At 44.1% G+C, this 576,716-nt stretch overlaps 1 protein-coding gene across 1 annotated transcript; it reads right to left on the bottom strand.

The window, feature by feature from the left end:
• Window positions 1-96,233: 96,233 nt before the first annotated feature.
• Window positions 96,234-568,434, bottom strand: CAP2 (cyclase associated actin cytoskeleton regulatory protein 2). Its single transcript, XM_085607081.1, has 13 exons — window positions 568,243-568,434; window positions 482,210-482,328; window positions 475,076-475,176; window positions 393,432-393,509; window positions 321,483-321,626; window positions 319,916-320,001; window positions 263,079-263,184; window positions 189,239-189,425; window positions 185,030-185,205; window positions 147,928-148,051; window positions 144,499-144,581; window positions 140,969-141,109; window positions 96,234-97,177 (listed from the first exon to the last, which is right to left on the bottom strand). The coding sequence occupies exons 2-13, from the start codon at window positions 482,325-482,327 to the stop codon at window positions 97,094-97,096; spliced, it is 1,428 nt and encodes a 475-aa protein (XP_085463207.1). The 5' UTR covers window position 482,328; window positions 568,243-568,434; the 3' UTR covers window positions 96,234-97,093.
• Between the last annotated feature and the right edge of the window lie 8,282 nt (window positions 568,435-576,716).

Below are 576,716 nucleotides of genomic sequence, written 5' to 3'. Positions count from 1 at the left end.
AATGTTCCCTGGCAACGCGACGACGCTAGCGTCGCGTTGCCAAGGTTCATTCCTCGGATGTGAATGGGACGGTGAAAATCGGCAAACAGGATTAAAACTCGCATGAGTTGAGGCGAACTTTCACCAAACGAAGTCGGGTAGGGAACGCTAATCATCCGGGCAACGAGCGGAAGGACGCGTGATCATCCTCCCACCTCCGTAAATTGGAGGTAGAGAGACGGCAACGAAAGGAAAGAAAATGGGGGGTGAGTCCCAGAAACGAAAAGGATGCGAAGGGAAAGCGTCCGAAGGACGCGTTGTTGGGATGAAAGGGAGAATAAACCAGTACAATCTCAGTAACTTTATGAAATATAACCATAGGCAATGTAACACAATATGCTATGTAAGAAGTTCAGATACATAGAATAATAACGAAAGTAGATACCAAATATCAATAGAATACAGTTAAAAATGTAGTAAGAGAGAGAAAGTAAAGGATAACTTATCTGCCTGGAGCCGCATTTAAAAGAGGCAGAATACTGTGGGCTCATGCCTTTTACTGTTGTTAATGTTCTATTTGGAATACTTCCTTTGTGATGTATGCGGCTGCCCTGGTGACGCAATTAAAAGTGTAAGCATAATGGTAGCCTCCGGTCTTGTAATGAAATTAACTCATCAATTGAGACTTATACATTTTTTGAAGGTGTGGCTGATCATAATTTCAACTTCACTATTGATTAACTGGCAGGGATTTGCTAAAGTGAAGATATTAGAATCTGTAATTCATAATTTTTATTATTCCCTTTAACAATAGCCTTAACCTTCCTCCATCAACTTATCTGATGCGTTAATTGCTTTTGGTGTACCATAACCTAATAGAATAGCAGTGAGAAGTGTACAGTGTCACATGTCTGGCAATCAGATCTTTTTTATATCTATGTCCAAATATAGGTGCTCAAGTTGGGTAAGGAGTGGTTACAAATAAGGCGTAGAATTGAGAGATGTATACTAGGTTGAAAATAAAAAAATTAAATTTGATTTTATAGTGAGCTGTGATTTTCACAATATTCCCGAAGCCATAACTCTTGATTTTACTGCTTTATAAAAATCAGTTTTTTGTTCTATTTCATTATTATGAAAATATTATTTGGAAAATATTCACATTCTAATAATAGACTAACAGTGGACTTTTCCATCTGCAGAATATACTGATTAACCAGGAGTGGCAGTGTTGCAGAAGAGAATATCCCTGCATTGCTGAGACGGAAAAAAAATGTCATCAGCCCACTGCTTACATTGATCAATTTATATGGTAAGTCAAACTCACATTTTATCATTTTGCATGTCATTAAGAGAAGTTCATAGCATCTCAATATCCTCAGTACCTTATAATGGGGTCTTCTGTGGATAGATCACTTCTGTAAGACATAGTAGTATTGTCGATGACATTATGGAGCCCCTGATAGTTAATCAATGACTGACTGGCTCCAAAGCTGACTAAGCCTGTTTTACATACTTGTGCTAGAAATGTTATCAGAGGAAATACTGCCTTTGAGGCTGGAATGAGTTGTCTTAAATTGAACGAAAGCTTTACTTTCTCACAGATGGGAGCTTATTTAACCTGTTTCTCTGCATTCTCCATGTGGGACTCTGATAATTAAGATGGATGTATTTTTATGATATACAGTGTGTAGGAGAGTGGCATCGACTGCATAGTTGCCCCCAACTTTTTGCTGATGTTTTTACTGTTTTATGACGCTAGCCAGGCTGTGGCCCTGCTATCCAGGACCCCAGCCTATCTGCTTCCTCTCTTAAACTATGTGAGTTCCCTAGGTACTAACCAATTGGATGCTGAGGATACCCTGGGAGTCCCTTGTAGATGGTACCCAGGGCATGGGTCCCTCAGTAGGCCTACCAGGGCTGCAGCACTTATAGTGCCACCCTTGGACAGCCACACAAAATGACACCACCAGACCACTACTGTAGTCTGAGTAAGGTGGTGCTAGCACCCCTTACAGGGATATAGGTACCCTATATCCCACCCCATTTCAACACATTTACTCTCATAGGTCACCCCTATGGCAGGCCTTGGTAATCCTACAAGGCAGGGTGCTGAGGTATATGTGAGGGGGGACCCCCTACCTGAGTAGGGCCCCTCTGCAACCTTACGTAAAATCATTGCTGGGTTGTTTGTAGTGTAGCCATACCATATACTCTTAACCGCATTATAAGTCAATCGCGATAACTTGAGAATGGCTACACAGAACCATATTGTGTTTGATGTCAAAGATGTAGGAATCATACCCCCAGTCCAGCCATGGGCATGAGGGCACGATTCCCCCCTGCTAGAGGGGCGATATGGGAAAAGCGGCAGAATTTAGACACCAATTTAAAAGTGCGCACGTATCACAAAATGGATGCTACCAGCCACCCACACGACTCTGGCTGCATGTTGCTGGGGAAAATCCCAGCTTCGGCAGCTGGGCAATAGGGCTCCTGTGGCAGGGAGGTGCCAGCACCTCCCCAGACAGGATATGTGGATTGGAACTGGTTGGGTGCACCAAATGTCCTTTCAGAGTTGCACGTAGGCAGCTACAGCGCCTGCATTCTGCATACACCGCTTGGAACCGGTTCAGGGACATCCTGCCCCTCGCCCAGGTGGGATACACACAAAGGGGAGAGGGTGTAGCCACCCTTTCCAGCCTCACCACTCATTGGTGGACACTACTCTGGACACTCCCCTAATCTTGGGGATAAAGGTGAATAACGTGGCCCCAGAGCCTCAGATTAATCTTGGACTTCACAGACTTGACCTTCGACGAGCTGCTGCCCAGCTGACTGAAGAAATCTCCCTTGGGGTAAAGGAGTTACTCCCCTGCTTAGCAGGCACCTGAAACACTGCAAGTGACCCGGTTGGAACTTCTCTGCTCCTGCGGACTTCGTCGACTTCCAGCGCCCTTGGGGTGGGTTTCCTGAGCATCCCAGAGGCCAGTGAGCGTGCTCAACAAGTTTGAGCACTGCGGACCACGTGGGAGCCGAGATCCCCAATACCCCAGGACACCAGCCACCTCTTGCATAGCACACGACCCTGACCAGTGGAGAAGTTGTGCTTTGGCCCGTTCACGAGCCAACCACTCTACAGCAATTGTGCCAAAGACCAGTGCCCTAGCCCCCTCCGGTGGCCCGTGGATGCCCTTTTACGCACTCCAAATTGCTGCCTCCTGCGGTCCCTTGTCCCTCAACTTACGGGCCCTAGCAGAGGTCAATCTCGACAATCAAGAGTTCTCCTGATTGCTCCAGGCCTGCTCTACAGTCTCTCCAAAGGAGACCTCTCACAGACCTCGTGGGTCTGCACCGTAGCTGTTTTGTTCAACTTGCGTGGGTTGCGTTTGCCAAGGCTTAGTGGATCCAATTCGGACACTAACACCACAGCAACCCTCATCCGATGTCAGACAGTTGCCCTCCAGAAGCTGGCTTTCCTTGAAGCCTCCCGGAGCCCGTGGCTGCAGATCCAAGCTACACTCTTTCCACTTGAAGCACCCGACATTGAAGGGCTCTTTCCTTTGAGCTCCCTGGTCACTTTGCCGTGACCCAGACTCTGTCCCCTCTGCTTTCAGGTTCTTCTCTACAATCTCTACATCTTCAATCTTCACGGCATCATCGACGCTTTTGGCTAGCAGCAGTTTTGAACATTTTCCCATTGAAAATCTGCCCGCGACCCGACATCGAAAACGACCTATGCACCCGGCTTCCCTGGCGCAGGTAACAGTGGTACCTCGGTACTCTCGTGGTAGTGGGCTCCTCAAAAGCTTAACTCTAAACTTTCTTTAAACTGTTTATTTCAAACCGCGACATTCTCCATAGGCTATAATAGAGATCCCGATTGCAGCTATTTCCACTGCACACGCCTCCCATGGGTCCCCTTCCTCATAACCTGGGGTGGATTCTAAAGGGGCCAGCGATCCTAAATGCCCTAGGCATTGTCTGTAGAATTGTCGTGGTTCTTATACCATTTTTTTAGTATATGGTTTGGTCCCCCCCTGGGGCCCAATGTTAACAGTGCTATTTATTGTATCTATCAATGCTTGTTTGAATTGTAACTTTGCCTTAGCCTCATAAAGAGACTGTGGGATTCTGTCTAGAATAAATACATATATTTTATATATATACCTGTGTGGAATACTCTTTCATTTGGTCATTTAAGAGGTTATCTATGGTAAAACAATAAGCTTAACACTCCTTCAAGACTTAGCCTGAAGGCTGCTCTCCACAGCTACCACTAGGATAGCTTTCTTTAAAGGTTGTCTTTTAAACCTATCACCATAAGAGTCGAATTGGACTGGTGCAAGGTGGCCACTATAACTAGGGACCAGCATATGGCAGGCCAACTTCTCACATTGGTGTGCAGCTGTTGGATTCAAGCTTGCCATTGTTTTACCAGATAACAAATTGAATTTCTAAAGTGAAAACCACTAGGTACCAAAGGTACATATAAGATTCAAGCTTAGAATACAATAAGTTCTACTGAACTTAGGAGTTGTGTGTAGAGGGTTTAGCACACCTTGACTACAACTCAAGAGAGGGTTCAGTAGGCCACACCTAGTGTAGGTAGATACAGCAGTACCACTACACTAGAAATGTCTTTAGGTTCAGGTGCCCATAAGGCTCTGGAAGGACCCCATAGGGTCCCAGTCGACAAATATGATCATCTCTCCTTTGCTGAGATTAGGGAGATGTGCACCTCTAGGCAACTTAAGACAAACAAAGGTGCCAACACTCAACGTCTCAGGGAAATCCTGCTCATAGCAGACTTTAAGCAGACTTTAATGTCTGATGGGGTAGACAGGTTGGGTGGGCATCCCCCAGAAGAGGACACCCCAGAGGTGGAATCTGATGAGGACAAGGGAGAGGAGGAAGAACTCGACCTGGATGACCAAGACCATTCACAACATGGAGATGATGGCCCAAGAGGTACTCTCTCCATCCCTAAAAGGAGAATGGTGGATCCAAACAGAAGGAACAGATCCCCCTCAGAGGGGTCCAACCATTCTGTGAGATCCAAAGGGACCTCTGCCTCTTCTCAGAGAAGAGAATCCTCCCAAGAGAGGAAATGCAGACTGATCAAGTTTGAGCAGGCTAAGCTACAGCTTAAGAGAGAACAGTTAGCATTGGACAGGGAAGCCCTGGAGCTTCAGAAAGCTTCAAGAAAATGGGGTCTATAGACTCCTGGTGGCAGTAATATCCCTAGAGTTAGAGAGAAAGCTCCTGACAATAGGAACCTACATAAGATTGTGCCCCCCTATCAGTCAGGGGATGATATCCACAAATGGATCACTGCACTTGAGAAGGCCTGTAAAGTTCAGAGGGTCCCAGTAGAGCAGTGGGCAGCAATCTTATGGCTCTCCTTTCCAGACAAAGGTAGAGACAAGATCCTCTCTGTAAGAGAAGAGGATGCAGATGATTATTATATCTTGAGAGATGCTTTAATAGATTGGTTTGGCTTAACCACTGATCAATACAGACTTAAGTTCAGAGACACCCAAAAAGCACAGAATCAGGATTGGGTAGACTTTGTAGATTGTGCTACCAAGGCACTGGAAGGTTGGTTAACTGGCAGTAAAGTAAATGATTACCAAGGATTGTACAATCTCATAATGAGGGAGCAGATCCTTAATAATTGTCAGAATCAGCTCTTACATCAGCACCTGGTGGACTCAGATCTGACCTCTCCCCAAGAATTGGGAAAGAAGGCAGACAAATGGGTCAGAACCAGGATTAAGCAGAAGGTCCAGCCCTTGGGTGGTGCAACTAAAAAGGAAGATGCCAAAAACTCGGAGAAGGGTGGGGAAAAGGGAAAAGACCAGCAGTCTTCAACAGGCCCCCAAACATCAGCATCTGATAATTCCCAAGCTACTAAAGCTAAACAACCAAGGAAGCCATGGTGTAAATTCTGTAAACAGAAAACCCATTGGACTTCAGACTGTAATAAGGCCAAAGACTCCACAGGTACCACTCCACCTGCCCCTAAGGCAGCTGCTCCCCCTAGTGCAACCATAGGTGGTGGTACACAGAACAAGGGTATAGTAGGGTTGACCCTGGGATCTGGAGAGGACTCTGGCCTAGTCAGAACTCCTACTCAGGCTGTTCTAGTTTGTGATGGGGACCTGTCCCTGTTTGTGAGTCCCAATGGCCTGGGCAAATACAAACAGCCAACCATAAATGGAAGGGGGTCAATGGCTTTTAGGGACACAGGAGTCAGTGTCACTATGGTGACTAAGGACCTTGTGGACCCTAGCCAGATCATACTTGGGGAAACTTACCAAGTGACCAATGCAAGCAACGTTAGTACTAACCATGCTCTAGCACTTGTGAACTTCTCCTGGGGAGGGGTAACTGGCCTCAAGAAAGTTGTGGTGAGTGCAGACCTACCTGTTGAATGTTTACTAGGGAATGATTTGGAGACCTCAGCATGGGCTGAGGTGGAGCTAAGTACCCATGCAGCAATATTGGGTATACCAGCAGAAGTGTTTGCCCTGACAAGGTCAAAAGCAAAGCTGACAGGAACTGAACAGGCCTTGGATCCTGGAAAAATGGACCAAGGACCTTCCAAGAGGAGGAGTAGCAGGGGTAAGGCAGAGCCTTCCCCCCAGGATCAGTCTGTAGAGACTCTTTTAGCAGAAGAGGATCTGGCTCCTGAAGAAGGAACTGCCCCAGATGAACTGGAACCTGATCAGGTTGAGTTCTTGGGGGCAGGGGGACCTTCTAGGGCAGACTTGAGCCTGGAGCAGCAGAGCTGCCCCACTCTTGAACCCCTCAGACAGCAAGCTGCTGCTGAGGCTGCAGGGAATGCCAGTGGGACCCATAAGGTTTATTGGGATGATTGGCTCCTATACTCTGAGGGTCGAGACCCCAAGCCTGGTGCAGCCAGGAGGTTGGTCATACCTCAGAAGTTTAGGGGCTTCCTACTCACACTGGCCCATGATATTCCCTTAGCAGGACACCGAGGCCAAAACAAGACTTGGGACAGAATTGTCCCTCACTTTCATTGGCCACAGATGAGTGAGGACTGTAAGAACTTTTGTAGCTCTTGCATTACCTGTCAAGCCAGTGGCAAGGCAGGCAAGTCCACAAAGGCCCCCCCTGCTACCATTGCCTGTGGTGGGGGTGCCCTTTGAACGGGTGGGGATTGATATAGTTGGTCCCCTAGACCCACCAACAGCATCTGGGCACAGGTTCATTCTGGTGGTAGTGGATAATGCCACCAGATACCCAGAAGCTATTCCTCTTAGGACCATCACAACACCTGTGGTGACAAGGGCCCTCCTGGGAATCTTTTCCAGGGTGGGTTTTCCTAAGGAGGTATTGTCTGACAGAGGTACAAACTTTATGAGTAGTTACCTCAATGCAATGTGGAAGGAGTGTGGTGTCAACTACAGGTTCACCACCCCTTACCATCCTCAATGTAATGGCCTTGTTGAGAGATTCAACAAGACCTTAAAGGGTATGATCAAAGGGCTCCCAGAAAAGCTTAGGCGAAAATGGGATGTTCTTCTGCCCTGCCTTCTCTTTGCATACAGGGAGGTGCCACAAAAGGGGGTTGGCTATAGCCCCTTTGAACTTTTGTTTGGCCATCCTGTTAGAGGGCCACTATGTCTAGTGAAGGAGGGATGGGAGCAACCTCTCAAACCTCTCAAACAGGATGTAGTGGACTATGTACTTGGTCTCCGCTCCCGGATGGCTGAGTATATGAAGAAGGCGAATAAAAACCTGGAGGCAAGTCATGAATTACAGAAAGCCTGGCATGACCAAAAGGCTGTCTTGGTGGTGTACCAGCCAGGACAGGAGGTATGGGTGTTGGAGCCAGTGGCCCCAGCAGCTCTCCGAGACAAATGGAGTGGACCCCATACCATTTTGGAGAAAAAGGGAGAGGTCACCTATTTGGTGGACCTTGGCACTCCCAGAAGTCCCCACAGGGTACTTCATGTGAATAGGCTGAAAGCATATGTGGACAGGGCTGACATGGGCTTGCTCATGGCAACAGATGAGGGACAGGAGGAAGAGAGTGACCCTCTCCCAGACCTGCTCTCTCACAACCCTGATGATGGGTCAGTAGATGGAGTAGCCTTGGCAGGCAGCCTCACTGACCAGCAGCAAGCAGACTGTAGACAAGTTCTTCAGTCTTACAGACATATGTTTTCTCTGACTCCAAGTCAGACCCCCTGGTGCACTCATGAAGTGGACACGGGGGACAGTCTGCCTGTCAAGAATAAAATCTACAGGCAACCTGACCATGTCAGGGACTGCATACGGACAGAAGTCCAAAAGATGTTGGAATTAGGAGTGATTGAGCCCTCAGAGAGCCCTTGGGCTAGCCCAGTAGTCCTTGTACCAAAACCTCACACCCAGGATGGTAAGAGAGAGATGAGGTTCTGTGTTGACTACAGGGGAGTCAATGAAGTCACTAAGACTGATGCACACCCAATTCCCAGAGCAGATGAGCTCATAGATAGATTGGCCTCAGACAAATATCTGAGCACATTTGATCTGACAGCAGGTTACTGGCAGATAAGGTTATCTGAATCTGCAAAAGCCAAAACAGCATTTTCTACCCCTGGTGGGCATTATCAGTTTGTGGTGATGCCCTTTGGTTTGAGAAATGCACCTGCCACTTTTCAAAGGTTGGTGAACCAAGTCCTCTCAGACCTGGAAGACTTTAGTGCAGTATATCTAGATGATATTGCTGTCTTCAGCTCCACCTGGGAGGATCACCTGATCCACCGGAGGAAAGTTTTGGAAGCACTGCAAAAGACAGGGCTCACTATCAAGGCTACTAAGTGCCAGAAAGGGCAGAGTCAGGTTGTATACCTGGGTCACCTTGTAGGTGGAGGCCAGGTTCAGCCACTTCAGAGCAAAATCCAGACCATCATGGACTGGGTTGCCCCAACCACCCAGACTCAGGTTCGAGCTTTCTTGGGCCTGACTGGTTATTATAGGAGGTTTGTAAAGGGATATGGATCCATAGTGACCCCCTTGAATGACCTCACCTCTAAGAGGATGCCCAAAAAGGTTCAGTGGACTGTTAGCTGTCAGAAAGCTTTTGATGACCTAAAACAGGCAATGTGCTCTGCTCCACTGCTCCAAAGCCCCAACTACTCCAAATAATTCATAGTTCAAACTGATGGTTCAGAGGTGGGGGTAGGTGCTGTGTTATCACAACTGAATGAGGAGGGCCAGGATCAACCAGTAGCTTTTATTAGCAGAAGGTTGACCCCCAGAGAGAAACGTTGGTCAGCTATAGAGAGGGAGGCCTTTGCTGTGGTCTGGGCCTTGAAGAAGCTGAGGCCATACTTGTTTGGCACTCACTTCCTTGTTCAAACAGACCATAAGCCCCTCCTATGGCTAAAACAGATGAAGGGTGAAAACCCCAAACTACTCAGGTGGTCCATTTCCCTACAGGGAATGGACTGTACAGTTGAACATAGACCTGGGAGCAACCATGCCGATGCAGATGGCCTCTCCAGATATTTCCACTTAGAACATGAAGACTCAACTGGTCAAGGTTAGTTTAATGTCCCTGCGTTTGGGGGGGGGTTGTGTAGGAGAGTGGCATCGACTGCATAGTTGCCCCCAACTTTTTGCTGATGTTTTGACTGTTTTATGACTCTAGCCAGGCTGTGGCCCTGCTATCCAGGACCCCAGCCTATCTGCTTCCTCTCTTAAACTATGTGAGTACCCTAGGTACTAACCAATTGGATGCTGAGGATACCCTGGCAGTCCCTTGTAGATGGTACCCTAGGTACCCAGGGCATGGGTCCCTCAGTAGGCCTACCAGGGCTGCAGCACTTATTGTGCCACCCTGGGACAGCCATACAAAATGACACCACCAGACCACTACTGTAGTCTGAGTAAGGTGGTGCTAGCACCCCTTTCAGGGATATAGGTACCCTATATCCCACCCCATTACAACACATGTACTCTCATAGGTCACCCCTATGGCAGGGCTTGGTAATCCTACAAGGCAGGGTGCTGAGGTATATGTGAGGGGGGACCCCTAACTGAGTAGGGCCCCTCTGCAACCTTCGTAAAATCATTGCTGGGTTGTTTGTAGTGTAGCCATACCATATACTCTTAACCGCATTATAAGTCAATCGCTACACAGAACCATATCGTGTTTGATGTCAAACATGTAGGAATCATACCCCCAGTCCAGCCATGGGCATGAGGGAACGATTCCCCCCTGCTAGAGGGGCGATATGGGAAAAGCGGCAGAATTTAGACACCACTTTAAAAGTGCACACGTATCACAAAATGGATGCTACCAGCCACACACACGATTCTGGATGCCTGTTGCTGGGGAAAATCCCAGCTTCGGCAGTGGGACAATAGGGCTCCTGTGGCAGGGAGGTGCCAGCACCTCCCCAGACAGGATATGTGGATTGGAACTGGGTGGGTGCACCAAATGTCCTTTCAGAGTTGCACGTAGGCAGCTACAGCGCCTGCATTCTGCATACACCGCTTGGAACCGGTTCAGGGGCATCCTGCCCCTCGCCCAGGCGGGAAACACACAAAGGGGAGAGGGTGTAGCCACCATTTCCCGCCTCACCACTCATTGGTGGACACTACTCTGGACACTCCCCTAATCTTGGGGATAAAGGTGAATAACGTGGCCCCAGAGCCTCAGATTAATCTTGGAAACAAACAGGAAGACAGCGTCAGCACAAGTCGTGCACACAGCAAAAATTCGCTCAATCGCGTCCGTATCTTTCAACCGAAGTTTCAAGTTGAAGCATTTAAAGGTAATAACCTTTATTCAGGAGCTCAACAAATTGATATTTGAACTCCCCCCTCACTCCTGTATTGGGAATTATCCCCATATATCACCACCCCTCAACACTCCTAAGGTCCTAATGAAAGCCCCACCGACCCTGCGGGGCGAATAAGGAGCTGAAACATGTCGATCCATTTTTTGGACTGATTGTGCAGTGGACACATTACACACCCGCTCTGCACAACTTCCTCCCATTTTATTCTTTTCCCATGCACCAGACAATAATAAAAATACAGTCTAGGTAGCATGAGGAAATATCTCTCCCCTTTTTAACATATATATTTTTTTCACTGAACACGAGCACCTTATCATATTTTTTATCTCTGATCACTACTGCAAATATCCAGTGGTTCCCTCCGGGTGGAGGAAGCATAAACAAAACCCAATGATGATGCTGTCACGTTATTTAGGCGGAGAATCAAGATATACCGCCATACGAACCACCTAAACGTGAATGAGGGTTTTTTAAGGAATAGTTGAAAAAACATTTAACCCTGGACAACAGGTACAAGTGTTCCATTCTATTTTTGATTACAAACACTATACCTAGTGATCAGCATATGCCAGGCCAACTTCTCACACAATATTGCTTTTGAGGCTGGAATAAGTTGTGTTAAATTGAGCGAAAGCTTTACTTTCTCACAGATGGGAGCTTATTTAACCTGTTTCTCTACACTCTCCATGTGGGACTCTGATACTTTTTGCTGATGCCAAATCCTCCTGAATGTCATCTTCACTTAGAACAGCTGGTCAAATGGAGCCCTGACATCACAAAGCTACAGAAGGATGTCATCTGACATGAGGGCCAATCCATTTTCAAGCAGCAGTAGCATAACATTATCATAGTATTGAAACGTGTAGCAGAGTGGACAGGATTGCCGGCTGAAGCCTGAGATGGTGGGATGAAAATTAACTCATTAATTGAGACTTGTACATTTTTTGAAGGTGTGGCTGAGCATATTTTGAACTTCACTATTGATTAACTGGCAGGGATGTGCTAAAGTGAAGATATTAGAATCTGTAATTCATACTTTTTATTATACCCTTTGACTATAGCCTAAACCTTCCTCCATCAACGTATCTGATGCATTAATTGCTTTTGGTGTACCATAACCTAATAGAATAGCAGTGAGAAGGGTGCACTGTCACATGTCTGGCAATCAGACCTTTTTTATATCTATCTCCAAATATAGGTGCTCGAGTTGGGTAAGGAGTGGTTACAAATAAGGCGTAGGATTGAGAGATGTATACTAGGTTGAAAATAAAAAATGAAATTTGATTTTATAGTGAGCTGTGATTTTCACAATATTACAGAAGCCATAATTCTTGATTTTACCGCTTTATAAAAATCAGTTTTTTGTTCTATTTCATTATTATGAAAATATTATTTGGAAAATATTCACATTCTAATAATGGACTAACAGTGGACTTTTCCATCTGCAGAATATACTGATTGACCAAGAGTGGCAGTGTTGCAGAAGAGAATTTCCCTGCATTGCTGAGACGGAAAAAAAAAGTCATCAGCCCACTGCTTACATTGATCAATTTATATGATAAGTCAAACTCACATTTTATCATTTTGCATGTCATTAAGAGAAGTTCATAGCATCTCAATATCCTCAGTACCTTACAATGGGGTCTTCTGTGGATAGATCACTTCTGTAAGACATAGTAGTATTGTCGATGACATTATGGAGCCCCTGATAATTAATCGACGACTTTGACTGGCTCCAAAGCTGACTAAGCCTGTTTTACATACTTGTGCTACAAATGTTATCAGAGGAAATATTGCTTTTGAGGCTGGAATGAGTTGTGTTAAATTGAGCGAAAGCTTTACTTTCTCACAGATGGGAGCTTATTTAACCTGTTTCTCTACACTCTCCATGTGGGACTCTGATACTTAAGATGGATGTATATTTATGATGGACAGTTCTTGTAACTCCATCGCAATTTCAAAAGGAGCTCAATGCAGACCGTGGTTATGAGTACTTTACCATTAAGGCACCTACTTGCCTTATAGTCATAAATACAGATAGTTCCCTAGTGCATAATTGCTGATGCCAAATCCTCCTGAATGTCATCTTCACTTAGAACAACTGGTCAAATGGAGCCCTGACATCACAAAGCTACAGAAGGATGTCATCTGACATGAGGGCCAATCAATTTTCAAGCAGCAGTAGGATAACATTATCATAGTATTGAAACGTGTAGCAGAGTAGACAGGATTGCCGGCTGAAGCCTGAGATGGTGGGATGAAAATTAACTCATTAATTGAGACTTGTACATTTTTTGAAGGTGTGGCTGAGCATATTTTGAACTTCACTATTGATTAACTGGCAGGGATGTGCTAAAGTGAAGATATTAGAATCTGTAATTCATACTTTTTATTATACCCTTTGACTATAGCCTAAACCTTCCTCCATCAACGCATCTGATGCATTAATTGCTTTTGGTGTACCATAACCTAATAGAATAGCAGTGAGAAGGGTGCACTGTCACATGTCTGGCAATCAGATCTTTTTTATATCTATCTCCAAATATAGGTGCTCGAGTTGGGTAAGGAGTGGTTACAAATAAGGCGTAGGATTGAGAGATGTATACTAGGTTGAAAATAAAAAATGAAATTTGATTTTATAGTGAGCTGTGATTTTCACAATATTACAGAAGCCATAATTCTTGATGTTACCGCTTTATAAAAATCAGTTTTTTGTTCTATTTCATTATTATGAAAATATTATTTGGAAAATATTCACATTCTAATAATAGACTAACAGTTTACTTTTCCATCTGCAGAATATACTGATTGACCAGGAGTGGCAGTGTTGCAGAAGAGAATTTCCCTGCATTGCTGAGACGGAAAAAAAAAAGTCATCAGCCCACTGCTTACATTGATCAATTTATATGGTAAGTCAAACTCACATTTTATCATTTTGCATGTCATTAAGAGAAGTTCATAGCATCTCAATATCCTCAGTACCTTACAATGGGGTCTTCTGTGGATAGATCACTTCTGTAAGACATAGTAGTATTGTCGATGACATTATGGAGCCCCTGATAATTAATCAACAACTTTGACTGGCTCCAAAGCTGACTAAGCCTGTTTTACATACTTGTGCTACAAATGTTATCAGAGGAAATATTGCTTTTGAGGCTGGAATGAGTTGTGTTAAATTGAGCGAAAGCTTTACTTTCTCACAGATGGGAGCTCATTTAACCTGTTTCTCTACACTCTCCATGTGGGACTCTGATACTTAAGATGGATGTATATTTATGATGGACAGTTCTTGTAACTCCATCGCAATTTCAAAAGGAGCTCAATGCAGACCGTGGTTATGAGTACTTTACCATTAAGGCACCTACTTGCCTTATAGTCATAATTACAGATAGTTCCCTAGTGCATAATTGCTGATGCAAAATCCTCCTGAATGTCATCTTCACTTAGAACAACTGGTCAAATGGAGCCCTGACATCACAAAGCTACAGAAGGATGTCATCTGACACGAGGGCTAATCAATTTTCAAGCAGCAGTAGGATAACATTATCATAGTATTGAAACGTGTAGCAGAGTAGACAGGATTGCCGGCTGAAGCCTGAGATGGTGGGATGAAAATTAACTCATTAATTGAGACTTGTACATTTTTTGAAGGTGTGGCTGAGCATATTTTGAACTTCACTATTGATTAACTGGCAGGGATGTGCTAAAGTGAAGATATTAGAATCTGTAATTCATACTTTTTATTATTTGTTTTAACTATAGCCTAAACCTTCCTCCATCAACATATCAGATGCATTAATTGCTTTTGGTATACCATAACCTAATAGAATAGCAGTGAGAAGGGTGCACTGTCACATGTCTGGCAATCAGATCTTTTTTATATCTATCTCCAAATATAGGTGCTCGAGTTGGGTAAGGAGTTGTTCTGCTTGGGTTTTTCTGATCAGATAGAACCCGCTCAACAGAGCCTCTCTAACCCAGCCAGAACGTTACCCCCTCCCTAGGGCCTATTCACAATAAGTAACCACATATATATACCACCTAAGGACAGGGAATTCCTACTATATATACCAAGACCTCTTATAATACAAGTGGCGGCCTCGCGATCCCAGACGGACCCAGGACTTCCTACCCAGACGGCAGCCTTAGCCTCGCGGTCCCAGACGGACCCAGGGCTTCCTACCCAGACGGCAGCCTTAGCCTCGCGGTCCCAAACGGACCCAGGACTTCCTGCCCAGACGGCAGCCTTAGCCTCGCGGTCCCAAACGGACCCAGGACTTCCTACCCAGACGGCAGCCTTAGCCTCGCGGTCCCAAACGGACCCAGGACTTCCTGCCCAGACGGCAGCCTTAGCCTCGCGGTCCCAAACGGACCCAGGACTTCCTGCCCAGACGGCAGCCTTAGCCTCGCGGTCCCAAACGGACCCAGGACTTCCTACCCAGACGGCAGCCTTAGCCTCGCGGTCCCAAACGGACCCAGGACTTCCTACCCAGACGGCAGCCTCAGCCTCGCGGTCCTAGATGGACCCAGGACTTCCTACCCAGACGGCAGCCTCAGCCTCGCGGTCCTAGATGGACCCAGGACTTCCTACCCAGACGGCAGCCTTAGCACGAGTTCATCCTATGATTACTATGACATACAACAAGGGAATCAGTGTTACTATTTATCAGATCACACAAGAACTGCCAGCTAGAACACAACTTGTCCTCTGGTTCGAGGGGCTCCTTTCTCCCTTATTCAGCTACCACTTACCTGATCAGGGTTAACATCTGTTCATATCAAGTCACAGCTGACTAGAAGAATAGGCTACCCTCTCATGCAAGAATACATAGCACATGTTGGTTCACTACAAACTGGATACTTTATTTATTCATTACATACACGATCACATAACATCACCATATCACATATAACCTGCAAAGAAAAGTGAAAGATTAGGTTGTACACTCTAATAAAAAGGGGTCGACATCACCTTAGTCGTATGTAGCCTGCACTCAATGGTCATCTAGGTTCCCTTCTCGTCTGCGCCTCGGCTTCGCCTGGAAGTCACACCTCCGCAGTCACGGATCTACTCCCTTCTCCTTTTCTCCGAGTCACTGGGACCTCTTCCTCATCGGCTACTCTCTTCTCTTTGACTATTCTATTAGAAGAATATCTGTCTCTCGGTTTTTCTCCACCTTCAAGTTTGTCATCTGTCTTCCCTGGAATAAGTAGTAGCTTTACTGCTAACGGCCAGGTGCCGCCTACGGACTGAAGCAAGTGCCAGTATCTGCCTCAGACTTTCACTAATATAGAGGTGCATTTTCTCATGGAAAATTCCAGCCCGTAACCTGCCGCCCACCAAATTCTTGTACCTCCCCGTGCCAAGGACACGTTCCCAGCCGGCCGGCCTGATGTAGTGTCTTCGGCATGAAGAAAAATACAATCCTTCGATAAGGGCCGGCCTGAACCGGTTCTCTCCAAGCGAATAACACCTCCTAACTAAAACACTGCCTATGACCTAGAAGCATCCCAAGCTGCCGGAGCAGGAAGAAAGATGGAGTCTCTCCCGTTTAAGGCCTACCAGGCCTGAATTCAGCACGGCTCCATGAAATACCCTCACTACAGAACAGATTACCCCTAATACTAACAAATCTATCCCCTAGGATATGTGTGCAAACCCTGATCTATGGGGAAGAACACAGGATCATGTCGAAGTGCCTAATAAATAGGCTCTATACACTACTCTAACCCTTAGACTTGGATGGAAAGAGACTGAAGTCACACTAGTTATTCTTTAACACAAGAAAAGGCCGGAAAAATCGAGCAGTACATTTCACCCTTGACTTCAGTCTATTATACATTCATTAAACAGAACTAACATCTGTGGAAGAATAATATGAGACAAAGCTAACTGATCTATGTCTAGTACCGAGTGTACAGAATTGAAGTAGTGAAGGAATACACTGAATAAAGCAACAGATAGAAATCAAAACAGCAATAGTAATCAGAATACCTCCTAATATTTGACGTAGCATATGTGCATCAGGCAACCAATTAAAGAGCCAGTCAAACCAGCCCTGGTCAATGTGTTTTCTAACTTCTTTCGTCAAGTCACGTAACTGGTCAATATGTGCGCGAATGGATTGTGTATGATCAGACAAGTTAAAACAACAAAGACCCTCAAAATCAGAACAATCGTGTCCATGTTTGAGCAAAAGATAATCAATGGCCGCTCGATTTTGCAAAATCGCTCTACGTTCACCCTGGGCGTCTAATAGCAAGTCAGACAGGACTGTAGAAGTATGATTAATGGATTTCACCATCCAGCAGGCCATTTTCCCAATAGATTTGGCATTATAAACTGCCAAAGCAGGAACACCAATAATGGAAATAGCTAGGCTAAGGTATTCAGACTTGGAATATAAATGTAAAGATGAGTCACAATCCTCCTGTAACATCACTGTATCTCGAATCACACGAGAGTTGGCATTCGGATGTGACGAGAACATCAGTAAACTGAGTCTCGTAATGGCACAAGGGCCTCCGGAAATATTTGCAGGGACATATGGCCAGGAAGTATTACCACATGAGAAAAGCCATCCGGCAGGTAGTAACATCGTGCGATAATGACTGGGGGTAACTACCAGACTCTTGCAAGTCATATTGTTCTGAACTGAAACACATGTGGTCGGTGTCCTTTGAAAGCACAAAGTCCGTTCATGAGCGGTGAATGAAGTGGCACCTTTCAATTTTAGGCGTAGACATTCAGAGATCGCACTAGGATTACACGTAAGAAAGAAACATAAATCACCTTGTGTGATATTATAAGTAACTATTTGGGACTGGATGGGGGGTGGCTCGTCTGGCATTTCAGTACATAAGGGGCAATACACATGGGTAGCGAAATCACCCAGGAGAACATTGGGGCGAGCCTTTGAAACGTTGAAAATATGTGTTAGAGTTTCTAGCGAAGCAGGGACAGCAACCAGGCAGGTCGCCAAGATGTCATGTACAGATCTCATCGGTGTCAAACAGAAGTGAGGGGCATCAGTCACCCTCTTAGCTAGTGATGTCCAAAAGTTCGATGATGAATCCCACGCAGCGAAGGAACGCAACACTCGGGTTCTCAGTTCATCCCGGGTTGACGGGATCCCTCCTCTCTCGTCGAACCATCCCAAAGACAGTACGACGCCGACACATCCTGCAGCAACAGTCCAAAGAATGATCTGAAAGAGAATCAAATACAGGCATTAATCATTCTCGTAAGTAACATTTGTCAGCCGGGACCGCTTCCCAGCTATCTTTCCCTGGTCTCATAACCAAAATGGTATTGTCCTGACCGGTGGCAATGACCTCTGCTTGTTCAGGGGGATTCTTAGGCGACTGCACCCAAACCCTAGCCCCAGGGTTATCCGTAGAGCCAAAACCTTTCTGGCCTCGTACAGTTAGCAAAGTTGGGGCAGCGCCTTTCATTAATGAACCACTGAAAACAGGCATAATGAGTAATTGAGCCACTCGGTCAGTGCGGTGTATCAGTAAGTCAACCTCACTGCTATTCAGCAGGAGCACCTTAATCTCTCCCTGATAATCACTGTCAATGATTCCTCCAAGCACCTGAATGCCTTTTACTGCCAGCCCCGATCTAGGGGCGATCAATCCGAAATTCCCAGGTGGTATATGAACACCAACACCGGTAGCAATGATGACCCGATCCTTACTTTTTATAACGGTGTCATCCATGGCATGCAAGTCTAAACCTGCCGACCCTGGGGTCGCTCTACATGGAGCCAAAGCTCCGGGAGTAACTTCCCAGTACATCACAGTCTCTCTGATTTCATTAGGCATAGCCTTAACATTCGGGGGAAACAAACGCATAAGTGGAGATTCAGCATTTAGAAAAGGACGATTATTCAAAATCAATATTGCTTGGGGCAAAAAGTCTCGCCAATTTTTATACTTGTCATCTGTTAATTTACGCAGCTGATCCTTTAGCAGGCCATTCAACCTCTCCACAAGACCCGAGGCCTGTGGATAATAGGGTATATGGAATATCCATTCAATATTGTTTTCCACACAGAATTCCTGTACCAATCTTCCACGAAAATGGGATGCATTATCAGATTGAATTTGGAATGGCACACCATAATACATCATAATCAATTCCAATGTTTTAATGGTATTCAATTGGGTAGCTTGTTTACAGGGAAGGGCTACCAGCAGGCCACTGTATGTATCAACAATAGTGCAAACATATTGACAATTCCTACTCATAGGGAGTGGACCAATGTAATCAATCTGCCAAATTTGAGCGGGCAGTTTCCCGCGATGTAAATGACCTTTAACAATTTGGGGCACCTTACGCTGTCTGATATGCTGACAAACGGGACAATGTAAAATAACATTTTTAATTAAATCTAGGGGAATATAAATTCCTCGATCAGCAGCCCACCTGCTAGTGGCCTTCTCTCCAAAATGTCCTGCCTTCTGGTGTGCCCATTTCGCCAATCCCGCAATATCAGAATCTTGCCTGTCCACCACTGCCTCAGCAATTTTAGATTTCTCATCTGCAATGTTATGAAAAAATTTGTCAAGAGAATCTATCGGGGTGTGAGCATCCACATGGAAGATTGTAACAGTACTCTGTGGGAGCATCTCCCAAATCTCTTGCCATAACTCTTTTCCCCACAATTCTTTGGAATGCAACTTCCAACTATGGGAATGCCAAGTCGGCAACCAAACAGCCAGTCCATTGGCAGTAGACCAAGAATCGGTGAAAATATGACATGTACCAGGTAACTCTTGTTTCAAAACTTGATAAACAGCATAAAGTTCAGCAAATTGGCTGCTTTTACCTTCACCAGTTGTGCTCAGCAGTTTTTGTGTGATCGGATTATAGGACACCGCCTTCCAGTGCCGTTTCGTCCCTATGAACCTCGCTGAACCATCAGTAAACCAAACATGGTTTCTGTCCGCTGCGGACAAATCATCAAAAGGCTTACCCCACTTGACAGGAGACTCCTGTACTAAAGGTACGGAACATTCACTCTCAGTCTCAGTCGACGGCGCTCGCGCCACCTGCTCATGTAAAGAAGCAACTCCTTTCGGGCCCACACGTGCCCTGTCTTGTATATACCATTTCCATTTAATCACACTCGCCTCTTGAGCATGTCCAATTCGGTGAGTTTTCGGCGAACTCAGAACCCACTGCATGATAGGAATTTCAGGACGCAAAACTATATCATGTCCCAAAGTCAATTGCTCGGTATCCACCAGAGCCCAATAACATGCAAGTAACTGTTTTTCAAAAGGTGTATAACGCTCACCAGCATCAGGTAACTTTTTGGTCCAAAAACCTAACGGTACTCTACTACTGCCTTGTTTCTGCCACAAACTCCAATTCGCATAAAGGCCCTGTACAGACACATTCAAATCCACATCACCATCACGTACAGGCCATAAATCCAGAGCATGTTGAATTGCTTCTTTTGCCAGACTGAACGCATCTTGCTGTGGTTTATCCCAGTCAAATGCATTCTTTTTACGCGTGACACGGTACAAAGGGGCCAATATTTGACTCAAATGAGGAATATGCTGGCGCCAAAAACCAAACAGACCAATGAAGCTCTGGGCTTCTTTCCTATTCCTCGGAACTGCAAAATCAAGAATCTTCTGTTTAACCTGAGGGATCACTTCACGGTGCCCTTCATGCCAATTAATACCCAAAAATTTTACAGCCTGGGACGGACCTTGCAATTTATCCGGGTTGATTTCCCAACCTTTCTCACGCAGGCACTCAATGATCCTGTCCAATTGGGTCTGAACTTCCTCTTGTGTTTCACCTTGGATCAAAACATCATCAATATAATGACATATCTGAATTTGGGGATGAACCGGTACCTCCGCCAAATGCTCTGCCACCAGCCGGTGACATATCGTAGGACTATGCACATAGCCCTGAGGAAGACTTCTAAACGTCATCTGACGCCCGTTCCACGTAAAACTGAATTGTTCCTGACACTCAGGGGCAATCGGAATCGAAAAGAAAGCATTAGCAATATCAATGGACGCATACCATGTACCTGGATGTTTTTGGATTCTTTCAATTAGGGTAATAACATCTGGTACTGCAACAGTCAAAGAGGGCGTGTGTTTGTTCAATTCTCGATAATCAACAGTCATGCGCCAAGAATTATCACTCTTACGTACAGGCCAAACAGGATTATTCCAAGCAGAAGTAACCGGGGTTATAACACCTGCATCCACCAACTCCTGAATAGTGGTACTAATCTCTTCATGACCACCTGGAATACGATACTGCTTCTGACAAACCACCTTCGTCGCCTGGGGAACTTTTATGGGGGGCATTCTTAAACGACCAACCCGTATAGGCCTGGACGATATATAATGCGTAGTTCCAAATTGGTAACATCCATCATCTAAATGCAACGTCATTCCTTTCAAAATATCAATTCCAATTATGAATTCTAAGAGTGGCACCACTAGTACAGAATATTCTTTTCTAGGGATTCTACCTATTCTCATTTCAAGCAAGGTTTGAACTGCAGGAGTTTCTTTTCCACCTAATCCGGTAATTGTAAAAGGCTGACCTGTAAACTTCTTTGATTTTCCATGAATAAGAGTGGCCTCCGCTCCTGTATCTACCAATGCTCGGGCCCTTTGGATATTACGATGTCTCCAATAAATATCAATATCTACATAGGGTCTATTATCTCTGTGAGCCCATCTGTGTACTGGAGCTTGACCTATTTCCTAGTCATTCTTACTGCATTCTGTGTACCAGGATAAATCAGGATAAAGACTCTCACGTTTCTTAGGTATCGGTACCTCCTGTTCATATCCATTCCCAGTACGAAATGGATTCGTGTCTTCTGCATTGTACTGCGGGTTTCGATCGGCCAAACTATGACGATCCTCTCTCCTCCTCAACTCAGGGGATTGATCCCTATCATCTCTACGTCTGCTGTAAACATAATCATTTCTCCCCCTTTCTCTTTCCTCCTCCTTCTCTCTGTCTCTCTCACGACGGGGGGACACGTCACGCACATAACGTCGATCATCACGACGAACAGAGCGCCCACGGCGGTCATCATCACCGCTACCGTCAGAACCACCACGATCACACTCAGTCGTCCGAACACGCCGGGCACCCTCCTTCCGATCCAAACCACGTTTGCGAAACAACTCCCACAAACGAGCAGTAGTCTCACCGTCGATGTCCTCCCTCCGCACACCATCGGCCAGAAGAGCAGAAAATATATCACGTCTACTAAGTTTATTGTCACCAGGAGTACGAGTGTCAGGCCGGGACTGACGTTCAGGTTTAAACCACTCACCCAACTCACCTAGTTGGCGCACCGATTCCAGCACCGTAGATAACACGTTACCAGTCTGATTAATCAATAAAGTCATCATGACCTGCTTGTAGGCAACAGGAGAAGAACGAATAATACGATTCCGCACAGAAGAAGTCAACGAACCATCAAGCAACCTATCAGCAGTACCCAGAAAAATCGCCGTTTTCATCACCTCCTCTTTGAGACGCTGTGCAGCGTCGCGCAAAGTATACCACGGTTTGTCATTCACAGGCCAGTCAGACTCAGTAGGATACTTTTGATTACAACCCTCAGTCGCTAACTGAAGCAAGGAAATCTGACCACCACCATTATAGTTACGAAAATGATCCTGTACAGTAGAATCCGAACTCAAGGAACAAAACTTCAAACAATCGCCATTATCCAACATAATGCCAGCAGCGCCCAGTTCATAAAGGCGCACCATCCATGTAAGCAAGGTCTCACCAGCGCGCTGTCGAAAGCGCTGCAAAATATCACTAATTTCTTGTTGAGTAAAATCCTCCAAAGAGTCTAAAGAAATACCATTCGGAGCATTGGGACCATGCTGCAACTTCCGTCGAAAAACCGGGTGCGCCGAGACCGCGGGACGAGTAGCACAAGGAGCCCGATCAGTACTCGTGGAGGGACAATCAGTGTAAGAGGCATCGACCCCACTCGAGGAGTGAGCGCAATCACGGGGTGCACCATCAGAGGAGCGAGAAGCAGACTTACAATCATGGCGGGAGCGAGAAGACTCGCGCTTGGCAGACTCCTCACCCGAGGAACAAGAATCACTCGAGTTCCAGATATTACCATCCCATTCATCAGGATTCCAATCCAGTCCGGCTTTCGCCACGACCAGACGCACCTTTCGCGTCGAAACCCGACCGCGCCTGTTCTTGTATTTATAACGAGCAATTCGCACAGCCGCCCTCTCGGCAATAGTTTGGTAAGTCTCAAGTTTATCAGCAAGCAACTTATTTTGACACCGCAACAAAGTATGAGAATTCTGAATCTCAACAAAGTGCGCTTCCACATCCTTAAGAGATATCTGTAACTTCAACAACCTCTCATGTAGAATCCTGTACGCAGACAGAACAATCCAACCTCTGCGCCCCAAAACGGGAATCTCCTCACCCTTCGATACGGGTGCCTTCTGTAAACAAGTAATCACATTAGCCGGCTCCACCAGCTCCAAAGAAGAATTCCAATTCTCACTCAAACCAGTAGAATCAGCCCACTCACGGGCTAAGGCTTCATAAGGCGTTGAATCCCATCCGGGAATATCAACGGGCAACTTAAAAGTAGATTTAGATTTTCTAGAAAACATCGTGAAAAAGAAAGAAGAAAAGAAAGAAAAAGAAAAGAAAGAAGAAGAAAAGCTAGACACACAAGTATACCACAAAGAATATACAAACAAAACCACGCACACGCCGAAAGCAAACACGATACAACACGACGCACACAGGTTTCGAAAACGGTTCGTGACGCCAAATGTTCTGCTTGGGTTTTTCTGATCAGATAGAACCCGCTCAACAGAGCCTCTCTAACCCAGCCAGAACGTTACCCCCTCCCTAGGGCCTATTCACAATAAGTAACCACATATATATACCACCTAAGGACAGGGAATTCCTACTATATATACCAAGACCTCTTATAATACAAGTGGCGGCCTCGCGATCCCAGACGGACCCAGGACTTCCTACCCAGACGGCAGCCTTAGCCTCGCGGTCCCAGACGGACCCAGGGCTTCCTACCCAGACGGCAGCCTTAGCCTCGCGGTCCCAAACGGACCCAGGACTTCCTGCCCAGACGGCAGCCTTAGCCTCGCGGTCCCAAACGGACCCAGGACTTCCTACCCAGACGGCAGCCTTAGCCTCGCGGTCCCAAACGGACCCAGGACTTCCTGCCCAGACGGCAGCCTTAGCCTCGCGGTCCCAAATGGACCCAGGACTTCCTGCCCAGACGGCAGCCTTAGCCTCGCGGTCCCAAACGGACCCAGGACTTCCTACCCAGACGGCAGCCTTAGCCTCGCGGTCCCAAACGGACCCAGGACTTCCTACCCAGACGGCAGCCTCAGCCTCGCGGTCCTAGATGGACCCAGGACTTCCTACCCAGACGGCAGCCTCAGCCTCGCGGTCCTAGATGGACCCAGGACTTCCTACCCAGACGGCAGCCTTAGCACGAGTTCATCCTATGATTACTATGACATACAACAAGGGAATCAGTGTTACTATTTATCAGATCACACAAGAACTGCCAGCTAGAACACAACTTGTCCTCTGGTTCGAGGGGCTCCTTTCTCCCTTATTCAGCTACCACTTACCTGATCAGGGTTAACATCTGTTCATATCAAGTCACAGCTGACTAGAAGAATAGGCTACCCTCTCATGCAAGAATACATAGCACATGTTGGTTCACTACAAACTGGATACTTTATTTATTCATTACATACACGATCACATAACATCACCATATCACATATAACCTGCAAAGAAAAGTGAAAGATTAGGTTGTACACTCTAATAAAAAGGGGTCGACATCACCTTAGTCGTATGTAGCCTGCACTCAATGGTCATCTAGGTTCCCTTCTCGTCTGCGCCTCGGCTTCGCCTGGAAGTCACACCTCCGCAGTCACGGATCTACTCCCTTCTCCTTTTCTCCGAGTCACTGGGACCTCTTCCTCATCGGCTACTCTCTTCTCTTTGACTATTCTATTAGAAGAATATCTGTCTCTCGGTTTTTCTCCACCTTCAAGTTTGTCATCTGTCTTCCCTGGAATAAGTAGTAGCTTTACTGCTAACGGCCAGGTGCCGCCTACGGACTGAAGCAAGTGCCAGTATCTGCCTCAGACTTTCACTAATATAGAGGTGCATTTTCTCATGGAAAATTCCAGCCCGTAACCTGCCGCCCACCAAATTCTTGTACCTCCCCGTGCCAAGGACACGTTCCCAGCCGGCCGGCCTGATGTAGTGTCTTCGGCATGAAGAAAAATACAATCCTTCGATAAGGGCCGGCCTGAACCGGTTCTCTCCAAGCGAATAACACCTCCTAACTAAAACACTGCCTATGACCTAGAAGCATCCCAAGCTGCCGGAGCAGGAAGAAAGATGGAGTCTCTCCCGTTTAAGGCCTACCAGGCCTGAATTCAGCACGGCTCCATGAAATACCCTCACTACAGAACAGATTACCCCTAATACTAACAAATCTATCCCCTAGGATATGTGTGCAAACCCTGATCTATGGGGAAGAACACAGGATCATGTCGAAGTGCCTAATAAATAGGCTCTATACACTACTCTAACCCTTAGACTTGGATGGAAAGAGACTGAAGTCACACTAGTTATTCTTTAACACAAGAAAAGGCCGGAAAAATCGAGCAGTACATTTCACCCTTGACTTCAGTCTATTATACATTCATTAAACAGAACTAACATCTGTGGAAGAATAATATGAGACAAAGCTAACTGATCTATGTCTAGTACCGAGTGTACAGAATTGAAGTAGTGAAGGAATACACTGAATAAAGCAACAGATAGAAATCAAAACAGCAATAGTAATCAGAATACCTCCTAATATTTGACGTAGCATATGTGCATCAGGCAACCAATTAAAGAGCCAGTCAAACCAGCCCTGGTCAATGTGTTTTCTAACTTCTTTCGTCAAGTCACGTAACTGGTCAATATGTGCGCGAATGGATTGTGTATGATCAGACAAGTTAAAACAACAAAGACCCTCAAAATCAGAACAATCGTGTCCATGTTTGAGCAAAAGATAATCAATGGCCGCTCGATTTTGCAAAATCGCTCTACGTTCACCCTGGGCGTCTAATAGCAAGTCAGACAGGACTGTAGAAGTATGATTAATGGATTTCACCATCCAGCAGGCCATTTTCCCAATAGATTTGGCATTATAAACTGCCAAAGCAGGAACACCAATAATGGAAATAGCTAGGCTAAGGTATTCAGACTTGGAATATAAATGTAAAGATGAGTCACAATCCTCCTGTAACATCACTGTATCTCGAATCACACGAGAGTTGGCATTCGGATGTGACGAGAACATCAGTAAACTGAGTCTCGTAATGGCACAAGGGCCTCCGGAAATATTTGCAGGGACATATGGCCAGGAAGTATTACCACATGAGAAAAGCCATCCGGCAGGTAGTAACATCGTGCGATAATGACTGGGGGTAACTACCAGACTCTTGCAAGTCATATTGTTCTGAACTGAAACACATGTGGTCGGTGTCCTTTGAAAGCACAAAGTCCGTTCATGAGCGGTGAATGAAGTGGCACCTTTCAATTTTAGGCGTAGACATTCAGAGATCGCACTAGGATTACACGTAAGAAAGAAACATAAATCACCTTGTGTGATATTATAAGTAACTATTTGGGACTGGATGGGGGGTGGCTCGTCTGGCATTTCAGTACATAAGGGGCAATACACATGGGTAGCGAAATCACCCAGGAGAACATTGGGGCGAGCCTTTGAAACGTTGAAAATATGTGTTAGAGTTTCTAGCGAAGCAGGGACAGCAACCAGGCAGGTCGCCAAGATGTCATGTACAGATCTCATCGGTGTCAAACAGAAGTGAGGGGCATCAGTCACCCTCTTAGCTAGTGATGTCCAAAAGTTCGATGATGAATCCCACGCAGCGAAGGAACGCAACACTCGGGTTCTCAGTTCATCCCGGGTTGACGGGATCCCTCCTCTCTCGTCGAACCATCCCAAAGACAGTACGACGCCGACACATCCTGCAGCAACAGTCCAAAGAATGATCTGAAAGAGAATCAAATACAGGCATTAATCATTCTCGTAAGTAACATTTGTCAGCCGGGACCGCTTCCCAGCTATCTTTCCCTGGTCTCATAACCAAAATGGTATTGTCCTGACCGGTGGCAATGACCTCTGCTTGTTCAGGGGGATTCTTAGGCGACTGCACCCAAACCCTAGCCCCAGGGTTATCCGTAGAGCCAAAACCTTTCTGGCCTCGTACAGTTAGCAAAGTTGGGGCAGCGCCTTTCATTAATGAACCACTGAAAACAGGCATAATGAGTAATTGAGCCACTCGGTCAGTGCGGTGTATCAGTAAGTCAACCTCACTGCTATTCAGCAGGAGCACCTTAATCTCTCCCTGATAATCACTGTCAATGATTCCTCCAAGCACCTGAATGCCTTTTACTGCCAGCCCCGATCTAGGGGCGATCAATCCGAAATTCCCAGGTGGTATATGAACACCAACACCGGTAGCAATGATGACCCGATCCTTACTTTTTATAACGGTGTCATCCATGGCATGCAAGTCTAAACCTGCCGACCCTGGGGTCGCTCTACATGGAGCCAAAGCTCCGGGAGTAACTTCCCAGTACATCACAGTCTCTCTGATTTCATTAGGCATAGCCTTAACATTCGGGGGAAACAAACGCATAAGTGGAGATTCAGCATTTAGAAAAGGACGATTATTCAAAATCAATATTGCTTGGGGCAAAAAGTCTCGCCAATTTTTATACTTGTCATCTGTTAATTTACGCAGCTGATCCTTTAGCAGGCCATTCAACCTCTCCACAAGACCCGAGGCCTGTGGATAATAGGGTATATGGAATATCCATTCAATATTGTTTTCCACACAGAATTCCTGTACCAATCTTCCACGAAAATGGGATGCATTATCAGATTGAATTTGGAATGGCACACCATAATACATCATAATCAATTCCAATGTTTTAATGGTATTCAATTGGGTAGCTTGTTTACAGGGAAGGGCTACCAGCAGGCCACTGTATGTATCAACAATAGTGCAAACATATTGACAATTCCTACTCATAGGGAGTGGACCAATGTAATCAATCTGCCAAATTTGAGCGGGCAGTTTCCCGCGATGTAAATGACCTTTAACAATTTGGGGCACCTTACGCTGTCTGATATGCTGACAAACGGGACAATGTAAAATAACATTTTTAATTAAATCTAGGGGAATATAAATTCCTCGATCAGCAGCCCACCTGCTAGTGGCCTTCTCTCCAAAATGTCCTGCCTTCTGGTGTGCCCATTTCGCCAATCCCGCAATATCAGAATCTTGCCTGTCCACCACTGCCTCAGCAATTTTAGATTTCTCATCTGCAATGTTATGAAAAAATTTGTCAAGAGAATCTATCGGGGTGTGAGCATCCACATGGAAGATTGTAACAGTACTCTGTGGGAGCATCTCCCAAATCTCTTGCCATAACTCTTTTCCCCACAATTCTTTGGAATGCAACTTCCAACTATGGGAATGCCAAGTCGGCAACCAAACAGCCAGTCCATTGGCAGTAGACCAAGAATCGGTGAAAATATGACATGTACCAGGTAACTCTTGTTTCAAAACTTGATAAACAGCATAAAGTTCAGCAAATTGGCTGCTTTTACCTTCACCAGTTGTGCTCAGCAGTTTTTGTGTGATCGGATTATAGGACACCGCCTTCCAGTGCCGTTTCGTCCCTATGAACCTCGCTGAACCATCAGTAAACCAAACATGGTTTCTGTCCGCTGCGGACAAATCATCAAAAGGCTTACCCCACTTGACAGGAGACTCCTGTACTAAAGGTACGGAACATTCACTCTCAGTCTCAGTCGACGGCGCTCGCGCCACCTGCTCATGTAAAGAAGCAACTCCTTTCGGGCCCACACGTGCCCTGTCTTGTATATACCATTTCCATTTAATCACACTCGCCTCTTGAGCATGTCCAATTCGGTGAGTTTTCGGCGAACTCAGAACCCACTGCATGATAGGAATTTCAGGACGCAAAACTATATCATGTCCCAAAGTCAATTGCTCGGTATCCACCAGAGCCCAATAACATGCAAGTAACTGTTTTTCAAAAGGTGTATAACGCTCACCAGCATCAGGTAACTTTTTGGTCCAAAAACCTAACGGTACTCTACTACTGCCTTGTTTCTGCCACAAACTCCAATTCGCATAAAGGCCCTGTACAGACACATTCAAATCCACATCACCATCACGTACAGGCCATAAATCCAGAGCATGTTGAATTGCTTCTTTTGCCAGACTGAACGCATCTTGCTGTGGTTTATCCCAGTCAAATGCATTCTTTTTACGCGTGACACGGTACAAAGGGGCCAATATTTGACTCAAATGAGGAATATGCTGGCGCCAAAAACCAAACAGACCAATGAAGCTCTGGGCTTCTTTCCTATTCCTCGGAACTGCAAAATCAAGAATCTTCTGTTTAACCTGAGGGATCACTTCACGGTGCCCTTCATGCCAATTAATACCCAAAAATTTTACAGCCTGGGACGGACCTTGCAATTTATCCGGGTTGATTTCCCAACCTTTCTCACGCAGGCACTCAATGATCCTGTCCAATTGGGTCTGAACTTCCTCTTGTGTTTCACCTTGGATCAAAACATCATCAATATAATGACATATCTGAATTTGGGGATGAACCGGTACCTCCGCCAAATGCTCTGCCACCAGCCGGTGACATATCGTAGGACTATGCACATAGCCCTGAGGAAGACTTCTAAACGTCATCTGACGCCCGTTCCACGTAAAACTGAATTGTTCCTGACACTCAGGGGCAATCGGAATCGAAAAGAAAGCATTAGCAATATCAATGGACGCATACCATGTACCTGGATGTTTTTGGATTCTTTCAATTAGGGTAATAACATCTGGTACTGCAACAGTCAAAGAGGGCGTGTGTTTGTTCAATTCTCGATAATCAACAGTCATGCGCCAAGAATTATCACTCTTACGTACAGGCCAAACAGGATTATTCCAAGCAGAAGTAACCGGGGTTATAACACCTGCATCCACCAACTCCTGAATAGTGGTACTAATCTCTTCATGACCACCTGGAATACGATACTGCTTCTGACAAACCACCTTCGTCGCCTGGGGAACTTTTATGGGGGGCATTCTTAAACGACCAACCCGTATAGGCCTGGACGATATATAATGCGTAGTTCCAAATTGGTAACATCCATCATCTAAATGCAACGTCATTCCTTTCAAAATATCAATTCCAATTATGAATTCTAAGAGTGGCACCACTAGTACAGAATATTCTTTTCTAGGGATTCTACCTATTCTCATTTCAAGCAAGGTTTGAACTGCAGGAGTTTCTTTTCCACCTAATCCGGTAATTGTAAAAGGCTGACCTGTAAACTTCTTTGATTTTCCATGAATAAGAGTGGCCTCCGCTCCTGTATCTACCAATGCTCGGGCCCTTTGGATATTACGATGTCTCCAATAAATATCAATATCTACATAGGGTCTATTATCTCTGTGAGCCCATCTGTGTACTGGAGCTTGACCTATTTCCTAGTCATTCTTACTGCATTCTGTGTACCAGGATAAATCAGGATAAAGACTCTCACGTTTCTTAGGTATCGGTACCTCCTGTTCATATCCATTCCCAGTACGAAATGGATTCGTGTCTTCTGCATTGTACTGCGGGTTTCGATCGGCCAAACTATGACGATCCTCTCTCCTCCTCAACTCAGGGGATTGATCCCTATCATCTCTACGTCTGCTGTAAACATAATCATTTCTCCCCCTTTCTCTTTCCTCCTCCTTCTCTCTGTCTCTCTCACGACGGGGGGACACGTCACGCACATAACGTCGATCATCACGACGAACAGAGCGCCCACGGCGGTCATCATCACCGCTACCGTCAGAACCACCACGATCACACTCAGTCGTCCGAACACGCCGGGCACCCTCCTTCCGATCCAAACCACGTTTGCGAAACAACTCCCACAAACGAGCAGTAGTCTCACCGTCGATGTCCTCCCTCCGCACACCATCGGCCAGAAGAGCAGAAAATATATCACGTCTACTAAGTTTATTGTCACCAGGAGTACGAGTGTCAGGCCGGGACTGACGTTCAGGTTTAAACCACTCACCCAACTCACCTAGTTGGCGCACCGATTCCAGCACCGTAGATAACACGTTACCAGTCTGATTAATCAATAAAGTCATCATGACCTGCTTGTAGGCAACAGGAGAAGAACGAATAATACGATTCCGCACAGAAGAAGTCAACGAACCATCAAGCAACCTATCAGCAGTACCCAGAAAAATCGCCGTTTTCATCACCTCCTCTTTGAGACGCTGTGCAGCGTCGCGCAAAGTATACCACGGTTTGTCATTCACAGGCCAGTCAGACTCAGTAGGATACTTTTGATTACAACCCTCAGTCGCTAACTGAAGCAAGGAAATCTGACCACCACCATTATAGTTACGAAAATGATCCTGTACAGTAGAATCCGAACTCAAGGAACAAAACTTCAAACAATCGCCATTATCCAACATAATGCCAGCAGCGCCCAGTTCATAAAGGCGCACCATCCATGTAAGCAAGGTCTCACCAGCGCGCTGTCGAAAGCGCTGCAAAATATCACTAATTTCTTGTTGAGTAAAATCCTCCAAAGAGTCTAAAGAAATACCATTCGGAGCATTGGGACCATGCTGCAACTTCCGTCGAAAAACCGGGTGCGCCGAGACCGCGGGACGAGTAGCACAAGGAGCCCGATCAGTACTCGTGGAGGGACAATCAGTGTAAGAGGCATCGACCCCACTCGAGGAGTGAGCGCAATCACGGGGTGCACCATCAGAGGAGCGAGAAGCAGACTTACAATCATGGCGGGAGCGAGAAGACTCGCGCTTGGCAGACTCCTCACCCGAGGAACAAGAATCACTCGAGTTCCAGATATTACCATCCCATTCATCAGGATTCCAATCCAGTCCGGCTTTCGCCACGACCAGACGCACCTTTCGCGTCGAAACCCGACCGCGCCTGTTCTTGTATTTATAACGAGCAATTCGCACAGCCGCCCTCTCGGCAATAGTTTGGTAAGTCTCAAGTTTATCAGCAAGCAACTTATTTTGACACCGCAACAAAGTATGAGAATTCTGAATCTCAACAAAGTGCGCTTCCACATCCTTAAGAGATATCTGTAACTTCAACAACCTCTCATGTAGAATCCTGTACGCAGACAGAACAATCCAACCTCTGCGCCCCAAAACGGGAATCTCCTCACCCTTCGATACGGGTGCCTTCTGTAAACAAGTAATCACATTAGCCGGCTCCACCAGCTCCAAAGAAGAATTCCAATTCTCACTCAAACCAGTAGAATCAGCCCACTCACGGGCTAAGGCTTCATAAGGCGTTGAATCCCATCCGGGAATATCAACGGGCAACTTAAAAGTAGATTTAGATTTTCTAGAAAACATCGTGAAAAAGAAAGAAGAAAAGAAAGAAAAAGAAAAGAAAGAAGAAGAAAAGCTAGACACACAAGTATACCACAAAGAATATACAAACAAAACCACGCACACGCCGAAAGCAAACACGATACAACACGACGCACACAGGTTTCGAAAACGGTTCGTGACGCCAAATGTTCTGCTTGGGTTTTTCTGATCAGATAGAACCCGCTCAACAGAGCCTCTCTAACCCAGCCAGAACGTTACCCCCTCCCTAGGGCCTATTCACAATAAGTAACCACATATATATACCACCTAAGGACAGGGAATTCCTACTATATATACCAAGACCTCTTATAATACAAGTGGCGGCCTCGCGATCCCAGACGGACCCAGGACTTCCTACCCAGACGGCAGCCTTAGCCTCGCGGTCCCAGACGGACCCAGGGCTTCCTACCCAGACGGCAGCCTTAGCCTCGCGGTCCCAAACGGACCCAGGACTTCCTGCCCAGACGGCAGCCTTAGCCTCGCGGTCCCAAACGGACCCAGGACTTCCTACCCAGACGGCAGCCTTAGCCTCGCGGTCCCAAACGGACCCAGGACTTCCTGCCCAGACGGCAGCCTTAGCCTCGCGGTCCCAAATGGACCCAGGACTTCCTGCCCAGACGGCAGCCTTAGCCTCGCGGTCCCAAACGGACCCAGGACTTCCTACCCAGACGGCAGCCTTAGCCTCGCGGTCCCAAACGGACCCAGGACTTCCTACCCAGACGGCAGCCTCAGCCTCGCGGTCCTAGATGGACCCAGGACTTCCTACCCAGACGGCAGCCTCAGCCTCGCGGTCCTAGATGGACCCAGGACTTCCTACCCAGACGGCAGCCTTAGCAAGAGTTCATCCTATGATTACTATGACATACAACAAGGGAATCAGTGTTACTATTTATCAGATCACACAAGAACTGCCAGCTAGAACACAACTTGTCCTCTGGTTCGAGGGGCTCCTTTCTCCCTTATTCAGCTACCACTTACCTGATCAGGGTTAACATCTGTTCATATCAAGTCACAGCTGACTAGAAGAATAGGCTACCCTCTCATGCAAGAATACATAGCACATGTTGGTTCACTACAAACTGGATACTTTATTTATTCATTACATACACGATCACATAACATCACCATATCACATATAACCTGCAAAGAAAAGTGAAAGATTAGGTTGTACACTCTAATAAAAAGGGGTTGTAGTGAGTTCTCTCTGAATACGTACAGGCATTGTTAAGTTAGCATAACCACGTTAGATGTTAGAAAGCCATCTTTTTGCTTTTGCACACGACACTGCGTTTACATGTTATTTCTTAAAAACAGACTGCTGACTCGAGACTTGCTTCACACAAGCGCGATCTGTTGTTACTATCCCAAGCTCTGCGCAGCGACCTTGGTCTGTACATGGTGTGACAAACAGTCTGGGTTATTACACAATGCATGTTTTTGACTCTAGGTTGATCGGCCCACTATTTAGCCATAACACACGCGCAGCTGCAAATGCCTGAAAATTAGTGCTTTTAGTATCACAGACATCATGTTTATTATTCAGACCGAAGACGAGCCTTCCTGCGAGAAGACTCCTGATGCTCCTGTGATGTGATTTCACTAAGCTGATCTTTGAGGTATGGGGTCCCCTATTCAAGCCTAAGAGACCTTCTATTAGCATAATAATAATATTAGCTTCTTAGTAAAGGGAAGGTGGTAGTATCCACTGTCATTATAATATGATCACCCCTTTTATATTCTATGGTATTGTAACTATGTTGCTGGTTTTGATATTAATCATTTGTCTGCTTGTATTAGCCAAAGTACTGCATCTTAGGACACGTGGTCTATAAAAATAAACCCCTTTTATTTACAACGTGTCTCTGTTGATTATTGTTGTGGACTGATGTGAGAATAATATACGAACAGGTATTTCCGATTCCCACCATTCCTGAGTATGTATTGAGTCGCTTGTTCTGGGTTGTCTACACATTGGGACCGCCGAGCTAAATCTCGGATAACGAATGGGACACTTATGCTAGCCGGATACTGGGTTCTGGGTTCTGAGGTGAGTTTCTGGTACACCACAATTCACTGAGGTCCTGGGGTTCTTCGCATAGTTCTGTGTATCAGCAGAATCCCTGCAACATGGCGCACCTAACGTTTGGTCTATGAGTTGAAACGCCTTAGTAGTGCTTACATTTAGTCCACAGCACCCTCATTCTTGTTTCCGGAAAACAAGTCTGACGGATTTTAAACCTACCTAGTTCTATTGATATAGGTTCCTTCAAGCTTGATTATTAAAAAGGTTATTGAACCCTTGTGCTACTGAATACTTGAAGTATAGCTTGTCTTTATGGCAATTAATATTGCGGCGCATAGCCGTGCGGCCCTGAAACGTCACTTGACGCAGTATGGGGTGCCGGACGCGGGCATGGACGTCATCTTTGTGGTGGGGGCCGATGCGGCTCACCCCTTTGAGTTGTTCTACTCTTGGGTGACGATTCCGGCGGTCAGTGGTAATGATAATACATTTCATTCTTACACTGCTACTGCCGTGCCTGCCGCCTATGCGCCTTATCGGACACAGGAGATACCAATATCTGCTTGGCAACATCAGATTTGGTTTAATGGCGCCCTCCCCCATGTGGTTATACCGCCGAGAATGGGCCCTTTATCAATTGCGGGGGCCACTTGGCCGGTATTAGCCGGATTTACGCCTCATCCCCGTTACCTCACGGTGACGGTGGATGAATTGCGTGTACTACACACTGCCCTTATAACAGTATATAGGGCGTTAGTGCAGTATGTGTCGCGCACTGTACAGGCGGGGGCGCCTGTTAGTGCGGGACAACCTAGTGATCGTCACGCGGTGGTCATTAGTCCTGTTATGGTCAATTCTGTTGTGGGCAAGCGCCCCCTCACAAGGGATGATTATCCTTTTTGGCTTGCTGAAAAATTTGACCAAATAGAGGCGGTTTATCCGCATACAACTCCTGTGGAAAAACACAGGATCCTCACCATTAGTTTGCCTAAAGACTTAGTTCCCCATATAGATGACTGTGTATCCTGGGGTAAGATTTTTGCTGCGACGTACGCGCAGTGCTTCGGCACTCCGTCTATGTTACAGCTGCCCTCCATCATTAAACAGGTTCAAGAGGACCATGGAGCGGAGTCTGCGATAGAATTGGGGATGCGGCTCCTCTGAGATTTTGGCCTGGTGGCTACCATGATAATGGGAAACCTTAAGGGTGATGCGTTGCACTTTCAGGTTCGTAATGAACTGAAGAAAGTTGCTGAAGAGGACAAGCCGCAGGAATTTGCTAAAATAATCGCAGAAGCATATCGTGATTTGGGTCGTAGCTCTTTAGGAGTTAAGCCTGTGATCAAGAATCCCGATTCTAAGCAGCAGGGTAAGGCAGGAACTACTGGTAAGGATGAACGACCCTTTTTTCCAAAACAAAAGTGGCCGTTTAAACAACAGGGCAAGCAGCAGCAGAAACAGGGCTCTCGGCCTGCCTCTCCCGTACAGTCAAGTAGTGAACGCACTTATGATCTGCGCGATCGTGCTACTATTAAGTCTCCTGATAGATTTCAGGTTTCTGAACCGCGTTCTCCTCGTTCTTCACAGGAAACATCGGCTACACAGTCTGGTGGCGGAGGCGGTGGCAAAGGTCGGGGTGCACCACAAACACGTGAACAGCCCCGACAGACTGAGGGCAAAGGCAAGCAGGACGAATTTGCACGACAAAGACCCCCGTTTCAGAAGAAGAAAGTGGCGGCTCTGACGGCAAGGTATGCCTCAGATAGTGCGGACACAGCTTCAGAACCGGACATGGGCGCTGACGCTACTAGACAGCGCGGCGGAAATTACCATAGTCCGTCAAGCTCTGCGTCCATTTCTGGCGGCGACAGCAACTGATGTATTGGTTACTGTTGAAACAGCTGATACCAGAGTGGCTCCCCCTGATAGACTTTTTGAAATAGTCTTATTAATAGAGGGTGACATACAACGTACTATAAAAGGGATTTTTTGGGATAATCTGACCACCACCTATGATATCCTCCTAGCGGAGGCAGATTGGCCCCCGGCCTTCATTTTGGAAGCTCCTAGAGGGGAGGAGAAAATCCTCCCGTCCTTTGCGCACACGGTGCCTAAGGACCAAGCTGAAATGTACGCTGGTGAGTGGGCGCTGGCGCTTGCGCCAGCGGTGTATCGTACTCAAGTGGGTTGGGACCGGTTGTCCCCCTGCCATGAGATTCCATTGCGGTCTATGCCCCAGCCACAGCCCCAATATCCCATGCGTCGTGAAGCTAGACCCCACGTCGCGGCGATCCTTGAACAATTGGAATATCAGGGTGTAATTGAAACATGTGTGTCCCCTATGAATAACCCTTTATTCACTGTGACGAAGCCTGACGGCTCGTACCGTTTAGTTTTGGATTACCGGCACCTAAACTCCCATTGCCGGACCTGCGCGGTACAAAATACACATAGCTCGGCTCTAGTCGACAGTCTCGTGCGTAAACGATTTAAAACGACACTTGACATTTCCAATGGCTTTTTTAGCCATAACCTGTCCACACTGAGTAGCCAGTGGACAGCGTTTACTTCGGGCGGTAAACAAAAACAGTTTACGAGATTAGCCATGGGCTACAAAAATAGCCCTGGCGTCTTTTCCGCTCGAGTGGTTTCTCTCTTAGAAAGAATAGACCCCGAGGCATACTCCTATGTTGACGATATCTACCTCACGGATGACGAGCTGTTGCCGCATCTGTCTCGAGTCGACAATATTGTAGTGAGTTTTGCTGACTATGGCTACAAATTCAATTTTGCGAAGTCTCACATCGCGGAATATACAGTGTTGTTTTTGGGCTACGAGCTCAATAATGAAGGAAAGGGGTTAGCTCCCCACTTTCTGGAGAAGTGCGCATGCTTGAGTGCGCCAACGACACTAAAGAAATTACAATCTCTGCTGGGCTTTCTGAATTTCGGCCGTACGTACATTCCTGATTATGCCCAGCGTATCAAGCCGCTTTACGCCTTGGTACAACCCACATTTTCGAAGTCTAGCTGGCAGCTGGAACATTCTAAAATTTTACAGTCTTTACAGGCTGACCTTCTTGCTTCACAATATTTGCTGACACGTGATAACCGCACTAACCTGGTAATAAGAATAGTGCCAGGCGCCGTGGGTTTCACGTATTTGACGTTTAATGAGGGCGATACAGTCCCCATTGCGTACAAATCCCACTTGTACACCTCTGCTGAATTACGTTTTTCCGCGGTCGAAAAAGTTCTGACTGCTGTACAGATGGCGATCCTTAAAGAACGCGCACTGTCGCATGGGAAACAGATTCTGGTTGTAACACCCTATCCCGCCTTAGAAGCGGTGACAAAGGCAAGTGTACCAAATTCTAAAGCTTTGCATCCTCGGTGGATACAATGGGCCACAACACTGACGTCGCCAGACGTCACCTACATCTTTGATGCCTCATTACAGACTCAAGAGTTCTTGCAGTATGAATTCGTTCATCCGGCTCCTCTGTCTTTGCGCCCGCTCGAAGAATACCATTGTGTCATATACACTGACGGGTCTGCGCAGCCCGCAATTGGATCAAAGCACGCCTACTCAGCGGCTTGCGCAATTGTCGTAGGTACTTTCGTAAATGGTGAATTCCAATCTGATGCAGTGCATACGCAGTCATTGGGCGATTGTACCGCGCAATTGGCGGAGCTTCGGGCTCTAGTGCTTGCACTGGAGTTTGCCGATCCCCGAGTCACTACTCTAATTGTGAGTGATTCTTTCTACTGTGTCCAGTCCTATAATGACAATTTACACTTCTGGTCTCAGAATGATTATCGAGACACAAAAGGTGGCACAATTAAGCATAAAACGCTTTGGGTTCGAGTGGCGGACTTTAAAGAACGTCTCCCACTCGTGAATGTAATTCACACTCTTGGTCACCAGCGACTTGGTGTCCATGCTGTCGGCAACAGCTTGGCTGACGAGGCAGCGAAAACAGCAGTGGCTACATACTTAGTGGCAGCAGTAACCAGATCAAAGAGTAAGATTGATGATGACATCTTGGCAGCTATTGCTGCTACAGAGAAGGGAGGAGATTACCCGAAGGGTTTTCCTTCTCGTTACATTTACCATTTAAGTCCTGATAATGTCCCATTAGTGAGGATTAACGACGTTGGTGACAGAATTATTCCCAACGCGGACTGCAGACCCGCACTGATTCTGGCTGCTCATGAGGGGTTGGCGTCAGCCCACGCCGGAGTGTCAGCCACTATATCTCTGCTACAACAACGTTACTGGTGGTTCGGTTTATATAAACAAGCGCGCGCTTATGTTCTCGATTGTGACATTTGCCAACAGATTAAACCTTCTACTGTTGCGCGCCCATCACAAACACAGTTGTACATATCCAATAAACCATTTGGTTGTGTTTATTTGGATCACTGCGGTCCTTTTTCTTCTGATACTGCGTACAAGTACATCTTGGTTGCAGTGGATTCGTGCACACGTTTTCTGTGGGTATGGCCGCAAAGGAGTGCTGACTCGCGGACTGTCATCAGAGATTTGCGTGTCTTTGTGGGAACTTTTGCGTGTGGTACCTTCCATTCTGATCAGGGCCCTGCGTTCGCCTCTAAGGCTTACAAGGAGGCTATGAGAAATTTGGGGGTCCTAGTCAAATTTTCGTCCCCCTACCGACCTGAGGGTAATAGTGTGGTGGAGCGAATGAACCGTGACTTAAAGCACTCATTGACAGCCCGTGTTTTGGGCACAGGCCGGAACTGGCGAGCCCATTTGTATAACGTCCAACGTGCACTTAATAATCTCCCTAGAAGGTCTCTGGGTGGGCGGACCCCGTACATGATGCTCTTCGGAATCAGAATGTTTGTACCAGACCTTGATGGTCTAGACATGGCGGCGTCGACCGCACCCTTTGACGTAGATGATCACTGTGCTGTTTTACAGACTCTACAAGAAGCCAGAGACACTCTATCGAAGGAACACTTGCCCTCCACATCTGAAGTTGAAGTTCAGGTTCCGGTAGTCGGCTGGCTACCCCGAGTTGGAGATCTGGTCCGTGAGAAGGTGGAGAACAAGAAGGAGTTCGGCCCCTCTTATCGTGCACCAGTTCCAGTGCTTGGAGTGCAGGGTACAAGAACAGTCATTTTACCTCCACTTCCTGGTCGCAAAGAAAACAGGTACATCTCTATTGACAATGTCAAACTTCAGCGAGTGGCCGATACTTCTTAGCATGACTCCAGCAGTTTCATGCCAGACGATGCAAAGAAATTCAATGTTGACTCTTGCTTCTAACATCTTGCCTGATGTTGCCATCGAGATGCAAACGGTTACTGATCCCTTGTTGATGCCATCGGCAGGTGGTTTGCCCGAAGAAACTGAGTATGCTTATCCTACACGTGGTCCCTCGCCTGTTTTACAATCTACGGCACTTGGCCAGTCCCGTTTCTCCTTTGACACCAACTCATTGCCCTCAAGCCCCCCATCGAACATTACAGTTTTTTTCAGCTGGTTTAAGAGACATTTTTTGATTGCCCCTTGGACATACATTTGGCTGTTGCTTTTCAGTGTTTTTTTGTTTATGTCCATTGGATTTGTGATAGTTTTTTTCCGTCTTGTGGATGGCCACTATCTGAGTGAGAGATCGACAATTAGACTTATCAATGGAACTTTGGCCCCCCACTCCTCGTCCCACATCATGAAGAGGGACCAGACTCTTGTGAATATTACTGCCTGGCCCGTCTTGGATGGAATCGCATGGGATGCTGTTAAATTCCAAATTCATGGGCCTACAGAGGTCATTAATGTACCTAATGTATTTCGTGTTTCTATGGGTGATGTGGTTAGGCAGAACATACGTTCTGATGATTGGGATGTACACGCCATTGAATCACTGTTTTCTGATTTGAAATATTATGCCGCTTTTGATGCTGAAGATTTATACGAAAATGCGGCTAATTATGCGGAACAGTATTGTTTTCAACATTATGGCAATCATTTCCTGCATAAAGCTAATACATTTAGAAATTTTGTAAATTATACCCAATGGGAACACTGTCCTACTCCCGAATTCGGAAGTTCACAAACACTAATTAACAAGTATTCATATTTTACCGATTTCAGTGTTTCCAACCCGGCAGCGTTTTATTTTAAGGTGCTGCCTGAGTCTGCCGCAAAGGTTAGACTGACACACACGAAGCTACTTTATTCTAAGTCCTTTATGGACGAGTTGTCAATCAAAGGTTATGATGTATGGAAGGCTACTATTGATCTAAAGTCGGTTTGGGGTTCCAAGCCGTGGCAGGTACAGGGTACAGAGGCTTTACATCGTGCCTGTCTTATACCAAATCATATTTTATTTTTGAATTCATCCATCTTCCAAACCACCTGTTTTGGATTGGCTACTTCTAAACAATTAAAGTCACCTTCTGTGCCAGATCTGGGCGCTTATCCAAATTGGGATAACCACACAGATCTGTCCCTTGCTGCTTTGCAATCCTTAGTTTCAAATACGTCTTTCAATATTTCGAAAGTTAATAGTGAGGGTTGGTTAATTTGGCAAAGCAGTTCAGATATCTGTCAACGACGTTTTCTGGGGCTGAAACCGGGGTATACTCAGGAACGCGTAGACCCCCGGTTTGAGTCGTCACATACTGTAACTACATACTCTGTGGGCAAGTTATGTCAATCTTGGCTGCAACATTCCACTTTGGCGTCTGTCAAAGTTCATTTATCACAATTACATGACAAAATAGATTTGAATGATTTTGTTAAGGGTCCTGTGGGTGGCAGAACCAAGAGGTGGGCGTATGCTATTTACAACGAAGTCTGGAAGTTGTCACAGATTGAGGCGGCTTCCAGATTGCGAGCTATTGACCAAGCAAACATGGAGAAGGTTTTGGCCGTTATAGATAATAGCATTAGCACTCTCTCTTCTAGGATTTATACATTAGATAATATTGTTTCATCAGTTGTTGATATTGTGCATGATGATATGTCTGTGTTATATCATGGTCAAAACCAGTTGCGTTCTGTTATGCAGTTTGCATGGACATTGCAGACTTTAAAGGCAGGGAGAGTCCCTTGGGACTATCTTAACACTACATCGTTATTCCTTCCCTTTAACCTTACTGACAAGCAGCGATTTATGTCCATGAAGGATGCTACATTTTCATTGTTACATATTGAAAAATTGGAACCATTGCCTTTTTCTGTAGCGGAGATCAATTCAGCTACGTGGTTAATTCACGGATTGATAACTCTCCCGTTTGCACTTTTTAAGTTTACGTCTTGTATGAAACATTATGCTTTGGGTAGATATGAACCGCTGGGCACCGCTTTCATACATGAGGTTTGGTCCCTCCCCTTTACGTATAGATGTACTAGGGACGGGACTGAGGTGTATTTGAAGGGCGAGGAATGTACCACGTCACCTGACCATTCCTTGGTATGTAGGCACATTCAATTACACGGCGCATGCAATGTACAAGCACCGAACTTAGCATGCATCTTACGGGGTGTCCCAGTGCCTGTGATTACGCCTTCTTTCACACTGCTTGCTAACGGTAGTTATTTGATTTTGAATAGTGAAGCTTGCTGTGGGATGTTAGTGGGAATCCCGTATATTGTAACTGTCTCGCAGAAAGTGGTCTGCTGCAATAATGTTCTCTTTCCACCCCCGCATGGGCGGCTGGATGCTTCCATCTGGCCTTCGATTCCAACCTTGAAAGCAGAGTTCAACAAGTTGAGCAGAATAAGAGCCCTATTGTCCCAAAAAGAGGTGTCTTTGACTTCATCACGTGAAACATTCGACCTTCACGTTGCTAATACGCGCACTGAGGTACAGGCGCTTCTGAATACTGACCTCCCCCTGCATTTCGGCTCTTTGATCCAAACTATTTTCAATGCCTCGTCCACGACCGGCCTGGCTCATTTTTTTAAACTTGTGGGCTCGGGTCTCGTGACCTCTTTCCAAACTATTTTTGGTGTGGTTCCGGGCTTTTTTCATTCACTTTTCTCGAGCATCTTTGGAGGTGTTCCGCTGCTTCTGGCACTAGTGGCGGGTGTGCTGCTTTTCCTTTTTGTATTACGGAATGGCTGCTCCTTCTGTGCCACACGTGCACCTGTCCCGCCTGCATCTTCTTCGGGATAGGATGCTTGACTTTTATGGAACTCTGCCATTGGCGACGTTAAGCCTGGCATATGGATTATCTTTCCGGTATTGCTACTTTACCTGCGTGCAGCCTGTGCTTCACTGCCTGGATTGTCCCTTTGAATGGCCTTTGGATTTGTGCTTGACCAGCCTGGTGTCTCCGGTGCCGGATTTCGATCGACTAATGAGGCCCTTAGTGTCTCACGAGTTGACCTGTTCTGGTGTCCGGATAATGGCTTGTGGAGCAGCACATGGGATCCTGGGTAATTGGGACATCTCTACAGCTGCCTACAACTTCTTGGCTATGAGCTATTTGGAGGAACATTCCGGATGCCCTCTGATCGTGCTGGAAGCTCCGCTGATTGAAGAACACGTGTGTTCCTTCTCGTTGATGGATTGGATGGCTGAGACTTTCGCTAGCCCTGCAAATGATTTCTTGTTGGAAGCGGTTGCCACATATGCTGCCTATACATTCATGGATTGACTGCACTGTCGTCCTTGGCGCCTGACGCTCCTGGACAGTACCCTACCACAGCATTTATTTTTTTCTTTTTTACTTTTTTCTCCCTGATGGTTGTTTTGTGTTTTTTTTATTTTTTATTACTTTTTTCGGACACCACTGGTTTCGTGCTTTTAAATTGGTTACGCCTTGTTCTGCTCTGACGAAACTGAACTCTGCGTTCTCTCTTTTCTTGCCTACTAAATAGTGCTTCGATCAAGGGGGCGTGTAGTGAGTTCTCTCTGAATACGTACAGGCATTGTTAAGTTAGCATAACCACGTTAGATGTTAGAAAGCCATCTTTTTGCTTTTGCACACGACACTGCGTTTACATGTTATTTCTTAAAAACAGACTGCTGACTCGAGACTTGCTTCACACAAGCGCGATCTGTTGTTACTATCCCAAGCTCTGCGCAGCGACCTTGGTCTGTACATGGTGTGACAAACAGTCTGGGTTATTACACAATGCATGTTTTTCACTCTAGGTTGATCGGCCCACTATTTAGCCATAACACACGCGCAGCTGCAAATGCCTGAAAATTAGTGCTTTTAGTATCACAGACATCATGTTTATTATTCAGACCGAAGACGAGCCTTCCTGCGAGAAGACTCCTGATGCTCCTGTGATGTGATTTCACTAAGCTGATCTTTGAGGTATGGGGTCCCCTATTCAAGCCTAAGAGACCTTCTATTAGCATAATAATAATATTAGCTTCTTAGTAAAGGGAAGGTGGTAGTATCCACTGTCATTATAATATGATCACCCCTTTTATATTCTATGGTATTGTAACTATGTTGCTGGTTTTGATATTAATCATTTGTCTGCTTGTATTAGCCAAAGTACTGCATCTTAGGACACGTGGTCTATAAAAATAAACCCCTTTTATTTACAACGTGTCTCTGTTGATTATTGTTGTGGACTGATGTGAGAATAATATACGAACAGGTATTTCCGATTCCCACCATTCCTGAGTATGTATTGAGTCGCTTGTTCTGGGTTGTCTACACATTGGGACCGCCGAGCTAAATCTCGGATAACGAATGGGACACTTATGCTAGCCGGATACTGGGTTCTGGGTTCTGAGGTGAGTTTCTGGTACACCACAATTCACTGAGGTCCTGGGGTTCTTCGCATAGTTCTGTGTATCAGCAGAATCCCTGCAACAGGGTCGACATCACCTTAGTCGTATGTAGCCTGCACTCAATGGTCATCTAGGTTCCCTTCTCGTCTGCGCCTCGGCTTCGCCTGGAAGTCACACCTCCGCAGTCACGGATCTACTCCCTTCTCCTTTTCTCCGAGTCACTGGGACCTCTTCCTCATCGGCTACTCTCTTCTCTTTGACTATTCTATTAGAAGAATATCTGTCTCTCGGTTTTTCTCCACCTTCAAGTTTGTCATCTGTCTTCCCTGGAATAAGTAGTAGCTTTACTGCTAACGGCCAGGTGCCGCCTACGGACTGAAGCAAGTGCCAGTATCTGCCTCAGACTTTCACTAATATAGAGGTGCATTTTCTCATGGAAAATTCCAGCCCGTAACCTGCCGCCCACCAAATTCTTGTACCTCCCCGTGCCAAGGACACGTTCCCAGCCGGCCGGCCTGATGTAGTGTCTTCGGCATGAAGAAAAATACAATCCTTCGATAAGGGCCGGCCTGAACCGGTTCTCTCCAAGCGAATAACACCTCCTAACTAAAACACTGCCTATGACCTAGAAGCATCCCAAGCTGCCGGAGCAGGAAGAAAGATGGAGTCTCTCCCGTTTAAGGCCTACCAGGCCTGAATTCAGCACGGCTCCATGAAATACCCTCACTACAGAACAGATTACCCCTAATACTAACGAATCTATCCCCTAGGATATGTGTGCAAACCCTGATCTATGGGGAAGAACACAGGATCATGTCGAAGTGCCTAATAAATAGGCTCTATACACTACTCTAACCCTTAGACTTGGATGGAAAGAGACTGAAGTCACACTAGTTATTCTTTAACACAAGAAAAGGCCGGAAAAATCGAGCAGTACAGGAGTGGTTACAAATAAGGCGTAGGATTGAGAGATGTATACTAGGTTGAAAATAAAAAATTAAATTTGATTTTATAGTGAGCTGTGATTTTCACAATATTACAGAAGCCATAATTCTTGATTTTACCGCTTTATAAAAATCCGTTTTTTGTTCTATTTCATTATTATGAAAATATTATTTGGAAAATATTCACATTCTAATAATAGACTAACAGTGGACTTTTCCATCTGCAGAATATACTGATTGACCAGGAGTGGCAGTGTTGCAGAAGAGAATTTCCCTGCATTGCTGAGACGGAAAAAAAAAGTCATCAGCCCACTGCTTACATTGATCAATTTATATGGTAAGTCAAACTCACATTTTATCATTTTGCATGTCATTAAGAGAAGTTCATAGCATCTCAATATCCTCAGTACCTTACAATGGGGTCTTTTGTGGATAGATCACTTCTGTAAGACATAGTAGTATTGTCGATGACATTATGGAGCCCCTGATAATTAATCGACGACTTTGACTGGCTCCAAAGCTGACTAAGCCTGTTTTACATACTTGTGCTACAAATGTTATCAGAGGAAATATTGCTTTTGAGGCTGGAATGAGTTGTGTTAAATTGAGCGAAAGCTTAACTTTCTCACAGATGGGAGCTTATTTAACCTGTTTCTCTACACTCTCCATGTGGGACTCTGATACTTAAGATGGATGTATATTTATGATGGACAGTTCTTGTAACTCCATCGCAATTTCAAAAGGAGCTCAATGCAGACCGTGGTTATGAGTACTTTACCATTACGGCACCTACTTGCCTTATAGTCATAATTACAGATAGTTCCCTAGTGCATAATTGCTGATGCCAAATCCTCCTGAATGTCATCTTCACTCTGAGCAACTGGTCAAATGGAGCCCTGACATCACAAAGCTACAGAAGGATGTCATCTGACATGAGGGCCAATCAATTTTCAAGCAGCAGTAGGATAACATTATCATAGTGTTGAAACGTGCAGCAGAGTAGACAGGATGGCCAGCTGAAGCCTGAGATGGTGGGATGAAAATTAACTCATTAATTGAGACTTGTATATTTTTTGAAGGTGTGGCTGATCATATTTTCAACTATTGATTAACTGGCAGGGATGTGCTAAAGTGAAGATATTAGAATCTGTAATTCATACTTTTTATTATTTTTTTTAACTATAGCCTAAACCTTCCTCCATCAACGTATCTGATGCATTAATTGCTTTTGGTATACCATAACCTAATAGAATAGCATTGAGAAGGGTGCACTGTCACATGTCTATCAATCAGATCTTTTTTATATCTATGTCCAAATATAGGTGCTCGAGTTGGGTAAGGAGTAGTTACAAATAAGGCGTAGGGTTGAGAGATGTATACTAGGTTGAAAATAAAAACTGAGATTTGATTTTATAGTGAGCTGTGATTTTCACAATATTACAGAAGCCATAATTCTTGATTTTACCGCTTTATAAAAATCAGTTTTTTGTTCTATTTCATTATTATGAAAATATTATTTGGAAAATATTCACATTCTAATAATAGACTAACAGTGGACTTTTCCATCTGCAGAATATACTGATTGACTAGGAGTGGCAGTGTTGCAGAAGGGAATTTCCCTGCATTGCTGAGACGGACTAAAGAAAAGTCATCAGCCCACTGCTTACATTGATCAATTTATATGGTAAGTCAAACTCAGATTTTATCATTTTGCATGTCATTAAGAGAAGTTCATAGCATCTCAATATCCTCAGTACCTTATAATGGGGTCTTCTGTGGATAGATCACTTCTGTAAGACATAGTAGTATTGTCGATGACATTATGGAGCCCCTGATAATTAATCAACGACTTTGACTGGCTCCAAAGCTGACTAAGCCTGTTTTACATACTTGTGCTAGAAATGTTATCAGAGGAAATACTGCCTTTGAGGCTGGAATGCGTTGTCTTAAATTGAACACAAGACTTACTTTCTCACGGATGGGAGCTTATTTAACCTGTTTCTCTGCATTCTCCATGTGGGACTCTGATACTTAAGATGGATGTATTTTTATGACATACAGTTCTGATGGATACATCTGCCAGTCGATTCCTCACCTTTTGAATATCCCTTGCGCCAGCAACATTCAGAAACTTTTGTAGCAGTCCACGCCGATGAGGTCGAAGATGACGTCACAGAGACACTGCTCCGCTCGCGACTCCGCTGACGTCACCGGCTCCATAAGAAGACCTGGTCGGCGTGATGACGTCAGTTCCCTTTTTTCCATGCCGTCGACGCCAACGGATTTCGGGAGTCGCTGTTGGTAGCTTCACTGTTACTTTGTGTTTCTTCTGGGTTTCTCTGTTTCTCTTTCGAAAAAGATGTCGACAAAGAAGTCAGGCTTCAAGCCGTGTCGGGAATGCGGCAAACACATGTCGATCACGGATCCACATGACGACTGTGTATGGTGTTTATCATCTGACCATGATGTGGATGGTTGTTCTTGCTGTCGCAAGATGAGCTCCAAGGCTCTAAAAGAAAGAGGCGAAACTCTTCATCGCTAGGATGAAAAAGGAAAAGAGAGGAAGAAGGAAGTCGAGGTCGAGGTCACGGTCGAGGTCGGCGTCGACTTCGGGGCATGCTTCACGATCCAAGAAGCACAAGAAGAAGAGGAGGCATTCTCGACATCACTCTGACAAGAGTTCGGCTCCGAAGTCGAAGTCGCCAACTCGACGCCAAAAGGACTCTGTGTCTCCTTCACCCGTCCGGATTCGCCTCCTGGTCCTTCTTTCCAGTGGCTTCACCGGCTCCGGCTACATCTCCGGCTCCGGTTCCATCTCCGACGCCAGTTCCATCTCCGGCTCCGGTTTCATCTCCGGCTCCGGCCCCGGTGGAGGAACTTCAAGTCCCGGGTGAGCCTGGGACGCCGCTTTTTCCACCGTCGGCGCCGGTTGGCCCGAGTCCGGTGATGCCTGACCAGTACCCTGCGTTCCCTGGACCAGGTCAAGACCCCTCGCATTATTTAAATGCTATGTACGTGGTTTTTTCGAGAGCCATGTACACCACTGGTGCACCTGCAGGTCCGATGGGTCCAATGGCCTTCAATTTGGGGATGCTGCAAGTCTATCCGCAGGCCCTTTTCATGCCATTTTTTCCGGCGACGCCGTCTTGGCATCTACCGGCGCCGAGGACGTCGACGCTGCTCCCTTCTTCACCGGCGCCGGCTCGACCTCGTTCGACGCCAGCTGCTCCTGCGGATCCACGTTCGACGCCGGCACTGTCGGATTCGAACCCGACGCCGCTTGTACGGATTCGATCCAGAAGGGAAGCTCAGAGAGTGGTTGATGAACGAAGGTACCTTCTGGAAGAAGCAGAAGAAGGAGAGCTGGAGGAGTCTAACGAGGTGTTTGAGGAGCTTAAAGAGGCTAGTGGACTGGATTTGTCTCCTGAGTGGAAAATTACTCCACCTTCCGATGAACCCTCGAAGGATGTGGCTCCATATCATGCAGTCATCAGGAAGGCTGCAGAACTGTTAGATCTTCAGTTGCCAACTACTGAGTTCAAATCAAATATTCTGACTGAGGTGCTGCATTCTCCCACTACAGTTTCGGAGCTGTTGTTGCCTTTTAATGAGGCCATTATTGACCCTGTGTTGGAGGTGTGGCGTAAGCCTTTTTCTGCTCCCGCAGTCTCTAAGACGGTTGCTAGGAGGTATAGGGCGGCTCCAGGGGACCCTGAGTTTTTAACATCGCATCCATCACCTGAGAAACCTGGTGGTTCAGGCGGCTTGTTCAGATAAATCCAAGGGTGCTTTTCCTCAGGTTCCAGGTGACAGAGAAGCTAAAAAGCTAGATCAGTCGGCCAAAAAGGTATTTTCATCAGCCAGCATGGCACTTAAGTCAACAAACGCCACTTGCCTCTTGGTTCGCTATATTCATGCGCTCATGGACTCTGCGAAGAAATTGGCACCAAAGCTATCTGAGGAGGATAGAGTTGGCTTTAATGAGGTCTTGACTGATGCCCAGGCAGCAGCACGTCAAGTGATACAAAGTGGGCTGGACACCGCGGATTCAGTGGCGAGAGTCATGGGGTCTTCTGTTGCCACCAGGAGGGGTGCGTGGCTGAAGTTTTCTGAGTTTTCCCTGGATGTACAGTTGACTCTGTTGGACTTGCCATTTGATGGATCTGGTTTGTTTGGCAAAAAGGCAGATGCTGCTCTTGAACGTTTTAAGGAGAGCAAGGCTACGGCTAAGTCTTTGGGCCTTCAATCCCAGTCAAGGGGGTCGTTTAAAAGATAAAGAGGTTTCAGAAGGGCAACCTTTCATTCCTACAGGCAGACCCAACAGCAGCAGCAGCAGCAGCAGCAAGGTTCTTTGTCTAAAGGATACAGAGGTAGAATTAGGGGTCGCTCACGTGGCCGTCAACTCTCCTCCTCTTCCTCTTCAGGCCCTCCTTCCACCGCAAAGCAGCCCTAGATCCACCATTCTGGATCATGTTGGTCCTGTGGGGGGCCGGCTTACCCATTTTCTACAAGATTGGGAATCTGTAACTACAGATCTTTGGGTTCTAGACCTTGTAGAAAATGGGTACGCCCTTCCCTTTCGGGAATTCCCTCCAAATTACCCTCCTTGTCAAGGGGCTTGCTCAGAGAACCACCGTCTTCTCCTACAGGAGGAAGTCCTGAAGTTGCTTCAGAAAGGTGCGATAGAGGTTGTTCCAGAGCAGGAGAGGGGTTAGGGATGCTACTTCCGGTATTTCCTGATTCCGAAAAAGGACTGCAGATTGCGTCCGATATTGGACCTCAGAATCTTGAATCTTTTTCTAAAGCAAGAGAAGTTCAAGATGCTCACCCTTGCTCAGGTTCTTCAAGCGCTGAATCAGGAGGACTGGATGGTGTCGATCGACTTGCAGGATGCGTATTTCCACATCCCCATCCTGAAGTCGCACAGGAAGTATCTCCGCTTTACGGTAGGGTCGCAACATTATCAGTTTGCGGTCCTTCCGTTTGGTCTTACTACTGCGCCCCGAGTCTTCACGAAGGTGATGGCAGTGGTGGCAGCCCATCTCAGAAGGTCGGGGATCTCAGTTTTCCCCTATCTGTACAACTGGCTGATCAAAGCGGAGTAGCCAGAGAAGGTGCTGCATCATCTGCAGGATACAAATCGACTGTTGTACAAATTGGGTTTTTCGATTAATGTGCCCAAATCTCACCTGGTGCCCTCTCAGCGCAACCTGTTCATAGGTGCGGTACTGGACACTACTGTGTGTCGAGCATTCCCGCCTCCTCAAAGGATTCTCGACATACAGGAAATGATTCCTTTGTTTTACAATGGAGTGGTTGTTCCAGTTCTGAAGGTCCTTCACCTGCTCGGTCTGTTTGCTTCCTGCATTCTGTTGGTCAACCATGCACGCTGGCACATGAGGGCACTCCAGTGGTGCCTCCGCAGGCAGTGGTATCAGCACAAAGGAGATCTCAGGGAGTCTGTGAGGATCTCTAGAGAAGCTGCGGCGGATCTGTCTTGGTGGAGCGTGGAGGGCAATCTGTCTCAAGGAAAGCCCTTCCATCTACCTCCATCGGTGGCCACAGTGATAACGGATGCATCCACTTTAGGGTGGGGTGCGCATCTGGGGGATCTGGAGATCAAGGGTCTTTGGTCTCCAGAGGAAAGGTTGCTTTGCATCAACCTTCTGGAGTTACGGGTTATTCGTTTGGCACTCAAGGCCTCCTCCCTTCCCTTCGCGGTCAGTCGGTTCAAGTCTTGACGGACAACACTACCGCGATGTGGTATGTCAACAAGCAGAGAGGAGTGGGGTCTCATTGTCTCTGCAGAGAGGCTCTACGTCTATGGTCCTGGGCTCAGGGTCATCAGATTTGTCTGATGGCAAATCATCTGGCCGGGGTGCTGAACGTGCGTGCAGACAGTCTCAGTCGGCAGTTCTCCGCCGACCACGAGTGGAGGCTACATCCGGAGGTGGTTCGTCACGTCTTTCGGATGTGGGGAACTCCTCGGGTGGACCTGTTCGCCACTCACGAGAATGCTCACTGCCCGTCATTCTGCAGTCTCCAGTATCCGTTGCAGGGAGCGTTGGGGGACGCGTTTCAGTTGAGTTGGAGCTCACAACTCCTTTTCCTCCATACCCTTGATTCCTCGGGTTCTGAGGAAGATTCGCCAAGACCGGGCCCAAGTCATATTGATCGCCCCGGATTGGCCAAGAAGGGTGTGGTATACAGATCTTCTCCAGCTCTCCTCGTGCCCTCCGCTCCGTCTCCCTCTGAGGGAAGACCTCCTCTCGCAATCGGAGGGGCAGGTTCTACACCCCCACCTCCAGAGCTTACACCTTCATGCCTGGAGATTGAACGGGGCAACCTGAATTCTTTTTCTCTCCCGCCTGATGTGGTAGATGTAATTTTGTTTGCCAGAAGTCATTCCACCAAATCTATCTATTCCTATAGGTGGTCTGAATTTGTACTCTGGTGTGGACAGAAGTCAATTGATCCTTTGAAGGCTCGTTTATCTGACATTCTACAGTTTGCCCTTTCTCTTGCTCAGCAAGACTTTGCTGTGGCTACTGTAAAGGGATATCTTTCGGCCTTGTCGGCTTTCCTTTGCTTGCCGGATCAGCCATCATTGTTTAAATCACCTATTGTTCTACAATTTCTAAAGGGCCTTACGAATAAGTTTCCTCCTACTCCCTTTATTGTGCCTCAATGGGACTTAAACCTTGTTTTAACTTATCTTATGGGTTCTCCCTTCGAGCCCTTACCCAAGTGTCCTTTGAGACTGTTGTCTTTTAAGACGTTTTTTCTTATTGCAATTACCTCGGCAAGGAGGGTAAGTGAGCTTCAAGCTCTAAGTTCAAAACCCCCGTTTTTGACCATTCATGCTGAAAGAATGGTACTCAGGACCAGGTCTGCATTTTTGCCTAAGGTGGTAACTCCCTTCAATCTGGGGCAGTCCATTACCCTCCCTACCTTCTATCCTCCCCCTCACCCTTCCAAGGAGGAGGAGAGACTTCACCGCATGGACCCTAAGAGGGCGGTGAGCTTCTACCTTGACAGGACAAAAGACTTCAAAGTTGATGACCAGCTCTTCGTCGGCTTTGTTGGCTGCAGGAAAGGTCGAGCGGTGCACAAGCGTACCCTTTCCAGATGGATTGTCTTGTGCATCAAGATATGCTACTCTTTGGCTGGTAAGGAACCTCCAGAGGGTTTAAGGGCTCATTCCACTAGAGCAAAGTCTTCCACTTCTGCTTTGTCTAGGGGTGTTCCTGTGGAGGACATTTGTAGGGTGGCAACTTGGGCCTCCCTCCACACCTTCGCAAAACATTATTGCTTGGATACTGAGGTGAGGAGGGACAGAAACTTTGCTCATTCCGTCCTTCAGGACTTTCTGGTATAGAGGGGTGGACACCCTCCTCCGGGAGTGGGGACTGCTGTGGGATTCTATTCACAAGGTGAGGAATCCACTGGCAGATGTATCCATCAGAAGAACAAGTTACTTACCTTCGGTAACACTTTTTCTGGTGGATACAGTATCTGCCTGTGGATTCCTCACCTACCCAACTGCCTCTCCGTTGCCCATCCTTCTATATTTGCACTTCTATTAGTGGTGTTTTTAAATGTGTTTTGTTACTGTTGAAGGCATTGTGTTATTTCTTTTGCCTTTCTGTTTATTCTCCACACTGCGTGTGTTGATTTGTATAGGATGCACTGTGTATACTGTGTATATATTGCTGTCAGTCTGTCCGTGTGCCTCGAAGGCACAGAAAAAAGGGCGGAACTGACGTCATCACGCCGACGAGGTCTTCTTAAGGAGCCAGTGACGTCAGCGGAGTCGCGAGCGGAGCCGTGTCTCTGTGACGTCGTCTTCGACCTCATCGGCGTGGACTGCTACAAAAGTTTTCGAATGTTGCTGGCGCAGGGGATATTCACAAGGTGAGGAATCCACAGGCAGATACTGTATCCACCAGAAAAAGCGTTACCGAAGGTAAGTAACTTGTTCATCTCGACGACTGGTAGTCTCCCACCTCCAGACTATGGCCGACCTCCTGCATTCGCTGCGGTTCTCCATCAATGTGCCGAAGTCGCACATGAGTCCCTCCCAGAAGCTCCTCTTTATCGGAGCGGTTCTAGATTCGGCGCAGTTCCGGGCCTATCCTCCGGAACAGCGGGTCCGGGATATTCAGGCTCTGATTCCCATCTTTCGGCCTCTATCCTGGGTTTCGGTCAGGTTGGGGCTACGGCTTCTGGGGCTGATGGCCTCCTGCATCCTGTTGGTGCATTACGACCAGGTGGCGAATGCGGGCTCTGCAGTGGGACCTGAAGTTTCAGTGGGCCCAACATCGAGGCAACCTGTCCGACCATGTCTTGATCTCGGAGGGCACTGCGAAGCAGTTGCAGTGGTGGCTCATGGACCGCGATTGGGTCAGCGGCAGATGCCTCTCTCTACCCCAACCAGAGCATGTAGTAGTGACGGATGCGTCCCTCCTGGGATGGGGAGGCCATATGGGAGAGGCGGAGATCAGAGGACTCTGGTCTCCGGCGGAGACTCAACTCCATATCAACCTTTTGGAGCTGAGAGCGATCCGGCTTGCACTGAAAGCCTTCCTTCCCTCTGTCCGGGGAAGTGTCGTGCAGGTGTTCACGGACAACACCACCGCCATGTGGTATTGCAACAAAGAGTGCGGGGTGGGGTCGTGGACCCTTTGTCAGGAGGCTCTGCACCTCTGGACATGGCTGGAACGCCAGGGCATCATCCTGGTGGCTCAACATCTGGCGGGCTCTCTGAACGCCAGAGCAGACAAACTCAGCCGACGGTGCATGATGGATCACGAATGGCATCTGAACTCGGACGTGGCGCAAGGTCTCTTTCTGCAGTGGGGAGAGCCTTGGTTAGATCTATTCGCCACCGAAGAGAACGCGCAATGTCAGCAGTTCTGCGCATTGGAATTTCCAAGGCGGCACTTGCTCGGAGACGCTTTTCGTCGCGAGTGGAGTTACGGTCTGTTGTACGCCTTTCCGCCTATACCACTTCTGCCCAGAGTGCTGAAGAAGATCGGGCGCGACCGGGCCCAAGTCATCTTAGTGGCTCCGGATTGGGCACGAAGGTACTGGTATCCCGAGCTACTCAGTATGTCAATCGATCCCCCGATACGACTGCCTCTTCAGGAGGCCCTTCTGTCGCAGCAGCAGGGGACGGTCCTCCACCCGAACCTGTCCAGCCTCCACCTCCATGCGTGGAGATTGAGCGGTGACAGTTGATGCCATTTGACTTACCTCCTGAAGTTTGTGATGTCATTCTGGCAGCCAGGCGTCCCTTCACAAAGACGGTATACGCCTGCCGATGAAACAAATTTGTGGCATGGTGCACAGCAAAGGCTGTGGATCCCCTTTCTGCCCCTCTTTCTGAGGTTCTCCTCTTTCTTCTTTCTTTGGCCCAGCAGGGCTCTGCTCTGGGCACCTTGAAAGGTTATCTTTCTGCAATCTCTGCTTTCCTACGGCTTCCTGATCAGCCTTCTCTTTTCAAGTCCCCTGTTGTTTCGCGTTTTCTCAAAGGCATTACTCACATGTTCCCTCCTGTCCCCTTCGTAATGCCTCAGTGGGATTTGAATCTTATTCTGACCTTTCTGATGTGCACTCCCTTTGAGCCCCTTCACAATAGTCCCATTCGTCTTCTGACTCTTAAAACTGCTTTCCTGGTAGCTATCACCTCGGCTAGACGGGTGAGTGAGCTCCAGGCTTTGTCATCTAAGCCTCCCCTTTCTTTCTGTTCATCCGGACAAGGTTGTCCTACGGACTCGTCCTTCTTTTCTACCAAAAGTGGTGACCCCCTTTCACATCGGGCAATCTGTCACGTTGCCCACCTTCTTTCCGCCTCCGCATCCTTCGAAGGAGGAAGAGAGGCTCCACCGTCTGGACCCAAAACAGGCGCTGTCCTTTTATTTGGACCGCACCAAACAGTTCCGGGTGGACGACCAACTCTTTGTTGGCTACGTTGGTGTTAAGAAGGGGCGGGCAGTACACAAACGGACCATCTCACGGTGGGTCGTATTGTGTATTAAGATTTGTTACTCCTTGGCAAAAAAGGACCCTCCTGTTGGGCTGAGAGCCCGTTCCACCCGGGCCACAGCGGCTACTACTGCCCTGGGACGGGTAGTTCCCTTACAGGACATCTGTCAGTCGGCGACGTGGGCTTCACTGCACACGTTTGCCCAGCACTATTGCCTGGACAGCCAAGTCCGGAGAGATGGCTACTTTGCCCATTCTGTTCTCCAGGACTTTCTGGTGTGATCTTGGTTCGCAGACCCACCACTGGGGTTGGTATTGCTGGGGTATCTATTCTAAGGTGAGGAATCTAACTAACGTGTTTCTTTCAGATGAACAAGTTACTTACCTTCGGTAACGATGTATCTGTAAGAAACATTAGTTAGTTAGATTCCTCACCGACCCACCCCTCCTCCCCGTTCTGCGAACCGACATCCAGGGTTAAGGTCATCCTATTCAGGGCCCTAGACTTTTTTGGCACCAGTGTCGGTCTCTTGCATGGCTCTGCGTTCCTGGCGCGGAAAGCTATGTACAAGAACTGACGTCAGCGCGTGAGGGCGGCGTCTAAGTACTCCGACTTCATCCGGCGCACGACGCCAACGACGGACACGGAGCCGCAGACGACGCCGCAGACGCGTAAGGGGTATTGCTACAAAAATCTTTCCAGATCCAGCCTGACTCCTGGGGATATTCTAAGGTGAGGAATCTAACTAACTAATGTTTCTTACAGATACATCGTCACTGAAGGTATGTAACTTGTTCGTCACGACCCACAACCACAAGACCGGTCCGAACATCAACACATCCACCACACCCAGATCATGTACCCCCATGGACTGACCTGTCCGACGTACACCTCCATGTCAACTAAACATCTGCATCCATATAAAACAATTAGCACACCACAAAGGAAATGACAGAAGATTCACATGGAAAAACTATCATGAGCCACAAACCAAAATGCCACCAACACCTTGCACTTCACAAGCTTGGTTCTAAATGGACCACACAGATGGTTATCGTAATGTGTAGATGAATTCGCACCAGTCTCTAACACCAACACACAGCAGCACAAGAAGTCGTCATGGTTCCCGGACAGACCACATCATTTGTGAGGCACATGCAGACACCGTTTGGCAAAGATGAATAACGGCGAGGCTAAAACACAGGAAATCCTCTGAAGAAGGATCCAAATGCAAGAACACCATATCAACAATCCACCCACACATCAAATTTTAAAATGAGCAAGTGACTCCCCCAATCAATCGTCACTGACTCCAGAAATGCAAAGGTAAGAATCCACTTCACTAGTTACATTTGCTGAACTTGCGTTGGGAATACTGACATCTCGGCCTCACAGGAATACTACAACAAGCTCTGCTCATACTTCCACACAGATGTCATGTGCCTCCAGGATAAGTTCCAATATGAGACACAGGTCTATGAAACCACACAATCTTCATGCAAACCCAGCTAACCCTCCATCTCATCCTGGACAACAATAAGCACCCCAGACAACGCATCTACCATGAGAGGCATCCACTGATGATCACAAATGAACCCCTGTCCCAAACCTCTCCTACAAAGCTGCCGCAGCCATCACTCCAGCATTAAGCATTTACAATGAAGCCGGCTGTGTAATAGTGAGATTATGCACCTTAAGTGGAACTGCGCCTACTTACGACCCACATTCAATGAGCTGACAACAATCATCCTGCGCAGACCACACCATGCACATCTTCTTTGGAACTGTATAGAACAGACTCTGCAACTGCACCTGGATTCCGACCCTCACATGTGAGTAGCCCACTTATGATTCCGACGCCTGGTTGATTAATCGATTGATGCCTCATGCTTACATGCACAACCAGAGTCATGTATATCTTGAAATATACACAGGATATGGACTGAAATACAAGAGTGTGCAGCAGTGATGCAACACAAGACCTTTGTCTGCACCACACTGTGTAAATTCCCGAGCACTTGAATACAAAATGGACATTTTCCAGATTCCCTGTGCCACCAGTACTTCACTATTTTCCACGTACTGGTGGTGCCGAGTCATGCTCAACATTGACAATGACCTGCAAATCCAGCCAGCGTGACTTACCATGCCCTTGTGATCATGCAACCTTTCCACGCAGTTGTTTGCAAGGAAGGTATGTTCCATGTTGGTTGCTGTGGATGTTCACACAGAACACCCATATCCACTGATGCATTGTCAGACTTACAATGAAGCGATAAACTGTGAAAGCATCAGGATAGCACTCCACCCTAGGGCTGGCATAGTGTGTTGCAAAAATGAGAATATTTATTCATTTCCTTTTCCATCGCTCAATGCATGCTGCATTTGACTGCACACATTGGAGGAGTTAATCTGCTCAATTGTAACACTAGGGTGCAGGAAGGTGCTCCTTCCTGAACAAACACTATCTCCCCATGACGCAGGCAGCCATGTACCTTTGTGCAAGGTTGCCTGCACCTGAACATGGTAGCAGGTTGTGTGCCAGTGCAGGGGTTGGCACAGAGATGCGACATGATGTGTAGAAGATGTTTGATGCCTGCAACTTGAAGCTAATTCTGCTTTGCATATTTAAATGACTTGCAGCACTGCACAGCGTTTGTATCTTAATGATCCGTCCCATAGTTTTAAGCATCACAATAATATTTCCACTTTTGGCACTGGTGCCTGTGTGTGTGTGTGAATATATACAATTTCTATGTCAACATCATATATATTGTTTACAACATATGTGTCTGTGACCACACAACAATCAATTTTTTCACTGAGGTCATATGTAATTGCGTCCTGACCATTGCAACACCAATTACTCTATCATAATTTTTGGACAGCGGGAGATATGGCATAGCTCGGCACCGCTGAATAAAACAATATGAGTACCAACGCACATTTACTTACCAAGTGGACCACCAGCATCCAGGCCAAGATGGTCAAGCAAGTCAGCTTCTCGGTTGATGATGTCCTGCCAGCGGTGCTTGATCTGGTGGGGTGTGTGATGGACGTCAAAGATTCGCCCAAGTTGTTGCTGAACCTGGGTCCACCGCCACTTGCACTCCGCTTTGTTGTATCCCTGGCTAACCCGGCCTCCCGTGCTGATCATCCTGGGCAGGTAGTGGAAGATCAGCCATATGAGGCTGCCAAACTCTCTGTCGGTCAGGTTTCTTGACCTTCCAGACTGATTTTTTTTTAAAGGAAACTTACAAAAAGTAATAAAGTAAACTTGTACAAAAAGTAATTTAGAAAAATAAGAAATTACCCCACCCGTATATTATCACTAAATCTAACTACCCCTATTAACAAACACCCCAAAATACAAATATTACTGACACACACATGACTAAAGACAGATGAACAAACTTCAAAAGACACAGAGGACTGACAAATGACACTTGAAATGACAACTAGAAAGCTCCACAAACTCAAACAACCTCCTCCACCAAGCACACACCTAGAGCTAATAAGTGGGAGTGAAAGTAACTGTGCACTTCCTGGTTTGGGAGGTTCTGGAATCATTGCATCATTTCCTGCTTAGATGCGACATGTTTTGACGTTTTGCGTCACGTGTCTGCCGATGCATCGTTTTCCAACTCTTGCAGTTCATCTCACATATGCATGCGTGACGCTTCTCTGTTTTGCGTGTTGCATCATGCATTAACATGCATTAGTCATTACAAAGCGTAAAGTTTTTTTTACTGTGCGTCGCGCTTTGTTGAGATGCTGCCCGTTTTTGTGACTTTGCGAGACTTTACGGGTAGATGCGACACGTTTCAGGGGGGCTGAGTGAGTAGAGTCAGATTAGTAGATGTTTTACGCTTGGGGAATTGCAACACTTTACAGGGGATGCGACACATTTCATGGGGCTTATTGGAGGCAGATTGTGAAATGATCAACACTTGGCTAATTGCGACACTTTACATTGAGTTGCAACACTCATCTGTGGTCTGAGTGACTCAACCCTGATTTGTCACTGTATAGATGTGTATATGTGGGGGAAGAACTACCAGGAGGTATCGCAGCATTGCACCACCCGCTTTTTGCCTGCGCAACGCTGCAGAACTCCTGAATGCATAGGGATGTGACCTATTCACAGGAATATGTTGCATCTCCGTGCTTCCCCCTGCGCTGACGCACTAACTGCAGCCATGCGCTGGCCCTGGACCCTTGGACCCTGGTGCATGGATGCGTGTGTCGTGGGATTTTGTCAGTGTGCATGAAGGGGCACCATCCTGCCCATAAACAATCAATACAGGCATTATCCACTTGAAATGCGTGCTGTAGAATGCAGCACAGATAGAAAGAGGGAAAAGACGAGCAGAAAAGAAAAAATAACTCCTTGTTGCAACTCGTGACACCACTAGGGTGGTTTAGTATTCAGACGCATCGACAGAATTTCAATAGTTTGGTCAATCTGGATATGTATCTTGTTCCATGGGTGTTGCGTGGGAACTACCACAGCAATGACCATGGAACGCACCTTCTATGCTAAGTGCTGCATGTGAAGGGGATCTATTCAGAAGGAGATGTTAAGTCATGCAGGGTGGCTTTTCCTCTCCCTGTACATATGGATGGTCCCCATGCACCACCAGAACGTCAGACAAACTGACGTTCTGGTGGCCCAGGGGGCTTGTCATTCTGCACAGAGTTGTTGTGCAAGGGATGTGTAACTTATGGTACATGTGTGTATTCCTTCTCAACATGTTGCCTGATTGAATGTTGACTTGTGTTGTTTTTTGTCACCAACATTTCCATATGTAATGGTATATGTGTACATAATCATATTGAATTATGATTGGTCTGTTAGTGGTACTTTTAACTTGCACTTGCACAGCAGGCACCTAACATTACATCACGCATTGTTGGCACTGCCTGCATGTCATTGCTTACCATGTGATTGCGCGCAACCATGTGGCTTATTTTCAGGTCCATGGCGTTACTGCTGCACCACTTTTCACATGTCCATACGTGACACATCAGCGGCACAAGGAGCTTTTGCTTTAGCACCTGTGTTTTAATGAGTGATGTCCAGTGCCACTTTCGGTAGCTATGCATGTCAGGCACACCACACAGACATCCTTAACTCATGGTGCAAGTGTGCATGAATCACTGCATGTCAGCTATTTGTGCAAAATTGGGTTGCACACAACAATGAAACATATCATTGAGATGATGTTGCATTCCTGTGCTACGCCAGTGCCACAGCTTGTCACAAACAAGCAGCGGCAGTTTCATGTATATCGGCACATATATATGTCTATCATATGACCTGGAAAGTTAATGGACACAAAGTTGACGCTCCGACTTTAAATTTTAGTAGGTAATTTAATGCACATTGTTACAAACTTAAATTTGCTACATCATGTGTCTTGTCCCTGCTGCAATGTTGCTGATGTCTTGTCCTTCGACTTGACCTTCATCACCATCATCCATTTGTCCAGGCTACTGTTCCTCTTCCTCCCAGGGCACATTTGTTTTTACACATATGTTGTGGAGGATTGCACATGTCATTATCATCTTGCACCAGTTTCAGAAGAATAGAGCAGCCTTCCACCTGATCAATCTAGACAATGGAACCTGGACTTGAGCATTCCAAAGCTTCTTTCAATGATGTTTCGAGTCCGGCAATGGGCATGGTTGTATGTCTTTTGTGGTTCAGTCTGTGGATTTCCAAATGGTGTCATCACCCATGTCTGTACATGTGTTGTACATCTAGTTTGTGGAGTTTGAAATGGTCAATTACATTGGTGTCAATTGCATATTGTGTTTGAGGTTGCTGCTCAGCTGTCTATGTGACACACTGGCAGTGCAGTGCACTGTGCCATATTTGCAGGGACGGGAAAGGCCAGTCTGCGTGGCTTTTCCCGTCCTTGTCATTTGGCTCATTCACACGCAGCACTTTCCGTTGCTGGTGCTTACATGGGTGTTGCAGTGGGTGGTTGCTGCTGTTGTTTTTGTGGCTTGTCAATTTCCCTGCACGCATGAAGTTTTCGACGGCGGCGGCGCAGGGAACGTACGAGAGACTTGCACTGGGTAGAATGCCATGCCGAGTGACTTGGTGCTTGGGGAGTGACTCTGGCCCACTGGTCATTAAGAGTGGTGGACCTTGCTAACGATAGGTGAGATGGCCCCTTGGGGGCAGCTGTATGCTGGTGGGCCCTGACGCCATTACGTGCCTCTGTATCCTGCATGTAGCAGTGGCTGTTACTGGCTCCTGTAGCGATTGGCAGAGCTTCATCCTGGGTAGGGTCTGGACCTTACCCTTGCACAGTGAGTGCTGCTGGCATGTTTGTATACTTGTACATTGCAGTGAATGGCACAGAGATCATGTGCCTTTTTGAAGCCCAGTTAACTACCTGCCGGCCACCACGTGCCCTGACTGTTAACCCATTGGAGGGGAAGTTATACCTATTCCCCCTGGGCTTGGTTTGGGACGCTAGATGTCAGCACTCACCCTTGGCAATCTGGAGGAGCCCGACTGTTGTGGGAGGCAACGTGCGCAGGGGTGCCAATATGCAACCAAAAGAAGTGGGACTGCAAATTGTGAACAGCCACTTTGCGACCACTGTGTGACGCATTGTGAAAGAAGTCAAAGAGGTCGTACTGCTTTCGCTGGGGTTTATTGCTACCATACCAACATGGTAGGGGCGCTAGGTGGCGCTGGACTGACATGGCCGCACTCTAGTGAGGCTCCAGCCGGCCAGGTGAATCTAAACCCTGCAGCACCATCCTTTTTGCCGGATACAGATGGCCCAACGATACCAGTGTGTAGCGTAACACACCGGGACCGCCCGGTGAAACTTTGAAGAGAATCGGATGCTTAACGGCGGAGATATCGGCTCTTGAGGTTGCCGGGAGACACACAACGCGCGGTGCGGATCAGCGGAGCGGCTGCCCCCTGTCACCCTGCATCGGGGATTCGTGAGGCCTACCGGGCCTCGTCCGGGGCACCGGCCTGGGGTCGTTACCGCCATTGCCCTTGACCGTCCGCTGGGGAGAAACCTCCCCCCTCCCGGGGGCCTGGCTTGTCGCCGCTGGTGGTGGTGATTGCTCTGGGGACGGGCGCTGGGGGCCCAGGCTCAGACCGCTGCTGTACCAGGAGGCCTGCGCGCCATTTTAGGAGTCGGTGGCGAACCCGGTGCCACATCTGCCTGCCTGCGTTGACCACCCTGGGGACGCAACTCGATCCATGTGCCTGAGTGACACTTGAACGACTCCGGCAGGGACACGTGGGATTAATACTGCACGGATGCTGACAGGACCGCTTCCTCCTTGCTCCCCTCCTGGCGGGAGACGCTGGGGCCGTATCAGCGGGAAGATTGTTCACCCTCTACCTGGCTTGGGACCTGGATGCTGCCAAACCCGTAAGTGCGCTGCCTGGTCGTCGCTGTAGCACGGAGGGCGCAGGGGACGTTAAGGACCCTGATAGCTTCTGAATAGCGTTGTGCCCCTGGTCGGCTGTCCGGGCGGATTACACTCAGGACGCTCGGCGGACTATCTCCTGGATTATCTCGCTGGGGCAGGAGGCTGAGAGTGCGGGGTGGCGCAGTGGTGTGCGTGGTCCGTGGTTAGACTTCGAGGCCGGAACCTACAGCACCATTCGGAGGCCGCAATCCATACACTGACTGGCCTCTGTGATCTGGACCAACACACGCTGACAGCACGGGCAAAACAGACGCAAGACAATCCACACTGCACTTTAATGCCCCTAAAAAGAAATCGCGCGCGCAATCCGCGGAGAGGACGGAACCAGACCCTAGCGACGAGCCTGATATAAACTGGAAGGCCCTCCTCGTGGGCATGCAGAGGAGCCTAACCTCCATTGACGCAAAGATCGACAACATGAACACTCGTCTGGATGCGGTGGTGCACCGGCTGGATCAGCACGGGGAGCGCCTGAAGAGGGCGGAGGGACGAATATCGGAATTGGAGGACGGAGCTGGGGTCGGCGCAACTAAACTCTCTCAGATGGATCGGCTGCTCAAGGTTATTGCGGAGAAGAGCGAAGACTTGAAAGTGCGCTCCCGAAGGAATAATGTCCGCCTGATTGGTCTTGCAGAGTCCAGTGGCGGGAGCCGCATGGAAGAGTTCATAGAGCGCCTACTGACAGACATATTTGGGCGGGCCTCTTTCTCGCCGCAGCTGGTAGTGGAGCGTGCCCATCGCTCATTGGGGCCCCGACCGGTCCCTGGGGCTCCACTGCATCCTGTCATCATCAAGTTCTTAAACTATAGGGATCGCGATACCCTGCTGCGACTGGCCCGGGAGAAACAACCGATTTTGCATGAAAACACCACCATTTCGTTCTACCCAGATTTCACCCAGGCGGTACAGGAAGCCCGCCGCAAGTTCACGGGAGTGAAGAAGAAACTACTACAGAGAGATATCCCCTATTCTATGCTGTATCCTGCCAAGCTCAAGATCATGCACCATGGCAAAGCCCTCTTTTTCAGTAACCCCCAGTACGTGGAGGACTTCCTGAAAGAACAGCAATCTTCCGCCTCGTGCCGGCGCAGCCCTGGGGCGAGGTCCGGCTCCCGATCTCCGACATCTGCTCCGGACTGATGAGTACTAATGTCATGCTGGTGTTTTCCTTCTATTTCTTCTCCTCTTTGCCCTAGCCTTATTTTAGATGTATATGTGGGACTGGTTGAAGAAACTGTGGGCCTTACTTGTAATCCTACCCATTCTACCTTGGAGTACCGGCAAGGTTGTAGACGCCACTATTCGCCCTGGCACTCTCCCCCCACCCTACTTATGTCCCTCGCCATGCATGGTGACGGCACAGTGGATGAAATATTGGGCTAGGGGAGGGTAGGTCCGGCTCACTGGTGTCCCCCAGAGAGGGAATTCCCCACAGCATTGGTTATGTTTGTTATAATTAATGGGAGGGATATGGATCCCGACAGGTTTGGGCTGTCGTGGTGGGAGGGGGTAGGGCGAGACAGGGATTCCTTGACAGGGGAAAAGTTCTTAGGGAGGGTCTCCTCTGATGAGTTGGGGAAGTCGGATGGAATGGGAGTGGGGGGGAAATTTATATGCAAACACACACTTGGACGTCGGTACACGCACACTTGCACACTTGGGTCTGATGCATTGCTGTCTCCGTGCTGGGACCCGGGGAAGGCATCGCGGCACACTAATCACGCGGATGGGCGGGGGCTGCGGGGAGCGATGTTTGGTCACAAGACATGCCCAGAACCACTATTCGGCACAACTACGTATAATGGCGCAAGGGGATGAGATTACACAACGCGATCTACATAGCAGGGTCAATGTTCTAACGTAGAACATACGAGGGTTGGGTGATCTGCGTAAGCGTAGACAGGTCCTGGGTTACCTGGATCGCCACCAGATACACATAGCATTGCTGCAAGAAACCCACACAGACCCCCGCCGATTGCCGACATTTGCATCTAGGTGGGCAGCTTACAATCTTTTCACTTCATACTCGACATACTCCAGGGGAACAGCAATACTAGTTAAAAAACATACTCCATTTGTGCCTTTGGGGGAAAAAACGGACGTTGAGGGGAGATTCTGTATCATGTGGGGGCGGATGGGAACTGCCACCATCACCATCGCATCATCCTATGGACCCAATATTGACGAACCCACGCACTTTATCTCCCTGTGGGAGGCCATACTGGACATAGGATCCACACACCTAATATGGGGGGGGGATTTTAATGCCACTTTGAATCCTGCTCTGGACCGGTCTAATGCGGGCACTTCACGCTGCACACGCACTCAGGCGTATCTGTCTGATCCAATAGCTCACCATTCGCTGCTCGACGCCTGGCGCCATGTTCACCCGGATGCACAGGAAGGCACACACTGGTCGGTGCCGCATTCTACTTGGGCTAGATTAGATTATATCTTGCTTTCCAGAAGTTTGGGGTCCTCGTTGCTATGCGCACGGCACTTGCCCCGAACCCATTTGGACCATGCGCCCGTGTTGGTCACCCTGGCTAGGACTGGACTGGTCGGCACCCCGCTCCCCTGGCGCATGCTGCCTAATATCCTTTTAGATGAGCTTTTCAAGGCTGAGATGTCTAATGAGATCGCAGAATTCCTTGATCGGAATAGGGGTTCGGTGGACTGCGTGGCGACGGTGTGGGAGGCCTTTAAGGCCACCATGCGAGGAGTATGCATTTCCAAGGGATCGGGGGTCTTGCGCTCGCTCCGCACCACACTGAGCTCCCTGGAACGCGAGTTGCGTGTACTAGAGACTGCCCCTGGCTTCTTGGATGACCCCAAGGCACAATTCGACTACCGCACTAAACTTACTGAGTTCAAAGCTACTGCTGAGAGGGAGGTTCACTTTCGCAGTAAATACTTCACTGCACGGGCGTATGGGGAGGGCGAGCGACCTGGTAGATTTCTGGCAGGAGTGGTTCGTCCCCCACGCTGCGCCAACCACATACTGGGAGTCAGGGGCCCTGATGGCACGTTGCTCCGCGACACGCACTCTATCCTCTCTACCTTCGTATCTCATTATTCCACCCTATATACGTCCAAGCGTGAGTCACCACTAGAGATGTCTGAATACCTGTCGGACCTCACTCTCGGATGGATCTCTGACGCCCAGCGAGAATTCCTTGCGGCTCCCATAGGGGTAGCCGAAATCAAAGATGCCATAATGCAAATGGCGTCAGGCAAGGCGCCGGGCCTGGATGGCTTCCCGGTCGAGTACTATAAAACTTTCATTGACCCATTAGCGGCAGTTTTAAAAGAAGTGTTCGACGAGGCAAATGAGACTGGGTCCTTGCCGCCCAGCATGTCTGAGACCCTAATTGTCTCTCTTCTCAAGCCTGGAAAGCCCCCGGACTGCTGCGATTCCTACAGGCCTCTTTCCCTCATCAATTGCGATGTTAAGGTCCTAGCCAAAATCTTAGCGAACCGCGTTAATCTGTTGATCGGAGACTTGATTCTGCCAGACCAGGCCGGGTTTATTCCAGGCAGATCTACTTCCCATAATCTGCGGACGCTCTTCTCAATCCTGGAAAACGCGGATCCCTCTCTCGCCCTGGTGGCGGTGTTTCTAGATGCCACCAAGGCATTTGACTCGGTCGAGTGGGATTATCTCCACTTGATTCTGAAGAATATCGGCAGGAGGTGATGCGCATGAACTATGGCAGGGCCCTTAAAACTATACGTTCGAATGTGACCAGGTGGTTGACCTTACCGTTGACCATGGCCGGCCGGATCGCACTCATAAAGATGACTATACTCCCCAAACAGCTCTATTTCTTCCTAAATATACCTTTTCATCCGGGTGGTTTTTTCTTTAGGACATTACGATCCAAACTCATCCGTTTGGTATGGGGAGGGAAGAGGCCGAGGCTAAAATGGAGTGTGCTCACGTGCCCATACATACAAGGGGGGCTTGATATTCCTGACTTCGAACTTTACTATAACTGCGCACAGGCACACTATGCGTACTATTGGTACCGGCCTTCCCCTTTCATGCCGCAGACTGCGGTTGAACACTGGTTGGCAGACCCTATCCCGCTGGAGGGAGCGGCCCTGGCGTATGTGCCTTCGTCCCGCGCGGAACACAACCCCGTCCATACTACAGCACAGGCCTGGAGTTTCATTGCAGGTCGCATGGGAGTGACGCTACTCTACTCCCCACTGATGCCTCTGGTGTATCACCCGACTCTCCCACTCTTCGGAGAAGGGCTGTTTCAGCAAATAAAACTAAAAATGGGATTTACTAGTTGGGGTGACCTATTACATGAGGGCAGATTTCGTGACCTCCCGCTCCTCTACGGGGACACTGTCCCCTCCCCCCTGGAGGTCTTCGCTTTTATCTGGCTCCGCAGTGGGCTACAGAAAATACTGCCGGCATATCCACATGAACCTACCATTCTGGAACCTTTCCGCTACATGATTGATTCCTCCTCTTCATCGCACATGGTCTCCTCTCTTTACCGGCGCCTATACAACCATATCGGGGGGGAAGTATTGAGGTCCCGGGCCCGTTGGGAGGCTGAGATTGGCATTGCCCTCACGGACGACCAGTGGGAGTTTTGTTGTCTACAAACAGAAATGATCTCCTCTAGCAGTAGGTTTCGCGTTATCAGTTATAAGTTCCTGCATCGCCTCTACTGTACTCCGGTACAGATGTGCAGGTTCAATCTTCGTGATAATGATCGCTGTGACAGGTGCCGCTCTCCCAGGGCGGACTTCCTACATCTGGCCTGGACGTGCCCGAGCATAGATGAGTACTGGAGCCAGGTATACACGGCCCTGGGAGAAATGCTAGGGTCCCCACTACAACCTTCTCCTTTACAGGCACTACTGAGATACACCCGCGACATGCCTAGGCCAGACCGTCGCTTTGTCACTAGCGCATTATTGCTCGCCAAGTGTCGTATAGCGTGCAGGTGGGGAAGGGGGAGAAGTCCCAAATTCAAGGAATGGCTGCGAGACCTCTCACTAGCCAGGAAAATGTCCTTCTATACTCGGAGCTGCTCCCGCCCGACCCCCTGACGTTTGGGGGCCCCTGACGCAGTACCTTGCTGCACACAGCGATCGGGCGTCCCCCCTGCCGTCACTGAGGGATAGTCCCCTACTGTCCGGTCTCACCGGGGGGGTGGTCCCATGGGCGCCCTTCATGGATAGCATGGCATACTGGCCGCTCACCCTTGCAGCGGTTCTCCTGAGACAGGTCCTGTCACTTGGGACGTCTGGTCGTGGCCTGCGGTGTCCCCCCCCCTTTCTGCCCCATTTCCCTTGCACGAGCATAGCTCTGCAGTCCCGTCACTCTTGGGGATGGGTGGGTCGTGACTTCCCTCATAGGGGGGGGTGCTGGGGGGGGAGCACGGAGGGGGGATGAATTCGATCAAGAATGGACTTTGGGGAACTGTGCAGCTGAACATGGCCAGAGATCCTCCACCTACTGAATGGCTCATCGAGTGGGTTTGGTTGACCGGATGGGACTTTCAGGTGAACTGACTGCCGCTCTGGGGGCCCACTGTGGGGATGGGCTGATATGACTGTGCAGTAGTACCCAGTGTAAGATGTTAAGGATAATGGTGATACTAAGTCTATCCCGTATATGACCAAGTGTGTGATTTTACTGTGTTTTGTTGAATAAAGATTAAATAAAGTGTTAAAAAACAAAACACAAAAAAAAAACATCATGGTAAAGCAATGTGGACGCAAGGCTGGCACCTCCCAGGACAGGGAGGATTGCACCCCTGAGCAGCCGCAGTCCACTTCAGATGGACCTGTACAGCAGCAGCTTCACAGAATATTGGAAGCCATAGCTGACACAAAGGCTACTCTCCACCAGGACATTAGCACGGTAGCGGGTGTGCTTGGGCTATTGAGGGAAGAGCACAGGATACTTTCAGAAAGGGTAAAGGCTACTAAAACCAGCATTACAGAACTGACTTCAGTGCGGAAAGCCATAGAACAACAAATGTGAGCCCTCACAGACAGAGTAAATCAATTGGAGCAAGGGCTGAGGACACTGAGGGACGCACCAGCTGTGATAACATCAGTGTCGTGTGTCTTCCGGAAGAGTCGGAAGGAGATGACATGGTGTCTTTCCTAGGAACTTGCTTTCGTAGTATGGTGTCTCCTGAGGGCCTGTCGGATTTCTACACTCTGGAGCGCACACATCAGGTGCCAGCGAGGGCATAGGCTCCAGGGAGGCCTCAGAGCCCGGTGGTGGCCCGTTTGCTACTTCTCCGTGTCAGGGACCAGCTCCTGCCACGGGTGTGATCTGTGGGCAATGTTAGGGTCACCCTTTTTCTGGCCTACACTTTTGTAGTCCAAATGAGGCGGGCCTCCTATGTTGAGGTCTAAAAGAGCATTACGGGATGAAGGCCTCCAGTACTCTCTGATGCTCCCGGCCCGGGTGCAGAGGGGAACACTCACTACTTTGACTCTCCTGGAGATGCCTGGAACTGTTTAGAGCAGGGCCGGACTGGGAACCACAACCGGCCCTGGCAAAGTGCTCGGCGGCACCCCCCCCCCCCCCAGGGGGAGGGGGCCGCCGAGCTCTTTGCCAGGGCTGGTTTGCGGCCGATTTTGTTACAGGGCTGATTTCGCAGCTATGCTACAAAAACAGCCCTGTAACAAAAACAGCCCTCAGGGGCCAAAACCAGCCCCCACCCGTGCGGCACATCGGGGGATTGCCCGGTGCCCGCTATGGCCAGTACAGCCCTGGTTTAGAGGTGTGCAAGGGTGGAAAGCCGAATGAGTGTGCACTTGCTCGCCCCTGACCGGGTCCTCGCAGCCCCACACACCAATTGAATAGCCAATCCGGAAGTAGAACCCAGAGAAAGCCATCATCATCTAAAACTGAGAAGGAGTGAGCCGAGGCTCTACAAGTCGAGGCTCTACAAGCAGTGGCATCATTGGCACAGGCAGGGGACCCACCCCAACATTGGAAGAGGAATATTCTGGGTGATCTGCCGGCAACGAAACAGACACGTCCCATAGCGATAGCGTGAAGATGCCAGTTGTACCGCATAATACAGCAGGTGATGTAATTCAAATGAGTATGTTAAGATAGAATGCTTTGGGTCCCCGGAGGTGTGCTGGACTCCGAATGCTAGTCATTGTTTCTGGACTAATTATCTTGTTTACATGGCTGATGCACTTTGCTTGGCGTACGTCTCTTTGGTTAGCCACGCTCCTTATGCCTCTGGGACTCACAGTGGATTTTGGGTATATTGTTTTCATTTGGATGGAAGCTGTTTTGATAGTAACTGTCCTGGGGAGGGGCAGTTGGCGGGTTTTGTTAGTTAAGTGTATATTTCGGACCAGATATGTTACTGATAAACAACGCTTCATTACAAAATTCTCCAATCAATCATTTGTAAAGCGCACTAATCAACCGTGAGGGTCTCGTGGCGCTGAGGGGGGGGGGGGGGGGGGTGCAGCTACTGCTCAAACAGCCAGGTCTTGAGACGTCGCCTGAAGGTCAGCAGGTCCTGGGTCTGTCGTCGATGGGTGGGGAGGACGTACCATGTCTTGGCTGTGAGGTAGGAAAATGATCTGCAACCGGTCGTCGTTCTGTGGATGTGTGGACCGGTGGCTAGGGCGAGCTCAGCGGAGCGTTGCTGGCGGTTTGGGGTGTAAAAGGTGAGTTGTTTGATGATGTATGCTGGACCGGCGTTGCGGAGTGCTTTGTGAGCACGGGTGGTGAGCTTGTAGGTGATCCTCTTGTTGACTGGGAGCCAGTGCAGGTCTCTCAGCTGGCCTGTGATGTGAGTGTGGCGGGGGATGTCGAGGATGAGGCGTGCGGAGGCGTTCGGTATGCATAGTAGTCTTTTCTGAAGCTTGTCTGTGGTTCCTGCGTAAAGGGCATTGCCGTAGTCCATTTTGCTGCTGACGAGGGCCTGGGTGACCGTCCTTCTGGTTCTGTTGGGGATCCATCTGTAGATCTTGAGAAGCATGCGGAGGGTGTTGAAGCACGAAGAGGAGACAGCGTTGACTTGCTGGGTCATTGAGAGCGATGAGTCCTGCTTGAACCCCAGGTTGCGTGCATGATTGGTGGGTGTCGTTGCGGTTCCTAGAGCGGCCGGCCACCAAGAGTCGTCCTCGGCAGAGGGGGTGGGGCCATCTTGTTGGAGTTTAGCTTCAGTAAACTGTTCCTCATCCAGTCAGTTACGTCCTTCATTCCTTCGTGTATGTTGTTTTTGGCGGTGGTGGGGTCCTTGGTGAGTGAGATGATCAGCTGGGTGTTGTTGGCGTACAAGACAATGTTGAGGTTGTGTGGTCAGACGATGTTGGCGAGCTGTGCCATGTAGACTTTGAAGATGGTCGGGCTGAGGGATGATCCTTGTGGTACGCCGCAGGTGATCTTGGTGGCTTCTGTTTCGTAGGGGGAAGGCGGACCCTCTGGGTTTTGTAAGTGAGGAAGGAGGTAGTCCAGTTTAGGGCTTTGTTGTAGATCCCTGCATTGTGGAGTCAAGTAGGGTGTGGTGACAGATGGTGTCGAAGGCGGACGAGAGGTCCAGGGGGCTGAGGCCCACGGTTTTGCCGTTGTTCAGCAGGGTCTTCATGTTGTCGGTGGCAGCGATGAGGGTGGTTTTGGTGCTGTGATTGCTGCGGAATCCAGATTGGGACGGCTCCAGGATGTTTTTCTCTTCGAGGAAGTGAGTCAGTTGTCTGTAGACTATCTTCTCAATGACTTTCGCCGGGAGCAGGGAGATGGGCATTAAATTCTTGAGGTCATTTGGGTCCTCTGTGGGTTTCTTGAGTAAGGCATTGATCTTGGTGTGCTTCCAGCTTTCCGGGAAGGTGGCGGTCTTGAAGGAGCTGTTGATGATATTCGGGAGATGGTGTGCGATGATGTGGTTTGCTTTGTTGAAGATGTGGTGAGGCAGGGGCCAAGACTGAGCGGATGGTGTTCATGGGTTAGATGTTGTCGTTGATGTGGGTCCAGGTAAGCAGGATTTTTGTGAGGCTTGGGGGGAGTGAGTCTGCGGTGTCAGTGGCAGGAGGGGGTCTGGGTGTGTAAGCTGTCATGGATGTCTGCGATCTTGCGGTGAAGTTAGGTGGCTAGGGAGTTGCACAGGTTTTGCGAGGGTGGGATGTCCTTGGAGCTGGAGTTGGAGAGTTCCTTCATGATGGTAATGAGCTCTTTGCTGTTGTGTGTGTTGTTGTCTATGCGTTCCTTGATGGAGGTCCTTTAGGTGGATCACATGAGTTGGTGGTGCTTGCAGCTGGCATTCTTGAGTGCTGCATGGTTTTTATTGTGTCTGTTAGTGGCATCACTTTTTGTCGAGTCTACTGCAAGTCCGCTTGGATTCCTGGAGGTCAGTGGTGAACCAGCTTGCCCTTCTCTTGGTGCATCTGTTGGAGGGTTTTTTAATTGGGGCGAGGGTGTTGGCACAGATGTCGGTCCACTGTCTGACCTTGCGTACAGCTGTGTTGGTGTAGGTGGTGTCAGTTGGTGGGTCTCGGGCGAGGGTGGTGATGAGCTGGTCTTCAGTGACCTAGTTCCAGCTGCGTTAGGGGATCTGTTGTGGGTGGTGGTGCGTGGTGGGTTTCTGGAAGGTGAAGTGGATGCAGTGGTGGTCGGTCCAGTGGAGTTTGGTGATGGGGCTGAAGGTGATGTGGTTGCTAGCGGAAAAGATGGGGTTGAGTGTGTGTCCGGCGGAGTGTGTGGGAGTCGTGACAAGCTATTTGAGTCCGTGGTTAGTGAGTGTTTCGTGCAGGGCGCTGGAGTTGCTGTCGTCGGTGTTCTCGAGGTGGAAGTTGAGGTCTCCTAGGAGGATGTAGTCAGTGGAAGCATGGGCATGCGTGCTGGAGATGTCGGAGATGGAGTCGCTGTAGTGTGGATGGGGTTCCGGGGGTCTGTAAATGGGAGTTCCTCTGAGGGTGGTGCTTGAGTCAAGGTGGATCTGAAAGTGCAGGGTTTTTTTGGCGCTGGGGGTGTGTTCGGTGCTGGTTGAGAATCTGAGGGTATTCCTGTGTACGATGGCAAATCCTCCTCCTGGTCTGTTGGAGCGGTCCCTGCAGACGATCTTGTAGCTGCCCGAGATCTCTATGGCAATGTCGGTGGCCGAGGAGGGATTCATCCAGGTTTCCGTTAGGAATGCGACATCCGCGGCGGTTGAGTCGAGTAGGTCCCAGAGTTCAATGGCGTACTTGTGGACGGGGCGGGTGTAGAGCGTTATGCATCTGAGGTGGTTGCATCCTGGCCAGGCGGGAGGGGCAGGACATGGAGGTTTTCAGTGGCTGGTGGAGCTGCAGCCACAGCAGGACAAGGGTCCATGATTGAGCTTCGGTGAGGCCTGAAAGCAGTTGGGTGAATGCCTGGCTTGAGTTTGTGGAGGAAGTTGGCATCGTAGCATCGTCGGGTGGCGTGGCTCTTGTGGGGGCCAGTGGTTCTGGTGCTGTGTGTGGTCCAGGCATAGACGGGCGCAGACAGGCTTGGTTTAGGCGCACACGCTGTGCATTTCCGCTGCCCGACTGCGCATCGGCTGCAATTATGTAGGGGAGGGGGGCGTGAACGTGCAGCCGGGACGCGGGAGTGGGGGTGGTAACGGTGGGAAATGAGCGTATAAGAAGTGGGAGGACAGGGTGACTTGAGGATAATACACGGAATACAGGCAACAGATTACATGTACAGGCAAAACAATAGTAACAATGAGAAGGCCCAACGCACCAAAACAGTAATTAGGCATAAGACACCAAGGAAAAAACTGTGATGGCAAGCGTCAGGGAAAGTCAGAGATGGCAAGAGTCAGAAGACAAAGACACTACCAGGTGTCACAGAGCGGGCTTGAACCCTGCCTGGGTTGGGCTGGTGGTATCTGCATCGGAGCAAGGCACCGTGAAGCTGCTGGGTGAGGGGAGAGAGCATACCTCAGACTGGCTCAGAGGTCTCCTTGCCATGGGTACTGCTAAAGATTTATAACCATCTTTCATGTGACGTGAGGGGAATGCAATGCATGTGGAGGCGTCATCATGTACATGCATATTTACCCATTGAGGGGTCCAGCTTGCACTACTTCAGGAGACCTACTTGCATGCCCATGGGGTAGGGCATTACAGCTGCGAGGGCGTGCCAACTTTTTCATACTACTTATTTAGCATTTGCCCGGGGGGTACAGATTTGTGTGCGGGCGTGAGTGCCCTTTCATTGCACAAACCAACTCATAGACACTGAAGGCAGATATGTTGTAGTGATGGTGTAACTGGATGGGCGGAATGTAGTCCGTGGAAGCATTTATGCACCTAATATTGAGCTGCCTGCCTTCTTTTCACATCTGTACAGGAGGTTGGTGCACTTTCTTACAGGATCAGTGTTGATCGGGGTGATTTTAATTGTGTTCTAAATGTGGTCCCAGATCGTTCACATCCCCCGCTTCCTGAACACACCCACTCACCAAACAGCAAAATCCAGATGCAATTGGCATGTCAGATGGTGGGTGGTGGATACCTGGACGGCCCAGCACCCTGAGGACTGGTACTATTCCCTATTCCTTGCTTAGCATGAACTCCACATCCAGCTCGATGCATTTTTGTGCTCTCCTGGTGTGCATGCCAGGGTAAAGAGTAGCAAATACCTGATAAGGACACTGTCCGATCATGACTCCCACTTAATCCGTGTACAGTGGACTTGCGCGCATGCTGGGATACCCACTTGGCGCATGCGCCCTGAACCCTTAGGGGACCCAGTGTATCGCAATATAGTGCATGCGGACATAAATCGAAACTTACTAGACATCTGCTTTAGTGGAGTGGGATGCCTTCAAAACAGTTAGTAGAGGTTGCTGCATGTCGTGGAGGGCGGGACCCGAAGTGCTTTTGAAGGTAGTGCAGGAAGCTGATCAACACCTGCGGGAAGTATAAGACACCGTCTGTACAGACCAGATGGACAGGTTGCGGTCATGGAGGCAAAGGAAGCGGTGGCGGCACAAGTTGAACGATTGCACAGCTTTGAAAATGAAACGTACATCACACGCACCAATGCCAAAAGCGAAGAATCTGGTGAACCTTTGGCATGTTTTGCCAGCCCAAGTAAGCGAGATTAAATGATTCTAGAGCCCAGGGTTCAGCGAGGGGCAGCTTGATTTACTCAACAGGGTATGAATGAGTCTTTCCGTGATTGTTGTTCAGCCTTATACCAAACACAAATTTGGCCCTGTCAGAGAACGTATTGGCCCGGTGTACAGTAGCATCTCTGCTGTCACTTTTTTGCAGGGATTAGGCAGACATACAGGGGTAAGACATTGAGCTGCAAGGGGTGTGGGGGGCAATTAAGCATATGGCGAGGAATAAGACGCCAGGGACCGACAGCCTCCCAATGCAGTTCTAACTCACCTACACTGACCAATTGTCACCTAATTTTGTAGCGCTTTAAAAATGACGCTAATCGACTGGGCCAGCTCCCGGTCCTGACCCAAGATGCAGTAATCGTCACACTCCTTGAAGCTGGGAAACCACCTTGGGTTAAATCTGCATACCGCTCATTGTCCATGCTGAACACTGATTAACAGACCCGAAGCCATATATTGTCTGCCCGCCTACTCCCCTATATGTCTACTTTACACAATGAGGGTCAGTCTGGGTTCATCCCGACCATGAATCTGACTATGAATGTTCAGCAGCTATTGCAGAGACTCTAAGCGGATTGTTACCGAGAGTCCGAGGCCGCTATTTTTTCATTGGACATTGAAGATGTATTTGGTAGCCTTGAATTGCCCTATTAGTACCATGTGATGAATGAGTTCAGCCTGGGAGCAAACTCTGTGAAATGTACGTGCTTGTTATATATACACGCCACTGTACGATTTGAAACATGTGGCTTGATATCTGATACTTGTGATATCACCAGAGGCACAAGACAGGGATGCCTGCTGTCCCCCCTTTAGTTTGCCTTAGCAGTAGGATACATTGCCACAGGTCTGCATTACCAGTGCTTAAGCATACAAGGGAAAAATCATCGTATTGGCCTTTAAGCAGATGATAACTGATGTTTTTGGCTAATACAGGGGAAGCGTTGCAAGGGGCGAAATAACTGCTCCTTGACCTTGGCATGGTGGATGTCCTTTGTGTAGATTTTTTGGAATCCTGCTTATTTCCAACGGTAGAGGCCTGGGTGGGTCCGCAGACCACAGCTGGGGTGCCAGTGTAATGTATATATACCTGTTGTATTTATGAACACAGATTTCTCACGGACAGAGTGACTTGCTGGGGGAAACATTTGCATAGCGATTACAGGACTGAAGTGTATTTTAGATTTTGTGGGGACACTTCCTTTGTCAGTTGCTGGGTGAGTGGCCTTACTTTAAATGTTGGCCCTGCCAGGAATTTTGATTTATTTCGTGACCCAACCACTATGGCTACCAGCGGAATGTTTGAAACTACTCAAGTCCATGTTTATAGGATTCCTGTGTGGGGTAGGTAGACAGCATGTGGCCTTGACTGCTCTGATGTGTGCACGCTCAGCAGGGGAATAGGCAGTTGCTTTTTTCAACACATATCATCTAGCAGCCCAATTTAAATGGTTCGCGCAGAACATGGGTGATCGTTTGCCGGGCACTGTGGAACAAGGGGACAGGGGGAGAGGGGGAGAGGGCCCTGGCCTTCAAATACTCTTGCAAATTGTACTGAACCTTCATATTCCGACAGGCAGCCTCCCAGGGGAACTCAAGACAGCATGGCGGGGTTGGATGAGGAGCTTGACAGGGGCAAAGATTGATGTCCCATATGCACGTGACACCCCATTATTCATGTGTGAGGTATTAGTTTGCTGCGGGACCAGGGGGGGGACTGTCTGTTTGGCAGGCAAAGGGTCTAACTGCTATCGTGGATCGGTATGAGGATGGCGTGCTCCTTCCCTTAGCCCAGATTGCTCTTGTAGGTCAGCAATCAGGGGACAATTTTTAGTTGCACACAGCACTTGCCATGGCTCTTCGTCGACACTGGAAGGAGGGCCTCATGGCAACCAAAACAGGCCTGGGATGTCAATACATAGTAACATTGGCAGGAACCTTCAATGCGGTTACATGCCTATACCGCCGCATGGCGCAAGAGATGCTGTTGCCCCTGACAGAACTGCGGCATGAATGAGAACTAGCCAGGGGGAAGGAGATAATGGATGGGACATGTGACGATATTGTAGAGTGGGCATGGAAGGGCACTAGGGACGCACACTTTCAGTTGGTGCACCTTCACATCTTGCATCGACTTTACCTCACATCGGCAAAACTTCATAAATAATATTTTTCATGCTGGCTCGGATATGTGTCCACGTTGCTGGGGGGAGGGAGCGGAATTCTGCCTCATGTTCTGGGGCTGCCCACAATTGACTGCATATTGGATTGCAGTATTGATCTTATTTGACGTACTTAATGACAGAGACTGGGCGTAGGCTATGGAACCTTGTATAGTACATTGGTTCCCCCACACGGCTCAGAATGAGATCAATAGTACATTTATTGATATGGGACTCCTGTTGGCTGAGCACAAGATCATTTTACATTGAACATCACAAAGGTGCCCCACCACAAGTAGATGTAAGACAGAATTCCTCAAATGTGCTGAATGTGAGTGGGTGGTTACTTAGCAATAGGCGAGGAGAGTGAGAACTGAGAAGGCACTAGATGTGTCTAAAGCATGGGACACATTAGTGGTGCTCTCGTAGATTCCAGACAGTGATACCGATGAGTATCCCGTAGGTAATGCTCCAAGTGGGGAGGACTAGGTACACACTCCCGGGAACTGCACCAGTGCAAAGTGAACAGGGCCTATGAGCAGCGTAACATCCCAGCCATGATGAAGTTCCCATTGCATTGTTCTCAATACCCTACTAGCAAAGCTTCAGCACTACAAACTCACACTGTGACACTTTAGAAGAGCTGAGAGTGACATGTCTGGGTGGAGTGATGGAAGGGGAATAGTTGTAGGGGATTAGATTAGAATTGATCGTAGAGTATAGTTGGAACAGATGCTTGTGTATTGCAACACAATATCGGACTTTCCTTTATCCGTGCTACTCATTTTGGATAGCGGAAAGAATTGATTTTGAAAGAGCAGGAGGCTTATCACCCAATGGTATTAATGTGTTTCCAATGTTCCTTGGTACGCAGGCAATATTACACAGATGTATGTATTTGGCATTGTTCAATTCAATAGATTTTGTCTAGAAATAATGAGTAAAATCATGGGTGTTGCTGTGGGTGTTCTCATACGACACACATGGCACAAGACACAATTTCTAATTTGGTGGGATTCGTAAATATGGAGATGCGTCTGAATGCTACACCACCATAGGGCTGGTGTAGCGTGGCGCAACAAGGTGACATTTTTCTGTTCTCCTTGTTGTTTATCTTTCAATGCATGCTGCATTCTACAGCACACATTTGAAGAAGGTAATGCCTGTGATGACCAATTTTGGGCAGCAATGTGCCACTTTGTGCACATTGACAATCTCACCATGACACAGGCATCTGTTTTTGCAAATGCACAGGAGAGAGCACAGGCATGATGCATGTCATTGTAAATATGTGGCATTCCTGCGCTTTGGTAGTGTCACAGCGTGCCACTGCTTAAGGGCTTGCATTGCTGCGCTGCAGCACTTTCTTGTGACTCTTCCCCATTATGTTTTGCTTTATTGCACACTTTCAAACATTGAAATGTGCCCAGATGTGCAATGCACAATGTGTTGGTACGGATGACGTTTAGTCTGTGCAAAGGAGAGTCAGTAGCCTGGCATTGTGGTCCGACACATTTTTTTGATACACAGTTTTGATGTACCTGTTCAGGGGCATGTCAAGCATAATGAGTGACAATGCAGGCCCAAACACGTTTGTCAGGTGGTGCACCAATACATGCTTACGGTGTGTAATTGATATGTGCACTTATATACACATGGATGCCCATTGTAATAGGATTATTTTGCTATTTACATGCATTTCTTACTGCACCTTTCAATAGTTAATTGTTGTTAGATGCCATGTGTGCATATGTCGTCAGTGTGACTTAGTGATCAGCAACGTTTTATGTGTGATATTTCCATGCATTCCTATCTGGTGTCCCTTGGAACTTTAGGTTATGCTGCTATTTGTGTATGCAGCTTTGTACTGTATGTTATGTGGTTATAGTGTATATGTGGCTCTGCATTTTCACATTGACTTATTTCATCATTTGGACCTAAGGGCATGTGATGTGGCATAGTGGAAGCTATTGTTGCTGAGTATACTTGTATGAACATTAATTTGTGCTTACCTTCAAGGAATCCATTGCCATATTGTCCATTTTCGAAACGTTCATTGATGATGCCGTTTCTGAATATTTATGAATCATGCACACTCCCAGGGTATTTGGCAAGTACATTGATGAATAGTCCCCGATGGTCCACAATGGCCTGGACATTGATGGAGTGTGTGTGCTTTCGGTTGCGGTATAAGTGTGAAGTTGCTTCAGGTGGTACAAGCTGAACATGCGTGCAGTCCATTGCTCCAAGCACATGGGGGAATCCAGCAATGGCATAGAAGCCCTGTTTAATGTCAATCTGCTGCTGGTGTGTGTTTGGGAAATGGATGTGCTGGGGTGTGAGCTGAATGATGGCATCCAAGACCGAAGGGAGGAAGGCGGAGAAAGATGCCTGTGAGACCCCTGCCACTTGTGCGGCTGTTATTTGAAATGATCCAGAGGCCAACATGTGTAAAACCGCCAGTAGCTTGGTCAGCGGTGGGATGTTGGTGCCCCTTTCAGTTGGAGTCTGTATCTGTGGTGTGATCTGCCGCAGCAGGGTCACAATGGACGCTTTCCTAAGGCGATACATTTTGATGACTTGTTCGTCCCGGAGTCCGATGAGGGTGGTCCTTGGACGGTAAATGCGCTCCCTTCTCCTGCGCTGCCTTTGTGGTAATGGTGGAGGGTGAGGTTGTTGGATTTGTTGTGGGGGTGGTTGGCGTCTTCTTTGTGCAACTCCAAGCTGCAGGATTAGTAGGTCCATGTTGCTTGCTCTGCATCAAAACTGCTCTGCTGCACTTTATTTCATGTTCTGGAGGACTTGCGTCATTTCCTGCACATGGGTTTAAGAGGCATAGGCTTGCTGGTGCATTTTCCTATTTGCGTGACGCATTTCGTAGATGCGTCGACGCGAGGAAATGACATAAATATGCCTGCATCAGAAATGCGTTGCTTTTTGGTTGGGAACGCCTACCTTGCATATCTTAATACTTACGCGACGCAGCCGATTCTCACGCAGCTCCATTCAGTCGCATCTCCGATTACGTGACGCATCTCCATGGATGCATCACCTTGTACATTTTGCGTAAAAAACAACCCACTGTTGCGTCATGTAAAGTGACGCATCGGTGGCGCAAGGGGCTTGTAAATCTGCCCCATAATGTTTAAAAACCCCCATTCATAATGTGTGGTTACCAACATGTTCGAGTACCCGCAGTGACAGTGTGTTGTTACTGGGATGTTCAAGCTGCTATAAAGATAGTGTGATGTTCAAGTATCTATAGTTATAGTGTGCAAGGATAGCAGTGTTCAAGTTCCAACACTGATAGTGTCTAAATATAATCTTCATGTCACTACACAGATTGTATGTAAACATCATTACCATCACACATTAACAGGGATACTATATTATTAATTGTATGTTCAAATCTGAACATATATAGTGCGTGATTGTAGGGATGTTCAAGACCTCACAGAGATGGTGGGAGAGTGTAATGATGATCAAGTTCCCGCAAAGATAGTACAATAATCATGTAATCATGTTGAAGTAGCTACAAAGATAGTGGTTGAAGATAATTTTCGGGTCTCCACAAAGATTATGTGTGAGTATAATGCTGTTCAAGTGCAACAGAGATAGTGTGTGATTATGGGAATTGGAATGTTCAAGGCCTCCCACAGATTATGTTTGACGTTAATCATATTCAAGTTCCCACAAAGATAGTGTGTGAATATAATGGTCAAATCTCCCCACAGATAGTGTGTGGTTAGTAATATGTTCAAGCCCCATCGAGATAATGTGTGGTTACTGGGATCTTCAAGTCACCATAGAGGTAGAGTGTGCAGTGTAAAGCTGCCACAAAGATACTGTGTAATTATATGGATGTTCACATCCACACAGATAATTTGCAAAGATAATAGTGTTCAAGTCTCTACAGTGGTCGTGTTTATATTGTCGTGTAGTTCTCACTAATCCGTAGGACCTACTCATTTGTTGGACAACATAACCTTTGGGTGAGGTGCCTAGGTGATTCCTTGCACCCAAGTAGGATATGTTGGCCTGGAGAACCCACCATAAGCCCTCCTAACCTTACAAGGGAGCGAATGGTTTCTGGCAACCACTGAACATGACAACCCTGACCCCTCAGGGATCGTGGTAACAGATCAGAACTTTTCGCTCAGTGACTCATGCTTACTTGTTCTCAGAGGAATATACAGAGAATACATAGTGAAACGTTTTCAATATATTTATTGAACCAATGTTATTCTTGTATAAAATACATGTGCTGTGATAATCAGTAGACAGAAGCAGATGAAAGGGATTACAAGCATCAAAAGAGTAAATTGTAGATAGAGTTCTAACATGGTGCTAAAATGGTGTATATTTGCAGGCATATAAAATGAGGTATTAATCACATGCTCCTACTATGCAAGCCCTACTCTGTGTATGTCCTGAGTGTGTGTAGGTGTAAACCCAAGAATGGGACACTAACAGGAACAGTATGTGAATTTAGACTTGATCAAACCCGCACATACTTAGTGTGTGATTCTAGTGTTGCAAACATTGTGTGGGAAGATATTGATGTTCAAGTCCCCACAGTTATATTGTGCAATTATAGCAATGCTCAAGACCTCACAAAGATGGTGTGAGAAGGTAATCATGCTCAAGTCCCCACAAAGATAGTGTGTGAAGATGATATTCAAGTATCTAGACAGATAGTGTGTGAAGATAATGATGTCTCCATATACATAGAGCGTGATTACAGGGATGTTCAAGACCACACAGATATTGTGCGTTAAGCAAATTATGTTCATGTTGCCTCAAATATAGTGTGATGATAATGTTCAAGTCTCCACACGGATAGTGTGAACACACTATGACGTTAAAGTGCCTAAAGAGATAGTGTGATTACAGGAATGTTCAAGACTTCACAGAGATTTTGTGTGAAGGAAATCATATTCAAGTCTCCCAAAAGATAGTGTGTGGAAGATAATGATGTTAAGTCCCCACACAGATAGTGTGTGATTATAGGCATGTTCAAACCTACTTTTAGGGCATCATTATGATGTCGGGTGTAAAGCCATCCACAGCTCGTCTGAGGCTTCCGGCCTGATATCAGAGGTTTCGGTCTGACCACCGTATTACGATACTTGCGGTCGAAGGGAAACCAGCAGGGGAATACCGCTCTACTACCGACGGGCTTCGTGAGCTCGTCAGGGTAGTGAACAGAAATGTTATCCACAAATGGCAGCAGAGCCAGCCTCAGCTCCACCGTGGGGATTACAATGTCGCTTTCTGCCTGCCCTCTCATGGCGGGCCGCCCGCCATGGAAAGGCAGGCAGTCCTAGCAGGGCCCCCTTCCGCCCTGGACCTCCACTATTGGGCCTGGGGGGCACCTGTGGTGCCACCCTAAACATGCCTGCACCGTGTGGCAGGCACTGAATGGTGCCTGCCACACGGTGCAGGGATGTTTAAATTCTGCATTTTTTCTACTGCAGCTTGTACTGTGAACCGCAGCATAAGCCGCAATGGGGAAAAACAGGACCTGACCGCCAACACGGCAGTCAGAGCGTAATCTGGGAAGTGGGACCTCTGACTCCTTGTCTGCCGGTCCCACTTCCGCTTCAATGCCAGTTGGACGCGTGCAACTGTGAATCATGAAGGCTCTAACACCTCAGTGAAAGAGAACTTAAATCATTCAAAATGTTGTGCTACCGTTTTGGAAATACTAAAGGCAACTGTTGATGCTATGAACTTTCATTCATCCAAACTCGATATACAGGGTGTGAGAAGTTGGCCTGGTATATGATGTCCACTAATTAAAGTGGGCACCTTGCACCAGTCCAAACAACCCTTATGGTGATTTAAGAGGTCAAAGCTAACCGTAGAAAGCTATCCAAGTGGTAGCTGTGGAGAGCAGCCTTCAGGCTTAGTCTTGCAGGAATGTTAAGCAGCTTGTTTTACCAGAATGCAATCTTATTGTATTGGTTGAATGAAAGGAGAACCACACAGTAGTTATCAGAATATATATTTATTATTATAACACACCTTAACTACCTCACAGTATCTGCTACACTCAGATAACCACATAGCACACAATACTGTAGTACAGAAACAATTGTAAGTAGCACTAATACACAGTGGGCTCCCTGGGGAGACCAAACCATATACTAAAGTAGTGGTATAAGAACCATGACTCGAGTCGAGACAGTGTCTAGAGGATGTAGAATCGCTGGGACACCAAGGAACCACCCACGGTGAGTAAGTAGGGAACCCCATGGAGGACTGTTGCAGTGTGAAAACACGACTGCGTGCTATGTGCAATTCAATGGGAGAGTCGAGGTTGCAGTTTTAAAGTTTAAGGGCCCTTCCCAGTGGATTACGAGGAAACCCTTTGGGACATAGAAGGTTGGAGAGGCACCCCATCCGTGGATACTGAAGTACCAGTTACCTATCCCAGGGAAGCCAGGTGCATAGGGCTGAAGTGCCGTCGGAAGCCGCCGTCGTTCTCATTGGGAGTCTTCAAATAAATGCCACTGCTTGAAAGAAGAAAAGTGTCCGGTGTAATCCACAGGTGCATTCTTGATGGAAGGAACCTGAAAGCAGAGTCCAGGTCACTCAGGAGTAACCAGGGGCTCAGTAGACAAATGCCCACCGATGTCAGGTGCTTCAGGTGTGAAGATGAAGACCTTGACTCTACAGGTGCAGGGACCAGGAGACATTGAGGATGACCAAGAGTCGGATGCAAGCTGTCCCACAAAGGGTGTCAGGTGCTGAGGAGTCGGTGTCCTGTGGGTGCACCAACAAGACTGGGCAGCGGCATCCCGCGAAGAAGGTCGAGGAAGGTCACAGTCTGGCCCAGCAAGGACCAGGAGACTCACCCCAGCTAGGGGAGTCAGGGCAGGCCTGGAGCAACCAGGGGAGTCTAAGAAAATCAGTGTTGACCCTCAAATACACCCACAGGCCAAAGGCACAGGAGTCAAGAGGGGACCTCTAGCAGTTTCACAAAGTAGCAGCTTGCAGGGCACAGAGTGCAAGGAGGCTGAAGTCCTTTGTACAAAATGTGCACAGAGGTTGGGACTATCAATAGCCCAATGCACTTGGATGGGTATCGCCAACAAGCATATGCACTTGCAAATGTACTCGGTGCACAGGGGTTCAGGTTATGCGGTCCCCATGAGGGAAACTGGCCTCAAACTTGATGAGAGGGCAGCTCGACATCAAGGAACATAGGAACCCACCTCCCGTGTTGCTGGAGACTTTGGAGTCCGCAGGAGCTCAGTATCAGCAGACTGGTCAGTTGCATTACAGTGCTTGCAAACGCAGGGGAGTGACTCCTTCACCCCAAGGGAGATACTTCAGTTGTCCTTGATGCTCCACAGTTCCTGCATGTAGCCTGTATGGTGGACAGGCATAGACGATGCTTTGGACAGAAGGAGACGAAGTGGGCCCAGTCGAAGTCCGCTAAGTCCTGAGTGTCCAGACGGTCAAAGGTCAGTGGTTTCTTGATCAGAATCTTGTCCACGTCGAATCTAGGGTCCTACAGCCAGGTAAGCCCTTTTTGTACCCACCGGGAGAGGGTTGGACAGATTCATGAGACCCTCCCAGGGGAAGGTCAGGACAGGGGGAGGTTACTCCCATGTCCTTTGGCTCCAAGGACTGCTTTGAACTGGACTATGCACAGGGACACCAAATGCGCCCCTCGTGCATACTTTCAGGCACTTTGGAAGTGCACCTACCCAGCTCCAATACACTAACTCCTGTCTGGGAGGTGGTCATACCTCCCTGTGACAGGAAGCTTGCTTCTGAAGGGTGGAATCATACCTCCCACACCGGTCACCAGTGTGGAGGTATGATTCCAAGGTGTTTGATACAAAACACGGCATGGTTTGTTACAACCGGTTTCGAGATAGCATTTTATGGCAGCATATAGTGCACCTCTACCTATGTTTCTGGCTGCGTCGCCGACAACCTGGGAGAATGGACTCCGAAGGCTGCAGGGGTGCTCTGCTCATGCAGGGGCACCCTCTCACGTAAAACCCAGCACCCTGCCTTCAGGATTGTCAAGGCCTGCTATAGGGGTGACTTATAGGTTTTAAGTGTAGTGACCAATAGATATAGTAAACCTATATCTAAAGTAAGTGGTGCATGCACCATCTTACACAGGCTGCAACGGCAGGCCTGTAGTTCCATTTTGCATTACCTCTCATGGTTGGCATAATAGATGCTTCAACCCATGGGAGGCCTCTGGGGTACCTATGCCCTGGGTACATGTGTACCATATACTAGGGACTGACATTGGTACCCCAGTATCCATTCTGGAGTGCACCGAAGTACATGGCATAACATTTTAGGGAGAAAGCAGATATACTGGGGTCATGAGTAGCATGATCCTAGTCAGACTAGTCAAAAACCAGCAAAACATCAGGCAAATAGTGGGGGGTAACCATGCAGTCAGATCCTACCTTCCTACTCAATACAAAGTTGGAGGTACTAAGACTGATATCTAGGGTGCAGAGAGATCTTGAATTTAATTTAATCACCTGACTGCACCCAAATCATGGAAAAGTTAAGTAGACTGCCCTATTTCTTAATAAGCTTGGTAGAGGAGATTAAAAAAAGCTCTAGACAATTAGCAGCATCAAACATCACAAAGGAAAGCACCAGCATAAAGGCCCACACACCCTTCAACACAGCAACTAGGAGTCTGCTGCTCTCAAGGACAATCTCCAATCTGAGAACAAACCAACTTGTTCAGAAGTGACTGTACATGGTGTGAGGATTATCTCTCACCTCAAACCAAGTTTTAAAGAGTCAGGGATGATTCCATCTACATCTAGAGCAATAACAGACATCTATTTTATATTAACCACCTCCCACACATCACAAGCAAAAAAGGACTCCCAGAATTGAATATCTCATCCAGTTCCATTGGTGTTGTCCCAGCAAGAGAGCCACAATCATAAGGGTATCCAAATAGATAATAAAGGGAAATAGGTGTAAGAACTCCAATTAATGTCCAATGTCCGGTCCTTCAACAATCGGGGACCATAGTGCACGGAGAAAATGCACACAATACAACTATCGGGTGGATGACCAAGAGAGAATGCAAAACGACTACATAAAAGGAGAGATGATTCTAGAACAGCTGACCAAGTAGTGAAGTTAATCAAAACTTAATTATTCCCAATATTCACCAATTAGCAAGCAAGGCAGGATGGGCTAAGCACACTCAGAACAGTTTATCTAAAATAAATCAGGAGGAAAGGCTGGATGCAGGGGGTTACCGAGATTTAATAGACCACTTGGTGACCAATGAGAGTCCCCCAACACCATCAAAACTGCTTACCCACCCATAGAATGCAAACCTGGCCCTAATGGGTAAAGTTTTTCTGAATTGCAAAGTGGGTTTAGGGTCTAACAAAACGGCATGAGTGCAAAATGGACATCACCTCTTATTTTCACTTTGCTTTGTTATATATGTAATGATGGTTTGCAACCACAATGTACAGCCATTATTAGGGACCAGTCTGTTTGTAATTTGGCCACAGTTTGGGAATCGAGAAGGAAAAACTGAACTGTTTCATATATAAACAACAAAGTACTGTTTGATGAAAAAAACATGCATTTGCAATGCTTCCTTTCCATAAACCTTAAGCAACATTAATTACCAGTGGTTGGCTTTATTGTCTCTCTCACTTGCTTCTTTTTGGTCAGCTGCTGTAGGCTTCCTGCCTCTTCAGGTGGCATCCCTTCCCTGAGCATGAATGCATTACTTGTGTACTTCCACTGCTTATTCTCCTAAGCACTGCTTTTATCTTTAGATGTAAGCACACTGGTAGAGTGTGGCCTTTTCAGCTGAATCCCTCGTGTACTGCTTCTCCCTCCCTGTCCCTTCCTCCTGCATTATGCTTAGCCCCACCCTCTCTCCCCCTTGAAGACCATGTTGTTGCTTGCCCTAGCCCCTCTCTCCCACCCTCACTGTCCATGAGCTTGCTTCCACCTGCTCCTCGATACCTTACTCTGTTGTGTATATTGCCCCCAGCCCATTTGTACATCCGCCGTTGTTTTGTTGCCCTTGACTTACCCTCCCTTCCACAATGTTGCCTACCGACCCACCGTCCCTCCATAATAAACATAAATAAGCACAATGATACAGCCAGCACTGGCCATGTCATGTCGGTTTTTTTCCCACCTATACAGTTGTCGGTGTTACTCCTGCTCCCACATGCTGGCCTTCCAAGTTGCCCCCACACTACCCAACCACCTGCAATTAAAAAAAAAAAGCTGGGCATGTCATAGTTTTTAGGTCGAGGGACCGTCCGGTCTGCCGAAGGCAGAACCGGAAGTCCGGAGATTTAATGTTTCTTAGAGTGGCTATTTAGCCCGCCTCTCTTTTTGCTTCTCCTCCATTGGCTGGCTTCCTAAACGGAGGCCAGCCATTGGAGGAGAGAGCCGTCCCTCCAAATAGGCTCCGTCTTTTTCAGATTCGGGGGCGTGTTCCGTGCTGTTCTTTCCACTTTTTAGCCACGCCCTTTCTCAGGCGTGTTTTTCTCTCCTCCAGCCAATGGCAAGAGGAGAGAAAAAGAAACACGCCTCCGAATCTGAAACCGCCGCTGCGTTTCTCCGAGGCATTTCTGCTTCGCCTCGGAGAAAGGCGGCGGTTTGGCAAAGCTGCCTGCCCCTTCCAAATATTACTTTTTATTTTCTTCCATCAGCCGTGAGTGTGGGCACGGTGGGGGCAGCTGAACGATGGCCGGGAGTTGGGTGTCCTCCGCTGGGATAGCTGCTCATACGTTGGGACCGGTGCAGCGCTTGGTCTCTCGGAGAGAACAGAATGAAATGTTTGCAAATGCTATCGGCGCCATGTTTGTGCCTACGACCTCTTGAACAAGCGTTTTTGAAGTTTGATCTTGAAGGTATGCCCAACGCTGAATATCACACTGCACAAGGACGATAGTATTTAGGATTATTAATTTGAAACCAGCTCTTGCAGAATTGAAAAGTGGAACTATTAAAGTATTGTGGCTTAATTCGCTCCATGAGATGGACTAGTTAAGAGGAGCACTACTTTTAAGTGTATACGTGTATATTCCTAGGCATTCACTGGTATTCTTCAGATTATTAAACGCGTGTTATCCCCACAGCCTTCTTTATCTTTCTTTTCTGTTGGATGTTTCTGGCAGGTTCTTCATACACCTCTTTAAATGTGAAACTTCCGAATGAAGGGCTGGTCCAGTTTCTTTTCATCCTGAGCGTTGTTTCTTCCAGGTGTGACTTATATAAATTGGTGTAAGAAATTTCTTTATGAGTGTTCATCATCCCACTTTTTTAATGAGAACAGCGAGTGCCGGCAATTCCTCTTTGTTCCGTTTCAAAACAGAGTGAAGAGGATGCAGCTGTGTGCTGGGCATTCCGTGAGCCATATTCGGTCTGGAGAGAGTCACTTTTCAGACTAATATTCCGCGTTAAGCATGCGCAGTGCAGCAGCGTGATCATTGTTTTTGTGCTCTTTCCAACACCGATAAGTGCACCCCCCCCTTCTAAATCCAGGTAGGATTTTGTTGTGCTCTTTCTTACACCGATGAGTGCACCCCACCCCATCTAAATCCAGGCAACTGAATTTGTGAGTTACCTCTAGGATTCCACTGATTCATTGTATGCACCATTTCGCTGTGTTCGGGACAGAGCAGTGTTTACAAGCCCCTTGCGCCACTTTTGCATTATTTTTACCATGGGAAACGTAACGCAAAAGTGGCGCAGGGGTCTTGTAAATCTGCCCCGTAGTCAATCCTCGTGAAAAGAAACTCCCCCTTCACATACTTTTAGTTTTAAGCAAAGCTGTATTATGCTTTATATGAACACCTGTATCGTAGAGCTATTACTGCTGCTAAAGAAACTCTTTCATTTTAGGCATTAAGTTGTAAGAGATTCACTAGTTGCGAACTATTATACTTTATTCGTTTTCCGTTCATTTGTTCCGGTTATGGGCAGTGCAAGAAAAATAATTAAACAAAAATGTACTCCGGTATTTGAGAAACCACCATTTTTTCTGGGGACATGTACAGGGAGCGGCACCACGCGCAAACTGGGGAGGGGGGCGGTCACGGGTTGCCAGTCCTGAAGGGCTGTGTATGATGAGTCGGAACACGGCATTGAAAACCGGTCTATTGCCTGCCGTTACCCATGGGTTCTTTTTTTAGAAACTGCACCCCTAAAAGAATTAATAACAAGGAAAAAGTAAAGCTGTTCTGATTTCACAAAATTAGTTACTAGCTGAATTAATTTAATAATAGTTTAGGGGTAAAGCATCTACTCAGAGAAAGTTTGGTCTACAACACAAGTAAAATATTGGTTTAATGGGCTTGCTGAAGAGATCTCTGTAATCTCCGGGCAAAGGCTTGGCGCACTGTGAAGTAGTTTAGGGAATTAATATGTCTGCTACTTTGCTGATCATCTCGTGTAATCTTCCCAAATAGGAAAAAGCTCAGTCAAAAATAATTACAAAGTGCCCAGGAAGTGAGGCCGTTGCAGCCCTGTTGTGCTGGAGAGTGACATCAACCCCCATACCCTTTGGCATTCTACTCCGAATGGACTGGCACAACTGCATTGGTCCCAGTGTTGACGCACTAAACTGTGACACGATTTGCTGTGGCCAGTCTGATATTATTTGAACTTGTTGGGTTCATGCCGCGGGCAGCGCCTGTGCAGAATGCCTGTGTCTAGTTGCTTTTTAGGTCGAGGGACCGTCCGGTCTGTTTCTGTCCCCTTTGTTTCCCCCAGTTACCCTTTCCCCGGCCTGCAGACTTCCAGTAGCTGCCCCGGTGTCTACCCCATGGGGATGTCGTTCATTTGTTCACCTCTCGTGTGCGCTGCGAGGGCGCCCCTCCACAAAACGCTTGAAGTTGTGGGGTACTGGATGCCATTATACCCATCTGATAAAAAAATAATGAGCAATACCAATAGGTCTACCTATAATATTGCCGAGACCATTGCATTGTAAATGCTTGTTGTTTTTTTTCATTCAGCCATCTTTCCCTTTGGGAAACTCCCAGAGAACGGTAAATAGAATTAATTTCCAGTTGGGAAGTTTAGTGTCTGCCTATGAATGCGTCTTCTTTATATCCGCATGCATCAGCACACGTACAATAAGTCAAAGCTTCATGTGTGGTCTTGGGCAGTTCTCTAAAGTGTTACATCATGGAAGATCGAAGAGTCTGATTGGACTTCTAACAGGACATATTTCAATTAGCAGCCCCTAATCACCTGCTAATTCGTTTGTGCTGATGCAATCTTTACCCGTCCTGCATTCCTGTCAAACTTTTCTCTTAACACCACAGAATAAACATTGACCTATTATTCATCTTTTTGATTCTATATGATAAACAGGTAGTTGCTCTGCTCAGTAGGTGTAGTATTGGTATGTGACTGGCTGCATCTACCCCTTGGCAGGCCTTGAGACCGAAGCAGTAGTCTATCTCATCTTGGCCTGTGGCTGCGCTTGCATCAGTAGATTTGACTCGCACACACGTTCTCATGGCGAGGCAACAGAGGACACTTCTCACGTACTTCTGTGGATGTCTCATTCCCACCAGTTCTGTGCCTGTGTCGCTCCACTTTGGAGCACTTAGGTTCCATCGTTTAAATATTTAGAGGCTTATTTATGAGAGCCCTGTGTCACTTTTGCACCATGTAAAGTGGTACATGCATGACGCAGGGCTCTCATATAGATCCATGAAGCCATGCAAAGCCACCCTGCATGGCTTTGAGTGGCCTCATAAATCAGACGCTACGTCACCTTACTCTGCATTGGGAGACATTCTATGGGCGTTGCAGTGGGTTTTCCTACGCAACACCCATGAAATTTGACGCTGCCCCAGATTTACAAAGTGATGTAAACCCGGGGAAGTGCCAAATCCGTACACCTCCCGAGATGAGGCGTAACAAGGAGAAATGTTAATTCCTCCTTGTTTTTTCCTCTTTGCATGTGTGTTGCATTCTGGAGCACACAAAGAAAGAGAAAAATGCCTCGTAGGATTGTTTGTGAACAGGAGGGTGCCCCTTTCTGCACAAAAACAATCCTGCCTGCAACGGAGGCCCCTTTGCACTATGGTGCAAGTGTGCCTACGTTGTCACTAGGCTGCCAAAATGGCACAAGCGCAGGGAGAAACTTCAAGAATGCACTGTATTGCTTAACTACAGTGTATTCCTGCCCTTTCACTTTGGCGTAGGGCAGCACAGTAAGGTGCCGTGCTGGGCTGTCCTATGCCAAAATACCATAAATGAGGTCCTTATTGTACATTTGCTGCAACGTAGCCAGGGGTACACCTGTCTGCCCCAAAATTAAACACTCGGACAAGATACTGGATAGCAAAACCATTTTTATTAAATGATTGCTCTTGGTTTTATTATATCGCTGACATTACTATTTTAAAGAACAACCAAAAGCATAACATAAAAAGTAGGAACTAATGTACTTCATTGTAGTGGGCATAGGCCAGGGAAGGAGGGTCCGGAAGATCAACATTTTAGTTATCGTGTTCTATGGACTGCTGTGTATTCTTTTTTTCTACACCTACAAATTTTACAATTAAAGAATCACACAACTACAGGTGTTGGACGGATAGACCGGGGGTTAGCATTGTGAAACCATCTTGCAATTACTCAGAATTTTTTGGGCCTTTTCCCATCATTATCCCAAACCCTTAGACATATTTTCAATCAATGTCCTAATGCAGCGGGTGGTGCAATCCTCTCCCTCCTTATGTGGTCATCATATAAATAGACATGTCTGCAAGACTAGGTGGGGAATTAAGATGGTTTCCAATCGTCTTTAAGACCAGCTGCTGCCCCTTTGCCACTGTTCTTTGTCACATTCCTAACGAAGGTCCTTATTCTCAAAACCTTTGCTCCAATTCCATGTAAGTCAGCAGTTAGACATGAATGTATGACTGAACCACGCATGCCATTATCAGGCATGCTTTAACAACGCGCCCGTTACAACGCAGGTATCGTTACCATGCATTACTTTTACCACGCAGGAATTTACAATGATTATTCCTTTACCTCGCATGCCTTTACAATGAATTTAGTTGTAAAAGCATGAATTGTAAAGGCAAATACGAGGTAAAGGTTTGAGAAGTAAATGTCAGTATTTACAGGTAAGTTTTACAGGTAAGTATAAACTCTTTTTATGTATATATCAAGGGTTTATATTTTCCTGTAAAATACTTACATTTTCATGGTGAAAGCATCCATGGTAAAGGCATATGCATAGTAAAAATGTACAGGTAGGTACAAACTCTATTTTTGTATAAATATATATATAATATATATATATATTATATATACACATACATTTATATATATATATACACACATATATATATATATACACACACACACATTTATATATATATTCATATATATATGTATATATATATATACAGACATATAAATATATATGAATGTATGTGTGTGTGTGTATATATATATATATATATATATATATATATATATATATATATATATAAAGCTCCTTAAAAACCCACAATTTGTCAACCCATACCGAACCCTTAAAACCATACCCACCGTAAACCCTAAAAATTCCCTTGCCACCCAACAACCCAAACCCACCTAAACCCTAAAAGTTCCCTTGCCATCCGAAAACACATACCCACTCCCATACCCACTCTAAACCCTAAAAAAATGTTTCTTTTGTATATATATATACACATATATATGTATATACATATATATAATTAAAACACTTAATACTTACCTGCAAAATACTTACATTTACTTATAAAACCGTTACCATGCATATGCCTTTGCCATTCATGCCTCAAAGTGAGTATTGCGTGGTAACGGTCGCGTTTTAATGGCTGTTTCCCATTAGACCCACTTACTAACAGAAAAAACCTTGTGAATCACTCCCAATGTTAGGAGAGGTTTGCATCTGGAGGCTAACATTCTTGCATCTGGAACCCAACAATCTCACTTATTTTAACATAAATACAAAATACAGGTCTATCACCCCTGGGGACTTTAAAAAGACAACATCTCCCATCACATCTTGTCTTTTGTCTCAGCACAGGGAGGTGGGAACATTTCTCTTCATCTAGGTGCAAACTAAGTATTGTTATTCTATAAAACCGGTTTGTGTGTTGCTAAGGATGTGTTTATATATATTAAGAAACATTGCCATGCTTGGCAGGTAGATGGTAGTGGAATGAGCGATTGGAGAACCTGGAACCCATGCTGAATTAGATCCACACGAGATGGTTTAACATTCCTCGTGTCTCCACAAGGAGTAATCTGGTTGGCAGGTGACTTATTGATGCCTCTAAGGTCCTGTGTCACTCCAACTCATCCCTAGCTTGCTAAATGCTGTCTCTGAACAACATAGGGTGCAATAATCACAGACACACCATCAAAGGGTGCATCCCCATGTTGTTTTTGAGAAGCAGCCATGCAGCTTGCATCAGAAATAAAACCACTGGCCTCCAGGTGGGGAATGCTGTTTTTTTTAGAAGTGGACATGCAGCTCCAAACAGTAACAGGAGTATGGCCCTGCCACGCTGCCTTTCTAAGATAAGCCAAAAGGCGAAGTTTACTCTGCATGATTCTAGATTACTGGGCAGGATTGTTCCTATTGAAGCAGAGTTAATGCTGATTTACATATGGCTGATATCCATGTGAAGTGGCATAGCAGCTTTAAACCAATGGACTGGAATGTCGTCTAGAACAAATGCTAGTGGCTGACACTTTTGCAAGTATTCCTCCCATCACCTCTGTGTTTTTTGCAGTGATCTTAGAGCACAGTGCCTGGCTTTGCAAATCCTCAACAGTGAATGGACCGCTGCATTAATTTCAAGGTACTGCAACTAAACCCTGGAGTGGTTCCAACAATTATTTCCTGTGAAACATGGAAGAGTCAAGCACTTCTTAATGTAGAGGTCCTGCCGCAGAAGAATACAATTGCTCCTCTGGAAAGGGTTCTATTCCAACCAGTTTCAAAACATTTTGGTGGAGGCGACGGATGGACTAAAAAGCATTCTACAACTTCTGGGCACATTGACATTTCAGCATGACAATCCCTCCATACCACAGCCCCATCAGCGGCCTCACCAGACTTCTTAGCAGTTGTGGATCTGCAGGAGAGCACACAACGGATCACAGACACTACTTGTGAAATTCTGATATGATGAGGAAGCGGTTGCTATGGCTCGTTTCCTTGCTGGTTGTCTTCATTAAACCAAGTTCTACTCTTCATCATCACACACCTTTCTTCACTAGAACCTTGCCTGTCCTATCACCCACCTGTCATTTGTGTGCCTGTGAAGTAATATTGCTAGGAAGTGAGAGCCCTTTTTGAGTTTGGTGGAAATAAAACGTGGTGTGAGCTGTTAAATGCAATGTTTTGAAGGGGAAGTGTGGTTGCAGGTCTCCAAGTAGGGCGCTCACTATACCGTTGTTAAGACTGGGAGGAGGAACAACAATCCTTGGTGCAATCGAGAAATTATTAAAGAGTTCTCTATTTGTGGGTCCACAAATGATTACATCTTATATTTCATGATCTGGCTTTGCCATGTGATTCAGCAACTTTTGTCTTTGGACTGTTCCATACATCACAAGAGTGTGCCTTTTAAATGTAAGGTTGCACTTCAATACAGTAGAACAGGTGAGTTGCTAAAATGGCCGTTAAACATTCTCAGTGCTTAATTTGTAAAAGGATAAGTGCCAGGGCCCAAAGTTTTCCTCAGAGGCCCTAAGCCAACGCTGGTGAATGTCAGGATTGCCGTAGTCTTGATCCCACCTCATGCCTCTTTCTTCCACCACCATACTCTTTATCTCACTCTTGAAGGTTCTTTTTAATCCCTCCTATCTCCCTTTGTCATGGTTTTCCACCTTTCCCTTCCTCCTCCTTTTGTGTTTTTCTCGTTCTTGCTCTGGGTTAAAGCCTGATGAGGAAGAGTATGTGCTGGTCCCCAGAAATGAGTGCCAGTGGGTACTACCTGTAAACACCGGCTCATACTAAGCACTGAACAATTTGAAGTGTTTAGCTCTAGTTAAGACAGCACCTTCATCAGATTGCGTGCTTTGTGCCTCTGCTTCGCCCAACCTGGACCAGACGTATTTTCTTACTGATCACACTCATTCCATCTGCTAGTTTGTGGGGTGTCCATTGTAAAATGAACTGGCAGGGAAAACTTAAATCCCTGTTAGTAGATACACCACAATATCCCACAAAAGTCACTGTAACGATTCCCATTACCTGCCACATTGGCTATAAAGCCTCGGCAAAGGGATCTGACATTAAACAGACAGGGGTTCGTAACTCGCGTGTCCCCTTCTTGAGCCTGGTTGTGTTGTGAGATGCTAACGCTGTCGTCAGTGTGCAAGTCCTGCTTTCATTGGTCTGAAACTGCCACTTTTCAGGAGCATCAGGAACCTCAAAAAGAAACAATTTAGGGTGTGTTAAATAACGAAAACCTCAGGGATACATATATGTACCATCTGGACACAGAAACACACCTAAAATGCAGACATAATTTTACCTGCAGTCCTTTTGTTTGAATATTAGTTTGAGGCAAATCATGTTCAAGACATTTCCTGTGCCCACTAGAATCCTTTTTCAAATAAGATTTGTTAAAATCCCAAAATGTGACCCTTCGCAGCACTGATTCGAATGAAGTACATTTTGAAGGGCTGGCCTGGACTGCTCAGTTACAACAATGTACGCAGCTCCCTCCATTGGTAAACAGCCTGCTGTGTTACCTTATGTGCATGCGTGGGGCCTAGGTTGTGCAGTGTTGCAGTTCCCAAGCACGAACAGCAGATGTCCTAGTGGGGGGATGAGGAGCGATCCTCGGAGTAATGAATATTACCCATAAGTAATAAGCGCAATAATGCAAAACAGTCCACACCCCATCAACTAAGTTCATCTACATCCGCGTTGTCTTTATCATTTTCTTGGGGAAGCAGACAATGTGGAGGTTAGAAAAGAGCTGTATAAAAGCCCATCTGCTGTGGACACCTAGTGAAAAAGGAGCTTCAACAGGCACCGGAATTGAAACTTTTTCACATTACAGTTGCCAAAGTTTGTGTGTCAAGAGTGTGACCACAGAGAGGCGGCAGCCTGGATGCATTGCATTTCCGTCTTACTGCAAAGTATATTGTTCAAATGCGCATGTACTTCACTTGTAAATTGGTGAAGACGAGACCGTGTATTTAGTGTTCATGTATTTAGTGTTCGCCAGTGCTTAATTTGTGTAAAAAAAAAAAAACTTTTAAAAAAACTACAACAAAAAGAAAGCAGTAAGTTGAAGAACCTCAAGTTTCCTGCTGACTAGTTTTGATTCCACCACATATCTCCTTCATGCACCACCCTCCTTCTCTCTCTATCTCACTCTTGGAGATTCTTTTTCTTCTCTTGTCTCTCAATCTCTCACTTTTCCCTGTTTCCCTATCCTTTCCTTTCTCCTCCTATCTGCATTCTCTTCCTCTCGCCCTCTTGCTCTGGCTTAAAGGCTGATGATGAAAAGTAAGTCCCGGTCCCAAAAATAAGTGCAGGCGCCTACCACCTGCACAAATTCAAGCCCTGATCGCTCATCCTACGAAACACACTGTAAACAAAGTACCATATGCCAAAATACCACCATGGCGGTATTTACACAGCACGTCCAAACCCTCAAAAGCCTCCGAGGCGCTTCACGAACAGCTGAAACAATGTAATTAACATATTCACTGTTTAGAGTTATCACTCAACTACAACTTTGACCTAATACTATCTAAAGTGCGAGCGGCAGTCGGCACCCAGCCATGCCTGGAGGAGTTAATGCCTGTCACCTCATGATTTCAAGAGGCCTAATGGCCAGTTAGCCCTCGTGCTTCAGGTAAGTCCACTGGCTTTAAGCTGCGAACAAGCGAAACTCGGCAGGAAAGGAATGCAGTAAAAATACACAAGTACAACATAAAAGGTACCATTCAGCAGTTTGGCATTGGTCGTTGACTGCGGCGTCGAAAGGAGAAGAAGAAAACAAACTATATCTTAGTGTTTCAAAGTTACATAACACTGTGGACTGCTAAACATGAAAATAAAGGAAAAGGGGAACCGAAAAGAGCTGGATGCCTAATAAAAGCATGAATTGAAAATCATGTCGCTTCTGGCTTCTGTGTACAGACTGGCGGCTGCTGCTGGCAAGGCTCGACGGTTTGAATCAGCGCCACCCCGGGCGGACTCGGCAGGCGCAGCCAGTGGCGTTGTAGGCACGGGCGGCGCTTAGCCCATCATCTCTGCAGGCTCAGTGACCAATCTGGACCCGTCCCAGGCGGTTTTGAACTGTTCGGGAATGGGAAATTCTTTCTGCGGAAGAGCAAGAAAAACAAGGGTGGTGGTTAGACAAGCTGGATGAAAAGCATAGAGGACACTGTTGCTACTGGCAGGAACAACAAGGGCTTTGTAGGTCATGGGGGCACGGCCTCAGGGGGGAGCGGGGGCAGTGGAGCAATATCGGGTACAGCACCCCCAACACTGAGGATTTACACATTTTCTTTTCTCCAGTTTAATATAGCGCGAACTCGACCCACGGGTATCAGAGCGCTTTATATAAGCACCAGTTGCATTACAGACGGACACATTCATTTTTAGTCACGGAGAGATTGCGTGATTTGCCCAGAATCACAAGATGGTTTGAGCCTCCTGAAAGACTCGAACCTGGTACACTAGCTTCAAAGTCGGCCGTTCTAGCCGTTAAGCCACATCCTCTCCCTGATGAAATATGGCAGGAAAGGCTGACCGTGTGGTTCTACTGTTACTCTTAGTCCACAGGCATGGGTGCTCCCTGGCACTCCATACAGGAAGGGCCACAGAGGCTTTCAGTTCAACAAATGAATAAGCAAGTCCATTCCCATTGAGATCCCTTGTTTTTAAACTTACCTCACGCATACTAATTGTGGGACTCTGAGACAGAAATTAGTGCTTCAGGATCATCATCAGTGAGCGGTGTGCTCCCTGAATAACGAATGCAATATCGATGGGGCAGAATATTGAGGACAGAAAATCGAAAATAAAATATTAACAAGTAAGTCTAGATTTTCTATACCTAACTCCTGGAGTTATATTCTCAAGGTATCAAGGTACGTAGATGATGAGTTAGGCATAGTAAATCTTTACTTCGGTAAATGCATTTCCTTTCGATATATTGTCCTTCGATGTTCTGTCCTCGATATTAGTATGCCTCGATATCATTGGTATTGATATTCAGTAGTACAACCTTGGTGGGCACCCATCATGTAGTATCACCACTACTACGAGTACCATCACATAGGACTACAGTCCTCTTATGACTGAACCATCAATAGCTTCATTTCAGCTGTTGACAAGATACGTGTGCCTCTATCAGTGCACCCGATTGCTCTCTTCCAACTGTATCCACCACAACTTCCATTGTTCCTAAATGGCTCCTGCAGATGGTAATGACACTAGTAGCTGATGTGTTGAGTATGGTGTAAGTTGCTACTAGCTGATGTATTGAGTATGGTGTAAGTTGCTAGTAGCTGATGTATTGAGTATGGTGTAAGTTGCTACTAGCTGATGTATTGAGTATGGTGTAAGTTGCTAGTAGCTGATGTATTGAGTATGGTGTAATTGCTAGTAGCTGATGTATTGAGTATGGTGTAAGTTGCTGGTAGCTGATGTATTGAGTATGGTGTAAGTTGCTAGTAGCTGATGTATTGAGTATGGTGTAAGTTGCTACTAGCTGATGTATTGAGTATGGTGTAAGTTGCTAGTAGCTGATGTATTGAGTATGGTGTAAGTTGCTAGTAGCTGATGTATTGAGTATGGTGTAATTGCTAGTAGCTGATGTATTGAGTATGGTGTAAGTTGCTAGTAGCTGATGTATTGAGTATGGTGTAATTGCTAGTAGCTGATGTATTGAGTATGGTGTAAGTTGCTGGTAATGAGAAAAAGCCATGACGGTAACGTACAAACTTTGCACAACTCACTTTCATTCCAACTGCCAGGAACATACTACTAGGCACATACGACAAATCAACATGTAGCGAGAATGGGACCCCAAAGGCTCCCTACAAATCTTCCTTTCTAGAATATTTCTCTGAAAATTCTATCATGCCACCCGGTCTCAGAAGGCCTTGAACAGATGCCTTCTGGTTTATGAGGTCATTTAATTTAAGCATATAATACAAAATGTTTTATTTGGTGGTGGCTTTTTAGGGTACTGAGAAAGACAGTGGTAACTGTAATTTATCACTGGATACTAAAGCCTGAGCTGCAGCTGTACTATAATAGAATTACCAAGGTTCTCCCTCCGTAAACTTGAAACCAAATGGGTAGTAAGGTTAACCAGTCAAGGAGGTGGTAGTAGGTTTGAAACTCTGATACAATATGTAGAAAATTTACCTTTCGGATCAAGTGCGTCAGAATTCTCACAGTTGAAACGCCTTTATGAGAGGTTCATGGCTAGGACATACAGTAAACTTGGCTGGTTTCTCGAGCATGGCACCTTATCCGCATCGCCAGCCTTAGAGATGTTTGGTAGGGGAATCATAACAGACCTTTCTCATATTTGGTGAGGATGAATAATATGCATCATGACAAATTTCATGAATATTTTTCAATTACGCCGTGCTTTGGAAGCACACAGAGTTCTACTTGCAAATCTCCCAGACTATAATTCAATGGGAGCGAAATTCACACTGTCAGCTACAGAGAACAAAGGCATTTCTAGACTTTATCATACATTGATGGCTAACACCCCATATTCTCTGTAGCGTTGAGAGGCAGGTGGGCACAAGATGTTGGCCATTTAGAAGATGCGGACTGGGCCAAAGCGAAAATGGCCCCTCAGATATTGATGATTGCTACGAGACTACATATCATTCAGTTGAAGTACCTACAGATAGTATATAATAGCCCATCCAGGTTCAGTAAAGTGAAGGAGGGCCTTGGTTCTACCTGCCTTAGATGTAGAAGTGAGTTTCGCACCTTCTATCATATGGTGTGGACATGTCCAAACATTACCAGGACACTGGACCCATATTCCTTTGATTCTTATGCAGGTAGTGGGCAGAGTAGTCATAGTCAATTCCAGGATGGCACTCTAAGGACTAATGCATGAATGGTGCGGCCCGCAGGCTACCATAACCCTGGTGGCAATGGGACTTATAGTTGCTAAACGTGTTATAACACATCTGTGGCGCCCTGCAAGGGCTCCTCCTGTACAGGAGTGGATGCAATGCATACACGGGTGTGCCAGGGCAGAGGAATATATGGGTATAAATATAGAGGATGTCCTCAAAATATGTGTTATGTGGTTACATTATTCCTCCACTGCAGAGGTTTCGGTGTGAACATTTCTTATCATCGTGTATCCGCTACATCAGGCTGTTTTCTTGAGCATAATGACAAGCTGTATACTGATGCCGACTATGTTTTGTTATAATTGTTAACCATGCTTTCCTTAAAATCAATAAACAGTTTTATAAAAAATTTTATGTTAGCATGTTACCCCCACCCCAGACTTTTAAGTTTTATAGACTTAGACTCCTGAGAGTTTGAAATTCTGTCAAGAGGGAGGCTGCTAAAAGTATCTCAGTACATGTGCTCTACCTTTAACACAGACCAACTAGTTGTCAAACCCATTTGTAACTAGATGGCAAACTGCCATATTTGACATTTAGGTAAGTCCAACATAAAAATGTAAAAAAAAGGCTAGTATAGTAACACAAGCATCCACTCTCAAATATGGGAGGTTGTGTGGCCTTACACCACCCACGTATGGGATTTAAAAAAAATAGCAACAGGGAATATAAGAAGCCATGTGGCACTACAGGTTAGACTAGTATTAACATGTCAGATTAACTCATTTATTAGGTCTCGCTGAGACAGCGAAAGCTGTCTCTTTGAGACATTTTGAAAGTGAGTTTTTGAAAGTGCTTCCCCTGGCATAGAGCTACAGTGCATGAGGCGTGCACGCACGCAAAGCAACCATATGGCTTTACATCGCTCTCCCTCGTAGCCCCTCTCCACCCCCTTCCCTGCTGCTATTTCACACCAGTTTATCAGAACTCCCGCTCTCTCCCCCACCCCCCCAACCCCCCCACCTTACTTGTTGACGAGCACTGCACGGTATACTCTTGGCGTGATGCAGGATGCTTTTTTCATGTCTTAAATAAGTCTTCACAGAAAAAATGCATTTCCCTACTTTACATGTTGATTAATTAATTTAAATCTGTACATCTCCCAGTTCAGAAGAAGTTTGTATATTCAATATTTTCCATTTGATGATATCAGGCGTCTGATGATTATGACAGCGTTACGTAACCGGGGATTCAAAGTGAAAGCAGCCCACATTAGGGACCCATCACTGCGCGGGAGTGCGTCAAGGTGACGGCAGCTCTGCTCGCAAAGCTTGGACTCCGTGATCAAAGCCACAGCCAGCAGCACTCTGCCAAACTCAGCAGGGCCGCTCTGCTGGGCAGGCCAGGACAGGACCGAGGAACAATGTAAACAAACCTTCTCTCGCACACAAATACACTGGAATAGCCTCTGCTTTGTCTTATCACTTGCCACTTCCACTCCATTCATCCCAGTTAGCGAGTTCCTGCTTCATAATTCACACATTAAAAGTCCAGTTCGGCCGCACTTTTATTATTCCCTCTGGATCCTTTCAATACAAACACCCTTATCCGTTATCCGTGGTGTCCCTCAATGGTGAACAGTGGCACCATTTGCATACATCGACATGCTGCTATGGCTACATTGCTCCACCTTATGGGGTGCAGTTCTACATGTATGAGGACAACGCCCAAATGTTTTTGGTCTCTCTCAAATGGAGGGAACCTCAGCTGGGAAAGAAGGAGGAGCTACTATAACTGACTGCTTACCACAGGTATCCTGCTGGGTGTCAGTCCACCGTTCTAAAGTTCACTCCTGCAAAGAAGGCACCCCTTAACACAAGCAATGTTTGCACAACTGAAACTCAAACCTGTGGCTAACTGTATGGGGCTCCCCTCAACAACCCTTCCCAAAAGCAATCAAAACAGTAGTGCAACGTAGGAATCTACATCTAAGATGACCTGTCCCTAGAAACCAAGGTGGCCAAAGTTTCCAGCACTATTTTTCTTCAAAAAGGATACTACCATTTATCCACCCTGATTACCAAGTGTGGTTGTTAATGCATTAGTACAGTTTAGCCTTAGCTAGGGCAGTCTTTACCTAGGCTCCCATGCATAACTAAAAAATAAGTTACAACTCGCTCAAAATGCTGCAGTTCAGGTCTTCACCAGACTTCTAGTACGATGCCAAGTCAGTGCAACACACTGACACAAACTGGTTGCTGATTTGAACCAGAGTGCTTTTCACATCACTGTTCATCAAGCACATGACCATTTATCAATCAACTCTAAACTTTGTGACAGCTAAATCTAGACTCCACCAATGGCAACACCTTCAGCATTCTGCTCATTCCTTCTTACTGGAGCCACAGCCAATCACTAAAAACTGCACTTGAGCCCATCTTCTTTCCCCACCATGCCACTCCAGACAGGGTTCACCTAGATACAAATCAAACATGGTCCTGCTCCAACAGGAACAGTCAGCCTGAAGTGCCAGACAAGCTCCCCCTATATAAGAACATACACAGCCCCAGACAGTTTTGTTCTTTTTGGGCCTCAAGAGTGTGGGCCAGCTTACGTCCTGTGACACAGCTAGCTTGATACCAAAGTCTGAGCATAGTTGTTGCACTTGGCCCATCACATTGAAACACAGTGCTAGAACAGGTCTGTGGTTGCTTGAGCTTCAATTCGGAGGGGAGCTAGCCTAGGAGTTTGGGATGAAGTGTTTCGACTGGAGAAGGACCAAGTCTGATTTTTATAAGGCTTGCCACTGTCTGGACTGGCAAAAATTAAAGACTGAAACGCATCCCAAAGTAATTGGAAGTGGCTGAGACTTAACAAAGTGTTCCATCCCTCACTTCTGTGTTTCAGTGTAATGCCGTAAATGTAATATATGAATCCAACATTTTGCCATACGACTACAGCTGCACCCCAATAACAAGTCCCAACAAGGCCGAACCTGGCCAATGGTTACTTGTGTTTTCGTTCCGAGAGGGCTTGGACTGCCAGTTTGAATTGAGCAGTTCCTACAGTAGCAGAACCAAGTTTGGTTTGGTGAGGCATGGTCCCTGTTTGAAATGATATAGGAAGTAAAAAACAATGGACTGCAAATTAGCACAAGTGACTGCGACATTTGCAATCATTCCCCCTTCACTGTTTATCATTGTAATGCAGTAAGTGCACCACATATGTCAAGAGGTACCTCTCTGATGCAAAGTCTCATTAGCACAAGGTTGTTCTGAAGTAGCATAGCGGGCAATAATGATAGACCAGAATGTAGGCCGCATGACTGCTAAGCACTGAGACTTTAGTAAGTATTCCACATTTCCACCGATCATTATTAATTATCTGGCTTTGAATTCAAGTATTTACTCCTCTAGGAATAATTTACTGACTTTCAGGGTAGCGGACACATCATTCTTCTTTCTAGATCCTGTCGTACATATTAGACACTTTTCAATATAATCTTTCTACAGTCTGTCTCTGATGGGCTGGGTGAGGGTGCAGCAAAGTATCATAAGAGCAGAGGGTCTAGAGATGAAGTCCCTCTGTGAAATATGTGCCACCTATATGGCATGATTCATTTGCTGGTCTTTTTATCATTAACACTGTACATTGAACAGGCTTATGTATTGGAAGGCAGGTTTGCTTCAAGCACTGATTCCCATGAAGCAGCCCAAGAGCAAATGGAAGTCATTTAAATGTAAAGCATTTTCATAGTTGGTGGTTATCATAATAATTTGCCTTTGGCTTTAGACAGTGTGGAACATGATGGACACACTTGTTTTGATAATACAGTGCAATGTCATTCTTGTATGCAAACACTAACAGATATGGATATTCCTGAGTAGATAGCGAAGTTATCAATTCGATCCTCAAGAGTACTTTTGCAATGCACATTCATTTTAAATGTGTTTATTTTTTTAATTCAATAGCCTAAACTTCTAGGACCTTAGGAGGCATGTGGTGCCTCTGTGTGGATAATTTTGCACAGTATATAACCTGACTGCATACCAGTGTCTCTAGGGGTTCTGCTACAGCTTGTGAGTGAATGTTTAGCAGTACATCTAGAGGTTGGGCCTTTGTTGGTGCTGGGTGTACTCCATACGACATAGTCCTTGGTGGAATCCAGCTATCCACATCCTATGCACTTTATGGCGGTCTCATCTTTAAGATACTGACCCCTCTTAGAATGGCAGGTATGTGTGATTGCATATAGTCTCACACTCTTTGTATCTTACACACCTTATCCAACACCTCACATGTAGGTACAACCAACACCCATCTCAACAAGCATTTGCAATGCATTAGGTCTCGCATTTACGCGAGTTTGAGTTATTGACATTGCAAATAACAATGCCTATTGGCATTGTCATTACAATGCCAATAGCTTTAACTCGTGTAACTGCGAGACCTATTGCATTGCAAATGCTTGTTTTTATTGCAACAGGGGAAAAAAGGTCACAGATATAGCCTTTTATTATAAAAATATTAATAAGTAGAGGAAAAGGGAGGAAAAAAGAAAACACTTAGGGTTAAATATTACACTTTAATATAAATAGTCTCCATCCATGATTAAATGTACATATACATGTATATATAGTTCCTCTTGCAACGGCTATTTGGCAATCTATGCATTATATTCCTTCCAAAATTCCTGATAGTTCCAAGCTGTATGGTCTTTTCATTTCTTTGGTTCAGTTGACCAAGTTTGATCATAATTTTACTTACCTTTTGAAAAATGGCATCCCACAAATAGCCCAAAGTTCCAACACACACAAGAATGCTGTCCGCATTGTCCTCAAAGCATCTCAAGTCCTCATGTCTACTGCCTAACTCACAGGGCCCGATTCACAGAACTAACTTAAGAGAGAATCCTAAACTTACAAGCATTTTGGTATTCACAGAAGGCACTTACTCATTTTGGTATTCACAGAAGGCACTTACTCATTTCGGTATTCACAGAAGTTAGGAGTCCTAACTTTAGGACTCCTAAATGCTTTCTGTGAATACCGAAAGTCTTAAAATTAGGATTTTTCTCAGTTTAGTAGTAGTATAGTTAGGACTCCTAACTTTAGGACACCTAAATGCCTTCTGTGAATACCGAAAGTCTTAAAATTAGGATTTTTCTCAATTTAGTAGTAGTAAAGTTAGGACTACTAACTTTAGGACTCCTCAAGGCCTTCTGTGAATACCGAAAGCCTTGAAATTAGGATTTTTCTCAGTTTAGTAGTAGTAAAGTTAGGAGCCCTAACTTTAGGACTCCTAAACTGAGAAAAATCCTAATTTTAAGACTTTCGGTATTCACAGAAGGCATTTAGGAGTCCTAAAGTTAGGACTCCTAACTTCTGTGAATACCGAAGTGAGTAAGTGTCTTCTGTGAATACCAAAATGAGTAAGTGCCGTCTGTGAATATGAAAATGGTAGTAAGTTTAGGATTTTATCTTAAGTTAGTTCTGTGAATCGGGCCCACAGACTTTAAGGCTGCCAGTTCAAGCCTGCGGTCCGCCAGACCAGTCACACCAGTTTGCTGTTCCTGGAGTTTGTTTATCTTTTGTATCTGTATTTGGCAATTGTATTTATTTTTAGCTTACTGTTAATTCTGGGCTTCTGCTGGCCCTAGGGCCCACTCCATTTTTCCGCACATTTTTTTTTTACCGCCCACTGCCCTCCCGCCTCCCAGCCAGCCCATCACAGGACTACTTATGCAGGCTGCGGCATGACCTCCAATGAGTAGCCTCTGACCCCTGTACTGCACCACACCCCCACTGCCGCAGCCAGCTCTTCCTGTCTGCTGCCTAGCTCACAGACCTAGAGGCCGCTGGTTCAAGCACACTGACCACTAGGCCAGCCACACTGATTTGCTGCTCCTGGAGTCTTTTTATCTATCTGTATACGGTAATTGTATTTATTTTTGGCTTACTGTTAATTTTGGCCTTTTTCTGGCCCTAGTGCCCGCTCCATTTTCCTGCCCTTTTTCCTCCTGCCTGCTGCCCTCCCAGCTCCTCCTACATCCCAGAACTACTTATGGAGGCCGCTAAGTAGCTGCACTGGCGGCGCACCAAAGGCAAGCCCGTCTACGCCTGAACTGCGCCCAGCGCCAGGAACCCTGGCACCTTGCACTCCCACAGATACTCCCCAGCAGATTTCCGTTCCCTCTACCCCGACGCAAAAGCTACTGCTGTTTTGCATCGCCACGCTCCACAGCTGGATCATTCACCTGCATCCACTGCCTGTACTCCTCCGCCTCAGGACCGACCACCATCACAGCAACCAATGCCTCGCCATCCCCGCCGACCAGGCTCACCCCCACATCAGCCCGACATCGCCACAGCTAAATTACCGCCGGCTACAAGATGAAACACCGCGCCGCACCAACAGACACAGAGATGGCATCGCCATCGTACACAAGGAATCGATCACTCACTGATGACGAAACCACGGCAATCATGGAACACATGAACTTCCAGGTCCACACCAACGATAACACCACCATCAAACGCACCCTTACATACAGACCGCCAGGACCATTAACAGGCCTCAGCGACGCCATCACTGAATTCATCACCCTGCTCACTATTGAATCCGAGCACTACATCTTCCTGGGAAACCTCAACTTCCACCTGGACAACTCCACTGACACCAACTCCCCTGACCTCCTGGAAAGATTGGGCAACTTCGTCCTCTAGCTACTGGTCAATACCCCACACACAAAGAAGGACACAGAGTGGACCCCATCTTCATGTTCAGTAACAGAATCTGATAAAGCCACACCTCGAAACTCACCTGGTAGGACCACTCCATTGTATACTTCTTCCTCGCCGGACTTCCCCATACCACTCCCACTCGCCACAATGCACCCTTCCGCAGTGGACCAAGGTCACTCAGCAACAATGGACTGACGCCCTCTGCACCACACTGCCCAACGTAACCACCAACGTGGACCAAGCAGTACAGAACTTCAACGGCTGGATCACTAGCTCTGCCGCTCGAGTTGCTGCAACCAAACCGACCAAAACCAAAAGACCATTCGAATGAGCCAGCTGAAACACTCCGGAACTTAGCACATCAAAACACAGGTACAAACAACTGGAAAGAAAATGTTTCACCAGCAGGAACCACAAAGACTGAGAAACCTTCGAATCGGCACTCAACGACTACCACTGCCAGATCAAAGCCACAAAAATGGAGGCCCTGACCCAACGGACCGAGACCAGCATCAATAAAGCCAAGGAACTCCTCACCATCATCAGAGAGTTAACTTGCCCGTCAGCCACTGAAAGCTCAATCCTCGTCTCACAGGAACTCTGCGACGCCCTTGTCGACCACTTCCACAACAAGATAGCAACCATCTATAGAAACTTTGATCCCTAACCCTCCGACCTCCTCAGCACCCCATCAACCACAACCGCCAAACACCCACTCACTGCATTGGAACAACTCAGCACACAACCACACTTATGAACTCCATCCACTCGGAAGCACATGACCCCTGTCCCCACCGGCTTTTCAACCTCGAAAGAGACAAGAACAGTCGCAAGCTCACCACCATCCTCTGTGCCTCATTAACCACAGCCACCTTTCCTGATTCATGGAAACACTCGGAGATCAGACCCCTCCTCAAGAAACCCTCCACAGACTCCAGCATGCTCCAGAACTACCGTACAATCTGACTGCTCATGTTTCATGCCAAAGTCCTGGAAAAAGGCCCTTAACCTCCAACTCACTGAACACCTGGAAAGAAACAATATACTGGACCAGTCCAATCAGGCTTCAGAGTCAACCACAGCTCCGAGATAGCTCTGATCGCTGCCACAGATAACATCCACACCATACTCAACAGAGAAGAATCAGCCACACCGATCCTGCTTGACCTCTTCTCAGCCTCTAACACCGTCTCCCACCACAAACTCATTGATCCAATATGACATATTGGAATCACAGACGATGCACTCAGATGGATGGCATCCTTTCTCACGGGGCACACTCAGAGAGTCCGCCTCACTCCCTTCACTTCGCAAGACAAGCACACCATCTACAGTGTCCCTCAAGGGTCATCCCTCAGCCCAACCCTCTCCAATGTCTACTTGACACCACTCACATACATCGCCAGATCGAATGACATCATATCCTACGCTGAAGATGCGCAGCTCGACCTCTCACTCTCAGTGGCCCCACCTTGACTAAGACCAAGTTCCACAACTGTATGAAGAACGTATCAGCCTGGATGCGGGACAACTGCCTGAAGCTCAACACAGACAAGACAAGTTCTGATCTTTGGCAGACACACAGCCCTCTGGAATGACTCCTGGTCAAAGCTTGGAACAACCCCTACACTGAAAAATCATGACCGCAACCTTGGCATCATCCTCAACAGCAAACTCTCCATTAAAAGTCAAGTCAACACCATTTCCCCAACCTAATTCCAGACGCTGCGCTTGCTACTCAAAGTTTTCATTTTTTGATAACTATTTTTTTCTTTTCGCTTGAGTGCATGTGTTTTCTATCTCTCTCTCATGTTCTTATCTCCTGTGCTCTGTGTTGCTGTCTCCTTCATGTTCCAAACTCTCTTTGTGTGCTTTTTCTCCAGACAAACTTCCTGCCTCCTCAGTTTTCCGTATTGCTTTCTTGCTCATGTGCTTCTCTACTAACCCACTGTGTTGCTCTACCTCACGTGCTGCTTTCCCTATCACATCCACCAGCTCCTCCATTCCCACACATTACCTTTAAAAAAAAAAAATATATATATATATATATTCACTGAAAAAACCATAGGTTTCACACACGTTATAGTTAGGAAATAGCATTTAAAAAACCTTGCTAATTCACTGAAAAAACCATAGGTTTCACACATGTTATAGTTAGCTGGACATTTTACTGATAAAAAACCAATGAAATTCCCCCGTTATAGTTACTGTAGGCAACTATAACTCACGCGACCGCAATCCTCTGCTGATGCTAATACTGTATTTAGACACTTATTTGCCCATATCTTCTTCCATTAAATTTTAGCTATACATATATTACAAATATTTTTTTTTCATAAAGACACATATGTCATCAGCAGAGGATTACGGTCGCGTGAGTTATAGTTGCCTACAGTAACTATAACGGGGGAATTTCATTGGTTTTTTATCAGTAAAATGTCCAGCTAACTATAACATGTGTGAAACCTATGGTTTTTTCAGTGAATTAGCAAGGTTTTTTAAATGCTATTTCCTAACTATAACGTGTGTGAAACCTATGGTTTTTTCAGTGAATTTGTACGGTTTTTTAAATGCTAAGTTACTTTACGCCATTTGTGGCGTGCGCGCCCACTTAACGCAGTTCGTTCCGTGCACGGTTTTTATCAACTTTAATAAGCCCTGTACATTTTGTGGCCTTCGGCCACCAAAAGCACAGGGGGTGAGGTCAATGTGGATAGTGTTTTTTTTATTTCGATTTTATAATTTCATGTTGCCAAAATTACGTTTTTTTTCTCTATTAATAAGCCCTGCACATTTGGTGGCCTGCGGCCACCAAAAGCACAGGGGGTGGGGTAAGTGTGGATAGTGTTTTTTTTATTTTTATTTTTTTACCGTAAGCGTACGGTAAGCGTACGGTAAGCGTACGGTAAGCGTACGGTAAGCGTACCCCGCGAAATTGCCGAAAACAAAATAAAACCGTTTTTGCTCTTGGGGGATGTTTGGGGACTCCCTCAACATGACTATGTGGGAGGGAGTTGTCAAAACAGCCCCGTAACATGTTTTTGGCCATCATGTTTGATAAACAACACTCAGTGCGAGAGACAAAATGGCGGACGCCGCTTCCTGGTTTCGGCCGATTCGAATGTTTACTAAGATCTAAGAGCCAATCAGAATCGCGCTCGCGCACGCCACCGTAAGCTTACGGTAAGCGTACGGTAAGCGTACGGTAAGCGTACCGTAAGCGGGCTCAGATATATATATTGATTTAAAGGCTATTTTCTCAGAATCTACTGAACAGATTTACACCAAACCTACAAAAGGCACTTCCTTGACCTAGGGACTACCTCTCTGCCAAATTTCTAGTAATTCTGTTCAGCCGTTCGGGCTGTAGCTCGTTCTAAAGGTCCTATGGAAAAATGCATGGGAAAAACGCGTTTTGGGACCCCCCTTTTATCTCAGCCCCCGCTTGACGAATCCCCCCGAGACTTTCAGGGTAGGAGCGGAGCGTAGCGCCCCACCTATTTTGAGAAATTCGCGAGGATTCGTCGACCGGCGCCAAAGTTATTCAAAATAGAATGTTGAGGTTTTCCTATGGAAACGTGGTCCTAACTATAACTACCTACTGGCGACCGCCAGTAGGTAATATATATATATATATATATATATATATATATATATATATATATATATATATCTATCTATAATGCAACTCGCCGCTAACACTGCCTTGCTCAGACACAGTGACGAAGAGCGGACCCAGAGAAATAGTGCCAATCAAAGTGCTTTATTCAATCGCCCAGCCAGACCGCCATTACGCGTTTCGACCCCCACTCGGGTCTTGATCACATGATGCATTGCTACCGGAAGAAGTGGCATTTAAGGTACTTTAAAGGAAATGGCATCATATTGTTGCGACATCAGCATCAACAGAAAAGAATTACTAAAAAAAATCATCGTAAGTACTATGCATTGCCTCATGTGTCAATACATCATAAAAACATATAAATATATAAATATATAAATACATAAAAAGATATAAATAAATTTAAATATCCATACCAGTTTCTAAAAAAATGTGTTGTTTGTCTTTAAACACACATGCATGATAATGAATTAGGCTGTTACGACATAGGTGAATTGTTAAATATAGGATTTCTAAATAGAATTTCCTGAATTCATCGCATTATTTTTAGCCAGTGCTGAGTCAAATTTTTACCAACAATGTTATAAATGATATAGTAATGCATATTTATCAATAATTCTCATTTTCAAATCCACAATAGTGCCCAAGTGGGCCTTTGTTTTAGCCAATATCCTCAAAATTAGACCTTAAAATTGGACCACTTCAAAGATTATGTGCAAAACAGTGCAAACATTTTTAAAATATAGAAAAAACGTATCAAAATATTTAAATAGTTCGAGGGTATGCCAGATATCATCTCAATTGGTCATTTTAAAACCTACAGTGGTATGTGGGATTTTTATTTGTTTATTATTCTTTATTATTCTTTATTATTCTTTTCTTCCTCTATTTTCACTTCTCCCATCCATTACCATTTTATATACAAAGCTATCCTGTATCTTATATCAGTCATAATGTGAGCCCACATTGATTAAAGTCTAGAGGGCTATAAACAGGTAAAGAAATCTTCACTAGCATTCAATCCAGCCGGATTTTTTGTATTGAGCTCTAAAATATAGCGGGTCTCCAAAAGGCGTAATTTCCCTTCACGATTACCACCACGTTTCATTGGTGGGACCATGTTTATCACAAAATAGTGGAGAAAATTAGGATTACTGTCGTGTGTCTGCTCAAAATGCCTAGCGACAGGATAAGCCTGATCCTTACCTATAATAGCCCTGATGTGCTGGAGTATCCTCTTGTGGGCCGGTAACCTGGTGTTACCAACATACCTCAGCCCACATGGACACTTCAGCACATACACAGCAAATTCTGTCTTGCATGTCAATCTTTTCTTTATCAGGACGGGTTCAGATTAAAGGGACTAGTGTAATGGGTTTTACTACACCCAAATTTACACGCCTTACAAGTAAAACACTTCTTAAATCCCTTAATTTGTGCCATCCAAGTTGTTGGAATGGCCATCTCCGGGCTATTACTCACCAACCTGTTGCTCATAGACAGTGATTTTCTAAAAGTTAATGTTGGTTTGTTAGCGACTAAGTCGCAAATAACTGGATCTCTCTGCACTAAGTTCCAGTTATGATTGTAAATTTTCCTTAGCTCCTGATGTTGCCTGTTATAGGTTATAATAATCCTGGATTGGATATTTGAAGTAATCTTGCTAGATAAACATCGCTTAGCTTTGGGAACCAACAATTCACCCCTAGGTAAATTCCTTGTTTTCCTAATAGCGCTGTCTATCACATTCAGTGAATAGCCCCTTGCCAAAAAACGAAGCTTACTAGCTTCCTGTGCAATTTCACAGTCTGCATCTGAAATACATATACGCCTGATACGCAGCATCTCGCCATACGGGATGCTGCGTATTAGGTGATGCGGATGGTGGCTAGAGGCATGGAGAATTGTGTTGCCTGCAGTGGGTTTTCTGTATAATCTTGTTGCCAGCGAATTGTTATCAACATAGACCTCCACATCTAAAAAATATACCGATCTTTTACTAATCATAGATGTGAAGTGCAAATTCATACAGTTAATGTTCAGCCTCTCCACAAATACATGTGCACTCTGCTCTGTACCATTCCAGATAAAGAACAAATCGTCTATGTACCTTAGATAAACAATAACATGTTCCAACATCATTTCCTTGGCTTCTCCCATCAGGACGTGCTCCTCCCACAGTCCCATATGTTAGCATGAATAACAAGGGGAGAAGCAGGCCCCCATAGCAACGCCCCTAACTTGATGGTAAATCTGATTGTTAAAGAGGAAGACATTTTGCTCAAGACATGCAGATACCATTGACATCAGCATTCTATTATGGGACACACAAATCATTGGTCGCAGATTTAAAAAGTGTTCCACTGCCTTTAAACCATCACAATGTCTTATTGAAGTGTAGAGAGATGTCACATCGAGAGTCATTAATAACATGTCTGCATCCAACGTTACATGTTCAATTTTATATATATGTATTCACTGAAAAAAACATAGGTTTCAAGGACGTTATAGTTAGAAATTAGCATTTAAAAACCCTTTGAAATTCACTGAAGAAACCATAGGTTTCAAGGACGTTATAATTACAAATTAGCATTTAAAAAACCATAGAAAATCACGGAGAAAAAAAATAGGTTTCAGGAACGTTATAGTTAGTTGGATATTTCACTCATACAAAACCGTAGAAATTCCGGCGTTATGTGACGTCATCAGCAGTGCATTGCTGGGGTGCGAGTTATAGTGAGCTGAACTAACTATATTACATCATTCATGACATGGTCAGTGACATCACTGATGACTTCATCCAGTGACTGTGTGTTTCTATAAAGTTTAAATATGTTTTATATATATGCCCAGGTGTATTGAAGAATGAATGGGTGTATAAGTGTCTGGATGGATGATTTAGTAGGTGACTGACTGTATAAGTGAGTGATTAAATGTGTCTTACTGAATGCATGTGTTAGTGAATGATACAGACATACACACCAAATGACAAACTAAACTGTGTGAAAGTGTTGCATGGGTTGGTGAGTAGCTAAATGAGGATCTATATGGGTTATTGATTAGTTGTCTGAGTATCTGTATGGGTGCCTGCATGTCTATGTGGGTGGGTGGGGGGTGTAACTCTGTGCATAGATGTGTGAGTGGATGATTCACTGGGTTTATGGGTTCAAGAGTGCATCTCTAAAGGGCTGTATGGGTGGGTGAGTGTGTGTATGGCTGTGTTGGTGAGTGAATGGATGCCTCAGTGGTACATGTGTGAGTAGCTGCATATGCGAAAGGCAGTATATGTGAATGTTGGAGTGTTTAAATGACTATTTGTGAGAGTGAGTGATTGTGAGAGTGGCTGTATGGATCGGTGTGTGCTTGTATTAGCTATTGTATAAGAGTGTAACTATGTGTTAGTATATGTTTGAATAAGTGAGGTGGTGTGTGTATAACTTTACAGGTGAGTAAATGGGAGTGTGACTGATTCTTAGCATGACTGACTAGGTGTGTGAGTAACTATGGATGAGTGGCTGTGTGTGTGTCTGTGTATAGATATGCAAGTGCATATGATAATGCCGTATTGATGGCTGACTGCATGCATGAGTGACTGTATGGGTGTATGAGTGGATGTGTGTGTAGACCTAGGAATTAGTGAGTGGGTATGTACTAACTTGCTTTTTTGTCTCTATGGTTTCGAAAATGATAGTCTGTATTTTAGAGTGGGTGTATCAAGGGTTATATCAGGGTGTGATGAGGTGCATCAGATTTTCATGTGGATGATGTCATCAGTGATGTCATTAGTGATGTCACTGACCATGTCATGAATGATGGAATATGTGACGTCATCAGCAGTGCATTGCGGGGGCGGGAGTTATAGTTAGCTGAACTAACTATAACGCTGGAATTTCTATGGTTTTGTACGAGTGAAATGTCCAACTAACTATAACATTCCTGAAACCTATTGTTTTTTCGTGAATTTCTATGGTTTTTTCAATGCTAATTTCTAACAATAACGTGCCTGAAACCTATGGATTTTTCTGTGAATTTCAAAGGTTTTTTAAATGCTAATTTCTAATTATTACGTCCCTGAAACCTATGGTTTTTTCAGTTCATTTCAAAGTTTTTAAATGCTAATTTCGAACGATAAGGTCCCTGAAACCTATGGTTTTTCCAGTGAATATCTATGTTTTTTTTAAATGCTAATTTCTAACAATAACGTTTGTAAAACCTATGTTTTTTTCAGTGAAACAAATAAATATATATATAGGCATATTTATAAAAACTACATTTACATGCAATTACAAGCTGTGGCAGTTCCTCCACTTTGCACTCCACCGCCCTCTTTCCCACTCTCTCTTTCTGCTGGGAGTGGGCAGGGAACCTACTTCTGTGCTGAAACAAATAAATTACTTAAATTGTTTCAGACTTAGGATGCACCTGTGAAAGGAGAGAATACCTTTTAATTGTGCTTTGGAGGATGACCGGGCCTTTGTTCTAAATTATATCATTATGCTGGGATAGTTTTACTGAGAAGGATTGAGAAGGGTAGTGGAGGGATAGAAGATGGAAAAAGGTTTGTATTTCTATAGAGCTGGCTACTCTGATGAGGTGTTGAAGCGCTTTTTCGTTGAGTAGCATGCTACTTAAGAACCCAGAAAGAATTAGTGGTGAATTAGTATAATGAAATATGAAATTAATTTGAGAGGTGGACATGTTAGTCTGGTATTTGGATTGAAAAGGATAGTGGAGGGATGTTTTGGGGCTTATAGCAGTAGGAGGAGTCTTGGGATGAGTAAGAGTTGGTGTGATATATGCATTATTGGGCACACTGTATTTTAGCCCGTTTGACCCGGTCACCCACAGCTAAGGTAAAGGGGGAATGAGTTAGTCACTCCCCCAACCTGACCCTGAACCAAGCCTGCAGTGATAAGAAAAAGAGATCCTGCGCTTTTATGCAGGCTCGCGACTGCACTGAGCAACCACAACAGGCTCGCGACTGCATTGAGCAACCACAACAAAGCTGTGTCTTCAAACACCACAAAGTCCTTGTGTGAGCGGTGATCAGACACCCGAAAGTCTCCAAAACTGCCAATGTGTATTTGTGAACCCTGTTTTCTGCACCCACTTACTATATTTTCCCCTATTTAGTACAGCACTTCATAACTTTTAAGTGAAGATCATATAGCAGAATTGCCCTGCATACCTACATACAAATTTGTTTGCATAAAATATGCTTACAACTTCTGTTGAAAAAAAAAAGAAATCCACTTTAACACATCCTAGTTAGAAACAAAAAAAACAAAACAGAAAAGTAACAAAGTAAAGAAAGTGCTGGAATAAATAAATAATAAATGGAGTATATGTAGGGCTTGGTAACTCTGTAAACAACAGCAGGCGCTGCAGCAGGTTCACGACCTTGAGGGCCACTGAGCTGTAAACGTATAGCTACAACACACAACCTATATATCAGTATAAAGTGTACAGGAAAAGGTGCCCAAGGCCAGGAACCCTGCATCTGGGTGTAGCAGCCACACATGCGATCATTTATGACACCTTTAAAAGGCCCCTCGAAGCCGAACCTTCTTGAAAAAACATAACACCCTAATAACCTGCTAGAGTATATAAACTTTTGGAGAGTGAGTGCAGCTTCTGTTTACATTGTTAGCAAGTGCTTATGGCTTGTGCCATACACATCTGTGTAAGACGTAGAGGGCCTTGGCATGTGTTTTGGAATCAAGATTTTTGGGAGGGGAGTTTTATATAGCGCAACTAGACCCGAAGCTATGAGAGCGTTTTATATGAGCACCAGTTACGTTACAGAAAGGCAAATTTGTTTTTAGGGACAGGGACATTATTTGGTGATTTGGCCAGAATTACAGGATTTTGAACGTCCCTGCCGAGACTCGAACCCTGCTGAAACTTGAACCCTGATCCCCAGATTCGAGGTTGGCCGCTGTAGCCGTTAGGCCACATCCCTTTCCCTGTCCAGATCGATGCTTCCTTTAACATTAGTACATGACATAAAAACTCCATGCATTATTTTTACTTCTTATGATGTGTAATTAATCTGTCTGTAGGAACATTTGCTACACACAGGCTGTACGTAGTACTCTATAGCACACACAGTACCCTTTGGTCCAATAGCTCCCCCCCGCCCCCCTGGTGGAACTACAAATGGTGCCCATGTACTGTGCCTTTCAAGCTTTGCCCCTGTTTGGTAAATAATGGGACTGAGCCAGAACTTCCGAGCACTGCTCCTTTGCTACTGCTTCTGAGCAGGGCTGCTGCACTTCCATTGGAGCAAACCGGGCACTACCCACCATGCTAATACACTCTGAAACTGGCACTTCCCAGGAGGGTGGGCAGCCAACAAAGCAGCGGAATAGGCTGCCCTAATCCTCGGACGGAGGCCAGCACTGACTGCCGTTATACTGAGTCCGTTATTAATGGTGGCTGCGGGCCGGCGGCTGTAGTGCCGTGGCTGATTTTTGGAGCTGGGAAGGGTGTGGTGGGCTAACTCTCCCGGTCCTGTTTGGTGTTGGGTCCTGCCGGAGGAATAGTGGGAGATGGGTATGTTTTTTAGTTTGCTTTTGTTGGCGTCGCCGCTTCAGTTTGGAGGATGGTTTGCGAGCAGCTCGAGTTTCACCTCCTTTCAGACCCTGTTTGAGCCCTGAAAACACAGCCGCTTTTGCAGTGCTTGTGACCTTGGCAAAAGTAGCAGTCCGGTAGGAAAGACTGGAAGACGAGTACCCATGGCGATTAGGAGCGGAAGTCTACGCGGTGCAAGCGTGAGACTGTCTATTACGTCTGATTTTTTATTTTTTCTACTTTGTTAGCTGAAACGTGTGAACAAACACTTTCATCTCCATATATATATATATATATATTAAATTGAATTGGCCCTGGGACCTCTCTTTTATTTTAAGTCGATGCAAGGCACAAGATGGCTGCTAACACTTCCTGGTTTGAAGTGTTAGCAGCCAATCAGCGGCAAGCTTGTGCTCGGGGAGGACTCAGCCAATCAGATCGCTTAATTTTGAAATATCGATATCTGTAAATCTTAAAATTTCTTAAAAACTACTGAACGGATTTACACCATTTAAAAAAAAGCGTGCTTTCTGGACCAAGACCTTTCTCCCTGCCAAATTTGGAGTAATTCCGTTCGGCAGTTCGACCTGTAGCCTTGTCTACAGTTTCCAATGAAAATTGCATGGAGAAAACACATTTTGGGACCTCCATTTTTTCTCGTCCCCCCCCCCCCCTGACGAATCACCCACAAACTTTCAAGATAGAAGCTGATCTGAAAAGAGGAACTTTTTGGAAAATTTTGTAAAGATTCGGCAAACTACGCCAAAGTTATAAGCACATCAAAAAATGCTTTTCCTATGGAAACTAGGTTCTAACTATAACTATCTACTGGCGACTGCCAGTATATATATATATATATATTCACTGAAAAAACCATAGGTTTCACACACGTTATAGTTAGGAATTAGCATTTAAAAAACCTTGCAAATTCACTTAAAAAACCATAGGTTTCACACATGTTATAGTTAGGTGGATATTTCACTCGTAAAAAACCAATGAAATTCCCCCGTTATAGTTAGTTCAGATAACTATAACTCGCGCGCCCGCAAACCACTGCTCATGACGTCACATATTACATCACTCATGACATGGTCAGTGGCATCACTCATGACATCACTGATGACATCATCCTTGTGATAGAGTGGCGGTCGCGCGAGTTATAGTTATCTGAACTAACTATAACGGGGGAATTTCATTGGTTTTTTACGAGTGGGGAAAATGTGTTTTGGGACCCCCCTTTTTTCTCGGCCCCTACTTGACGAATCACCCCGAGACTTTCAGGGTAGGAGCTGAATGGAGCGCCCCATTAGTTTTGAAAATTTCGCGAGGATTCGTCAACCGGCGCAAAAGTTATTCAAAATAGAATTTTGAGATTTCCTATGGAAACACGATCCTAACTATAACTATCTACCGGCGACCGCCAGTAGATAATATATATATATATATATATACATATATATATATATATTCACTGAAAAAACCATAGGTTTCACACATGTTATAGTTAGCGGAAATTTTACTGATAAAAAACCAGTGAAATTGCCCCGTTATAGTTAGTGCTGGCAACTATAACTCACGCGACCGCAATCCTCTGCTGATGCTAATACTGTATTTAGACACTTATTTGCCCATGTCTTCTTCCATACATTTTTAGCTATACATATATTACAAATATTTTTTTTTCATAAAGACACATATGTCATCAGCAGAAGATTGCGGTCGCGTGAGTTATAGTTGCCAGCACTAACTATAACGGGGCAATTTCACTGGTTTTTTATCAGTAAAATTTCCGCTAACTATAACATGTGTGAAACCTATGGTTTTTTCAGTGAATTTGCAAGGTTTTTTAAATGCTAATTCCTAACTATAACGTGTGTGAAACCTATGGTTTTTTCAGTGAATTTGCAAGGTTTTTTAAATGCTAATTCCTAACTATAATATGTTTGATACCTATGGTTTTTCCAGTGTCTTTGCAAGATTTTTAAATTTCTAACTATAATGTGTGTGATTCCCAAATTCAGTGAATTTGTATTGTTTTTTAAATGCAAATTTTTTTTATGTAAGCCTTTTTATATAATAATATATGTACTATATCCTGCATTATGGAAAGGTTTTTTTTTTTAATGCATTTTTTTCCGTGCGCGTACGGTAAGCTGACGCTACGCGCTTGTAGGATACGCGTACGGTAAGCTGACGCTATGCGCTCTGGACGTCATTAGTGCAGCGCGCCTACGTGATACGTGCGTGCCGTACGCGTATACCCGGAAGCAACGTCGCGGTTACGCAGGGGCGTGTAATGCGCATGCGCGAAAGTGACGTAAGCGCTGCGTAAGCGCACCGTAAGCGTCACGTGCGCGCACGGCAGGTCATGTGACTTACAAAGATCACTTTTTATTGGTTGAAATTACTTTCACTTCCAGAAACTTCCCACACCACACCCATTCCCCTCATTACTGCTTGAAAGAACACTTTTCATTGGTTGAAACTACTTTCAGTTCCAGATTCTTCCCACACCACACCCATTCCCCTCATTTCTGCTTGTGATTCTCTAGGAGCAGGAGCTGGATTGACATTGGGATACAATGGCAGAACAGCAGACCTCTTCTGAGAGTGAGGCCAGCAGCACCACCATGATCCAGAGAAGGAGGAAACAAAAGACTTCTTTTGTATGGGAGTATTTCACTTTTCCAGAGGGGAAGAAAAAGGTGAATGCTCAATTGGTCACTTGCACACTTTGTGGTCGTGTTTTATCAAGAGGAAATCCAAGGAGGAAATATTCCTTTGGAAATCACTCTATGATGAGACACCTCCAGGACAGACACCCAAGGACCTTTGCTCGACATACTGGAGAAAACTCTTCAGTAAGTCACCAGAGCCCAGCCTCAGATGCTCAGCCGAGTACATCACCGGCAGCTCAGCTGAGCCCTTCCTCTGTTGTTGGAGCATCACCTTCTTCTTTTCCTTTGGACATCAACCCTCGATTTGGGAGTGTTGAAATGAGGTGTACAAAATGTGGTGGTCTTATTGTTTTTGGGGAGGTCAGTCTTCCCCTTATTAACAATAAGATAGACCAGCATGTTTGTAGACGCTCATAATACTCCCATTCTTTCTTTCCTCCATCCCTGTATGAACCCAACGGCTCTTATAAGAGCCAACCTTACCTCACAATTTTTGTAATTTTTTTTTAAGCTTTCCTTTTTGCAAAATTTTTTTTGCCGTGCGCGCACGGTACGCGTAATTCCGCGAATTTCGCGGAATTTCGCAGATTCCACCGTGCGCGTACGCTACGCGCATACGGCAATTTTTCGAAAAAAAAATAAATTTCATTTTTGCCCTTGAGGGTCCTTCTGGGACCCCCTGACCAAGGCTAGGGGGTCAGGAACTGTCGAGCCTGCCCCCTTTTCACATTATCCACCTTTTTTATTCACCCCCCTGACAGTGCGAGTGAGAAAATGGCGGCCGCCGCTTCCTGGTTTCGACCGATTCAAATGTTTACTATGATCTAACAGCCAATCAGAATCGCGCTCGCGCACGGCACCGTACGCGTACCGTAAGCTTACCGTAAGCGCACCGTAAGCGCACCGTAAGCGCACGGTAAGCTGCCACAGATATATATATTGATTTAAATGCTATTTTCTCAGAATCTACTGAACAGATTTACACCAAACCTACAAAAGGCACTTCCCTGAGCTGAGGACTACCTCTCTGCCCAATTTCAAGTAATTCTGTTCAGCCGTTCGGGCTGTAGCTGTGTCTAAAGGTCCTATGGAAAAATGCATGGGAAAAACGCGTTTTGGGACCCCCCTTTTATCTCAGCCCCCGCTTGACGAATCCCCCCGAGACTTTCAGGGTAGGAGCGGAGCGTAGCGCCCCACCTATTTTGAAAAATTCGCGAGGATTCGTCGACCGGCGCCAAAGTTATTCAAAATAGAATGTTGCGGATTTCCTATGGAAAAGGGGTCCTAACTATAACTACCTACTGGCGACCGCCAGTAGGTAATATATATATATATATGTATTTCGAGGGAGCACATCTACAGACAATCAAAACTACATGACACACCTGAATAGGCAAGTAGAGGACTCCCAGACGTGCAAGTAAACAGCCTTATGCTCCTTCATCAATAGTCAACCATCACCAGCCATCAGGCCGATGAGGAAAGCAGCTATCAGTTGCCATTTTGGATGCTCCCCTTGTCTAGCAATGCTCACTGCTTGTAGAGCCACAAAAACGTAAAAAACTCCTTACTGACTTTCTGACACAGAAAGAATGGTACAAGACAAGCCAGAAAAATAAACACGATCACGGGATAAACCTTCTCTGAAAAGGGCATGGAATTTAATCTCACCCTATATATGGCAATTCATCTTTTGGATGCGTGCCAGCCTTAGGTTTTTTTTTTTTACTTTAAACAAAAAAGAATAATAATTTTACTCATCAGTAACATGGGTAAATAAATACGAATGAAACCAACGCAAGCAAGGTAATCTATACTTAAAAATGTCCACGAAACAATACCACCATTAATAATACATATACGTTAGACTTCTAAACCATAACACCATCAATAATGCAGATAATTTGGGACTCCTAAACCAAAACATCATCAATCCCAGAGATAAGTTCATTGGCTCTGTTGGAGTGCGTCACCGGTAAAAAACAGACAGCATAAATGGTTTCTCGAATTCGGTGCAAATCTGAGAGAAACTTATTTAAAATAAACGCTGTGTGTAAACAACCTTATTCCTTTACAAAAAACACATATGGGTTAGAAGCCGAGCCACACTGGAGTTCAGTGATTCTCCTGGCCGAAGTATCGACCAGGTTGATATTCTGTTTGGCTAAAAGTCCCGTTATAGGCGGGAACACGTGCATCATTAACCGGTGAAAAAGAACATTTCGGTTAAGGGGCTAAATCATGCTATGCCTTTGGTCATTTTCTTTGCCCCTGGTTTTGGGTGACCTGACTTCCATGTTGCCTCTGAAAGTTAAACTTGCAAGTGCGAATGGCTTTAAGAATTGTTCCCTCATTGTTTTCATATAATTAACTGTCAATGCAAATCTCTGCCTAGCATTATAGTGGTCTCCTGGGAGGGCAACACCTGTTCCACACATGGCATCGATTAAGGCGACAACCTGGGTGAGACTGCTTTTACACCTGCTCCCAGCCAATCAACTTCATTTCCTCAAAACATGTAAAAACGCCAGATGCAGCTACTGTTGTTCTAAACAGCTTCACCCTTCTCGGTATACGTCTGCTGCAGAAGGATTCAACAATAAAAAAAAATAAAAAAAAAAGAAAAACAAGCATTGGCAAAGCCAATAGTTCTGGCGTTGGCCACCAGCCTTCTGGCAATACTGGTCTTGTCATGGTTTTGTCTTAAAAAAACGCACATTGCCATAGTACTTTCTGAAGGGAACTTCTTTGGGTGTGCAGGTGTTTCTTGTAAAAGGGTGGCATGCTGTAACTCATAGTGAAGTCAGCCAATCGCTGTAATGGGCTGATATTTTCCCCTTAATGCGTACTGGAATGGGTGGAAGGAAAATGTGAATGACACCAGCCACAGACTAATGGATGAAATCCGTCTGAAGTTTAGTAACATCAAAACGTCTTGGCTAACATAGACCTAAAAAAATCAAGCATTGGCTGCAAGCCTCAAGAAAGGAAGAAAGAGAAAGGAATGGAAGAAAAAGAAACAAGGAAGGAAATAAGAGAAGACGCAAAGAAAGAGAGAAAGAAAGACAACAGAAACAAGGAAAGAGAAAAAGGAAAGAAAGAGAGAACAAAAGAGAGAACGAAAGCGAAGGAAAGGAAGAGAGAAGGAAAGTGAAGGGAAGAAAGAAGAAAAGGAAAGAAAGAAAAAGAAAGGAGGAAAGAAGAAAGAAAGAAAGAAAGAAGGAAAGAAAGAAAAAAGAAAGAAGGCAAGAATGAACAATTGCAAGCAAAAAAGAAAGAAAGCAGGAAAAAAGACAATGAAAGACAAACAGAGGAGGAAGAAGAGAAAAGGAAAGAGAAGAGGGATGGCTTTCGGTGAAAAGAATAATCCCTTAGAGAATTGTCAATGTAAAAAATAACCAAATTGCCCCATCCCTCAGCAAAAGCTTCATTTTAGAGAAAAAGAAAAGCAAACCATACGTGACCTTTGAGGAGTGTTTCTGCCTTCAGGACACTGTCTAAAACTGCACAATCAAAGTACTGGCATCTAAATATTAAACCATTTCAGAAGCTTCCTATTGCACAGATGAGGTCCAATGTATCAAACATGCAATACCAAAGATGTAAGCATCATTGTTTTATACAGTATTAAGGATTGGGATTTTCCTATTTCTGACAGCTCCCAATCTTAACAGAGAAAGTAACTGAGGACCGGCCAGATGAAGTAATTTGTCCAAGATGACACAAATTGTTTAAGTCACAGATCTGAAGGTAACGTTAATCGCATCACTCACCAACAACTCCAACTTGATTTCACTTTTGAGGGCTGTGTTTTAATTTAGAAAGGAAGAAGCCTGCTATCTAGTCCATATATCACCTCATATTGATTCAAACCACTATGAATCTAGCCCACTATTGATGCTGGTTAGTTATAAAGTATGAACATCTCTTACACCCAGGACTAGATGATCTCTCCACTGTGGTTTGTAGGCAATTTTATACATGATGTGTGATTATTCTGTTACCCATTGGTCCACTGGGGTCTGTTCCATTGACCTTGAAGGAGAGTGAGGTAGCCCCCCTTTTATAGTAGGTGAGCACGATCTTGCTAGGAAACCTATGGGACGGCTCTCCAAGAACTTATGAACTTTTGTTGTAAATTATAAATTCTCGAATCTCCTATTTGACTAGACAGCAGAGAATATAAACATTTTTAAGTGAAAAGGGGTTTCCAAATTAGAGGCCCTACTACACATAATCATCTCACATTGGCTGCTCTGGTCGATAAGACGGTGTATTAGGGCTACTCCCCAGTCCCTTAGTTCTGCAGGATTTTCAGTTACTACATGGCCTTTAATAAGGTCAATTGACACTCATTAACATGAAAGTGAAATACCAGGGACTTTGATGAAGGGCTCCCTTCTTTCACAACAGCCCTTTAGCAGTAGCGGTTCGTGGTGGGAGTGCTGCGGGGCGGTGGGGCAGGGCGGGGGAGGAGCAGGGTGAGGGGGTAGTAAACTACGACATACGGCCGAACAGAGGTAAGTAAACAAATAAATAAAACGAATTTCATTGCGCGCGCTGCATCATTTGGCAAAGCAGCGCGCGCAATGAAATTTGTTTTATTTATTTACTCTGGTATCTAGTCAAATTAAAGTTGACAAGTTGTTCAATACATTAGCATTGAAAGATGCCGATTGGTTAAACACTTTGATGACCATCGTCCACCATGAACCCTGTACCCACAGAAGCGTGTCCATCAGTTTCTGTCTCATGAGCTTGTAGGAACGAACATGCTCAGAAAATTGTATGCTTACATGTGTCAGACGATATCGAGTATCCACCATATGGGGATTCCCCTCTGACTCACTTTGGAAAAGACAAGATGGGCATCATGCAATGTCCTAGTTGAACGTATTTACAAAAATCCTCACTCCGTAAAACAAATTTAGAACAAATGGAATCAATAGTAGCAAAGGAGGCCTCTTTGTTGCTGTGTTTCAAGAGCTACACAACTTAAGCACCTGTCTTTCCCAAAGACAAGTCAACTGGTTATTCAGTCAGATTGTGGAGGAAGCTTTGAGGCAAATGTTTAACCCGCTCCCCACCCTTGATCATGGACTACCTTCCATATTACTTTTAAATGCTCATATATCATGTTAGACCTAATTAGAGTCTTGGATTACTTGATCCATTGCAGTTTGATAAAATAACTCTAGGGAACATCTGCATTGGTCTTTGTAGACCCATATAATCACTAGTAAGTGTTGTACCATCCTGTATGCCCACATGTGCAGTTTAATATTGGGAGCTGTTAGGTATCTCCTGTGTTGGTGAAGCATTACATCGCTTGGGGTTAGCTTTGGCCATTCACCCAGCCACAAGAGGCCACTCAGCAGTGAAGAGACGTTCTTCAAATATTTGGTGTCGCAGTGGAGGATAATGTTAAGCAGATAGTTTATCTGCAGGCATCAGCCCATTTCCGAGAGTGTTAAACTTCTCATCAGTGATATGACACAGGTAGCTATTACAGGCTTCGAAAAATCTTTAAAATGTTGTTAGACCTGCAGGTCTGGTAATTTATGTTATGTATTCAACACCACAGTAAAGCATGTGACCCAAAGAACTGAAAATAATGTATATTCAATTGAGGAAAAATTAAAATAACTGCCTAGCTTTCTAGTGGTGAACCCCACACTTAAAGTAAAATAGGATGAATATCGTGGGAACTATCTCTTTCATAAAAAATGGGTACAGAATTTGATAAAAGACATTTTACTCTATTTTTTTAAAAAAAGAAAAAAACTCTATTGGTGACAACCCAGAGTTCAGAGTTTGTTCAAGATTGAATACAAGACACAGTGGGATCCTGGAGATTGACTTAGCCACAACTGCAGAGATTTTGAGCGCAGTCTGATGGGGAAGTTAATAACAGTCCCACACTAGACTTGAACTACACTTGCCAAACAGGACTAGCAGCATATAAAAAAACCACTCTCACCCCACTGAAAAAAAGCTTGATAGTGCGAAGACTTGCCTTTTCGCAAGACCTTTATTATTATTTAAGATCTTCCAGTGTCATGTGGTCACATTAGGCCAAGGAAGGAACAACACCATTTTACATGTTCATGTTTAAACTTCACATCTTTTTTGAACGTTGACACTTGACATACTTTTTGCTTGCGTGCTTGTACTGATAATAACTTTGCTAACATTCACACATCTTCGTAGGCCCATTATCAGAGTCTTGAAATTCTGCATGAAAGCTAAAGTTCACTGTGCAAAATGATGTTGTTTATTATTGTTCGCTCAGCAACAGCTTTGTCCTGCTAGGTATATAATGGCAGCCTGACTGGTACTTCGACATGGCAACATGGGTGATGGTTATTTTATAAATGACATCACTCCTTTGTTTAGTTACAGAAGCATTTGACTGGCACTCTTGAGATCACCCCATGGCGGAATTCCAGCCCAGCTGGTTTCTGTTCATTTCCTGTGAGGGATAATGCCTAGCTCTCCACCAAGACAGGTTCCCTGATGACACTTACCCACAGGTAACGGGAGAGTTAGATCACCCTACAATGATTCTGACAGATTGACCCACCCTAGGGACACTAGGATAGGGACCACTAGGTAGGAGCATAACTATCACTATACATATATGCAAACATATATTCCATGTAACAGCACAATGGTTAAATTGTTCATCTTCTTCACCATTCTCGTAATGCTGATTACACTGTTCCATTTCCTTCTATTGATTATTGCAGCACAAATATTTTACACAAGAATCATAATGCTTTAATAAATATTGCAACATCATGCTGTATCTTTCTTTTGGATCTATTTGGGCATGCATGAGTTACCAAACAAAAAGGTTGTTGATCTGTTTCCAAGATTTCCTTGGGGAGTCAGGGTTGTCATGTGCTGAGAGTGAACAGTCCACCTGTTATCTTACCTTGTTCGGGTATGGATGGTGCATTGTGAGATAGCATGACTAAGGCTAACATATCTGGATGGTGTGTATTATCAGTCTTGCACAGTTTTGACATTTATGTTGCCCAACAAACGCACAGTTTTACTGAGAAAGTCTAAGCTGTACAATATGGCACTGCCAAAGTTTTATCTTGGGCTCTTATTTAATGGATCAACCAAGTAGTTTTATTTTGTGTACCAAAAGACCCCTACTCACCTACCAACTGAAGACTTCGGTGGTGTTAGGGAAAAATCCTCCTCATCTGAGTAGGGAACCCCTATGTATTTGGCTGTAGGTTGTTTAAGCTTGAACCTTTAAAAGGATCATCCCAAAGAAGAACCCTCTCTGAATTACACCACATATTTAAATGGCTAATGCATCACCACTTAACATACCGGTAAACTGCAGACATGCAGTTACACAAATGCTGCAACAACACGGGCGTTCCCTTACAGGAGGAGACGTTACCTTCGTGGTAGAGGTCCACAAAGCATACAGGACAGAGATACTCTATTAATGGGTTACATTCCCAGCAGTACATGCGCACTCAAGACATTGTTATGCTTAAACTGTAGCTGCAGTTCCTAACAACTACACAGCTTATAAAGCACTAAAAATACCATTAACATATCAAGAACACCAGAATTGGTTTGAGGGTGCCCTACCACATATAAAAAACGATGTAAGAATAGGCACCCTCAGCAATGAGGGAGCAACATGGCAGTCTTAGCCGGTTATCTAGACATAGCAAATCTGACAGCAGTAGAGCTACATACACTGTACACAGGTCTGGCCAGAATGTATAGCTGTTTGACACAATATGTGATGTGAAAAATGACAATAAATCCCGCAAGGGCTGCTCCAGCTGCAAAACTACAATAGGCTACGCCTGGAATTAGTCCTGTGACCATCAAGGCAATCATGGGTAAGGTTCCTATCAGACGGGAAGCGAATCCGTTCTGGATTGCACAAAGAACAAATCAGCTTGAAGCAGTGTTTCCCCATGCGAGACCCCAAGAAAAACAGAATTCTCACAATATGCTTGCCAATGGGGATGGCTCCCCCAGTGTTGTTTTGCCTGAGGTGCTTAAATAGATTCAATATGAGTACGAGGCAACCCCAGCCGTAGATTTGGGGATCAAACTGATGGGCAACTGTGCAGCAGTATCTGCCATCATTTTAAGTAATATAAAAGGGGAAGCAGCAGCATTAGCTATATGCCAGCGACTCAAAGAGATTGCTGCGGGAGACCAGGAGGGCGAATTACCTAAAATGATTGTGGAAACCTATGCATCAATGGGTAGGTAGAGAAAATTTGGGAACCAGACCTAATAAACCACAAATTAAGGGTAAATCTGAAAAGGATAACTCGAAGCACACACATAGCCTTCTAAGAAGAAGTGAAATAATAAGACTAAGTAAAGAACAGACTGAACCACGGAGTGGTTTTCTTCAACAGGAGTCCACTGAGAAGCATTATAATTTGCGTAACCATTATTCAATTAAACAGCCTGATAGGTATCAGGATACTGATACACGTCCATCTCGTTTCCTGGAAAGAGGAGGACAATAAGAGCGCAGCTCAGAGGAGTATGTGAAACCGGAGAAGGACTCACAATGCTCTACTGAAGGAAGAAAGACCTATGCATTCAAAGTCTCAATTTAAAAAGAAGAAGGTGCTTGGGATAAAAGTAAAACATGCCACAGATATTGATTAAATGGCTTCTGAACACGGTGTGGGCTCTGCCCATGCTGGACAGTGAAGCAGAAGTCACGACAGTTCGCTAGAATTCTATGTAGTGTCTGGCGGAAGTAGTAGCAAGTGGCAGCATCCAGGTGGAAACACCGGACCAGAGACTCACCTATATGAATTGTAACTCCAGGCGAAGGGGGATATGCAACGTACAATCAGTGTTCTCTTTTGGGCGAACGTATTATTCGGCTTCAACATTCTCTTGACTGAAAAATATTGGCAGTAGAGTTTGTAAGGGACTCCCCACAAAGAGAAACAGTCATTTTACCATCTTTTGCCAACCTCGTTTCAGAATCTGCTAAACACACATAAGCCGAAGAGTGGGTGTTAGAGCAAGCTCCGACTTTATACCGCAACATGTGGGTTGGGAGGACAGTTCCCCCATGACATCATATCTGTGAGGACAAGCCCACAACCACAACAACAATACCCCATTAAACATAAGGCCCAAAAAAAGTTAGAGAGATATTCACACAACTTGAATACCAAGGTGTAATACAAAGTTGCACCTCACCAATGAATGATCCCTTGTTTCCAATAATGAAACCAGACCATTCATATAATTTAGTCTTAGATTACTTACACTTGAACACCGCTACACACAGGTTGGCTGTACAAAAGGCACATAGCACGGCACTAAGGAACAATATAGTGCGTACAAAATACAAATCCACATTAGACATTTTAAATGGGGTTTTGTTTCAAAAGTTAGCACCTGAAAGCAGGTATTTGACTGCATTCAGTGCTCTAGGTTCTTAAAAACATTTCTGTCAATTCCCCAAAGGGTCTAAGAATAGCCCTAGGCTGTTTTCAGTCGGGTAACAGAACTTTTACAAGATATTGAGGACCAGGCATTGTCCTGTGTCAATGGCAAATACTTGATGGATGATGGATGACCTGTCAACTCACTTGGCTAGAGTAAATTGCATAGCTTTTGGGTTTGTTCACATGGGCAACACATTTAATTTAAAAAAAAATCAAAAACTGCCTATCTCAATGTCCTGTTCCTGGGATATGAACTGCTAAATGAAGGCAGAAGCCTTGAAACACATTTCCTAAAGAAGTGTGTGCTGCTACAAACACCAAACACATTGAAGAAACTCCAATCAATATTGGGTTTCCTAAACCTTTGCAGAACTTACATTCCAGACTATACACAAAGGGTAAAACAATTCTCTGACTTGATTCGTCCAGACCTTTCAAGTTCATATTGGGCAGCTGAACACACACAAATTCTACATTCAGTACAAGTTGACATGCTAGCTTCAAAACAATTACACACACGTGTTAACATAACAAACCTGGAGATCTGTATAATTGCAGGTGCGTCAGGATACACCTTTGTCCCATTCAATGAAGGAGACAAAGTACCCATTGCATACAAATCGCATTTATATACAAATGCAGAGATGAGTTTTGCATCAACAGAAAAAGTCCGTATGGCAGTACAGACTGCTGCAGTGAAAGAAAGATCATTGGCTCATGGGAAACAAATAATTGTTGTGACTTCCATTCCAGCCTTAGAGGCTGTTACAAAGGCCAGTGCTCCAAACGCGAAAGCTTTACATCCACGATGGACACAATGAGCCAACTCACTCACAGCAACAGTTGTAGATTACAAAATTAATTCTATATAACAAACACAAGCATATCTACAATATGAATATGAATATCCTCTGCCAAATTAAGTCATGCTTCTTGATCAGTACGATTACATAATCTACACTGATGGTTCCGCTCCGCCTGCTGCTGTAGGAACAAAGCACCAATACTAGCAGTAAAGGGTAGACTACAGGATGCAGAATTCCACCCTCATAAAACCTACTAGAAATCATGATGGCTCTCAATGCCAAGCCCAATGGTACCCTCTTGCTAAAAGGATTTCCAGCTAAATACATCTACCAGTCAAGGGTGCAAAACATTCCATTTGCTCATATTCCTGGAGTGGGGCATACAGTAATACCTAATTTTGATCGCATTTTAGGATTGATCCTAGTACCTCATGAGAGCCTAGCATATGCTCATACAGGGGTGGCGGCTACAATTTCACTATAGCAGTAAAGCTGCTGGTGACCAGATCGATGCAAAAAGACCTATGACCTTTTCCTTAAATGTAACATCTGCTAGCACCATGGTATGGCACGCCCATCAAAAACACTTCTATAGATCACAGACAAGCCTCTGGCTTGTGTTTATTTGGACCACTGCAGACCCTAACATTGAGATGGGTCCTACAAATACATTATGGTAGCAGTGGTTCCTGCTCTAGATTCCTATGGGTATGGCCACAGTGATCGGCTGATGCTTGAACTGTTTTAAAAGACTTGCAAGTCTTCATCGGTACATATGCAGTAGCCACATTCCATTAAGACCAGGGTCTGATGTTCACCTGAAGGGCTTACAAAGACACCATGGGAAAATTGTATGTGACTGTGCAGTACATCCCCCCCTATTATCCGGAGGGAAATGCGATAGTAGAGAGATGAAGAACTGGACTTAAAGCAGTCTTGAATAGCTAAGGTACTATGTTCAGGTCGCAGTTGAGTCCACCACCTATATGGGGTCCAGAAGGCCCTAAATGATCTGCCTGGAAATCCCTAGGTGCTCAGACTCCCTCTTAGATCCTGTTCAGGGTTATGATGTGGGTTCCAGACCTTGACCGTCCCAGTGAAGTGATGGCAGAAACACCTTTTGATATCAGCAAACGTTTGGATGTCTTATAATAGCTAAAAGACTTCCCACACACTCAGAGCACTGGTGAAGTGAAGGAAGCACCAGCAACTCCTGGTTGGAGTCCAAAGATCGGTGATCTGGTCAGGTAGAAAATTGTGGAAAAGAAGAAATTAGGCCCATCCTACAAAATGCCTGTACCTGTTGTGGCTGTTGAAGGTGCCAGAACATTACTTTTACCACCCCTTGCTGGCAGCAAGCACAAGAGATTGTGTCAATCGATCCCATCAAACCACATTATGCGGTCGGTTCTACACAGTAGGCCAAAAGGTCTCCTAGGGTACGGGCAGCGGCATTTTTCACCCTCTGTAATCTATTGATGCCTGCCTTATTGGCACCTAGATACAAAGAGTTGCAATATTCCAGTCTATAAAGGATAGTAGACTGGACGATGACTTGGAGTATTGGAAAGTCAAAGAACCCAAGCAGCGGCTTCAGACCGCGTAAGAGGCCTAAGCAGCTGCCCGCCACTAATTTTGTCTGTGCTTGGAAGGTAAGTGCGCTGTCCAACCACACACCCAGGTTTTTTACGGTATCCTTAGAGGTGGGAGAGACTCCCAGTGCCGTAGGCCACCACTGATCTTTCCAAAAGAGCATCCCTGCCTACAAGGAGGATCTCAGATGTATTTGCATTCAGCTGCAAAAAATTGGTTGTCCTCCATTCTGGAATGGCTATCATTCCATTTCGAAACTTGGTGATGTGTTGGTCAGAGGTATTAGATAGCGAGATGACAAACTGAGCGTCATCAGCATATGAGACCATTGAAAGGCCTCTGCCTCTGCTTTTTGCAACTTCCGCCAGGGGTTGAACATAGATATTAAACAAAGCTGTGCCCTGGGGAACTGCCTGGTAGACAATGGTATGGCCACATTATCCACTAGGCGGCTCCTCCGTTATGGTGGAGTAGCATCGTCCCCCTGCCAGCAGATATAAACTTAAAAAATAAAATGATAAGAAATCAGTTTTATTATAAAAAAAATCTTTACCAAGTTGAGTCTTGGGGGCGAGGCCATCCTGATGACAGCACTGCAGCAGGGAGAGGAGAAGTGGTGGGCACTACTGCAAGTGTGCATGTTGGGTTGGCCAGCTGTCTTAGGACGGCCATACTGACATGAGCACTGAGATCTCTCTAACCCGAGATGCGTTGCCGGGTGGAGAACAGCAGTCCCCATGGGAGCTCAAAACCAGCCCGCTCAGGCCAATACCAGCGCTTCTCTTGTGCTGCATATTCGTATTATAAGCATGAGAACAGCGTCTGGACTGGCCGCAGGGGAGTCCAGGAGTCTCAGCCTGTCCACTAGCAGTAGAACAAGAGGAGCAGAAAAGCAACAAGTGGCAGATAAGTTCTCTTTTTGTTTGCTTTTTGTTATTGTCCCCCTGTGCTTCCCTGCCACTTTTCCCTGATACCAGCCACAACTGATATATTCTCTAGGTATCATTTGTTGTCTGCTATCGACATCATACAGAGTGACATGTCCTCTATGCAACATGAGACATCACAACTTAGGTCTATTATGCTACTGAGTTGGACTCTACAGACACTACGCACTGGTCACATTCCATGGACACACCTAAATGCCACTGGTTTGTTTTTCCCAAACAATCTGACTAAAGAACAGACCATTATGGCTAAGAAACATGCAACATACACTTTGTTATACATAGAAAAGGGCAAGCCAGCCTCAAGATGTCAGAGGTTTCAATGGCGGACAGATGTTAATACCATTCTGTCAAAGCAAATGAGGCCAAGGCCTGGATAGTTTGCCTCATACCACAACATCCAAAAAAACAAAAAAATCTGTAGTAATACTGTGGGCAGGTGAACTGTTCCACACTGATGCTTTAATTTACTTTTGAAGTGCCTCACGATGATATACTAAAACAACCAGTAAATAGCAGTGCGTGTGGTGATTTATTGTGCAAAAGAGTTTCCAACAGCCCAATAGTGTGAAGAAATATTGGTTCCATGAGACAGGTTTAAAAATGCACCAGTACAAGATGGTGTACCTTTTATCACAGCAGGTACATGGGGGCGATTTATTAAGGATTCACGCAATGCAGTGCAGAAAGGCAAGCTGCTGTGTTGCAATATACGAATTTGAGAAAGCTGAAAAGTATTGTATTTAGAAAGATATGGTTCTCTTCAGCTCTCTCCCTGAGCTGGCACACTTGAGGCTGCCAAGTGCCAACGCAGGCATCCTTGCACAGTGGTGCAAGGGTGCCTGTGTTCTGGGAAGAATTGTTTTTGTACAGGTGTAGGTGCCCAGATATCTCTCTTCTGCTTCAGTGTGGCCTTGACCTCACCTTGTCCTTCTGACTTATGTTGCTGTCTGTCTCCTGCCATTTTACCTGTTAGCTACTCGTTCTGCCCCCAACCTGGTAACTACTCTGTTTGTTTGTGCCATCCATTCTATTTCCCCACAGTCTCTGTTTAACTGCTCCTTTTTACATCTTTTGTTCTTTTCAACTGCCCCTCCTTTTTGCATATTCTGCTCCTCTTAATGCTCCATTTTGCATCTTGGTTTCTTCCATTTGTTTTTCCCCCAACTGACTCTGCTGAATGCATCCACCTTGCTGCTTCAACCTGACTTTCTTGGTCTCCCCATCAGCCTTTTCCATATTTACTGAGCCCACCTACCTTCCCTGAGATCCTCCCACTCTTCAAGGCCCTACTTAATGGAGGCAGCAGTGCAGCCACGCCACCAGTGCGCTGAAGGCATGACAAAGGCACGCCCGTCTGTGCCTGTCTGCCTTGACCGCACCCCTTACCAGGAACTCTGGTCTAAAGGTCTCCGGCAGTTTCATTGCTGGAAAACTCAACTTGCTCAACCCTGGATGCCACCACAAACGCTGCTGCTGAGCTGCATCTCAGTCCACGGTGGGCTCCTTTGCCTGTTCGCACACACACTGCACCCCTCACCAAGTCAGAACTAAAGGCCTGCATTCACACAACAACACATACTCACTCTGCGCAACAACACTTACTCACATGTATAATTCTCAAAACACGCTCACTCAGCAAGCACTACACCGAAATTTGGGAACTAATTGACTCCAGCACAAAGGCCAGCCTCTTCCTCGCTGAAACCTGGCTCAAACCCACTTCAGCACCAGACAGTGCAATAGCCATCCCAACTTGAAACAAAATCCTGCACCAAGACCGACCCCATAAACCAGGACATGCCATCATCCACAGAGATGCCATCATGTGTACCTCTTACACTGACCCAGAAGCCACTTTTAAGAAACACATGAACTTCATGTTTCAGACAGATGGTAAAATCACTATCAGAGGCACACTTGACTCCCAGAATTGAATCTAGCTCTAACAATGGCAAATAACTTTTCACCATTGTCTGTCACGGAATCCCCAACCCAAAAGCCACAACCGACACCATCCCCCCTACAAAAACAACCTCTCTGATGGCTTCTATGAAACAAATCACCAAGATTTACAGTAACTTCGAACCCCAGTCACCTCCCACTGACCATCGCAGCCTGCTAACCTCATCAACCAAAGACTACCAACTGACAGCATGGGACCCTCTATCCATTGAGAACAGTGCTGCAAGAATGAAGACAGTCCACTCTGGGGCACCCACAGACCCTTGGCCCCACCATATCTACAACCATGGAAGAGCCACGAGCAGGGCATCACTCACTTCCATCATCAGCACCTCCCTCAAGACAGCCACCTTTACAGCTGGAAACGCGCTTAAGTCACTGCCCTCCTCAAAAACACCCCAGCTAACCCCGAAGTACTCAGCAAATACAGACCCATCTCGCTACTTCCCTTCCCAAAGTCATTGAGTAGACCATCAACAGGCAACTCTCTGACCACCTAGAATGCCACAAACTCCTGGACAACTTTCAATCAGGATTCTGAACCAACCACAGCACCCCTTATCGCTTCCACAGATGATATATGCACCATACTCGACCATGGACAGACAGTTGTCCTCATCCTCCTCAATCTCTATGCTGTTATCGATACAGCCTCCCACCACATACTCATCAGCAGACTACACAGAGTGGGAAAACAGTTACTAACACTCAAATGGATAGATTACTTCCTCTCCAGAAGAACTCAATGAGTCAGGCTCACTCCTTTCACATCAGAATCCAAGGACCTCATCTGTGGAGTCCCACAGGGATCATCACTCAGCCAGAGAAGTCATGTACATGTTGAAAAGTGTGAGTCTAACATCATCCGATACTATATTATACTCACAAAATGGTGAAGGAATGGTTGAAAATATAAGAAAAAAACTACGGTGTACGTGTAGGGAAAAGGGCATTAGTCTGATTAAGACGAGAACCCTCACTCACCCAAAGGTGACATGCTTCATCATTGGGTTCCCTCTTACACACTGTGACCGCAAGGTACACAGTGTGGGCTACAACTCTCCCTCAGGAGAGGAGCGTGATGTGTTTTCAATCATCCAATGGAAGTCGGAGTGAGGGGCTGAGTGCAAATTAAATATGAAAGGTTAATAAAAACTAACTCATGGGAGACAAAGTTAACTTTAGTAGGTGTCCCGAGCTAAAAAACGAAGTGAGAAATAGGGGTATAGATATTCCCTATTGAGTTAAGGCCGACATGTTTCTGCCTGTGTGACCTACTGGTTCATGTCATTCTTCAGGACCCACTTGTAGTCACTCTGCTATTTTTGTGCAAAAAAAGAATGCGAATAAGTGAAAAATACCATACTCTAATGTGATGGCATCAGTCAATGTGGTACCAGCTGCAGTCCGGTCCACAGTCACTTAGGTACTATTAATGTACCTCCACCTCCCAGAGGTCCTTTACTGACAGATCTCAGGAGTCTCAATCTCTGTAGTCTGCCTCATTGTTGTATAGACCAGAGGAATCAACATAACCCCTACGCTACAGCCACTCCACCCAACCACGCTAGGAACCTAGTCCTAATCTTGAACACCAACCTCACCAAGAAGTCCCAGGTGCCATAACTACAATCATACAGGCCCTAATCAGAAGCATTTTGGACTACAGCAACGCAACTACGGCGACGCATTCTACACCAGCATCTCATCCCATTTTCTTCACAGACGTCAAACGATCCAAAACACAGCCACCTGACTCATCCTTGACCTCTTATGCTGAACCCACACCACACTACTCCTCAGAAAGCTTCACTGGCTTCTATTTAGAAGCGCTACCATTTCAAACTTCTCATACACCCATTCACATCACTACACAATAAGGGACCCACATACCTCAATCACAGGCTTCCCGTGCACCAACCCACCATAATCTCATGGGTAACAAGCAACCTTCTACAAATCCAACTTACATTACATAACATTACAGGAAGGAAAACCTTCCTGTACAAAAACTATCCAAAGAGGCATTTTCCTCTTTCTATGCGTGCTGCAAAATGCATCATGCATACAAAAACGGAAATAACAAGGAAAAAAAAGATTTTTCTCCTTGGTACACCTCTCTGTGGTAAGCGTAGCAATTTCCCGCAATTCCAGCTTTACAAACCTTAGTAAATCTGGAATTGCGTTAAAACCATGGGTGGATGCATGGGGAACGCCCATAATGCACCCATGGAAAGCCTACAACTAAGAAATGTGGCACAGTACACATTTCTGGAAAGTACATCAAAGCTCAAAAAGAAACATTTTCCCCAATGCTTCGATGGCTGGGGCTAGAATAATAAATCGTCTCTCCTGGAATATTTGAGGGTATTTCATATGGGTAAGTACAGAAATAAAGGCACTTCTGGAAGCATGAAAGAAGGGACAGTATGAGTGGTTAGAATGCCAGCACTTCCGAATGCTGAAATTGCTAATTTGCAAAGTTGCCTAGTCTTGATTTTACCTCATTACTCTTTCTGCCGCCACCCTACGCTTCCCGTGACTTTATCGTATTTTCACAAGTTTTGTTTCGTCCCTGCTTTCGCCCCTCTTCCTCCTTCTTTCGCCCTCTCCTGCCTTGCACTCTACTATGGGATCAAAGTTTAATGATGAAAAATAATATCTGGTCCCCAGAAATGAGTGCTGGTGCCTACCACCTGTACCCACCAACACAAATTAAGCACTCTTTGCAGCACTACGAGCATCTGAACACTAGGAAACTGCTTTTTCCGGTATAGATACAACCAATTTGGCTCTTGAAAATATGTTTTGTGTTTTTGAAGTCTAGAATTCTGGCACACAGGCAACATTCAAACTTCAGAGCCAGAATTTCTTCTTGCTGTCACTCCCAAGGCTGTAGCCTGGGCTGCTGCTTCTTCCTAACTGAGCAAAAGAAAACAACAGAAATGTAATTAGCCTGTTTATACAAGACAAGCGATCAGTCTGCGTCCTCCCACATTTTGGCTCCAGGTGGCATCTTTTAAGCCTTTAGATCTTTTAGAATTTACTCTAATTTGTTCTTGTTTATTCCTATCCCCAATCGCTAGTAAAAACACTTTGTCATATTTAATAGTCCAAATAAGACAGGAAGAGGAGAGCTACTTTCGACACAGTGAATCAAGGGCCTGATTCTGATCTCGGTCGGAAAGGCTCTGAATCGGATTTGGTTGTACCTAAACCGATCCGGAGCCCTTGTTTCCGACTGACTCATTCCCAATTTCAAACTACCAAGTACAATGCATGGAGACCCTTAACGCTGATCGAATCATTTCCGGAAGGCATATGGAGAGATAGAGCCCTCCGGAGCCAAATCGTACAGCTCTATGGAGTAGGTTTTCCAAGCGAGTAAGTACGATGAGCGATTCGGACGGCCTTTACGATTCCTTTTGCCCGGATCAAAAAGGCTGCCGGAAGCGGTCTTTGGGGGCCCATAGCAGGCCCCCAATCACCCAAGGCCCTCTGACCCGTGGGGGTGCCCATGGGTCCCCCCTTTCAGACCATGCACAGTGTGGCAGGCACCAAGGGGTGCCTGCCACAGGGTGCACAATGATCCCCAACCACCCCTTTTTTCAATGGGAGCCTGCTAACGCATTGGGTACACAGGCTCCCATTGAAGTCAAAGGGAGTCCAACCGAATCGTATCCGGATGCATTCAAATGCATCATACTTGTTCGGTCGGACTCCCCTGACACGAATCGTATGGAAAGCATTCTGGACACGAGTTGTTCGGTTTGCTTTCCGAACGAGATCAGAATCAGGCTCTTAGTGTTTCCGCACCTAACGGCACTAGGCAAAATAGCAGTTATTTTTCCTGGGGAGACCTTAAACAACCCCTCATGGGGAGACCAAATGAATCGCACTGCAATTCAACACTCTTTCTGCTGAGGTACTCACCTGGGTGTAGCACACTACCCATACGCAAATGTGCTTCATTGCCTCATCAATGGTATGAAGCACTAGTAAAATGCGATTACAATACAATGCATAACTTTTGACAACTGTGTCGTGATATTTTGTTGGATGAGAGAAGCTCAAGACCCATCTATTCCCTGCAACAGAGTTTTCTGTAATTTCACCCCCCAAATATTCAGCAGCATTTTTTCTTTAAAATATTGCAAAATTTGAGGAGGATTCTAAAGTTGTCCCTTCTTGTTCTCCAGTGTGACATACCAGAACCGCAGGGAAAAGCATAATCCTTTCCTAAAGAGGTAGATCAAATGGAGCCTGGCGTAGGGGGCATCTAGGGGGGGGGGGGGGAGATTGAGGACACATGGATGTTAAACGGGTTTTAACATTGATACCCACAACTGAGTATGCAACTCACAGTGCCATCTATAGGAATGCAAATGTCCTCTTGTCTCTTTGCTCCATTAGGAAAAATTAAATGTCAGTACTGTCACTTGAGCTTTGATGAGAATACATTTCATCACATTAAATAACTGAAGGATCACTATCTAGAGTACATGATAGTTTATTACATGGAATTGGCCATGTTCACTACATGGCAGGTACCTATTTGTAGGGTATATGACCTACCTAGGCGCACCATATGAAGCTTAAGGGAGTTATTTAGAGTTTGGCAGTGTAGGACATGCAGATGCGGTATATGTTCGGCAACTGGTTGTGCAGGAGAAGGGAATTACAGTTGATGAAAACACACCCCTAGACGTGGTGGGGAGCTGGTACGAGTGACTTTGGCTACCAACTGTCGTCCTTCATGTAAAGGTTGGAGTCCAGGGAGGTGTCTGTCGACCTCGAGCCCTGCTGAAATTGCCGCAACAAAGTACAATGAAACATGTTGCCACCTATATAAAAAGGTCTGCAACATGCAGTGTTTTAAAATTTTGAGTAAGCTCACAAATCTGAATAAAATTGGGACTGGGTATATGTGAGTCTTAACTCAATTTTAATTGGAGGAATACTTCATCCTTGCACTTCACGAGGTCTTTCTTTGATATACACAATATCACTACCTACACCTCTTTCTTCTTTCTACTGGACACTTTTTCTTTCTTTGGTGAGAAAGTTGCTGATGATGAGAAAACGTGGGCACACTGGTGAGAACCTACCAGAAGCCCCTTTGGGGAAGCGCACAAGGGACTTTCTCACCTTCACTCACATTTTTCTGAAGATATTTTTTTGCTTGTTTATCTACACCTTTTCAGTAGGGGGTATGTCTATATGGAGATGACTGATAAACATTTTGTTTTAATAGAAATATTTGGGCATTTGGGTTGAGGTAGTAGCCCCCCGGCACTGGTCCTACAAAGAAAATGAGTGTTTGCCTCTTTTCAATCAGGTCTTTGTTGTTTATTACTGTAGGACATCTGCTAAAAGTGTCCTCTTCGCCTCTATTAATCAAAGCCACCTAGTCAGGTGCAGTTGTTGGGACTGGCTGCCCCCGGGGACAAAAAATGTGAGTTCCTATCACCTCTCTTTTCCTCTCATCTGTTTCTCCCACTTTTCTTTCTCTTCTCCCCCTTACAATTGCCATCCCTGCCCACTTCTCCACCACAACCTCTCCTCCTTTTCTACCCTTCAATCCTTCTACATAACCTCCACCTATTCCTCCATCTCTCAGCTCTTCTTCCTTGAACCCTCCCCCCTTTCACCTCAACCCAAGATTCAGGGATCATATTCCCCCAGTTTGGTGGAAGGTTCTGAATCCCTCATGGAGACATGTGCTAGAAGAACACACAGTCTGCAGTTGTGTGGGCACTTACACAAGGGAGAAGTAAAAGGGGAAAGGCTAGCATGCTTTTATGAACACGTGCCCTAAAATCTCTTTTGATTGGCCAGCAAGAGGAGCACAGTCACTCGTGGGTTTTGGTTATTGTGTAAAAAAAAACTTGAATGTTCTGAACCGCTGTTGTTAGGTCAGAGCCTAAAAGATGAGTAAGAATGAGCGAATGTGTCTCTGAAAACGGTCTCTTTAGGAAAATAATGTTTATAAGCCATCCATGAAAGTAGTGCTGGGAGGCCGCGGACAAGGTTGTGTTTCTCAGAAAGCTAGCAGATGAAAGGGCAGGCTGAGATAAAGCTGCAGTGACTAGGCCTCAGTAGTCTTGTCAAACACCTAGAGATTACCAGGCTCAGATTACCAGAGGGACTTTAATTCTGGATGGCAATTCTGGACCAGGCATTGCCCGAAGTTTACGAGCTATCCCCTTCTCGGACCTTACGGAATGGGGAAACATGTGAAAATTGGTTTACTGACTCAATTTCAATATTTTAACCCGATGTCCCGTTCTTAGCAGGTGGATATTTGCCATAAATGTAAAAAAAACAGTACTTTTAACTAGCACCAGAATTCTCCCCAAATCTTTTCATAGATGCAAAGAGTGTCTGACTACATTTTTGGATTCCGGCAATATGTCCCACTGAGTCACAATGCCACTGGTACCTATGATAAAATACCAAGAAATTATTTTCGAGCTACAATGTGGTCCCTGCACTTATGAGTAAATAGTTCAAAGTTGTACCTTTTAGGACTTGTTGATAATGTGTGTTATAAGTGTCCGGATATGGCAATTTGACCCATGTTGGACTAGGAAAAATTTACAGCACGAGGTGTAGAATGATACTCTCTTGCCAACTATTACTACAGCACTTACGTAGTCACCATCCTTTGGGACAAGGACGTTCATCTCAGACGACTTGGCACTCACAATCTCGCAGTCTATTGACTCCTCACTGAGGTATATATGGCAGCCATCTGTCTTATTAATAGAAATGGTTGGCACTTTCCCCATCACCTGGAACAGAATAAACAGGTGGCATTAAGATAATAAAAACATCACATTGCTACCCTCTGCAACCAATAACGGATGCATGTGCTCGTACTGGAGGAAACTCGAAACTCCAGAGTTCCAGTACACTGATAGGATTCTGTACACCTGCAAACAATAGGTCGGGCTTGTATTTTGCGTTCTGTCTAAAACAGTAATAAAAACCTGTTTCAGTGACGAAACAAAACAAAAAACAACTACTTTCTGTATACAATGCATTCATGAGATAAATACTTTAATGTAATTGTAATTGTATTTATATTACAACTCTGTGTATATTTTAAAGAATTTGTAAAAATAGGTTTTGCAGACCTAAAAGGGCTTTTCAGAATGTCTGTTGTGTCACTGATAAACGGATTTTAAAGATGGATCATTGGGCAGATTCCCTGGGTGCTTCAAAAGCCCTCCGCTCTACCCTGAGTAAAGTTTGTTCACTTGCGTCATGTGACTCCTGCGACTTAGCCGTTTTTATCTGATTTCACCAAACTGGAACCCACAGGCGAGACTGCGCAACACGCCTAGGATTGTTAAGGGTAGAAAAGAGATGAAGACTTTGTGTTACATCAAGAACTCATCCATGGGCTTTTGTGAATCTAATTCCTTAGTTGCAGAATATTATTTAGATTTGTGTGTATGATTATGTATGAACAAATAGGGGTGATTTTTTTATTTTCCTATTTTTATGGTGGTTTGTATATGAATTATTGCTATTAAGAAAAAATATTTTTAAATATAGAAAAATAAAAGGAGAATACATACCAACGTTGTTTGTATATTATATTTTGTGTGTAGTAGAATTGGACAAAGATATTTGATTGTACCTTGTATTTTTAAATTGCCAGCATATATCCATTGTGTTTTTAAACATAGTGCACAATCTCTGATTTAGTATTGCCAAAAGGGAAACTGTTTTCCTGTTTTAGTTTTGTCTACCCTGACCCTTTTGTATAAGAGGAGTGCCTCTCCTTTTGTTGAGGATTTGACTGGATCAACTTTTCAGGATCATACCATACTTCCAGGAATCCTTCAATATTTTGGTTTCTATAAAGGGTATCAGTCTTTCATTTATTTTCCATAGTGCATCACCACTGCCCCAGAGTGCCACTACCCTGTAGGCACTACATCAACCTTATCAGCACTAAATGCTACTACTCATGATGTGACCATATCTAATAAGGTTAGAACAAGAGTGAGTATTAGAATGGGGTTTAGAGTAAGGGATAATGTTAGCTTTACAATTAGGGCATTGTTTGTGTTAGTGTAAGGATTGCTGTTAGTTTTAGGGTTAAGGTGTAAGATTAGATTCATGGTTAAGGTAAGGTTATGTTTGAGAGTTTAGAATTAGGTTAACTATTAGGGTTAGTAAATGTTAGACTGAGAGGATGTGGCTGAGTTGGGATGAGATTTGGAGTTGGGGTACGGTTACATTTTAGGGTATTATGTTAGTCACAAGGTTGGGATCTTGTTAGGACATATAGGGCCTGATTTAGAGTCCAGCAGATGGAGTAATGTATGTTGGGATGGTGTAGGACGTTACCTCTGCCATCCCAAAGTTACTCCTTGCAAAATTTAGAGATGACTGCTAGTAGTATGATCATCTCTGCACTTTGAAAAAAAACATGATTCGAGTCGGTTCTTTCAATGCACTAAAATTTAGGTGAACGACAGCCGTCAGATTTGATGGCAATCCACCAAACCTTTTAAATTTTGAAATTTACAAATGAAAATAAATGTTTTGTTTGTTTAAAAACAAAAAAAAGATAATGACTTTCACACCCTGGAAGTTTCCTCCAGGGTTATTATTGTTTTTTCATGTCCCTCACTTTTTCCTGTTGGTAATGGACAAGAAAAGAAGAGCATTACATCATTCATCCTAAATAGGGCACACAGCGTAATCTCATTCCGCGATGGCCACTGCTCAGTCAGGATGTAAGAGGAAGTATTCCGTCAACAGAGCCAATGGGGGGGGCTGCATCAACAGAATACTTAAGGTCTGCTTAACTCTAAATGAGGTTGAGGGGGCAAGAGTTTGGAGGGCATGATACTCCGACATGTTTGCAAGGAAGAACCTTGTCTGCCAAACTCTAAATTGGACCCTAAGTTTGAGCTTTCCAAATTAGTTTTATGGCATCATGGTAATTTTGATACGATGCCTGCGATTTATTGCCATTCTCACTAAAAACATAAAACAATTTTCTACTAGTTTGTGAACCATAAATGCACAGGTCCATGGTTAGAAACGTTCCTAAATGTCTAAAAAATGTTGGTACAGAACTACATCAATGTCCATCGACTTGCCCGGCTAACAACTGAAGAAGGTTGCCAGTGTTGCTGCTGTACATCTCGAACCTCTCTCTGAGACATAATGCTGGTACTGCATGTTTCATCCTATTATACAGATAATGTACTATTTCTGCATTACAAATTAAGGAATACCATATATGTAAAGCAGTGAAAATACATTACAAAATTATAATAAAACTGTGCTGTGCCCTCATCACTCCGGGAAAGGCTGGTGGTAATTCCAGTGGCAACTTCTCTGCTATGGCGGAGGAGCATCACCACCCCTACCAGCACTTTTAAAAGTGTGAAAAATAAATGTTATTAAACCAAATCATGTTCAAGCCTGAAATTAAAGCAAGTACCAAATTAGAGAAAAAACCATGGACAAAGGATAGATTAAGGAGAATTGATGTCTAGAGGAAGGTCAGAGACAAAGAACAGAGATAAAGATGGCCAGTGCTTTTGCATGCTTCCTATAACTCCTATTAATTTTTGAAGTAGCTGTTTTTGGCTTATTTCATCTGGTTGTGATGCATACGTAACATATGCCACATGCTGGGCAGTGAGATGGGGGGGCAACTTGACAATGCTGGGGTGAAGGATACTGGTAACACAGGAGCAAAAAAAATATAACAGTTAGTGAGAGTAAAGGAAGATGCTTTAGGGTGTGAGTTGGGGCAGAATATGGGGCAGCCCCAAAAGCCCGACAGTTCCACATACAGGGGTCTAACTTATGCCTTAGAGGAAAGAATAATAAGAGGTGGTTTAGGGGAGGTGTTCCCTGTTGAACAGCTGAACTGGCAATGCGCCACTGACATCTAAGCTGCTGGATGCAGAGTTTATGAGCAAAGCAGGGAACAGACACAGTGGTCTAGTACAAGGAGAAATGGTGGAAACAGTGGGAGGGTACACAGAGATCATCATCATGCTGAGATCAAGGAAAGGTGCCACAATAGATGAAGGACTAACAGCAGCAGCTAGATGTTGTATGCCCCTGCCACCACAACAAGCCATGCAGACTCTTGCTCTGAAGCTAGAAAGTAAACAAACAAATGTTGAAAGAATACTCTTACCTGTATTTGAACATCCTTTGAATTAATCACTTCAACAATACCCACAACATTGTCAAACACAAGGCCAAGTTTTTTACAGTTGTCTGAAAACAAGCAAATGATGCAGTAAGGTTTCTGTCCTATCCATGTTGAACTTTTTCTCATTTTTTTCAAAACTCTTTTTTTATTAAATATCGCTCAACATAAAACTAAGACAGTATTTGAAGCCGTCGTTTAGTATACAATTTGATGAGCACATACTGCGTCACAAATATGACATGGTAATACATTTGAAATAGACCCTGTATGAAATTCAAAAGGTTTTGGAGTCCACAACACATAAAACACGAAAAGTTCAGTAAATCCACCCTCCCCTCCTCAGCACCAGACCCACATATTCAGTAACCCCGAAAGGAGCGCGAGATGCCCCACACCTCTTCCCACTTCCTAGGACAGCCCCTGATTTCATAGACTTAATCTACGATGAAGGATGGAGCTGATAACAGGGTGTGGTAGTCAATTCTCTATCACAATGAATAGTCAATAAAAAATCGATCACAAGTCTTTGCTAAGATAGAGTCCAGTTTATCAATTTTTATTATCCTTCCAAGTAGTTTTGGTGAGCCGTTGTATAAAGCAACACAGTGCAGGGAACATGTATTTCGGACCCTGTGGGGTGCAGTCCTGGAGCTTTGTTAAGGCTGAAAAAAGTACATGACTATACAAACAAACACCATAATAATCCCCAATGTGTACAAACATTTTATATTGCAGTATACAGAGAACCTATTACATGTTTAGTTACCAAAGTGCCAGACCACACCCAAAGAAGTTTTTTTATACAAGCTAGACATAGGTAGTTGCAAAAGTAACCCAGAAACTGTCCGAGTCAAATATAGGTAACAAAAAACGTAAGTATTATAGACATTGTGATAAATTGAACATCAGACAACAGCATATTTAACTATGGATATTTGCTCTTGAATATGTGACCAACTCCTTTAGAAACTGTGATATACACATGACTTGGTTTGCACTTAATATGTTTTTATATTAATGAGGAGCTGTACTAATCCTACACATGTCTATACTCTGTGTTAGAAATGACCTAATTATGGATATATTCAATGATGGACATTTGATCTTGAAAATACAAGAAATTCCTATCTCGTATAATTAGGATTTGTACTATGCTTATACGTGTCTATACTCAATGTTATACATTACCGAATTGTGAATCTCATACTTTAAGATGCATGAAACTGCCTTACACCATTTGGTATTTGATTGTGATTTGGTTCATATTTAATATGTTATAGTATTAATAATACCATGGAACAATTTTGCTTGCATATAGTGTAATAGGAAGTATTATGAACATTCCCAAATTGAATGATATATCGTGGACTAGGCGAATACTATTGGCCTGAATTGGCAGTTAGACATGGTACTATTTCATCTATACTGCTATCTGAAGTAACATGACCCGCACCAATAACATGGCAACTTTATGATAATATGTAACGTGTATGATGTCTGCACCTGTGTCCTGTGATAACTATTGGTTCTCAATATGACATCCTTCTTCACCCTTTCCCTCCCTCCTCCCGCTTTATTTTCATGTTAATATTCTTTCCAATGTACTGTTCTTTCACATCCGATACGACCCACACAACTCTAAGTTGGCACGTGCCTTCACAGCGCGCAAATGTACATATTTTATTTTGATCACTTCCGGGTCAATCTACACTTCCTTTACACACTACTGGAATATTTGTGGCGTATATGCCAAAGCGCACCAGGGACCGCAGAAATACAAATGAGAAATATCAGGCTGATAAACTCTGCACTTCAGGTACAATTCTTCCTGATGGCCATTACGACCCATATCCCTGTCTCTCTATACTACGCTTGATTTAGTGTTTTCTCGACCCCGGTGTTAATCCTTTTCTTTCCCCTACTTCTTCTAGAGCTTTATGCAGCAAAGGGCCTCAGTATTCACTCCTTTTCCATGAGGGCCAAGAGATTTAGTAAGTACTGCTTGACCCATCCCATATACTGTTACTCATAACAGTTTGTCCATGCTATTTTCATGTTATTTTCAGGAAACATGCACGCTTTTTTGTTTATGTGTACCTTTGACAGGATTACGGATTTTACAGTAATCCTCTGCCTTTATTTCCAGATGCATGACTGCAGTGCCCCCGGGTTGGATTAACATCCAGGTTGCACATGCACACTTGGTAGAATATACTGATACTTTACATTTCTCAGGCTAATTATCACGCCCCCCGATTCTTGCTAATCTCTACTACCACACGGCACCGAATTCCAGCACAGACCCTCTATTTTCTAACCAGATTGTGCACAATGTACCGAGTACACTAGTTATCGGTGTCTGCACTATCACTAACCCTGCAAAATGTAAAGTGCCTAAACTAAATCGGCTTCTGGTTTTATCTCTTTACTTGACTACTATTCCCTCTTTTCTTTCATTGATTCCATGGTATATAGCATGTATGATCCGGCACCTTCTGAATATTTGACTGGACCTACTGCGTAGCACTGAATCTGTATGTAGGACATGATTCAAATTATGATGGTCATGTACTATTTATTTATTGTTTTACTTGATGATTCTTTTGTCTGATGTTCAATTTATCACAATGTCTTATGTTTTTTTGTTACCCTTATTTGACACGGACGGTTTCAGGGTTATTTTTTCAACTACCTCTGTCTACTTTGTATACAAAATTTGTTTGGGTGCGGTCTGACTCTTTGGTAAGGGAACATGTAATGAGTTCTCTTGTTCTGTTTACTGGAATATTGAATGCTTGTACACTTTGGGGATTATTATGTTGTTTGGTTGCATACTCATGTACTTTTTTCAGCCTTGAAAAAGTTCCATGCCTGCCCATAACTGGTGGCGAAACACATGTGCCCTTTACTTCTTTTCTTTATACTTTGGCTCACCAAAGCTATTTGGATGAATAATAAAAACTGACTAACTGGACTCATTCTTAGCAAAGACTTGTGATCGAATTTTCATTGGCTATCCATTGGGATAGAGGACTGACCCCCACACCCTAGTACCAGCTCTGTCCTTCACCCTAGTTTAAATTGTTTTCCAGTGGGCCAGGGGTCTCCCATTATAGGGACATTTGGTGCTAGCGCATTATCCCATTGAAAAGAGGAAGGACACCCTCTGGACTTACAACCCCTTCACTATATTGTGCCTGCTTTGATAGACAACTGGCTCCACCTGCACCAGTGCAAATCTGATTCCCAGTCTTCGATTCAAAGGGGCGTCGCTGTGTCACGAGATCGTGCAATGTTTCGCTTAGCCACTCTCGCTGCAACCACCAGCCAAGTCTTCTGAAAACTTTTTCACATTTTAATTCACTAGCTTTGGATTGAAACAAAACTGTCCTAGCAGAAAAGGCTACTCACCAATTATGATTGAATTTATTTTGCCTTTGATCTGTAGCGTAGACTTGTTGCACTTAAAAATGTAAGCTACTTGCTTTAGCTCCGTTTCAGAAATCACTAGGTTGTTCATGCTATCTTGGTACTCCTGAAATAAAAAATATTTTTGCTTATCAAATTGCAGTAGTGCTGTTACTTAGCAGTATAGCGATATATTGCTCGAAATTAAAAGCTTAACAATACACCTCTGTCCAGCTGATAAGGCATTTTTACTGAAAACGACCTGATTTTCCTGCACGGAAATATACTTACCTGTCACTAACAGGTGCAATGGACCACCTGGCTCTATGCCAACACCTACACACACAGATACAGGCTTTTTTCTATGCCTATGTTTTTGAATATCATCAGATAAGCCCTGCCCCTATTGCAAATAAGGGATTGGCTCAGGCAGCATACATTTTTTGCCATGGATAAGTGGATCATGGTCCATTTCCACTTATGCAGTCATTATTTAAAGTGATGGGTAAGAGTTACATTTTTAGTGAGTGACTACATAAGAGGGACAAAGGATCAGAATGTTAGAACCAATAATCAAAATGGAGACACAGTGGGTCCAGTTAGAAAGATGTGTGGAAATTTTACTGTATGGTTTCTCCTACGTCTGAAGTTGCCACTTTTCTGGAATTACAAAACATTTCCATAAGTACTCCTGAGAAGCTGCAAGTCACAGTTTTGCCAGGAGTAATCAAGTAATTATTTTGTGAATTCTATTTTCACATGATCAAATACACCTGTTTATATTTGGTCGAGCAAAAATCTTTGACCAAGTGAAAAAAGCACTTGCAAACTTTTTTCCCACCCGATTACCACCCAGAGATACAGACATGGGGTGGGATTCACAAAGGTATCTTACACTTTTGAGTAAGTTTACTACTTTTGGCTATTTCCAAATTCCAAGAGTAAATTGTTGCAAAAAAAAAAAGTAGCACTACATCCAGCAAAGCACGTGACCCATTATTGGCACTCCAACACCCTCTCAAAAAAATAATGGAGGCAGGGTCTTATATTAAAACCCAATAGAAAAGAATCGTAATTTATATTAAATTATCTAAATTAGCTAATATTTTAAATGAATATAAATGTGTTAAACAAATACAAAAATAGTACATATTTAGTATTAAATTGGAAAATATGTAATAACTTATTTTGAATGTGAACAATTATGTAAAATAGTTTTTTATGAAAACAGAACAAAATAATTTTTTATTCATTTTATACGTCACTTTTAATAATTATTAATACATAAAAATTTCGATTTTTTTTCTTTAAATGGGAGTTTATTTTTATTTTTATTTTAAACTTCAGAAAATAATTTTAATTTAATATATTGCCATCAATTAATGGTTTATTTCAATATTATTTAATAGTGGTATAGCATTTCTTTATTTTGTTAATTAAAAAATATTAAATTCATGTGCATTAATATTTAATAGAAACTATTTTTAATATATATTTTTAAGTTAAATATATTATGTTTTTCGTTATACTTTATCATGTAGAGATCTCTGCCCCAGGTGTCAAGTCTTCCTATGGTTACAAATAGGGAAAATGTAAAGAAATTGCATAACTTCAAAATAGGGTATTACAAAATTTTTCATTTAAACAATAAATACGTCCCCTTTTTAGGTCTCGCCTACGCAGCGCGCATGCGCTGCATAGGCAAAAAGACCTTTTGGAATTTCTTCGTCTTTTCAGCCAAAAACGTGCATGCGTTCCATTGCCTTCAATGGCAACGCATGCACATCTGGAGATTCACTTGCGGGAGCGAGCGGCTGGCGCCATATGTTATCAATTATCTCGGCGCCAGCCGCTCGCTCCCACAAGTGAATCGCGCAGGACCCCTCTTCTCTCCCCTCCCCCTGCTGCCGCGTGAGGCGTGCACGCTTTTTAACTTTTTTAACTTGAAACTGAGCACGACGCCGCTTCACGGAACCGCTCTCGGTTTATTGATATATTTCTTAACTTTAGCTCTGAGCGCAGCGCCCACTTCAAGGACACCACACTCAGTGTTGAAGTTAAGAAATATATAAAGAAACCGAGCGCGGTGTCTGTAAAGCGGTGCCGCACTCAGTTTTAAACTTAAGCATTTGCAATGCAATCGTACCGATTACATCGCAAATGCTTGTTCATTCTTACCTTTTACAAGTCCATGCAGAACCAGTTCACCTGGCTTAAAGCATACAATAACAACCAATCGGATACTGGTACTCTGCGATTTAGTGGCGCTGCATTTTTTTGCACAGATAAGTTCCTGCAGCTTCACCGTACATCTCACCTCGTATCGATTCAGTATTCAGTTGCATCTACCAATGCTTTAATTACTTACGGTAATAATTGCATTACTCCCAGCACGTTTTAAACATAATTAATTAACCCCCCCTCCCCTCCCGCCCTGCTAGAGCCAGGCCAACTGCATGTTATGCCTAATGGCCAGAACTGCTCACCTTGGAGCTGGAGTACCAGGTTCGAGCTTGGCGTCCGCTCAACACACTGTGATTCTGGGCAAATCACATAATCTGCCCGTGCCACCCAAAACATGAAACAGGAGGTCGCGAGGGGCCTTTTCAACTTTTTGGGAAAGAACTGGGTGGGTCTGTGAGACGCGGCGATCTCACTTTTTCGTTAATTAGGGGTGAAAACGGTATTTATTTCTTTACTCTAGGCTGCCTCCTTTCTAGATCCTTGACGTATTGCGTCGCAAGGATAGCGGAGGGGTGAATGCTCCTGCAGCAAAGATCTGGGTGCGGCAGGCTTTCGCTCTTCAGAGAAAGTTAAAAAGCAGAGTTCAGACATGGCAACGTTAACAATTATAAATTACAGTGGCAACATCCCGTGGCACTGCAGCAACAAGCTCTATCTAAAAAACAAACAATTTTTACTTTTGAATTTATACACCATGTTGTCGACTGCAGTAAGACATTTACTCTCTTCCGCTTCCTCTTAAATCCTCTTCATTATCTGGAGCTGCTCCCAAACTCTTCCTCACTCTGCCAATTCTGATCACGCCATCAGTATTACTACGTACTATTTTTACCACAAGCTGCTCAGCAGCTTCCGGTCACAGACGTCACTCACAGCCGCAGCTGGCTGTCACTCGGAAGGGCTACCTGCACCCTCAGCCGCCTGTCAGCATTTACCTGAGAGCTCTGTGCAGCTTCCTCTGTTCTGTTAGCCAATTAAACAACTGTTTGCACTTGTATGGAACCCGCTTCAAAGCCACGACCTCTAGCCTGCTTTACTCTCCACAGGTGCTAAGGCACTGCACCCTCCAACAGCTATGTTTTAAATAGCGCCATGTCAACAGTGGGAGGAGATGGGCTTCCACCCCTGCGGGGAGAGATCCAGGCCCAAGGTCCAGCACACAAAACACTTAACCCACGGGCGCTTTCATCTGGCTGAACACTACAGGGCGTAAGTGATGAAACATTAGAAGATCGAGATGGGACCTCCAGGGCAAAAGGGAGCACACAACAGATGATAAAAGCTGGCCCCTACTACAAACAGCGACGCGTTCTCCTCCATCTCTACCTGTTGTAATAGTAACATTCTGTCATGATGACATCAATGGGGTGGAGGGATTCTGACATCTTTAGCATGCTATTTTTTGCTGCAGTTTTATATAGCGCAAACGCGACCCGAAGAGTTTGGAGCGCTTTACATGAGCAACAGTTATGTTTCACAAGGATACATTCATTTTTTAATAGGCGCAGGGATATTAAGAGATTTGCCCAAAATCACAGGACGTTAAGCCGACCCCGATATTGGAACCTTCCCCATGTCCAATGTCGGCAGCTCTGACCGTTACGTCACATGCTGCTTCTGCCACTTGTATGTCAATTTTTGTTTCTAGCTCAACTGGATGTAAGTCACGAAAAACACAGCGACGCGCTGTGGAAACCCATTCGCAAATGTTTACTGGTCACACCTTTCTTTGGCTTATTGCTGTATTTGAGTGTTACACTGGTACTTGTGAGGTTACACCTTTCACCGCATAATGTTGACGTGTAAAAATGACATAGGAGATAAAACTATCACACAATGTGCCGCATTATGCCATATAATTTCTTTTCTTGCTAAATAATTTTGCAAACTGCTGCATAATTTGGTCCTCTCCGCCGCATACTTCCAGTGGTCCTGTCTATGCCTCCCTTATTTTCTTTGTTACTCTCATAAACTGTCTTTCTATACTCAACCCAGTTCCCTTTCGCCTTCTCCAGGAACTATGATTTTCCTGTATGCCAGCCCTATAGAGTGGCGTAGGAAGGGGGGTGTGGGACGCCCTGAGTGTCATTGCTGAGGGGGGTGACAAAATGGCAAAAATATGTGTTTTAAACATATATGTTTGCCATTTTGTCAATCCGGGGGTGACAAGAAATCACTGAAAGGGTGACAAAGTGGCAAGGATATGTGTTTTAAACCAGGGGTGACAAGAAATTTCCACACCGGGTACCACCTGACCTTGCTACGCCACTGTCCCTATATCTTAATACTTCTACCCCCGTCTATAATCTAGTAGAGCAACCTCTTCTATACACTAGTACTGCTTTATTACCTATACACTGGCGTCAGTTCGCCCAATAACTCCTGCTCTCTTGACCTTTTTTGAGCGGTTCTTATCACTTGATCCATTTTTAGGTCTCGCCTTGCTATCGCGTAAGCGATCGCAAAGCGTGACTATTGTAAAAGGGCATTTCAAAGTGCTCCCAAAAAGCGGATTGCATTGCTAGCACGCGCACAATCACGCGCTTGGTGCCGCCATGCATTCCGCTTTTTGGGAGCACTTCAAAGGGTTCGCTCCCCCGCCTGGAATGCGCTCCCCCGCCCCCAAGCGCACGCGCGCCACGCTCCGCCGGGCTTGTCTTTTTTTTTTAAACTTTAAGCGCGAGGCGCGCGTGCGGCCAATGCTTGTTAGAATGACTCATCAGTATGAATTTTACTTGGAATCATTAGCGATCAGACATGAATGCTCCATCACCATTGACAACTGTCATCTATCAACTAACTACCTTCAACCCCTTGATTCTAGGATCAGGCGCCTTGACGGAGGGGCTACAAGGCGCCTGGGTGGCGAGGAGATGCTTAAAGGTGAATGCGTCTTCGCTGTCAAATGGAAACAAACGGCCGTGCAGTCAGAGGAACGGTTCTTATCGGCGTGATAACACCTGGAAAGGGCACCGCAGTGACCCTGGATAAACAGACATTTTGACAAAAGGCACAGCTTGCTCCCGGTGGCAACGAAGATGGCATCAAAGGAGTTTGCACTTCACAAAGCCGTTTATCACTCCCCTGTACACACTCTGCTCCGAATGACTGGCGGCGGTCGTTGTATTTGCCCAGTGGCCTCAGCAGACGCTTCCATGAGGGCTATGAGAAAACAGGAAGTGGAACTCAAAGCCTGCAAGGTGTTAACAGACTGACGACAGCGCGGCTCTAGTGTTACTCACACCAGACAAACACAGGCGCTACATTGAATGTATTCTCTTGAAGAAGTTGTCTCGTAGTGAGCATGGAATCTTCATTGTTCACTGATAAGAACGTTCCACCACAATGTAAAACATTACAAGGGAATACTTCACCTTTAGAGTTCAATAGTAAGACAATTCTGTGAGGACAGCTCGTTGGGTTGTGCGCAAACTTCAGAGATCTAAGTAACACCTGCAGATTAATGCAAATCCTGCCTAGAACGACCCCATGTCTGCACATTTCAGGAATATTAATGAGCACTCCTGAATCGAGCATTAAAAAGATCTGTTAAAATTTGTGAAAAAAAATCGGTTTGTGGTCGATGAAGAATAGTCAAGATTAGCTTCATAGAGAAAACAATATGGCCCAGTGACTGACTCGTAACCTACAGACTATGAAACAAAGAGGCCAGAGTTATAATCCCAGTTTCCCTCTAAAAACACGGTGCCTTGCCATCTTCGACAAATCGCTATTTCTCTGTTCGACAGTTCCCTGGGCACCAACCCAAGCCCTGAATAATAAACCAGAAAATGCTAAGCAAAAAACAAGCATTGGCATAGCCAATAGGTCTCGCTTTTGGGACCTTATAAGTATTTAGTTATGCAACTGTTGCATGGCTAAACACTTATAAGGTCCCAAAAGCGAGACCTATTGGCTATGCCAATGCTTGTTTTTAATGTCTCAAAAATCTGCAATTCGGTATTGCTGTGGTCATTATACGCCCCACGTCTCATTACACTCCCTAAGCTGAGAAGGACCCGGTGACTCCGTAAGCGTGGATATTTACTTGCTCTTTTCATTTTTAAGGTACTTTAATCCTAAATAGGAAACACAGAGCAGAACACAACAGAAATTACACCAGCATAGCCAAGAAATACAACAGGAGGAAGCATCAAGAGCAGTGCTTAATTTAAGCACTCTTCTCTTCATTCCTTAGCCTCTATATCCCGGTGCCACTGCATCTGCTGCACCAATTGAAGCTACACCCCTGTCCAGAAAGGTTGACCAGGCTCCTCCCTTGTCCAACAATCCCAGCAGTATTGGGTATATTTTACTTCACCTTCCACCACGGGTTGCCCGTCACCACCCTGGCTCCAGGCAACCTCATCCTTTTTCTCCTCCCATTTCTTCCCTTCCTTTTCGTGCACTTCTTTTTTCTTTCTCTCTCTCTCTTTCTCTCTAGCTCTCCCGCCTCTCTTTCTCTCTCTCGCTCCCTCTCTCCCCCTCTCTCGCTCTCTCTCTCTCCCCCTCTCTCTCTTTTGCACTCTTTCCCTTTCTCTCTCTCTCCCTCCCACCGCCTGCTGGCAACTGTACGTTCATGCTGCCTCTGCTGGTTAATCAGACGTTGCTGGTTGCCCTCAGAGTTCACATCTCTTGCTGAGTGCAGAGAGACGTGTTTCCTTATTTTGTCATTATGAATAGATTTTTATTTTTTGATGGAACGGTTTAATTACAGAATGTGTTTGAGCTTGGTTAGAATGTGCTTGTTTGTTTGTAAGTCTGGCTCGTTGATGAGCTGAGCGTCAGGTCACTAACAAGGCATCGTGAGTGCACATCAAATGCGGAGTCTGCATCCTATGGCATAGACCCAGTGGGTACCCGCTTGAATACCACTATCATTGTAGGAGTTACTTCTATGTCTTACGCCGTAGTCCGTTTAGGTGCGCCATGTCTCCAGCAGCCATGTGTGTGACGGCGTTGGTTACCACATGTGCGTGCTCTGCCCAGCCGCTACCAGCTAACAAGCATTGGCATAGCCAATAGGTCTCGCCTTTGGGACCTTATAAGTATTTAGTTATGCAGCACAATATCCTTACTGCAACAACATTAACTGTTGCATGGCTAAACACTTATAAGGTCCCAAAGGCGAGACCCATTGGCTATGTCAATGCTTGTTACATATGTTTCAATGTTAACTTATATTTATTTATATTTTTAACTATTTGAAATAATTTAGTTTAATTTAGCATTACTTCATGTGCGGTTTTATTAACATCCCTAACTCCATTATTCTATAAGATGGTGTTGCAGTACCGGTGGTTATGTGTGGTGCTGGACTTACTCCTACTTTAGTAGTAGTAACTTACACTGATAAATTTGGCTCCACCCCCTTTATCATGGGTGAGACATGTAAGTTAAACTTTTTGAGTAACTTTACACTCGGATTTTGTGGATAGCCAAAAAGTAGCAAACTTACTCAAAAGTGTAAATTTTTCAAAAGTTTCATTTACCTTTGTGAATCAGCCCCTTAGTTCTGCACTTTACAAATGTAAACCTCTGATTAAGCAAATATTTTGGGTGAGCCGAAATCAGTAACCTTCTGTGATAGAATTTGATTGCTGCAAACATCTGTAGTTAATTTGTTCCACTTGACCTGTTTTATTTAGAAGATGAAAGATTAAAATGGATAAAGAATGTTTTCATCTGCAACGTTTATTTAGATCCAGTATCTGATTTCCTTCTCATAAATGGCACATCAGTCAATCCCTGTCAAGATTAGGAAGAATACAATTTATAGCGGTTCTCTTAGGATCACAATGCCTTTATTGTACATGCATATCTAAGAACCTTTAAGCTTCATTTACCTTATTCCCCTCAAAGTAATCATTTGCACAGCATCCACAATACACATCTTTCGGCTTACTCTGCAAGGCCATAACCTACCACCACTCCCTGAGTCAAGCTGAAGCAATATGTATTGCCTCCGCTTCCCTCTTCCCCATCATTGTCCTCATACTTGAGGTTCAACCCTTACTGTGACAGATGTCTATCAAGCTCAGATACACTTATATTTCCCCTGTGAAATACGGATTTCATCATCCTAGTGACAGCTACCACACCACTCTGCAGAGCTTTACCATTGGCAGGGCTACTATGGATATGCGGCATCGAACACCTAATTATGTGTCAAAGTTATCTTAATGAAACACTCAAATCGTGTTGCATATTTTCTGGAAGTATTTTATCCACTTGAGCTAGAAACAATACTTTTTTAATTGGAAAATGCGCTAAATACATTAATATGCGATAAAAGCTAAAGCAACTTATTCACATAATTCCATTAGCACTTGCCCATTGGTTTATCAATATTTTATTGATAAAAGATAAACATTCTAATTCCAAGCAGTGCACATTGTCAGCTGCACTTGGTAGAAAACATCTTTTTTAATGATCAGCCTTACATATATATATGTATACATATATCACCTAACTATAACTTTACTTTAACCTTTGATTTTCTAAGTGAATGTCAGTGACAACATTAACGTTTTGAACTCAACAAAACACAGAAATTCACCAGTAATAGTTAGCAGAGTTAACTATAACTTGGGCCTCTGCCATGCACTGCTTATTACCTCACATATTACATCACATTGCTCTATAAATGAGTATTGCATTAAAGCTATGAAAGTAAGTGTAAATTGCTCTGAATAATAGAAGTGTCTTTACTACTATCATATCAATTCGGCTTTCGACCTGGCCATGGTACTGAGACCGCACTTGTGACCGTATTGGATAATCTTTGGATGCGAGCTGACAGGGGGCAATCAGGTATTTTAATTTTGCTCGACCTGTCTGCCGCTTTCGATACGGTCAATCATGAAATCTTGCTGACCAGACTGGAAGAAATTGGGATGTCTGGTATTGCCCTTGATTGGTTTCGATCCTACCTATTGGATAGGTGTCAGGCGGTTTCCCTTTCACCGTATCAGTCCAAGTTTTTTGACGTCCACCATGGCGTTCCACAGGGGTCGGCGATTAGTCCCATTCTTTTTAATGTTTACATGCGACCCCTAGTTGGACTTCAAAACTGAGGTTATCTATTGCACCACCGGGAGGATTCCCCCCCTTTTCCTGAGAATCTTTGATCTTCTTTATCTACGCCTACTGTGGTGCCGGCTAAAGCTGTACGCAATCTGGGAGTTATGCTCGACGCCACTTTAACTCTGGAGATGCATGTCAATAAGGTGGTAGGGACCTGTTTTTCTCTGATCAAAGCCTTGAAGAAAATTTTTCCACTACTACCAGAGGCGGCCAGAGCACTGGTCAGTGGTGGTATCATCCTCAGTAGACTAGACTATTGCAATGCTCTTTTGTTGGACGCCCCTAAATTTTTGACTGAACGCCTCCAGAGAGTACAGACCATGGCGGCCAAATTGGCATTGATGAAACCACGTCGGTCATCAGGTTCGCTGGCTCTTGCTGAGCTTCACTGGTTACCGTTAACGCAGAGGATCCAGTTTAAGTCTCTATGTCTGGTTTTTAAGGCCTTGCACGGACTAGGACCCATACCCCTTCAAGACATCTTCACGTGGTATATACCCACCAGGTGTCTTCGCTCTACCACTGCCTACTTGGTGAAAGTTCCAAAGGTTCGGAAAGCCAAGTCAGGGGGCAGAGCCTTTAGTTTTTCTGCAGCTAATCTCTGGAACAGCCTTCCCCTGGAACTCAGACAGTCTCATGATCTTCTGCAGTTCAGGAGAAGACTTAAGACTTGGCTGTTTTCTGGAGCTTATTAATTTTCTTTATGGTTCTATTTGCTCTATTTCTGGCTCCCCCTAGCTACTGGCCAATGTATCATGTACTGTAGCGCCGAGATGCCCGTTGGGTGATTGTTGCACTTTATAAATACTCTATACAATACAATATATACAACCCCATTGGTAAAGCAAGCTTGTGTTAAGTGCAACATTGACCCTATACCATACACTTCATGGATAGCTGAGCTCATGTTGACTATAAACCACAGATAAAAGGGAAACGGAGGCAGCCTACCCCCCCCCCCCCCGGAGGCAGCCCTCATGCTGCACACAGCCTTTCATTGCGAGCGGTGAGAGGTTGGCTGCAGGCAGCCACCTGAAGGCAGCCAACCCCACACCGTTCATGGCCTTTGCTCGTGCATGGTGTGGGGTTAGCCTCAGAGCCTGTGTTGCAGCCAGACTCCCAACCCCACACTGTGCACAGCCTTTGCTCATGCATGGTGTGGAGTTAGCCACAGGGACTGTGTTGGCTGCCTGTAGGAGTTGGAAACAGGGCCTGGCTCCAACACCACACTGTGCACAGCCTTTGGCAATGCGCAGCAGGGGGTTCATCACAGGGCTTGGCCTGCCTGTGGCCAAATACCCAGCAGGCTTCCAATCCCACCCTCCAGGGCCAAATATATTAAACAATGGGGAGGGGGCCGCACGGCCCCTATCCCCAATCCTTATTAGGACCCCATCCCTGGGAACGTGTGATTTTTTTATTGAAGGGGAGTGTGGCCATACTGCATACCTCCCCGAATCTTCTCAGGCCACAGGCACCCTATCCTGAGGGCATCTATTTTTTTTTTAAAGAGAGAGGACTGCATCCCCCAGGGCCATTTTTAATGGAAAGGGGAGGGGGCCACATGGTTCCCCTCCCAAGCCTTATTAGGCCCTGGGCACCCCATTTCTCAGGGCCGTATTTTCTTAAAAGGGAGGTGGGCCACTTGGCAACCTACCCTGTGCCTTATATGGCCCCGAGGACCCCACCACCCGTTGCCCACATTTTAAATAGGCGATTTTCCTGGTGCCCGCCCAGGGCACCCATCAAGTACATGTTGGGGACTGTGGAGGGAGTCCAAGGGCCCCCTTAGCCCCAGAGAGCTCCCCACACGTTGTGGGAGCTGGCATTACTCCCACCCGGAGGGAGCAGATATTTATGTTGCTCCCTCCAGGTGTGAGCAATCTGTTATTCTGTATCTCTGGCCATATCAGTGTGGGCAGGGAATCACATAAGTCTGCTCCCAGCCGGCGGGAGCATTTGTAAAGCTCCGGTCTGCTGGGAGCAGACTTTGTGTTTGCTACCGTTTAAATAACGTGTTGGGAAGTGGGGTGCAGACCCTTTCTCCCTATAAAATACATGGGGCCCCAAGGGATGGGGACCCCAGAGCTGAACCCGGTTCGGGGAAAGGGGTTGCATGACCTCACACTAAAAAATTAAATTGGGCCCAGGCTGAAAGCAGCTCAGGGAGGGGAGCAACATACCCCTCCTCCCCTTAATAGCTAGATCTTGCCTCAGGAGATGGGGTCCCCAGTGCCGAAAATGGCTCAGGGAGGGGGCTCCTACTGACAGCCCCCTCCTCAAAATTAGTAGAAATATACGACGCTCGCCATTTTCTTTTGTTTTTTGCCGCGATCCCGCAGGACTCCTACGGGATTACTGCAAAATGTGTTGATTTAGTTTTCTTTTTCCCCAATCAGGCATCCCTCTGGAGCCCCCCCATGGGGCCTGTGGAGGGCAGGGTATCCATACCTGCCCCCGTATATTATTTTTTAAAATTTACTTCAGGACTGGGGACCAAGTCTAGCTGGCAGCAACATGTTTCTCATGATGCTGGTAGCCAATCAGAGCGCTCGCTCCCATAAGAGTCTGACTCTGGCGGAAGCAAGATGGCCCAAGGGAAAAAAAAGCCCCCTGGGGCAATCAGAATGCTCTATTTTTAAACTGGCGCTCCCACAAGACTCTTGCGAGCTTCTCACGGACCCAATCGTCCAGATATATTTAAACCTTAACTTCTCAAAAACAACTGACTGGACTTACACCAATTAACAAAAAAGCACAACCTGCAGGACAAGATCTAGCTTCCTGCTAAATTTGTGGGCATATTTACAAGGGGATAGCACAACCAGAACATCACTTATAGTGATGCTCAGGGAGCGCTATGCCCCTCTCCATATTTGCAAAACGGCGTTAATCCACTTTTTGTGACTTAACGCCGCCTTGTAAATATGGCACCTTTACTTGCATCACTTTGCGTGAAAGGGTTGTGCAATGGGTGTTGCTGTGGGCCTTTCACCCCAACGCCCATTACTTTTTGAAGCTGCCCTAGATTTACCAGGATCTGTAAATCTGAGGCAGCGCCAAAAACTAACTCCATGCAATAGCAGGAATTACAATGGCGCAACGAGGAGAAATACTTATATTTCTCCTTGTTTTTGATTTTTCTATGTGTGCTGAAAGAGCAAAACGCCATTAACGACAGTTTATGTGCAGGAAGGTCTTTCTTCATTCATATATGTATATATATATATTACCTACTGGCAGACGCCAGTAGGTAGGTATAGTTAGGACCTATTTTCCATAGGAAATCTGCAACATTCTATTCCAAATAAGTCTGGCACCGATTAACGAATCTTCGCAAAATTTTCCAAACTTTTGGCCAGCTCCGGTCTGCTCCTATCCTGAAAGTTTCGGGGTGATTCATCAAGCGGGGACCGAGAAAAAAGGGGGGACCCAAAACGCGTTTTCTCCATGCAATTTCCCATAGGACCTTTTGACGCAGCTACAGCCCGAACTGCTGAACGGAATTACACCAAATTTGGCAAAGAGGTAGTCCTCAGTTCAGACTTGTGCCTTTTGCTTAAATGGTTTAAATCCGTTCAGTAGTTCCTGAGAAAATTAGAGTTAAAAGTACATATATATCTATGGCCTCGGAGGATCCGCACACCCTATGCGCACACTGAGGGCACCCTCTGCGAACCATGCGCGCACCCTCCTGATCACGCGCTGAATGTTAATTGGCTGTCAAGTGTCTGTCAACATTCGAAACCAGGAACTGTTGACAGACGTTTTGTGCCTCGGTAGAAGCGAGGCTGAGGAAGTAAGGGAAATAAGTGTGTGAAAGATGTAAAGGGGGCAGGGTAGAAATACTCTGACCCTCTAGTGTTGCTTAGGGGGTCCCAGAAGGACCCCCCAGGGCCCCCCCTTTTTTTTTTTAAATGGCAACATGCGCGCAGGGTGCGCGGATCCGGCCGTAAAAAAAAGAAGAAATCGAAGCGCAAGCTTTCGCGCTTCCTTAATAATTAGCCTCTGGGGTACTAAATCCCGGGGGCAAAATGCATAAAAAATTAAAAGGGGGGCTGAGGGGGGCCCCCCAGCTGCGGGGACCGCTACCCCCCGGGGCTACAAAATAAATAGGGTGGGGGGCTGAACGACCTCCCAAGCCGCGGGGACTGCTACCCCCAGGGCTACAAAATAAATAGGGTGGGGGGCTGAACGACCTCCCAAGCCCCGGGGACCAACACCCCCGGGGCTTTATTTATTGAGGGAGGGGGGCTGCGTGGCCCCCCTCCTGGAGCCTTCAAGGGCCCTGGGGACCACCACCCCCCAGGGCAGGCTTCTACAGTGTCCTGGGCTGCCCACCCCCAGGACACTGTAGGAGCCTCCCTCCTTAAAAAATTATTACAAAAAAATTAATTAAACATGTGGCCATGCCCCGGGGCATGGGGTCCCCCGGGGCAAAACTGTAAAAAATAGGTCAGGCCCTGGGGGATGGGGTCCCCAGGGCCTCAAATATTTTAAAAGAAGGGGGGCCACAATTTCATTTTTTTTTTAAAAGCCGGCATCGCGCCGGAGGCCCCGCCCCTCCCTGCAGCACTCAGCAAACACGCCCCCTGGTGCATTGTAAGTTGGGGAATTAATACTGATGGTCCCTGAGGGCCAACTAGCCTACCAGGTACCTCCAGAATGCGCCACAGAGCTGTGTTGCAGAAAGGTGTTCCAAGGCCACTCCCCTTTTTACACCCCTCTGCAACGCAGCTCTGTGGCGCTTACTGGAGGTACCTGGTGGGCTAGTTGACCCCCGGGGACCCTGAGGGCTCAAGGGGAATTAATCACCCAATTTACATCGTGCTCGGGGTGTGTTTGCACAGTGGTGCAGGGAGGGGGTGGGGCCTTACAAAATAAGTGTGCAAATGAGCCCCCTTCATCCAGTGACACAGTCACTGGATGATGTCATCAGTGATCTCATCAGTGATGTGATTTGAGATGTCATCAGTGATGTCACTGACCATGTCATGAATGATGTAATATGTGACGTCATCAGCAGTGCATTGCGGGGGCGCGAGTTATAGTTAGCTGAAATAACTATAATGGCGGAATTTCTCTGGTTTTGTACGAGTGAAATGTCCAACTAACTATAACGTCCCTGAAACCTATGGTTTTTTCAGTGAATATATATATATATATATATATATATATATATATATATATATATATATATATATATATATTATCTTCTGGCGGTCGCCAGTAGATAGTTATAGTTAGGACCGTGTTTCCATAGGAAATCCGCAACATTCTATTTGGAATAACTTTGGCGCCGGTTGATGAATCCTCGCGAAATTTTCAAAATAGGTGGGGCGCTCCGCTCCGCTCCTACCCTGAAAGTTTCAGGGGGATTCGTCAAGCGGGGGCTGAGAAAAAAGGGGGGTTCCAAAACGCGTTTTCCCCATGCAATTTTCCATAGGGACCTTTAGTACAAGGTACAGCCCGAACGGCTGAACAGAATTACTTGAAATTTGGCAAAGAGGTAGTCCTCAGGTCAGGCATGTGCCTTTTGCATATATGGTGTCAATCTGTTCAGTAGTTCCTGAGAAAATCAAAAGTAAAATCACATATATATCTGGGCGGAGCCTAACCGCACATCTCATCCTGAGATCTGATTGGCTGTCAGCACTTCATCCAAGAAGTGTTGGCAGCCATCTTGGGACCAATATACATGATAGCACCTCATTAAAAAGCATTGCAGTTAATAGAAGGTTTTAAGACTTTAGTTACATTATAAATCATTTGTTGATGGTACCATACTCATTTTAGGAATTGTGGTATGTTCTAAGGTGATTTCACCATGTGAAAAAGCCTTCTGCTGGGATATCATGATTGAGAGAAAAATATTTTCTCATGCTTTTCCCACAGAGGTTTGGAAGGTGATCTATAAGCTAAACTGAGAGCTTATTTTTTGTAAATTCACATTATCTTTCTCAGTCATGTGAGAATGAAGTCTGACATTCTCAGTAAAACATGTACATCCAACAAGGGCAGAGACTGTCAGTTGATTCCTTTGTGTTCTACTGCAGCTTCCCAGAGTGTTCCAAAGAACAACTAGAGCGCTAACAGTCCTACTTATGATAAACTTTTGGCACACCTGAAGCCATCTTGATTGGATTAAAGTGGTAACTCTTAAAACATTTAATTTAAAAAGGAACAAAATGAGGGGGTTCATTTTTCCATAGAAAGTATGATTAGTGCTGCAGAAAGAAAAATTAGGGCACATTTTGAGTGACTTCCCAAATCCTCTTCTATTTCATTAAAATATTCTGACATGCAGACTGAAACATGCATTTTCAATACCAGCAGCAGACTTCCCTGGTGAGCAGTAGCTTTACTGCAGTGATCTAATGAGCAAAAAGAGTGCTAACATTCTGAATTTATGGCAAATGTGTGACACATCTGAATGCCTTCTTGATGGAATCAAAGTAAAAAACTGAAAGTATTTCCTACTGAGGAGACTGCAGTAAATGAGGAAATTAGGAAACTTCATAACAAATAAGTCTCCCAAGATGGCCACCAGAGACAAAAGAGTCCAAATGTAGCCCAAATATCACCCAGATGTAGCCCAAGTATAGCCCAATGACAGAATGTCCCAGAGTGTTCTTAAAAACAACTAGAGCGCTTACTGTCCTCATTATGACAAAAGTATGGCACACCTGAAGCCATCTTGATTGGAATAAACTGGTAACACTTAAAACATTTAATTTAAAAAGGAACACAATGAGGGGGTTCATTTTGCCATAGAAATTATGATTAATGCTGAAGAAAGAAAAATGAGGGCACATTTTGAGTGACTTCTCAAATCCTCTTCTATTTCATTAAAAAATTTTGACATGCAGACTGAAACATGCAATTTTAATACCAGGAGCAGACTTCCATGGTGAACAGTAGTTTTACTACAGTAATCTAATTAGCAACTAGAGTGCTAACATTCAGAATGTATGGCAAATGTGTGACATATCTGAATACCTTCATGATGGAATCAAAGTAAAAAACTGAAAGCATTTCCTACTGAGGAGACTGCAGTACATGAGGAAATTAGGAAACTTCATAACAAATAAATCTCCCAAGATGGCCACTGGAGACAAAAGAGCCCAAATGTAGCCCAAAATCACCCAGATGTAGCCCAAATATAGCCCAATGACAGAAGTGTGCAAAACACTTATTATTTTGTGTTTTTGCAGTTTTATATAGTACAGACTTGTCAGGTATTGGAGTGCTTTACATGAGCATTGGTTACATCACACAAGAACAAATTCATTTTGGTTGTAGACATGGGGAGATTAGGTGATTTGACCAGAATCATAGCTGAAGCAGAAACTCCAACCTGGTTCCCCAGTTGCAAAGTCTGCAGTTCTGGAAGTAACACCACATCCTCTCCCCTAAGTGCAACATTTAATCAAGTGGTCAACTGGATAAAAAAACATAAAGATAACAAATAATTTAAAAGTGCTTTGTCGCTATTTGAAAACTCAGAAAATATGTCCTTATTTTAGTCTTTTAGAGCACTAACCATAATTTTGATGCAAATAGGACCCTCCATTATATGTAATTTCTAAAGGAAATGCTCTAGGTATTACAGTTTTGATTACATCAAGATGACGTCAGGCGTTCCACACTTTTGTAATAAATATAGAATGTTAGCAATCTAGTTGTTCATTAGGATACTGTTGAGAGACAGAGGCCAGGGGCACGGACTCTGAAAATTGAAGGCAGGTAGGAGGGTGCAAAGGCAACAATTTAACCACACTGAGCAGGCAGGAAGGGCCGTGGCAGCACAACAGACTATGGGGGGCAGTGGAAAGGGGGGACAGGGCCAACAAACCAACAATACAGGACTTGCAAGAGAGGCTGTGGCAATGTAATAGACCATTGTGTGCAGAAGGAAGAGGCAATGGTAGTACAACCATACATGCCAACAGACCCGATTCAGCCAGGAAACGTCCAATGTTTTTAAGCTCAAATGGGCTTTATTTGATCTGTCTCCTGTCTACAATCTCCTCTTTTTTAATGTAACTCAAAGAGGAAAATCAATACCCCAGTGTTTTTTTCAAAATCTCCCTCTTACCAAGTTCAAAATGTTCGCAAGTATGGTACATTAGATCATGGAAAGAAATGGGGTAGGGACATGGACTTGGATAACAGAGGACAGGAGGGACATGGAGAGGTGCACCAAAACTGACCCTGCAGGGCAGGCATCAGGGTTTGCAGCAGTACAATACACCACACAGGGCATGCAGGACGGAAGTGCAGCACAACAATCCATAGAAAGCAAGAGGGAGGGGACAGGACCATGCACATGGACAACAGAGAACAGAGGGGCATGGTAGCTAGCTGACCATAATGGACAGACAGGAGAGAAAGCTGCAGCATAACAGACCATAAAGGGCAGGAGGGACGTATCAGGGGCATTACAATGGAACAGACAAGCCAGGAGGGAGGGAGTAGGAGTCTGCACATGTAAACAGAGGGCTGGGGGCAAGGGGGCAGGGCAGGAGCAGCAAGATAGCCATGGAGGTCAGGCAGGATGGGAACTAGAAGCAAGACACACCATGAAGAGCAACAGTGAGACTGTGATGGCATACACACAGACCATGGAGGGAAGGTGGGAGGGGGTCTGAGGCAGCTAACTGACCACACAGGGAAGGTGGGAGGGGCCATGGCAACACAGAAGACCATGCATTGCAAGTGGGAGGGTTAGTGGCAGCACAATGGCTATGATGGGCAAGAAGGAGGGTGCAGGGGCATGCACAAAGGACGATGGAGGATAGACCTGTGCACAGACAAGAAAGTTCAGGGGAAGGGGCCTCACAACAGACCGCACGGGGCAGGCAGGAGGAGCAGTTGCAGCACAACAGACCATGGAGGGAAGAAGGGTGTGGCAGTACAATGGACCATGTAGGACAGGAGGAAGAGGATAGGGGCATGGCATGTGGACAGGCAGGGTGGAGGTGGCACGGACAGGTTACAATCATCTGACAATGCTAGGCAGGTGGGAGGGGAGTGGCAGCTCAACAGAACACTCAGAGTAGATAGGAGTGGCATGTCCATGGAACATGGTGGGCAAAAAGGATGGAGCAGGGGCATGCACAAAGACATCGGAGGGCAGGGGGAAGGAGAATAGGGGCAGCAAGCTAAGCACAGAGTTTAAGCAGGAGGTCAATGATGGGGCATAGAATTGGGCAATGGAGGGCAGGAGGAGTGGACTGGTACATCATACTAAATTGAGGGCAGTGGCAGCACATCAGACCATGCATGGCAGGAGGGAGGAGGCTAGTCCATGGATTCACACAACAGAGGTTAGGGAGGAGGGGGATGGGGCAGCAAGCTAACTGTTCAGAGAAGGCGGGTATTAGGAACTTTATTGTTTTTAAAACGTGTGTCTGTGCGAACTACTTAAAATATGAACAAGTATGCAGCATAATCTCACTTTTATTCAGGAAGAAGAGGACGTTTGTTACTGTGACTCCGGGCTCACTTGCCAGAAACACCCCCTGACCCTCCACCCCCTATCGCAAAATGTAATGCCCGAGAAAAGGGTAGGTGAACACAATGTTATATAGAACATAGTCCTGAGAGCACGATTGAAAATGAAAACTAGATATAGTGTATGGTATAAACTATGCAACAAAAAGTGTGATATAAGATGAACCGGGCGTGAAATATAATATGCAATACATTGTGCGCAATGACAGATTCATTGGAGAGCGCGAGATAGCACAGGCACTAGCGCGTGCTATGCGATATGCGCCTTGGAGTGTAATATGCACAGGGCAGTGTTGTGTAACCTAACTAGTCTCTAAAGTTGTAATATAAAATATGTGCTGGGGAGTGTAACGTTGCATATGCACTGTGACAAAGATATGGATCCCAGATTGTAACATGTATGGCATAGCGCTGTGCGTTATAACATAGGCATCGAGGAAGGCACGTTAGATGGGGCAATATAACCCGTGCGAAGACAAGTGTGGCATGACATATTCACGGGGTGGTGTTACAGAGCAAATGGGCTAGAGAGTGTCATAGCATATGCACTAGCTAGTGGAATACAACACAGAGGTGTGTGGCACTCGGCAGGCAATGGTGGGTGTAACACAGCATTGGGCTCTGCCAGGAGCGCGCTGTGCCAGGAGCGCGCTGTGACTCTCAAGTGATGTTCGTCCCCTTTCCAGAGAGTAAAATAAAAAGTATTACACATCCGGCAGTGGACGTGTGTTTTATTAACCGTGAGGGGGGTTTCTTGCATAGTTTTGGTCTAATTTTTGTCGAATCCACTTTGAATGGCTTGGTGTGCGTGTGTATTAAATGTGCCCGTCAATATCTACCCATGTTTGTATAAATAAACGACAAGGGTGTCTACCGGGATTAGGCATGATAGGGCATCAGACATGTCAGAGCTTCACTAGTGGTGTAAATACATTCCACGTGGATTCATTGTATGCATAGTCGCCTTTTAATGAATATCACGCAAATCGTCATGGTGATAGGTACGTACAGTTTGTCCAGCATGTCCTAGGTGTGTCTATAAATATATATTTTTAAAAAATAATAAAAAACAGCGGCTTGCCCTGGGGATTGGGGTCCCTGGGGCCGATTAAGACCTTGGAAGGGGGGCCACGTGGCGCCCTTCCAAATTTTTTTTTTCAAAAAAATATAATTAGGAGACAGGCCCTGGGGGATGGGGTCATCAGGGCCAATAAATTAGAATAAGAAGGGGAACCACACAGCCCCCCTTCTTTAAAAAAATAAAATAAATAAAAGACTGGCATCGTGCCGGAGGCCATGCCCCCTCCTTGCAGCACTCTGCAAATGCGCCCCCTGGCGAGTTGTAAGTTGGGGAATTAATTCCTCTTCAATACTGAGGGTCCCTGAGGGCCAACTAGCCCAACAGGCATCTCCAGTATGCGCCAGGGAGCTGCGCTGCAGACAGGTGTTCTGGGGCCAAGCCCCTTTTTACACCTCTCTGAAACGCAACTCTGTGGCGCTTACTGGAGGTACCTAGTAGTCTAGTTTGACCCTAGGGACCCTTAGTCTTCAAGGGGACTTAATCTCTCAACTTAGAACAGCCACAGGGCACGTTTACACAGTGCTGAAGGGAGGGGACGGGGCCTGAGGTGACGTGTGCAAACACGCACTATGGCACGTTTTAAATTGGGGATATAATTTCCCTTCAATCCTGAGGGCCCCTGGGGGCTAACTAGCCCACCAAGGGCTTCCAGTAAGCGCCACTGAGCTGCATTGCAGAGAGGTGGTCCAGGCCGTGCCACTTTTTACACCTCTCTGCAACGCAGCTCTGTGGCACTTACTGGAGGTACCTAGTGGGCTAGTTGGATCCTAGGGACCCTCAGGATTCAAACAAACTTAATCTCCCAACTAAAAACGGACACAGGGCGTGTTTACACAGTGGTGAAGGGAGGGGACGGGGCCTGAGTTAACGTGTGCAAAAATGCCCTATGGCCCGTTTTAAGAGGTAGTTTTAATCCCCCTGCCCTATTATATACTAGGGGATTACAGAGGAGGTCATGCTAATCACAGGGGGACCCCAATGCATAATGTTCCCTAGTGTATGTAGGTGTTTTCACTGTATTCTAAGTGTCTTTTAACATAGCACTGGCTCTAGGACTGGTTAGTCAGACTCAGTTACCACCAGTATCCGTCTGAAAAAGTTGAGGGTACAGGATGATTTTGCAACAAAGCTTCTTTCTGCTCTTCTTTTTGTTCTTTCTGCACGTTATCCTTCTTCGTCTTTGAGGACTTCTGTTGCTTCTTTCTGCACTTCTGTTTTTTTCTTTCTGTGCATTTTTTCTTCTTTCCTCACATGTCCTATCTCTGTAGGCATAGTTAGAAATTAGCATTAAAAAAATCTTTGAAATTCACAGAAAAAACTATAGGTTTCAGGCACGTTATAGTTAGGAATTAGCATTTAAAAAACCTCAGAAATTCACTGAAAAACCATAGGTTTCAGGGGCGTTATAGTTAGCTGGACTTTTCACTTGTACAAAACCATTGAAATTCCCCCGTTATAGTTAGTTCAAAGGTTATATTAGGGTGAGAGGAGGTCTGCCCCTCTATCACAAGGATGATGTCATCAGTGATGTCATCAGTGATGTCATTTGAGATGTCATTAGTGATGTCATGAGTGATGTCACTGACCATGTCATGAGTGATGTAATATGTGATGTCATCAGCAGTGCATTGCGGGCGCGCGAGTTATAGTTAGCTGAACTAACTATAACGGGGGAATTTCAATGGTTTTGTACAAGTGAAAAGTCCAGCTAACTATAACGCCCCTGAAACCTATGGTTTTTCAGTGAATTTCTGAGGTTTTTTAAATGCTAATTCCTAACTATAACGTGCCTGAAACGTATGTTTTTTTCTGTGATATATATATATATATATATATATATATATATATATATATATATATATATATGTATATATCAGCAAACCGTAAACTCCAAAAACCTCCAGAAACTGGAGAAAAAGGAGACGGACCACAGGAATCTGGCGAGATGATTTATTTAGACCAATGTCTCAGCATACGACGCGTTTCGGGCCCAAGAGCCCTTGTTCACGATATATATATATGTGTATTTACTTTTTTTGAGTCGTAATAATGGACAAGATAACCTATCTCAATGAAGCAAGGAGACAACTCTCTGACACTAACTGTTATAAAGTAACAACACGTCTTGAATATGAAAGAAGTATACATGATTTTCATGAACTTGCAAACAAATGGAGGGGGACGGGAACACTGGGAGATGCAGATTTTAAATTCATATATTGTGCAAACACCAGAACTACCAACATTTTATCATCTTCCTAAAGGCCATAAAAGCGCAACAAGCCTCCCCGGCAGGCCAATTGTGTCCTCCAAAAATAGCCTGTTAGAGAACGCCTCAATTTACATTGGCTGTTTTCTAAAACCATTGGTAGTGGATCTTCGCTCTTATGTGAAGGACACAAAGGATTTTTTACGAATCATTTCTAACATTGAATGGGAACCAGACATGCTGTTGGTGACTTTGGATATAACCAGCCTCTATACGAGTATCCAACATCAGAAGGGATTGGAGGTAATGCAGTTTTTCCCAAAAAACAGGAACTTGAAGTATTATGAGCATAATGTTATGTTGATGGAACTTACAACATACTGTCTCCAAAATAAAAAAAAATTATTTATACGAACATGGGTACAGGAAATAGACAGATGTATGGTAGCTGAAAAGGAAGTCTTCATAACTCGGGGTGCCCTAGGAAGTGGGAAAAGAAATGAAAAGCGTGGAATAGGTACAGAGGGTCCCTGTGTACATCCCCGTTGGTGGATTTGGCAATGCGACAGAAAGAACTTGAGGAAGTATTGACCCAAGGAATGTAATTCATTATATGTTACTCGGAAAAGTGTTTTACATTGCTGCTGATGCAAATATGATCCTGTATGTGCAACTGATAAAATCAATAAAATGTTATCCCACAAAAAAAAATTATTTGCAGGAGAATAACAGCAGGGTACTGCGATGGGCACGTGCTTCGCCCCCAGCTATGCAAACTTGTTTGTAGGCTGGTGGGAGAAGCACGTGGCCTGGGCAGGAGACAACGAGGCATGGCTTGAAAAAGTGGTTCTATGGTCTCGCTACATCGACAGCCTTTTCATTGTATGGAGGGGGTCAATAGAAGAGGCTAAAGAGTATGTAGCAGAACTGAATAATAATGACATGAACCTAAGATTCACTGAATTTTAGAGAAAGACTAATGTGCCCTATTTGGATCTAATGGTATATGTAAAAGAAAACAAAATTGAGACAATGCTTTTTAGGAAGCCTACAGCTGGGAACAGCACATGGCATGCGAATAGTTTCCATCCTAAGAGCGTCATCCATGGCGTTCCTTATGGAGAACTAGTAAGGTTAAAGCGTAACTTCTCACCAGATGATGATTTCCAAAAAGACAGCAGAGATACCCAAAACAGGTTTGAGAACAGAGGATACAGAAAAGAAACCCTGATGAATGCAAGCATGAAAATCAAGAGTATAGAAAGGAAAGACCTCCTGCTAGACATTGAGATGACAGGAGATTCTATTCTAGAATTCAAAGGGGAGGTCAGAATTATAACGGAGTATACGACAGGGTCCACTGAGATTTTTCAGATCTTCAGAAGGAATTGGAAGGTTTTAAAAGCAGACAACATCATAGGGCCAATCATTCCATACAGTCCCTTGATCACATATAGAAGAGGCCCGGCGCTAAAAGAACAATTAGTGAGGAGCCACTTCACGAAGGGCCCCAAGAAAAAGGATTTAATCACAAGATTTTATCCCTGCAGGAGCTGTAAAGCATGCAGAAACAGCCAGAAAGTGAAAGAGTTCAACATACCAGGGAGGAAACCGAAGCGCAAGATTGGCAAATTGATGAACTGTAATTCCGATTACACGGTGTACTGTTTGGTATGTCCGTGCAATAGGAATTACGTTGGGAGCACCATCCACCCAACAAAGAAAAGGGTTCTTGAGCACTTACATGCAATAAAGAACCATGATGCAACGTACCCAGTAGCGCGGCCTTTTGAGGAAAAACATAACTAAAATGAAAATTTGATGAAATTTTTCTTTCTGGATCAGGTGCCCAAAAATGAGAGAGGGGGAGACAGAACCAGAAAATTAAGAAAGTTGGAATCGCGCTACATTGTAGAACTACAGACCAAAGCCCCACGAGGCTTGAATAATGAGGAAGAGCTCTGGGTCCATATAGAATAAGGAAAGCTTAGGAACACCATGATGATAGTGATCCAAAATAAATAGAATTCTAGTATGCAGAGGAGGTATCCTTTCATAAGAAATAAAGCTGGAACAATCTTGAAAGACCAATATTAATAGTGATATGGTCCACTTGACGGAGGTACTATCTCCTTTAGAGCAGGAGAGAGACCGCGAAAACATACATAGTATGATTGCCCATCCAGGGCACAATAACACAGCAGCGAGACATCGTGTAGTCTCTGAGATTTGTAAATAAATGGGTAGCCCCAGGCATATGAATTTTGTCACAAGCCCATTCAGGGCAGTATTGATAAATTGTTATAAAGATATCAATGAATTGAGAATTGATTGTTGTAACAAGGGGCAAGATAGATACATATGCTTACATGTAATTTATAATTAAGAATTGTATCAACATATCGGGGATACAAAACCCTGTGGTGAACATGGACTCACTATGCGAAAAAGGAAAGGAGAATGAACTAATTTAAACCTTCCATAATGGCTGCCAAGTTGACGGAAACAAGAGCACTGTTGGTCCTCATCTATTTTGATGAATGTAATGAATTGCTAGTCCTCTCTTTATGTTTATTATTATTTTCATTTTAAATATGGCACTGTTTTCAAACTAATTTGTTACATTGAGGAAGGCGTGCAGCTGAAACGCGTCTGTCCGAATAGTATACGTGTGGCAATTAAAACTGATAGACTTACTTTGCCAGTGTGCGCCTCGTTCTTGTGAAGGAAAGGTCACTTGCTAGGATATATATAACAGGACCTACTGCAAGCCCAGGGGGAATGCATAAAAAGATTTCGGGAGAGGGGATATAGTAAGAAATGTCTGGAAAATGCCCTCACTAAAAGCAACCGAGAATCTAGAGAAGCCCTTGTAAAAACTATACCCAAGGGGATAAAGGGAACTGATACACAGGACAAGTTTAGATTTATTTTGAAATTCAATCAGCAAGAAGGTGCTGTACGAAAAATAATCAAGAAAAATTGGCACCTGATCAGACAGGACCCTATAATTGGCCCCACAGTCCCTCGACAACCTGCGATCACATATTGTCGAGGAAAGTCCATGAAAGATGTTTTAGTCAACAATGACCCATGTGGATCCCCAGTTAAAAATAAATGGTTATCGCAACGTTTGGATTTCCATAGGTGCAAAACCTGTAAGGCCTGTCAACATGGTATATCCAAAACCAGTTATCAATCAATCAATCAAATATCTTTATTCGATTGTATTCTTTACAATCATAAAAGTTCATTTCAAAAACATACAATCATAATCAAAATTTCACAAATAAACAATAAGAAAGACAAATCATCCAGTTCCGTTTTTAGACAGCAAAGTTATGAGACAAGATAAATTACAGAATTATTATAAAACCTGAGCAGCAGACAGAATGAACAAGTTAAAAATATATAAATAAATATACAAGGTTAAAAATGATAGAGAAATACAATGATAAAAGCAGCATAATTATCCCTCCATACTTTTCCTGAAAATAATGGCTAATTTCAAGAAGCTGCATATATAAGTGCAGTCGCTATTCAGGAGTTGAAGGTAATAAAGAGCCGGTTTAATCTGTGTGAAGTTTAACTTTTTTAAACAAGGCTTTAAATATATCTTCCGCGGTACCGTGAAATAAGGACAAATAAATAACAAGTGCACCAAATCTTGCGGAGACTTCCCGTCGCAGCCGCAAGCAGGAAGCACTTGGCCTCGGTGTGCCCCTTTCGGAGTTGCCAACAGGAGGTGAAATAAATCAAAACGGAACCGTGTCAGTAAATAGCGTTCAAAGCCAGACATAGGCTATGATAGATACGGTTCCATACATAGGCTTGTTTGGAGTAAGGCATGTTTCCTAACGCTAGCTTTCAACAGTTCGCCCTCCTCCCGGGCAAAATACCTAATGGACAAAAATGATTTTTTCACAAAAGTAACATCAGCTCTAGTTATAATCTCTGGGGCTGAGAACAAGTCAGGCCGTCCCAATTCAGTGAGGCGGTCATTAATATACCTCAGCCATGGGACCTTGAACCTGCCGTCCCAAGTTAAGGCTTCTTTTAATATGTCATGTGTGAGAGGTATATTTTTGTTTAGCCAGGAGTTCAGCCAACATAACAGGGGACTTGCTGCTAATCTGTCACTGAGAAAAGGTACACCTAGCTCCTCATGCACCGAGAAGTTTCCAGTTCCCCTTGGCAGCCTCAAAACCTTCTTTAAAAAATTATTTTCTGCAGTCTCCAGGGCTCGCGTTTGACTATAGCCCCAGAGCTCGCTGCCATAACAGGCAATGGCAACGCTCTTAGCTTGATAAAGTTTGAGCAAAGCAGCCACCGGGCTATTACCCATTTTCCTAGCAAACCCGAGTATGGCTGCATTGGTGCGTGTTACCTCGCCCTTCTTTTTTACAACAGCTGGGCCCCAGGTTAATTGATTATCAAGGAGAACCCCAAGATATGAGAAGGTTTTAGAGTTTGGAATTTTTTCCCCATTTATGGAGAACGAATTAGCTTTTCGCGACCCTTGGCCTATTTTCATGACATAAGACTTTGAGTTGTTAATACTTAAGTCTCGGGAGCTCATAAAATCATAGAATGAGTTTAAAAGTAACTGAAGGCCGTTTGCCGTCCTGGAAATAAGGACGGCATCGTCCGCGTAGAGCAGGACAGGGACGCCTTTTCGGCCGACGTAGGGGTAATCAGCTCCTGTTTTTATCAGGTAATCCTCTAGCTCATTAATTTATAAATTGAACAAAAATGGTGCTAGGATACACCCTTGGCGGACTCCCCGGTTAATTCTAGTGTCACTTGTTACTTTCAGATCTTGAGTGTAACGGACATTAGCTCTTGTATCTGAGTGTAAGTCAGCCAAAACATAAATTAGATTCTGCTATACGCCCATCTTTAACATGATGTCCCATAGTTTACCTCTATCAACACAATCAAAGGCGGACGATAGGTCCATAAAAGCCATGTGAATGGTTCCCTGCCGGGCCAGAGTGTATTTGCCTACAATCAGGTATAGGTTCAGGCATTGAGTTATTGTTGAATGACCAGGTCTGAAACCATATTGTATAGAGGATATAACTTTGTTCTCTGACGCCCATGTTGTTAGCCTATTCAAAATTACGCCACCTACCACTTTAGCTACAGAATTAATTAACGATATTGGCCTGTAGCATAGTGGACTACTGCGGTCGCCCTTCTTGAACACAGGGACTATGGTTGATTGTCCCCAAGACTTTGGGCATCCAGAGATTACAGCTGCATTTATCACCTTTGTGAGAACAGGTGCCCATACCGAGATACGGGATTTAAAAAGATCCGGTGGCAAGCCATCTGGACCTGGAGCCTTATTGCCAGTTAATCCTTGGATAGCCTTTTCTATTTCATTGTCTGAAAAATATAAAAAGTTCTCGTTTGGTATTAAAAGATCATATACTGTCTGTTGATCATCACTTTTAAAAATTGCGCTAAAATGAGTAACCCAATCTTCCTCTGGAATGTTTGTACCTAATGCAGTATCACTCGGATTGTCAAACAAAGGTTTGTTTACAATTTCCCAAAATTTACTACTGTTACCCAGGACTGAGGGATCAAGCAAAGACTCCCAAGTATAAGCTTTTATTTCCTTTTTTCGTTTAACAAGAGTTTTTTTATATATCAAACGGAGATTTTTGATCTGACCTGGGTCTCTGTGTTTATTTTTTAACGCCTTTCTTAAGTTTTTACTTGCCGAGGAACATGCATTATCAAACCATTTAGGATTGTTTTTAACCTGCCCCTTCACTGAAACTGATGACAACGACCCTACTGTTGTCACTATACCTTCAAAAATAGCTAGAATTTACTCTGGGGGCATACATGTTGATACACAATCCATTAGATCCCTGCCACATGTCTTGTTAATTTCTTTATAGAAATATTCTTGGTTTACCAAATGCCATTTCAAGCGATGTTTTCCATTTATGCATTTTAATATGCCCACATCATCACAGTGCTTTCGCTGTTCAAATACACCCCCGTTCAATTTAATAGAGAGGGGGTTATGATCACTGTAGATGTTTGTTTGAATTGTAAAGTTAGAAGCCTGATTGACAAGGCGGCAGATAATAATATATGATCTATGAATGAGCCAGGATCGAAGCCTTTAAATGTTGGAACATCATAGACTTTGGTCTCAGGGACCAGTGACATAGCTACAAACAGGTTGTTTTCGTTTAGCAAGTCATTTAAATGTGACCCATGCCTAGTGTGACGAAAGTGGAATCCATCCATGCTGTTACACCCCAGGACACCCATAGGGGTGTCTCGGGGGTTACCGCAGGGATGTACATTAAAATCTCCTACAATTAATACGTTACACGGCAATGTACCTGGTCCTTCTTTCAACAGTTCGTTCAATAACAGTATATTACACTCCCCTTCATTAATTATAGCATTATAAAAATTAACTAGTGTTAGAGCATATTTACCTAGCTTCAGTACAAGCATTTGAATATTACAATTTACAGTTTTATGGCTGGTTATATCGCACAAAAGAGCCAAATTGACAAAAATAGCAAGACCCCCCTTTGCTCTGCCACTAGCTGAGGGGGCTGCTGGCCTAAGGAAGCTTTGATATCCTTCAATGAAGGCATTATTTCCTTCCATCCATGTCTCTTGGAGGCATATAATTGCATATTTTTTAACAAAAGCAAGCCAGGTTGGATCACATATTTTGTCAGCCAGGCCTGCTACGTTCCAAGAGACTAAATTCATATTACAAACAGCAACATTCTCTTTATCGGATACAGCCTCAATGACAATGGGAACTAATGTTCGATCCGGTTGTTCAATACCAATAGCTCCCACAGTTTCTGCTGTAGGGGGTTCTGAGTCTACATGGGTTGGATGAATTTTAAAAGCTTCTAACTGATAATGCATTGTACTCATATGCTCAAGACCATCTAGTTCGGGGCTAGCTAAAAACAGATCTGAGACTATTTCTGTAGAGTCGTTGCTATCTAGTTTAGTAAAAGAGGGGGGAAAGTTCTCAACATAGACAAGGTTACTTGGTTTAAGATCGATAGACATAGGTGTGACTGATGAATCGTACAGTCAATCAACACCCTCCAAACCATTTTGCTCATAGAGGACGTTGAACCTATTTGAGGTAGGAACATTATATTGGATATTAGGATATGTTAATCGGGGAGGATTATGATTATTATATAGTCCATTTGTGTCCTCCCAACTCTCAGGATGAAATGTTGAGTAATTAACTTTTCTAGACATACCTAATATATCACTTCTAAGATGACTTTGATCCTTTATAGTATAATGTTCATAATTCCTCAGGGTTGCACCATTATGATTTGAATTATGCATAGCGTAGTTTGTCTCATCCTCAATGATGGGATATGAATTACTATAATTTCTTGATGGATAGAAATAGCTTAAATCCTTGGTGCGAATTAAACTGTGTATCAGATTGTCCTTCCAGCTAATAATATGCCTTACCGCTCGATTGTCATCAAAAGTAACAACAATACAATCACCCTCAGTTGATTTAAATCTGTGGCCCACCCAATCGACCCTCCTAACGTTTGTGATCTTACCATTAATGTGGCGAGGGAGCGGCCTATGGCTGGTTAACCAATGGCTAACTTTGTTTTTCAAATCCCCATATCTCTCCGTCTTATCCATTTCTAATTGCGGTACACCTATCATCACTATGGTGTAAAATTGGGATTCAGGAGGGAGATTAATATGAATGGGTTTCTTATTTTGTTGGGGCTGCGTATACTTTTGCGCTAGTCGTGTATTATGGGTTGATGATACTGTAGGAGTAGGCCTATCAGGCTGAACCTGAACATCAAGTGGTATGGAAGATGTACCTTCCGTGGCCCATTCACTCTCATCACTACCGGATGAGGGTCCCGTCATAATAGTACGCAAAGCCGGGGAGATTAATACATTATTACGTGTACTTGTATGTTGATTAGGATTAATCTGATTTTTAGCATTCAATAGCGTGGGGGATTTTAAATTTTGGCCCATGTTATCTAGGTTGTCTGTCTGGGTGAGGGTATTAGTACATTTAGACATACTAATAAAATCCTTGGGTTGAGATTTATCAAGATTCATTAAGATTTGTTCTATACTAGATATTTTCTCATTTAAAGGCTGGAATAGAGATCTGATCATCTGTTCCAATTCCATCAAATGTGATTTATCAGTTACACACACCTCTTCAGTCTGTGTTGTCTCATTTATAACAGCTTTGCTATTCTTAGACGAATTTTCGATGGGCAATATTATAGCTTGCTCTATGGCTGTTGTAATTATATTGGAAGTACTGGTTATTGGTTTAGCCAATCTAAAGTTTAACCATACATCTTTAGCTGAAGTTTTATGTTTGCCTATGGGTTTATATGTCTTCCTCATAATCGATTTTAATTTTGTTTTCCTTCCATAGCGCAGTCTCTTTAATTTTGGAGAAAGAGATTTATCTGCATCTATGGTATTAATTAAAGGGGAGCTTTCTGCAAGTGCGACCCCTGGGGGAGTCGATGTCATGTTTCCTAGATGTAATGAACATGGGATAACCCCACCAGTAGCAGCAGATTGGGGACTGCCTTCAGTGCTAATCGGTAGAATGAGAGGGACTGGGGACGTGTTTTTTCTACAGCTATTACCAATAGGCAACCCCGAGAAGGACTGCAGTAATAGCGAATCCTCTACACTGATAATAGACTCCACAGTGTTATTCTGCACTGAAGTATGCATAGAAAGGTTTGGAAAACACAGGTTAGGAGTAAGTGAGAGGCGTCTCTCCGTGTTTTGGATTGCATCTGCAACCACTCCAATGGTTTTTTGCAACATTAGGTCTATGGCTGTAAGAGATGATAGTGGTGTTGCTGGCACAGACTTATTTCTCATAGTTTATCTAGTCGCCATAGTGGTCTTTCTAGGCTTCGTCATTTTAGACTAGTTGTCCAAGTCTTTACAAAAACAATAGAATACAAATACCGGGTTGATCCAAATAGAGTTTGCAGGACACACAAAACTGCCAATGGACCTTTAAATGTCGCAATAATATCACCTTACAGCAATGACCCCCTGATGCAAGTTGTTAGGGGGATTGCCCGTCCCGTCTCCTTAGGTCCCCTGAGGGCCACAGAGGGCCCGCCCTTTGCCCGGGCTTGGCCCGCGCGCGGTCCCGCGACGCGGAGAGTGTCCGCTAAATTTATACGCCTCCTGGTGCCAAATAGGTGGTGTCAATTACGGCTTCCTGCCGCAAGGGATTTTGGGGGTGGTAGTCCCTCCCGCTCTGCGACCGCGCCGATGCAAAGAGACGCGGCGGCGGGGAGAGACCCACTAGGCAGCAGGAACACACGAAACAGCGATGGACACAACAATCTGGTAGGATCTAAAGTTTGTTTGCAGCACGCCCGCTCTGCCGAGAGTGTCCGCTAAATTTATACGCCTCCTGGCGCCAAATAGGTGGTGTCAATTACGGCTTCCTGCCGCAAGGGATCTTGGGGGTGGTAGTCCCTCCCGCTCTGCGACCGCGCCGATGCAAAGAGACGCGGCGGCGGGGAGAGACCCACTAGGCAGCAGGAACACACGAAACAGCGATGGACACAACAATCTGGTAGGATCTAAAGTTTGTTTGCAGCACGCCCGCTCTGCCGAGAGTGTCCGCTAAATTTATACGCCTCCTGGCGCCAAATAGGTGGTGTCAATTACGGCTTCCTGCCGCAAGGGCTCTTGGGGGTGGTAGTCCCTCCCGCTCTGCGACCGCGCCGATGCAAAGAGACGCGGCGGCGGGGAGAGACCCACTAGGCAGCAGGAACACACGAAACAGCGATGGACACAACAATCTGGTAGGATCTAAAGTTTGTTTGCAGCACGTCTAAAACCAGTTACAAGACTGCATTCAGTGAAAAAGAAATCACTATAAACAAAGTGCTGAATTGTAAAACTGATCATGTAATCTATGTACTGGAGTGCCCCTGCAAACTAAAGTATGTAGGCAGTACTATTTTACAAGGCCACAAACTGGTGCTCCAGCACATACGAGCAATCAGAAACAATGATCCAGCATATCCAGTGGCCCGCCATTTTAATGAAAAACATGGTGGAAACCCCAAGGAGCTACAGTATTATCTAGTAGACTCCATTCCAATAACAAAGAGAGGAGGAGATCGAGAAAAAGCACTCCGGAGGTTGGAGATGATCTATATTTTAAATCTCAATACCAAACACCCCAGGGGTTTAAATGCCACTGAAGAACTTCATGCTAGTCTGTATTTGTAAAATAAATTGGGTCCTTACAATATTTAATAGTATTTTAAAAGGATTTATCAAAACTTTTTACATACTTACATTTTTACATATTTATACATATACACATATATTTTTATAAATGTTATGTGATTTGTGTATGTATAGTTATGTATTCTATGTACCAATGGGGACACCACATCATGCAATGACTGATGATCATATGTAAAATATATATATATATTTTTTATATATATGCAATTTTATGTGTATTTATGCACCTATTATTCATGTATTTATATATTTACATATATAAGTATCACAATCACTGGATTTTATTCTAATCAAATCTAAATGATCAACCCATTTCTTTAGTCTCTTCTCCTTGTTTCTTGTCTTTTTCTTCCAGAACAATGGGTAATAAAGAAACAAGCATACAACATAGCTGCCTAAAACCTGCCTTGTACATAGAGGTTCTTTCTTTTTTATTCACTTGATTGTGTACAGTTGGAAGGTAACACGATAAATAGCACTAAATAGTATATATATATTTCCTTTTGGTTTTTTTCAAAAATAAAAATGATAGGTAACAGGTAACATAGGTTGGATATAAAGTGGAAAGATGTTACAGCTATATTAAATCAAGTAGTTGTACAGATTAGGATTGGCTAAAATAATATGGATCCTATAGATTATGAGGTATTTAAACCAAGACCCAAGCCAAAGGTAAAAATTGGGAAATGCATATTTTTATGCATGAAAGGATTGAATGTATTCACAATACAGCAGATATATGTATGTGTATATTTAATCATTCAATTAATTGAATATTTATGTATATATTTATATATGTAATTTTTTTTAATGTATATATATGTATACTCTTTTTAACACTAATATTTATGTATTTAATTATTTATCTACATATTTATTTACAAAATCTGCTGATTTTATGTGAATGCATTTAAGCAGGAATCAACGTTGTTTGATTACATGAACATAATCTGTACCTTACCTGTTATCTGGTTCTAAGTTGCACTGTCATTTGTATTTAAACAACTGTCATGGCCGATAGCGTGTCATGTGATCAAGTCCCCTGCGAGGGACGAAACGCGTCATGGCTGCTGCCTTACTTGGAGAGTTTGAATGAAATTACAGCTGATGAGCCACGGTGGTCCACGCTCTTTCTTTTTGCCCGAGGAAGACTGGCGGAACGGGAAGGAGTTGATTTGGATATATATATAAATATATAAAGGTTGTCCACCTGGTGAGTAGCACTCGATCAGCAGCTTTATTTATGATAGGCAGGGACAAGGATCTGCTTGAAGCCGCTCCATAATAGAATTGCCTGACGCGTTTCGAAGCTCCATATGCTTCTCTTTAGAGGCTTGAACGGAGACGGTGTGTGCAAACGCTGAATCCACTTCGGCATTTTCATATTGCACACCCACCAATGGGAAGCTCGAATGAGACTGTGCATTGTGGGAAATGTGGTCCGGATAGCACACAAATCGTGTCCTGTATGGACCCTGCAAGTGGACTTGTCCTCAATCCTGTTTGCCGCTGCTGGCCCACATTGCCAACATGATAGTTACCATGTTGGGTGGCCCCCATAACATTACGGGGTGGTGCACACTCCGCGGCAGGACGGCCGCGTATTACATTTTGCTCCAAAGGTTGTCCACCTGGTGAGTAGCACTCGATCAGCAGCTTTATTTATGATAGGCAGGGACAAGGATCCACTTGTAGAAGCCGCTCCGTAATGGAATTGCCTGACGCGTTTTGAAGCTCCATATGCTTCTCTTCAGAGGCTTGAACGGAGACGGTGTGTGCAAACGCTGAACGGAGATAGAGACACCATCACTCAAAGGTTCATAATTTAAACTCATTTATTTAAATTCGCCAATAACACGTAAAAATACTTTACATATTGTCCAAGGTATTTCTGCATTCTGGATTTTAAAGTGGCAGTGGGTCAGTTGTTACACAGTTCTGTCAAAATATACTGCGTGAACACAGCATGCACTTTTACATTTCAAGCGCTGGTGACTCCACTGAAAATACACAACTTTGCATTCCCAAATTTCAGACATTAAGTTCACTTTGCGCATTGCTCACAATCATCCGGACAACAGCTACCATATTGCTTTGCGATTGCTGGCATATAGCGTCCCAATCCTTCAATGTCTTGCATTTTGTTAATTCATCACCTTTGCTTAACTGTACCAGAATGCCCTTCTTACGCCTATAGAGGATCAAACTCTGTGTATGGCATTTATCAGCAGTATTATGTCAAAGGAAATGCTGCTCACTTTAAAAGAACTCAGTCCTTAAATCAATTTGTAACTTGCCTTTGCCCTCATATTTCCATCAGCACAGCATGCAAGGGTTTATTACCTCTGCAAACCCTAGCTGTTCCAAAAGGGTTTTCCAAGTCAGGGCGGGCCTCACACTGGTGGTCTTTCCAACCACACTTCGTCCATTTCTTATGATTCAGCTGGAGGGCATCCCATTATAATATAGTCCAGAAGTCAGTGGCACTAGGGATGCCCAGTCTCTTGGGTCGGGCCTGTTAGGGTGCGTCAATCACCAAATATAAGCCAAAAGAAATATGAACACCACCTCCAGTTCGATGCATACAGGCCTTATAAAGTGCTTCAGTAAAAAGTTATTTATTCAAAGGCAGAATTCGACAGCATAACTCCTTTCGACTCCCACAAGTCTTAATCATATGCAATAAATATGTATATTTGTAGAGTTTCATATGCTATTTATTACGATTGTTTGAATTTAAGCCTACTGGACTCCTCTCGTGATTTTCACCTCACATTATAGGGCTATGACGAAGAAGAGTAGGATGTGGAATAATGTCTAGTATATATGTGTTTATCGTTATGCAGTTTACTAAGGATTGCCCACTTACAATTCTGTTTTTTAGAAGTACACTTTGGATTTTTGACGAATTTTTGTATCCACAATCCTAGGAATATAGAGGGAGGTTACTCTGTAGGTCCATACAAAATTAGCTGAGTGGAGATGCACAACAGCATTGCTCCAAAATAACACAGTGAGAACTAAGGTCTAGAACTGGCCCTAGTTAAAGAGTTATCCTTAAAGAGTAGCCAGGATTTCAAACATAGTGTCTCATTGGCAGTGATGATTCTGATAATCCTACCTTCACCAAGCATCCTGTCCATTCAAAGACATGTAAACCCACAGCTGTTGACCAGAGCTAGACCTTCTAAGAAACACTCAATGGCAACATCCACCTGTAGCCAGACCTTCTCAAAGAAACCCACCCACACCTCATAGCGGACATCCTGCCATTCTCCATTCACCCACGAAAATGTTTTACTTGACCCATAAACACACACAAATTGTCCTTACTCTGTCGTCTGCTACCCTTTTCACCTTCTCAGCAGTCATCTCTAATCATGCATACCTCCATAAATAGTTAAAAGTTCATATCGGACATCCTGTCATCCCCTAAGCATCATACCTGGTCGCCTTTCACCCTCAAAACAGATCCCCATGCTTGGTATCCTGCCAGCCTTTAACCCCTATGGCTGTTGTACTGCTATCGTCCTGTTACAAATAGAACCCCTATACCTGTGTTCTCCCTCCCCAAAGATAAATCATACCCCATATGAGGCATCCTGAAACCCCCCTCAAAAAGAGACATCAGTAACTGGTGTCCTACTAATCTCTCAGCTCCAAAACAGACCCGTATACCCACAACCCCATGATGCCCTCATCTCCACAAGAGTGAGAGCTGCCCCAAGCTTTCTGGTATCCCCACACTATTCACAAACCTGTGGCCTGCCGCCCAAGCATGCCCCCAAGGCAGACTCCATATATGGCAATCTTCTAGCCTCAGTGCACCCCCCACACTGGCATCCTGCCTCCCTCGAAACTGACTTATTTAACCAGAGTTCTGCAACCCATCACCATGAAAGCAGACATTTATACCTGATGTGCTTTGCTGCCCATTCCAGCATGAAAGCAGACAATGCCACCCCCCACCCTGAAAATAAACTGCATACCAGTATACCGGGTGTTCTGAAACCTCATGCCCTGTTCGGATCCTACCTGGTGCCCTGAAACCCCTCACCTGAACCATAAACGTCCCACACCAAGACTTCTGCCATATCTCCACCTAAAAAACAAAGCCCCATCATTATGCCTATACCTACAACCCCAATAATAAAGTCTCTAGCTTCTTCTTCTAACCCTTCATCTTCTCTGCATGGGTGTTGCAGCTGCTTCATTATATACCTCCCCAGCCTGGTACACACATGCTGAGGCTGCTGCAGACCAAACTCCAGCAGCCCTCACCTTCCCTCCAACAGAGCAGCTCCCTTGGCATGTCTGCCCCAGTTTGGAGAAGCTATTCTGAGACCGCTGTCAGCCCCTGGAGGCAGCATGGAGGAGAAAGAGGAACATAAGCGGTGGATGAGGCAGCCAGAGACTGCTATCAGTTCACTGGAGTAGATCCCTTGGCGTAGCTGTCTCTGGAGAAATGCCAAAGGATCTGCACTGACGCTGTGAATTTAGCATGAGCTCTGTGAAAAGCATTCGCGTTTTTCAAAAGGGACTAGTTTGAGACTTTTTGTGAATCACAAAATTCCAATAAATCAGTCTGTCAGGCTTTAGTTTAACCAGTTTCTGAAGTACATGTTTGTTGTTGTTCTCTCAAAACTCACCACTCTCCATTTCTTTCCTTCAAGCTCCAGTATTGGTGAATGGGTCTGATTTTGGATGTTTGTAGGAGAGTTAAGACCTGCACTTTGAGTCTTTGTAGGAGAACGAACCGGTCCACTCAGGCCACGCAGCAGAGGATTTTTGTGCGTCTTCTGATCATCTGAGACATGTCGAAGCCCTAAGGAGAAGAGTTTTCCATAGAAATTATATTCTGAAGCAACATCTGGATTACTGTTTTCACCAACACAAAAGTTGCAGTTGTCTGTCTAAAAAAGGGCAAGCTAGATGTATGTGAGCACTTTTTTGACATCTAAATAAGGGCCTTAAATCACCCATTATGATAATTTCATGTTACTTAGAACAAAAAAAAAACAAAAAAATAGGTTCTATGTACAACTTAGAAAAATGTTATAAAAGAATGGAGGAATTATTTCACAGGTATCATTTTAACACATTAAATCGAATGAACACTCTTGCAAAATATTATATCATTCTAATTGTGTTGCCACCCGTATCCAATAACGAAAATGTGAAGCAAATCATAAGAACATATACAAATGTATTTTTATAATTGAAACTAGATCTATACGAAAATAATAAAGACAAAATAAATACATTTAAATTTGAAGGAATCCCTAAGTATGTCAATTAGGAAGGAACACTGCATGGCCATGGCCAGGCACAGAAGATTCGTGATCTCTAACTGGAGGAGGTACAATCAAATGGCTGTATACTTACACAAAGGTCACCTGGGCCAGTCTGAAGCCTAAATGGAGGAAAGAGATGATGGAAGGCAGAAAGCTGTTTTTCTTCTTTAAGGAGATAATTGTTAGAGGCATACTGGTTATCGAGAAGAATGCACATTATTCTACCAACCACCCCCATGAAAAAACCTCAGCACATCAAAAATCACCTAAAATGGCTGGCCGGAGATTGATCTTGAATAGCAGTGGATGCTAGGCCCAGAAAGTCATAATCTGTGGCATGAAACACGAACCTGCTCTCGCCCCACCAGTGACTTGAGAGCAGTGCTGCATATCTGATGTCTGTAGATGCAGTGCCTAGAAAATGAGCGGAGCAAGCCACAAAGCCCTGATAGAGTTACATGCAAACTGGACCAGGTCTTTGGTGCCCATGTCCAAGTCGACTGCTCCATCTCCACAGCCGACATGGGGAGAATGGTGGGAATACGCGGCAAAAGCAACATCACTGAAGGACCCACAACACAAGATTGGCTACTAGTGCTCAGAGAAGATATTGCAACAGTGAGCTTGATGGAGGGGGTTCATTGTTGCACAATAAGCACATGCTGTCCAATGTATTGATTTAGGAAGACCGTGGAGGCCATCCCATTATTGACTCTTACTAAAATTGAAGGGCAACACTTCTTACTTAATCAAAAGATCTGAAACTTTTGAGCATGCAGCCACTAGACTGCAGAGGGACAGATTCATGGCAGGACACATTGACACAGAAACATAGTGCAGTTTGGAGGTAGATCAGAGTTTGGTTTGAGTCAATAATTGAAGGTCGGGTTTGGGGTAGCATGCCCTAAAGGTTTCTCCGATTGAGGGCACAACCTCTGAGTTGTGAGGGACTGCAGTTTTCCTCCTGAAGGGTATCAATCTAGGAACCTAGCCGTGTTCCCACATTTCACATCCTGTGCACGCTGCTTCCTTGCTTCCCATCCTTTTTACACTAAACTTTCTATTTCTCTTGGCTCCTTAATTGTGAAGCACATGCCATATTTTTGTATTTCAGTCTGTGCCCAATTAACTCTATGTGCACTAAGCTGTCCCCTAAGCATTGGCACTGGGTTTTTGTACGTTCTGTTTGTCTAGCTGCTCCAACTTTAGGATCGATGCGGTGTACCTATCCTCCAAAAACCTCCTCTCCCGACCCTTTCCTATCTCTATACTGATGATGGCTGTGCATCGCTTGGTCACATTGATGGCGCACCCCATTATGTTGGAGTTATTTTAATTGTAGTGTCATAGTCAAAGTAGTGCTGTATGGCTTTTGCAATAGGTGCTGTCTGAACCAGGTCCCTGAGTGGTCCCACCTGTATCTTCCAATATAATGTCCCTGTGTTGCATATTGCCCCCTCCAAGGTCATTTTTAGGTGGGCATAGTCTAAACATAGTCACATCTGTGATGGATAGGAGCAGGGAGAGAGAAATCAGCATTTAGGGAATATGTGGTGTGAGCATTGGAGAAGAAGCATTAGTGCCTGATTTATAGATTGGCATACGTGAGTACCCTGTCACACATGTGGCGGATATCCCACCCTCCCTTTTACAATTCCAAAGTAACCTGGATCTTGTACTACGGTGGACAGGATATCCGTCATGTTTGTGACTGAATAACCAGCCCACCAAACTCTAAATCAGGTCTTTAGTCTCTTACTCTAGGGTTAAGTTATCTCTTCCCCATCCACCAAACCTACGTCCACTATCTCCCTTTTAAGAACTGCTGACACAGCCCCCTTGTGCAATTATTTTTGTCTTTCTCTCTTGGTTTTGCCATCACAAATATTGGTCAGGGCAGTTACAAAAAAGGCATGCATCTCTTACAGGTTCATAAGAAAGGTCAGGCCATTTTCATGCAACTGCAGAGGCGCTGGAAACAAGGGTGCGGGGGGGGGCGGAGTAAGCAGGGCACCCACAATAACTAAGCTGGATTTCCGAAGGTGAATGAAGTATTAAAGATGCCTACAATTTTTTTTGTCTTGTCACATTTGCTCTAGGTTCAGAGACAGAGTTCAAATGTCAGACTATGGCTTTTGACAAATTTCTGCTTATTCGTTTAACATGGAAATTGGTCTTTACTTTGCTACCTCTGACTGTAGAGTGAGAAGATTTTGTAAAACAAACTATGTGACAGTCTTGCTGGTGTGAAAGGAAAGGCAGCAGAATGTATTTTATTAACACACAGCAACATTTTAATACCTATAAATGAACTGTAAAATATTTCAAAATATATCAGCAGTTAGAAAAGCACAAATGAAGCACTTTTTGTAATCATGAAATCTGATGGAAACAAAGACTTAATAAAGGATCAAAACACTTCACTTGGTGATTTGCAAAATAAAAATATTCGCTGAAACTTGACTTCCACACGTTATTGTTTGGGCGCTATATAGTTTTAACAGTCAAACTGTATGCCTTTGAAAATTTAGTGCCCAATTCAATGGAGAATGCGGTATCTGTAAATGACAGTGCTCTACCACACCGTGCTTAAGTGATATATTTGTAACAGTGTGCTCCAAAATGCAGCACTAGCTGTATACTACACCCTTACTACTCTCTTGCTGAATTGGGGAAGCTCTTTTGCTATTCATGTTCTTTGTGTGACGTGTGGATTTTTCACAATCTCTTTGATGTAACATTGATGCCGGCACCCCACTCTGAAAATTGTTCCAGCACCACTGTGCAACTTTACAAAGTTCGCACCTCAGGGTACCATCAGGGTAGCAGATGCACTGAAGGCACAGATTAATGCTGAGTGGGCACCATATTTGTTTGGTTCACTAATTCATTTTTTGTTTCACTAAGGCATAGTGTCTGTCTCAGTATAACAAAAAAATCAATGGCCTGATTTGTAGGGAGTTTTGAACATTTGTGTCAGGACCATTATTTGTTTTTACCCATCCAGGGATCCATGCAAGGCTTTCTGCTGACGACCCTCGTGGAATACACAAATTTTTTAGAAACATATTGGAAAGCATTTGGGGGCACACATGACTACGCTGTTCGCTCTTGTTTCTTCTTTTCACTATGGCTGATATTTTCTATTGTTATGCATGCATTACTACGATCTCAATTTTCAATACATTTCATCAAAATGGTTGCATTCATTCATTTATTTATTTCTTTTTAAACATCTGTGTTTTGTTATTTTGAAGTTGACTAGAGAATGTTCAACTAATAAATACGAACTGCCATACTTAATTTAAGTATATGTTAAATTAAGGTTAAGTTAGCCAGTAAGTAACATTACTATTTAATAACTCAAAGTGATTATGCTTAATATTCCCCGTTTTCCAATTAAATTTCGATTCGGAACATCCCTGTCTCTCTTATTCAACATAACTTTGAACAGTGAGCATATTTTATAGCACGAAATGAGGAGTAGTATGAACGGGTTGCAAAAATGAGTTAACATCTTAGAAAGCTTAAAAAACATTGCCGCTCAAAATCTGCTCTCCTCACCTTTAGTGATTTGTTCTCCCTGATTAAGCTGCGCGAATAAGGCTGACCGGTTTTTAGAAGAGTCGTCTCGCGCAGGCTCTGCGTCGAACATGGGCGGAGGTCCTGGGGGCGGAGGAGGTGGTGGCGGAGGAGGACACTGACCACCAGTTATGCCTGGACCTGGAGATACCGTGGATGCTGTTGGGCCCTAGAAAATGCAAAGTTGAGGAAAAAAATCACTATAGTTTTTTTTTTTATTACAATGGTTTGAAAAATAATCACAGTAGGGTTGAATATAAAATCTTGCACAAATCCACGATGTACTGACATTGGGAGTAGTGATTTCCAAAATACACTTTTCTGTGAATCGTTATTAGGAAGACCCTATTCCTAACGTATGAAACTTTTATTTTTAAAATAGCTATTTCTAGGGGGTCGCAAATTGACCTACTTCATGAATATTAATGAGGTACATTGCAGTTTGCAACCCATTAGGAACGAAAATCATCACAGGGATGGTGGCCTGCTGGGGTCAGCAGACCACCATGTCTGTGATCACTTTTAAATAAACCAATCTCTTTTTTTTTTTTAAAGGCAGCCTGTTTTTCTTAAAGGAAAACGGGACGCGTTTCAAAACATAATAAAAAATGAAATGTTAACATTCATTTTGTAAGAGAAGATAGTGGTCACTGGGACCACTGCGTGCTCTTGAAAAAAAATTAATTTACATTCTCAAAGGGGGGTTCCTTTGCAAATGCCTTACCACTAAATTTCAGTATTCAGTACATACTACTGTGAATTGGCATTTGGAAGAGATGCCCTAAACACTCCCCTTCCAAATACCGATTGGTAAACCCAAATTGAGATTCTATAAAATTGCAGTTTGAACATAAAAAAAGCATTTTTGCAGTCACAAATGGTCCTTTTCTGCGAATTGAGCCATTTTCACCTGTGAAAATGCTTCGTACATTTGGCCCGCTGTCACTTATTCATATGTTGTTTGAAATGCAGCATTTTATCTATCAAATAGTTGAGTTCATTACAACCAAATCCAACAACAAGGTTATTACTTACAATAACTTTGAGCATTTTTTAACTACATTTTTACATGGGTAGCCACATACACAAGATTGACCAACTCTGTCCTGGGTCATCTGCAATGAACAATCAAGCACAGCAAGTCAGTCCCACTTGTAGTGGATAAAGGGGAATATGAGTGTTTTGTGGGACATCAAAACAGGGTCATAACCACCAGTTAAAAGCATGGGTGTTTCACCAAAAATTCAGTTTTTAAGGGTTCCAAACAATTCTGTTTTGAAATATACTGCCTATAAACTCAAGGTTTTATGGACCTTTACAAAAGAAATGTGTTAACTATTTCAATACTTCAGGGTCTGGTATATGACCAAGGAGCATTATTTCTCCTAAGTAGGAAATTATGCACCTATACAATACCCATTTAATCCCAATGCCTCACTCCAGCACATGCTTTGGGATTGTCCAACGCTCCGCAGCAACTGGGACACAATTCATACCACTCTCAGGACAGTCACGGGAATCCCAGACCTACACACATGGGAGGCTAGTGCTCTTGGAATCTGCAAACGCCGCAAAAACATGAAGGTGGAAACGCGCTTTGCGTCCTTGGTGCTCCTACTGGCTAAGCCAGAGGTCTTCAAACTTTTTTAGTCTGAGCCCCCCTAAGCAAAATGTTTTGAGGTCAGGCCCCCCTCCAAAACTTTATGACAAGGATTGGGGGAGCGGGAGGGACTTGGCTGCGTGCAGGGAGCGGGGCTTATGAGATGATTTCAGGAATACTTTTTCCATAGCTTATGAACTGCACCAAATATGAGACTTATAAAACAGCAAATGCATCAAACAAAAACAGATATTATCCCAAACAAACTGCTCCCCATAATTGGGGTGTTGTGAGCCCCTCACACTCTTTACCCCAATGCAACTATACCTGCTGCATTAATGATAACTGCAGTCCTGAGTAGCAGGCTATCTCCTTTGCCTTTTTTATCTCTTCCCCTCCATGATGGATCATCACCTCTGTCCTAATGCTTGAAAGGACAATAAGCTCTGATGCCCCTTTTTTAAAGGTAGACAGTCATAATTGTGATGCAGTGGGCCCCCCCAAATCCCTGGACCCCAGTCCTGCTGCATCTGCTTCTTTATGATAACCGGCAGTGGCCACTTGCACACTTGGCAGCAGTACCAGCTTCACTAATGAATGCACCTTTAAAAAAAAAACCACTTATATTGTCCCCTTCTTTGGGGTATCTCGCTGAAGAAGCGGTCTCTGGCCATTTGTAAACAAAAAATTGAGTCCGCATACAGTGCTCCCTATTCTGGGCCTTCTCTTTGACAATATCTATGATTCTCGCTCCTTTCCTCTGTCTCCTAGACCATTACTGTGAGGCCCCCAGGGATTGAGAGGATTAGGGCTCTGCATCTGAATGCAACCCTGCTGGCCTTCTACCTGCTACCCCATGGACTCAGCTTTCACAAAAAACTGCCCCTGAATGGTTAATACTGACTTTGAGATGCCTCTGCCTGAAATTGAAGCGTGGGTGGTAGTGCAGAAAGTTAAAAAAGAAACCATGGAATTTTGAGTTTCTGCAGCAGCGTTTTCCACATAATTATTGTGTACTGCATTTGTTACATAATCTGCAGATTTCAACAAAAAAATCTTGATTCTAGCTCAAACGGAACAAAAGTTTCTTAAAGCGTGACAAAGTGTTCTGGAGCAGTGGAAGGCCCTTTGCAAAGATTGACTGGTAATCTTGTAGTTGCTTACTGCTGTATTTGGGTGCTAATGAGGTGAAATATTTCCCCTGACAGTGTTACCATGAGTTAAAATGACAAAATAATGAAGTAATGCTAACCAGAAAATGTGGCGCATTGTGCTGCATAATGTACCTTTTCTTGCTGCATAGTTTAGTTAAACCTTCCGCATAATGTTGTCCTCTTCTGCTGAATAATTCCAGTGGATCTGCTTAAAGTTTTATGGTGGCAAAGATCTATTCTTTTTAAGATGTAATGTAAAGGAGTTATCAGCTGGGATCTGGAATAGCGGAGACACTTACAAAAATGTCTGCATTTGATACAGTTTTATTCCTTATTACTAAAAAGTATGTTTTGTAAGAACTTGTTTTATCTCAATCACTGTATCCTGTTGCAGCAGCCTAGCTTAGAGTATGTAAATACTGTTTTAAAATAATGACTTACATATTCACAGTACTTTCTGCCACAGGCTGGGACCTCATAGCACTATAAACAGGGCCATTGAAATTATGCGGCAGGAGAAGACCAAATTATGCAGCATGGTTGACTAAATTCTGCAGCAAGCAAAGGCAAATTATGCTGCATATTTTGTTATAGCCCCAAGCATCATTATTTTGCTATTTTTACACCTGTTAACATTGTCCTGGCCTTTATTGCCCCTCATAAGTACCACATTTACACCCACATATAGCAATAAGCAACAGAAAGGTGACCAGTCAACCTTCAGAAAGGGCCTTCCACTGTGAGGTAACATGTGTTGCTGCATTTTTCAATCTGCAAATTATACAGCAGACGATGGATTTTGTGGCAAATGCGGGAAAACCATAACTATGCGCTGTGAGTGCAGGGTGAGTGTGAAAGTGAAGGTTGAGAATGAGGAGTGAGTTGTCTGAATGCAGGATGAATTCCCAGACACTTGAAGTTAATCAGCATGTTATTGACGGGGCGTAGGGTTTCAGAGATAAGTTAAACTATTGCTACTATGGAATTAAATCAGGGAATCGAGGGTGAAGGAAATAAATAATGTGCTGATCCTGCAACAAACTTCCAGTCTTATGATTAGGGTTGCCAGCTCATTATTTTGAAGTTGCAGATATTTTCAGCACTTATCTGTGCGTACTTCGAAAAGCAACCATAAAGCACTTTTAAATGTGTTCTAGGGCTGTCTGAATGTTTCATGACTAAAAATAAAAGGAACAGACAGAAAGTTAAATTACAAATGAATACATACGTTTTTTATTTAAGACCCTATTTAGTGTCAAAGCAAGGTCATTGCAGGCTCTTTAAACATACATGGCTGGCATTTTTTCTATTGGCAACCCTTTTTTTTATATTCCTTTTCATGAAATGCATTTTCACACTACAGCAGTATATTTAGAATACAAATGTAAGGAGGAATAGGCAGAGTTGGGGTCCAGGGGGTACTGGAAAAAGAAAAAAATAAACAGCCTCCGTAACCAGTTTCCAAAGGTATGCAAATGGTCTTTAAAGACCTGTGAAAACCGGGGCTGCTGGAGTCTTAATAATACTCCAGACACTGCCCATCCGAGCCCCAAGCAGCACACCCACTGACCTCTGGCCCCACGGCACTCTGAGGGCTTTGGAGTAAATGAAGACAGCCTGGAAATGCAGCAAATAAACATCGCTGCACTTCCAAGCGTCTTCATTTACATGTGCTTGCAGAGGCCTTCGCGCCCCCCTGGGATCTCATCCACGCCCCCCCAGGGGGGCGCGCCCCACAGTTTGAAGACCTGTGGGCTAAGCGATGCATAACTATGCATTGGAAAGCACCGGGGGGTCCCCCTCTAGCAGTATGGGTGGGAGCAGTCGGGAAATGTGCACAGCAGAGGAGGAAGTGCTCCGTACAGAGGAGGTTAAGGGAACCCATAAGCACCCAATTTCTATGCCATGGGCCATGATACTCCATTCCTTCATTCAGGAAACACTGACGACGCCGGGGCATCAAACTACCAGTTCTCCTATGGCACACACGACCCCTGCAGCAACTCAAGCTGACTCTCGGAGGGGCCAGATGCCCGGCGGGTCACAACTGGCAACCACAAGCAGGCCATAGATACACTACTGCGTGTGCGACCCCGAAACTCCCCCCCTCACCTGCACATGCCTAACTAGCCACCATACCATACTGCAACACTCAGGCGGATACCACCGAATGGAGCAATATACGACACAGTGTATCCCAGTTCTACCTCCCGGGTTCGTTTAAGTTCATATTACTCCTGGCACGAAACAACCCCTACGATATAGTGCTAATAGAGAGAGTACGCCTCACATCCCAACACACAACACAGACTGCCTTACATGAATGCTGATACTGCCTCACCACTCGCTCCTTAGAAATATCACCAGTTCTGGGACTGTACGGGAGGCTATAGACCACAATGTTATTCGGCCTCATGTCAAGGTGTAAAATGAATGTGATAAATCTTTTTATGTCAATGCCACCAATACTGATGTGATGTACTTAATTAAAGAAAATGCCAATAAAAATGATTTCATAAAAATACAATACCCAATTAATATTGTAAACAGCACAGTGTCCTCAGCCTACCATGGACTTCATCTCCGTCCAACAGACAAGTTAAGACTAGGTGTGGGTTGGATCTGAGTTAGAAATATAGGTGTGTTTTGAAAAGAATATAATTGTGCTATGGCATTCACCTTAATGGGTGTGCGACAAGTAGGGATGTTCTGTACACCTTTCAAAATTGCATTCAAGTATCTTAATGTGAGCAATGAAGTTTGCTGTGTAATTAGAGGAAACGTTGTTATTAGTCGAGGGTGAAAAGATCTTTCGAAGTGAACTCAAACAGAAAATGGTGACCCCACTTTTTAAAGACAATAGCAGGATCCCACTGGCCCTGTCAATTTTTCATTTGTGTCCAGTGTGCAGGCTTTGGCGATCTCTCTTGAAAAGGTAATCAATGAACACGTTCATGAACTTGTGAAAAATAACTCCATGAATATTTGGTCTCAAACTCTTTAATGGATTACGTGGGTATTGCCGAAGATTACAGCGGTGTCCAGCCTTGATTCTGCTGAGTCTGCCATCTGTTTTCAACACCATCCTGCATCTTATTTGTATTATGTATGTTGTATTGGAGAGCTGCACTTCTTTCCTGATTTTACGCAACCTACGACTTTTTGGTGGCACTGACAGCTGATGTACTTCAAAGCTGACCAATGCTTCATCTCCTTGTCACCAGAGGTGTAGCTTGGTCAGTAAGATTGGAGGTTTGCGAGCATCAGATTTTTACCAACAGTGATGCTGGGATATTTTGTTATAACACATTATATGAGAAGCAAGACATGAGGGGGGATTAAGAGGCAGTGAAAAGAGAGAGTAGGGGGTTTTGTTAGTGGCATTTAAAAAATGTTGATTAGTTTGGAAAATGTTGCTTTTTAAGGCCTTCAAAACAAAGACAAGCAAGAGTGTGTGTGTGTGTGTGTGTTTTTGTCAGTGTGGGCATGTAAAAACCCCAGGTGAAATCCGAAAGACACTTCATCATACCCGACTGAAAGCCCTTTTACCCAACTATTTACTAAAGAATACAGTTTTAGTGGGGTCAGTGCCAATGTACAACGTGAGCCAAGAAAGGAGACACATCACATCTTGTGACTCGAAAGACTTCTTCGAAGAAAAACAGCTTGCAAATGTCTGAGCCCAAGACTAGTTGCCAGGAGTATGCATACCATGTGCATCTACAGCACTACGCTCTATGAACAGATGTTATTGTTTTCCTTTTATTTTTAATAGAAGTTTAAAAATATAATTTAATGTTTTGTTTTAACTAAATTAAATATTGCTTTTTAAAATAACATTTAAAAAATCAAGTTGTATAATTTTTTAACACTCAAACAACTATGTACATATTTCATTTATAACTCAAAAATTCAATTATTTTAAAACAATTCCTATGGGAAGATTATTTTCTATGGGAGTGTGTTGCAGTACCTATGAGTAGCCATGTTTGGTGCTAAACTTACTCCAAGGCTGGGCTGGTAAATTTACATCTGTTTTGTGGCCTCTAGGGCTGTAAATGTAGAAGTGTAGTTTGTGAATCGCAATGGTTCTACTCTTTTGTGGATGTATGTTTGTATTAGCATGTCCCTCCCTAAACCCCTCCATGCATTTCCCTCAACCCTTGCACTTTAGAAGTAGAAATTACTGCTTTTCTTACCGCTTCTCGGTCCCTCCCACAGTTACACCTAAATTGTACACATACATGTGTGCGAAAATCTCCATCACGGTGGCAGAGATATCTGCACAGAAAAGATAGGAGAGGTGAAGGTCTCCGTCTGTAGGTTAGTAACTAGCATTTAGTACTACTGTAGAACTAGAAGACATACTACAAAATGTACTTTGTGAACAGGACTCCCAAGAGTACAAGTTGGTTCATGCAACTGCACCGACCTGTAGGTCAGGGAAAGTCAGAGACCCTCTAAGAAATGAACATTTTCTGTGAAATAGTGGAGAGCTGCCAAGGTCCACAAGTCAAAGGTCACTTTTATAGTTTCATTATTTGTCACTATTATCCCTTCCTACAACTTGACATTGTAAGCTTCATCCAGTTTCATTGTTAACACTAATTAATGATTACCCATCTGTGAACGACCACTGACTATTCACCTAGCAATGTTAGAATTTCAAGGGCCTGCGTATAAATCACCAGATCAGAAGATCTGACGAAGGCTGCCAGTGGGCATCAATAAAGGTGACAAACAGAGGCGTAGCTTTAGTGGGGACGTTTCGGGTGTTGAGTGTGTAATGGGTAATAGAGGACGTGATCTGCAATCATCACAAACTTATCAGAAGGTAGGAGGGCACATGTGAATCTATAGCAGTACATGCTATAGACGCTTCAGGGTAGCACTTTTCATTTGTAGCATGTGTGGCTGTAGATAAAAATGTTCCACATCAACTGTAAAAAAACAATGGCCGCCATAAGAGATGGTTAGTGAGTAGAAGATGCAGAGGTATGGAACATAATTCTTAAAACCATCTGGCCAACCACAGCTTGCTGGTGGACTAAGATGTCTGATTATTAATTCTTTTTTAAAGTGTGAGGTGTTGACCAGGTGGCTGCCGCTTTGCAAATGTTAGTTAGCTGGATGTTGCCTATGAAAGCCATGGTTGCACTTTTTTATGGGTGGAGTGCATCCTTGCAAAACAAGTACGCCTCTCTTAGCTTTGTGATAGCAGGTTTGGATGAACTTAACTATCTGTCTTGCTAGACCTACCTTAGAGATGGGATGACCCATGAGAGGTTTGGCAAAGGCTACAAAGGGAAAGTCAGACTTGAGACAAGGCCTGGTCCTGTCTATGTAATACATAAGACCTCTTTTAACATCTAACATGTTTAGAGCTCTCTTAGATACTGAATCTGGCTGATGAAGAAGACTGGAAGCTCTATTGCCTGACAGAAGTGAAAAGGTGAAACCACCTTGGGAAGAACCTGAATGAATGATTCTTACAAGTTGAGTGCTTGTGCTCGCTAATCCATCTGCGGTAAGTAAAGGCTACTATAAAGGCCCCGTCCAGGAAAGGAACTGCCCAGGGCATAAGTGTAAGGGTTCAAAGGTGGCCCATACAGGGGTAGGAGGTATTCTGGGGAGTATGACCCTCTATGAAAGCCCTGACTACTGGAATCCTAAAGCGGAATCGTTGTTCCCTCTTTTTCACGTAAGCTGCTACGGTAAGCAGGCATACTGATATGTAGGAGAGTCCTGACTACTGCAGATGTAAGAGATAACAGAGAATGCCCTGGACTTTAGCCCTTTGGGGGCTAAGGGCTTTGGAAATGCAGTAGTGGGCAAACCCATTCCACTTTGCTGCATAACAGGACTGTGCAACGGACCTGTGCACTTCCTGCAGAATGGTAATGCATTCCTGGGTTATGTTTACGTTCTAGGACCTCAGGTGCCAGATCGCAAGGTTGAGCTCTCTGGGTTCTGGGTGTGTGGACTGGTTGTGTCTTAGTGTGAGAAGGTCCAACCTGAGCAGCAGATTGATGGGGGCTGATGTGCATCTATAATAATCCATATTTGTAAAGCGCAAACATATCACCCCTTAAGGTTTCAAGGCGCTGGGGGCATAGGGGAGACTAAGTGACCTATTGCCCAGTCACTTGGTCCTGAGCTGAGCTGCCGCGGGTGCCATGTTCGAACCGTGAGCCCCACGCTCCTGAGTCAGCTGCTCTGGCCGCTGCACCACACCTCTCCAGGAACATGGTGTGCCACAGCTGCCTAGCCCACATGGAAGTCAAAAGGATGAGCATCAGGGATGATTGTCTCATCTTCCTCTCCATGTATGGGTGAAGTGGGAGAGGAGAAAACTTGAAGGCAAAAATCCATGGCCTGTTAAATCATAGTGCTTTGCCCATGGACTGTGGGTGAGGGTAGCTGCAGGCAAAGTCTGGGAGTTTTACATTTCCATGGGAGGTGAACAGGTCTATAGGCAGGGTTCTCCAACACTAGAAGTACCTGTGTAAGCCTTACAGGTGGAGTTCATACTCATGGATTTGTTGATGTGTCCTGATGAGCAAGTCTACAAAGTTGTCCACTTTGAGAAGATATTCCACTAAGAGTTGTATGATGTGGCAGATCGCCCAATATATTTCTGCAGGTACTCCATGGCAGTCATGTTGTCAGGCTTTATCAGGAGTACTTTCCCTCTAATGACCTGAAAGAAGGCCTTCAGTGCTAGGAGAATGACCAGCAGTTCTAGGCAATTGATGGGCCCACACCCACTGTATGATCATGGCATTGAGATGCTACCCCGTCCCCAGCCATTGAGGGAGGTGTTAATGGTAATGGTCACCTGTGGAATCGGATCTGACAAACACCTGCCCTCCAGCAAGTTGCCGCTGTTCCACCAATGCAGAGAGCTGTGAGTGCTAGTGTTTACCAACATTAGATCTTTCAAGTGGCCCTCTGACTGTGACCACTGCCTTGCGAGGAACTCTTGTAGGGGGGCATGTGGAGCTTGGAATGAAGTATGATAGAAAAGCACAAAGCCATCGTCCCTAAAGGTGCATGACGGTTCTGATCGTCAGCTGATGAATGGGCTGAAAAAGAGGCAGCAGCAGCTGAAATGTCAATACACCCTGTTGTTTGGGGTAGGCTTTCCCTGTAACTGCGATCAGCACAGAACCCAGGAAAGGTTTATCTGTTGTGGTTAGATTTGGGATTTGGTGGCATCCCAAGCTGTGGACAGGGAAATTGCTGCTTGACTGTGAGCTAAGCACTGATGTCTCTGGCAGCTTTTGATCAGCCAATTGTCAAGAAAGGAGAATATGTAAGTGCCCCTGCTTTGCAAATGGGCAGCCACTACTGCTAGGCACTTCAGGAACACCCATGAAACCACAGTGACTCCAAAAAGAAGCACTTTGAATTCAAAGTGATGTCCACTTACCACAAAACAAAGGTTTGGTCTAGGTATGTGAAAGAAGGCCTCCTTCTGTTTGAGCACTGTCATGTATTTGCCTCATCGGAGCAGAGGGTTGATGTCTTCATATGGAAATGTTCAGACAGGATGTATTTGTTTTTGGGCCTGAGGTTCAGGAGAGACCTGAGCAAACCATCCTTTTGGGGAATGAGGAAGTAAAGAGAGTAGATACCCTTTCTCTAAAAATGTGGATACACTCTTTATTGCCCCTTTCTGGACTAGTGCTAGCATCTCTTCCTCAAGAAGGTGGAGATGGTCTCTGCAGAGGATGTTTGCGGGATGGGATGTTGAGAGGGGTTGTGAGGAGTTTTAAGCAGTAGCCATAGTGAACCACTGCTAAAATCTACAGTGATTTGCTCCGAGCGAGAGAGGATAGCTTGTATTTTTCCCTGACAGGTGACATGTGATTGGGTGGGTCAGGTGAGGCAAGTCACTGCTTAGATGTGGAAACTCCATTACTGACGACACTTCTTCTCTTCTCTCTGTTATACTGTGTGCGCAACCTTGGTGTAACCCCTGCTGGCTTTCTGGTGGTTTGTGTGCTGTTGTCTCTGATAAGATTGTGGCTGGTCTGTTGAAGTGGCCTGGCTTCTCCTATAGGCTCTTGCTTGCGAAAGGAACCTCTTATGGTATGAGTTTGCAGGGCACTCATAAACTTGCCAATCTCTGTACTCTTTTTTAATGTTTTCTAGGCTTTTGTCAACCTGTGACTTAATGAGATGTTTCATAATGAACAAGAGGTTGACGAGATACTCCTGGATTTGGGGTTTGAACCCGGAGTTGCCAAACCAGGCGTTTCATCTGAGGCAGACATTGGTGTTAATGCCCTTGGAAGCTGTGTCTGCTGTGTTGAGTGTGCTGGTGTTCAAGATGGTCTTGCACTTGGAACTATTGCCTACTTTTGCTTCTCTGGGAGGTATTTTAAAAGTTCCTACATCTCCTTCAATTGGGATGTGTTGTACGTGGAAAGGAGTCCAAAAGAATTGGCTATGCACCAGTGAGTTGTTGCTGCTACGACCAGCCTCTTGCCTTCAGTCTTGATTTTGTTGCTCCCCTTATCGGACAGAACAATGTTATCTGTGATTTGAACCAGTCACCTCGGGGTCATTGAACTAAATAAATTTCAAACCTGAATTCTTTTGTTTCTTGATACTGATGAAATTTATACGAAAGCATAAATCCTGACAAGTATACTCATTTGCATACATAATGGTGTTCCTGTGAAAACTAAAGGTGTTGCGGTGTGGTGCTTGTTATAGGTGATAAAGGATTGTCTATAAATAGATACAACAGGAAATCCAGCTTGGTATATAAATACATATTTATTGAGAATGTATGACGTTAAAAGGCATACATTTACAATGCATGCCTTTACAACGCAGTTTTTACATTGCAACATACTTTACAACGCATTCTTTTACATAGCATGCCATTACATCGCATTTTCAGAAACTACCTTTACAACGCATTCCATTACATCGCATTATACCTTTACAACGCATACCATTACAATGCATACCATTACATCGCATTTAAGGTAAGTGTTGGATAGTATAGGGTTAATAATTACTATTCTAACTCCAGTGAGTGCAACAGTAGGGTAAGTGTTGGATAGTGTAGGGGTAAAAATTACTATTCTAACTCCAGTGAGTGCAACAGTAGGGTAAGTGTTGGATAGTGTAAGGGTAAAAATTACTATTCTAACTCCAGTGAGTGCAACAGTAAGGTAAGTGTTGGATTGTGTAAGGGTACTATGCGTTGTAATGGTATGCGTTGTAATGACTTGCGATGTAATGCCTGCGTTGTAGTGACATGCGTTGTAATGACATGCGTTGTAGTGACATGCAATGTAATGGCTGCGTTGTAATGACATGCGATGTAAAGGATGTTGCGATGTAATGACTGCTATGTAAAGGTAGTGCGATGTAATGACTGCGTTGTAAAGATTTTTTCCCATTTATTGATGTTTAGCCAACACTTCTAATCGTGGTTTTGCTAGTCATATTTCACAATATCCATGCAAAAATGTTATTGTGCCCACATTTTGACCCATAAATACATAGACTTAATAAACAAAGGGTGTTTATCAGGACCAAAGATGTGGATTCAACCTCACATAGAAATATTAGTGTAGCTGATAGCATAAGCAATGATCAAGCCTTCAATTAATGAAAAGGCCACACTTTGAAAGATAGGTGACCTGTGGAATTTTGTAGTTATAGGCCTGTTTGGTCCCTAATTGTTGAAAGGTATCTGCGGTTTGTATTCTTCCATGATACATGTGCACTAGAGTTCCTGCCTTCTCTGTGAAGAGTTGCAGGAATGCTCCCTGAATGACCTTATAGAAGGCTGTGGTATCATCCGGCGTGGATGCTCTAACCGTGTAGTGGTCCATATCAGTGTCGCCCAAGTGGTCGGTATTATAGTTTCCCAGGGTTCATCAGTGGGTGCTGGGTACAAAGACTGGTCATATGGGTCAGTAAGATCACATGGACTGCCTGGATCCAAAAAGCTGGGGACCCCTCAGGTAACTATGGAGAAGGGAGAGGAGGTAGTGTGTTGGAGCAGGTTGGTAGAGGTGGTGGAGTTGGTGGTACAGGTGGAGGAGGCAGAGGAGGTGGAGGTTAGAACAAATGGGAGAGGGTTAATGCCCCTGTCCCTTTGTTTTCTCTGTGAAAGCTCTGAAGGGACATCCAAGGAAGATTTTCTTCAATGAAAGTGTGTCCAATGGCTTTAGCAGAGATGTTTTCACTGATATTCCAGGTGAAAGGGTGAATGAATAGAAGCTTCTGCCGGTTTCAGGTTCCTTCTAGAGTTAATGCAGAGTCAGTGCCTCCAGTTTCTCAGATCCGGCTGTCAATGCTGCTTTCGGTGTTGATGGGCTCTCTGGCGTTGTTGGGATTTTTGGCATCAACAGGAGTGTAAGGAAGATGGAGACGAGGCGTACCGGAAGTGCCCGACGGGGAATGTTGACACAGCATCTAAACAGGAAATGGTTAGCGGTCTAGTGCCAGCCGAGAAGTCAGAGGAAGGGTCCTTGACGTCATCAGAAGGGGACGGAACAAAAGGCACAGAGACAGACGTCGAGGAGAGCGAGAAGGAGACGGAGAGGAACAAGGACGAGATGAAGAGCGAGATGGAGACGGAGAGGAAGAAGGAACAGAGGAAGAGCAAGAAGGAGATGGAGAGGAAGAAGGACGAGGCGAGGAGCGGGAGAGACGAGTGTTCAAGATGGTCTTGCACTTGGAACTATTGCCTACTTTTGCTTCTCTGGGAGGTATTTTAAAAGTTCCTACATCTCCTTCAATTGGGATGTGTTGTACGTGGAAAGGAGTCCAAAAGAATTGGCTATGCACCAGTGAGTTGTTGCTGCTACGACCAGCCTCTTGCCTTCAGTCTTGATTTTGTTGCTCCCCTTATCGGACAGAACAATGTTATCTGTGATTTGAACCAGTCACCTCGGGGTCATTGAACTAAATAAATTTCAAACCTGAATTCTTTTGTTTCTTGATACTGATGAAATTTATACGAAAGCATAAATCCTGACAAGTATACTCATTTGCATACATAATGGTGTTCCTGTGAAAACTAAAGGTGTTGCGGTGTGGTGCTTGTTATAGGTGATAAAGGATTGTCTATAAATAGATACAACAGGAAATCCAGCTTGGTATATAAATACATATTTATTGAGAATGTATGACGTTAAAAGGCATACATTTACAATGCATGCCTTTACAACGCAGTTTTTACATTGCAACATACTTTACAACGCATTCTTTTACATAGCATGCCATTACATCGCATTTTCAGAAACTACCTTTACAACGCATTCCATTACATCGCATTATACCTTTACAACGCATACCATTACAATGCATACCATTACATCGCATTTAAGGTAAGTGTTGGATAGTATAGGGTTAATAATTACTATTCTAACTCCAGTGAGTGCAACAGTAGGTTAAGTGTTGGATAGTGTAGGGGTAAAAATTACTATTCTAACTCCAGTGAGTGCAACAGTAGGGTAAGTGTTGGATAGTGTAAGGGTAAAAATTACTATTCTAACTCCAGTGAGTGCAACAGTAAGGTAAGTGTTGGATTGTGTAAGGGTACTATGCGTTGTAATGGTATGCGTTGTAATGACTTGCGATGTAATGCCTGCGTTGTAGTGACATGCGTTGTAATGACATGCGTTGTAGTGACATGCAATGTAATGGCTGCGTTGTAATGACATGCGATGTAAAGGATGTTGCGATGTAATGACTGCTATGTAAAGGTAGTGCGATGTAATGACTGCGTTGTAAAGATTTTTTCCCATTTATTGATGTTTAGCCAACACTTCTAATCGTGGTTTTGCTAGTCATATTTCACAATATCCATGCAAAAATGTTATTGTGCCCACATTTTGACCCATAAATACATAGACTTAATAAACAAAGGGTGTTTATCAGGACCAAAGATGTGGATTCAACCTCACATAGAAATATTAGTGTAGCTGATAGCATAAGCAATGATCAAGCCTTCAATTAATGAAAAGGCCACACTTTGAAAGATAGGTGACCTGTGGAATTTTGTAGTTATAGGCCTGTTTGGTCCCTAATTGTTGAAAGGTATCTGCGGTTTGTATTCTTCCATGATACATGTGCACTAGAGTTCCTGCCTTCTCTGTGAAGAGTTGCAGGAATGCTCCCTGAATGACCTTATAGAAGGCTGTGGTATCATCCGGCGTGGATGCTCTAACCGTGTAGTGGTCCATATCAGTGTCGCCCAAGTGGTCGGTATTATAGTTTCCCAGGGTTCATCAGTGGGTGCTGGGTACAAAGACTGGTCATATGGGTCAGTAAGATCACATGGACTGCCTGGATCCAAAAAGCTGGGGACCCCTCAGGTAACTATGGAGAAGGGAGAGGAGGTAGTGTGTTGGAGCAGGTTGGTAGAGGTGGTGGAGTTGGTGGTACAGGTGGAGGAGGCAGAGGAGGTGGAGGTTAGAACAAATGGGAGAGGGTTAATGCCCCTGTCCCTTTGTTTTCTCTGTGAAAGCTCTGAAGGGACATCCAAGGAAGATTTTCTTCAATGAAAGTGTGTCCAATGGCTTTAGCAGAGATGTTTTCACTGATATTCCAGGTGAAAGGGTGAATGAATAGAAGCTTCTGCCGGTTTCAGGTTCCTTCTAGAGTTAATGCAGAGTCAGTGCCTCCAGTTTCTCAGATCCGGCTGTCAATGCTGCTTTCGGTGTTGATGGGCTCTCTGGCGTTGTTGGGATTTTTGGCATCAACAGGAGTGTAAGGAAGATGGAGACGAGGCGTACCGGAAGTGCCCGACGGGGAATGTTGACACAGCATCTAAACAGGAAATGGTTAGCGGTCTAGTGCCAGCCGAGAAGTCAGAGGAAGGGTCCTTGACGTCATCAGAAGGGGACGGAACAAAAGGCACAGAGACAGACGTCGAGGAGAGCGAGAAGGAGACGGAGAGGAACAAGGACGAGATGAAGAGCGAGATGGAGACGGAGAGGAAGAAGGAACAGAGGAAGAGCAAGAAGGAGATGGAGAGGAAGAAGGACGAGGCGAGGAGCGGGAGAGACGAGCCGAGAGAGGAGGACAAGGATGAGGACAACGAAGGAGCGGAGACTCAGGAGAGAGTACTCTACACTGCCATCAAACCCGGCAGCCCACAGGAGGGGGAGAACGCCCCGGGTCCCTACGCCACAGTCCTGGACACGGGCTGTGGCTTAAGGCGAGTACCGCTGAGATGGACATTTTGGTGGGGGTGGTGGGGAGGCACGGGAGAATAGTGCACGTGTGTTGCTCGTTGTATTTTTCTTTAAACCCTGCACCGCACCGATTTTCCCTCACGCTTCCCCCTTCCTCACATCCCAACATTGGTAACGGTGGCACTCACTAAAGGAAACCAGAATAACCATATGGTAACCTCAGGAATTGTTTGTTTAGTTTTCCCTTTCCCGTGCATTTTGACTCGAGGAGGAGACCCCGTGACTCCAGAGGCCACAAGATCCCGAGAGCCTGAAGCAGAAATACCCAGAGGAGCCATGGATGACACTATCCTAACATTTCTTTTCATTTTCATGACTTTCTTTTGTGTTGGACGCTCTTGTTTGGGCTGCTCAACCCCTAAAAAAGGGATCAAAACAAAGTGAGAAATAAAAACGTTTACAAACTTACCTGGTGCATCCCGTGGTCCTTTCTGCCTCACCCCTACAAAGTGGTGTCACAAGTGGGATTTACAGTCCTCTGTGTCAAACCATGACACAACACATGCCTATAGAGGGCATAATAGCCCAGCTAGCTGAAGGGCAGAGGCACTTGGAACTGGTGCTTGAGCAACAAGCACAAACTGCTCAGAGGGACCGGGAAGTCCTACAGGAAGCCTTAAAGGAACAGGCCAACCAACAAGTACAAGGCACAGGAATCCTGTGGCTCACCGACGCCATTGTGAGCATGAGGGTGTGGCCTAATGTCCCGGGATCTCTCCTACAAAAATACCAGGACGGGGATGATCCGGACTATTTCTTTATCAATTTCGAGAGAGGGGCAATCACAGTGGTGTGGCCCCAAGAGAAGTGGGGCCAGTACATAGCCCCTATCCTGTCCGGAGATCTCCATGCCTCCTACCAAGCGGCCAACCCGGCTGGTACCTCTGCTTATGAGGATGTAAAAAGGGCCATTCTGGAACGCCTAGGTTGTGACCAGGAATACTATAGAACAAAGTTTAGAAAAGAAAAATGGACTTCGGGAGATAATCTACGCCCCCTCTATTACCGGATCCGGGATCTGGGTAATCGGTGGTTGACACCCCATATATCCAGTTCAGAGGAGCTCACCGAGAAGGTGTGTCTAGAACAATTCCTGGACGCCCTGCCTTCAAATACCCGTTTGTGGGTCAAACAGCACTCCAACCTAACCTACACAACGGCAGTTGAACTAGCCTGCGCCTTTCACAGGTCGCCGGATTTCAGGGCAGGCACTCCACGACCCCCATTCAACCCCCCGAGAAACACAGCCCAACCAGAACCTAAATCCCAAATGACTCCCTGTATGCCACCGAAAAGCACCCTTCCCTCCCCCACACCTAGCGGACAAGGTCTCCAATGTCATAATTATGCAGAGTGGGGGCATACTGCCAGGCAATTGCCCCCATCGAACACCCACCGCCGAACCCATGGAGATAGGATACTCCAGGGAGAGGATATATGTGACAGGGAAGGGACAACAACAATATAGGAAGGAAGTTCTCCTGAATGGAAAAAGACAGCAGGCCCTATTGGACACTGGGTGTCATGTAACAGTGGTAGACAATGTGTTGGTTTCCCGACCACAGATGAGGGAGAAGGAACAAGTGAGCGTCACACACATGTATGGGGACACCAAAATGTATCCAGTGGTCGAAGTCCTGTTAGATATAGAGAACAATCCCCACCTACGGAAGGTGGGTGTCATACCATACTTACCTAAAGCTGTCATCATCGGTACAGATCACCCCAAATTCGAACAATAGCTAAACGTAACCAAGGGGGTCTCTAGAGCCTGGTTACAAGAAGCACCCTTTAATGGTAGTAACATCGAGTCCACACGAACCAGGGACAAAAAGAGTAGACAGGAAAGGAGAAGGGCAAAGAGGAGTTTTACCCACTCACTACAACCCTGTCCTGCTTTTCCTTTCTCTCATGCAGACCTGGATAAGGTGACCCCGGTTAGCTTTCATGCAGCCCAGCGGGAGGATAACACTCTTTCACATGCTTGGGAGCATGTTCAGGAACAAGAGCCGGAACAGGTAGGACCCTATTTCCTTATAAAAAAGGGGCTATTATAAAGGGCTGTAAAAGGGAACACACACAACACCGCACAATTGTTAGTCCCCTTGTCCTTCCGTGAGCACGTCCTACACCTGGCACACAATCAGACAGGAGGGCGACACTATGGAAAGGAAAACACCTTGAAGTACTTGTTGGAAAGATTCTACTGGCCAGAGATGTGGCATAGCACTGCGCTGCATGTGTGCGATGCCAATATGTGAACCCAGGGGGCGTAAATAAAGCCCCCCTTTGCCCATAATAGATGTCCCGTTTAAGAGAGTGGGTATGGATCTAGTGGGGCCTCTACCCCCCTCCGCCAAAGGACACATGTATATTCTGGTCATAGTGGATTACGCCAGCTGCTACCCTGAGGCGTTTCCTTTGCCGAGCATGACCACTTTCACCATAGCCCAGGCCATGATCACCCTTTTTTCAAGGGTGGGGTTCCCGTCTGAAATCCTAATAGATCAGGGGACCCCCTTTATGTCCCGCCTTATGGCACAGATCTGTGCAGTCCTGGGAATCGACAGGATCCATACCTCTGTGTACCACCCACAAACGGATGGCCTTGTGGAGCGCTACAATAGGACCATTAAAAACATGCTCCGCAAGGTCATCTCTGACTCAGGGAGGGACTGGAACCACAAGCTACCCTAGTCCTCTTCGCAATACGATCACACGAACAGAGGTCTACTGGCTTCTCGCCTATCGAATTGCTATTCGGGAGGAAACCCAGATCAATACTAGATATGGCAGCAGAACAGTGGGAGGGGGAGGGGGAGGAAGGAAAACCCTTGTCGAGATATGTCTCAGACCAAAAAAACACGTTGATCCAGTTATGGGGGCTGGTAGACGACCATATGGAAGAAGCCCAAGGGAAACAAAAGATGTACCATGATAGAAACAGCAGTTTAAGAGAGTTCAGTGCCGGAGATAAAGTATTACTGCTATTACCCTCCACCGAGAACAAGTTGTTAACCCAATGGCAGGGTCCCTTCGTCATTGATAGGAAAGTAACCCCAGTAACATATAGCATCTTATTACCCCTATGGGCAGGGGGTAAACAAATCTACCATGTGAAGTACCTAAAGAGGTGGGAGGAACCCCTTATGTCCAGTAAAGAAGGAACACCAGTAAACCTAGTGAGCACTGACAGACACATTGAAATCCCTCCATTATCCACGCAGGAATCCAAAGCAGAAGCAGTACCAACAGGGAACATCATGTCTCCCACACAAAACACCCAGTTACTGGCTCTGTTGGATACCTTCCCAGGCCTGTTTTCCACCATCCCCGGTTTGACCTCCCTGGTACAACACAATATAGTGTCAATAGACAATAAGGTTGTGAAACAGAAACCTTATCGTATCCCTGCAGCACGAAGAGAAGCAGTAGAAAGAGAAGTGTCTGCCATGTTACAGTCGCGAATAATAGAGCCATTCCAGAGCAACTGGTGCTCCCCGGTGGTGATTGTGCCCAAGCCCGATGGTAGCCTACGCTTCTGCATAGACTTCAGGCAAGTGAACGCAATCACTAAGTTTGATACCTATCCCATGCCCCGCATAGACGAATTAATAGAACGATTAGGGAAGGCTAGATACATGTCAAACCTTGATCTCACAAAGGGGTATTGGCCGATCCCCTAACCCTAACCCCACAAGCCAGGGAGAAGACCGCATTTTCAACCCCCTCTGGTCTCTATCAATTTAGGGTACTCCCCTTCGGTTTACATCGGGCCCCTGCAACATTTCAACGCCTTATGGACAGGATAATGAAACCCCATGTGGAGTACGCCGCTGCGTATCTCGATGATATTGTCGTCTTCAGCCAGACATGGGAAGACGTTTTGAAACACTTAGCCTCTGTATTTTCTGCCATTCAAACAGCAGGCCTCACCATAAACCACAAGAAATCCCTGCTATCCACAAACACCATACAATATCTGGGATATACCATACAGGACGGTCTTATAAAACCCCAAGTTGACAAAGTGGAAGTGATCAGGGCAATCCCTATTCCCAACACCAAATGAGACATACGCTCCTTTTTGGGGTTATTCGGGTACTACCGTAGGTTCATCCCAAACTTCTCCTCCCTGGCTAGCCCCCTTATAGACCTCCTAACAAAGAAATACCCCTTGCGCATACCCACCAGGACCCCTGAACAAGAGGACAGCTTTTACGCCTTGAAACAGGCCATCTGTACGGCTCCGGTACTACATTGCCCCGATTTTCATAAAACATTTGTCCTACAGTCCGATGCTTCAGGCGTCGGTCTGGGAGCTATGTTTTATCAGCCTTACGCCACTGATTACCTTAATCCTAACCTCTTCATTAGCAGAAAGCTCTTTCCCCAAGAGGCGCATTATTCTACCATCGAAAAAGAGTGCCTAGCTATAAAATGGGCCCTAGAGGCCCTACAGAGTTATCTATTAGGCCACTCGTTTCTGGTACTCACCGATCATGCCCCTCTCACTTGGCTTGCGAACAACAGAGACACCAATCCCCGCATCCTTCGCTGGTTCCTAGCATTGCAACCTTTCTCGTTCCAGACAATACACATGCCAGGGGCGAAACAAATAGGTGCCGATTATTTATCACAACACCCCTTTACTGAATGGCCCCAACGACCATTCCTGAGAGGGGAGGTGTGTAAAGAAGACGGAGACAAGGCGAAGTGCCCGACGGGGAATGTCGACACAGCATTTAAACAGGAAACGGCTAGCGGTCTAGTGTCAGCTGAGAAGTTGGAGGAAGGGCCACTGACGTCATCAGAAGGGGACGGAACAAAAGGCACAGAGACAGACGTCGAGGAGAGTGAGAAGGAGACGGAGAGGAAGAAGGATAAGACGAAGATTGAGAAGGAGACGGAGAGGAAGAAGGACGAGATGAGGAGCGGGAGAGATGAGCCGAGAGAGAAGGACAAGGACGAGGACAACGAAGGAGCGGAAAATCAGGAGAGAGTACTCTACACTGCAATCAAACCCGGCGGCCCACAGGAGGGGAAGAAACACCCAGGGTCCCTACACCACGGCCCTGAACACTTGCCGTGGCTTAAGGCGAGTACCGCTGAGAGGGACGTTTTGGTAGGGGTGGTGGGGAGGCACAGGAGAATAGTGCACGTGTGTTGCTCACTGTATTTTACTTTAAACCCTGCAACGTGCCAATTTTCCCTCACGCTTACCCCTCCCTCACATCCCAACATTGGTGACAGTGGCACTCACTAAAGGAAACCAGAATAACCCTGTGGTAACCTCAGGAATTGTTTGTTTCTTTTTCACTTTCCCCTGCATTTTGACTTGAGGAGGAGATCCCGAGACTCCGGAAGCCACAAGATCCCGAGAGCCTGAAGCAGAAATACCCAGAGGAGCCGTGGATGACACTAACCTACCATTTATTTTCATGACTTTCTTTTGTTTTGGAGGTTCTTGTTTGGACTGATCAACCCCTAAAAAAGGGATCAAAACAAAGTGAGAAATAAAAACGTTTACAAACGTACCTGGTGCATCCTGTTGTCCCTTCTGCCTCACCCCTACAAGGATCTTTGGCTCTGGTGCTGATGGGGCCTTTAGTACTAGAAGAGGAGGTGCTTGATGCCCTTGGATCTAGTTGGGCTCGACAGCTAGTGAGGATCAAAACCCATGGGCAGAGCCTTAGTTGACTCGAAAGCCTTTCCTCTCTGATGAATGGAGACCTAAGACAGTGAGGACTGTGGAGATGATAGCCTCTTATGGCCATGCTCAGGGCTTGATGCCTCAGCATGGGACTGTCTATGCAAACCTAGCTTGGTCATGTGGGTCTCCGAGACGGGTGTGGCACTTACGACTCTGGGTGTTGTCGTAGTGCATGGGTCAATGTTGCAGACTTTGTGGTGAACCGACCAGGTATACTTTGAGTTGAACCAGAGGCAGTGTTGGAAGGGTGTCCATTCCATCACTCACTTTTGGCCTGCTATACGTTCCATCACAAACTTTCAGCCTGCATTCTCTTATGTCGATGGTCGAGGGAGAACACAGGGACCCTGAGGGGCACAGTAAGGCGTGGAGCATTGATTGGTGGCCCTTCAAAACTATTTGATGAAGTAGAGTGCTAGACAGTTGTTGAGATGTGATTTTTTCTTCCAGAATGTCATAGTCAAAAGGGAACTGTGTGGGCCCCAAAAACTTGCAAAGAGAACAAACTCGGAGGCCTCTCAGTGTACATCTGAACCTGATGGCAGAAAAATACAATCCAAGATGGAGTAAGTGTCCATGCGAACTGTGAACCAAGGGAGGAGTCTCAACACATCTTGTGTCTCAAAAGACTTATTCAGAGAAAAACAACTTGCAACCATCTGTACCCAAAACTACTTGAAAAGAGGATGCATAACGTGTATCTAAAGTCACAAATGCTACAAACAAAAATTATACAATAATTAAACACATAACTGCAATTAAATGTAATAAATAATTAACAATAATATGATAGTGAGGGTGAGATTTTAACATGTTTTTAAACATTAATTTTGTAAATTAAACAAATAGATTTTTTTAAATTATTTAAATAAATGAAATTTGAACAGTTAGTGTGCTAACAATCTTCTATCTTGAACAACACCACGGACAAGACATCACACAGTCTGGATTTAGCAGCAACCAAACTGCTCTCATTGCAGTAACTGATGCATCATGGACGAAGGGGAAACTGCAGCACGCATACTACTCGACCTCTCCGCAGCCTTTGAGACAATCTCCCACAGCACCCTCAACACAAGACTCCACATCTTCGGTGTACATGGGCCTGACGTGAGATGACTGGTCTCTTTCTCTCCAACAGGACCCAATGAGTCAGGTTCCCACCCTACACTTCCGAACCTAAGACCCTCATAGGCGGAAACACCCAGGATCATTGCTGAGCCCTACCCTCTTCAATTTCTACATGGCGCCACTCGCCCATGTCATAAGATCCCACTGAACCAACACTGTGCCTTACACAGATGACACTCAGCTCATCCTGTCCCTCAACCACACCATCAGGACCAGCTTCACCACCTGCATGTCAAATATACCAAACTGGATGAAACAGAACTGCATAAAACTCAACACCGATGAAACAGAAGTCATGATCTTTGGGGACAACAGCTCCACATGGGACTCCTCCTGGTGGCCTACAGACCTGGGACCCACAACCACCACCAATGACCATGCCACAAACCTCAACATCATTTCATCATCTCGTATGCTCTGCGAAATATTCCAATGGCTCCACATTGACATCAGATGCACGGTCACCCAGGCACTCATCACCAGCAGGCTATACTACAGCAACACACTATATGTCGGCATTCCGAATAAACTCATAGAAAGACTCCAGACCACTCATAATGTCGCCCGCCAGACTCATCCTCAACATGCAGTGCACACATCATACCCTACCTCAGAAACTTACACTTGCTACCAATCCAGAAGCAATGCCAATTTAAACTGCTCACCCGCGCATACAAATTCCTCCATAACGTCAGACCTGCCTACCTCAACCACCATCTCACCAACCCACCAGGCAACTGCCCTCAGCCACACTCCACTTCGTTCAAATACCCTGCATCAGCAGGAGCTAATCAGGAGGACACTCCCTCTCCTACATTGCAGCCAAATCCTGGAACTATCTTCCACACCATATCAGGACCTCCCCATCCCTACTCGAGGTACGCAGGAAGCTGAAGACCTGGCTATTCAATTAGGAGCCTGATCGGTTAACTCGTCTACTCCAGTGCCTGGATACCCTTCGAGTGATAAGTGAACTATACAAATCCTCATAACATAGACATAGCAACATAAAATAAAATTTCTTTGTATTAGTTTTATGTTAAACACATTTTTTTACATTTATATTTTACATTCAAATAGTTTCAATATTTGTATTTTTGTTAATTATTAAACTTTAAATCCACAACAAAGATGTGACGAGACATTTTGCCTTCCCTCGTTCTCCCACCATATCTATATAACTCACTTTACGAGAAGAACCTCAATTTAGGGGTAACAAAAGGTAAAATACGTCCCCCACTTTAAGGATGGGCCGATTGGCCCCACATGGATTAGAAGAAAAAAGAGAGAAAATATATTTTTTAAAGCCCTGGGAGGGGGGCCAGAAACATCAGTGCAGGAGTCACCTCTGGAGGTAGAGGACCTCTTGGGGAATCCCAGAGGGTTGTAAATACTGTCCTCACCCAATCACAGGCTCTAGGGTGGTGCCACCGGTGCCACTGCACTGGGTGCTGAATTCGTGTAGGGGGCGCCAATATTATGATTTAAAAGCACCTGCTGCTGCTTTCCTGGCCTCCACCAATTTTCAGCCAACAATAAAAATGTCAAAATAACTGCAGTGATTAATGTACTTCGTGGAAATAGATAAGACGTTTGTGTAATGGAAGTATCTACTCATCGTAAAGTAGCGCAGAGGGTTAATATGCCTGCTGCAATGAACGTGCAGATCACAAAGTGCATATAATGTAATGTAAATACGCCAGTGGGCTACTACTTTTGTCAGAGAGACCATATTGTTGCTAGCTCTTTATAAGTTAAAATTCTAATGTAGAACAGTGAGCAAAAAACTGTTATCAAAGAGCTGAATAAAAACTGCAAGGGATAGGCTGGAGCATATGATTTCCCCCCATTTTTTCATTATACTAATGTTGCAAAATGGGTTAATTTCGGTAGAAATCAATTTCAATTATTAAAGAGAACCCCCCCAACCATGGTGATGGGTTTTACATTCTACGTTTCTGATTCTCCTGACTAAGCACTCTAAAACTACCCTGCCTACCAGTATTGATGACCTGTGACTTCTATACCTTCTTGTCCTCTGTCTTATGTAACGTTTCCTATACACTAATTTACACATTTATGATTTATTGTCTCTATGTAATCTGTGTGATGTAAAGTGTTCTGACACCTTACACTGATAGGAGTGGCGCTATAAAACGATTTATATGCATCTGAGAGAGAGTGGTTATGGAGGCATAAGGGGCACCGTGAAAGGATGGTTATGAAGGAATCCGTAGTGGAGGTGGTCACTGGGGGCACCAACAAGCATTGCTGCACTGGGCGCCACCAGTGCTAAAGCCTGCCTGCCCCCTCAACCTACGCATGAATACATTTACACTCGCAAATTCAGTCTTAGATGTCCACCCCCCTCGAACAGATGGGGTGGAGACATGTAAGTGTACACTTAGGTATAAATCTGCTTTTAGAAATGGTGAATACCACAAAAGCGTAGATTTTCCCCTACGTGAAGGAGTAGATGACCTTCGGGAATAGACTCCTTGGTCTTTAAAAACACCCTGAACTACCTCAAACTTAAGAAATGGAGCAAAACGACAAAAATGGACTAAAAAAGCAGCGGAGAAACAAAAGAGAACTATAAGACTGGGTGGGCAGGCCGATATATTGTACGGACAACGAGTTTGCATGGGGCAGAATTGACAAAATACATGGGTACAAAATGAGCTGGTAATTGCACCACTGCACCGTGCAGTTATTACGTGGGGATGTGTCGTTACCGGGTCCTTTTATCATATGCTTGTCTCTGTTTCTGAGAACTTTTTCATTTCCATTTCCCGCCTGCTTTAACAAGCTGGTAACTGGCCGGCTGCAGGTGAAGAGGTGTGACTGTGGTCAAGACACGTTGTTAGTTTGTCGGGTGCTGCAGACCTGCACCTGGTAAACGCAGGCCTGCTGTTCTCGCACCTGCTAATTTTGTGAGCAGGAGCACCAGGCAACTTAAAATCAGTAAAAGTGGCATTCCACACGCATATCACTCTGACCAACGCATAATTGGCCCCTCGTGTCACGTTTAAGGAAAAAAGCAGTCCAACTGGAAGGGCCTCTCCCCAGGGCCGTATTCTGTATCTTTACTGGCCTGCGGAATGGACTGCACTGTCGCGTGCACGTGATTAGGTGGATTACGGTAATTCACGCTACTTTTCTACTGTGAAACAGGTGCCCCTGGCTTTGCTCAGAACAATGCAGGGCTCAGACTTTAAAGCTTCAAGCAAATGTTGAGTGTTCGTTTTTAAGTAAGATCGACTGTCCTCGTAAAGCCCCATATCGTTTAGGTTTATTTCAGCTGCTACTCTTAGCGACAGCTGCCTTTTTTATGATGCCCTAGCGAATCTACTGAAAACTGCCTACAGTGACGTGTGTCACCTATAGTGTATTTATGTGAACATTTATGATATAGCTATGAGTTTGCTTTTGCATGTGGCCCTGAACATGTTCAACAATAGATTTGTCAAGAAAATGAACTAATATTCCTGCAAACTGCATATAATTCGGAACCTGTATTTGAAAATGTATCTGATCGCTGAAACATTAACACAACATGCTTTGAGCACCGTGTGCAGCAGTGAGACAAGGACGTCGCACAGGTGACATACGTTTAGGAATGGGTCAACATTGACCGTACACTGTTTGAGGAATCTCTTCTATAGTACCTCCCTGCGTTAAGACTTCAGGCTGAGGAAGATTCCAGACTGAGGATTTCAAGGTTTTGCTTTTAATCTAGCGGCGACTGAAGCTGCTTTACTAAGAACTGAATTTCATAGGGAGCCAAAAGGTCAGTGGGTCCATAACTAGAGGATCAAATTAGTATTTTGATACAGAAGAAGGACCGGATATTTTGCCCGATCTGAAGAGGAGGGGACATTCATTGGAACAGGCTTGTAGACTGATGAGCCCTGAAGAAGTCCTTCAATAGAACGAAACACGTTTTATACTGGGAAGAATTAAAAAGAAAATAAAGATTCAAGGAACAAAGACCTGTGTGAACTATCTTATTTGTTGAACGGACTCCCTGGCTGTTGTGTGCGGACCAAAATATTTTCTGTAAACATTTTATTTTTGTCCTTTGCCTCTGCTGGCTTTCTGCAGGGGGGGGGGGGGCGATGCTCCTCCGCCATAATGGAGGAGCCGCCCCTGGGGAGGGACCAAGGAGCAACAGGCACATGGGAGTGAGTGTTTTTTGGGAGGGAAGCAGCACAATAGAGACAGAGCTAGGCAGTATATGTACTCTAATGAAGTGCTGAAAGGAAAAGAAAATGCAGCTCCTTAAATGTAAGTAGTGGAAGGATGCAAGTGATTCAATCAAAAGGATGGTAAAGAGGGTATGTTCCATTTGAAGAGCAAACAAAGGAGTGGGAGAGACAAACAAAAGATAGATGAAGAAAACCAACAAATAAAAACAAGCAAATAAGAGTGACAAAAAAGGCAACCAATACCAAGCAATGGGTTCAGCCAAACACCAATGTAAGTTTTTGGTATAGTCCAGCCTAGGCTTTCTCCTACCAGACAACTCATGTAGGCGAGTCCTAAAAACAGTAATTTGCATCCTTATGCTTACCTATTTACTCATGTGTTATGCAGAACAATATATCCAGTGAGCTGCACCCCCATCTCCGTAATATAAATATTCTATACTTGTCCCCCTACGCTCCAGAAAGTAAATATTATAAATTGGTACGTTAACCATTGGTTGTTGCTCAGTTTGACAACATACACAGTTATTGACTCAGTGCCTCACGTTTCTCTTCTTAATTTGAAAATATATATCCAGTGTGTCCACCCCATAGCGAACATGCCTTTTGGGCTCTACTACAGGGGTGTTTGCAGTTACTTAGATGAAAAGACATGCTACTTCTCCTGTGAGATGATGTGCGGAATTCTCTGGCCCGACTGTGGAGTCTTCACACTCATGAACTTACTAATAAAATGCTGTTTTGTGAGTAGTGAAAAAGTGTAAACTTACACAAACGTGTATGTTTACCTTCATGAATCAGGCCCAATGTCTGTGCTACTGCCAGCAGTCTGCTAGAAGAGGAAGATTTATAACAAACATGCTACAAACGCCATGATGCCTCTGCTTGTTGGTAATATTGAGCTGCACTACCAAATGGTATTGGTGCGAGGAGTATTACATGAACAACCCCTTCCAAGCCATGACAGGGAGAGGCTTACAAGGGTAGTGGAGTCAGGAGACCTGTAATTAGACAATGTATGTGGTATTTCTATAGCACAAACCTAGCCAAAATATAGTAGAGCGCTGTACAGGACCAAAGACAAGCATACAGTCGACGAGTGATATTAAAGGTAGCTGGTATGTGGACCGTTAATTTGTTGTGATGCAATGGTATTCTTTATATGAAATCTTTCCTAAATTGGAGCAGCGTTAGGTGATCCTAATGGATACGGATACGTTGTTCCAGACCCTGGCTGCGTAGACGGAAAAGACCTGCTGTCTTGTGTTTTTTCTTTTGTACACTTCTTAGTCTGCCTCTGCTGGTTGCGACGGCTGGTAGCTGGCGAGGTCGTCAGGCTCTAGTGTGGATTTCCTTAGGAGAGGGAGGATCTGTCCTGTCTTGAGAGCTTCTGGCAGGATGCCTTGAGTGGGGGAGGCATGGACAATGGGTAGGAGTGAGAGAGAACCCATAAGAGGGCCTTGATGAAGATTGAGGATAAGACATCATCTTCATAAGAAGTGGCCTTGTGGGATAACACAGAGCTCTAGAAGCAGCAGACTCTCTTTCGCTTCAGACAGGCTCTGTATCTTTAAAAATACTTGGGTGTGAGGTAGTAGGACAAGAAAACTTTTCATGGGTCTCTGGAACATAAGGTAGCTTTCAGGATGTGGGTGAATAAATGAAGGTAAACAGAAATTCCCCAGTGAGGCTTCACAAATAGTGAAGCCATCAATAGTGCACTAGGTGCAGTGACACCAGGGCCCATGAGTGTGATGGGCCCTTTATAGCCCATTTGTGGTAGTCTTTTGGTACCAAACCGGGGTTAGGATAGGAGGCCGATTTCACTTTCTCTCACTTCCGCCCAGTGGCGCCCTTGGTACCCCACTGCCCTCTGTGGTAAGGCACAATTCCCTTTTGTATTGTGAAAACGAAACAAAATAAGAACTAAAGAAGCGAAGGGAGTGTATATATCAGGTTACTGTCCTGGAAACAGGTGGGTCTTGCCAGGGTCACTGCTGTGGTGCCAGGCTGCCTCTTCTGTGAGCATAGCTCATTGCCTGCCCCATTAGCTCCTGGTTTTGAATGCACCTGTCTTTACGCATTGATTGTGACCGGCAGCGTGGAAGTTACAAGAGGAGGCAGCTGACAGGCAGAGATGGCTGCCTTTGTGTTGTTAAAACAAGCCTTTGTTTTTCTGCTCGCAGACTCGGTAATAGATCTGCCTCGGTGCGGAGCTCTGGGCCCCACTCTAACCCCACTGTGCCAGTTGTCACCTGCTGCTGAATGACTCTGCTGTCGGCGCGCGCGCCTGTTAAGTGACTGCACCATTTGTCCCGTAAATCAAAGGCTTTCACGGCTCGCGCAGAAGCGAGTCTTCTTTAAATACCAGAAAGCAGTTCAATTCCTTTGCTTTTCAGGCCGCTCGTCTCGGTGGCGGGGAGGGGGTGGCAGTAGCTGGTTGCTGTACGATTAATAAAAGGGGAACGGAGCACCGCATGTTCTTTGTGTCGTAGGGGCAAGGAATTAACAGCCGGCAGTATCGTCTCTCGTCGCCATTTCCTTGATATTAATGTTTTATGAATGCGTTCCTTCTCTTCCTTTTACAGTCAGGTGATTACTGACCGCCCCTTGTTCCAAGGGGCTATTAACAAAAGGTGGCGGCTGCCCCCCCCCCTCTCCCAAGACGGCACCTCTCCCAGTTTATGAACTAAGACAGCCACCCCACACAGAGGTCCAGAGAGACCTGTGCTACTTCGAGCTTGGAGGCCTTTTACTCACACTAAAATGCTTTTTGTACCATTCAAATGCCAAAAAACAGCAATTTACAAAACTTACATTTGAGGCCCTCACTAGCCTCAAGATGCACGACAAATGGCTGAGACACCACCCCCTCCCCCCTAACCACCATACTCTACCGGTCTCTCCACACTGGCACTGATGTCTGAGAAAATATATGGGAGTGAAACACAAAATGATAGGCCCCATGCAAAACATGGCAGCGAGCCACTGACATTACTAGCAACTGAACACTCCTGAAACTCACTTCCACACCAAAGATGTGGGCTACCATAAGAGCAACGGGAGCCATGCCATTCCTCTGACCCTTCGGTTCATTTTATAAGACAGCTTTCACCCTCCTCTTAGAAACGTATAGTACATTTTCCGTATTCATGGAAGTCTGACCTAAATAGGAGGTGGTACAGCAAACTTCACAGGCAAGGCCACAGTATCCCATAAAAGCAGATGACAGAGCCAGATTCTACACTTACATTACACTGGCACACACCAAAAATCATCTAGTGTGTACAATACAACACACAGGAAGGTATAGCAAAGATCACACGCTTCTACAAGAAACAGCCTCCCTTCTGCTCTAGGACACTCATGTTGACCCTCTACACCCCTTTATGCATGGGTGCATGAGCACAAGTGATATTTGTAAGAAAGGATGTTAGCTGAAGAGCATGGGGCACTGTACAAGGAATTAGATAATAGAGAGGACTCAATAACGGGGAAGAGTAATTGGTTCTTCGGCCATGGGGTCTGGGAGCAAGGAGCTCTCGTATTATTCCTTGAGAACATAAGTATCGAATGAGGCATATTGAAGGCCTGAAGTTGTTCCAGATAGTAGGGTACTGCTTCTTGCTTTGCATCTTGTATTGGTTGAGAAGATGTTCTGGCTCCTAATTTTGAGCCGGCCTGCCGCAGTGGTATATATCTAAGCCAGTAAGGATTGTGAACTCCTTGCTACTGACTTACATGTGAAGCAGCGGTTTTGAACAATGCTGATGGGGAGTCAATGTAATTCAATGAGAGCTGAGGGGACATTGTTAGATTTCGCATCTATAAGGAATCTGGTGCAGCCTACAGGATGCTCTTTAATGGTGCCAGAGTGGCTTCTGTAATGCTGGTGAACATGCCCAGAGAGGACCCTGACTAGGATCATGGGCTGGGGATCTTCTCAAAGGGTGTAGGCTTTGAACTTCCAGAGCAGTCACAAAGGACACTGGGCTATTTGTGTTTTTTTGGCATTGTTCTAGAAGTTACAGATTTTAATGCCCATCGTCTCTGGGGATACATCGACCATAACAACATCACAACAGTCATGCACCCTTATATTGTCTCTCCATCAGCTTCTAGAACATGTGCACATAAAAACACAGGAGCTTCATTCCAGGCTAAGATCCATCCAGGGAACTATTTACTAGTGCATCAGGGACTGGAAACAGGTCACCTCTGTTTCAGGTCGTATCTGGAGACTGGTCTCTATAGGTCAGATTATTCAGATCAAATGCATTGGTCATCCATGCCCCTTGAGAGCTACCTTCCTTGCCCACTGGGAGACAATATTCATAGCCCAGCTCGCCCACAGTAGTTGCTGTGGCTTACGACTGCAATACTGGACTACCCATGAATTCGAGGAATATGTCCAGATTAAATCATAGTACTCTTAGAATTTAAGATTAAGCCAGGAGTACTACAAACGTAATTACCACCTACTCACAGCAAAATCGTAGTGAATTGAGAGCTTAATGCCTGCTGCTGCTGAACAGAATGACACCACCGGGCATGGGTTCCCAAGCAGCAAGGCCAAACCACTGCCTTATCTATATACCAAAAAATTGCCAATGCTGCTAAGCTTAATAAAGCTAATTATTTAGGCTCCTCACCTATGAGCAAAACTATAAGTGGGTTGGACTCACGTTGTTAGATTCAATCTTTCATTTTATTTTTGTATTCAATTATTATAAATTTCTTTGGTCATTTATTTACCAAATTTTGACGTTTCACAAAAATCATATACAATACAAATAAACAAATTTTGTACATTAAAACTTCCCCCTCATACTACTCATACACACTATCACTACTATTCTCCATCAATCATTCTCATACATACCATCATACACACTGAGCTTATTTTATCAACAAATACAACAATATTTTTTCAAAACACATTTATCACAGTGCCATAGGTCTTGTTATATACACATAAGTATATCTTTCATAAATTTTCAATTTTAATTTTTCTCTCTTCTGGCACAAAATATAGGGTCTACGCGTTTCAAACTCCTAACAATCATGGAGTTCTCATCAGGACCATCCACTGAAAATGAAAAAAGGGGAGGGGGGGGGAAAGGGGGGGAAAGAGACCTGTGTTACTAATATTGTTTCGAACCATTAAAGAAACCACTACACGGCACAAAAGCCACCTCTCTGTTGCTTACCTCTTTCTTTATGGTAACTGAATTATCCTTTGCAGTAGGACCGCGGCGCGGAACCACCTGAATGACATCAACAGAAGGGAATAACTAAACTCCATTCAACATATACTCATATCATATCATCTTTGCATATCATCTTTCAACGCTCAAATGGCCACTCACTGTTTTTTGAATTGTTCTCTCTCTGGCTGAAATAAAAAGGACAATGGCTTGAGAGAAGGTTTATCTTTCTTACTCTAATCTCTCTATGCATTAAAGGGCTCCAATTTCTTACCTAAAGTCGTTTTTCACTCGCGATGTAGGGAGGATAAATGAATCGACAGGCCTAGTGAAAAGGAAAACAAATTGGCGTGATTACCACGAGCCGACTGGTTCGGGTGTTCGTGTCATACAAATGAGCTTATAAGCTCCACGAGGACGGTCGAGCCTTCCCAGTCTAAGTCAAAAACCGGTCTTATTACCTCAGTTCGTGTCGTGGCACACTTTGGCAGGCTTAGCTCGCAAACCGTATGTGGCGGCCATTCTTAACCCGATGTATTTAACCGGTCACGCTGTATCCGGCTTCTGGGGGTGTCCATGGTTACCAGACTGCATAGATGTATTGGCCATCTTACAGTGGTTAACAAACGTCTCGGAAACCCACTGAAATGTATTACAAAGTGCAGAAATTCACTAATTCCTACTATAGTAATTATTGTGGCAAAACGTTTGTTGCTTAACTCGCAAACAGTATGCAGTGGCCATTCTTTTCATGATGTATATACTCTGTCACGCTATGTCCGGCTTCGGGGGTTTAACATAGTAAACGCCGTAAGACGGCGTTGGTGTGTCGGCCATCTTACAGGGGTTGGTGAACATATAGGCAACCCACTGTAATGTCTTAAAGTGCACTGGGTCCCAATACCATTATTGGACCAAGCCATTTCTTTTATGCAACACAATGAGTGGGAATTCCATCTATGATGATGGGTTTGGCGAACAATTAATAAATCATAAGAAAACTGTTCATACAGAAAAATGCCATTAAGGATGGAAATTGTTGGTACCTACAACTTGTTCCTAGCTAGTTGAAAGATACAATTATGTGTGAGCATCTCGTGACAATGGAGCCCCTATCTTTTAGGACAACTTGTACATTTCAGAAAGTTCATTCAATCCATCGGTTGCAGAATTGAACAATACTATCATCATTGCTTCTTGTCTTGATAGTTTTGCTTCGATATCACCGCCTCTGAAGTCTTGTTCAACTTTAGCAATCACTGTCCATCTCAAATCTACGTCAGTATAATTTTTGGTCTGCCAATGATTCACTAAAGGTGCGTTAGTCACTTTCTTTTTTATTCTAGATTTATGCTGTTGGATCCGGGTACGCACCTCTTGGTTTGTTTTGCCAATATAAAGGGACTTACACGGACATGTAATCCCGTATATAACGTATCGGGACTTGCAATTCGTGAAGGCCACATGTTTCCAGATTTTTCCTTTATGTTTAAACGTGTTTCCTTGATCTGTGCTTGCGCAACAATTGCACCCCCCACACTTATGGTGTCCTTCAACTGGTGGTAGTCCAACCATATCTCTTAGTGTAGATTGTTGTTTTAAAGGCAGCGCTGCTCTAACCAATTTATTTGCAATACTTGCTTCTTTCTTAAATGAAAATAATGGGGGCTTTTTTAGATCTTCGTTAAGATTTTTCACCAAGTGCCAGTTCTTCTTGACCACTTTTTTTAGTAGATTTGAGTTGGGGCACAAAGTTGTCACAAGTACCATTGTTTCTGTGCTTTTTTTAATCTCTTTTCTGTAACAGGCATTCGCGTGGTGTCCACCATGCTCGTTTTCTCGACCGTCGTAGTAATTTTTTGGGTATCCATGGTCAATTAAATTTGCTGTCAATTTTTCCGAATGGAACATGTACTCTTCCTTTGATTGGCAATTCCTACGTATCCGAAGATACTGCCCATATGGCAGATTCTCCTTCAGATTACGAGGGTGGTTGCTTGTAAAGTGCAGCGCCCTGTTACGATCGGTCTCTTTTTTATAAAGAGTAGTTATCAAACCTCCTTCCTCCGAGGGGTATATTTCGACGTCCAAGAAAGGCATTTTATTCTTGGAGTAATTGAGACTGAATTTAATCTCCTGGGTCCGATTATTCAGCCACACATGAAAATGTTTTAATTCATCCTCAGGGCCTGTCCACACAAAAAAGACATCGTCTATATAACGATTCCAATTTTCAATCCAAACACAATAAGGATTGTTTCTGTAAATGAATTTCTCCTCATAGGCGGACATGAACAATACTGCTAATTCTGGAGCGAAAGGACACCCCATCGCTACCCCGCCAACCTGGAAGTAAAACTCCCCGTCAAAGTTGAAGAAGTTGCGTCTGAGAGCGAATTCTGCTAGTTTAACAATGAATTCTGTAGAGACTTTCTGTGGTTGTTCTCTTGTATTAAGGATGGTTTTCAATACATTTATACCTTCACCTTCATACCCAAATACCACAAGATGAAGGTATAAATGTATCTCGCCAGACCAGCGCATGCGCTGGGTCAGGCGAGATCTAAAAACAGTGAGTGCCCATTTGAGCGTTGAAAGATAATATGCAAAGATGATATGATATGAGTATATGTTGAATGGAGTTTAGTTATTCCCTTCTGTTGATGTCATTCAGGTGGTTCCGCGCCGCGGTCCTACTGCAAAAGGTTATTCAGTTACCATAAAGAAAGAGGTAAGCAGCAGAGAGGTGGCTGTTGTGCCGTGTAGTGGTTTCTTTAATGGTTCGAAACAATATTAGTAACACAGGTCTCTCTCCCCCCCTTCCCCTCCCCCCTCCCCTTTTTTCATTTTCAGTGGATGGTCCTGATGAGAACTCCATGATTGTTAGGCGTTTGAAACGCGTAGACCCTATATTTTGTGCCAGAAGAGAGAAAAATTAAAATTGCAAATTTATGAAAGATATACTTATGTGTATATAACAAGACCTATGGCACTGTGAAAAATTTGTTTTGATAAAATATTGTTGTATTTGTTGATAAAATAAGCTCAGTGTGTATGATGGTATGTTAGAGAACGATTGATGGAGAATAGTAGTGATAGTGTGTATGAGTAGTATGAGGGGGATGTTTTAATGTACAAAATTTGTTTATTTGTATTGTATATGATTTTTGTGAAACGTCAAAATTTGGTAAATAAATGACCAAAGAAATTTATAATAATTGAATACAAAAATAAAATGAAAGATTGAATCTAACAACGTGAGTCCAACCCACTTATAGTTTTGCTCATAGGTGAGGAGCCTAAATAATTAGCTTTATTAAGCTTAGCAGCATTGGCAATTTTTTGGTATATAGCTGCTGAACAGAGGCATGGCTATGCCACTGAACCACTGGCACAACACAAGGTTTGAGTGCAACTCAATGGCCATGACGCTTCGTGAACGCTAGCATTCCTAGGTATATACTTGCTATGTCAAGCGGGGAAACACAGCACTGTGGACCTCACTTGGAATTCTTGGTATCACATATCTTTTTATCTGGGTACAGCAGGGAGTACTTTTATCTAACTGAGAGCCATTAGAAGTTTCAGTTGTAGTACTAGTAATGGCATCAGTAGGAATAGTAGTAGTAGCAGCAGCAGTGCTTGTAGTAGTAGTAGAGGGAGCAATAGCAGCAGTAGTAGTAAAGGTAGTATTAGTAGTGGAAACAGCAGCGCTGGCAGCAGCAACATTAGTAGCAACTGTAGCATAGAAGAAGGGGGATACACTGCCCACAGTGCCACTAACTGACCAGTGGACATGAGTTCATCCTTTTGAAGGCAGCGGGGCCTGGCACCCAGCGATTCACACAGAGGGAGATAGACTATATAAATATGAATATGCATATAAAGACATGAGACCTCTGAATATACACAACACATATACCAATAATACATTTTAAAAGGAGGGTCAAAGGGAGAATTATTTACCGACCCTGTGGTTACCAATCCCTTAACCTTAAATGCAATATCAACAAACGGCAACCAGGGTCAAAATACAGGAGCCAATAATTACTATGAACAACGCCTCAATTGAGAAAAACACAGATGTGAGCAGTATCATTGATATTGAATCCCATCAGCCACTACAAGTAGCGCATATCATCATTTAGGATTCAGCCATACACTCAACTCCAGTTCCGGAGAACCATGTGGTGTATGAGACCAAGGGAAAGCAATGAAATTCACAACCCCGGGTCTACTATGATGTCGCTAAAGTATAGTTAGGAGTGGTAGATGGTGTTGAAGCAGTGCAGAGAAAACAAAATTAGTGAGTGCAGATGTTAAAAACAACTACTGGGTCAGTACAAACAGTTTATTCATAACTGACCGAGTAGTGTAACTAAAAACAGTGCAAAAAGCAGTTTGAAATAATAACTGCTGTTGTCCTAAAGTTGGTCTACATGTTTCAGCCTATCGATTGAGTGCCAATCAGGCTTTCGTCAGGACCAGATCAAACATGCTACTGCTAAATGGTGTAATTATCCAAAAAGAAAAGAAAATACACTACCTACTTGAGTGCAGGTACTGGAACACTCCCGAATATTCGTGGAGTGATACTCAAATCCTAAAATAAAGGAAATTATTAATAAAGAAAATTCTAATAGAAATATCAATGTTGTTCACATGCTTTTTGTCAACATTATCGTGGAATAATATTGGCGTTTACACGGCTCTATTTAGTTAATAGGTTGTCTTAGATTTAACTAGATCAAACAAATCTATAGCGAATTATGCTAAATTCAGAAGTTATCTCACCAACATGAAAACTAAATTGGTAAAATGCTTACCCCTCAATGTAGGGGGTCTCGCCTCACCCCACCTGGCATCCGCTCAGATGAATGAGGCCCCGCTCTGTATCAGAATAAATGGGTATGACAATTTAGAAAGACGGGCTCGCAACTACCACAACCTCATAGCTAGCAATTCAGATAACATCAGCATTGCCATTCTCTATTAGCCTGCTTGTCTCGTTATGTCCACACTTGAGATAAGATTTGAAAAGGCAGTCTCATGGATGTTTTTCTGTTATGTTCTCCATGTTCCTATCGTTAGGACAAGCGCGTAGTGATTTTAATATTGATAGCAAACTTTGCTTGGCATACACATTGTCATACCCATTTATTCTGATACAGAGCGGGGCCTCATTCATCTGAGCGGATGCCAGGTGGGGTGAGGCGAGACCCCCTACATTGAGGGGTAAGTATTTTACCAATTTAGTTTTCATGTTGGTGAGATAACTTCTGAATTTAGCATAATTCGCTATAGATTTGTTTGATCTAGTTAAATCTAAGACAACCTATTAACTAAATAGAGCCGTGTAAACGCCAATATTTTTCCACGATAATGTTGACAAAAAGCATGTGAACAACATTGATATTTCTATTAGAATTTTCTTTATTAATAATTTCCTTTATTTTAGGATTTGAGTATCACTCCACGAATATTCGGGAGTGTTCCAGTACCTGCACTCAAGTAGGTCGTGTATTTTCTTTTTGGATAATTACACCATTTAGCAGTAGCATGTTTGATCTGGTCCTGACGAAAGCCTGATTGGCACTCAATCGATAGGCTGAAACATGTAGACCAACTTTAGGACAACAGCAGTTATTATTTCAAACTGCTTTTTGCACTGTTTTTAGTTACACCACTCGGTCAGTTATGAATAAACTGGTTGTACTGACCCAGTAGTTGTTTTTAACATCTGCACTCACTAATTATGTTTTCTCTGCACTGCTTCAACACCATCTACCACTCCTAACTATACTTTAGCGACATCATAGTAGACCCGGGGTTGTGAATTTCATTGCTTTCCCTTGGTCTCATACACCACATGGTTCTCCAGAACTGGAGTTGAGTGTATGGCTGAATCCTAAATGATGATATGCGCTACTTGTAGTGGCTGATGGGATTCAATATCAATGATACTGCTCACATCTGTGTTTTTCTCAATTTAGGCGTTGTTCATAGTAATTATTGGCTCCTGTATTTTGACCCTGGTTGCCGTTTGTTTATACACAACACATACCACAATAATCATAAATGCAGATTAAACACCTGGGCCACATATGATTGGTGGGGCTGCACCCATAGAAAAGACTCAGTCATTGATCCAGAGCCATACAGGAGTGCCATTGCTATCTTCAGGACATCTGATGGGTTCAATTGACCACCTATAGAAAATCTTGCTCAGTCTGTGCTGTTCTCAGATGACCTATTTCATGAATCGCATCATAAACATTGGTCGTTTTCCAAGCACAGCTTCTTTTAAAGAAAACACTTTGCTTTATGGATCATTCCCAGGTTATAGCCCCTTTGAAAACGGTGGGACTATCCTCAAACAAACAGATTATAGATCTATGACGACAATTTGTGTCAATGTATGTATTTTTAGTGATTAAAAAATATCCAAACGTATAGAAATGCCCATCTATTGCGGTGCACTTGTTCCCTAGGTTTGCACAGCTCTGCGGAAAATCCACAGGTGTGAATGCAGTAGAAACGTGCATTTGCACCCTAGCCGTCTTTTCTTTTTTTCTGCATACATATACACCTACGGTACTCAGAGTTCACTATGCGTACTTCACTGGATAGCCTGCTGCAGTACGCGAGGTGAAAATGTGAGTAAACACATATCAGCAGATTTACCAACATTTCACGCAACACAGCAAAGTAGCTTTCTGTGCTGGGATGCGTAAAAGGAAGATATCAGAAATGTGAAATTTTAACAAAGATACGGAACATTTCTGCTGCCTCCTTGCGTTGGCACACTGTGTGCTTGCTAGTGCCAACACAACCATCCTTGCACCATGGTGAATGGGTGCCTGCATTAAGAGCAGGATTGTTTGTGTGCAGGAAGGAACACCTTTCTGCACAAAAACAATACTTAAAGGCATTTTCCTTTTTCCATTTGTGATGTAGAATGCTTCACACATGGAAAAAGGAAGTAACAAGGAGAACTTAAGATATCTCTTCTTGTTACTTCTGGAAATGGGAGGCGTAACATTTTGATGCATTCTGAGGCTTACAACTCCTTGTATTCTGAGAATGTGTCAAAATCCATGGGTAGATGCTTGGGGACATCTACACTCCACCCATGGAACGCCTCCCGGCTGTTAGATAACACACGGCAGTGAAATGGCTGCTTTGAGTTACCTTGGATTTACTAAACCATGCAGAGCCATTGAAGGTAATTTTGCGTGGCTTTTTGAAATCCCAGTTAAGTGCTTGCGTTGCCTTGCATCTCCTTGTGAGACGCAAGGGCAATGCAAACCCTTTTAAAATCTGGCCTATAGTTTCATTATATCCTCTTTGCAGGAGTAAGTTACCAGGGTGAGAAAGGACCAGCTAAGCACTTGTTGATACCATGAACATGTGAGTCAGCAGGCCCAGATATATGGTTTTTCCATGCAACGCAACAGAGCACCTTGCTGCACGGCGTGAAAGGGTGAGGTCAGGAATGCGCCATAGTTATCAAGATATGGTTCATTCCTGTCCTCTCCTTAAGCTGGTGCACTCAGTGCAGCCTAGTGCCAATGCAGGCAACTTTGCGCCATGGTGCAACGGTGCCTGCATGACAGGCAGGATTGTTTTTCGCAGGAAGGGACATCTTCCTGCACAAAAACAATTCTTAGAGCCATTTTCCTGTTTCTAAGTGGGCTGCAGAATGCAGCTCTCTTACAAAGAGGAAACTACGGAGAGAAATAAATACACCTCTCCTTGTTGCACCTCTGTCGGGAACGCCTACAATTCTGACGCATTCCCAAGTCTACCAGTGTTGGTAAATCTGGGAATGCTTGAGAATACATGGGTGTATGTGTGGGAACACCCACGCCCCACCCATTTATCGCCTTCCCAGCGCTGTTACGCAAGGCAACAACTTGCATTACACCAAATTTACCAAGCCACCCTGGGCCACGTAGGGTGCTTCCGCATCGCGTGGTTAATCTCATTCTAGGTTTTGCGTTGCACTGCATTGCCGTGCGTGGTGCAAGGGCGATGCAACACCTTCATAAATCTATCTGAGCCTGGGTGTTTACCAAAGTTTTGCTGTGAAGGACAAAAACTAATATTGGGAATGAAATTTATTGGCGCACAAATAGCAAAATCATTTTGCCTAAGGATGGTACGTAGCTGTTATTAAAATTAACTAAAAGGAAAGCACAAAGATGCAAGTACGTTTAGTGGTTGCCAAATGAAGAACCTTTATGTACAAAATGCCCAGCCTGTAGCCATACTGTGCTGTCATAAAGAGTGAAGGCGGACTGCAGTGGCAATATGTTCAGATCTATGGCACTATCCGTAGCATGCCAGAGGGTGGTGCTGTAACACCACTCCTAACCGACCTAAACAGGTTAACTTCACTATGAGTGACTGCAGTATCAGTTTCTATCACCTGCGAATGCTGTTGTAAATTCCTTTTGGAGTGGTCTTTGTTTATTTTACTGTTGCTATTTCACATCATTTCAAATAGTGTCCATCTGAAACTGTTCTTTTTTAAGTTGTCCTCTTTTTACTTTGCAAACAATGTAGTGTGATTATAGCTATGTATTCTAATATAATACACAAACCCTCAACTTCTGTGGATCACGTTTATCCTGGTCTTAGTTTTACCAATGGTTCTTTAATAAAGTTTGCTCAGGAAGAAAATAGGGTTTATCATTATTAATTTTCAGCCTACTTTTATTTAAACATAGGTAGGGTATAATTTGGTTTTAGAATCCCATATTTTATACTATGATCGATAAACAAAATGAAAAACTTACAGGTGTTTTAGTATCTGAAAATGGAAATACAGTTATCTTCATACAGCGGTAATATAGTTCATTTTGAATATAATCAAGGATACTTTTGAAATCGGTGTGATAATTCATCAAGAGTGTAATTATGTATACATTCATGAGCCAGGTAGACAGCCCGTTACAGTGGAACCACTGATACCTTTGTATGCTGCTGAGATAGCTCACTGGGTTGATTCTGTGCAAGCTATCTTGATCAGTAATACAACATTTCTTCCTTTCTTTCTTTCTTTCTTTCTTTCTTTCTTTCTTTCTTTCTTTCTTTCTTTCTTTCTTTCTTTCTCTTTCCTTATGTCATTCTTTCTTTCCTACTTACAACAACAGGCAATGCGTCATCCTACGTCAATCATCGGCTGACTTACTACAAGTTACAGCATGCTGCCTTTCACAAGGTGCACATCCACACATAAAGTAGTACCCTTGACTGCTAAGGAGCAATATGGTAGTGTGTGCTTTTTTGAGACCCAAAAACATTTTTGCCTTTAGTCAATGTTTTTTTTTTTTTTTAGATTGATGAGGGCCTGGCTGCTTCCTGAACAATAAAGTTTTGGAAAAAACAATGAAAAAACAAAAGAAGAATTTCCTAAAAGCTGGCGATCAACGGCAGACCTATTGGATTTGCCAATGCTTGTTACATGCTTCTATTGTACTACTAAATAAGATCTTGTAACAGCTCTATTCGTTAATATATTTATTAGTTTTATTTAGCAAGATAATAGAAATAAGCATATTGATAGTTAGTCTTTAGGTATACTGCATTGTACTGGCTATCAGTAGCCGCATAAGTAGTGAGCCCAGCATTGCAATATATCAAAGCCTGAGGGCAATACTTATCTCAGCAAAACAGCACAATGTCATCTCCTAATCATCTGACAGATAATAATTTTGCAGGTATTCAAAGACATTTCAGCACCAGATAGTTACACGCATCAGTCCATTTAATAAACAGAAGACTTAATACAGTGAGTGTGGAAATCACAGAATGCATCACATTCAAGACCACTAAGATTCAAGTCCTGTTGGCATGTGCCGGAGAGGGTAATATCTCAATGGTCCCAGAAATTCATTGCCCTGGACTTAGGAAACACCATGCCCCAATAGGCTTCCAACAGCCTATTGCAGTAGGTTATATTTTGTTATGTTATGTTATGTTAGTTACATTTTAATGCGCACAGCTGCTCCAGCGAAGGAGCGTCCTGGCGCAGGGAAAGGAAAACACAACACAACACTGGAACCGGTGACAAAAAGCAAACAAAATAGAAACTGGAAATAATTAAAACAAGAAGGTTTTCAAAGCTCTGCGAAAAGACATTAGGTCGTTCGAAAGACGGATTTCCAAGGGGAGAGCGTTCCAGAGGGATGCGGCTTTCACACGGAAGGAGCGACCCCCCATCCGACTAAGTCTGAAACGGGGGACGACCACCAAGGACTGTCCAAGGGATCGTAACGAACGGGTAGGCACATAAGGAGAGATCAATGAATTGAGTATTCCGGGTGCCAACTCTCTCAGAATTTTAAAAACCAAGCAGAGAGCCTTAAATTGAATACGCTTACCTATCGGGAGCCAGTGCAAGGACCGCAGGGTGTTAGAAGTAGGACAGGATCGAGGCAGACCAACCACCGCCCTAGCCGCCGCATTCTGAACTCGTTGTAGACGAAGAATCTCGGCTTGGTTTACTCCTAATAGGAGGGAACTGGCATAATCCAACCGCGAGATGATCATTGCTTGAATGACCAGCTGTCTTGTAGGGGCATCGAAGAAACGCAGCAGAGGTCTTAGCCCGCGTAGTACCCCAAAACAGCAGGCCGCCACTCTCTTTGTGTGAGTCACAAAGCTCAGCGTATGGTCAAGCCAGACTCCGAGATTCCTGAGTTCCAGAACAGGGACCGGCGCTGATCCCAGCTCTGAAGGCCACCATTCGTCCCCCCAGTGGTCCGCTTCCCTTCCAACGATCATCACCTCTGTTTTTGACGCGTTCAGTTGGAGACAGTTGTTATTCATCCAGCTGGCCACCTCTCTCAGTCCGCTTTGGAACCTGAGGGCATCCCGCTTGGCATCCCCGCTGATCGTAACCGCCAACTGAGTGTCGTCAGCATAGGAGACCATGGTAAGGCCCCATTGCCTGACGACCTCAGCCAGCGGCTGCACGTACAGATTAAAAAGCGTGGGACTCAACGAGGAGCCCTCCGGGACCCCCAGGTCCAAAGGATGATACTTGGACTGGAAAGGAGGGGTGGCAACGCAGAAGGAGCGTCTTTAGTCCTGGGTCGTAGGCGTTGATGCCAGTGGATTGTGACTCAACTTTTGGCCAACAGTAATGCTAGAACAATACATTTTCTACAGTGGGCTTGAATCCCCCTGACATAGCCCAGCATAGCTGTGTAAAGTCGCAACTAGTCATTCCAATAATCACTTGGTGGGTGTCTTGCCATAATGTGGCCACTATTTTACATGCTGTATAACAAGATATATTAAAGCTGTAATATATCAAAGGGAGGGTCAAAGGTAAAATATTTATTGACCACTAGAAAACGAATCCCTTAAATTTCTAAAGACTATCATCACAACAAAGAAGTCTAGGGTCCACAACAAAAATAGAAATAGATCAAGCAGTTCAGACATAGTCATAATCTAACATAAATCATGAATCTGACACTATTTTACATGACCAAGCTTGGAGGCAGCATGCTGTCATCTGAGCTTTACATCTTCTGCAGCCAAAATCCTCCAGTAGCCTGAGGATTTAAGGAATGTAAAGGGATGTGGAAACAGGACAACCATTAGCTGCTTCCAATGCGAGTCCATCAGCCGTATGGCAAGATCTGCGCTCCATTTTGCTTTTACGTCACTCACACAAACAGGCACTTCTGACTGCAATGCTATGTATAAAGGGTAAAACATCTGCTTTGGTGAAGGAGAATCATAAACGGGTCCTAGTGCACCGAGAGGCATGGGGTCCTGAGAAGACTAGAAAGTGTCACGTGTCACATTTCATGAAGCCTTAAATACAGTACTACATCTAGAAGGGGAACAGGTGGATGCGCCTGTATTTTTTCTATGAGAAGGAATTTGTCATCTGGGAACAAATCACTAATTTTGGTAAGGTTTAGCTTTTATAAGTTGCATACAGGATTTAATGTTGAATGTTGGAGTGAGCCGTGGATAATGTAATAGCAGAAAACTAGGGTGTAGAGACTTTCTTACACTAAGCCTGTCTCTAGCCCATGGCGTACCAAACACTGTATCAATTTCTTAGGAGGTGTGAGTGATGGTCGCATAGAGTTCCATGCTGAGGGGGGCGGAGAGATAGTGCCCTTCTCGATGATGTGTGTGGCTGAAAAGGCGCTGGATGCAGCCGGTAGTGAGAATAGTGGGCTTGTTCACGTACATAGTATAATTCAACGTCAGGAACTTAAATGTCACCTTGATCGAAGGATAATGTTTAAGTCTCCCATCCAATTCTAAGAACTATATTGTTAATAGCATTATTATTGCTATTAATCCATTGATAAGGGTATCTAATTAATATAATTGTTTTAGCACTAATATTTGATTGTGTTTATTTAATTATTTCACTTTGCTAAGATACACCACACACAATCTCGCAAACGCATCCAATAGAACACTTCACACAGCATATTTCACATAAACCAATGCAGCTCAAACATGCAACTTAGCCAGCAACACAACAGCCATTGTTTTATTTCTAGTCACCAGACAAAGATTATGGACCAGCCTTAGAGATGTGTGGGAAATTGGAAAGATCACTCTGATAAACCCCTCCAATACCTAAGTCTTACCCACAGCCCATTCAACAACACACTGTCACCCAACAAGGTATGGACCAAAGCACAATACTCAAAATATATCATCACAAGACGTCTTAGATTTCAGTTTGCACTCGAAACCCTGGGTCCACCTGCTGAGGCACCCCTAGAGAGCAATTCAAAGTCATACTAACAGAATATTCTATGTTATACAAATGCAACCTAATAGCATTACATGTACTTTAACATGTCATATTACTATTTCAAGGTGTTATTTATTTTCATTGCATTCTCTTTGTGACTGGTTTATTGTATTGTTATAGTCTCTTAAGTATTATTAATAGCTCTTTTCATCAGTTGCCAATTGCCAATCTGGCTTGAAGCCTATTTTCAGAAATCTTTTTCATTCATGAAGATAATTGCTGGTAGCTTTTTGATTAAGCAATTTGTGATTTACTATTTAAAGGTGGGACATGGTTTAGTATAGTGATGATTTCCTTGGTTCCTCAGGGGTCTGTCCTTTTGACTTTGATTTTGTCACTTAGTCCTAAAATGATCTTGCAAACTCTTAGCCCTGTGAAAAAGCAGTGGGGCGACGCTCCTCCGCCCTAATGGAGGAGCCGCCCCTGCACTTACTCAATGGAAAATTTACCATACTGACAGATTTTCTGTGGTCATAAGATCTAGCCGCAGATCCTGATTCTATGAATCAAAGTATGACTTGCATACTTAGGCAAAGCCAAGGTGCACAAAACTTTCTGTGACTCCTGTGTGCCCTGTTAGGCAGAGCATGGTAAGGGGAAATAACTGACTTACTTCCAGCAGCCACGGGCCTGCCCTAGAATGTGTCTAGTGCTTAATTTGTGCTCGTGGTTGACTGTGGTTTCCACCAGCACTAATTTTTGGGCCGTGACACTTATCACTGTCTTGCGTACAACAGTCCTGATCCTCTACCGGAAAATGCCCTATTCGCCTGTCTTGTCCAAGAGACCAGCTCAGGCATTCATATCACATGCATCGGTATGTGACGTCAGGCAGGGGGCGCAGTGATTTTGTGAGGTGGATTGGATCTTACTCTGTGAGTAGGTATTCAGGGAATCATTAAGGCAATAATGTAAGGTGGCTCAAAACAGAAGAGTGGCATCCACTTCCCACAGAAGCTGTGACCACTGCCCGATGCAGTCAGCTGGGTGGGCTTAGTGTACAAATGACATGCTTTTTCTATTGTACTCGCGCCCTGCAGGGTAGACTCAGCCGTGTCCAGTCGTAGCTCCTGGTTGTGCTACATGTGTGTCTTGTGCCATTTATAGCGACAAAATGGCCTTGATGCTTCTTGGGTCAAGGCTCGGCCTGCATATTGCTGAAACGGTGCAGGATTTAGGTCTGCATAACCATTCAGGCTGGCTATGGGTCATCAATGATGTGGCAGATGTACTGGGAGCCATGCAGTGTCAATGACTGCCCATGTGGTCTGAGGCTTCACAAGGAAGCCTGTCAGACTCATGACACGTGCACACAACCCGCACTGCACACCAAAACCCAGCAACAGCTGTCTAAAGAGTGCCGAACCTCTAATGCTGCTGCTTGGCTGCCTGCTTCTAACCATCACCAAGTAGTGGGAAATTCCAAGTGTTCTACGTGCACACGTTACCCCTCTACTCCCGCCTTCCATTTTCTTTAGCCACACTTCATCTCACACTTTACTGTCTCCTATTCTCCTTGGCGACAGTGACCGCCGATCCAACCAGCCCTCTTAACACTCTGCCACTCCCTTCTCCACCTGCACATATTAAGTCCTGCCACTGCCTGCCTGTGTTCCGCCTGCGCACTTTGGAGGTGTGAGCCCTGCTGAGGCACGGGGAAGAAACCCCGGGAAGGCTCAGATCGGAGGTTCTCTGCAGATTGAATGCTTTAACATAATTGCTTCAATGCATTTTATAGAATACTTAAAGAACAAGCGCGCGGAAATTTTACAATATCGTTTGCATAATGGCCTCTATTTAGCAAAACCACAGGTGCGTTGAGTTTTTGTACTAAACGGCATAGAAACTGCCGCTTGTCTCAAGGAGCAATTTTCTGAAGTGCATTTCTCTTAGTGCATTACAGTCTCAAGCCCGCAGGGTTGGTGGGTGTTCGAGGTGATTCACACGTTACTTTGCCGTCGCTGACAAACTGTGTGGGCCCTCGCTGCTTCCGGGGAGTGGAGTCTGTGGAGGCGCTGCCAGGCCTGCTGCGCCGCTGAGCTTTCGCTAATAGAATACCGTTTTTATTAACCACCGCTAGCGCAGGCGACGGAAGCGCGGCTGCCTCTGAGCGTGGCGCATTCCTGTTTTCACGGGAGTTTCCTCATTTGCACCTGCAGCACTGTACAGGTGAAGGGGCATATTATCAAGCGCGGCGTTAAAATTATCGCCGCTTTAGCGGCAGGAAAAGCGGCGATAATGGGCTTGATAATATGTCGCAGGGAATTCCAATAGAAGCCCATGTTCTGGTGTCAACATGGACTTCTATTGGAATTCTCTGCAGCATATTATCAAGCCCATTATCGCATGCTGCAGTTTTCTACCGCTAAAGCGGCGTTAATAAAGCATCGATAATTTTAATGCCGTTTCTTGATAATATGCCCCACAGTCTTTCCAAAAATGGAGAACCCGGACATATTCGTCACTGTGGCTTTGAGGTCTATATTTTCATTTCCAGGTCATTATTTACGAATTTCAGTATTTTTAGATCAGTCTAAGTACTACCACCTCGAGTTACCAAATTAATATTTCATTACCAAGAATTGCGATCATATGATTTTTTTCTTTTTTTTCCGATTCCCCATGGCTCCGTGACCACCCATTGGCCTATTCACTTCTTGCCCCTCCTATTCAATGACAAGCTATCATGTTTCACCTTTCTTTCTTCCCTGCTTGCCCCTAAAGGCTTTCTCTTCCCAGTTTTTCTATTTAAGCATGCTCCCCTCTTAATGTCTTCTTCTCTCTTTGTCCCCAGCATGCCTTTCTGTTTTTCCACAGCAGTATTGGAAACCAGTTGCTGGCAAATTGCTCAAACCAGTCCCACACTGAATGGGGCAGGGTGGCTTTCATGGTTGGGTCATGGCAGCCTATTCAGCTCTGAAAGAGTTCCCTAGCTTCCAACCCCCAGAGAAAATACCAGATGCAGAATGGCCAGCCTAGTCCTGCCTTTCAATTGCTACACTTTCTACTTCTCAAACACTCTTCTCTGCCCCCGGAAGGCATCCCATCATGACCTGGTCACCTGTATACCCCTCCTGGGTACTGTGTGGTCTGATAGGTTTGTACTAAATAAGGAATGAGCAGTTCCTAGGAATAACTGACTAGGAGGGGGGGAAGAACAGGTCTTTCTTCAAAACGCCCTCACACACCCCAAAGGATGTCATGCTTCATCATTTGGGCATTTGCCCCTCGTCAAGCCGGCGCTGCAATGCCTGACGGGCTCCCGAAACCGGGGCTCTTTATCGGGGATCTTTTGAAGAAGCCGTATGGGTGCGTGTAGGTGTGAGGGCTGGGTAGTGCACAAAAGTGTGGGGTGAGTAAAATAGGTATAGAGCCGTCCTACTTAATTCAAGTTTTAATTGTTGAGGTAGCTCCAGCCTAATTTAAAAATATGTAGAAGCCCTATATAGGAGTGATGTTCCATAAGGGCTAATCAAAGATAGACGTGGTCAACATGTTTCGTGCCCCAGCTGCCCCAGAAGGGGTCAATGGCACTTCGTCAGGACCAATGTGAAAGTGTGAGGTGAGTGCACAGCCGTCTAGCACTAGTTGCTGGAAACGGTAGGAGGTATTACTAAGGAACTGGTACTGGGGTATGGAAAGACCTGTAGGAGAAGGGAGATAAAAACAACAAGGGGTGTGGGGGAGTAAAAAGAAAAGAGAATCACAACCCGTGGTTAGACCAGCCTGGAGGCATACAATTCATGCACTGGGTAGTGGTAGGATGATAAACACACAGGTGATGTTTATAAGTGACTTCACTCTATTATCCCAAAGGTACGGCCAATGAGTGAAGGTGAGCGGGTTCGATGCGTCGTGACTATATCAACGACGAGGTGCCAGGGGTGGTTGTATGGCAAAGGACCCAGTGCAGCGTGATCGTGAATATGCCGGGATATAAGTGGTAATGAGCTCGCGTGTGGCTAAATAGAAGAACCAATTATATTCATCTGAACAAACGTAATAGTAAGCCCAAGATTCTCTACGTGCGACTGTCACAATGTACATAAGTATATGTATTGAAAAAATATATAGTACGGTTCGTAGTTGACCGTAAGACCAGGAGACTATTGGGATAAAAAGGAAACTAAATGTACAAGCCAGCAGAAAGGAGTGAGGAAAAGGGGTAATGGTGAATTTACAAACGTCATCAAAGCATGCAATTTTACAAATGCTAGTGACTAAAGGTATCCTGCGAGGGGCACACGGCAAGTGAGACTCACCCCTCGTGACCTAGTCCCGGCTGACGGGGATAAGACCAGAGCACCTTGGTTGCTCCGGTATCTACAAAAACAGAATAGGTTAAAAAAGATCAGATTACACCATCTTGGTCGCTAAATCATGAGCGGCGGCAAGGCTTACCGTCAAGATACGGACAAACGGAAAGTACTCACAAAGGTAGACGAGCAACTTGCTGGTGTCCTACCCTCGCTCTGGGCCCCGTGGGGAAGGCTTCCGGGAAATGTCCATAAGTAACGCTGTCAAGAACGTCACAAAACGTAGCGGCCATTTTGGATAGGGCTACATTGGTGCTTCTCTTAGATAGGATAGAAGGAGGTTACGACCAGAATCTTAAAAGGATGGTCGTGGCAGCCATGTTGTAACGGGGAGAATAACTAATTAGGATATGAGGTGTATCGATGTACATTTGCCATATTTGAGAAAAATGTACTATTTGTTACGTGTAAGTGTGAAAACAGCAGGCCAAAGATGATGTTTGGTAATAAAAAAAAAATTTTTTTGTTACAAATCGTGAAATTCACGATGTGGGTTATAAGGACAGTTAAACTACTCATGGGAACAAAACCGAATGTAGTCATTACAAGGAGGGCAACCTATATCAGCTGTTAAGGGGATATATAGGAAGGAGACTCTGAAAGGAGTAGTTAAAGTCGATGGCTTAGGTAGGCTAAACTTAGTGATTCAGTTCAGCCCAAGGTATGTCATCATTCAAACCCCTTAAGTGTGACCCCAACTTAAAAACCCAGCATTGTTCCTTCCTAAATCGGGCTTCTTTTGTGATGCTGGGGAAGGCCTCTAGAATTGTCCATTCTAGGTCATTTGGGGTGTGATTGTGTTCCGCAAAATGTGAACACATTTTGGTATTAGTTTTTTTACAACGTACATTGCTTCTGTGTTCAGTCAATCTTGTTTTTACTGGACGTGTGGTCATCCCAATGTATTGTAGAGAACAGGGACACGTAATGAGGTAGATGCAGTTACGTGTGTTACAGTTTGTGTGTTTTTTCTGGGTCCAGATCCAGTTAGTAGTGAGTTGAACAGTTTTAGTTGCTCGGGTTAGTGGGCAAACCACACATTGACCATAGGGGTAGTGTCCGCTAACCGGAGGTAGATTCCATAGGGTAGTGGGAGCTGTAGGGGCTGATTTTTTGGGTCTGGTGTTAATGAGGAGGTCCTTGATATTAGCTGTGCGTTTGAAAGCAAATCTGGGTTTTTCCAAGGACAGGTCGCCCTAGTCTAGTATTCGCCAGTGTTTGTTGATGACCCTTTTTAACATATTAGACTCTGAGGTAAAGGTGGTCACACATGTAATGAGGTCTGATTCTGGTTTTGTCTGTGATTCGAGAAGAATAGATCTGTTGGTATTGCGTGCTCGTTTTTGTGCATTGCTAATGATGCGAGCAGGATATTGTCTCTGAGCTAGATTAATGCTGAGTTCGGATGCTTGTTTCTTGTAGTCTTCTATCTGACTACAGTTCCTACGAATACGTAAGAACTGGCCGTAAGGGAGATTGTCCCTGAGTGCCTTGGGATGGAAACTATTGTATTGTAAGGGACAATGGCTGTCAGTAGGTTTTTTGTAGGTGATAGTCTCCAAAGTTCCCGTTTTTTTAATGATAGTCAGGTCAAGAAATGGTAGTTCCTGTTCTGAACAGTTTGCAGAGAATTTTAGAAAAGGGGTTGAGGTCATTGATCCATGATAAAATGTTTGGAATCATATCCATACTGCCCTTCCAAAAGATTAAAATATCATCGATGTAACGTCTCCATAGGAGAACGTTACTCGAGAAGGGATTGGTATTCTTGAGCACATACCTTGCCTCAAAGTCTGACATGTAAAGGCATGCCAGGCTCGGGGCGAAGGTACTGCCCATCGAAGTACCCTGGGTCTGATGGAACAGCTGTTCCTCGAATTGAATTTTTTTTTCAGTGAGAGCGATGTTGGCACACTCCATGATAAAGCTCACGGGGGTTGGTGAGTCCCAGTTGGTATTAAGCAAAATCGTTTCCACCACCTCAAGAGTGTTGAGCTGAGGGATATTAGTATATAGGGCCTCCACATCCAGTGTAAGAAGTACATCTGGTAGTGGGCCCTCCAAGTTGGTTAGTTCAATCAGTTTCAGGACATCTCTGGTGTCTTGGAGGAATGTGGGGGTAGCCCGATCTAGTGGGCGTAGAAAATGATCACAAAATTTAGATAGTGGTTCCAAGAGGGACCCTATGCCAGAAACAATTGGTCTCCCAGGGGGTGGGGAGACCCCTTTGTGAATTTTTGGCAGTGTGTAGAAGTAGGGTAGTCTTGGGTTAGTATTTACTAAAAACTCTGCTTCGTTTTTGGAGATCCAACCTTGGTTTAATGCCGCTGTAACTATTGAACTTATTTTGGTAGAGAGGCGTGGCGTAGGGTCTATGGTAAGTGGTGTGTAGTAGTTGGTGTCCTGTAATTGGCGTAGACATTCCGTCCGGTAGTCTGTGCTGGCCATAATGACTATGGCACCGCCTTTATCTGCTTCCTTGATGGTTATGGAAGCGTCATTGGATAGTGTTTTTATGGCTGTCACTTCGGCATTGGTAGTGTTAGAGAAATTTGAAGTAAGGCGTTTTTCAGATATTTCTTTTAGCACTGCTTTTTCGAAGGTTAGTACTTCTGGTGGTACCATACTGGTTGTTGGTGTGAAACTTGAAGGTTTTCGTAAACCGGTGTCGGTTGGAGGTAAATTCGGTTGATTGCCAAAGTAGGCCTTGAGGCGGATTTTCCTGAAAAGGTTTTGAATTTCAAGGTTCGTACGAAAGGGATCCGCTTTTGGGGTGGGCACAATTCCTAGGCCTCTTTTAAGGATATTGGTTTCTGTGTTTGTGAGAGGGCGATCTGACAAGTTGACGATCAGTTTCTCTTCTCCTGGTGACTCCGCAGTTCCATGTGCAGTGGTTGTTGTTGCGCCTGATCCTGCCATTGTACTTGTTTCGATTGATTCTGTGCGCCTCTTCTTCTTCTGCCTCGCCCTTTGCCCCAGCCTCTGCCTAAAAAAGGTTGTGGTTGGAAAGGGGGAAAGAGGGGTGGTGGTCCTTGTGGGTATTGCCACATCGGTGGTCCATGGAATGGAATTGGCCCTTGGAATGGAGACGGTCCTTGGAAGGGCAACGGTCCTTGGTAAGGTGGTTGGCCGTATCCGTTCATGGTATTAGTTGGTCTTCTAGGTTGTTGGTTGTAATGGTACGTGCCTTGCGACTCAGAGCTGGAATTGCTTCCTGAAGAATTTGTTCACCGGCGTGAGTTGGTACTGTCATCGGATAGATAATCGTCTCCTGAAGGTACAAAATCATCCTTTAGATGAGGGTATATCTTTTCCTTGCTGAACCGCGTGATGTCCTTCTGGAGCTACGTTACTTTTTGTCTCATCAAGTAATCTTTATTGTCATTGATTTCTTTTGTGATTTCTGCCAATTTGGCCTTGAAGGCAGCGTTAGCAATGTTTGCCTTCATGGTGCCTTCTGCTATGGTGATTTTCTGAAATAGTTCATCAGCCAATCTTTTGGCAGTCTTGATAATGAGTACCAGAAGATCCCTGGTACATTTCCATGCCACCAGGGACCATTCTTCCTTGAATTGTTTATCCTCTAGGAAGATCCTTGGGGTATTAGTGACAATCAATCCATTAGGTGCTATGTTTGCACGCAAGTATTCTGTCATGATGGCACCATGCATGATAATTTTCATGAGTTGCCTTTTCATGTTGATGATAGTTGTCCAATCGCCGGCAGAACTACTGGTCGATGCTCCTCCATCTTGATCCAGTATAGAGGGTCTACTTAGAATTTCTGAGACACAGTCCTCATCAAAGGAGAGACCTTGATTATTATCCATGGTAGCGTGAATAGCCTAGTAATGGCTAGTAAGAAAGAAAGTCTGATAGGTTTGCCCATCCAGTCACCCTGTGATGCACCTCTTCCGCTACTGCTCCAAGTAGTGTTCCCCTTTCTGAATAGAAGCCATATGTGCACCTCCACCTTCTCTCCCTGATCCCAGCTCTCGTCTTCTTCCCACCGACTGCCTTCCTGTGGTCCTCACCAGCCCCACCACTTTAGCCCTTTCCCCTTGTTCTCCTCTTGCGGCCCTCCTCCTTCACTGTCTCTCTCGGGTTCATTCTTGAGTGGAGTTAATGACTGCCATCTCTTGCCTGTGAAGGCAATTTATCACTACCAGGCAGTATTTATTATAATGAAACCATGGGGCAAATTCACAAGAAAATGTCGGAGCGCGGAGCTGCGCCAAATTTGGTAGCGCTCTACTACGATATTTTCAAACTGCAGGAATGCGCAGTTTTCACAAGAATACGGCGCAGTCTTGTGTTTCCCCTAATGCTGGCAACAAAAAAAGCTGTCTAGCGCTAACACAGGCACCCTGCCGCCATGTTGCAAGGGTGCCTGCACTGCAGGGACAATTGTTTATGTCCAGGAAGGCACACCTCCATGCACATAAACAATCAATAATGACAATTTGCATCGTTTATGAGTGCTGTAGAATGCAGCAGACAAAGAAAGAGCAAAAAACGAGGAGAAATTAATTTCTCCTTTTTGCGCCACCTGGTATTCCATGGTGTTTGTTTTTGACGCTGCATAGGCTTGTAAATCTGGGGCAGTGTGAAAAAGCAATGGGTGTTGCGGTGAAACGCCCACAGCAAAACCTATTGTACGCCCTTTTGCCTCAGAGGACTACGGTGGAAAGGGGCATATTTACAAGGTGACGTTAAATCACGCAGAGTGGCTTAGCTCCACCTTGTAAATATGGAAAATGGTGCTGTGCCACCAGAGCAGCAAAAAAAGTGATGCTCCAGTGGTGCTGGGGGCTTGTAAATTTACCCCCATATATCTTGGAATTTTTAGAAATTTTCATTGCTTCCCTATAAAGGAACACCAAATCTTCTAGATCTATTGATCATCTTTAAGGCCATTCAAATACAAGAAAATGAGCAAAAAAACTACAATCTCACAAACTCATGTGGCTCTTGTTATACCTGCAAAACATGGCCTCCTCTCACCAACTCTTTGTACGAGAAATCCAAAACCTTTTTTGCAAGCTCAAATGTCTAATTAGGTATAGAAAATCTATGCTTACGTACCTGTTGATATTTTGGGAATGGGAATGGGACGCCGGCCTTTTTTTACCAGATGTCCTGTTTTTCCTGTAATCAATCAATCAAATCATATTTATGTATGCAAACAAGGCCCTCTCAGGGTGTAGCTATCAACAGTGCAGCAGGTGCAGTGATCTGAGGAGCCCACTATACCCCAATGATAGCTGGTTTTTACTGCCATCGCCAGGGATGAGGGGGACTATTTTCCTTGCTTGCATTAGGACCCATGGCACCCTTGCTTTGCCCCTGGGCCCTATTTGTTTTCCTGGGACGGCAACAGTCTATAAAATGGGGAAGATACAAACTGGCTTGGGAAAACTCCACTTGCTCTGCCCGGGCTTCAAACTGCAAACGACAGCTCCTTCAGGAAACCATCTGACATTACATATTTGTATGGCCTGGTTTAAAGACTCTAGAAGACCTTTTCATTTTCCTCCTCAATAATGTAATGACGTTTTTCAACAGCTGGTGGTCTGCTGTTATCCTTTTACTAATCGCTGGCACTTTCTTTTCATTTTTTAAGTGCAGTGTCAAAAATGTAAACCGGGGAACCTCTTAAAACATACCGACCAGGCAGTGTCACCAAAAACACAATCTACAGATATAGCTCTGTAGCAGGAACAAATTAGTGTCCGTATATGCAACTCAGTACTGCTAGTAATATTTTAAAATCATAGTAAGGTAATTTATTAGAACATGCAGGTGGAGCCATCAGACAACAGTGACATTGTACCTGAATTAGGAAAATGTAAGGAACATTATAATCTATGTATCAGTCTTACGGTGTGCCCTGATTAACAGTGCTAAAATGTTATTCTTTTTTTAAGAAACACAGCATTGATCCACGCGATGCATAGAGAGGATGTATTCTTACGGCTAGAGCGGTCGACGTCGAAGCTGGGGAACCGGGTTCGAGTCTCGGCAACGATGCTCAACATCCTGTGATTCTGGGCAAATCACTTAATCTCCCCGTGCCTAACAAAAATGAATGTGTTCATCTGTAATGAAACTGGTGCTCATGGAAAGCGCGCCGATACCCGATGTCTCAGGTCTAGTTCGCGCTATATAAAACTCTAAAAACAAACAAAAACAGCAGCTATGCAAAAAAGTTACAAGGTCTTGATTTTACTTCTGCATAGAAGGAGTCTTAGGTCCATCAGACATTGTAATTGTTAAGTAATGGGGTAATTGGGAGACTCACAGGAAGGGCAAAGGGCACCATTGCTAAGTCTGGGCGGTGAACTCCGCTCCTCACGCGGAGTTTGCAGAGTTTTCCGCACTCCACGTAATGCGGAGCCTGCGGAGTTCCAAAAAAACTCCGCTTCGTGTTGCAGAGCGGAGTATTTTCCTCGCTCGCATTCGTAAACGTCAAGTTGGCGAGCGCGAGGGAGGAAGATCCACCTCCTGGCGAGATTTCTCCTCGTTTGCGATCGTCAATATCAAGTTGGCGAGCGCAAGCTTGGAAAATCAACCTCCCGGCAAGATTTCTCAACTCTGGTAGTCAGATTTCTCATTGCGAGTGGTCGCGTATGCTCGCGACCGCTCGCGTTGAGAAATCGCCCGCTTGCATTGAGAAAGCTGCTTCTCGAGTAAAAATCTACTCGAGCGGCAGAAAAGAAGCAGCGCCCGCTTGCGCAGTGCATGATGCCATTCGCGATGATCGCACAGTGAGGACAAGCACCAGGCACTGACAATCACTGCAAACTGCATTTATCTAAAGAAACTCCGCCGCTCGCGGAGCTCCGCGTAACGCGGCAGAGTTTTTTGTGCACTTCTGCAAACTCCGCCCAGGGTTAAACATTAGAAAGTCTGGAAAGGCAACATTTTACAGGACAGAAAATCCTCGGACGCAGTCCTCCCACCTGTGCCTGCTCACGAAGCGCTCTATACAAATAGTGTAGTGTTTACAGGTTCTGTTTTGTTGCAGTATTGCATTGCATTGCAACATTTATATAGCACTTGTCAGCCCTGCGTGGGGTGCTGAAGCGCTTGGGGGATTTGTGATGTAAGGAAATATCAACAGAAATGTATTCTCAATTACTATTTCAATGTTAACAATCATGTATATTTTGACAAACTCGCCTTACTACTAGTAACAATACACTGTGAGACCACACATAATCATCTACAGACCTCAAAAATAGCCCAGCCGAGCAAGGGAACTTCTGTGAACTTAACCACAACAAACCTGCTATCATCATTTATCTGCACTTTAAAACGCCATGTAGGTTGTGAAAAGCAGAACAAGAAAAGGCCTACTGCTTTTGCATAACTAGAAGCTGTATTTTGTCTTGGTGGCCGTTGAATCCCAGCGCGCACCTTCAGCAGTTGTGCAAATACAGCACGGAATCACACCCAAAAAGTAGTTAAGTATCACAGACAGATCATACATACATCACATAAAACGCAACCAGTCGAGCTCAGTGACGCAGTCACCATTTCAAGAACTCGCACTAAATTAATGTTCGATTTTTTTTTTTATCACAAGAGTTCATGTTGTATATCTTTATCACAACAGTACAGAATGTAAGAAATCCTTATTAAAACAGGAAAGCATTTTCTAGCGGCACTCGCTGTTCCCTGGCGCGGATCTGACAGACGCCAGGTGCTGCGTCACCCGTCCCCTACGTCTAGGGGGGCAACTTCCTTATTTAGAGCCTGACAGCGGTCGTTGCCCTCGACCCAAACTTTTATGAGTCATTCCTGCTAGATTAGACGGCAGCTGCTGGCCTCCTGCTCTCGGTGGGCAACAAGGGGGCGAGTGTTGGCGGTCGAACGGCGGCATCACTCCGAGGAAATCCCTTGCGATTTGGCACGAGCGCCTGAAAGATTGGGCAGTTGCCTGGCACAGCTGGGGGTTTAACGAGAAGGTCAAGAGGCGGTAAAGGTCACGCCCGCTTTGTATGCATTTATTTAGTGAGTATCTTGAACAGAAAAGCAAAACAAGGGTTGCATCAAATTGCACCCATGAACTTGCTCAAGTTGTGTAAGTTACACATAATAGTACTTTTGGAGAGCAGGTGGCGAGTGATATATTACAAAGCACGAACACCAACAGCAATGAAGATTATACATAGACGCTAAGGAGTGATCAAGGCTCCCCGCTTTGTGTCTGGGCGGTCCTTAAAGCAAGACCCATGGTCCACTCCGCCTTCAGAAGCAGCGCACGGACTCCTCCAGGGAAACGCCCTACCTTTGGCCCCTTCCACGTCTATACCGAAGGCATCCGGGAATTTGATCCGGTTTATTCCTCATCTGAAATAAACCGAAGACATGTTTCTATTCCGCATCAAAGTGTTCATTTTGAACCGCTATATGATATGATTTTTTTCCACGTATGAATGCCTGCGACCTCTTTTATCCTGCGTTTAGGTGTCATCTATGAACTTTTTACTCGTTATACAGAGACAGCCTTTGACTATTCTTACCTCACCCAAGCGCCTCTTTTGAATTGATTCTAAACATGGCTGCTACTTGAAATTGCTCTCCTTCTTCACAGTGCCCTGTGGGAGCTGTTCGTATCCAGAGGTATCCAGCTTCTGCCACCGCATCACTAGGTTGCCACAGATCCTGTTCCTTGCTGAGCTACTGGCAATGGATGGCGCTAAAGCGAGTTCACATTCAGCCAACACCCTGTTGACAAATGCTCCTGCACTTATCTCTTCCCACTTTAGCCCGCTTCTACCCATCCTAACGTTCATCCACCCTTCAACCTCCTCCTCCTCTTCTTCACCTCTTTCCTCTTTTAAAATCTTGCTCCCCCTCCCTCCCTGTCCCCTTTTCAACTCACCCCATCTACGTCTCAATATTCCTGCTGCTCGCCCCTCCCCCTTGCTCCACACTTTGCCAAATTGCTCCTAAACCCAGCAAAACCTTCTCCAGCCACTCCATCCACAAGCTTGCTCCAATCCTGCCTCTTGACTACCACAAATGTTCCAGCAATTAACCTTCCTCCCCACTCCACCTTGACATTCCACACACCCAACCTCTTCTCTCCATAATTCAACCATATACTATTCCCAATGTCTTCAATGCTAACCTCCCCATTTCTGTTCCTCCCCATGCCATCACCCTTCTACATTTCAGCAGCCACACCCATGCCTTCAGCCCCTTATGCCCAGTCTTCTCCTTCCACTCTCAAACCAACGTGACCTCTCCTTGTCACTACCCCTCCAAACGTTCCCCATTTCTCCTCCTTCGTCTGCCTCCAGCCCTCTATTGCATGCTATGTTACCGCCATCCTTCTTGCTCATCCATGCCATCACCTTTTGTATATTTGGTGTAATACACTAAATGGCAGAGGGTATGTGCAGAAGTGGGCCCCTTGCTCGCTGTGCAATCAGACCCAAACTGTACCTCACTGATGAGACCTAACAAGCCTGAAAGCAGCCTGGGGCTGCTTGTGGTCCCTCCCGGAAGGGTCCCCACCTGGCAGTTCGGGGTGGACTGTTCCCATGAGGAACAGAGGTTGGTGGTGATTTGCGCAAGGTAGCCCTCTGTCTAGAGTGGAGCAGTGGGCAAGAAACAATAGGGTGGGATGCTACCTGGAGGGATTACTAGTGGTCAGACTGTTTGCAAGCATTCCTCCAATCCCATTTTGTGTGTCTTTATTTTATATTGGTGACAATGATAATTCACTTGTTGAGAATTATGGACAGGGTGGGTAATATAGTCAAGAGGGCACCAAGAGTTGAAAGAATTGGGAATTTAGAGCTATTTTGACAACATTTCGGGGTGGGTTCGATCTTTGATTGAGAGGGTGGGAGATTCCAGAAGAAAAGCACCACTAAAGATAGTCTGAATCCTGAGGTGGTACAAGCGATTTAGGGGTGTTTAGGCTGGAGACACACAAGCTGTGCGGAAGTTTTTTCAATGTAAGTGAGCAAGTCCATAGATGGAATCATACAGAAGAATGATGAATTTGTTGAAGGTTTTGTGAAACACAGTGAGCCTGTCGACCGATGACTGTAGAGAAGGAGTCAGTGGCAGATATGGGAAGACTGAACAAAGGTCGCATAAAGGAGAGCTTTACCCAAGGGACTGGACGAGAGAGTGTTGCAGTATTACCGTTTTCTGTGAGCCAGGTGGAATTTGTAAGGGTGTTCACAAAGGGTATTCATCATCAAATATCTTTATTTCGGTCATTGTGACCATAAAAGAGTACAACAAAATGCAATAAAACACATTACAATATAAAAAACATTACACAATTAGAATAAAATAAGTTAGCTCACTAGATCATCTCTGCTTAAGATTACTTTGAGAAGGCGTAGGCGTGTAAACCACTTCGACGTTAAAAATTTGGCAACAGCAAAAGCAATTGGGGGCGAAAGGTCAGACTTCAATATTCTAAAAGCGGGGGCGTGTTGTTTAAAACACATATTTCTAAGTAAGGGGCAAAGCCAGTACTTCCTTGCTCTTTGGTACATAGGACAGAAAAATAAAACATGTAAATCTGTCTCAGGTGTCTGCTTGCAAAAAGGGCATAGAGCTGTATGTTCCGAGTGTAACCAAAGTGCAGTATATGCCCTGAGGGGGAGAATATTGTAGCGCCATTGCAGATAAAGCTTCCTTGTGAGTGTGGGGCCCATATCATTAAAAGTCAACTCTAAATGATAAAAGTCTTTAGACGCCAAAAAATGGGCAGTATGGGATCCCTCCCTCACATTCCTTATAGCATCTCGTAAATGATACTCCCGGAAGACCTTCGTGATAAGTTTGCGTGAGACCCTGGGGCAAGCAGTCTCAGGATCATGCCACAACTCTGGTCTATCAAGTGCCTCACAAGTATGTTTTATATAGGTTAACCATGGTATTTGTGTTTTGTTGCGAAGGCGCAAGATCTCTGTCAACTCTGCTCTATATTTGGAGAGTTCTGGGGAAGACCATATTTTACACCAGAGGGTCAGGGGTTTCAAGCCCAACTCCTCTGAGATCGGTCTTAAACCCAGATCTAATCTAAGTGGCAGGAGAGGTGTGCTAACAGGTAAAGATGTCAACTGCCTAAGAAAAGTGTTCTCCGTTACCTGGAGTTTCTGTGAAGACGTATGCCCCCAAATTTCTGCTCCATATGTAACGGCCCCCCTGGCCTGAACTTTGTATATTTGTATACGTGGGCCGAGGGGCCTATAGGTGAGTCCTTTACTCATCCTGCCGATTCCGCCCACCAGCTGAGTCAATTTCATATTTGCCCTTATTTTGTGTGGTTCCCAAGTCATACGCTGATTGATGACTATGCCCAAATATTCAAAAGTGTAGACCCTCTCCAGCCTAGAGGACCCTATACTGGGGCTCGCGCGTGTGGAAGAAGGGGGGTTGAAGATCATGTATTTGGTCTTAGCGGCATTGATCTCCAAGCCGCGTTCCACACAGAATCCTGCAAAGCCATCCAGCACCCTTTGGAGTCCCATAGGGGATTTGGAGAGCAGCAGGGTATCGTCTGCAAACATGATTGCAGGGACCCTGCTGCCGTCCAACTTTGGGGCATCAATATCACTCAGGGTGCAGAGATAGTCTACAACCCCGTTGACAAATAGACAAAAAAGGGTCGGGGCAAGGACACATCCCTGCCTGACCCCCCTATCGACAGGGAAAGCATCTGACAGGGTGCCACCCCTTCCACATCTTACTTTTGCGTAATTCCCCTGGTGCAACCTTCTTAAAATTGAAAGGATGTCAGCGGGAACCTCCATGTCCCTTAGCACCGACCATAGCTTGTCTCTAGGCACCAAGTCGAAAGCGGCACGGAGGTCCACAAAAACTGTGTAAAGACTGCTGCCCTCAATCAGCACCGTCTTCCAGTAAAGAAGATTTAAGCGGAAGATTTGGTCGGTGGTAGAAATACCCCGTTGGAAACCCGCTTGATAAGGACTCATAGTCGCCGTATCTTTGATCCATTCCTGGAGGCGATTTAAAATGAGTCTACCAAAAATCTTCTGCAGTACATCTATGAGGCTAATGGGTCTGTAATTGGCTGGGAGCAGAGGCGAACCCTTTTTAAAAATTGGGACGATCTCTGCCCCCAGCCAAGTACCCGGCATAGCCATGCCGCCCAAGATGGCATTATAGAGAATCAAGAGATAGGGGGACCAGACATCTGGCTCCTCCTTGAACAAGTCGCCCGGGAGCCCGTCTAGCCCAGGTGCCTTTCCTGATGCGAGTCCACTCAGAGCAGCTCGTACCTCCTTAAGTGTGAATGGTTCGCCAGCCGCGAGGGGACAGTAGGGATAGCTAGAATTTGCCCCAACATCCTCAGGTGATTTATAAAGAGACTGGAAATGGTCCTGCCATACCTTAGGTGAAATATTAGGTGCTATGGCAGATATCAATTCCTCGGAGCCTGTGTTGACGCAGCGCCAGAATTTGCGCGAGTCTGCACAGGCCAGGAAGTTGGTAAGTTTGATCCATTTGTCGTATTCCCACTCACTTTTAGCGTTAGAGGTCACAGACTTATAAGCTATTCGTCTAGCCCTAATATCCCTGCCACCCCTTCCTTCCTTAATTGATCTCAGCAGGTCGGCTTTTGCCTTACGGCAAGCACCATTGTACCAAGAGGGGCCCGAAGTTTTTCCATTAGACCTAGTTATTGGTTTAGTTAGAAATTCATGTACCGTTTTGATCAGGTCAGTGTGTAGCTGTGGCAGTTGAGAATGTATGGGCTCAATAGTGTCTTTCTGCACAAGCACCTCAAGTTTTTCAAGTAAGGGCAGTGCATGAGCATATAAATTAGATATCTTGTCCGGGTGGGAAGATATATGCTCCCACTTCACTCTACGTCTGTTATTCTCGAGTACCCGGCACTCCTCAGTTTCACCCATTTGATTTCCCCTGGCTTGGGAACCTGAATGGGTATAGTTTAGTTCAAGGGCGTTATGATCACTATCATCCCTGTTAGTGACCCAAAAATCTCTAACATAGGGCCATGAAGACACCGGGAGCAAGACATAGTCCAATCTTGACTCGCTGCCCAATCTATTAAAAGTGCATTTTGCCGAAATGTCAGAGTTAAACCTGCCGTTACAGGCCCGAAGGCCATATTTCAAAGATAAAGTGTTAATTTGCAGAGCCAGGGGGGACCATGTTTTTGGTGCCGGAGCCTGTGTAGGTGGTATATGCCACATAAGATCCTCCTCCGTAGCCAAGCCTTCCATAAAGCCTGGGAGGGGCTCATAGTGGCAGTTGAAGTCCCCTCCTATAAGATAGGGAGTGCCCTCTGGTATTTCATTTAAGAGCAGTGCGAGCTCCGTTATGGTGGGTGACTCCTGGGTGATGTTAGTTGGCCTCGAATAGATGTTAATCAACAGGAGACTTTCGGCATTTGGCCACTCCAGCAGCACGGCAAGAATATCTGCTGAATTAGTGGGAAATACATCCGCCCTGCAACCTAAGTCAGCAGCCACCCATGTTGCGAGGCCACCCGACGGGCGCCCTCTGCCCCGCCACATTGCGTGTGTAGAGAATGTTGCAAAGCCCATATGATCAATGTCTTCTCTAGCCCATGTCTCTTGTAGGAGACAAATATTTTTCTGCTCAATAAAAGAGCACCAAGACGGGTCGTTCAGTTTGTTGGGAAGGCCCGCAATATTCCAAGATAGAATTTTAAGGGGAGAGGAACTTAATGCCACATAAGGTGGACTTGGGGATAAAGCCACTTTCAGATCCATCCTCAGAGGTGGGGTTGAATCATAGTCTGTTCCACAAATAGCCCTCTCAGGTAAAGCGGGTGGAAGAAGAAGGGCCGCCCCTAGGCCGTCCTCTTCAATAACTATGTTATGAAGAGGGTGTTCCTTCTCATTGGAAGGTGCTAATTGTCTATTCTTGGTTTTGTTCGAAGCGCCACCACCCAAGGGCGCAGACGGTCAATCCACCATATCTAAAGTACAGAATCGATTATGGATTGGGATTTGGTCGAGTCTGGGGCAACCTATCATCCGGGATTCCCCATCTGCCATTTGGGCCCTAGTCCCATTTTTCCTAGATACAAAGTCCCATCCTTCCTCAGCTTGCGCAGTTGTTATGGGGGGATAAAAAAATGAAAGCGGAAGAGATTGAATGAGAGATCCCGGTGTTGAGTGTGGCCAGCTGCATATGTGAAATACTGTACGGGGGTCCCTAAAGTTAATCAATACACAGTCACCCTTGATAGTTTTTTTGGTATTTCCAAGCCACGGGAGTCTCCTTACCATAAGGACCTCGCTGTTAATACCTTCAGGTAGAGGCCTATTTTTGGAGAGCCAGTGGATGACCTTGTTTTTCAGGGCCATCACTGGTTCGCTGGTGAGTGGTTTTAATTCCGGAATACCCGTTAGGATAACTGTGTAAGGAGCTGACTCGGGCGGTAAATTAACTGGTCTGTGTCTGCTATCATGTTCCTGCAACCGTGTGGGGGAGAGGAGTGGAATATCCCGAAGGCTGGGAATAATTTTCCGAGAGGGGATCGTGGGCCTGGGAGTTATAGGAGAAGTAGATCTGGGAGGGTGTGGGTGGGGGAGCTGTTGTGGAGCGCAACTGTCCCTAAGTAATGATACTTCTATGGGCTTTGTAATTGTGTTGGATAATTTGAACGTGTCTTGTAACTGAACCAATCCATTTTGTAAATTTATTAGGCGTGATTCCAGTTTTGCAAGACGATCTGTTAAGGGGGTGAGCAATTCATTCATGAGAGATTTTATATCAGCGAGTGAAAGACCCTCCTCCCGTATTAGAGTTTTTGGGCTCAGAGGTCTGCTGTCCTGAGTTAGAGGTATAACCTCTCCCCCGCGAGCCACAGCCGGAGAGTTTATTTCTCCCCTAAAGTCATGCTTTGAATTCTTTGGTCTACGCCCCCCTACAATTTGGGCCCTTCCTTTTCGCTTAGGTATTGCTCCCCCACAGTTCCCCTGAGTCGGCTGTAAATTAGGGGTAGTACTATTAATAGTGGATGACTCAGAGGCAATATCTATTTTGTGTGTAATTGGTGCAGTAGAAAGCCTTGGGGGCGGAAGGGATAGTGTAGTGAAATCAGCTAGGGTGGAAATATCACAATCCACCGTAGATGAAATCGTGTTATTTGGGTTCAAGGATGTCGGAGATCCAGATAACCCCCCCAAGGCAGGATTATCAGGTTCTGGCAGTTGCAGTGGGGAGGTAGCATGTTTAAGAGGGCCTAGGGACGATCTTCTTACCCAGTCTATTTCTAGGGAAATGCGCTTCTCTAGAGTGGTAATATCATCGATCAGTAAAGAGCCAGCCTTTGCAAAGTATAAGTCCAAAGTGCCTGTGGGCTTGGCAGCGGCGTGCACAGTTTTGCTCCGAGTTTCTCTAACAGACGTCATGGGTACTCGGTCCTTAGTCCTTCGCTAACGGGTGTTGAGAATGAAAGAGGGTTTGCCCTGCCCCTGCCTCTCCCTTCCTCGAACGGCCTCAAACGGCCCGCTCTTTGCCCGGTCTTCGCCCCGGACTTCGCCCCACGCGCGTCCCGCTAGCGCGTGTAGGCGGTGCTGCGGTTAAATACGGGATGGGGGCTACGGGAGGGGAGGAGTCGGGAAGATGGCCAGGTGCTGCCGGTGTGCGAGACGCACGGCACCCTGGTCGTCGCAGTCCCGAGTGCTTGTTGGTGGGGCTGTTAGCAGCAGCAGCGTGTCCCCTGAATGCACCGCGTAGCGTCCTTCAGAGCGTGTGCAGAGGTGGAGGAATAGAGCCCAAGTGATCAGCAGGTAGAGCCCAGCCTTCGAGCGGCACCCGGTTCATATCACTTGTTCTGACCGATACTGTTGAATGTGACGCCGCCACTTTGCTTGCCACTGGAACGCGACCCCATCAGCTCTAATGATCCATAAAAAAGAAGTCCCTGCTTTCAACTGAGTTCAGTGCCAGTAGAGCTCTCAATGTTTCCATGTTCATGTGTAAGTAGCGCATCCAGTCTATTTATTTTGTTCTTAACTATCTGATATTTGCAGCTCCATTATGAAGCTAGAACTACAGGTCCCGAAATGCAAAGGAAAAAGCTAGAACTGATAAGGTGCTCAAATATTGACCTTGGCAAATTGAAAGCTGAGTATTCACAGATTCTGAGGTGAGGCAGGCAATACTTTATGGATGTTGAACATAAGAGGCGTAGGTACCGGTGAGGTAATGCAAGAGGTACTGGATTTGTTGAGGTGATTACGTTCCAAGTGTGATTGGAGCAGCGGGATTGCAACCAGCATAGGGTGCAGCTTGTCTTAAGAAGAATGTGCAGGGAGGTTATTTGGTGTAGTGAATGATATTTCCTAAACTTGGCATATGAATGAACTAAATTCCACTGAATGACGTTTCTGATCAATGCAACTACATACTATTTTTCAATGAGTGAATTGATGTAATGCATGTGAAATGTTTCCATTTTAGATGCAGAGCGGACAGAGTATAGCTAGCTCGAATTTACATTTCCTCATGGTGCTGCTTTATTTGATCACCAGGATAGATGAACAATGAGCAAGAAAGAGCAGTTTAGTTTTCAGTACTAGCCTCTTCCTATCTGTGTAAGGCACCAGTGGCGCCAACAGTGGATATAAAAGGCAGAAAATACCTCACTAGACTCATCTACTCTAGCTGTTTCCCTGCATGTTACTGTACCATAGATTCAACTTGGTCTCAAGCTGCATTTTTGGGTTAGCACTATTATTACTATTGACGATGCCTCCTGGGCGGATACCATAACTGTTTGTACTTACCTCGGAGCTCGAGAAACTTTGGCCGATGCCCGGTGGAGCTGTCCTATGCAGCTATAGAGGAGTTTTGGCTCTGGTTTACCCCCTTAGCCGACACCTGCCCGGCCGGACATCTGACATTGTTTTCCTCGTTGCCCTGTTGTGTTTCCTTCCCTACCCCACATCTCATGTTTTTGTTTTCTCCTATGTCTTTACTTGAAACCTGTAATTAAAGTAACTATGTAACCTGTAACGCTCTGATCCTCATGTAAAGCGCTCTGACACCCCTGGGTCTAGCCAACGCTATATAAAACTTTGAAAATAAATAAAAAATAAAACATCTTGGGCATTGCTCGTGTTCTCCTTTAGTTTCATTGCTGGTGCTCCAGCTGACATCTTCGTCTAAATTCACTTCTCTGCTCACATACGGTCACTCAACCTACTGTATCTAGATAGTTGAGTTGTACAAGTCCCATATCCATCTCACCATCCTCTATTCAAGACTCATGTCCACACTTCCATCTTTCTTCTAAGGATATAGTGTGCAATCATGGACCCAACTGGAAAAGTATTCTTTATATTGCCTCTAAGCTATTCTTATATTTTTGCAGCCTCACTACAGACTGGCTCTTGCTGTCCATTGCAGGGTGGATTGTATCCCATACTTTGCAAGGTACATGAGGCACTTTCATTAAATGTTTTTCTTGTTTATTTCAATGTTCTGCTTTTGGATTTGCTGTCTTTCTCTATTCTGTGTATGTCTTGCCCACGAAGCATAGCTCTCACCATGTCCTTTTGAGTAGATATGTTGTATCCTTATATAGCTGAGGTCAGTGGGTTATCTTTTCTCAGTGCTCTTCTACATATCATTTGTCTTTTAGCACTCTATGGGAGTGTATGTTTGTTGTCATTCTGTTCTAAAATGTTTGGTTTTTTGCTTCCTTCCCATTGTCTAGATATCCTCTCATTTTTTTCTTGCTTAATATTGCTCCAGAAATCAGTTCACTGCCTTCTTCAAATTTTTTTCCCTACAAACCTCTCTTTTTCTTTCTTCTTGCTGCTCCAGATCTGCGCTCGCTGCATTGTATTCCGAATATTTTTCTCCCCACCACGTTTCTAATGCACAATGGTGATAGCTGCTATTGAATTTGCCAATGCTGGAGGATTTTAAAATACACAAGCATTGGCAAAGCCAATAGCAGAGTCCGGCTATGTTTAAAGTATAGAAAACATGGTTTTACATATTTTCAAGATGGCCACAGTTTTGCATGATATAGTGTGTACTGCATCTTGACGTTCCAACATGCAATGTGGTGGCCATTTAGCATATGTAGAAAATAAAGTTTTATAGAACTTCAAAATGGCTGCTGCGTTGCGTGACACAATGCTCACTGTGTCGTCAGGTTGCATTATGCAATGCAGCAGCTATCTTGAAAGTATAAAAAACTATTTTCTATACTTTTAACATAGCCTTCTTGACACCGGGAAGCCAATCGCGTCACTTTCTCAGCACAGGCAAAGTGAAACAGGTTGGTTGTGTCAATGCTTGTTAAAGATGTAGCCACGCAAAGAGCAGAGCCTTTTCTGTATACAACATCTCACTGTACCAGCCAACAGAACATGTTAGATAAGTCAAACCACACATGTGGATGTGCAACACTGACGCTCTATAACTCGGATAAGTTGCTGCCTCAACAATATACAATTATACTGCGTTAAGGTAACCCAGTAGACTTCAGGACCTGTATAGTGTTTAGTACAAAAAACATATTGTCCTGTCAGGGCAGAACGATTCACAAAATAATTCATTGTGGTCCAAGCGAGATTTGATTCCACAAGCCTGACAGTGCCCATTCCTGATGCCATGGGGAGGGCCTGTTGACTATACTCAAATGAAACTGTAAAATTTAAACTTTTGATGCTGAGGTTCCCAACTCTCAGACGAACAGATACGCCATCTATTTACCAAAAGGAAGGGCCCTTAAAATACCCAAATGAAACATTGAGTCTCATGTTACTCACGGTTGCCTCTCACACACGTCCTGATGAAGACCCGCATAGATGGTTCTGAGTAACCGCGTTATTTTGTGTTGACACGTCAATGAGCTGATTATTGGCCTGTACTGATTCAATATCCCCATGGACACTCAAGAATAATTACCTGTTACCCTAAATGTATGGGAGCATAAATCATAACATTCAAGACAGGCACTACGCAGAAGATTAATGCACTTCAATATTAACTTGTATCTTATGTCCTCAGTTACATTTTCATTTGCCACTCTGAACAAACCTTTTTTCCCTTTTGCACTAATGGAGCAACCTACATTATTCTGCACTTATATATTCTAATTGTACGGTTGACCTAATACATGCAAGTAATAGAATTCAATATCTGGTTGAGTATTTCTTCTATATAGTCCATATGTTCCTAGAAGTTTTTGTTTTCTTTTAAATATTCTCAATACTCATTGCGCTTTTGTTTTATAGGGGATCCCTACCCCGAACATCCAGTTTCCAAACAATAGGTATTTTATGAATTGTTCTGCCCTGACAGGACCATATGTTTTTTGCCTCAACAATATAGACACTTCATGCCAGCCAAGTGACAATAGTTCACCCTAGCATATACATCCATGAATGAAGTATAAAAACACCAGTAGGATCAAACACATCATAACTACGCTATTGAAGAAATACAAACCTCTCTAAACACTACATAAACTACATCAATTTACAGTAACCAAAAGCAATGATACCAGCCCACCACACTCAAGTTAATGAACAATCTTAGAACCATGCAGGAAAAGGAGCTCAGACTCCAAAAGTGCTAGTAAGTCATACGAATGTCAAATATATGCCATATACAATCTGGTAACAAAACATAACATACATCAAGTGTGGTCCAGGAGTCATTAATGATGTGTCCCTATCCCAGTGGCATGGCATTTCATTTTTTATCTGTTCTGAGGCAATTCATAATTGGTAACTTTTTGTGGTTTATATTATTTTTCCATCAATTCCAATCTGTCATACATAGTATCAAGGGTCAAAGGCTGAGTGTGTTTTAAATGTCACCAGAACTGCCGGGTGAATTTAATTTACTTGAAAAGCAAAATGAGTAAATTCTGGTCCCACATGCGCTGTGTGGCAAAATGTGTAATAGCCAATTTCACTTCGAAAAATTATTAAAAGAAAATGGCAAAAACGAATCTATTATTGAAAATAATTGATTGTTGTGAGGAAAAGAATTCACTACAAAAACGAAAAAAATAACGAATTAAAAAAATGAATCTTTGACAAAAATGAATTCATTGTTTAAAAACACCAAATGAGTTAAAGAAAAATAGTAGGTTATCGAAATAGGATCAGTTCTCCAAATATACCAAAGCAATTTAAAATATGAAAATCAAATTCCCAGAGCAAATTTACCAAATTCGCATGTTAGGGTATCCTGTAATTTTACAGGGACTGGTTTTTCGGGGCTATTTAATCCAATTTGCAATTAGTTACACAGGCACAATAAAGAATATTTTTCCAATGGTCTTGTCATTAATACATCAAGATATCATTGTTGGAGGATAATATCGTCCTAGAGGGCAGAATGTTCTAATTTGTAAAACAAAGGCATTACGGAGCCCAAAGGGTTGAAATCCCTTCGGGCTCCATGAGGCCCCCCTTTTTTGAATGTTGATGCCCGGGCTTCTCCTGGCCATTAGAAGCCCGGAACACTCCATTGTTTTCAATGGAGCTCCCAATGTACAAATGTTCTAATAAATGTTATTCTTTGTGTATTTCCCCTCCTTTTGTGACAGAGCGTGCAACCCCTGCTGGAAATGAGAGCCTTTGCTTAATGCTCGATGTGCAGCTTCCTGTTGCTTCCAAAAGCTATGATCACGCACAAAATAATTACTTTGAAAGCTGTCAACATCTGCTAATGCATCATAACTGCTGACAATCATCAGAATTAAGTATAGGTAGGAAGAAATATACATTGAAATCTACAATATTTAATTTATAAGTCAAAAATCTACCCTAATACTTAACACAAATCGTAAGAGGAAATGTATAGTGCGCAGGTTACCTGCTTTTTAAAAGGATAGTTATTAATCGGGATAATAGATGCAATCAAAAATATTTAAGAAAACAAATCCTGATGTTATTTGTAGTTCTGCTATCGGTTCCAGCTGTAATATATCATAACATTTGAAAATCTTTAGGAAAAATAAAAACAAATATTAATGGTGTGTAACAGAAAATTTGACTGTATGTGCGTTAACACATATGCCTCTAGAACGATATTGAAGCGTACGTTTGCCACCAGATGGGAAACGTGAATTAGAAAAAAGCCAGAATCCCACTGTGCCTTCACAGACCCGGCAATAGAACGAACGTGTCTTTAGGACGCATTCGTCCAGCATGCAAGTCGTTATAACGACTTACTTTAGGGGGCGCTTTGGTGGAATGGTGTTGGACTTAAAGTGCAACACCTTTCCTACTGTTGCTCAGACTGGAGTTGGAATAGTAAATTAACCTATTCCAAAATCCAGCGCCCCCCTAAGGCAAGTCGGTATAACAACTTGCGTGTTGAACAAATGTGTACTAAAGACACATTCGTTCTAATGACGGTGCTGTGAAGGCACAGCGCGATTCCGACTTGTGGCATTCCATCATACATTCCCACCACATGTCTGCAGCACATTCTACCATTACTTTCAAAAACTATACACATTTAAATTCTGTGACAATACAATGACTTAGGAGGGCAGATCAGAATTTATTTAAGAGGTAGCAGATACATTTTGTGAAAAATGGCCATATAATTCCACTTAAATCAGGTTTGAGAACGCTATTACTCATTTTTGCATTTTCTGTTTTAAAATGACCTTTTTTTCCCAACCAGAGATGGAAAGGAGGGATAAGGAGAGAGGAGAGGAAGAAACAAGATTAGGGAATAGTACAGACTTGAAGATAGAGACTTGTGGATGGAGGAATCTCCCTCTATTGGTTAGGATCTCCCTGGAAGGCAATACAGTGGATGAAGTTAGCTAGTCTGAGACATGTGACTGACAGGTAGGAGCAGAGGGAGTGGGCTGAAAATGAGAAGAGTGGGAAGGAGAGGGAAGGGGGTAGGATTGGTGTTGGAGATAAAGGGGACACTAAAGGATATCAGGGCATGGGAGAGAACTTTAGAAATCATGGTAAACTCTCATTGAGATACAAGGGCAACACACAGACACCGATTAAAGGTTGGCCTATTTACTTGCAATTTAGCATTAGTGGCTTACATTTAATTCTTGACAGATCAGCGGCACTTAGAAAACCGATGAATGTTTTACATGGAAAAAGGATTTCATGCTCTCTTTGGTCTTTGTCTGGCAGTGCTCTCAGAAGAGGATAGGGAGAAGGTGTCCAGGACATCAAGTGCGTGACATGTGAGACCTGCAGTCTAAACAATCCAGCAGTGTAGCCTGCCTTGTAATTAATTCTAGGAGCCGTTTGATAAAACACAATGAATTGTAGTGCAATGGAACAAAATCCCTGCGACCCATGAAAAAGATGATTGAGGTGTAGGATTAAGTGTACAGTGCCTATTGAAGCTTGAGTGAGCTCAAAGGAAACACAATATGACTTGCTAGTAAATAATTCAAGGACCACTTCTTTATTATATCTCAGTTCAGAGGCCAGCAGCCAGGCAGCAGAAACATCTCTCCTTAATGGTGCAGTCCAGTGGGCAGCCGATATACATGCACAAGTTCTGCACATACACACACATCCTATAGTACAACATCACACTTTACATTCACAATGCACCTACCACCCTCAATACAGCCCCACCTCCTCTTGCTCGTTGACTTTATGTTTGTCTTTGATCATGTACAGCACTCGGCTGCCTTTTGGCTAGGTCTACCCTATAGAAATACCATATACATACATACATACATACATAGTGCCTATGTTCCCCAGGTTATTACAAGCAGCAACACATGGAATCAGGTGAGAAACTATAAAATTCCAGTGAATGTGAGAAGAGCTTTATTGAGTTCTCCGACCTGATATACCATTGTTGAACGAGCAAGCAGTATCAAGAGCTCTTGCGGAAAACTAGAGGGCTTGGCACTAGAGGGCTTGGCAATGCAGAAAAGCAACCTTCCATATCCAGGTTCAGGAATTTGATAAATACATCAATGTATACATCTTGAGAGAAGCAACAACTCTGAGAGCATACAGTTTGCTTCAATACATAGAGCTCTTTTCACAAAACTAGTTTCTGTATGCAAGCGTAATGTACATCTGGAAAAAGTGGCAATGAAAAACTTAAATCCAGAACAGAATTCACAAAATTAGGATCACTGGATATCTCAATTAATTACAACTGAAGAAAATCCCAGGATATTGTAGGAGACACCTGGGTTGTGAAATGTCTGTTAAGAAGAAGTGTTGAGGGAGTCTGATTACAAAGGGTATGAGCAACCACAAATCTTGTTTGCTTGCCCATGCATCATGAACATTATGTTCAGTGGAAGATAAAAGTATACAAAAATAAATCTGAAGTTTCACATTTACGCTAATTCTACACCTTCTGTTTGTCCATAGGTGGAGCGTCTGCAGGCCAAGTGCTGCTATACAGTGGTATGCCTGAAGAAATGTATCAAAACCTATGTAACCTATATACATCCTGGCACTTCGCCGTAGATTCTTTTAAATAGTCAGAATTTCTTAAACAGTAAACTTGCACGCAAAAATTCTGCACTGAAATGCCGGCACATTGTACATCTTTTTCAACATTTTATTATGAACCACTCCATATTGCCACAGATTCTTTTAGTGGTCAGGCTCTCTTAAATAGCTAATTTGCGCTTAAAAATTCTGCACTTTAATACAGGCACATTGTACATGGTACATTGTACAAAGAAAATAACAACTGAAGCATGTTAAGAAGCTTTAAAACAAGAATATGTGGGTTGGGTCTTAACAAATTTCTTTCTCATATATAGGCGGTTCATTCAATCTCCTCTACATGCTCCCGTATAATAAGCAAATCAGCACTTTTAGAGGGCAAGCAGCTTAAAGTCCATTTTATCCAGACTTAGTTTAATGGGTTGGCATCATTTTGGGAAACTATAAAAATGTCAATGCATTCTGCACTTTTAGAGGATAAGCAGCTCTAGGCCCATTCGATTCTGTCGTAGCATAATGTGTTGGCACACATTTGGGAAAATATAAACGTTTTAAAGTAACTCTACAACAATGACCGAAGCTAGTGCAATGGATATAATATAATATGCATGAAGTTGTATGGGGGAATTTTACGTATTTTTACTGTTTTTGTATGAATTTGGGAAATTGCAATGATTTTATGTGTTTGTAACTATTTGGGAAATTGCAATGATTTTAAGTAATTGAGCAATAAAACGTTTCCTTCATTAATATGTAAATCCGAAAAAAGTCATACACGTCTCTTTTGCTAATGCGCATCAGAGAATTTTGAGTTTTAAGTGAATAAAGGTAAGAAAGCATGAATGAAAAAAAACTGCAGCTAGCAGCAGGAATGATCTGTCTGATGAGGCTTTTAACTTAGCCTGTCTGCTTTACTCTGTAAACTTAAGACAAGCCCCCTTCTAAAACCAATTTTGAGCAGAGGTAGGTAGGCAATGATAACAAACTAAAAATAAGAACTCACAGTTTTACTCCAAGACAAGCCAGTTGTGTGGTATTCTTTGATGTAAATTTGAAGCTCATTCCAGATGTTAAGACAAGATTTCACCCAATCAACATGGCGGCTGTCACTGTGGGAAAAATAACATCAGTACATTTAAGCAAGGATTGAGAAGTACCATTTTCCTGAAGCAAGAGTTTAGAGAATGCAGAACATTCACCACTGTGGTACTTCTTGGGTAGTTCAAGCGTATGGTTGATCACATTTTTCTGTTCATGATAAGGGGAAGCAAATCGAGAGCCCAATCAGCTTTTCCCAGATCTGCTTACCATCATGGACAGTCTGTGACAGGATGGGTGGACAGGGCTGTTGTGAATGGGTTCCTGCAGTTTCAACATTTCTGACTGTCTGTCCTCATCTTGAGGGTCTTTGTGGTAAGGCCCGTCTGAAAAGCTGTTGGGAATCGATTCAGGCAGTGGGCGGCTCATGCTTTGCGTATATTATTTGCAGTTCAGGGAGGCAGGGGCAGGCCAAACATGAACAAATTTCAAGTGCTCATTTCAGAAATCCACTCTTTTCAAGTATTTTCAAGTATGTCTACTAAGTATACTATGTCAAGTATGTCTTCAAAGCAGACTCTGCAAGCAAACTAAACAAACAAGCATTGGCATAGCCAATAGGTCTCGCCTTTGGGACATTATAAGTATTTAATTATGCAGCACCATATCCTTGGTGCAACATCAACTGTTGCATGGCTAAATACTTATAATGTCCCAAAGGCAAGACCTTTTGGCTATGCCAATGCTTGTTAGGTTTGCCCTGAGGTGCCTGAGGGTGGGAGCATTAAGATTTGTAAGAATGCGAGTTTCTTCTCCTAAGAACCAAGCCAAAAATTGCTGTATCTTTCCATCTTGTGTTGTGAACTGAACTCATAAAGGGCCCGATGTACAAAAGGCTTTTGAGGTCTCCAAGACTGCGATTCACAAAATCACTTGCTTTGCAACAGCAAACGAGTTTCTCACAATGTATAACAGCTACTTTAGGGGTCAGAAATGTTTATCCAACTCGCAAAATGGCCTTGCAGACACATTCTGACTTGCAACTAGAAATTGGCATGTAAGGGGCGTCTGACTCCAATTTGTAATACAGATCTAAATGTGATAAAGGTTGGAGACCACCATTGTGGTTGGAAAACATTGATCAGTTACCCATACCAGTCTTGGGTAGTAAATTATTCGAAAAGGAGAAGCTCTACTGGCAAGACAGCTTCTCCATTGAGAACTGTGGGGCGATCTTGGGAGGACCATGCAGTGGAACACGGGACTATTACATTCACCCCTCGATTTCCTTCCATATGTCAACTTTAAAAAAAAAAATCTCTTTAAGGTGTATGGGCTGCTTTTAAAAAAGGTATTGAGGTCTGCTGTCCCTCAAAGACCCCCATCCAAGTGTTGGCAGTCAGCCCTAGTGGGCCTCAACATGGCTATTAATACCTCATTAGAATTAATGGGGCAGGAAATTTGTGACATTCTGTGATTATACATTTTGCAATGCCAACGATTAGTCCATCAAGGGCATCGCCAGTTGGTGTCCAGTAAGCACAATCTGGTTTGTTAACAAGGTTTTGCACATTTGGCCCTACATTCCTAATCAGATACATCAAATGTTAGGAGTTAAAGTCCCATTTTAACAACCAGACTATTATTTAAAAAAGCACAAATGTCTGCAAACTGATTAATGTAGTGTTATTAAAAAATAAGAGAGAGCTATTGACCACAGATGGTGTTATAAAAAATGCTGATTGTAACCGAACTGGATGGGGGAACTCACAGGTTCTTATCAGACTGCCCCTTCTGATGAATGCCAATGACCGCTGAACCTTCTGAGAAGAGCCCTGGCTGGGAGATAAATCATAGGCTGTTGTCTATGGGGAAGGCAGGCCTGTGTGGCAGGGGCTGTGACCTTCCTTTTCCTGGGTGGGGGGGGGGAGACTCCATGACACTCCGATGGGGGATGGGGGAAGGAGGGGTGTCTGGTTTGTCTCTCTGAGTGTCTGTTTGCACAGGGTGAGCTCAGCAGACAGATTTGAGGCTAGCACAGAGGCTTGTGGGATGCCCTCTATCCAAAGTACGGAGACTGCGAGAAGACCCGTCCACAGTAGGTCGAGGAGTTACACACCTGGGCCATATTTTCAGGGTGTCCATGAAAGATAAATATGGACTCTAAATGGAACTCGTTCACATATTAAAATGCCAGAATGGATTCGGCCCTCTAGTTCCGACGTTGGGCAGCCATGGTAAAAGCCAGTGTGACACCCTCTATAAACATGGGTTCAAGCCTTATGTCACTGGTATTGTACTTCCTGAAGCCCTGTATGATGCTATTGGTAAAATAAGACGTGCATGCGTGATATATGGCCAGCCCCACAACAATAAGATTCGCTAGGGGGGCACCGAAATGCCAAGAAAGTGTATCTGATTGCAACAAATGACATTAATAAAGGCATTGATGCTAAGAAAAAGCAAGTGGCGAAGAGCCAAATTGCAATGCTACATGGAGGCCTTAAAAAACGTATGCCGGAGATTGTTGGATGCTTTAAATAAATAAAAGAACAGACTTGTGCCATACTTTTTAATTTGCATTTTTTACAGCAAGAAGCTAGCCCCAGTGGGCACCAGAGCGCTCAGCAGAAGATACATGAGGAAAACACCACACACAATAATATAGACTATTAGGCCAGGCCTCTACTATAGAATGGCCAGAAAGGGGGTCCACCAAGAGTAGTGGAGGTTCCACGGACAGGTGTTGAGCAAGCGATGGCTCCATCATCTTTCACTGAGACATGCACAGGAGTGCAAACAGAAGACAGAAAGGGAGAGGCAGTGCTGGATGTCAGATAGGAGCTGGCAGTAAATCATGGAGGACAAGGAGGGCAGGAAAAGACTCCTTCTTAGGGGATCTGGGAGACAAAGATGCCAGCATTGGAAAATGCTATTGAAGGCCCACATCACGTCGCAACGAATGCGGTGAAGTAATTTTGCACCTGTAATTACTGATACCACAGTTATCAATAATTCTGGAATTTAGATTTATCTTGGGTTTACAAGTAACTACGGCGTGCCTGGCAGTACCAATTTGGGCAGAATCTTCTGTTGTCAAATCAGATTAAGAGACCAATTGTCATTAGGCCAAATTGTGAGAGATACAATTGGATCACAGATCATCAAAGAGATGGGAGGGTCAGTGGCAGGGCTTTCCATCTTGGATATCAAAGCAATAAAGGTGTGCATGCTGCGAAATGTTGTGATTTTACCTGCACACGTTTTGTCATTTTACATCACCAAAATTGTGTGGAGAAAACTGTTCTATATGATATTACTGCATACATTGCAATCTCCGTTCAACTGCATACTCATTTTCGTGGCCCCGTCAGGATTACCAAAGACACCCCCCCCCCCCCCCCCCGACTTGAGGGACTGAAAGTCCCAGGTCTTCATGAATTGTGCATGGTCGAGAGAAATCAAGCGAACCATTTGAAACTCTTCCACCGCTTACCAGCTGTGGCTGCATGATGTGCAGAAGAGTCCATGGCCCACGGTCTGAAGGGTAGCTGAAAGGTTTAGAAGAATAAGCAGACAAGGAGTACCTTTGTCAAGAATGTACTATCAGCAAGGTGATGCATTAGGTACACAGCCCGTCCTCCCCCTGATCGGCCCTACAGCTGTGATGAATTTAGATTCCAGAGGGAGAAGTGTACAAATTTCACAAATTCGTGAAATCCGAGGGTTTCAACAGAAAAAGTTTTTTGCATATAAAGTTACATTTCTCCTCAAAAGGCACTCTATACCCAACGGTGTATATCTCAGTGATCACTTCTATACAAATATCTCATTTTTGTGTGAAGAAAAGAATACATAAAATATATACCTATATAATACGCTCCGCATGTAAACGTTACATGCCTGTGTGTTGCACTTTATAAACAAAGATGTCTATCCCAACGGTGTGCTTTACAAAGATGTCTATCCCAACGGTGTGCTTTACAAAGATGTATACTTGTGTGATGCACCGTGAAAACAAAACTGCAAGCCAGCATAATGCACTCTATACTCAAATGTTGATATCCGTATAATGCCGTCCATAATGAATGGTGTATATCTGTGATAGGCCTCTAAACATAGGGTGGTATTCCTGTGCCATGCACTTTAGAAACAATAGTGTAAAAATACGTGCTGTATTATATACATAAAGGTGTGATTTTATTGTCTAGGCGGTTTATACGCGGGGTAAGAAAATCTATTAAACACGTGTGAAACGTTTTATCAATGAAGGACATACCTGTGTGAGGCGGTCTTTAAAAAAAGCCTCTAGCGCCAGTGGCAAGTCTCTGCAAAAGGTGAAAAGAGTGTGATGTACTCCGCAGATGGAGAACATTTGTGTCATGCCTCGGAATGTCCTCAGACCTACCTGTCGCTCTTCATAACGACAGTGTATACCCGTGTGCACACTCCAGAAAAGCGTACACCTGTGTGGTGAACTTTATAAACACAGGTATATGGATGGGAGATACATTCTAGAAATAAAGCGTATGGGTACCCGTGATAGACTATGTACAAAAAGCTATACATCTATGCGATGCACTCTAAAAACAAAAGTGTATGATTGCATGATACTCTTTGTACATATATGTATACTGTGTGGTTGATTCCCTTTATAATGAAAATGTATACCTGCATGATGCTTTCTATAGACCAAGGTGTAACCCGAGGGGTGCACTTCATGAACAGAGGTGTGTACGTGAATCAAAATTCCACAAAGACATGTGTGATGCACTTAAAAACAAAATGTTCACCAGGGCCATGACTTCTTTAAATTAAATTCTAGCTTTATGTAAACAAAGTTGTAAAAGCTGTACCCCACAAGATGTATTGCTTGTTTCCCTGTACTTTAAGGTATATTCCTTTGAGATGTCCTCTTTAGGTAAAAATCCTCACATTAATGACAGTGTTTTCTCGGGATGATCACTAAATAAGAAATCAGGCCTGTGATGGCCATATTAATAAAGGCTCAGTCCCATGTAACGCCCTACATAAAGGAAGCCTCTCACGCCTGTTTCATTCCCTGCACAAACAAAGTCTCACATCCATGTGATGCCTTATTTAAATAAGGATTCCCACCAGCGGGGGAGGTGTTCTCCAGTAAGGATTCTCACAAATAGGTGAGGTGTTCACTAATAAGGATTCTCACAAGTGGGAGACGTGTTCTCTTAGCTGTCAGCTGTGTCCTTGTCATAGAGGTCACCTGTGGCAAGTTCAAGGTTGCAGGCTCCAGCATTCCCCAAAACATGATGGAAAACACCAAACACAGTGCTGATGGCTAAAGTGCCAGTGATGGTGACCCTTACAAACACAGAGCAGTAGGTGTATGTACTGCTGCGTTGATAAGGACCAGTACTTCCCGTGAGGCAGAAGGGTGGCCAAGTCCCTTTCTTAAAAGTGTATATCACACCTGTGAGCCACTCTGAGAGACAAATGTTTGTCAAGTGTGTCAGGTAGGCCCAGTCATAATAAGGGCTGTGCAATGTTGTAAAGCTTGAAAGCTCTCAGCTAACAATTTTTTGATTGGCGCCATCTTTGCTACGTGTGACGTTGGCAATGTTTTATTACAAATGTGCCTTACCCTGCATGGGGAAGGTTCCAGGTGGCGCAGGGCAGTGACTACTGTCACAGACCGACCATGTCCTTTCAAGCTGCATCTTTCTCCTTCCCCAGTGCTGGAGGCCTGGGGGCGGGTCTTCCGGCAGCACGGAAGAGGCAGGATGAGTATTGAGCATTGTGTTTTCCCACTGTCACTCGGGGCGAGAAACCCCGCCTGACACGGAGTAGAGTGATTCGCTGCAGGTGACTATCTCACAAGACTTCTGGCTGCGGGATACGCATAAATTAATGCTCTTGTATTTATTTGAGCTTTTTTTTATTAGCGCTGACAAATCCAGAGGGCATCAGAGCTTATTACAGAGAATACACGTGAGATAAGTGCAATTTGTAGGTTCGGATTCAGTTACCTCTCAGTATTTCGCTTGACTGACAGTTAAGCTGTATCAAAAAAGACATATGGTGGCAAATTTTGCTATTACAGCTAAGACACAGCCAGGAGAGGGAACATAGTGGGCGTAGATTCGGAAAGAGAAAGGGTGGATGGAGAGATGAGCAGTGGAGAGATGAGCAGAGGAGAAACAACAGAGAAAAAGTTAAGGAACGAGTTCTGTGGGAAAGGGACGCTATAGGCAAGGGCATCCAATAGGGAGAATGCGAGAGCGACATGGCACGAACTTCAGGATGTTAGGGAAACAAACAAGAGGGCGCGCGGCAGCAGGTGGAGGGGACAGAGGAGGGGGCCTGGACGATTCCCTTACAGGAGCGAGCAGCAAGGCACGATAATTGTTAACATATGGCGCCAGCTGCTCGCTCCCGCAAGTGAATCGCCAGACGTGCACGCGTTGCCATTGGAAGCAATGCAACGCGTGCACGTTTTTGACGGGAAAGCTGTGCCGATTACTAAAGGTCTCTTTCCTATGCAGCGCATGTGCGCTGCGTAGGCGAGACCTAAAAAGGCAGATTTTTCTCCTTTAGAAATTTTTTTTCGCTCAGGGGTTTTCACTAGAACCTCCAAGAGATGGCATATATAATTTGGCCATATTTTAACATTCACTTACATATTTTCTTTCATGTACACAGGAAATCGACTGCTCTGGGAAATCACCCTGGAAAACATAAATCACACAGGGACACAGAGATCATGCTACCCCATTCCCTAGGAGCTTACATTGGCTCCCCAAGATTCAAGTGTGCAATTTAAACTGGGCTGCCTAGTCTATAGAGACTTGCGTCTAAATAAATCCACATACTTACCCAATCACCTCTGTCTTGCCATTCCAAAGCAGATCCAGATCCAGGAACAGGAATTCTTTGCATTAAGAAGTGCCAAGATATTGGGCAGGTCAAGCCTATAATCAGCTGCAACTGATCTATAGCATTCCTTTACCATTGATTTGAGGACCAAACCTTCGCTTATGTACTTTAGGACACATTTAAGTTCCTACTTTTTCTGTTTTATTTGAATAAACAATGCCCTATGACATTCAAAGACACTACCATACTTCTCTAATTCTAGTACTATTTTGCTAAGAGTTGTCTGTTGTTGCATTTGTAAATATACTTCAACACTGTACTCATTTGCGCCTTTGTTCAGCAATCAGTGGTTTCATCAGTGCAAGCGCCACGCGTTACATAAAATGGTAAAAGTGCAAAGTAAATAAATGAAGAAAATGACAACAGAAAAGACAACCACAGAAGAGGAGTCCATTGGCACCTAGGGGCCTACAGTGCCTCTCCCATCCAAATAGTGTCTTGAAGGGTGCACTAACCTGGTGCACGGCTGGTGTGTTTCTTGAGGCATTTTATTTGATGTCGATAATATGGTGTTATAAAGTCCAAAACGCAGGTAAGATTAGTGACTTTAATAAGTACACCACCAAGCGGTCCATACAATATCAGTCCTCAATCCTACTTCACAAGAACCATTGGGAGGCAGCAATAGAAGGTTCGGACAGAGGGAGGAAAGTACCAAAGAGGAACAAACCGGAGGGGGGAAAACAAATGGAATATACTTTTAGATTACAACATATGGCATGGGCGCACTGTTAAACCGGTAAAGGCATTCTCTCATCTACATTGAGCCACGCCCCCATTCAACTGAGGGAAGACCCCTTAACATTGCATGGGCCAATGTGTGCACCTATACAATTGGTATTAAGCAAGGGTATCTGTTCTTGTTTCTGTACTACCGAAGGTCCATGGGGAGCAAAAAGTGGGTGCGAACACGCAGTGCAGTCTGGAGTGCCTTTGTAATTTGACCCTGGCTAGTTTGTGGCAGATACCAAAATTGCTGTCATAATTGTTGGCAAAATGTGCAGATGAGTGACTGAAATTTGAACTCTGGACTAACTGTGGACTAAGTGCATTATATCCCATGGATGTGTAATACGACAGACAACATCTCAAATGTTTGTGATGGAATATCTCAACTGCTAAATTGGGCCCTTCAAAGTTGGTGGAGAGTCTATCTAGTCAAAGAGAAGAAGGCAATGTAGAGCAGTGTAATAATGAGGATCCAGGCGATGGCAGACAGTTTGAAGATAGCTTTTATTAAGATTCCAGAAAACATAGAGCTCATCCACAGGAGCGCTCCGAGAAGCAGCTGCCAAAGCCACAGTCTTCAGTTGCAGTCCTCCTGGAGAGCCACAAGCTCCTAGGTTACAGAACACAAGCTCCAAGGTTACAGAACCACTAGTGGAGATGGTTCTATAACCTAGGATACCACATCACCTCCTCACTAATAATTAACAAAACAGCAGTGTTGGACCCGGCCTCGTGGCGTGGTCCTGACTTCCCTGGGGTTGGGCCCGTTCCCCGCCCTGGCCTCCACGGGCCACCCGTTCGAGCCGCACGAGGTCGCATACACCTCGGGGCTCCACCATTTTGTTGCCTGCCACGTGACCCTGCACACCAGTCCACCTGACTCCGCTCAACCCGGCCTCGGCCCCAGCGAGGCCCAGACATTGAGGCGCCAAGAACTGGCCAGGGGGTATCCCGTGAACACCTCATCGCCCTGGCAGAGGGCGGTATCGATGGGACCCCCAACCATCCCCACACACCGAGGTGCGATCGGCCTCCATCTCTCCTGGGCCCGGCGCCTCTCCTGCTGGGCGTCTGGCCGCTCCCAACCCGGCCTCTCCGCCCCTCCGGGCGCAAGGGTCCGAACTTCAAAGGGCTCCAGGCCTATATCTGGGGCGACCCCGCAACAGACCGGCAGTTGTATCCCGGAGTCGAGAGCCCTGCTGATTGAATCGCGGCCGACCCTACGGAGAAGAACTCTTGCTTGAAACCACCACGAGCCCTGCAGACTGCGTCGCGGCTCCTTCTAACTGAAACCTTGAAGTCCCCCAGAACATCGGGGCCCTGCTGACGCTGTCGCGGCCCAACCTCGCTGAAACCTCCCTCGGAGCCCTGCTGACGATGTCGCGGCTCGAGCTGAGCAGAAACCACCTTGTGAGCCCAGCTGACCTGGTCGCGGCTCACCACGAACTGAACGCCAGAGCCCTGCTGACGCCGTCGCGGCTCACCCCCTCCGAGGTCCGGAGGCCCTCCAGCTTGAGGATAAGAACTGGGCCCCAGGTACCCTCGTACCAAGCTCCTGCCAAAGACTGTCCCGCTACCCCTTCCCTTCTAAGGAGACACTGAGACTTTTGTGGATCCCTCGATCCCTTTTCGTGTAAATATTGATCCCGTAACCTTTAAGTGCTGATAAAGATTTGCTCGTCTTGAGACAACCTCCTTGAGTCCTGTGTGGTGGTGTTACTGGGCTAGTACATGATAGGAGAAGGATCTCCCTCGGAGGCTTCTCAGCGGCGCTCGGCTACTTCGTACAGTGTGGGGGCCCCTCTGGGTGGTCTCTCCGACTCCCCGAGGCCCGCCTTCCAACAAGCAGAAACAAAATAGAGCAGAAAAACAAAAAAAAATAAAAACAACATCAAAACAAAAGAGGATTAAACATAATCACAAAAAGGAACTGGTTTACAACTTTCACGTTTAGGTCTGACCACAACATTGCCAGATACACTTTTCTTAGTCATCAAAGGAGCTGCTCCAGATTGCGGGATACCTTTTAAATCCATCACCTTGGAAGACAAAGGAACCGATTTCTGCTCAGATGAACTCAAGTTCCAACTCTTGTTGTCATCAGTTTTCACAGCATTTTAAAATAATTTCTTAACACGACAAGGCATGCTGAATTTTCAACACTTTACCACCTTTCTAGGAGATTTTATCCTCACCCAATCTCCTACTAAGACCCTTTTCTCTTTAACACCTTTCCTCAAGTCAAAGACTGCCTTAGACTTCAACTTCTTTTCTTCCTCTTTGGCATCCCAACCTGTAGGCACACACATTTCTTTATCAACCTTCAATCTTTTCTCAATGAGCCAGCCAGGACTGACCTCACAACAAGGTAACCCCCCCTTAAACAAACAGAAAGGAGAGACTCCTGTACTGGAATGAGGGGTCAACCTGTACTCTCTCACTTTCTTCCTCAAACCCTCAGCCCAGCTGGACTCACAAACCAGGGACAACTGCAGACTCTCTTTCAAAACTTTAATAAAACGTTCAACAACACCATTGGACTCTGGATGATAGAGTGAAGCTTTCTTATGCTTCACTCCTCTCTCTCTGAGAAACTCTTCAACTTGCCTAGAGGTGAATTGAACCCCATTATCTGTAAGGAGACTGGAGGGAAAACCCTCTTTCAAACAACTCCTCTAAGTATTTGATCACATCACCAGACTCAATTGAATTCACAACTTTGATTTCTGGCAACCGTGAAAACATGTCTAAGCAAACGAAAACATATCTGTCCTGTGAACTGACCCTTACAGGACCGAGAATATCTATGGAAATGTCAACCCACAGGCCATCCCATCCTCTTTGCCAGTGTAATAATGAGGATCCAGGTGATGGTAGAGAGTTTGAAGATAGCTTTTATTAAGATTCCAGAAAACATAGATCTCATCCACAGGAGCGCTCTGAGAAGCAGCTGCCAAAGCCACAGTCTTCAGTTGCAGTCCTCCTGGAGAACCACAAGCTCCTAGGTTACAGAACACAAGCTCCTAGGTTACAGAACCACAAGTGGAGATTCCTTGCAAAATAAATGGAAAATAAAAATATAGTATGAAAGAATATATGAAACCACCCTGGACGTCTGTCTGGCTCCCATTAACATCAATTTTATAAAGGATTTTGTTACTTGTGGTGGTTTTCCTTGTGAGGATGGTGCACGGAGAATATGACCCAGATGTAGAGTCTATTTAAAATTCATATAACCAAAATGAAACACACAAAGTTACTAGATGATATTCTCATAGGAGAATTGTAGCCACCCACTACAAGATGGTGTCTAGTGGGAGAAAGTAGAGCATCCATGTCTATAGTCAGCAGACACTGGCCACATTCCACACATTTCACCTTGACTTAGATGATATCTTGCCCTTAAACCCTATCACCAGCGAATTGGGGCAGAGACAATGTGAAAAATGTGTTAATAGAAGTACAGACTTGCATCAATGTACAACATTGACCCTCATCTCATTTTCAAACAATCACAAGCATATATATATATATATATATATATATATATTTGCATAAGCGACTCCTGGACATGAAATACAGAGTCACGGACCCAAAGTTTCGTGGCTGGAACTTATTTTATTGATAAGCCATATGACGCGTTTCGGGTATACAGCGTACCCTTGATCACATGCGGAAACGCAGTCCGCTTTCTCTTTTTATATTTTAGTTGCCAAATCACCTGTGCTGAACATAAAAGAAACACTATCTGACAATCGTGTATCCAAAATTACGTGCGTTAATTGTGCATCAATGTTATTGACAGACCGTAATCATGTTGTCATTATATTTTAGTGGTAACCAACAGTAAATACATATTAACATATTTTGTTATCTCAAACACTCAGCTGCTTGGGTGAATCTCATCTGTATAAATACATCAATCTTTGATTTGACTAGTAACAAAGACTGTTTGCTAAAATTTTGGTTGATTAAAACCCCAAAATTGCATGTTATAAATACATATAATATAAATATAAATAAATATGTGTAAACAACAGATTTATTAAAATATATTTATGTGCCTAAAATTGTTTAAGCGCATAAAGTGCAACATGTGCCTATAACTGCATAAATGCTTAAAACCCATTATGGGTTTTCAGTGAGTATCACGCAATTCTGTAACTGATGTGTTGATCAATTGGTAGTTGTAATATTTGACTAAACATATACTATGCTCATATATCGCTTGTAATCACTTTGTACACTGTCCTAGTTGGTCAGAAAAATAATTATACACTGTAAAGTGCTGAGTGCTCCCTTGATACTTATGAAAGTGCTAGTGCTTGAAAACATGATTTTTAAGTGCATTAAAAATTGAAAAAAAGAAAAACAAGAGAAAAATATATATACAGGGAAGTTATGGCTTTGATGAACTGTTCATAAATATTCTAACTTCATCGTTAATCATAACAGACTATTATGATTAACACATTGCCAGTTAACGGTGGAAAAAACAACAAGATTATATTGCATAATAATCCATATAAGGGTAGTTAAAATGTCATAAAATTACCCTTATTGCAAATCACTTCAGACTAATAGACAGACCTATTTTGCGTAAAACTGCAACTACCTGATAATACTGAAACAAAGATGGGAAAAATGGGTAAAAAAATCATTTGTTTGTATGATAGTTCACCCTTATGTCAGACATCTGCAGCAAACCCTGAGTTGTGTCTATAAGAAGTTGTGAAGGTCTTCTGTGTTGTTTAGACCTTTTGGATGTTTGCTATCCAACTCAATAATAAACCGCGATTCTAATTGGCGTAACTGTCGTTCTCTATTACCGCCTCTGCGGGATTTTAATACTGAGCTGATTACAAAGTAACTTAAACAACTCAAGTTATTGTTGTGACATGCTTTGAAGTGTCTGGCGACTGGGTAGGCCTCGTCGTTATTTACGATTGCTCGGATATGTTGCAGTATTCTGACGTGCACCTGTAGCTTTGTGCTGCCCACATATCTTAAACCACAGGTGCACGCCAAAACATATACGGCAAACTCGGTTTTGCAATTGAAGTGGCCCTCAATTAGTTTGGGTTTGGTATTAAAAGGAGTTACATAGCTGGTAGTGTTGATCCCAAACTTACAAGCTCTGCAACTTGGACATTTATAGAATCCCTGTTTTGGTTGTAACCACATTTTATTGTCTAAGCTGATCTCTGGGCTGTTTTTGACCAACTGGGATTTCATGGAAAAGCCTTTCCTAAATGTGATTGTGGGGTTTTCTGACAGTTGTGGTGCCAATACCGCATCTGTTAAAATTATGGGCCAGTTACGTTTGAGAATTGCTTTGATTTTTTTCTCCTGTTGATTGAAAGTAATAATCAATCTTGGTTCAGAATCATCGCTATCTGCTGCTAGAGCTGTAGCCTTTTGTGATTCCAATAGGTCCTCTCTAGTCTTAAGTTTCACTTTCGCCTGTGCTGCATTAAGGATAGTTTCATCATACCCTCTGTCTCTAAATCTAGTGATGGCTTCATTTGTGCATCTTTCAAGCTCTTGTGTTTGGCTACAGATTCTTTTGATGCGAAGTAACTCCCCGTAGGGAATGCTTCTTATCAAATGCGTGGGATGTTTACTTGACGCATGTAGGGTGGAGTTCCCTGCCGTAGCTTTTCTATGAAGTGTTGTGGTTAGCTGTTGCTCCTTAATGACAATTTCAACATCTAGAAATTCTATTTTTTCTGCATGAATATTAGATGTAAATTTTAGGTTAACCTTGTTGTTGTTAATAATGTCAACAAAAGTATGTGCTTCATTTGTATTGCCTTGCCACACCACAAACACATCATCGATATATCTGTACCAAAATTTCACATGTCGGTTACACAGTGCTGCGTGGGTCCCCCTTAGGACCTGCTCCTCCCACCAGCCTACCATTAAACAGGCATAGCTGGGAGAGAAGCAGGATCCCATAGCCACACCTCGCAGCTGCTTAAATATGTCCGTGCCAAACAGAAAAAAATTATTATTAAGACACCAGTCAATACATTCAAGTAACATTTTGTTGTGTTGGTAAAATTCAATAGGACGTAAGTCCAAAAAATGCTGAATAGCTTGAAGTCCTACTTCGTGTTGTATGCACGTGTAAAGGGATTCAATATCCAGTGTCATCAGAATCATTGTCTTGTCCCATTTGATGTTTTTGATTTTATTTAAGAAGTCTCCGGTGTCTCTCACATACGTTGGTAAGTTTTTAACTGAATCTTGCAAGTAAAAATCTATATACTGAGAGACATGTTCGCTCATACTGTTAATTGCTGAAATTATTGGGCGTCCTGGGATTGGAACAGTTTGCTTGTGGATTTTGGGAATGAAATAAATTGTTGGAATTACTGGGTGTTGTGCTTGTAAAAAGTTAAATTCTTCCTGTGAAATCATCCCTTCCCTTTTAAACTGGTGTAACTTTCTATTGAGAGAGTCTTTTGCTGTGTTATATTCTTTCCAGTTGGTTTTTGCATAACACGATTCATCTTGTAATTGACGTTGTGCTTCTTCAATGTATTGATTCTTTGGCCAAATGATGATGTTGCCACCTTTATCACTTTTGGTGATAACTACTTCGTGATTATTCTGTAGTTTCTTGATCAAATCATGATATTGCCGTTCTTTGTGCTTATATATGCGTTTGTTCTTGTTAGTTTGAAGATTGAGTTTTTTCAATTCTTCTGTCACTGTCTCATGAAATATATCTATCGCATCTTTAGGCATGTTCGGTATAAATGTAGATTTCGGTTTGAAGGGGCTGCTCCCAGCCCCTTGTTGACCTACATGCATGCTCGCAAGTTGCTGTTGTGTGGATAGATCTGTAGTGATGTTGGTTGATTGGGATGAGCTTCCATCTTTAAGAGCGTGCACTGTGCGCAGTAATGGGATGTCTCTGGCTAGTAACCCCAGCCTTTGTTGGGGGTCATTAGGTTGTTGTTGTTGCTTCAGACCATTTTTTATTGTGAAGAACTTCTTTAGCTTAAGTTTTCGAATGTAGCTAAAAACATCTATTCTGGTTTGAACGTAATTGTAGCCACCCACTACAAGATGGTGTCTAGTGGGAGAAAGTAGAGCATCCATGTCTATAGTCAGCAGACACTGGCCACATTCCACACATTTCACCTTGACTTAGATGATATCTTGCCCTTAAACCCTATCACCAGCGAATTGGGGCAGAGACAATGTGAAAAATGTGTTAATAGAAGTACAGACTTGCATCAATGTACAACATTGACCCTCATCTCATTTTCAAACAATCACAAGCATATATATATATATATATATATATATATATATATATATATATATATATATATAGATATATATATAGATATATATATATATATATATATAATCTACTGGCGGTCGCCAGTAGATAGTTATAGTTACAACCTAATTTCCATAGGAAATCTCAAAATTCTATTTTGAATAACTTTGGCGCCGGTTGACGAATCCTCGCGAAATTTTCAAAACTAATGGGGCGCTCCGTTCAGCTCCTACCCTGAAAGTCTCGGGGTGATTCGTCAAGCGGGGGCCGAGAAAAAGGGGGGGTCCCAAAACACGTTTTACCCATGCATTTTTCCATAGGACCTTTAGTCGCAGCTACAGCCCGAACGGCTGAACAGAATTACGTGAAATTTGGCAGAGAGGTAGCCATAAGGTCAAGGAAGTGCCTTTTGCAGGTCTGGTGTAAATCTGTTCAGTATTTCCTGACAAAATAGCATTTAAAAGCATATCAATATCTATACGCGCGCACCGTACGCGCACAGTGCGCGCACCCTGCCGTGCGCGAGCGCAATACTGATTGGTTGTTAGATGCCGGTAAACATTCGAATCGGTCGAAACCAGGAAGTGTCGGCTGCCATTTTGTCTCTCGCAGTCTGAGGGGGTCAAAAACAAAGATGGGGCAGAGTGGACAGTTCCTGACCCCCTAGCCTTGGTCAGGGGGTCACAGAAGGACCCCCAAGGGAGAAAAAAACAATTGTTAATTTTTTTAAAAATCGCGAGGTGCGCGCACCGTGAGCACACGGCACGAACTGCGAGCGTCTTTATGAGTAACTACATATGTTTTAAACTAGTATATGTGACTATTGGTGTATATAAGTGAGTATATGTGAGAGTGAGAGATTGAAAGAGTTCCTGTATGAATAGGTATGTGTTTCTATAAGTGATTGTTTAAAAGACTAAGTAGGTGTAAGTTTCCGTAGAAGTAAGTGTGGTGGTGTGTGTATAACTGTATATGCAAGTAAATGTATGTTTGATTCTTTATTAGCATGAGTGACTATGTGTGTGAGTAACTCTATGGATAAGTGGCATTGTGTAAAAGGATGTATAGGTGTATGAGTACATATGATGAGTGAGTACATGTATGAGTGACTGTATAGGACTGTTGGTGAATGAGCAGATGTGTATGTGGATCTTAGAATTACTGAAGAGGTTGTTGTAACTGGTATTGGTATGTCCATTGTTTTGAAAATTTTAGTCTCTATTTTTGAATGTGTGTATCAAAGGTTATATTAGGGTGAGAGGAGGTCTGCCACTCTATCACAAGGATGATGTCATCAGTGATGTCATCAGTGATGTCATTTGAGATGTCATCAGTGATGTCATGAATGATGTCACTGACCATGTCATGAGTGATGTAATATGTGACGTCATCAGCAGTGCATTGCGGGCGCGCGAGTTATAGTTAGCTGAACTAGCTATAACGGGGGAATTCCAATGGTTTTGTACAAGTGAAAAGTCCAGCTAACTATAACACCCCTGAAACCTATGTTTTTTTCAGTGAATTTCTGAGGTTTTTAAAATACTAATTCCTAACTATAACGTGCCTGAAACCTATGGTTTTTTCTGTGAATTTCAAAGGTTTTTTAAATGCTAATTTCTAACTATGCCTACAGAGATAGGACATGTGAAGAAAGAAGAACAAATGCACAGAAAGAAAAAAAAGAAGTGCAGAAAGAAGCAACAGAAGTCCTCAAAGACGAAGAAAAGTGCAGGAAGAAGGATAACGTGCAGAAAGAACAAAAAGAAGAGCAGAAAGAAGCCTTGTTGCAAAATCATCCTGTACCCTCAACTTTTTCAGACGGATACTGGTGGTAACTCAGTCTGACTAACCAGTCCTAGAGCCAGTGCTATGTTAAAAGACACTTAGAATACAGTGAAAACACCTACATACACTAGGTAACATTATGCGTTGGGGTCCCCCTGTGATTAGCATGACCTCCTCTGTAAGCCCCTAGTATATAATAGGGCAGGGGGATTAAAACTACCTCTTAAAACAGGCCACAGGGCGTTTTTGCACACGTTAACTCAGGCCCCGTCCCCTCCCTTCACCACTGTGTAAACGCGCCCTGTGGCTGTTCTAAGTTGAGAGATTAAGTCCCCTTGAATCCTGAGGGTCCCTAGGGTCAAACTAGCCCACTAGGTACCTCCAGTAAGTGCCACAGAGCTGCGTTGCAGAGAGGTGTAAAAAGTGGCACGGCCTGGACCACCTCTCTGCAATGCAGCTCAGTGGCGCTTACTGGAAGCACTTGGTGGGCTAGTTAGCCCCCAGGGGCCCTCAGTATTGAAGGGAAATTATATCCCCAATTTAAAACGTGCCATAGTGCGTGTTTGCACACGTCACCTCAGGCCCCGTCCCCTCCCTTCACCACTGTGTAAACGCGCCCTGTGGCTGTTCTAAGTTGAGAGATTAAGTCCCCTTGAATCCTAAGGGTCCCTGGGGTCAAACTAGACCACTAGGTACCTCCAGTAAGCGCCACAGAGCTGCGTTGCAGAGAGGTGTAAAAAGGGGCTTGGCCTCAGAACACCTGTCTGCAGCGCAGCTCCCTGGCGCATACTGGAGATGCCTGTTGGGCTAGTTGGCCCTCAGGGACCCTCAGTATTGAAGAGGAATTAATTCCCCAACTTACAACTCGCCAGGGGGCGCGTTTGCAGAGTGCTGCAAGGAGGGGCGTGGCCGCCGGCACGATGCCAGTCTTTTATTTATTTTAATTTTTTAAGAAGGGAGGCTGTGTGGTTCCCCTTCTTATTCTAATTTATTGGCCCTGATGACCCCATCCCCCAGGGCCTGTCTCCTAATTATATTTTTTTGACCCCAATCCCCAGGGCCGGCCACTGTTTTTTATTATTTTAAAAAAATATATATTTATAGACACACCTAGGACATGCTGGACAAACCGTACGTACCTATCACCATGACGATTTGCGTGATATTCATTAAAAGGCGACTACGCATACAATGAATCCACGTGGAATGTATTTACACCACTAGTGAAGCTCTGACATGTCTGATGCCCTACCGTGCCTAATCCCGGTAGACACCCTTGTCGTTTATTTATACAAACATGGGTAGCTATTGACGGGCACATTTAATACACATGCACACCAAGCCATTCAAAGGGGATTCGACAAAAATTAGACCAAAACAATGCAAGAAACCCCCCTCACGGTTAATAAAACACACATCCACTGCGGGATGTGTAATACTTTTTATTTTACTCTCTGGAAAGGGGACGAACATCACTTGAGAGTCACAGCGCGCTCCTGGCAGAGCCCAATGCTGTGTTACACCCACCATTGCCTGCTGAGTGCCACACACCTCTGTGTTGTATTCCACCAGTTAGTGCATATGCTATGACACTCTCTAGCCCATGTGCACTGTAACACCACCCCGTGAATATGTCATGCCACACTTGTGTTCGCACGGGTTATATTGCCCCATCTAACGTGCCTTCCTCGATGCCTATGTTATAACGCACAGTGCTATGCCATATATATTACAATCTGGGATCCATATCTTTGTTACAGTGCATATGCAACGTTACACTCCCTAGCACATATTTTATATTACAACTTTAGAGACTAGTTAGGTTACACAACACTGCCCTGTGCATATTACACTCCAAGGCGCATATCGCATAGCACGAGCTAGTGCCTGTGCTATCTCGCGCTCTCCAATGAATCTGTCATTGCGCACAATGTATTGCATATTATATTTCACGCCCGGTTCATCTTATATCACACTTTTTGGTGCATAGTTTATACCATACACTATATCTAGTTTTCATTTTCAATCGTGCTCTCAGGACTATGTTCTATATAACACTGTGTTCACCTACCCTTTTCACGGGCATTACATTTTGCGATAGGGGGTGGAGGGTCAGGGTTTTTTTCTGCCAAGTGAGCCCGGAGTCACAGTCACAAACGTCCTCTTCTTCCTGAATAAAAGTGAGATTATGCTGCATACTTATTCATATTTTAAGTAGTTTGCACAGACACACGTTTTAAAAACAATAAAGTTCCTAATACCCGCCTTTTCTGAACAGTTAGCTTGCTGCCCCATCCCCCTCCTCCCTTTCCTCTGTTGTGTGAATCCATGGACTAGCCTCCTCCCTCCTGCCATGCATGGTCTGATGTGCTGCCACTGCCCTCAATTTAGTATGATGTACCAGTCCACTCCTCCTGCCCTCCATTGCCCAATTCAATGCCCCATCATTGACCTCCTGCTTAAACTCTGTGCTTAGCTTGCTGCCCCTATTCTCCTTCCCCCTGCCCTCCGATGTCTTTGTGCATGCCCCTGCTCCATCCTTTTTGCCCACCATGTTCCATGGACCTGCCACTCCTATCTACTCTGAGTGTTCTGTTGAGCTGCCACTCCCCTCTCACCTGCCTAGCATTGTCAGATGACTGTAACCTGTCCCTGCCACCTCCACCCTGCCTGTCCACATGCCATGCCCCTATCCTCTTCCTCCTGTCCTACATGGTCCATTGTACTGCCACACCCTTCTGCCCTCCCTGGTCTGTTGTGCTGCAACTGTTCTTCCTGCCTGTCCCGTGCGGTCTGTTGTGAGGCCCCTTCACCTGAACTTTCTTGTCTGTGCACAGGTCCTGACCCTCCCTTCTATCCTCCATCGTCCTTTGTGCATGCCCCAGCACCCTCCTTCTTGCCCATCATAGCCATTGTGCCGCCACTAACCCTCCCACTTGCCATGCATGGTCTTCTGTGCTGCCATGGCCCCTCCCACCTTCCCTATGTGGTCAGTTAGCTGCCCCTGACCCCCTCCCACCTTCCCTCCATGGTCTGTGTGTGTGCCATCACAGTCTCACTGTTGCTCTTCATGGTGTGTCTTGCTTCTAGTGCCCATCCTGCCTGACCTCCATGGCTATCTTGCTGCTCCTGCCCTACCCCCTTGCCCCCAGCCCTCTGTTTACATGTGCAGACCCCTACTCCCTCCTCCTGGCTTGTCTGTTCCATTGTAATGCCCCTGATCCGTCCCTCCTGCCCTTTATGGTCTGTTATGCTGCAGCTTTCTCTCCTGTCTGTCCATTATGGTCAGCTAGCTACCATTGCCTCTTGCCCCTCTGTTCTCTGTTGTCCATGTGCATGGTCCTGTCCCCTCCCTCTTGCTTTCTATGGATTGTTGTGCTGCACTCCCATCCCGCATGCCCTGTGTGGTGTATTGTGCTGCTGCAAACCCTGATGCCTGCCCTGCAGGGTCAGTTTGGTGCACCTCTCCATGTCCCTCCTGTCCTCTGTTATCCAAGTCCATGTCCCTACCCCATTTCCTTCCATTATCCAATGTACCATATTTGCGAACATTTTGAACTTGGTAAGAGGGAGATTTTGAAAAAAAACTGGGGTATTGATTTTCCCCTTTGAGTTACATTGAAAAAGAGGAGATTGTAGACAGGAGACAGATCAAATAAAGCCTATTTGAGCTTAAAAACATTGGACGTTTCCTGGCTGAATCGGGTCTGTTGGCATGTATGGTTGTACTACCATTGCCTCTTCCTTCTGCCCACAATGGTCTATTACATTGCCACAGCCTCTCTTGCAAGTCCTGTATTGTTGGTTTGTTGCCCCTGCCCCCCTTTCCACTGCCCTCCATAGTCTGTTGTGCTTCCACGGCCCTTCCTGCCTGCTCAGTGTGGTTAAATTGTTGCCTTTGCACCCTCCTACCTGCCTTCAATTTTCAGAGTCTGTGCCCCTGGCCTCTGCCTCTCAACAGTATCCTAATGAACAACTAGATTGCTAACATTCTATATTTATTACAAAAGTGTGGAACGCCTGACGTCATCTTGATGTAATCAAAACTGTAATACCTAGAGCATTTCCTTTATAAATTACATATATGAGAGGGTCTTATTGGCATCACAATTATGGTTAGTGCTCTAAAAGACTAAAATAAGGACATATTTTCTGAGTTTTTAAATAGCGATACAGCACTTTAAAATTATTTGTTATCTTTATGTTTTTTTATCCAGTTGACCACTTGATTAAATGTTGCACTTAGGGGAGAGGATGTGGTGTTACTTCCAGAACTGCAGACTTTGCAACTGGGGAACCAGGTTGGAGTTTCTGCTTCAGCTCGACATTCTGTGATTCTGGTCAAATCACTTAGTCTCCCCATGTCTACAACCAAAATGAATTTGTTCTTGTGTGATGTAACCAATGCTCATGTAAAGCACTCCAATACCTGACAAGTCTGCACTATATAACACTACAAAAACACAAAATAATAAGTGTTTTGCACACTTCTGTCATTGGGCTATATTTGGGCTACATCTGGGTGATTTTGGGCTACATTTGGGCTCTTTTGTCTCCAGTGGCCATCTTGGGAGATTTATTTGTTATGAAGTTTCCTAATTTCCTCATGTACTGCAGTCTCCTCAGTAGGAAATGCTTTCAATTTTTTACTTTGATTCCATCATGAAGGTATTCAGATATGTCACACATTTGCCATAAATTCTGAAAGTTAGCACTCTAGTTGCTCATGAGATCACTGTAGTAAAACTACTGTTCACCATGGAAGTCTGCTCCTGGTATTAAAAGTGCATGTTTCAGTCTGCATGTCAGAATCTTTTAATGAAATAGAAGAGGATTTGAGAAGTCACTCAAAATGTGCCCTCATTTTCTTTCTTCAGCATTAATCATAATTTCTATGGCAAAATGAACCCCCTCATTTTGTTCCTTTGCAAATTAAATGTTTTAAGTGTTACCAGTTTATTCCAATCAAGATGGCTTCAGGTGTGCCATACTTTTGTCATAATGAAGACAGTAAGCGCTCTAGTTGTTTTTAAGAACAGTCTGGGATTCTGTCATTGGGCTATACTTGGGCTACATCTGGGTGATATTTGGGCTACATTTGGGCTCTTTTGTCTCTGGTGGCCATCTTGGGAGACTTATTTGTTATTAAGTTTCCTAATTTCCTCATTTACTGCAGTCTCCTCAGTAGGAAATACTTTCAGTTTTTTACTTTGATTCCATCAAGAAGGCATTCAGATGTGTCACACATTTGCCATAAATTCAGAATGTTAGCACTCTTTTTGCTCATTAGATAAGCTACTGCTCACCAGGAAAAACTGCTGCTGGTATTGAAAGTGCACGTTTCAGTCTGCATGTCAGAATTTTTTAATGAAATAGAAGAGGATTTGAGAAGTCACTCAAAATGTGCCCTAATTTTTCTTCCTGCAGCACTAATCATACTTTTTATGGAAAAACGAACCGCCTCATTTTGTTCCTTTTTAAATTAAATGTTTTAAGAGTTACCACTTTAATCCAAGCAAGATGGCTTCATGCGTGCCATACGTTTATCATAAGTAGGACTGTTAGCGCTCTAGTTGTTCTTTGAAACACTCTGGGAAGCTGCAGTAGAACACAAAGGAATCAACTGACAGTCTCTGCCCTTGTTGGATGTACATGTTTTACTGAGAATGTCAGACTTCATTCTCACATGACTGAGAAAGATAATGTGAATTTACAGAAAATAAGCTCTCAGTTTAGCTTATAGATCACCTTCCAAACCTCTGTGGGAAAAGCATGAGAAAATATTTTTCTCTCAATCATGATATCCCAGCAGAAGGCTTTTTCACATGGTGAAATAACCTTAGAACATACCACAATTCCTAAAATGAGTATGGTACCATCAACAAATGATTTATAATGTAACTAAAGTCTTAAAACCTTCTATTAACTGCAATGCTTTATAATGAGGTGCTATCATGTATATTGGTCCCAAGATGGCTGCCAACACTTCTTGGATGAAGTGCTGACAGCCAATCAGATCTCAGGATGAGATGTGTGGTTAGGCTCCGCCCACATATATATATGATTTTACTTTTGATTTTCTCAGGAACTACTGAACAGATTTACACTTCCCTGACCTGAGGACTACCTCTCTGCCAAATTTCAAGTAATTCTGTTCAGCCGTTCAAGCTGTACCTTCGACTAAAGGTCCTATGGGAAAATGCATGGGGAAAATGCGTTTTGGGACCCCACTTTTTTCTCGGCCCCCGCTTGACGAATCACCCCGAGACTTCCAGGGTAGGAGCGGAGCGGAGCGCCCCACCTATTTTGAAAATTTTGCGAGGATTCGTCAACCGGCGCCAAAGTTATTCCAAATAGAATTTTGCGGATTTCCTATGGAAACACGGTCCTAACTATAACTATCTACTGGCGACTGCCAGTAGATAATACATACATATATATATATTCACTGAAAAAACCATATGTTTCACACATGTTATAGTTAGCGGAAATTTTACTGATAAAAAACCAATGAAATTCCCCCGTTATAGTTAGTGCAGGAAACTATAACTCACGCGACCGCAATCCTCTGCTGATGCTAATACTGTATTTAGACACTTATTTGCCCATGTCTTCTTCCATAAATTTTTAGCTATACATATATTACAAATATTTTTTTTTCATAAAGACACATATGTCATCAGCAGAAGATTGCGGTCGCGTGAGTTATAGTTTCCTGCACTAACTATAACGGGGGAATTTCATTGGTTTTTTATCAGTAAAATTTCCGCTAACTATAACATGTGTGAAACCTATGGTTTTTTCAGTGAATTTGCAAGGTTTTTTAAATGCTAATTCCTAACTATAACGTGTGTGAAACCTATGGTTTTTTCAGTGAATTTGTACGTTTTTTTAAATGCTAAGTTACTTTACGCCATTCGTGGCGTGCGCGCCCACTTAACGCAGTTCGTTCCGTGCGCGCACGGTGCGCTTCGCGCACCGTGCGCGCACAGTGAGCACGCGGTGCGCTTCGCGCACCGCGCGCCCACTTTACGCAGTTAGTGCCGTGCACGCACGGTGGGCACGCGGTGCGCTATGCGCACCGCGTGCCCACGTTACGCTAGATGGGCCATGAACGCACGATGCGCTTCGCGCACCGTGCGCACATGGAGGACATATTATGCGCTTCCTTGTGATAGGTAATCTGTTGACATTTTTTTGGGAAATGCTGTGCTCTTATCTGCCATGCACAAATGGTGGCCTTCGGCCACCATTTGCACACGGGGTGGAGAGAGTGGGTTTTAGCGTACGGTAAGCGTAATCGGCGAAATTTTCGAAAAATAAAAAATTACCGTTTTTTGCCTTGGGGGATCTTTGAAGACTCAACTAACATGGTTATGTGCATGGGCGCTGTCTAAACAGCCCCTTTATATGTTTTTGGCATTTGTTTATCAGCTCCCCCCTCAGAGTGCGAGAGAGAAAATGGCGGCCGCCGCTTCCTGGTTTCGACCGATTCGAATGTTTACTAAGATCTAAGGGCCAATCAGAATCACGCTCGCGCACGCCACCGTACGCGTACGGTAAGCGTACCGTAAGCGCACCGTAAGCTGGCTCAGATATATATATTGATTTAAAGGCTATTTTCTCAGAATCTACTGAACAGATTTACACCAAACCTACAAAAGGCACATCCTTGACCTGAGGACTACCTCTCTGCCAAATTTCAAGTAATTCTGTTCAGCCGTTCGGGCTGTAGCTGTGTCTAAAGGTCCTATGGAAAAATGCATGGGAAAAACGTGTTTTGGGACCCCCCTTTTATCTCAGCCCCCGCTTGACGAATCACCCCGAGACTTTCAGGGTAGGAGCGGAGCGTCGCGCCCCACCTATTTTGAAAAATTCGCGAGGATTCGTCAACCGGCGCCAAAGTTATTCAAAATAGAATGTTGCGGATTTCCTATGGAAACGTGGTCCTAACTATAACTACCTACTGGCGACCGCCAGTAGGTAATATATATATATATATATATCAACAAAAGTATTACTTTAACACCAACAATGGGAATAGTGCCCAGTTCCAGTTATAGGGAGTAAACCTGGAATTGAGGCAAAATACCCTTATTTTAAATCTCCATTAAAATACAATAATTATGCAGAAACATATTTTGATAACCAGAATGCAACTCCTGTGTTTATGTCTAGGCACAAGGTGATTTATTCATTTGAGTTCCTAGATGAATATCCTGAGAAAGGTTATTCAGCATTGAATGCAACAATACCAGGAAAATCGGTATGGAAAACAGAAAGTTGACAGACTCAAGAGTCAGATACTGTACATCCAGTATGTGATTTTTCAGAATACTTTGCATTTTTGAATGACACAATTCAACAGAGAACATGTGCAGGTTTCACTAGTGTTAATGTACTGCTAACCTAAAGGAAATTATTCTCACTTGAATTGGAAAAGGAAAGAGCATTGAATGAAGATGAAATGCAAGCATTATTGAATAATAGTGCTTTTAAAATATATCTCTCAAATATGGGAGAATTTGTTTGGGTTGACAAACAAGTGCATGTTATAACAGTTTGCTAAAGGGTCATTGGCTAGGTAGACCCTACGTTTAACAGTGTGCAAATTGACACTTATTGTCAGTGCTTTAAATGGGCAGGCACTGACTGGTAGTAAATACCTGCACTTATTTTGTAAAAGGGAGAGTTCCTGTGCGTCTCAGAACAGATACACTGCATTTAATGGGAGAGTACATGCACTTCTTAGATGCAAACGGGTACTCTAAATAGTGAGTACCTGTTCTTCTAAAATTCCATTTAAAGCCCTGCTTATTTAGGTAGGATAGGCCAAAAGTGGGAGAATGATTTTTCGTAGAAGTCAGTAAGTTAATAATCTTTATTAAGTCACTAGAAAGACCATAAAAGCATAAAATAAATATATAAACAATCAACAGACATAAGATGAATTCAAATGTCATAAAACATATCTCCTTTTTAATTTGATAGCAGCAGAATTATAAGTAAGAACAGCAACACAGATCTCTGGAGAAGATAAACATTTAAAATAATCCATCCCTTCTTGGTGATGTAAAATGCTCAGACAATAAAATTATGCGCAAAAAGCAAACTCTCACAGTTGGGTATAAGTGCAAAATAGCATAAAATGTGTAGTCATTTGTGTAGAAGAAGCAACACATGGACAGCATGGTAGAGATGCAAACCAAGACCCAGTGCATTAAAAAGCAACTAGGAAATGGATTGTATTTAATCTTAACCTTGTTAGGTAAAATCTATGTTCTGGATGCGGTATCCAGTTTAAATGGGGCTTGTTTAGAACTGGGGGTCTCTAGTTGGCAGAGGTAGGTACCTTTGACCAAATAGGGACCCTTGCTTCTAAGTCATGGAAAGGGGATTACACTACTGGATAACCCCTGCTCACCCCCTTGGTAGCTTGGCACGAGCAGACAGGCTTATCTCAGAGGCAGTGTGTTAAGCATTTGTGAACACATACAGTAATACAGTAATACAGTGAAAACACTACAGATGGACACCACACAGGTTTTATAAAAATAAGTATTTTTTACATAGACTTAACACAAGACCACAAACGACAAAAATCCACAATACTGTACTCAAAATTGACTTAAGGATGGTAGAAGTAACTTAGTTCAGGTTGATGGTGAAAGTGACACAGTTCTCACAAAAGTACCCGGATGCGTAACGCAAAATAAACATAAGGCTTGCAGCGTTGGAGATGCGTCGGTTCCTTGCTTCGGGGGAGATGATGCGTCACGCCTCAATGCTTGCGCAGAGTAGGGGATGCGTCTTGATCCTTACTGGAGAGGAGGTGATGCGTAGATTTTTGTGCTGCAGCCCAGTTGCGATGCGGCAAGATGGCGCCTCGATGCGATGCGACAATCCGGTGCGATAAGATGGCACCCTTGATGCGACGACGTTGAGACGATGCAACACGCCCTGGCAGCCTTGCGGCGACTCTGTACTTTGGAGCCAAGACAGGCCCTGCGACATGCTTCTCCGATGATGCGACGGCGACCCTCACGGTTGCGACGCGCTTCTCCGGTGATGCGACAGCAGACAGCTGCGACGAAGGCACGCTTCTGGGAGATGCGGCATGCTTCTCCAGCGATGCGATGACTACAGCTGCGGCGGCAACACGCTTCTTCTTGGTGCGTCGCACTTCCAGTGACACGCAGGCTTCTGCAGATAGAATTCCCAGCAAGTAAATTCAGAGGGGAGCTAGTGGTGAAGTCTGTTGTCCCTGAGACTTCAGCAAGAGGCAAGCACAAGTTCAAGCCCTTGGAGAAATATTCTGCAAGATGAAAGTTCTGTAAAAGTTCCTTCTCCTCTCCTTGGCAATGAAGACACCACTGCAGGCCAACTCAACAACACAGCACACTGGCAGGGGGGGGCAGTCCAACTCCTACAGCTTCCTGTGGTTCTCCTTGGCAGAGGTTTCTTCTTGTTCCAGAAGTGATCTAAAGTCTTGGGGTTTGGGTCCCCATATTTATACTACTTTTCTCTTTGTTCTCTGAAGGCAGATAGGCCTTTGCCTAGTCCAAACCAGTTCTGGTCAGTCCTGGAGCACTTTGTTTACCTGATTCCTTCTTTCCTTTCAAAGTGCGGGGCAGAGACATCAGACACACCACAGGAGGTGGAGCCAGCATTGTGGAGGGAAGGCACAGCCCTATTCAGGTCCCAGGTGGAACTCCTCCCACCCATCTACATGCAGATCTTCCTATTCAGCCCTGTGCTGACTCACCCTCTCCCCTGGAATCCCCAGCCCCTGTCACTCACAGAACCAGACACACAATACACAACCTAGCAGAGGCAGGCTTGGACAGTTAAGGAAAAAAATACCTACTTTCTAAAAGTGGTATTTTCAAACACAGAATGTTAAAACCAACTTCCCTAAAATATGTATTTTATCTTTCTGAGTTCAGGCATACTACATTCGAATTTCTACCATGTTCCCTGAGTCAGTTAGGATTATAAGATGTAATAATCAAACTGCCCATTCTGGCCTATGGGGAACAGTTAGCCTTGCAATAGTGAAAAACGAAAATGGCTGTAATTCACTACTAGGACATGCCACACACACCAGGGCATGTCCTACCTTATACTTATAATGCACCATGCCCTTGGGCCTGCCATAGGGGTGTGTGATATGAAGATAAGGGAAGGTTCAGGGACTGGCAAGTGGGTGCACTTGGTCAGTCAGGATGGCAGTACAAGAGTGCACATAGGTTCTGCAATGGCAGACCTGAGACACACTTTACAAGGTGCTTCTGTGGGTGGCACAACCAGTGCTGCAAGCCCACCAGCAGCATTTGATTTACAAGCTCTGGGCACACATGGTGCGCTGTACTAGGGTCTGACAAGTAAATCAAATAACCCAATCATGGAGTCACTAATCAATATATCAATTTAACATAGGGAGCACTTGCACTGTGCACTGAATAGCAGTGGCAAAGTGCCCAAAGCATCTAAACCAGCAAAACATATCAAAAACAGAGGAGGCAATCAGAAAAAAATGGAAGGGAGACTCACGCCAATAGTACCAGGTCTAACAGGGCTCCATTCCAGAAGTGGTAGAAATTGGTATGTAGTTAAATACTGACGCAATGCCTAAAGCTCTCACCGAGGTAGAGGTGTGGCGCCATGGCCAGGGCGACTGACTCCGTAATCTGGGGATCACGGTTCGATCCCCAGTGCCGGCGGCAGATTAGCCCAGCACCATGTGACTCTTGGCAATAGCTTGCTTAATCTTCTCGACGGCCCCCAGCGCCTAGAGACCCTTACGGGTGATTGTTCGCGCTTTACAAATGTGGATTATTATTATTATTATTCGGGCCTCTTCCCTATCCAAGAGGAATTTCACCTTTACAAGACTTTGGTTTGTGGTGTCATTCTGTCTGGAGAAGTAAAGAAGTCCTAAAACGACACATTGCATGAAAATGTCAATGTTTATGTTTTTCTTAAATGATTTAAAAATTATAATGAAGAAAATATAATTGATCTCTGAAATTTCTTCAGTTGCTTTGGATGCTGTAAGAAATGCACTAGGAAATTATAAGTATGACCAGGAACAGTTCACAATTATTTTTCACTTCACGGACTTCTTAAAAAGAGCATACATTGAATCTAGTCATTTCAGTACAAGAATGCGTATAATGGCCTTGTGCTCCTCATGTAAAATGAAGTATTATATAATTCTTGCATTGTTTTATTATAATACCTGTAGATGTATTACATTTGAAGGGTGTTTCAGATGGTACACACAACTGGGGATCTCATTTTTAATGTGCACATGGAATATTCCATATTCAAATCATTGTTTGCTTAAAGAATATTGAGTATTTCTACATGCAAATGACTGTTCAAGTCCTTTGAAAACTACATTCATATGTAAAGAAATAATGGTTTTTTTTCTTTTTCTTCTTCTTTCTTTTGTCCTCATGTCAGCATGGCATCTTACAAGTCAAGGACCATTTCCTAGCGCCCTTATATTCTCAGCCAGACCCTTAAAGAAGGTTCTTTCATCCAGAGGGATAGACACCTCCCCCATGCTGTAATCATAGGACTCAGGAAAAAAAAAAGGCATCTCCGTTAGGCTAACTTAACCAATCTGCAAAAACCAGCCACAGATCCCTAGTTCGTGGTAAATTACCATCTATATCTGTTTTTCAAGTCCACCTGGCTGCTGCCAACCAGCCATTTGGATGCGGAGGTACAGAATCTGTCCAGTATTTACAGATCTCTCGTCTGGCCAGCAATAACAAGTAAAAAAGCAACCCGCTACGTTTACTGTCATGCATTATTTCCAAATCGTGATTCACCCTGAAAAGCAGAAGAGCCACTGTCAATGTTAGTGGTATCTTCAAGATGTCACAAATAGTGGATTCCACCACCTTCCAATATTGCTCTAATTCGGGGCATGTAAAAAAAATATGTATATCATTAGCTTTTGGTGTTTTACGTCTATTACAGCTAGGGATTGGTTGAGATACAAACTTGGCTATTTTTTGTGGTGTCCAGTACAATCTATTTATTGTAAAAAAGTGAGCCTTTTAAAATTTGCTGGTGTAACTAAAGAATATAACGTTTTTAGGGAGCTCTTCAAAAATATTTGCAAATCCTCTTCCTGGAGTGCATCCTGCCAAATGGCGTATGGGGGGATCTAATTTCCTTTCTCCCACATCCATCAGTTGCATATACCACTTGGAGACTTCTTTGTTCTTTGCCCTTGTGTCTTGAATATCATTCTCGAAGTCCCATAACGACCCTATCTCTCGAAGTATTGTGGAGAGCCATGAAGTTAGCTGAATAAATTTAAATTTCGATAGTCTATTTTCAGTTTTGGCTTTCAATACTTCCCAGGGGACCAGTTTGCCTTCAAATAAGATTTCGCCCCCCTTAATCAACCCGGCTTGCTTCAGTGGTAACGCCCAGCCATCTTTTAGTCATTCTGGTGTGCCGGGAGAATCCCATATAGGGGCAAATTCTGAGTTGTATCCTAAATTTAGCATCTTCCTCATTGTAAACCATAAATTTAAGGATGCCATTAAAACTTTTAGTCTTACTCTTTTGAAAAATTTCTGAGCCCCAAACTTGTACAAAAAAGCTGTCCCGAACTCATTTGTCATTTCCCGTAATATTGAGCCCCAGGTGGTTGAATCGAGGTCCCCTATAAGCATTCGAATTTTTTTAAATTAGAATGCCATGCAGTTTATCTTGAGATCTGGCAGGGCTAGACCTCCTCCATGGAGCCGTCTTCTTAGCATCTTCCATGAGAGACGTATTCCTCGAGAGGCCCAGATGAAGCGAGTTATTTTCCCTTGTATTGTATTTATCATTTCTTTAGGGAATTTTAGCGGGATGCAGTTAAATATATATGTTAATTTGGGGAGGATGGACATTTTCATCAAGTTCACCCTCCCGTAGATAGTAAGCAGGAGGTTTTTCCATCTCGTAAGGGTTCTGTCTATCTCTTTTGGCACTCTACTTAAGTTCCGGGCCGGAATATCACTGATCTGTTTAACTGTACTAATCCCTAGATACTTCATCTTCATGCACCCTCTACCTTCCCACCCATCTAAGTTCCAAGCCATCACCTCGGTTTTGGCAGTATTTACTAAGTAACCAGAGATCTCCCCAAATTCCTTGGTTAACTGTTCCATCCTTGGTATCGTTCTATCTGGGTCGGAGGTATAAATTATAAGGTCATCTGCAATTAGGCTATTTTACTACAGAAACATAGCGAGTGAATGGGAATTATCTGCTCATCCTTCCACAAGAGCTGGGATAGGGGTTCGATATAAATATCAAAGAGGAGGGGGGACAGTGGACAGCCCTACCTCGTACCTCTGGTAATCTTAAAAAGCTCAGTCAAAACTCCATTTACCAGAATCTTAGCTGTAGGTCCTTGATATAGTTTTTTATAGCCTTAAAATAGCCCACACTAAAGCCCATTGATTCCAAAACCGGCCACAAAAACACCCAACACACGCGTTCGAATGCCTTGGTGGCATCGCGGTTACTAAATCGATAATCCCGATCAAGGACAGGGTCAATTCCTGGATCTGTCTCTTGGGAATAAAGCCCTTCTGGTCTGCATGAATTAGTTGGGGGGCTACCTTGGCCAATCTCCCTGCCAAAATGCCAGCTTAGATTTTATAGTCAACATTTAGCAGGGAGATGGGCAGGTACGAATCCGTACTCTTCGGATCTTTTGTAGGCTTAAGGATCAATGTAATTATGGCTTCCTTCCATGAAGCTGGGATTTCTTCCTCCCCCTTATAAATCGAGTTGAACAGTACTACCATATCTGGAGTTATGTTGTCTACAATTATCTTATATAACTCTCCTGGCAATGAGTCGGGCCTGCTGCCTTTCCACTTTTTAGATGCTCTCTAATTTCGCCCTCGGTGATCCCAGCTTCTATTATCTCCCTGCCATCACTTGAGAGGACTGGGAGGTCCAATTTATCCAGCCAATGTTTTAATGTCCCCTCCTCTGGCTTAATTTCCTCAGTGTATAATTCTGAGAAAAGGGAGACCAGGCGAGGCTTTATTTCGTCTTCCTTGTTTGAAATGTCTCCCTGGGCATTGATAATTAGTTCTCGAATGTCAGCCCTAGACTTCTAGTCTAAAAGTGCGCCGGCCTTCTCCCCATACTCAAATAAATCCATATTACCAGTCGCCCACTTCTCACGGCACTTGGTCTCTAGGGTCATCCCATAATTTAGTCTTGCCTCTTCCAGTTGTTTGATTAGATACTCCGTATTTTGGGAGGGATCAAGAGACTGCACCTTTAATTCCAACTCCCCAACTTCCCCATCCCGACATTTCAGTTCTGCTTTGTCAAGTTTGTTTAAATATGATGCTTGATTTTGCAGTAACCCTCGTATATATGGCTTAAAGGCATCCCATATTATATTTAAAGGAGCGGACCGGGCGTTCTCCAAAAAGAACTCCTTAGAGCCCTTTCCTTCACAGTGGTGGACACCTCTGCCTTTAGTAAAATAGATCTTTTTAAGGTCTATCTCGTATTAAAGCCTACTTTCACTACGACTAGTGTAACACTTACTGGGGCATGATCTGAAATATGAACTGGTAAAATATTTATCTCTTTTAGTTTCCCTGCCCATAGTCGGTCCACTAACAAATAATCTAGTCTGGAGAAGTGGGAATATTTTTTACTATGGAAGGTGTAACCTCGTTTTTGCCCTTTTAGCTGCCTCCATGTATCCACCAAACCCATTTCATAAATCATATGCTTCAGGGCCTGTCTTGTCCTAGTTGCCTGTGCCTGTCCACTAGTCCTGTAAGTGGATCTATCTAGTAATGGATCTAATAGGGTGTTAAAATATCCTCCAATAACAATGGGATTGGAGACTTCAGCTAATAGCAGGTGTAAATCAATTATATACTGGGGGTCATCTACACTAGGCCCATAATAGGCCACACATGTAAATACTATACCAGCAAATCTTAGAGTCGCAATGACCCACCTTCCCGAACTATCTGTTTTAAGGGCAATTAAATCAATTCCGGAGCCCCCCTAATCAGTATCGCCACCCCCTTACAATACTCTATTTGATCTGAAACTGCGTAGCCCTCTATCCTCTTTGTCTTTTCATACACTTCCCTACTTTCGCTTGCGGTTACATGGGTTTCTTGTAACATAATGACTTTTGCTGTAGACTCCTCCAAATATTTCAGTACTAACCTCCGCCTAGCCTTGGATCTAAGACCATTTATGTTCCAAGTTAACACCTGGAGAATGCTCTTGCGTCCACTTATCTCTGCGTGAATTTTGGCATATTGCCTTGTTTAAAGTTAAACAAGCTGTCATGAGGATCTATTTTTTTATTTTTTCCCACTGCTCTCCACCCTGTGCCCCCCCCCACAAACCCTCTCCTCCCCCCCTTCTCCTACCCTTGGGAACCCTCCCTTGCTCTTCAGGCATATCAACGTCTATTTGAACCCCCGGAGTGAAAACATTTTCCAAATCAAGAGTATGACAAAAAAAAAGAAGGGAAGAGAAAAGTAAAAAAACGCGAAGGAAAAATGTGCCCCCCCCCCCTTGACCCCACCCTATCCTTTTTTTACCCACCCCGAGCAATTTGAAGTGTTCCTCGACTTATACAGTCCTATATTCAGATCATATAGGTTATGCAAAAATTAGTCGATTATGTGGGATATCCTGCCTTACTTCCAGGGATTTTCAGGAAGTGCCCCGTTTCTTTATAGTAGCTATTAGGTCATCTGCCTCCTCCGCTGACCTAAAGTTTCGCATTTGGTTGTCCCACATTACTCGAAGCATTGCCGGGAACTTTAATTGAGCCTTGGCCCCAAGTTTATTTAATTCGTCCATTTTTTTACCAAGTTCCTATTGTTTCAAATCCGTGGCTCACCAAACATCAGACATGATACTAAAAGAAAAATTCTGAAATGAATATGTGGCGCTTCTCAGGGCAGTGAACAATATTAGTTCTTTCACAGAGTATGAGTGAAAATTTATAAGAATTTTCCTTGGCTTCTGCCTCTGGGGATTCCATCTGAAGGGATCACGATGTACTCGCTGCACTTCGCAATCCAAATCAATGTCTGACCTATCTTTTAAGGCTGTTTCTCGGAGCATGTTGATTACAAAAGCCTTAATATCCGTCCCTTCTTCCGCCTTGGGATGTTTAAAAGCCTTAGGTTATTTCTCCGGGTATGATTCTCTATCCTCTCCAAATCTGCCCTGAGTCCTATGTTTTCCCTAGCTAACGCTCCCAGCCCCTCACAATGTTTGGCAATGTCATGTCTCAACACCCCTACCTCCACCTCCAACGCTTTGGTACGTACTGCAACTTCATCAAGTTTCTGTGCCAAAGAAATACAGGAAGCTTGTATATCAGCTTGGTTTGCTTCCGACTTTTTAAATCTGGAGCTAATCTCTTCTTTTAATCCCAGAAGTATGACAGCCAAGGGAGTTTCAGTGTGTAGGTTTAAATTCCCAGACCCAGTTTCAGTCTCAGACACAGTAACTGATGTTAGCTCAGGATAGCCCTCTTGTATAGGGCTTTCTCCATCTACATCTCCGTCTACATCTCCGTCTCCATCTTCGACTTCATCTTTGACTTGAACTTCTCCCCCCCATTTCAAGGCCGATAAACTTATTCGGTGTTGACAACTGGAAGATACCTCCAATAGGCTCCTCAGGGGCATTACTTGCCTCTTCACCACCTCCACCTACTGGAACTGAAATGGGTTTTTCAGGGGCCTCACCCGTACTTTTGCCCCCTCCTAATCTCCCCAGGGTCTTAGCCGCCGATTCCTCCTTACCCATCCCCATTGAGGTAGAATGCGAGGGAAGAATAGGACATAACTTTGTAGAAGGTTTTAAGGGAGGGAGTTACTCTAACCTGGGGGGGCAAGATTCATGTTTAATGATGAATGCAACACAACTTCTTCTAAAAATGTTGGTAAACTAAAGATATTCCCAAACACAGAGATTCCTGAGTTGCTAGAACAATTAACATTTGTTCTTATAGTGTGAGATTTAAAAGAAAATGTTGTTCACTTAACAAACTATTTCTATATTTAGCGACTGTGAGTAATGCTGCACCTGCCACCACCAAAAAGTGGTAAGTACACTCTGCTGGTCAAATACTAAAACTATTTTATGCAAATCTTGATAAATTGACAAGCATAATCTTATTATTGTCAATACAAGATTTAGTGATCGAATCAGTGGGTGATTATTATGGAGCTCAAGGTGCACCTAGTGCAAGTAGACTAGTACAATTGTGACAGGGTACATATGTACATTAATTTATTGAAGGGTTAGCAACTATGTTTAATTTGTTTAACAGGCATTCTAACACATAGTAAGATAGCAGGAAAGAATATACTAGGATTATTGAAAAACAGCTTTGCATTCAATAGGGTATACATTTACAAATGTGTTCACAGGATTGGCTCCAATAATATGAGTGAATGTGATTACATTGTTTGTGGTTCTGAAAGAAATTTACAAACAGTAAATTGAAGCTGTTCTGAATATGGGTCGAAGTTAGAAGAAACACATTAGCTTATAACCTATAACAAAAGTTCACAAAAAATAATAAAGTTTGAGCTCATCAGTCCTAAGAGTTGTCCTTCTGGGGACATGTGAAGACTGAAACTGGACACTCTCCTTACCCACTGAAGATTAATACTATGAAGCAAAATTATCTGAAGCAATGAGTGTTACTACTACAGAGCCTTTCTATTGCATTACATGTACACTACATTATATACACAGTCATGATTCTGTATTTCGAAAATAGATACCAGACAGGGTAGTCTGTTGATCATGGTTCTCTGACTTAATATCGGAAATAAAAATATCCTATCATGTGTCAAAAATAATGAGGACCAAAGTATCATGAGGGTAAGTACAAATAGGTAAGTATAGATTTACTGTTCTTAACTCAACATCTATGTACCTTGAAGATCTATATATTGTCAAAGTACATATATGTTGAGTAATATAAAGTTAAACTTTGTTTACCTATAGAAACTTACCCTCGCAATATTATTGTCTTTGATATTCTTGACGGGAAATGGCATTAACAACATGGTCTAAACCACATGTGCCGTTACAAACGCAAGCATTACGACACTTGCCTTTACCACGCATACTCCTTTACCACGAATGCCTTTACAACGATTTCTGTTGTAAAGGTAGTAAAGGCATATGTGTGGTGAAGGCAGTCAGCGCTCTAGATCCGGAGCGAATGTGTGGAGAGTAGGAGGTGTTGGAAACTTACAGCCTGAGCGAGAATGGAAGAAACGGCGTGGTAAGTAGTTTTTTCCGTTTGTTTTAGGGCAGGGATCGGGGTACTTTTCAGGACTGGGGCCCAGGTTTTAGGACTCAGGGCATGGGGTTGGGGTAGTTTTTTCTGTCTGGTATCGGTTCTATGGCTCAGAGTGGAAGGCTTGGGTGTTTTTAGGGCTGGGGTTGGGGTAGTTTTTAGGGCTGGGGCTGGTTTCAGGGCTCAGGGCGTAAGGCTGGAATGTTTTTAGGGCAGGGTCGAGGTTGTTTTCAGGGATGGGGGCAGGGTTTTAGGGCCCAGGATGAGGGGCTGGGGTGTAAACTTTACAATGCATATCCCTTTACCAATCATGCCTTTACAAAAAAATTAATTGTAAAGGCATGTGTGGCAAAGGCATGCGTGGTAAAGGCGCAGTCGAGGTAAAGCCGGCATTGTTAAGGCAGGCGAAGTAATCACATGCGTTGTTCTGTCATTCAACCATTCTTGACATAATATTTTGTCCACACAATATTTTCTCCAATATTTTGTTCAAACACCGTTGATCATCACTCAAGATGGGGTGACGTATGTGGCAAGACTTTGCTAATAACCCATGCATGTTACATACAAATCAGGCCTTATTGTATGGCAAATATGAAACACATTAGCAGTTTATACTGTTTAATGTGCAAGTTGTAGGTTCCAGAGAACTAATGTTTTGAAAGGTGATAACAGCTAACAGAGATCGCTATATTAGTTTAGCAGCAGTGTGGCATTAGCCTTGCTAGCTAATTACAGGAATGCAACACAGAGCAATCTTCCCATTCTTCTTTCTGGTGAGCTATGTGTAGTGAGTAACATTGCACGGCCATCCATATTTGCCCCTGGCAAATGTGGAAGGAAGCATGGTTGGATACACATGCTTACTATATGTGCCAAGGACCTGTTAATTAAATGCCACTAGTGGGCCTGGAGGCACTAATTGTACACCCATTTCAGTAGCCCTTTAAACATGTCTCAGGCTTGCCACTGCAGAGCCTGTAGGTGTAGTTTTTAATTGCCATTTCGACCTGGTAAGTTACCCTACTTGCCAGGCCCAAACGTTCCCTTTTATTACATACAAGTCATCCCTATGGTAGGCCCTAGGCAGCCCTATGGGCAGGGTGCAGCATATTTAAAAGGTATGAGGCGTAGCGGAGATGACCAACACGGGGAATATGGAGCGCTATATCGAAAATTTCCTAGTGACTTTATTAGGCAAAGACACATTTTCAGCTGTGTTACTGTTGAAAGAGCGCACAGATCGCTTGCCCCGCTGCCTCCGCCGGGGGCCAGGCCGCGCCCGATCATAGCACGATTCCTGAACTATAGAGATCGAGATGCGACAATTTGGAAAGCCAGAGAGATGGGAAATCTAACACATGATGGGATGAACATTTCCATATATCCGGATTTCATGCAACAAGTCCAGGAGGCGGGAGCTCCGGATCACTGACAAGGGGGGAAAAGTAAGATCTACAATGACCCTAAGGACGTCCTCAAATTTTTGCAGCTGAAGGTCGCTCAGGCACCGCGTAGAAGATCGCCAAGAGGTGCACAAAAGGAACAAGGACACGCTTCAGACGTTGAATAATTGACAGCTTCCCCTGAACTTTGGGCAGTACTGGGACACTGCTTACTGACTGCATCCGAAAGCACTCTACACGGACACAGATAAGTGACCATCCCGAACACTACATGATCTATGGTTACTGCAAACTAAAATGTGGGAGGGATGCACACGTGCACGATGTAGAGATTTCTTTAGTGATATGGTCTTTATTTTGAATAATAAGTGGGCTCTTCGCCGAGATAGGAGGGCTGTGAGGGTGGAAATGGATAATTAAGCGACCCCCCCCCAGGTGACGATGTCACTGGGGTTTCCGGCGGGCGGCTCCCGCCTCCATGTGTGCACCACATTGTCTTTTTGTTTCTTTGAGGGATTGTTTGAAGGGTGGGACCAGGGAATTCAAAGTTCGACTGAAGGATGGCTTTAGCAATTTGGGGCTGCTGAAGTGGGTGGGGGAGGGGGATAGCATGGTTTAGAAGTTGGGGTTGTTACTGTGATTGAACCACCAGAGAAGCTAGAACTCATACTAATTGCATTTGTTGATTTTAGCGGCAAGATACAGACACAATTACGACTACTGTGTCAGGGTGACTATGGGTGAGAAGTATAACTGTGTGACATGGAATGTCAGAGGGCTTAATACCCCCCAAAAAATCAGGCAAGTGTTCGCCTACTTGGACCGCCATGATGTACAGATAGCTCTCCTGCAGGAGACACATCTGACTATGGCTTCTGAGGTTAAAATCGCTCGTAAATGGGCAGGATACAAGCTGGCCTCCTCGTACTCCTCGTATGCTAGAGGGGTACTCATACTAGTGAAGAGAGGCATTGCATTCACGCCTATCAAAACATACGTAGACAGGGAGGGGCGATGCGTCATGGTCCATGGTAAGCTGGGACTCTCCCTTATCATCATTATAAATACTTATGGTCCCATAGCAGATGAACCAGAAACTTTCATGCGGCTGTACGGCACTCTGCGAGAGTGGCCTGAGGCGGCCATTATATGGGGGTGATCTAAACACATACCTGGATCCTCAACTGGAGAAATCAAGTCCACATGATGCTATACTTGAATTCGGTCTTGTAGATATCTGGAGGCTATGTAATGGCACAACTAAGGAGGGTACACATGCTACACCTGCACACAACAGCTGGTCCCGTTTGGACTATTGACTTATTAGAGAGAGGGCCAATGACTGAGTTTCGGACATCACGATCCTCCTGCGCACATTGTCGGATCAAAATCCGGTGCTGCTCTTCTTCAAAATTACGACTAATGTTCATCGCCCATATGTATGGCGATTCCGTGCGCAGGCTCTTTTAGATCCGATTTACAATAACACTGTTCGGGAAGCCATTGAACAATATTTTGCTGTAAATACGGGTACAGTGGAAAATGCCTCCACATTGTGGGAGGCTTTTAAAGTGACTATAAGAGGGGTCTGTATCAGCACCACAGCTGACATCCTTAAAGACCTTTGAGGTCAACTAACACAGACTGAGCTAAAACTAACAGACTTAGAACGTCAATACAGAAACACTCCCTGTCCTGACACCCTAGCCCGTATACATGAACTAATATCAGAATATGACTCACTGGCAGAATCTGAGATCCGTTATATCGCAGGCAGACATGTGGCGCGAGCATATGGCGAGGGAGGGTGTCCGGGCAGAAGCCTGGCCACCAAAATTAAAATTCGGGAGGACTATCATCACATAACCAAGATTACGGACCAGCAGGGCAAGGAGCATTACGCCCCTGAGGCGATAGTGGAACAGTTCTGCGATTCTATTCTGACCTCTACACGTCACGGGGGAGTGCGACAAATGCAGACTTAGACGCCTATCTATCCGACATAGCCTGTGTGTGGCTAGCGGATGGTCACGCCAATATCTTAGCCAACTGATAGATAAAGCGGATATAAAGGCGGCAATAGGCGCATTACCAAACCAAAAGGCGCCAGGGCCCGATGGGCTTACGGCTGAATTACACAAAGAATATTTCGATCTACATGCGCCTTACCTGCTTGAAATGTATGCAGAGGCACATGAAGCAGGTGTGCTGCCCCCGTCTCTCCGCCAGGCCCTGATTATTATGCTGTTAAAAAAAGATAAGACCCCGGACAGGTGCGAATCATATTGGTCGCTGTCTCTGATAAACCTGGACACCAAGATACTGGCGAAAATACTAGCTGCCAAGCTTCAGCCCCTTATGCCTAACCTGGTCCTCCCAGACCAATCGGGATTTATCCTGGAGCGCTCTACGAGTAATAATCTGAGAACCATCTTTGCCATGTTCCATGTATTAAACCCGGAACTGCCAGCCGCCGCGATCCTTCTGGATGCGGTAAAAGCATTTGATTCCATTGGGTGGAGTTACATGTTTCCTATATTACAACGCATGGGTTTCCCGCCACTGTTCCTGGGTTGGATACAGTGCTAGTGCGAGTGGGGGGACTGGCATCACAATCATTTCAAATACATAGAGGCACTCATCAGGGGTGCCCACTCTTACCCTTACTATTTGCACTGACCCTAGAGCCACTGGCTTGCGTTATACGGCAGCGCCGCAGAGACTCTGCACTGAATTTCTTACATCGCCTGGTAGGCATATCACTTTATGCTGATGACATGGTGCTATATGTGAGGGAAACAGGTCGGTATCTGGCACAGGTGTTAAGGGAATATATCAGTTTCGGACTATTCTCGGGATTACAAATCAACTGGGATAAATCGATATTCATACCACTAACAGCGAACACGCCCCCCGCAAACGGGGACTACCCTTTAGTGTGGATCACGGACCCAGTAAAATACTTGGGGGTATGGATACATCGGGACCCCGAGCTAGTGATCAGGGAGAACTATGGCAGAGCATGTGCCACGCTGGTGCAGCAAGTAGACAGATGGAATAAGCTGGCACTCTCGCTGGCAGATCGTATAGCGATCATTAAAATGGTTGCACTACCACGATTTTTGTATTCATTCTGTAACATCCCCATTAAGCTGACACAACAGTTTTTCAGGAACATGCGCTCGTCTCGCACTTGCTTGATATGGGGGGGGGGAAAGCAGGCCAGAGTAAGCTGGACTACACTCACACTGGATTACGCTAGGGGAGGTTTTAGTGCTCCAGATTTCTTTATATATTATATTTGTGCCCAAACACAATATGCCTACTATTGGTTTAGACCGCATGCTTACACTCCACATGACGCAGTGGAGGATGGAGATGCACACCCAACCCCGTTATTCGGTGTCCTCACACATATAAACTGAGGTACGCCACAAACTGAAACCAACACGATCGACGCGACTATTGCAGCATGGAAAGCTATAGGCAAGATGTCTAACAGGCTCCAGGTTATGCACCGGCACTGCCAATCGCACATCATGCAGCTTTATCTGTGACAAGGGAAAAGGGCCCAATCAGGGCACTAAGAGAAGCGGGCATGGTGACTATGCACGACATCTACCCGGATGGGCACTTCCTTGACTTGAGTTATATAACTTATCCCACGCCCTTGTTAAATTTTACCATTTACAGACTGAGACAAGCGATTAAAGCTCACTATCCCACATACCCATTAGAATCCCCGGTGCTGCCGGCGCTGCAAATGCTACTCGTTGCGCCTACTAGACGTAAACTGGTAACAAAACTTTACAGAGCAGTGCGTGAAGGGAGGATCTCAGATCGGATAGGAGCCTGGCCCGCTGGAATAACAGCTTAACTCCGCCACTACTAGAAACAGAATGGGAACATATATGCAGGTTGACTAGCGCCCTTACGCCTAATGGCAACTTGCGCCTCATACATTTCAAGTGCATCCACAAAATTTATCACATGCCTACTAAATTGCACAGATGTGGCCTCCGAGAAAATAGCAATTGTAAAAGATGCGGACATCCTGATGCAGACATTTTACATTTGGCGTGGGGGTGTAGACGGGTGCTGTTGTTCTGGGAGGGGGTATTGTACCACCTACAGGAAATGACTGGGATTGTATTGCAGTGTGTGCCTTCGATATGTTTGCTAAATCATGTGCCTCACTTAAAAGGTGCGATAGGTAAATTTGTGCTTGTTGCGCTATTGCTAGCCAAGCGCTGAGTTGCGCTACACTGGGAAAGTGCGCTGGCCCCAAGGCTAGGTGTTGGGTAAAGGATATGGTATATTGTAACGAAAACCTTGTGTTATATACAGAAGAACTGCCAACCGCATCTAGACCCAGAGACATATGGGAACCTCTACGTCAATACCTGCAACGACTAGCTTCCACTGACACACAAATTGATTAGCATCACTACTAATGTATTCAAAATGATGTACTGCCGCAGTTTCTGATGAAAATGCTGTTGAATCAAATACTGGTAATGTTTGGATTCTATGGAGGTAAGGTCAATCACAAAATTGGTTGTATGGTTTGTTTCATATTACGCTGCCTTGCATGGCAGTGAGTCGTATTTGTTATCTTAAATGCCAATAAATAAATACAAATTAAAAAACTCATTTCTCACCTCCCAAAAACACTGCAGCTCTGAGCAGACTAAATTTTGGCAGACCAACCCTTAGGTATAAAATCCTTGACCTCCTGTAGGATTTTATCTCTCAAAAACTCCTCGATCCATACCTTCTTTTTAATAGGCAAAGTACCCTCATCACGAACCAAAGCAATTTGAAAATAATCCCATCCTCCATGTATATCTTCTTTGATTGGCAAAGGCATTCTAGACAGAAAATCAGCTGTGAAATTATCTTTCCCTGGTACATACACCACATTAAATATGAAATCTTGAAGTCTCATAGAGATTATGGCGATGCGTGCAGAAACTTTAATCATTCCTTCCGCTGTAAGAAGGCGTACCAATAGCTTATGTTCACTTCTGATTTCACATTGCTTTCCCCACATAAAAGGCCTAAAATGTTCTAATGCCCAAACACAGGTGAATGTCTCCCTCTTAACAGTGAAATACTTTTCCTCAGTCGGAGATAATGCTCTTGAAGCATATGTCTCCAATATATGTGCCAAAACCGCCCCTAAGACTTTAGAGCTGGCATCTGTAGTGACAATGCAGGTAAGGTGAGGGTCACAACCACACAATGCGGAGGCTTAAGAAATAGCCACTTTCACATCATTGACATGCTTTTCACATTCAACACCCCAAATGAACGTGTTCTTGTTCTTAAGTAATTGCCTTATGTTGAACGTCCTACAGGACAAATGTGGTGTATATGTAGAATAAAACTCTGCTAGACCTAGAAACGATCTGACATCGTCCTCGGAGACAGGCGAGGGAGCAGCACGTATAGCCCCTACTTTTTCTGGTTTAGGTTTTACCCCCTCCTCGCATAAAACATGCCCCAAATAGGTAACAGATGTGACAGCAAACTTGCATTTTAAATGTTTAACTGTCAAACCATTTTCATAAAAAAATTCTAAAACCTTTTGTAAAGTGCAATCATGCTCACTCTCATCCTTCCCGAAACCTAAAATGTCATCCTGGAAACAGACAGCCTTTTTACAGTCCACAAAAAGGTTATGCATGATACACTTGAACACAGCAGTGGCTGAAGCGAGACCAAATGGCACCCTCTTATATTGATAGCAGACGAAAGGTGGGGTAAAAGATAACATTTGCAATTTTCATATAAAACAATCTGGTGGTAGGTCGCCCACAGGTCAATGGTGGAAAACAACTTTGCTTTGCCCACAATAGCCAACATTTCTGAGATACAAGGCAGTGGAAATTGGTAAACCTAAATCTTATTAAGGTGCCGCAGGTCAATGAAAAGCCTAATATTGCCATTTGCTCGCCCGGGGACCAAATGGGAGAAACCAATTCGGATGATTCAATTCTTTCAATGATATTCTCTGTCACCAATTTTTTACGTTCTTTTTCCAACTCACCTCTCACCATGATAGGAATGTTCCTTGCTTTGTCAATCCTGGGGCATGCATTTTTCTTCAATATGATGTCAAGCTTGAAATTGTCTAAATCATCAATTTCATCTCTAATAAATTTTTTGAATAATTTTTAGCAAGTCATCTCCAGTACAATTGCGATCCCCAATCACCGTAACAGGATCAGGACTGTTTGGATTAAGTACAATGTCAAGTTTCCCTTGTTCAAACCAGCCTATAAAAGAGGAACCCTTTGACACATAAAGTTTTGCAACACTCTCAAGGTTCTTGAATCTAAAAACTAAAGAGCGCAAACCTACCATTTCTATCCTTTCCCCCGAATATCCTTCTGGGTTGATATCCGGTTTCTCTAAATTGGTTCTTAAATCTTTCAGCAAATTTGGACCTCCATATGCTCTCATTAACAATGGAATAGGGAGATCCAGAGTTAGCATAAATCTGTAACTCAACTCCTCCAATTATCATGTCCCACACAGATTTTTTTTAATCAAAACATTGTCAATATTAAGTATGACAGCAGTAGTGTTCTCTATATTCAACACAAACGAACTTCCATCTTTTGCATCGTGCACTGTGTTTTCATCCTCACTACTATCGCTATCTTCTATACATGTGACTCTTTTATTCTTACTCTTTTTGCACACCTTGGTGAAATGTTTTACAGTACCACAATTAGCACGTTTCTGGTGGACCGCTAGACACAACTTACGGCTTGCAAAATGCGATTTACTGCCGCACCTGTAGCACCTTGTATTATCTCTATTGGATTCCACATATCTCTCATTAATATTCCCTGACTTTTTCTTCTTAAACTCCTCACTCTTTGAATTATTTCTGCTGCTAACTTTTCCAACAATGTCATCACCTTTCAATCTGACCTCAGCTTTCACTTCTTTAGCACTTCTACTTATCATCTCAGTTTTTATTACTATAGCTAGGATACACTCGATATTGGCTTCTCCATTCACCCACAACCTTTCTTGAATGGCTGGATCCTTCACATGCATGACCACTTGATCTCTGATCAAGTCCCCCTGTAACCCACCAAATGTACAGTCTAATGATAATGTTCTAAGTGCAGATACATAATTATCTACTGACTCATCAATGTTTTGTTTCCTCTGGAAAAATTTGTAATGTAAAATACCTATACATACTTTTGGTGAGAAATAGCGGTCAAAATCAGAAATAGCTATTTCAAACACATTTATATCACCCTCCCCACCGTCCTTAGACATTTGATTAAAAGCTTTAAGCCCCTCTGGCCCAATGGAATGTAAAGAAATTCCTTTCTATGTGCAGTTGACATTTTCCAGGGAACATCCAAAGTTTCAATGTAATTTAAGAAGTATGCTTTCCACTCTGGCCATTTCATGCAAGGTGTACTACCAGCTGGTCAACATAGACCTCCCACAACGTGGCAGCTCTGATGCGCCACCATGTCTGGGTCAGTCATAGGCCCCACATGGCTTCTGCAGCTCTGGCTCAGCTGACAATGTCACTGTGCCATGAGGGGGTGTGTGCCGTAAACTGCTAAACCAGACCCTGCCACCCCGTGGATCGGGCCTCTGCGCTGTATTATGCAGCACTGTTGGCCCCCCAACAGTTCTTCCAACAGCAGGCGGGATCGCAGGAGGCCAGGACAGCAACAACTTCCCCTCCAGTGCTCCCCGGGGCACCCGATCAGCTCTTTTACCCTTCTGACTGTGTCCTCTCCCCCGAAGTGATGAAGCAGGCCTCGACGTGAGGTTGTCAAGCCGCCAAGTCGGCTTCGGGGGTCTGCTGTACATCCAGCACAATTTCATACAAAGGAGGCTCAAAATCCCCCCCCCCAGGCATCACAGTCACTCCCTGCACACCAGAACAGCCTCTAGGGGTAGCATGAAGCCGTCAGGTAAAAGAATGCCTTAACTTCAGTATAGTAAGCAGCTGAGCCTCGGTGGATTACGTCTTCTTGGCCATCTTGGCTGGCCATGCCAGAAGTGGGGTTTTTAACGTAGTTTAGTTATGCCATACTTTCATAGAGACACCCTTTTACTAAAACGGATGCTGTGTTGGTGTTCTGCTTTTCTTGCTGCCGCTTTTTACCCCTCCCAATCATTGTACCCCTGCGTGTCTTCTCTCCTCAAAGTTTTCGCAGAGCAGAGGACATTGTGACGCAATTGGTCATTTTCCTTAGAGAGCATGTACTGTAAATGAAACTTTCTTTGTGTACCTAATATAACATTCTGAATGTCACTTCCACTGGACGTTCCAATGCAGGCTCGCTAGAACACTCTAAGAGCCTTTGTTTGAAAATGTTTCATATTATGTGGTACATCTCCGGACTGCACTGTTGCTGTGAAAGCTATTGGAAAATGACCTCTACCTTAGAAATGGATTAGTGTTAGAATGATTTTGTTATGATCAGCATTCTGATGTGCTCTTTAAGTGTTATCTCTAGTAATGCCATGTAGAATTTGCAGTTTTCATTTATTTTATATTTGTAAAATCTCTATGAAAACCATTGGCTTTAGGGGTGAGCAGAGAGAACAGAGAGACTTTCCATGTTCCTCAAAGTACTCTGTCCGATTTGTTTGCTGACTTCCCTGTTCCTCTAGGGACTCTGTCTGCTCTCTATGATTTTTGTTGCTTAGTGGGACTTGGAATAATTCTGATTTCTGACAATGTACTCTGTATCTGAGCCTTCATGGCATATATTTTTGCATTTCTCTGTATTGCTACTTTGAGATTTTGTAAAAATAAAATTACCTTTTAATTGATCTAGAACTAATTTTCTAGGTTGATTTGTGAGCCTGATGTTGATGAGCGTGGTGACTCTTATCACAAGATCAAGGGTGCAGGAACTGAGCTGTTGAAGGTAAATTTTAGGGTGATCAAAATATTGGGTTGTAGTAAAATACTGTGGTTCAGTTCCGACACGGTTGTAGGAAATGCAAACTAGTTTTGGGCATACAGAGCTGTTCTAACATTCAGAGCCACCCTTTCAATGCTCCATGCATAGTAATTATTGCTACCAAGGTAAACATGAATGAGGGGCTCTCAATTAGTTGAACATGCAGCTCTGAGTGGAAGTGCAACTGGATACCCACTATGCATTGGTGCACACATTTTTACTCATATTAATGATCCTGTTGATCCATTTAAACATTTCTACACCCTACCTATCTTGCAGTTCATAACTTTTGGTGCCTGCATTCTGTCTAGCACACTTGTCTCACGTTTGAATGGTCAGAGGCCTTCCTCAACAGCTTTTGTAGTACACGTACTTCAATCAGAAAGAATGTGCCTGCACTATCATTGATGAGCACTATTCCATTTTATTTAACTGAACTTGAAATATTTACACCCAGCAGGTCTACGTTTCTTCAGCAGCATGACGGTTTAAATAATTTACTTCTCTCCAAGATCCATTACATCCTTCTTGAACACCTGATAAGAGATGTATGTTTACTAAAATTGAGGGGCCCGATTCACAGAACTAACTTAAGACAAAATCCTAAACTTACTACCATTTTGGTATTCACAGAAGGCACTTACTCATTTTGGTATTCACAGAAGGCACTTACTCATTTCGGTATTCACAGAAGTTAGGAGTCCTAACTTTAGGACTCCTAAATGCCTTCTGTGAATACCGAAAGTCTTAAAATTAGGATTTTTCGCAGTTTAGTAGTAGTATAGTTAGGACTCCTAACTTTAGGACTCCTAAATGCCTTCTGTGAATACCGAAATTCTTAAAATTAGGATTTTTCTCAATTTAGTAGTCCTAAGTTTAGGACTCCTAACTTTAGGACTCCTAAATGCCTTCTGTGACTACCGAAAGTCTTAAAATTAGGATTTTTCGCAGTTTAGTAGTAGTATAGTTAGTATAGTTAGGACTCCTAACTTTAGGACTCCTAAATGCCTTCTGTGAATACCGAAATTCTTAAAATTAGGATTTTTCTCAATTTAGTAGTCCAAAGTCTAAATTTAGGACTACTAAATTGAGAAAAATCCTAATTTTAAGACTTTCGGTATTCACAGAAGGCATTTAGGAGTCCTAAAGTTAGGAGTCCTAACTATACTACTACTAAACTGCGAAAAATCCTAATTTTAAGACTTTCGGTATTCACAGAAGGCATTTAGGAGTCCTAAATTTAGGACTACTAACTTCTGTGAATACCGAAATGAGTAAGTGCCTTCTGTGAATACCAAAATGAGTAAGTGCCTTCTGTGAATACCAAAATGGTAGTAAGTTTAGGATTTTGTCTTAAATTAGTTCTGTGAATCGGGCCCGAGGAGTTTATGAGATGCATTGGATTATAGTAGAATTAATCCTGTGTGAATATCAGACGTTTGTAAAGTTGTTCTTGTTCATTTCTCCCTTGTAGTCAGATACTACCACCAGTAGAACTCATCCGGAATAGATCTGTTTTTCCTAGTAATTCATTGTTATTCACACTTCTGGCCCAGAAAGGTTCCTTAACTCTAAAGTAGTCTCTTCCCATGGGAACCACAAAGTAACACATTTCTTTCTATACATCTTTTAAGTATATCACTACCAAATACGTTGTCTTAGGCTCTTTTATCCATCATGTAGCCGGAGTGTTCATAATATATATTTTAATTGTGACAGTGTCCCAGTGAAAACATCTTTAAACAACTTCCTTGTAAGCAGGCCGGAATCTACAGCTTGTGAACACATTATTTCTACACCTTGAGGGATCCTGAGCAGGTCTGAATTACCCACTTTGAAATCACAAAGAATTTCAAAAGAGGAACTTCGAGGGGAGTAATGCACATTGAGAAAAGGAATGGGTTAATGATAGAATCCTAAGGAACACCAAATTAAACTGGGAAATGCTTTTAAGATTTTCCGGTCTGGGACACCAAGTAGTTAGGGCTAGAAAAATAGGAAGGCATAATTAGTAAATCCAACAAAATAAAGATTTGAGCGGAAGAAAGATCGAAAAGCATGTTATGTTATGTTATGTTAGTTATCGGCTGTTCATTGTAATAGCTTAGAGAAAAGAGGAAGAACAATGAGATGGACATTAGAGGAAGACAAGGAGGTAAGGGAGATTTTTTAAGAAGAGGATTAATGATAGGATGTTTGAAACAAATATGAAAGGTGCTGTAGACAGGAAAGGCTAAAGAGTGAGACAAGATAAAGTCGGCAAGGTGGAAGACATCGATAAGGAAGCAAAAGGCAAGGGGGGCTACAGAAGGACAGACTCTCTTATGGCAGAGCAGGAATAAGATTCAGTAATCTGGCAGAAGTAAGAGAATGTGGACAAACAGAAGATGACAGCCGGGTTGGAGTATTAGCATGATTGTCAACTGAATCAAAACCCAAAGAGTTTTTGAAGACTGAAGTAAGATTATAAGATTGATATCAATGACCTAAATCAGGCTCCCCACAGAGACTGGGCCACCCATAGTCTAATTAAATGCTGCTTCAGTACTGACCCAGATCCTCTGTATTTACCCCTTCTTTGAACATTACACCTGCCACCTAAGTTATTTTTTTAGTCCTAAGACTTATGTCTTGGTTTTTGACTCCAGACTCCGAGCCCAAAACAAGTCTAAACATATATGTGCCTTTGAGTGGCGCCACCCGATACAGGATTGGGTGATATCAAAAGGACATGGGGATCCCCAAACATGGGGCACTTCATAAGGACCAATGAGGGTAATTTGTTTTATAAATCTCACTTTCATTTCTTCATGGTGATTTAAAATGGTACCCAAAATCTTTGAACAATACAGTGGGGAACTGTGTGCTTTCTCTGGTGGGATCCTGGGTTCGGTGACACCCTATAAGTTATCTCTATTAAGTAAGAGTGGTCTCCCACCAAATTAATCAATGGAGATTTTTAATGTAACTTATCGTGCACTATAAGGAAAATGCTACTTACCAGTATGCATCTGTTCTTGGCATGTCGAGCTGCAGAGTTGTACACTGTGCATAGATCACCATCTGGTGTTGGGCTCGAATGCTTGCACTTTGTTGTTGTCTTGGAAGAGTCTTTTGTAGTCACGAGATAGGTGACTCCTCCCTTGGATGATAGTGCGCATGGGCATCGACTCCATCCTCAGATTGTTTTTCGCCATGATGGAAAATGATGGAGTCAGTAAGAAGTAAGAGATGTCCATGTGAATGTATCTAATTAAGATAATACTGGAGCAGGTACGGGTTCCGGGGAGGCAGGTGGGCGTGTACAACTCTGCAGCTCTACATGCCAAGAACAGATGCATACTGGTAAATAGCATTTTCCATTCGAGGCATATGAGCTGCAGATTGTACACTGTGCATAGACTGTACAGCAGTATCTCCCCTAGCGGTGGTCACCTGTATCTGATGCAGGAGTTTGAAAACGTGTTTTAAGAACAGCCTGGCCTACAGAAGCTTGCTGCTTAGCCTGCACGTCAACACAATAGTGTTTGGTGAAGGTGTGTGGTGTAGACCATGTTGCTGCTTTACATATGTCATCTAGGGGAATGTTCCCTAAAAATGCCATAGAAGCCCCTAGTTTGCGTACTGAATGCTCTCTAGGGGGAATTGTTAACATGCATGTAGCCTTTTGGTAGCATATTTGAATGCATTTTACTATCCACCTAGCGATCCCAGCTTTGGAGATGGGGTTACCTTTATGAGGTGGGGAGAAGGCTACAAACAGTTGTTTTGTTTTTCGAAAGGGCTTAGCCCTGTCAATGTAATAAAGTAGGGCTCTTTTGACATCTAGTTTGTAAAGAGCTCTCTCTGTCACAGAGTTTGGGTTTTGGAAAAACACCGATAACTCAACTGATTGGTTAAGATGAAAAGCAGAGATGACTTTGGGAAGGAATTTTGGATTTGTTCTGAGAACCACTTTGTTACGATGTATTTGTAAGAATGGTTCTTGTATGGTTAAAGCCTGGATCTCACTTACACTTCTGAGAGAGGTAATTGCGACAAGGAAAGCTAGTTTCCATGTCAGGAACTGAAGTTCACATTTATGTAGAGGTTCAAATGGGGCACCCATGAGCCTGGTAAGAACATTGTTTAAATTCCACACCGGAGAGGGTGGGAGTCTGGGAGGAATTATTCTTTTAAGGCCCTCCGTAAAGGCTTTAATTGCAGGTACTCTAAATAGTGACAAGTGTTGTCTGTTTTCTAAATAAGCAGCAGGTGCTGCTAGATGTAATTGTATGGATGAATATGCTAGATTACATCTTTGCAAGTGTAGCAAATAGCAAAAGATGTCCTGGATGGAAGCATCCAGCGGATCAATGTTGTTGTTATTGCAGTAGATGACAACAAAAATTTGCTGCATAGCAAGCTCGAGTAGTAGGGCATCTGTGTCCTTTAATGATGTTCATACAGTCCGGCGGAAGGGTAAGATAACCGAACTCTAAGACTTCAGGAGCCAGATCGCTAGATTCAGTTGACCTGGATCGGGGTGCCTTATCTCTCCATGGTTCTGCGTTAGCAATGTTGGGGAGAAGCGCAGTTTTTTGGTTTGGAACTACTGAGAGTTCTAGTAGTGTTGTGAACCACGGTTGGCGGGCCCATGTGGGAGCCACCAGGATCATCTTGAGAGACTGTAGTCTGAGCTTGCGTACTACTAGGGGAATCAGTGGGAGTGGCAGAAAAGTGTACGCAAATCTGCCTGACCAGTTCATCCATATTGCATTGCCTTTGGACAACGGGTGTGGAAACCTGGCGGCGAAGGTTGGGCATTTTGCATTTTCGTGTGTGGCGAACAGATCTATGTCTGGTTGACCCCACATTTGGAAAAATGGTTTAAGAACTTGGGGATGAAGTTCTCATTCGTGTATCTGTTGTGTCTGTCGACTTAGCAGATCCGCAATCTGATTGTGAACTCCTGGAAGATGTTCTGCCAGCAGGTATATGTTTTGTGGAATGGCCCATCTCCAAATGTTTTGGGACAGCTGCAAAGGATGTGTGCCTTCTTGTTTCTGTATGTAATACATGGCTGTCATGTTGTCCGTCCGGACTAGGACAGTCTTGTGCTGTAGATGTACTTGGAATGATTTTAATGCTAGAAATATTGCCAGTAATTCTAGGTGATTGATATGAAGCACTTTCTGTTGAGTTGTCCATTTGCCTTGAATTGTGTGGTTTAGGAGATGGGCTCCCCAACCGGTGAGTGATGCGTCTGCTGTTAGCACTATCTGTGGAACTGGCTCAAGGAACGGCTGCCCTTTGGACAGGTTTTGTGTGTTCCACCATTGCAGAGAGGGATGTGTGCGGCTGTCCAACAACACCAGATCTGTAAGTTGTCCTTGAGCCTGGTTCCACTGACGTGCTAGGCATTCCTGTAAGGGGCGCATCTGAAGTCTTGCATGAAGTACGATAAAGATGCAAGAGGCCATCATTCCTATGAGTTGCATGAATACCCTTGCTCTGAGGGAATGCTGTGGTTGAAATTTGGTGATTAGTGTTTGCATACTGGCTAGCCTGGATGGATTGGGATATGCCAGAGCTCTGGAGGTGTCTACTGTGGCCCCTAGATACTGATGTATGTGTGAGGGCTGAAGATTTGACTTGGGGTAGTTTACTGTGACTCCCAAGTCATGTAGCAGTTGGATGGTTTGATAAGTGTGATGAACACACTTGTTGAATGACTTGGCTTTTATTAGCCAGTCGTCAAGATATGGAAAGACATGGATTTGTTGTCTTCTCAAGAGTGCTGCTACTACCGCAAGGCACTTTGTGAACACTCTGGGTGCGGTGGTTACCCCGAATGGAAGGACTTTGAACTGATACTGTTGTCCATTCACTATGAACCTTAGATACTTCCTGTGATCAGGATGCATGGGAATGTGGAAGTAGGCATCCTTGAGATCTAGTGTTGGAAGGAAGTCGCCTTGTTGAAGCAATGGGAGGACCTGTTGGAGAGTGATCATATGAAAATTATCTGACTGTGTATAGAGATTGAGGGGTCTGAGGTTGAGTATTGGCCTTAGGGTCCCATCCTTCTTGGGTATTAGGAAATACAGCGAGTAAACCCCTGTTGCTTGATGCTGTAAGAGAACTAGTTCTATTGCCTGCTTTTGAAGCAGTGAGAGAACCTCTTGTTTTAAGAGCGTGAGGTGTTCAGTGGACATTGGACGCTGTATGGTGGGCAGGGTTGCTGTAAGTTCCAGGCAGTATCCATACTAGTAAATTTGTCTTAACCACTTGTCTGTAGTGATGGAATTCCAGACAGGTAGGAACTGTCAGAGTCTCCCTCCGACCGGAGTGGAATGGTCTGGAGGGAAGTCACTGCTTATTAGTGGGGGAGGCGCGAGTGTTGTTGTTACCTCGGCCTTTGCCTTTGTTGTTATTTCCCCTGTATCCGCCTCTAAAATATCCTCTGTTGGGCGATGTTTGCATGGTATTTTTGTAGGAAGAGGAGGCGGTCTATGTTCCAATGTTTTTGGATGCTCCTGTATAGATGGAGCGACGAAAGGAACCACGTGTGGATGGAGACTGTAATGCTCCCATGGATTTAGCAGTCTCCGTGTCCTTTTTCATCTTCTCTAGAGTGGTGTCTACAGCCGGTCCAAAAAGTTGTTGCTGATTGAACAGCTGGTTGAGGATAGTTGTTTGCACCTCATGTTTAAAACCTGAGATGCGTAACCAGGCATGTCGTCTGAGTAGCACACTAGTGTTAATGGACCTAGATGCTGTGTCAGCTGCATCAAGGGCACACTTGATTGATGCGTTGGTTATTAATTTGCCCTCTTGAATTAAATCATTTGCCTGGGTTTTGTTTTGATTAGGTAAATGTTGTAATAGGGTTTCTAGTTGGTCATAGTGAGCCCTATCATACCTAGCAAGTAATGCTTGGGTGTTGGCTATGCGCAAGTGATTACCTGCTTGGGCAGCAACTCTCTTGCCAGAGGCATCCAACAGCTTAGATTCCTTACATGGAGGTGGTGCGCCACCGGAGGTTTGAGAGTTGGAGTGTTTCCTAGCGGTAGTTACCACTAGTGAGTCGAAGGGTAGCTGCCCCTAGATATAGGTGGGATCATTGGGGGCGGGTTTATATTTTATGTCAATCCTGGGATTGAGAATTCTAGCTCTCACCGGGTCTTTGAATATGTCGAGGGCATGTTTAATGACCCCTTTTAGCATTGGCAGGATTTGGACAGTCTTCTGTGACTGTTCGAAGGTGTCTAGAAGGAAGTCCTCGTCTGCAGGGTCTGAATACATCTGAACATCATGGTAGACAGCAGCTCTATTTACAAGCTGACCAAAGGCAATATTGTCATCTGGGGGAGGTGGATTGGTTGGATATGGCTGGGGATCAGGGAGGTCTGGGGGATCTATCAGGTCATCATAATCGTCCCAATCATCCTGTGGTGCGTCCGTGTCGTCATCAGGGTCAGTGAAAGGGTCATTGTTGCCTCCCCCACCCCCTAAATCATCATCATCATCCTGTGGTGGTGGTGAATGTAGTGGAAGGTTTGGAGGCTGTGGAGGAGAGACAGGCTTAGGAGGAAGAACAGGCTCAGGAGGAAGAACAGGAGAAGATGGTCTTAAAGGTGAAGTGGCACCGTTTCTTTTCTTCACAGGCACTGCAGGAGTGTCTGGTGTGTCCAGCTTCCTCTTCTTGTGTGGAACAGCAGCCACATGTCCTGTTTTGGGGTCTATATGGAGTTTTTTTTCTGTTTGGGATCGACATGATCCGGTCGAAAAAGTTCTTCCTTTTCAGTAACCGCTTTCGGCGCCGAATTCTTCGGGTCCGAGCGGGGTTTGGATTTCTGCTCCGAGGCCTTAGGAGGGGGTCTGGGATCCTTTGGCTTGGCTATGGAGACAGAAATCTTTTTCGGTTCCGAAGGCTTTGGATCCGATGGTTTTTATTTCGGCATCGAGGTGGTCGGTGCCAATTTCTTTTTGGGAGTAGGTTGCTCTCCTGTCTTCGGTGCCGAAGGCACCTGCAGGACACTAATATGCGGTTTGCTCGGTCCCGTGCTACCGGAAGGCTTGTCCTTTATCTTTGGAGCCGGGCCCGGGGGCGGGGCTTCTGAAGCTTGTTTTCGGTCGCGACTGGGGCCAGCAGGCGAAGTCTTGACCAGGGCCTTCTTTTTTTCGGGTGGAGTTGGGGTAGTTGTACTCACTCGTTGACTAGGAGTGATGTGGTCGTCTGAGTCTGGGTTGTCTGCTTCAAACACGATTTCCAGGTCCTCAGAATCCTCCTCCGGGACATCGGGGCCTTCATTGAAGATGTCCACTGGTGCGGGAGCTGCTTGCTGCACTGTGATGTGTTGTCGGGCCCGGCGATCACGGATGGTCTTCTTGGATCGAAAAGAGGCGCAGGCCTGGCAATTGTTCTCGTCGTGCTCGGGCGAGAGACACAGGTTACAGACCTTGTGATGGTCACTGTGTGGGAATTTCGCTCCACACTGGGGGCATTTTTTGAATGGAGTTCTTTCCATGAGCTATAGGCCTGAACCGCGTAGATAGGCCCAGCGGCCCGCGTCGACGACTGGAATCGAGTAGCTGAGATGCGCGCCGAAAATCACGCGATCGAAACAATACCATCGAGTTGTAGCTAGTTTGCGCGTCGAAAAGGTTTAGAGAATAAGGTGCTGAACCAAAGCACAAAAGTTACATCCGAACCCAATGCCGGAAAAAAACAATCTGAGGATTGAGTCGATGCCCATGCGCACTATCGTTCAAGGGAGGAGTCACCTATCTCGTGACTACAAAAGACTCTTCCAAGACAACAACAAAGTGCAAGCATCCGAGCCCAACACCAGATGGCGATCGATGCACAGTGTACAATCTGCAGCTCATATGCCTCGAACTAATCATTATATATCAATAATAGCTACAACTGTTACCATAAGCGCATACCAACAAAAATAACAAATCAAGACAAGAAAATACACAACTTTATCAAAATCAACCCTCTTGCAATAATTTAGTTCTACTCTGGACATTACATATTGTTCTATTTTAACAAGGGAACTCAACAGATGTTTTGCTATTTCTATATAACTCTTTTGTGATATAATCCAACAAAAATCATTATGGATTTCAGACGATTCTTAAACTAAGATGTAGCTTAACATTTGTTTCATATTTGTAGTAAGTACCAAGCATTGTTTATTGTTTGCATTATGTGATTTTATCTACAGGCTTGAAATAAGTACAACACAACAACAATTCAGCAAGAAATAATGCTATCTTAGTGTTTACTTATTAAGATTTTTCTTCCAAACTTAGGGGCTGATTACGATGCTGTTCGGAAACTGTTCTGAATTAATCGGTCTCGGAATCGTTTCTGAAGGAATTGGGTTCTGCGAGTCCGAACGACCGATTAAGATGCTTTCCCAAAATCGTTCGGTTGGACTCGCATTGACTTCAATGGGACCATGTGTTCTGAACGAGAACACAGGCTCCCATTGTAAAAAGGGGTGGTAGGGGAAAACCTTGCACCCTGTGGCGGACACTCGATGGTGCCTGCCACATTGGGCATGGTTGGGAAGAGGGGTCCCTTGGGTACCCCCACGGGCTTCAACCGGACACCTCTGGGTGAAGGGGGGCCCGCAACGGGCCCCCAAAGACAGGTTGGTTCCGACAGCCGTTTTGTGTCGGGCAGACCAAATCGGAACGGCTGTCCGAATCGGTCATCGTAATCGCTCGTTCGGAAACCGTGTCCATAGAACTGTACGATTCGGCTCCAAAAGACTCAGGCTGTCCGAATGCCTTTCGGAACCGATTCAGACAGGCCGAACTGTTTCCGGGCATTGTAATGGGTTGTTTGTAAATGTGTATGAATAGGTCGGACACAAGGGTTCCAAATCAGATTCTGCAATACCGAGTCCCATTCGGAGCCTTTCCAAACAACATCGTAATCGGCCCCAAAATAGCAAATCTGCTGTGTGGTTATATTTCTTTAATCATCATTCTCTTATGATGAATTAATATTTCATAGGCATAATATTTATTAATCATAGAAGCAACACCAATAAGAACAGATTAGAATTTCCCATAATAAAACCTCAGAAGTGAACGAGAGTCCTCTGCACTGCTGTCATTATTAAGTTATACCTGCACTAGATTGTGCTGAAGTATCTGGGAAGCAGCAAGTTTGTACTTTAAAAACATTAACAAAATAAGGTAAAATAAAAAAATAAAAAGCTGTGCATTATTTCATTCCACTTTTTAAAGCTACTTTTCATGCTTAAACAAACCACTGAAATTTTACCAGCACTATCGCACCAGACAAACATTCTTTAAACAAAAAACTGACATACCAATAAGTCAACTTACGTGTTTTTGTAGTCTTTCAAAACCCGGTTTGTATAAAAGGTGGCAGCGTCACTCATTTCCTTGACATAGGGACCTGGTTTAGGGGACTAAACCAAAAAATATTATCTTGTAGGAATGGAGACAATAGACAGGAAAAGAAACATGGTGTCACAATGTGCTCTAAGCCCAATTACTGATTATTAACAGAGTGTACTGTTGTCTAAGAAGAGTGTGTTGGACCATAGTCTCTCACTCCATCAGGTGAGGGCCTACTCAGCCTCCGTAAGACTGTATGTTACTTGGTACCCCACTAACTCTCTCAAGAGTGTTTCTGTAGCTGGCAAAATTTCATTCAGTGAAAACCATCTGACCCATTCTGGAACAACTTATTGTATTCAATTTTATATTTGGCTTTTGTCAACTAGTGTTGCTGCCATGTTGTGTAACGTGAATGGTGTAATATACAAATAATATCTTTGAGCATCCAATGATGAAGCATTTGCATGGGTGTGTTTGTAGTGTTCAGGCAGTTAGGGTTGGTTTCCCTTTTCCATAGTATTTATAATAAGAGCCACAGAGATCAGCATCTTGATCTGAAAGCTTTAGGGAGGCATGGCCAATACATTATGTTCCAAGATGGCCAGCTGCAGCTATTGGCTTTGCCAATGCTTGCAAAACAATTTTATAATCTTTGACAAAGCCCATTGCTGCAGCCAGACTTCTTGGAAAGTTATTTTCTACCTTTCTAAGACAGTCGCCACTGGTTTCAAAAGTAATGTTCTGCAATATTGGAACATTATTTTGTATGTTTCCAATATAGCAGCTGCATTGGCTCTAGAAACAACGTGGTGGCTACCTTAGAAGTATAGAAAATACCAATCCAGAAATGCCCGAAGCTTTTGACGTAGCCAATTCTTGCAATGCTGAGCAAAGCCAGGCTTTGTAACTCTTGATTTTACTGCAGTAACAGGAACATCTCTAACATAAGGTGTTTTTCATAGAATGGTATTATGGGTGTCCAGAACAGTTAAGACTGAGTTACAAAAAATAAATTATGTAACATATTTACAATCTGACATGCAGGGAGGTAAAGTGGTCTATTCCAGAAGCACACACTTTTTGGTTAAGTACCATACTAAAACCCAGGCTCCTTGTCCGAAGGTCAGCAATTAAGCCAGTAGATCACATACAGTATCCTTCAGAAACATCAAATCAAGGGATGAATTTCCTGGATTGCCAATGAGAGGTGCTCAAAAACAACTATTGATTTTTGGAGCAGCAAAACATCACAGCTTTGTTTCTTCCATGTTTGTTAATTTACATAGCACATCAAACAATAACATCACTTGGATATTAGTAAAGCTCAAGTTCACAACTTGGGGCACCTTAGTGCTGAATAACCAATGTTTATTGTTACTCAACTCAATGGTACTCATTTTATGGATCATGGAAGGATAAAAGGCTGAGTGGATCAGTCGGTATTTTAACCTGTGGTCATGATTTCACAAGGAAGGACGTCATGATTTCCTGTAATAGGGATGTTCTAATTAAATATACAAAACTACTTCGTACAATGTGTTCCACTCACCAGTGCCACCCATCCTAATGCAGGAATACTTTCACTAATTGCAGAGAGATGGTTGAACATTTTGCTCCCACGATTCATCTCTCTGAACCCTTGGGTTTCATGAATCTTCTCTGATATGGGCTTGAGGAGCAGGGCAATCTCATTCTGCGAAGAAACAAAGAACCTTGTTAATCCTGTATGAGCAAAAGTGACAGAGAACTATCAGATGAATGGCACGCTGATAGTGATATTGAAACATGGCTGGCAAACTGACATCACAATAATAGACATGTTTGACAAAAACAGTTCACAGCTTGATGGAAGTAGTTGTATTATGGTTTCATCAGAATCCACCAGCACCACTTGTATTTTGCTGAAACATGTTTGAAAATTTGCTTTTGTAAATTGATTTTGAGGTTTTCTTAAGTTCAGCCTTATATGTGTTTTAAATAATGTGTTAATTGTCTTGAATTATGCTATACCACTTATTCAAATCTGATCTTTTGAAATTGTAACTATTATGTTAATGGTCTTGTTAAAATCAATAGAGCCAATAAAAATGTATTTAGTATAATATACCACTAAATAACAAATTCATTATGTTGTTAATGAAGTGCTAGTGTACGTAATATTACAAGACCGTGGGGTGTCCGTTTAAAAGTATTTCACCAAGATTGTGGAACGTAAAAAACAATTCAATTTGTATTCATGTAAATATTCTAATTAAAGTTAGAAGGCTTTATCATTATAATTTTAAAGAAAATTGACCCACTAGAACAGATCTTTTCAACCGCTGCCTTTGGCATAATCTCTGTGAAGCAGAATGAACTGCTAGATATGTAAAGGATCTTGAAGGGGGGGGTGCACATTCAACTGCAATCCACTTAAAGGAGTATACACGAAGTTAATGCCAAAGACATCAAATAAATTTTGCGCTGCTTGAGAAATTTCACAATTTGCCAGACAGAACGTGTTTGTGATGTAGGGCAAATAATGAAACGGAGTGGCGTGGTTCGTGGTAAAAATTCCAGCTTAACAACTTCAATGATTGTAGTTGCTGGCTTAAACCGCTAGGCAGAAAGATCATGTTAGATTCAGATGCATTTTGGAACTGGTTTATCCTGTCTACTGCAATTTGTTGGTTTCAGTTTGTATTGTTTTTAACCTGCAGTTATCCACTTGTGTTTTACCTATGGATAGCCACAATTGAATTGCCAAAAACCTATGTGCCACAACCCTATCTAGTAAAAACTATTTGTAACTAGTCAGTTAGAATTTTAAACATGAACAATATTCTTCACTGTGGCACAATATGTCCCAAATGTGTTGGAGGAAGGGGAAAAAACGCTTTTACAGGTACTTGAGTAAATAGTTACAGCGGCACACAAGGTACTGTTGCATTAAATAGTTACAGTAGTCCAAAGGGTGCTGTTGGAGGCCAACTGGTCTAGGGGGGCATTCAAATGGAAATTGTTCACAACTATCCTGAATTGCATTATGGGAAACAAACAACATTAAAGGCTGCAGCCCTGAGATCTGTTTTTGCGATTGACTAGCATTATTGATACTCCTGACACAGGCAGCAGCATGAACATCTAAGTCTTCCGTTGTCAAAGGCTGGACCTGGGGTAAGGAGGACATCCTTCATTTTCTCAACTAGGGGCCCGAATACGAGTTGGGCGGAACAGAATTCCTGTATGGAATTCCACTTCACACCATGGGTTCCTGTACCAGGATTTAGCAGGTGCAGAAACAACTGACCCAATTATGGAGGCCAGTAATTCCAGCCAGTAAAACTGTGGTGCAGAAAAGGATGCATTGTGGCCTGATCCGTTTTCCAGCACCTACCCCAATCTCAGCAATGGCTTGGGAAAGACAATGCCAGACGACAAAATTCCCTTCCTTCCTTCACCCTTGCCAACCCTCTGCATCAGCCCGTACCCTCTCACATTTGCCACCTCCTGAAAGCAGATGGCAAATGTGAACATTAATAGCTTTAATATTTTATCCATTTTACTATTTTATCCATTTTACAGCTCTCTGCCAGTCTGGGCCAAGCACACACCATTGCAATCCACCGTGTTTCTTTCTTTCTGGGGCCGCTGTTACCACTCCATTATAATTGAGAAAAGCGTGAATGGGGATGCCAAGTCTCTCTCTTTATCATAACGAGAAATTTGTGGGGTTGTGGTACAAGTCATGTCCATGTTGTGCTTGTGGAACCAGATACCACGCCACAAAGTTAGGTCCTGCAAATACATCACTTTATGTGGGAGCTAGAGTTTTTGCTAGCTCATCCTTGGTTGTTTCCTTGTCCATTACAATTTGGCCAAGAGTGTCTTCAATTGATCGAAGAACTTACAGTTTAATGGAACTGGAATGTTTTGAAATGAGTATAATAACTTCAGTAGTACTACCATTTTCACCAATGCTACTTGCCGAACCCCTGATGATGAGACTGTGTTCCATCTTTCAATCTTTCAATCTGTATTGCTATGTTCTCCAAAGAATTGCCATAGTTATCTCTCATAATGAGTTTCATGTCAAAGTGATATTGTATGCCCAACTATCTGACAGGTGTCTCTTGACCTTTTATTTGGAAAGTCAGGGTGGGCTGCATTGTAATTGTTATGAGTGGCATCGTTACTCTCTGGCTCCTGTTTTCCTTTCTGTACTGCCCCACCACACACCCCACTGAGCGTGCCTTAACTTCTTACAACAAAGGTGGCTGCAATCTTGCTCATCCCTGAGCAGTATTGAAGCAGCCGAGGACAATGGTTTTGCGGTTAAGCCAGATATGTCCATAGTGCTCAACCCACGTCTTATCTCTATGGAGTGGTATTTCATAAACTGGTGCAATGTTAAGCCATGGATGTCCATTACAAAAAATGGGGTAACCCAAAAATGTCAAGGACCTGGGTACAATGTAATACGAAAAACAATGGTCCTGGACCATAAATCAAGATAGGTAGTAGTTCCTAACTTAGTGATATCATTCACATATTCTGAGCTACATATAATCTATTTTGGTAGCTCTTAGTATCCAATACAGTATTGACCTTATGAGCAATACTGTATTGGATACTAAGAGCTACCAAAATAGATTATATGTAGCTCAGAATATGTGAATGATATCACTAAGTTAGGAACTACTACCTATCTTGATTTATGGTCCAGGACCAAGCCATGGATGTCAGCTGTACGATCAGGATCAGTGAAGGATTCTGAAAAGAGGCCACGCGCTCACGCAAAAAGCTGTGCAGCCGTTTTGCAAGCCACGCTCCCTCGCTCACTGCACTTTTAAACATACGTATATTTTTAGTAAGTGTAGGTTTAATGAGTGTGAGAAAGTGCCCCAGGCAGCTCCATTTCTTTCTGGGGGCACAGGCTTCAGTAATTTCTCCATTGGTCCCTAAACATCATAGTAATAGCAGATAGCAGATTGTGACCTATAATGTTCCAATTAAATACAAAAATAACAATAACCTGGAAACATAGTTACATTTGGAGGGAAAGGAGGTGGGTGAATATTTAAATGTCATAACACCTAAGGTACTTGAGTATTGAAGTAGACAAGTCAATTGATCCTATACTTAAATGCAGAAAACTGTTTCGACCTACAGGCTCATATTAAGAAAGTTGAGAGGTTGATTCACCCATAACTTATGATGGTATCATAGGTGACCTCTCATGATGTTGTAATCAGGATGTACTTGGGTTCTTTTCCCTCTTGACTCTCCCCATGGGGATCATATGTATGTTTAAATGTACATGTCCACTAACCTTATGACTGTGAATTGTATGCCATTTCAGGTCGTGCTTTCGAGACCTTTGTATATACTTTAGTATATACTTCTTTGTGGTCTTAAAACACAACCACTGCTTTTCATTTGTTTGTTTAAGTGTACTTAAAAAATCCTTGCTGACTAGTGGTCAGTCCTTCCTCTTTGTCCCTCCTTTTCATCAGCTGTTTACTCCCACAGAGCAGCACCCCAGTACTTATACCCTTCCAACTGTCCCATTGTAGCATCTGTTTAGGGACAACTTTTCCCTTTCTCTAAGAGCATTTGACCAGAGAGCTCTATGTTTTCAGTCACTCCAGGTCCATCTCTGTAAACAGGGCTGTAAATTATGTTCATCTATCATTTGCTGTACATTCAAAGACTGGGGTCAAATGTTGGAGGCTGTTTCCGAGGGTGTCTGTTTCTGCCCCCCCCCCCGCCACCACGCAAAGAGAATTGTGACCACAACTATTTCCAGTCACGCGCTGCCGACGCGTAGAGAAAATAGCTACTGTTACGAGGTTTTATGAATATTGCCTCAATTTAAGATGGCGGCCACACGTCATGACATCATTAACATCATGACAAGGCCGTCATGTTGTTTCTAGTAAGTAGGTAGGTCAATTTATTGTTTAGCTAATTAAAACTATAACAAATTTAGCATAAAAAAGAAAACAATATAAAATATTTTCATAGTTCAAAACAGGACTTCATTTTCAGGCCATGCTCTCTTGATCCTTGCAGAAATAATGTTTGTATAATCAGGTAATGTTCGTGATTTTAGACAGTAAATTTCATAGGTGTCAGAGGCTCAAGATGAGCAAACTTTGTTCTTAGTTTGGGATATTGTAATAAATAGTTCTAAATTAATTCAATGTGCAAAGTCAGCAATGTAAGCACTTCGTTCTTAGTCTGGGATAATGTAATAAATCTTTCTAAAATGAAGTCAATGTGCAAAATCGGCAGGGTGAACACTTCGTCAACCATTAATTTCTACAGAGGCAAATTGATCATATACATTATGTACAAGTATTAGATGATTAAGGTGGCTAGAGCTTTAGAGTGCAGGCTTCTTCCTTGCTGTGATATTTAAAGGGAGTTCATCTGAGATGGTTTGATGTGCAAAAGTGAGCAATTAATTATACATTTGTTCACTGAGCTTTAAGGTGCAGGCTCCATTCTTACTTTGTTGCATAGTGAGAGATTAGTCGAAAGGTGGTTTGATGTGAAAAATAAAATGAACGAGTTGGGTATAGATTTATTCCTTGAACGGAGAGGCAATGAGGATTTCTTCCAGAACTCTGCACCTTGTGCATTATACATGTAGCTTTTTGTCTTCTCAGACTTAGTGCTAAAATGAAATGCATTTTCTGTTAAAAGGAAAATAAAATCAGTGCTTCTGTTAGGCTATGGTCTTCAAAGCCTGATCATGAATTCTGAGGTATTTTATCAGTTTGCAGTTCATTTGAGGATCTGACGGATCAAACCCTTCCTATGATAGCTGCTCTACATGTCCTTGTTCCTCTAGCGATGAGGGTTCTTCTTAGTATAGTCAGTGCTTTAAATGGGCCGGTACTCACCGGTACTGAGTACCGGCACTTCTGAATTTTCTGGCCCTCAGTACTTCTCATTAGCCAGGGAGAGTACCGGTACCCTAATAGATGGCACTGCAGGCTCCGGTTATTTATCTCCTCTAGCAAAGGGTAGATGCCGCTTTGCTTCTCAGGAGCTTGTAAGCGCACCAAGCCTCTTGCAGAGTCGCTGCTAGAGATTCCAGCAGCGCCCATGTGAATGGCCTGAGACTGCAGGGGTCTAAGAGGGCTTGCGTGCGTCATGCTGTCATTGTGTTGGTCAGGTGTTTGTTTACGAGGTCGATAATTGGCTTAAGTGACTGTAACCCACATTAATCACTACCTAAAGCGCGTAGACGTTATCAGTTCAATTCTAAGCACTATATGCTCAGCATACACAGAGGGACGCCTATCTTACAGTCTGAGCTATTAGCAGCAAAACTCAGGCTGCAGAGCCAGTACTTTGCATTACTTTAACTGGAACTGAACATGCAATTAAAGCAGTTTTCTTTAAGATCCTGGCAATTGTTTAAAATGTATTTAAACCACTGTCTGGCAATCCATCGGGTGTGAGGGCAGTTGAACGCAGTAATCGTTCAGAAGGGCAGCAACCAGGGAGGGAGGTGAAAGTGTGGGAGATCATCAGAAGATTCTTCGGAGCATATGATTTAAAGAAATATAAGGCGTGATAGGGAGGGGTGAGAGATGCAATGGTGTGATAAGTCATTTTTTAAACAAACAGAACACCCAGTGCATAAGCCTCAGCCTGCTCCCCAATGCCTTTAGATCCACTTTGCAGCAGGTTTGTGGAATCAAAGTGTGCAGGCTTTCATAACGAATTTAATAAGAAAAGCATGCCAGCTGCAGCCAAGGAACATTTCTGTAAAGTCATAAATCTGGTGCATTTCTTAACTTTAATTTTCCGGAGGGCAAATTTAGAGGATGAGTACAGCATGGAGGGGAGAACAGGAGACCAGTACAGAAAAACCAGGGAGAAAAAGTAAGACTTGTGGAGAGTAAGCAAAAGGTGGGAGGAAGAGGAGCAGGACTAGTGAGAGAAGCTTAGAGGCTGGGCAAAGATTAGAGGCAAGTGGAGAGGACATGTGAATGTAAAGGCACGGAGCCAGCAAGAGACAGGAAGAGCCTGGTCGTAGGGACAAGGGCAGTGGCATTGTTTTAAATGGGCCGGTACTCACAGATACTGAGTCCCAGCACGTATTATTTGTATCCCTGTTAGTACCACCACTTCTAAATACTGCTGAGGAGAGTACCAATACTCATGATACTCTCCTCACTGGCTGATAGAACTGGTGAGCACTTGGCTGTCATGGTTGGAACTTATCTGACAGCCAAGGCGCTTCTATAGTCCTGAGCAGAGCAGCTGTTGAACAATTCAGCATGGGATTATTTGCATGAAGATGTCCCTGTGTTCATCATCACACTGTGTTTGACAGTGGATGGCTCATTTTGGCCTTGTGCTGTTAATCACATTCACACTATTGTGTGAATTTGTACAAACACAGGTATGGAGGTTTGCACATGGACCGCGGCAATTTACAAAATCATGCGAGGTAAGGAGTTTAAAATTGCTTTATTCCCACCCGAGACTTTTTGTGAGTGTTTGCTTATGTCTGTGCGCTTGTCGACTTGTGTGTGTGTGTGTGGGCCTGTTTTTCTGTGAGAGAAAAGGAAGAGAATCAGGACACTCAGTAGATTTTAGAGGGAATGTGTAGAATGCGTGTGTGTGGTTGTGTGTGTGTGTGTGTGTGTGTGTGTGTGCACACGCTTAAGTGTATATAGTATTGTGCCAAACACCAACAAATATCAGTATGGCATTAAGAAGCAGCAAATATTACAAAACGAGGAACTGTTCACATGTCATCCTATTTGGGTTTCATTTTGTGTAATGAGTTAACCTGTTCGTTTACATAAACACATTTCTCATGTGTTTTCATAGTTGCTGCAACTGATATAGAAGTCATTATGTATCATCATATGTTGCCTCAAGCCCCGCCCCTAGCGCCGCCCACTCGCCACGCCTCTAGCTCATATTAATGAGTACCTGCACTTATTTTTTCCCATTTAAAGCACTGAGTAAAGTGACACATGCTGTATAAAGATTGGGGCATATAAAGATTAGGTGAATTAAATCCTCTTTTTTCCTGCCACAAAGTATGCATGCTGTTTGCCCTTTATTTATCCAGCTCGGCTGGTCCGCGGTTGATGGTAATTTTCAAAGGCGAAGTACCATCAGTTGTTTTTTTATGTGAGCTGGAAATGTAAGATTTAAGTAAGGTGCTGGTATAAGGGACTTATAGATTTTAATCACCATCCAGGCATGTGATCTGTGGATGAAACTGTTTTTGTCGAGTAGCATAGAGTGGAATTTTGCAACTTTGTTTATGACTTGTTTGAAGGTTGCGAAGGGTAGATTATTGTTCCATAAATCAACAGTACATGTGGTTGATAGTGCTTTTTGAAAATATTGGTTGTACACTAATTTATTTTCTTTTTCAACTTCTGACCAAAGAGCCTTGTTGAGTGGGGAGTGAGCTGAGTTTTGTTTTAATCGATACCAATACTTTATTGTGGTGTATATTCTCCCAACTGTTTCATTTATAAGCCCGAATTCCAATCGCACCTGTGCCGGTGATGCTGTGTGAGGAAGCTGAAAGACCCGTTTGTAGGTTGTGACTTGCAGCTTGTTCAAAAGTGCAGAATCTTTGCCTTGCAAAGCTATGCTGACATAGGTTATCGTTGGTAGCATTATTGCCGCTATCACGGAAAGTAGTGCTTTGTAAGACTGATGCTCCAGTATTTTAGCCAGTGTTCTAAAAGCAAAAGCTAATGCGCTGGTTCTCTGTGACATGTAGTTTTTCTGCTCTTGGTGATGTAATCCATTGTCGATGTAAGCTCCCAGGTATTTATAGCTGGTTACTTCTTCCAGTGGTTTACCGTCTAACCAGATGTTCTGTGGAGGGCTAGGGCGATTACTAATGAGCATTATTTTGGTTTTAGATGTATTGATTTCTATTTTGTTAGCCATAACGTAGTTAAACATTTCAGTAAGAGACCTCTGGAGACCAACCTTAGTTAAGCTTATTAGTACCACATCGTCTGCATATGAGAGATGAGATAAGGATAGCTTTCCCAGATGCAGCGGGTGAGAGTTGATCTGATTAAGGCGTTAGGTCAGACACAAAGAGGTTGAAAAGGTGTGGTGTCAGCACACATCCTTGTTTCAATCCCGTATTTGTCTTCAACTTTCTTGATATTCTTGAGCCATCACCCAGCTTCACTCTAATCCCGGTATCGGAGTCAAATAGAATTATTCCTTGTAATATTCTTTTGGGGGATGTTCCTGGCTGTAAGTTTTCTCCACAAGTAGTGATGATCTACACGGTCAAAGGCTGATTTTAGGTCTATGAAGCAGAGATGCAATTCATGTTTTTTCCGCTTGCATTTCTCTGCTATCAGAGAGAGTGCTAAGATGTTTGCGGTTGTTCCGATCCTTTATCTGAAGCCTGTCTGGTTGATAGGGATCAACTTGTACTTATCCAACCAATCGATGAGGCCTGCCAAGATCAGAGAGACGTGATACTTTGCTTCTACATCTAATAGCACAATAAGCCTGTAATGTGCCAGATTCGTTCTGTCTCCGCCTTTGTAGATTGGTGTGATAATTGAGCCTTGCTAACTGGGTGGCATGAAACTTAGTAATTCTACTTCTTCAAAAAGTATAGATGGATGATTGATCCATGTTTGAAAATTGCTTGGGGAATACCGTTAGGTCCTGGTGCACCATCCCTTCTGCCTTTGCCTACAATGTTGAATATTTCCTCTGCTGAGTAGAACGACAAATTTCTAGTAAATAGAAAGCATCACTAATGAGGTTTGGAAATTTGCAATAACCCACACTTTGGATCACATAAAACAGGTATTTCTTTGCCCTGCCCTCATCTAAAAATGATGGCAATCAGTAATGAAATTGAGCTCAAAACTAGTACATGTGTATTCAATGAGAGAAAGGAGGTGGGTGAATGTTTAAATGTCATAACAACTAAGGTACTTGAGTTTTGAAGTAGACAAGTCAATCATGTCCGATACTTAAATGTAGAAAACTGTTTTGACTCACAGGCTCATATTAAGATATTTGAGAGGTCAATTCACCCATAACATATCATGACATACGCGACCTCTCGTGATGTCGTAATCAAGGTGTACTGGGGTTCTTTTCCCTCTTGACTTTCCCGTGGGGATTACATGAATGTTTAAACGTATGTCCACTAAACTTGTCAATGTGAATTGTATGCCTTTTTAGGGTTAGGATTGGGAAATGCACGTGAGGGAAACTGCAAAGTCATAGTTTTACATGTAGCAAACCTTGAAATCTTGTGAATCGGGAGAAATGTACACAACTTGTAGGTGCAGGACTAAGGGCGAGATGTACGACCCTTTTTTGAGGCTGCAAACGGGAGATCCTCCCTTTTGCGACCGCAAAAAAGGGCAATGACATGTACAAAAGCTATTTTGCGCGTCACTGACGCGCAAAATAGCATTTGTGACTTCCGCTATTGGGAAGGGGGCGTCCCTTCCTAATAGCGAGTCACCATGCCATGTACAATTGTTTTGCGACTGCATTTGCGGCTGCAAAACACTCGAAGTTTACCACCTACATCAAGTAGGTGATAAACCACTTGCAAACGGAAAGGGTTCCCCAGGAAACCCCTTCCCCTTTGTGTGGATGTGATAAAATATTTTTTAAGAGCAGGCAGTGGACCCAGGGACCACTGCCTGCCCTTAAAAAGTGAAACTGAAAAGTTTCATTTTTCTTTTTTAAAAAGGCTGCTTTATTAAAAAGCAGTCCCAAACATGGTGGTCTGCTGACCCCAGCAGGCCACCATCCCTGGGAGTGCTAGCCATTCCTAATGAGGTCACAAATTGCGACAGCCCCATTAATATTCATGAGGCATGCAATTTGCGACCCCATTAGGAATCGCTAACAGTGTCTGAGACACTGTTATACATCCCAATTTGCGAGTCACAAATTGCGAGTTGCAGATGCGACACAATTTGCGAGTCGCAAATTGGTGAGTCATACATCTGGCCCCATAATTGTTAAAGTACAACATTTTTGTGAATCATCTCACCAATTTAGGTAATAGAGGGTTCTGAATTGCCATTCCCCAATGTAACTCAGAGTATTTAACGAAAACCTGGCTTAGAAACCCTTCTTCACAAAGGGATTAATTATTTATGTCAGTCACAAAAATCCCCACACACAAGATAAGGGCTTGTATATACTAACCAACACCCTCGTGAGTTACGGTATAGTGCACATGTATATATAATTATTCCTGTCAAACTCTTAACCACCCAAACTGCCATAATATTTTAGGATTGTTTTCGCCTCGATAAAAGCAATGCAGCTGAAATTCAGATGAGCTAGGCCTGCAGGCTACACGTTAAAGCAGGGATTGCATAATTAAAACAACACGTGCTTTCAGAGTTGCGCTATGTAATTGCAAGCAGACCTTAGTATAAATAAAGCTGGGGCGGCTCCTCAGTTGGAGCGAAGGAGTCGACCCACTTAAGTTACCTCCCAAAGATGAAAAATAAAATGGTAATACATTACATTTTATTTTTCATCCTCCCGTCCTGATGCTCACGTCAGGATGGGGGTGGTCCGCTGCTGAATGACAGTAGCAGGGAGAAGGGTGGGTTGTGTTTGCACTTTTTAAAGTGTGTTAGTCTTTTTGGCCAGCCATCTTGCGACAGCCAACCACACATGCGCACCTGAAGCCTCTAACCCAGCTGTCTTAAGACAGCTGTGTCAGTGTAAGTGCAGGCATCCAGTGCCCTCGGGAGCGGCGAGTGAAGCCACTCCCTCCAATCACGGCGCTGCTCCCAAGGCTGAGGAAGTCAGAGGACGTTGGTTAAGGTAATTTTTATTAATTAAAATATTTGCGTGCGTGCGCCCCCCCACCCCCTCTTCTAGGTAGATGCCAGCCAACACTGAAATAAAGCCACGACTTCTGAAGACAAATTTCAGTTTTATTGCAATACGAATTAAGACAGCTTCTTAGCACCCTAACATCTGTTATTCTGTAGCACCAGACAGGGGTGTTCTTTTAAGTAAAAAGATCAAGTGGGACGCACATTGATGAAAGGAAGGAATGTCATTGAATTTTATTGAATCATTTGGTCCCAAGGCGCTGCAAGGAAAGACAGCTTCTGTTCATACCTAGTTTACAGTCTTCTTCTAAGACTAAGCTTCCACCATTTTGGATCTAACAAAGGGGATGGTTGGGAACCTCAGGTGGATCATAAGCAAGTTCATTGGTTTATTTAGACATACAATTGAGGCATGTTGTATTGCAGGCACCTATCAACAATAGGTTGGTATTGGCCCTGGGTTCCAATCTAATGTAATCAAGTGAGGGCCAACAGCTTTTGGCTAGTAGGAGTTGATGGTTATTTGGGGCTTGAGTATGGTTGAAAGGGCCTGGTTCCTCAGGACTGTGGCGAGGGAAGTTTGGTGGAGTATCAAAGGTCTACCTTAAAAAGTGATGTTTTCCTGGCCTTCTCAAATCAAATAAGGTTGGGAAAGGAATACTTTGATAACCATTTAAGATGATGAAAAGGTAAAACGCTTTCCTCTAGTTAGTTCTAATTTTAAAAAGCGCCCGTTTAGAGCAGCATTGAAGGTGTGGAGTGAGGGAATGAAACGTATTTACATGCTAGTGTTAATGACTGTAATTTAAAAACTGCACAAGGAAGTTCAAATGTAGCTAGCAGGGGTGTAGCTTAGTCAATGAGACTGGTATGTGTGAGCTTCAGATTTCCCAACAGTAACGCTGGTATATCTCCAGTGAAGAGACAGTAAGGGGGACCAGCAAGTTCCTCAGAAACAATTCCCTCAGCAGGTGAAACAGTCTTCAGTCAGTTCCAGGCATTTTTATCCTTTGCAGGGCTTTCGTATGAAAGTGGTCCTGATGTAATGGATGAAGGATGCTGAAGATGCTCAAATGATGTTGTGGCAGCAATGTGTTTGACAGGGGTCTTGCTGTGACTGCTCCTCGTCCACGGAGAAGGTGAGGTGATCCTGATCATAAGGTTGACGTTCCTCAAAGTCCTCCTGGTGACGGCAGGAGTTCAGTCGTCACTGGGCTGCCAGTCACCCAATATCACGGTCACAGGCCACTCCTTCCTGGGTTGATTACTCATCCTCCAGAGGTCCGAGCTGCACTTTGATGATACTCCCAGGCTCAGTGAAATCGGGTTCAACTTTGTGCACTGTATCATGGTCCCTGGTGCTTCATGGCAGCGGTAGGCAGATGGTTGAAGACTGAGCCACCAACTTGCCCCAGCATGCTTCTTCAGCTGGTGTGTCCCTGTGCTGCGAACAGAAGGCCAGTCAGCTGGCCTTTGGAGTCTCTAGGTTTTGGATGGACTCTGGGGGCAACGTCTCTTTGAGCAGGACATGGCAGGCACAATCCCTCTCCTTTCCCAGCCACCAGGTGCAGCAGGTGCATTCCACGACAATGCATCTTCTTTCTGCCGGCTCCATGGTGCATCAGAGTAGTCCTTCCTCTGTCCTTCTTCCATTACAGATGAGTTCCGAATTTGGGGTACCAGGGGCGCCCTACTTATGCTTGGAAAATGTCTTCAGCCAATGGACTACAAGGTTTCCTCCCACTTGATGAGCAGTTCCTGCAAAATGCAGCTTCTGGGCATCCCAGGATGCACTATTCTGCCCTCTTCTAAGATGGAAGGACCCACTACCGGTGTGTGGAGCTCCCTAGTCCAACCTAGCGGTGGGGCTACCAAGGGGGCTATACGCCCCTGGAAACCACTTTGGCAACTGGTTTATCCTTTCCTGTCTCTAGTGCCCACCTCTATGCCTACAAAATGGAGCGGCCCCTCTCCCAAGTGTTACCCATTTGCCTTTCAAAGGTGGATTGTCCTCTGAAGCTCCCTTTTTGGGTCAACACCTGTGTGACTTCCAGCAGGAGGAAGGTGACACCTCCTTTCAGAGCAGGCCTTCATTGAATCCTTTCCTGGGAGTTGTTAGCAAGTCTCCACAAAAGGTCAAAATGCTGTCTTAGCAAGGTGGCAACACTACAACTTGTTACATTATATTCAACCTGACAATCAAGTCAGGCAAGATGTAAAGAGCTGGTTGATACCTTGGATGACCCACCTTGGTCACACCATTCCAGAGTTATCACAGCTGAGGGGTTAGCGTGTAACTCTGTGCTAAATTGGGCCACCAAGTCTTTTCAAAGTAAAAATGACAGTTTTGCATTTTTACTATCAGAACATGTAAAATACATCTCCTGCCCATAGATATATCCCACCCTGCCTTAGGACTTGCTATGCTGCCTTAGGGGTGATTTACACATACACCAGTGGGATGTCTGGCTTGCCATTAATTTAAATGGCAAATTCAGGCTAGCAGTTTGAACTACTCTTATAGCCTGCAAATGGTGGGCTGGTAGTATCATTTTACTCGTATCACGCCTAGGGTGGCATAACCAGTGGTGCAATCCCTGGGGTAACCCTCTAATCAACTACCGGTTTTCTTTCTCTCGTGAATATAGGAGATACTTATCAGGGTATGAAAAAGATTTGTTTATTAACCTCTTTGGTAAACAGTGGAGGTTATCGAATTTGATTGGTGAAGTGACGAAAAAGGACTCTCAGACCTTAAAAATTGGGATGGAAGCTCAGACCACATTCTTTAAAGCCTGGCATTATCTTAAGCCCTGTCGAAGTTCCAGGTGTAAATGGAAGGAAACGCATTAGCTGGACTTTATTAGTCTTTTATGGAATAAACACAATAAAGGATATATTTTGGAATCCACAAAGGACCTTGACTATTCTCTGGTGCACCTTCCCATTTGCTTTAATTCTTTGATCTGCTGGACAGAGGTACCGAACAGCGGTAGGTATCGGAAAGGTTGTGCACAGGGCAATATATAGTATATGAATTATGACTGAGGTGCAGTTGTTCTAGTCCGCTATTGTTCTTGGTTGCTAAACTTCTCTTCCAGCTGGCAAATGGTGGGCTGGGAGTATCATTTTACTTGTATCACATCTAGGGCGGCACAACCAGTGCTGCAATCCCTGGGGTAATCCTCTAAGTATAATGCGCTGGGTACCATTTACTAGAGACTTACAGGTAAGTTAGCTTAGCCAATTGGATATGACCCATTCGATAGACCTGTATAGGGGTAAGGGCACGGGCACTGAGGTCTGGTTAGCAGGCCTCAGTGCACACTCAGAGTTGAAAAATCATCAGCATCAGTCCAAAAACTTAGGGGTGACCATACAAAAAGAGGCATTTCCTTACAGGCTGTTAGGTTGGATTTTCCAAATATTTAGAACATGGTATCTGGTAGCAGTGACTGTGGTTGTAATGAAGGTTTCCATGCACGTTGTGTGGTAGAAATAAACATCGAGATTTCTGGCTAATAGTCAGGTGACAGTTTCAGGAGGAAAGATTATAGAAGGTGTGAGAGATGTGGGAGACAGTTTTGGTAAGAGACTGATAGATAATTTCTTTCTTTGATGAGTTAACCACGAGACAGTGTAGTGCCATATAGTGCTGGATCACTGTGAGACTAATACTTGTGCTTGACAGGGGATTGAATTATGAAAAGAAAAGTTGATCATTTTCATATGGGTGATAGGAGAAACAAGTGGTTGGTATATAATGTAGAAGGGGAAGACCAATGGGCCCAAGGTTGAACCTTGTGGGGCTACGACGGGCAAGGGAGAGAACCACAAGAAACTGTGAAAGGTCTATTGAAGAGGTAGCAGACAAACTAATCAATATCTTTGTGAGGCTAGCAGAGTTATCAAATGCTGATGATAGATCAGGGAGCATAAAACTAGAAGAGAGGTAATAATAGTTTGTTGAGCCAATGTAGCTGGCTATGTGAATAAGAACAGTTTTTGAAGGGTAAAAACTACAGAAGTCTGATTATAGGGGATTTAATAGATTGTGTTATGAAGTATATGAAACGCTTTGGTTGAAAACAAGATGTTCTATATTGTTATAAAAGACAGGAAGTTGGTAGACAGGAGGATAGTTAGATGTGGTTAATGGATTAGCAAGGCTTTTTCTTAAAAAAGGGTGAAGGTATAAACAGCATAACTATTTCGGGCCTGGTTGACAAAAAATGAGGGAAACGTGCTGTAGGTAGTCATGGAGTAGATTGTTGCGTTTTGTCTCTGTAGGATTTGGTGCAGTAGATTAGGATGGATTCACCCCTTCAAATATGATTGCACTACAAAAAAATTAAGAAAGATTATAACTACATATCGCCAGCCTGAATCCATTAAACTGACTATTAAACATCAAAACTGTCAAATTTCACCAGCTGGCAGCGACCAAACGAGATCTAGCCAACTGCACCAGTGCTGCGGCAACACACTCTTAAATGCTGTATTTATTGCCCCCTGTGCTCACCATTCTTAATCGCACACAAGGGATAGGCAGAACCGCCACAAGAACGACATGTTTAGTACGCCGAGCCAGAGACTAATCCCACAGTGGTTTGCACAAGGGGCGGGTCTAGCCGCATCTTCAGTCTCTCACACACTGTTCTCTATTGTATGCTCATCACAGCCCATAAGAGTTTTACAATGTCCAAAGCTGCTGCTCCACTTTCCTAGGCTGGCCACTGCCCCATGTTTTCAGAATACTTCCACTCTTTGCACTGATCAGCTCCAAAATATACTGTCCAAACTGCACTAGGCCAGACTTCGAGCATGAGAACTTCTGCTATCTATTCTCGTTTAGCTAACTGTTCTATACTTAGGCCAGTGCTCTGCAAAATTTGCACACTGTTTGTAACACTTTTGCGCAAATCTGGTTTAAATTTATGCTTTGTCTGCTGGTTTTAACTTACTTTTAACGAAGATCAGCTAACCCTTCTATCTACCTCTGCAGAACTGTTCAGCATCGGGTCTGTGTTCTGTGCTTTGTGCCTTAGGCTTACTGCTCTAACCCATCCAGAAAGATGCACCTTGCTAAGTATTCTATTTGTTTTCTACCTATTAGGAAAGCATGACCTATCTGAATCTTTTCCATTGGTACTTGGTGTGTTTTTTATTATATGGTTTTATTTTAATACTGCGCATTCCCATGCTTTTTTCTGTTTGTAAAGGTTTTTATTAACCATACAATAAAATTGACTATGACAATAACTACATACACCAGCAAAATGGTGAGAAAGGCTATGAAAGCAGCTTTCATGAGCAAGCCAGAGAAAAGGACGATTGTTAAGGAGAATCCCCAGGTACGGCCTTCTGAGGAGGAACACATTTATTTGCTGATTCTGAAAGGGAAGGTTCCTAAAAGAGTGTTGGTGGTAGGAGAAGCAAATTGGGTTTAGAAAAGACAAAATACAGTTCAGGCGTGTCCAAGAATGTTCTACTTGCCTAGGAAAAAAAGGGCAGAAAGCCTTTTCTGAAAAAAAGGGTCTGTTATATAAAAAGATGTAGGGCGACGAAGGTTGATGATGCTCAAAACCTTCTGGATGGAAAGAATGTGAAAAATAAAAAAACACTAATTTTGATTCTGGTTTTGAGTTCTTAAAGGATTGTTGGAAATGGCCCTTTCGCAGGGCCACCCAAAAACCTTTTGCCTTCCTCCTCCACTTTTTCTGATCTCATTTTTGTTGGCTTTAGGACTCTATGCACTTTACCACTGCTAACCAGTGGTAAAGTGCTTGTGCTATCTTCTTAAAGTGTGGTGACACTGGCTTATAACCACTTGGCATATTTAACTTACTTATAAGTCCCTAGTAAAGTGCACAACATGTGCCCAGGGCCTGTAAATTAAATGCTACTAGTGGGTCTGCAGCATTGATTGTGTCACCTACTTAAGTAGCCCTCTCATCATGTCTCAGGTTTGCGCTTGCAGAACCTGTGTGTGCAGTGTGCACTACCATGCCGACCTGGCAAAATAAACCCTTTTCCAGGCCTAAACCTTTCCTTTTTATACATACAAGTCACCCCTAAGGTAGGCCGTGGACAACCCAGAGGGCAGAGTGCAGAGTATTTAAAAGGCAGGACATGTACTTTTAAGTTTTGCATGTCTTGGCAGGAAAAAACACTCAAATTCATTTTTCACTACTGCAAGGCCTAGTTGCCATTGGGATTACTTAATTACATTTTATAACTGTAATTCCCAACTGTGACGAGATGGTGTCTCTGGAATCACAATTTAAAATCTGAACTTATGGTGAAGTCAGATTGTAAATTGCAATTCTGAAAATGCCACTTTTAGAAAGTTGCCATTGTATTACTTTAGCCAGTTGGTTTCTGCTTCCTGTCTCACATCACAAGTTTGGGGTGGGTGACAGATGGCCTTTTTTGTATTCTCCTTAGACAGCCATACACAGTGGGAGCTTAGGTTTGACTTGATGGACCATACTGGCAGGATGGGAGGGAGGAGCTGGACCCAGCCTCACTTATACCTGAATAGGCTGTGGCCTGCCCCCACACAAAGAGCTGCATGGCCCTCCATAATCTGTTTGGAGCCAAGGCAGGAAGGGCAGAGCCTCTGTACACTTCAAAGACCTGTCTTTAAAGTCTCCCCCACTTCAAAGGCCCAACTGGGTATAAGCACTGGACCTCTGACACCACCACTTCAGTACACCTCTGGACCTGTGGATACTGTGCCAGGAAGAAGTAATGCTGTGCTGCTGAAAGGAGTACCACTCTACTGGACTGCCACTTTGAAGGACCTGCTGCCTCGGTCAAGCAATAACCACAATCCTAGTCAGTCAGGGTAAGGCACAAGCATGCCCTAAATTAACCTGTGCTCACTCTCTGGTCACTTGGCACAGAGCACTCGGGCTTAACATTAGTGGCAATGTGTAAAGTATTTGTGAAACACTTCAAACAGTGAAACAGGTAAATCACCACCCAAAAAGATTTCACACCAGGTTAGAACGTGAGATCGGAGATGCTTCTAGATGGTGGAGTTATAAAAAAGCTTTTGTGGGAGAAAACGCGTTTTATTCTCATTCTGTTAGGGTTGGTGTTATTCTTTGAACTCAGTATTAAAAAGGCTGCATTCTAGAAGACTTCGAATGTTTTGTTAGGGTATATGGATACACATAATCTGAGCCTCCGTGCCTTTAATAAAATCTCGACTTTCTTGACACAAACTACAAATGGTGGTATTAGAAGAGGGATAGGAGGAGCTGATAAAAGTGCAGCAAGAGTAAAATTGATTATAGATATTTTAGCAGAGAAACGGGTGGCAGAGGATGGTGCAGAAAGGGGAGATCCAGTTTCTTCCAGTGTTTGACCCTTTTTCGCGGGAGTAGAGCAGGCTGATCAGTCAGCAACATGTCTCTGTCCCTGTCCTGCTGGCCTTGCTCAGGTTGAGGCGTGGGCTGCCATGTCATCGCCGCGGCCTTAGTCAGAACAATTGTTCAGAAACTATGCTATCAAGATTACCTGAATTTCCCAACAGGCCGCTCCATGCCCCTATTAAGTGAGCGTTGTCAATAATATCCATTCTAAAAATATATTATTAAATGAAGACTGTGCATTTCTATAAGGAAAATTGTATGAAGTTTCCAACTTATCCCCATAATGTCGATAACCACAATGCAAATCCACAAAAGTTTAAGAAACTGTGCCTTTGTCTGTGAAATTCGTTTGCTGGCATAGAATAGGTTTAACTGTGCAGGCAGTAAGGGGAGAGGCCCTAAAAACATAAGTGGCGAGAGGCATGGACTTATTAGCATATACAATGTGTGAAAAAGTCACATAAACTGACATCACAACTCTGTCACGTATATAACTTTAATATGAATAGCTCTATTATCTGATCTATGACAGTATTATAGCCTGTGTGGTCATGAGGGGAAAATTCTGTCAAGTCATTTGAATAGGAGGTGTGCATACACATTTAATACTGTTCATGTCCTGTATTTGTAACAACATCCTGCATAATAATAATAAAGCTCAGTCCCATAAGCCTCGAGTACTGAGATCTAGCTGTGTGTAACCTGCAAGTGAGAAGTTCAGATCTAGGTTTGGCTAACTCAGTCTCCCACACTTTGAGGTGCCTTAAAAAAGTACAGGATTCACATGGCTCGTATTAATTGTATGGAATACGTACTCTTCAAAGTGCTTTTGGTAAACATTATTAAAAAAAACAAGTAGCTATATTAATTTATAGGGAATTATAGAAGGGTAATAGTAAATAACGGGGAGGTTTTAATGAAGAGGTTTTGAGTGACAACAAATAGACCACAAGAGTGAAGCTCGAGTATTTTATGACATCACTTTGAACCCCGAAATAAAAAACATCAGTGTTGTTTACTTTTAATATCTCTATAATGTTATGTTATGTCTTGCCCTCAAAATCATCTGCCCCTACTTTCAAGTGATTCACAGGGTAAGAGGGCTAATGGGGGAACCACACATAATCCTCTCCTCCCCACCAGAATCTGGTCCTTCCCTTTCCTCCCCACCAGAAGATTTCAGAAAGGCCTGTTAGAGCAGCTTGGATTTTCTTTAGGGTATAGCAACAGTACGTAACAAGTTATGTTAGCCAATGTTGCTAAGTCAAAGCACTGAACTACTATATTTAGAATCTAGTTATTCATGCAAATGGCTCTCTACCCACGAGAGACGTGCATACCATACAGAAATATAGATCAACAACAGTGAAGGGGTGTTTTTCACCGAGTGGTTCTGTGTGAAATCAAATAGACAACAAGAGCAAAGCTCGAAACATGAAATGAATAATATCCCTGTTATTCATATTTTACCCATCTGTAATGTTATGGTGTATGTTGCTCCCTCCAAATCACCTGCCTCTGCTTCCAACACATATACAGGGGGAGAGGAGTCATGGGGCCAAATGTATGATGTTATAATGCATACATTTACAATGTATGCCTTTACAACGCAGTTTTTACACCGCAACATCCTTTACAATGCATTCTTTTACATCGCATGCCATTACATCGCATTTTCAGAAACTACCTTTACAACGCATTCCATTACATCGCATTATACCTTTACAACGCATACCATTACAATGCATACCATTACATCGCATTTAAGGTAAGTGTTGAATAGTATAAGGATAATAATTACTATTGTAACTCCAGTGAGTGCAACAGTAGCGTAAGTGTTGGATAGTGTAGGGGTAAAAATTACTATTTAAACTCCAGTGAGTGCACAATAGGGTAAGTGTTGGATAGTGTAAGGGTACTATGCGTTGTAATGGTATGCATTGTAATGACTTGGGATGTATGCCTGCGTTGTAGTAACATGCGTTGTAATGATATGCGTTGTAGTGACATGCGATGTAATGGGTGCATTGTAATGACATGCGATGTAAAGGATGTTGCGATGTAATGACTGCCATGTAAAGGTAGTGCGATGTAATGACTGCGTTGTAAAGGTTGGTTCCCCATAGGGCCCCATACATAACGTGTGAAAAGAAAAAGGTGAAAAATCATCCAGAACTTCTGCCATCCACCATCACCACTCTGTTCCCTAATTTAACAGATCTGCAACTGGCTTCCTGCCACACATCGCCATCACCATCGGCACAACCCTCCACCCCACAAACTGAAAAGAATTACCATGTTTCCAATCACATGCCCCTACCACCCTCTGAGCACTCCCTCCTAGTCGAAAGTCTTGGTCTAAGCCAGCACTGCATAGACAGCTGCTCTATGACAGCCGCTTGTCAGCACAGCTACCCATCTCCTCTCAGGATCTCTCAGCACAGGTCTGGAGAGACCAGTGCTGACTGATGACACAGTGGTTAGTGGATACACAGCTCTGTCTATATTCTCCTTCAGGTCTCTGGAGACACGGGAGAGGTAAGAGAAGCTGGGTGAGGCTCCCAATGGCCTTTCTGCTGCTGTGTTTAGGTCTCTGGAGGCCCAATGAGGTGGAGGAACAAAGGGGGAGAAAGTGGTGTAACAACAGTGGGTAAACACTTTAGTAAACCACAGTTCTGATGTCCAGTGAATAACTAGATGATGATCCACTTTTCACACTAAAGGCCTCCTATGGAAGCCACATACAAGAGTAAGCCATTTTGTATTCTGGTGCTGAAGGGGGTGGAACTGCTTGACAGCTTGCCGTTGCATATAACGAGACACTCCCTCTTCCTCTAGTGAAAGGTACAGAGTCCACTCTCTGAATAAATGTTGTTGGTGCTGGAGTATTTGGTGTGGGGTTTGCCTTTCACTTGAGCCCAACCCCCACTCATGCCCTGCAGATATTTGCCCCTATTTCACCACCCTGTGACCTAACCTTGTGTGCCTTGCTGCACGCTTTATTATTACAACTGTCCTGTGACCCTATCTCTGCAAACAGCCATGGTGCAAGAAACAAACATTTACATGGAATAAGAGCAGGGCAAAAATAAACCCGAATTGAGCAATACTGGCACCAGTGCCAGCAGATTTGAGTCAGCTGATTTGGTCCCAAAAGGCCACACTGTTCAAATGGCATGATGACATGGTTATTTTTATTATCCTTACTTGGATCTGAGGTGAATGTTTTTGTTTTGCATTTCTTTTTAGGTCTCGCCTACCCAGCGCGCATGCACTGCATAGGAGACCTTTGGCCGTCGTGCAGCTCTTTGTCAAAGCACATACTCGTGCTTGTGGCGGCATACGCCTTGCGGGTATGCGCAGCGGCGCACCACAAGCACAAGTATGTGCTTTGAAAAAGAGCAGACTGTTCTCCCCAGTGCGAGCGCACCACTCGCAGGTGCACCCCTCCGCCTCTCTCTCCAGCTGCAGCCTGCAAGTACAAGCAACTTGCTCATAGTGTCAATCAAGTTACCTGCCTTTCCCACACCACATCTCGGCATCCAATGAAACAACCGTTCGTTCCCTTAGCCCGCCTACCCATCGGCCAACAGCCTCTGCTGAAAGACTACGAGCGGTGACCTTCAACAGCAGAGTCATGGTGTCACTTGCTTTCTGGGTGGGACTTGAAAGTCGCAGGAGCTTCTTGTGAGTTTTCATATTTGACTGACAATTGTGGGCGGAAGAGAAGCTTTACTTTGACCCTGATATTGGCCTCGCCTCTCATACTGTTAAATCTGCTAAATACTGTTGAAGCGTGTAGGGTCGCAGTGTAAAACGCAATTTACGACAATCTGTTTACACAGTACAGTGCTTCAAGGGGCATGGTTTTACTTCGCGCTCCTCTACCCTACAGGCTGGGCTACGGCTCACGCAGGCTTTGTCAAAAGACCAATAGAATAACCTTTACTGTAGATGACATGAAGTTGGTGTAATTTGCAGTAGCATCACTCAGCACCACCACAGCATCACTCAGGGCCACCACAGCATCACGCAGCACCACCACAGCATCACTCAGCACCACCACAGCATCACTCAGCACCACCACAGCATCACTCAGGGCCACAACAGCATCACTCATTGCCACAACAATGTCACTCAGCACCACAACAGCATCATTCAAGGCCACCACAGCATCACTCAGTGCACAACAATATCACTCAGTACCACCACAGCACTACTCAGCACCACCACAGCATCACTGCGCGCTACCACAGCATCACCAGACCATCACTCAGTGCCAAAACAATATCACTCAGCACCACCACAGCATCACTCAGCGCCCCCACAGCAACACTCAGTGCCACAACAATATCACTCAGCACCACAACAGCATCACTCAGCGCCACAACAGCATCACTCAACGCCACTACAGCATCACTCAGGGCCACAACAGCATCACCACAGCATCACTCAGTGCCACAACAATATCACTCAGCACCACCACAACATCACCCAGTGTCACCACAGCATCACTCAGCACCACCACAACATCACCCAGTGTTACCACAGCATCACTCAGTGCCACCACAGCATCACTCAGTGCCACCACAGCATCACTCAGCGCCATCACAGCATCACTCAGCACCACGACAGCATCACTCAGCACCACCACATATTCATTCAGGGCCACCACAGCATCACTCAGCGCCACCACAGCATCACTCAGGGTCACCACAGCATCACTCAGCGCCACCACAGCACCACCAAAGCATCACTCAGGGCCACCACAGCATCACTCAGTGCCACCACAGCATCACTCAGCACCACAACAGCATCGCTCACCACCACAACAGCATCACTCACCACCACGACAGCATCACTCAGCATCACTCAGCACTACCAGAGCATCACCTCAGCATCACTCAGTGCCACCGCAATATCACTCATCACCACCACAGCATCCTTCTGCGCCACCACAGCATCACCACAGCATCACTCAGTGCCACAACAATATCACTCAGCATCATCACAGCATCACTCAGCGTCACCACAGCATCACTCAGCACCACCACTGGATCACTCAGCGCGACCACAGCATCACTCAGCGCCACAACAGCAGCACTCAGCGCCACCACAGCATCACTCAGGGCCACCACAGCATCACTCAGCACCACAACAATATCACTCAGCGCCACCACAGCATCACTCAGCGCCACCACAGTATCACTCAGCGCCACCACAGATTCACTCAGCGCCACCACAGCATCACTCAGCGCTACCACAGCATCACTCAGCGCCACCACAGCATCACTCAGCGCCACCACAGCATCACTCAGCACCACAACAGCATCACTCAGCACCACCACAGCATCACTCAGCACCACCACATCATCAGTCAGCACCACCACAGCATCACTCAGCGCCTCCACAGCATCACTCAGGGCCACAACAGCATCACTCAGGGCCACAACAGCATCACTCAGCACCACCACAGCATCACTCAGCAGTACCAAGGCATCACTCAGAACCACCACAGCATCACTCAGCACCGCCACAGCATCACTCAGCACCACCGCCACAACATCACTCAGCACCACCGCCACAACATCATCACTCAGCAGCACCAGAGAATCACTCAGCAGCACAACAGCATTACTCAGGGCCACCACAGCATCACTCAGCACCACCAGCACCACCACAGCATCACTCAGCGCCACCCAGCCGCGGCCCGTGGAGGGAGTTCCGTGGGGCAGAGAGGCGGGCGGGGGAGGGGCAGGGTGGGGGGTACTAAAAACTGGAATATAGATAATTGGAGGTAAGTAAACAAATAAATAAATAAAACGAATTTCGTAGCGCGCGCTGCATTGCATTTTGCGATGCAGCGCGCGCTACGAAATTCGTTTTATTTATTTAATTGTTTACTTACCTCCAATTATCCATATTCCAGTTTTTAGTACCCCCCACCCTGCCCCTCCCCTGCCCCGCCTTTCCGCCCCACGGAACTCCCTCCACAGGCCGCGGCTGGCGCCACCAAAGCATCACCCAGCGCCACAACATCATCACTCAGCGCCACCACAGCATCATTCAGCACCACCACAGCATCACTCAGCACCACCACAGCATCACTCAGCGTCACCACTGCATCACTCAGCGTCACCACTGCATCACTCAGCGTCACCACAGCATCACTCAGCACCACCACAGCATCACTCAGCACCACCACAACATCACTAAGGGCCATCATAGCATCACTCAGTGGCAGAAAAATATCACTCAGCACCACCACAGCATCACTCCGTGCCAACACAGCATCACCAAAGCATCACTCAGCGCCACAGCATCACTCAGCACCACAACAGCATCATTCAGCAACACAATAGCATCATTCAGGCACCCCCACAGCATCACTCAGCAGCACCACAGCATCACTCAGTGCCACCACAGCATCACTCAGCATCACCACAGCATCACTCAGCGCCACCACAGATTCACTCACCGCCACCACAGCATCACTCAGCGCTACCACAGCATCACTCAGCACCATCACAGATTCACTCACCACCACCACAGCATCGCTCAGCACCACCACAGCATCACTCAGCACCACCACAACATCACTAAGGGCCACCACAGCATCACCACAGCATCACTCAGTGCCACAACAATATCACTCAGCACCACAACAGCATCACTCAGCAGCACCACAGCATCACTCAGCGCCACCACAGCATCACTCAGCACTACCACAGCATCACTCAGCACCACCACAGCATTACTCAGCACCACCACAGCATCACTCAGCACCACCACAGCATCACTCGGCGCCAACACAGCATCACTCAGCGCCAACACAGCATCACTCAGGGCCACCACAGCATCACTCAGGGCCACCAAAGCATCACTCAGCGGCACCACAGCATCACTCAGCGGCACCACAGCATCACTCAGCAGCACCACAGCATCACTCAGGGCCACCACAGCATCACTCAGGGCCACCACAGCATCACTCAGCAGCACCAAGCATCACTCAGCACCACAACAGCATCACCCAGTGTCACCACATCATGACTCAGCATCACCACAACATCACTCAGCACCACAACATCACTCAGTGCCACCACAGCATCACTCAGCACCACCACAGCATCACTCAGGGCCACCACAGCATCACTCAGGGCCACCACAGCTTCACACAGTGCTACAACAATATCACTCAGCACCACCACAGCATCGCTCAGCGCCACCACAGCATCGCTCAGCGCCACCACAGCATCACTCAGCGCCACCACAGCATCACTCAGCGCCATCACAGCATCACTCAGCGCCATCACAGCATCACTCAGCACCACCACAGCATCACTAAGCACCACCACAGATTCACTCAGGGCCACCACAGCATCACTCAGGGCGACCACAGCATCACACAGTGCCACAACAATATCACTCCGCACCACCACAGCATCACTCAGCGCCACCACAGCATCACTCAGCGCCACCACAGCATCCCTCAGCATCACCACAGCATCACTCAGGGACACCACAGGATCACTCAGGGCCACCACAGCATCGCACATTGCCACAACAATATCACTCAGCACCACCACAGCATCACTCAGCGCCACCACAGCATCACTCAGGTGCACCACAGCATCACTCAGTGCCACAGCAATATGACTCAGCACCACCACAGCATCACTCAGCATCACCACAGCATCACTCAGCGCCACCACAGCACCACCAAAGCATCACTCAGGGCCACCACAGCATCACTCAGCACCACAACAGCATCGCTCACTACCACAACAGCATCACTCACCACCACGACAGCATCACTCAGCATCACTCAGTGCCACCGCAATATCACTCAGCACCACCACAGCATCACCTCAGCATCACTCAGTGCCACCGCAATATCACTCAGCACCACCACAGCATCACTCTGCGCCACCACAGCATCACCACAGCATCACTCAGTGCCACAACAATATCACTCAGCATCATCACAGCATCACTCAGCGTCACCACAGCATCACTCAGTGCCACAACAATATCACTCAGCACCACAACAGCATCACTCAGCGCCACAACAGCATCACTCAACGCCACTACAGCATCACTCAACGCCACTACAGCATCACTCAGGGCCACCACAGCATCACACAGGGTCACCACAGCATCACTCAGCACTACCACTGGATCACTCAGCGCGACCACAGCATCACTCAGCGCCACAACAGCAGCACTCAGCGCCACCACAGCATCACTCAGGGCCACCACAGCATCACTCAGTGCCACAACAATATCACTCAGCACCACCACAGCATCACTCAGCACCACCACAGCATCACTCAGCGCCACCACAGCATCACTCAGCGCCACCACAGTATCACTCAGCGCCACCACAGATTCACTCAGCGCCACCACAGCATCACTCAGCGCTACCACAGCATCACTCAGCGCCACCACAGCATCACTCAGCGCCACAACAGCATCACTCAGCGCCACAACAGCATCACTCAGCGCCACAACAGCATCACTCAGCGCCACAACAGCATCACTCAGCACCACCACAGCATCACTCGGCACCACCACATCATCAGTCAGCACCACCACAGCATCACTCAGCGCCTCCACAGCATCACTCAGGGCCACAACAGCATCACTCAGGGCCACAACAGCATCACTCAGTGCCACAACAGTATCACTCAGCACCACCACAGCATCACTCAGCAGTACCAAGGCATCACTCAGAAGCACCACAGCATCACTCAGCACCACCACAGCATCACTCAGCACCACCGCCACAACATCACTCAGCACCACCGCCACAACAGCATCACTCAGCAGCACCAGAGAATCACTCAGCAGCACAACAGCATTACTCAGGGCCACCACAGCATCACTCAGCACCACCAGCACCACCACAGCATCACTCAGCGCCACCCAGCCGCGGCCCGTGGAGGGAGTTCCGTGGGGCAGAGAGGCGGGCGGGGGAGGGGCAGGGTGGGGGGTACTAAAAACTGGAATATAGATAATTGGAGGTAAGTAAACAATTAAATAAATAAAACGAATTTCGTAGCGCGCGCTGCATTGCATTTTGCGATGCAGCGCGCGCTACGAAATTCGTTTTATTTATTTAATTGTTTACTTACCTCCAATTATCCATTTTCCAGTTTTTAGTACCCCCCACCCTGCCCCTCCCCTGGCCCGCCTTTCCGCCCCACGGAACTCCCTCCATGGGCCGCGGCTGGCGCCACCACAGCATCACTCAGCGCCACAACATCATCACTCAGCGCCACCACAGCATCATTCAGCACCACCACAGCATCACTCAGCACCACCACAGCATCACTCAGCGTCACCACTGCATCACTCAGCATCACCACAGCATCACTCAGCACCACCACAGCATCACTCAGCACCACCACAACATCACTAAGGGCCATCACAGCATCACTCAGTGGCAGAAAAATATCACTCAGCACCACCACAGCATCACTCCGTGCCACCACAGCATCACCAAAGCATCACTCAGCGCCACAGCATCACTCAGCACCACAACAGCATCATTCAGCAACACAATAGCATCATTCAGGCACCACCACAGCATCACTCAGCACCACCACAGCATCACTCAGTGCCACCACAGCATCACTCAGCATCACCACAGCATCACTCAGCGCCACCACAGATTCACTCACCGCCACCACAGCATCACTCAGCGCTACCACATGCTCACTCAGCACCATCACAGATTCACTCACCACCACCACAGCATCGCTCAGCACCACCACAGCATCACTCAGCACCACCACAACATCACTAAGGGCCACCACAGCATCACCACAGCATCACTCAGTGCCACAACAATATCACTGAGCGCTACAACAATATCACTCAGCACCACCACAGCATCACTCAGCAGCACCACAGCATCACTCAGCGCCACCACAGCATCACTCAGCACTACCACAGCATCACTCAGCACCACCACAGCATCACTCAGCGCCACCACAGCATCACTCAGCGCCACCACAGCATCACTCAGCGCCAACACAGCATCACTCAGGGCCACCACAGCATCACTCAGGGCCACCACAGCATTACTCAGCGGCACCACAGCATCACTCAGCGGCACAACAGCATCACTCAGCAGCACCACAGCATCACTCAGGGCCACCACAGCATCACTCAGGGCCACCACTGCATCACTCAGCACCACCACCACATATTTCAGCACCACAACAGCATCACCCAGTGTCACCACATCATGACTCAGCATCACCACAGCATCACTCAGCACCTCAACATCACTCAGTGCCACCACAGCATCACTCAGCACCAGCACAGCATCACTCAGGGCCACCACAGCATCACTCAGGGCCACCACAGCTTCACACAGTTCCACAACAATATCACTCAGCACCACCACAGCATCGCTCAGCGCCACCACAGCATCACTCAGCGCCACCACAGCATCACTCAGCGCCATCACAGCATCACTCAGCGCCATCACAGCATCACTCAGCACCACCACAGCATCACTCAGAGCCACCACAGCATCACTCAGGGCGACCACAGCATCACACAGTGCCACAACAATATCACTCAGCACCACCACAGCATCACTCAGCGCCACCACAGCATCACTCAGCGCCACCACAGCATCACTCAGCATCACCACAGCATCACTCAGGGACACCACAGGATCACTCAGGGCCACCACAGCATCGCACATTGCCACAACAATATCACTCAGCACCACCACAGCATCACTCAGCGCCACCACAGCATCACTCAGGTGCACCACAGCATCACTCAGTGCCACAGCAATATGACTCAGCACCACCACAGCATCACCACAGCATCACTCAGCATCACCACAGCATCACTCAGCACCACCACAGCATCACTCAGCACCACCACAGCATCACTCAGCACCACCACAGCATCACTCAGCACCAATCACTGCATCACTCAGCACCACCACTGGATCACTCAGCGCGACCACAGCATCACTCAGCGCCACAATAGCAGCACTCAGCGCCACCACAGCATCACTCAGCACCAATCATTGCATCACTCAGCACCACCACTGAATCACTCAGCGCGACCACAGCATCACTCAGCGCCACAACAGCAGCACTGAGCGCCACCACAGCATCACTCAGCGCCACCACAGCATCACTCAACGCCACCACACCATCACTTAACGCCACCACAGCATCACTCAGCACCACCACTGGATCACTCAGCACCACCACAGCATCACTCAGCACCACCACAGATTCACTCAGGGCACCACAGCATCACTCAGGGCGACCACAGCATCACACAGTGCCACAACAATATCACACAGTGCCACAACAATATCCCTCAGCACCACCACAGCATCACTCAGCGCCACCACAGCATCACTCAGCGCCACCACAGCATCACTCAGCATCACCACAGCATCACTCAGCATCACTCAGCATCACTCAGGGACACCACAGGATCACTCAGGGCCACCACAGCATCGCACATTGCCACAACAATATCACTCAGCACCACCACAGCATCACTCAGCGTCACCACAGCATCACTCAGGTGCACCACAGCATCACTCAGTGCCACAGCAATATGACTCAGCACCACCACAGCATCACTCAGCATCACCGCAGCATCACTCAGCATCACCACAGTATCATTCAGCACCACCACAGCATCACTCAGCACCACCACAGCATCACTCAGCATCAATCACTGCATCACTCAGCACCACCACTGGATCACTCAGCGTGACGACAGCATCACTCAGCGCCACAATAGCAGCACTCAGCGCCACCACAGCATCACTCAGCACCGATCACTGCATCACTCAGCACCACCACTGGATCACTCAGCGCGACCACAGCATCACTCAGCGCCACAACAGCAGGACTCAGCGCCACCACAGCATCACTCAGCGCCACCACAGCATCACTCAACGCCACCACACCATCACTTAATGCCACCACTGCATCACTCAGCACCACCACTGGATCACTCAGCGCCACCACAGCATCACTCAGCGCCACCACAGCATCACTCAATGCCACCACAGCATCACTCAGCGCCACCACAGCATCACTCAGCATCACCACAGCATCACTCAGTGCCACAAAAATATCACTGAGCACCACCACAGCATCACTCAGCACCACATCAGTATCACTCAGCATCGCCTTTCCAGTAGTACACCACCACATCATCATCACTCAGCAAGACCTGAGTATCATTCAGCATCACCTCAGCATCGTCTCCGCACCAGTCACCACCACCACCACCACTACCACCTCAGCATCACTCAGCACCACCTCAGCCTGCTCTCGGAATCTGGCATCTGTTGATTCTCCCCTAGCGTCTGGCCGCTGCTAGTGTTATAATACAGGTACTAGTTCCCAACCTTCACCCTCCGATTGTTTATGCCCCCTCAAAAGAAAGCTTTAACAAACAACCATTGGAATAGGCACAAACAAGTTGCCAGCATTGCAAGAACAAAAGAACACTGAGGAATTTTTTAGTGTAAATACTTTTTTTAATATGGTCGTTCAGTTGTACATAAGGCCTTCTTGGTCAAATATAAGGTAACAAAAATGCTTCTGACACTTTTTTATTATAACTTTTCAGCATGCTGCACATCAGCCACACTTCTCTTTTGGTCTCCCCCTGTCAAAACTGTTCTTTAACTTTCCCTTCCATTCCTAAACCCCCTCCCTTCATCCCTGCCACACAACGAAGCCGCTGCTCCCATCTATCACATACTCAGAGCAGGTGGTAAATGAAAACATTAAACCTCTTGGATAGGGACTATCATTTGGAATTCTGCAAGGTAATACTCTGTCTGTAGAGTTCTTTCCCATTCCAAGTGGTCTAATTCATAATCAAGACACTCCACAAAGCTGGCATAGAGGGGACTGTTCTCGACTGGATCGCATCCTACCTTCAAAATAAAACAAATGTTACTGTTACTCCGACTTTCTCATCCAAATCCTACATCATAAAAGCAGGAGTCACTGAGGCTCATTTATCTCACCCATGCTTTTCAAACTCTACGTGAGGTCATTACCAGGAATGATCAAATAATTTTTGTTCATATATAACTATGCAGATGGCACACAAATACTTCTTAAACTCAAAACCCCCAAAGACATTGGAAAGTCAAAAATGTTCTGTTGCCTCTAAGGTGTTGATCAGTGGATGACATGGAGCCATCTCAAATTGAAAGCGCCCACCGCTCTCAGAAAATTAGAATCCGACAGTCACAGTAGAAGAGAAATGGCTTTGCTAATGTGTTACCTTCCCCTCTTCACCCCACCCAAAGGCTTACCAGCTCCTATAAGAATCATTCAGCGAAATCCAGACTCTCAGGTTTCACGTGACCCTGAGAACTTCACTCACTAAGGAAATCCTCGGGGGACACCCTTCCTCATTCAGTATCCCTCTGGCCACAAGGCACATCCCTAATTTTAAGGGTCTATCAGACTCTAGGATCCCATACCCCCTAAATCTGAGACTCCCTCTGATTCGAGGATCTCTCTAAGCCCAAAACAGAGCCCACAGGCGCCATCTGCCTTATTATTGCTCAGCCCCTCAATCAGGTGACACATCGAAGATGATTGGAGGAATGACTACAGATAGTATGACCTTTAAATTCTTTCTGCCTGCATCTCATGCCAGCTTAAGACGGGCCTCTATATCTTGTATCCTCAAAGGTTTGGTCCATCTTTCTGGAAAGTCTTCCCAGGATGGGGTACTCCTACTAAGAATTGTGATGCATTCCTACTGAAAGGGAACAAAAGCCAGCTCAGACCTGTTCCACCTTATTGGGCCTCATCTGTGGGTTGCAACTTGAGTCTTAAGACACAAAACCACTGGACCAAGGTCGAAGTACACCTGTCAAACTTAGGTCATCTCACAGAGAAGAACAAAACAAACAATAACAAAACAGCATTTGCAATGCAGTAGGCCTCGCATTTGCGAGAGTTTAACCTATTAGCATTGTAAATGACAATGTCTTTTATTTCGGTTTTCAAAACCTGCAAGCACTTTGTACCTATATTCCTTGCTTACAAGAAACAAGGCTGGCAGTAAAAGAGGCGCAGTTACTGCCAGCCTAGGTGCTCAAAAGCAACGACTATAAGTACAAAGTGCGTGTTTGCGCACCTCTTGCAGGTTTTCAAAACACATAAATAAAAGGCATTGTCATTTACAATGCCAATAGCTCAAACTCTCACAAATGCGAGACCTATTGCATTGCAAATGCTTGCTGTAATTTGGTGTAAATCTATTCAGTAGTTTTCGAGATATTAACTGAAAAACAAATTTGTATATCTAGGAATGCAGACCCCCCGCGGATCCAACCACTGTAAATGAGCACCTCCACACTGACACAGCAAGGCCATGATTGGCTGCCGCAACATGAGAGAAATGTTGCGGCCACCATTTTATATCTAGGGAAACGGTCCCAGGACTAAAAAGTTGCTTGCATACTAATTGAAGGGGTCAGGTGAGAGCTTTCCTGATCCTTTGTGTAGGTTATAAATGAGGTGAAAGCATGTTGAATGGGCAGTAAAGTGCCCGAAAACAGCTTTTTGGTCACTCACGAGATCTGTGGAGCCGTCACGGGGCTCAGCAAAACCCCCTGTGTAAAGCCGTGAACCTCGCCATTAAGTTACGTTGGGGGCTAGGCTGGGCATCACAGTGGATCAGCAGATACATGAAAAAACCCAACCAAATTGATCCCTTGGGCTACTGTGTACAGCTGATTTCAGGTGCGTATAAGCCATAGTGCATGAGTGCTCAAACCACCTGCGTTTAGGGGAATTATTAGAAATTGTTGGTTGTGTAACAACTGTACTTAATGTCCGCGTGATCATGTCAAAGGATGGCAATGACTGTTCTTGGTCCACCACCATCTCCAAACAGAAATCGAACTCCACGGAGTTCCTTCGTACTAGTTGATGTAAAACAGAACTAGGGCCATCCCAGCCCATGTCATATGTACACTTTTAGGCCTTACAGGAGCAAAATTAACTACACATTCAGGATCTCTGACACTTTTGGCCCAGCAAGGTATAGACAGAACAAATGGGTTGTGCTCGCTCATTACAGTTGTGATAATACACACAGAACTAACCAAATAATTAGCAGGGGAGGAAACAAGGGCATGGTCAATAATACTACTGGGATCTCTACCTATAAAAGAGGGGACCAACATTCCTTTGTCAGTACAACTACTTGTAAGTAAAAGAAGGTCATATTTAAACATTTGTGAATTAAGTGCAACCCCATACTCATTGTGTGTGAAATGCAGGCTACCTGCCCCTTCTGCATTAATAATCCCACAAATCCGCTTGGCAGGCAAAGGGCAGACCTGAATTTTAAAGTCACCACCCATAGTATAATACAATTAGAACGGATTGGGCGTAAGAATGCTTCCAACCCCTGATAATTTTATCATTATAGCCATATAAAAGATGATCAATAACATATAAGGCAATGAGTGTTGTTTGCTTATGGGTACCTTTTTCTATAATAACGCCTGTCACAATGTGTAAATATGATTATAGCAACTGTATCCATAAGTGCTTCACTATTGAAATATTAGTCCGCACTATATACAAATGCATTAAATAAAATAAAATTGAATAAATACATTAAATAAAAACCAAGTGGAGGTCCTCTAAAATGTATGCCCCCTAACCCCATAGCGCTGAAACTGTAGAAGCCAAATACCTTCCTCGGTATAAAAGCAGTGACAAACCTTACGTCTTTCTAATTCACAGATTCACGTGTAATACCTGAAAGAATTTAGGTTTCTTCCTCCCTTTCACTCAAACTAAATGTGCATGATGACAAGTAGATCAAATAATGTTTAAATCCCACAGCGGGATCAGCGAAGTGTTTCAGTTCTCAGTAGTATTAACTGGGTAAACCCAGGGAATTCTGCTCCGACGGAGCCTTTCAGCAGGCCCTGGCGGCTATATATATATAAACAGAGCTATCGTGTACGGGGTCCGCCATGTGAGCATTCCCTCGCACGTCCAAATATAGAACATGCCCATATAAAGCCGGAGCCCCCGGCTCGAGCTCAGACGTTCAACGCAGTTGCTGTGAGGCGCGCGCGCCAACTGGAACCGCACCCGCAGCTCCAGCTGCTTCAGAACAAGCCGTTTCCAGAGGATGGAAAAGACACACGAGAGAGCCCTGTGCGAACATCAAACGTGCAGTTACTTAAAGGAACATAGCGGAGCCGCACTCTGTGCAGAGAAAGGAGGCAGCCTCCACCGCACTGAGAGACAGCATTTGATAGGAACCTACGAGAGGCTGGTAGATGGCTGAATGTAGGTAGTGTGGGGGAACGTTTCAAGTGTTTTTCATTTATAAATTACAGATTTGCTTTATCCGATGGCGCACTGAACTATGGTTCTAATCACTGTGCAGATCTAGCGGCGCATGAAACGGTAACACCTTGGTGTGGGATGAAGTGCTGTGTATACGGAATTTAACGGTAACTAATAAATTAATATGTGAAGTAAAAACACACTCCCTCCTGAGAATTGGGGAGGAAGGCGTACAAAGGACGGTCAGATTGTATATGTGCCAAAATCAACGTGCACACACTACTGGTCGCTTAGCGCCCCAGCGGTTGCCATACACAGATGCACTTATTCTCATCCACTATACATTAAACAGGCATGGCTTCACTATGCATGTAAATGAAGTGAATCATACAAAAAGAGCTTCCTGCCAGGTGTTACAAACGAAAGTCCTAAACAAGGGGAGCCACGAGAAACAGGAGTTATGCATGCATTTAAACAAGCATTTGCACAGCCATTAGGTCTCACTTTTGGAACCTTATAAGTATTTAGTTATTTAGCACAATATCCTTGGTGCAACAACATCAACTGTTGCATGGCTAAAAACTTATAAGGTCCCAAAGGCGAGACCTATTGGCTATGCCAATGCTTGTTTTATTGGATATTACAGACATTAGGGCAGCAGGTGCTGTGGCACTTTGGTCAGGGGAGTAAGTTGCAACTGGGCCCTAGTAATGGCTGCCTTACAATGGAAAGGGGCATTAATGCACATTTTCCTTGGTAGCATTAGGGCCCAGGTCACTCTTACTAGCACGGAACAGGTGTTTAGTTACACAAAGGGGCAGAAAGCCTACTTCGAGCAATAGGCCTAAGAGTGATGGTCCTGTGGAGTGGTCAGGGTGAACAGCCTGCTTTGCGAAGCCTCATCACCATTGGTGCTGCAGCTGCAGATTGTAGCAGTTTTACTATACTTCCTGGAGTGCATTAGGGAACAGTGCATAGTAGGTCCTCGTAGCAATGGTCCAAAGGAGAAGAAAATTGAGGCAGACGAGACACCTTGGTTTGGGAATCGGAGAGATGGGAGAAGGATTGTGTAAGATAGGAGCCAATGTTAAAGGACAAAGGAGACAGCTTGCTTTGCAAGGCAAAGGCTAGCATTAGTGTAACAGGTGCAGCGGCACTGGGGCTCACTGGTTTGAGGGACACCACAATCATGAATGTGTTTCTTTAAAAAGGGAGTTTTGGGCTCATTTTCCTTGCTAGAATTAGAAGCATAGGGTACCTTTTCTACAAAACGTGGAAGGGAGGCAATACGCAGGACTCATTTTATTTCAAAGAGGGACCTAGAGCCTTTGTCAAGATTGAAATGATGGTCAGGCATGATGGGGAAGGGGTGAAAGAAGAAGAGATAGCCAGTGCTTAATTTGAGCCAGTGAGCACCGGCACATAATCGTCATCACCGGCGCTGATAGTGCAAACTCTACCCAAAGGTATTTGAGCGCTTTTCATGAGCACCAGTCAAGAACATATTAATTTTTGGTAGGCACTGGGAGATTAAGTGATTTGGCCAGAATCACAGGATGTTAAGCCTACGTCGAGACTCAAACTTGGTTCTCCAGCGCCAAAGTCAGCAGATCTGGCTGTTATGCCACATCCTCTCCCCACTTGTAGTGTTTCATGGTTAGTAGTTGTTTCTGTTATAAGCGGAGCTAATAAGAGCACCTGGTTGGTGCAAGCTGCCTCCTGACGAGAGACCTGGCACTTATTGTTTCACAAATTAACCACTCAGACATAGTCTGCTTGTCAGGGCCACAGCTATCTTTAGGGCAGCGTGTGCGGTTGTATTGAGGCCCAAGAGTGCAAGGGCTCACAGCACCCCGATTATGCATAGTAGTGATTTATGGGTTCATTTGTTTTTTGTTTGACATGGTTGCTCTTTTATAAGTCTCACATCTGTCGATTGTGAGCTATAGAAAACCACACTTGAAATGACTGCATAATCCCAACATCCTACGATCAGCCCTGCCCCCTCCCCAAAATCCTTGCATTAAGTTTTGGAGGGGGGCATAACAAAAAGCGTTTTAAGACCTCTGGTTTAGACTCTCACGCGCTAAAGAGCAGTCCCACTCCTGGACAGCCTCAATGCAGCCAAGGACGCAGCATTTCTCACTTGAAAATCAGGTTTCGGTTCACATCAGATATTTTGGGCGCGTCCCAGGAAATTTCACACATGTGGATTACAAGGTCAGTGGAGCACGCCGCCGGACCTCAACGCTCCCCCATCTCCTAGATGCATCAACATTTGCATTCTGAGGCCGCCATTAAAGAACGGACCCATCCTCTTCGGTCTTTTACTTTTCGTCCAGCTTGATCTTCTTGCACTGTAGCTCGTCTGCTGCCATCCTCATGTTGTTGTGTGTGTCCAGTAACTGCCCTGAACTGACAGCACTGGATCTGCTCTTCTAGACCCTCTTTTTCCGTTTTCCCTGCCCTCTGGTCTGTTTCTTCTTGCTGCCTCTTCTCCACTGGCACTCTATTTTCGCTCTCCTCGTGCCTGTTGCTCTCTCTGGTACCGCTTCCTGCTGCCTCTTTCGTGTGTCTCTGCTCCTTACTGTTTCTTTTGCCCTGCTCGCGTGTCTTGTTTTTCCTTGGGTCTGTCCCTTTTGCTCGATTTCTGCCTCGCTATCCCTAGCACTGTATGTTTGGGGAGCGTCCGTTCACTTCTTGACTCCGTGTCCTCCCTCCCGTCAGCGAGCCTTGGGCTCTCTGCGTCTCTAATCTCAGTGTCGCTGTGGCGGTGTACGCAATGTTTCTCTCTCTGTAGTCTTTTATATCGGTTTTCTTTTCTTGAATTTGATTGTCCCTTTAGCTTTTAGACTGGTCTTGTATGCCCTTCTCTTGGATATCTGGGTTAACTCTATTCACAGACTGCTCTCTCACCTATTCGTGCCCTCATCACTCAGACTAGAGCCGGTTTTCCCTCAAGTCCCAGTTTACCTCCGTCTCCCTGCTCCCTAACCTGCTGTCCTATCTGCTAAAATCCTAGCGGCTTCACTGCTCTCGGAGTCTCCTCTTTGCTGCCCTCTGCCCTTCTCCCCCTGCCCCTATCATATCCCCCACAATCCACCGCTCACTTCTCCTCCGCCCCCCTCTCCTCCCCAGCTAAGGCAGGTCGCCGAGCAACCGGAGTCCTGAGTCGGGCTGCTCGGAGGGCCTGATGGATATGACTATATTTTGCCATCAGACACGTGGGCAACGGAGCTTCGGGGGTTTGGTAATCAAGAGATGCGCGCGTGATTTTGTGTTTCCAGCAGTTTCTAATAGCGCAGCAAGTCTATCAAGCGTGGTGTTCTTTATTCCATTTAATCAAGTCCTTGCAAGGAAGTGGGTATGAAAAAAAAGCATAAGCCTAAACACTAACAGGGGCTATGCCACTCTCAAACCCATGGTCGCTACCGCCTATCTGTCCCTGTGCCAGAGAGGAAGGTTTGGTGTGTACCGCGTTCAGAATGTGCTCTGGGCGGGCTTCTGCTTTTAGCCAGGGGTGCTGGATCCAAAGGGCACAGGACCTACGATGATATTAAAGGGCGATTCTGGTTCAAAGACGAGCTTACATTGGCTTCATTTATCGTCGAAAGGGGTGTGGGAAAGCTTTAGAACTAGACGAGGGCACACAACGCTGGGGAGAAAATAGGGTGATCAAAATCAGACCTTTTAATTTCAAGAAATCTTATAAGAATGTTCATGTTTAGAGCCAAAAGAAGCCGTGCTATGCTCCGAAACCTGACGTACCACAATGCCCATATAAATCACAGTGGTGACGACTGACGAGGGAAAAGCTAAAGTTTGTCTCCAGAAGCGGGGAGGTCCAGCTGAGCTTTTCACTCGGCGCTTGTTAGTTTTGTATGTGTGCGTAAAACTCATTACTGGTCTCTGGCGCCACATCGTGCATTCCTAGTTGTAGAGTATGTGCGTCAAAGCTGGTGCGAGACATGTACTAGCGTGGCTTCTCAACCATCAGTGACACACCACCCTCGCAGCAGCTTCAAACACAGTACTCACGATAACTCGGCACATGGGCGTAGCCTAAGCCCCTCTCTACCTGGCACTTCCAAAAGCTCTTTTTTCTGATTTTCACATAAACAGTTGTGTTGTCAAGCCAGACGTAAAAATCATAAAAATAACACTGCATTTTATCCAGTCTCTATACTTTAAGCCTCATCACGGCAATCATATAAAGATGGGCTATAATGTAATTTATCTGAGTTCTCCTTCACTCTGCTGCATACATCTCAGTGAGGATGACGACCTCCAGCCACAGCTAGTACAGGAAACTGCTCTGCGAACATCAAAAGAAATGACCAACACAGAGAAGCGACCCGTAGAGCTAATCGGGGCTGCCAGCAAACCATGAACAAACAAGCGCTAGCCATGATGTATTTGCTCGGCTTTCTCGCCTGCTAAAAGGTTTCTTGTCTTTATGGGGCCATGTGTTTGGCCCCATAAAGATAAGAAACCTTTTGGGACGAACGCAAAGCAGGCGAGGCCGTCCAAATGGGATGGCCGAAAAAGCCGAGTGAATACGTCACAAGGAGCTCTTTTCCAATGGCTGGCCACCGTTTAGCATAAACGGTGACGCCAGCCAATGGAAAAGAGGGGAGGGGTCTAATGCCCCTTACAGAAAATATTCATATCATTACATCTCGCCAGCGAGACTGCGCATGCGTGCAGCCTACGCCAGACGAGACCTAAAAAGTTAACAACGACAGTGGAGAAAGTGTTGAAATATACCAAAAAATAATATAATTTATTTCTCGGAATCCATCTCTGTTCTCAGAGGAGGTTATGTGATCAAATAATTTACTTCTATTTTATGAATCAGTAAACTTCAACGCGTGATTGCTACCAGTCGAGATCTTCTTTCCAGGTCTCTACTCTGGGCGGCTGCAGGGCTCCCCAGTTTTGTGCGATATTTCTCTTCGCTATCATCACTGCCAGGGTTGCCCAGAGTTTGTTGTAAGAAGTGAGGTTCGTAGGCTCCCATATATTTAGGAGGCACCTACGAGCCTCTGGACGGAGTTCAAGTGTAAGTACCTCACTTAGGATGAGATGTGTTGCGCGGCAGTAGGCTTGTATTTGGTCACACTCCCATATGATGTGCATGAAGGTGCCCTCTTTTCCACATTTGCGCCTACACTCCCCACTCTCTGCTCTACCCATGCGGACCAGACACGGTCCTGTTATGTAGATTCTGTGGAGAATTTTGAGTTGGACTAATCGCAATCTAGCCTGGATTGCCACCTCACTCGGGGAAGACACCGCCTCTTGCCACTCTTCCTCATCGAGCTCAATCCCATCCCGTATCCATTTTTCTTTGAGCGAATGAAGCGGGTCCACCATGTTATTAATTTGTTTTATGTAAATCAGGGAGATGACCTTTTCAGGTAGGTGGCAGTACTCAATCCTCTAAGGGAGAGGTTTCTGGGGGGGAAGGCTGCTTGGGAAGTTGGGTCTGTAAAGCATGACGGATCTGGAAATACCTGAAGCACTCAGTTTCTGCCAAGTTATATTGCTGTTGGAGGGAGGCAAATTATATAATTTTGCCTTTGACCCACAAAACCTTGATCTGTGAGATCCCAATGAGATCCCACTTATCGAATCCCAGCATGAGCCTACGGTCCCAGCCCAGGTGTTTGTTCACTACATGCCATATCTGGACCGATTGGTTAGTCGGTCCTGTTAAGGGGTATCTCCTAGGTCGGGAGTAGAGTGCTCTATTGTTGTTCCCTCACGGCAAAAGCCATCTATCCATGGTGTATCCCGGGTCATCCAGACGGCTATAGGTGCCTTGGTTTATGGCTGCGAGCTGGGTTGCCCAATAGTACTTTTTGATATCCGGGAGGCCAATCCCCCCGTCATACCAATTTAGGGAAAGTTTAGTCAATGCGATTCTGGGCTTCCTGTCCCACAATAGGTCCCTCTGTAGGCCCTCAATTTCTTGGAAGAATGACTTACGGACTGGGTCCAATGAGTTCTGTAGGGCGTATAGGAAGCGAGGCAATGCCATCATTTTAAAGAGGGCTGCCTTGGCCAGCAATGAGAGTGGCAGTGTTTTCCAGCTAGCTATATCGCGTTTCAAACTCTGTATTGGTGGCAGCAGATTCTGGTTAAAACGAAGTGACGGACTCAGTGAGATGAAAATACCAAGGTATTTAAAGCCCTCTGCTGCTATTTGTATTGGACAATTCAGCGGTGGGATAGGTGGCTCTCCCTTAAGGATATAGATAAGGGACTTACTCCAATTTATCGTGAGCACTGAATATCTGCCAAATGCTGCCAGAATATCCAGTACGCACACTGAGGATACTTTTGGGGAGGCCAAATATAGCAGAATGTCGTCTGCATAAAGGGAGATCCTGTCCTCCCAGTCAGGGGACCAGCGCAGACCTCGGATGACCGGGTCTTTGTGGATCCATGCCGCCAGAGGCTCTAGGGCGAGAGCGAACAGGAGAGGGGACAAGGGACACCCCTGGCGTGTCCCGCAGCTCAGGTGGAACACTGCCCACTTCCTGTTATTTACTACCACCTGTGCCATCGGTTTCGAATATAGTAGTCAAACCCAGTCTGTAAAGTTAGGCCCAAACCCCATTTTGGCTAGTACTGCAAAGAGATACGGCCATTCAACCATGTCAAACGCCATGGAGGCGTCCAATGAAACCAGTATTGCCGCCTCTTGGATGGTAGCAGCTCTACCCAGCACCTCATGCACCCTACGCAGATTTAAGGTGGTGTTTCGGTGCAGCATAAATCCTGACTGATCAGGATGCACTAGGCTGCCTATTACTTTCACTAACCGATTTGCGAGAAGTTTCGCTAGGATTTTGGGTTTCGCATTGAGGAGTGAAATCGGCCTATAGGAGGCACAGCTGGTCTTTGGTTTACCGTCCTTATGGATAACTACAATGGTGGCTACCCTCTGGTCTTCTGGGAGCCTTCCCCTTTCCCTGCTGTCTATAAACATTGCTCGGAGGTATGGGGCTATCTTGTCGGGTCTGAACTTGTATATCTCAATGGGTATTCCATTGGGGCCTAGGGCCTTTCCTGAGTGAAGAGCTCTGATTGCTTGTGCGGTTTCGTCATTGGTGAACTCGGCTTCTAGATAGTTTTGATTTTCTTCCGTCAGGGAGGGGAGTTTAATGTCATGTATTAACGATCGGGAGTCTTCCTCGGAGTACTGTCCTCTAGTGTGATATACCATCTGATAATATTCGGCGAATTGGTTTGCTATTTCTTGTGGGTCAGTGATTGGAGTGCCCTCCTCCCCCCTCAACTCAGGTACCAGCAGGCTGGCCCATTCCTTCTTGTCAAGCCATGCGATTAATGTCCCCGCTTTATCCCCCTGTTCATATATTCTGCTTTGTGTTTCTCTCACCAGGGTCCTGGCTTTATCAGTGGCTAATGCTTTAAACTCATCTTGTTTGAGTTGTAGTGTGTGAGGTTTCTCATGGGTTACTTCTAGTTCTAACTCTTCCTCCAGTCTGCGGGCCTCGTTTTCTGCCTGCACCATGTCTTTCTGCCTGTCTTTCTTTTTGCCAGCGATCAGGGACAGGGCCTGCCCACGGATAACTGATTTATAAGCCTCCCACAACGTTTGGGCAGAATCCACCATACCCTCATTCTCCTGAAAGTAATGGTCTGTGGCCTGGTTTAATTCTTTGCGGATTCCTGGGTCCCGGAGATACCAGGGACTGATGGGAGCGACTCTCCCAAACCTTGCTTGGCCTAAGACCATATTTACCCATATCGGTGAGTGGTCGGAAATTCCCCGGGCCAAGTGCCGGACCTCACGAATATTGACTATCTGTGATGCTGGGACCAGAATGTAGTCAATGCAAGAGAGGCTGTGGTGGGCACCCGACAGAAAGGTGTGCTGAATCCTATTTGGGTTGTGTGTTCTCCACCCATCCACCAACCCCATCGCCTTGAGAAAATTGGATAACCATCTATTAGAAGGCCTGATTTCGCAGGGGGAGATCTAGTACCCCTGAGACCACTGCCTTAAAGTCACCCCCTACTACTAGTAAACCTTCCGGAAGTGAAAAGAGGATCGTGCCTAGGTATTTAAATGTGTCACCTTGGAAACCAGGGGGCATGAAGACCGATATGAAAGTTACAGTTGTCCCTTCCCAAAGCCCTGAGACGCCTATGTATCTACCCCGGTCGTCTGACCATGTGGACTGAACGGATAAAGGAAATGTGTTTTTGACCATTATGCCAACCCCTCGCGAGCTGGTTGTGAAGCCTGCATGGGCTATCAATTTGTATCCCCCTCTATTCATTGCCTTGCAGGTGTTACCCACCAGGTGAGTTTCTTGCAGCAGGATAACGTCTGGGGCTTGTTGCTTTATGTACTGTTGGACCACGCTACGTTTGACTTTATCACCAAGCCCATTGACATTCCAGCTTAGAATCTTAATCCCTGTGTCCCACTATGTAGTCATCTAAATCTGTGTCTGTCCCCTCTGTTGCAATGCGATCTTGTGCTGTAAATATAACAACTACTACATTAACTATAAATCTTAACAAGTCGAAGACCCCCTCCCAACCGACCCCCTCCCTGCGTCCCTGCACTCTGGGCTCTAAACTGCCCATACTTAACTTGCAGAGTGCCTGTCGCCCGACTAATTAACTAAGGGCCTGATGTAGGTAAAACCGAAATACCGAGTTCTTAATAGCGATTTTTACCGAATCGCTATTAAGAACTCGGTATTTCCGATGTAGATATAAAAACGCTAAAAGTTAGCGAATCGGGAAAAAACGCTAATAAAAATACTGAATTCTCATTACCGAATCGGTCTTACCTATTCCTTAATACCGATTCCGTAATTAGCGAATCCGGTATTTAAAAAAAAATCACAAATTTGTGCTTTAGCCAATCCTGTGCTTCCTGATGACCTCACAACAAGGAAATGGCCACACCCATGCAAGTGCACTGATCCTGAAGCTGTTGGAGAGTCAGGGAGCAGGAGCAAGATCACAGGAGCTGCACAGCTAGCACCTAGCTGATACACAACAACAGAACCATGGACTCACAGGAGAAGGGGAATGATGCTGGAGAAAGAAAGCGCAAACACAAGTTCAATGAGAGGGAGTTAGAGGTCCTTATAGAGGAGGTGGTGAAGGATCACGACCAGCTCTTTGGCAAGAAATCACTGCACATCCTTGAGGCACAGAAAAGAAGGATTTGGCTGGTGATCCAGCAGAAAATCAATGCAATTGGTGTCACCCATCGCTCAACAGAGGACTTCAAGAAGCGATGGTATGATCTCCAGAAACGAGCCAAGGAGAGGGTGGCCGACTGGATGAAACAAGCCAGGGAGACAGGTGGGGGACCTCAACAGCGCCTGCACCAATTGCATTAGTACAAATGGTGGAGTCCACCCTCCAGCCGGAGAGCGTCAGTGGCATCGGAGACGTAGACAGTTCAGCCACAGGGTCCAACAGACAAGGTAAGATGCATGCACAGCATGCTGTGCCCCCTCCCTAACCCCAATCCCCCTGCAAGAATCCCACTCCAGACCATGTTTTGCCTAAAATCAGCAATGCATCATGGGAGATGTAGTCCCTATAAACTAATAGCACATCAGTCAGTCCACAAAAAGTCTATGCATGTCACACAAATCAATATATTAGCAAGCGGGGAACAGACAGCTAGATTGGCAGTCATGAAATGTATTTGAAGGCAAATGCTGCCAGACAAGTGAGTAATAGTACATTCTGTATCCACAGGCGAAACGTTGCGCAAGGCTGCAGAAGGGGAGACAGGAGAGGCTTCCAGGGAGCAAAACACACTGGAGGAGGATGTCCTATCACCTGGTGACGCCATACCACCATCACCACCGCCACCGCCACCATCACCACCACCACCACCATCACCACGTGCCAGGAGGTATACAGTGGGTAGCCTCCAGGTGATGGAGGGCACAGAGGATGAGAGCCAAAGAGCACAACAGACCCCACAGGATGATAGACAGGCAACTGTAACACAGTCCCCCATAGAGGTTGGCAACACAGGTGCACGTAGACGCCGACAATGGGCACACAGTACTGAGACAGAGGAGTCCAGTGTCTTCTCCGATCCGGAGGGGCAGATGCTTAAAGTGCAGCGCCTGCAAGGAAAAACAATGATGGCAATGCAACGCCAGATGGTGGCAAACAAAAGACACATCAATGACATGAAGGAGGCCATATACTGTTTCAACAACACCGTGGCAGAGGGTATGAAGGAGATGTCTGATGCTGTGCGGCTGTTATGCAGCAAGATTGATAGTGACCGAGGTGCAAGGCGCAGGGACAGACAGAGACTGGAAGGGCACACTAAGGCAGTTATCAGGCTGTGCAATGCCACCCATGTACTCAGCAGGCGCTCAGTGGCCATGCAATTGGAGATGGCCAAGTGCAGCAGTGAAGTCACTCAGGGGTTGGTAACAGTCACCAGTGCTTTGGAGGTGCTTCAGACCAACCAAATAGCTGCCACAGGGTCGGGGGATGGGGCTGAGTGAGGAGGCAACAAGCCGCAGCAGCATCACCCCCCATTACAGGAGAACAGGAGGCGCAGTGGTAGGCACGGTTCAGCCGCAGGACATAGCACTGGCGAGGACAGTGTGCCTGCTGAATGCAGCAGTGCTGAATGTGGGCGCAGGAGATCAGCACTGCCATCTCATTCCATTATGTGGTGGGTGAGTGGTGGGTGATGTAACCCATTGGACACAATGATGGGACTAGGGATGTTGCATGGTGGAGTGACTATGTCACACAATTGCAGTTACTAGCTTTGTCTCATTACTTAATCAGAAATAGTTGGGTGTGATCTCTGCCCGTCTCTGTCTCCTATCTGGTGCAGCTGCGACACCTGCAGCGCTGTGCTGTGGCTGCGGACATTCCTCATCCTCATTCTCTGATTCACTGATTTCCACGGGTGTCCCCCTCTTTGTGGCAAGGTTGTGCAGCATGGCACATGCAGCTATCATTTTGCAGCAGATCAGGGGCCAGTACTGCCATGCACCTCCACTTTTGTGGAGGCAGCGGAACCTGCTTTTGAGGAGTCCAAAAGCACGCTCAACCACATTGCGCGTAGATTTATGTCCACATTATATCTCCTTTCAATTGGGGTAGATGGGTTGAGGTACAGAGTCAGGATGAAAGCACGCACCGCATATGCGCTATCACCTAAGTGTAAAAGAAAGGATAATTATTCACAGTCAGCAATCGTTGCATCAAATGTATACTTCAGGGCGTGTCACATGGATTTACCTAGCAGGTAGCCTTCTCCAAATTCACCCGCAGCAAGACGGGTATAGATCCCACTGTTCCTGAATATGTAGGAATCATGCGTGCTCCCTGGGAATTTTGCAACTATGTCGGTGATGATGTGAGAAGCATCACATATAACCTGTACATTTATGAAATGTGTGGATTTGCGGTTGCGGTAGATGTACTCAGTCACAGAGGGGGGCAGATTGGTATATGTGTTCCGTCAATGCACCCTATGACGTGTAGGAACTGGGCCTTCTGATGAAAGACCATCTTGGTCTTATGCAGTTCTGCCTGTGTGCTGGGGAATTGGATGTAGTGTGGCATCCTTTGCAACATGGCATCCAGGAATCTATTGAAGAAACGTGACAGGCAACTCTGTGAGACTCCACCTGCCACAGCTATTACCCCCTGGTAACTGCCGGATGCCAGGAGGTGCAGGCAACAGAGTACCTGTACATGTGGAGGTATTGCGTGCGCCCTTGGTGTCTGGTGCTCCAGGATTGGGTGCAGGTCTCGTATCAGGTCCAGGATGGTGTCTGGGTGAAGCCTGTACCTCTCATGGATTTTAGCCTCTGTGAGTTGGAATAAGGTGATGCGCAACCTGTATACGCATTCCTGTCGTCTCCAGATCCTTTGTGCTGCAGCTCGTATCCTTAACCGCCTTGCTATGACGTATAGGGCCGCCATTGTGTTCAGGCTGATGCATTCTGGGGCTGTTTATATGCTGTGCACCTGGTTACCACCTGCTTTGAGTTCGTGGTAATTTGCAACTCTTAATTAGCGATTTTTTAAGGATTCGGTAATAGCGAGTTTATGTACATTGCTTTGCTATATTTTTGAGCAATTCCTTATTTTGCTAATCGCTAAATAGTGAGTCGGTGTGCCATTTCCGCTAAATAAGGAATCGCTAGTTGTTTTCCATTGTTTTTAGCGATTCCTTATTTAGCGATTCGGTGTTTCGGCCTCTACATCTCACATGGGTTAATAGCGATCGGTAACTCTGAAATTCAGCGATTTTCAGCATTACCAATCGCTATTTGGCCACCTACATCTGGCCCTAAGTGAAGAAAAGTGGGGTGCGTGGTGTTTCGTTCCCCCCCATTTGTAACTATGATACGGTTCCCCGAGAGGAAACCAAAACCAGTTTATGTCCTTTGTCCTTGGAAGGCACTGCCCTATTTACAAGTCCAACAGTGCTCTCCGGTGTCTGTTCCTAACCCCTGCCAGGGCCTGACGTACCTCTCACTGGGGTACATTCCATCATGGACTTCCTCGGGCCACAACCTGCACAGTCTGATTATATTACACCAAATCTACTTTTATGACCTTATGCTCAGCGGCTCTCCAACCAGTCGGCTGCTGACTCTGGATGGTCGAATAACCAGGCCCTACCATTAGCCTCCACCTGGAGTCTGGCCGGGAACAACATAGCATACCTGAAGCCTCTGTCTCCAAGTGTCTTTTTAATTCCCAGAAAGGATCTTCGTTGCCTCTAAATCGTTTGGGTGAAGTCGGGAAAGAAGGTTATATCCGCATTTTCATATTGGAGCGGGGGCTCCGCTCTGGCATGCTGGAGAATAACATCACGATCGCGGAAGTTGAGAACTCAGGCCAATATAGGACGAGGGGGGACTCCCGGTTTCGGATGACCCCTGGGGACTCTGTGCGCTCTCTCTATGACAAAGAATTTTCCTAGCCCCTTGGGTTGTAGATGCTTTAGGATGAGGTCTTCCACGAAGAGATCTGTTGCTTGGCCCTCCGATTTCTCAGGAACCCCCAGTATGCGAACGTTATTTCGCCGAAGATGTCCTTCATAGTCATCCAGCTTAGCTTCTGCAAACTTTCAGAAAGTTTGCAAGTCCTTAACGTCAGACTGCAGTTGTGAGGTGTCTTCTACTAGGCTCGTGGTTGTGAGTTCCATCTGCTTGACACGTTCACTATTTTTGGTTAGGTCTGCCCGTATGAGGTTCACTTCGATGGTTATGGAGTCCATGTTTTGCTCCAGCGAGGTTTTGACCCCTGCTATTGCCGCCATGACGTCTTTTAGGGTGGGTTCCGGGTTCAATCCCCCTTGTTCTCCAGTGCTTTGTCCTTGGGTGGAGGATCTTGCGAGGACTCTTTGGGGAGCGTATAGCAGTCGAGTTTATTTGTCTGTACTGTTATGGGGCCTCTCGTGGATGTCATCGTGCCTCTCATAGACCGCTTCTTCCCCTCCGTTTTGCAGTAGTAGGCGGCTGGGCCAATATCTGTCCACCTCTAGTGGCGTCGCTAAGGGAAATACACTGTGGGTCCTGAGCTCAATCTCCCCAGTATGGACCGGTCGGGCCACTAGGGAAAGACCGTGGGTGGGCGAGGGCTGTATTGTCACTCTGGAATCCCCGCCATGGCGACAGTGAGCTCTGCCCTCTGGCTCCACTATTTACGCACTCCCCAGTCTGGTACTGTAGAGTGCCCTGGTCTGCGGGTTATGAGGTGGTTCCTACCGTTACAGGGGGCAGCACCATGGGAGGTCACTATCTTCCTCCCTCCAATCTTTGTTTCTGCTCAGTTCCCCGGGGTCTTTTTGTAGGCCTGGGCAGCCCTCCGCCTCCACCCTACACCCGGTGGGTATCACGTGTGGGTACAGTTCCTCATTTGGGCTCCATCGCCCCCTTCAGGGAGGGGGGAAGACCCCACCCCTGGCTCTCGGCGTGAATGGGACGGCGGGGGGGTGGCTGTGTAACTCTCGCTCTAGGCCTCCGACCGCCCCCACCCCCTCCGCGCCAGCGGCAGGCCCCGTTCCCAGACCCACTTCACCACCGGCACGGTGTTGTCTGATGTCTGTTTTTCAGGCTCTCTCGCCCCTGCCTCGTGGTCTCTCGGCAGAGCCCCCTTCCGACTGCAGCAGTCGGGTACCGCCATGTATGTACCCCCAGAGGTGGAAAAGTGAGACAGTTCCAGGTTCAGGTGCACAATCCTTCCTCCGCTGCCTCCGCTGTCACTCGAGGTCCCGGCGCATGCTCCCGCTGCAGACCGCAAACTTCGATGGTCTCTATCTGGACACGTGGGCGGCCGGCGAATTTCGCTTTTGCAGGATTCGAGGCCAGGTGCCTTCCGATCGCTTTATTCCCTCTCGGTTTTCAGATAAATGTATCAGATATGCGGGGAAGAGTCGGAGTTCACGGAGCTTCGCTAGGCAGCGGCCATCACGCTACGCTCCGTAGCCACACCCCCGAGGTTTTTCTTTTTTATATCCAACCCTTTCTCTTTCCACTTTTGCACCACTCACGGTTTCATATTGTGTAATTAAAAATATAGCTATTGAAATTATAAACTACAAGTTCTTGTGCTCTCATTTTCAACTCGAGATTAAAGTATGATGGCAGTGGAGGTAAAGAGGGGCAGAGTGCTTTGTGGAGAATCACAAATTTTTTTTTCAAATGGGCGTAATGTGTTTTGTCTAGAATCACACAATTTGCCCAAGTGGGAAAGCTAGGATTAGAACTCAGGTGTCCTGGTTCAGCTACAAAAATCCTACCAACTAAACAAGTTCATAAGCTGCATCATTTACAAAGTTATCACAACCAGTACCCTGTCTATCTGGCTGACATGCTCACCATCACCTGCAGCCACACCATCCATGACACGGCCAACCTAGGCACTGCTTTTATGCTGTTTGGTATTAAAGCAGTGCTTGGATTGGCTGGGATGCCATTTCCCAGTATGCACATCTTTGCCAGGCTGTGCGAGGATCAAGTGTACTGAAGGTAAGAAACGTTTATCACTATGTTTTTTTTACTTTACAGCAATGCTTTTAATATCCTGCAATATTAAATTTGTATTGCAGAGGTGACCGGGGCACATTCGATTTGAATAGAATGTACCTAAAAATAGAATGTTCCCCAATCACCTCTGCAAACACTCTTGCACACATGTAAAATAGTGTAAACTGAGCATTTCTTCCCTCAATAATTACTTCTAAAAAAAACATTTGCACTGCAGGTGTCCTTACCAAGCTGACTATTTTCTTCAAAAACACAAGAACCTAGTTGATATTATGCTATAAAATACTTTGCATATAAGGTGAGATTCAAAAATAGAATATCGTGGAAAGTTTACCATGGCTTCAGTGAAAAGCTGCTACTCCCTAATCAAAGCCGGGGCCAAACTGGCCATTTATCCCATCTCTGGCATTCCTTGGGCGGGGGCTCGAGCCATTGGAGGCCAGTTTTTGAAGGCACTGGGATTGTTGCTGGTGCCAATGACACTTTCTCCAAGTCACTGGGGTAATTACCGCAGGCACAGAGGGGGATGAGAAGGAGAGAGAAGGAGAAACAGGAAGAACGGATGGAGGAACAGATATAGAGAAAGGACAGGTAGGAAGGGAGCTGGTTTGAAACTTGCTGCCAGGGCTGCTTTTGATTCCCTGTCTGGCCCTGATCAAAGCAGGTTAACTCTTTAGCAGTGTAACAAGGCTAACATGCACTCTAAGCAGATGAACAATAGACCACCTCTCACCACTCTCGTAGAGTGCTTCCTCATCTTCACTTGGTGCCTCGCCTACCATGGTGCACAGGCTCAGAGATTTCATGTCCCAGTTCTTTATTGACATTTGAACAGTTACGGACAGATTTAAGGTTGTTAGTACCAGAAAGTCCGTCAAATTATAGGGGTTAGTGCTAAATACGAAAGGTAATCTTCTGTTGAAATTTCCTCCACCAAAGAAAGAGGTCACTTCCAATCTCCACTCACCACTGACCCACAGATACTGCACCAGGGGTTGTGCCACATAGCCTAAAAGATGCTCATTCTCACGAACCTGCAGAATATTAGACCTTCGGGTACATGACATTACCCATTTACATTCCTACACAAACGTTCTAATAGAAACAATACCACACTGATGGACTCACCTCAAGAATGGGATAGGAGAAAATCACCAATGATAGTAAGCCAAGTGTGGCAAACCAAGCACGACAGATTCGAAAGAGAATGCATTCTGTGTAATCTCACGAGATTTGCTGGGCATTGGTCTTGCAAAATTCCATTATCCATAAGGCAAAATATGGATTAAAAACATGGCAGAATTAAATAATAACCTTACCCATCTTCTTAGTACTTTAACTATCACAAAGTGTAGCTCTTAGCTATGTGCCCTGGATTTAACAGGTACAAATAATGCACACATCTTATACTTGTTTGGCTTGTAGGCCAGGAGAGGTATCTAAAGAATAATGTTTGCTGTTGTTTGAAAAGACAAAATGCTTATTCTGAGAAACTCTGTGAACGACTTCATGATTTCCAAGCCTTGGAAGTTTGTGAACAAGACGCATTAAAACACACATTTTCAACCTTGTGCTTTACTAAATGGATATCTTACTTAGTTTAAGGTCCATGAAGTCACTGGAGGAGGTCCACTAGTCACAGTGATCTCAATTTCTCTGAATGTCTACTTTTCGTCCAAAAATATCACAGTTGTTAATTCTGCTGGCCCCCTATAGGCCAGCAAGATAATGATTTTGAGAAGGTGCTTGGTTGCCACCACAAACAACATGAGAATTTACTCTTCCATAAACATTCATGCTTTGTCGAGTCGGGAAATGTGCACGTCTGATAATGTCATAACAAATAGACTCTGAAGAGCAGTACCTGATTTCCTGTCAATTGGGATTGGCAGGGTCCATTAGGTTTTAGGAAATAGAAACTGCTTTACTGCAAGGTTCAGACCTCCCCAAAATGCTTAATGGTAAAGGAATGCTACAGAACCAGTACTCAACCCACTTGTCTAAACTCCCTGGAGACCATTTTTAAAGGATGTTAAAGTGTAGCTAAGTTTCCTTATAATGGTAGTATGATGTAACAGGATAAAGACAGAATACCGTACACAGAAAAATGGCAAAATCTTTTGTCATAAAAGACCAGCTCTTCAGCCCCTGTGTGTCTGCAGCCTTGGAGAGGCTGAGAGGAACGTAAGCAAGTAACACATTTCATTTTTCTCAAAATATTTTAAAATACCTTGCCTAAAAATCGAGCAAAGACCTGACACTGACTCAGACAGTAATTTGATTTATTATTTATAGAGTGCTTATTTAGGTCCAGGGCATCTTGGCACTCAGAGCAATAGACAAAACCAGCTATGCCAATAAAAAGAAGACAAACACAAACTAGTCACAGAAAAGGACAGGAATCTGAGCAACCAGACTATTAACAAATAAGAGCGTTTTCAAGGCTCTCCCGAATGCCAAGTGAGGATGTAGACTCCTGATGCGAAGAGGAAGATTGTTCTACAGTTGGGGGTCTAAATACCGAGAAGAGAGCCCACCCAGTTTAGCTGTCTTAACTCTGGGAATGAGAGTGAGTTTCTCCTGGGCAAGTAATAGGTGAATCCTTGTCTTTGGCACAATTTCTCTATGGTATAATGTAGCTGATGCACAAGGCGGAGTGCATTGAATGGATACTCTTTGCCTAACTGGAAGCCAATGAAGTTGAATTTTGGCTGCGTTGTAATGGCACACGGCATAATGGCTCACATTGTAATGAGTCATATTCAGGTAAAGGTAATAGTCCAGGGCTATTCGTGAGACATTTAACATTTTTGGGTGGTGTAGGATTTGGTGACACAAGGATTTGTCCTTGTAGTGTTTTGCCAGAGGTCTGAGATTTTCTTGACCACTAGAAGCTCTGTCTTTTTTAGTGTTTAATATAAGGAAATAGTTTGAAATCTAGACCTGAACTCCCTTTAGGCACTCTGTTAAGTTGATGATAGAACTTGGAGATGACATTTCCACTTGAAAATTCAGCCTGGCATCTTCAACATCATAGGAGACTGCAAGACTAGATCTAATTAACCAGTGGAGGGATTTCATGTATGCATTTAAACAACATTGGAGACAAACAAGACTTATTTGGGACCCCGTATTTGGAGACAGTGGATACCGACTGGAAGTGTGGAAGAGCAACTACTTTTCTTTGGTCTTCCAAAAGGGAGACAAACCATGCATGAACTGTTCCTGAGATTTCCATCTTAGCTAATTGTCTCAGGATGATTAAATGATCCACTTTGTCGAACGCCGCAGAGATATCCTGGAATATCAGGGCAGCCGAATCTCCATTTTTTAAAACATCTTTAGGAGATTTTATACAATATGGTACAATAGGTGTAATCATCAATCAGCTGTGTCAACAGTAGTATTGTCGGTGTGTTGAAACGTGACACGGTGCATGCAAACATTCGTACATAGTTTGATGGCAGTAAAGATATAAGGAGCAAAACAACTAAACAAAACCATGAGTCTTGGAGAAAGCGTAAATGTCATGTAGTGAGCAGTGGTAGTATATTGCCAGTCCGCAGCATCGAGGGGGGGATACAAAATTGCAAAGTGTTTAGTGCAGGGGCACCTCATGTGACGTGTGTTTGGTTGGGGGTAAAGATGAGGCAGGGAGGAGATGGGGTTGGGAACCGGCCAGGAGGGAATGTAAGGCCCCGCTAGTAGGGTTATTCTCGATAGCCAGCTGTGCAATGTGTCTTGCTAATTTGAAGCAGTGCGTCTCTCTAGCTCCCTGAAAGGCAGACAGTAGGTCGCACATGAGGCAGAAATGGGGAATTTTTGTAATCCACGAGCCTCCTCGCAGTAGAGCACCATGGCCTCAGCCCTGCTCCTTTTAACCCGTTCGACGCTTGTGACGGAGCGGTTCCGTCACATGCGTCGGTTGCGCTGTGCGCATGACGGAACCGCTCCGTCATGGCCCCGCCCGCGCACGGGGTTAATAGACGCCGCTTGCCAGTTTATCGTGCTTGGAAGTGGGCTTGCCATCCAGTGCATTGCGATCATATGTTGTGCCATTAGCAATACTAGATCAATAAAGTGGGTAGAGGCGCTACCAGCTTTCTGACATGTATGCAGGCCTAGCAGACTGCTGGCCGCATTGTTCAGGTCTGTTCGACCTGTTACTCTGGCGAGGGTGGCTGTGAACTCCCGCCAAAGGACTTGGGCATCGGAGCAATCCCAGAACATGTGTAGCACATCGACCTCAGAAGCGCAGCAGCGTGGACAGTTAGGTGGTGTCACATGGTAAATTTTGTGCAGTTTGACTGGGATAAGGTATGCCCTGTGGAGAATGTTATGCTGTATTTAGTGAAAATGGGCATTGCAGTAAACCTTTTGCGTGTGCTCAGGGCAGCAGAATAACTTTAGTCCAAGAAATAAGGCTAGCATGGTGTTCGTTCCTCTCACAGACTTAAAGACTAGTTGCCAAGTGTCAAGGCTTCCTACATCTTCTAGATATTTAGTACGTCGCTTGGCTACGATCTATTCAGTTAGCTTACCAAGCGCTCATAGCAGGGTAACGGACTAGTATTTTTCCACTAAAAGTCCTATCCAAATTATTGATTTGTCAGCATTACCGCTAAAATAGAGTTTTCTAGGGTATAGAAACCAGTTCTGACTCTACATGCATTTTTGTTACGGTTTGGACCCTAGTAGGTGTATCCAGGAATGTGTAACTATGAATCCTTTTTGGCCAAAATAATTTCAGGAAACATGTTGCTTCTGGCGGTATGGACATTTATGTATGATTGAAACTCATTCAGTGACGATATCGATTTGATTTTGTTCACGCAGTAGTGTGTGCTGGTAGTATGTTAGTGGGTATACCATCCTCTTTTATTTAGGCAACATCTCATAAGGCCTTAGGCACTTACACTGGAGCACAGCAGAAAGGCATTTCTGTCCTAGTCCCACCTGGCCTTTGCAGCAGAAGAATGATTCGCCCTCAGGGAACTATGGTCGAATACCTAACTCATGCCTTTAGTCACAAATAATTGGAACCGTTCTGGTACAGCAGACAGCAAAATACCCACTTGGGGCAAGATGCACAACCGTTTTTTTCAGTAGCAAACGGGGAATCGGCCCGTTTGCGACCACAAAATAGGTCTGTGCAATGTATAAACCCTATTTTGCGTGTCAGTAACCTATTACCGACTCGCAAAATAGGGTTTGCGACTCGCTATTTAGAAGGGCATGGCAAGGGCATCCCTTCCAAACAGCGCGTCGCACTTCTATGTCCGATTGTTTCGCAACTGCAATTGCGGTCGCAAAACACTTGCAGTTTACCACCTATTTCATAAAGGTGGTAAGCCAGACACAAACAGGAAGGGGTCCCCAGGGACCACTGCCTACTCTTAAAAAATGAAACAGAAACGTTTCCTTTTTCTTTTTTAAATGCATCTCATTTTCCTTTAAGGAAAACGCGCTGCATTTAAAAAAACTGCTTTATTTATTAAACAATCACAGACATGGTAGTCTGCTGAGCCCAGCAAGTCACCATCCCTGTGAGTGTTTGCCATTCCCAATGGGGTCGCAAATTGTGACCTTCCTCATGTATAATAATGAGGCAGGATGTGTGCGACCCCATTGGGAATAGCAAACAGTGGCTGAGACACTGTTGTACAATCCATTTTGCGAGTCGCAAAACAACGCAATTTGTGATTCACAAAATGGCAGGGTCGTACATCTGGCCCTTGGTTTCTCCCTCTTCCTTCTGCACGCAACTTTTGCATGCACTCATGGGTGCATCGCAACATAAATGCTCGAATTTTTATAAGTGCCACATTTCTTAAGTCTCCATTTCTCTCCATGTGGCTATATTAGACCAGTTTGGTGGTTTTCCTCTTCCTTGGTCTTTTTGCTCCACATATCTTTGCACTCAGTCACAATTTTTTCTGTTCTTATGAATTTGTTTTTATTTATATTTTGAAATGTACTTAAAATGTCTGTATCAAAAAACACAATACAAATACGAGTCCCAAATTTAAATAATTCATCTTAATGTCTACAGGTGGTAGTGGAAGGAAAAAAGGCATGGCTTGTTCCATAGAAAGCGACTGTCCTCTTTATTTTCAAAAGTTAGACTCAAGTTTGGCAAAACATAATGTAAGAAGTCCAGAACTACTTTGGAATAAAAGTTAACTTCAGCTATAAAACTGAAAAAAGGTTATAATTCTCCCCGGGAGAGGCTTAGATTATGAAAATGGCCCTACCACGTTATATTTACATTTGGCGTTTTTGTTAAGGTCGTTAAAAGGTTTTCACAAAATTTGCATGGAGAAGTAAAAAGAAAATAGGAACGAGGAAGGGCGACGATTATAAGACGCAGGTGGTGTAAGAGAATACAGACACCAATGGCAGGTGGTAGGTTAAAATGGTATATGTCATGGGTGAAGACAGGTAGAGAAAGAAGCATGAATATTTCACTCAACATGGGCTAGTTATTGAACTAGTCAGGATCAACCAACGCGAAACAAAAAACGAGGAGAAAAGGGGAAATAAGTATTGATAGCAAAATACGGATAGAGAGTTCCTTCATGATACAAGCATTTGCAAAGCCAATAGGTCTCTTTTATACGAGATCTGTTAGCTTTGTCCACAAAAATGAAAGAACTATGACACAGCCAGCGCTGGCCACACAATTGCGCTTTTTAAAAAACTTCCAATTATATTACACAACAGCTGCTGTCCAACATGTCTGAAAGTTATTTTAATAAAGCGTTATGACACAGCAGCACACTGCGTTACAGTTTTTAAAACTTTTCAGTCATGTTACACAGCAGCTGTTGTACAACCTGGCTGAAAGTAAAAAAAAAAATAAGGCGCCAAGATGCGGCCAGCGCTGACCGCATAATTGCTCTTTTATTTTTTTACTTTCAGCCATGTTGCACAACAGCTGCGCTACTGTGCAAAATGGCTAAAAAAATACAAATTGACAAAGCCAATAGGTCTTGCATAGACAAGATCTTTTGGCGTTTCCAATGCTTGTTTGACCCACATTCACTGTACATCTCTTTCACAGTATGGATAGCTGAATGAGAGCAGGCCAACTGGTGAGGGGTATAGAATACGATTTGAACACCTCACTTGGGCCCGGAAGTGCTTTATGAGTAAGCATCAGTGAAAAGAGAAAAAAAGGACAGAAACAAGCAGTGGGAATGAATACTCATTTCATGAGACACTCTGTAGACCTCCCCCCTGACTGGTAATATCAGACTCTTTAAGATGAAAGTCTTTTCTATGTATTATGTGCAAAATAAAACATAGCACGCCACATTGGGCTTTAACCAGCTGACCGGACATGTTTTCTCTGACGTGAATACGGTAGCCCTCATTGAAAAGCAAGTGCAGAGACGTTTCTTGACATTTAGAACATCAAAAGCACAAAAAGTGCTGTGTTTATTTTGCGAAAAGACAGAGCCACCAAATGAAACAAACGACTGTATTTAATACTCCCTGCTTTGGGTATGTCACAATAGTATATACGTTCGATATAGGCTACAATGCAAGACAGCATTCTATAGGAAATCGAATTTATGGTCACCACACATCTGAAACACACAAATTCCATGTAACTGCACTACAGGAGAAAAATATTCACAGGTTTTTAAGTGCCACATTATTAACAAGGGGTGGGTAGGAGGAAAGAAGCAACACAAAAAAAGTACCTGAATCACAGCCCTGTCAGCGGAAGGACAGCAATCAAGCTGAAGCAATCAGTACTTGGGCCATGCTCCAGTCTTAAAAGGGGGAAATCAAGCCAGCAAGTACTGCCTACTTACGAGGCAGAAAATGAGAGTGACACTGAAATCAATGTATGGTAAACCATGGGCAAGCTCCAAGCCCTTTCTTATAAACAATAGTCTCGCAAGTAAGAGCGCATTCAGTACATGCTCTCTCACAGGCTCGACTTGAAAACTGTCAATGCATGGATAAAAGACTGGGTTGTGATATAGGAAGGCCAACCGGAAGTGGAGCTCAGCGATGGGGATTCTCCACAATGTCACAGAAGAATATAGGAAATAAATACAAAATAAATAAATATAGAGTCGTTGAGCAGCCATCTAGGCTGGAGAGAGGGAGGAAGTGTCTCTGTCCTTGCTGGATAGAAGGACGCAGTGTCTCAGCTGAATGGGGAGTATAGTTGAAGCTTAGAGAAAACAGAATCTGCAAGAAACAGACCGGTAAATAAAGCGCTGCCAGTGAATTCAAGGACTCATTATTTCCACTAAGCAAGTCCATCTATAACAGTTATATAATTCACTAAGGACAAAGGACTTAGACAGCCAGTTAGAGAAGATGAGAGGGCAGGACGACAATACAAATGGATCCACCTCACAAAAGAAGCAGCACAAGTAACAGGGACAGCTGAAATATTATAAGACAGCTGCACACAATATATAACAAACCGTTGTGTTCATTTTAGTAACTGAAAGGTGAAATGCTTTTATTGTGGGTGCAGTGGTATACTGCATGTTAACTCCACCAAATGGGCAGCAGTTACTCTGAGGGGCTGTGTTACAGAGTGATCAAAAGTGAGGCCCAGAGATCTTAGAAAATGGTAAATTGATCATTCTCAGTAAGATATGCTTTCCAATTCCTCATTTCCTCTCGGTGATCCAGCAGCTCAAACCTCCACAGGAAACAAAACAGATCTGCAACCTTCCTGTCAATCTCTAATTGCACCATTAATTGCTGCTCCTGACCCTATCAGTATTATAAGGGATCTAGTTATTGAGGCATAAAATACCAATTTAGAATCCCATGGAAATATCGATTGAAGGGCACACAATTTAGTACCATTCCTGACTCACATTGGGATTGACAAGTGCAGAAGGCTTGGCATTAAGAATTTCCAGCAGTTCCAAGAATGTTGTGTCTCAATTACAGATATATAAATAGAATCAGTTTGGACAAACCACTAGATCTCTATGTGAAAGCTGCTGACACGCAAGGCTTTAGTCACACTATAAAACATGGCATCAGATCAGGCGGAAAAGAAGCCCCTCCACAGCAACTGACAACATATTACTACATGTTCTTTCGCAGAGTCTCTAATGGATCATACCTGGGGTTGTGGGGCTGCAGGATGTGGGGTCTGCCCTTCACCAGGAGCCATGGACAGAACATGATGTGTGTAAGGATTATTAAAACCTGCCGACAGCAAGTGCACTCCAAGTTGGGAAAAATGATCTAAAGTTTGGAGGACTTGGAGTTGGAAACTGCATGTCTGTAACATCTAGACCGCATATATAAGTTTCATTTTTATAAAAAATAGACAAGGGGTAGTGGTGGCACAGACAGTCGCATATCAGAAGAACAAAGAAGTGTAAAGATGGCCAGCGTGTTGGCAAATTCCAAGTATAAAAAATAATTAGTTTAGGTACCAATCAGGGTACCAGAAACACCCCACTACCTTGGGTGTTGATGCAAGGTTCTATGAAAAGATTTCAGTGCTAAACTTCAACAGACAGATGTACACCGGCACTCAACAATATTACTACAACATTGATTTTTTTAAATTGAAACACAAGATCTATGTATTCTATTGATCGCTCAAATCACAGCATATGACAATATTTCTATTTGTAAAGCATTTCATCTTTTGTAAGAAAAAGGTTTTGGTTTTAGATGTTTTGGAACCACATACCATTATAAAGGAATTTTTAAGACATACATTCTGTGAAGGCATCAAGGATTTTGTGCAGGATATTTGCTGTCCTTGCTAGAAGGGCAGCATTGTCTGCGTAAAGAAGTGAGGAGATAGAGTAATTATCAATCCTTGGAAGGTCTTGGTTCTTTTGTATATCAGATAGGCATCCAAACCATTTATATAAACCAAAAACAGGAAGGGGGCAAGGATACATTCCTGGCGAACCCGTTCATTTGAAAGTAGGGAGTCTGTACAGTCACCTTCAGGGCCAAAATGACCTTTCACCATGGTGTTCCAGTGAAGCCTCCAGAGGAGGGTGACCAAGAGTTCCTCTACCCCATATCCCTCATCATACTCTAATGGTTATCCCGGTTTACAGAGTCAAAGGAGCTTGACGAGTTCATGAAGGCCAGATGTAATGAGCACTTATGGACTTGGTATTCTTACTGACAATTAACACAGTTCCATTGTCCCTCGTCCTTGTCTAAAACCAAATTGGGTCCTTGATAAGTAGTAGTTTCTTACCTGTAACTCCAGTTCTCTTGTAGGGGTATTTCCGTGATAGTCATAATCATGTGAATAGTCCCACCCATGTGCATGGACCCCGGAGCACTTCATTAGATATATCTTCTTAAGTTGTCATCTTCTGCCTTTCTTCAGGAAGGCCTGCATAGACACTTAAGAAATAAAAAGACAATAATGCAGCCTAACTAACTAGGCTACACTGGCCATTACTTCATCTTGAAGTGAAAAAAGATAGCCAGTTAACCTTTAAAATTTAGTAATTTTACTGAGGTTCAACACATAGAAAACTCCCCTTCACAAAACTCCTCTTTTCATGATAGAAATTAAAGGGTTGGACAGAGGAGCCCAAATAGGCTGCCATTATGTGTCTGCAAATGGATACCGTGCCTTTAAGAGTCTCCAGAGACCCCCGGTATCCCATGATGCACAGCCAGAGGTAGTTACTTTCAGTTCCTTTTGAAGGCGTAGAGTAGCAATGCCTGCTGAGTCCTGGGAACGTCTGTTTCTGCCTCCGGGGAGGCGGGCGGGTTGCTTATGACTATCACGGAAATACCCCTACAAGAGAACTGGAGTTACAGGTAAGAAACTACTGCTGTAGGGGATTTCCGTGTATAGTCATAATCATGTGAATAGAAAATCAAGCCCATCCCAAAAAACAACTCCCCAGCGGTGGAAGAAACCGAGAATAACCTCACTATTGTGCAAATAGATTCCGAAGTGAAGCCTGCCCAACCTGAGCATCTGCCCTAGCATCAGTGTCTAGGCAGTAGTGCTTAGTAAATGTATGGACTGCCTTCCAAGTGGCAGCCTTACAGATTTCCGAAATAGGTACGTTACGGAGTGAAGCCGCTGTAGCAGCTTTACCTCTGGTAGAGTGAGCCCTAGGCTTACTAACAAGAGTCTTGTTGGCTGTCTGGCAACACAGCTGAATACAGGAAACAATCCACCTAGAAATGGATTGTTTGGAGGTAGTTAGACCAGTCCGGACCAAGCCATAGTTTACAAATAACTGGTCTGATCTACGAATATCCTTAGTCTTGTCCAAATAGAACTTCAAGACCCTCCTGACATCAAGGGAATGAAGCGACCTCTCAGCAGGAGAAGAGGGATTCTGAAAAAATGTAGGCAATGAAATAGTTTGATTCACATGAAACTCGGAAACAACTTTAGGGAGGAACTTAGGCTGAGTGCCTGAAGTTCACTAACCCTGCGGGCAGAAGTTATGGCCACAAGGAAAGCCGTTTTGCAAGACAGATGCTGAAGAGAAGCCTTATGAAGGGTTCAAACGGTTCCCTCATCAGTCGAGAAAGAACAACATTGAGCTCCCAAGGAGGCGAAGGATGCCTCATGGGAGGAAACACTTTTCTCAATCCTTCAAGAAAATCTCTGATGACTGGGATTTAAAAAAAGGAAGTTTGTGAAGAACATTTCCTATAAGCAGTTAAAGCAGCAAGGTGAACTTTAATCAAATGAAACTGGAGGCCAGATTGGTCTAAGCGTAGCAAGTAAGGAAGGATGACATCTTCCTTGCAGGAGGTAGGATCCACATTCTTACAGGCACACCAGATGCAAAATCTCTTCCATTTATATGCAGAAGTGCGTGTAGATGGCCGATTGACCTCCTTCAATATCTCCATGCAGTCCCGAGGGAGATTCAAATGTCCGTACTGTACTAACTCAGGAGCCATGCCGCCAAATTCAACGACGAGAGGTTGGGGTGCACCATCTGTCCGCTGAACTTCATAAAGGTCCAGCCGACATGGAAGACGGAGATGTGGCAGGAGAGATAGGTGGAGTAGGTCTGTGAACCACCAGTGACGGGGCCACTCCGTAGCAATGAAGATCATCTTGGCCCGTGATTGTGAGAGCTTGATCAGTACTGTCGGGATCAGGGGAAAAAGCGTAGAGAAAGCTGCCTGACCAGTTGATCCACAGTGCATTCCCTAGAGTCCCCGGTGGGTAAAACCTGGAGGCGAAGTCGTGGCATTTGCTTTTTTCCGTGGTAGCGAACAGATCGACCTCTGGAGTACCCCACCATCTGAAGATGTCTCGTACCACGTCGTTGTTTAAGACCCATTCGTGATTTTCTTGAATGAGTGTTCTGAGAGCGTCTGCCTGAGCAATTTGAACACCTGGGAGGTGAGTTGCTGTGATGGTCAGGTTCCTGGTCAATAGTCATTTCCAGATGGTCTGAGCTTCCCGAGATAACGCTCGAGATCTCGAACCCCCCCCTGCTTGTTGAGGTAGAACATTGTTGTCGTATTGTCCGTCTGTACAAGCAGGGAACAGGTGTGAAATGACGGCTGGAAGGCTTTCAGCACCAAATGAACTGCTCGAAGTTCCAGGAAGTTGATGTGGTAGTGGCCTCCTTCCGGGACCACGTGCCCTCTATCTGAAGGTGGTCGGAATGGGCACCCTTGCCGTGAAGAGATGCATCCTTCACTATGGTTTGCGTCTGTATCTCCTTGTGGAAGGGAATCCCCCGGAGGAGATTGCGGGGAGAACAACACCATCGGATGGACTGGAGGGCCTGCTGCGACAGCTGAATCCTGTCTTCCCAATCCCCCAGTTTCTGGTCCCACTGATCCTCCAGACATTCTTGCAGGGGCCTCATATGGAGGCGTGCATTTGGAGTGAGGAAGATACAGTAGGCATGGAGCCCAGGAGAGAAGATACCTTCCTCAGCGTCGGGGTAGGCATGGTCATGAGAGCCTGAGCCTTCCGAAGGATCGATAAGCGGTTCTCCTCTGAAGGACACACGTTTGCCTTGCAAGTTTCGATGGTGGCTCCCAGGTGCTGTAGACATTGGACCGGAGTCAAGACAGACTTAGTGTGGTTGATGTGGAGGCCCAAACGAAGAAGGAGATTAGAAGTCCGATTGAAATGCAGTTTGCTTCCTGAGTCGTAGCTACCTTGATCAGCCAGTTGTCGAGATATGGGTAGACAAACACCATGTTCTTCCTTAGATGTGCAGCAACTACAGCCATGCATTTGGAAAATGTCCAGGGTGCAGACTTCAGTCCGAAGGGAAGCACGGAGTATTGATAGTGGTTGTCGCCCACGGTGAATCGCAGTAACTTGCGATGTTTCCTCACTATGGGCACGTGAAAATATGCGTCTTGCAGATCTATTGCACATAGCCAGTCTCCCTGATGAAGTTGATGGTAGATTTGATGCAAGGACAACATCTGAAACTTTTCTCTGCAAATCCATTTGTTTGCCTGGCGCAAGTCGAGGATGGGTCTGAACTCGTTCTTGTATTTCTTGCGGACTAGAAAGAACCGAGAATACAGTCCTGTTCCTCCTTGTGCAAGAGAAACCGGTTCTATTGCGCTTTTCTATAAGAGGATGTTGGCTCCCTCTGTAACTCGCGTAGCATGTAGCGTGAGAGAGTTGAAGGAATCGACGGAGGAGGGCTTGTGAAACGTAGAGAGTATCCATTGCGAACAATATTCAGCACCCAATTGTCCTGAGTTATTTTCTGTGACTCTGCCAGGTAATTTTGAATGCTTACCCCCACCGGAGTGGGTAACAGAAGAGGGGGAAGTAACCCATCAGGGCTTGGAACCAGCTTGGGCCTTGTTCCCTTGTGCAGACTGCTGATTGGACTGTCCTCGTGACTGGCGTTTCTGAAACGACTGAAAAGACCACTGAAACTACTGTTGTTGATTGGACTGACGGCCTTGAGATCGTTGAAACCTCTGGAAGGAATAACGCTGTTGGAAGGGGCGGTAGGTTTTTCGCTGTTCTTTAGGTTTGTCTAGACCTACAGCCTTCAAAGTCTCAATTTCCGTCTTCATGCGGGCCATCTCATCATCTATATGGGAGCCAAAGAGAGTCGTGCCAGAGAATGGTGGATTTGAGATGCGCTGTTGTGGCTCCGGTTTCAGTGAGGTAAGACGAAGCCAGGAATGCCTCCGGAGAGCAACTCCGTGGCAATACCCGTGGACTGACAGGAGTGAAGTGTCCGCTTCAGCACTGATGATTTGATTCGAAACCATCAGTCCTTCGTTCAATATCTCCTGAAAATCTTCCCGCTTGTCCCTGGGCAGGAGGTCCAGAAATTTTTGAAGAGACTCCCACAGGGATCGGTCATACCGGCCCAGCAAGGCAGTAGAACTGGCCGCCTTCATGGATGTAGCTGCGGTGTTGCAAACTTTTCTCCCCACCGAATCCAGCTTACAGCTTTCCTTATCAGGTGGTACCGTTGAAGTCGGAGCCGTAGCATGCTGTTTCTTTGCCGCCACTACTATGACAGGGTCCGGGGTGAGGTCCAGTCGGAGGAAGGCAGGATCCGAATCAGGTGGGCGGTATTTCTTCTGTAGCCTAGAAGGCGCAGATTTGAAAGAAGATGGAGTCAAGAACAGTTCCATAGCTGGTTCCACGAAACCAGGCACCAACGGAAGCAAGGGATGAGATGTTTGTCTCTGCTGGAGAGTTTCAAATATAACTGAAGTCGACGGCATTGGAGTAGACAAGGGAATGTTAAGCTTTGACACCCCTCTGACCAGGACCTCCTGAAAGGTGATGATATCATCAATGAGAGACACTCTTTGAGGAGGAGAGTCCGTTAGAGTAGGCGAGTAACTCCCCGTAATCGTGGAAGGCGTGTCCCGGGTATGCCGGGAGCGAGCTCCCTCATTGCAATGGCGATGAGATCGTATGGAAGACTGGCGGTGTCTACTGGAACAATGTCTCGGCCGAGACCGGGACCTTGGTCTTCGAGGCTCTGCAGGACGCATGGGCTGAGGAGCTGTGGGCCCGGCAGAGTAGGAGGCGGAGAATGAACCGGAGGAGGAGGAGGTGGCGGAGGAGGAGGAGGAGTTGGAGGCGGTGGTGGTGGTGTTGTTGGCAGGGCCACGGGTTGACAAGGCGCAGGAGGTGTCCTTGATGGTGAATAGGTAAGGGAGTACTCTGAATCTGCAGAAGAGAACAGCCTCCTTCGTTTTTGAGCTGGCTGTGAAGAAGCTACCCTGGACTCAATGCCAGACCTCCCCATCGACTTTGATCTACTGCTCGCCAGCGAGCGGCGATGTTGTCTGGATCTTGAACTCCCTGTCGACGTCGACAGGCTCACTACGGAGCGAGTCCCGGAATGGTACCTCGACGTCGAACAGCGGTGGTGACTCCTCGACTTCGACCTTCTCCTTGACGTCGAACTTCTCGTAGACGACGACGGCGATCAGCCGTGACGCATCGACGGCGACCGCCGATGCCTTCATTACTCCGATCGACGACGATGATGCCTCGACGGCGATCTGCGTTGATGAGTCGACCTTGACGGTGATCTCGTCTGAGATCTCGCCGTCCTTCTCCTCGATGTGGAGCATCGACGCCGCTTCGACTCAGAGCCTTGAGTTGACCGAGAGCATATAGTCGTTATACCTGCTCTCGACATCGTTGTCGACTGGGACCTGCATCGTTTTTTTGCCATTTTTCGACTGGGGAACCCCCCCAGAGGTCGAAGCATGGGTGTTGGCAGAGGACTTACCCTCTCCTTTCCCAGAGGCTGTAGATGCTGCCTTCTGTCTTTGCTGCTCCAGCCCTTGGACCTGAATCTTCTCCCTGTCATGCAGCGTGCACCTAGGAAAGGTTTTGCAAATAGAGCATGTGTCAGGAACATGAGAGACAGGCAGACACAGAATACAGACTCTGTGTGAATCTGATAGGCCTTCTTCCTACCACAATCAGGACACTTGTCAAACAGAGAAGGCATTTTGACAAGAAAACTGTAGAAATTCTGCCAAAAAAGGACAGCAGAAGGTAGATACAGGCCAAAGACGTCGAGTGAAATTGCAAAAATTCAAATACTGAAGCAAAATTTGAAGGAAATACCAAAAAAGATACAGCTCAATGCTCCAGGGTCTTGCTAGCAGGAGCCAGAAAAAAGAACTGAAAGTAACTGCCTCTGGCTGTGCTTCATGGGATACCGTGGGTCTCTGGAGACTCTTAAAGGCACGGTATCCATTTGTAGACACATAATGGCAGCCTATGGGGGCACCTCTGTCCAACCCTTTCATCTCTATCATGAAAAGAGGAGTTTGTGAAGTGGAGTTTTCTATGTGTTGAACCTCAAATTTTAAAAGTTAACCAGCTATCTTTTTATCCCTTAAGTGTCTATGCAGGCCTTCCGAGAGAAAGGCAGAAGATGACAACTTAAGGAGATATATCTAATGAAGTGCTCCGGGGTCCACGCACAGGTTACCTAATAGATGCTCTAATTGTACACCCACTCCACATTCACATATGCAAACCCATTTTTAAACTCCTATCTGGTTAATCCAATGTTACGTTTACTCAGTAATCAATCAATAAGCATTTATAAATCACAGCTGGTCACACGTGAGGGTCTCGAGGTGCTGGAGATTTTGGCTGCTGTATGGTGGTTTGTTCATTCAAACACCCAGGTCTTGAGTTCTTTCCGGAATTGCTGGTGCAAAAGTAAGCTCCTGAGGTGAAGGGAAAGAGGGTTCCATGCCTTGGAAAGCAGGTGTGAGAAGGAGCATCCTCCTCTGTTGGTTCCGTGGATCTGTGGGGTGTCTGCAAAGGAGAGGGAAGCAGATTCAAGTTGTCTGGTCGGTTGATGGAAGGTCAAGCATTTGTTGATGCATGTTGTTCCTTTGTTGTGCAAGGCCTTTTAAGTGTGGGTCAGCATCTTGAACTGAAATCTCTTCTGGATTGGGAGCCAGTGTAGCTTTTTGAGCTGGAGGTTGAAGATGAGTCTTGCCACTGAGTCTTGAACTGCCTGTAATCAGGAGGCATGCAGAGATTACCATGTAGAGGGTGTTTCCATAGTCCAGTCTGCTGGTGATGAGGGCCTGTATGGTGGTCATTCTAGTGTCAATTTGGAGCCACCTGAAGATCTTGCGGAGCAGGCGAAGGCTGTGGAAGCAGACTGATGGGACTGTGTTGACTTTTCTCTTCATAGCTTACAGTCCAGGATGATGCTGAGGTTGCAAGCGTGGTCTGTTGGGGAGAAGGGTGGGCTGGGTTCCACGGCTGTCATTCATCATTCCATGATGAGGACTTCCGTCTTGTCCATGTTGAGTTTGAGACAGTTGTCCTTCATCCGGGCGGTGACGTTCATGTATCTGAGGAAGTTGGCTTTGGTGGTGGAGGGGTCTTCGGACAGTGAGAGGATGAGCTGGGTGTCATTGGCATAGGAGATGATGTTGAAACCGTGCGATCTGATGGTGTTAGCCAGGGGGGTCATGTAGGTGTTGAAGAGGGTGGGGCTGAGGTACAATCTTTGGGGCACTCTGTAGATGATATTTGTGGGCTCCAAGCTGAATGGTGAAGGCAGGGAATCTGAGTTCTACCGCTGAGGTCTGAGGCAATCCATTTGAGGGCATCTCCCTGGATCCCGATGTGGTAGAATTTGTTACTCAACAAGTGATGGGAGAAGGTGTCAAATGTGGCTGACAGGCCCAAGAAGGTGAGAGCTGCCATTCCTCCATCGTTCAGGAGGGCCCTGATGTTGTCGGTGGCTGTGATCAGGACTGTCTCTGTGCTGTGGTTAGCTCGAAATCTGGAATGTGGGGGGTCCAGGAGGTTGCGCTATTCTAGGTGTTGGGCGAGTTGTTGGTTGATTGACCAGAAAACATCCTTGCTACATTCTAAAATCTGCCCTAAATATACTGAGGGACATAACAATTTTTTATCTCACATTGATATAAAATAGAGTCAGCATGGCAGAAGTAAGAATGTTCTGCAGGATAAGGCAACACATGTCTTAATGAAATTAGTATTGTGTTACATGCATGCATTCACTCTAAATCTGTGAATGGATGTCAACTTGACAGCTCACAAGTGCATAGGATTTGCCTGTTAAACAGTTCTGTCACACATTAAGTACTTATTTTGCCATTGCACCAAACTTCATACACCTGTCCATCTAAAATCATTTGCCAATATACACATCCTTATGTATATTCATTATGGAAGAATGCTTCTTTAGTGAGAAGGTTAAACAATACAGTTTTCAAAACATTTCTTATTAGCAATCACTCCTTAACACTCCTTTTCACACCACGTCACAAACTCCAGCATCAACATCTAGGAACTAATGGAATTTTATGCCCTACGAATGTATAAAATCTGATCCTCTCACAGGCAAAACCACTGCATGTTGTAGGTAAAATGGCAGAGAAAGAGAAGATTTGCAAGAGACAGCATGAATCATGCCTCTGCAACCCCATCAGGCATTCAGAGCCAGTCTACAATTCTGTGAAGGGCCATATGACACAGCGTGCTTTAAAGCAAAGAGTTCTAGCCAACATCTTTAAATCCAGACACTCAGGTGGCTCAGTTATTACTTCTCCATATAGGAACACAGATTATTGCAGTCTATTACATAGAACACTTGTGACGTTAGCCAATGTGTCTTAGAAGCACCAACTTTCAAGGCACCAAGCCCTAGACACCAGGCCTGCCCAAATAGTAAAGAATGTGGCACATTTCTAGGACAATGGAATCCGAATTACATTGACTTTCATTATAAGCACCTGGGTGATGTTGCATATGTGTGCACATGGATCCCCATATCAGAATGATGAGTTTTGTGGGTTTTATCGAGCCTAGTATAGGCAGACAGCGATAGAATCTGCATCCTCTGATGAATTTTAGCAGGTCAAACCTGCCGGACGATAAAGAGAGAATTAAGGCCAAGAAAATACTGGCAAAAGCAGATTTCCATGGTGTACGCACCAACATTTGAATGTTGTGCTCCTTTGAGAGGAAAAAGTATAATAGGTGCTATGTATAGCCTTTGATAAATCATGTACCCAAATATATTTACTTGTAAGGTGCAATTTTGTAGCAACATTTGTAGGTATCTAGGTACCATCTCTCCAGTGAAGGAATCTGAAATATAAGTGACTCTGCAGACAATGCATCGAAGGGATTTTGCCAACCATACAAATCCTATCAAGACCCATGGTGCAGAGTTAGCAACAGAAGTAATGATGATGCACATACATCTACAAAACTCCCAAACCTGATATAAATATTTCTCCGGAGTAGAAGCTAATGTCACTATCAGCATTATGTCAACATTAGCTAGAACTATCTGGTGGTAGACGTTCCTCAAGAAGCGCCAATTCTCTAGTATTGAAACCTCAGATATTCAACAAAAAAGGTACCTACAATCGCTCATTCTCTAGCCTAGTTCCAAGAAATGAGATGATCTTCTTTTAGAAATCAGGACAAACCCCTCAATGAGCTCCTTTAAAAAAGAAGTAAAATTTTTCTTTGTGAATAGATTCCATCAATAGCATATCTGAAATCACCTTGGCTTCTGAATTCAACCAGGCTGTTTGTTTATACTTTTACCTGTATTATTTTTTCCTTACGTTAATGTTTGACTATTATCTTAACAGCTCTCTGAAACCCTCAATGGGTCATGTTCGTGTTATATAAAACTTTTCAAATAAATAAATAAATGAGCCCCACAGCCCCGGTGGTGTGGGAAGGGGCCCCCAGTTTCAGGGGGCTCCCTGCAGCACTGTGCAGGGGCGGCAGGCCCTTGGCCTGTGAGCGTGGTCAAAGGCGGTGGTGGGGGGGGGGTCCCTCCATGTACTTTACATGCGGGGACCTCATGTTTTGTTACACCACTGGATGCTGGCTAAGGAGCACAAAGAGGTTCCCAGTCTTTGGCCATGCAACTGGCACCAGCACGTTAGGCTTGATTCCCTTTTGTGCTGGGTACCACAGGACTGTGGCCCTATGTTGGCAAACTGTAACTGGTATTGATCTATTGTACTGAATGATTCAAGTCCTCCCCTGTGTGGTTTATGGAAGGCCCAGCAATATGGTGTTTCTATAGTCCATTTGAGGCCAATCAACACATGAACATCAGATTGGAAGTACAAAGAGGGCATGAAAGACAGAGCAATCCAAGAGTTCTCAGAAGGATACTGTAAGTGCGGAACAGGGTGATTATGGGCATGGTAGAGCAGAGATGGATCTCAAGGGTTCTATCTCAGTAATTGCTGTGTTGAGAGGCCTCTGATCACGTCAGAGGTATTGAGGCATTCCACTGTGGTGGATTCAGAGGAGATGACCATGGGTTTAGGATTTCACACATTTTATTTTAGGTCACAAAACACTCTGCAATTTTAAAGGCTCTAGATGCATTTGCTAACAATGATAGCAGCAACTATCTCCTGGGAAATACCGCCAGGTATATGTGTGCCTCTCTGTCATGCTACTGAAATCTGAATTGAAGTGGATGGCCAACACTGCAGTCCTAATGTTCTGTGGAGACAACAAATAGACCCATAGGTGCCTCCTGCTCACAGTATTTGAAGAAAAAGGCAATCTAGACATGGAAGCAATGGAAAGGGTCCAACTCCACTCAGAGAATATGTTATGTTAAACAGCACTTGTATCGCGCACAGCTACTCGAAGGTGTGTCCCGGCGCGTGCCCTGAAAGTGATTAGACGAGAAGCAGAAAGCTATATAAAAAGTAAGGTCTTCAGTCTCTTTCTGAAAACCTTAGGGTCACTCAGAGCACGCAACTCCACAGGGAGTTGGTTCCAGGCTCCTCCAGGAGGAGGGTCTTTTGTTTCTAGGGGTCAAAAGCTGCAGAGAAGTCACGCAGGGACAGCATTCCTCACCCTCCCACACAACAAAGTTCACTAAAGTAGTAGAACACTGAACAATGTGTGCTGTGGTGAAACCTGAAATCCGAATTAGAATGGGTGGTAGATGGTATGGGTCAGTGACTATAATAGTCAGATTTGCATGGATCAAGTATTTTATGACTTTAGGAATGAAGGTGGTGTTAAAACCTGGTCTGCTAGAAGTAAAATGAGCAATTTCCAGGTGGGTCTTCTTTATGTGGGTGGACAATGATTTGCTTTAGGTACGTAAGCACATGGTCTTTTGTGACTTGTCAAGATGTTATGGCAGGACCTGGGTCAACGACATAGATTGTGGCCTTTACGAGTCTTGAAAAACATGTGTAAACTTTAAATCAGCTGTTCCTAACACTTTGATTTCCATGCACCACTGAATCACTTTTTGAGCCTCAAAACAACTCACAAAATGCAAAAGCAAGTGTTGTACATCAAAATAGAAATTATGCTATATTTTATGCAATTCACAAACAAAAACATGTGAAAATCTAAATATTAAATTGGATGGTTGTAACTTTAAAATGTTCTCTTTTACTTCTAAAAGATGAAATCATTTGCTGGACTCAAGCATATAATTTTGCCTTTTTTGCTTCAAATGCATGTTTTCATTTAGTTAGTGTTTACTAGTGCTTCAACTGGGGCCATGAATTGTCCATACTAGATTCCTTTTGCTGTACTTGCGCTGCTCCCGCAAATCATTATAAGGATACCAACGTAACTTTAGCCTCCAATTTAAAATTCCTTCACATATAGCATTTTAAAAGTTTCAATTTTGCTTTTTTATGTATGTATACTTCTTTAATCTGCTAATATTATTTAATTTTCTAAACAGTCGAGGAGTCCCTATGTAGGTGTTGTGGATCACAAGTTAAGAATCACTGCTGTAAATCACCAAATCATTCTCCACAAAGCCAACACCTCAAGTTGAAGACTAACATACGTAAACTGTACTAAAGAATACACCGTTGACATGTATACTGAAATGTTGCTATTACAGTTGGACACCCAGTACTCTTACCTCAGGTGGTTGTTGACACTGAGACGCTATTAATAGGAATGTTCTCTGTGCCTTGAAAGCACTCTCCACCAGTCCTGCCTAAAAAAGAAAAACAAGTAAGAAAACTCTTAAAAGTTTGGTAGCTGTAAAATAGTTGTCACCTACATGAAGTTAAGAGATGAGAAACGGTTTAGTATACCTCAATAGGTTTATTACAAAGCAGACTATCCACTGATCAATCACCAACATTTTCAAGATTAAATCTTCAATAAAGTTTAACAGGGGAACAGAATGTTTACATTGCAGGAGATCCACATAGACAGTGAGACACATAGCTTGCTTTTTAAAATAACAAACATCATGACAGAAATATATACTGAATGATAAACTGTGCTAGGCTATGAAACTAAACAGAATTAAAATCAAACAATCATACTAAAGGAATATACAAACTATATCTGGAGTTCTTAATTATGTAGACCTCATGAAGCAAAATGCACTTCTGGTAATATAATATTATGTATTAAAGAACATCGTGCTTGAGGTAGGTTGACTTTCATGCCACTCTCTTGTGCAACTTATCTTTCAAATTCCTGTTAAATTCCTCGGTATCTATTCTTTCTCTTTACAACCCCCATGTTCACCCTCATCCACATTTGTTTCATGACATCTCTGATTCACACATGTTGACTCAGGACAGAGAAATTCTTTAATCTTGTATGTTAACAGCATAATTAAATAATGTGATCACTTCCATAGGTTTGGTGGATTTTGACCGGTCACATCTCCTCACAGGAACCTTTATCTACACCACATCTCCTATCTTCACTTCAGTATCTAAAGCTGCCTTCATCATGTCATAGTCAGACTTTCACCTCATTGCTTATCTAACTTTTTTATTCTCCATTCATCATCCTTACTCACACTCACGTCACCCTTTTGCCAATGCAGCCATCCAGGAGACTGCATGGTATTAGGCTTCCTCTCTCTAGATAATTCAAATGGAGCTTGGAATTGCAGTTTCTCCTTCGTCCATTAAACTCTCAACTTTCCCATTCATTTCAGAGTGATGCAGTGCACTTTTCTTCTGCAATGTGCTACATTGTCTAAAAGAAAATCTCCAATTTTCTGGATGACATATGAACACCATTGTCCTTTAGTATCATGGTTGCGAATGTCTGAAGATTTCTTCGAGACATTTCATCACAGTGCCTGTACCAATGTATCTGACACATGCTACCACAAGCCATCCTGAAAACATATCCACCAGTACTACTAAATATCATCTATTCCCTTCACCTGTCAAAGAACCTACAATATCCAGTGCTAATGCCTCCCAACTGCTTGAACGTAACTGATGATAGAATGGGAGGTGTTTTACAGACTTTGCAACTTAGGCAACACAATGCGTTCTCCTCTTTTCAAATGCACTGATAAGTCCTGGCCACCAAAAATCTGATTTTAGCCTTTCCTTAGCCTCAACAATGCCTAATTGCCCTTCATGAGCTACGTTTATAGGTTTATCATGCACGCCTGCGGGTGGTACCAGTCTCTTGCCACTGAACCACAAGTCCATCTGACTTGAAAATACCTTTTTGAAATTCCCAAAATGCTTTTCACTTTTCATCTAGTAGATTTTGCCCACTAATTTGTTTTCTACAAATTTCAAAACTTTCTGCACACTGATAACCTTATTCTCTTCCTTTCTCAATTTATTTTTGTGACATATTGAGTAATCAAACGGCATTTCATTGGTTCGCTCAACTTCTTCATGGTCTTCAGCACCTCATTCATTGTTACCCACAGCCAATCTCCAAAGACAGTCTGCACCACTGTTCTTGATGTTCTTGACCTTGATGTATCATCCTGTAGACTGATAACTCCCCTAGCAATCCCAGATGAAAGTGCATCCAGACCTTCTTCATAAACAAGCATTGGATTGGCCAATAGGTCTCGCTTGTGGGACCCTCTAAGTATTTAGTTATGCAGCACAATATCCTTGGTGCAACCACATCAACTGCTGCGTGGCTAAACACTTAGAAGGTCCCAAAGGCGAGACCTATTGGCTATGCCAATGCTTGGTGTGGTTGTGTGTGTGGTTGTGTGTGTGTGTGGTTGTGTGGTTGTGTGTGTGTTTGTGTGGTGTGTGTGGTTGTGTGTGGTTGTGTGGTTGTGTGTGTGGTGTGTGTGGTTGTGTGTGTGTGTGGTTGTATGTATTTGTGTGTGGTTGTGTGTGTGGGTGTGTGTGGTTGTATGTGTGGTTGTGTGTGTGTTTGTGGTTGTGTGTGGTTGTGTGTGTGTGTGGTTTTGTGCGTGGTTGTGTGTGTGTGTGGTTGTGTGTGTGGTTGTATGTGTGGTTGTGTGTGTGGTTGTGGTTGTGTGTGGGTGTGGTTGTGGGTGAAGGTGTGTGTGTTTGTGTGTGGTTGTGTATGTGGTTGTGTGTGTGTGGTTGTGTGTGTATATGGTTGTGTGTGTGTTTGGTGTTATGTGGGTGGTTGTTTGTAGTTGTGTGTGGTTGTGTGTGTGGTTGTGTGTGTGTGGTTGTGTGTGTGTGGTTGTGTGTGTGGCTGTGGGTGTGGCTGTGGGTGGTTGTGTGTGTGGTTGTGGGTCGTTGTGTGTGTGGTTGTGTGTGTGTGGTTGTGTGTGTGGTTGCGTGTCTGGGTGTGTGTGGTTGTGTGTGTGTGGCTGTGTGTGTGTATGGTTGTGTGTGTGTTTGGTGTTATGTGGGTGGTTGTGTGTAGTTGTGTGTGGTTGTGTGTGTGTGGGGTTGTGTGTGTGGTTGTGTGTGTGTGGTTGTGTGTGTGTGTGGTTGTGTGTGTGGCTGTGGGTGTGGGTGGTTGTGTGTGTGGTTGTGGGTGGTTGTGTGTGTGGTTGTGTGTGTGTGTGTGGTTGCGTGTCTGGGTGTGTGTGGTTTTGTGTGTTGTTTTGTGTGTGGTTGTGTGTGTGGTTGTGTTTGTGGTTGTGTGTGTGGTTGTGTGTGTGTGGTTGTGGTTGTGTGTGTGTGGTTGTGTGTGTGTGGTTGTGGTTTTGTGTGTGTGGTTGTGTGTGTGTGTCGTTGTGGTTGTGTGTGTTTTGTGTGTGGTAGTGTGTGTGCGGTTGTGTGTGGTTGTATGTGTGTGTGTGGTTGTGTGTATGGTTGTGGTTGTGGGTGTGTGTGGATGTGTGGTTGTGTGTGGTTGTGTGTGTTGTTGTGGTTGTGTGTGTGGTTATGTGTATGGTTGTGAGTGTGTGGTCATGTGTGTGGTTGTGTGTAAGTGTGGTTGTGTGTGTGATTGTGTGTGTGCGGTTGTGTGTGTGGTTGTATGTGTGGTTGCATGTGTGGTTGTGGTTGTGTGTGTGGCTGTGTGTGTGGTTGTGGTTGTGTGTGGTTGTGGTTGTGTGTGTGTGGTTGTGTGTGTGTATGGTTGTGTGTGTGGTTGTGGTTGTGTGGTTGGGTGTGGTTGTGGTTGTGTGGGTGTGGTTGTGTGTTTGGTTGTGTGTGTGGTTGTGGGTGTGGTTGTGTGTGTGGTTGTGTGTGTGTGCTTGTGTGTGTGGTTGTGGGTGTGGTTGTGTGGGTGTGGTTTTGTGTGGTTGTTTGTGGTTGTCATTGTGTGTGTGTGTGTGGTTGTGTGTGTGGTTGTGTGTGATTGTGTGTGTGTGGTTGTGTATGTGGCTTGTGTGTTGTGTGTGGTTGTGTGTGTGTGGTTGTGTGTGTGTGGTTGTGTGTGTGGTTGTGTGTGTGGGTGTGGTTGTGGGTGTGGTTGTGTGTGTGTGGTTGCCAGTGTGGTTGTGGGTGTGGTTGTGTGTGTGTGGTTGTCAGTGTGGTTGTGTGTGGTGGTTGTGGTTGTGTGTGGTTGTGTGTGTGGTTATGTGTGGTTGTGTGTGTGGTTGTGTGTGGTTGTGTGTGTGTTTGTGTGTGTGGTTGTGTGGTTGTGTGTGGTTGTGTGTGGTTGTGTGGTTGTGTGTGTGGTTGTGTGTGTGGTTGTGTGTGTGGTTATGGGTGTGATTGTGTGGTTGTGTGTGTGGTGGTGTGTGCGTGGTTGTGGTTGTGTGTGTGTGGTTGTGTGTGTGGTGTGTGTGGTTGTTTGGTTGCTGTATGTGTGTGATTGTGTGTGTGTGTGTGTGTGTGTGTGGTTGTGTGTATGTGTGTGTGGTTGTGTGTGTGTGTGGTTGGGTGAGTGTGTGGTTATATGTGTGGTTGTGTGTGTGGTTGTGTGTGGGTGGTTGTGGGTGGGTGTGTGTGTGTGGTTGTGTGATTGTGTGTGTGGTTGTGGTTGTGTGTGTGCTTGTGTGTATGGTTGTGGTTGTGTGTGTGACAGTAATACTAAAAGCATATCAAAATAATGGAACACAGACATCGAGTTTGTGGAAAGAGAAAGCACATTGTGTAATGTTGCTCACTGTCCCCAATGACTGTAATGTTGCTCACTGTCCCCAATGATGTACAGGAGCCAAGGCTTATGTGTAAGTACCTTTATTGGAGTACTTTTGCTGTAATCACCAAGAGAGCGCCGGGCAACAGGCTCCGATCGCTTCTCTCGCCACGCGATCATTCGCGCATGCGCTGTAGCGTCCAAAATGGCCGCTATGCGCATTGCCGTCGTTACGTAGTGCGCGTCAACTAGACCGCGACACTACATATCTCCCCCTTTTATACCACACAAAAACAATGTACATGACTGGGGTGGTTAGTCCATTTCATAGTCTCTAAACTTGGATGGTATCACCACCGCTCGCCCAACTCGGGTGTGTCTTACCGGTGTGGTGTGTCCTTCTCGCCCCCCTTCTGCGACAGGGCTTCCCCTTCTTCCTTCAGGAGTACCATGTCATTCTCTCACTCCATTCTCCCTACCTTCCCGGGTCTTTTCCTCCATAGCCGGTCCTTCTTGTACTTGTCTCTCCCTGTCTTGATCTTCCGGAATGTTCTCTCCACACTCTCCCTTTGAAGCTCCTGCTTCTCTTGTCATCTCTTCTGGTAGTGTCACCTCTTCCGTGTCCTCCCGGGGCCATTGTAGAATTTTGTTGCATTTGGCCATACGGTCTTGGGACCACACATTTCCATCACTGAGCAACGCAGCTCGGTCATACACTTCTTCCACTCTTTTTGGGGTGGGGAGTATTTGCTTTCTCCCTTTCGCTTTAGAACAGCCAGCTTCACTCTGACCCACTCCCCTTTTTCCAAAGCTGTCCCTTTCACCTTCTTGTTGCGATTGTAGTATTCGGTGTATATATTCTGTGCCTTCTACAGGTTGTGTTGTACCACCGCTGGAGACCATTTGCTTGTGATAGTTTTCTCTTTCCAAGCAACATTGTCTTTGGTGAAGGGTTGTCTTCCCCTTAGGATTTGGAATGGACTGTACCCGGTGCTGGTGGGGGTGATGCGTTATGCCCATACCGTGCTTTGTACTTCCTTTTCCCAGTCTTTGCCCCTGGAGATGGCAGCCTATACGGAGCCCATTATCACCCTGTTGAACCTTTCCACCTGTCCGTTACTGGCTGAGTGATATACCGACGTATGTCTGAGTATAATGCCATTCCTTTCCGCAAATCTGGACCATTTTTCCGAGGTAAATTGGGGACCGTTGTCACTAATTATGGTTCTGGGGACGCCCTCCCTGAGGAATACCGTCTTGAGAAATCGCAGTATTGTGTCCGTGTCCATTTCCTCTTGAATGTGTGCCTCTGGCCACTTCGAGTATTTGTCCACTATCACGCATATGTACTTGGGTATCCCCTGATTGTCAAGTACAGTCCCCAAGATGTCCACTGCCACCTCTTCCCAGGGGTTACAGGGGTTCGTTAACTTTCCGAGAGCAGGCCTCATTGGTTTTAGTATTTTGTCTGCTCCTGGGCACTGCACGCAGTCTCTTACATGCCTCTCCACCTGCAGATCCATCCCTGGCCACCAATACGTTTACTTGGTTCTGGCTTTCGTCTTCACGATTCCCAGGTGTCCTTCGTGTATTATGGACAACAGATCCGGTATTATGTTTGCAGGTGGGACCACCCTATTTCCTCTGTATACAAACACCCCATCGTTTCCCACCGACAGCTCCTCCCTAACCTCGTAGAACTGTCGAACTTTGGGCGTCTGTTGTCTCCTTTCCGGCCACCCTCGCACAATGCATTTCTTGATTTCTTCCAGGTCTCTATCCGCTTCATACGCATTCTTCCAATCCTGTCTACTTATTGCCCTTTCCAGATCATCTGTTAGGGCTACCATCTCATCGTCTTCTTCAGTGCCGCTGGTGGCACTTTCCATTGCTGACGCCCTGCTGAGATAATCCGCTATCTTGTTTCTTGAGCCTGGTATGTATTCCACATCATACCGATATTCCAAGAGTTTTAGCGTCATCTTCGCTATCCGGGGTGTTGCGCTGGCATGGCCACTTGACGTCAAAACCTTCACTAGGGGTTTGTGGTCCGTTTTCAACTGGAATCGCGTGCCCCACAGGAACTGGCGATACTTCCCCATGGCCCATACTACAGCCAACATCTCTTTCTCGATCACACTGAACTTTTGTTCCGAGTCCGTTAGTGTCCTGGACGCGCAGCTGATCGTCTCCTTCACGCCTCCTTGTCTCTCTTGCATGAGTACTGCTCCTAACCCTTTTTCGCTGGCATCTGTCATCAATATCGATCTTCCCTGGGGATCGTACCCATGCAGCGGGATAGACTGGCTGATTTCACGTTTGACCGTGTCAAACTCTTCTTGTGCCTCTTCCGTCCACGCAAACGTTGTCTTCTCCCTCGTGAGTTGTCTCATGTTGTGTGTTTTCGTGGCGAAGTGGTGGACAAACTTACTATAATATTCCGCCATCCCTAGAAAGGACCTTACTTCTTCTTTGGTGGCGGGCGGAGGCGCATCACAGATGGCCTTCACGTTCCCTTTCTTTGGTGTTATCCCCTTTTCTCCAATTTCATGCCCCAGGTATGTGACTGATGGCATTCCGAAGTGACACTTCCCCCACTCTGCCGTCAGTCCATTTTCCTCCAAGATCTTCAGTACTACTTCTAGCTTCTCATTGTGGTCCTCTTGCTCCTTCCCCATCACTAGGATATCATCCTGGAAGTATTGTACTCCCTCAATACCTTTGAACAGGTGGGCCATTAGCTTTTGGAAGACTGCCGCTGCCGATGCTAGCCCAAAAGGCATGCGGCAGAACTGATAGCATCCAAACGGAGTTATGAATGACGTCAACTTCTTGCTCGTGGGGTGCAGAACTACCTGGTGGTACGCCGATTTTAGGTCGATGGTGGAGAACCATTTCACGCCTTTCGTACGTGCCAGCATTTCCTCAATGCGTGGTAGCGGGAACTTTTCTACCACAATGCTTTTGTTGAGTTCTCGGAGGTCCACACATAAACGCACCTTGCCTGACGGTTTCATGGCCACCACCAGTGGCGCCAACCATTCTGCGCTGTCGATCGGTTCAATGATACCTTCTTCCTCCAGTCTGTGTAGCTCCTGTTGCACTGCTTCTCTCACCGTGATCGGTATGTTTCTCACTTTGTGTGTAACGGGGCCGACATTCTCCTTGAGAATGATTCTGTGGGTAAATTTCTCTAGTTTACCGATCTTGCCGCCAAATATTTTCGGGTGTTCGCTTCGCCATCTCGCTGCCGTAGACCATTCTCCATCCAACGTCACTAACACTTGGGTGTCTCCTCCCGGATTCAATTGTATTCCCAACTCTCCTTGGTCCATCCACCCAAGGACTGAGGGTCCTTTCTCCGCGACGTACAGTTTGCACTGGGCGCTGCGTTATTTGAACTGGAAAGGCAGTCTCCTAAATCCTACCATTGGAATGGGTTCTCCCGTGTAGGTGACCCGTCGTATGTCGGGTGGTTCCAGATGTGAGCCTAGTGTGGGTTCAAATCTCGCATTCCACACAGATCTTTGGACGATCGTGTAGGGAGACCCCGAATCCGCTACTATGGTGATTTCTACCCCTCCAATGTGCATGTCGCACTGGGGTTTGCGCGCTCTTTTTCCATCGATGCCTAGTACTTGGTCTTCCACACATAGGACTTCGTTGTCTTCCTCCTGACCCTCATCTTCCTCTCCTAGGTCTTGTGTCACGAACTTCACAGCGCGTTGTTTCCCTTTCCTTCGACACACCTTCTCGTAGTGGCCGACCAGGCCGCAGAACGCGCACTTTGCTCTGAAGGCGGGGCACCGTTTGTCATGCGCCGCGTAGTTCGGACTCCCGCACCTGTAGCACCTCAACGTACCTTCCTTGTCCTGCTTCCACGTTTGTACCGGCTTTCCTTTCCCTCTGTTTGTTCCTTTGTACTCTCCTGGCACCGTTTTTCCTCTTCCATACTGGTCCGCATCCTCCACTTTGTTTATCGTGAGTCTCGGGACTTGTTCTCTCTTCGTTGCTTCTGCGCATCGCTTGGTTAGTTCTGGCCTTTTTACGATGGCTATCACGTCTTTTAGCGACGCATCCCCACTCGCCCACAATTTATCTTGAACTGTCTTACTTGTCGTATGCATTACTATTTGGTCCTTTATGAATTCGTCGTGTAATGCTCCGAATTTACACGTTATCGCTAGCTTCCTTAGTGCTGCCACGTAGTCGTCTATCGTCTCCCCTGCTTCTTGCTTCCTCTGCTGGAAATTGTAGCGGTCAATAGACGTGCAAACTGCGGGTCGGTAGTGGTTGTCTAAATCTTCAATGGCGTGTTTGAACACATCGTTGTCTGCTGCTGGTCGGGTGACCGGCGGTAAGTTTTGGAACACACGTATGCCTTCTGGTCCCAGATTATGTAAGAGTATCCTCTTCCTCCTGCTACTGGAGAACGCCTCCTCGTTCTCGTCTTCCAGTGCTTCAAGGTAATTTTTGAAGTACTCCCTCCAGTCTTCCCATTTCATTTGGGGCTCCCCTGGCCTTGGTAGGAACGGGATTGGCGTCGTTAATGCTGATGCCTGCGCACTCATCTTGGCTTCCGCCTGTTTCCTCTGGCTGCCTGGCGCTTCCGTCCTCTCCTCCCTTCTTCGGATCGTCTGGTTCTCTTCAGTGCTGCCTGCGCTGTCTCCACCCGCTTCCGCCAGGGTCTCTTCTGCACCTCGCTAGGGTAAGCCTGCTCACGCTTCCTTGCCTCTGGTTGGCACACTTACTTCTCTCGTGCCTCCCTCTGGCGTCCTTCTGCCACTGCCGCGCTCTTTCGGTGTGCTGGTGTCCGTCCTGTGCCTCCCTGGTCTGATTGCACTGTAGGACGTCGTCCCCTCTGGTTCTCCTGCAGGTCGGGGGCTTTTCCCTCACTGGGGTCCGACAGGGTCCACTCTGTCCCAGTCTCGTCGCCACTGTAATGTTGCTCACTGTCCCCAATGATGTACAGGAGCCAAGGCTTATGTGTAAGTACCTTTATTGGAGTACTTTTGCTGTAATCACCAAGAGAGCGCCGGGCAACAGGCTCCGATCACTTCTCTCGCCACGCGATCATTCACGCATGCGCAGTAGCGTCCAAAATGGCCGCTATGCGCATTGCCGTTGTTACGTAGTGCGCGTCAACTAGATCGCGACACTACACATTGTAAGTAAAAGGGGCGCAGCAAACACAACAACATGTTCTTTGATGTTTGATGTTCTTTGAACAGAACATCAAAGGGGCGCAGCAAAAGTGATCGCGGGCAAAAGTGAAATTGATCGCGGGCGCTTAATGATTATGATGAGGTTTGTCATATGGTGCCTCTGCTCCTAAGCGCGGGCACATGCACTGTAGCTCTAGGCTGGCCATGGTAGCATTTTTTGAGCCCTCACTAAAAGTCTCGCCAGACCAGCGCATGCGCAGATTCAGGCGAGACCTAAAAAAGTTTGCAGCGGTTTGTGGTCTACCAAAATGACAAATTCAGAACCCGACAAAAAGGTTTAGAATCTGTTTACTGCAAAACAAGTACCAAATCCTCTCTTTCTACTCGGAATAGGTTTTTATTCCGCTCTTAAAGCCTAAAGCCAGCAAAGTGAAAGCAATTATCCTTTCTTCACCATCCACTATTTGAATGAGAACAGCTCCCAGCTCTTTAGCGCTAGCATCAGTTTCAACCGCACACGCCGCCTTAGTGCCGAAGAATCGCCTAGCTGGTGAGGAATGTAAACACTTGCTAAGATGAAGAAATTCTCTGTCACTATCTTCAGCCCAAATGAACGAGTTTAAAAAAATAAATCACCTAATTTGGCAGTCTTGGTCCTCTGAAGCAGAGGGTTCCTCACTTCTTCAAATCGGAAGGGAGAAAGGCATTGTAAACCGCAACTTGTTGGCGGTTGCTCACACGTTTCTTATGCAGATAATGTACAGCGTAATAGCTATAATTCAGTACAAAAGTATGTTTAACAGTAGAACAGAATATTACATCAAAGGAGTCCCACATGAACACTTTTAGCACTGGCATTTATTTTGCAGAGTTGTTGGCGCTCAGTCCATTCACAGCAGTGTAATAATATAAACACTTGCTGAATAGTGTAAAACAACGAATGGCTCTAACATGCCTCAAGGACTTCCAAGCAATCTTCATCCTGCTGTGAACTCAAGGCCTGTGGTCCCTCATCTCCTCCAACTGAAATTTTCCATTTCAATAGAAGCATTGCGGCATCTCCTCGGATCACAGCCTTTATCAACTATACACAAATTCTTCCAACCTTATAACGTACTTTTTGTTAATTCTATTTCATGCTGCAACAGACAACATATATGTATATATATTTAGCTTCCATGTGATTTTAACTAAAGTGCACCTCCTCCAAGAAGCAGTGACTAGAGCAGGTGACAACGTTTTTTTTTTGCCTGAAACCTGCTTCCAATGAAGGTTAAGGGAACTGAGGGCTTGTTGCTATTTCAGAAAAAAGTTAAGACTTAGGGGGTGGTGAGTCATGCTGCTAAGTCAGCTGAGGTATGTCCTCTACTCATTTTGCACAGCAACATCCACTATTTCTAGAGATCTCCATCCTCCCAGTGGGAACATTTTTGCTGTGATGGGAGCCACATTGGCAGAGGCATCCTTCACAGCAGTGAAGTTTGCCATGTTTTTCAAGAAACAAAACTCAAAGTATAAGTTAAACTAATGGCATTGATGTGCAGGGATATTTCCCTGTGCCTGGGGGGGGGGGGGGGGCAATATTAATTTTCCCTGCATGTGTCTGTAGTAGATCGTGTGGAAGACACAGGAAGGGAAAATTAGTGACACTCAATACGGGAGCATGACTGTCACTGTGACCAGGCAGCCCCTTGGAGGACGGGCCACCAGGTGAAAGGTCTACTGTGCTGGCAGAGTCCCGCAAAGGCTCCACTAGTGTACACCCATTACCTCCTCCAACTCTAAACTGATCAGGAAAACTGCGAGTTTGGCAGGGTGAGAGCCCCAACTGACTTACATCCAGACTCCCGCCCCATATAACTCTAAATTAGGCCCCAAGTTTTCTGTTTGCCACTTGGATGCCCTTTTTAGGTTTGTAATACAAGACTACGGTTTCCAAGGATTCACCAGAAATGTTGTAAAATATAGGGAATACAAGGTTCAATGATCTTTGATGCAAAGGTAAGGAAGAGAACTGAATTTAACTTCAAAAGAATAACATATTCAAAACTTAGGCAAATAACAGCGGCAAAACATTTGTACTTGCATAAGGAGAGTTGCAGCACACCAATCCTTTATCTAATACTTCTAATGAATTATCTCTCAGGTCCTTATTGGAACTTTGGGCTGGCCCTCTCATTTTTATTACTTACTAGGTTTATAGTGCTTTAAAATTTCATATTGGAATTACCCTGCATTTTAAAAAATAAACTGCATCGCAGTTTCCAGCCTCTTTTCCAACAAGGAGACACTTATGTGTTTCATTTTTAGAATTTAAATATGCTGTGCAACCATTTCTTTCTATGCGAGGGCCCTCTAATGTGTATAAGTGCAAGCGAGTCTTCTGATGAAACTGGGAACCAAGTGGATGGCTTTAAAGCAGTGGTCACCATACTCCAGAGTTCCATTTTCACAATGTTTTTCTTCTGATCACTAGTACCTCTACTTAATGAGTAAGAAGTGCCACGCTTACCGGTTCTGGTAAGTTCATGCAATAAATCCCCCACTGTGAATAGCCACTGTGTAGTTATGGTTCAGATGGTGTTTCCTTTGAATATGTATTTTTTGATTTGCCTATAACTTTTGACCCCATGGATGGGGTTGCAAAAAACCTTCCAGTCTACTTACTCAGTTAGATATTTTTAGCATGTTGAGATACAATAAGATCCGTTAATGGGAAAAAGCGAATGGAGGTTAAAAACAAGTGAGTTCCCATTTTAGCTCTCAGAGGGAATTTTGCCAAATGATAAAATAAATGCTTTGCCAATGCTGGTTATGTCTGGTTTTAATGTACCAACAGATGTAAACACAGGCCTTCATTCACATGTGCTGTTTGGTTGTGTTGTTTGCACAAATGTTGATTATCACATTAAAGCCTGTCTTACTGGCTTGCAAATGCAGAGAAAAGTAGCAAAAAATATTACTTTGTATGAATGCATATAGGATAAAAAGAAGTGAATTTGGCAAACTGCATAGTTGAGTTTATTATTCAGATTTAGAATAATCCCTTGTGCATTCAAATTGAAGCACTTTATGTAAAGCGAAATAATACATCGCCAGCTTACAGCATGAGGTGTGAGAGTAATAATCCTCTGGATAGAGCCAAGACAAGGCCCACTTTTTGCATTTGTATTGCTAAAAATATATCTTTCAGACACTTGCTTTGTCAAACCAGAACTTAAAAGGGAAGTTTACCTCAAAGAGATTGACTGTGATTTCACAATATTAGAATAGTCATGCACTGATATTTGGTCTTTCAGGTGTACATAAACTCCACAAACAATGAAAGTCAACCTTAACCGCCCAAAGGGATAGCATAAATACGAATCTGAGAAAAGGATTCCCTTTTGTGCAATTTACTCAGCTGGAGCATAGATTTGCTAATCAAGAGGCTGTGAAGATGCACTAGACACTGATGTAAACAGTCAAAGGGCCCTGCCTGGATACTGCTTAAAGACTGAACATGTTCTTGCTGTGTACAGAGACATTTCTACTTTTATTTTATACAATCAAATTTTATACAATCTGTGAGAAGTTGGCCTTGCATATGCTGGTCACTAGTTATAGTGGCCACCTTGCACCAGTCCAATTCGTCTCTTATGGTAGATAGGTTTAAGACAACCTTTTAAAGAAAGCTATCCTAGTGGTAGCTGTGGAGAGCAGCCTTCAGGCTAAGTCTCAGAGGAATGTAAAGCAGCTTGTTTTACCTTATAATCTCTTGAATTACCAAATGAAAGGACACCACACAGGTATATATATCAAATATATATGCATTTATTTCTAGACACACTCTACTAATCTCTTTATGAGATTAGAAGCCAGGAACACATTCAAATATCAATGTTTCACAATAAGTTAAGCACAAATATGGCTGGGGCCCTAGGGGCGTACCAGACCATATACTAAAAAAGAGGTTTAGGAAAGTCGACTTGCAGAATGACAAGGCCTACGGCCTGTAGAATCGCTGGGGCTTCACTAATGCAGTAAAAGCAGGTAAGTAACAGACCCACGGGAGACGCATGCAGTGTGAGAACACAGCTGCGGGTTCCTTATTGATTACAATAGAGCAAGTCGCGGTTAGATTTTTAAAGTTTTAGGGTACTTCGAGGAAGTCTACAAGCAAGCCACTTACAAGGTAAGTAATTCGAGGGCCAACACACACTAGGGCACCAGAGTGCACGAGTTACCTCACCCAGGGAAGCCGGGTGCATAGGTGTCTTTTGGAGTCGGGTCGGGTCGCTGTTTTCTATGGAAGCCAAAGAAGATTTGCTGCTTGCGAAGACTGAAGAAGTGTCCGGTGGAATCCAAGGCTGGATTCTAGATGCAGATGACCTGAAAATTGAAGGGACAGTGTTCACAGTCACTTGCCAGTGACCCAGGGCCAGGAAGCTGGATGCCCACGGATGTTGGGTGATTTCAGGTGATCAAGGGTGTTTTGACTCTTCGCTCACGAGATCCAGGAGAGATCGATGATGACCAGCAGCTGGATTCGGAGTGTCCCACGACGTCTGCAGCTGACTGCGGTATCAGTAACCAGATTAGAGCCAACAAGCCTTGGCAACAGCAAGTCTCGTGAGATGTGGAAAAAGTCAATGGTGCAGACCAGCAAGGTCTGAGGGACTCGCCCAGCGAGGGTAAATGAGGGCAGGCCTGGAGCAACCAGGGAAGCCCTTTGAGTCGATAAGAAAGTCTTCGGGGGACCCACTAGCCAATGGGCAAGGGATCGCAAAGATGCCTCTTGAGGAAATGCTTCACAGGAGCCTACGGTCACTCGGGATGGGGTAGGCCTCTAATTTTCACTGCAAAACCTGCTGGAGGCTTGGGCCACAAATGGTCCAAAGCACAAGTTCGTAGAACATCGTGAAGGGGTTGCACTCGACAATTGTGCACGGATCCCAGGTATTGCGGTTCCTCGTCACTCGTGGGGTCCAGACGCCACAGCTTTGCTGGGGACTCACAATGGCCGACGACAGGTCAGGAAATCCACTTCCGGGGCTGCAGGGACTTCGGACTCCGACGGGAGCGGGAAAGTTTGCGACCGTTGATTCAAGTTTTGGGGCCTGCCAAGCAGGGGAGTCACTCCTTGACTCCAAGGGACATTCTTCCGTCTTCCAAAGGTAGTGGAACGTCGAAGGACCAGGATTCTTCTTGAAAGCGTCGCCCAGGGTTATCTGATTTGCAATGGCAAGGATTCCCTAACCTTTACTGCAAGGAAGGGAGGGACTAGCTCTATGACCACTCCTCTGGGAGGGTCAGTGGGGTGGGTGGTTACACCCACTTCCCTTTGTCCAGTTTTGCGCCAGAGCAGGGGCAGGTAGCCCCTGAACCGGTTTGAGCTGGCATATGCACAGAGGAGCCTACTGTTCCCCCAGTGCAGGACTTCAAAGCACTCTAAGAGTGCACCCACCCAGCTCCAATACACTAAACCCTGTCTGGAAGGTGGTGACACCTCCCTGTGACAGGATGCCTTTTGTTGGGCCTCCTCCACTGCGAGTTTCAGTCAGCAGCAGGAGGGCAGCCAGTGTCTGTGCTGGTGGCATCCATTGTGTGATGCCAGGGCTCTTTCAGATTTCTATTGTGTTACCACAGTAGGTGCATGTCGTCCCCTCTGGAAGGGTGGGATCATACTCCCACACCAGTTACTGGTGTGGGGGTATGATTCCAAGATGTTTGACACCAAACACAACATGTTTTGATGCAGTCACTCCAAAGTTAGCATTAACCAAGAGGTTATAATGCACTTAAGAGTATATGGTTTAACCGCATCCACAAACAGCCACAGGGAATAGACCCTGCCAGCTGCAGAGGGGCCCTGCTCAGGCAGAGGCACCCCCTCACATTGTAAACCAAGCACCCTGCCCTCAGGATTGACAGGGCCTGCCTTAGGGGTGACTGATAGGTTTATATGTGTGTGTATGGTGAGATATAGGAACCTATACCTCTGTGAGGAGTGCTAACACTACCTCACCCAGGCTGCAGTAGCAGGCCTGGGGTGTCAGATTTAGTCTGCTTCCCAGGGGTGGAATAATACATGCTTCAGCCCCTGGTAGGCCTGTAAAGTACTTATGCCCTTGGTACCTAAGGTACCATATACTATGGGCTCAGAAGGCACCACAGTGACCAATCACTAGTGCACCTAATATGCAGTCATTTAGAGAGAACAGAGAGACTGGTGCCCTGATTAGCAGGGACCCAGCCTGACTATAGCCAGAAACCAGTGATAACATCAGAAACAAAGTGGGGGCAACATAAGTGCAGATCCTACTCTCCTACACAATCCACAAATCATACATATGTATTCTAAAAATATATTACAGACATTTTCATCGTTATTAATACATTTCTTGTACAAACCTTTTAGTTTCACACAAATCAATACATCTCTCCTTGTCCAACAATTAAAAACACATGAAGACACAATTTAAAACTATTAATCAAAAACGTTCCTAGATAACATTTAGTTAAAAAATGTACTATAAAATGATTTGGTCTAGATAAAGTACTGTCTATCTGGCACCACTGAATTAAAAAGGAACTAATATTGAGGTTCATATTGGTAAAATGTTCTTTTGTTTACATGTTTATCATAATGAGTAGGCAACCAACTAACTGCAGCATAAACAATACTTAGGTGAAAGTGGAGAAAAACAAAAAACACTATCAGTTAATCATAGCGAATATCAAGAGGCAAGAGTATTAAATAAATTTCTATTGATAGCCGGCTCAAGAGCGCATCATTCATAACAATCAACAAACTGTAGTATAATTCTATGAAATAAGCTGCAGAACCATAACTGTTGACTAAAGAAAGGTTCTTGAGGGTATCCAACACATAGCCCTTGTCTTATCTTGTACTACAGCATTTGTAAAGAGTGTCAGACTCCTAACAAGGCTTCAAGGTGCTTCTGAGTGGTGGACTAAGAGAGTGGTCTATTTGCTGTGCATGGATGGTTGAGTTGGGGTTTATAGTGCGACCATCATGTCTGACATGTCCAGTCGGTTGTTTACCAAAGGTCTTGTCACATCCAGCTGGATGACTGCCTCCCCGTATTCCACCTTGCAGGGTTTCTCAGGGCTCTGCACTTGTACTTGTGCTCGCTCATAAACACAGGCAGATGGTACTCAGTGTTATGTTGCCTACCTGGACTCCCAGACCACTTAAAAAAAACTCAAGTGTTCACTCTAAATATCACAATTATTGTTAAGTTAGATGCAAACTGTTATTGCACTTCATTTAACAATTATAGGTTTTGTACAAATTCTGCTCTGTCCCAGGTGTTGCACATACAAATCTTGAACTGGTCCGAGGCCAATGCAAGTATTTTGATGACAAGGCAGAATCTCCTACCACCCTGGTGCAGCGTCATTTTCTGGTTCTTTTAGTTGCAGTCGATCTCTGCTGTTTGGCACAGTAGATGAGAGCTTAGTCTTGTCTTAGCCAGAACTTCACCTTACTGGGGAACTATGCACCTTATCAGATAACCATCACAATCACCTATAATATTATCTTAAATATCACTTAATCGTCTTAAAATGAGTTACTTTCTTGTGTACCCTCGCCCAATGTCTCTGCTTCCATTGGAGCATGACTGATAAAAAGATCAAAAGAGGGGCTTTTTGTGACAATAAAAGCATAGCTCGAAATGTTCACTGGAGTTAGCAGCAAAAACTGTACCCAGCCTGGCTTTCTTTCACCTACGCGCTTATCACCCTGTTTTACCTGGCTGTAACTGCCCGCGTCAAATGTAAATAAGCTTTGGTAAAGCCAATAAAAAAAGTCATGCCATTTTGGCCTATTGGCTTTGCCAATGTAGTTTGCTGATAATGTGCAGCATTGGCACAAACAAATGTTTTTTGTGAATGCTGTGCAGCATCGGTGCAAAATAAAACAAACAAAAAAAATGGCAAAATGACACAAAAGTACACTTCATAACGCTGCTGCCGGGTGCATCCTTTGGTAGGCATGCGCATGCATTGCCATACATGCACATGCATATGTACTGCATACGGAATCATGCACATTTTATTCATTTTAATTTGCCATTCATGATGAAAGATGCCACTTGGAGTGGTAAATAAAAAAAACTGTTTTGCTTGCACGAAAACACTTCTCTTAACCAGAGCAGCCTGGCAGAAAATGTAAGCTACCATATCAAGATAACAGGGATGGGAGAGCAATAGAGGAGTGGGTCGTGGGGGAGTCACCGCAGTAAGTGAGTGGGAGCACAGGAAAGTGGGCAGGAAGCAACGGTGGAACTTGAGGTCTGGTAGGGGGAGAAAAAACCCACTTAAAGGTCTGTAAACAATGGTCTAGTTGGGGATGGGGAGGAGAGAGCAACACAGGGCATGGTGGGGGGCAGATATTGGAAGGGATGAAATCAGCACATGACAGAGAGAGCAAGAATATACATGCACTGTCATGAAGTGAATAAGGAAAAAAGAAAAGTAGTTCCCTGTTTGTGAGCTGGGGGAGGATAAACATCATCCAATCAAAAGGATGGCAAAGAAGCCATGCTCCAGGGGAGATAAACAAAACAAGGGGAAGGAAAGCGATTTGAAAAGAAGCGAGCAAATAAGAATGACAAGCAAGCCAATTAATGATATGCTGTGGTTTGATTCTAAGCCTACTGTAAGTTTTTGGTATGATCTACAAGGGGTCTTTTACCAACAGACAGCTAAAAACTGTAGGTGAGATCTAAAAAGGTGGAAACAAAGCTTGCATAATGATCAGAAATAATATGCATGTTAATACCCCTTTTTGTTTCCCAGGAGGCACCCACTGAGGGCAAAAACAAATAAAACCAGGAATAGATCTTATTTGTTTTTTCTCTTGATATTTTCTCATTAGTCTAAATGGTTCTATTAAAGGGGAGTAAGCGCATGTCTCTTCTTTTCAAACACTATAAACTCACTGTGCAGAGGCCCATAGACTCAATAGTATTCAGTGTTAGTTTTGCCAAATGTCCCATAACAAGGCTCCTGACGTTTGATTTCACCTCATCCCTAATCCTTCTACTATCACACATTTTTTGCCGCTTCATATTTCTCATCGTGTTTTCTTTATTACTGTTTTCCTATTTTTATTTTGCTTTTCCTTTCTCCCTCTTCTGCCTTTCCCTCTCTTTTTCTAGGCAAAGTCTGAGGATAAAAAAAACCACGTCAAGGTCCCCAAAAATAAGTGCTGGAGACTATCACCTGCAACCACAGGCACCAATTAAGCACTGCTGCAGGGTAAACAGGTTTTCTACTAATATAAAGAACACACAAATCACCGGCTGCACTTTTCAGTCTGTGCATGCCCCAACCCAAATCTCTTTTTTTCTTCTATGGGTACATTTTTGCTAGAAAGTGAATGAACAGCTTAAGCGCTGACCTCACTGATGCCATTTCTGCTGACAGCAGCTAACAAAGAAGCCTTTGGTTTCATAAAGCCAACAGCTCTCCAGGCGGCTGGAGACAATGAGTGTCGCTGAAAAAATAACGACAGCGCCCACAGCAGGCAACACACAATAAAATTCCTACACTGAAAAAACTGAAACAGGAAATCATAAATGCCAATTAACTATATATTATGCGCCTCTGCCTCTCGCATTCTCCTCCTCCACCACACTGCCATGCACTGCACACAAGACAAGAGAATCTCTCTGGTCACACGCACGACAACAGAACTCTTCCCACACAGGACTACAACAAATCAATGGCGGCTGGCATCTACCGGTAGGGGTGGGGGGGCAGGCATGCATGCACAATTATTAATATTAAAAATAACACTTACCTGAACGACATCCTCCCTTCTGCAACTCTTCTGAGAAACTGGATGCTGCAGTGCGGGCACCATTCCTGGCGCTGCTCATGCTGTGTGAGCGGCACCCTGATTGGAGGGAGCGACACACTCTGCAATTCCCAGCGCCTTGAAGGCCTGCAGTGACTATCAGCTGGGGTAGAGGTTCAAACTGCGCACTTTGAAAAGTGCACAAACAGCCCAGCCTCCTCCCAGCTGCTGTCATTCAGCAGCGGTCCTGAACCCCGCACTGACGCCCGGTTCAGGACGGAAGTAGGAAATGAGTTACCGTTTAATTTTTCAACGCTGAGGGTAATTTAAGTGGGGCGACACTCCTCCACTCCTACGGAGGAGCAGCCCCTGCCACAAATATCACACTCTTGTCAACCACACTCCTCCCAAAGCATAGCTAGAGTCCTACCTGTCAAATAATTTGCTTTGCAGCTTCGTAATGGGGTATGAAGCATGCTATATAACTCCTAACTACAAGTTCTAGCACTTGCACAAAAAACGACAAATGTACTTCTCTTCATTTTTGGCACTAGTATGGTTGAACCACTCTCCAAACTGTAACATTGTCACCTGTTAAGCTTCCAACACTGTTTACAATACGGTACATAGTTAACTGGTTTCTCCTCCATGGTTTTCAACTCATGCTTTTTCTCAGGCACACGCTTGTTTGGCAGTTTTCTAAAATCTTCCTTTCATTTTTATTTTTAGGTTGCCTTAATTTTTAGACCAAATTCTCTGGGCACTATATGTGCAGACAAAGGCCCTCCTTGCATTATCACACTTTTCACATATTCACTCGAAGTTTACCAGGGACAATTGAGGAACATGGTTGATTCGGATAACGCAGCCCACGGTAATCTCCTTTTTACACTGCCAACTCATTAATCCTTCATGAATTTAGTGTCAGACATTGTGTTATTGAGTAGAAGGTGATTACTGGTTATTATGTTACAGAACTCTTATAAAGACAACGTCTGCATCCTCTGCTTATTATTTTGGTGCTGTGTAGGACGTATTCCTTTGCTTATAAAAGACATAGAAGTGCAGATACATAGGTGGGATAAATATAGGGCACCTGTCTGGGTCTTTTGAATTTCACTACGGCAATGATCAACTCAAATCCCAAATATTCTGTCAAAAATGGAGGATTGCTATTTACATTGTTCAAAGATTATAGAACTCGGGATTAGCAACAGTTTTTGCCTACTTGCAAGAGATGATGGCCCAGATTTAAGCTTGTCCATTGTTTGCACCTGGTTTCATCTGGCGTTGGGATTCTATACAAAACCAGGTAGTGCTACCTTAGTTGATCTGGCTTGTGTGGAATGCTAGGGGTCCGTGCTAAATTCCCACTCTGTTACACCAGGGCAGACCTAACAGCATTATAGGCCCCTGGTCAAAGCAGTGCACTGGACCCTGCCTACACAACCACTCACAGGAATGAAACATGCTGTACAGCAAAGGTTAATCAAGACAAACAATTCTGGTCTGGGCATAGATTAGCATGGGGCACCTATGCTCATGGGGCCCTGAGACAACTGCCCAGCGTGCCCATGCATTAAGACGCCACTGTGTTACACCCACTTTGCACAGGTTATCAGGGATTGAGTGAGAAAAGTTGATTGATGCTGTTGTTTGCAATGTTTTGTGCCACGTGTTTGTAGTGCGAGCATCCACACTAAAGTTTAATAGATTGGGTGATATTAAATTACATTTTATGATAAACAATATATTTAGTGTGGGCAGTCCTTCAGAGGTCACATTGGAACTACGAGTAGGGAGTGTGCATTTTTTCCCAAGAGCTGTGTAAAACATTGCAGCTTTCTGAAGTTTTATGCTTTGCCATTTCCCTGTGAAATTTGTGACTTCTGAAACATGTTATGTTTCACATGTTCTTTGGTAACACTAATAGAATGATTTTGCATGTGGTATATTTTGCAGAAAAACATTGAATACCATTTGCACTGAAGAGATCTCGAAAAGAAAACTTGCAGAGAAAAATATTGCAAACATTTACCAGTATACCTAAAAAAGTATCATACAGGAGTAGGCAGGGCGCTTGAACCAAGATGGACGCCGCGCCTTGAGCTCCATTTTTTACCTGCAATAACGACGAAGTTACAATGACGATCAGGGCTGCATCACGTCTTTATTTTTAGTCCAGGTGCTCCTTCATACTTGCAGAGACTGTGGGCTGAAATTCGGAGGTCTGGTGCCTCGGTGAGGAGAGAGGTAGGCGTTTTCATTTTCTCCTCAGGGAGGGCTTATGCTTCCCTCGACTCTCTCTGTGGGCTCCACACACAGAGGAGGCGGGCTTGACTTGCTGGGCACCTCCATTCTTTCAAAACCTCTCCTCTCCTAAAGGGGTTTGTTCCTGCCTCTTGTTGGATACCACTTTTCATTCTGCACAGGATTAAAGGGATTTTGTCCTTTTTTTATTCCCTATTAAGCTTTATTGAGACACTGATTTGAGACTTTCTGGAGCTGTTTTTTGCCATATTATTCATATGTTTCTGTCAGAAAACCACATTTACATTTTACTTCAAATCTTTGTTATTTGTGGCCTAATTTATTTATTATTACTTGCTTGCTCTCTGTCAGTATGGATTCCAAAACAGTGTAAAATAAACGTAAACAAGCTGTTTCACCTCCTCCTACCAAATCCAAAGCCACTGACTCACAAGATAATTAATTTGCAAAAAGTTTGGAGGAAATTCAAGCCATTCATATTAAAACTGAAACAATTTCTTCAGATATCAAAAATATTCAGAGTGATATGGCTTCATTATCGATGAGAGTTGCAGACAATGAGATTCAAATTTGTGATAATACTAAAGACATCACGACTATTGCTCCACTTATTCCTCAGGTTTCTTCTCTCCAATGTTCCTTACAGGATTTGGAAAAAAGAAATAGACAATACAAATTACGCATATTTAATGTCCCGGAGGGAGTTGAGGGACAGAGTTGTCGTCTTTTCTTAGAAAACCTTCTACCTAAAATATTAAATATCAGATTTCCAGAACGTTTTGAGATTGATAAAGCTCACAGGATTCCCTCGGTTCGTAAAGCTCACCAGGTCAAACTAAGACAAATCATATTTAAAGTTCTGAGGCATCATCACCTCCTCCTCATACGAAAGGCTGTCCGAGAAATACCTTCTCTCCTAATTGAAGGAAATAAAGCCTATATTCATCAAGACTTTGTGAAGGAGACAGTTAAAATACAATGACAATTTTCAGAATTGAGGCCTCGTCTGCGAGAAGCTGGTTACAAATACGGCCTTTTTGATCCTGCCATTATGCGCATCTGGAAAAATGATGTCTCCAAGTCTTTTTCAGCTCCTGCAGATTTAATCAGATTTTTGGATCATGTCTCATGATCGCAGATTTAGTCTCATGGAATCTCAGCCTTCTGGTTCTGCGGGCTAACATAGGTCTTAATGTAGGTTGTTATTCTCTCATTATGCAGCTGCATATGTTGGTGGTTTTCTTGCTTTGCACCTCCGTCTCCAATGTTCTATTGGTATGAGGTCTTTGAGACTGACCTCTTTGTATGTTGTTGTCTTTTTTATATGGGCTGCTATTCTTTGTCTTTCACTCTCTTCTATTACTTATAGGATAATATGTCTAGGCCACAAAAGTTAGTTGTTGCTTCCTTAAATGTGAAAGGTCTGAGACACCCAGTTAAAAGACGTAACATTTTAGAATATCTCAAAAAGTCTCCTGTAGATATCTGTTTTGTACAAGAAACCCATGTGGATGATAAGATATTACATACTATGTCTAAAGGTTGGGTAGGGCTTATAGTTTTGTCTCCTGCTGCAAAACTTAACATTGGTGTAGCTATATTTTTTTCACACAAAGCTCAGGTACAACTATTGTCTCCTCATCATGACGCAGGTGATAGATTTGTTTATGGTTAAGTTCAAATTGATAAACTCATTTTAAATTTGGTCAATATATATGCTCCTACATTTGATGATCCTGCCTCCTGGTCTTATGTTTCTGCTGAAGTACTCAAAATTGGTAATATGTCCCTTATAGTAGGTGGTGATTTTAATCTTATCAGGGATCCTTTGTTACACCGGTCTTCTGCTTTTAAATTCCGGCCTAACAAAGCATTTTTTGCTTTAAAATCCTTCCTTTCTGTTACCAAATTGGTTGACTTTTGGAGATTGGAACATCCTACTGATAAAAAATTTACATTTTATTCCAATGCTCACTCTTCTTTTTCTAGAATTGATTACTTATTAACTTCACGTAATCTATGTCATATGATTAGTGAAGGGGTTATACATCCTATTATGGTTTCAGACCATGCTTTGAGTTCCTTCTCTCTATATATTTCTGACCCCCAAATTCCTAATAAAAAATGGAGAATGAACTCGGACATAGTTCTTAATCCAACCAACTCTAAAAAAAATGGCCTTAGCTATTTGTGATTATTGTTTTAATAATAACTCACGTGACACTTCCAAAATTATACATTGGGATGCTTCTAAAGCTTACATTCGTGGAGTTTCAATTTCTATATGGCACATGAAAATAAATCTTTTTACTCCCACCTTACCAAATTAGAGAAACAGATTGCATCTGTGGAAAGACTTTTTTATTACATCTAGAGATCCACAAAATAAATTCCAACTTCAGAAATATAGATACAAATATAATTGTATGCTTAGTAAAAGAGCAGGTTTACTTATCTCAAAAGAAAAATCAAATTTTCATTTTAATTCCAATAAATCTGGTCGATTATTAGCTAATTATATACGCCTCAAGAGTGACAGGATTCAAATTCCAGCCATCAAAATGAATAATGGTACATTGGTGACAGATATTGAGGATATACTGAAAGAGTTCCTTTCCTTTTACTCTTCCCCATATCATAAACCTCTCGCACCTAATAACAGTGTTATTAGTAATTTCCTTAATTCTTGTCAATTGCCTCAGATTTCTGCTACTGATAGAATGACCTTAGATAATCCCATTGATGTTAAAGAAATTGTTGCAGCAATTAATGCATTGAATTCCAAAAAAACTCATGGTCCAGATGGTATTCCGGGTGAATTCTATAAATGTTATCAGGACCAATTATCCCCTTTTTTACTTTCCCTTTTTACTGAATTTCAGCGCACTTCCATGATGGGGGTATCGTTTAATGAAGCCACTATAATTGTTCTTCCCAAACCTAATAAAGACCATACCCTAGTATCACATTTTCGTCCTATCTATTTAATTAAAGAGGACTGTAAAATATATGCCAACATTTTAGCTAATAGATTATCACCCTTACTATCCAATATTATACAAACTGGCTTTATGAAAGGTAGATTATCCGCTCACAATACCCCATTGCTTTGTCATGTATTATCCCTTGCCAAAGAATCCAGCTGTCCAATTGGTGTAATGGCCTTAGATGCTGAAAAGGCATTTGATAAGGTTAATTAGCAATTTTTACTTAAAACTCTAGAAATATTCCATTTTGGCTCTATTTTTATTAATATGATTAAAGCATTGTATTCAGCCCCCTCAGCTTCCATTTTTGTCAATGGTGTATACTCTTCCTCATTTCACTTACATAGAGGCACTCGGCAAGGATGTCCTCTTTCTCCTTTACTTTTTCTTATTACAATTGAACCCCTTTTGTGTTCTTTCCACCTTAGTAATACATATACAGGTGTTGTTTTGAAAAATACTACCATTAACATTTCTACATACGCTGATGATGTGTTATTATATGTTAATGATCCCCATACCTCTATACCTATTATTCTTGATATTATTCATAAGTATGCTGATGTTTCTGGTTATTCTCTGAATACTAATAAGACAGAACGTTTTCCATTAAATGTTTTTTGTAATTCTACAATGCTGGCAAATACTGATATAATTTGGTCTCCAAAAAAAGTACATTTTTTAGGTATAACTTTTACTGATTCAATTAAAGACACAGTTGAAACCAATTTTTCCACAATTTTAACTAATACCAAAGAAAAACTGGCTAGATGGTCTAATCTTCATCTAAATTGGTAGGGACATATTGAAGCAATTAAAATGTCTATAAGCCCACAAATTCTATATTTATTGTCTATGTTACCCTTCTCTTTTTCAGTGCTGCCTTGCCCGGACCTGGGGACCTGCTATCTGCTCCCGAACTAATTTGCCTCCTTGCCGCACCTGCGGTCCTGACGCTGTGTGCCTCCCCTGCCGCCGCCACACACCATCGCGCGGCCACTGCAGGGGGAGACTACAGCTCCCAGGTTGCTTAGCGGCCAACTCATGTTCTCCTCGCGCCCGGAGGCGCAGAAAAGGGAGAGGCTTCCTCCGCGTCACGGGACGAAGCCTGGACAAAGGGCGGACCGTCTGTGGCCGTCAGGGGCCGGAGGAGGCTGGGCTGGGGCTCCCCCCTTGGTTGCTCCTGATAAGTCGATGGGGAGTGGGGTTCCTTGCTAAGGTGACATTATTGTCATGTGTGTATTTCCTGTATGTCGCTTGGCTACAACACTCTTGCTACGCCTTTGTTGTCCCCACATCTAAATGGGTAAGAGAAAGCTTGCTGAAAGTGTGGGGAGATCTGGGGATAATAGCTCTCTGCCCAAAGTGCGTAAGCATAGAAAGACTCGAGGCGCAGCAAAGCAGCCCGACCCGGAGGGGGCCTTGGCACGTATTGGTCAATTGGTGGGAGAGTTTGAGGCTATTTTGGGGTCTGACCAGCTACCGTTGGCAGATAGAGAGGCTGTTGCTACGCCCTCTGTTGACTCTGGGCATGTTAATTCTATCTCATCCCCTATTGTTCCGGAAATGTTCCGATCTAAACCAAAATCAAGAGTTTGCAAGGGGGTTAGCAGAGTGGCTGTGCCTGATGCTTTGGTTGATGGGGATAACTCTCTATTGAACTCTGAAACTGCCACTGTGAACATTGTCCCTGCTGTCCCTTGTTCCAATAGGTTTTCCCCTTTGATGAACCAGCAGGATGTTAATAATGTGTTATCGCCTGGAACTTTGAGGTGCTCCCCTACAGTTCTTTTAGGTAGCCCTGATGAGCCTTCTGATAATCCCTTACATGATCTTATAAAAGTGGTCAATTTGCTGAGGGAAGAAATTGGTTTACTGAAGGCAGTGATAGAGACTCTGTCTAATAAAGTAGGGATGTGTTCTGCTGATCCTTGCCCTCCTCTTGGTAATTCTATGATTACTCCTTCCCTTGCCTCAGTAAATCTATTAGGTAAACAGGCTAATTGCTCAGGGCTCCCCAAACCCAGTGCCAAAGGTAATGCTACCTATAGTGACGTGGTAACGGCTGGTAATAGCCAAATTTTGGTTCGTCCTATAGTCAACCCCGAGAGTACTTTGCAGGATAGAACGAATTGTATAAGGAGGGTGGATGCGGGAAGAGACTCTGTAAACCTTGTTCAAGGTGCCTTGGCGGGTTGGGGTGCTTGTAAAGATCATCTCAAGGGTAACGCCATCCATTGTTCTAACAACATTTTTATGACCAATGTCCCTAAATTGCCAATAAATAGTGACAAAGAGTATCCTGAGTCGCTGACAAATAAGGCGATCCATTGGCTGAGACACATCAGGGGATGTCGCTCAGTAATTAGAGAGGATATCTCCAGAGCTATTAGACTTACTTCACCTAGGGTACCTGTTGACTGTATCGAACTAACTCTTAAAAGTAACTCCCTTGCAGAAAATCTTCTTGCGATGGAGTATAGATCTAGCCCCCCGGAGGGCTCCTCTATCCAACTATGAAGATATTCCTCGTATGATTTAGGGGGGATGAAGTGTGGTCAACGGAGTGTTAGGAAGGAGGATGGTTCATCCCTGGAAAACATCGATTGACTACATAATGTGGGGGGTGTTGGTTCTTGGGAATGTGGCGAAAGGGTGATTGACATTGAGTATCAGGAGTCTATGGTGGCTGGTCCTTGCATTGACCCCTGTCCTATCCTTGACCTCCAAGTGGTCAAAGATTCTAGCAGTTATCACTCTATCATTGCCCCTGAGTCATGTCCGGGTCTTGTTTTATCCCCCAATGGTTTTTCCCTAGAACCACAACTTACTATCTCTGAAACTGTTGGTCCCCCCTTGGCTGGTGGTTCCCTATGCTCATGGAATATTGCTGGTTTAAATGCTAAGCTAGCCATTGTTGATTGGGTTACATTCATCAATACAAATGACATCTGTATATTCCAGGAGACTTGGCTTTTAGAACAACGTTTTTGCGTGGGATATCTAAATTTTCACATTCCGGCAATTAAGGGGCCCCACGGGCGACCATCTGGGGGCCTAACCATTTGGCTGAGAAGCGAATTGTGTTTGAATAGTAAGCTCCTTCATACTGGAAATAGAGACATCCAACTGCTGAGGTTAGAGCTTGGATCGCTGGGCATAATCGATATATACAATGTGTATGTAAGGGGTTCTAGAGGTGCAAAATCTCTTGTCATTGATGAACTTATGAGTATGTTTGATCTTTACTCAGTTGATACCTTTATTATTGTTGCAGGTGATCTTAATGTAACGTTTGAACCACTCGTTAAAACTGAGTGGGACACCCAGGATAATGAAGAGTTACACTGGGGTATTCCTCCCCTGGAGTTGCCTCCCATAACAAGGTGGCCAGAAGTTGCCATTCAGATTAACTCCCTTTGCATGGAAAAGGGCTTGAGGGCCCTGAATGGTAGGATGCCAAGTGACCGTGAGGGTGCCCACACATTTAATAATGGGCTGAACAAGAGTCGAATTGATTATATTTTGGCTGATGTGAAATTATGGCACTCCCTCGTTGACATGAAGATAGTGTCGTTTCCTGAGAGTGATCACAACCCTGGGTTGTCTCAGATGTTTCATTTAGAAGACAACTTTACTAGTGTTGAGGTGGAATCAGCGCTTGCTGGTGTGGCGTCTGGTAAGGCTCCCGGCCCGGATGGAGTACCTGCGGATGTCTTCCTGTACGATAAGGTTAAATGGGGGAGATACATCCAATTGATTGCCAACGCGCTGGCGCAGGGTGCTCCAATTCCTAGCTCATGGAAAGCGGCGGAAATAATACCGGTCTACAAAAAGGGGGACCGGTCGCTTCCTGAGAACTATAGGCCTATTAGTCTGATTGACGCTATCCATAAGATTACTGGTAGGCTGATTTTAAATCAAGTTCACTCCTGGATAACGTCAAATAATATCCTGTCCCCATTTCAGGCTGGATTTCGTCAGCACATTAGTACTATTGACCAAGTATTCCGGTTCGTCCTCCTTTATTGGAAGACAGTGGTCCTGGGTAAGGGGAATTTGTACGCAGTGTTTGTGGATCTAAGGGCCGCCTTTGATTTAGTCCCCCGTCCTAAACTTTGGATGACGCTGAAAGATTTGGGGCTTCATGGCGGCTTGTTGTCCTTAATCCAGAGGCTTCACGCTGACAATTCTGCTAGAATTAGATGGGGAGGCAAGGGTATGACGACCGAGGACTTTCCGGTCCAAAGGGGGGTCAGACAAGGCTGTGCAATGGCCCCAACCCTATTTTCCCTATATATTAATGATATAGCTGATCATCTTCTGAAAGCTCATGTTGATGCCCCTATTCTTGGCGACACAAAGATCCCAATCCTAATGTTCGCGGATGATACGCTTTTAATTTCTAAAACACCCAGCGGTCTACAGCGTTCATTAGATATTTTTGAGAATTTTTGTGTGGAACGTGGCCTTGAAGTAAATATTAAAAAAAACAAGCTTATGGCATTCAGGCCACACAGATCTTTTAAAAACCAATTTGTCTTGTTTAAAAATCCACTAGAGCAAGTACAGGCTTTTAACTATTTAGGAGTTAATATTCAAAATAACTTCACGTGGAAACTGCAGAGGGAATTGTCTACCTTAAAACATAGGCAGCTTGTAGGAGTAATATCTGGCGAATTTAAAAAATCTTTATCGAAACCAATTAGACCCGTGCTTCAGGTCTATAGTGCTAAAGCTGTGAGTTCAGCCCTTTATGGTGCTGAACTGTGGGGATACGAGAACTTGTCTTCCTTAACCATCTCGGAAAACAAGTTTCTTCGTAGCATTACTTCTCTCCCACAGAGCACACCTATAGTTCCTTTGAGACACTACCTGGGCAAGAATTCTATTGCCGATGTAGCTAGGCTTCGACCCATCCTTTATTGGCGTCGATTATGGACCACCCCGGCTTTAGTTCAGTATGCTGAGGGTTTCCTCGATATAATGTCTTTGGTGGGCTCCCGCAATATTGGCTGGTTCAAAGAACTCAGAAAATCTCTTGAGGCTCTGGGGATGAGCGATCTTTGGGAGAACCCCTCGGGTGCCACCTTTCCATCTAAAGCACTCTTGAAAGAGAAATATTGGTTAACGCCAATGTATTTTCTGACAGCAAATCCCTTTTGCTATCTGATGGCTTTTTGAGCATTAAATCTGCTCCAAGGCTGGAACCTTTCTGGGACCTTGTTACAAACGTGTTAGATAGGAAACTATATTTTCAGATGCGGGTGGGATCGCTGCCCCTAAAATCATTCACTGCCCGGTGGGACACCAATAGAAATAATTTATGTCTTCTGTGCAAATCCCATGAGGAAACAATAGCACATATGATTTTTGCATGCCCTGCCTACACGGCCCCGAGGCGTGTTTGGTTGAGACCTGTCTGCAAATTATTGGGTACTAGACTGAGTGGCGAAGCAGGAAGAATTCTTCATACTAGCACTGACCCGGTAATTGTTGTGGCTGTTGCTAAATTCCTGGGGTGGGCGTGGATCATAAGAATTAAGAGTAATGGTCAGGAAAGTGTTAGCTGCCTTAGATTATTCCCCCAACGATTTATTTTAAATTATATGTATTTTTTAATCTTGCATATATTTTATAAGGTATTCGATTTTAAAATGTTGTCTTTTGTTAAATTATTTATGTACTGTGTACCTGTACCTGTTTTGTATTGCTTTTATGACTTTCGTCGAATAAAGCTGTTTTTGGATTGGTTACCCTTCTTTTTCCCGTCCACTTTTTATGCTAAATTATATACGTTATTTACTAAGTTCATCTGGAATAATAAACCTGCAGGAAACAGTCTTAAGACTTTACAACTGCCCAAATGTGAAGGTGGGGATGGTCTTCCAGATTTAAAAAAAATAAAATTTAGCATTCCTTATGGCACAATGTTCTTTATGGTTCCATAGTTTTCCCCCGTTTAATGCGCCTAAATGGCTTATCCTGGAGAAAAATATTTTGGCCCCATATCCATTAACTGCGTATCTTACCATGGCAAATGGTTCTTTTGGTAAACGTTCCCCCATTATTGCCAATTCTAAAATTGCCCTTTTATCATTTGATAGTAGCTTTTCTATTACTCTGTCTTCCACTAAAAAAGTTTCACTTTGGCTCAATCCTAAACTCCAATATCATAAGCATATTTCTTTCTGGAATTTATGGATTACTGCTGGTATTTTCTTTGTTGCTGACATCTGTCATTATGATATGTTTTACACGTTTGATGTGATTCAAACTAAATACAATCTACCTTTGTCTGAATTACCCAAATATACATTACTATGTAATACTGTTCTTACTGCTTATCCGCAATATCTTTCTATGTCTCAGTCCTCTGGTACAGAGTTTTGTGTTTCTGTGTTCAGCTGCTCAGGACATATAGCCTCTAAAGTGTACAAAAAACTTACCACTTCTAATTCCTCCTTCTCATATTTTAATCAAAAATGGTCACCACACATACATCTTCAATCCCCTCAAATATCCTGGAAGGATATTTGGAAAATCTAACACAGCTAATTATCTTCTGGCTACTCTTATACAAACTAATGTTTATCTACTTTACCAATGCTTCTGGACTCCAGACAAATTATTTACAGCTAAACTTCTAAATAATACAAATTGTTGTCATTGTAAGTCTGCAACTGGTGACCTACGTCATTTATTTTTCAATTGTTCTATTATTCATCAGTTTTTATTAGACATATGGAATATTATAACCCGGATCCTCATGATCCGAACAACTTAATATTTTCATATTCTAATTCTCAAATCTTCTCTTTTTAAATCTACAGTATCCCCTATGGATTGTAAATTGTTTGACTTATTTATTTCTACTGTAATCAAATCTATTACGTGTAATTGGAAAAACGCTACCTTACTTTCAGTTAATGCATGGTGGGAATGGATTATTTTTCTTAGATGTGGGCAATGCTCTTTTCCACGCTCTCCTTATGATTCCACTCCTTCTAGATCTAATATGTGGTCAAGTCTGGACTCCTATATCATTGCATGTTCTTCAATTTAAAATGCTTCTTTGAATTTTTATCAATCAATTTATGTTCAATGTAGCCATTTTTTTGTATTATCTTTTTTATATCTACTATGCAGTTATTTATGCTGGTATAGATATTCTATTTCATTATTACTGGCTGTTTATATTTCCTATGTGATAATATGTACCTATACCATACTGCTCGGTATTATTCTTTGGATTGTGTTACTGATGTAAAATTCATCTAATAAAACATTTTGAACACAAAAAGAAAAGTATCACAAAAGGCAACTTGCAGAGAGCAGTTCATGCATTTTCCAGATTGGCTAGACTCAATTAGAGTTAAGATTTTCTTTGCTATCTGGTGGACATTTTTTGAAGAAAACTGCTTGGATTAACATAATCTTTTGAAAAGGGTGAGAATAGGGGCTTTGCAAAGCTTTTTTGATCCACTGAGAGCTTCAGAAATCTTTGCAAAACAAGAATAATGTTGTCAAAGTGTGCATCTCATATTGAGCGACTGCGACGTTCCGCACCTCTGGGACTCTAAGAATTACTGTCTTACAAAGACCCAAATAGACTCAGTTTCAAGAGTCTAAACATGAGGAAAGTAAAGTGCTGTTCACTGTCAGCGTATACGGGGAAGATAGATTTGAGGCTAAAGACTTGGCCCCTTGTTTGTCCATGGCAGACCTGAAGAAGATCTATCAGTTCGTCAGTGGAAAATAAATGAGCTGTCAGGCAACCCAAGAGTACGAGAAGCTTCTACCAAGACAGATAACGATGACATGAAACATGTCCAGAAAATGGCCAAAAATTTGAGTAGCGCCGCTTCTGAATTCTAAATCACTCAGTAAACCCCATAAATCGTTTTCAAGTTGTTGGTACACTGAAAATAGCTTTACTACCTAAATTTAAGGAACTAAAAATGCTTTAGATGTGGACAAAATATAGAAATCTTTCGACCAATGAGTTTTGTGGAATAATAATCAAAACATTGTGTGCATATGCTTAGCAGTCAGATTGTAGACCAATTTTGCACTAACTGCGCGAAGGTTCATGTTCTTGTAGTATTACTAGAGGGCGGCATGGCTTTCCTCATTGTGTTTAATCTCTTTGTGACCATTTATAATGGGAAGTGGTTGTGGAACAGCATTGCATGAAATTGGTTAATAAAGAAATATGGAACCCTTGATGCCAAATTCTATGTCCACTTTGCCCTGGTAAATTGTGGGACAGTGAGGTAGTCTGGATATTCTAAGATTTACGATGGAGCTTCTGCGCATGATGTGTCAGTGAAGGTACACGCAGGATCCTCATCCTATGATCACATTTAAAGTGACAAGGTATATAGTATTTTTGGATAGATGTGTGGCAGAATCATCAGTCTATTTAGGTGTCACTATCAAGGCAGATGTTGGAAAAATCGTGAAATGTAACCTGGCCCCTTTGATACAAAAAACGAGGATGGATTTCAGGAGATGGAGTAATGTAAGATTCTCACTGATCGAGTGGAATAATGTTATTAAAATGATATTCCTGCTCAAAATGTTAAATCTTTTTCGGGCTATACCCTTGATGTTTGGAAATAAGTGGTTCAAAGAGCTGGACGGGGTGCTAACACACTTTCTTTGGGCATATGCTAACCCTAGGAGTGCATTAAAGTTTATGACCCTCACAAGAGAACATGGCGACTTGGCAGTCCCAAATAATTATATTATTGGGCCGCAGCAATACAACAGCAGACTACCCTTTTGCAAGGGGAGGAGGAGGGGGTTATACCACTCCTACGATATATGAATTACTACTGGGGGATAAAAGTTGGGGATGTCTGTTTCGGCAGATCGAGTTTGGATACTACAAGAGAGTCCGGTTTAAGACACTGGAGGCCGCCTTCTGTATATGGGGAAAGGTCTGGAAAAGGATAGGCATTGGTCGTTTTAATCTTTATACACCTCTCCACCATAATCCTCTCCTACCCAAGATCTTTTTGGATGCATGTGTTAATGAGTGGTAAATACAGGGTCTATATAGACTAGGGGATTTTATCTCTACAGGTACGGTAAAAATATTTGAGGCTATACAGCAGAGATTCAAGCTTGACCATAAGGAGGTTTTAAAAAATATTTACACATCAGAGATTTTTTGAGGAAGAAAGGAGGGGGGTTGATGGGATTGGTAAGGTAGAATCTGTTTAGATGATTATTGGTGGAGATACCTAAATTGGAACCCTATACCGTGTGTTGAACAACGCGATGCAGGATGGCATAGATAAACATTCAAAAGGATAGGAAGATAGGACAAATGCACAAACCAATGACTTGGCTACATCACTAGATGGGGCCCAATCTTATTTAATATCTGCTAATTTACAGGCTCAACATTACAAAACCTGTTTTAACCTGTATATAACCCCAGGAAAAATAGCAAAGTGGGGAGGATTAACATGCACAAGGTGCCCAAGATGCCGGGAGTATGGGGCGGATATAGTGCATAAGCTGGCTAGATGCCCAGTGTTGGGGGGCCTTAAGGAAGGAATCAGAGTTCTTGGTGAATAGATTGGGTGTGCAAACAGTCTTATCTCCCCAGCTAGTGCTTCTTGGGGTTCATGATGATGTAGTGCCAATTAAAGCCCAGCCCTTTATGTTTGTTGCAATGGCAATACTAAGGCTGTGTTTGACAACAGCCTGGCTCGACCCTACACCTCCATTGTTTCACCAATGGCTGGCACGTCTATTGGTTATTTATCATCTGGAAAAAGCAGTCTTTCTACGGAAAGGCAAAATGACCTTAACAAATTGTCAGAATGTGGGCTCCCCTGAGGAACTGGAACTTTAAAAGCATGTTGGGGATTGATCTATGTAAAAGGGGGGGGAAATTTTGTATAGGTAATCGTGATTTAGTAAGGGGTCGGGTCTAAGGAGCAAATATTTGTATAATTGCTCGCACCAATGTATGTTTAGATCATGTGTAAAACTTATATGTTCTTGCTTTTTTGTCTGCTTTGTCTCTCCTTTTAATTTTGGTTATTTGACTTATTTGCTGTAAATTATGGAGATGTCTTCTGGGGGGGGGGGGTGTTACTGTTTAAAATACAATCATTTTTTTTATTGTTTTTTAAATAATAAAGTGCCAGGGCAAGCTATCTAGGTTTAGAAAATGGCAGGTCATGCCCATGAATTCTACCACTATAACAAATGATTTTGGGGTTGTGAAAGTTTATGTTGCTTCTTTGAAGATGGATCCACATGCTTTAATCATCAACCCATTGAATCAGCAATGCTACGCTGGTTATTCATTGATACAAGAGGCACCTACAAAACATCCTTCTTGGTGCATACAATAATTCATGCAGGATCTAACCGAATATCTAGATAAGAAATTAAAAGTCTATGGAGGGCTTCTTGTGCTTAGGAGCTCTGACGTATCTCAGTACTGTGATCTGTATCAATTTGAATTCTGTATGTCTTAAATAGATATCTATTTCAATGCAATGAGCCCATATCTATAATGATTCAGAATTGTTACTGCCCAATAGATTACTGATTGCACTTTCATTACTGTTTTGCATATGTTTACTCCCACTTGTACATTTTTGTATATTAAATATGCATGTCAAATCTCACTTATATTTTTTCGACCCTCCCTATACCTACACTGTAGTTTTCTAATAACTTATGTCTAGTTTTCCAACATTCACATGTTAATTTCTCTTTGTTAACTCAGTATACCATTTTATGTTTACACAAAATAATGATGGACGGAGTTCTGAAACATTTCAACCACTCACCCCCAGTCACATAAATATGCAAATCAGTCTTGACCCTGTTCATGGGAACAGTCCAGCTTGAACTGCCAGGCCAGGTTCCCCCTGGATCAGAAACAAGCATCCTGGGACCGGTTTTGAGGTTTCACCCCTCATCAGCCACACTACAAGGGGCGCCCTTGTTTGCAGTGTGCCCATTCAGTCAATGGCAGCCCGTGTACGCGTCGTACGAGCGACTCGAGTCCGTCAGCATACGGCTGCATTGTACTCGCTCGGTCGGAATCCAGTGGCACAGCGAGCAAGGGACCCAGTCTGAGTATACCATTGGTGAACTTAGCAAACACAACAAGAGGATGGACGGAGTGCTGAAACTTTTCAACCACCCACCCCCAGTCAGAGATCTGGGTTTAATCCATCGTTCTTTTGTTCACTATGCCACCCCAGTTTGGACCCAGCCATATGCGAATCCAGGGAAGGTAGTTCGGGCTAGACTATTTCCATGAGGAAAAGGGTCAAGAATGATTTGCATATGGCTGGGTCTGAACTGGGGTGCCGAAGTGAGCTAAAGAACGATGATAGATTCAACCTAAATCTAATAGTGACTGTGGGTGAGTGTCTGAAAAGTTTCAGCGCTACGTCCATCAACTCCTTGTGTTTGCTTCGTTCACCCTAAGTTGGCAGGGTATGCCAAGGCGTGGGTCCCTTGCTAACTTTGCCACTGGGCTCAAGCTAACTTGGCTGATGTTACCCCAAAACCGGTCCCAGGATGCTTGTTTCCGTACCAGGGAAGACCTGGCTTGGTAGTTCGGGCTGGACTGCTCCCAGATTTAATAGTGACTGAGGGCGAGTGTGTGAAAAGTTTCAGCGCTCTGTCGATCATCTCCTTGTGTTTACTTTTTTATGTTTGTCGTGTTTTGTCCAAAGTGTTTTTACGTCCTCATTAAACACACAAAAGTTAATGGGGTGAATGCCTTTAAATGGCCTAACCACAAGGCAGTCACTTAGGGCAGAATTACAATCCATCGTTTTTTGATCACTATGCCACCTCATATTACCCCCAGCCATATGCAAATCAGCCTTGGTCATGCTCCAAAAGGAACCACCAAACCCAAACTGACAAACCAGGTCCTCTCTAAAACGGGACACAAGCAACCCAAAGCGGCTTTGGCCTATTTGGGCCTCTTTAGTCCGATGTAGGCTGGTTTTGGTGGCACAGTGAGCATGTCACCCACATCTGGGAATGCCCTTGGCCACTTAAGGCGTAATATCAAAAACATAAAAGGTGATGAGAGAATGGGGGAATGCTTTCAAATAGGCCTACCACTGGCAATCGCTTGGGGAATCATTCCAGTCCAGCATTTTTGATGTCCTCACGGCCTGGTTTGTGATTAGTAAAATCACATATAACTAACGAAATAAGAGTCTACAGCACTGTAGTCAGGGATTCTTAAATATCTTTGTCATCTAACAAAAATGCGAAAAGACATTGAGTATTTTGTCATAAAGAGCAAATCTACCAAAGAAAAGGGGTTGCATTCTCCTTTCATGGGTTCTTCACTTGACAAAGAACAAATTAGAGGTAAAAATAGGCTCCTAACAATAAATTAGCTTGCTGCTAAACTAGACTTAGTCATGCACATACCAACATCTTATATTATTTGTCACTGGCAAAGGGGAAAAACCTGTTAAAATGGTTGACAGGTGTAGTCTTAAAGCTGTCAAAATCTGAAGTGGTTGAGTGATAGCCCTCTATTAAGAGAGCTTACGAGCGGCTAATTCGACAATCCTAAAAATCCTGTAGGCATCAATAAAGAAAAGACTATAATTATAATTGCTCCTAATTAAGGGATTTGTTTTGCTGCGGATTGGTTTTGTAAATAACGAGTGTAGTTTTCTTAACATGCAGAAATTTTCATTACTGAAATAAACTCTGTGTTTGCTCTTTGTAAAAACATACTGCAAACTAAAAGTGGCCACCATATGTTTGCAAAAAACTTTACATTTGCAAAGATATCACAGATCTGGTTGCTTTACTAGTGATTTTTCTAAAATAAGAAGCTTTTCAGTTGCCTCACACATTTTATTATTACTGTTATTATTATTAGTAGAAGTACTAGTAGTAGTAGTAGTATTACAAAATTTATTATTAGCAAAGGAGACTTGAATAAACCACTACCTAAACAAGAATTCAAATCTCTGACAGCTACAATGCTGTAATATCACTATCAGATTTTATAATAATGACTTTAAAAAGGAGCCAGGAAATAAATCAGAGTCTATCTGGGCACCTGAAGTTCAGGCAAAATAAATAGCTAGCATTTAAAATTAATATAAAAAGCAATAATTGAATCACTTTTGTCACTGAAGAGCAAGGAACTATTTTTAGGCAGATGTGAACAATGTGAAGAGGCTTTCTATAGGCACTCAAAGTAAGCGGATGGGAAATTTAGGGTGACCGATTGCTCCATGCTATAAGCTTTGGTGAGAGGAAGCAAAATGTGAATGACAATTTAACTGAATAATAGATAAGCTCGCTGACCAAAATCTAATCTGTACATGTACAATGTCATTTGTTGGGGGAAAAACAATAGTCTGGTGAAATGGCTAAAGCTGTCTCAAATGCCACACCTTAAAAAAAAGTTACGCATTGCAAAATAGTTTTGCAGCTCTGAAATGCAAATCTTCACAATAAAGGGGCTGATTCCGATCTCGCTCGGAAGGGCTCAGAACGCGATCCGGCCGGAAAAAGTACGAGCCGTACGCATGTTTTCCGTCCGACTTGTACAGCTGTACGAGCGAGCAAGTATGATGCGAGCAACGTGAAATTCGCCGACCAAATCATTTCCGGGTCCCAACCGCTCCGTACGTCTCGTCCGTAAGCAAACCGTGCCGTGCAATGAAGGCGATTTATGACCGAGCCAGTACGATGCACGATTCGGACAGCCGGATCAAGTCGGAGCCTCCGACACGTACACGCTCCAGGAAGCGGTCTTCAGGGGGGCCACGCCGGACCCCCTTCACCCGTAGCCTTACGAGTCGATCACTGGGGAAGACCCAAGGGGCCCCCTACACATGCATGTACGGTGCGGATGACACCAACATGTACACACTACAAGGGGCGCCCTTGTTTGCAATGTACCCATTCAGTCAATGGCAGCCCGTGTACGTGTCGTACGACCGGCTCCCATTGACTTCAATGGGAGTCCGAGCGACTCGAGTCCATCAGCATACGGCTGCATTGTACTCGCTCGGTCAGACTCCTGGGGCACTGCTTGATCGGCAAACCCTCCGGATCCGACTCGGACGGAGGGCTTTCCCAACGAGATCGGAATTGGCCCCTCAATGTTTGTGCAATTAGTTTCAAGATCTCCAATATTGTACAATGATAGCTAGTATACACCATCCACAAAGAGTACAATATCACTGAAAAGACACACCATTGTGTTTGCAACCCTACACTATACAAGTGTTTGTAGTCATAGTTCAAAGAAGCAGTTGCCTTTGTCATGTTATTCACATCCTGGGGACTGTTGATACTTTTTCGGTATTTGCATACATTCTTTTCAGTCTCCTGCATCAAGCAGACCTGCCAACTCACATGGTTCTCTTCACGCAGTCACCAGCTGATATCACATGGTGATCATCAAATGAACTGGAAATCCCTGAAAAATGTGGTTTCCAAGGATTTCCAGCACATCATTGGTGGCTCTGCACAGCCAATGACCAATATGGAAGTTTAATCTCAACAAGACATCGGAGGCAGCCTCGGAGGTGTTTGTGTTTTTTTTATTTTTGGGGCTGAAGATGAGATGTTGAAGAATTTAAGGAACTGCTCCCTCTTCACACTGTATATATTTTTGTGAAGTCGGTAGGAGTGTAAAGTACATATGCTTGAAAAGTGTATGTGTATATTTAAGGCACTCATGTAGATTTGTACACTCGATGTTTACCAACTGTCTTTCCACATAACCAAAGAATTCAAATTATAAATGAACAAACAGAAGGGAAGATTCTAAAGTAAAGCAAATTCTCTTAACAGAATTGGAGGTTTGTGTCATTATTAAAAATGACAGCTGCCTTAGATACACAGGTTAACTGTATGAAATTAGGATTGAAGATGACCTTCAAACAGGAATTTCAATATTATTTTATATACAGGTTAGGAATGGTGGTCCAAAGCCAAGAAGGGAAGGAGGAGATTCTAAATCTTAGATGCGTCTAGTGCCCTAGGGCAGTGATTCTTAACCTGTGGTCCGAGGATCCTAAGGGGTCTGCCGGGCCTACTCAGGGGGTCCGCAAGTGGTTTACAAAATTGAAGAATTTTAAAATTAATAAATTAAATTAATTAAGTGTGTACAAATAAAGAAGCGACTTTGAAATCTTTTCCTATTTTTCATTGTGAACCAAGCAAAATATTTAAATATTTAGGGATTTGTTAGGTGTATACTTGATTTTATATTTTTTTGTACTGTTTCGAGGTTGAAATCATAGAAATTGCTTAGGCCAGAGGTCCCTTAGCTTCCAATAATGACTCAGTGGGGGTCCCTGGTTTTCAGTAGTGATTCTGTGGAGGTCCACAGCAGTCAAAAGGCTAAGAACCACTGTCCTAGGGTACACACTGTTTTAAAAATGTGCATCTTCAGAGGTATGTCGATATTACAAAGAGAACCTGCAGAGCAGGTGAGCTTCTGGCTCAGATAGTTTGCAGGACCCATATGAAGAGGTTTGTGAGTTAGGTATGCCAGTTTATAAATACTTCTAGCTTCAATAGAAAGCCCTTGTAAAGTAATAAGAATGGGAGTAATATGGTCACAATTCTTTTTCCCGGTTTAACTAGCCTTTTCACTGTGTTGAGCATCGCCTTTAGCAGTGCTAGATAAATTTTAAAAATACCATTTATCTGCGAATTACTACGGCTTAGCATTAAGAGCACCAGTGGTTGAACCACAGTTTTGAATTAGGATTCAAGGATGTACAATTTAATCCATCAGAGAAGTTTTTGCTTTCAAAAATATTTCATAAGGACTTGTCCAGTTCAATGATCGAAGGCATGCCCCAACAACTACATATATTGGAGCACGTTCACACACATACACCTGATTCATATGTAAAGTATGTGCTCAGTTAAATGTTATAAGAGTCTTGGAATGTATTTTTACAATGCAAACACTACAACATGGTCGGTGATAATCTATGGCATATTTTATTTCTTTGGCCATTCGTTTGAAAACTCAAATGGAAATCTCAACTTTTCAAATCGAAGCCAACATTTGTGCATATGCTTCTGTTTTTTAACCTCCCTACAGTGTCCATAAAACCACCTGCCCTGAAGACACCGTCCCCGAAATCACCCACAGGCCCATCTTTGAAGGTCGAAATGTGTCGGTGCAAACATACACAGGGTCAAGAGCGGCCATAATTTGATGTATTGTGTGCACAATAGTAGTGCACTCCGAGAGATGGAATCTGGGATCCCATCCCAGTAAAAATTCGTGCTCTGACCCCTTCCGCAATAGGGCCCAGCAGTAGTTTTCAACACTACACACAGAGAGGACACAAGTGGTAGAGGTCCCAACGATAACACGTTTCAGGACACTAGAGAAGCAACTGCACATGTTCTGTTGCATGCCCACAAATTCATCCATGAATTGTATTTTAGATGTATAGTAATAGTTTTTTGGATTAATCCCTTACATGTACCTGAGAAATGTTGTCATGTCAGTCATGTTTTTTATGAGTTTTGTCTCTTGTCATTATGTCTACAAATGTATAGTATGTTTTCTTGAAAAAAAATCCTTTCGGTAAGAAACAAGCAAAAAGAAAAAATCGCTATGATTCATTAAAAGGTTCAGTGATTCATTTCAGAATAATGACGTAAAAGTCACAAACATAGGAATGATATTCAGGAGTGCAAAACCTGGATGAAAGGATGAAGTAATAGCAGGTCAAATTAAAGACAATAGAAGGAACATTGTTTTGGTTTCTTCTACTTTATGTAAAATTTGATTAATGGTCTGAGAGGCACCACTCCAATGTTGTTCAGTCTGTGAAGTACACATGCACTGGGTACATTATGCACATTTAAGTATCTATGGTTCCAATTAATTCTATGCCCCTTTCATTTTGTGAATCATTCACAATATATGCAGGAATATGTTAAGATATTTTTCCAAGCATGAGCCTGCTTTATGTCTGGAAAAAGCTTTCTGCAAATCTGTTCCCCTGCAGAGCGTCTGTGCCCATCCTCAGATGGTTCATGCTGGGAAGTTTACTTGTTTGCCTTCTGATGACACACTTTGGTCTTGACTCCAATGCAGGTGCAAGCAGCTCAATAGAAGACTTGCCCTAGAATGGTAGCCCACCATGAGCCAGGCACATGGGACAATCCATGTGGCATAGTCTGAGTGAGATTATGCAGGCCACAACCTAAATCCAGAACCAGACTGCTACATGCGGGCAAAAAAATGGCTATTCCAGCAGTGCACATCCACTAATCCATCAAAGTCCCCAAGGACCACACACCTGGAGGGTGAGGTAGACAGGTAGGAGGTGAAGGCAGTGGGAGACCAGTAACTGTTAGAATTGGAGGAGTGATTAGTTATTGGTAATTCCTTGAAGGGTGTAATGCAGTTATTTCAAATGTACAACGATGTATCAGAGTGTGGGGGGGAGGGGCTATGTCAAACGTTTAATGTGTTTTTAATTAATAATATTTCTTTAATTGATAATTAATTATGTTAATTAGGGAAGTACATTTTTGTTTTTAATTTAGATGTGGGTTGTGAAGTGTGTGGTGTTATAGGGTAGGAAGTAAATACACTAAATATATGTCATAATACATGTTTTTCTTCATAAATAATTTCTAACTACAAATATTTATTTGTTGGAAAATTATTTTTTTATTTAATTTAACATATTATTTCTAGGTATTTGTGATTTGCATTCAACATTATAATATATTTTAATTTTTTTAAATTGTTAATATTAATTATATTTGTATTTAAATGTCGAACATATTTATATATTTTTTAATTTTTTTTATTTTATAAATATTCTTTTGCTGTTGTTGATATTTTGTTTGTTTTTAATTTTATACTGACTGGAGTGGAAATACAAATTTTTCCCCTCCGCTATCCAACACTTTCCCTACTGTTGCACTCATTGAAGTGGGATAGTCATTTTTACCCCTCTGCTATCCAACATTATCCCTATCATTGCACTCATTGGAGTGGGAATAGAAATTTTTACCCCTCCGCTTTCCAATACTTTCCCTACTGTTCCACTGACTGGAGTTGGAAGAGTAAGTTTTAACCCTCGGCTTTCCAACACTTTCCCTACTGTTGCACTCACTGGAGTGGGAATAGTAATTGTTACCCCTCCGCTATCCAACATTTTCCCTACTGTTGCACTGACTGGAGTGGGAATAGTACATTTTATTCCTCCGCTATCCAACACTTTCTCTACTGTTGCACTCACTGGAGTGGAAATAGTAATTTTACCTCTCTGCTATCTAACACTTTCCCTATTGTTGCACTCATTGGAGTGGGAATAGTAATTTTTATCCCTCCGCTTTCCAACACTTCCCCTAGTGTTGCACTGACTGGAGTGGGAATAGTATATTTTAACCCTCCGCTATCCAACACTTTCCCGACTGTTGCACTCACTGGAGTGTGTATAGTACATTTTACCCCTCTGCTATCCAACACTTTCCTTACTGTTGCACTAATTGGTGTTGGAATAGTAATTTTTACCCCTCCGCTATCCAACACTTTCCCTACTGTTGCACTGACTGGTGTCGGAATAATACATTTGATCCCTCCTCTTTCCAACATTTTTCCTACTGTTGCACTCACTGGATTGGGAAAAGTAATTTTTACAGCTCCGCTATCCAGCACTTGCCCTACTGTTGCACGGAATAGATTGGGAAATTTAAGTTTAAAGATTTTCAAATAGTTTACTTAATGTTTTAATTTATAATAGAATGTGTTTTTAAATAGATTTTATGTAATTGGTATATGTATATATATATTACCTACTGGCGGTCGCCAGTAGGTAGTTATAGTTAGGACCCCTTTTCCATAGGAAATCCGCAACATTCTATTTTGAATAACTTTGGCGCCGGTCGACGAATCCTCGCGAATTTCTCAAAATAGGTGGGGCGCTACGCTCCGCTCCTACCCTGAATGTCTCGGGGGGATCCGTCAAGCGGGGGCTGAGATAAAAGGGGGGTCCCAAAACGCGTTTTTCCCATGCATTTTACCATAGGACCTTTAGAACGAGCTACAGCCCGAACGGCTGAACAGAATTACTCGAAATTTGGCAGAGAGGTAGTCCCTAGGTCAAGGAAGTGCCTTTTGTAGGTTTGGTGTAAATCTGTTCAGTAGATTCTGAGAAAATAGCCTTTAAATCAATATATATATCTGAGCCCGCTTACGGTACGCTTACCGTACGCTTACCGTACGCGTACGGTGGCGTGCGCGAGCGCGATTCTGATTGGCTCTTAGATCTTAGTAAACATTCGAATCGGCCGAAACCAGGAAGCGGCGGCCGCCATTTTGTGTATTTCACTCTGAAAAAAAGAGTGAAAACAAGAAAAGGGGGCAAAGAGGAGAGTTACAGACCCCCTTACATTTGTGAGGGGGTCAAAGAAGGACTGTAAAGTACAAAAAAAACATTTATTGTTTTTTAAAAAAATCACGGGGTACGCGTACGGTGAGCTTACGGTAAGCGTACGGAAGAAAAATGGCGTGCGCGAGCGAGATTCTGATTGGCTCTTAGATCTTAGTAAACATTCGAATCGGCCGAAACCAGGAAGCGGCGGCCGCCATTTTGTGTATTTCACTCTGAAAAAAAAGAGTGAAAACAAGAAAAGGGGGCAATGAGAAGAGTTACAGACCCCCTAACATTTGTAAGGGGGTCAAAGAAGGACAGAAAAGTACAAAAAAAACATTTATTGATTTTTAAAAAAATCACGGGGTAAGCGTACGGTAAGCGTACGGTAAAAAAAAATAAAAATAAAAAAATGAAATGCAGAATTAAGAGTTTAGATATTAGGGAGCTCTAAAAAGAGCTGTTGTGTTTATGAAGTCATTTTTTTAGTGGTACCTACAAGTAAGTACCGATGCAGAGTCTAAGGTTCAAAAGGAAGACTCTGTTCCCTTCATCATTGAAGTGCACACCATCTCCTCTATAAATGTCTTGCATGTCATAACGCAAGTTGTTGTGGTAAATGGCACCCATACCATAGTCACGGAGGAAAGCAGAAACAGATTTGTTGACGTGCTTTCTTGCTTTGTCAATCTGCGGACAGAAATGATTGGACCAGTTCCATTTTTGCCTTTGGCATATGTTGGAAAACACAAAGGCAGTTTTAGGGAAAAGTGAAAACAGTTGTGTAAAGGTGTCCTTCATAAGCATTTCCAGACCTACCCCAGTCAAAGTGCCTAGGTCATTGCCACCACAGTGCACTATTATGAGGTCAGGGTGTTGGATTTGCATGAAGGATTTCACCAATGGCATCAATTGGTGCCACTTTAACCCTCTCTGACCAATCCATTTAATGTCTACATTTGGCAAAGCAAGGTCTCTCACCATATCTGTTTTCTCTGCATACTTTTCACTCCAGAAGACATAGCTGTGCCCTACAATCCACACTGTGAACATCTTCAAAGGAGAACTGGATGCACTCAGGAGGTGTCTTTCAGTAGAATGGCAATATGAAAAGAAAGACAGTTTGGAAATGGAGGCATACATATTTTTTTCAAAACAAAAAGAACTGATTGGCTGTTTCATACCATTCTAGAATAAAAACTAGGCTGTATGTGTAAATTAATAGAAGCATGTTTTGTATTGGTACAAAAAAATGTGTAACCAAAGAACAGTACTATGGATTTGCTGTTAGGTTTGAAAAGTCAAGCACTCTTGCTCTGTGGCATTGAAACATTGTGTGGCGAACTTCTGACCTAACTCCACACAGCAGTGTTCCATGAGCTGTTGCTATGGTAGCAGGCAGAAGTCAAGTTGGGGGAAGGGTACTAGGCAGAAGTCAAGTTGGGGGCAGGGTACTTTTGGAAAAGGGTTGGTTTTCAACCAATAGAAATGTGTGATTACATTTGAAAAAAAAGGGGGAAGCACTGAGATTTGAAACTTACATGTATATGTGTGGAAAAATAGAGGGAAAGTTTGCCATTATCTGGTTCTGCTGAGAGGAGAGAGGTGAACACAACAGAGATCCTGGCTCTGATAATCTGCTGTTTGAGTGCCACATTTCTTTCACAACTAACTAATTTTAAAGGTGAGTTTAGAGTTTGAGAGGGGATGTATATGGTAAATTAAGAAATGAATAATAGAAAAGCAATTCTTTTTGTTGAAGTTGTGTTTATTATTTTCTGTTTTGGGAGAAATTTAAATGTGAGGAACATGTAAAATAATATGGACTATGTTTTCACGATAAATTAAGGTGTACTGGAAAAAAAAAGAATAGTTTAAGGGTTTGAGGTTGGACTCAGTAATGCAAATACATTCAGCATCACTAAGGCTGGTTGCCCTTGCTGGAATGTAGGCAGCCACCCAGGTTACACATGGTGGTGGTCTGAAAAAGCAGTTTGGACATGTGCATTTAAGAAAATCAAAAAAGTAGTTTCAACCAATCAAAAGTTGTGTTTCATGATCACATGACCTACCGTACGCTTACGGTACGCTTACGGTACGCTTACGGCAAAAGTGCGCATGCGCGTAAAAAAGACACGCGCTTGCGCGCATGCGCATAACAGTCACTCCCCGACACTTCCGCGTAACGTGCGCGTGTAGCGTACACGCGTACGCGTCCCACGCGGAGTACGTGCGGCTACGCAAATTGCGTAACTATACGCAAGCAGCGTAGAAAAATTACGGACGTTACGTGAACCGTACGCTTACCGTGAGCTTACGGTACGCGTACTAAAAAAATAATAAAAAAAATAGAAAAAAAGTACTGCTAATAAATTTTACATGTTTATTTTAAAAAATATATTAAAAAAAACATATTAAAGAATTTTAAAAATTTAATCATAATCTTTATAAAAGGTAAGAAAATTAAAATAAAAATATGTTAGAAAAAATAGAAGAAAAAAAAAAAAATTAGCATTTAAAAAACCTTGCAAATTCACTGAAAAAACCATGGGTTTCACACACGTTATAGTTAGGACTTAGCATTTAAAAAACCTTAGAAATTCAGTGAAAAAACCATAGGTTTCACACACGTTATAGTTAGGAATTAGCATTTAAAAAACCTTGGAAATTCAGTGAAAAAAACCATAGGTTTCACACATGTTATAGTTAGCTGGACATTTTACTCGTAAAAAACCATTGAAAGTGCCCCGTTATAGTTAGTTCAGCTAACTATAACTCGCGCGCCCGCAATGCACTGCTGATGACGTCACATATTACATCACTCATGACATGGTCAGTGACATCACTCATGACATCACTGATGACATCTCAAATGACATCACTGATGACATCATCCTTGTGATAGAGTGGCAGACCTCCTCTCACCCTAATATAACCTTTGATACACACATACAAAAATAGAGACTAAAATTTACAAAAGAATGGACATACCAATAACAGTTACAACAACCTCTTCAGTAATTCTAAGATCCACATACACATCCATTCATTCACCAACAGTTCAATACAGTCACTCATACATGTACTCACTTATCATATGTACTCATACACCTATACATCCTGTTACACAATGCCACTTATCCATAGAGCTACTCACACACATAGTCACCCATGCTAATAAAGAATAAAACATACATTTACTTGCATATACAGTTATTCACACACCACCACACTTACTTCTACGGAAACTTACACATACTTAGTCTTTTAAACAATCACTTATAGAAACACATACTTATTCATACAGGAACTCTTCCAATGTCTCACTCTCACATATACTCACTTATTTACACCAATAGTCACATATACTAGTTTAAAACATATGTAGTTACTCATAAAGACACTATTGAGACAGTCATTCACTCACTAACACACCCATACACACACTCATCCACCCATGCAGTCCTGCACACATGCTCTGATCAACACATACAAACAGTGAGTCAATCATTCATGCACCTATGCACTACATAATACCCCCCACCGAACCATGCAGACACTCAGACTGATACTCAAAAAACCAACTAATATCCTATATAGACACCCATGTAGATACTCACCAACCCATGCAGCCACTTATACACAAAGTGAGAGACTGATACAGATATTTATATATTTAAACATTACTCACTAAGCCATGTATTCACTATGATACACTTAATCAGTCAGTTACACAATCAATTTTTCAATAAGAAATCATCCATTTAGACAGTAATATACCCATTTATTCTTTCATCGACCTTGAGATATACATATATAAAACATATTTAATTTTCAGAAAAAAACACACATTCACTGGATGATGTCATCAGTGATGTCATTTGAGATGTCATCAGTGATGTCATGAGTGATGTCACTGACCATGTCATGAGTGATGTAATATGTGACGTCATCAGCAGTGCATTGCGGGCGCGCGAGTTATAGTTAGCTGAACAAACTATAACGGGGCAATTTCTATGGTTTTTTACGAGTAAAATGACCAGCTAACTATAACATGTGTGAAACCTATGGTTTTTTTCACTGAATTTCTAAGGTTTTTTAAATGCTAATTCCTAACTATAACGTGTGTGAAACCTATGGTTTTTTCACTGAATTTCTAAGGTTTTTTAAATGCTAAGTCCTAACTATAACGTGTGTGAAACCCATGGTTTTTTCAGTGAATATATATATATATATATATATATATATATATATATATATATATATATTCACTGAAAAAACCATAGGTTTCACACATGTTATAGTTAGCTGGACATTTTACTGATAAAAAACCAATGAAATTCCCCCGTTATAGTTACTGTAGGCAACTATAACTCACGCGACCGTAATCCTCTGCTGATGCTAATACTGTATTTAGACACTTATTTGCCCATGTCTTCTTCCATTAAATTTTAGCTATACATATATTACAAACATTTTTTTTTCATAAAGACACATATGTCATCAGCAGAGGATTACGGTCGCGTGAGTTATAGTTGCCTACAGTAACTATAACGGGGGAATTTCATTGGTTTTTTATCAGTAAAATGTCCAGCTAACTATAACATGTGTGAAACCTATGGTTTTTTCAGTGAATTTGCAAGGTTTTTTAAATGCTAATTCCTAACTATAACGTGTGTGAAACCTATGGTTTTTTCAGTGAATATATATATATATATTTATTTGTTAAATTGGTATATAATTTTAAAATTATAAAATAAATTGAAATTAATAGTTTAATAAAAGTATAAATATATATATATATATATATATATAAACGATTATATGTGTGTTTAACTTTTTAAAATTAAGTTTATTTTTTATATTTGTTAAAATGTGTATTAAAACGAATTTATTTTTTACATTAATTTTATTATTTAAAATATTTAATATTTATTATTTTATATATATGAAAAACGATATTTTGTACAACTATATTTATGACATTAATATTTTTTTTCCATACTTTTGTACTTACCATTCAAAATATAGGATGTTGATATGTTTGACATCGATATTTATAACTCAATATTGTGGTATGGGGATATTTTAGGTGTTGCTATTCTGTCAGTGAACTGTTTGGCTTCAAGAGTCCATGCACAAGCCCGGCCAAGAAAACATTTGCCCGGCATATCAAGCCACAATAATAATGTAAAATTGCCTACAGTCTCCGCAAAATGAAAAATAAATATTTCTTTAAAATGCAGAAGATTTCACTTTGGTACATCAGATTGTACCACTCCTTAGACAAGCATTTATTAAAAGTGAAAGTTTTTAAGCAGGAACTTAGAAACCATGGCTCGCCTCCTGAAGAGACTACAGACAATACAAAACTTAGCGGCAACACTCATCCTCGACCTCCTCAGAAGGAACCACATGGCACCCCCCCTCTGAAACCTACACTGGATCCGGGTCCAGAAGAGATTCCTGTTCAAGATGCTGACCCGCACATTGAAAGCCCTACACAACGAAGGACCTAAAAACATCAACAAACGCCTGACTTTTCACCGGCTGACAAGACACTTACAATCAGCTTCCCTCTTCTTCGCAGAAACCCCCCCGGATCTGCTGAATCCACAGCAGTGGACGTTCCTTCTCGCACCTAGCGGCCAAGGCTTGCAACAACCTCCCATTACACCTCAGGACTGCACCTTCGATCCAGCATTTCAGAAAAGAACTCAAAACTTGGATGTTTGAATGAACAAACCATCACACAGCAGCCAGCTCCTCTAGCGCTTTGAGAACCTCACGGGTGATCTGGCGGGCCAAATAAATGATTGATTGAGAAACATTAATGGCTCACCCCACTGACAATGCCATTAGTGAACCAAAACTGGGTTGGCAGAGTGAGCTAAAGAAGGATGATGGATTAAACCCAGATCAGTTGACTGGGGGTGAGTGCTTGCAATGTTCAACACTCCGTCCATCATCCCCTTTGGTTTTGATTAGTGAACCAAAAGGCATGTCTGTAGTCATGTAAACTCTAAATGTGGCCTAGATTCTAATTATAGACTAAACAACAATATATACTATTACATCAAACATAAGAGGTGGTTGTACAGCGCAAATCCTGGAACTCGAGTATTTAAAAGTGCTCTCATATGTGATCATAAAAAAAAGGAGGCAGTGTGAAATAGAATGTTTGTCTAGGATCACTCAATTTCAACAAGCATGGAAGTCATATTGATTCCAGATTATCTGGTTTCACATTCTGAATTTGAGCCATCAGATGGGTATCTTTGTCTCTCTCTGATATCAAAGGTCTATGTTTTGTCTTTTATTGTTGGCAAAAAACACAACACCAACACAGCAGACCAGACTCTCGGCCATCAGACTCAACTGCAAAGCCAAGAATTGTTTGGAGGGGAGGGGGGTCACACCCCATAAACCCTACACCCTACGCACCTGCCCATAATAATGCCTAACAAAGTCCAGACGTTTTGCCCATGAATACCACAAAGTGTCTGCCATCAATTACACTTAAACTGCTTAGTCATAAAAGGCAGTGCGACTTCAAGAGGAATTAGAGGCTGAGTGAGTTGTCTATGTTTTACAACACACAATGGGCAGAGACTCTGTCCTAGGTGATGTTTTCCTGGCTTACTGTCTATGTATTTATTTTTTTATAGTGTGTGAATGCCGGTTAGGGCATCCTGGCACTTTGATTAAAGCTGAAAAGAAGCTGGCATACTTTTACAGCTCAAAAGGCCAGGTTTTTACTTGTTTTCTAAAGACAGGGGGAAAGAATTTAAAAATTCTGTTAGTTATTTTAGATATTTGCATAGCGTGCCAATGCAAACAATGTATGAAAGTAAATGAGCTAACTAAGTGCATATTATTATTAATATGTTTATCCCAGTGACACAAGATCACTTCTTGGAATGCAGACTGAAGACTTCAAATAGTTTTAGAGGGGGCTAAAGTCAATGACTGGTATACCAGGTAATCATTAAATGACACACATATAATGGACCACACATTTGGCATTATAAAAGTACATTTAACATAAGAAAATATACTATGAATAAGGGAAACGCCCCATCCAACCCATATGGAAATGGAGGAAGGGACAGCAAAATGTGGAACCAATGAGAGCAGAAAATAAAAAACTGCATGTAAGTATTGATCAGATGACTAGAGACGGAGAATTTTGGAAATGCCCATTTTCTGCATGGTCTTCCCCAGATTTTTTGTCTTCACTACTTTATTTTTGCTGTACCCGTTTTGGTTGACTTTAGCACTCTACATACTGATTACATTTACTGCTATATTCTATGTTTCAAGCTTGAAGGTGATTTTACTATTGTTTTTTACTGAGAATAATGAAAGTGGAACTGAATGGTGGCTGATATGGGGCTGGGTCCCAAGGTCAGCTGTGAGATATGGTGTAATGGAGAGGGGTGGTAGAAAAGTGGACAATCAAGTCTGTAAGGGAGTGTGCTGCGCAGTCAGGGGTCAGGTGGAGGTAGTAAGGAAGAGGGATTCTCCCTGAAGGCTCGCACAGAGGGAGCCCGAGTAGAGTCACTTGCTAGATACTCCCACCTTAGAAACCTCTTCTTCCCATCAAAGGGACATTACATGGAAGAAAAGCACTTTTTGAGAGTGATAACATTTAGAAAGAGACTTGGCAAAGAGTGTGTTTTACTGTACCTTGTAAGACTAAGGAGAGATAAAAGGAGGGCCCAGAAGCAGGCCTGGCTAGATATATAAGCGATAAATTGGGCCCACCCGAATGTACCTTTGGCCCACCCAAACAAAAATTCCTGGAGCCGGGCCTGTTCCTAGGTTGGATTCCCCTCAATACCACGTGACTTCGTCACATTGAGAGGATGGAATGGGCGTCTCAGCGGTCTCAAAGGAGCGAGGGTGGGCTCCTCATTGAGGCGTCTGACAGGACGTACTTGGGGGCTAAATTTTACCACAGCATTCTCGTAGCCAGGGCTTTACGTGGGCTGAAAAACCTGGAGGCCACAACAGGGCGTGGGCGATGTAATTAAAGCGTGACTAAAAACATTATGCTAAAAATCTGTTATTTTTGCTGCTTCTGTCATTGCCTCCAGATATATAATAAAACAAGTAACAATACACCTACAAGTCAGGACTATTAGCTTTGCCAATGGTTAATAGTTGCATAAAATAAATATACAACGTGCAAACACAGCTCTGGCTTCGTTGTATATAATACTGAAAATGCTTCAGTTTGTGAGTGAGAGGTAAGGGCCTGTGCTGCCGACTTTGGAGTTGGGGAAGGAGGGTCGAGTCTTCGTCTGCTCAACATCCTGTGATTCTGGGCAAATGGCTTATTCTCACCGTGCCTATCAAAAACTAAATGTATATGTCCTTGTTGGAGCTCATGCAAAGCGCTTCAAGTTCGCGCAATATAGAACTGCAAAAAAAAAAAAAAAGTTACATGAAAAGCAAATAAAATGTTTGAAGGAGAGCCCCAAAGGGACCCGTCTCAGCACCTGCTCTTTAGAGCTGTCGGTGCTGAGCACTGGCACGACCCGGCCCACTTATATCCCTGCCTGTAGCTGTAGATAAAGAAGGATACAATTACCCTTAGAGCTCCGTTTAGCGTTTACTGATCCTAGGGTAATGAATTAACCTGCAGCGTGGAAGGTCCTCACAGATCTTCGAAGCAGCAGTAATTGCATGAACCCGTCGAGCTATCTTGCAGCAAGTACCCCATGAGCTAAGCAGAGAAATGCGGTGAGAAAAAGGGTGCGCGACTACCCCCAGCTCTGCAGGGGACGGTGGAACAGCAATAAAAAACACTGGACAGCTGCTTGAAGCGCTACCGATAATCAGGCGCCAGGCTGCCTGGAGAGGAATCACATACGTTTGCTTAGGGATTTAAAATGTCTTGCACCAGCCTTCAGCCCGTTCCCAATCCTCCGCCATCCTTAATTATTACAGCCTCTCTCCGTGTAGCGCGTTCCCACCACAACGCTCAGTCTGCAGAGATAGGAGTCTGAAAATATAAGATGGAAGGGTAGACTGCACACCATGCTGTTGTCTAAAAATAGTCAAGGGAGCCCCCTCCTTCTGCCAGGACTCTGTGATGTATCAGTCCCTGCGTAGGAAGCGCTGGCCATGCGCAGGGGAAGCCCTCTCCCCTTAGACCTTGCCTCTGCCCGGACCCAGCCCACCTGCTCCCCTCTGACGCCCACCAGGGACCTATGGATGCTAATATTTTCCCAGCTGTGAAACAGGGAGTCGCGAGCTCTAACCTCGACTTACCCAAGTCACTGCACTGTAGGACCCTGGATACATGTATTTAACACCGAGCCTCAGTTAAATTATCAGCCAAATTTAGAAGCGCTTAGAAATTAGGTAAACACCGTTCTTAGGTGCTAGCAATAATGAACATTTACAAGACTGCCCTGCACAACCTTTAACCCGCTCGCGTAAAAGGGAGGTAGTAAAATAGGACAAAGGAGAGGATGGGGAAATAATGAGACGCATTAACGCCAAGCGACCCTTTGGGGCTACGGGAGCTTTATAAAAGATAATGATTAACTGGCTAGACCCAGGGACACTGGAATGATGGGATTTTGCTGCGCCTTTTGCATAATTATGGATTAGCCAAACAAACCATTATCTGCGGCATATTCAGCGGATAAAAAAAGAATTCTAGCTAAAACACATGAAAAGTTATAAAAAATGCGCCGATGTGTGTTGCGTGTAGTAGAAGACACTTTGCAAAGGTTGACTGTTTAACTTTCAGGGTTGTTTTGCTGTATTAGGCCGCCTCATGCTTGAGCAGAGCAGACGGATCCTGGAACGCCCCGCTGATACCGGTAATGGCCTCCGGGCCGCCCAAGACGCGGAGTGTAAAGAGAGCTCGGAAGCGCTGGCTCAAGGGCCGGCTCTGGTCCACCAGCTCCGGGCCGAGGCGCCGCACCTCCTCCTTCGGCACATCTTTCCCCGTACAGCCGCCGGCATGTCTTTCATTGCCGCACTGGTCCGAAGCACAGAGCGCGGCCATCTTAGAACAGGCACAACGGAACAACCGGGACCAACCATCGGGCCAAAATACATATTTATGAGACGGGCAATGCTTGTACGTGCTGTAAAGTACACTTTATTTTTATTTCTTTTAACTTCCATGATTACGACATTCAAGATTTGTTCGGCGAAAGGCAATGATGAACCCAAGCTTTTATAAACACGCATCCCTGTTTAGGCTCCCAAATGGTAATGGACGGACACGAAAATAGAAGCAAGAAGCGCAGCCGAAGCGGACCGTGCTTAAAATGAAAATAAAAGAGTGCCTACAGACTTACAAAGGAGACCGTGTAACTCCGCCAGTAAACGATCCAGTCCGGGTGGGCGGGGCCAAAAGGAGACAGGGCGGTAACAAGGAGGGACTAAGAAGCCTCCTTTACAATGAAAAGCCACCGTTTAGCATGAACTATGACGCAAGCCAATAGGAATGATGGGTGGGGCTTCAAGTCCCCTTCTGAAAGTGTATCAATGACAATAAGCCTCGCAGAGCGAGGAGCGCATGCGCGCTAGGTCTGCGAGACCTAAATATGGAAACAATTAAACACACTTTGGGTATCACTAGCAGCTGTAAATAAAGATATGCAGGTCTAATTTGCCCAAAATGTAACGGAATCAAAAGAGGTCAGATATACTTGTGGCGAAGATAAGAAAACTTCGGACACACAAGTACAATATGCAGTCGGCTTTAACACTGGCGGTGCCCTCTGCGACAATGTTTGTGGGCGCCCCCCAATGACCACCTCTGCCACGAATTCCCTCGGTAGCACCCTTTAACAGTGCCCCTCATGTCTCCATAACTACTGTCTCTCAGATTAATTTAGTTTTATAGCACCAATCATACCAGTGTAAGGGGTCAGAGCACTTTACATAACACGCACATTGCACAGAGCCAATCATATGTGTGTAAATCAGTTTATAGGAAATGTTACATCAGACAGGACTACAAGGTGTAGTGTAGGAGTGACATGTCTCTGATACTGGTAGGCAATACAGTTTAAGCGCCCTCATTCTGAAAAAGCACAAATTCAGAATTAAAATCATCACATCATTGTTAGGGGTTCTCTTTAATAATAAGAATTGTTTTCTACCCAAATGAACCCTTTTGGCAAGATTAGGATAATGAAACACTGAGCAAAAAACATATAGCTCTAACATATACCTTGCAGTTTTCATGCAGTTCTTTAATGACAGGTAATAGCTCAATGTTCTTTATTAGGATTTTGACTCATAAACGACAAGTATCAAAAGGAGCTCTCTTACAGAAGCAGTAACCCACTGACCTATGTACATTATATGCACTTTGTTATCTACATGGTACATTTTCTTAGCAGCAGGCATTTTAACCCGCTACCTTAGGACGAGTAAAAACTTCCACTAGACAAACCTCTGGTCTCTTTCCAGAAAGACCATTAATCACAGGAGTTATCGTGACATTTTAATTGATGCCTGAAAATTGCTGGAGGCCAGGAACACAGTAGCAGGTACTTTTAAAATGATAATATACTTGCAAAAATTATGCCCCCACCCCAAGTTAGCGCCCGGTGCAGTTGCACCGATCGCACAGCCCTAGAGCCGGCCCTGATTGTCACACGTCGAGATGTTGTCATAGCTACAAACACAAGTTGGACGATTTGTACCAAGCCCCCTTCAGAAACAAAAGCTGATGGAAAATATCCAGCCTCAGAAATTTTAAATGTTAATGTGCCTATTACACATATTCAAAAGGAGATAGGGCTCTATTCCGCTTACAAACTTAACCAGGGCAAACTTGCCCATGCTTTGTTTTATTAAGTTCTTTCGTTCTGCAGCCACTCTTTGGGAGAAGGCCTGCTTAACCCATGCAAGATCTTTTTTCACTATGGCCCTTAGCGTTAGACCCTGATCTTCCTAATTCATGAAACGATTTTTTTATATATTGTAAACATGGAATTTGAGCCGCATTATCTTAAAGCAAACAGTCCTGTATGAGCCTATTAAAATGTAAATCCTCCTTATACCACACAGAACACCAAAATAAAAGCAGATGAACCCGAATAGAATCTGCAATGTAGTACATGCTCAGATCTTCATGAGCAATTTCGTTAGGGATTCCTTGACCGACGGCCAGAATATTTTTCAGGAATTTATTTTCTATCACCTGGACACAATTAATGTTGGCATACCCCCAAATTTCGCTACCAAAGCTGGACATCGGGACGCTTTTAGCCTTGTAAATATCTAATAAATGTTTGGGGGACTTATGCTCGATGCGCCTGGAAAAGCCATGTAACCCAGAAATGGTTATTTATAGGTACCCTCCATTTGTAGAGGTTTACAACTAAAGCCTGAGTTGAGATTCAGCACTCATTGTGTCACCCACTAAAATAGCACTGTAAAACATGTCTCAGGACTACAATTGCAGCTTGTGGGCAGTTTGAAACTGAAATTCCAACCTTTAAAACTAAATGTTTTGCCATGCCTAATCCTTCCTTTTTAATACTTATATGTCACCCTTAAGGTAGGCCCTGAATGTTCATAGAGCAGGATACATGGTATTCAAAAAGTAGGATGTGAATATTTAAAGTTTTTCATGTCCTGGTAGTGTAAAATCAACAAGTTGTTTTTTATTGTGGCAATGCTGGCCTCCCAGAGAATAACATTGATTTACCTTATTACGTTTAATAAGTGCTAAATTCAGTTTGGGAAGAGCTAGAGAAATGCTTCTTCCACTAATTTTAATTGTAATTTACAATCCTGTTTCATGGTTACTATTTTCAAAATTGCACTTCTAAAAAGTTAGCATTTTCCTGCCTAAACCAAAATGTGTCCAGGGTCACCTAGCTGTTAATGACTCTTCTGTGGTGTGATGTGAATTCCTCGCAGACAGTGGACACACAGGCTTTGGGTCTGGGGAAGGGTGTTCCTCTCCTGAGCAGATTGCCTGTGGGGTTGTACACAGGCCTTTTTGAGCTTTAAAGGGTAGCCTGAGGGCTATACTAAGCCCTTTCATGACTTTGGAAGATGCCAAGTGTGTGACTGGCAAATGCAGCACACAACTGGGCCCGCCTGCCCTTTGTTTCACAAGATAGACTGGAGCCAAACTCAGGGGAACCAGAGCAAATTTCAAAGTTAGAGAAAGGGGTGTCTCCCACCCACAGGCTGGCACTGGGCATAAAAGTGGCAACCCCCAGAACCTGAAATCGGAACACTCCTGGACCTGAGAAGATTCAGAAGAAGGACTATCTTGCAGTCTTAAGAAGAAAGATTGCACCTACTTGCCTTTAGCTCAGGACCCCAGAAGTGACTCCAGGAGTTAGTTAGTTGGCCTCCTACAGGGACATGCCAAGATTCCAGAGGTCTTTTCTGCTTTCCAACTGACTAGACCCATCTGGACCTGACATGGTCCTCTTTGCTAGCCTCTGTGGGAGTGATTACTGACCTCAAGTATGGTCACTATTTTTACTTAAAACGTTAAAAACATAAAACGCGAAAATGTGATTTTTGTAATTTTGGTGTCCTCTATTTCTTAAATTGGTTTGGTATTCTTTTTGTGTAATGCTTTCACTTAAATATTGTTTGAGTGTTGCACAAATACTTTACACATTCTGACCGCTTTCCTGCCAAGCTACAAGAGGGTTACGCACAGGTTTATAAGTGACTTTTGTGAAATAATACATTTTCTTACATTGATGTTCAGTGGTGGGATCCCATACTTGTGTTTGTGCAGTGCCTCTCAGTGATTTGTGTAAAACCTAAAATCCCTCACTTCTCTGACATCAGAATCGATTTCAATTTTTAGTTTTGGCGGTTTTTGCTTTTTCCTTTTCAATTACTGCCTCATACTTTGCACTTGTTATTTTTTTTGCAATAATGGAAGGAGAAGCCAGCTACATTGCAGGCTTCACTGTGACAGAGCTGAAGCTAGCTAAAGGCTCCAAGAAGCTGGAGTACCAGATAGCCCCGAGAGTCTGAAAAGAGGTCCCTGGGCTACATCACAGGAGCAGAAGGATAATGATGATGTTGCAGGAAGGGAAGATGAACTGGAGGAGGAGGAGGGAGAAATGATCCTGGTCTTGGCCCCAGAGCCAGATGATAGATGATGGCCCACAGGAATCAGGCTCTCTGCCAGATACAGAGCAGGGAGTAGTGTGTCCTCTCGCAACCTGACCGATGAAGAGTTGGAGGACAGGAGAGCTGAAAGAGAGCTGAGGCTGCAACTGGCCACTTTGGCCATGGAGGAGAAAAAGCTACCATGGAGAAGAAAAGGCTGGCCATGGAGGAAGCAGCTAGAAGGACAGGGGCATCACAGAGTGTATTGAAGATGTGGCAGTGACACAGATGTGCCTAGAGGAGGTAAAAAAGTCCACAACTGCAAAGACCTGGTGCCTAGCTATGCAATGGGAGATGACAGTGACAAGTAGTTTGCAGCCTATGAAGTAGTCCCGCATTTGCATTGAGTTCCAGAGGAGGAATGGGGACTATTCTATGGTAGCACATGCCAATTGTTGGGACGATACCTTGTTGGCCCTAGAGGTAGCTGACCAGTTAACCTATGCCACCATGAAGAAAGCCCTTATCACAACGTTTGGTCTAACCCCTGAGAAGTATGACATTTATAAGTAGTTAGCAGCATATGAGGTTTTTCTGCATATGCACTGAGTTCCAGAGGAGGACTGGGGCTATTCTATGGAAGCACATGCCAATTGTTGGGTGGCATATCTAGTTGGTCCTAGAGGTGGCTGACAAGATGATCTATACTCCCATGAAGGAAGCCCTTATCACAAAGTTTGGTCTAACCCCTGAGAAATAGGGCCTGAAGTTCAAGGACAGTCAAAAACTAACCAGTCTTGGGTGGATATTATGAATGACTCCATTAAGGCACTAAATGGTTGGGTGAAGGGCAGCAAATTGAGCGAGCTGAACAATCTAATTCTGAGAGAGCACATGGTCAGTAATTGCCTTGCAGAGCTGCACCACCAACTGAGCTTGCAAAGGAGGCTGACCTCTGGATCAGTAACAGAGTGTCAAAGAAGGTGCCATGGTGGGAGGGGAGACAAGGAAAAACCAAAGGGTTCCCAAAAAAGTTTCAAGGGAAGTATTCCCAGTCCAGTCCTGAGCAGAGAAGGTTGGTTTCAATGGGAAGAAGTCCCCAAGCAACTTCCAGCCCAAGTGCCAAGAGTGCAACCAGTATAATGAACACTTTAAAGGGGATTCCATCTGTCAGTGTAGGAATCAGCCCCAACTAGTGGGCTTACCCCGGGAAGGGTCAGTGTGGTGGTGGGGGTGGAATGTGTTTTGTGGGAGTGCAGATGTTACCCTAGCGCCCCTCAGTGACAAGGAGATGGTGCCAAAGGCTCACATGACTGACAATACCAGAAAGTATAGGCAGTTAGTCACCATCAATGGGCAGAGGGTGGACACAGGAGCCATTATGACTACTCTTAGGTGCCATCTGGTGTCCTCGGAGCAGGTTGTCCCTGATGAAGTCCACCAGGTTGTGACAGAAGACAATCAGATGAGCCACTATCCAGCGTCTCTAGTTCCCTTAGAATGGGGTGGCTCTCAGGTTTCTTAAAGATAGCTGTGAGTCCAGTCATGCCTGTTGACTGTCTGTTGGGAAATGACCTAGAGCACAACATATGGAAAGAGGAGGAACTCAGGTCTCACCTGGAGATGTTGGGATTGCCTGAGTGGGTATGCCTGAAGGTTCATGGCCGTCCATCAGGGGAGTGAAAAGGACCTGGAGCCTGGAAAAATGGCCCTGATACCTGCCAAGAAGAGGTAGAGCAGAGGGCATGGGAAACCTGTCCCAGAGATTCCACGGTCTGGGATAAGGCTGCTCCTGAGGACGAAGCCCCAGAACCAACAGGGGAAGATATTGCAGCTCTGGGAGAACTTCCTGAGTTACCCTGGTGGCAACTGAGGGTGGGAACTCAGGCAGAGTTCTGCAAAACACAGAGGGAGTAGCCTTCTCTTGAGGGCCTATGGCTGCAGGCCAAGGCACAGGCAGCTTGCGACACCTCTGGCGATCACCTCATTTTTGGGGAGAATAGTCTCCTGTATAGCGAGCCTAAGATCCCTGAGCCAGTTTCAAGCTATGTGTTGGTGTTTCCTCAATACTACCGGGCCTTCCTATTGGAGTTGCCTCATATTATTTCCCTGGCAGGACATCTGGGGCAGGCCAAAACCTTTGACCTACTGATCACCGACTTTTATTGGTCCCGGATGCAGTCTGATGTCCTCTGCATATCTTGCATGACCTGCCAGGCCAGTGGGAAGTCAGAGGCAAAGCACAAGGCACCCCTGCTTCCATTCCCCATCGAAGGAACACCCTTTGGGAGGTTGGACATAATAGTTTTTGGTCCTCTGGATCCCAAGTATTCCCCCTCCGCAACAGGTTCATCCTGGTCTTTGTGGGCCATACCACATGGTACCCTGAGACCATTCCCTCTGAGGTTGATGACTGCGTACCAGTGGCGAGGGCACTAAGGGGGATATTTACCCGTGTGGGTTTCCTCAAGCAAGTTGTGTCTGACAGGAGCACCAACTTCATGTCTGCCAAAATGGCGTCCATGTGGCATAAGTGTTGAATAACCTATAGGTTATCTACACCATACCACCCTCAGACCAATGGGCTTATTGAAAGGTTCAACAAGAGAGTAAACAGACCATTTAAAATGGGGTCCAAGGGATATATATTTTAAAGACCCACACCTGATTTTATCCCCAGCACCAACTGAATGTATAACACACGAAATACAGGGGGTCTAACAGCCAGATTAGAGAGGCTACACTATCGATACTGAGTCAACAAGATCTCAAAATATCTTTAACGCACATACATAACGTATTAATAAAGATGAAGAAAGAAAAGGCTAACACTACATGCATAAAAAAGACCGGTACATCATTTATTATTCACAAAATGGCTGATTAATCCACAACAGATTGTAAAGGGTTTCCATCAAATTAGACTCAATGATCAGTCATATCATTTGGCCAAACCCATGTGCAAATGAAGCTGGTCCCCCAGTGGGACCAGCTTCATTTGCACATGGGTTTGGCCAAATGATATGACTGATCATTGAGTCTAATTTGATGGAAACCCTTTACAATCTGTTGTGGATTAATCAGCCATTTTGTGAATAATCAATGATGTACCGGTCTTTTTTATGCATGTAGTGTTAGCCTTTTCTTTCTTCATCTTTATTAATACGTTATGTATGTGCGTTAAAGATATTTTGAGATCTTGTTGACTCAGTATCGATAGTGTAGCCTCTCTAATCTGGCTGTTAGACCCCCTGTATTTCGTGTGTTATACACAAGGTTCAACAAGACCCAGAAAGGCAAAGCGCCGGTACACTCCAGAGTATCCGTGCGCAATACAAATTCCTAATAACATAACATAACATAACATGATTATGGGCCCACCAAAAACTATGAGGTATAAGTGTAATGTCCTCTTGCCATGCCCTTCTCTTTGCATACAGGGAAGTGAATCAGAAGGGAGTAGTGTTCAGTCCCTTTGAACTTGTGTTTGGCCAACCTGTCTATTGACCTCTAAATATTGTATAGGGCGGGTGGGAGCAAGCTCCCAAAACAAAACCCCTCAAGATGTTGTGCCCTACATGTTGGCAATCCAGTTTCAAATGAAGCACTCCTGAAAAGAGGCCACAGAGAACCTGGAGGCCAGCAAGGAAGTTACAAAACACTGGTAAGACCAGAAGGCCACTCTGGTGAGCATCATCCAGTCCAAAAGGAGTGGGCGATAGAGATGGATAAAGTGGACAGGGCCTTATCAGGTCAAAGAACAGAAAAGAGAGCTCACCTACCTGGTGGAGTTTAAAACATCTAGGAACCCCTAACGGGTCCTACAGGTAAACCGCCTCAAGACACATTTTGAGAGCTGCAACATCCGAAAGCGAGCCCCTCACAGACCTCCTGTTTTTAAAGGAGCAAGATGGGTCAGTGGGAGGAGTACTCCTTATCCTAACTTGACTATCCATTGGGGCATTTCACCTCTCTTTTCTCATCAACCCGAGGGCTCAAGGATTGGTCCTCCCATGACACATGGGACAGTATGCTTCTCAAGCATAAAATCTACAGGCTGTCTTACGAGGTGAGGGTCAGCGTCAATGATGATGTGTCCATGGTATTGGACTTGGGGGTGAATGAGCACTCCTGTAATCCCTGGTCCAGTCAAGTGGTACTGGTACCCAAGGTTTCCCTACTGGGCACTTAGTTCTGTGTGGATTACAGGGGCATCAGTTCAGTCATTAGACCGATTCTCACCACAACCCAAGAGCTGATGAGCACATTGATTGGTTGAGGGCTGCTAAATTACTCAGCACCTTTGACTTGACATCAGGGTATTGGCAGATTGCCCTCACCGAGGGACCTAGGAGAGGTCAGCATTCTATATGCCTGAGGGCCACTTTCAGTTTAAGATCTTGCCCTTTGGCCTAAAGAACACTCCTGCCACCTTACAGAGGTTGGTCATTTCAGTCCTGGCTGGGCTAGAAATTTCAGTGCTGCCTACTTGGATGACATTGCTGTTTCAGCTCCAACTGGGATGACCGACTATACTACCTCTGGGAAGTGCTCCAGGCCTGAATTTCAAGACCAGTAACGGCAAAAAAGGGCAGGGATCAAGTTGGTTGAGGAAAGATGCAGCCACTCATAAAGGCAAGTGTAAATGCACTCAAATTGCTTGATGTTTTAATATTGTTGTGTTTTGTTACTTGATTTACTTTGGCACCTTCTTTGTGCTGCATTTTAGAAGGGGGGGTCTCCTATAAATGTATCTGGTCCAACTAACTTTAGCACTCTCCAGTCCATGGCGGCATATGCCGTTGTGCAGAGAGAGTCTTTAAGGGCTGCCTACTTCCTCTGTGCCAGTTACCGCTGCCATCTTGGCAGGCTGGCAGTCTAGGCATTAGCTCCTTACAGGAGATGCGAAGTGTAAGGATACTCAGGGAGCAGACGCGCCACCGGTGTACCAAAAGCGTATGAAAGGCAAGCTCGCCTGCACCCGTCCGATCCTGGACATCGCAGGCACCACAATCCCTGCTCCTCTGACTAGCAACTTCTGCAACATGATAAGCCATTCCATACAGCGTTATAACTCCCTGGAACTGCACCATATGCATATTAACCTTAACACCTTAGGTAGCCCACTCTCTGTACCCAGCTTTTACCCACCCTAGAGGGCCTAATATCTTGCAAGGAGTGGAGGTTTTCCTGCTCCGTTACTCCACTCATATTGGGGACCGGGGACACGTTGACTTCCCCGCCCACTTCTCATCACTTTATACAGGTAAGTAACGGGAGGCCCGTAAGCAAGATGCTTGCACCACATCCTTGAGCGCACCCCAGAAGCTCCAGGGCCTATAATGCAACTTCAGGTCCATGGCTAAACATTTTCAACCAAAATATAGGACCTTATCACAACTCTCTCTCCTAACATATGTTTCTCCATTGAGATTTAGCTCAATTCTGCAGCTTTTTCTTGCATCCCACTAGTCCTACCAGAGACCTATTTCCTGATTAAGCTAAACAGAAAGACCAGGCCTGTCGGTGGAGTGGCCATCGTTTTCCAAGACTCTCTGAATGTTGAAATGGTTGAAACTCTACTCACAAATTGGGTAGAACTATGTATTTTAAAAATTACAATTCCTTCCACAAATTGTTGGAAGGGGGTACTTGTCTATCACTAACTTGGAGTGAAAAAAGATTTCAGCCATGCACCTATCGATTAAATTGTTCCACACATTCAGGCATCCAATCATTTTTAGCTCTTGGCTGATTTCAATTCCCATGGGGAAAATTCTGAGGATACTAGTGTGGCTCAACTCCTAATGGACATGGAGATAATTGGGCTCCAACAAATAGTGACAGGCCCCACGCATCAAGCAGGTCACACATTGGACCTTATTTTTACCAACTCGCCGGAAATTAGAAGTGAACCCCCACTACTCCTCACATGGTCGGATCACTATTTTTTTTTTCAACAGATTTTATTTGTCAAAATTACGCATATGGCGCAGATCTCTGAACCCCAGAAACAACTGCCGCATAAAGATACAAAAATTGACTTTGACAATTTTGCATTTTTAAAACAAGGGAAATATACCGAGCAATACAAATAAAATCAAACTGCCTAAACAACCCCCCTCCCCCACCCTTACCCCCGCCAATGCACCATCCCCGTATTTCGGAGCAACATAATACCCATATAAGCTTCCAACAGTCCACATAAGGGCCCACCTTCCACAAAACTGTATCCCACCAAAAAATTATGGGAAAGCCAGCAGGTAATGTCACTAATAGGGGAACATGGTTGGATCACTATTTGATCAACTTACACACCCCAAGAGACATCAAATCTGCTAAGCCCAGTAAAGGGACCAGCAGAGCAAGGAGAAAATGGAAGGCGTTCTCACCCTACTCCTTCTCTGAAAGCTTTGTGCCCACTACGACCACACCGAATACTAATATAAACAGCCCTAGCAGCATACCACGGTTCCCTTACACAAGCCTTCGATAAGACTGCTCTATTTAAATGAATGTCTTTCACCTCAACTAGAGGCCATGCCCCCTGGTACTCAGAGCAACTGCTCTTGGAAAAATCTGAGTGCAAATGCCTGGAACACAGATGGTGCCTGACCATATCCCCCACAGCTTATAGGGTAATGCTCTCCGGTTATCATAAAAAGATTAAATCAGCCCATAAACATTATATAACAAACAAACAAAAATCAAGAAAGAAATTCTACAAAATAACTTTCTAAAGCCCTGAACACATTTGTGAAACCTCAAGCTTGCAACCGTGCCATCCCGGCTTCACAAACACTATGCAACTCTTTGGCAGAATTTTTGGGAAGAAAGATCAATACCATCTAGGAGAAATTTCCTGTTGACCACAGACTTCAATCTACCTTCCCCGAAAGTTACCTCTGCCTTAGACAAATTTGAGCCATGCTTTCAGAAGCAGGTACAAGAGATGTTGGACAGCGCTCAAATCTGGCTCCCCACAGGACAGATGCACCCCCAATATCACGTCCTGCTTATCCCACATCATTGTGCTGTCAGTTACAGCTCTCTATAACCTCTCTCTAGACTCAGCTAAACTTCTGGCAGCGTGGAAGTCTCCAATTCTAAAACAGCCCAACATCAATTCTGAAATTCTTTCCAACTACTGACCTATCTCGCTCATCCCTTTGTTAGGAAAATGGCTAGAAAGCTATAAAAATAAACAACTTGCCACTTACCTGGAAGAGCATAAGATCCTGAATCCCTCACAATTGGGTTTTAGAGCAATGCACAGCACTGAGACTGCACTAGTGGCAGTCACTGAAACCATCAGTCGTGTGGGTGCTACTGGATTTATCAGCAGCTTTTGATACGGTCTCTCATTCAATCTTATTCCGCAGACTACATGACACAGGTATACAGGGCAGAGCACTGCACTGGCTGAGGGACTTTTTCAACAACCGGACCCAACCTATCTCCTTTGACTCCTTCAAGTATCAAACTATGCTGGTAAACAAAGGAGGCCCACAGTGTTCTTCCCTGAGCCTGATAATTGTTTATATATACATGGCCCTTCTTGCGAAATATTGACAGATTGTGCTGATTTGAGATTGTATCTTATGCCGACGATACCCAACAAGTCATCTCTTCTGGGCAGGACCCAGATAAGGTTGAATCTTGATTCCTGAACTGCATGAGAAAAATTGCTGATTGAAAAATCAGCAACCGCCTCCAATTAAATGGTAAAAAAACTGAGATAGTGATGTTTGGTAAGGCTTAGGAGTTCTGCTGAATTAGGCACTGCCCCATGCCCAAAACAAATGGTAAAAAATCTTGGCATCAAACTGGATCAGTCCAGGTTAGTGCAACCTTTGGCACTTCTTTTGCCACGATGCACCTACTAGGAAAAGCCATTCCATGGCTCCCCTTGGCATCAAGAAAAACTGTAGTCCAAGCATTGATCATGATCCGCTTGGACTATGGGAACACACTGCTATTTGCAGCAAATGATACACTGCTGTCTAAACTTCAAGTTGTGCAGAATGCAGTGGCTCAACTGACTTGCAACCTCCCTTCGCGTTCTTCCTCCACACTCATTTTGAAAGTCCTGCACTGGCTGCCAGTCAGGAAACATGCCATCTTTAAACTATTCTGCTTGGCTCATAATGCACTAACTAATCTTTTGCCAACTTACCTGTACTCCAGACTTTGCAACTACCAGCCTACGAGATTGCTTAGGTCTGCAAATAAAGCCTTATTAAGGATTCCTCGTATCCTCACTTCTAGATTCGGAGGTAGATCTTTCTCATATCTTGCCCCACTTCACTGGAACAAGCTTCCCCTGCAAATCCGGGTGTGCCCAGACCCTTCTGAGTTCAAAAGACTCTTAAAGACGTGGATGCTCTAAGTGTACTATACAGATTCTGAATAGCAAAGCGCTGAGATACACCTTCGGGTGTGAGTCGCTGTGCTATAATAAGTGCCCATAACATAGTTCCATCCCAAGAAACAGACCATCACAGCTTGAGACTCACCCGAGACCCAGACAGAGATGAGAGCCTTCTTAGACCTAACAGGGTACTACAGGAGTTTCATTAAGGGGTATGATACCATTGTTGCTCCATTAACAGAGCTTGCTTCTGAGAAGCAGCCGAAAAGGATGATCTGGACAGAGGAATGCCAGAAAGCATTTGACACCCTGAAGGAAGCCATGTCCACAGCACCCGTGCTCAAGTCCTCTGACTTTTCTAAAGAATTCCTGGTTCGGACAAATGCTTCAGAGCAAGGTATTGGGGCGGTACTGTAACAGCTAAACAATGACTGCTCCGAACAACCTGTAGCCTTCATCAACAGAAGGCTACTCCCCGGGGAACCGTTGGAGTGCAACTGAAAAAAAGCAATTGCAGTTGTCTGGGCACTGATGAAGTTGAGACCATGCTTATTTGGGACTCACTTCTGGGTTCAGACAGACCCCTTGGATGGCTGTTGCAGATGAGGAGTGAGAAACCAAAAGTGTTGAGGTGGTCCATCTCCCTATAGGGAATGGACTTACAGTGGAACTTCCCCTGGGACTGGCCGCACCAGTACTAATGGTCTTTCCAGGTTTTTCTGCCTTAGCGATGAGAACCCCCGTGGGGATGGAAAGTTCTTCCTGCTTTCTGCTGGGGGAACGCATGTTGAAAATGACCATCTTCTGTGTAGTTTTGCTCCAGATTTTTGCCTTTACTCCCCTAATTTTGCTGTACCAATTTTGTTGACTTTATGACTTTGCACACTTTACTCCTGCTAACACCAGTAGTAATGTGCTTGTGCTCTCCCTTTCAAACATGGTAAAATTGGTATACACCTGGTTGGCACATTAAATTTACATACAGGTCCCCAATATATGGTACTACATGTACTCAGGGTTTGAAAATTAAAAGCTACTAGTTGGCTGCAGCTCTGCTAATTTTCTTCAACACTCAGCCGGCATGATCGTACTAGATGCTGAGAAAGCGTTTGATCAGGTTTCGTTGAGATTCTTATGGAGAGTTCTGGGTCAAATGAAATCCCATAAAACATTTATAGAGCACATACAACAATTATACACATCACCCAAGGCTAGAATACCTACTATGAGCGTGATCACACATGACATTACTATCACCCGGGGAACACTGCAGGGCTGCTTCTATTCACCATCTATTTGGAGCCATGCATAAGATGGATAGTTAGCAATCCAAACCTTGAACCCATGGTATTGAGCTGGGTACAGTTTAAGATTTCTGCTTATGCGGATTATGTGGCAATATATTCCCTTAAATGTTTATACATAATGAAGTCAATTCAGAATATAACAGTACACTTCAGCTATGTATCTGGGTTTAAATTGAATACTAACCAAACCCAAATGATTATTAACTACACTGAAAATAAGAATGATCATTGCTTTGTAAAGGAATCAACTTATCTAGGTGTTACAGTAAGCAGTCAGGTAGATAAAATAATCAGCATTAATTATGAGCATCTACTCTAGGAATGTGTTCAGAAAATGTATAATTAGATGAGAATACCCATAACACTGGTGGGCAGATGTAATACTGTAAAAAGGGTTATATTACATAAGTACTATATCTATTCCCCTATTGCTTCCTAATTTGTTTTTCAAAAACATATACTCAGCAATCAGTCAATTATCAGAATCCCTGTAAAGGTATTATATTTATGAAATTGGCACAATATAGAGGAGGGTATGCACTCTGATTTTAAATCTTATTATTGGGCAACAATCCTTCAAAAAAGGTACTGTTTGATTGTAGAACCTACTGAATGTAGATAGTGAAAAATGTATCACATGAGGTTTGGCATAACTTTTGAATGTGAAGTAAAAGATTTTCCCTTTGGACTGTCACACATAAATAATAGAGGCACTGCTAAGGTGTCCTGTCAAGGAAAGATATCACTTGTAAGAGTGTCTACCAAGCCCAATGTACATTGCTTAAGATATTTTGATCCCGGACACTTCAAAAGGTTTAGGTTCAAGGTTGCCAAGACTGCCCAATCAATATGGAATGTTCCTAGTTATACATTTCAGATTCCCTGTATAGATATAGACATCCCACTATGCATTTCATTGTTTCCTGAAATCGTCAATAATCCAGAATATGTTTTGCACAGTATTGGCGGGATAAAAATCCTCAGCGGGTCACACAACGGTTGGAATGATTATGGCGCTACTTCCACCTGGAAGCAGCCATTAATAAAAAAAAGTATAAAAAGTTCCAGGACACATTCCAGGAGATCTGGGGCCCTGTGGAACAATGGGAAAGTGGTTGAATTATATGGTCATAGGGATGAAACTAAATGTGCTATCAATATCGACTCTTGGGATCAACATGTGTATCATGCTTGATTATCGAATATATGATGTACTTTTATTTTGATATGTTTGCTACTTCTACTCATAAAGCAGCACAGGTGATCCTGCACAAGGTCATATTGTTTCAAGTGGTGCTAGCGGAAGCAGTTCAATCAAAAAGGTTCAAGTGATGAAAACATGAGTGCAGATGGGACAGGAAAATCAGGGACTGCCCAACAGGTGCAGAAATGAGGAGATGAAAAGAGAGATGGAATCTCAAGCAGGCAAAACTCTCTACACCAATACTAGTGTGATGCTACAGAAAGCCCTGAACAAATTTAAGACAAGGGGTGGGCTAGCCTCTTGCTGCAAAGATTCAGAGGTGGTTAAAAATTCTTTACAAGAACCTGGTGAATCAGAACAAGAAGAAGTTGGACAACTAATGGATCACATTGTGAAACAAGAGTTTGGTAAGTACTATGGGTACATATGTGAAAATGTTTTTTGCAGCATTACAAAGCATTCCATATGGGTTCAGTATCTAAAAAAGCTCATTTTCACCTGTAGTGAACTGAAATGCTTAGCACTGGCAAAAGCAGAGTACGCACATGACTTTCTTACTCAGGAGATATCAGAGAATACTGTATTTTTAACATTCAAGGGTTGTTTTTGGCACCTGTTGTAAAAAGGACTTATAGACTAGATTAGCAGTTTAAATAGTTTAAATAGGTGTGTGGATGAATGTGCTAGATATAAGTTCAAAAGGTTTAGGACATTTTGGGCTGGTAGCAGGCCCTCTCTTTTGAGGCAATATGTGGATATTGTTTGTTAATGGTCAGCCCATCAGGAACACCGACTGTATGTACATTTCCACCCTGTCACTACCACATTATCATCTAGTACCATCAATGCTTATCTGGATGGTGGCAGTATAAAGGTCATCTTTTGTAGGCCTACTACCTAATTCTTGAGGGGAGAGGAGTGAAAGATTGCTGGACAGCCATTAAGAAGGAATTCTGTTGCACGGGTTATTATAAAAAATAAATCATATTTCATCAATTGGAGCACAAATTGGGAATATTGCAAACAATCTTGTGCCCATTTTTCACAACATCAAGTCCTGTCATACTGTGCTGCACTCCTTCCAGTGATAAATATTATAAAATAAGTTGGATCATTAATTTAACTTAAATAATTTGATAGTTTAAATGTTAGACGGTCACTAGATAAAAATTAAGGTCATTTGCAGCTAAATTAAACCTAGTTATTGTGTTGGGGGTTATGGCAACCAGGTGCTCACGGAGGAGGAGAAACATGCCCAGCAGCGGATGTGGCAAGTCCGCCACGAGCTGAGTGTGGGAGAATGCGGCACAGTGCTACGAGGCCACCTGCTGGTTGTTCCCTGCGCACTTCAGGAGAGGTGTCTGCGCTTGGCGCATGAGGGCCATCAGGGGATGGCGAAGACCAAGGCCCGCCTGAGACACAAGGTCTGGTTCCCAGCCATGGACGTGAAGGTCGAGGAGCTGGTAAGAAGATGCAGAGCATGTACGATCACAGGAGCGGACTCACCAGCAACGCCGGTAATCACGGAGGAACCGTGTCCTCGCCCATGGTGCCATGTGAGTGTGGACTTCGGCAGCTTCCCAGACGGGAGGCAGATGCTGGTGATGGTGGACGCGTATACGAAATTCCCAGTGGTGGAGGTGGTGGAGTCCACGTCGTTCCCACACATCCGGATGGCTCTGGAGAGGACCTTCGCCATGCTGGGGAACCCAGAGATGATCCGGTCGGACAACGGCCCACCCTTCCAGGGCCAGGAGTTCAGGGACTACATGGCACAACGTGCGATCCGGCACAGGCGAATCACTCCTCTGTGGCCTCAAGCGAACGGCGATGTTGAGAGACTGATGCGTACACTGAACAGAGCCCTTCGCATTGCCGTCGAGCAGGGGCAGGATGCGGAAGCAGCCCTAACTAAGTTCCTTGATGCGTATCGGCATACACCGCACTGTACTACGAAGTGTGCCCCAGCACATCTCCTGTTTAAAGAGGCACCACGAGATGGAATACCGACGGATCCATCCTGGAGCCCACCGGCACGGGATGATGTTGCAGTACAGGAGAGGAGAGAGAGAGCTAACAACAAAGCCAGTGAACACCGGAGAGCCCGTGAACACCGCATTGTGGTTGGAGACAGGGTCATAGTGAAAGACCGACATCCGGGATGGAAGTTCAGGACGCCTTTTGAACCAGAGGTGTGGACGGTGCTATCGGCAAAAGGAACGATGATAACAGCCGGAAGAGGCGATGTGAGGGTGACCAGGAACGCATCGTACTTCAAGAGAGTCGGAGAGGAACTGGCGGGAGAGCCATCGCGTGAAGACGCGAGTGAGGAGCCGTTTGACTTCCCGGAGCGAGCCGACACCCCGGAGAGGGCGTCCCCGAGGCAATGGGGGTGCACTCCGCCAGGAGCCTCCGGTCGGACCCCGACTGACCGTCAGGAGAGTCAAACCCGAGCGGAAGAGCATGACCCCCGGGGCCAGGGTGAGAGCGGTGTGTCCCACAGGGGAATAGGCTCCAGGCTGCGCAATAACCCAGCTCCAAGTCAAAGACTCCGAGACTATGTTTGCCCCTCGCCTTGAGAGAGACTTTCGAAATGAAGGACACTATCTAAAATGTTGGAGGGATGTAGAGTGCCACTCGGCCTCTACCATACAATGTAGACACACATACACGCATCCTCCACCCCTCGAGGCGGGCTCGCCTCGAGGGTATAAATAAAAGTACCGGAAGACCGCTCGGGGTCTTTCCGGTTTAACCAGCACACCGACTCACCGTCTCTGTGTTTGCGGCGTTCCTGTCCCCCATACACGTGGCCTGTCTGGGTCACCACAGTTCCCTAGGTGGACGCTCTCTTTGCAAGAGGTCCTAGGTACTGAGACGTTGGAGAATAGGCCAGTCTGATTGCAGTCAGTGCAGTGTTCTAGCCTCAGCATCTGTAGAAGGCCTAGTGTTACAACATTTTCAATGGTCTGTAGAAGGCCTGTTTTTACGGTATTGGCCCCTGGTAACATGGGAGGTTTGCAATGTGTGACCCATGGTGGATGTCGCTTTTCTATCACACTTCACATTTTGAAGAGAGTTGCTTAGGTTCACAAAATGAACAATGACTTGATCGGCAGAAGTACAGATAGTAAAAATATGTGCATATCTGTCTGGGGGTCTTCATTTAAAAAAAATGAATTTCCTGTAATGTATTACAATGTAATACATTGAAATTTAAAATTTCAAGGATATATTTTAAGCTGTTCTCAGTAAGAGACAGTTCAGGACTATGATAACACACACTCAAATATCTCCAGCACTCGTCTGCCCCGGTGTTTTTCACTGAGGTTCATTGTTAACCAAGATTACTTTGGCCATGAGCTTTGGCCATGAGCTAAGACCTAGAATCCACAAAATGGGTCATAAAACCAAACCAAATGTCATTACAATAAGGAACGTTGTTGAATCTTGCTGTTCATGACTTGTTGATATAGTTTATGGGAAGCACACTACAGATCATTAGCGGGGATGTAAAACAACACAGTAGTTCTATTTCTCTTGACCTGGCCTCACCATAGAAATGGAAGAAAAACCTCACAAGGCAACATTGTTTCAAGCACTATGGAAATGAATTACATTTTTTAGCTCCTATAAAAACTGAGAGTAGGTTGCCAACTGGTCGCAAAGCTGTCCTTCCACCTCATTAATTACTGAGTAACAGCTGCCATATCCTCCCGGAAAAGAGGAAACAGTAGATTGAATTCCAGCCAGAGATGCATTTTTCTAGCTACTGGAGTAGCACTTGCACTAACTTGTGAGGTGCCCAGCATGTGCCTTGACAGCAGACACACACATGGCAGCTGGATGGGCCAAATTGTGAGGTAAAGTGAAGAGCGTGATTCAGGATTAGGTTTCTGTAAGACTCAATGCCTAGATTTTTCATTGCACTAGTTTAGCAACCCCTTAGTTATTATAAAACACTAACATGCTTCCAGGCTCTTAGGCTAATAGGTTGAAGGTACAGGTACTGGCAAAGGTACAATTTGCAAAACACTTAACATAGCACAAGAATGATTTCCATTGATATCAATTATTTAAGAATTTGGTGTGGCTGTATTCTAACACCTCTCTTGTGAGAATACCACTAAGTAAGGAAAAACTAAACTCACAGAAATTGACCAATTCTAAATTGCTACTTCCAGTGCTGTAGTGCAACAGTCTGATTTACAGGCATCTTTCTGGGTGCAGCACACACTGTAGTGTGTGTTGTCTCTGTGTGCCATTCAGTCTATGGGGGTGATTACTATAGCGGGCGGATCGCCACTGCCCGTATGGCGGTGGCGATCCACTCGCAAAAGTCACCGCCCGCAACCCATTTACCCGCCGACCATAGTACTATGGCGGGGGGACCACGGCAGACGAGAAGACCGTCCGCCGGTCTTCCGCCGGTAGTCAATCAGCCCGATTGCCAACCAGGCAGAAAAGCACAGCAATATGGTGGCGGTGCCTTGCAGGCACCGCCATCCATATTATTATAATGGCGGAGATGTGCCTTTCCATGGCGGAGACTCCGACATGGAAAGGCGTGCGTTTTTTTATTTGGTGGCCCGTTGCGGCCCCATGGGTGTTGGGGGTGTGGGGGGTGCACATGGGGGTACCTATGGTACCCCCCTGCATTTGCATCCACAAGGTGGCAGGCACCGTGCGGTGCCTGCCACGCGGCATATGCAAATGCACAACATGCATTTCTGACATTGCGGAGGGTGCTGCTGAAGCCATCCTAATGCCGGACCGCCGCATACATAGTGGGCGGTCCCATTTCCCGGGCCTATGGCGGGCGGAAAAAGTCCACCCGCCATATTAATGAGCCCCTAAGTGTATATATTATTGTCTTCTGACATACTAACTTGTGACTCTAACCATTATCTCTGAATGTTTATCATTGGCCTATGGGAATCAAATTCCATGGATTAAATACTCTAAAGAAGGGTTTGAGTCATAGGTAAATCTGAAGTTTTTAATACTCCAATTAAAGTCAAATTCTGCAGAAAAGGGACTTTCAAATCTTTGTTTTATGTAAACGTAAGGACGGTAGGACTTTAGCTGAGGCATCTAAATTCACTGTGAATTACTATTTTGAAATTTCCACCCCAAATTATATTGAATTATATCTTTAATTTATAACTAGTTTATCTTACGTTTCTTCTAACTTGTTTTTATGTTTCATTTAGCTCATGTATTAGTTAATTTTCCTAGTTAAGGCCTATTGAAAGGCTATGGAAGAATCTGCCCTGTTGTTCTTGACGCATTAACTAAGTGCAATCTACAATTCATGTAATATTGTTTTGTAATTTTTATACAGCACATATAAAACTCTACATTTACTTCATGTTTTCAACTTCAGACATTCAGACACTACAGGGTAACACTCTTTTTTTACAACAACTTTCTTTGGACTTTATCTGTTTTTAACTCCATTTAACACTTAATCAGGATAAGGAATTCACTGACATGAGTTCACACTATATGTTTGGACTTATATTCTTCCTGATGTTTGTATTGATGACATGTATTCTTACAGATGTTTTTATTATGTATATATTTTTTAACCTTAGGTCATACATTGGTCTACGAAATCGATTAAATGTTTGTATTTTCTTTCTATGTACCTTTTATGCTCTATTGGCAGAATAAAGATCATTTGACTATGTGCCTTTTATGGTAAATTGGCCAAATAAAGATCATTTAGCTGACTGATTCAAACCACTTCCTAGTGCTGGTGGTTTAGTTGGCGGCAAGTTCTAAAGTTGACCCAGACTATTCTCATACTCACTAGAATGGTGTCTGTGAGGGCTCGAAGATCTTCTGTCTGTCTTCAGTTCTAGCAAGTCGAAGGAATAAAAGTTAACACTGTGGTTTATGTGTCTTTTTCCAAAGGGGGTTGGGTTGGGTAGTCCCAACGGAGTCATGGTGGGCCTCGCTTTTCAGTTATTTTTCTTGAGGTCAACCAGATTTCATGAGTTCCTTAAGTCTAGGTGCTGTCAGTCCCACAGCTCTACTCATATCTCTCAATAGTCCTGCTTCTGTGTGACTGGTTGAATCAGAGCTGAGTGATCAGATTTACAATGCTGGAACTTACGTTTTGACTCAGTGAATAGTTTAGAAAAAAAAATATCTATTTTGGACTGTGACAATCCCATGCTTTGAAAACAGTGCTACAAAGTGTGAAGTTTATTTTGTCAGTCACCATCCGCAAGTGACATGCTCCAATTTCTTTAGGTTTGAATAGAGGCTCACCAGCAATATAGATAAAAGTACACACAAATAGTTACAGAAGATAGGGACTGCCACACACAACTATTCTATTTTCCTGTCCACTAGTTAGTCTCCAACCCTACCTTTGATTATAGTGGTTGTGAAGGTGTCTTCCCACCACCTACAGAGAGCCTCCACCTATAAAACATCCCCAAAATCCCCCAACTGGAGAGACATTGATACTTGCACATGTTTTTCTGGGTTGGTATAGGGCAAGCCCATCAAACCATGAAAATCATAATGTATCAAATTGGGATGACTGAAAATCCAGCAATAAATTGAATACAGATGGATAAGATAAAATTGAATCTCTGCATCAGAATCGACTTGGCCTAAGAAGTTAAATAGGCACAATGTCTATAACACCAAGCAGTGGATTGAGAGGCAAAGGGAATAAGAAGCAGACAGGAAAAGCATCATGGACAGTGGAGTAGTAAGAAGGAAAGTCCAAAGGGAGAAATATGTGAGGGCAGCGGCCGGAAAGGTCTGTTTGGGCAGGTCATTAAAGAAAAGGATATAAGTGGTGCAGAGATCGAAAGGGAGGTCTAAAGCACCTGCTATGAAAAATGTAAACTACAGAAATAAGGAGAAGCAAGTTTCACAGGGGTTTTCCCTTGAAAATGGGCAAATATCCAACCAAAGGCAGTAAGAAAGAGATTCACAGTGGTATTCCCATCCAAGCATAAAAAGAGAAGCCCTGTGGCAAGACCAAGTCAGATGTGCAACACTGAAATGAAAGACAGGCAATACCTGCTAGACTCAAATGTATATATGTTAATTGGAATGCCCATCCAGGCCTAAACTGACGTAGCCATGATTCAGAAATGGTTAAACTATAAAGTAACAGGAGATATCTAATATCCATGACATATTGTTACCTTGCAGAAAAAGTGTACTATTACATGCACTCTGGTACAGGTTAAACCTCACATTAATGATCCAGGCATCCTGCAGCAAGAGCCTACCCCAAATCTGATGTTGAATAGTAATATGGGAGTAGTACTATATAAAAACATAAGCTTCATAAATCTTTTATTTTTTTAAACCTCACATTAATGATCCAGGCATCCGGCAGCAAGAGCCTACCCCAAATCTGATGTTGAATAGTAATATGGGAGTAGTACTATATAAAAACATAAGCTTTATAAATCTTTTATTTTTTTCATTTCATTCATCCAAGCCCAAGTTAATCATGCAACAATGCAGGATAAAATGACATCGGAGGCGCGGATCAATTGTGTGGCAAAAAATAAAGTTGTGATGCATAATGTGTGTTTAAAGGCAAATTATTTGCTACATTATATGTTCAGCATTCTCTGATTACTATGCAATTTTAATATACTTAGGTACCTCTATGACCTGTATTCCAGTGCTTTAGACAATTAACAAATTATGTATAATTTAAATTTAGCAGCTACAATACATAATTTTATACGCCAACAAATATTCTTTTTATCGTGCTTGAAAGCATAGAAGAATCACTTAAATTGTTTTCATTTACCATGTTTCTCTTTGTCCCAGAGTGCATTAGGTTTCAAAAAACGTACACATTGACTGCAACAGAGCACAAGTCTACAATGTTGGAAATTTGCTGTCTGGGCAGGGTCACCCCAAATATTTATGCCCTTTTGCTAAACCTTATATTTGCTGGCTATAGACATTTCTGCACTTTACTTCTCCCTAACGAGTGGCAAAGTGCTTGTACTTCCTCCATTCAACATGATGAATTGTTATAACTTTCCTATAAGTACCTAGTATATGGTACAAAGGTGTTCTCACGGCCTGTAAGTTAAATTCTGCAAGTGGACCGCAGCACCCATTGTGCCATCCAATGTAATACAATGTAAAAACAAGCATTTGCAATGCAATGGGTCTCACATTTGCGAGACTTTGAACTATTGACACTGTAAATGTCAATAGCTTAAATTCTCGCAAATGCGAGACCAATTGTATTGCAAATATTGTTTGTTTCCAAGTGTTCCATGGCGCACTTTCACTTAATAGAGGCCACGCACCTTCCTTTAGATAAGCTGGGTCTAAAGAAAGGGGCGTGGCCTCTATGAAGTGCAAGCACGCGATGGGGCGCTTGGACACACCTTAAAAAAATAATATTTGTAAAGTAATAGGACTCATATTTGCGAGACCTAAAGCTATTGTCATTTACAATGCCAATAGCTCAACCTCGCCTAAATGCGAGACCTATGGCATTGCACAGAAGCGGCCACAATTGTCCCGGCTGCTTGGAAAGCATGTCGTGCCTACAGCAAGCCAAAACTCACTAAAGAAAATAGTGCTTACAGACTAAATAACACAGACACTAACAACAGAAGTAAAAGGGCCAGTTGTCATGGGAGGTTACAAAACAAGACAAGGTGGTTCTAAGGAGGGACTAACAAGCCAATTACGTAATCAGAAGCCAGCATTTACAAAGGACAAAGACACAAGCCAATGAAAAATATGGGGGGGACTGGGCAGAACTTCAAGTGCATACTCTAATACATCATGCCAAGCAGAGCAGCATATGTGCTGCCCAGGATTGACCTAATGGCTGTACAGTTGCCACCATTAGCCTGAAATGTAACTGTAAATTCAACCTCTCAAAATAACAAATAACCCATTTTGACAGGCACAAACCTTCCTTTTAACTATTTATAAGTCACACCTAAGTAGACCTTATAAGGTGGGATGCATGGTATTTAAAAGTAAGACAAGTAAAAGTTTAATGTTAAACATGTCCTTACAGTAAATAGCCCCTCAAAACTATTGTCACTGTAGCAGGTTTGGCTGTTCCATGTAAAGCACTGGGATGTACTACTATTAAATGCCAATACTGTATCTCAGGAATGGGCCTCTCTTTTATCCTGCACATGCCTGACACTTTCTATACACAACATGAGGCTGTTCTCATGAAATAGTTAGAGAGCACTTGAAATGTCGTCACTAGTGGGAGAAAATGCTAAAAAAGGTTATAAAACTTAGTAGTAGTAGTAGGAGAAGTTATTATAATGATTTTTCATGTATACCTGACAGAGGGCACGATTCACAGAACTAACTTAAGACAAAATCCTAAACTTACTACTTTTGGTGTTCACAGAAGGCATTTAGTAGTAGTAAAGTTAGGATTTTGTCTTTAGTCTGTCTTAAGTCTGTCTTAAGTCTGTCTTAAGTCTGTCCTAAGTTTGTCTTAAGTTTGTCTTAAGACTGTCTTAAGTCTGCCTTAAGTCTGTCTTAAGTCTGCCTTAAGTCAAACTTAAGTCAAGCTTAAGACAAAATCCTAACTTTACTACTACTAAATGCCTTCTGTGAATACCAAAAGTAGATTTTGTCTTAAGTTAGTTCTGGGAATCGGGCCCACTGTTAAAACTGTTAAGACTTAACTGTTAAGACTTAAGACTTAGAGATTTTGTCTTAAGTTAGTTCAGTGAATCGGGCCCACTGTTAAGACTTAACCGTTAAGACTTAAGACAAACTTAGGACAGACTTAAGACAGACTTAAGACAAACTTAGGACAGACTTAAGACAGACTTAAGACAAAATTCTAACTTTACTACTACTACTACTAAATCTCTTCTGTGAATACCAAAAGTAGATTTTGTCTTAAGTTTGTTCTAGGAGTCGGGCCCACTGTTTTTGTTATCTTTTATTTGGTTTCCCATTCATTCTTCATATTGAAATCCTGATAAAATTGTTGATGTAAGCAGAATTTATGATGAAGAAAATATTCTTTCCACATTGTTTAAATGTATTTAAATATGAAGGGCCTTCATATCTGCTGATAGATATACTGGCGGACTTTCCCTCCATCCATATGTGGCTAGACTTCTACCGCCTCCGCAGCTCCCGCAGTGCGGGGGCCCGAGCTCTAGGATGCCACCTCCAGCAATGTGCACAGGCAGCAGGCACCTGGCCTGAGAGCACCTGACTGGGTCGGGGGAGGGGACCGCCATGTACTTTGCAGGGGGCCCCCTCAAGTTTCATTATGCCACTGTAGACTTCATTAACAATATTAATACCACTGGGTAGTGAGTTTCATCTCTTCCATTTCTCATTACAGAAATCAACAAATGAAAGGTACCAATATCCGTACTGTTTTGATACATATCATTCAGAATAATTTTTGGTCTTGTTCAGTTAAAACTTTTTGGAGGGTTTGACTCTGTGGCTTATGCAGCACGTGAACAAGTCTGTGGTAAACAGTGTTTACTCATAATAATGTGGAATTTACCACAACTTAAAAGCAATGTTTTCCCTGTAGTATGGGACACTGCAATAGCAAGCCAGCAATTATTATGTGTGCAAGGCATTATTAACAGTGCATTAAATACCGGTGAAGCTATATCACATGTGCTAATAGTGAGGCAGGTAGATCAATGCAGTAACTCTATGCGCTATGGTATTCACACTGAGACTCATGTAAAATATGCCCGACATACAGGTTTATGCTTCCTGCCCAACCCTTTTAAGAATATTTACCCCTCTTCAATGGAGTAAATCTGCTCACTAACCCTCTTTGTGTATATTCCTAAACCTCTATTCACGTTAAAAGAGGTTGTCACAGTGTAGCCCCCAAACCAACCTCACTTGGCTAGAACTATGCAAATCAAATTACCAATAAGGTGTAAAGATGGAGCAAAAATCATTTTTTAAAAAGGTTTCTCTTCACAAGAACTACTTCTAAAATACAAGATCAACATGTTTAAGCTATGCATCCTAGTATGTTTCCGAAATTGACTGCTTCTTATGTTGACTACCAATGATAGCTAAACTTTCCTATTTCATGCATAGGCTCTCCGAGCACGTACCACTCATTTTTTACAGCATGCCATTCGGAGTAAAATGCAATGAGGACAATCAATAGCAATCTCATAAATCTAACTGCCAGGACACATGATCTGGCCATGAGATCTCAGTTTCCTCAGTGATTAACTACCACACAAGAAAGCCATTGAGGCCTAAAAAGGTGGAAGTTGGCCAATGAGGCACACACTAAAGATAAAACAGACGACCTACTCTTCTATCAGGCAGAGCTGACAATATGGCGAACCAGCTTGTCAGAAATCCGTCAAGTCTCCTCAGTTGCTGGTGAGTCGCAGCCCTAAACCTTAGACCCAGAGGGAAACATTCAACTTAGCTCCTACCAAAAGACTAGAACATGTACAGCTTTCATGATCTCATTTGAGAAAAATGGGATCTGCTGTCAGTGTCGGACTGGCCTATAGGGCAATCAGGCAGTGCCTTACAGGCTGGTTTGATAGGCCTATGTGTCGTCTTTCATTCTTTGCAAAACTCTTACACCGCGTGTCTTTCCAAGTTCATAAATGACCCAGTTTGCACATACTGGGCAGTTTGTTACCTATCTAATTCACTAATGGGGGCCAATTTTATTTTGGTGCCTGGGTCTATTTCCTGACGCAGTCCGACCCTGTCAGCGTCATTCCCAACCTCCTTCCTTTCTCCCAACTAAAAGACACAGTCTTTCTGCTGTCCTGGAGCAGAAGGTATTGATCAAGGCATATATCTCTGGTTCTGAAGTCACCTAAGAGTTAGAATTATAAGATGACCGCAGGCCTTATGTCCATATTCATCTTTATTTATCTGAATGCTCTCTCTCTCTCTCTCTCTCTCTCTCTCTCTCTCTCTCTCTCTCTCTCTCTCTCTCTCTCATTTTTTCCATATTTCTCTATTTTTCGTGGGGTGGGTGTTACTTTGGAAACCTAAATAACCCTCAACTCTTACATCCTTTCCTGTTTCACTTTCTCACCATGGCATTGCTTACCATATTGGCTCTGCTTGATATACATCTGTTTACAAACGATATCACCACTTTACAATGCATAACTTTAACACAATATGTAACTACTGCACCTATATACAGAACTGCGTACAATATAAACACTACCTTGGAAGTATACTTAACTCTATAGGAAATGTGGTGAGCAATGTAAATTGGGCTAGAGTTTTTAGTTTTTCCACTCACCTCTGGTAGTGAATATCTCATGTACATAGATGAACTGAGTCTGGTGGTCTCATCCTGGATCCTAGTGGACGTGCTTTGATTGGCCAACAGGGTACCCCTCACAACAAATAACACCTCACAAACTCAGCACATTCGTAAAAATAATAGCTGCTCTGTCACCAGTCACATCACCCCATGTCACCTTTACAAAACAATTTCGAAGAATTCATAAGTCAGAACAGGGCATCTGTAAGTGATTAATGCGAGAACAGGATGAGAAGCTCAAATGAGAGGAAAACATAAATAAACAGTGTCTACCAGGCATGACTAATGAATGTTTCATTCGTGTGAGATATGCAACAGCTAACAGTGCTTCTCCAATAAATCTCTAGCTACATCTCTTAATTTTATTATATAGTTAAGACTCAATTTAAGACAAAAAGTTTGAAAAGCACTTACATGTTTCTCGACGTCACCACCGATGATCTTGCTGTGTTTCAAATATTCAGCAACATGGCTGTTGAGGAGCTTGTCAAACGCCTCCACGTAGGGCGGGATTCCTGTGGGAGAAGCATGGTGTGGGATTTACCAAGCTAATACTGCCATGAATGTACTTACAACCATAACTGCTACTCAATACATTTATTCTAACTTTATCGTACATCAGCACACTCACCCATATTTGTGTTTCCACTATGACCTCTAACTTTTCAAGTACAGGAGAAAGACACATCACAATAGTGAATGATTCCAGATGAACCCCGACTTTTGGACAAAAATTGAATACCAGAATAAATTTGAAAAAGTTAAGCTAATTGAACCCGTTGGATAGATATAAAACTTTTAATGGGTTATTTTCAAACCATTCCACAAAATTGTGGTTTAGTATGGTGCAGCACAGCCCCTGGCCCAACAGTCGCATTCAATCTGGCACTGGCCTTCTTTTTACCCAGTTATATCTGAAGAAGAGAGGAGACAGAAAGGTCTAAAAAAAACAGGGATCGAAAAGAGCAATTGTCTACAAGCAGGCCTGCCCAGCATCTATTTTATTTGAGACATGAATGAATGAATGAAAATTTATTTGGAAAGGGGAAAATGTATCCTTGGACCAAATTAACGTGAAATCAATAACAGAAACTGGAAGTGGTTTAAAATAACCAAGCTTTAAGATTTTTCTGGAAGTAATTGTGGAAGCATATATTTCTGACTGATGGATCGAAAGAGTGCGAGGCCTTGGCAGTCATAAAAGAAAGAGGGCAACCAGTTTTTTTGGCATTCCTAATACACGGAACCACCATCACATGTGATGAGGTAGATCGCAATTGACAAGCTACAGAGAAGGACTGGAAACACAAGCATAGGAAACAAGGTCCTGAATTTGCTAAATATTTATAATAGGCGCTTTGGGCCTTAAAAAGGATCTGCTTAAACTACATTTTTAGCAAACAAACCTATTTGTCACTGGCACAATGTATGTTTATGCTGCTATGGCTTTTGTAGGCATTCTCATACATTTCAAATGGGTCTTCATTACCAGGTAACATGATTACATTTAGAATATTTGCAAATTGGGTTGTATTCGTCTTCTAACCAGCCGTGGTCCATGCAGGTAACAGCAGTTCCCTCGGCATCGTCCCTCAAAATCCCCCCTTATCGGGCCCCACCACCCTCCCACAGTTACCTGCACGGACCGCGGCTGCTTGAAACACCCTCATATTCGAATGAGAATGTTCCACATGGCTAAATATGTTCAGAGTGGATAAAAAAGGATCAGAAAATTACTGGTGCACTATTACATTTCCGAAATACCTACTCATACTCCTAAGGCTTATTTACATAGCAGATAATCTGTAGGTGAAATTAAAGTATGAAAATGTGTTTTACTGGGTGGAGACATTTTTGTCGGTCATACAACATATTACCACGTTCGTAATGCATTTTTAATATGTATCTATAGAGAAGTAACTTTTGTCAATAAAGTTGTAAAAAATGATTTTCACTCTAAATGTAGATGTTCAACTAATATCTTGATATGGACAATAGCATTTCAAGATAGTATTAAGGAAAATAACAACCATTACCTAACCATTAAAGAAATGAAAGAACCTAGCCACATGTTTGTTTCAGGTCATCGGCAATGTGTATATATGTATATATATATCACACTGACCGTGACGGCGCAAGTGTATTTATGGTTAAGTCAGAGTTTCTATGGGAAAGGCATATTTGTTATCTTAATAAATTTGTGCAGCCCTAAAGATCAGTATGAAACTCTCTGAAAAAATGGGGCAATACAAAAGGAGTAGTACCAGAAGTGTCATTACCCATTTTGATTTCTATGAGAAGTTTTGCTTTTCTGTAGAGAAAAATCAGTTGAACGTAATTACACCAAATTAGACACAGTTAGAACCTTGCTGAAGGTAGTGCTTTATTTGGTTTGGTGTAAATCCATTTAGTAGTTTTCAAGAAATTAATGTTTAAAGAGGGATCAGGTTGGGCATGTAGTGGTTAGAGTTTAGGAAAAATAGAGCACACTCTCACGCTGAAGGATTGGCGGATATTCAAAAAATACTCAAGTCCTATTGGCCCAGGGAGCTTTGTCTCCCAAAGGCCACTTTGTTCAGTGTAGGATCTGTGGACCTGAATAGGTCTGATTTGACTGTCACAACATTGAAAGAAAATGCTGTGTCACCTATTACAGTAAACAGGTACTCAGTCCGTGATCCCTAAAAAAAAGATGAAAAATGAAAGGGCACATAGGGGGAAGGGTGAGCATATCCTAATACCCAGGGCTATATGGGCAGAAGTGGGTGACAAACTGTGAGCTAAACCACCATAGTGCAGGCCATGGGAAGCAGGGTTAGCTGCCAGAAGAGGCTAGGAGCAGGGCCTGGTTGAAGGACAGGCACTGCAGTCAACCCCTTCTGCATCTGTCATGAGTAGAGGCGGTTGGCTGACCACAGAGAATTGGGCACAGGGCCTGGCCAAATCTGGTTTTACCACTGGCCAGTGATGCTTGCACAGGTCCGTGGCATCTGGGCAGAGAAGCATGCCCTGGATCTGCAGATACCATTTTGAATCTTGGGAACCCAAATTATTTTGAAAACAAGCATTGAAAATGCAATAGGTCGCACCTTTGATTAAGTTAAAGCCATTTGCTTTGCTAATGGTATTGTATAGCAAAGCAAATGGCTATAACTTAATGAAAGGCAAGACCTAATGCATTTTTAATGCTCGTTGTATCTGTGGTGATCCACCTCTTGATGGTGCTTACCATGCAAGGGGACGATTAAGCCATGAGAGCGGATGGCATGGTGCACACAAGGCTCTAAAACAACAAATGCAGCCTCATCAAGCTGTAGAAGGCCATCGGGCGGCCAGCAGCCTCATTCACCCGGGGAGTGTGTAAAGTCCTCTTAGCCCAATGGTCACTGCGACCTGACAACGTTTTTAAACCTCACAAGTTTATAGTAACAATCTGCTGTACACTTAGTGTTACATTTTAGGGATGCTTACATTGCTGGTTTCTATCCCACTGCCTTTAAAAAGTACAAAGAAGCCATAGATGACACCATGTGGCAAATCTCAAACGTGTTGGTAAAGCCAAGAGATCTGGCGTGGCCTTCACCAATATAATTTAAAAAAAACACTGGCTAAAAGCAAAAATATTTATTTGCCCTGAAAATGTACACATTGCCAAAGCAGGCAGGCACTGAAGGGAACTACTTCTTGTGGAAGGGTACAATGGTATCACCCACAATGGTTAGTTAGGCCATGGCTCAAGTGGGCTGACCCACTGCCCCAAGCAGCAGTGGGCGCAAGAAACTCCCAAATGGCACAAAAGACCAATGATTGAAGAGGGCTGCCTCAAACCCCCAATAAATACCAATATGTATAATTTTTTTTAAATGAAGCGGTCTTGGTAATGCCAGACCTAAAAAGCAACGTTTTTAGCTGCTCTAGAGCTTCACGTGAGCGGCTGTGTGGGCGGTTCTGGAGAAAGAGGTTTCCAGAAATTAATGCCTGCGACATAGGCAGCTCTTCCTCCCGTGGGGTTAAAGGTTACCTCAAACAGGCAACCAACACCGAGAGGGCGTGCCAAACAAACCGAACGTGCCGAGGCAGTGTATGAAGCAATAAAAGACGCGAATGGACAGATGCCAACATGAAGTGACAGAACCCGACGTACAAAAGGTTTGTTTGCCTACCACTCCACTGGCGCTTAACGCGGCCTTAAATTACATCTCGATGGATTTCAACGGGAAATGAATTCTTCAGATCAGCACAGCAGTGTGTTTTCCAGTTACCCTTGGTGACTGGCCTGTCCGAAATTAATTATAATGACTCAATGCGCAGCGCACTTGGATACAGTCCCAACTGGCGGGTAAACGCAGACTGCAGAAAGAAGCTACTGCATTCTCCTTACAGCTTCATTCAAGAGTTTTGGTAACATGCTTTTTAAAAGCCTGGAATATTTCCGCTCAACTACACAGAAACATGACTTCTCCTACTCACCAAAGGCCACACAGCCTGCACTATCACTGCTCCGGTTCGACTCCAGCAGGTTGATAACAACATAAAACAAGCACTGAAACACAAGCGCGGCCCCGCGGCCGTGAAAGTCACGCTAAGAAGCAGCAGCTGTTTTCGTGTGTGCGTGCGTGCGCAGTCTGCTCTTTTGCGAAGCACATACTCGTGCTTGTGGCGCGCCCCTGAGCGCTCCCGCAAGGTGTATGCCGCCACAAGCACGAGTATGTGGTACGAAAAAGAGCAGAGCGACGGCTAAAGGTCCTCCTATGCAGCGCGCTGCATAGGCGAGACCTAAAAAGGAAAGAAGGGTCTGAGTGAAGATCAAATCCTGTGGGTAACTGACATTGAACAGGCCATGTGTAACAGAGTTGGCTTCCTACAGAGGGTTGGACAACGGCAACCCCTAAGGCCTGAACAGTAGGCTTTAGGCCGGCAGAGGAGGGATGACAAAAGACTGGCTGCAGAAGAGGGTTAGGCACACATGGTGCAGGTTTCTGGCCAGGCCATGCAGGGAACCCCATATGCACACAGTGAAGGCTGTGAGCAGTGAGGGTTGGCAACAGGTTGAAAGTAGGGTGCATGGAACTCTTCAATGTGGTATATGATCAAAACCCAAAAAAGTCACAGAAAAAATCTAAGATTAAATGAAAGTTATGGTTAGTATTCTTATAAAACCTTATTGTATTTTGAACCGTCCCCCAGAAATTCACCTAAAAACACAATTCAAGTTCAGTTCTACTTACATATTAAAATTGAAATACCACTGAAATTCGCAGGTTATGGTTAGGACCACAATCCATAACTCGTACTACAGCCATGAAAATAACAACACACAGACTAAATGCAATGCTTATGGCCTCACAATATTTATACAAATAAGTAACAACAAGTATAAGCAAAATGTATATAAAATATATCATATTATCAACCCAATTAATAATACTACATTCATAGATATCTTTGACAAAGTGATAAGAATAATCTCTAAGATTATTTACATTTGTAAGAGACGAGCTGGCACACAGCAATTAGCTACTGTCTAAAATAACTTTGTAACATCACTTTTCTTAGTTCCTGCCAGTACCCCCCGTTGCCCCACTATTTTTTGATCTAGGCATTAAAAGAATCTCATATATGGTAGCTCTAAAGCCCTAAATTTACTAGGCGCGCCTGCAGTGTACAGCGAAGATAAGTGATTACAGGAATTTCATTGAAGAAATTATGAATTTGAGTAACACCATGCAGATTCCCTGGCTTAAATTTGTATTTAATTGTCTCCAAAAGCTAGGTCTGAAAAAATTATTTCCAGTGAGTAGTGAATCAAAATTACCTTAAGAGTAACCTTTCTTCACTTTTAATGCAAACATTTCATTTGGTAAACGGGAAACACATATAGCAGAGACAGTCAGTTCGTAGGCTTGTTAGAACTGGACTCCAGAAAATGGTATGAATGGTCAGCTGTAAAAGCAGTGCGTATAAGCGATATTATTCTATACTTCACATTAAACAACATTAATTGCTTGCCACAGATCATTCAAAAATTACTTGTGTTATTCATGGTCACCTGAGAGATGTCTGAAAACATTCTGACATTTGCAGTTTATTAAAAACTCTAATCCTGTGTCTGATTGTGTTTGGATTTCAGCTATGAAAAACTATAGTCATATGCAACTTTAACAAGTACATGCAGTATATTTCAATTTAATAAAACAGACAAATCGCATAATTTAAGGATTACAATGAGTGACCATGCTTAAAAGATGAGTGAATGTTACATGATATCAGTTTTATGATTTACTTGGTGTGCAAAGTGGATAACATAATGCAAAAACCACCTTCTGGGACCTTCAGATGAGAATGCAAATAGGTGTCAAGGCTACAAAAATAGACAATTCGTATCTAGTTGCCGTGTTTATGAGAGCCATAATACTAATCTTGAGGATTTTTTAGTTTATGTGGAGGCAGCATGTTTAAGCAATCACCCATAGTGCATACATGAATGCTTGCACAGGAAACAAAATGGAGTATAAACCTGGAGTGAGAGAAGACTCAGGATTTGAACATTGACGACGGGCTACATGCATTGCTTATTCTTTAACTCACAGAGCTGGCAGGCTTTTCTGCACAGTTAACTGAGTCACATTTAAAGCCTCCTTCAGCTATAGTTCGAGGACTTTCATTTTATATTTTTTAATATACATATTTTGTAGCGCTTAAGACTGCTTTACATTAAAAAATGCATATTAAATTGCTATTATTTATAACATTTATAAATAGAACCTTTCTCATAGAATAGCTAGCTATTTTGATATTTGTAAATACTGAAAATTCTATAAAATGTAGCACTATTCACATTTGTTTTTTTAGATTTTTAAACTTCATTTGCCTTTGTTTTATAGGTTTGTTTGCAATTCCGCAGAGATCCATAATAATTAATTGATTAACACATTAGGCTTTTATAACAATTTGTTTGTAATCTGAGAAGAATTATGAGGTTTTTCGTTACAAATGTTTTATTAGATAGAAAGATAAAAGACATTTATATTTTGAGACCCTAACCATGGGCAGGTAGAGTCTCTTGGGAACAGATTGCTGATGATTGTACAATTTCATTGGCAATTTGGTGTGTGGTAGTGCTCAAAGAGTTATCACCCATTCTCTTTGTTAAAAAATATTAACATAATTTCCAGCATTGCTCTGAAATGCAGCAGTATTTTGAAAGAATACTTGTGGTATTTGAAATTTGATCACATATATGCCAACATTCAAAACACACAGGGAGATTTGTGGGAGAATATTGTGGAAATGTCATATTCACTTTTGCTAATATTGGAGAACAGGACGATTTAAGTGGGAGAAAACGCAAATTTAGTTTTTCGTTAAAAAATCAAGAATCTTCTACCTAAATCGATTCACATGCTGCCTGTATCAGCAGGTATGCATCTGATTCAAGTGTGCAGTTCACTAAAATGGTCACTCGTGATACACGATACTCTGCTACTAATACACACAGCACTATCATATAGTATGTCATGTCTTGATATTCAGAAGAGTGCTCCTTACCATCATTGACTCCATTGACCGAGTTACCATTCACGTTGGCCTGTGAGTGTGATAACACAGATTCAAGTCGAATGACGGCATTCTCCAGCCTTTCCATCAAACCCAGCATTTCTGCCATCCTGTGAAAGAGACGATAATTTGAATATTATTTGAGCCATTTTATAATGAACACATTTTGATTCAGTTCACGTTTCTGAGCAACAATTCAGTTATTCAACTTCATGACTTACACAATTATTTTTTTAGAGCAAGCACACAAAAAGTTTTTGTGTGAAGAGCGCTTGAAAATAGTTTCACCATTGGCAATCATTTTGGGTAGCATTCCAACCTATTGTTTCTCATCCAACACGCCACTCTAGACAGGGAATTATATTATACAACTCAGGACTAACTTTATGCCCTCAAAGGACCCCACCTCTAAAAGTGAGCACAAGCACCCCCAGACCAGTGTCTGACTTTGTTGGCCTTGTCAGTGAGATATAGCTTGGATCCTGTGGCACAGGAAACTCAGATGAATAGGAGTAGCACATTACTATAGACTTATAGCCCGCTAACAGCTTTTAAAGGCCCGCTTCAGCGTTAAAGGCCTGAGCCGAAGGCCTTTAACAAGGGAGCGGGACTTTAATAGCCGGTTTAGCCCAGCAACGAAGGGCTATAAGGCTATTAGAAAATTCTGCCGCTTGAGGGCAGAATGTTCTAACAAATAAAACAAAGGCACCTCGAAGCCCGCTCCGAGAGGCCTTTGTGAAAACATTAGAATGTTGTTTTGCAGGCCTTTACCGGCCCGTAGAAGCACGGAGCACTCCATTGTCTTCAATGGAGTGTTCCACATTCAAATGTTCTAATATGTATTATCAGTTACAATAATTACCAACTTTCTACAGTTAGATGAATTATGCTAACCATACTATAATTTGGTACCTTTTTGTTTAACTGTATTTTGTAAGTGTGTATTCATCTTTGTGTATGTAACGTGACAAATGCAGTGTGAGTTAGTGGCATCATATCACCAAAACCATAGGTGTGTCAGAGGCATTATCACCAATTCTTCGACCTTACTCAATGACTTCATAGTGAGAAACACAGCTACTCACACAACCATTCACTCACCCATACAGCTGCTTATACAACCAGTCACTCACCCATACAGCCAGTCACATAGCCACACATAATCCAAACTTGGGGCTGTAATATGCTAAAGAGCACTGATTCAGAATAAGCACGGAGACTGCAACATGTTCATGAATACTGATTGAGAACAGGCACAAGAGCCAGCTGTTAACATAAGTAAAACCTAAATGCATAGTTGCTTTGAAAAGATCAGTATAGGGCTAGCTCTGATTGGACGGTGGTATCATGTTCAATGATTTGTGGGTGTACAATTTTGGTGTTTGAGAGATCTGCTGGAGGGCACTCAGCAGTAGCTTACAAATCCCTTAAGCATGTAACATGCCATTTGTAAATGCGTAGAGACAGTTTAAGCAGTGTGGCTTTTTTCTGCATTGTGTATCCTAGTGCGAGCAAGCAATATAATAGCCCAATATAAGGCATTTCAGTGCTGAGTATGACCAGGGGCAGGACTCTTTTGTTTCCCTCTTGAACATTCAGTGATACACTATGGAAATGATTGAGATTGCATGTCATTATATCAAGGATTATGATGTTGCCATACAAAATATTACATCCACTATGTTGCCAACAACTACATTGCTGGGTAAGTATATATTTACTGTCTGTAACTCCACATCTACTTGGAAAGGCCTACCCTGCAATGCAGTGGTTAGGTCAATTTAGTGGTTGCAATATTTTTGTCATGAGATAAATCACATACCATTCAGTGACCCTATACCACTATTGAGCCAACTGATCGTACCAGTAACTGGATAATCTATTCAATTTTTTGTAATTTGTTTGTGTAGTACTAGTTCATGAGCTTCTATTCTTACATCACCCTCCAAGTTTAAGCCTTGTATGTCTGCGATGTTATGTTGTTTTCCTCAAAAAGTCAAATCCTAATAAGGCAGTACCTGGCATTTCAGTGAACTGCCAGTAGTGTCTAGATCCTGAGATTCCAGAGGCAAAAAAGCAATGTCTGTCCCTAGTTTAATTCTGCGTCCTAGTTTAACAACACATTGCCGCTTGTAGTTCCCCTTTTTTCCTTGAGAAACTCAGAACAGGGTAATGTTTTATTACCAGGTGCTTGATTTTTCTCTCTGTGGTTCAGGGTCATTCTTTAATTTCCCTACCTGGGCAGGAAAAATCTGTGGTGGTAGATGGTACCACCATTGTAATCAAGCAGTTCTGTGGCTGATAGGACAAAGGTTTCCAACAGTGTAGCTAAGTGAGGCTCCAGCATAGGAAACAAGAATGCTCCCACCTATGAAGGAGGGGGGGGGGGATCATAAGTTTGGCAGGCAGGAGGCCCTGCTCCACCGAACTTTAACTCTTATGAGGCCCATAATATTTGGCAACAATAAAGTCTACAAGAAACCCAGGAGCAATAAAATAGACAACAGCACAGGCATAGGATAACACAGCAGCAGCTATTCTGGGGAAACAGCAGTTACAGCACTGTCATTACACATACCTGCAAAATATATAACCTACTGGCGGTCCCCAGTAGGTATTTATAGTTTGACCTATTCTCCATAGGAAGAGCCTTTTTAGGTCGAGCTAGACTGCACAGCTGTCCCTTCGAGATCTGCTGTAATCGGTCTGTGGGCATCAAGTTCATCTCCTTTCTTGATATTGCTTTTCATTTGTCTATGTCAGTGTCCTTCAAAAATTCCTGCTTGCTAGTGGTCAGTCCTGCCTTTTTTACTGCTGCCTCCCCCCACCTTGGCTCCCATTCTGTTGCTTGTATTTTTTTAATTAGGCTTTTTGCACTTTTCCTTCTCCATCGGCAGTTGGGCTTTTTCTAGTAGGATATTTGCTTGGTTGGGGCTTCCTTTTAGGGGGATTGTTTTTTTTTTAGGTATGGCCTGCAAAGGGTTTACATACTGTTCCCTCTCTTTCCTGGCTTTTCATTAGTTCCTGTGTGGGCCACTTACTTTTCCTCCACTTCTCTTGGCTATATTATACTTTTCTTTCATTGACCAATGTTTGTTTGTGTTGTGTATGCTTGTTTTGTTACATGAGGCTCACTGGCATGCAGCATTTTGTCTGCCACACTCCTTACTTATAGCGCGGCTCGCCAAACCATTTCCTTATTGAAAATTAAACTTTCTTAAGCAGCAGCACGCCAGCCTGTTGTTCATGGCGGCAGCCCGCTTTCTCCGATGCTCAAGTTGCCTCCTTCCCCCGCCCTTCAGGAAAAAGGGCTGCTGCTTGCAGCTGCCATTACAGGCTGTCCACCTGCAGCCGAGCCGTGCCCCTGTCACCAGGGGGACAGGAGAAAGCCCCTCCCCAGCTGACGGGAGAACAGACAGAAAGGATAATTCTCGGCAGATATGGTATGTACAGCAAAGGGGAGGCAGGGTCCTGCGAACAGCATGCCCTTCCCCTTCAATGTATGAAGCTCGTAGCTGCAGATTGTGCATTATGTCTATGCTCCTGGATGTGTTTCGTCTTAGCCTTTCAGTGCATAATAAGAAATGCACTGCGTATAAGGCTTGGAGCGGCTCTACTTCCGTTACCCCACCCAGTGCCATTCGTAGGTTTGACTTTTAATCACCTCCAAACACAGAGAATCCCAGCTCCCTCACTAACCACAAAGTATGATCCTGAGCGCGTGCTCCAATATATTCTACCCTTTATTTACAAAGATAACGTACAGGAATGGTCTCAGAACAGGCTGTAAAAGCTGTGCAGCCAACATTCGTTTTCCCGCATTGTATTAAGACGGAGGCGCAGTATAGACAAACAGATGTCTGAGATCTATCGAGAACCGAGGGGTAGGAATTCTCGATAGGTAGGTTTTTAAATGCTAACTCCTAACTATAACGTGTGTGAAACCTATGGTTTATTAAGTGAATATATATATATATATATATATATATATATATATATATATATATATATATATATATATATATATATATATATAAAACCTATCCTGTTTGGCTTTCATTTTGTGTAATGAGGTAACCTGTTTTGTTTACATAAACACATTTCCCGTTGTTTAATATGTACTGCAACTTGCATAAGTCATTATCTATAATTATGTTTTGCCCATAGCCCCGCCCATAGCCCCGCCCACCTGCCACACCTCTAGCTCATTTTAATGAGTACCTGCACTTATTTTTTCCCATTTAAAGCACTGGTTACTGGTTAACTTACTACTTCGAAAGGATGGACACTGTGACCCTGACTTTAAATAAAGGAATACATTGTAGATATAGTATTGATTTAAATAGATTTAATTTTGCAACTTATGGAGAAATTGAACGATATGCCCAGAATCACACGATGTTGCGGCACTGAGACTCGAACCGGGACCCCCAGCATCTGAGTCAGCAGCTGTGGTCGCTGCGCCACATCCTCTTCAAACCGATGTCTTTTAGCAATGCTTGTTACATCAGGGTTCTTATTGTGTCTGTGCCGGGTTATCACTTGTAGCAGTTCCTAGGGTCGGCACCCAGTTTAGGTTTAATTCTTGTATTGCATTTTGTATAAACCAACAACCAACAGTGCCAAATAAGAACTTTGCGTCATTTGGGCTGTGCAAAGCCCTATGCGTACGGTGTTCGAACATAAAATCAAAAAACACATAATCCCACCCCCCTCCTGCACCTGTTGGAGTGTTACAAGGGTGCTAATGCCTACTAAGCCTCGTCTGGGGTGACAGAGGCACCAGCCTATGGTAAACGTAGTAGGCATAGATATTTAGGGCATGTAAGTTCACGGAATTCGGGTGTGAGTAGTGATAAGAAAGGCTGCCACAGCTTCCTGAAGGTCGGGCCCTTTCCGGCCAATGTGAGTGTTATTTTCTCCATCCCCAGCACATGCCATAGACGTTGTAGCCAACCCGTGTGTGTGGGGATCTGGGGGGATTTCCAGTGTGCAAGAATATTTTGTATAGCTGTTCTTAGCGCTATCCCGATCTGACGCCCCTTTCTGGACTTTAACTGATATGTTAGCGGGTTTGGCACCCCTAAGAGCACATAATCTGGAAATCTTGGCAGTTGGGTGTCTAGGTGTGTATCGATCTCATCCAGTATCTGACTCCAGTATTGTTGTAGGTGTTTGCATTCCCACAGAACATGGCCCAACGTACCCTGTTCTCCACTGCCACGTTAGCAATCTGCGCTCTGTCTGGGGTCTCTGCACCCAGTTTAGGCCATCGCAATGTGTCGTTTTGCCAATAAAGCTGGTGCCATTTAACGAATCCTCGCAAAATTTTCAAAACTAATACAACACTCACTTTGGCGGCTGCCTTGAAAGTTTTGTCATGATACATCAAGTGAGTTAGAGAAAAAGGGGGTCCCAAAACGTGTTTTCCCCATGTTAATTCCCATAGGAAACAGCTACACTCCGAACTGCTGAATGGAATTACACCACAATTAACAGGAGGGTTGATGTTGGCCCAGGGAAGTGCCTTTTGGTGATTTGGTGTAAATCTGTTCAGCAGCTTTAGTTATTAACCAAAATCCAAATTTGTATATGTAGGGACATGAAGGATCCACGAGCCCCTCCCGATCTCGCTCTGAGGTCTGATTGGCTGCCAATACTTCAAACCAGGAAGTGTTGGCAGCCATCTGGTAACTCGGCCAGATCACAGAAAACAGTTTTAAAAAAGAGAGGGGGGCAGGGTAGGAATCCCCTAATCCCCTAGAACTCTTTGGGGAGGGGGCCACAGGTGCCCAAGTGGGCCAAAAAGTATTTTTTTTGTAAAATTTCTGCCAGGAGCCGCATTGGATTTGCGGCTCCTGGCAGAAAATGTTTAAAAAAGAGAAGTGAAGACTCCCATGCTTCTCTATTATTAAGCCCCTGGGTGGGCCAGGTCTCGGGGGCATGTAGCCATTATTATTTTAAACAAATGGGTGGATCTGGAGGCCCCCCGGGTCCTGGGAACCACCACTTTCCCAGGGCTTATAGATAAGTAATGGGGGGGTCTCACGGCCCCCCGTGCCCCAGGGACAAGCACCTCCTCGTAGCTATTTTTAAAATTAATGTGGGGGGACTATCTGGTCTTCTCAACAGCTCCAGGGACCGCCACCTCCCAGGGACTAATACAAAATAAATCAGGGGGGCCTCACAGACCCCCGTGCCCAGGGGATCATTAACTCCCTGGTGCCACTACATTTGTAATGTGGGGCCTCCCCATGCCCTGGGGACCACCACATCCCCGGGGCTAAATTCTATTTGAGAAAAGGGAAGGGGGCCATGCAGCCCCAGGGGATTGGGTCACAGGGTCGAAATCAGAGATTGGCACAGCAATCCCATGTTTGGGACCTACTGGAGGCAACAAGAGGGGTTTGTTGCCCCCAAGGACCCTCAGGACACAAGGGAACTTCATCCACCAAGTAGTATGCCGGGAGGGGCATTTGAAGAGCGGTGGAGAAAGGGGGCTGGCCTCCGAAGACCTCTCAGCAATCCCACTCTGGGACTTATTGGAGGTTGTTAGCCTCCAAGGAACCTCTTGAGCCAAGGAGACTTCATCCCCCAATCAGCAGCATGCCAGAAGGCACATTGGCCGAGTGGTGGAGAAAGTGGGCTTGGCTTCCAAAGACCTCTCGCAATCCCGCTGTGGGTGACCTACTGGATGTCACAGGAGGGCTTGTTAATCCTCAAGGTCCCATTGGAGATAAGGGGACTTCATCCCCAACCAGCAGCGGTGTTTGCAGAGTGGTGGAGAAAGGGGGCGGGCGTGGTGGGGCGCCCAGCGAGTTACCGGCCTTTTTAAAAATGTGCTTTTTTTTAGGGAAAGGGGGCTGCGTAGCCCCCCTTCCCTCGGCCAATTTTGGCCCCTGAGACCCCATTCCCAGGAGAAGGCATTTTTGGAATGGGGAGGGGGCTGCGTGGCCCCCCTCCCTGGGCTGATTTTGGCCCCGGGGACCACATCCCCCGGGGCCTGGCCTTTCTTTTTTTAATAAATAAAGAGAGGGAGCCACATCCTCCGGGGCTTGAATCTTTTTTTTTTTTAAATGTATTTAAAAAGATGGGGGAGGGCACGCAGACCACCTCTGGGCCGATTTTGGCTCCTGGGCCCTCATCCCCTAGGCCCCGGCCTCTAGTCTGGGTGCCCTGGTCCCACACAGGGCACCCAGGTCCCTGCTGGCTCCCCATGTCCTGCAAGAGCCGGCATTGCTTTTGGACAGAGGGAGCTGCTGAACATATATCTCCCTCTGTTCAAAAGCTTCTGCTCCGCTTTCAGCAAGCAATAACATTTTTAATGCTCTCCCTTGCGGAAAGCAGAGCAGTGTTTGCTATGGTTTGGCGGGAGCGGTAATTCTCCCTTAAGCCATAGCAAGCTGCAATGTCCCGGGGTGGGCACCCCAGAATATTGCAGGAGCCGGCCCTGGGAGGTGGCAGTCCCCAGAACCATTTATGGGTCTAGGAGGGGGGCCACACAGCCCCCCTCCTTGCTTCAATTTTGCCCTGGGGAGGTGTTGGTCCCTTAGACTGCAGGGGGTCCATGCGGGCCCACAGCTTTCTTTCCACATGAGGCTGTGGAGGTCCCCAGGGCTATGGGGGGGTCCAAGAGGCCCCCCTTTCTTTTAAATGTAAGCCCCAGGGAGGGGGTGGTCCCCTCGGTGGCAGGGAGGCCAAACAAGCGTCTCCCGCATTTACTTGAATTGACGCTCCGGGAAGTTGGTGGTTCCCAGGGCATTAGTAAGACCCAGGAGGGGGGGCTCATGTGCCCCCTCCTGTAATATGCAAATGCCCCTGTGACCTGACTCACCCGGGGGCCGAATAATAAGAAAGTGTGGGAGACCGCACTTTATTTTATTTTTTTACATTTTCGTCTGGAGTCACGGACCCAGGGCAACTCCTGCCAATTTTTTTTAAATAAATACTTTTTAGACCCTGCCCCCTTATCTTTAAAAAAAAAAAAAAATGTGGGACTCAGCTTCAAGCCAAGTCCCAAGATGGCTGTCAACACTTCCTGATTAAAGTGTTGGCAGCCAATCAATTTTCTGTAGCATGATCAGTAGGAGTTTGGGTTGGAGATATCTGTATTATTTCAACTTAAATATCTCTGCAACTACTGAAAGAATTTATGCCAGATCACAAAAAGCACGCTTTCTGGACCAACATCTAGATTTCTGTCAAATTTGGTGTAAATCTGTTCAGTGTTTGGGGCTGTAGTTAAGTTGAAAAAATGAAAAATCCCCATAGAAATAACACTGAGAAAACTCATATTAGGACCCCCCTTTTTTCTTAGCCCCCGCTTGACAGATCAGCCCAAAATTTCAACGCAGCAACTGAACCAAAAAGGTGACATTTGGTATGGGTTTCTTGGGTGGTAAGGGTATTTTTAGGGTTTAGGGTGGGTAAGGGTTTTTGGGTGGCAAGTATATTTTAGGGTTTAAGATGGGTTGGGGTTTTTGGGTGTCAATAGTATTTTTATGGTTAAGGGTGGGCAGGGGATTTTGGGTGGCAAGCATATTTTTAGGGTTTAGGGTGGGTAAGGGCATTGAGTGGCAAGGGTAAATTTAGGGTTTATGAGGATTTAGTTTAAGGGTAGTGGGTTCATGAGATATATATGTGTGTTTGCACCACAGTTTCCCCTCGCACTGCCAAACTATAATGTCCTTGTAACCTTTGTTTTTTTAGTGACTATATATATAGATATATAGATATATATATATATATATATATATATATTCCACTAACAAAGTTTACTACTTGTGGGAGTGCTCACACAGTAGGTTAACCCCCTAGGGAGGGGGACACTGCAAACACAGCTCACAGTCCCTCAACCCCGCATTCCTGGCTTAACGCGTTTCGGACGCTAGTCCTGGCTCACAAGCCTTGGTAGAAAAGCAAACAGTGCGGCAGTGTCGGACTTCTGCTTTATTACTCATCTCGCCCCAGTGGGCGTGTCACAGGAAGGGCTCCTGCCCCGTTGCAACATGGTCACTGCAGTTCCTACACAGAGTTCAAACCCAAGTGGGTGCACTGTGACTTCAAAAAATGTCACCTTTTGTAAAAGTCCCAGTGGATTGGTGTTAAGGCTTGAAAACTGGGTTCACTCTAATCTTCGTCCACCCAGCTTGAGCCTTCCGTTTCAAGTGACGTGCTGTTCTCAGAATGCCAAGGATCTGTGCTGAAGCGGCGGGCACTCCCGCGACCTGGCACGGACGCTAATACTCCACTAACAAAGTTTGCCACTTGTCGCAGTGCTCACACGGTAGGTTAACCCCCTAGGGAGGGGGACACAGCAAACACAGCTCACAGACCCTCAACCCCGCATTCCTGGCTTAACGCGTTTCAGACTCTAGTCCTTGCTCACAAGCTTTGGTAGAAAAGCAAACAGTGCGGCAGTGTCGGACTTCTGCTTTATTACTCATCTCGCCCCAGTGGGCGTGTCACAGGAAGGGCTCCCACCCCATTGAAACATGGTAATTGCAGTTCCTACAGAGAGTTCAAACCCAAGTGGGTGCACTGTGACTTCAAAAAATGTCACCTTTTGTAAAAGTCCCAGTGGATTGGTGTTATACATATATATATTTTTTTCTTTTTTTTCTTTACTTTAAAAAAGGTTACAGGGACGTTATAGTTAGGAGATAGAATTTTAAAAAATCTTAGTATGTATGTATATATATTCAATAAAACAAAAGTTACAGGGAGTTTATAGTTAGGAAATAACATTACAAAAATAGAAAGGTTAGTGAGTAAACTCCATTGAGGTAATTAACTGATGATGGATAAAGTTGAAGATATGTTTTTAGATGTTCCCAATCTTTCAGTTGTGATGGGAGCGACGGTATCTTCAACTTTATCCATCGGTTAGTTACCTCAGATGAGTTTACTCACTACTAATGGGTTTTGTCTGTCAACCCCTCTCCTTTCTTATTTGCAGACCGTGAAAATAATCTCCTTTGTTTTTCCTTCCTTCCTCTTTGTCTATTAGACATGTTATTGTCAATGACTGTTTGGGTAGTCACAGTATGGCGGATGTTCTGTATTTATTTGACAATGACATATGCATTTCATGTATCATTTATGCAGTACATTATCATACTGGGAGAGAGACCCTAATGACGTTTGATGTTCAGTCCATAGTATGTATACAATTATGTTTAAACACACTAAAAAATGGCCGAAACAGAAGTAGATCTGTTAGTCCATTGTTTATGTTGTTGACATTATGTTTATAGAGCACATGATTGCTTTTTAATTCCCATGTGATCAAGGCTGTGGAGCAGCCGAAACACGTAATGTGAAAATAAACGGATTCCTGCAATTATCCTTATTTGGTCCTGAGAGTGTGTTATACCTAATCATTTTGCACAGAAATGTATGTATATATATATGTATACATACACATATATTTTTATACAAAGGCTCAAAGCTTTCCAAGACGCACTCGAAAGGACGACTCGACTCGAATGTCAAATGCGGGCATAGTTGCCCCAACTGGCTGTGCCTAAAGGTTTAAGGAAATAGTTTCCACCTCCGCCCTTCTTACATTGAAGTGGTGCTGTCCAGCACAGTCAAGCAACCGTGTTAACATTTTTATACAAAGGCTCAAAGCTTTCCAGGACGCACTCGACTGCCAGCTAACCTTCCGGTTAATTTCTTTAATGAGACCCGCTTCGGCATCACGGCAATTATTTCAAAAGTCCAACGCGTTTCAAGGCTCCATTGCCTCTTCTTCATGGACCGCTTTGCTTTTCAGATCACGACGGAAAGCATTGAGCCTTTGTATAAAAATGTTAACACGGTTGCTCGACAGTGCAGGACAGCACCACTTCAATGTAAGAAGGGCGGAGGTGGAAACTATTTCCTTAAACCTTTAGGCACAGCCAGTTGAAGAAACTATTCCTGCATTTGACATTTGGAACCTACTAAAGGAAAGATATGCAAAAAAATACGCAGACTCACAATCAAGCCCACTGGGGGCGAAGTACTTTTGCACAAGGGACTACCAGTCCCAGAATTCTTTGAATGACGGGGCTGGGTGCGGCCCACTATGGGCTAATTAACGTAACACCATAAAAGCGAATCCCACATTGTGAGTCGTGAAAAGCAAAGCTGTCCATAAAGAAGAGGCAATGGAGCATTGAAACGCGTCGGACCTTTGAAATAATTGCTGTGATGCCGAAGCGGGTCTCATTAAAGAAATTAACCGGAAGGTCAGATGGCAGTCGAGTGCGTCCTGGAAAGCTTTGAGCCTTTGTATAAAAATGTTAACACGGTTGCTCGACCGTGCAGGACAGCACCACTTCAATGTAAGAAGGGCGGAGGTGGAAACTATTTCCTTAAACCTTTAGGCACAGCCAGTTGGAGAAACTATTCCTGCATTTGACATTTGGAACCTACTAAAGGAAAGATATGCAAAAAAATACGCAGACTCACGATCAAGCCCACTGGGGGCGAAGGTCTTTTGCACAAGGGACTGCCAGTCCAAGAATTCTTTGAATGACGGGGCTAGGCGCGGCCCACTATGGGCTAATTAACGTAACACCATAAAAGTGAGTCCCACATTGTGAGACGTGAAAAGCAAAGCAGTCCATGAAGAAGAGGCAATGGAGCCTTGAAACGCGTCAGACTTTTGAAAAAATTGCCGTGATGCCGAAGCGGGTCTCATTAAAGAAATTAACCGGAAGGTCAGCTGGCAGTCAAGTGCATCATGGAAAGCTTTGAACCGTTGTATAAAAATGTTAACACGGTTGCTCGACCGTGCAGGACAGCACCACTTCAATGTAAGACGGGCGGAGGTGGAAACTATTTTATTAAACCTTTAGGCACAGCCAGTTGGAGAAACTATGCCCGCATTTGACATTGGGAATGTACTAAAGGAAAGAAATGCAAAAAAACAGGCAGACTCACGATCAAGCCCACTGGGGGCGAAGTACTTTTGCACAAGGGACTACCAGTCCCAGAATTCTTTGAATGACGGGGCTAGGCGCGGCCCACTATGAGCTAATTAACGTAACACCATAAAAGCGAGTCCCACATTGTGAGACGTGAAAAGCAAAGCAGTCCATGAAGAAGAGGCAATGGAGCCTTGAAACGCGTTGGACTTTTGAAATATTTGCCGTGATGCCGAAGCGGGTCTCATTAAAGAAATTAACCGGAAGGTCAGCTGGCAGTCGAGTGCGTCCTGGAAAGCTTTGAGCCTTGGTATAAAAACATGCACATATATATATATATGATACACTTGATGTAAGTAATCAAAATGAATTAAACAGAAGGCTCCTGTATGTATATATATCTATATATTCACAGAAAAAAGCATAGGTTTCAGGGGTGTTATAGTTAGCTGCCCATTTCACTCATACAAAACCATAGAAATTCTTCCGTTATAGTTAGTTCTGCTAACTATAACTCACGCGCCCGCAATGCACTGCTGATGATGTCACATATTGCATCATTCATGACATGGTCAGTGACATTATTGATGACATCTCAAATGACATCACTGATGACATCACTTATGACATCACTGATGACACTGATGACATCTTCCACTGAATGTGGTTTAGTTTGAAATTTAAATATGTATTATATATATACCAATCTGTATTGAAGATTGAGTGGATATATAACTGTCTGGATGGAGGATTTAGTAGCTGTCTGACTGTCTTTTCAAGTGAGTAATTAAAAGTGTCTCACTTAATACATGGATTAGTAACTAAACCATGTGAATGTGTGCAGCACTGTCTCTGTTGTTGTATAACATGCTGCATCAGTTGGTCACTAACTACATGAGTGTGTATATTAGTTATTGATTAGTTGGGTGAGTATTTGTATGGGACACTGAGTTTGTGTGTGGTTGGATGGGGTGTGTGTAACTCTATTCATAGATGTGTGAATGGTTGATTGACTAGGTGTATGGGTTTAAGAGTGCATGTGGAAACAGTTGTTTGGGTGACTTGAGTGTATTTATTTGTGTGTTGGTGAGCGAATATATGTTTTAGTTGTACATCTTCAACAAAGTAAAAAAATAAAAGGCATTGTATGTGAGAGTTGGTGTATATAAATAAGTATGTGTAAGAGTCAGTGATTGTGAGAGTAACTATATGAATGAGTGTATAATTGTAATGGTGCTTTTTTAACATATTAACGATGAGTTACTATGTGTTTGAATAAATGAGGTGTTGGATAATTGTGTTAGTGAGTAAATTTAAGTGCGATAAATTTTTTTCATGAGTGAGTAGGATGACTGCATAACCGACTAAGATGACTGCTGATGTGTCAATGTCTATATATGTGTATAAGTGCATTTGATAGTGTTCTATTAATTAATGACTGCATGCATAGATGATTCTGTTGTTGAATGGGTAGTTGTGTGTGTAGACTTAGGAATCAGTGAGTGGGTATGTAGTAACTGGTATTGGTGTGTCAATGGTTTCAAATATGGTACTCTGTATTTTACAGTGAGTGGTGAAAGGTTATACTAGTGTATGATGAGGTGTATCAGATTGTCAAGTGGATGACATCATCAGCAGTGCATTGCGGGCGCGTGAGTTATAGTTAGCAGAACTAACTATAACGGAGGAATTTCTATGGTTTTGTATGAGTGAAATGGGAAGCTAACTATAACACCCCTGAAACCTATGTTTTTTTCTGTGAATTTCTAAGTTTTTTTAAATGCTAATTTCTAACTATAACGTCTCTGAAACCTATGTTTTTTTCAGTGAATTTCAAAGGTTTTTTAAATGCTAACTTTTAAGTGTGATAGTAGTTATATCTATTTTTTTGTACTGATTTTCTACAGTTTTTTAACTGTTTATTTATAAATATTTTATTCATTAAATAACATTATATATTTTTCTGAAAATTGCACACAAAAAAAATGTTTTAATTAAAACTGAAATATTGATTAATTTTCTCGTTTTCATTTTTTATTGTAATATATTTATATTATTTTTTTTTTAAAAAATCCACTCAAAGTGTACACATCACGGTGGGTGCGCGCATTCTAGCCGCCATTTTAGAAAAGTCATGAAGGATCCGCGTATGGTGTGCGACGGCTGCGTGTTTTTCAGTTACATCATATACATTTAATATCACGTGATATGCGAGATTGGTATGCGACCAGTCTGCGACTCCTGCTCCCGAGCATTCGCAACACATGCGCATTACGGTACGAGATGTTTGCGTGGTTTCGGGTCCCGCGTGACATCATATACGTGCTGGGGCGTGCTGGGTGCGCGACTCCCGCAAAAAAATGTATGTTCCAAAATGATATGTATTTGTCTTTAATATACATATTGAGGCAAGAGATTATGTAAGATATTCATCAAAATAATATATTTGTACTTATAATAAACTTATATTATTTTTAAATATATTTTCGCGAAGTCGGGTGCGTGCATCGTGAGTGCAGAAAACCAGGTCATTAGGGCTGCTGTAGAGCCAGAGAACCAGGTCAGCAGAGCTGCTCTAGAGCCTAAGAACTAGGTCAGCAGAGCTGCTCTAGAGCCAGAGAACCAGGTCAGCAGAGCTGCTGTAGATCCAGAGAAACCAGGTCAGCAGAGCTGCTTTAGAGGGAGAGAACCAGGTCAGCAGAGCTGCTTTAGAGCAAGAGAACCAGGCCAGCAGAGCTGCTTTAGAGCCAGAGAAACAGGTTAGCAGAGCTGCTTTAGAGCCAGAGAACCAGGTCAGCAGAGCTACTCTAAAGCCAGAGAACCAAATCAGCAGAGCTGCTTTAGAGCCAGAGAACCAGGTCATTAGAGCTGCTCTAGAGCCTAAGAACCAGGTCAACAGAGCTGCTCTAGAGCCAGAGAAACAGGTCTGCAGAGCTTCTGCAGAGCCAGAGAAACCAGGTCAGTAGAGCTACTTTAGAGGGAGAGAACCAGGACAGCAGAGCTGCACTAGAGCCAGAAAATCATGTCAGCAGAACTGCTTCAGAGCCATAGAACTGGGTCAGTGGAGCTGCTTTAGAGCCAGAGAACCAGGTCAGCAGAGCTGTTGAAGAGCCAGAGAACCAGGTCAGCAGAGCTGCTCTAGCTCACACTGACTGACTGACTGACACTTACTGACTGACACTGACTGATTGACACTGACTGATACAGATTGACTGACACTGACTGAAACTGATTGATTGACACTGACTGACTGACTGACACTGATTGACACTGACTGACACTGATTGACTGACACTGACTGACTGACACTGATTGACTGACACTGACTGACACTGATTGACTGACACTGACTGACTGACTGACACGGACTGACTGACACTGACTGACTACTCTCTACTACTCTACTACTGACTCTCTACTACTCTCTACTACTCTCTCTCTACTACTCACTCTCTACTACTCACTCTCTACTACTCTACTACTCTCTACTACTCACTCTCAACTACTCTACTACTCACTCGCTACTACTCTCTACTACTCACTCTCTACTACTCACTCTCTACTACTCACGCTCTACTACTCTCTACTACTCACTGTCTACTACTACTCTCTCTACTACTCACTCTCTACTACTCTCTACTATTCACTCTCTACTACTCACTCTACTACTTTCTACTACTTTCTACCACTCACTCTCTACTACTCTACTACTCACTCTCTACTACTGTCTACTACTCACTCACTACTACTCTCTACTACTCACTCTCTACTACACTCTCTACTACTCTCCCTCTCTACTCTCTACTATTCACTCTCTACTACTCACTCTCTACTACTCTCTACTACTCACTCTACTACTCTCTGCTGCTCTCTACCACTCACGCTCTACTACTCTCTACTACTCACTGTCTACTACTACTCTCTCTACTACTCTCTCTCTACTACTCTCTACTACTCACTCTACTACTTTCTACTACTTTCTACCACTCACTCTCTACTACTCTACTACTCACTCGCCACTACTCTCTACTACTCACTCTACTACTCACACCCTACTACTCTCTACTACTCACTGTCTACTACTACTCTCTCTACTACTCACTCTCTACTACTCTCTACTATTCACTCTCTACTACTCACTCTACTACTTTCTACTACTTTCTACCACTCACTCTCTACTACTCTACTACTCACTCTCTACTACTCTCTACTACTCACTCACTACTACTCTCTACTACTCACTCTCTACTACACTCTCTACTACTCTCTCTCTCTACTCTCTACTATTTACTCTCTACTACTCACTCTCTACTACTCACGCTCTACTACTCACTGTCTACTACTACTCTCTCTACTACTCACTCTCTACTACTCTCTACTATTCACTCTCTACTACTCACTCTACTACTTTCTACTACTTTCTACCACTCACTCTCTACTACTCTACTACTCACTCTCTACTACTCTCTACTACTCACTCACTACTCACTCTCTACTACACTCTCTACTACTCTCTCTCTCTACTCTCTACTATTCACTCTCTACTACTCACTCTCTACTACTCTCTACTACTCACTCTACTACTCTCTGCTGCTCTCTACCACTCACTCTCTAGTACTCTCTCTCTACTACTCACTCTCTACTACTCTCTACTACTGACTCTCTACTACTCACTCTACTACTCTCTACTACTCACTCTCTACTACTCTCTCTCTCTACTACTCGCTCTCTACTACTCACTCTCTACTACTCACTCTCTACTACTCACTCTCTACTACTCACTCTCCACTACTCACTCTCTACTACTCGCTCTATACTACTCTCTACTACTCACTCTCTACTACTCACTCTCTACTACTCTCTACTACTCTCTCTGCTACTCACTCTCTACTACTCACTCTCTACTACTCTACTACTCTCTACTACTCACTCTCTACTATTCTCTACTACTCTCTCTACTACTCTCTCCTACTCTCTACCACTCAATCTCTACTACTCACTCTCTACTACTCTCTCTACTATTCACTCTCTACTACTCACTCTACTACTCTTTCTACTACTCTCTACTACTCACTCTGTACTACTCACTCTCTACTACTCACTCTCCACTACTCATTCTCTACTACTCGCTCTCAACTACTCTCTACTACTCACTCTCTACTACTCTCTCTACTTTTCACTCTCCACTACTCTCTCTCTACTACTCACTCTCTACTACTCTCTACTCCTCACTCTACTACTCACGCTCTACTACTCTCTACTACTCACTCTCTACTACTCCACTACTCTCTACTACTCACTCTCTACTACTCTACTACTCTCTACTACTCACTCTCTACTACTCACTCTCTACTACTCACTCTCTACTACTCTCTACTACTCGCTCTCTACTACTCTCTACTACTCACTCTCTACTACTCACTCTCTACTACTCTCTACTACTCACTCTCTACTACTCTCTCTCTACTACTCTCTACTACTCACTCTGCTACTCACTCTCTACTACCCTCTAATACTCTCTCTCTGCTACTCACTCTCTACTACTCTCTACTACTCACTCTCTACTACTCTCTACTACTCTCTACTACTCACTCTACTACTCACTCTCTCCTACTCTCTACTACTCACTCTCTAATTCTCACTCTCTACTACTCACTCTCTACTACTCACTCTACTACTCTCTACTGTTCACTCTCTGATACTTTCTCTACTACTCTCTACTACTCACTCTCTACTCTATTACTCGCTCTCTACTCTCTACCTCTCTCTACCTCTATCTACTACTCTCTACCTCTACACCTCTACCTATACACCTCTACCTCTCTACCTCTCTGTACATGCACACATATGCACATATATATATGCATATATATGCATATGCATTTATATATATGTATGTGTATATATATATATACATATATAAACCTAAATATAATCTGCATATCTATATAAATATAAATGCATGCAAACAAATACATATACATATATGCATACATATGCATGGTATGTACATGAAAGTTTGAAAAACTCTAATACAAGCAAAGCTAAAAAGCCACCTAATTACAAACAGAATTTCTTTAACTTAAACGAGGGCGAGACCTATTGCATTTTCAATGCTTGTTTACTTTGATTCCATCAAGAAGGCATTCAGATGTGTCACACATTTTCCATAAATTCTGAATGGTAGCACTCTAGTTGCTCATTAGATCACTGTAGTAAAGCTACTGCTCACCAGGGAAGGCTGCTGCTGGTATTCAAAGTGCATGTTTCAGTCTGCATGTCAGAATTGTTTAATGAAATGGAAGAGGATTTGAAAAGTCAAAATGTGCCCTAATCTTTCTTTCTGCAGCACTAATCATAATTTCTATGGCAAAATGAACCCCCTCATTTTGTTCCTTTGCAAATTAAATGTTTTAAGTGTTACCACTTTATTCCAATCAAGATGGCATCAGGTGTGCCATACTTTTGTCATAAGTAAGAGTGTTAGCGCTCTAGTTGTTCTTTAAAACACTCTGGGACATTCTGTCATTGGGCTATACTTGGGCTACATCTTGGTGATATTTGTGCTGCATTTGGGCTCTTTTGTCTCTGGTGGCCATCTTGGGAGACTTATTTGTTTTGAAGTTTCCTAATTTCCTCATTTACAACAGTCTCCTCTGTAGGAAATACTTTCAGGTTTTTTACTTTCATTCCATCAAGAAGGCATTCAGATGTGTCACACATTTGCCATAAATTCGGAATGTTAGCACTCTAGATGCTTATTAGATCACTGTAGTAAAACTACTGCTCACCAGGGAAGTCTGCTGCTGGTATTGAAAGTGCATGTTTCAGTCTGCATGTCAGAAATTTTTAATGAAATAGAAGAGGATTTGAGAAGTCACTCAAAATGTGCCCTAATATTTCTTTTTTCCGCACTAATCATAATTTCTATGGCAAAATGAACCTCCTCATTGTGTTCCTTTTAAATTAAACTACTCACTCTCTACTACTCACTCGCTACTACTTTCTACTACTCACTTTCTACTACTCTCTCTCTACAACTCTCTACTACTCTCTACTACTCACTCTGCTACTCTCTACTACTCACTCTACTGCTCTCTACTACTCTCTACCACTCACTCTCTACTACTCTACTACTCACTCTCTACTACTCTCTACTACTCTCTCTCTACTACGTCCTCTCTACTACTCACTCTACTACTCTCTACTACTCACTCTCTACTACTCACTCTCCACTACTCTACTACTCTCTACTACTCACTCTCAACTACTCACTCTCTGCTACTCTCTCTACTACTCACTCTCTACTACTCTCTACTACTCACTCTACTACTCTCTACTACTCTCTACCACTCACTCTCTACTACTCTCTACTACTCTCTCTCTACTACTCACTCTACTACTCTCTACTACTCTCTCTCTACTACTCACTCTCTACTACTCACTCTCTACTACTCTACTACTCACTCTCCACTACTCACTCTCTACTACTTGCTCTCTACTACTCTCTACTACTCACTCTCTACTACTCTACTAATCTCTACTACTCTCTCTGCTACTCACTCTCTACTACTCTCTCTACTACTCACTCTCTACTACTCACTCTCTACTACTCTCTCTACTACCCACTCTCTACTACTTGCTCTCTACTACTCACTCTACTACTCACTCTACTACTCACTCTCTACTACTCCCTACTACTCACTCTACTACTCACTCTCTACTACTCCACTACTCTCTACTAATCACTCTCTACTACTCACTCTGTACTACTCTCTACTACTCACTCTCTACTACTCACTCTCTACTGCTCTCTCTCTACTACTCACTCTCTACTACTCACTCTCTACTACTCACTCTCTACTACTCTCTACTACTCACTCTACTACTCACTCTTTACTACTCTCTACTTCTCACTCTCTACTAATCTCTACTACTCACTCTCTACTACTCACTCTACTACTCTCTCCTACTCACTCTCTACTACTCTCTCTCTACTCTCTATTCTCTATTACTCCTCCTCTACTCTCTACCTCTCTACCTCTCTCTACCTCTCTCTCTACTACTCTCTGCCTCTCTACCTCTATACGTCTACATCTCTACCTCTACACCTCTACCTCTCTCTACCTCTCTCTACACGCACACATATGCACATATATGCATATGCATTTATATATATGTATGTGTATATATATATACATACATATATAAACATATATATAATCTGTATATCTATATAAATATAAATGCATGCATACATACATATACATATTTGCATGTTATGTACATGAAATTTTGAAAAACACTAATAAAAGCAAAGCTAAAAAGCCACCTAATTACAAACAGAATTGCTTTAACTTAAACGAGGGCGAGACCTATTGCATTTTCAATGCTTGTTTACTTTGGTTCCATCAAGAAGGCATTCAGATGTGACACATTTGCCATAAATTCTGAATGGTAGCACTCTAGTTCCTCATTAGATCACTGTAGTAAAGCTACTGCTCACCAGGGAAGTCTGCTGCTGGTATTCAAAGTGCATGTTTCAGTCTGCATGTCAGAACTTTTTAATGAAGAAGAAGAGGATTTGAGAAGTCAACATGTGCCATAATTTTTCTTTCTGCAGCACTAATCATAATTTCTATAGCAAAATGAACCCCCTCATTTTGTTCCTTTGCAAATTAAATGTTTTAAGTGTTACCATTTTAATCAAATCAAGATGGCTTCAGGTGTGCCATACTTTTGTCGTGAGTAAGACTGTTAGCGCTCTAGTTGTTCTTTAAAACACTCTGGGTTTTCTGTCATTGGGCTATACTTGGGCTACATCTCGGTGATATTTGTGCTACATTTGGGCTCTTTTGTCTCTGGTGGCCATCTTGGGAGACTTGTTATGAAGTTTCCTAATTTCCTCATTTACTACAGTCTCCTCAGTAGGCATACTGTCAGTTTTTTACTTTGATTCAATGAAGAAGGCATTCAGATGTGTCACATATTTGCCATATAATTCAGAATGTTAGCACTCTAGTTGCTCATTAGATCACTGTAGTAAAGCTACTGCTCACCAGGGAAGTCTGCTGCTGGTATTGAAAGTGCATGTTTCAGTCTGCATGTCAGAATTCTTTAATGAAATAGAAGAGGATTTGAGAAGTCACTCAAAATGTGCCCTAATTTTTCTTTCTGCAGCACTAATCATACATTCTATGGCAAAATAAACCCCCTCATTTTGTTCCTTTTTAAATTAAATGTTTTAAGAGTTACCACTTTATTCCAATCAAGATGGCTTCAGGTGTGCCATACGTTTATCATAAGTAGGAGTGTTAGCACTCTAGTTGTTCTTTGGAACACTCTGGGAAGCTGCAGTAGAACACAAAGGAATCAACTGACATTCTCTGCCCTTGTTGGATGCGGATGTTTTACTGAGAATGTCAGACTTCATTCTCACATGACTAAGAAAGATAATGTGAATTTACAGAAAATATGCTCTCAGTTTAGCTTATAGATCACCTTCCAAACCTCTGTGTGAAAAGCATGTGAAAATAGTTTTCTCTCAAACATGATTCATGATATCCCAGCAGAAGGCTTTTTCACATGGTAAAATCACCTTAGAACATACCACAATTCCTAAAATGAGTATGGTACCATCAACAAATGATTTATAATGTAACTAAAGTCTTAAAACCTTCTATTAACTGCAATGCTTTTTAATGAGGTGCTATCATGTATATTGGTCCCAAGATGGCTGCCAACACTTCTTGGATGAAGTGCTGACAGCCAATCAGATCTCACGATGAGATGTGTGGTTAGGCTCCGCCCAGATATATATATGTGATTTTACTTTTGATTTTCTCAGGAACTACTGAACGGATTTACACCATTTAAGCAAAAGGCATGACTCTGAACCAAGGTCTACCTTTCTGCCAAATTTGGTGTAATTCCGTTCAGCAGTTCGGGCTGTAGCTGCGTCAACAGGTCCTATGGGAAATTGCATGGGGAAATTGTGTTTTGGGACCCTCCTTTTTTCTCATCCCCCGCTTGACGAATCACCACGAAACTTTCAGGATAGGAGCGGACCGGAGCTGGCCAAAAGTTTGGATAAATTTTGCGAAGATTCGTCAACCGGCGCCAGACTTATTGGGAATAGAATGTTGCGGATTTCCTATGGAAAATAGGTCCTAACTATAACTACCTACTGGCGACCGCCTGTAGGTTATATATATATATATATATATATATATATATATATATATATATATCCACACTTGACGATCCTCAAGGAAGACGCACTCTCGAAATGAAACCCAAATAGATTTATTCAGCAATTGCAAGTGCGTCTTCCTTGAGGATCGTCAAGTGTGGATTAATAATTCCGGGAGGCCTGCCCGGCGTGATGCACCACCTGTCTACGGGACATGACTCCGGTAAAAAGGTCGCTTTCTGTGTGAATATATATATATATATATATATATATTTATGCAAACAAAGTCCTCCGAACTGCGGAGCCCCCGACCCTTCAGGGTGGCCTCAAGACAATGGGCACGGAGCAGCCCATCAAATCACCACTGTGAACGAAGCAAAAGTTGAGGCCCAATACTGGAAACAAGGCTTTATTCAGCGTCCAGCAGCACAGCATGCTTCCATTTCCTAATGTTTCGGCACTAATTGGCCTTGATCACAAGTGGAAGTAAAACACTCAAATTGCAAAGGGCGCTTGTGCATGCTTTAAAAATAGTCAGTCACGTGATTTTGATGTTAAAAATACAACTCCCATAGTGCAATATTCAGTCTTTAGAAATAAGTGAACTGGAAGTCCTCATTGTTTTTTCATACTTAATGTAGGTTCTTACTTGGCAATTGCACTGATTTTGGTGTGGAATATTTCAAAGTCAATCAGGTGAGTTCATATTTCTGCGTAGTGCTGTCATTCTATGATTGCCCTGAATAAAGTTAGTTCACCAGCACGATCGAAGCAGGACGTACTCCTACTCGAATCCCTTCCACACGCACACATTATTCACTCCACTTATACAGTCAGTCACACACCTACTTAATCATCCATCCTGACTCTTATACACCCATTCATTCTTCAATACACCTAGGCATATATATATAAAACATATTTACATTTTATAGAAACACACATTCACTGGATGATGTCATCAGTGATGTCATCAGTGATGTCATTTGAGATGTCATCAGTGATGTCACTGACCATGTCATGAATGATGTAATATGTGACGTCATCAGCAGTGCATTGCGGGGGCGCGAGTTATAGTTAGCTCAACTAACTATAACAGGGGAATTTCTATGGTTTTCTATGAGTGAAATGTACACCTAACTATAACATCCCTGAAACCTATGGTTTTTTCAGTGAATTTCAAAGTTTTTTAAATGCTCATTTCTAACTATAACGTGCCTGAAACCTATGGTTTTTTCAGTGAATTTCTAAGGTTTTTTAAATGCTAATTTCTAACTATAACGTGCCTGAAACCTATGGTTTCTTCTGTGAATTTCTAAGGTTTTTTTTAAATGCTAATTTCTAACTATAACGTGCCTGAAACCTGTGTTTTTTTCAGTGAATTTCTAAGGTTTTTTAAATGCTAATTTCTAACTATAACGTGCCTGAAACCTATGGTTTCTTCTGTGAATTTCTAAGGTTTTTTTTAAATGCTAATTTCTAACTATAACGTGCCTGAAACCTGTGGTTTTTTCTGTGAATTTCTAAGGTTTTTTAAATGTTAATTTCTAACTATAACGTGCCTGAATCCTATGTTTTTTTCAGTGAATTTCAAAGGTTTTTTAAATGCTAATTTCTAATTATAATGTTCATTAAACCTATCTTTTTTTCTGTGTTTTTTAATTATCAACCCATTCTCAACTTGAAAACTGCAAATCTCACCACTCTTCCATCGATACCTTACGCCAACAAAATCGCCACAAACGAGAGCCACAACTAACGCTAATGAAATGCAAAGTAGGCGTTCCAGTGCAAAAAAACCACGAAAACACCACTTCTCCATATTTTCAACGACCAGCCAAATCTGCAATGCGATCTAAAAAGCAGGCGATAAGCGAGTTAGCAGTAACAAATTAACATCAACCTTTAACTGGTGTAAGGAGGTCGACTATCTACTCCGTGAATTGGACCCAACTTACAGTCACATCTAAAGACCAACACGTGATAGAGCTACTGATCATGCAGGTCCGACACACAACAAGACCACAACACCCAGCGCCACCACCACCAGAACCTCCCCCCCCTACTACCACCAAGGCAGCGCAAAACAGGACAATGGACCTTCCCAAAACACCATGCCCCTCTGCCACACAATAGCTGAATGTTGGGAGATGTGGCAACCAACTATACATGAAGGAGGCAAGTCACCCTTCAACTATAAAGCACATAATGCCAAGTGTAACGCTGATGTGCTGCACAGACCTCACTATGCAAAGCACAAACCTCTCCATGTGGAGATATACTGTTGATACTTGTAATGTAGTGCACAGTGGACGCAACCATGTTACCTCAGGCAATGGGGAAGATCTCGGTCATGTAGCTGTGTTGTCCCCCCCTGGAAGCGGAAGCGGAGTGGGCTGCTCCAACGTATGCCACTCCAGCATAGCAGTATGAATAAATAGGCCAGGCCCTAGGCTTGGTTCACTTGAGGGAAGACCAACGAGTCTGTCACAGCAGCAGCCCTCACCCTGGCACGTAGCTGCCGCCATAACCGCGGGCCTACTCGACACAGGCCCCCTGTGAACCCAGCAGCACAGCACCGCAGACTTATGTCTGTACCGACTACTGCCTTCGATCTACACTGCAGACAGCAGCGCTCACAATTCAGATGCAGTGGCGATTGCAGATGTCGCAGTCCAGTTCGCAAGACACTTTGCTTCCAGTGCGGCCCGCCCAGACCACGCATTATCGCACGGTGCGCACACGCTGTATGCTTCAGGTGCTACTAACTCACTGCACCATAAATCATCGCCACGTAGCTGTGCGCCCATCCTGACCGCTGCCTCCGCCTTACACTGGGGTTACATGGTTCACAATTCAAGATTAGTAGCGACGCAAATTGTGTAAGACACTATAATGGGTTAAGAAGACCACATGCTCCCAATCTGTGCAGCTCAAGTCAACGTCACCTGACTGTGGGCCTTTGCTGACTGCTGCCTCCGGCCTACACTGTGGAAGACCGACGACACGTGGTGCCAACTAACCCTGTTCAACACAAGCCGATCCCACATGTGTGTGTCCTGAGTCCTGAATTACAGCGACCACAGCACCAGACTCCCTTCGATCAGTGAGGGGTATTTCCATATGGAAGGCCGGCGACACGTGGTGCCACTGAACATGCACTACGCAGGCCGGTGGGGCCACCAGCATATGCACGTGGCTGTGGGCCTTTGCTCACCGCTACCTCCGGCCTACACTGTGGAAGACCGGCGACAAATGGTGCCACTAACCGTCTTCAACACAAGCCGATCCCACATGTGGAACTGTGTCCTAAGTCCTGAATGGTAGTGACCCTAACTCCGTGAGACAACCACAGCACCAGACTCCCTTCGATCAGTGAGGCATATTTCCATATGCAATGGCGGCGACACATGGTGCCAATAACTCTGTTCAACAGAAGCCGAACAATCCCACATGTGGAACTGTGTCCTGAGTCCTGAATGGCAGTGACCCCAAGTCCATGGCAGCGACCTCAGCAGCATACTCCCTCTGATTAGTTAGGCATATTTCCATATGCAACGGTGGCGACACGTGGTCCCAATAACTCTGTTCAACACAAGCCGATCCCACATGTGTAACTGTGTCCTGAGTCCTGAATGGCAGTCACCCCAAGTCTGTGGCAGCGACCACAGCACCACACTCCCTTCGATCAGTGAGGCATATTTTGATATGCAAGGCCGGCAACACGTAGTCCCACTAACCCTCTTTAACACAAGCCGATCTCACATGTGTAACTGTGTCCTGAGTCCTGAATAGCAGTCACCCCAAGTCTGTGGCAGTGACCACAGCACCACACTCCCTTTGATCAGTGAGGGGTATTTCCATATGCAACTACAGACTCCAGTAGGCAACTAACTATCACAGTCCTACACCCTACATACTATCCTTTTAGTATCCTCGCTTCAATAATCAGTTATAGCTTTACTACAATGACCAAATTAATCTTCAAATGCAAACTAACATGGAATAGCAGTCTACACTACAGGCAGTACAGCTCACAATTCCAATTTTAAATGCTAATTTCTAACAAAATTGTACTCAGAAAAGAAAACACTTCGTCAATTAATTCTATACTTATTTCATCTTTTCATCATACGCCTACACTGCACTCAGTAGGGCTCACAATGAAAATTATTTCTTCATTCATTAACTACAGAGTCCACTAGGCAAGTAACTATTACAGGCCTCAAATCTACATAATATCCTTTTAGTATCCTTTCTTCTTGAACATTTTTTATATCAGTTATAGCTTTATTACAATGACCAAATTGATTTTCAAGTACAAATGAACACTCAGCAGTCTACACTGTGGGCAGCAGACCTCACAATTTGAACTTTGGACACGTGGTGCCATTAACACTGTCCAACAAAAGCCGATCCCACATGTGTAACTGTGTCCTGAGTCCTGAATGGCAGTGACCCCAAGTCCATGGCAACGACCACAGCAACAGACTCCCTTTGATCAGTGAGGCATAATTTGATATGCAAGGCCGGCGACACATAGTCTCACTAACCCTCTTTAACACAAGCCAATCCCACATGTGTTACTGTGTCCTGAATCCTGAATGGCAGTGACCCCCAAGTCCGTGGCAGCACCCACAGCAGCATACTCTTTGATCAGTTAGACATATTTCCATATGCAAGGCCGGTGACACGTAGTTCCACTAACCCTCTTTAACAACAAGCCGATCCCACATGTGTAACTGTGTCCTGAGTCCTGAATGGCAGTCACCTCAAGTCTGTGGCAGTGACCAGAGCACCAGACTCCCTCTCATCAGTGAGGCATACTTCCATATGCAAGGACAACAGCACGTGGTGCCACTAACCCTGTTCAACACAAACCGATCCCACATGTGTAACTATGTCCTGAGTCCTGAACGTCAGTGACCCGAACTTCGTGACAGTGACCACAGCACCACACTCCCTTCGATTAGTGAGGGGTATTTGCATATGGAAGGCCAGCGACACGTGGTGCCACTGAACCTCCACTACGCAGGCCGGTGGGGCCACCAACGTATGCATGTGGCTGTGGGCCCTTGCTCACCGCTACCTCTGGCCTACACTACGGTCAGCACACCTCACAATTCAGATAGAGTCCTGATCCCACATGATGCAGTCTAGTAGCCAAGACACATTGCTCCCAGTGCGGCCCGTCCACACCAAGCATCATCACAGGCTCATACAGTCTCAATACTTCTGGTGCCACTAACCCTCTTTAACACAAGCCAATCCCACATGTGTAACTGTGTCTTGAGTCCTGAATGGCAGTGACCCCAAGTCTGTGACACCAACCACAGTACCACACTCCCTTCGATCAGTGACGCATATTTCGATATGCAAGGCCGGCGACACGTAGTCCCACTAACCCTCTTTAACACAAGCCGATCCCACATGTGTAACTGTGTCCTGAGTCCTGAATGGCAGTGACCCCAACTTCGTGGCAGCGACCATAGCACCAGACTCCCTTCAGTCTTATTTGTTGTTCTTTTCTTTAAATAATTTTTTTTATATGTAAATCTATACATGACTAAGATTCTTCTTTGTGAAACCGCACAGGGACACTTCCAGGCCCAAGAAGGTTGTTGGGGGTATGATGGTAATGTAGAAAGAGGGTGGGTTACCTGCTGATGTGGGGAGAGGCAGCGTCAAAGGGGTATCTATCACAGAAAGAACTCCGATATGTTTTCACAAATGCCTCGGACAAATGCCAGCTGACGGACTGAATCACAAAATGGTTTTTCAATGCTTATGTAGTGTGAGTTATAAACAGTTCGCACCCAAGCTCGCAGAGGGCCAGCTGCGGCCCGTCCGCTCGACTCACAGACGCAGTCCTATGAGCCGTCCGCGTTATTGTAGCTATCCCTGCCCTGTTCCGTCATACGCCACACCACTGCGATTACGTTCAGATTTGGCCCCACATACCTACCTGTCGCAGGCGTACTCGCTGTTAGTGTGCAGGAAAGTGGTCTAGCTCTCTGCATCTCACGGCCACTCCCTCAGGGCAGGTTTGCATACACACCACACCCATCCGGCACATGTGTCACAGGCCATGTGACCACACAAATATAATAGATCGACAACGTCACATCCTTTATTGCTGGTGCTGACTAGATAGCGGATGCTCAACGTGTCTCAACCATAAAGAATCTTTGAAAAGTTGCGCAGGTTAGTCGCACCCTGATCTGTATAGCCATCACCATCAGGGGCCTACCACCCCCTTGACGCGGACTTCAGATGCACAGGCTTAGTACCACCCAAACCTCATATGGCCATCAGGGGCCTACCATTACGTGCACACACTTGAGTTCCACAGGCTTAGCGGCCCCAAAAGCTGATGTGGTCTCCGCCATTGATGACTCAGGACTCAGTGACATGTGTGAGATCTGCTGGGCCGCGGAGAAGCTGATGTGGTCTCCGCCATTGATGACTCAGGACTCAGTGACATGTGTGAGATCTGCCGGGACGTGTAGAAGATGATGTGGTCTCCGCCATTCATGACTCAGGACTCAGCGACATCTGTGATTACGTGGAGAAGCTGCTGTTGTCTCCGCCATTCATGACTCAAGACTCAGCGACATATCTGGGATGCACGGAGTTTTGATGGGCACGTGGAGTGCCAACTGCTGCACACTCCGGTGGCACCAGGTAATTGTTTGCTCATGGATGCGCAGAGGCGGCAGTGTCTCTCTCTCTCTCTCTCTCTCTCTCTCTCTCTCTCTCTCTCTCTCTCTCTTCCTTCTTTTCCTTCTATCTCTCTAACTCTCTCTCTTCCTTCTCCCTTTCTCACTCCCTTTCTTTCTCTCCCTCTCTTTTTCTCTCCGTTTTTTTTTCCTTCTGTTTCTCTGTGCCTCTCTCCTTCGATATGCCCATTACACACGTCCTTATTTTGTGCTTTATTTTCCAGGCTCTGTCGTTGACATCCATGGTCCCCACAGGAGTGTTCCGCCTACTTGTTTTCTATTATTTTTGATACATTTTGTTTATTAGTTTATCATTTATATATATGTTAATAAAAAAATACATTTTGCAAATAGTTTTTCGTTTATCGTTTACATATATAAGTAAAAAAAAAAATTATAACGTTTTTGGTTGTTCTCTTCACTGCTGTGTGACTCTTTCTTGTTCTTATTACTGTTATTTGATGGAGTCTACCATGGTGTTAAATTTTGGGGCACTTATCGTGGGAATACTGGTGATGTCTGCAGTTTACACCAACTTCTGAATAGTGTGTTAGATTTATCTCAACTTTACTTCCATTAAAGTGCTGCTAATGAAATGTAGACTAGCAGTTCCCGTACAAAAAGACACGAGGTGTACCTTTGCGATTTATTCTAAATACTAAAATCCTGTATTGAATTGTACTGAGGTAGTGACAGCATTTACAGTGTACACACAAAATCAATTAAGAATATTGATTGGGAATAGTGCATCAAGTGCTGGATCTTGACGAGATACACTGCTCAGTTTGTATGTTGTTCTGCACACAAAAAAAATCACATCACAACTTTCACACCAACTGCAATGCGAAACAAATTCAGGCGATAAGCCACGTTTGCACCAGGTATTTTACACCTGCTTTCTGCTGGTGTTAAGCAGGATGACTACCTGCACCATGAAACGGAACACAGCCAAGAGCCACACCAGAACACCCACAGGTGCCGTAGAATCAATGAGCATGATGCAGGGATACCCATGAGAGCCACAAGACTCATCGCAGCAACTCCAGGACCGCCAACGCCCCCCAAACCTGCATCTGGGCAAGTGTATCCCTGTGGTCATTGTCTTAGCATGATAGGCACGAGCCCTGCAACATCACAGCGTGCTGCCACCTCAGCGTTGGCAGTGAGCCTGGACATGTAGCTACGCACGCATCCTCCTGCATGCACAACCGGCGTGTGCTGGTCCGGAGTACACAGGTCAGTGCAGGGGCGTGCCTATCCGGCAAGGGGAACAGGGTATCTCGGACATGTCCGTGTACAGGAAGTGCGGTAAGTGTGTCAGCAGCACTCCGTGTTGTAAAGTGCCATGCACCACCTCCAAACGGCACTGTGATGGTATAGTTTGAATGTAGCAGGACATGCGCGAATAGGCATTACAATGGTGTGCCGTACGAGTGCATGAGATAAAACAGCGCACCGTAGAAAAGTGTGGGGGCTCGTGGGAGGGAGAAGCAGCTGTTTGGCAATGTAACACACAGTGAACTCACCCATGTGCCACGTGCTGGGCATCTCATCCATGATAACCACGGTCGCAGACATCCCACAACACCAACAACCGGCCTTTGTACACATCCTGTATGAATGCAGCATGGTTTTCACTTCTATGCTCATTCAGTGGTGTGATGTTGGCAGGTTGTGTGACTTTTGCTCCTTGTTGGTGTGTTTCATTTTGGCCATTGTTTGTCTATACTTATGCTGTACTTAATTGTGCATGTGTGCCATTCTGCCCATCTCCCCCCGTCCCCCCCACTCCCTGCTTCTTCCTCTTCCTGGGGCTGTTGTGTCTTTAATTTTTTTGCTCCACACATAAACACATGCAAAGAACAAATTAGAATAGCTCCTTGATTCTTTTAGGTTTCAAAACTTCTCTTTATTGGTTTCTTTTTAATTTTCCATATAAACTGTTTTTTTAATATTCAACAACACATAGTCAGAAGTGTAACATATTCTATCAACACACTTTCTAGAACATTCTACAACACGTGCAGGTTCAAAGTTCATCAATTTTTTAAAACTTAACGATATTTCTTTGCAACATTTTCTCGAACATTTAACGGCACGTACAGGTTAAAAGTTCACGATTGTTTTAAGTTCGAACAGTGCCTTCCAAATGCAAGTAGCAGCTGTGGTTCAGTTGAGCAAATGTTATCCTATGATATGTACTCCACGTTGAAACTGCTTTTTCTTAACCAATCACAAAGATGCTTTTCCACAAAACGTATGTGCACCCTACTTTTAAAAAAGAATGCTTTTCAACTCCCAACCACGTATCGTTTTGTAAGGCAAAAAAAAAGTACTTCCCCATCTTTAAACATATCTCTTATTCTACCAAGGAACTGCATGAGCTACAGACATCTTTCCATACCTTCCAACCATACCTTCAAAATGCTAGTGTGGATCGTAGGACATAGCTATATTTTCAGGTGCAAGAGGTATGCAGAGCACAGACGTATTGACTTAGACCTCGGTTTACAAAATGTGGACATTAAATGGTTTACACAGAGAAGATTGAAGTTGCACCAATTGCTACGTTTGGTTAAAACCTCTTTGCATCTTCCACACCCTGACCTCATGATTGTGCATTGTGGTGGGAATGACCTAGGCACATTGACTGGGGTAGGTTTGGAAAGGCTTATGAAGGACACCTTTGGACACCTCAGCTCAGCACCATGTGGCTCTGGACAATAGCTCACTTAATAGCTCACATAATTTCCATGCTGGCCTCGAGGGCCTTCAGACCCATAGGTGTGAGTAGTTTGTGCTTTACAAATACCGTATTGATTTGATACGCGCAAATGTATCTTCGCACTTCCTGTATAACACCCCCTAAGCACCATACACAAGTTACAATGTTCCACAAAAGTTCCTATGAGTAGGTATAAATACATGCTGACACTTCTTGACAGATGTGGCACAGCCGCCAGAGCACATGACTTCACAGCATATGACACACAGTTTGGACTCACGCTTTCATCCCCGACTCCGGCAGCACCTCAGCTTAGCACCATGAGACTCTAGACAATACTTCACATATTTTCCGTACCCCAGGACTTTCAAACCAGTGGGAGTCAGTAGTTCGTCCTAATAGGTATAAACACATGCTGACACTACTTCCACAGGTGTGCTGCAGCGGCCAGGGCACATGACTTCACACCATAAGACACACAGTTTTAGGCTCACGCTTTCATCCCCGACTCCCGCAGCAGCTCACCTTAGCAGCATCAGACTACGCAATACCTCACTTAATTTCTGTACCCAGCACTATCAGACCAGTCGGTATGAGTAGTTCGCTTCGCACCCCCTCTAGAGCACACCCTAAACACCCCACAGAGGTTACAGTGCTCCTACCCTCCTCTTTCCCACATTTTTTTACCTTTTTCCCCCCTTACTCGCTTCAACGGAATCACAAAATGGCGGCCAACACTTCCTAGTTGCAAACGCTCACAGCCAATCAGCAGCAAGCTCGTGCTCGTAAGGCCTCAGCCAATCAGATGGCAGAATTCCCAAATATCGATATCTGTAAATTTCGATATTTCTCAAAAACTACTGAACGGATTTACACCAAATAAACAAAAGCGTGCTTTCTAGACCAAGACCCTTCTCCCTGCCAAATTTGGGGTAATTCCGTTCACCCGTTCAACCTGTAGCCTTGTCTACAGTTGCCTATGGAAATTAACATTGAAAAAACACGTTTTGGGACCCCCCTTTTTTCTCAGCCCCCCCTTGACGAATCACCCCCAAACTTTCAACATAGGAGCTGATCTCCACAAAGAATTAGTTTTGAAAATTTCACGTAGATTCATCAATCGGCGCCAAAGTTATTGCGAATAGAATGTTGACATTTTCCCATAGTAACTAGGTCCTAACTATAACTACCTACTGGCGACCGCCAGTAGGTTTTATATATATATATATATATATATATATATATATATATATATATATATATATATATATATATATATATATAAGATTTGTAGGTGGCACCAGATCTGTGGCCCGATGTATACCCCGGATTTGTGGCCCACCCCTTCTAAAATTCACTTCTGAAGACACCTCTGCTTATCGCAGGATGCAGCAGCCGCAGGGCTAAGGGCCTCTCCGCTGATTGACCCTCGACTGAGAGTGCTAGGTAACTGGGCAACAAGCAAAGATCATCAATTTAAATTGCACAATTCTATTATGGACCTCAATTGGACCGCATTATATATTATTTTCAAATGCATGCATGGGCAATTAATTAACTTGCCTCAAATTCTTCTGCATAAATAAAGCTAGGATTAGAACCCGGGACCGGATTCTAAAGTGGCAGCTCTCCCATTACACGGCGACTAACCCCAGGTACTGCGCTCTATACACATCACTTCAATCCAGCGACCTACCTTTCATTGGTGCAGCTTGTGCTGTGACACCTGGGCCCACTGAACTCTGATTATTGCTGTATTTCACAATTGAAACTGCAACCAAGGGGCCTTTTTACTTCCATGCACGTGGGTCCATGACACAGGTTATGTTATTGCCGTTTTTTGTAGCGGTGTTTATTTTGGCCATGCCACATCTTCACTCCATTAACGTTCAGCACCCACCAGCAACCTAGGCATGGAGTTTAAAACACTGGGATCCATGTGGGAATTATTGCCAACCAGCATCACTCCCGGAGCGGGACTGCACAGTGACCTGAAGTCAAGGCCGTGATATATAAAGACATGGAAAATAATGATAGAAAGGTCTGTGTGGAGGTCAGGGAGCCTCAGTGAGCACAGCTTTATATACACAGCAGTTCATTAACAGAAACGTGATTCAGTGTTGAGTGAGTCACAAGGTGGGAGTGTTGTCTGCCTGTGAGAAATAACACAATTGTGTCATCTGTCACTGATAACGGAACAAGAAAACATAAGGAAAAATTTATGGTCAACGAAGCTTGGACTTCATGTGAAACATTATGACAAAAAATGCGCCGAAATGTTGAGTCTAAAATGCTGAACTACACCAGTTAAGGTGTTGTTGCATTCATAAAGCGCATCATTGAAGAGGTGCAGAAGCACTCTGTGAACAGTTGGCACGTTACTCCGTGGGAGATGCATGGATAGTATTGTCCATGTAGCCCCCCCATATCATGTATAATTTGTTACCCCCGGGGAGGTGGTGGCCCGCATGGCCCCTCTGCTTATTATTAAAGTTAGCCTTGAGGAGGTGTTGGTCCCTGGAGTATTGTTAAGCCTTTGGAGGGGGCCCCTGTGAACCCCCATCTATTTTTCATTAAAACCTGCATGCCCCTAGGCCTAGCCCTACCGGGGGCTACAATTAAAACAAGCGTAGAAGCCCATGCTTGTTTTATTTATTTCATTTTTCTGCAAATTCCTTGCAACCCCATGACCAGAGCTAAGGGGTCAGGGTTTTCCTACCCTATCCTTTTTTTCACTCTTTTTTTGGGTGGCTCGGGTGAAGCCGAGTGCCAAGATGGCTGCCAACACTTCCTGGTTGAAGTGTTGGCAGCCATTCAGAGCTCTGCATGAGCTCATCATTATTCATGAAGACTTCGAGATCGTAGATATACAAATTTGGATTTCCTTTAATTTCTCAATAACTACTGAATAGATTTACACCAAAAAGCACAATCTGTGGATCAAAAGCTAGCTTTCTGCCACATTTGGTGTAATTCCTTCCAGCTGTTTGAGCTGCAGGTGTGTCTAAATAGTTTATGGGGATAAATATGGGAATCACACTTTTTTAAACCCCCCCCCCTTTTTCTTTGCCCCCGCTTAACCGATCACCCCTAAACTTTCCATGCACAACTAGAATTACTGGCCCACGTTTTTGGGAACATTTTGTGAAGATTCATCAAATGGTGCCAAAGTTATAGGCAATTCAAAAAACACTTTTCTATGAAAACATGGTCCTAACTATAACTACCTAAAGCGAACCCGAGTAGGTAACTTATATACATATACATATATAAAAGGGTTTTTACTTACCTGCAAAATACTTCGTTTTTCGTTGTAAAGGCATGCGTGGTAAAGGCATATGAGTAGTAACATTTTTCGTGGTGAAGACGCATGCATTGTAATGGACACGTTGTGAAGGCATGCATGGTAACGGCATGCATGGTTCTATCCTACGACGATATTCTGAATTGTTTTCACATAATTATCAGATGCATAATAGAGTATTGTATTGTAATTGTATTTATATTACACGTACTACCACTGATGAAGCATTTAAGTGCTTTAGGGCGAGTAGCACACTACACTGAAACCCAGAGTTAGAGATGAATCCAGTAGTTATTGATTATTGATGGTTACTGGGATTAGACTTGTTCTATCAAGGAACTCATTCTATCCATTTACTCCAAGAATAACTTGATAGGATTTAGATGTATTCATTAGCGGGGGCTCTGTGAGTCCAGCAAATGGTGGCTTAAATTAACAGTTAGGCTATAGGAGATTATGTATTTTAAAGTTGCAAGGTAGAGTTTTACAGAAGAAGAGGTTGTGATCAATTTGCAGAGATATGACCAGAGATTTTGGGAGACAGGTATGTGATTTAGAGTAGGCTGTACTCGGAGAGAGAAGGCAGAAGATAGAAGGTAAGGAAGGAGAGGTTCAATCAAAGGAAGAAAGGAGAGGGAAAAATTGAAAGCTTTTAGTCAAGGCCAATATTTCATGCAGGACTTTAGGGATATAGTGGTAGGAGGTTTTTTGATATATCATGCAATCTGCGAATGTAAAACTTTAGAAAGAAACAACATTACATACATGTGAGAAAGTGCATTATTAAGTATTTTTGATAGACATTACAATCATTGAACAATTTCACCTGGAATAATATGAGTATGACTGGACAAGCAATCTAACAAAGAGGCAGCCTTTGATTATCGCGGGACATTGTTTTTAAAACATCCCAAAAAAGTACAAGCCATAGAAAAAGGACAACAATTGGGACACTGGCTTGGACACAAATAAAAAACTACAATACCAGCTTTCCCACTCCACCCCAAATTGAGGACACCATGTGTGCTCTTCCAAACAATCTCAGGAAGATGTGACACTGCAAGACCGTTCAGATGTCAATGTTGGGACAGTAGGCAATTTTGCATGAGCCATCAATGCACAAATACACCGAATAAAGGAAGGCCTCTAGCTAATTACCTCTCAAAGCTGGCTTCTCTGCCACATCAAACAATGTTAGAGAAAACATGCATCTCCTCATAAAAATGATGGCTAAGAAAACAACCGCGATATAGGAAGGGATGACGCCAAATAGCAGGATGGGGTGCATTTAATCTTTAGCTGTGGTATTAATGAAATGGAAGCTAGAGGGCTGCACTGCTGCAGGCTCCCAGAGAAAATATTCTATAAAGATGGCAGCCTGGGGCATTGTTCATGCTTCAAACTACTCTGTTCAATAAATCAATATCCAAATTCTAATACAGTAGTAAAACTACTGGGAATGGCTAGCCTCTTCTGGGGGTGGCTGTACATGAAAACGAATTACACAGCTCACTTAAAGTTGTTGTACCTTGAGCGTGATGGGTGAGCCACTCCCCGTAGAGGCCGATTCCTCATGAACCAAACATAAAAGACAGGCAAGGTGAACTAAAACAGTAGACCACAGGCCCAGGTGACAAACATTCAGTCCCACCACACAAAACACATTAACATTCCCCATCCCATGCAGCCATCTTGGTGACATTCAAACCCACATGCCAAACAACTTTTACTGTGAAGGACCCGCGCAGACACTGGCTTAAAACAAAAGAACTTGAGGGTGCAGTCTAACACTCCTCCACAGGAGAATCCGTCTTCATGTAGGAAGTGGTCAGGCCAAGAACATGGGATAGTGAGGGGAGTGGGTAAGCGGGTCAGCCCAGGCTCTTCAACACTGAAACACAGGCAACTAGACCAGGTATCTAAGATGTTTCAGGCTGATAGAGGGTACAGGTAGTGGAGACCTGCAAAAACGAAACCAGTCTGGGTAAAGGAAGCCTACAGATCAGTGATTCCCAATACAGTTGTCTTCTTCCTACTTTCAGGACACAGCAGCGAAACGAAGGTCTGGTCAGGCACTTTGAATCATCATTAAACCTGCAAGACCTTCTGCAGTCCTTGTGAAGAAGCCCAGAATTCGAGACATAAAGAGAAGACCGCTCGAAGAATTCTCTTTAATATGCTAGCACCAGAAAGAGTACAACAATGGTCTATACAGTGCGACTAATAAATAGGAATTCAGACCACTTACATCAGTGCAAAAAAACCCTGTTTGAGATTCTGGCAGCTGCACAAAAGAAATATGGAATATTAATAGGTAAAAGGCCTACCGCATGCCAGATCCAACTGAAAGCAGCTGCTGGACACTAAAGGCTATCTCTGTTAAATTAATAAGTTTGTGCACCGAAGGATAAAACACTACACGTGCTATAGGCTTCGAACCAGTCCATTTTGAGCTGCAGAAATTTCAAAAGCCTTGTTATCAGATTGTGTAAGGAACCAATAACTTCATCATTTCAGGTCCAGTGATGAAACAGGAACAGCCCGTTTTCTTGCTTCCAAATACATTTTTGAGTTTAACACAATTCATGTCACGCCCACAAGAGAATAAACACCCATTTCCGAGGTCTGGAAATTGAAGAATGTTATGTTCAACAACCCCGTGCCCAAGCGTTATTTGTAAAATGGTGGGCTTCCTTTCCTGCATGAAAGCTCGGAGGCCTATGGTTAAATTAACGTTTTATTTAGATGCAGTGAACTGAAATAATGGCAGCCGCTCTTGTTCATGTGTCCATCCAGCGTTACATAATGCAGCGCATTCAGCTCCCGCCTCTTTGTTGTGTTTGTAAGCAGCCCCTTGTTCAAAGTCTCCATAGCCGAGTCTTGTGGGGCAGAGCCATTGGTCATCGCTGTGTATGGGTTTGCAGTGTAAGCGGCAGTGAGAAGCTTTTTTGGCCAACATTTAGTAAAACAGAAGCAGGACTGACTGCACCAGCTCTACACAACGGCCTCAATACTTCGACTAAAAAAACACTGCCAACATTCCCCAAGGCCGAAAAACGAGGACATTTCAAAATATAGCGCCTCTCCCACCTTCGTGCAAATGTCTCGCCAAACTCTGAGTGGGCCGGATTCAAAAAGCATTTTACGAGGTGAAGTTGACAGGTACCCAGCAAGACCACTTTGTGCACGGAAAATCACGGAATCATGATTTGTGAAATGTATGTGCCTACAGGGTACATTTGTGAACGAGGTAATTCCGGTGGAATTTTTGCATTCACAAATTGAAGGTTATATTCGGGTTTATTTTATTCAAATATTTTCCCTCCATGCCTATGGATGCAAGTGCACGCCCAAAAGCATATTTTCTCGGCGGGAATGGGGAGGGAGCATCTTAACATGCAATGAAGGTGTAAAGAAGGGGGTTTCTGCATCAGAAAAACATATATCTCATAGAAAAATGTATACGTAAATGTGAAAATGCACATTTGCATCACATTTAAGAGTACAGTGTTCCACCTGGTGGAAAATCTATGAGCATAAATAAATGTTATGCATATGGCTCCTTAATACAATCTATGGCTGTCTTAGCGTTGCTTGAAGACTTCAGGAATTCTTTGAAAATCTGATGAAAGTGAGGAATTTGTTCAAAAGAGGAGCATGCATACATACATACATTGTATACATTGGAATTCTCAAGGGAATCCACAAATGTCAAAGATTCCCTAGTTCTCCTGGTACGTTTCCAAATGAAATGAAAGTAAGTAATTTGCTTCAGAGAGAGCTCAAACAGGGTTATGGCTTCATCGAGAAGAAAAATGACTTAAAAGATCAGCGGGAAAAGCTGCTAATCTGAAAGGGTATTTTTGGCTACAGGGGGGTGTCTATTGTCTGATAAATGTCAAAGGATTTGTATAGGCCCACACATTCTGCTGTGCCAGAAACCCCCGTCGCACTTGAATGAGGACATGTGGTAGGTAATTTGCACAATCCCCCTGATGTGGCCAGGCAGGGTACCCTTTTACACAATGTGAGTTGGTTTCCCCAGCAAGTGGCTGAGTAGTGCCGTGTATGGGGTCGTCATCAGGTGTACCCTGATGAGTAAGAGGGAGATTGAAGCATGGACCAGTAGGTTTATTGTAAATGCGATGCAACTAGATGAAGTTCACATAACTCTGCAATCCTAAGTACCTTCCTCAAGGTCGGCACATAGTACTCTGCTTCTCATTTGGCACGGGGCCAGGAACATAATATTCAGACAGGAGATCAAAGAATTTTAGCAGCTTGTGTCCTTAACGTGGTAATTGGTGGGGGTAGGGAGGCAGGGACTTAAACTGTCTTTAGTTCTTGAAGTATTCCGTGAGAATCCCAGATCTTCTCAGTCTTGGGTATCACAGCTTATGACTCTTTGATGCTCATGTTTTCTACCTCTGTAAACCAGGAGTGCGTGTCAACATTGACTAGTAATCGTCTTTCATCAGAGAAAGCACACAAGTCAGCATTCATCCAGGGCATTGTGTTAGACTTTTCAGTGATTACAGGCAGTGGTCTTTTTCATTGTCCGGCTGAAACTTATTTTTTTACCAAAGTTTCCACTCTCGAAAACCAGACCTGTACCTTGATGTTCGACATGTGCATGTTGGGCAGTGCCAAGGGTCAGTGCATTGGAATGACACCGTTGGCCCACACAACACCAGCTTTTCTTTAGATACTGAAAGGACATTGTTGATGGACATGATTGTAATGAAGCCTCTGGGCATCGGATTTCTATGCGGTAATCAGATGAGGTCAAATAATGGTCCAGAGATACCCATCTTGAGTGGCTTGCAACATCTCCTCCTGCTTCAGGGAGGAAGATACAATAGCTTTTACAATGGTACGCATTTTCTTAGTCTACTTGGTCTCTTCCATTTCTTTAAGCATGGCTGAACTGGGGGGCCTTGAGTTGCAGTCTGCAATTTTATCCTTCTCTGGTCATGACTCAGCTATGAAATGGTACTTGTATGACTGCAAAATCCACTTTTGTGTCTTGAGGGTTGGATGTGGAGATGACCCCTGTCACAGGTGTACTAGTGACTTATTGCCAGTGGCCTACAGATGTAAATATGAACAATTGGCAACTCTAGAGAAGTGAGTTTGCCTTCTTTTCAATCTGGGAATATCACTGGTTTATGGGAGTCAAGGCACGGCATGCAATCATACGGCTCGTGGCCAACCATGGCCTTCTAGTTGCAGCAGAACTGGCCCAAACTCACTAAGGCAGGCATCTACAACCAGTTCTTTGCTTTGGTGAGACTGAAAATAAACCTTGATAGAGTTTTCTAGGAGTACAACCTCAGTATTTTGGAATGCGTCTTCATGTTAGTTTGTACACTTACATTCAGTCTGCATTTTTAAGCAAGTTCCTCAGCTAACCGCATGCATTTTCGGTCTCTCTCTGGATAGGCGTTTTCATGCTGCAAGTTTCCTCAGCAACATATGAATGCAAAGTTATCATCTGATCAATTTCTCTTTGACAAACTATTTCTTGTTCATGCATGAATAGGTGGTATCCATAAGGAAATTCTGATACTGTGAAATCACCTTTCCCTAATTAGATGTAAAAAAAAAACTTAACACATGTCCTGGTGACACCCACCAATGCAAAACAAACTTTGACAATAAACCCCCAAAGTAATACCAAATTATATCTGTAATTCTTGTATTAATAATATATTAAAATATTAGCAAATATATTTGGAGCTTGTTAGTGTGAAGCAGCTGGCTTTATATGCGAGCACTTAAGCTTCACAAAATGCATTCTGTTGAACAGATTGACTTTCATAATGAAATTACTTTGTACTTTTCCTTGGAATCATTGAAACAAAAACGTTGGGACTTCTTAATGGAAAATACACACACAAAAATGTGGATCGGGGAGGTAACACCTTTTATAATGACCTACAAAGGGATTATGATCTATAAGTACAATGGAGTTTTGTGGTCGCAAAGTCCATGATTTTTAAAAAGAAAGAATTTATGATCACAAAACACAGCTTTACAGTGTATCAAACCCTTTTTTACTAGTCGGAAAGGTTTTTCCAGCTGGTGAAAGGGCTTTTGCAATCCATTTTGAATCACAAGTAGGAGAGGGTGTGAAGGGGGCGTCTCCCTTTTATTCGGAGGGAGTCGTAATGGAACGTATCAATCGTTAGTAACTGTAATTGCAGTCGCAATCCATTGATCAGTGGCGGTGCCAACCAACTCACAAGGAGGAATCCTGCCCAAACGGATAGCCTCCCCTTTGGGAACTATGTTGGTGTCAGGTGAAGTAGGAAATGGTCGAGTAGACCCCTGCCATTTTCCCCTCATGTGTATCCAAACGCAAAACATTTTTTTTTTAAAAACAGCATCTATCCCTTTAACAAACAGAAGCTACTTAGGGCGCATCACAAACTCCATTCCCATTCACAAACTAGTCGGTGTACAAACTGCACATCCATGGTTTGTGAAAGGTAAGAGTGCATCAGATCCATTGTTGTGTACATTATTTTTTGCACCTCAAATAATATGAGATATGCTTTTTCAAAGTTTTTGCCCTAAAATTATTTACAACAGTGAGTAGTAAAGGGAAATTTAATGGTGAAACTGTAAGTGCCACATTGGTGGCTCCTGCAGCAGATGCAATGGCAGGAGAAATAAAAATCCTTAAAAATCATGGGAGGGAGCTTGCTTAATCAATGCAATCATGTATTTGTACACCTAATAAAGGAGAAACATAAATGGTCCATGCAAGGTGTAGTAATCCCTTTTCTGTTCTGCTCTCCAACAGTGATAAATATTACTTGTTCTGACATTTGATGGATTATAAGTATTCTTATATTGTGCACTGCAGTGTGCAATACTACTTTATTGAAGGCAGTTCTAGTGCCCCTTTTCTTTTTGTTCCCTTTCTAAAAGAAACAAAAAGCATTTCCAGTTGCACCCTTAGGTGATTCACTGGGGGTGTTTGTGTATATCAAATATTGGTTTTTAGGTGACCTCTTGTGACGACCTAACCACCAACAAAATCGAGCGAGGGGTACCTATGAAAGAAATTACTTTCTCATCCCTCTAATCTGCTACACTAATGCTTGCCGACATCTCCATTTTAGGTAAATGATGGTGGAGGCAAATTCTCCTGCTATGACCCTTTGTGATCTTTATGTCCTATTTTGTTGTTTTGTTTAAACTTTTTACACGTTACATCTTCTAAGGCATGCTGGGATATTTTTAATCAGCAATCACTTTTCTTGAATGTAGTCTACCCCTCTTCACTACACTTTGCGTCCTGTATTTTCTTGTATGGAGGAAAGTCTCCATTTTAAATTTATTGTGTGGAGTAAAGCCTATATTTTGCAATTTATCATGAGCAGTAAGTCATGAACAATTATGAGTCTTGCAGTTGTACATGTTCCATGATGACTAATTGGTTGCTGGGTTTGTCTATGACCCTGACCCCTCAGTTTGCTTCTAAGCGTTCTTTTTAATTGATATTTGTTGTGCTCTGAGGCCTACACAAGGACAACCACCTATCCCACTGGACTGGTGAATTACTGCACCTCGGCATGATATTGTAAACTGAGTGTGTCCCATATACCAACTACTTCTATCTTTTGTGTCCTTTTCCATCCACAGAAGGATATAGATAGTTGACTGTAAAATAGGGATGTTGTTAACTGCCCGCTGATGCTTTGTACACATGGTCTATGGCAAAAAAGTGCTTGAGCCCAACACTCGGTGATTTGGACTCAAAGTGAACATAGGATGCAGAAGAAATGTTTAGGTAGGTTTATGTGAAAGCACCCCAGTCACAAGTGCCCAACAACTATCCTTGGAACCTTCCCTCACTTCAAGCCACTAACATTCCATGGTAGAGCTAAAAAAAAAACACGAAAATACACCATAACCCAACCCACAAACCAACACAAAATAAAAGATATGCATATGGAGAAAAAGACTGGAAACTTAGAAGACATGATCTTGAAGGCAGCCTCATTTCTTAATAACCTTTGCCTCCATAATTATCTTCCTCCCGCACACCAAATGAGAATCTTTTCACCACCCTGTTAATGTTCTAACTTTTTCCAACTGAGGTTTACACAACATTGCAAAACAACTTCACACTTTTCATAGCTTTGGTCAATTTCAAACCTTGGCACCATCTTTGTGGGAGCTCTCATCCTCAACACGTCTCCCACTTGTTTTGGGCTCAAAGTGAACACAGGATGCAGGAGAAATGTTCAGTTGAGTTTACTCGAAGGTACCCCGTCCACAGCTGTCTGCCAATATCGATGCAACTTTCTCTTTCTTCAATCCTCTCAAATACCACTGTGGACTCTCCTAGTGAGACAGCTCCAGAGACACCACACCTATATAGTCCCAGTTATAGATTAAGGCTCGTTTTTTGGTGCAAAGTATATGGTTTTGCGACCATTCTCACCTCCGGCCTGATGACCAAAGAAGCAATGAATCCCCCTTATTAGCTGATTAGCATATACGTTAGGTCTTCTTTCAGCAGTGCTGCAGTGGGGGAGATGTTACGGTCTTAGTCAAACCCCACCCCCCAAGCCAACACCTAACAATCTTACAACATGCAATCCCTTGATGCCTTGATTGACTCAAAGTCTATGTTGTTTCTATTTTTACCACTAATCTTTGTAGAGTTTACCTTTGGACACTGATCTAAATGTTGTAGAATAAGGTGAGACATGCTCTCCTGGTAGAGCTTTAGCAAGGCTGCCTGGGTGGCAGACATTATTGATTTTATATCCTACACTTCTCTCTTGTGTGCTGAGCCCTATACGAACTCATGTATCCGCAGATAGCTTCACTTTGTTGTCAGGTCCTCCTTGTGTGTTTCCTCACCTTTCAGCCTCTTCTTCCTTCTTCCACTACTGTTCTCACTCAACTGTCTTTGCTCAAGACACTCTTACTCCTTTTATTCAGGCAGTCCTGGTGGCCTTTGCAATTGAGTCTTCCCTGCATGCAATGCCTCACAACAGAGGATTGAAACGTGTGCTTCATTTTGATGTGAAGAAGTTTAGCTTCCTGTTGGCAATCTGCTGTTTTCATGGTAGGGGTTCTTCCACTACAAAATCTGATGTTTACAAAGCAGCTCAGCTGGAAGCCAAGATCCCACAGTGCCTACAGGGCCAACTGCATTGCCACCTGGGTAAACATGTGCTAGTTTCTATACTAGCATTGTTTGATGAAGAAAGGCAGAAATTTGTTGCCAATCCTGTATCAATCCTCTATCAACACCAGATTCTGTTAGCTACGAAATATTTCCCAAATCTCTTTCAGAATGGATCTCTGAGGAGCAGGGGAGAGAGCAGGTGAGGCGATGGGACTGGTAATCGCATTTACCATTATGGTTTGACTTTGTGGCAACTTTAACCTCTTCTCATCCATGAGCTTTAGTTTGCATCTTTCTCCACTGGGATACAAAATGTACTATCCATGCTCCAGTGTACCTTTGTTTTGCTACGTGGCTTTTCTATCATCTTGTGAAGTTTTTCAAATTTCTAAATATTTTTTGTGAAGGTAAGTATACGTTTATAAGTATATATTTAATATTCTTAACTTCACATCTAAGTACCTATACAGCATTGAGTTACATATACATGGAGCAAAGTATAGCAAACATATACTTACCGATATTAACTTACCTTCACAATATTTTGGTACTTGCTATTTAGGCTATGATATTTCCTCATATCGATATTTTGCCAATGATATTCTGGTAGTATAACCAGCCGGATGTCCATAGTGAGCTAGTGTATTAAAAATCGCCTATAAATTATTTTGGACCACCCTAACTAAGAATTACTCAAGGCCTATATTCTCAACCATAAAATGACCAATTAAAGATCAAAAATATGAGAACCAAGGATTATTTGCTTCTGTAAACAAAAGGGCAAGACTGGTATATATTCCTCAGATCTTGTTGGGGCTCAGGCAGCAAGTCTAGCCAGAGAATGGAGAAAATATATTATGTACCTAAGAAGCAATGACTGCCCTTCTGGAGAAGGTGTTATATTATCCACTATATAGATTTGAAGTAATGATATCACCAGTAACAATAGCGTAACTAGTAGCAACTAGTTTGTGAAAACTAAAAGTCAGCTAGATTCCTAGTTCCTAATTCTAAGATTCAAGATTAATGTGAAATCATCAGGGGTAAGCACGTGTTTGTACCTAATTTGACAATTTGAGTCCTGCACAAACATGTATTGTTATATTGTTATATGAAGGCTCCCTTGAGCTATTGGGCCGACGGGCCCTGGACCAGCACCTGCGCGCCATGAGTGGTACGTTACCTGTTAATACGTTTTTGGCAGTCTACGCGGCACCCGCTTACACTCACCTACTCCCTGCTGACGAGAGGCAACTACCTCGAAACACGTGTCCAGGGATGGCTAATGCTATATTTACTTTCTTCTAACACTGTGGCACAGGCGTACTCGCCGTCGCCACTACATGGACCATAGTTCCTTGGGGCAACTTGCTGGTAAGACGAGCAGTGTGCGGCCAATTGGATTTGTTATATGAAGGCTCCCTTGAGCTATTGGGCCGACGGGCCCTGGACCAGCACCTGCGCGCCATGAGTGGTACGTTACCTGTTAATACGTTTTTGGCAGTCTACGCGTCACCCCCTTACACTCACCTACTCCCTGCTGACGAGAGGCAACTACCTCGAAACACGTGTCCAGGGATGGCTAATGCTATATTTACTTTCTTCTAACACTGTGGCACAGGCGTACTCGCCGTCGCCACTACATGGACCATAGTTCCTTGGGGCAACTTGCTGGTAAGACGAGCAGTGTGCGGCCAATTGGATTTGTTATATGAAGGCTCCCTTGAGCTATTGGGCCGACGGGCCCTGGACCAGCACCTGCGCGCAATGAGTGGTACGTTACCTGTTAATACGTTTTTGGCAGTCTACGTGGCACCCCCTTACACTCACCTACTCCCTGCTGACGAGAGGCAACTACCTCGAAACACGTGTCCAGGGATGGCTAATGCTATATTTACTTTCTTCTAACACTGTGGCACAGGCGTACTCGCCGTCGCCACTACATGGACCATAGTTCCTTGGGGCAACTTGCTGGTAAGACGAGCAGTGTGCGGCCAATTGGATTAGTTACAAACATGTATTGGCTTGCACAATTTCTCCCTGTGCAATTTTCACCAAATAATACCTGCCAACATTTTCACGTGGAAAGAGTGTGGACAAAAGAGGTCCATATTCTGTGTTTTGCAGCTTCGAATGGGGGAAAACATGATTTTGCTTAGCAGTAAAACCAAAATGTCATATTATCTCTCATTCCGATCTGTATGTGGGAGATAAAACTTCTCAAAGAGCAAACCACTAAGTGAGCTATCATTTTTTTCCAAGGCGGTTTTACTTCAGAATAGACCTGAGACACAAGGACTAAGGAACTTAGCACAGAAACAGGTATTGGAGATGAGAAGAGGAAACCCCAGGGAAACAACCATCTGCTCCGTGAATAAAGATGATAGAGTTGAAAAGGCAAATAAAGTAGAGAGATCATTTACAAAGCCCTATTAAATGGCCTAGTAAAGTAAACTTACTCTGATGTAAATGCTCATTGCCATAAGTTTGGTCATCTGAGGAACGTTAATGGTGACTTATAGAGCTGTATATTCCTCATAAAGCATGTTTATATAGAAACTGAGAATTACAATTGTAAACAGTCAAGATAATTTGCATCATATTGCTCTCTATCAGCTTCCTGGAGCAGGATTATTAGTGTATTAGAGTTTGTCATGTTAATATGGAGTATGGTACATGACAGGGGTCAACTCTGCTATTTGCTCTATATATCGAACCTTTCACAGAGAGATTGAGAGATTTTCAGGATATACCCACTTTTTGATGACCTTAATTCTCAGAAGATTCAAAAATCACAAAATGATGCCAGTGACGTATTAGTGCTAATACCTTTCTCAGGGACTGCCTGAATTGATGGAACAACACCATTACTTTGCTTTCCATTCTAGTCATAAAATGAATGGAGCAAAGTCATTGGAGATAACCTGGAATATGAAATATATTGTGGCTTTATGTGTAGAAGTTTGAGTGAGTTGCGTTGGGACCAGGAACCTGTAAAACATACAGGCATTATTCAAAAGAACATTAAGTTACAGTGACTAATGTTAAGGCCTCTTTGGGCAAAAGTCAATTAATTGTAGAGGGAACCATATGAAATTGAATATACTGGGCTCATTTAAAGTATGGCTGGGGCCCACCATCCATTAGAGTGGTGGATGTAATTTCCTCTGCTAACCTTGCTGGACTACCTCCTACCATACTTAGAGATCTCTGCCAGCCCCGTGGAGATCACTGTGCCTTCAGAGGAGTCACCCCCATGGCGGCTCTTATGAAGGTATTGAAAGTTTGCCGAGCAGCTGCCATGTTTCAGGCAGCCACTAAATAAACCTTTTTCTTTTTCAACCCCCTCCCCCCACTCACCCCCAAGCTGTAGTTTGACTCTGAAAAACAAAAAGAAATGTCCCTGATACTCTAGGAGGCCTTTCTCAGGGTCATTTTTAATTATTTTCAGTTTAGGACCACCATGATCTCCCTGAGCTCCTTAAAGAAAAAAAAGTACATCAGACCATCTGCTTCAAATAATGCGGATGGTCTAATGCACTTACACTGATGGCCCCAACTCTGTCACGCCTTCGATGTGGGGTTTATGCCAGAAAAGCAAGCTGTGGGGGTGGGGGGGTGCACCATCAGAAACATGGCAGTCTGCCTAACTCCAAACAGTGACTAGGTACTCCGCCAAGCAGTAGGTGGAGTACCTTGCCGACCAAACTCTAAATCAGGCATACTTTTTTAATGTTGTTTGCTTTTCAGCATATTCAGACTCACCATCCCTCCTGAGCACCCAGTAGCTCTAGATCTTGGAACAGCAAAAAACAATCAACACTAGACCCATCTCCCAATCAGGGGGAATGCCATTGGGGGGAAACCCAGATGACTGCGTCAACAAGATCATCCCTCTTCAACTCGAGACAAATTCACCAAAGCAATTCTCTTATAAATATTCAGGTAAACGATTTCCTAGGAGCTACCACCAACGTACCTAGCACTCCACAACATTAGGAGATAGCCCAAAATGCCGCAATAGGAGCAGCTCCAATGACAGATGTTAACGATGATTCTGGCCTGGCTTTTATCCCTCATTTTATTTCTGACGGGCCCCTGGACACACTAAATAGAGGTATCTTGCTCCGTCTACCACAACACATTCCCTCCCTGAAAAATCTAACATCAGCTGATCTAATTTCCGTAAGATTCTCTCAAGTTCCCGGAAAAGAGACTTCAGAGACTACAGTCACCAAATGGGGATCTTCTGTCATTAGGTACGCCATTTTGAGAGAATCACACATTTTGAGGACTGGGGCATTGAGCTCCAAAATCTACATCCTCCAAAATACCTACATGTATTACTCTTAGAGGAACCCATCCCACAACGCGGAAGGGTACTGAAGGTGCTTGGGGTGCAACCCACAACTGGCTAACAAGCACTGCAAAAGCGTCACATTCTCTGGTAGTATCCTATGTCAATAACCACAGAAATGTTAGATGCCAGTCAAGATCTCAGAACACTGAAGGTCGGAATCAGATGACCAACTTTCAGAGCGGCGTCCAACACACCTATTCCTAGTGTCACCCAAGGACTTTGCTTCAAACCACCCTGTACCCTGGCCCAAAAACAGTCAAAGGAGAATGAGCTCACAATTACCTCACAGAATGTTTCAGGACTGAAATCTACCTTGTCATCCAAACCTGGACGAGCATACCTGCAAAACAGCGATATCATCTGTCTACAGGAAACTTTATCCGCTAAACCCCAAATTGCTATATGGTTTTTATGAGTTCTTTAAGCCTACTACTCCTGCAAGTTCATTTGACCAGCCATCAGGTGGCCTTTCAATTTTCATAAAGCAAACGGCCAAAACTGAAGCGCACCTTTTAACCAAAACAACCCGGGGTTACAAATAGTAACAATAAAAGGCCTAACATTTAGTCAGAAGGCATTCCCTCTGGTCCTTATCAACTGTTATTTTAATCCTCAAAAAATACTTAAACAATGTGCAATTGACTCCTTCTGCAACAGCCTAGAAGAAATTCTTCTGTCCCACCCCTCCCATAAAGAGGTGATCGCGGGGGACATTAACACTAAGGTCCTAGGCAAAGATACTAAGAAGCAGCCGCGGTCTGTGCAGGTAATAGCGGTGGATAAGGGGAGATTTCAAGGGACGATCCAGAGGGAAAATTAAATAAATAAATTATTTTCCCTCGCCATCCTCCCTCGAAATCCCCCCTTACCCAGCCCCACCACTGTTACCAGCACGGACAGCGGCTGATAAGATTGTTAGATGGTTCAAATGACCATGGAACAAAACAACAGATTACTTGCCACGTTCAATTTAATCTCTGCGGAACAAGTAACGACATGTCCCGACTCCCAATACATGTCTCATTCCACATTCAAAGGCCTCTCAACAATTGGCTATATCTTTATGACCACCCCCTGGCAGATCACTTGCTCAATTTTGAAATAACAGACGAGGGGAAAGTAATTTTATTTCCCTAGCATTAACTTTGGACCTACGGTTCCCAGTAGCAGACAAATTCCATGGAGTGGGCACTTCAACAGGAGCAGAAACAAATACCCTTGTCAGGAAAATCAAATGGTGCCGAACACATTCCTCCTAGGTATTTAAATGGCACAGTAGGTTGACCAATATTCATAACAATTCAACCAAGGGTGTGATACTAAATCAATGGGACACAATGATCAAAGAATTGTTAGAATCCATCCTATGCCCCGGAAGCCGTCAACACCCCCAAAGCCACCACGAATCACTCACCACAAACAGCTTTACAACCAGGGTATCAATTTGTAATGGAGGAACCTAAGGAGAAGCCTCCGCATATGCAAAACCAATTCCACAAGTAAAAACGTAAGGACAGTAAAGACTCGCGAAAAGCATACAAAAATATCATATGGGAAGCCAAGACTGCCTTGAAAGCAAAGGAATGGCTAAAGATACACAGAATGCTTAGCGACAAATCACTTACCCGCTTCTGTAGCTATGTGAAAAAACTAAAATCACCTTATTCAATGAGGGAACACAGGATTTCTGAAAGCGGATGGGTGAGGCATGTATCTGGTCTATTCTACGACCACCCTGAAACTACAATCTGCATGGACAAACAAGGGCCCGCTGAGCAGCTTCTAGCGGGCCAACAGGAGTTAACTTCACCAGCCCAAATCTTAAAACTCATTAAGGATTTGAAACATAATGGAGTGCCAGGTCCCAGTGGGCGTCCAGCAGGCATTTTCAAATGTGCACCAGAGGGCTGGGCATCACTCTTATCCCCACTTTTCAACTCCGCCTTTAGCTTGGGTCAAATTCCAGAAGCTTAGAGAGGCTCCACTCGATGCCCGTTATTTAAGAAAGATGATCCATCAAAGCCATCCAACTATTGCTTAATAGCTTTGCTAGACTTGCATGCAAAAGCTTATGCACAAGTATTATTAAAGTACCTGGAAACCTGGGTAACAGAAAATGGGCTGCTCACAGTCTTTCAAACAGGATTCCATGGAGGAGCAGCCACCACTGATAACAATACATCATTGCATTAGTTGCCCTCAGCCATCAAGCCACTCAACGTAAACAACTCCCACTCTTCTGCTGTTTCATAGATTTTAGTGCGGGATTTGATAAAGTTGACAGACCGACACTGTGGAGGAAGCTAACACACTGGGGTATTCCACCTAACCTCTTAAGGGCTATAATTTCTCTGTATTCTGCAACGTGGGTCCGCGTGAGAACCGGCCCAAACACACTTACCCCCAAAATTTGGGGTCTGAAGCAAGGCTACATGCTAGCACCTTTACTTTTTTTTTTTTTTTTTTTAAAAGATGTTTTTATTAATTGCACAGTACTAGATGTCACATTAACATTCCAATCGACATTATGGCGAATTACACAATACAGTAAGGCCAATAGGGAAGAAACAATACATACAATCACGGCACATTCATGTGTCGCTATCCATTGCGTTACATTTCCATTTCCAACGTAGGGCAAACACACAAGTCACCCCGGTAGGCATTCCACTTGCCCCATTTCTTGTCCCAATTCTTATGGCATCCTCTTGCTTTAAACACCTCTTTTTCTGCTACCATGCATTTGTCATATTCTCTGATCCACAGTCTGAGTGAAGGTCTATCTGCTGCCCCCCACCTCCTCTCAATCTCCCGTTTAACTAAAGTGTATCCCAATGTTGTCAGTTGTTGTTCAACCTCTGTTAGGTCAGTCTGTTCCCACATGTTAAGGAGCCCCAATCTTGGCGTAAGGGTGAATTCCTTCCCCAGGGTATTTCGAATGTGACCCGTGGCCCCTTCCCATACCGGTCGCACCTCCGGGCAGTCCCAGATCGTGTGATAAAAGGTCGCGTCCTGTTGGCAGCCCAGAAGGCAGAGCGCACTCGTCTTTGAACCTATCCTCGCTAGTGTCAGTCCGGTCAGGTAAGATCTATGTAAGATCTTGAATTGGATAAGTCGGTAGCAAAGGGTGATGGCGGCCTCTCGGGGGCCATTAGTGCCGCCTGCCAGTGGTCATCGTCAATGTGTTCAAGGTCTGCTTGCCACTTCCCCCGAAGTTTATGGAATGTGTTAGGTAGGTTGTTACTTAGTTTGTTGTACGTTAGTGATATGGCTTTGGTGAGCAATGGTCCGTCAAGTAGTCTATATTCCAGGGGGGACGAATCCGGTATGTCTGTCATGCCAGGAAGAGCAGAGGTGAGGGCATGTCAGATTTGTAGATATCTAAATACTTCTCCTTGGGCCATGTCATATTTCTCTCTTAATTCTCCAAAATTAAGGAGCGTGCCCTTCTTCACCAAGTCTCCTATCGTGGAAATCCCAATGAGATCCCACTTATCAAACCCGGGTTGGTGACACAAAAGTCTCAGTCGTTGGGTGGACCACAGTGGTGTGGCTTTGGTGAGGACATTAAGCCAAGCCATCTGCATGTAGCCGGGAAAGAGGAGCAGCTAGGTTGCAATCATAAAAGAGCTGGGAGTCCGGGGTTATAAAGATTCCCAAATAGCGAAAGCCCTCCGTGGTTACCTCTATCCTACATCCCGGGGGGAGCTGGGGTGTCTGGCCCTTCAGGACGAACAGTACTGACTTGCTCCAATTTATAGCATAGCCGGAGTATTTCCGAAAATTCGAGAATATATATAATACCCCATGTATGGATCTATAGGGGGATGTGAGGTAAAGTAGTATATCATCGGCATATAGCGATATGCGATCGTCGTGTCCTTCCGCCCACTTCAGCCCTCTCCCCATAACGTCACGTCTGACCCAGGAGGCCAGCGGATCCAGCACTATGGAGAAGATTGGGGGGATAGAGGACAGCCCTGTCTAGTGCCCCTTTTTAGTGAGAAAATGCGAGATGTGTAGTTATTTACTCGAACTTGCCCCCGAATATCTGTATATAGCAGCTTTACCCAACCCATGAACTTTGGACCAAAGCCCAGACATCTCAGAACCTAAAATAAGTATGCCCATTCGATAGAATCAAATGCCATTGAGGCATCAAGGGATAGTATCACTGCATCTTCGTCAATAAACTCTCGGCGCGCGAGCACGTTGTGAAGACGTCGGATATTGAGTGTCGTATTTCTCCCTGGCATAAAGCCCGACTGATCCGGGTGGACTAACGATGAAATAACCTTGACCAATCGTAGGGCCAGCACTTTCGCTAGGATTTTCGCTTCCACATTGATCAGAGGGTTGGGCCTGTAGGAGCCGCAATCGTCAGCGGGTTTCCCTGGCTTTCGAATCACAACAATAGAGGTTAACCGCTGATCGTCTGGTAGGATCCCCCTCTCATAGCTCTCTTCATACATGGCCCGCAAATGAGGGGCCGCCTGGTTGGCTACCATTTTCAGGAATTCTATGGGGATCCCATTAGGCCCCATCGCCTTCCCGGATTTAATATTACTCATGGCTTGTTGGATTTCAGTGTCCGTCAAGTCTTCGTCCAAAGCTTCTCTGTCACTATCAGAGAGTGTCGGTAGGTCACTAACCGAGAGGAGTTGACGGGAGTTCTCTGTCGTGTATCTGGTGGATGAGGTGTTAAATCTGGTGGATGAGGTATAAATGCATTCTAGGTGGTCTGCGAGTGCTTCCGCTATGTCTCTTGGGCGTGTGATCTGCGACCCATCTCAAAGAGTCAACCTAGGTAACCCCTATCAGCCTGCTCTCTCCTCTCCAACCATGCTAGTAATTTCCCCGTCCTGTCTCCCAGTTCGTATAACCTATTATTAGTGCGGAGGAGTTTGGCCTTCGTTTGTTCTCTGGCTAGGATCTTATATTCCTCTTGTTCAAGCATTAGGCGATGCGTGGCCTCCTCCGAGGGGGCAGTAATATTTTTGTCTTCCAGTTGCTGGAGTTCTTTTTCTAAACTGACTATTTGTTGCTGCCTTTTTTTGGTATACCCAACCTTAAGGGCCAGGGCTTGACCCTTCACTACCACCTTAAAGGCTTCCCATACTATCTTTGCCGCATCTAATGACCCTACATTTTCCTTGAAATAGTTGACGATCTGCGTGAGTAATTCCTCTTTGATATCAGGGATCGTTAGTAACCAAAGGGTTATTGTGGCCTGCGGCTGGCATTCTAAATTTGTAAGTTCAACCCTCACTGGGGAGTGGTCCGAAATACCTCTCGGCAAAACATGGGAATTGCGGAAGTGACCAATGGATACCGAGTGTGTTACGAAATAGTCAATGCAGGATGAGCTCTTGTGGGCATTGGAGTAGTAAGTGTATTGAATTCCATCCGGCTGTAGTGTACGCCACAAATCCGTGAGACCCATGGCTGTAGTGAAGTCCTCCATATACGTATGGGGTCGGGACATTGGCCGATGTGGATATCTATCCCTCTGATTGTCCATAGTCATAATAAAGTCCCCATCAACTATTAGGTTGCCCATGGGGAGGTCCGCTAAAATCTTCCCCAAGTCTGCCAGCGCCTCTTTACCCAGCGCCGGTGGGAGGTACACCGAAACCACATTTAGAGCCCTTCCCTCCCATTGTGCTTCCAATACTGCAAACCTGCCCTGTGGGTCCGCCCATGTGCGCATCGATGTTAGTGCCAGGTTTTTCCTGACCAGGATACCTGTCCCACGGGATCCAGATGTATAGTCTGCGTGTATTAATAGTTTATATTCCCACTGTGTAAGGGCTTTGCATTTATTGCCCACCATGTGTGCCTCTTGCAATAACACCAGATCAGGGGCCTGTCGTTTTAGGTAGTGCTGCACTATACCCTGTTTGATTTTGTCCCCCATTTCATTTACATTCCAGGTAAGCACAGAAAGTGACGTTTCCCTATTAACCCCGTCATCTGATGTCAGTAAAGATGGACCAGAGTACCCCAGATTTCTGCAGTGCTTGATGTCTGCAATTCGGAGGCGTGGCCCCCCATGTACATAATTGCCAAAACAGATGCACTCATATATAGCAACACATTTTGTGTCTAATGTCCCTTTTAGGTTGCTGTCAATGGTAGAAATTAAACACAACATCATGTGACCTGTGACATGCATACTCAAACAATCAAAAATCCCCACACCCGCCACCCAAAGCTTCCATCCCACCCTCCTCCCTGCCCCCCTGCCAGTGGATTCAGAACTACCCACACTCCAACTAGACAGAGTGCCTCGTTCCCCCCCAGATTACTCATAGGTGCTGGCTGGCAGCCCTCCCCCGCCTTAGGCAATATCTATCCTGTCACTCAATGCGATAACCGAGGCCCGCTCCCCGGCCTCACCCAGGCCTTCGCTCAACCCCGCGGTGCAATTACTACAAACTTGCACACCAATCAAGTCTATGTCCTGGCCCGTATCGGCCCTTTAGGCAAAGTAGACATCCAGAAATCCCCCACCGCTCCCCAACCACAAAAGGTCACCTATCTGCGAACAGTACATATCTGTCCAGTCCAAAGATCACTCTGATCCACTGCGCGTCATCTCTCCCATTTCCACCAGGGACGGGCCTTCTCCCTGTTCTGTTCCAGGAGTGGAGTTGTTCGGTCGGAGTCCACCATGTCGCCCCCTTCGCTGGCTGCCAACTCTGCGTCAACCTTCCAACCAGTCCCATGCGTCCTCTGGCGAGGAGCAGAACCACGTCTTGCCCTCCGACTCAACCCGGAGCTTCGTCGAAAACAGCATGGCATATTTCACTTCCCGGTCTCGGAGCTCCTTTTTCAACACCAGAAAGCTACGTTATTGGGCCAAAAGACAGTCTTTTCCAAATAAACATCATCTTATTTCAAGGTACATATAGTATGAAATAATGCCTATTTGCACTTTTTTGTCTCCCTATTCATTCACTGCAATACTTAATGTTGAATATGAAATGTATTGTTTATAATGCGAGATGCGTATTGTTTATAATGGGAGAGTGCTCGCTATGTATACTTACTGTGCACAGAATATGCTTTCAACCAATGAACATGTATTTACGAGTGTTTTGGTGTAAAATACGTTTGTTGAACAGACAATGCGTTAATATATATTGCCCGGCATTTGTGCAAATTGGATATAATCTGTTCTTTGTAGAGGTCAATATAACATGCACTATGGATATCTGCCTGTTAGGTGGGAATTCAGATTCCACACCGCCTGAGACCTCCACACATTCGACATCAGTAACATTGCCGGTTACTATTTAATGCTTTTCCCGTTATATGCATACACAAATAGTTTTTTGCATACCGCCAGGGACCCCCCCATTTTTTGCAATGATGGTCCCTCGCCTGGCCAGCTAATGACTTTAATCTCCTTGACAACGAGCTTCATAACTCCTGTACGGAAGCACGCCCCTTTCCTCCCAATTGGCTGGACGTGGGGTGGGCCCCTAGGAACCATCGAGCGGCTGCACGCACGCCGTGGTTTCTACCTACATTTAGCGTGAGCACACCGAGCCGGCTCACTGTTCGAGCTGACAGGCCGCGTTCAGGAGGTAAGCGCTTAGACAAGACTTGCTCGCTGCGCATTTTCCTTCCTTTCGAAATCCAACCCTGTGCACCACTATTTTTAAGGGACCTAGTGTTGTAAATGGAAGGCCTAAACTCCCAGTCGTCTCTCTCACCTCTTCAGTGTGACCGTGGCTCCGACAGTAAGGTCGGTCATGTGGCTTCTCAACTTACAGTAGCACCCGGTCTTCCCCGGGGCCCTCGACAATTTGTTTTTGAGAATATCAGCCCCGCAATGGCCGCCAGCGCATCACCTTCTTCGCGCTTGCGGACGCAGTCTCGGTGGTGTCAAAGGGATGGGGGCGAACACCGAGGCTCCTCTTCAATCAGCCCACTCGCGTTTCGTGCTTTTAGGCTTGCGGCGGAATTGCCGGTCGGTGTTCCGGGTCCGCAGTGTGATCAAGGGGGAGGGGGGGCACGCACAGGGCCCGCGCTACCTTACTACGTCCTCACAGGCCCAGCAGGCCGCCTCCGCCGGGGCCTCGATTTTGGCCGGCCGCCACTGCTCGCGCACTGCTCCGCTTCCGCCCAATCCCCGCCCCGTTGGCTCGATGCTTGCACCCAGCCCACCAGTCCACCGCCTCTTCACGCGCCCCTCGATTGCTCCCCCGGATTGTCAGGGTACTAGCTTTGGGCACAAGGGTTCCGGAGCTTCCCCACCGCTTCACGCTGTCGCCACCATCTTCACTGTCGGTCCGCCCCGGTCGCCCATCTCCGTTGCGGTTTTGAGCACCACGGGGTCTCGCCGCTCAGCTTTCCAGGTTCGATGGGTGCAGCGACCTACAGACCCCTTGAGCCCAGGGTCAGTACACCATTTCAAGCAGGATATATGCCGGATTATTGGCGAGGGTTAGGGAGCTTTGCTAGAGAGCCGCCATTCTCCTCGGCTGCTAGCCACGCCCTCCCCCCAGCAGATCTAGGGAAGGCTCTAGCAAACAGTAGCCTTGCTCTCCCCCGTTTAGGCCACAGATCACTTCACATGCTTCAGTATGCGGATGATATTGTTATTATGGACCATACAAAAGTGGGTCTCCAACGAGCACTGACCAGCCTCCATGTGTACAACGAGAAGAACTTTCTCACCATTAATCCAGAAAAGACCAAAATAGTAGTATTTGGCCACTATACAAACAAGAATTCGCTTTCAGGTACCATGGGACCCAAGACAGTCACTTCGGCAGTCAACTATAATTATCTGGGGGTGTGGATCACTGAATATGCCCATTTGTCCGCCCACAAAAGTTCACTATCAAAGAAATCAACAGCAATAATTTATGGACTAGCCAGCCTTAACAATAAACTAAATAGCCCTTCTGCCGCAGCAAAAACTAAAGTTACCCAGGCCTCCCTTCTCCCAGCATTACAATATGGACACCAAGCCTTTCTTGGTGCCAGTTCAGAATGCCTGGAACACGTTCAGTGTGTCAGATATAAGAACATTTTCCAACTCCCTAAATATCTCCGCAGATCGAGACTTTGATTGGAACTCGGCCTGGTGAAACAAACTCAAAGCAGCAAAGGGGATGTTCTGAAATTGTATATATGTTCACTGAAAGCACCAAAGAACTCTCTTAAGGCCTGTCTCAGAGTCATCTCAGAGAAACTGGGAACCCCATGAGATAGACAACTACAAAGACCAGTAGCAACCTCTGCAATAGATTAAGCAGTATTCGCCCTTGAGTCCATTACCTACATGACATGGAAAAAAGACAATAAATAGACCAGTATGGCTGGCCTCATTACAGCAAGACCTAGCCTCTCTAAAGTCTTCGGACATGTTGCGCTCTTTAAAATCTTGACATTTGGTTGCAAGATCCCAGCCTCATTTATCAGTTGCCATCAACCTTAGAATGCGGAGAGACATTATGTACATGCGCCTTCTTGGCCTACCAGTATCAGACTTTAATCTAGCATGGGCCAACCAGGATAATGGAGGGGCCTGCAGGATATGCAACTATAAACGAGAATCGTGGTAGCCCCTTTTGTGCTGCTGCCCTGCCACTGTTGAAGAAAGGAGGGCCTTACTCAGGGCAATATTTTTGACGCAAAGGGTCCGCACTTGCATACGTCTCTCACAAACTGATGTTACTATTCTTGCACATTTGAAATTTGTCAAAAGACTCAGAGCCACCTTACAGCCCTGTCCTGGAACCCCAAAATCCGGGCACTAAGTTCAGTAACTTATAACAAATTATTACTCAAAGAAAACGGGAATTAATCGATCCCACTCTCTGCACCTATTTCTTTAGAAAAGTATCAAGCACGCTAACATCTTTTGCCATGCCCATGTGCATATTTACTGGTTGTATTCCCTGTTAGTACAATGGTAGGGCCTCCCTATGTAATCTGTCCTATTTTATATAAGCACTGTAACTATAATCAATTTTAAAAAAATTGCTCTTAAATGTATGTAACTTTTTGCACTTTAAACGGTTCTGTAAGTCATATCAATCAAAAAATCTTAAAACTGTTTTTAAAATTATTAATTATAGTACGCATCAGCACTTTATACTGCGAGACCCAAACCACAACCAGGCCTTTGAGAAGTAATCATAGCTACACAACTCATATCTTCACAGTCAAATGGAAATAAAGCTTGCAGATATTAGTATTTGTTTAAATGCCTATAACTTGTAATTTTATTTCCTGTGCTCTATTAATCTGACAATTTTTCTCACCTTCGTTTACTAGAACACATATGAATCAAATAGTTTGCTATTTTTATAATGTAATGGTTTTAATTAATTGATTCATGACTAATAATAAAGATATCCTGGTTCATGTACCCTCAACTTCTGTAGGCAAATTGAGACCCTATTAGAAAACTTTATCCAAGATTCCCAGTGGCTTGTATCTCTGTTAAAAATCTCAGAGGAAGACTTCACCAGTGCAGGCTGGAAAGACCCAATTTCCAAACATATTTTCAATATTTTCAATTTCAAATAACTTCTAACCACGGTGTGGTCAATACCCTTTTCACACTTGTATTAGCCCTAGTCCATCCTGTGTCTCAGGAAGAATGTTTACATAAATTTGACTCTCCTAAATATGTGAAAAAAATGTGAATGACAGTACAGAAACTTATGTTTAATTTAGTATGACAGTTGCAAGACATATCCTATCCCTTCTTTTACTGGATTTAGCTATATTTTGATTAACCCTGACATTTGATCGGTCATAATTCGAAAAACAGTAAGTGCCTGGGCCCTTGTCAGGACGCCAGTGAAGCTTGCACAACCCATTGCCCCTGCTAGCACTGTCAATGAAAGTACCTACACAACTACTCACCATCAAACTCCTACAAGTGTGGCAATTAAGACTTTTCATAGACATTAAAAGTGACTAAGATCTGCCGCCCAAGTTATTCCTATAGTTTTGGGTGTCAGATAATAGTCATTTTTAATGTATACTGAATTACTAAACAACTGTTGTGTTCATCACAATATTAGACAAACATCTCCACCATGTGGCAGGCTGTCATAAGTGACTAGTATCTGCCGCCCAAGTTATTCTTATAGCTTTGGGTGGCAGATATTAGTCATTTCTAATGTATACTAAATTACTAAACAACTGTTGCGCTCATCACAAAATTAGACAAACATCTCCACCATATGGTAGGCTGTCATATGTGCCGGTGTTGATAACTAAGTGCCGGGGCCGAGCACTGGAAACCATTGGCTCAAATTAAGCTTTGCATTTAATACCTCTGGCTTAGGGTTGGGCCCCAAGTTACCTCAATGATAAAGGTAAGGGTGATATTCAGACTGGGTACATCTAGGAGGACACTCGTCTACATTGTTAACTTCTTACTGGTGCTGATTCCCTTTTATAGATCTGTAGCTCACATCCTTCCTCTGCTCAGCAAAAGTAATGGATAAAGTAAAACATCCTACCCATTTCCTAGAACAAAATATATTTGGAAAGTGCATGAATACTACACGAGACTACACTACCCTACACTATATTACACTACACAACACTACACTACACTAATACAAAAACAGACAAAATATGGGTGGATTTAGATAGTCAATGGCAATAACCTATTATAGAAAATAAAATAAAGTTTAGCATTCTCTCCTCAGAAGACCACAGAATAATATAGCAAATTTTAAATAGCCATTGACAGATACTGACAATGGGCCCAATCCAAAAGAGATACTTCATTCAGTATCAGCGACATGTTGCAAATCCTCTAAAAAACCTTAAACATGAAATCTGACCATCAGAAATAACAAGCATTTGCAATGCAATAGGTCTCGCATTTACGAGAGTTTAAGCTATTGGCATTGTAAATTATAATGCCTTTTATTTACATTTTAAAAACAAAAACATAAATAAAAGTCATTGTCATTTACAATGCCAATAGCTAAAACTCACATAAATGCGAGACCTATTGCATTGCAAGTGCTTGTTTAGAAAATAGAGTGATGCTGAAGCTAAGTTTGCGCTGGTCCCTGTGAGAGAAAAAGGGAGAGTGGGCATCTCAGGGGACTGGAGAATGTGCTGAGAACGGATTCGGTGCATTTCAGCGAGTGTCTAATCCTGATAAAATACTTTGGGGGCTATGCACTTGTTGTGCACAGGTGAAGTTAAGCTTCAAGGCATGAATTTAAGTGCTTGCATGTTTTAACTAATTATACATTTTTCTGTGGTTGATAAAATGGTTGCCATTTAGTTATGTAATAGTAGTAAACAATTTCAGTTTCATAAAGAATTTGCTGTATTATTGGGTGCAGTTTGTGCAAAACATGTGATTATATTACAGTTGTTAAACAAGTGGTCGATTTTACAATTACTTTGACAATGTACATTTGAGCGTGTCTGTGCTGACATAAGTAAGCACAGCTTTGCCAATGCTTGTTTCTGTTTTTGCACTTCTTCGTCTCCAGTTGATAGTTGAGATTCAGGTGGGCGCTGGACATCCTGCTGAGGTGCGTGCATGTTTGAGGCGCGGTTGGATCTGGGGGGTGACCAGGCGGGCAACTAAAGCCAAATTTCGGGGGGGGGGGCTGAAAACATTTCTGGGGGGGCTAAGTCTGCCAGCCATAGGCAGAGCGGCTGTAAAAAGGGGTGAAAATACAACAAAAGCCTCATTAACGAGTAAATGGTCTTTTAAAGACCCGTGAAGTACTCTGGTGCGGCTGCAATTAGACGGACGCCAGCCCGCGAGGCTGTCTCAGCCGGGCTGACACACATGACGGGGTGGGGGGCTGAAGCCCGGTGAGCCTAATGGGTGTTGCGCGCCTGGGGGTGACCAAAACCAGCCAGGGGTGTCCTGTTAACTCTGCCCTTTAACACTTGGCATAGATGTCCGCTGCCACACTGACCTCTGCAGGGTTCATCTGATTCTCACTGAATCAGCGAGGTCTGTAAGTCCCACATAGACCCGCCTGGGGTTTGAAATGTGGACGCCAGCCCTCTATTCCAGTCCACCTTCTGCCCCTGGAATGCCCTTCCATTGTCCTTTGTCAATTGAAGTCCTGGTCCAGATTTTGCATTCCTTACCCAGTGACAGTCGGTGGTCCTTTCAGAGGACTTCTAGGCCCCCTGGAATCCCTCTTTTCTGGGATGCAATGTGTTACCCTGGGCTTAAAAATGCCTGTAAAGCACAGGTATCAGCTTGGAGGTAGAAAGGGCCTCTCGGCTCGAAATAAAACAGGAATAAAAAGGATGTGTGGCCTCACGGCTACATGCAGAGACGGAATAGAAATTATGGATTGACCTCAGTTGACAACAGAAAATGGACTGGAAGTGGTGCAGGGCCTCTCAGCTGGAAGAAGATGATTTGCTAGCGATGCGGGGCCTCTTAGCTGAGAGTGAAATTGCAATGTAGTTATACATGGCTTGTCAGTGAGGTACAGCTGGAGTCGAAGTATTTCAGTGCCTCTTGGCTGACCTTAGAGCTCAAATGGGAAGTAAAGCAGGGCCTCCCAGCTGGGCATAAACCTGGAATGGAAGTGTGCACAGCCTCTCAGCTGATCGGGAAGCAATGCAGAGCCTTTCCGCAGGAGGGCGACCTGGAAAGGAAGTGGTGCAGGGCCTCTCAGCATGAAGCAGTACTGCATTTGGGTGTGTTGTAAGGCCTCTCAGCTGGAGTAGCGCTGTAATGAGAATGGATGCATGGCCTCTCGAGTGGAGTAGCGCTGCATTTTGGAGTGGTGCATGGCCTCTCAGCTGGAGCCCTGCTGCAATGAGGAGTGATGCACGGCCTCTCGAGTGGAGTAGCACTGCATTTGGGTGTGGTGCAGGTCCTCTCAGCTGGAGTAGCGTTGCGATGGGAAAGTGATGTACGGCCTCTCAAGTGGAGCAGTACTGCATTTGGGTGTGTTGTAAGGCCTCTCAACTGGAGTAGCGCTGTAATGAGAATGGATGCATGGCCTCTCGAGTGGAGTAGCACTACATTTTGGAGTGGTGCAGGGCCTCTCAGCTGGAGCCCTGCTGCAATGAGGAGTGATGCACGGCCTCTCGAGTGGAGTAGCACTGCATTTGGGTGTGGTGCAAGTCCTCTCAGCTGGATTAGCGTTCTGATGGGAAAGTGATGCACGGCCTTTCAGAGTGGAGTAGTGCTACATTTGGGAGCCATGCAAGGCCTCTCACCTGGAGTTGCGTTCGGATGAAAATTGATGCAGGGCCTCTCAGCTGGATTGCCTAATAGGACGCCGTGCCCATAGGCCTGCCTGAACCCGTGAGTGGCACGAGGCATGTGAAGGTGCTTCACTGAGACGGACACACTAATCAGATCAGGTGACCACCAGGATCGCGATCCACACCAGAAACAAATCAAATAAAGAACAAGCATCGCGGCACCGACGCTTTATTTTTAATATTAAAAGTAAAGCGCGGGTGCCGCGATTATACCAAAAGTAAAGAAATAGATTTTTTTTCTATTTCTTTACTTTTGGTATAATCGCGGCACCCGCGCTTTACTTATAACATTAAAAGTTAAGCACGGGTGCCGCAATTATACCAAAAGTAAAGAAATAGATTTTTTTTCCTATTTCTTTACTTTTGCTATAATCGCAGTACCTGCGCTTTACTTTTAATGTTAAAAGTAAAGCGTGGGTGCTGCGATTATACCAAAATTAAAGAAAACAAGCGGCATTGAAAGCGATCGCGTCGCGATCGATATTGTCAACAACTAGTGGTGCGCGCGCACCACAGAGGAGGGGGGAGGGAGCGCGGCAGTGACAGCAAGGCGAACGCGCGCTGCTGCACGTGCTAGCCGCTGTCGGGAATGGGCATAGCAAAGGCGGGACATGCGCCCACCTTTGCCCAATTGCGTGCTTTTAAAAAAAAAAAAAACACGCGAAAGCCAATGCCTGACGGTGAAAGCTGATCACACGCACGAGCGTGTGGTCAGCTTTCAAAACCCCATACGAAAGGGCTCACACTGCACGAGCAGTGCTATGCACTGCAACGCAGGCGCAAGCCCTAAAAACGAAACCACCAAAAACTGCCAGAACAATCACCATGAACCAATGTAAAATGGCTGGCTTTTACACCTTTAACTGTAACTTTTGCAACAGGGTTTAAACATAAGCGAAACCTTCCAGTGACATTATCATCTGATATTCCTCTTCACACGTTAGCTCATTGTAACCGAGACTATGAAATCTACTTTCCATACTGTCCTATTCAGAAGGCAAACATAGAAGCGCCAAACACCAACTTTAAAATCCACCTGGAGGGCCACACAATTGCAACAAGAGCTTGGAGCCAAAACACACTGTATCAAAATAGAATGCAACCTAACAGAAGAACAACCAGATGCAACGTCTACACAATGGAACTAATACAAGCACATAGCAGATGAGGCGATAACACATTTTACTGAAAGACTGCCCCCATCAACTTATGGGACTGAACTACTTTATGTCATGAAGTATATAAAGGAATACTACTTTGCATTGAGGAGCATAAAAAAACACACCTCATAAAAGTAGACTTTCAGAAATGTTGCTATTACTAACAATTAATATCTTTATTTTGTTTACCACTCTAGCGTAATAACTGTCGCTTACCTATATCCTCAATACCTTTTGCCTTTACCTTGCATTATTGACCTTTACAATCTAACAAGGACAGATACTTCCATTGTATAATGGATTTAATATTAAAAACGTAGTATTTTTATATATTTATTTAACATTAAATTATGTTTATATTTTAAATATTCAATTTAACATTATTTCTATGAGGTTTTATATGAATTCCCTATCTCCATTATGTTCTACGGGAGGGTGTTGCAGTACCAATGGTTGTCTCTCTGTGGTGCAGGACTTGCTACTGTTTTTTGTGGTAACTTACGCTCGGATTTTGTGACTAAGCAAAAAGGAGTAAACTTACTCAAAAGTGAAAAATACTCAATAATGTAAGTTACCTTATGTGAATCAGGCCCTGAGTATTGTTGAGAGTCTATCTAACAAAATGGCATGAGTGAGAGTGCTAAAAACAGGTCTGTCTAATGTGGCAGACCAAATGCAGTCCCCATCATTTTTCTATCAAGTTCGGATCATCACGAAGGCAGCCCAGGTTGCATCTTGCATTCCAGGTGGAAACCAAGTTCCAGAGCCGTGAGATTGTTGCCGTCAGTGGAAGACTTTCAGCAGGACGGTGACAGGACTCCCTGATCCTCTTGAATCAGGGACAGCTAGTGAATGGCACAAATGTGACTGACATGCTTTGGCCCACCTAAGATTTAATTTCTTGAACTGGAATAACTCCTAAGATTTCAGTTAACAAGGGCTCATATGGGATGCAAAGTGACTTAAGGTGCTTGCTTCTTCTAGGCTAATTTGCCCTAGCAAGGAATGGAGCTTATGTGGTGGGTGACGATATTTGTAAGATTGGGGGCTGTGCAAATCGATAAAATGACTCTGGATGCACTAGTGCACTAGTGGTCTGGCATCTCTGAAACTGCAATGTTAGATTTTAGGTGACTAACACCTGACACTAGTTTCTTTATTTATATAGTTATTTGTTTTATGTAGTTCCATAAAAGATACAACTGCAAGGCTGAGGTGTGGTTAGGCTTCACATTTGCATATTTCTGGGTGTAGACCCCATTGTTACTAGCAGGAAGTCAAAACATCCCATTAACAGATTATTTTCAACAGTCTTCTGGATAACAAGCATTAGACTGTGCTCTTGATTGCATTTCACAGACAAGCAACTACGCCTACAGAAGAGGCCTTCAAACTGGGGGCAGGCCTGGTGGCATAATGCAAAACGATGGGGCTTCCCTGCAGAATGTGATGAGGGACCGCCAGTCACCTATATCTCACAGATCTGTATTAGCCTTGGGCTGAATGGCCCCCCTTGTATGGTTGGGGCCTTTAGTGGGATGAAGGCCTCCCCTGCGCCCCTGGGCAGACCCCTTTCTGGGGGCCTGAACTGATCTTAGGGGAGGCGCCAAGCACTGGCCAAGAGGAGCATCATACTCAAAACAGTGCTGGGTTTTTAGTGAAAAAACAATGAGCCACTCTGTAATTGACCATCAGTAACATCATCACTTATGCCTGCTGGAGGTAAGTGTTAAAGGGAGGTGGGGCTGCAAATAACCATCAATCCCCAATTCTGATAAAGTGTCACACTGTGGATATGTTTACACTTTAGGTAGACCAGGCTGCCAACGGCATGTTGGAAATCACATATTGAATTGCATTTTTAAAAGGGATAACTGAATATAACTGCAATGTTTGAATTGGTAAATATGTCTAGGGCAGTCAATTTTCTACAATAATTGTGAAACAATATGTTTGTCATTCTGGGGGCACAGATTAGATTTTTTTTACATGGGGGATAGCAACAAAATGTTTAGCGACTACTGACCCAGTGTAACCTGCCTCCATCTCTGATACGTGTCAATTTCAGTTCATGGGTGGTCTGTCATTCCATGGCATGTCATGAGTTTTTGGTAAGTTATGAAGCCAGGAGAGCACTCCTTGATAATCTGATTTTCTTATTTGAACTGAGAATATACTGCGTGGTGCTGCAGTTATGTAGAAGTTTGTCCCCTTCTACCAATTAGGAACAGAGTTAGTGACAGGGTGAGAGCCTGTATATAACTGCGCACTGTTCACAAAGTGTCTGAACCGACACTATCAATCCTTTAGATAAGTTGTACTTTTATTTGTCAAAGTTACAACTGACTCTTTTTTGCATAAGCAAGTAAATATGTACAATATGACATTGTTACAATAATGCTTGTCAATAAAGTTTAACAAATTGAAAATTCACAATAATTATTGTTCATTGTACTTTCATGAACATGTAAACAATAGTGTATCACATTAACAGATTTATGACAACATGTATACAAATGCCCAATGCATTTCGGAACCAGCCGGTTCCTTCATCAGGGGCCAATCTGAAACAGAAACGAACAGATGCGAATAAATGTAGGGTAAAGGGCTCAATCTCATGTTTATGATGGTGGAGAAACTGATGAAATATGTATTACCTGTGTGATAGTTCTGTAAGGTGCACTAGGGAAAACAAGAGAAGGAACGTCAAATGGACATGCAACGTGTGATTTACAAGAAGGTTCGGTGTGACAAGGGGAAGAAAATCCCACGCTTACCTGAAAGAGTGAAAAACGCTAATTGCTGAAAGGAGAAAAGAAAAAAACGGAATGTAGGGCTCTAAACAACTGAGTCTGACCATGCAAAGTATGCATAAAATATACCAAATGATGTGCTAAAAAGAGATACAAACTACTGTATCTTACCTCAGTGTAGAGAGGTTGATCAAGTTCTGTGGAGCAAAAACGGAAGAAATGAGCAGGGGAAATCATGGGAAAAATGTGTGAGAATCGAACTGTGGGATAACAAGCGCCATCCAATCCTTACCTTAAGACGAGAAAATTGCAAGAAAAATCGCAGTGCACCGCTGAAGGGAAGCGTGTGAAATGCGGGAAGATGTTTCACATTAAAACGTACGCGGTAACCCGGAAATGAATCCGGACTGTAAACAGAGTAGACGGACTGGTACTAAAATAACAGCGTAGTGTCCAAAGGGACGCCATGCTGGAACAGTGAGAGAAGCAGTTGCACGGTGCATGAGTCTATGAGAAAAACGTGATGCATATATATAAAGTATTACGGAGAATGGAGAATCGAACGAAAAAATGAACCGAGTGGTATGTAGTGAGAAATACTGAAAAAAATAACAAGACAGATCTCGGTAAAGAAACACGATATAGATAATGTGCAATACCGAACTGATAAACAAAAGAATGAAATTAATGAAAGACTCGGAAATACATGAATGAGAAACAGGAGGACAAATGTATAAAGTGAATGCTAGAGAAAGGATAAACACAATAAGGATACTATAAAATGATTGAAGGGGTGACTATGTATAAAGAAAGAGAGAATACTGACCGATGATAATTGCTAAGGTGATAAGAGGGGTCTCCCCCGGTACAAGACACGGTGGATGGTGTTAATATAGAGTGAAAATTATCAGGAAAAAACATATTTGTGTAAGATATATGTACAATGATAATGTTGGTGAGTATAAGGGGTAGGCAGGATCCCAGAGGATGTAATGTGAGGAGTGTCAGAAAAATGTGACAAAAGTGTGGTAGTCTGGATGTTAAATAAAACACGACATATCTAGCCTGTCATTCAGACCTCTTGGGAGCATTGTGTCTAGGTATTTTATCCAGTAAACCTCCCGTTGTAATAATTTAAGGTGATTATTTACTTCATGTTGCGGTGGTATGTGTTCTATAATCTGGAACCTAAGTTGGGATATAGAGTGATTAACTTCGTTCCAATGTTTGGCCAATGGGGAGTTTACATTCTTGGTTCTGATGCGGCTTTTATGTTCTGTGAGGCGTACTTTAATTTTGCGTTCCGTCTTACCCACATACATTTTGCCACAGGGGCACTTGATGGCATATACTACGTTAGTGGTATTGCAATCGCTGGTATGTCGAAGAATTATGTCTTTGCCTGTGGTGGGATGTGTTAGGACATTGCCCAAAATTGTGTTGTTGCAATGTGAACAATTTTGACATCTCAAGGTTCCTTTTTGGGGTATTGTTTTTTTGTGCATTTTGGTTGGTGCTATAAGTTCACGGAGGTTTTGACCTCTTGTATAGGCATGCAGTGGTGGTTCCCTGAAGATGTTATTAAAGTCAGGTTCATTAGATAAAAGTTCCCATCTTTTGTTGATATTTTTTTTAATGGCTGTTGAGCTCGTTGAAAATTTCGATATGAACACCACAGTGTTTTTTTCAGATGGCTTAGTAGTTGTGAGTAGTTCTCTTCGTTGTTTTTGCATAGCTTTTGTTTCACACTCATGTAAGATTTTTTCGGGATAACCTCTGTGCTGATATTTCTCTTTGTACTCTGCAATCTTTGCTTGACAATCATAGGTGTCAGAGCAAATTCGTTTGATCCTTATAAATTGTGAGTAAGGAAGATTGTTGATAAGGCTGATGGGGTGAAAGCTTGAGTGATCTAATGCATTGTTCCGGTCTGTAGGTTTAATGTAAACTGATGTTGTCAGGCTGTGGCCTTCAGGGGGTTTGTTGATTATAACGTCCAAATATTCAATGGTTTGTGCATGAATTTTATGGGTAAATTGGATCCTGGGATCATGAGAGTTCAATGTTGCAATCATATCCTCAAATGATTGTTTGGAGTTGGTCCAGATGAGGAAGATATCGTCAATGAAGCGACAGTATGTGTAGATATTGGACCACCATTGAGGGATATTCATGATGTATTCCTGTTCGAACAATGCCATGAAAATATTGGCGTAGGATGGTGCCCCTGAAAAACCCATAGAGGTTCCCGAGAGCTGAGCATAGTACACTTCATCCCATTTGAAGTAACTGTGGTGTAGACAAAAGTGTAAGAGCTGTAGTAAGAACACTTTGTCAGCTGTGATGTCTTCTCTTTGTAGAATGGCCCATTCAACCGCCTCCATTCCTGCCATGTGGGATATGGAGGTGTACAATGCCACAACATCTATAGTACAAAGTAACCAAGAAGGTTGAATTTTCGATTGTATGTTGTCCAGTTTTGTAAGGAAATCCGTAGTGTCTTTGACGTATGACCACCAGTTTTGTACAAACTTCTGAAAATAATGATCCAAATATCTGCCTATTGGATCAAACAATGACCCACATCCTGATACAATTGGTCTGAATGGTGGTCTTTGCAGATTTTTATGTATCTTTGGTATCATGTATAAATGAGGTCTGCGAGGATTCAAGGTGGTGAGGAACTGTTTGGTGGGTTCATCTATCCAGCCCGATGTGAGGGCTTTGTCTAAAATGTCCTGTAGAATGACTTGAAGTTGGATTGTTGGATCTGTTTGTAGACGTAAGTATATGTTTTGGTCGTTTACATGATTTGAATCTTGCTGTTGATAAAATTCAGAGTCCATTATGACAATGGCTCCTCCCTTGTCAGCTGGTTGGATAGTAATTTTAGGGTTATTTGCTATAGTTTTGATAATAATCCTTTCATTTTTGGTTAGATTTTGATGTTTGTTTTTAGACAAGTTCAAATTTTGTATGTCTTTGTTGACCATAATCTCAAAAGTGTCTAGCATTTTGTGAGACACTGGGGCTAGAAATGTGCTTCTAGGTTTAAATTTTGCTGATGTTATGGTAGATTGAGATGGTTCTGGAGTCACAATATTTGAGAAAAAATGGCGAAGTCGTAACGTAAGCATAAATTTAAACAAGGCTACATCAATTTCCAAACGATTCGTAAAGTTTGTTGGTACAAATGAGAGGCCTTTGTTTAACACTGCTTTTTGATGAGGTGTGAGCTTTGTGGAGGAAATGTTGATGATTAGGGAATGTTCTTCCCGCTGCGTAGCGATTTGCCTCCCCTTTCCTCGCCTGGTCGGTCTGTGATGTTGGTTTTCTCTTTCTGTTGAGCTGGTGGTAAACCTTGATCCGGAGCCTGTGACAAAAGAGACACAGCTCTCGTGGTTTGGATATGTTCAGTTGAGTCAAAAGTTGATGGTTGTTGACTCGAGGATGATGTGCCTGGCTGGACTGGTGTTCTGGATGAGGAAATATCTTTGTCAGTGACCAGACTTTCCTCAGAAGAATGAGTTGCTGGTTTATGTTGTTCAAATCTTTTGCGAGCGTATATTTCGGCCCAGGTATATACCTCATTTAATTTGTAGTCAATGGTGTCTCTTCGATGCTTCATTGACGATATCTTCCTCATCTGGACCAACTCCAAACAATCATTTGAGGATATGATTGCAACATTGAACTCTCATGATGCCAGGATCCAATTTACCCATAAAATTCATGCACAAACCATTGAATATTTGGACGTTATAATCAACAAACCCCCTGAAGGCCACAGCCTGACAACATCAGTTTACATTAAACCTACAGACCGGAACAATGCATTAGATCACTCAAGCTTTCACCCCATCAGCCTTATCAACAATCTTCCTTACTCACAATTTATAAGGATCAAACGAATTTGCTCTGACACCTATGATTGTCAAGCAAAGATTGCAGAGTACAAAGAGAAATATCAGCACAGAGGTTATCCCGAAAAAATCTTACATGAGTGTGAAAAAAAAGCTACGCAAAAACAACGAAGAGAACTACTCACAACTACTAAGCCATCTGAAAAAAACACTGTGGTGTTCATATCAAAATTTTCAACGAGCTCAACAGCCATTAAAAAAATTATCAACAAAAGATGGGAACTTTTATCTAATGAACCTGACTTTAATAACATCTTCAGGGAACCACCACTGCATGCCTATACAAGAGGTCAAAACCTCCGTGAACTTATAGCACCAACCAAAATGCACAAAAAAACAATACCCCAAAAAGGAACCTTGAGATGTCAAAATTGTTCACATTGCAACAACACAATTTTGGGCAATGTCCTAACACATCCCACCACAGGCAAAGACATAATTCTTCGACATACCAGCGATTGCAATACCACTAACGTAGTATATGCCATCAAGTGCCCCTGTGGCAAAATGTATGTGGGTAAGACGGAACGCAAAATTAAAGTACGCCTCACAGAACATAAAAGCCGCATCAGAACCAAGAATGTAAACTCCCCATTGGCCAAACATTGGAACAAAGTTAATCACTCTATATCCCAACTTAGGTTCCAGATTATAGAACACATACCACCGCAACATGGAGTAAATAATCACCTTAAACTATTACAACGGGAGGTTTACTGGATAAAATACCTAGACACAATGCTCCCAAGAGGTCTGAATGACAGGCTAGATATGTCGTGTTTTATTTAACATCCAGACTACCACACTTTTGTCACATTTTTCTGACACTCCTCACATTACATCCTCTGGGATCCTGCCTACCCCTTATACTCACCAACATTATCATTGTACATATTTCTTACACAAATATGTTTTTTCCTGATAATTTTCACTCTATATTAACACCATCCACCGTGTCTTGTACCGGGGAGACCCCTCTTATCACCTTAGCAATTATCATCGGTCAGTATTCTCTCTTTCTTTATATATAGTCCCCCCTTCAATCATTTTATAGTATCCTTATTGTGTTTATCCTTTCTCTAGCATTCACTTTATACATTTGTCCTCCTGTTTCTCATTCATGTATTTCCGAGTCTTTCATTCATTTCATTCTTTTGTTTATCAGTTCGGTATTGCACATTATCTATATCGTGTTTCTTTACCGAGATCTGTCTTGTTATTTTTTTCAGTATTTCTCACTACATATCACTCGGTTCATTTTTTCGTTCGATTCTCCCTTCTCCGTAATACTTTATATATATGAACCACGTTTTTCTCATAGACTCATGCACCGTGCAACTGCTTCTCTCACTGTTCCAGCATGGCGTCCCTTTGGACACTACGCTGTTATTTTAGTACCAGTCCGTCTACTCTGTTTACAGTCCGGATTCATTTCCGGGTTACCGCGTACGTTTTAATGTGAAACATCTTCCCGCATTTCACACGCTTCCCTTCAGCGGTGCACTGCGATTTTTCTTGCAATTTTCTCGTCTTAAGGTAAGGATTGGATGCGCTTGTTATCCCACAGTTCGATTCTCACACATTTTTCCCATGATTTCCCCTGCTCATTTCTTCCGTTTTTGCTCCACAGAACTTGATCAACCTCTCTACACTGAGGTAAGATACAGTAGTTTGTATCTCTTTTTAGCACATAATTTGGTATATTTTATGCATACTTTGCATGGTCAGACTCAGTCGTTTAGAGCCCTACATTCCGTTTGTTTCTTTTCTCCTTTCAGCAATTAGCGTTTTTCACTCTTTCAGGTAAGCGTGGGATTTTCTTCCCCTTGTCACACCGAACCTTCTTGTAAATCACACGTTGCATGTCCATTTGACGTTCCTTCTCTTGTTTTCCCTAGTGCACCTTACAGAACTATCACACAGGTAATACATATTTCATCAGTTTCTCCACCATCATAAACATGAGACTGAGCCCTTTACCCTACATTTATTCGCATCTGTTCGTTTCTGTTTCAGATTGGCCCCTGATGAAGGAACCGGCTGGTTCCGAAATGCATTGGGCATTTGTATACATGTTGTCATAAATCTGTTAATGTGATACACTATTGTTTACATGTTCATGAAAGTACAATGAACAATAATTATTGTGAATTTTCAATTTGTTGAACTTTATTGACAAGCATTATTGTAACAATTTCATATTGTACATATTGACTTGCTTATGCAAAAAAGAGTCAGTTGTAACTTTGACAAATAAAAGTACAACTTATCTAAAGGATTGATAGTGTCGGTTCAGACACTTTGTGAACAGTGTGCAGTTATATACAGGCTCTCACCCTGTCACTAAATGAGTTTTTTGGTAGCATCCTGGTGAGGAGCAATGTTTGGCAGAAACCTGGTCAAGAAGCCCATATGCAATTACACGCCAATTTTTTTTCTTTGCTCCACCTGTAGCCATTGTACTGCTTTTTTATGGTGGTTCCTGAGTGCATTTGTCTATTTATAATGAGGCACAGCCTGCCTGGTTTGGTAAACTTTGTTGTTTGTGTGTACATTATGTTTCTGCAGCTTTAGGTAAAATAAACTCAAAATAAATAAAAATCAGTAGCCCAGGCACAGAAATAAGGTCACCTCCCCACAGAGGTTTTTGTGTTGGTGTGGTAGAGAACAGTGATGTAAAATTATCCCCAGCAGCCCTTGTGTTGCAAGGGGCCTTGTAGTGCAGGGGGGCAAGCTCCAGGGGCCCACTCCGGCACTGTGCATGGGTGGCCGTCTCTGGCCTGAGAGCTCCTGACTGGATCTGGGGAAGTTCCCTGTGCTTTGCAAGGGGGCACCCTCACATTTTGTTATGCCACTGGTGACAGAAGAGGTTTCATAGGTTTTAATATTTGTATGGGCATAATCTTGAGTACAGCGTTGCCCTTTGGGTGAAGAGTATATGTAAGCCGACTAGAATACATTGGTATTTTGCTTTTTGGACTGGGGTAGAAGCTTATTTCCAGGCATGAGGTCAGATGAAGCTCAGGGCGCACTTCTCTGCATTCTCCAGCAAAAGGACAGATCTGTTGGATCCACTGAAACAAAGCTAAGATTTAATTCAAATAGTAGTGTATGTGAGATATCTGTTTGTTTTGAGACATGGGTTGGGATATTTTAGCTTTAGAAAATACCTGCAATTGCAAACTGGTGCGTGTGCTGAACACACGGCTATCCATATGTTCTGAGCTTCTTGTTTAGAGAATTTAAAGTAATCATTGTTCTGGGTGTTACTTGGAGTGTAAATCTAATGTGCCTGATGTGGTATGGATGACAAGGTTGCCGCAACACATCCTCAGCTCAGAGTCAGTGGGCCAGCAGGGAGAAGAGACTACCTTTGGCTAGGATATGAGGAAAATACAAAAATTAGTATTTCAAACCTTTGAAAACGGGTGTAATTAGCCAAGTAGAAAAAGAACTTTATAAATGAGAACATTTCACACTAACAAGTGTTTCAAACTATATTCTTTAGTACAACTTTCTATGAACATTCAAAATAAACCACATTATGTTCCAGCGGAACAAAATCCTAAAATTACCCACTCATCAGATAAGGATGGCAGCATGGTCCAACTTTCCAGTTTCCTCACCCCATATTAAGAGAACATTTTATTTTTCCACCAGGGTTAATAGACATTCTGATAAAAGGATATGGCAAATGTTGGGAGCTGAAATGTGTATATGTAACTGCTCGGTCAGTGGCTTTAATGATCTTATGTTCAACGTAACTGTAGTGTGCGTTCTAGTTCTCGCACGCTGCGTGGTTACGCAGCGCGTGAGGGCGGAACGCGTGAGAGGAAATGCGCATGCGCGATCAGTGGAACGCGCGATAGAGCGGAGCCGCGGCACGGAGCAGGGAGTGTTTGCCCGGCGCTCTTGCATGTGTACATCCTAATAAATACCACAGTGTTCCTACATCCCTGCATTTGTGTCTTCTATCAGTGGGGGCTACATGCAACATTACAGTGGCGACGAGACTGGGATTCTGCCAATACAGACGGCAGAAGGATCCTGACCTACTGACCAGGAGCACAGGCGGAGCAGCATTGGCCAGCCAAGGGGGAAGACAGGAAGAAGAACCATCCCAAGGGAAAAAACACATGAAGAGCGTGGCAGAGGCAGCAAATAAAAGGTACAGACCACGTGCAGAGGCCGATAGAAGGCGCGCAACCGCAAGAAGCACGCGAAAGGCCTAGTCATAGTGAACCTGGCGGAAGCGGCAGCACGCAGCGACGGGGGGTCGGAAGAGGAGCGACAGCAGGAGCAGGCGCAACCAGAGAGAGGGGACACACCAGACAGTCCGAGAGGCCCAGGAGCGGCGCCAGGACGGAGGGGAGAGATGAGCACCCAAGGATCCTCACTAACGGCGCTAATACCATTTCTGCCACGACCAGGAGAACCCCAAATGAAGTGGGAGGATTGGCGGGAATATTTTAAGAACTACCTAGTGGCCCTCGAGGATGAAAACGGAGAAGAGTTCTCCAGTGCGAGTAAGAAAAGAATACTCCTGCACAATTTAGGCCCGGAAGGCATAAGGGTCTACCAGAATCTGGTGCCGCAACTCCGGCAAAACGCGGACGATGACGTATTTAAACACGCCATGGAGGACCTCGATGCCCACTACCGCCCGGCGGTGAGTGTCTCGATAGATAGGTACAACTTCCAACAGAGGAAACAAGAGCCGGGAGAAACCATCGATGAATACGTAGCGGCCTTGAAGAAACTGGCGGTAACATGCAAATACGGAGCTCTGCACGATGAGTTCATCAAGGACCAAATCGTCATGCATACTACGAACAAAAGCGTACAAGACAAACTGTTGGCGAATAGTGAGGCGCCACTGAAAGAAGTGATTGTGATGGTGAAGAAGGAAGAGTTGACTAAACGGTGCGCGGAGGTGGCAAAACGTGAAATGGTCCCCAAAACCATGGTGAACAAAGTAGATGACGCAGAAGCACAGGGAAGAAGCAAACAACCGGCCCAGGAGAGCAGAGGACCCTCGAAGTGGAAAGGGAAGACTGGACCAACGTGGAAACCGACTAGAGACAACAATGGAGCTTGCTACAGATGCGGCAGCCCTGCACACACAGCTTAGGACAAGAGATGCCCAGCGTTCAGTGCGAAGTGTATGTTCTGCGGCATAATGGGCCACTATGAGAAAGTCTGCCGAAGGAAGACGAAGAGGCCTGTGGTGAAGTATGTGGAACAGGAGCAACGGGAAGAGGATGAAGAGCAGGAGGAAGATGTGGAAGTCCTGTGTATCGATGAGCAGGTGCTGGGGATAGACGGGAAGAGAACCCGCAAACCCCAATGCGACATGAAGATTGGAGGGGTAAATATCCAAATAGTAATAGACTTGGGATCCCCGTACACCATCATCCAGAAAACGGTATGGAAGGAGCAGTTTGAACCCACGTTGGGGACAAGGCTGGAACCACCAGACATTGGCCCGGTGTCGTATACAGGGGAACCGATACCCATGGTGGGGTATAGGAAACTGACCTTTGAATTCCGGGGAAGTCAAGCCGAGTGCAAACTGTACATAGCGGAGAGAGGCCCCTCCGTACTGGGATGGATGGACCAAGGGGATCTAGGGATCAAACTAGACCCGGGAGGCGACACACAAGTCCTCATGACAGCGCCAGGGAGCTGGCCGGTACTGGAAGCGATGAAGCATATATTCCCGAAAGTGTTTGGAGGAAAGGTGGGGAAACTGGAGAAATTTACACACAAGATAGTACTTAAAGAAAACTCCAGTCCAGTGTCCCACAAAGTCAGAAACATACCCCTAGCGGTGAAAGACGCGGTGCAGACGGAGCTACACAGGTTGGAAAAGGAAGGGATAATAGAGCCGATCGACAGTGCGGAATGGCTCGCCCCCCTGGTAGTGGCGATGAAACCAAATGGGAAAGTCCGTCTGTGCGTGGACCTTCGGGAACTAAACAAGTGTCTCATAGTGGAGAAATCCCCATTACCTCGCATTGAAGAAATGCTAGCCAAGACCAAAGAGGTAAAGTGGTTCTCCACCATCGACCTAACGTCCGCCTATCATCAGATAGACCTACACCCGTCAAGCCGGAAGTTGACATCGTTTATCACACCCTTTGGGTGCTACCAATTCTGGAGAATGCCATTTGGCCTCGCCTCCGCAGCAGCGGTGTTCCAAAAACTGATGCATCGTCTGTTTCAGGACATCGAGGGCGTCCAGTATTTTCAGGACGATATACTTGTGATGGGAAAAGACAGAAGAGACCACGATGAGAGACTGGAGAAAGTACTCAGAATACTAGAGGACAAAGGCCTGACTGCGGAATGGGAAAAGTGCAAGCTGGGAATGACATCGGTCACATATCTGGGGCACGAGATAAGAGGACACAGCATCACCCCTAAAAGAGCAAATGTGGAGGCGATATGCAAGGCGACAGCACCCAACAACAAAGAGGAAGTAAGGTCCTTCCTAGGGATGGCGGAGTATTACAGCAAATTTGTACCCCACTTCGCCACCAAGACACATCACCTCCGACAACTAACGAGGGACAAAACGACCTACAATTGGACGGAGGACACTCAAAAGGAGTTTGATGCCCTGAAGAAAGACATCAGTCAAGCGGTGCCCTTGCAAGGGTATGACCCACTAGGCCGGTCGATTCTGACGACAGATGCCAGCGAAAAAGGACTAGGGGCAGTACTCATGCAGGAAGGAAGTGATGGACTGGTGGAAACACTCAGCTTCGCGTCCAGGACACTATCACCCACTGAGCAGAAATACAGTGTGATTGAGAAAGAGATGCTAGCTGTGGTGTGGGCGATGGGGAAATATCGCCAATTTCTATGGGGCACAAGATTCCTGCTTAAGACGGACCACAAGCCTTTAGTCAAGGTACTCACCTCAAGTGGGCATGCTGGCGCCACACCCCGCATACCTAAAATGACGCTTAAACTGTTAGAGTACAGATATGACGTGGAATATATTCCGGGGACGAGGAACAAGGTGGCAGACTATCTTAGCCGAGCAGCAGCCATGGAAGGTGCCCCGGACATGACCTCCGAGGAAGACGAGATGGTAGCAATAATGGATGATACGGAAAGGGTAATAAGCAAACAAGACTGGATACAGGCGTATGGAGAAGATGTGGAAATTTGCACGGTCTAGGAACACATAATAAGAGGATGGCCGGAGAAGAAACGGCTAGGAGAGGCACTCCGAAAATATTATGAAGTACGTGAAGAGTTATCCGTGGGGAACAAAGGAATATTCTTGAACAGGAGAGACAAAGTGGTTCCTCCAGCAGCAGTAGTTCCCCAATTAATCGAAATGCTACACGAAGGGCACTTAGAAATAGTAAAATCTAAGGCGAGGGCGAAGCACATGTACTGGTGGCCAGGAATGGATGCTCAGGTGGAAAGGCAAGTGAGAGAGTGCAACCAGTGCCAAGGAGCAGACAAGACGCTGGTTCCCCTACGGCTGGCACTGGGGAAATTCCCCGTACCAAGTGGGCCATGGGAAGATGTGGCGGTGGACATCCTGGGACCGGTGCTGGACATCCACGGAACGCCCCAATACCTCTGTGTCCTGGTCGACAAGTATTCCAAGTGGCCGGAGATACACATACAGGAAGAAATGGAAGCAGAGACGGTGATAAAATTTCTCACCTCGGTCTTCCTAAGGGAAGGCATCCCCAGAACGCTGCTGAGTGACAACAGACCCCAATTTAGATCTGAGAAATGGAACAAGTATGCGGAGCGAAATGGGATCAAGTTGCTGCACACAGCGGTGTACCACCCGTCGAGCAATGGACAAGTAGAGCGCTTCAATAGAGTGCTAATGGGTTCCATTCAAGCAGCTATCATGATGGGGAAGGACTGGGAGAAAGAGATACAGAAAACGGTGTGGGCCTACCGCATCACCCCCACGGGGACGCGGTACAGCCCCTTCCAAATCCTAAGGGGGAGACACCCCTTCACCAAGGACAACGTCATGTGGAGGGAAAAGACAATAACGAGCAAATGGTCTCCAGCGGTAGTACAACACAACCTGGAGAAGGCCCAGAGAGTGTACACGGAGTACTTCAACAAGAGACGGAAGGTCAAAAATGCCACTCTGGAGAAAGGGGAGTGGGTGAGAGTCAAGTTAGCGGTTCGAAGGAAGAAGGGAGATAGCAAGTACAGTCCACCTCTACAGGTGGAGGAAGTATATGAGAGAGCCGCCCTACTCAGCGATGGGAACGTGTGGTCCCATGACCGCATGGCGAAATGCAACAAGATCTTAAAATGGCCAGAAGAAGAGAACGAGAAAGTAGCACATGAGACGCACCAGAGAGAGAGTACAGTGGGGAGCAGGGAGACCAGGGGACGATAGAAGTGGAAGAGCTACCGATGGAGGAAGGCCACAGCCTGGACAGAGCGGGGCGAGGCGACCCCAGAGGCATGGAGGGGAGCCCAGCTGTAAGCAATGATCCTGGTAATCCCGGCACCCCGTTAAGACGTACCTGAGCTGGCAGAGTGATTGTGAGGCCTAGCCGCTTCAAAGACTTTGAACTAGATGGAGGGAGTGTACCTTAGAGACTATGAGGACTACATGTTATCAGGGCCATGGAAAAGGAGGGAGATATGTAGTGTGCGTTCTAGTTCTCGCACGCTGCGTGGTTACGCAGCGCGCGAGGGCGGAACGCGTGAGAGGAAATGCGCATGCGCGATCAGCGGAACGCGCGATAGAGCGGAGCCGCGGCACGGAGCAGGGAGTGTTTGCCCGGTGCTCTTGCATGTGTACATCCTAATAAATACCACAGTGTTCCTACATCCCTGCATTTGTGTCTTCTATCAGTGGGGGCTACATGCAACATTACAGTAACATGCATACAAGAGAAAGGAAACTGCATTTTCATGAATAAGAGGCAATATGGTAGTAGTATGTGCAACAGTGATGAAACACATGAATTCATATGGCAGTGTGGAATAGTAAAAGGGTTAAAAAGCCCTCTGTGTATTTGTTTTTATTTGTTTCTGTGAATTCGTCCTTGTTGGTTTCATGAATCTTTTTGTAATAGACCTGCTGTACCCCATTTCAAAATTTAAATTGATTTGATTCACGGTTATATATTGGAATGAGGTTTGGCAGGGGTGCAATATACTTAGGGTTTCGAGACTTGGTATTTGAGAATGAGTGTAGGGTGAGTTAAGTGAGAAAGGGCAAGCAACGGTTCAGTCCTGATAACTGGGTATTAAAATGCAAAATAGCTAAATAGTACTGCCATAGAAGGCAATGCATTATGCGGCACAAGCTGCCTTTCCTAGTCACATTCTTCAGTCAGACCTGGTACATAAATTGGTCCTCATAATTCCTAATTCCAGTGGACTTTTGGAAACCCCTACTCAAACAAAGATAAAGCAGGTACAACCAAGGAAAGAGCCAATCATTGCCCTCCTTCTATGGGCTCAAACTAATTTCGATTGGATGAGCAATCAAACTGGAAGATCCAAATAGCGAGAAGTGCTATTACAACACATTTTTTAAATCACTGAATTTCAAAAATATTTTGGAGGATAAAATCTACCCAGAATCCCTAAATGTTTAGATTGGTTGTGAGTTTACTACTCGAGCAGTTCTAAGCACTTTGGAGAGACAAGTCAGACTACAATCTAATGGGATAGGGAGTAGGTAAGTTAGTGTGTATCTGTGTGGGGGCATTTTCATTTTGTTGCTAAATAAAGCATGTTGGAATTAAATTTGATTTTAAGCACGAACATCACCCCTAATTCAGGTGGGTTTGGGTGGCCATACTTCACAGAGTGCAAGGTTTTGGAAGGGGTGTGTTCATGGCTTTAAGTGGGGTGGGTTTTGCTGGTTACAAGACCTGGCAGTAACTAGCAGACTTTGGAACTGGTCCCTATCGGGTCCTATATTCATATCCTTTAATGTTACACCCAAACCACTGCTCAATTACTCAACAATGACTGTAAAACCCTTAAAATAATCCATGTCAGCAATGCGGTTTACAATTCACATGCTTTACTTCTTCTTGCCTTCCTTTCAGTAGTAAAACATGTGTTTCTGTAGTTTTTTTGCCACGCAACTTGGGAGACTTGCATAGTGCATACAGTGAAGTGAGTTGCCTCCAAAGGTACAGGTGAGTTCAGATCGTGGGAGGATCTTCATAATGTGGCACAACTGAGAGCTCTAAAGTTGAGGCTGAAGGCAGTGCGAGTTTCTTTCAAGTGGGTCATAATAGTGTTCAAATTTCTTGTTCAAACATTCTTGGACTCTCTTCAGCATTCAGGGTGATGGTCACATATGTCACTTGTAATTATCAATTCAAGATATAGTTTGCATCTTTGAAATCCCACCCTTAATTAAAATGGCCCCACCCTTGTTAGAGACACCCCACTGTTTTTATCACACTTAAAGCACTGTGCATGTCTGGGAAATATTCTTGTGATGTAAGATGGGCAGAAAATCCAATGCTTTGTCCTCAGCGTCTGGGCTTTTGACCAAGTGTTGAGCCTGACGGATTCAGTTTCAAAATACAAGTTGTACACTGTGCTATTTTGCACACATTGACACCAAAACCATTCCGTGGGAAATAATACTGCAGTAAAAAAAAATACAACAAAAAGAAATTGCCAACTTTAAAATCTCATCAAATTTACAGAATTCTTGTTTTTTTCTGGAAATAGCTCTTGCACCGCAACCTTGACTATCCTTACTAGGTGCCAGCAACCCCGCAAAAGAAATACTTCTGCGCCTGTCCCTGACTCAGAGGCTAGGCCTTGGAGCAGGTCCTGAGTCTGACTATAGGCAATTAGGAGCTTCTAATGAATCAGAGTTGGAGATGAAGAGGGGCTACAGGTGCAGGCCTGAAATATGAAAGATGGTTCATTGACTTTGCATGTGACCAATGACCATTAGAATCCAGCCCAACCCCGCCATAGATGATTAACTATGCTAATGTGTGTTTTGGTCTTAGTTGGGACAGAGGGATCATTATTTTTTCTTCGATTTTGATTAAATTCTATTCCTCAAAGGCCCTAAGCTGTTTCTTGGACTTTTTGGTTGTGAGCCTTAAACCAAATGTAGTGTCTCCTTTCTTTGCACAGCCTCCAAGGTAGATCTTAGCAGGTCTGCTTTGCATTGAACACCTTATCTAGGTCAGTTCACTGCTACATTATAGAATTTTTGCACATATTTAAATAGGCAATAAGTCGACAGAAAAAGCCTAAAGAAGACACAGTGCTATCTTGTAATTTGCATTTGGTCCATCAGAAAATCCCCAAATGTTTGTTCATACTCACAGGCAGAACTTTAAGTGTGCTGGGTCTCTCTGGATCTCAGAAGTGGTTACAATTAGAACCAATATTGAAACAGGTCCTAATCAGGCCCTATATTCGTGTCCTTAACTCTATGGACAAAAATGCAGATCGATTTCTAAACATCTAAAAAACGTTAAGGTAATCCATGTCAGCGATTTAGTTACTATTTATATTTCAAGTTTTACTTAATTTTGCATTCCCTAAGAGTGTTAGTAATTTCCAGGATGTTGAGTTTCTGTATTTTTTTCCTGTAGCATATTACTCTTGTTTAGTGAATACTTTGAACTGATTCACCTCTGGCTGTTTATAATGGGCTACAATTGAGAGCTCTGGAGTTGTGGCGAAGGGAGTGCGATTTTCTCAGACTGCCTACCACTGGGTCAAAAAGGTGTTCACAATACATGGTTATCCACTCCTTGGCCTTTATAGAGGGAACAGAGCAACAGTTACTTACGTATTCCAGTTGCAATTGTGTTTCTGTGCAAATGTATGTGGCAGAGGTGACGCATTTGTCAAAATATTAACAAGGCAAAAGTAAAAGAATGTGTTGTGCTTCCAGGAGGGTGGGTATATTTTTTACGTTTGTGGGTGGTGAAGTGATGGATATACAAGAAAGTGCATTTAGAAGACAGTGAAAAGAGGGTGCCAAAGAGGAGGGAGATGAGATGTCAGATATGCAGATGGATGAGATCTGGATAGAAAAAGGACGTAAATGCAGAACCGTCCTTTGCTAAGAAAGCACCCTGGGCAAACCAAATTTGGTGCCCTTCCTCATTTCTTCCTCTCTATTCTCCTCTATCCCTCGTCTAAGCACCATAAACATAAGGAGTTATTTGGAAGCGAGCATCGTCATTTATGCAGTGCATGGAGATAAAGAACAGACACCGGCGGTCTGGAACAAAAAAAATTAAAATAAATGATTAACAGACATTTTGTAAGTAAGGTCAGTGTGCTCCTCTGGAATTAGGCACCGTGAGTATTTGCCCAGCTCGTCCATATCTAAGGCGGCTCTGCATACATATTTAACTTAGAATAAAATACCAGGAGTGATTGAGACACTCTGAAGACCACTACCCCTTCCACAGGCCTCAGTGATGTTTCATTCACAGTGTCACAATTTAAGATTTGAAACATTTTTAATATTATTTACAACAAAATCATTGCTGTTACTCGTTTATCTCAGTAAACAAGGGGGACAATGAGGGCTTGATAAAGGTCTACCGTACTTGCCCTGGGTAGAACTAGAAGACAAAAGAAGTACGGTGTTCCTGGGTGGAAAGTTGGCCACCTGGTGAGTGGTGAGTGGTGGGGAGGTGGGAAATATCTCCTTTCGGAACTAGGACCCTCACACACCCAGCAAGCTAGGTGTCATGCTTCATCATTCACCATTCACTCCCACTTAGTGAAGATTCTATTACTGCTAATGTCTCTCTCTGTGGGATATTGGTATACAGTTGTTCCACATCCAAGGTGACCAGGAGGTCAATATCGCCTGTGTTTTCTATTTCATCTATAACACAGAGGATATCGGTTGTGTCCCTGATGTATGATGATGTCTGTTTGACCAAAGGTTGTAGGTAATGGTCGCAAAATTTTTAGAACGCCTCTAATAGTGAGCCGATTCCTGAAACTATAGGTCTGCCCGGGACAGGGGTAGTCCCCTTATGTATTTTTGGCAGAGTGTAAAAATAGGGTGTTTTGGGATGTTTGGTAATCAAGAAATCAGCTTCTTTACCACTGATCCACCCATTACTCTCTGCCTCATAGACCATGGTGGTTATCTCGGTCGTTAATCGAGTCGTGGGGTTTGTAGTTATCAGAGTATAGAATTTACTATTCCGTAGTTGGCGTTGGCACTCGGTGTCGTAATCCGAAGTGGATTGTATGATCGTGGCGCCCCCTTTGTCAGCTTGCTTTATTGTAATGCTTTTGTCCTCAGTCAATTATCTAATCGCTGCATGTTCTTGATTAGAGAGATTATGGAAAGGAGGTTTTTAATTTTTATTTTTTATATTCCAAATACAAATGAAGGCAAACTTAGAATGTGATATGCATGAAATCACGTTGTTTTTATCACTTGTATAGATTCAAAGAGGTTGTGTACGGTGAAATATACCCACTGGAATTAATAGGACCATGTACCAATATCTCCATTTGGTTTTTTGATCCTTTTTGTTTGTACTCTAGGTTGGCTGCTTTTCTCCGGGGGAACATCCTACCGAGAGAAGAAGTGGTATGTAGAACCACACCACACACTGTAGATAGTTTTCATTTAGTCACTAGGTCCTGAGGAATCGCCAACTGATCTATTAGAGACATTTTATAGGTGAGAAACATGTTAACCACTAAGGGGTAGAGCGTAAATTTTGTCAGATTAAAACAAAATAGTCGCCCTCCTCTTCTTTTTACTTTTTAATCAGGTTGTGACCTCTCCAGAATAAAAATAATTATAGAGGATTCCCTTACCTCTTTTAACCCACACACCACATCTACATCTTATAAGGCCCCTCACACCCACGGCACTTATACGGCAAGGAACAAAAGATCTCTGAAAAAGAGCCCCTTTATGGGTGCCCGTCGAGCATTGCAGCGCCGGCTCGACGAGGAGCAGACCCATATGATGAAGCATGACACCTAGCTTGCTGGGTTTGTGAGGGTCCTAGTTCCGAAAGGAGGTATTTTCCACCTCCCCACCACTCTGAGTACTCACCAGGTGGCCAACTTGCCACCCAGGAACACCGTACCTCTTTTGTCTACTCGTTTATCTCAAACAGCCAACAACAATAGACAAAGCCAATAGTCCTGGCTAGTCTTAGGTGTATGCTAGTTGTTGAGTTGTATTTCTGAATGCAATAGCAGACAACTCAGAGATGAACCAAAATACTGGTCAGGTGGCACACTAGGGGAATCAAACAAATTGAGTTTACATGTTTAAGCCACATGCTTAAATGTATAAGTCTCGGCCCTTTTAGTACCCCCCCCCCCCCCACACACACACATCTTTTATCCCATTTAAAGCACTGCCCACAGGGCATATATTCTTGAGCTTGCCTGATCAAGAATATTTTATCAGTCTGGGCATTTGTAAATGTAGCCGATTTCAACCTACGTCATTTACCACTGTGTAAATTCTAAAAAAAACAGAAAAAGGCAGTTTTAGCTAAATTAATGTAGCTTCGAACTAACTATATACACCATCTTTGTAAGTCAATTTTTGTGACCACATAAACATGATGCAATGACTCCACAGATGAATAATGAATGCTTTAAAACTGGTATCTAATAACTGGCAAAACACTGCAAAAATTCTAATATTTATTTACAGCTCAATTCTACGACATTTTAACACAACTAGTGGATGGGAATGTAAAAACAAAACAACTAGCCCACTCAGCTGAAGGGTGGAAGCATTCCGAGACACTCCCCCATGACCGCACAGCAGCGTGACTTGCACATCCCATGGCCTCCACCTTGTGGCCAGAGAAATGTCAAAAAAAGCTTTTCATTCATAGACTCGGCATCATGACTCATCTTACATATCTCTGCTTCCCGGCCATCTGTGTGATTACCAGTTACGCTTTTACACAAGACATGATTTTGGGGGGCCCGTGCGTCACCTCAGGGTCCATGCTGTTGTGGCTGTAATTTCTAGTGCCCATTTGGATTTGAGAATGGAGTGGCTTGGTTGTACCACCCCTGCTGTGAACATCAATTCAACACTGCTGCATTTTGTTTTTGGCCTAAATCCAATTTACAGGTGCCATCGCCTCGGCACCTCTACTCTCGATACACTCCTTGAATGGCTTTGGGCAGGCCGTAAATATCACAGGAAGAGAATGTAAAGAGGGGGCGACGACACGGAGATAGGAGAGAGATGTAGGCTCGTGCACTTGCAAAAAGACAGATATGAAGACGAAGCTAGTGAACCCCGTGAATTATTAATGGTAATTGATGATAATTAAAAGAGAACCGGAGGCTGCCATCTTTAGCTCCTGTTTTAATTATCATGAATTAGGCTGGCAGCGGCATAACACACACACAGCACGCCCCCCACCCTCACCCCACCCCTACCCAAGATGTCCTCCGTCCCTCCCTGGCGGCTGCAGAGCAAGGCATCAGCCGTGCCCGTGACCGGCGTCGCGAGACCCGCTAAGGGTGCCGGGACGAGGTCCTCATCGACAGCGGCGACCCTCCACCCCCAGTGTTAGTCTAGCCTTCGGTACCTGCTGCAGTTGTCACCCGGGGCGCTCCCTCTTGCAGCCCCCGCAGGATGCTCTCTCTTCCTCGGTCTCCGGCCCCTCCTTGCCCCCTTTTTTTTCTGCCCCCACCCGCAGGTCGCAGCGAGGATCCCAAGCAGGAGGTGGTGGGGGATGCAGCGACCGCAGCACGGGGACTCTGGATCTCCAAATATAGCCAAACCTAAAGGGAAAGGAGCGCGAGCGGGGCCGAGATGCACGAGGAGGTGGGGACTGTGTGTAGGGAGAGGGGGTGCTGCCTGCCTCAGCGCAGCGCTGCCGCTCGCAGATCTGTGCAGGCTGCTGTGGTTGGCAAAAGATTACCCAGCGCAGCTAATTCCAGTACGACTGCTTAATTGTGTTATCTTGTGTATGTGACTAATACCCAAAGCAAGGGGATCAGGGCGGCGGGTAAGATGAAGTATTTATTTATTCAAAGTAACAGTGGAAAATAGAGAAGCCAAACAAAAAGCACGCCTGGAGACGGCTATAAATTATGTCAGATTTAAATTAGTGTTGAATAACGTTTATTATTTCATGGGCGTTCATGAGGAAACGGAAGAAGACATGGGAACCAGGCACGTGAATTTCTGCACTAGGGCACAATGAAGCCAGTTTTCTTTTGCATCGTTTTTTGCTTTTAGGATTGGCAGAGCAGTGTCACACAAACCCCTGTTAATAAAACATAACAATGTAGCAACTATACCTTTTTACTGTTTGTATTACATTTGTACGCAAGTGTGAACGTTATGAACAACAGCAACAATATTCAACATTCATTGCTTGTAAATCATTTTATGTAACATGACCTATTACTCACAATACGGCTCATGTTGCAATACAAATGTTCTATGTAACCTATATGCTCCTTGCCGCTACGTTTAAAGATAAAATAAAACACATAAAATCAGGCTAGCTCATAAGACAGGCGCTTGTGTTTCTGTGTGTGGTACACTGTGTCAATTCAAAGGTGTCTGCTAGGACAAGTCGTGTTCCCGCTGGAGACTGGGCTGAGAGTTGCAGCATACTTTTCGGTATTTCCTTGGCAGCTGTGTGCATGTTTTTTTGTTCTTAGGTGGGAAAGCCTTCCCAGTTTTTGCCCTTATGTGGAAAAAGCAAACACTTGGACATTGTCCCAGATTACATTTACTGGTTTGCTCAGATACATACAGCTGATGTAGTGGTTTGTGTTGTTTGGCCTGCCTGGTGTCAGGCACTGGTGCTCAACTTCTTAAATAGGGATTTAGGGTGACATTAAAGAGAACAGCAACTTAGTTGCTCCTATGACACAGGAGGAAGTTTGACCCTCAATTTGCATTTAATGAGCTTTGAATTAATACATGGGAAATGTTGGTTACCAAGGGTAATTGTGCACCTGCTGCTAATGCAGGAGGGAACTTTTTTTTCTGCTGACGCCAGGGCTGCTTATGTTATCCAAACCTGTCTAACGAATACACTTGTGACAAAATACACAACAGCAGTGTTTGTGTCAGGTATTAAAGTCACTGTGCAGGCTAACCATGCTTACAAGTCTAATCCTTTTAAGAATTTCGGCAGCAACTAGCAATGCTTTGGTTATTTACAGCTGTGTTGTTTCTGCAGAAATTACATACAAGCCATGCTTCAGCGAAAGAGACTGCATAGCCTTAATCTGGCGTGCTCCAGAGGACAGAAGAAATATTATGCTGGAAGACAGAATTAGGCATGGGAAAACAAAGAAACAACATGATTATTGTTTATCCTAAAGGATTGTTGATGTGTTTGCAGTGTAAAAAACACCACCTTGGTGCTGGACGTGAAAACCATTGGAGTGTATCCTCCTTCACGAAAAAAAGGACCATTACAGGAAGTAGCGGATGTATTCACTGTAAATTATTTACATTCAATTACATATTCTTGCATTGCCAAGAAGTGTGGTGCTTCCATTTGCAATGCACAGACAGTGAAGCTTTCACAGGGCATACTTTCCCTCTTTATTTGAATTATGCTTGGCCATATTAGAACACCAGTATGTGCATTTACTATCAAACAGGATGTTGGCTTGAGCAGGAGAAGCTGTGTGGTTGGCTTTTAAAAAATAATTGAACTTTTCTGGTAAGGGCCACAGACAGCCACAGAATGACAACACTGTACATTTAAGGATGGAGTTTGCTGGCAGAGTTCTGCGGAGCTCCACGGAGTGACCAAAAAACTCCACTGCGCTACACAGAGTCCTGCAAGCGGCAGAATGCATTATGTTGCACTGTTCGTGCTGATGTTTAGGGCCGGGTGTTTGTCCCGCGCTGTAAAATCCGTGCAAATGGCACCACATACAGTGCAAGAGGGCACTGCTTCTCTCTGCCACTGGAGTTTGCTGGCACTTTATTCCCTGTCAGTTCCCTTGGCTGTGTTTTATTCTCCTGGTCCACGACACATGTCTTTTTCTCCCCTGATTCCAGTTCGGCATGTCCCCCACCAGTCTTGTTCCCATTTGCCACCAGAGTCTTATTTCCTGCCCCTTCGTCCTGTGGCCAACTCAAAACCCATCTGTGTCCGCATGCCCCCTTACTTTCATGGCTCTTAGTTAGTGCAGAGGTGGGCCCTGTTGACCTCCAGTCCTACAACTGTTCTTATGCCTAACCCAGTTCAGGCCCAGTTTGTCCCAAATCTTCCCAAGTGTCCTGCAGTGTTGTGCAGTGTGGAAACAAAGCAGCAAGTGCTGAAGTGTCACTCATACACATTCCTTTTAATGCTCTGCAACCCTGTGCTGAAGCCTGCAATGAGATCCAAACGCCTTATTTGTAGGCCTGGGCGGAGTTTGCAGAGTTCTGCGGAGCTCCACGGAGTGACCAAAAAACTCCACCGCGCTACACGGAGTCCTGCAAGCGGCAGAATGCATTATGTTGCACCGTTCGTGCTGATGTTTAGGGCCGGGTGTTTGTCATGCGCTGTAAAATCAGTGCAAATGGCACCACATGCAGTGCAAGAGGGCACTGCTTCTCTCTGCCACTTGAGTAGATGTTCTACTTGAGCGGCAGCTTCCTCAGTGTGAATGGAAGGTTTCTGAATGCGAGCGGTCAGGGCCGGACTGGCCGTAGCAGGCACCGGGCAGTTCCCCCGGTGGGCCACCAGGGTGGGGGCCGGTTTCCAGCCCCTGGGGGGGGCCGTCTTTTTTACCAGGGGTCGACAATATCGGCCCCTCATAACAAAATCGTCCGAAACCGGGCCTAACAAACACCTCAGCCGCAACCCCCCTTCCCTCCAAGGGGGCTGGCCGTGCAGTTTGCCAGGGCCGGTTTCTGTTCCCAGTCCGGCCCTGCGAGCGGTAGCGACCATCCGCGACTACCTGCATTGAGAAATGTCGCCGGGAGGTGGTCTGGAGTAAGATTTTTTTCGCTTGCCAACTTAACAAAGGCGAGCATAAGAGGAAAAAACTCTGCACTGCTCTACGGAGGTTTTCAGAATCTTCACGCTACGCGGAGCACGGAATGGGAAAAACTCCGCAAGCGGAGTGGAATTTCAAACCCAGGGATACTCATTTCAAGGCTTGACAGCCCTCCATACTTAGCAGCCCATCTGGTGAAACAAAGATTCACTCTGCATGTCTATTGCACTTTACATGTTGCCAGGAGCTAAACCAAGATATGAAGCATTCAATTTTTTCAAGCACTACATGTCTGTAGCATATGTATACTCTCTATGTGTGTAAGGTATGTTGGACTAATTTATCATTACATTTATAAAGATCATTCAAATAGCACAATGCAAACTGTATTGCTATTTGGCACTGCAAATTGTTTTAATTACTGCACTAAGTATAGGAAATTATTTTATGAACTGATGAGGAAGGCAAACTTCAATTGCCACCTACAGGAATTTAAACATATGAATTGCAAGTTACATGCAGCGGTTCTCCATGGGAGCCAAAACCTTTGACCTGCTTTATCAAAGTGGGAGCCTCTGACCCGCAGTTACAAAGGTGTACCTTAACCTACAGAACTATCTAACAAGGACAAGAACGTCTGCCCTAAAGATTACCTGCTATGTTCTGAAGCAGGTACAGTAACCATTTAAACTATGTAATAATCTGACTCAAATCTGTAACCGACATATACAAAAAAGTGATGGATGGAATGCTTGAATTATTCTCAGCCACTGGTAATTTCTAGGGCTGCACCCTAGTCCATCGTTATTTTGCATACTATGCCACCTTAGTTTGGACCCAGCCATATAAAAATAATTTTTGACCTTGCTCCAATTGAAACAGTCCAGCCTGAACTGCTAGGCCCGGTACTCCCTGAACCAGAACACAAACAACCCAAAAGCGGTTTTGCCGTTATTAGGGCACCTCAGTCGGGTATTGCTTGGTTCCTATGGCACAGTGTGCACGGGTCACTTGTCTGGGTTTACCCGTTCCACTTAGGGCGTCGCACTGAGATATGGAAAAACATGATGATTGGAATGCTAGAATTCCTCCAACCTTGCACCAGCCCAAAAAGCTTTAGATGCCATAGCACCCATAGTGGAGTATTCCCCAAGGTGATCTGTATCCACTCCTGCCATAGCAGTCACATCCTTAATCCATCTACTCAAATTAGTTGAAGAAACAAATGAATGGCTTCTGCAAGGCTATTAATAATGGTGGGTTGGTTGTCCTCAAGTATCTAGCTACCTCTACACATTGTTTAAGGCAGGGGTCTCCAATCTTTTCTGTAATGAGAGCTACTTAAGTTCAATATAGTAAGTAAGTAAGTAAGTAAGTACATTTTATTTGCACAGTTAATAAAAACCATTGCAATTCCACATTATAAGAATAAAAAGAAGATAAAACAAATACATTCTCTACGTTTCCCAACACATACTTAAATTCAGTCTAAAATAATAAAATCTTCCAGATTAAGACTTTCATTATATCATTTCCGTCACTTTGATAAGTTTTACAATAAAAACAATATAATTGTGTACAGTTCATACTATCAAGTGACTCCAGGATAAGTTAAAAAACAGGTTCCTGCATCCTTATCTCCACCTCTTTCATAAATTTCACCAAGTTGCAGTTTAGCCGCAAATTGTCGGGGGAGAAACAGGCAAGCACGGCATTCCTTCGGGTGCGTATTCCTCGTTGGTTAAACAAACATTTAAGCAAACGTTTCCTTACTTCTAACAGTTTTTCACAGGAGCATAAGAGGTGTGGCATGTCCTCAATTACCTTACCGCATAGCCGACATAGGGCATCCCCTTTCTCCCTCTGCCAGCGTGGAAGATGGCATCTGCAAGGAATCAGGCCCATTCTGAGTTTTAAAAACTTCAGCTTTAAAAATCTTGAGTAGCCCAGATTGAAATAACTCTGTTGACCTTGATTTGAATAGGAGTTTAAGACAAACCACCCATATGACCTCCTGGCAACTGACTCCTTATCTTCTATCCATGATAGGTGTTTTGTTGTTTTCTTTACCAGTCTTTTAATAGTGGAATGATTGGTGGAAGTATTCCACAACTCCTTTAAGCCTAGATTCGCCAGGCTTTTGGCCAGATAATTAGCAGCTTGAGATACTTGATTCTGCTGTAATTCTGACCATAAAAGGCTATTAAGAGACCCTTGTTTTGCCTTCCTAATGTTATCCCACGTAATTATGTATGCCCCCTGTCTTGCAAGCACCTGTTTGTGACCTCCAAACTCTAACCTCATTTGGGCCGGGGATGTGTATTTGGGTAGACCAAAAATGATCCTGTATACTGATGCCACAGTTTTGTCCAAAGTTCCTGCATCTCTTCCTCGTTGAGCTTCACTGCCATAAGTAATGGTAGGCAAGAGTTTTGAGCGAATAACTTGTATTATGGGGGAAAGAGATGGACTAGTTAGTTTTCCATTTAATTTTTTTAGCGAGACTGCTATGGCAATGCCTTTTCCTCTGATACTTTCTTTTTGTAGAATAAACTGGCCACCACTGTCAATTATGACCCCTAGATATGTATACATGTTTGTATCCTCTATACGATTTTTATTCCAAAACCAACTGTTCGATGACTTTCTTTTTTTGTTGATTGACATCGTTTTTGTTTTGTTCAAATTAATTGACAATTGGTTTTCATCAGAATATCTTTCTGTTGCATCAATAAGATTTTGCATCCCTATTTTCGTGTGGCTGATTAAAACCAAATCGTCTGCGTATAGTAATGAGGACAATATTTGGCCTCCTAGTTTTGGTGCATGAGAATTGCAGTTATTGAGCAACGGAGTGAGGTCTCCTAGGAACTGGTTAAATAGTGTAGGGGCCAAGACGCATCCTTGTTTTAGACCATTATTTGTTGTGATGCGTCTCGACAGATGAGAGCCGTCACCCAGCTTAACCTGTACCCATGTGTCACTATGTAAATTAATCAACAGATCTAATAGAGGCTTTGGTATCCCCCACCTCTGTAGTTTGGCCCATAAAATATTACGATTAATATGATCAAAAGCTGCCTTATAATCTATAAACACAAATTGATTGGCATTTTAGTTGTTTTTGCCTTATCAATTAATAGACCCATAGCCAAAATGTTTGTTGATGTCCCGACAGTTTAGGCAAATCCGGTCTGATTAGCCGGGATTAGAGAATGTTCTGAAGCCCAGGCCTGCAGTTCCTCCAAAAGGATTCCAGCAAAATATTTTGCTTCGTTGTCCATGAGGGCAACCAGTCTATAATTTTTTGGAAGAGTTTTGTCCCCTGCCTTAAATATTGGGGAGATGATTAAACCCTTCCAGGAGGCAGGTAAAACATTTAGATGTTTGATTTCCAAAAACAGAGGTAGAAGGGCTCCAGCCCATTCCTTTTCGTTCAATTTGTACAAAATAGGGGGAATGCCATTCGGGCCTGGCGCCCCGGCCCGCTTCCCTTTTTTAATTTGGCACTCAATTAGTTTTCGAAATTTTATTGAACCTATATCAACGCTTCGTGCTGTCTGATTGTATCTAATATCGCTCAAAGAGAATAATTTGTTGTCATCAGCAGCTATCGTCGAGTTATTAGTATTATGTTGTGAAAAATGATCTTTGAGATAGCTTACCCATGTTCGTTCACTGATGTTTGAAGAGACTTCTTCGTGCCCAGGATTCATAAAGGAGTTAATTGTTTTCCAAAATTTTGCCCCGTCGTTCAGCTTGATATCAGAATGTAATTTTGCCCACAGGTTTTCCTCAATTGATCTATTTGCTTCCCTTTTGATTTTTTTTAAAGATGATTTTAGTTCTTGCAGATGGGAATGTATTACTATGTCGTTTGGTAGGTGTCCAAGTTGGCGTATTGTTCGTGCGATGTCTTTTTTTATGCTCTTTATTTTAGTTCTATGATCTTTTGTGAGAAGGAGCATGTTGCTAGCCTTCTTTATGTATTGGGTTTTCAGGGTTGTGGTATAACCTGCCATGTTGGATGTAATGATAGGTAAAGGGTAAGCCCAATAAACCCTTGAGGGCTTAGGCGGATGAATTGGTATAGTGAGGTTGCCAACAAGGGATTTTGTTTGTGGTAACTTAGTTCAATTTCTTAATGGTTAAGTTTAGGGGTGTATTTTAAATGAATTATACACCAATTGTAGATGTTATAAAAAGACTATTTGTAGATAAAAGGTACACACATGGGAATTGTTTTTGTGAATAAAACACAAATCTTTTTATATAAATCAAAGTGAGAAAGGGAGTACAAAAAGAACAATAAGTTTCAAGCAATACAGCATGAAAGATGGGTTAACTCAAATCCACATTTCATCAAATAACATCTATTTCCAAACAGTTTTAACAGAGACTAATTTCAATAATGAAAAGAAATCAACTGTGTTTATCTAATGGTGTGGAATTAGATGATGGAGTCAACGTTTCGGTCTTGGTGGCAGAAGTCCGTTAGACCATCTTCAGGACAGTTAGTAATTGCATAATTAAACCCCTATGTAGACATAATACAAACAATTGCATTAATGAACACATAATCTTTATAAATTGTAGCTAATACAAGTTCATTTTAGACAACCCGTGTGTGAAGAGTGGTCTCTTTGTAATGATTAATTGAAACTAATTTAATACTGCATAGCAGGGAAAATTAAAATTGATCGTTGCCGCATTCGGGAAAGATGAAGGCCCGTGCAAAGATCAAGGGCTCTGACAGTGCAACAGTTGTGATCATAGTTAAAAAATCTTATAGAACTCATTTCTGCTTCATCTTCTCTACATTATAAAATCTCAAACAAATATTTTTCTAATCAAGGTAAAGAAAAATTGCTTACTTCGTGGGTTCAAAGAATCACACGCAGCTTGTTTTTTTGTTTGTTTGTTGTTGTCAAGGCGTATTAGTTGATATTATAGCCTAGATTTAAAGTACACTATATTTAGTATACATCCTAGGGAATTCATGAAGAAAAACATGAAAAAGAAGGTCCTTGAGACGAATCCTACCTAATAATTGACAAACTTTCTCCTACCAGGAGATTAAACGGGAGAAATCCTCGTT

Source organism: Triturus cristatus, chromosome 5_2 (genome assembly GCF_964204655.1).
Source record: "Triturus cristatus chromosome 5_2, aTriCri1.1, whole genome shotgun sequence".
Taxonomy (NCBI): Eukaryota; Metazoa; Chordata; class Amphibia; order Caudata; family Salamandridae; genus Triturus; species Triturus cristatus.
Note: the sequence above shows the minus strand (reverse complement) of the source record. Positions and strands in the feature narration are given on the sequence as shown.

Coding starts and splice junctions, on each gene's coding strand:
- CAP2 (XM_085607081.1), bottom strand. CDS start 482,327: ATGGCAGAAATGCTGGGTTTGATGGAAAGGCTGGAGAATGCCGTCATT. Junction 320,002..321,482: donor CATTAGGATGGGTGGCACTG/GTGAGTGGAACA, acceptor TTTTTGGTTTAG/TCCCCTAAACCAGGTCCCTA. Junction 263,185..319,915: donor TTGAAAGACTACAAAAACAC/GTAAGTTGACTT, acceptor TTTTTCCCACAG/TGACAGCCGCCATGTTGATT.